The sequence below is a fragment of the Peromyscus maniculatus genome, chromosome 14 (genome assembly GCF_049852395.1).
Source record: "Peromyscus maniculatus bairdii isolate BWxNUB_F1_BW_parent chromosome 14, HU_Pman_BW_mat_3.1, whole genome shotgun sequence".
NCBI lineage: Eukaryota > Metazoa > Chordata > Mammalia > Rodentia > Cricetidae > Peromyscus > Peromyscus maniculatus.
The window spans coordinates 56,643,903-57,215,930 of NC_134865.1; the positions used below are offsets into that span (position 1 = coordinate 56,643,903).

Genomic DNA, 572,028 nt, shown 5'->3' on the forward strand with positions numbered 1-572,028 from the left:
AAAAAAAAAAAGTTCCCCACCGACCCCCGACCCCCGACACACACACAGTCGGGAGCGAGGGAGGAGATAAAGATTTTTGTTTGGTATTTGGGCTAGAGAGGTCATGGGTGAAAGCAGTGAGCTATTTCCCTAAATAATCCTGGGCCTACTTCAAACTCCAGTCTCCAGCTCTCATGCCCCTTAAAGGTCTGTTGGTCACTTTCCCTGGGTTGAACTTGTGCACGACTTCACCATGCATTGTGTTTCAGGAATTATGTCATCACCCAAGTCAGGGCTGGGAAATAGTCGTTCTGTTCCCTTTCTTCTCGGATTTCCACCTCTTCCTTTGGCACTCCAGTATCAGAGTCTTCTGAGCCTGATGCATTCGGGTGTCATCCCGAGCCAAAAGTGATTTACAAGGTAGATCCTGAGAGGAGGAGCTTCGGGCGATAGTAATTTTGAAGTGTATCATTGCCCAAAATGTCTTTTTCTCAGCATATTAAACATGACATCAACAGAGAGCTGCCCTTTGAGCCTCTGGTAAGCATAAACAAAGCAGGCAGACAGCAGTGCCCAAGGAAAGATTCTTAATTCCCTTAGGCTGCAGGGTGGACTAGGCTAGCCTTTGCTGTGGTTTTTCAGAAAAAAAACAGACAGCCAAAACTGCGGGGCAAGCCTTTCCCAACAGAAACATTTAGCCCCGTTGAAGCTTGCCCTGGAAAACAGGGACCTATAAAAGACCATTCAAAGACCTCAGCTGAAGCTGGACAAGTTTCCCTTTTTCCTCCAAATACTGCTCCTACTAACACACTGGCCTGATAATACCTACCATCCATCCCGTGCTTCATCTTCTCACGAAAACCCAGGAAACCTCAAGCTTGAGTGAAGGTCTTGTGTCGAAGGGTGATGTCAGTCTGACGAAAAATGACATCTTCAAGATGTCCCCCACCCCCAAGTCTGGTTAATACCCCAGGGGAAGCCACAGACTCACCCAAAGACTAGAAGAAGCATGTAGACCCAAGCTCTCCTGGCAGCCTGAATTTCCATGTTGCAGCTGCTAATGCACTGGTTAATATTACATTATAAATACAAAATGTATGATAAGAGAAAAATAATATCGTTCTAAGAAGCAATTATATCATTAGACTTAACTATAATTCTCTGACATTTTTGTTACATCCCACTATGATGGAGTGAAGGCGTGGTGGAGGTACCGCTCATTTTAATTTTGGTATAGAATTCATTCCTTACCACAATGGCCAGGCTTCTAAAGAAAATCGTGTTACTCCATATTTGCTAAAACAAGAGCGGAATATTTCTTTGTTCACTATTGTGGTACTAATCCTCTGTGGCAACTTCATGAATATTCAGCACTTCTGCAGGCCCAGGAGTAATTAGCAGAGCCCGCAAAATGTGTGAAGGTCTGACATTCACACATGCTAGTACACACTGCTTTGTCTCTGCATAGTGTGGCATTTGCTAGAGTCCCAGGACATGATGTGGAAGGTATGGCAGACAGCTCCCTGCCAATGATCTCTGCCTCCTGGCATTCACACCCTTACACAATCCCTTCTCCCAACTCCACTGACTCAATCCTAACAAACAGACTATGGCAGAAGACACGTGATGCCACTTCTGAGACCAGCTTATAAAGAAAACCGTGGCTTCCATCTCGGGTGCTCTCTGTCTTGCTCGGTGTAGGGGAAGCCAACCGCCGTGTTCTAAGACAGCCCCAACCGCCGTGTTCTAAGACAGCCCCGTGCAAAGGAGGTGAGACCCACCAGCAACCACTTGGCGTGAGTTTGGAAAAGGGTGATGCCCCCCTCAGCACCCCCTGTCACCCAGGCCTTCCAAAGTCTCTTCGCCCAGGAAGCAACTTAATAATAACCTCATCGCAGCTGGAGGCCTGGCCCACAGAAACTGTACCAGGATGAGTGTTTGTTATCACAAGCTGGTCTATGTGTACATGTGTGTGCATGCGAGACTGGGGATTGAACCCGGTCCCTTGTGCACGCTAGGCAAGTGTCCCACCACTGAACTACCACAGCATGCCCAGCCAAGCAGCTGTGCTTTAATTAGGAGTCAGCACCTAAGACAGTGGGGCCTTAAAGACAACCCCGCAGGCCCTTGGTAATTCCTCCTCCACAAAAAGGAGCATGGAGAAGAAATCAAGGGCCCTAAGCAGACGTGAGTATAACACCTAAATCTGAGCCTCCACTCCTGCGGAACAAAGGTTATCTTTCCACTTAAACTAGGTCAGAGGGTGTGGACTGCTGCTCCATCCCCGGTGCTGGGTGTCACCTGCTTCACAGCACATGCAGATGTCTTGGAGTCACAAGAATTGACATCTTGTCCAGGCATCCCGTTCTTCCTCCTCGGGGGCGTCTACCCTGGATTTCCAGACCCCGGCGCATAACAGTTAGGTCCTAGAAGGAAAACATGGCAGAAGTGACTTTAACTCTGGCTGCCAGAAGGACCAGGTTGACTGGGATTTCCTGGGGATGCAGCTCAACGGTAGAGCTCTTGTCCAGCATTTATGAAGCCCCGGATTCAATCTCCAGGGCCACCAAAAACAAACCAGAAAAATAAAGAAAAGGACGTTATGCTACTTCGGGCTAGGGAATATAACCCAGCTAGGGAATGCTTGCCTGGCACACCTACAGTCTTGTGTTTGATCCCCATGGGGGGTGGTGGGAGGGGATCACCACAAAAATAATTAATTAACATAATTGAGTTTGAAATAAGAGCTGAAAGCCATGCTTGATGGCACAGGCCCTGCAAACCCATCTCAGGTGGCTGAGGCAGGAAGGTCACAAGTTCAAAGCCATCCTTGGCAACTCAGTGAAATCCTGTCCCCAAATAAAAAGTAAAAAAGGCTATGTCCCAGGGGTAGGGTGCTTGACTCGCATTCCCAGGGCCTGATGTTCAGTCAGTTCTAAGTACTGTAACAATAATAACGATAATAATAATAAATATAAAAACTAGAAAGAAAAGTGTGTGGTCCTGAAAGAGTGAATCCCTCACTGATAAAAATCACTTCCCTGCTGCTTTTATGGATCGGAAAATGAGGCTAGCCATGTGACTGAGTCTTTCACTAGCATACTTCCTCTCTAGCTGGAGCTCATTGTTTACTTTCCAAATACAAAACAAAGTTTTAGGAAGTAGGAAAGATGTCACCCTCCTTCAGCCCTGACCAGGGCCAGCATCTGCCTGTGACTGCCCTAACACTCTCTCTCCTCAACCCCTCCTGGCGATTGGAAAGGCCGGCCATCTCTGGTTTCCCTCTAGAGACACTGGGCTCTGATTTTTCTCATGTGCAGTGGCTGCAACCGCTGGGTTGCTATGCCGTCATCCGGTTGCTATGACTCGTGAGGTGGTGAATGTGCCAGAACGTGAATCTATTAATTTAACAGGAACTGGGCTCAGCACATATATTCCTTGTTAGGTCATTTGCTTTGCTACCTAAACCACATTCAATGTCCTCAGCAGTGGGCATGTTTCCTAGAGTCGGGCTTTGCAAGAATGTCAAATGCCCTGACTTTTGAGTGTTCTCAGTTTTTACGTGATTAAATTACCATGATGGAAATGAAGACAAAGGGGTCAGTTCAGAAAAAAAAAAAAAAAGTGTGTGTGTGTGTGTGTGTGTGTGTGTGTGTGTGTGTGTGTGTGTGTGAAATGGTTAAAATATCTGGTCCTCATTCTTTATGCATTTAGGTCTTCTCTGCAGGAGCAGGAGAAGTATGTGCTGATGTTTTTAGGGATCCCTTCGTGAACCCTAAAGGTACAGGTACAAAAAAAACTCACTAGCAGTTTCTGAGCCCCCCCCCCCATAACCAATCCAGATGTTGTAGCTGCAACAAAAGGGGTCCTGTGCCTTTCTTTTGTGCTGACCACACAGGCATTTTCCACTCACCCCTCGATTACCATTCCCAGAATGACCTCTACAGGTGTGCTAGGCATGCAAAGATGGAGAGGACAGAGTCTCTCCCTGGTGGGAGAAAATGACACATAAATTACAAAGCATCATGAGCAACGTTGGACTCCAGCTTTGCATAAGGCAGGAGATCTCAGACAAGGGAGCCTAGGTTCTGGGAAGGCGGGATCTAGTTCACTACCCGTACTTTTTCTTTAAAGGAAAAATAAAGAATTATCAGGATGTGTTGTATTGAGTGAGCACTGCATCGTGCAGCATTTGTTTGGGTAGGTACAGTATAGATGTCTATTTGTGCAGGTGGGAATGTCAAATATATTTCCTATATTTAGACAGAAAGGTGTGAAGGATCTGGGTGTGTAGAATGGTAACAGTCATGCACTGGAGGGCCTCTGATGGGTGGGTCGTTAAGGTATTGTCCCATTGCATAGTTTAATGAACTAGCTTGCCTTCGAGGCTCTCCAAATCTTCCATCCTTAGTAAATCAAAGATGGCGTTCCTGGAGGCCTCTCTTACCAGAGTAGAGACCTGCAACCCAGAACGGTGAGGCTAAGCCAGCTGTGAGGCAGGAAAACACATCCTCTCTCTAGCCAAACCCACAGTGAGAAAGGAAAGAGGAGGGAAGGAGAGCCGGGGCTTACCTTGCCTTTTCCTCCTCTCCAGCCCTTCGATGGGAACCAGGAAGGTGCATCACCTGTTGAAAACCTGCTTCAGAGACAGAGAAGGGCTTTGGCAACACTGGGATTCAGGGAGGAAATTGTACCTAAGATTGATTTATAGCAAGCCAAGGACAGCCCTGTCAAAGTGAATCTGCTGGTCAGATCTAAGGAAACAGATGGGGTAGTCAGCTCAGGGGCTAAGAGCACACTTGTTCTTCCAGAGGACCTGGGTTCGGTTCCTAGCACCCACATGATGGCTCACAACCTTCCATATCTGCAGTTCCAGGGGATCTGATTGCCCTTTCCTGGCACCATGGGCACGTGTAAGCTAAACACACAAGCACACACACTAAAAATAAATAATGTTAAAAGAAAGAAAGAAAGCTGACAGAATCCCTGACTTAAGCTTTTCCTGGTGCCAGCTCTTCCCACACGGTACTTTGGGACTGCCCTCTCAGGGAGAAGATCATGGGTCTGCAGCAGGAGTGCCTTGGAAAAAGGAGAAAAAGGAGAAACAAATGCAGGGTGGGGGTGGGGGGAGAGGCTTTGCTAGAAAATGGATCACAAGCTAATCCACAAACCAGGAGTCCTCAAGAGTGAACAGAAACTCGGGCAACCGGCAGCTCAGTAGACTGGTTAGGAACCAAGATTCGGCACTGTCCACGGACTGCCTTCAGGTCCCATCTTTGGGGCAGACTGTGTGACGGTGGACAAGCCTGAAGCCACCCTACATCGAAGGACTCTGTCTCAAACAAAGGAAAGGGAGAGGAGAGAGACTGGTCCCATGCTCGGTGGGTAAGATGCCTTGCTGGCAAGCCTGACAACCCGAGTTCAAATCCTGGGGCCCACAGGCTGGGAGGAGACAACCAACTCTCCCGAGCTGGGCTCTGACTTCTGTGCACACCCAACATGAATAAATAACAAAGGAAGAAAAGGAAGTGGAAGATGGGATCATGAGTCAATAAACAAGGTTGGCTTCTAGAAGCTAGAGGAGGCAGAGGAAGAAATTCTCCCACAGAGTCTCAGAAAGGATCATAGTCCTGCCAGTACCTCGAGGTTGGCCTGGTGATCTTGCGCTGGACCTTTGACCTAAAAACTACAAGGCTGATAAAGTAAATAATCCGTAAGTCCTGTGTTATTTTTAAGCTACCATGTTTCTGGTAGTTTGTGACAGTCACTGTAGAGTGTGAGTAATACAGGGACATGGATTTTTTTTTTTTCAATGTGATGTTTTCTGGAAAATGCTTGTAGTATCTATCAAAAGCCTTTGTTTTCATATTAGAACTTGAGCAGGAAGCTAGGCTGGGTGGAACAGGTAAAGAAAAAAAAAAAAGAAAAGAAAAATTCCAGGAAGCCAGGTTATCAGGAGGCTTCCAGAGCAACAAGCTGCTAGACACTGAATGGCATCAATCCCAAGCCGTGGGAAACGATATGGAAAGTGCAGTCTGTGTGCAGGCTTCTGGATTAGGCGTCACACACCATGTTTCACGTCTTTCTCGGACTTATTGCTTGTTACGTATCTTACCTATCCCACAAAGACCTCTATGTTGGAAGCTTGGCCCCCTGCTCCTACCACTGAAGATAGTTGAACGTTCAGAGGTGGGTCTAGGTGGAAGGAAATGAGATCACTGGAAGCAGGTATTGCACTAGCCACTTCCTGTCTCCCTCCTTGCTCCCATCTGCCATGAAGTAAAGAGTCCTCTTTAGATACATGGCTCCACCATGATGTATTTATTGTGCTACCAAAGGCCCAGAGTAACGGGGCTTCACAAGCATGTACTGAGATCTCGGAAACTACCCAAACAAACCCTTTCTTTTTTTTAAGTCAGTCATCTTAGGTATTTTGTCATAATGACGGGAAGCTGACCAGCATTCATCTGGCTGGCCACAATGTGGAGGCCAAGTGCAGGAGCCGTCAACAGCCGTAAGCCAGAACTGTCAACCTTCTGTGAGGGTTCTGTGTAGTCAACAGCCCCAGGACTCCAGAGAGGCTGCACAGCCCCCCAGGCTTTGTAAACACATCTCTCTTTTCCTCGGTGAGTGGAAAACGCCAAGTCAAGAGTCAAGGCATTAGGCACAGCAGCGTTCCTGGGATGGTCTTAGGCACAGCATTCCTGGGATCCAGGCTGGCCAGCAATGCCTGAGCTTCCTGCTGTCACGTCACTCTGCTCCTTCCTGTTTGAGTCGGGTGAGTGTGTGCTGGCTGGCCCCGCTCAAAGGTCAGAGCGCATTGCCCAATGGGAAGGAAGTGTTTCCATAAGGCTCTGCCCGTCATACATGCTGGTTCTGGGACATCAGGCTTAGCATAATAGGGGAGGTGCCCCCTGGCTGCGCTGCCAAGAGAGCCAGGCATCTGGAGGTTACTCTAGGGCCTCGATCTTCCTCAGAAAAGAAGAGACCCTTCTTCCCGGCGTGTGGTCACATCTGGGGAGTCCAGCCAGGGACCTGGTCTCCCTAAGCAGCTTTTGTGGTGGGCGTGGACAGATCTTGGTGAACAAAAGTTCTTCACAGTAGCTTCTATGAACCACGTGTGAAAGCGGTGGCTTGGATTGCCCTTTGCTTTGTCCAGGCAATTCCAAATTGGGTTCCCCAGAAGTGATGGTCACGATGGATGACCAGATATATATATATATATGTGTGTGTGTGTGTGTGTGTGTGTGTGTGTGTGTGTGTGTGTGTGTGTGGTACTTCCATGTAGAGCAGCCTGTCGCATCCACCAGAGGATCTGTCATATCCCCCATGCCCCTCTTTTAGAATCTTCAGGGCTGTTACACCGAGTGCCCTTTGTTCTATTGTGTTGGGCTCTGCCTGGTTTCCTGACATATTTTTTGCCCTTTGCACCCAGTTGAAGGGTGTGGTCACTGACTCACCTGCCAGGACCTCAAGGCCCGAGTCCAGCTGATGAGGTACCGCCTACCTGACGGGGTGGCAAAGGGCCTCGGGATGCACAGAGTCCCTCTGTGAACCAGTTCCCAGGTCCCGCTCTGATGCCAGCAGTGTCCTGGAGTTCTTGTCCCAAGCTATCTCCTCTTCCAGACAGAGGAACATGACAGCCTTGGGCCTGACCGTCAAGGTCCTGGATCCCGGGTCTGAGTTATAGTTACAAAACGTCTGCTTTAGAAATGAACGCCATGGGGCCTGGAGAGATGGCTCAGCAGTTAAGAGCACTTGTTGCTCTTGCAGAGGACCCAGGTTCTGTTCCCAGCGCCCACACGGTGGCTCACAACCATCTGCAACTCCAGTTCTCGGGGGTCTGAGCCCTCTTCTGTCCTCTGCTGCCATCAGGCACACATGTATGCACAGACATGCATGCAGTCAAAACATTCAACCAATTTTTAAATCAATTTTAATCAGTATAAATTTTAAAAATCTTTTTAAGAATAAAGAAAAATTGTAGTCCATATCTCAAATAAAAGCTACTTCATGGTCAATCTCGACATGATATCAGATGACAGACAAGATCATGTCAGGAATCTTTTCTCTTGCGTCCTGGTGACTGGCAAGCATTACCATATTTACCTTAGATGTTGATGGACATGACGTAAGAGAGGAATGCACATCCTACAATCAACTGCAATGTGGCAATCACGGATCTTCCCCGCACGCGCTATTTCCGGAAATCAGACAGCATGTGGAAAGCTACATTCTTCTCCGATCTGTGAAATTATGGGTTCCCGGGGATTTTTCTTAAAGACACATAAAACGATGACCTGAAATTTGTCTAAAGCCAGTGATTGGAGACTGTGATTCGAGGGGCTACGGACGTTGAAAAGGGGGACAAATGTCAAAACCCATAAAAGGCCCTTCAGTTGCTCTTTCCTTCACTGAAATGAAGAAGCAACATGGGTGGGGCAGAGCAGTCACCGTGGGCACCTGCGGCCTCGCTTCCAAACGTAGGAGAATTTCACTCCTGTGGTGTGCCTCACTCTGCTCCGGGGTCACTGGGCCATCTTTGCTTTGCGAATTGTAGCTCAGGGAGCAAGCACAAAGAACTGTCGGAAGCCTAACAATTGCTGTTGCCGAAAGTAGAGATGTTTTTTCTGTGTGTTTTTTTGTTTTTTTGTTTGTTTGTTTTTTAATGGTTTTTTGAGACAGAGAGACAGGGTTTCTTTTTCTTTTTTTCTCTTTTCTTGGTTTTTCAAGACAGGGTTTCTCTATGTAGCCCTGGCTGCTTTGGAACCACTCGGTAGACCAGGCTGGCCTCAAACTCACAGAGATCCACCTGCCTCTGCCTCCCGAGTGCTGGGGTTAAAGGCATGCGCCACCACTGCCTGACAAGATGTTCATTTTTTATGCACCCAAAAGTCCTGTGTCTGTGAGACTGGCAGGCTCCTTCGTTAGCTGGCAAGAGGACAAAACTCCTGTCTCTCCACAGCTGTTGACACCCTCTCATCTGTTTCTCACATAACACACATCCCTAAGTCCACCAGCTAATTCCCCTCCTACCCATGATCCCGAAAGCCACATTGGTGGTCTGGGCCAAGGGGGAAAATGCTCCTTCGGAGCTGAAGACAGATCAAATTAAAGAGCAAGACCGAAAGTCGGGCAGGACCTGGCGGCAGGCTGACAGATCCGGAAGCTCGCTGTGAACGCGGACCAGAGGAGGATCACTGTAAGTCTGGGCTGTCAGCAGCTGGGCTGTCAGCTGTAGGTTCCAGTCAACTGGGCGTCTAGAGCGGCCATGAAGTAGGTTGTGCTTGACACGTGGTCTACATTTCTTTTGGGACAGGCAGTTCTCAACGTGCTCAGGTGAACAAACGCATTGGTTTTCCTATCTGTAAAATGGAGGGAGGGGGATCAGACTGTTTCCAAGGCCCCCTCCAGCTGTAATGTTCTGGTTTCTACATTTGCGCGAGGGCTGCGTGGCACACACATCAGGTGCTTGACCTGACTGAAAACAATGATTACAGCTGGGTAGTGCTGGCTCACGCCTTTAATCCCAGCACTCGGGAGGCAGAGCCAGAAGGATCTCTATGAGTTCAAGGCCAGCCTGGGCTACCAGGTGAGCTTCAGGAAAGGCGCAAAGCTAAGCAGAGAAACCCTGTCTCGAAAAACCAAAAAAAAAAAAAAAAAAGAAAAGAAAAGAAAAGAAAAGAAAACAATGATTGCAAAGAAGGCTACGCTGCAGAGGAGAAAAACCAGGTATGAGAAATGAAGATGCCAGCCGGGCGGCAGTGGCATATGCCTTTAATCCCAGCACTCGGGAGGCAGAGGGAGGTAGAACTCTGTGAGTTCGAGGCCAGCCTGGTCTACAGAGTGAGTTCCAGGACAGGCTCCAAAGCTACACAGAGAAACCCTGTCTCAAAAAACTAAAAAAAGAAATGAAGACACCTGCGTGATGAGCCCGTTTGCCACTCCTGGTGACATCGTAGAATAAGTCACCTTACTCTACCTGGAGGAGTCAAGTGTGGCACAGAAACACAAGATGACTTCAGATGCCTTGGGGATATGGCTTTACCGTGCAACGTGAAGAAGTCACTTTTCTTTTTAGTTCTCCTTGGATTTTCCTGACGATGCCCCTGAGAGTGTCTCTGTCTAGTTCTGTACACCTTCCACAAGCCTTTGACCCCTGCCTGGATAGCATGTGAATTATAGCTCAATAAAGATGCTTAAAGTAGCCGGGCGGTGGTGGCACAGGTCTTTGATCCCAGCACTCAGGAGGCAGAGGCAGGCGGATCTCTGTGAGTTCGAGGCCAGCCTGGTCTACAGAGTGAGTTCCAGGAAAGGCTCCAAAGCTACATAGAGGGGAAAAAATGGTTAAAGTAAGTCAGGGCATGGGTATTTAGGTCATGTGAGAACATTTGCCTGGCATAAATAAGACCCTGGGTTCAGTCCTAGCACCAAAATGAATGAATTAAAAAATAAAGTGTAAATTACCTTTTGTTGGGCTTTTCCTTAGTCTAATATGGGCTTCCAAGACTGGAAAGATGGCTCAGCTTAGAGTACTTGCTACCCTTCCAGAAGACAGAAGTTCAGTTCCCAGCACCCATGCCTGAAACTCCAGCTCCAAGGGATCTGACACCCTCTTCTGGACTCCAAGGGAACATGTGCTCACATATTCATATACCCATTTACACACACACACACACACACACACACACACACACACACACACATTAAAAGTAAATCTCTAATATCAGTTTTCTGTTTAGGTTTTGTCCAACTGTCTGGCACTGAACCAGTGCTGACCCTTGACCCCTGGAGACTTGAAGGGATGTCTTGGTCCCCACTGGTCTTCTGATTTGATGGTTAATTCCCTGCAGCAAAGCAGTCATACCCAGACTACTTTTCCCTTTGCTACTGCCAGCCCCCAATTCAAGCCACCACCTCTGGTTGACTATGAGAAGCCTTTTGATACCCAAGGAGAGCGGGAAGTCCTTCTCCAAGTCTGGTGAAAAGCCAGTTTTCTGAAGTGAAACCTGATTGTGGAACCTTCCTGACTATCCTGCAGCATTCACCCCCCCCCCCCCCCGACACACACACCCAATTGTGGGTAAAATTTTGACCACTCAGCTTGGATTTGAGGTATCTTTGTGACAGGGACCTACTGAGCCATCCAGGCTCTCCTCTGTCAAGTCTTTTCCTCATCTAAGCCAAGTGACGTAACATGATTTACGGTCACTGAAGGCTTCTAAGGCTGAGCTCGACCCATCGCTGGAGCTCACTAACCAGTAGTCAGCGAACCTGCCTCTGCCCTTGTCTTTCTTCCCTCGGTCTGGAATGCGTTTTGCTCTCTGTTGTGTGAAAGACATTCTTTGCGGAGACACAACACACACATCTACTCACCCCAGATAGGGAACCCATGATGGACCAGAGTATGGATTCCACCAAAGTCCAATTTGGTGAGCCAATGAGTTTTACTGGGTTTACTTACGGGAGCAGAAATGTCTCAAAGACAGCTGCATCACCAAGGCCTACCCCAGCATGGGTGACAGCTCACAGAGCTGGGAACCTGAACACACTGCTCAGCCTGCAGGCCGCTCAAGGGGTTGGAGAGGGTCCTCTTAGGTGCCTCAGGCAGCTGGCGTGATCTCAGAGCTGTCTTTGCAGCTCAGTTTCTGGGAGTCTTCTTAGTAGCCGGCACCCCTGAGAGGCCACCTTTGCAGCTTGGCTCTGCTTACTCTGGAAGGGAGGGGCTAGTGAATCTGCTCAGATTCAGGGACTTCCTGAAGCTATCTTGAGTTGTTTACCTTCCTGCTCAGGAGTTTCCCTGCAGAATGGAATGTTTCAATCTCAGAGGAGGCCATTACATAACATTCCTCCTCTATTCTCCTGTTTCTAACTGATTCTTTCCAACTCTGCCCTATGTCACTTCTTCATGAAGGACTCCCTTGGCCTCCTATGTCAGGTGTAACTCCATATACTCAGGTGGTATCCTGGGCTTTCCTCTATCATGAGCCAGAACCATGGCAGGGCAATTGCAACCATAGGATTCTACAGTCAAACTACTTGGATTTTGGTGTGTGTGTGTGTGTGTGTGTGTGTGTATGAAGTTTTGCCTGCATGTATGTATGTGCACCATGTGTGTGCCTGGTGCCCTCCAAAGTTAGAAGAGGGCATTGGATCCCCTAGAAATAGAATTACAGACAGTTGTGAGCAACTGTGTTGACGCTGGAAATCGAACCCAGGTCTTCTTTAAGAGCAGCAAGTGCTCTTAACTGCTAAGCCAACTCTCCAGCCAAAAACTACCTAGATTTAAATTCTAGGTATGCCTCTTCCCTCAGCTGTGTGACCTTAAGCAAGTTTCTTAATGTCTCTGGGCTTCCATTTCCTCCTCTGTAAGAAGGCAATAATAGTAATACTGTGATGGTTACAATTACAGAAAACAACGGTCAATATCTTTGAGTACCGAGTCTGGCATATAGTGAGCATTTAATAAATGTTAGCTGTTATTATTACAGCATGCATCATTATCTGCTACAAATACCAGGTCCCTCTGTCTCCCTTGAGGGCAGGGAGTATGTCTCATTCACCATCAAATGCCAGAGAATCTAGCATGGCATCCAACACCTGTGTCGTTGAATACAGATCTTAGAATAGGGGTCGGGAAAGCATATCTTCCTCGATGATTTAGCTCAGCTGTCTCGGGCTGGTCCAGAAGTTCCTCTGGATTCTCAAGACCATTTTCCTCACACTAGCCTAAGGGGGGCACACCCCAAATCTCCCTGATGGCATTGGGCTTTCAGATCTAAATATCCAGTCTCAGTACAAGACAGGAATGCCCCCAGGTGGTGTGGAGGGAAAGTCTGCCACATGGTTCATGACAAATGTCCTCTCTCAGCTCTTCCACCACCCTCTGCTCTAATTAGTCATGATGAGGTGTGGGCCACACCCAGAAAGAATAGGTCACGCGCACATGCATCGCTTCAACAAGGTATGCTGGGCCAGGTGCTGCTGGGTGCTGAGGAGGCCCGTGAGGGGAGGTTTGGCAGCTGCCAGAGAGCTTCCTGTAGAGCGGCTGGGTCAGTTCACATCTGTCTGGCTAGGCCAGGAGACAGTGCTGGGCGCACACGGAGGCAGGATCTCACTGGGGACCAGGATAGGAAGGCAGGACCCAGAGCAAGTCAACGATGAGGGCAAGAGGTGAGCAATACTGACCGGAGCCAGAGGCTGGCCAGGGTCAGAGTCCAGCAGGTGACAGCTGCTGCCCCAGGGCCCAGCAGAAAGAAGCCTTCTAAAAGAACAAGCCCAGGGTGGGGGCTGTTGTCCTTGCTCGCCATTCTCTCTCTCTCTCCCTCTCCAGATAAGAGATGAAAGACAGAAAGAAGGCTGCTCTGGATTCCCCACCCAGTGGATGAAGGAGAATGCCGGAGTAGCAGTCACCACAGGCCAGCCAGAGGGCTCCTGTTTGGACCTGATTCAGGAAGGTGCAGCTGACTGCTGGACAGTCTGCCTGTTTCCTGGCAACCAGCAACAGGGCATTGGTGGACACTGAGGACCAGGGCACAAGGCCAGAACTGGCTACTAAACCAGCCCAGGGGCTTCATACACTTCTCCTCATCCTCTGTGCTCTATTTCTTCATTGAAAGAAAAAATGGGTTCTGGATAATGCCCAGTACTTGCAAACTTCTAATATAAAGACAAGTGTATATATTTTTCATATATATATATAAATGAAAAACCGGAGCAGCACAGTGGTGGCACACATCTTTAATCTCAGCACTTGGGAGGCAGAGGCAGGTGGATCTCTGTGAGTTCGAGGCCAGCCTGGTCTACAAAGAGAGTTCCAGGATAGCCAAGGCTACACAGAGAAATCCTGTCTTAACAACCCCCCCCCCAAAAAAAAAAGCAAAACAGGACTGGGTGTGATGAAAAGACCTTAGTCACAGCACCCGCACTTGGGAGGCAGAGGCAGGGGCTCTCGTGGGTTTGAAGCCAGCCTGGTCTACAGAGTGAGTTCTAGAATTCTCATGGTATTAGTCAGTAGGAGCATCTATTACCGTCACTCGCAGTCACTTGGCATCTTCCAAAGTGCAGAACCACAGCCTCCACGCAGAGTGAATCCAACCAGCGCAGAAGCCGGGTGCTGATGCTTCTGGAGGAAAACAAACAAAAACACAACAGCAGCCGCAAAACAAAACAGAAAAAAGTCAACAACAGAACAAAACGAATAAACAGAAACAAGGGTCCCCTAAACCTTGGGGCAGCACTTCTAAAACGCGTGTTTCACATGATTGATCTATCAGTGGTGTTGAGATGCTAGGACAAACTTTAAAAGCAGGAGGACAGGTGACATCTGTCACTCTCAGGCTTCTCAGCTATGGGAGCCTTCTCAAATTCTGTGGAAGAGCCCATCTTCTGAGTAACAGTGGAAGCTAGCCCACCCCCACCCTCCCAGCCCCCCAGGCCCCCCCCAACCCACCCTCCTCCCCAACCCCCAACCCCCCACCCTCCCAGCCCCCCACCCCCCACTTCCCATCCCCCAGGTAATTTCAGACACTTGCCTGCCAACCTTCCTTAGCCACAGGCTTAGACACGTGATCTGCATTCAGTCACCCAGGTATAGTGCCCTGGGACTCTGAATCAGGAGCCCACACCAACCACAGAGCTCAGTGACAGTGGCCACCGGGCAGGCTGTGACAGCCTTGTCCAGATCCCAGAGGAACAGCAAACAGATCATCCTTCAGGCCCTGCCCTTGAGGACAATGCAGGTTGTCAAGGCCACCGGAGGACTTAAGTGGCACTGTTTTGGTCTTGTTCCCACTGATGCCCTGACCCTGGCCCTCCAGCCTTCCCAGAGTGCTCGTGTGAGCAGCTCAGCATCCTTTTCCATCATTTCTCTCTCTTTTTCTTTTTAATTTAAATCAGCCAGTCGCTGCTGCATTTTAAAGTTAGAGCTCGGAGCGATCTGTGTCAACCTCAGCAGGGAGCCGGGTTTTGGTGTTTTGCTTGAATACGCACGGCTCTGAGGAGATTCTGATCTGGATGGTTATGACAATGACAGAAACCACTGCATAGTTCTCACTGTAGGCCAGGCCTGATTCTCATCATTGTCCATATGGTAACTCACTGAAGTCTTTTGAGGTGGCGTGATCAGTCACATTCTCCTTGTATTGAAACGACCAAGCAGACGCCTTAACAGGCTGCTCAGTCTTCTCTCAGAGATCAGGCCTCAATTTCAGTTTCCTGAGACTTAAGCAAGCAGTTTCTGGGAGGGCCAGGAACGAAAGACTTAGTCCTTATAGTAGCTCCCTTTCTGCACATACTCTGACTGCTCAAGGTTCAGCCAGTTGTTTACTGTCTGGGACCCCTCACCAACTTAGAACTGCGTGCATGGGTCAATGTGAACGTGCAAGGCCAGCCAGCCTCCATGGCAGCTCAAGGACAGAGCCTGGGACTTGTCCAGGCCTGCCCAAAAATGATAACTGTAACCCCCAACCAGTAAATTCAAAGGTGACACACCCTCACCCAATCATCTGACGCAAAGACGTGTACCACCCTGCTTGTGGTTTTTCCCTTTAAAAACCCCTCACCCTGGGAGCTCAGGGCCGTCCTCCTCCACCTGCTGTGTTGGATGTTGGACACGGACCAAGCCCTGGCTTCCTTGTCATCAATAACTCCCTGTGTGTTTTGCATCGGCTGTCGGCTCTGTGGTGGTCTTGCTCAGGGGTCTCGCGATGTGGGCACAGCAGTGTAACTGAGGTATGGAAGAGTGAGTGAGTTGCCCATGGTCAAGGGCCTACATCAAGTCAGTCCCACTCCAAGATTTGTGTTCATTTGTGTGTGTGTGTGTGTGGGGGGTTGAAACAGGATATTTCTGGGTAGCCCTGGCTGTCCTGGAACTTGTTCTGTAGACCAGGCTGGCCTCAAACTCAGAGATCTGCCTGCCTCTGCCTCCTGAGTGCTGGGACTAAAGGTGTGTGCCACTACCACCTGGCTAGATTTGTGTTCTTAATTCTTGTTAATGGTTGCTCCCCCATCTCTCTCTCTCTCTCTCTCTCTCTCTCTCTCTCTCTCTCTCTCTCTCTCTCTCACACACACACACACACACACACACACACACACACACACACACTTTCCTCCTTCATATCTTTATCATTTTGCATTGCTAGGTATTAAACCCAAGGCTTCACACATGCTAACTGAGTGCATCCCGAACCCTCTGGTGTGTCTTTGGAGGTTAAGATCTTCTCAAGCCAAGCTGGAAGCTCAAAAGAAAAGCAGCAAAATGTTTTATTTCAGAGTTGAATGAGTAACTGTCAAAATATCCAACACCTGCATTTCGCCATCCTCATCAACACAAAATCGGGCAACATCTAAAACTTTCGAAGGAGTCCTAAGGAACAAGACAGCTCCTCCTTCTTTCTGTCTTCTGTCTTCTGTTTTTCTGTCCGCGGGCCTGCTGGATGGAGTCCTCTCTGTATGAAAACAGAAAGCTGAGCAACCCACGGCTGTGATCTTCAGAAGGGGACATGTCCAGACAGACCGGTGCGGCACTGCAGCCTGCCCCCGACACACCCATTGGGGCCAGCCTAGGCTGGCGATGCCGCAGAAGCTTGTGGCTTGTGTGAAAGTCTGTACAAAATGTAACCTAAAAGGAAGAAACAGAGCCAGCAAGATGTTCAGGTGCCTGCCGCCCAAAGATGTAAGCCTGACAACGTGAGTTCCATCCCTGGGACCCCTCCTAAAGGTAAAAGGAGAGAACAGACTCCAAAGTTGACCTCTGACCTCCACCCCTCCCCCATCACACACATAATAGTTAAACAAAAAATTTAAAAGAGGGGTGAGAGGCAAAACACTACACGGATAGAGATTTACAAAAGGACACAGAAGCCAAGGGCAAACCCCAACAGCCAAGGTGGGAACAGGCCAGGCAACAAAATAAAATAAAATAGTTTGGGATTATAACTCTTAAGTATTAAATACATGCCCGTGAGTCTGTACTTATATAAGTGTGTGTATAGTATTTATTTATGTTCAATGCTGAGAACTGGACCCAGAACCTTATCCTGCTAAGCAAGCGCTCTACCACTGAGCCACACACCCAACCCATGTACTTACATAAAGGTTTTTCTTTTTCTTTCTTTTTCTTTTTTTTTTTTTTTGGTTTTTCGAGACAGGGTTTCTCTGTGTAGCTTTGCACCTACCTTTTCCTGGAACTCACTTGGTAGTTCAGGCTGGCCTCGAACTCACAGAGATCCGCCTGGCTCTGCCTCTCGAGTGCTGGGATTAAAGGCGTGCACCACCACCGCCCGGCAGGTTTTTCTTTAATAAGACTTATTTTGGCTTTTCGTTGGGGGTAGTTTACACGTGAGTGATGTGCCCATGGAGGCCAGTGGCATCAGATGCCCTGGAGTTAAAGCGACAGGCAGCTGCGAGCCACCCAGTGTGGGTGCTGAGAATAGCACAGGGGTCTTCTGCAAGAGAAGCACCCGCTTTTAACCACTGCACCCCTTCTCCTGCCCATGTAAAGTTACAAAGAATGAAAACAAACAGTTCCTGATCAAGGTCAGCATCAACAATTATAAATCATATTGACACTGTGCATCTTTGACATGAGGTCATGAACCCCCCGCCCCTGCCCAAATCCCCAAACCCAAGTCTATCCCCTGAGGAAAACAAAACAAAAACCCAAACAGCAGGTGAGCCCCATTAGAAAGTCATCCTGCAAGTTATCCCACCACATTTCCCAAGCTGTCAAGGCCATCAAAAGCAAAAGCCTAGGAAACTGTCAGAGCCAAGAGGATCAAATGTAAGGTGGCACTGTGAAGGGGATTCTGAAACCCAAACAAGGCCATTGGTTAAAAACTAAGGCAATCGAAACAAATTATGGATATCTGTTAGTAACTTGTCTATAAATGTCGGTCCATCATCATGACAAATATGTCATAGGTATGTAAAGAGAAAGAAGGTTCTGCAAAGGGAGAGGGCAATAATCCTTTTTTTTTTTCCTAAAAAAATAAAATAAAATATTAGTAAAAAATAATACAATTCAAAGAATTGATTTGTGCTGTGGGATGGTCTGTATGGCAAATGTGTTGCTCTGATTGGCCAATAAATAAAACACTGATTGGTCAGTGGCCAGGCAGGAAGTATAGGCAGGACTAACAGAGAGGAGAATGGAGAGAACAGGAAGGCAGAGGGAGACACTGCCAGCAGCAGCCATGACAAGCAGCATGTTCTTTTTGAAATAGTTAAATATTCTGGGCGGTGGTGGCACACACCTTTAATTCAGCACTTGGGAGGCAGAGATGGGTGAATCTCTGAGTTTAAGGCCAGACTGGTCTATAGAGTGAGTTCCAGGACAGCCAGGGCTACACAGAGAAACCTTGTCTTGAAAAACAAACAAACAAACAAAAAAGGAAGGAAGGAAGGGAGGGAGGGAGGGAGAGAGGGAGGGAGGAAGGAAGGAAGGAAGGAAGGAAGGAAGGAAGGAAGGAAGGAAGGAAGGAAGGAAGGAAGGAAGGAAGGAAGGAAATAAGGAAGAGAAAAGAAAGAATAGTTAAATACATTGTAATTAAATTCTAATCTCACGGACATTCCTGAATCACGCCCGCCGCCGCCGCCGCCGCCGCCGCCGCCGCCGCCGCCGCCGAAGTTAGTGAATATAGTTTGAAACTCATTGAGCAGCTCTGGCTGGAGAAAAATCAAAGACAGCATCCTTAACCTCTGCCCCTAAAACTCTCCAGACCTGTGAGATGGAGGGAACATTCCATACTTCCAGGCAAAGCACTTAAAATCAACTCAGTCACTTCCCCTCCCCTCCACCACCACCCAAGAGACCCTGGGAGCAAGTGTCTGAGTCCAGGGCAGACGCTGTCTTTGTCTCCACTCTGTCTGTCCGATCCAGGACTCCCCAGCAGTGGGAAGGACAGCAGGCTGGCATTAAGTGGGATAACAGATGGTTGGGGCATGTCCTCTTGATGCTCAGCTGTACCATCCAGCCTGCCAAGCTGTGGACATTTCCAACATTTGAGGTTCAGCCAAAAGAGACAAGCAATGATTTTAAATCACTTGCTGAGACACGTGGCTAACCCTGGGGTAGCCAGAGGAGAGTGTTTCAAAACTCCACTTAAATCTAGGGAAGGCAGCAAGGAACCCCTACGGGCCACCTGAGCTTTAACCTACGCCAAGCCATCCTGGGGGCCCTTGTGTGCCTATGATAGGCCTCAGTGTGTGTCCTGATTCCTTGTTTTTGGAATTATCAGGTGCTTTGGTCCATGTGCTTATCTGGGATGAGGACAGAGGGGCAAAGCCTGCCAGAAGTTCTGCACCCCATCATTTCTTCCTGGCTGAAATGGAAAGTCCCTGGTTCATAAGCTCAGTCAGCTCTTCACCGTCTTGCAGGTTATCCTTGTTTCTTGTGTGGATTCTGTCAACAGTCTCCAGAACCACTTCTCAGCCCAGTCACCAGCACCCCACGACACGGGGCATCTCGGACCAGTCACCAGCACCCCACGACACGGGGCATCTCGGAGACTTCTTTTCCTTGGCCCACTTTATTCTCTTGTTCCTGGTTCCAATAATCTCCTCTCTCTGGTTCCCTTCTTCACGTCCTGCTCACTTACCTGCCCCCACTACTCTACTAACGTCTCCCTTGTCAAGGCTGCTAGAATCTTCCATGCTGCTAAATCCAATAGGTCCATCTGCCTTCTCATCAAAGTGAGCCCCTCAGTATCATTTTGGCATAGCTGACTATATTCTCTCTCTCTCCCTCTCTCTCTCTCTCTCTCTCTCTCTCTCTCTCTCTCTCTCTCTCTCTCTGTGTGTGTCTATATCTGTATATCTCTCTGTCTCTGTCCCGGTCTCTGTCTGCACCTTTCTTCTCTCCTGCCCCTCCCCCCAACTCCCCACTCTGGTTCTCTTCTGAGTCTTCTGAGCAGGGTCTTCCCATTATCAATCTCGTCCAGGTTGGGGCACCTCAAGGTTTAGTCCTAAAACAGCATCTAATCATTGGGGTTCCCAGATAAAGCACAGAATTCCCAGTTAAATTTGAATGTTAAATAAGTATCAGATATTTTTAGTGTAAGTATGTTCCAAATATTGTGAGATAGACTAAATAAGTATTCAACACTCATTTCAAATGCAAATCTAACTGGGCATCCTAGATTTTGATGTACTAAGCTGAATAACTCCAGAAGTAGTTTGGCCAAAACAGTCTGACCTAAATCTGCTGAAGCTTTGAAAGTGGACCAAACGTGATACATAGAGGACCACGTGGAATGAGACCGTGTCAACGGATCAGGTACACAGAGGACCACGTGGAATGAGACCGTGTCAATGGATCAGCGGTATTCAGAGTAGGGAAAGCTTTGACACCAGCTTTCTCAACAAACAGTAAGTTATGTGTATTCTGTTTTCAATGGCAGCCCAATACTATAGACAGAGTGAAAGAAAGGAGATGTTTGTTTATGGTTCTGGTCCAAGATTCAGGGACACATCTGGAAATGGCTCCCTTAGCTCAGAGTCTCAACATCACACAGCAAGAGACAGGGTGTGTATGTGGGGGGGGGTGTGTGTATGTGGGGGTGTGTGTATGTGTGTGTGTATGTGTGTGGTGTATGTGGTGTGTGTGTGTGTGGTGTGTGTGTGTGTGGAGTATGTATATGTATATGGTGTGTATAGGGTCTCTCTGTGTGTGTATGTGGTGTGTGTGTGTTGTAGAGTCTGTGTGTATGTATATATGGTGTGTGTGTGTGTGTGTGTGTGTGTGTGTATGTGGTATATGGCGGGAGTGTATGCATGGTGTGTGTATGTGTGCATGTGTGGTCAAAATGAAAGTCAGCCTGGCTTTTGGCTTCTGAGATACAAAGGACTCTGGCTCCAGGCTTCCTCTGTGCTTCCTGCCTTGCGCTCCACAGGACAGTAATTCCAAGCCACACTGACTCCCTGCAGGCAGTCCTGAGAGAGGAGAGGTGTCCTCTCAGTAGGCCAGGCAGTCAGCTACAGGGCGAGAAGAGAGCTGAGCTTCAGCATCTGTGGTGGAAGAGCATCTTTGGAGAAGCAGCAGGAACACTTTAGAAAGCAGGTTTGGGGGTGTCTTAGGTAGGTTTTTAATGCTGTGATGAAACACCGTGACCAAAAGCAACCTGGGAGGAAAGGGTTTATTTGGCCGACACTTTCATATCGCAGTCCATCATCAAAGGAAGTCAGGACAGGAACCTGGCAGCAGGAGCCGATGCGGAGGCTATAGAGGGGTGCTGCTTACTGGCCTGCTCCCCATTACTTGCTTTCTTATAGAACCCAGGGCCACCAGCCTGGAGATAGCACCATCCACGATGGGCTGCATCATCCTCCATCAATCACTAATTAAGAACATGCCCTACAGGCTGGCCCACAGTGATCTTATGGAGGCATTTTCTCAGTTGAGGTTCCCTCTTCAAAACGACTCTATCTTGTATCAAATTGACAAAAAACTAGCCAGCGGGGGTGGGGGGTGGGGCAGTCATGTGACATTTTCAGCTCTCAAGCAAGCTGACTTGGATGCTGGGATAGATCTCCACGATATCCGAGGGTGGCAAGCATATTTCAGACCATGCTCTCACCCACAGAGTCTGTTCATCTCAGTTACCTTACCATGAGCTAACAGGGCAGTGCTTCTCAGCCTTCCTAATGCTGCACCCTTTAGTACAGTTCCTCATGTTGTGGTGACTCCCATCCATAAAATTATTTCATTGCTACTTCATAACTGCAATTTCGCTACTGTTATGAATCGTAATGTAAATATCTGATATGCAAGATATTTGATTATGGGACACACACACATACATATCACACACACACACACACACACACACACACACACACACACACACACACTGGGTCTCGACCCATAGATTGAGAACTGGGGCCATAGGCTAATGACTGTGGTTCTGGCTTCAGATTTCTCACTGTCTGTTAAAGTGCCTGTAACTGCTGGGCAGTGGTGGCACACGCCTTTACTCCCAGCCCTTGGGAGGTAGAGGCAGGCGGATCTCCATGAGTTCAAGGCCAGCTTGGTCTACAAAGAGAGTTCTAGGACAGCCAGGGCTACACAGAGAAACCCTGTCTCGAAAAACAAAAGCAAACAACAACAAAAAGTGCCAGTAACTTCTTATATGCACCTGGGAAACAAGTAAGTGGTTGAATGAATGGGTGTATGGGCAGCCTGCACATGGGCAGCCTGCGCATGGGCTGCCTGTGCATGGGCTGCCTGTGCATGGGCAGCCTGCGCATGGGCAGCCTTGGTCCTTTGCAGAGATAGTGAGTCCTCTGACATACTACAAATGCAGTTATAAAATGTGTGACACACACACACACACACACACACACACACACACACACACCCTGGAACACTGATTTTAGCCTTTGCCAATTTCACCTACAAGGACTACAAGGACGGAACACTTCAGACCTCGAACCAAGCTCTGTGGGGCAGCAGCAGCAGCAGATTCACTTTCTCAGGTGTAGAGAGACTCACTTCCCCCTGTGGAGGAAAGCCTGGGCCGCTTCCTGTTTTCACTTCAGCTCAGCTCTCTGAGGTCGCCAGCCGGCGTAGCATGTCTTGTGATGTGTTACAGAAGCTGCGATGAGGTTGATACCCCTGTAAGAAGATCACCTGGGGGGCGGGTGGGGGCCAATCTTCTGACCAAGTCAGGGACAAGAGTGAGGGTGAGCAAGGGTCTCTCCAGGGAGGAATGGTTATTTGGGAAAGTCTGAATTCTGTGCCACTCACTGTCTGTTCACTCAAGACAAAGTATTGTCGTCTTCACACTGCAAGAAACACAATGAAGGAAGGTGAGGGAAAGGCTACCCGCGAGAACACCGGGCATCAGTTTAGAGCGTCTCCTTGGGCAACACAGTGAGTCATTTTAGCTTTGTATCTGATACACTGCTATCAGTGTCCCTTCACATCCTCACCTCATGGGCTGTCAACATGGCTGACCTCTTATTGCAATTCATTAGCAAGGGGAAGTTAGAACAAAAATAAAGACTTCATCGCCTCCCACCTAACCATGTATCTTACTCCATAGACGTGGCTGTGATGGTCGCTGGATCGTCTTAAAAACTATTCTTCTGCAAAGACTGTGAGGGTGGGGAGGGCAGGGTGAGACTGTGCGTGGACCACTGACACGCAGGAGATGTGCTATAGAAATCGGGCTGGTGAGATAGCTCAGCAATCAAAGGTGCTCGCCAAGAAGCTGAAGACCTCGGTTAGACATCGGGGCCACGTGGTGGAAAGTGGGAAGAGACTCAGGAAAGTTGTCCTCTGCATGTGCTGTGACACCCAGGTACCCACACACATATGCACACACAAAACAAATAAAAATAAACCCTTTTAAAGCTCACAGGAACAAAAAGGAGCTCATTTTTTTCATGTAGGACCAGAAAATGACATTTCCAGGTGCTGTTCAAGGAATCAGAGCCTGTCTCATGTGTCAGAGCCCATTTTATGTGGGGCAGAGGCTTCAGACTCCACCCCACTCTCAGGAACAGCCCTGGAGATCCAGGGAGTTTGAAAGTCATTTTTTTTTTTTGTTTGTTTGTTTGTTTATCTGCTTGCTTGCTTGGTCTCTCTGTGTAGCCCTGGCTGTCCTGAAACCCTCCACGTGGACCAGGCTGGCCTTGAACTTACAGAGGTCTGGCTGCCTCTGCCTCCTGAGTGCTGGGATTAAAGGCATGCATTGTTCTTAATGGAAGCAAATGGGGAAATTTCTCCTTTTAAATTCAGACTAGAGACGGTATTTCTGTGCCCGGGGATGAAGCCCCAGCATTGGAGGCAGACTCTGCTCCAGCTGCGGTTCTATGGTTCCACAAACTGGTTGGCACAGCAACAGTACATTTCTTTCACAGTTCGAGAAGCTGGGCATCCAAAGCTGGGTGTAGGCACGGCCATCCTCAAAATCCGGGTGTAGGTGAGGCCATGATCCCTCTGCTAGGGACACGGGATCCCCCCACTCCTCTGCCTTTTCTCTGGTGGGTCTCCTGGGCCTGCGCTCTCTGACCTCAGCCTCTGTCGTCAGGTGTGTCTGTCTTCCTGCGGCCATGTTCTTGTCACTGATGTCACGTTGAATTAAGGACCCATCAATTCTGGTACGGCCTCATCTTAATTACTTGAGCAAAGATTGCTTCTAAATAAGGTCAGAGGTTTAAGACTTCCATGTAACTTTTGTTTTGTGTCATGGAAAAGCCCCTCAAGCAGACAGTAGTATCAGGATATAATATCATGAATGTAATAAATCAATACAGTTAATACAATTAATGAATATCATAAATGTAGTTATTGAATGAATACTGCAAATGTAATCAATGAATATCACGAATGTAATTAATATCATGAGTGTAATTAATGAATATCATGAGTGTAATTAATATCTTGAATGTAATTCATGTCACCGAATTGTGAACTTAAAAATGGTTACAATTGCCGGGCGGTGGTGGCGCACGCCTTTAATCCCAGCACTCGGGAGGCAGAGCCAGGCAGATCTCTGTGAGTTCGAGGCCAGCCTGAGCTACCAAGTGAGTTCCAGGAAAGGCGCAAAGCTACACAGAGAAACCCTGTCTGGAAAAACCAAAAAAAAAAAAAAAAAAAAAATGGTTACAATTGTAAATATTATGTTCATTTTAAAAAAATTAAGGTGGAATGTAATCACCATACATTACATGTGTGTATGAAATTGAAGACAGCGGTGTTCTAAAATAAAAAATAAATAAGTAAATTAATTAATTAAAAAAAAAGACTTCAACATATCTCTTTGGGGATGGGAAAGAGGTGTTACAGTGCAATGAATCTATTACAATTAAAACAGGATTTGGAGCCAGGTGGTAGTGCCCCTTGCCTTAAATCCCAGCACTCAGGAGGCAGAGGCAGGCGGATCTCTGAGTTTGAGGCCAGCCTGGTCTACAGAGCAAGTTCCAGGACAGCCAGAGCTACACAGAAATCCTGTTTTGAAAAAGAAAGAAAGAAAGAAAGAAAGAAAGAAAGAAAGAAAGAAAGAAAGAAAGAAAGAAAGGAAGGAAGGAAGGAAGGAAGGAAGGAAGGAAGGAAGGAAGGAAGGAAGGAAGGAAGGAAAGAAAAGAAAGAGAAAGAAAAGAGGAGGCAGGGAGACAAAGGAAGAAAGAGAGAGAGAGAGAAAGAAAGAGAAAGAAAGAAAGAAAGAAAGAAAGAAAGAAAGAAAGAAAGAAAGAAAGGAAGGAAGGAAGGAAGGAAGGAAGGAAGGAAGGAAGGAAGGAAGGAAGGAAGGAAGGAAGAAAGAAAGAAAGAAAGAAAGAAAGAAAGAAAGAAAGAAAGAAAGAAAAGAGGAGGCAGGGAGACAAAGGAAGAAAGAGACTATGAAACTGGGAATAGAACAAAGGAGGAAGGAGAGAGGGAGGGGGAGGGGGTCACAGGACTGAGGAGGAAGAGGGAAAAAGAAAAACAGAACATCTATTTCATTTTGGTGCTCTTAAGAGTTTTTTTCCCCCTGTTTTTAACACTTGGCTGTAGAGAGATCACAAAAACTGCTCACCCTCTCAAAATTTCGACGCCCTTGAACTCAAGGAGTCCCTCCGCTCCCGCCTTCCTGTCCTGCCCTTTGCTCAATTCCAGTTGCCTCAGTTTCCTGGGTTGCCACCTACAGAGGCTTCCCCAAAGAGCAGTGTCGCCTTCCTGGGCGTTGTTCAACCCTCCTGATTGTCCCGTGCTCCTCCCTTGGAACTCGGTCACCTAGCCACGGCCGATCACCCCACCCAGGAAAATGCTCGGTGCTCCAAGTTCTGCCGTCTGCGAGATAATCAGCCAGTGTTTGGACTTCCTTCGTGTATTTATTTTAGTCCTTTCTGCTTTATTTATTCATTTAACTTCTGGAGGTACAGTCCACATCAGGTAAAACTGACCCTTTTCAAATAGTGGACTTTTTTTTTTTTTTTTTGGTTTTTCGAGACAGGGTTTCTCTGTGTAGCTTTGTGCCTTTCCTGGAACTCGCTTTGTAGCCCAGGCTGTCCTCGAACTCACAATGATCCACCTGGCTCTGCCTCCCGAGTGCTGGGATTAAAGGCGTGCGCCACCACCGCCCGGCGACTTTTGTTTTTTAATATGATTGTTTTACCTACAGGGTTGGTGCTGAGGAGGTGACTCCGTGGTTAAGAGCACTGGCTGCTCTTTCAGAGGACCTGGGTTTGCTTTTTGGAACCCATATGGGGGCTTACAGTCTTCTGTTACTCCAGTCCCAGGAGTCGCAGACACTTGCCTTCTTCTGACCTCTGGGAACACTACACACACGTGGAGGGTTTGCACAAGTGAGTGTGGGTACCAGAAGAAGTTAGAGGTCTTGGAGTTGGAGTCACAGGCAGTGTAAGCAGCCTGACAGGCGCTAGGAATTTAACTCCTTAATTTTGAAATTTTGAAATGACATTTATTCATTTATTTTATGGAGAGGGGTACAAAAGTCCCACAGTGTGTGTGCGTGCACATGCGTGTGCGTGTGCGTGTGTGTGTGTGTGTGTGTGTGTAGGCCAAAGGACAACTTGCATTTCTTCTTTTCCACTGTGTGGGTCCTAAGTATGGAGCTTAGGTCATCAGCCTTGGGTGGCAAGCTGAGTCATCCCACCGTATCTTTCATTTATAATTTTGTTGGTGCTGAGCATTGAACCTAGGGTCTTGCATACACTACTTCCCCCAGAGCCAAGAGCAGTTCACACTTAGTTTTGTGAAAGCTACCCACACTGTCAGCAACCTTTGACTTCCATCATGTCAAAATCAAACACCCATGTAATAAAACGCACTTCCCAGGCTCCAGCCAGCCGGGCTGTGCCCAGACCAAAAATGGGAGTTCCTGGAGGCGTTGACTTTGGAGGTGGTGTGAAGCTTGATGGTTTCCCCTGACCTCACTCCTGAGGAAGAAGGAAGACAAATGCAGAACTCTTGGTGGGAGGCCTCCCTGCTTGGCAAGCCCTTACCTCCCCACAGCCCGACCGCCCTTCTGCATCTCTGGCTCATTTTCTGTGGTTTTGGTTATTCGGTTCTGCTTCGGCTGACATGATGTTTGGGTTTGGGATTCTTCCTCATGTCCTGGAGCAAAGGACACCACTTCTTCCTCTCTCCTGCATCCGTCCATCTTTGTAAGTGGATGGCAATGTTAGTTTTAGTTTCTGAGGGCATTGGTTTTGCATGGGGGCTACGCTTTAAAGTCTCAACTCTGGCATTCGTTTAAACCCTCCCCCAAAATGGTCGACAACTTCAGTAGCCAAACTTCCTTTTTTTGTGTGATTAAGTTTTCTGGAATTTAGATTAAGCACACCTGGAAGAATAGAGCCAAAGAAAGAATTTAAATCTGATGTATCTTTGTATATAAAGTTATCAGTAATTTTTTTTTTTCTTGAAATGAGTCTTCAATGTGTCACCCAGGATAGCCTCACACTCTTGGTCTCCCTGCCTTGTTCTTTAAAAGTGCTGGGATTATGGGCCAGCACTTTATGATCCACCTAATAATGTTGTTAAAAAGGGCTAAATTTATAAATTTCTCCAATGAAATCATCAGTCGCCCTGGGGGAAATGAGCTAAAATCTAGTCATCCCAAGTCTTCCTTACTTTCTCATCAGTCACAACAACAAGGACAGCTCAGTCCATTCTTGCAGAACTTTTTCTTTTTTTCTTGGAAATGAGGTTGCACTATCTAACCCAGATTGATCTTGAACTCACTCCCCCTGGGTCATATCCGCCTCCCTCAGCTTCCCAGCACTGGGATTATAGGTGTGTACTACCATGCCTGGCCACATTAGAGTTTTCATAAGGTAATAACACTATTTTTTTCTATTGTATGCTTTTTCAAAAAAAAAAATTGTAGTGATCATATTTTGCTTCAACAAGTAAGCTAATTCCTCCTCGTCTTTACCATGAATTCAAATGCATGTTCAGCATTTTTACAACATACAGCCAGAAGCACATGCTTGAGTCTACGTTCTGCAGAATAGCTTAGAAAATTGCAGCCCCTAAATGGTGGAGAAGCAGGCCAAAAGTTGGGCTCCTGCAGGCCTGGCCCAGCCCTAAAATTTTAGGTCACAGGGCTCACTGCCAGAATCAACCATTCATGGTGCCTCTGCCCCCTTCTGGAAAACTGGAGAAACTGCAGGCTCTGGCCACGTGGTCCTTCAAGGCTAGGGACCCTGGAGAGAAGGTATTTGAGACCAAAAACCAGCCTGGTTACTCAGAACTGTTCTGGAAGCACATGCCATGGAACAGCTATTCACATTCCCTATTCACTTCCTTCCTTCCTTTCTTTTTCTTTCTTTCTTTTCTTTTTTTAAAATATTCTTTATTTATAATGTTTATTTATTTTTATTTTATGTGTGTTGGTGTTTTGCCTGCACATAAGTTTGTGTAAGGTTGTTGGATCCCGGAGTTACAGACAGTTGTGAGCTGCCATGTGGGTGCTGGGAATTGAACCCAGGTTCTCCAAAAAAGCAGCCAGTGCCCTTAACCACTGGGCCAGCCCCCTTACGCATTCTTATAAACTGTAAAACACAAGTCCTATTTTTTTTTTTTTAAGTGTGGGTGGGGCGTGTGTAAATCTGGAGGTCAGAGGCAACCTTGAACAACTGGTTTCCTCCTCCTGGCTTTGTGTGAGGTATGCAGACAGAACTCCAGCCATTAAGAACTAAGCCATCCCAGCCTGGTCTACAGAGCTAGTTCCAGGACAGTCAAGGCTGTTACACAGTGAAACCCTGTCTTGAAAAAAAAAAAACCAAACCAAACCAAAACGCCAAAGAACTGAGCCATCTTGCTGTCCCCTCACTCTTTTTATTCTCACTTCCTAATTCCATTCATTCACTTTGTGTATGGGGAGTGCCATGCACACCATAAAGGGCAGAGGACAATTTGGTGGAGTTGTGGTTCTCTCCTTCTACTACGTGGGTCCTAGGAACTGAACTTAGGTGATCAGGCTTGGCAGCAAGTGCTACCCACTGAGCCAGCCCACTGGTTCCTTCACGCTTTTAAAAAATGTCTGGGCCGGGCGGTGGTGGTGGTGGCGGTGGTGGTGCACGCTTTTAATCCCAGCACTTGGGAGGCAGAGACAAGTGGATCTTTGTGAGTTCAAGGCCAGCCTGGACTACAGAGTGAGTTCCAGGAAAGGCACCAAGCTACACAGAGAAACACTGTCTTGAAAAACCAAAAAAAAAAAAAAAAGTCTGACTAGTTAATGGTAGAAATGGGCTGGAATGAACCATTTTCTCCTTGATGAACCCATACACTGCTTCTGGGTTCTAGCTATTGTAAATGCTGTGTTGATGCCCTTATAGATATATTTTACTGTGTAGCCAGTTATAATATTTATTTTATAATTTTTACATCTTATCCAATAGGAGACTTTCACTCAAGTCAGGCCTGGTGGCATAGGCCTATGTAATTCCCAGCCCTTGGAAGGAGGAAGCAGGAGGATCAGGAGTTCAAGGTCATCCTCAACCACATAGCAAATTCAGGCCAGCCTGGGCTACATGAAGCAGGCTACAGCACATCTTTTTAAGAAGAGAGAAAGAAAGAAAGAAAAAAAGAAAGAAAGGAAGGAGGGAAGGAAGGAAGGAGGGAGGGAGGGAGGGAGGGAGGGAGGGAGGGAAGGAAGGAAGGAAGGAAGGAAGGAAGGAAGGAAGGAAGGAAGGAAGGAAGGAAGGAAGGAAAGATGGCTTAGCAGGCAAAGGCGTTTGCTGCCAAATCTTGAGTTTGAGCCCAGGAACCTACGCAGTGGAAGGAGAGAGCTGATTCCTGTAAGTTGCTCTCCGACTGCCACATGAGTCTCTCCCCACCACACACACACACACACACACACACACACACACACCCCACAGATGCACACACAAACTTATGGGTTTTTGTGTTAATTTACAATAAAACAACTTCATTTGGATCCCTCCGAAAGAAAAGCCTGAGACAAAGAGTTGGTGACAATAGATGTCCCCTGTGTGAGAGGAGGGCAGAGTGACACAGGGAAGGAATAAGAGGCAACACAGAGTGTGTTCCGGCACAAGCAGCTCAGTCTCCTTGGAGACAGTCCGAAGATCTCTGTAGAAACCTCCCAGAACTTCCCCATCCATGGACCGGAGAGTGGGTCATTTATCCAGCAGCCTTGTTCCCCACTGGTACCTTCCTACCACCCCACCTTCCAACCTCCTCTTTCTCTCTTCTTAAAAAGGTTCTCCAGGGGTTGGGAGGAGGTGGCTCACACCTTTGATCACAGCACTCAGGAGGCAGAGGCAGGCAGATCTCTGTGAGTTCAAGGCCAGCCTGGTCTACAGAGCAAGATCCAGGACAGCCAGAGCTACACACAGAGAGAAACAAAAGCAACAACAATAACAAAAAAAAAAAAAAAAGAGTACATACTATTCTTGCAGAGGACCTGAGTTCATTCCCAGCACCACATCTGTAACTGTAACCACATCTGGCCATCACCACAACCTGTAGCTCCAGCTCCAGGGGATCCAACACCCTCTCCTGGACTCTGTAGATACCTACTCACATATGGGACAGGTAAACACACACATATGCACAAAATAAAAAAAAAAAAAAAAAAAAAAAAAAAAAAAAAAGGTTCTCCAAAAGCACGGGTGAGCCCCGCTCCAGCCATATTGGCCTGACAAAATACGTGGGCCTTGGGAGATCCTTCAGCAGTCCAGCCCACAGCACCTGGGCTCTGGGAGTGCCCATGCGCAGTTTCAAATAAGAAATAAATAAGCAGAAACATGTTTGCTGCCATTCAGGCACTTACTAGATGGCGAGGATGGCACAAAATGGGACCCAGCCATTCCTTACTTTAGTTTTGAAGCCAAGTACTGTCGTTGAGTCGATTTGACTGAGGGTGGCAGAAGAGGTGCTAGAGAGGCAGTGTCCCTCCATAAGGGTTTTTTATTTCCGCGACTTCTTCATTTCTGTGATCAAATACTTGCCACGAAGCAACATAAAGCGTGAAGGGTTTGTTTGGATTGAAAAGCTGGAGGCTCTAGGGTCCGTCTTGGTGGGGAGGCAGTGGAGGAGGTAATAGGAGATGCCCGCGCCACGCCGCCGCCGCCGTTGCGTCTTCATTGCTGACAAACCTCAAGGCTCACCCTCGCGGAGATCCACTTCCTCCTTCTAGGCCCCGCCTCCCAAAGCTTCCACGATGTCCCCATCGATCCCCACCAGTTGAGGACTAAGTGTGCAAACACCAGACCTTGCGGGGGGGGGGGGGGGGGGGGACGACGACGGACATTGCACATCCAAACCACACAGCCGCAGCAGCTGGTTGCTCACCCACCGACTGCTGCCTGACCCTTGAAGGAGGGACTTCACTTCCTCTGCCCAGTTTTTGACCTTTCAGATAGGATACAGCCCTTGGCTGACCTGTTGTTTACATGCTTTTGTTTTGTTTTGTTTTGTTTTGTTTTCCTTGGTTCCTTTTACCACCATAGGATGTTTTTATTGTCCCCAGCCAGGGTCAACTTTGGAATCTCTCCCCAATAAGCCTCCAGATACTTACAATTAGAAATTAACTCATTTCATCTCTTTCCATAGTTATTTGGAAGAGGATACATAGTAATCCTTCTTGGCCGTTTATCCCTGAGCATGGGTGAACTTACAATCCTTTCCCGAGAGCTGGTTTTGAAAGAGGAGACAGAGAAGAAGCATAAATGCACTAAGCCCAGATTAAAGCGAAGCCACACTAGGTCATCACCCTTAAAAAGAGCAAGAGAGCACATGTGTCCCCGGATTTATTTGCAAGAATGTTCTTGGCGGCATGTTCGTCATGGACTTGAACTAGAAACAATCCTGTTTATCACGGATGGAGGAGAAAAACACACTGTAGGACACTCATCCATGGACTACAATACGAAAGTGAAAATGAATGTGTCACACTCAGAGCCAGCGAGTTGTTGGACTCTCGCCGACGTAAAATTAGTGGGAAAAATTCTGTAGATGCTAAATAATGTACGGAGTGGGAATTCTTATATAACGCTCAGTACAGGGGTTGATTATAAAGAAGGAAAGTCATGTCACGAAAGCTAGGGTCCCATCAGTGAACAAGGTGGGAGAGGACTGTGATTACCCAGAGGATACCAAGGAACATGCTGGATGCTGATAATTACTACTTCTTCTTTAAAAAAAAATTGTTTATGATCACATTGTGTGCATGCATATGGGGGGGAGGGGTAGAGCACACATGCCATGCTGCACATGTGTAGATCAAAGGACAACTTTCAGGATGTCCTCTCCCTCCACAGTGCTCCGGGGAAAACTGAAGTCATCTGGCCTGCATGACAAGCGTTTTTTTACCCATTGGTTCATCTTTTTTTTTTTTTTTTTTAAAGATTTATTTATTATGTATACAGTGTTCTGCCAGAAGAGGGCAGCAAATCTCATTACAGAGAGTTGTAAGCCACCATGTGGTTGCTGGGAATTGAACTCAGGACCTCTGGAAGAGCAGCCAGGGCTCTTAACCTCTGAGCCACCTCTCCAGCCCACCTTGGTCATCTTGCCCGTTCTAATCACTGTTTCTTTTTTTAAATTTCTGCAGGGGTTATTTTAGGGGCGTGCTGCCCCTGAAGCAAGTACAGGGGTCAGGGACTCTTCCTTTCTGCCGTCTGAAGATCTGACCACTGAATCTGAAGAAAGGTAAATAGTAGACAGGAACTAGATGGACAGGTAAAAATGCACACACATTTCTTTACTATGTGAATGCACACATCAGGGGAATGAAATTGAGCACTCAGTGTCCCAGTGAGACTCAGCTTTCTACTCTCCCCACATGGAGAGGGGAGTGGGCGGTGCAGGTGGTTTCTGAAAAAGAATGAATTATAAGGGGGGGGGGGGGAGGACGGGACAACGACAAGTGGTCCTGGGGTCTAGACAACAGCCCACGCACAGGGACCTCTGCACTCCGGGTCTGCTGTCAACCGCAAGCTCCATTCCCAAGACTGAATTTTCCCACTTGATGAAGTCACGGAGGGGGCTCAAGACAATTGCATCCTTCCTAAAATATTCTCCCTGAGTCAGAGAAAGAGGTGAGGGACAGGGGTCAGGAGAACGTGAGAGGATTTGTTCTGAGACCATTTTAAAGTTTTATGTTTTCTCCTCAGAATCGAGTATCTTTTGAAATACATCAAAACTTTTCTTTCTTTCTTTCTTTCTTTCTTTCTTTCTTTCTTTCTTTCTTTCTTTCTTTCTTTCTTTCTTTCTTTCTTTCTTCCTTCCTTCCTTCCTTCCTTTCTTCCTTTCCTTCCTTCCTTCCTTCCTTCCTTCTTTTTCTCCCTCCCTCCCTCCCTCCTTCCCTCCCTCCCTCCTTCCCTTCCTCCTTCTTCCGTCCTTTCTTTCTTTACTTATTTTTTATTTTTTGGGTTTTCCGAGACAGGGTTTCTCTGTGTAGCTCTGACTGTCTTAGAAATTGCTCTGTAGACCAGGCTGGCCTCAAACTCAGAGATCTGCCTGCCTCTGCCTCCCAAGTACTGGGATTAAAGGCGTGTACCACCAATTCCCAGTAACATCAAAATTTCTAATACATGTGTAAAAAAAATGCTTCAACCTCTTTAATACTGCTGTGAGATTGTTACTAACAGTTTCCCCAGACCTTAGCACAACTGACTCCATGATGGAAGTACCATTCTATTCAGGCCATAAAACTCAGCGCATAGACAGTACCACCTGCCCAAACAAAAACAAAGACCTAATCCATCAACGTCCACAGTTCTGGGGAAGTCTCTAAATGTACTAACCTTGTTTTTTGGCTTCTGTACTTGGGCTTCTGACTAACTGTTCTTACTAACTGGGGTGTGTCAACCCAGGATGTGATTTTGTGCTTAAAAGCTCACCTTGAGAAAGGCTTGGGGCTACACTAGCATCCTGAACATGCCACAGCATGTATGTGGACATCAGAGGACCGTTTTTGGATCAATTCTCTCCCTTCCTCGTGCGGGTTCTGGGGGCTGAGTTCAGGCCTGGTGGAAGGTGCCCCTAACTACTAAGTGGCCTCTCCAGTCCTGACATTGTTTTTTTGAGGGAGGGTCTCTCGTTGGCATGGAGCCCACCAAGTCAGCCAAGCTGACTGGCCAGCAAGCCCCACCTCCCCAAAGCTGGGATTGCAAAGGTGTCTGTCATGCCTGGCTTTTTTACTTGAGTTCTAGGAATCAAATTGAAGTCCTCTTGTACTGAGCAGGCACCTTGCAAGACAGCCGTCTTCACAGCCCAGCCCATTACTTCTGAACCCAGCCTCACTTAAGGTCTCAGGACACCAGCAGAAGGAAGCCACACTCTTTTTCAGAATGTAACGTGAATGGTCCCTGGGCTACCAGGTCTCAAGAGAGTTCTTGTTACTCTCTGAAAATGTATGATCTGGGCTTCCAGTGTCCACATTTCTTCCTGAAGTCTGGTCTTCTAAACTCTCCAGAATGGGCATTTCTGTTCTGCTCACAGCACTGTAGGGCTTTTCTAATTCAAAGGTCCAAACCGTTCCCATAGTCCTTTAGCAACACGGGCCTGTGAACCACACCGTCGGCCTTAGCGCAGAAGCTGCCCTGAGTTTCCTCTCAGCACCAACTTCCCAGGTTAGTTACTTTGCTGCTGTTGTGGCCAAACACATGACGGAAGCCAGCTTGAAGAGGGTTCACTTCCCTCACCGTTCGAGGACTCAGTCCATCACATGGAAAGGCCGGTCACACTGCATCCACGGTCAGAAAGCAGAGAAACATCAACCTGTCTTTTCATATCATTTTGTTGTTTTTTTAGACACGGGTTTATTATGTAGCCCTGGCTAGGCTGGAACTTTCTATGTACGGCAGGCTGGCTACAAACTCACGGAGATCTACCTTCTTCTGTGTACCGAGTGCTGGGATTAAAGGTGCATGTCACCATGCCTGGCTATTTTTAAATCTTAAAACGTGTGTGTGTGTGTGTGTGTGTGTGTGTGTGTGTGTGTGTGTGTGTGTGTGTGTGTGTGTTGAATCTAGTGTCTGGCACAATTAGGTATGTGCTCTACCACTGAACTACATCCCCTGCCTTGAGATTTTTTTTTTTAATTTCAAAGTACTCAATATACCAAAGTACCAGACTTAGGGTATCATTTTCTGAGCCCCAACAAGCGAGGCTATTGTGAGGACGGCAGTGTTTGCTGCACATAACCTGTTTGTACCTCCCCCCTACTCTCCTCCATCAGCAGAGAAAACGGAGCGTTGGCACTCCGTCAGCCACATAAACTTTTACTTCACGCGCTGAGGCCAGAAAGAATAAAATGGGAAAGGGGTTAGAGGTCAGCCAACTTGAGAAACCCTGTTTTTACTAGACTAGATCTTAAGTCCAGACAATGATAAGAGGTGCTACGTGAGAACTGTGAGCACACCCGTGCCAGGACCGAGAGAGAAGCAGGGATCACTCACACTGCCTCCTGCTTGAGGAACTGGCACAGAGAATGTTCTAATGGGCTGGATGGCCTTTGGCGGACCTCCTGAAGATCCCTCCCTGCGTGTGGGACCGGCTGCTGGCACAGCGGAGGGAACGGAGCGGCGGACGGACGGACATGTTACTCTGTTTTTCCAAGAGGACACCTGACTCCTGCGAGGAAGCAGATACTTAACTTGTGGTCTGTTTAATTAACTTCCACGTGTGACAGGGACAAAAGCTTTCGAAATGAATCAGTCAGTCTCCCCATTCCCAAGCCAATCCCCTCCCCAACTTCTTGAGGAAACTCCTGGTTTGTGAGGCGCCACTGTGAGTGGGAGCAGTGGAGTAACGAGAGCCCGCAGGGACTGGAGACTTGGAAGACCTGAGGACGGATGTAAGCAAATGCCTATGGGTGAAACTCTGGGGCTGGAGAACTTTCTGTAACTTCTTTCCCAGTTGACTCAGATACTGAAGAAAGCTTGCGAGACAGCTGGAGACCGGTCTGTACTGCTTTTGACCACGATGCAGCACTGTAGATCTTAAGGAAGGAAATGGGGGCCCAGATGTATTTGGGTCACATTCATGGGCCTCTCTTTATCTTCATCAGCAGCATCTGATACATAAACATTTGCTCTGCTCGGATGACTGTACGGGATGTAATGTTACTGATGGGGTGGGGGTGTGGCTCAGTGGTAAAGCACTTGCCTCAAATGTGTGAGGACATGGGACCCATCCCCACCACCAGAAAAACAAAACTAAAAACTTAGAATCTGGGAGACCCCTCAGGGACTTCCTAACAAACACTGCCAGATGCCTGCTTTTAGCTCTAAGGCCCGTACCTGCATGATGGGAGCACCCCCTGCCCTATTCCCCTGCCTCCCCATCCCAGACCTGTGAAATCAAGATTTGTGTGCAAGCTCTTTATTTAGGAAGTACCCTGGGAAGCCTCAGAGGGAGACTGAGGAATGAAGGCCCGGTAGCTGGTCACACCAAAGGCAAGATGGGGTAGCAGAGCATGCCCCCCTCCCCAACAAATGTGAGGCCTGCAGAGCATCCCGGCTGCTGCCTAAGTTTCTGCCTCTCAACATCACTCAGTACTTTCCTTGTAGGCAAGCCTCAGTGTTTTTTGTTTGTTTGTTTTTTGTTTTTTGAGACAGGGTTTCTCTGTGTGGCTTTGCGCCTTTCCTGGAACTCACTTTGTAGACCAGGCTGGCCTCGAACTCATAGAGATCCGCCTGGCTCTGCCTCCCAAGTGCTGGCGTGCACATGCGTGTGTGCATGAGTCTTGTCTGTGTGTCTGTGTGGCAGGTGATGGATGTGTTGTGGGCAATATAGTTCCAGTGAATCTAGATGAAAACAACTGTTCTCTGAATGTCAGGGAAGAGGAGTCTCAGCCCACAGTCAGGCCTGTGTTCCATATCAAGGGCGTCTGCCTCTGAGCCCCACTCTGCCAGGCTGGCAGAGTACTTAGATCAGTCATTCTTGGTGTTTCCCACCTTGGAGTCAGGCCAAGATGTCATGATCTGACCAAGTCCAAGTCGGAGATCCCTCTGCCACTGATGCCATTACTGAGCTCAGCACTGTCTCTGCCTCAGAAGCTCCTTCAGATCCAGTGACATCTTTGTTCCCTTGTTTCACTTGGTCGCTGCTATTGTGGGGCCCTGCCCGGAAAACCAAGACTGGACCCATTCCATTTTAACCCCTTGAGTCCTTCTCTTTCTGTTCCTGTTCTAGAGCCTCCCAGGACTTTAAGAACCAAAAAAGATGCTTTTCCTTTCGCTACCCTTCTCTAGGGCAGTAAAACATAAACCTCCTGCTTGATGGGAAATATAAAATGTTGGCTAGAGGGCCATGAATTAATCATTAACACTCTACCCAGGCGCCCTGCCTGCAGTGGCTCCTTCCTTTGTCTCGTGGGACCCTAAGTGGGAACAGCAGCTCTCTCTGAAGGACAGCCCTCACCGCAGCTGCCACCGCTCTCTTTCTTGGATGCTTTCCTGTGCTGCGGCAATGGGCCGGGAGGGTCTGGCAACATCAGTGTGAGGCCTCCGTTGCTAGGAGACCCCTTGAGAAAAAAACGATGCTTCTGATTATACGCAGCAGTATTTCAGGTGTTGTGAGCCTGGAAAGCTTTCCTACCTCCCTCTGTGACCACATCATAAGAACTGCCAATAAGCTTGATTAATCACACACACACACACACACACACACACACACACACACACACACACTACCTCTAACAACAGCAATATAGCTCCTTGGCCACAAGCTCAGTGTTGACAGAGGTAGGAAAGATCTGAGCAGCCAAGCGTACTTGCAGATTACAAGTAACAGAGGTGACGGGATGCAGGACACATCACCTCTAGATATGGTCCCTTGGAAACGGAAAACAGCAGTAGCAAAAGGGACACTGTCACCTGCCCTCACCGTTCATCCTTAGAGTAGCTACCCTATCTCTGAAGACACAGACATACAGAAAGAACCTGAACAAGTGGACCTTTAGTTGCCCAGTTTGGTATCAAAGATCACCTCCCTGTGGGCTGGAGAGATGGTTAAGAGTACTGACTACTTGGGGTTGGGGATTTAGCTCAGTGGTAGAGTGCTTGCCTAGCAAGCACAAGGCCCTGGGTTTGGTCCTCAGCTCTGGGGGAAAAACACACACATACACACACACACACACACACACACACACACACACAAAAGACAAAAAAAAAAAAAAAGAATACTGACTACTCTTCCAAAAGACCCAAGTTCAAGTCCTAGTACCCACACGACAGCTCACACCTATCTGTAACTCCAGTTCCAAAGGATCCAACACCCTCATACAGGTAAAACCAATGGGCACGAAATAAAAATAAATAATCGTAAAAAAAAATCACCTCCCTGTGTCCTCTAATTATACTTCTGCACAACTGTCCACAAAAAATAGTCTTTCAGCCAGGTGTGGTGGCTCATGCCTTTAATCCCAGCACAGAGGCAGAAGGAAGGCAGATCTCTGGGTTTGATGCCAGCCTGGTCTGTAGATCAAATTCCAGGACATCCAGGTCTACACAGGGAAATTCTGTCTCGAAAAACAGATAGATAGATAGATAGATAGATAGATAGATAGATAGATAGATAGATAGATAGATAGATAGATGGATGGATGGATGGATGGATGGATGGATGGATAGATGGATAGATAGACGGACGGACAGATAGATAGATAGATAGATAGATAGATAGATAGATAGATAGATAGATAGATAGATAGATAGATAATAGACTTTCTTGAGTTGGTTGCCCACTTGCTTTTAAACCTGAGTTTAATCCCTCAGAAGAAAAGAACTGATTCATGCAAGTTGTTCTCTGACTTCCATACATGTGCTATACATGGCATGTCTGTGTACATGCTCAAAAATAAAGAAATAATGTAATTTTTTATGTTACTCAAAAACACAGGACTTAGAAAAATCAAACTGGTCATGACCTGGAGCTTCCTCCTTCCTGGCTGTCTTTCACAGTACTGGAAGATGCTGTGTGGGTTGTTGGGAGAGAAAAGTCTCCAACAGCCTTACCCAGCTATGAATCCTGCAAGCTACAATTACAATCACATGAGAGATGTGCCCACCGGTGCAACTGTGGCATGAATAGGATGGAGGTAACCAACTGCTTTCTGGTTGGTCTTAAGGCCTGAACGAGGAAACTTGTGCCTGGTTCTGTAAAGCTGTCCAAGAGCCTAAGGCTGGGAAGCTCAAAGGTTCTAAGGGTGAGCCTGCTACTACTGCTTTGATAAATAGACTTGTTATCAAACTACACTCTACATGCATATCTCCATGCCCACAGATTAGTGCCGCTCTCAGTCCCCGTCAGAGAAGCATCTTTGTGCAATGGACAGTGGTTAATACAGAGACAACTGGTCAAAGTGCAGAGAACAAGTATTTGTGGAGTGCTCAGCCGTAGATGGGACATCTATATCACATCCCTTCCCCCAAAGCTCAGAAAGCACTGCAGAGGAGGAAGCAGGAAGATTGTAAGAACTAAAGGTTGAGGAGGCCTGGTGCGAAAGAGTGTCTTCTGGACTTGACAGGATTGTTACACTCATTGGATTTACGGCAGCTGTGTTTGCCTGCACACGATCGATCAAGCCAGTGAACTTTCCAGCATGAGTGACAGAGGGGCACATGGGGCCCACCTCTAGCTGGAGAGGTATTGAGAGTTGATGGTTGCTAGGGGAGAGCAGTCGGTTTTCTTTAAGAATGTGGTCCCTGGGAGAATGTCCGTGTTCCAGGGAAGGACCCGACACCCATGTACAGAGGCAGCACTAATCAGACTCAAGGATGTGTTTTAAAAAAAAGGCCAGGGGGCTGGATAGACACCTTAGGGGTTAAGAGCACTGGTTGTTCTTCCACAGGATCCAGGTTCAAATCCCAGGACCCATCCACATGGTAGCTCAAAACTGTAACTCTGGTCCCAGGAGACCAACAACACCCTCTTCTGGTCTCCACAAGCACTACACAAACATGGTGCACAGACATTCATGCAGGCAAAACATCCATACACATAAATAAAAATAAAGTTAAAAATATATATTAAAAAAAAAAAGGCAGAGGCAGGCAGATCTCTGTGAGTTCCAGTCCAGCCTGGTCTACAAAGCAAGTTCCAGGACAGGCAGGGTTATTAAACAGAGAAACCCTGTCTCCAAAAACAAAAACAAATAAAAAATAAAAATAAATGAAACTTTAAAAAGGACATGAAGTTGGGAGGGGGATATGGGAGGAATTGAGACAGGAAGTGGAGGATGAATATGGCCAAAAAATATTGTTTGTGTGTATGAAATTTTCAAAGAATAATTTAAATTATATTAACAAATAAAAAAGCCTTTCTTGACTCTTTAGATCTTTATTTCTGAAGACTTCTCATGCCACATAAACATTTTATTAAATGATTCTGTTTTTTTTTTTCTCCTTGTTATTCTTTTTTTTTTCTTTTTCTTTGTGGCTTTTTTGAAACAGGGTTTCTTGGTAACTGCCCTGCCTGTCCTGAAACTCGATACATAGTCAAGGCTGGCCTCAAACTCAGAGATCTACCTGCCTTTGGCTCCTGGGTGCTGGGATTAAAAGTGTGCGCCACCACAATGACTTTTTTTTTTTTTTTTTTTATGAGGACCTCAGCCATGAACCTTGGGGGAAAAAAATTTTCCCCCTTCTAGAAGCATGGAGAAAAGAGATGAATTAAAGAAAAACAAAAACCAATCTCAGGGGCTCTCACACTTCTGGCTACTGTGTACCTGAAACACAGGTTGACAGGTTTAAGACAAATCTGGGCAGACATGAGGGAGTCCAAATGAAACCCTACACAATTAAAGTCAGCCCAGGAAGCCAGGTATGGCGGCTCATCCAGTAATCCCAGCACTGTGGAGACTGAGGCAGGAGGAGTGTGAGGTGAACGCCAGCTTGCAGTGAGACCCTATCTCAAAAAAGCTAAGAAATAAACATGGAAATAAAACTAGCCCAAGGTGACTTTTTATGAAGTTGATGCAGGAGATAAAAACAAAAAGCCAGGGGACTGCCATGTTTTCCAAAGATGCTGACGTGCCAGGAGCTGGGCTTTATGCTTCCTTCACGGAAAGAGGTGATGCCCTTGATGATATGGATTCACAACACGCCCCCATGGTTGGGCATGGTTGCACATGCCCGGCGGGACCTAGTCACTTCTGCCTAGTCATTTCCGGGTCGTCTCACATGACCAGGACCCCGTGGCTTTGTGCGGTTGTGTAAAGTGCATTGCACAACATGTGATCTACACGCATGTGTGGAATAGCCACATGGGCCTCTGTGTGCAGGCGCAGCCCAGCCTTTATAAGCCGGTGCCATGATTCCCGGCCCCACTTTACTCACGTGTCTTTCCGCAGGCCTGTGCACCTCTGTCTCTGTCCCTTATCTTTTTTTTTTTTTTTTTTAGTTTTTTGGAGACAGGGTTTCTCTGTGTAGCTTTGCGCCTTTCCTGGAGCTCACTTGGTAGCCCAGGCTGGCCTCGAACTCATAGAGATCCGCCTGGCTCTGCCTCCCGAGTGCTGGGATTAAAGGCGTGCGCCACTACCGCCTGGCCTCTGTCCCTTATCTTAATATAACTCTTGTTAGTGGATTCTGTCGTGTTTTGTGACCCTTCCTCGCAGGGTAAGAGCGCTGCAAACAAACCAACACTCATGCACATCCCTACCTGGTATGTGAGCACCCATACGGGGGAACGGCCCCCATAGGCTCGGATAAGTGAATGCTTACTCATCAGGGAGTGGCTCTTCTGGAGGATTAGGGGGTGTGGCCTTGTTGGAGGAGGTGTGTCACTGAGGTTTCAAAAGTCCTAGTTAGGCCCAGAGTCTCTCTTTTCCTTCTGTTGCCTATGGATCCAGATGTAGGATTCTCAGCTCCTTCTCCAGCACCATGTCTGCCCATGACGATAATGGACTGAACCTCTGAAACTGTAAGCCAGCCCCAGTTCAATGCTTTCTTTTATAAGAGTTGCAATGGTCATGGTGTCTCTTCACAGCAACAGAACACTGACTAGGACATGCAGGGACCACAAAAGACAGAGAACAATACAGGATGATGTGCCATCAGGAATCTGCAGTCATCTAAGGAGCTACTAACCAAGAGCTTCTTCTTGGTTAGAATGCCTTAGAAGGAAAATTCTCTTTTTTAAATAAATTTTAGGGCTGGAGAGATGGCTCAGAGGTTAAGAGCACTGGCTGCCCTTCCAGAGGTCCTGAGTTCAATTCCCAGCAACCACATGGTGGCTCACAACCATCTGTAATGAGATCTGGTGCCCTCTTCTGGCCTGCAGGCATACATGCAGGCAGAACATTGTATAAATAATAAATAAAAAAAAATTTAATGATGGGAACAAAAATATACCTGTAAGTGAAGCTTCTGAAAAAACCGCTTGTTCTTCCCTGTATCATTCCTCAAGCTTGTCCAGCTCCTTGCGTTTCAGAGCTGGGTCTCTAAAGACAGCCTTGTTGACAACAGTTTGGTCGAAGGGACTCTCCACAGAGGACCACATTGTGGCATGAGACGATTGTAGTTAACCACTTTCACAAAGGACTTGATCTTCGATATCTTGGCAGTTTTCTTCTTGCCCATGGCAGCTGTCACTTTTCAGGAATAGTGGTCCATTTCAGTCACCAGGGCATGGCTTAAGGGTGTGAGAGGCCATCATCGATGTTCTTCATGATGACAGCTTTGCATCCAGTGTAGCGTCTAGCCAGGACCAGCACCACTTTCCCAGGTTTCATGAACTTGTCCGTTTTGACAGCAAGCAGCTAAAAGGCAGAATGAATTTTTTTTTTTTTTTTTTTTTTTTTTTTTGGTTTTTCGAGACAGGGTTTTTCTGTGTAGTTTTGGAGCCTGTCCTGGAACTCACTCTGTAGCCCAGGCTGGCCTCAAACTCAGAGATCCACCAGCCTCTGCCTCCAGAGTGCTGGGATTAAAGGCGTGTGCCACCACCGCCAGGCAGAATGAAAATTCTTAGTAACGTAGTCAACACAGGAGCCTCCACAACACACAGGAAACAAACAAACAGACAAACAAACAAAAAACCAATAACAACAATACCAAAAAAAAAAAAAAACCTCACTTACGTCTTTATTCATGTACTTGTCCACTTTTGCTATGTGGCTGTCATGTGGCTGTTCTTCCACGTGTTCAGGAGTTGGCTTCTTTGCAATCCTGTTTCTGAACAGAGAGGTTTAAGTGAGAGTTCCTCCCGAGAGTAAGCTCAAAGCGTCGTCAAGGACTTTTGTGCAGGTTGTGTTTTAGGCATTGTTCTCGACATCTCTTTCCATTTATTTCATCCCTGTGCTGGCTAGCTCTATGTCTGCTTGAGATGAGCGAGGATCATCTGGGAAGAAGTACTCTTAAATCAAGAAAATGACGCCCTTGCCTGTGGGCAAGTCTGTAGGGCATTTTCTTGGTTGATGATTGGTGTGGGCCCTGGGTGGTGCCATTCCTGAGCGGGTGGTCTTGGATGTTGTAAGAAGGCAGGCTGAGCAAGCCAAGAGGCGTAAACAAGTAAGCAACACTCCTCCATGGCTTCTGCTTCAGTTCTCACCTCCAAGTTCCTGCCTTAACTCCCTTGAATGATGGACTATAAACTGTAAGATGGAACAAACTCTTTCTTTTCCAAATTGCTTATGGATATGGTGTTTTATCACAGCAAAGGAAACTCTATAAGACGCTGAGTGGCGGCACACGCCTTTAATCCCAGCACTCAGGAGGCAGAGGTAGTCAGATCTCTGTGAGTTCGAGGCCAGGCCAGTCTGGTCTACAGAGTGAGTTCCAGGACAGCCAGAACTACTTGAAAAAACCAAACCAAACCAAACCAAACAAACCAGAAAAATCCAAAAACAAACCCTAAGACAATGACTGATTTTATTCTATGTGCCTTCTGTAGATACACCCCCTGCCCTCTCCCACCATCTCTTCCTATTTTATCTAAAGATCTCAATTATAGTTTAATGGGTTTTTTGTTCAGACTGATGGAATGATAAAATCAACTAAAAGTTGTATGCTCATGCCAGTGCTTGGTGGGGGAATGCTTCCCTTTGCCTGCTAGGCTCTTTGCGTAAGTTAAGTTGCCATTAAAACAGATTAACAGAAGAAAAACAAGTCTCAAACCAGGCAGTGGTGGTGCACTCTGGAGGCTGAGGCAGGCGGATCTCTGTGAGTTCCAGGCCATCCTGGTCTACATTTTGAGTTCCAGTCCAGCTGAGACTACATAGAAACTCTGTCTCCAAAAACAAACAAAAATCTGTTCTTGTTAGGGTTTTGGTTATTATTTTTATTTATGTCTCTGTGTGCCTGCATGAGTTTACAGGCATCACATGCATTCAGGTGGCCCATGGAGGTCAGAGGGTGTTGGATCCCTGGAACTGGGGTCACAGGTGTTTGTGAGCCACCTAGTGTAGGTGCTGGGAACTGAACCCCAGTCCCCTGAAGGTCAGAGGACAACTTGCAGGAGTCAGTTCTCTTTCCCCCATGAGGGTTGTAAGGGTTGAACTCAGGCAGGCCTTCAGGCGGGTGAGAGTGCTATTACCTACTGAATTATCATTCCAGACCAGATAAAGAAACCAAAGGGTGATTTTAGTCATTCTTCTACACATTCATTCATTCATTCGTTTGTTTGTTTGTTTGTTTGTTGAGACAGGGTTTCTTTGTGTAGCCTTGGTTGTCCTGGAACTCACTCTGTAGACCAGACTGGCCTTGAACTCACAGAAATCTGCCCGTCTCTGCCTCCTAGGTGCTGGGATTAAAGGTGTGTGCCACACATTCATTATTTGTAAATGAATAACTGCAGTATGCAGTTAAGTTTTATGATTCTTTTACAGTAGATATAGTAGTAAAAATAAAGTATAATCATAAAAGTAGAAAAACATAATAATAAAGCATGGTAAAATATAATAGCTTTTGAAAAGTAAGATATAATCACTTGAAACAGTTCTGCAAAATATTTCCCAGGCAGAGAGGGTGGGTGACTTGGGAAGTCACTCTGAAGTACATGTCAGGCAGTTCTTTGTTGCTGTGATGATGATCTGAGATTAACAGTATAAGGAAGAAGACTGCTTAGGCTCACGGTCTCCAGGGTTTCAGTTCACCGTCGTCACTTGGCTCTGTTGCTTCTGGCCTGTGTGGAAGCTGAACGTCATGGCAGAGAGCATGTGGTTAAGCATGTTCAGCTCATGACAGACAGAAAGCAGGAAGAGAAAGACAAGAAGGACCCAGGGATAAGACGCTCTTCAAAGCCCTCACGCTCACAACCCACTTCCTCTAACCAGGCCCTTCTTCCTAATATTTCCCAAATCTTCCAAAATAGTGCATCAGCTGAGCCTGTGGGGACATGTCATATTCAAATCATAACAAGTGTGAACTAACAGTTCACTTGAACTACAAGCCCTTGCCTAGTGGTTCTGCAGTGGCCACAGGGAAAGGCAGACTGCTGGAGCTGCGTATCTCCAAGTCTTTTTTGGGTACCAAAGGAGCCCAAAGCATCGGTTGATTACCTAAGGCAGAGAGACAGAAGCTATTTTAAACAAGTGTCTAAGCCTGTTGTGATGCTGGGCCTCGCCTTCTCCTGGATTCTCACACTCTGAATCTGGAAACAGAAAAGGAAAAGGGGAATTGTAAGCAATGTCAGTTAGGACTCCCCTGCTTTTTCTGTAAAGAACCCCTGCTCTAAGCAACCGCTCCACTCAGCTCCTGTTTTAAGATTCTTGTGAAGGGGCTGGAGAGATGGCTCAGGGGTTAAGCATGCTGGCTGCCCTTCCAGAGGACCAGAGTTCAATTCCCAGCGCCCACACAGCAGCCCACAAATGACCATAACTCCAGCCCCAAGGGATTAGACACCCTCTCCTGGCCCCTGTAGGCATCAAGCATGTACATGGTCACAGACACATGCACACAAAACATCCATACACATAAAAGAAAAAAAATGTAAACGTTTAAAAGAAGATGTTTGTGAAATGACAAGCAAGGTGTTAGTACTGTTATAATGTCTACTCCAGTTTCCTCTTACTGAAGGGAAAACAGGCTTTGGGGAGTGAAATTCAACACTCACTTTAACAATAGTGCTGCATACCAATTCACACTGAAATGTAAAACTAACTCAGTTAAGAAAACATTTAGATAAAATGAAATGGGCCATGGTAATGATATGATCTTTCAGTTATGGATCTCACATTGTGAGGATTACAAATTGTTCCCTGAGTTAAGGTTCTCAATAGCCTGGTGCTACTGGCTATGATTTCACCCATCTGTAATCCCAACACTCAGGAAGCAGAAGCAGAACCACTGTGAGTTTGAAACCAACCCTGTTCCAAAAAAGAACCTTTAGGAGCTGGCAAGATGGTTTAATTTTTTAAATTATTTTATTTTGCAAGATGGTAGTGGTGCACACCTTTAATTCCAGCACTCAGTAGGCAGAGGCAGGCAGATCTCTGTGAGTTCGAGGCCAGCCTGGTCTATAGAGTGGGTTCCAGGACAGCCAGAGCTACACAGAGAAACGCCATCACAAAAACAAAAAAAAACAAAAAAAAAAAGAAAGAAAAATTATTTTATTTTGTGTGTAACTGTTTTGCCTGCGTGTATGTATGTATGTATACCACCTGCATGCCTGGTAGCCAGGGAAGTCAGAAGAGGGTGTTGGAACTGGAATTATGAAGGGTTGTAAGATACCACATGGGCACTGGGAACTGAACCCAGATCCTCTGCAAGAGCAACAAGTGTTCTTTTTGTTGTTGTTGTTTTGGTTTCTTTTCAAGACAGGGTTTCTTTTGTGTAGCTTTGGAGCCTGTCCTGGATCTCCCTCTGTAGACCAGGCTGGCCTTGAACTCACAGAGATCTGCCTACCTTTGCCTCCTGAGTGCTGGGATCAAAAGCATGCACCTCCACCACCCAGTGCAACAAGTGTTCTTAATTGCCATGACAACCCCCCCCCTTTTTTTTTTTTTAGGAAGACCCCTATCTAGACATTTCATTAAATTAACAAATACATGGCTGGGTGGTGTTGGTGAATGTCTTTAATCCCAGCACTTTGGAGGCAGAGGCAGGTGGATCTCTGTGAGTTCGAGGCCAGCCTGGTCTACCAAAGTGAGTTCCAAGACAGCTAGGACTGTTATACAGAGAAACTCTGTTTTGAAAATTTCAGAGACGGGTAATGTCTGGGGGTGGCGCTCACCAACCTAAGACAAAGCGCCTGTGTGGCCTGGGCAGGTGTCTCCATGACAGGAAAGGTGACCTGCTGATGTCCCACACAACTTAAGTCAGAAGCTCATTTTTTAGTAAAAGGGGGACCTGTAGGTCCCTGGCCCCCGTTTTGGGTAACTGTTGTCTTGCTTGCTGACTTTGATCTTGATATCCTTCCTATGTTAATTCCCTGCTGGGTTCCACCCTCCTGAATGCTTAAGGGAAGTTCCTTGTCTGTGTATCCTGCATAATGGGCATTAACAGCTTAGATATAAGATTGTAAAACATCGGTAGTGAACTTCTACCCTCCGAGGTTCTCCCATTGTGCTGTAAGTCTGTATTTAAGACCTCCTCCCTCCTTCAATAAACGGCATTCAGGATTAAAAAAAATAAAAATAAATAACAAATACAAGTTGTGCTTTGCTGTTGTTTTTGTGACAGGGTCTTATTCTGTAGCCCAGGCTACCCAGCTGTCCTCAAACTCTCAATAACCCTTCTGTTGCAGCACTCAGCTCCAAGCTATAGGATACAGATATGAAGCACCTGGTTTATATTCTTTTGTTTATTTTTGAGATAGGGACCCACCACATAACCTTGATTGATTTGAAATTTACCATGTAGACCAGGAGGGCCTTGAACTACCTCCCAGAGCTCTGGGATTAAAGGCATGCACTACCACACACCAACTATTTTGCATTCCATACATATGTCCAAGACTACTGCTCACTCAGGCTCTAAAAATGAATGAAATACAATTTCCTAGAGGAAATATATGCAAAGAATTATTAAACAAGATATAGGTAAAAGGGGGCTGGAGAGATGGCTCAGAGGTTAAGAGTACCAACTGCTCTTCCAGAGGTCCTGAGTTCAATTCCCACCACCCACATAGTGGCTCACAACCATTTTTAATGAGATCTAGTGCCCTCTTCTGTATACATAATAAATAAATCTTTAAAAAAAGGGGGGGGGGCAAAAATTCTAGTAATCTAGCTAATAAGATGGGATGTCACTACAGCAACCCCATTCACCATGTGCTCTCAGATCTCTGTTCTGTACATTCCAGAAGATTAGCTGGAGCAGATGTTCTCAACCTGTGGGTCACAACCCCTTTGAGAGTTGAATGGCCTTTTCACAGGGGTCACCGAAGACCATCAGAAAACACAGATAATAACATTGTGATTCATCACAGTGGCAAAATCACAGTTATGAAGTAGCAATGAATATAAATTTATGGTTGGGGGTCACTGTTGGAATTCCCGGCCACTCCCCCAGCCACATGACTGCACATGTGCTGTCCACTAGCCAGGCAAGATGTTTAGTCATTCCAGGGCATCATGTCCTACATAATCCATGCACTGCGTGGTCACGTCCTTTGCGTGCAGTGTGATCTGCTCTCAGCGTGATTGTGTGATCTATGCACATGCGTGGCAGAGCTCCGTAAGCCCATATGCGCATGCGTGGGGGGAATCCACAAAAAGCGGGTCACAGACTCCTCCCACCTCTTCTTCCTCTCTCTCCATGCACAACCTTCCTTAGGCCTAAGCACACTCCCCTCTGTTCCTCCTCCTAGTAGACTCTTACAGTGGGCTTTGTCCTACCTGGTGGCTTTTCTCCAATGGTAAACAGCACCTCTTAATGAATAACAACACAGTGCCGCATAACAACTTATAGTCATCACAACACGAGGAGCTGTATTAAAGGGTCTAGGAAGGTTGAGACTGAACGGTTTACAACATGGTCGCATTTACTAGGCGGACACTTCCGCCTAGCCATTTCCGGATCAAAAGTGTCTCTCGTAGCTAGGATACCCGGTGGACCCGGATATCTCCGCCTAGCAAGTTCCGGGCCAGGGGGTCTCGCGTGATCAGGGTCTGTGACGTTACATGGTCACGTAAGCGCGCAACGTGACCATGTGATCTACGCACACGCGTGGAGTAGTGACGTGACCTGGCCACGCCCCCAGCCGGTTTTAAAAGTGGAGCGCCATGTTTCCCAGTCCCTCTCCACGCACGTGTCTCTCCCACAGGCCTGCGCACTCTCTATCCCTGTATTTCTAATAAACTCTTATAAGCGGATTCTGTCGTGTTTCGTGACGTTTCCTTGCAGGGTAAGAACACAACGCAGCTAAATAACTAACAGAGACCCACTGGAATAGAGAATGAGTTACAGCAAGTCGTCCAGGGGATGATGTACAACAGACACTTTTGGCTTCAAATGAGTGTTTATTGTTTGTTTTTTTGTTTTTTTGTTTTGTTTTGGTTTTTCGAGACAGGGTTTCTCTGTGGAGCTTTGCGCCTTTTCCTGGAACTCACTTGGTAGACCAGGCTGGCCTCGAACTCACAGAGATCCGCCTGCCTCTGCCTCCCGAGTGCTGGGATTAAAGGCGTGCGCCACCACCGCCCGGCCAAATGAGTGTATACGAAGCACACAGCAAGCAAAAGTCAAAGAGCAAGGGGCTGGGGAGGCGGCTCCGTGGGGGAAGGGGCTTTGCTGCACACGCCTGGCGGTTTGAGTTCGGCCCTTGCAGCCCACGTAAAGGCGGAAGGAGGGAACAGACTCAAGTCCTCTGATCTCTTGGAGTGCACCATGGAATGCAGACCCCCACACAATAAATAATACATTTTTTAAATTAAAAAACAACAGAACGTGTAACAAGAAGCAGATAAATAGAAGCATCAGATTGATGGTAAAATATACTCAACTCGGGCGCTTACAGCATCCAACAAACAGAAACTACTGAACGGTCTGAGAGAGCAAGCAGAGGTCACACCACACCACACAACAAACAGGGCTCGCCAACACCCAGCAGAAATGGCCTGGGGAGAGGCGGTCAGTAAGGAGTCCCTGACCGAGGTTTCTCCGTCAATGGGTTCTGGGCTCTCATCCTCTTCACAGACGTTTTATACCATGTGACAGACAACGGTAACCTCTGTTCACCAGGATTTCTCCCTTGGGCTGTCCTCAAGGCCATGGGGTCTCACTCTAGTCCACTGTTCTTTTTCCTTGTCACGGGGCCAGGGTGCGGGGGAGGGGGGGGACCAGCCCATCCCTGAACAAGGGATCTGGGGCGGGGGTGGGGAGGTGGGGGTGGGGACACTTTGAAACAAACACGCTTGGATCTGGAGAGACAGGGAGTCCACTTCGCTTCCAGGGCCACTTCCCGACAGGCTGAAACAACACGTGACTTTTTACCAAAGCAATTTCCTGGTGGTTAACTATCAAAAGTCGCACCGTAGGCTCATCTTCCTTGGCCTCCCTACAGCCTTGGGTGCTGTCAACTTCGTGGTCTTTTTTTATTGTTTTGTGGAGCTGGGGGTGGTATTCACAGCCTTGGGCATGTTAAGGCTAACATTCCACCACTGAACTGTACCGGAAGATGTGCGTGCGTGCGTGCGTGCGTGCGTGCGTGCGTGCGTGTGTGTGTGTGTGTGTGTGTGTGTGTGTGTGTGTACTTGTACATGCATGTGTGGAGGCCAGAAATTGACATCATGTGTCCTCCTCAATTCTTCTCTTATTTTTTGAGGTAGGGTCCCTTACTGAATCTGAGCTAGACTGGTTGACCAGTGAGTGAGCCCTCCAGCATCCTCCCGCCTCAGCCTCCTCCTGCCTCTGCCTACCCCTCAGCAAACCTGGGGCTAGAACCACGCCTGGATTCCTACATGGGTGATGGGGACCCGAACTCTGGTCCTCATGTTTGTGCGCTACTTTGCCTCCTGAGCTTACTCTCCACGCCCTCAGAAGCAGCCCCTTCCTTTGACCTCTTGGCGTACTGCCGCTCCACTTTCCCTCCCCATCTCTGCGCATCCTCTCCTTGTTTCTTCGAGGACTCTTTTTCTATTTTTCTGCATTAGTTATGCTCTCTCCTTCCAACACGAGCTGAGCCCCAGGGATCAAACTCAGGCCGTCAGGTTTAGAGACCAGTGCCTTAATCCACCGAGTCCAAATCCCTTGTTTCAAACTTTATTTCAGTTACCAGAACACACTGCTTCCTTTTGTCTCCAGACTTGCACACACGGTGTTCTCACAGTCTGGGTCCGTTTTTGTTGGTTTCCAGGCAGTTCTCACACTGTAGCCTAGGATGGCTAGAACTCACTGTGTAGATGAAGCTGACCTCAGACTTAGCAGCTGGCCTTGATCCTCAGGTTTGGTCAGCAGCCATCTGTAACCCATTCTTCCGGCTGTCTGTCCATCCGTAACTGCTAGCCTAATCTGGCCTGTCATTTTCCATATTTAGTCCAAACCCCATTTCCTCTGACAGGTCTTAGTACCTGCTAACCTCTCTTCCCTCAACGCCTGCCTTGTCAGGATCAGGCTCTCTTCTGATGTGTTCCCACAGTATCCTGTACATTGTAGTGAGATACTGAACTATAGTTATGATATCTTGTGAAAGTATTCCTAAAATACTTGAATAGCTAAAACTACCTTGGGTCAACTGGCCTCTGGTCACTTAGATCTGCCATAAATTCCTAGAGCAAACAATGTATCCCTGACCTAAAGGTTATGGGAACCATCTGACCACTTAATTACTATCTCTCTGCTTCTGTAAACAAGGTTTGCTTGCTGCAGATGTCCAGAGCTGCCTTTCTGTATACATCTCAATTGCAGTTTTTGTCTTTAAAAACCAGAACAAGCTGGAGGTCAGGCTACTTCCCACTACTCTGCCTGGGACAGCCCTGCTGGTGGTAAATAAGGACTCCATGTGAGTCTTGTTTGGGCATCTCTAGAATTTTACTCTTCAGGTACCCCACAACTGTGATGAACAGTCTTATTAAATAAGAAACACAGAGCCAATTGCAGACTTAAAAGCCCAAGAGGTCAGAGCAGTAGCTGAGAGCTGAGCTTACCCTTCGCTGCCGCTGCTGTCCTTCCTCTCAGCAAGTGTGCTACTTCCTGTGTATCTGTCTTTTTATAGACTTTCTGTTCTGCCTTCTCGATGGTTGTAAACCCAACCACATGACTCCTTGTCACTGCCTGTCTGTACAGACCTCCAGGTCTTCTATGGCTGGTATTGAGATTAAAGGCATGTGTCTCCATGCTGGTGGTGTCCTTGAACACACAGAGATCTGCCTGTCATGTGGTCGGGATTAAGGGTGTGTGCTACCACTGCCAGACTTCTGCTATGGCTTGCTATCAGTTCTGACCCCCAGGCAACATTATTTATTAACAAACAAATAAAATCACATTTCAGTACAAATAAAATATCACCATACACAACAACATCACTTACTGTAGCTGGAGACACTGTATATAACTGACTGCCAGATGTCTTGTTCACAGTCCCTTTTAGACAAAGCTTGAGGAAGGAGTTCCTACTCATGCCTTTCCTGTTCACTACTGGACAGCACATTTCCTACATTTGCTCAGTGAACCAGTGAATAAATGAATGAATGAATCTATTGTCTATTTTGCTCACTTGGGTTCTTTCTTTGTTTGTTTTTTGGACAGGGTTTCTCTGTGTAGCCCTAGTACTCATTTGGGTTTTGGTTTTTTGTTTGTTTGTTTTTTTTTCCAAAACAGGGTTTCTCTGTGAAACAGTCCTGGCTGTCCTGGAACTCACTCTGTAGACCAGGCTGGCCTCAAACTCAGAGATCCACCTGCTTCTACCTCCCAGTGCTGGGATTAAAGGCGTGCGCCACCACTGCCCCAGCTCATTTGAGTTCTTAACTGTATATAATCTTTCTTTCTAACAAGATTGTAACTTCCAAGGGTCAAGGACTCTTGCATTTCTATGACACAATATTTAGCACTTCTATATGGGTAAGTATCTAAGAAACATCCATTTGTTAAGTACATAACATGTGTTCGTTCACATGTTTAGAATGAAGAATGAAGACTAGACAGATATGACCTTAATCATAAAGAAAACCCTAATATATTAGTTTTTTGTTCTTTGCTTTTTTTCCTTAGACAGGGTCTCACTATGCAGCCTTGGCTGGCTTGGAACGTCTTATGTAGACCACACTGCCCTCAAATCATGGCCGATCTACCTGCCTCTGACTCCCAAGTGCTGGAATTAAAGTCATGCACCACAATGCTCAGCCTCTGAGCCGCCAGTGTATTAATTTCTTAGTAAAGGATTGCTGTATTTCCAATTGTTAAAAAGTTGAGGAAAGGGAAGGAGAGATAGCTCAGCGGTTAAGAGCACTGGCTGCTCTTCCAGAGGTCCTGAGTTCAATTCCCAGCAACTACATGGTGGCTCACAACCATCTGTAATGAGATCTGGCGCTCTCTTCTGGCCTGCAGGGATACAGACAGAACACTGTATACATAAATAAATACACCTTATTTGTTTATTTGTTTGTTTAGTTAGTTAGTTAGTTAGTTTTTCGAGACAGGGTTTCTATGTAGCTTTGGAGCCTGTCCTGGAACTCACTCTGTAGACCAGGCTGGCCTTGTACTCACAGAGATCCACCTGCCTCTGCCACCCAAGTGCTTTCATTAAAGGTGTGTGCCACCGCCTGCCCGGCTGGAGTGCATTTTTTAATTATCGAATGATGGAGGAGTGCCCAGCCCATTGTGGGTGGTGCCATCCCTGGGCTGGTGGTCCTGGGTTCTGTAAGAAAGCAGACTTAGCAAGCCACAAAGAGCAAGCCAGTAAGCAGCACCCCTCCATGGCCTCTGCATCAGCTCTGCTTCCAGGTTCCTGTTCTGTTAGAGTTCCTGTCCTGACTTCCTTTGTTGATGAACAGTGATGTGGGAGTGTAAACCAAATAAACCCTTTCCTCCTCAGCTTGCTTTTGGTCATGGTGTTTCATCACAGCTGGTAACCCTAACTACATCAGTCTCCAACATGAAAAAGAGAGGAGAGAATAGATGAAACTAAACAATTCCTAGGGCCCAGTGTCTGCTCAGAGAGTAACTAGCTATCTTTTGGGCAATTTGTGTGGAACATCACCCTCATCCTAAGAATCTTATAACCGGAGACATTAACACGGAAAAAGCACAATATGCTTGTCTAACCATGCTTTATGTAATATAGTGTAACTATGCTTTGTATAATACAGGAGGCTTACAGTGAAGATCCAGAGACACAGGGGGTCACGAGGGGTACAGCTCAGTTGGTAGAGTCCTCTGCCTAACATGCAAAAGGCTTTGGTTTGATCCCCAGCAACGCAAAAACAGCAGGGGGTGTTGTAACACACACTTGTAATTCCAGCACTTAGGAGGTGGAGACGGGGTGGGGTGGGGGTGGAAGGGTGGGGGGATGCTGGGCGGGTGGGGGGGTGGGGGGGTGGTTCAGAAGATGAAGGTTATCTTTGACAACTTAGGAAGTTTGAGGACAGCCTGGGATGCATGAGACCCTATCTCAAAAAACAAAACCAGGCCAGGCGGTGGTGGCTCACGCCTTTAATCCTAGCACTCGGGAGGCAGAGGCAGGCGGATCTCTGTGAGTTCGAGGCCAGCCTGGTCTATAGAGCGAGATCCAGGAAAGGTGCAAAGCTACAGAGAAACCCTGTCTCGGAAAAAAAAACAAAACAAAAAAAACAATGAATAAACAAAGCCCATCAAAATGCAAAGACAGGAGGGGAAATGCCTGTTTTATGACTAGATTTATAAAATAAGCACAGCTACATAAAAATATTACTGGGGAGGGAAAAAAAGGTGAGTTGAAATAGAGATAATTGACAAATTTGAGCTCAGCCTGGGGTACAGGAGAATCTGTCTCAAAAAAGCAAAACAAGACAAAAGACAAAATAAAGAACCTCAACAGATACTCAGAATACCAAAGCATGACCCTGTGGGGTATTATTTTCTAAGCACTAATGGTAAAGGTCAGATGAAAGAGTATCTATTCCTCTTGTTACAGAAAAATCATTTTTAAAAAGAAAAGCTATGATTCATAGATATAATTAATACGTGCCACACTCAGGACGCAGCTCAGTGCTGGAGCACTTATTCAGCATGTAGTAGGCCATGGGTTTGACTCTCAGTACCTTAAGAAAAAAAATTGCCGGGCAGTGGTGGTGCACACCTTTAATCCCAGCACTCGGGAGGCAGAAGCAGGCAGATCTCTGTGAGTTCGAGGCCAGTCTGGTCTACAGAGCGAGATCCAGGACAGCCAGAGCTGTTACACAGAGAAACCCTGTCTTGAAAAGAAAAAAAAAACGGGTTGGCGATTTAGCTCAGTGGTAGAGCACTTGCCTAGCAAGCACAAGGCCCTGGGTTTGGTCCTCAGCTCTAGGAAGTAAAAAGAAAAAAAAAATGATCATGTGCTAAAGATTAACTGGTGAGGGAGCAGTAACCGCCAAAGCTGGCACCCAGACAGATGAATGGCAGTTAACTGTCTAATGGATGCCACGGTGCCATCTGGGTGAGGGGGAGGGGAAGCAGCAGTGTTCTAGGGCCCATTCTTATCTGCACTTCTATCGATAAGAATTTTTGCACTGTTTTGCAGCTGGACCATGTCCAACAAGCAAAGACGGTGTAAGAGGGGAAGACCTCAAAGACCTCATGGCATGATGCCTCTCTACTGTGGCCCGTTTCATTATTTTCCCAATATCAATCTTTTGCTCACTGGAAAGTAATCTTAAAAACCCATTTTAAAGTTTTCTTTTTTTCTCTCACAACTTTGCCTGACACAGATAGACCCTTAACTTGCCTTCTGACACAGAGCTTCAATATGTGACCTCTCAGTGCGGGTTCTGAAAATGAAGGGTGGGGTTGGGGATTTAGCTCAGTGGTAGAGCACTTGCCTAGCAAGCACAAGGCCCTGGGTTTGGTCCTCAACTCCGGGGGGGGGGGGGGCGGGGGAGAAAATGAAGGGCTTTGGAAGATTACATTAACCACATGTGGGTGAGGCCTCTGGGTGCCTCACATAACACCACGAAGCAGAATAAAACCTCATTCTAGACAGCTACCTGCATGCTCTAAAAGCCAGTCTGTTTGTCCTTTTTTAAAAATTTTAAAAGGTTTACTTATTTATGTGTATCTGTGCTTTGCCTCCATATATGTCCGTGCCTTGTGTACATGCCTGGTGCCTGTGGAGGTCAGAAGGGGATTCTTGAACTGGAGTTAGAGCTAATTGGGAGACATCATGTGGATATTGGGAATGGAACCTGGGTCCTCTGCAAGAGCAGTCACTGCTCTTAACCATTGAGCAATTTCCTCAGCTCCTGTGATTTGCCTTTTCTAGGCAACATTATGCTTTTGACATTTTGGATCTGGTATTATGTTTGTTACAAAACACTGGTGGATGAGTAGGAGGTGTATCCTAGGTGCAGAGAGCTTGCCCAGCGTGTGCAAGGCCCTGGGTTCATCCCTAGCCACAGTACAGGGGAAAAGATGACTCAGACTAAGTGAATAAGCTCTTTGCTGCATCTTTGTGTGTTGCTGTAATGGTGCACACGAGGGTCCTATCTGATGCTGTCATGCTTTCAAGAGCATGAACAATGCCAAATAGAAAGGCAAATGTCAGACTTACTGGGCTGTGCTCCAGAGTCACATTAGACACTGTGATGACGAGGCACAGTCACACTGGTGGGTCTGAGATCATCGATGCTCACAGAGTTGGGGAAATTGCTATGAACCTCGCAGCAATGCTGAACAAATGTGGAGTGATTCACCCCAGATTTAACGTACAGCTCAGATCCCTGGGAAAACGGCATAAAAATCCATGCCCATCCATCAGTTTGGCTGCATTGTATTGACAACCTCAGCTGGCGTTATGGACCACAAGGGAGACGGGGGAAGGCGGGGGGGGGGGGGGGGGGGGGGGGGGGGGGGGATCCTGGAACTCATTGTTTAGGAATGTAAAACAAACGTTCAAATAAAACTCATCAATGTGGAGGAAGGGAAGGAGGAGGAGGAGATGCAGGGGAAGAGGGAAGAAAGGAAAGGAGGAGCCGGGTGGTGATGGCGGCGGCGGCGGCGGCGGCGGCGGCGGCGGCGGCGGCGGCGGCGGCAGCAGCAGCAGCAGCAGCAGCAGCAGCAGCAGCAGCAGCAGCAGCAGCAGCGGCGCACACCTTTAATCCCAGCACTCGGGAGGCAGAGGCAGGTGGATCTCTGTGAGTTCGAGGCCAGCCTGGGCTACCAAGCTCCAGGAAAGTCGCAAAGCTACAACAGAGAAACCCTGTCTCGAAAAACAAACAAACAACCAAAAAAACAAAAAAAGAAAGAAAGAAAGAAAGGAAAGGAGGAAATAAGTGTTTGGTTGGTACCAAGAGTAGGGATCAGTTGTGTGAGTATGGTTCATTATTAATTATTATACAAGTCCCAGTTATCTATCCATAGAAACTATATACACAATCAAGCTCAGAGGTTATCAACACATGGCAGCAAATTTAGTAATTTAGAAAAAAAAATTCCTAAGAAAGGTAATTTTATTTAAGTGAACAGAAGCCTCTTTGTGACAATTTAAAAAAATGGAGTCATCATCAGCTACATTGGGAGTCTGAGGCCAGCCTAGGATACATTGAGAGTTCCAGGACATTCAGGGTGACATAGTGAGACCCTGTCAAAAAGACAAACAAAAGCCGGGCGGTGGTGGCGCACGCCTTTTATCCCAGCACTCGGGAGGCAGAGCCAGGCGGATCTCTGTGAGTTCGAGGCCAGCCTGGGCTACCAAGTGAGCTCCAGGAAAGGCGCAAAGCTAAACAGAGAAACCCTGTCTTGAAAAACCAAAAAAAAAACCAAAAAAAAAAAAAAAAAAAAAGACAAACAAAACAAAACCAAACCCCAAACTAACCAACCAAACTAGCAAAACATAGGTTTCATTACATGGCCCAGGCTCCACTCAAACTCATATCCTCTCACCTTAGCCTTCCAAGAGCTTAAAATTATAGGTGAGGCAGAAAATCATGAGTTTAGCAATCTGGGACTGTACTTGGACTGCGTTATGTACAACTTCCTCTTCTACTAATGTACTTGGTCACCTAGCTCCTACAGTCTTCCTGGACAATAGTGTTTCTCTGCCCCTAATGACAATCAAATTTACACTATTTCCATTCAAATATATTCCCAATCTATCCTGGTCTATGTCGGGGCATAATCTAACCTGATCTGGCTTGGGATGCATGTGCAGTAAGACAAAACTATGTCCTTGTGTGAACTTCTAGGGAAAATCTTCTCTTCATCATCTTATGTCTATGCACAAAACCTGATGCATTAGGGGTAAGGCCATGCACAGCAGAAAATGAGTGTAAGACCTATAACCTATCAGTCAGAACAGAGAACCGCCTCATTACACCCATCAGCAACTAAACTCTCTCTCTCGACTTTTATACAAGAATGTCCCCACTGATCCACTGCAGTGCCTTCGAACTTTTTTGTGATGCTTTAAATTCTCCATGCTGCCTGGCAATCTGTGTGGGCTTTATTTCAGTTCCTAGAGTGAGAATCTGGAAAACTCTCCTGCCCAGCCTTCAGCCTCCACATCCAGCTCCTCTTTCCTTCTCTGTAACACTGGGGTTGAATTAAGAGACACTTTCTCATTTTTTAAAACATTTTCTTTTTGGGATATATTTTTGTTTCCTGGGTTTTTTTGTGTTTTTTTGTTTTGTTTTGTTTTTTAGACAGATTCTCAATTATATATATATATATATATATATATATATATATATATATATATATCTGAGATTATTTGAGATTCAAAAATAACTAATCTTGTGACTATGGCCAACTGAAAAGATCAGCAAATCCAACTCCTTAAAACGAATCAAAACTATGAAGATGGACAAGTTTATTCTAAGCAGTCATCTGTGTTCTGAAAACAGACCAGAGGAACAAACACCTGAGAAGACTTCATGCCTGAAGAACTGCTGGGCTCCTGCTGAATCTGAGGAGTGGGAGATGCTCTGACCTGGGCCTATTCCCATCCCACCTCCCCACAACTCAGTGTGTAAAGGTTCTGGCAGAGGCAGGCAAATCTCTGAGTTCAAGGACAGCCAGGGCTACACAGAGAAGAAACCCTGTCTAGAGGGAAAATAATAATAATAATAAAAAAAGATAGGCAGCTCTTTTGCAGTTGAAGGAAGTACAACTTAGAAGGAAGGACCATGTCCATACTTGGTGACTGTCAATCAATGTGACTTCTCACAGGCAGGTCACCAAAAAGGAGGTCAAAGGGCTGGATCTACTAGCCTGAGGCTACAGTTATGGTGGGTCCATACACTGCTGAGGGTGAACATCTGTAAAGAAAGCCCATGCCCCACTGACGCTGTGGCTGCCCCTATATAATATTGATCCTAAAAGCTTTTTATTCAGGGTCCAATTTAGGGAATTAAATGGGGGAAATGGAACATCAAACATTATAAAATTCCTTAGAAATCAGAAGAGAGACCGAGGAAGTAGGTCAGAAACAGAGGACATGCTTAGCACACGCAATGACCTGGATTCAGTCCTCAGCACATGTGGTGCTCGTACAAGACTGCCGCATCTGTCCTGGCCAGGTTCTCCCTTCCCCACCCCCTCTCCCACGTGCTGTGGGGAAGCAGCAGGCATTAGTACATGCATGTTCTTAGTCAGTTGCTAGCTCTCCCGTTGGACTAACACAGTCTTCTGGAGAGGAGCTGAGGGAGGATGAAAGTCAGTAAGGAACTGGACCTCCAATTAATCTAACAGCTTGTGACTAGAAGGCCAGGTAAGAAAGCCTGGAAGCAAATCTTTCTGAGTCTTCTCCTGAGACCACAGCCTAGTGGGCAGTCTGACTGCAGAGACCTTTAACGGAGGTATCTAGCTAACAGTACTCCTAGATACCTGACCCAACTCCCAGGAAGAAATGTTGATTTGGTTTTGTTTTTGTTTTGGCGTTTGAGACAGAGTTTCTCCATGTAGTCTGGAACTCACTCTGTAGCCCAGGCTGGCCTCAAACTCAGAGATCCACCTGCCTCTGTCCCCCTAGTGATGGGATTAAAGGCGTGTGCCAACTCCCAGAAAAATGTTCATGTTTTAAGACACCAAGTTTGAGGGTGATGTGTATGTAGTAATAGACATAATACAATGGCCAATCTTTAAAGATTATTCCCTTTTGTTTTTTGTGATGCTGGATATCAAAACCAGGACTTGCATACTAGTCAAACCTTTTAAGAGTTTTTCAAGTTCACTTTTTTTGAACTGTGTTTCCAAAGGCAAACTGATATTAATAGAGAACATATACTTAGGAGACAGAGAGAGGCAGGCAGATCTCTGTGAATTTGAGGCCAGCCTGGTCTGAGTTCCAGGACAGCAAGCTACAGAGTGAGAACCTGTCTAGTCTCAAAAAAAATATGGAACATAAATTGGCAATCTTTTTTTGTTTGTTTGTTTTCGAGACAGAGTTTCTCTGTGTAGTTTTGGTGTCTGTCCTGAATCTCGACCAGGCTGGCCTCGAACTCACAGAGATCTGTCTGGCTCTGCCTCCCGAGTGCTGGGATTAAAGGCATGGGCCAGATTTTGAATTTTTAAGGTCAAGTTCTGGATTCCATTAGTCTACATTCCAAGCAAAAAGTAGGCTAGTGAAACTGAATTTTACTAGCAGAAGTGAAAGAAGAAGTGAAAATACTTTTATGAATAACATGGGAATGTGAACTTATTAAAGTCTGTAAGATCAGTCTTGCATTAGGAGCTATGGGAGAGAAAATTACAGTATGAAATGATCAGATTCCTTACAGGTAATGACTTTCACTGAAGGCAACTGGGGAGATTTCCGGTCCAACAGGAGGCAATTCTAAGATCCTACAGCTGACTTCCTGTGGATTTCACCGCCACCTTCTCCCAGCCCTTTTTTCCTTCCTTCCGTGGATCTTGAAGGCATTTCCTAGTAAACAGCCAGCACATTCAACTTCTACTTACAGCATGCTTTCCGTCTCTAGGGCACCCCTGACAGAGATTATTTTTCCTAGAGGCAGGAAGATTACTGTGATTTGAGGCCAGTTTGGTCTGCACAGTGAGTCACAGGACAGCCAGGGCTACACAGTGAGACCCTGCTTCCAAAAACAAGACCAAACAAACAAAAACACTTAATTTTCTGGGGCTGCAGAGGTGACTCAGCAGTAAGGAGACTTCATACTCTTTTGGAGGACTGCAGTTTGGTTCCCAGTATCCACATCAGATGGCTCACAACTGTCTGCAACTCTAGCCCCAGAGGATCCAATACATAAAATAAAAATAAAAAAACTTTTAAAACAAATTTTTTTTCCTAAATGCTCAATTTGGCCAATACTGTACACACTTAAGGATGAATTCAGAATTGTATTACATCATTTTTTTCAGCTACGGTACTAAGTTCATGCAATAATAAAAGATAATGTAAAATCTTTTATAATAATAATTTATGATAATGTATAAAGCAAATCCATGCAGACAGAAAGTAGATTAACGGTTAGTAGGAGCTGGAAAAGGTACTTGCTAATAGGTAGAGAATGATTTAAAAAAATTATAGACTCAGAAAATGTGGATAGTGACACAGCATTTGAATATTCTAAAAGTTGCTAGATTGTATAATATGTAGAATTGGTGCTGGAGAGCTGGCTCAGCAGTGAAAGGCATCTGTTGCTCTTACAGAGGACTTAGGATTGGTTCCCAGCACCCACATAGTGGTTCACAACCATCCATAACTCTAGTCCCAGGGGATCCAATGCCCTCATCTGACCTTCAAGGGCATCATGTACGCATCTGGTGTATGTGCATACATGCAGGCAAGACACTCAAACATATAAAATAAGTGTTGGGTTTTGATATGGGAATTATATCTCCATTAAAAATAAAACACATTATCTCTAGGATTTTCTGTTAGAGACAAGGTCTCATTTTATAGCTCTCAGTTGCTTCAAACTTGCAATTGTCCTGCTTCAGCTTCCAGAACGCCGGGATTACAGAGTGTGCGAGCGTGCTGAGCTCTCTAGCACGCATATGCAGTTTTTCCTTTTTCCTACTTTTTGTTGTTTTGGTGTGGGCACATATGTGTGTTGGTGGCCCAAGGTTGATGTTAGGAATTGTCCTTTCTTTTTAACCTTATTCATGGAACGAGGATCTCTCAACCTAAATTTGCTCTGGGGATCCTGTCTTTCCTGCTAAGCCTACCTGGCATTTCTCTGAGTTCTGGGGATCTGAACACCGGTCCTCACACTTACATGGCCAGTACTTTAACCACTGAACCATTTCCTCCCAGCTAGTAGCATATAATTGTTTGACATAGCTCTTATGAATAATATACGACCGACATTCATCAAGTACCTTGCAGGCCAGGTCTAATCTAAAGGCTCTGGGAGGCAGAGAAAAGCAGAGGCAGCAGTAATACACGGTCCTCCACTGTGTCACAGACGAATGGAGAGACAGGTGTGGCTTTTGTCTCCTACTTGATTGTGCTACTTCTTTAGAACATATGTTTGGGTTTGCATTTGTGTCATTAGGAGCAATTATCACTGCCATGAAAATGTATTTATTTAGCATCAAATTATCTCTGATGCATGGAGTGCTGTCTTGAGCGGGTTGGACACACTTTAATTCTTTCTCCTAAGTAATCTGCAGTCTGAAAGAGACGACGACACAGGAAGTCAAATGAAGTCATTTTAATTTTAAAAAACCATTTAGTGAATGAGTGTATAAACACATCAGATTAGATGTCTGTTTATTAGGGATGCCTGAGTGACACAATACACATCACAGTGACTTTACAGTAGGTTGAGGTGAGAAGTGTTGACACGTGCCTTTCGTTAAGTCTGGAAAACATTTAACCTCTGGAACTGGTTAAATGATGAGAGGTAGCACAGAGATCTACAGAGAAGGAAGAAAAGGGAATTCCAAACTCCCAGCAAATGTAGAAAAAAAGAATTAGGTATTTGGTCTCATTCGGGGACTTGTTTCTTTCCTTATTAGTTACTTAGTGATAACCACCATTTCCATATTAGTGAAATGGAAATGACTACAGTAACCTTGAAAATAAAATCAAAGCCAGCAGTGGTGGCCCACACATTTAATCTCAGCACTCAGAAGGAAGAGGCAGGTGCATCTCTGTGTGTTAGAAGCCAGCCTGGTTTACATAATGAGTTCCAGGACAGCCAGCCAGGTGTATGCAGAGGCACCCTGATGCAAAACAAAACAAAACAAAACGCATGAAAATTAAATCATATAAAGGAACAAATCATGGAATGCACGTTATAGTTCAAGTTAAGCACCACACAAACGATAGTAATCCTTAGTGTTAAGAGACAATCTAGAAGGGGGAAAAAACAAATGAAAATATTCCTGAACTCCTCCATTCAGTTTTGAACTGCTGGGACCTAGAACTCATTTTAAGGAGAAGAGGGGACCTCACATCAAAAAACCCCAAACCAAGTTTCTTCACTTTGAATTTTAGACCTAAGCTATAGACTACCTTTATTGTCTACCACCAATTTTATTCTATTGGAGCATTTCCTTTTTCTATGGTTCACTCATCTGACCACTAAGAGATCAGGTCCTGCCAGAAGGTATTTGTAAAGTGGTCACATTCTCCTAGCCCTTTCCTGAGGTTTTTCAAAGGAACTGAAAATGTTTGGATGTGCTTGCTACCAGGGTCTCCAGTTCGGTTTCATGGCTGCCCATTCGATGGTCGGCACTCATTTTTCAGCTATTCAACTTGTTTGTTTGGTTGGTTTTTCAAGACAGATTTCTCTGTGTAACCTTGGCTGTCCTGGAACTCTCTCTGTAGACCAGGCTGGCCTCGATCTCAGAGAGATTAACTCACAGGGATTAAAAGCATGCATCACCACCGACCGGCTTCCACTACTCTTATGCTATTCCAGGGTTAGTGCTGCGTCATTAGCTCTTGCTGGGATACAGTGTTAACAGTGATTTCTACAGCCGCCTAATTCAGAACAGTCTTTTAGGGTTTGTAGCTCCTGGAGATCCAAAATTATCCTAGAAACAAGCCTTGCTCAATCCAGTCCAGTTTATGAAAAAGGAGCTTAATGATTAAACTAAGAAATCAATACACATTCTAAACCATTTTTAACCAATTTGGAATGTGTGTGTGTGTGTGTGTGTGTGTGTGTGTGTGTGTATGTGTGCACATAAAAAGACTAAAGGTCCCTGGGCCAGCAGTCCAGAGAGAGCTAGCTTATAACTCCAGCGCTATCCTTAACTGGCTTCAAGGTAGACATCATATTCTCTAGGGTAGACATCATATCCTCTAAGGACGAGTCCAGTGTTTCCCCAACTTATGGCTCACGACCCCTTTGGGAGGTCAATCAAAACGAAAAAAAAAACAAAACAGATATTTACATTACAATTCATAACAGTGGCAAAGTTACAGACGTTAAGTGGCAACAAAATAATTTTATGGTTAGGGGTCGCCATAACATGAAAGCATTAAAGGGTCGCAGCTTTAGGAAGGTTGAGAACCCCTGCTCTAGTTTCCCCACCTACAAAACAAGGGTTAGGCTGGATGGTACCTGTCTCACGGTAAGTTCCCAGCCTAAGACGCCGTGAGTACAACATGAGCAAAATTCCTCCTTGGGGCTGGGGCTGTGGAGCGCCAGAGTCAGAGCGCCGGTGCAGACCGTGCCAGGCAGGGCGTGGGTTCGCGTCTGGGGGGAGCCGAGGAGGACACCCGGGACTTGACGGGAACTCACTGGATGTGAACTCTCCCGGTCCGGGCGGCGGGGGCGGCCGCGGAACACCACGGGGCGTTCATTTCTGTGAACTCCTGACCTAGACAAGCCACCCATCACGTATTCCAGCCACTTCTCACCGACCTCGGGGGTCCAGGGGGGTCCGGTCTGAACTTCAAAGCCCCGCCCTCCGGAGGGGGGGCGGAGCCGGGCTTAGTCCTGCGCTTGCGTAGTGTGGTTCTGGGGGGCCAAGGTCCAGCCGCCTGCCGGCCCCTTGCGGTTCATCCAATCCCGCGAGATCTCAAGCGGGTAGACGCGCAGGGGGTGGGGGAGTCAGTGCATCCGGGCATCGGAAGCTGCTAGAAGCCGGTCGAGGAGTCAGCTCCGCACCGGGGTGACCTGCGGGCGTCCTCGCCGAGCTCCGGGAGACACCGGCGGTATAGCCTGGGACTCTAGACTAGGGAGTGCCCAGCAAGCAGGTGCTCTTCGCTCTTAAGAGCTGTGAGGGTGAACGGCATGCAGTTGGGCATGATGGTTTGACCATCTATTGAGCACCGACTGTGTGCCACGCATAAGGGATATACTTAAATCATGTCAAACAAACAAACAAAAAAAGCTCTTGGTGCTGAGGATCTAGCACCAGTCGGCTCCAAATTCTGGTCAGCCGATTAATTTCTGTGAAGGTGGTTGGTAGTCAGAGCTACAGAGGGAGATTGGTTTCCGAGGAAGGAGGGAAGAACCGTGTAGGAATTCCCACATGATGGCAGGGAGGGCAGAGAGGGAGGGTCACCTGGGTCCTCTGGGGCAGAATGGTTGGACAAAATCCGGCTAAACACACGGCATATTTCACTGAAAGGTGTCGGGCCTGGGTTCGATCCCACAGCGTCGTACTGGGACGCTCATGTTGTAAAATGGTGTGTTTGCATGGCTTCAAGGGTGAGCGCCAAGTTGTGCGACCTTGGGCAGGTCATTCGGCCTCCTTTCGGCTTCTGGCAGAGGAGACGACATTTTCAACTTCATCGTGGCGGTGTTTGAGGAGGGAGTTGTATTTAAGCAAGCAAATTAATAATTTATTCTTTTCTGAACTGGGGATTGAACCCAGGACCCCTTCCCCCCCCCCCGCCCCCCATACATGCTAAGCAAGTGTTTTTTACTACTGGGCTGTATCTCCAGTTTGTTTTTTATTTTGAGACAGGTTCTCACGAATTTGCCCAGGCTGGCCTTGAACTTGCCATCCCAAGTCTACCCACTAACTGGGATTGCAAATGTACACTTAGCATGTCCAGAGCAGGCAAAACTCACTCACCCGGTTTTGGGACACCTGGAAACATTCAGGAACTAAGCTGAGACTTTTCCAAGGTCCCACTTGGCGGGAAACAACGTGTGCTCTGCTCTTGTGAATTCAGAGAGCTTTTCCTGACATTAGGTGGCTACGTAGACACTCGACATTTTTTTATGACTAACCAGATCTTTTTGTGGTATTATTTTGGAATAGTAACACCAGTTACAAACGCACTTAATTTAACAGACAAATGGGATTTGCTGAGGTTTACCCCACCCACCTCCACCTATGACTTTTCACCCACTGCCCTTCACGTCTTGAATTTGGTCTGTCTTATTTTAGATGGAAATTTTGTGAGTAAATCAAAGTTTCTTGTATAATTTGAGTGTGTTGGTTGTTACGCTGTTGAGAGAGATTGCAGTTATCCTTCATTAATTACTTGTATTTGGCACGTGAAGACTTCTGATTTAAAACAAAAAGAAGGAACTATAGTAGCACCCTTTTCATGATGACAAGCAGTGTTTATTTAGTCATTTCTGTTTGTGGTGCAGTGTTAGCAGACTGGTCTGCATAAGTTCGGAGATACTTCACCACTGAGCTATGTGCCAAATCATAGATTTTTATTTTTTATTTTGTAGATAGGATCTCCCATGTAGTTTAGGGGGTCTTCTACTTCAGATCCTCAGGCCTCAGCCTCTGGAGTCCTGGGATTACAGTACTATGCTGGTTATATTATACTAGGTTATGTTGTTTTTTGTTTTGTTTTGTCTTTTTGTTTTTTCGAGACAGGGTTTCTCTGTGTAGTTTTGGTGCCTGTCTGGATCTTGCTCTGTAGACCAGGCTGGCCTTGAACTCACAGAGATCTGCCTGGCTCTGCCTCCCGAGTGCCGGGATTAAAGGCATGTACCACCACCACTCGGCTGTTACGTTGTTTTTTTGACAGGGTCTCTTGTAGCCCAGTCTGGCCTTGAATTTATGTAGTCGTGGCTGGCTTTGAACTCAGTTCTCTTGCCTCTGCCTCCCAGGTGCTGGGATTACAGGTGGGAGGTATCACTGTAGGCTCTATTACGCATATTTTAGACAAATAAAGCATAATGCTGAAAGTAGAGAACAACAGAAAACTTGACTGTGTGATGGTCAACTTGACAGGATCCGGAGTCACTGAGTAGACAAGCTTCAAGACATCCCTGTGAGGAATTAGCTTGCATTGAAGTTCATTGAGGTAGGAAGACTCCCCTAAGGTTGGCACCATTTCCTGTGTTTGGGTCCTGGAGTGAATAAAAAGGACAAAGCTAGTTGGGCACCAGCATTCACTGTCCCTGGTTCTTGACTGTGGGTGTCTTGGGACCAGCTGCCTCAGGCGTCTGCTAGGACTTCTCCACAGTGGACTGTGCCCTTGAACCGGGAGGCAGAAAAAACGCTTTCTCCCTAAAGTGTCTTCTGTCAGGGTATTTCATCACAGCAACAGGAAAAGACACTGAGGTGACTTGGAAACACTCCTTTGAAAATTCAGCCATCACAGTACACTTAATAACCAAGGACAGTCTGACCCACTGTATTGGAATAAACTTTCTTTTTAATTTTTATGTGATTCCTGTACATGGTGATTCCGTAGAAATGTGCCTGGCTGGGTGTGATGAAAGGTACTTGTAGTCACAGATAGTTAGGAGGTGGGGACAAGGGAAGCGCTGGACTCAACTCTGGAATTTGAGTATGTAGCAGCCCCATCTCAAAAAAAAAAAAAAGTTCCCCACAGGACTAAATGATGTGATGAAATAAGATAGCACCACCTTGAAAGATTCCTGCTTCCACCCTCACTCCCTCCTCCCCCCAAAAAAGACTGAAAGCACTAGCCTCCCGTGTGCCAGGATCTGGGTTACAATCCCTAGTAGTGGGGGGTGGGGTGGGAAGGGAGAAAAATGAATCTCTTCAGGCCTCTAAATCTACCTGTCACCTTCAACTAAGAGGAGAAACTAGGAGAAAAAGTCTCATAACGCTGAGGAACCAGTCAGGACGTTCTCCAGACAAAAGAGTGAAGGAACAGAGCGACAATGGGTGAGGTACAAAGGAGCGAGGACCCCAGATGCAGTGGTCATCAGCTGTGAAAACATCCACCAGGCGTTTGGGCAGTTTGAGCACTAGATGTTAGGGGGTAATCCGTTACCTGTGCTGCTGATTCTGTTAATAATGGCACAGTGCTTAAGTTGCTTATAACTGAAGGATTTTTGAGTGAAACAGGACGATAATGGGATTTGCTTTAAGGGAAAGCTGGAGATTATTTTATCCTGAGGAAGTGTATCCCAAAGGAAGGAGCGAATTTGAGAGTAGCTAGCCATTTCCGCCACCACTAGTGAGATGACCAGTGTGCACATTAGAGAAACTAAAGGAATAGTGTGAGTTTCTGTGTTCATCATCCTATCTTACTGAACGTTACCAATATCAGACATGTAGTGCTTTTTTCTCTTTGAGTCCTGGGTTTCAGGCCTAGGACCTCATACATGCCAGGAAGTGCTCTACCCCTAAACTCTATCTCCAGTCCTAAACACGTTTTTAAAAATGTGCTATGTGTATGAGTGTTTGCCTGCATGTATGTGCATTAAGTGCCTGTCTCGTGCCCAAGGAGGCCGCAAGAGGGTACTGGATCCTCTGGAACTGGAGTTATATAGTTGTGAGCCACCATGTAGATGTTAGGAAGTGAACTCATGTCCTGTTAAGAGCAGCAAGTGCTCTTAACTGAGCGAGCCATGTCTCTAGTCCTGACACTTTGGTGCAAGAAGAAGACCGACTCTTGGAAATTGTCCTCTGACCACACATGGACAACACAGTATACATCCCCCCCCCCCAAATAAAAATATAAAACACAACAACAAACAACTCCAAACCCATGAGAAAAAGAAAGCTAGAAGGTGGATTTCTGGGGTTCCGTTGGCAGCCTGCAGCTATGGATGAGCTGTATACCAATGAAGAGACTCTGTCTCAGTGAACAAGGGGAATGACATCCAGGAAACAACACCTGAGGTTAAGCTCTGGCTCCCACACACATCTGCACACATGTACATCTACATACACACTCAGAACCACATGCACAACCCACACACATCTGTACATATGTACATCTACATACATTCTCAGAACACATGCACAAAAGAACCTTCCAAAAATTGGTTGAATTACAGTTGGAGAGGGTTGTTTTTTGTTGTGTTTTTGCTTATTTGTTTGAGACAGGGTTTCTCTCTGTAGCCCTGGTTGTCCTGGAACTCACACTGTAGACCAGGCTGGCCTTGAACCTGGAGATCTGCCTGCCTCTGCCTCCCGAGTGCTGGGATTAAAGGTGTGTACCATTATGTCCAGCTAAACAGATGTTAAAAAAAATTTTTTTTAATATATTTTGTGTGGGTGTCAGGGCTATGTGCATGCCATGGCACATGTGGAAATCAAAGGGTAACTTCTGGAAGTCATGTGGGTCCTGGAGATCAAATTCAGGTCATTAAGCTTGGCATCAGGAGCCTTTACCCACAGAGCCATCTTGCTGGCCCAAGCAGTTAAGTTTTTAGTTTGCTTTGTGATATTTGGGATCCCAGTCTGGTTGTGCATGTTAGGCAAGTGCTTTACTGCTGAGCTGCGTGTCCAGTTCCTAGGGTACTGCTTTTTATAGTTATAGCTTAACTGCCTAATTCTGGAGGAACATGAAATGGTTTTTTGTTGTTGTTGTATGTTTGTTTGTAATCAAGCCTTAGTAAGATACTTAATCCTGATGGCATGAAGACAGATGTCTCAGAATCATCCAAGCTTTTCCCCCTCCTCTTTCTTTCTTTTTTTTTAATTAATTAATTTATATATATATAATTTTACAATACCATTCAGTTCTACATATCAGCCACGGGTTCCCCTATTCTCCCCCCTCTCACCCCCTCCCCTTACCCCCAGCCCACCCCCCATTCCCACCTCCTCCAGGACAAGTCCTCCCCCAAGGACTGCGATCAACCTGGTAGACTCAGTCCAGGCAGGTCCAGTCCCCTCCTCCCAGACTGAGCCAAGTGTCCCTACATAAGCCCCAGGTTTCAAACAGCCAACTCATGCAATGAGCACAGGACTTGGTCCCACTGCCTAGATGCCTCCCAAACTGATCAAGCCAATCAACTCTCTCACCTATTCAGAGGGCCTGATCCAGCTGGGCTCTTTCTTCTTTTCTTTTCTTTTTTTTCTTTCTTTTTTTTTTTTTTTTTTTTTTTTTTTTTTTTTGGTTTTTCGAGACAGGGTTTCTCTGTGTAGTTTTGCGCCTTTCCTGGATCTCGCTCTGTAGACCAGGCTGGCCTCGAACTCACAAAGATCTGCCTGGCTCTGCCTCCCGAGTGCTGGGATTAAAGGTGTGCGCCACCACTGCCCGGCTTTCTTCCTTCCTTCCTTCCTTCCTTCCTTCCTTCCTTCCTTCCTTCCTTCCTTTCTAACTGGACTTAGTTGTTTCTCTCCATATGTTTACATTAGGAAGCAAGCTGATGGGAGAGTATTATATACGGTTTTAGTTTCTGCTCTTTTCAGTTCATGTGTGTTGGTGTTTGCCTGTGTGTTTGTCTGTACACCACATGCCTGCAGTGCCTGAGGAGAACAGAAGAGGGCGTCAGACCCCCCAGTACTGAAGTTGTGAGCTGCCCGGTGGTGCTGGGAACTGAACAACCTTGGGTCCTCTGGAAGAGCAGCCAATGCTCTAACCACTGGATCATCTCTCTAGCTCTTTTTTAGATTTTAAATACAGTTTTTCTCTCCATTCAGAAGCACAAATAGAGTTTTAAATTTTTCTTTCCTTGGTTTTTGGAGACAAGGTGTCTCTGTGTAACAGCCTTGACTGTCCTGGAACTCACTTTGTAGACCAGGCTGGCCTTGAACTCCGAGTTTTAAATTTGTTTTAATTGAATACTTCATATCTTTCTAATGATTTTTTTTTATAATTATAGGAATTATTTTCTATAGAAGTCTTGTGAGACCACTGCACAAATAGAGTGATGATTATACAAAGAGTGGTATTGAATTCCCGGCCTGGTATGTATTCTGTGATAAATGAACAATTGTGGTCTTTGGTAATTATTACTGGAAATGTAAGAATAAAAGCTAACATGATACTAGTTTGGTAAACTAAGGTAGTAAAGTAAATTAAGACTAGTACCTTTCAGATCTCTAAGTTTGAGACCAACCTAGTCTATAGAGCAAGTTCCATGATAGCCAGGTCTGCACAGAGAAGCCCTGATCCCCCCAAAATAAATAAAAATAAAACCCCAAAAAAACTAGTAAATGTATTAGATTAAACTTCTTAATGTCATATTCAGTTTTCAGATGTTAACTTTTCAAGGCCATTTGAATCATTGCATTTGAAAGGTTATATTGAAGTATATATATAATTTTGGTTTTTTTTTCCCTTGTGGTAGGTATAACTGATTGTTAACATTTGCTTTTCTGTTTTATGTGACATTCACCATCTTATGTCAGTACTGATATCTACCTGGTCATAGAAACGTAGGTGTGGAAATAATCCACGAAGTGTGGCCTTGTTTTGTTGCTCGCCTGCCGTGTTTTCTGCCCTCGGTTTTAGTACATGAACAGTTGGCTTAACACCTTTACATTGGACCCCACCTTGGAAATCTGATGGTTCTGGAAAAGAAGTTTGCTCTTGTTCAGCATAATTCAAGATGAATACACTTCAGTGCTGATTACTTCTGCTTAAGCATTTTTCTTACACCTCAAGATTTCTAGTTACTTTATAAAGACTATAAAAACAAAATAGTAAATGTCCATGTAAGCCTCTGCTTGTTTCTTAAGATGAAGATGGAAGATTATGTAAATTTATTTTGGCTTTTCTGTTACTTTGTCAATTTTAACTCCATAATTAAAAGAAAAAAGTTGAGTTCATTTTTTATTTCTGGATAATTTATTTTTATTTTATGTGAATAGGGGTTTTACCCACATGTCTGTCTGTGTACCATGTGCATGTAGTGCCCATGGAGGCCAGAAGAGGGCAATGGATCCCCTGGGACTGGAGTTAAAGATGTTAGGGGCTGTGTAGGTATTGGGAATCAAACCTCAGACCCCTGGAAGATCAGCAGATGCTCTTCCCCGGTCATTTTGTTGTCTCACCCCTGGCCCCTAGCCTTCTATCCCCCCACCCTTCCTGTTTTTTTTTTTTTAAAGAGAAGGTCTTTTTTTTTAAATTTTTATTTGCATTGGTGTTTTGCTGCATGTATGACTGTGTGAGGATATCAGATCTTGAGTTACAGACAGTTGTGAGCTGCCATGTGGGTGCTGGGACTTGAACCCAGGACCTCTGGAAGAGCAGTCAGTGCTCTTAACCACTGAGCCATCTCTCCAGCCCCTAAAGAGAAGGTCTTATTGTGTAGCGCTGGATGGCCTGGAACTCACCATATAGACTATACTATCCTCAAATTCACTGCCTCTGCCTCCTGAGTGCTGAGATTAAAAGGGTGCCCCCCCATCTGACCACACAAGAGAGTGGGATTTTTCATTTTCACAGTCTTCCTATCATTTTGAAACAGAACATATTATTTACCTATAATCACTTTTTTAAAAACAAAATTAGTTTACAAGAGTATTTCTGATGATGATGATCAAGAATGATGAGAATTAAAAAAAAATATGCTGAGTTACTCTTGCTTGAATTAAAAGGGAGTACTTTAAATCCTAGGGTAACAGGAGGCAGAGGCAAGTCGATCTCTCTTGAGTTGGAGAACTCAGCCAAGGCTACATAGTGAGACTGTCTGGCCGGGGGAAGCAATGTGTTAACTTAATTTTTGATTGAAATTTTAGGGAAAAATGGTAATCCAGTGGCAGAGAATTTCAGGATGGAAGAAGTCAGTTTGCCAGATAATATCAATGAAGGACAAGTTCGAGTCAGAACTCTCTATCTCTCTGTGGATCCCTACATGGTAAGAAACAGGGTGTTGTAAGTTGATGAAAATAGTTCTGTTCTTGTATTTTAGTGTTGCAACTGAATTTTATTATGCTTTCTGTAGGACTAATAAATATTTGAGAAATCATGCCTTTTGTTGTTCTCTTCCTCCTCCTCTTCCTCCTCCTCCTCCTTTGTTTCTCTGTGTAACCCTGACTGTTCTGGAACTTGCTTTGTAGACCAGGCTGGCCTTGAACTCTGGCCACCACACCCATCTTAATACTGTCTTTTTAACACGGACATATACTTGGTGTGAAGAATCTCTCACGTGGGTTTTTTTTTCTTTTTCTTGGTTAATTTTGAGCATATTTCCATGGGACTATTGGCCATTTATATGTCTTCTTTGAAGAAAAATCTACCCAGAGTACATGAGCATCTTACAATTGAATCATTTGGGGCTGAAGAGACGGCTCAGCAGTTGAGAGTAATTACTGTTCTTGTGGAGAACCTGTATTCTATTCCCAACACCTACATGGTAGCTCACAGCTGTCTGTAACTCCAATTACATAGGGTTCAGTTCTCTTGTCAACTTTTCAGGCACCAGGTACACACATGGTGCACACACATACATGCAGGCAGAGCATTCATTCACATAAAAAAATAAATCTGGGGAAAAAACAGAAAAATGTCTCAAGTTTCATGGAAAATTAAAAAAATTATCTGTTCTATTGAGTTTATTTTCTAGATATAAACCCTGGTACCTCATATTTGTTCTGTAAGAATTATCTCCTAGCCAGGACAGCCAGGGCTAATATATGGAGAAACCCTATCTTGAAAAAACAAACAAAACAAAATCTCCTATTTTATGGTTGTCTTTGCACTCTGTTGCAATGACAATATACTTTTTTTTTCCGAGACAGGGTTTCTCTATGTAGCTTTGCGCCTTTTCCTGGAACTCACTTGGTAGCCTAGGCTGGCCTCGAACTCACAGAGATCCGCCTGGCTCTGCCTCCCGAGTGCCAGGATTAAAGGCGTGCGCCACCACTGCCGGGCCGACAATATACTTCTTGCTGAAACAGGAAAGTTGTTCATTCTGATAAGGTCCAGTGTACTGCTTTTTCTTTTGTCACATATGTTTGGTCTCATATTTAAGGCTTTGCTTCACCCAGCATTATGAAGATTTAACCCTAACTTTTCTTCTAAGAGGTTTAATAGTTTTAGCTCTAAAATTATGTGTGGCCCCTTTTGAGTTAATATTTGTATATGGTATGAGAAAGGGGCCTGTATTGCAGTTCTCCAAGGAGATAGAAACTGAGAGACAGATACAGTTATAGAGACATAGATAGATAAGAGGGGATTTGTTAGGGCAGTCAGCTAACATAATTATAGAGACCGAGAAGCCTGTAGCCTGGTTCAGTCTATGTCAGAAGGGGACTTGAGAACCAGGGACACAGATAACAAAAGTCTTACTCTGAGGCCAAAGGCCTAGGAGCCTGGGAGCCTAGGAGCCTAGGAGCCTGCTGCACTTGTCTGGTGGAAATGTGATTCCCAGAGACCAAAGGCCAAAGAACTTGCATCTCTTGAGCCTAAGGGCAGAAGAAAGGTATCCACTCCAGAGGAGGACTGGACTCTTCCATATTCCAAGTTTTGTTTTTTTCCTCCAGCCCCTGACACCTGACTAGATGGTGCCTTGTGGGGAGAGCTAGTCCACTGAGCCCACCAGTTCATGTCCACATTCCTAGAAAACACCCTTACAGACATGCTCAGAGACATCTCAAGTAAGCATCTCAATCTAGTAAGACAGACATCTAAAATTAAGTCTTTTTCTTTCTTCCTTTTCTTTTTTTCTTTCTTTTTTGTAGTACTGGGGAGTGAACCTAGGCCTTTGATGTTAGGCAAGCACTCTACCATTGAACTACAACCCCACTGACACCCTGGATGTATCATCACAGGGTTCGGCTTCAGTCTTTTGCAGGTATATGTGCAACTGTGTCAGTATCATTTGTTGAAAAGACTGCTTTGCTCAGTACCTTTGTTGAAAACCAGCTGACCACGAGCTGGGCATGGTGGCTCATCCCTGCACCCCAGCACTTGGAAAGTGGAGGCAGGAAGGTCACTGCAAGTTTGTGGCTAGCCTGAGCTACAGTGAGACTTTGTCTAAAAAATAAACAAGTTGTAAATCAGTTGACTGTAAGTGAGAGTTTATTTCTAGACTCAAGTTTTCTCCCATTAGTAAGTGTGTTTATGCAAATGTGCCTTGATTATTATGACTGCAGTAAGTTTGGAAAGTAGCAGGCATGAATCTTCCAATTAGTTCTGTGTTTGTTTGTTTGTTGTTGTTTTGAAAGGTTTGTTTATTTTGGTTTTTCAAGACATGGTTTTTCTGTATAGAATCCCTGGCTATCGTGGATCTTGTGTTGTAGACTAGGCTGGCTTCAACCTTAGAGATCTGCCTGCCTCTTCCTCTCAAATGCTGGGATCAGAGGCGGTCGCCGCCGCCACCACCACCACCTGCCAATTCTGTTTTTTTGTTTGTTTAAAATGTTTACTGTATTATTTGTGTGTGTGTGCATGTGAGTTGGCCCAGCTTGCAGGAGTCTATCCTCTCCTTTTTCCATTCGAGTCCCGAGGACCCATCTTAGGTTGTCAGGCTTGTCAGCAAGCTCTGTTACCTGTGGAGCCGTCTCACCAGCCTTATAACATAAACTGGAGTGTTTTTCCTTCCATCTTTGAGTTTGTAAACAGTTTGTATTACCGATAACCACGGAGCCATCTCTCCAGTCCCACCTTACTTTTTAAATCAGCATGTGTATGCACACGCATGGGCTGTGGCACACATGTGGAGGCCAGAGGACAACTATAGCCAGTTCTCCCCTTCCACCTTTATGTGGGTTCAGGCTTTTACTGACTGGCTGGTAAGCAGGCCCCCAGGATCTGCTTGGCACCCCCAGCCCCACAGTGCTGAGATTGCAAGCACACACTGCTGCACCCAACGTGAATCGTTAAAGCTCCCGAGGAAGAGCTGGGCCTTAGATGGTTTCTTTCATGAATTCCACTCATTTTTAAATTTTTTAAAATTACATTTCTGTGTATGTGGTTTTGTGCATGATTGCACGTGCTCATGCATGACTGCCATGGCTCACATGTGGAGGCCAGAGGACAACTTCAGAGAGTTGGTTCTTTCCTCCTTCCATCTTGTGGGTCCTGGGGATTGAACTCAGGTTGTCAGATGGGCTTGGTGACCGGTGCCTTTACCTGCTGAACCATCTCAATGGTCTTATTTATGTGTCTTTCTTTATGCCAGTATCATACTGTTTTAATTTCCACAGTCTAATTAGAACAGATCTGAATTTCTTTTCAGTTCTATTTTTTTACTGGTAAGAGCTAGGCACATGGTTTCCCCAATTTTTGCAAAATAAAGAAAAAAAAATGAAAGGGATAGAGCAAGGGAGACTTACACGCTTTTCGTCAGCTTCCCTTAATGAAGGCTTTCTTTTCTCAGCGCTGTAAGATGAATGAAGACACCGGAACTGATTACCTAGCACCCTGGCAGCTGTCTCAGGTGGCTGATGGTGGAGGTATTGGAATTATAGAAGAGAGCAAGCACACACATTTGGCTAAAGGCGATTTTGTGACTTCTTTTTATTGGCCCTGGCAAACTAAAGCAATTCTAGATGGGAATGGCCTTGAAAAGGTGATGTATAATATAAAACTTTCTGATTTTTCTTTCTTTATTCTCATTTTTGCATTCATATATTTTGTTAGAGAGGGGATGACATTTTCTTTTAGATAGCTGCCGAAATGTGGAAAGCCTTTATCTTTTTTACTGTTTGCTATCACACATCACCAGAGAACGCTGTCATCTCAAATCGAATGTGTAATATAAAGCTGAACTATAAGCATAAAAATATTTAATGCTAAGAACTAGAAATCCCCCTATAATTAATTATATATGCTAGAGTTTACTAAGAAACTCTAGCTACATGAGGAATATATTTACTTCATGATTAAAATTCATCTAATGTCAGAAATCCAGACTTCAGTCATGGAGCCATGGAAAATGACCAGTACTTGTTTTGACCTACAAAAGCTTGCAACTTCATTTAATTTGAACTAAAATGATGTATCATAGGGACGATTCCTTATTTCTTTTGAACTCACAGACCCACCTGCCTCTGCCTCTCCAGTGCTGGGATCAAAGACAAGTGCCACCACCTCCCGACCATATCTTATTTCTTTACACTCCAGTTTCTTTTTTGTTTGTTTTGCTTTTTGGAGACAAGGTCCCTCTACATAGCCCTGGCAGACCTGTCACTAGGTAGACCAGGCTGTCCTTGAAATCAAACACCTTTAATCTCAGCCCTGGGAAGGCAGAAGCAGGCAGATCTCTGTTAGTTCCAGGACAGGCTCCAAAGCTATACAGAGAAACCAAAATAACAAAAACAACCTTTTTGTGGATGGATGTTTTGCCTGCATCTATGGCTATGCACTAATTATATGCTTGATACTGGAGGAGGCCAGAAGAGAATGTCAGTTTCCCCTAGAACTGGAATTACAGATGGTTGTAAGCCACTGTGTGGGTACTAAGAATCAAATTCTGGTCTTCTAGAAGAGCAGACAGTTCTTTTAACTGCTGAGCCATCTCTCCAGCCCCCCAGAGAGTGGTTCTTGTCAGCTCCTACCTCCCATGTAATGATGTTAATGGGCTCAGTCTTGTGCAGGTTTTTAGTAGATAATCATAGCTGCCCTGAGTTGGACTATAATGGCCATGCCGTGTCTTGAAGACACGTCTCCACAAGGTGTCACCCCTTCATATGGCTCTCACATTCCTTCTGTTCCCTCTCCTTCCATATTCTCTCACCTTTAGAGTGGGTGGTACAGAGGTCTCTTGTGGCTCAGCTTCAACAGTCACTTGCTCTCAGCACTTGGACTAACTGTGAGTCTAGGCTATTACTGCTGCCCACTGCAAAAAGAGTCGCCACTGACCAGAACTGAGAGCAACATTAGTCTGTGGGCAGAGACATTATTTAGAAAGCAATCTGACAGGCACATCTTGTCCATTTAGCAGAGCAAATGCGATAGCTTCTCCATTAGGGCTGTGACCCCCTGGCCACAGGCTCTGTCCAGGTTTACAGATCCTGATGTGAATTCCTTTTCAGAACTGGACCTCACATCTGCTCAGAAAGTAGCTGGTTTTCTGGACGTACTTGCTCCTGTTGTACCAATGGGCACATTTCGCCTAGCAGATTGGGGGTGTTACATACAGGGTCCACAGCTGAGTAAGACTGTTGATGACGTTTCTTCCCCGGCAGTTGACAGGGCACCTCCAGCACTGCGAGGACCAGCCAGTAGAGAGGAGACTTCTAGCTCAGTTACAATGAGATGTCTCTGTGGCTTGCCACCTGAGCAGGTAGTTAAGATCTTACCACCTGGTTCTGGTAGGCAACCAACAGCCGTGACAATTACCTTTATTGTTTTGAAGTCTCTGTTACCAACAATTGGAAGGGAAGTAGCCCACCCCTGGGCTGGGATTTTAATTTCATAATCTATGGCTTCAGGGAGCAACTCATTTACCCACGTAGTGTCTCTGTTCAAACGAGTTGGAAATTAGGTAAATGTTTATTTTGTAATTGCTCAGAGATTTAAAAACCTTCTGACTTTGCCTGTGTTCCACTATTTAAACATTTTTTCTCTATTGAGAAAAAACATTGGGAATTAACACAAAAAAAACCAACCTTAGTTTATGTGAGAATTGTTAAAGTTGATTTTGTTAATCTGAAGAGAATTTTGTTTGCTTTTTCCTTTTTCCTTTTCATTCATATAGATTGTGTGTGTGTGTGTGAGTATATGGGTGCACGTGGGGGTTCATGCACATGTGGAGTTGGAGGACAACTTTGGGTGCCATCTGCAGGAGCGCTGTCTAGCCTCCTCTGACACCGCTTGAGGTTGAACCAGACTGGATGGCCAGTGAGCACGGGGAGTCACTGTGCTCTCTGCCAGGGTTGGGAGTGCAGGAGCATGCCTGATGTGTTTATAAAGGGTTCGGGGGTCAAACTCAGACGCTCATGACAGCAAGGCAAGAGCTTTACTGAGGGAGCCCTCCCCTTAACCCTCACTGTTTTTACTGTTTACAAATGTGCTAGAATTATAGCAAGACCAAAGAATGGTTTCCTATGGACTATAAAACACACCACACAATCTGGGTGGCCTAACCAGCGGGGACTTACTTCCTATTCTAAAGGTTAAAAACCCAAGATTGAGGTTCTGGAAAATTCAGTTTCTGGTAAAGTCTCTCTTAGCTTGCAGAAAAATGCTTTGTTGTTGTTGTTTTTTGAGATAAAGTTTCTCTGTTTAACAGTCCTGGCTGTCCTGGAACACACTCTGTAGACCAGGTTGGCCTTGAACTCACAGAGGTCCGCCTGCCTCTGCCTCCTGAGTGCTGCAATTAAAGGCGTGCACCACCATGGCCTGGCAGGAAATGTGTTCTTGCTGTGTCATCCAGTACCCTTCCAGGCAGTGAGGAGTGTTGCATCTGTTCCTTCTTCTAAGGACATATATGTATTGGATTAGGTCCCCAACTGTATGACCTCATTTAACCTCAAATATTACCTTCAAGGACTTGATCTTGATACTTATAGGGATATAGAGATTGAGCATGTGAAGTTGGGTGTGGAATACTATCTAGTCTATAACTCTCTAACTTCTTAGCATAAAACTGTAATTTCAGTATTGTTTAAAATGCCCACCTTTTGTTTTAGGTAGACCCACAACTTGTGGATGGACATCTTTCATATTTTCTTGGAGCTATAGGTATGCCTGGTTTGACTTCCTTGATTGGGGTCCAGGAAAAAGGTCACATATCTGCGGGGTCGAATCAGACAATGGTTGTCAGTGGAGCAGCAGGCGCCTGCGGATCTTTGGCTGGCCAGGTAAAGTTTCCAAAAATTAGTTAACTGTTTTAAAATAGAAGGCATAAACAGGCCACAGAGTACATGCATATAATTTACAAAATAAAATGGAGGGCTGGTGACATAGCTCAGTTGGTAGAGTACTCGCCCAACATGCATGAAGCTCCAGGTTTGATCCCTAGTACCACATAAATAGGTGTGGTGACACACAGCTCTAATCTCAGCACTTCCGAAGCAGAGCAGGAAGATCAGAAGTTCAAGGTCATCCTCTGCTACTTAGTGAGTTCAAGCCCAGCCTGGAGTATATAAAAGTTTGTCACAAAAAGTAATTAATTTTAGGGTTAGCTGTTTATAAGTTGCCCATGATCCAGCAAATAACTGCACACCCAAGCACATACAAGCAACACTGATTAAACTTAATGGTTATTTTTTTCAAGATGTGAAAGTAGAAGGGGCCTGATGTGATGAAGGAGGGATTCCAGAGGAATGGGAGAGGAAGGGAATGTGGCTGACTGTAACCAGACTACAGGATACACATACATGAAATGGTCAAGGATAAGTTCGATCTTAATTAAGAAAGATTCGTTATTTTTGTTTGATGTGTTTGTGTGAGCACATGCATGTATGTTTGTGTGTCATATCCCTCGGGACTGGAGGTACAGGTGGTTGTGAGCCTCCTGATATTGGTGTTTCAAACCAAACCCAGGTCTTCGATAAGAGTACTAAGTGCTCTTAACCACTCAGCCATCCCTCCAGACCTCTTATTTTAAATTTTTATTATGTCATTATTTTGCACATTGTTGGCATAAATGGTATTATTACCTGTTTAGATTCTGTTGATAACAATGTGAAAAAACAAAACAAACCAGGTTTTTGTGTCTCTTTCTCTGTTAACTGGAATAGATGTAGCAAATGTTAGAGTAGTTCTGTCATCCATATAGGAGTGAAAACCATAGAGATCTGTCTGTAACTCCTTGACTTAAAAGACAAACAAGCAGGGTTAGAGAGATGGCTCAGTGGTTAAGAGTACTCGCTGTACTTGAAGAGAGCCCAGGTTCAGTTCTCAGCACCACAGAGTGGCTTAGAACTCTATAGCTCCAGTTCAGGGTACCCGGCTCTGCCTTCTGGCTTATTGGGCGCCAGACATGCAAATAATGCACATTCATACATGCAGCCAAACACAAATAAATACATCTTTGCAAAAAATGACAAAGAAGGGTGTTGGGTTGTGGTTCAGAAGTTTGAACCCTTGCTAGGCATGCATGAAGCTCTATGTTCAGCTGCCTGCACCAATCAACATAAAATCAAACTCTTATTTTAAAGAAAGTAATGAGAATTCTTCTTCCACAAGGTTATTTATTTATGTATATTTTGAAATGGAGTCACTTGTCTCCCTGGCTGGCCCAGACTTACTATGTAGCTTAGGCTGGCCTTGAATTCCTATTCCTCCTACCTCCACCTTCCAAGTGCTGAGATAATAATAGTGCAGAAAGCATTTACTGAATTTTAAGTGTGTAGTAAATGTTGAAAGAACTGTACAGAGTTCAGTGTTTTATAAGTAATAGTTATATTAGTTAGTTATCTCTTGGCTGGGATAAAATGTCTGGCAAAGGCGACCCGAGGAAGGAGGGTTTATTTGGTACACAGTTCCAGGGTATGGTGCATTATGGCAGGGAAATCATGATAGTAGGAGCTCCGGGCAGCTGGTCACATTGCATCAGCACTCAAGAAGCAGAAAGCAGTGAATGATTGCACTCAGCTTGCTGTCTCCTGTGTATTCAGTGTGGTACCAGGCCCATGGAATGGTACCACCACATTCAGTGGGTCTTCCCTTTTTAGTTAAAATAATCTAGGTAAGTCATCATGGACATGCCCAGAGGTTTGCTTTCATGGTGATGATTCTAGATCTTGTCAAGTTGGCTGTCAGGATTAGACATCATGGTAGCTGTTTGAGTGAGAAATGGCGCCATAGTCTCCATTATTTGAACACTCACTGCCCAGTTGGTGGTGCTGTTTGGGGAGGTGGTGACCCTTGCTGGAGGAAGTCTGTCTGTCACTGCGGGCAAGCTTGAGAGGCCACGGCCTCATCCTACGTCTAGTTTGCTCTTTCTTCTTCCTGCTTGTGGCTGAAGATGTGATCTCTGGTTCCTGCTCCCCCACCACGCCCACTGCTCGCTCCGTGACTCCCTGCCCTTGGGGGACGGAAGCCCAATAATCTCTTTGTCTCCTAAATTGCCTTTGGTTGTGGTGTCTTATCACAGCAGCAGAAAGTAACTGATACAGTACCTTTTGCAGCATGGGAAACAGAATAATGTATTTTAGATATTATCTGTGTTCTCCACAGCCCTGAAAATTATTGAATTTTAAGAGTGATATTTTGGGTCTGATTACTTACTTTGAAAATTACATTAAAGCTGTGAAATTTAAACTACATTTTATTTATTTATTTATTTTTAAGGATCACATTATCTGCTTTCAGTCTCTTTGGTTTTAATTTTTTCTCTCCCCATTGCATTATTTTTTTTGAGACAGGGTCTCTCTCATGTAGGCGGGCCTTGAACTCAGAGATACACTTGCCTCTGCCTCCTGAGTGCTGCGATCAAAGGTGTGTGCTATCATGCTTTAAATGTTCTAGTTAAAAGCACTGTAATCAAACCTAAATTGTGATGAATACTGTTGTAGGGTTAATATTAATGTGAAGAAACATCATGACTCCAGGTCCACAAGCCCAGGGGAAGCACCCACAATGGGCTGAGCCCTCCCACTTCAGACACTAATTATGAAATGCCCTTACAGGCTTGTCTACAGTCAGATTTTATGGAGGCATTTCCTCAACTGAAGTTCCCTCTTCTCAGATGATGCTTGCTTATATCAAATTGACATAAAAATTAGCCAGGACAAATACTCTCTTCTACTTGCAATATCTTGTGTACTTTGACTTTTTTATGTTTGTGAGAATATAAAGCCATTTAATTTTCAAAACATTCCTCCTTAGATTGGCCGCCTGCTTGGCTGTTCCAGAGTGGTGGGAATTTGTGGAACATATGAGAAATGCCTCTTTTTGACTTCAGAACTGGGATTTGATGCTGCAGTTAATTATAAAAAAGGAAATGTAGCAGAACAGCTCCGAGAATCATGCCCAGCTGGAGTGGATGTTTACTTTGACAATGTTGGAGGTGACATCAGTGATACAGTGATAAGTCAGGTGGTTTGCTGATTTGTTTCTGTTACAAATATGACACTATATTTTATTTATTGTGATATATCTTTGCTTGATACTGAGGGGAGCTATAAAATTGTAGTGTTCATTTTGACAAATAACATAATTATTGTATTTAAGTTATATAAAAGATATTGATACTTATTTTGATTTGATTGCACATTGGTGTTCTGAATTTCAGTTCCTGCCTAGCAATATATTTTCACCTTCAATTTACTTTTGTGAAAAATTAAGATTTGCATTTTTGAAATAGTGAGATTCTGACCTGTAACTCACCATCTCCTAATCACTTTGCAGCCATAACCTCTGAGTTGGGTAGGGAGATGGTTTTCATAGGTTGTAGATGGTATGTATTTTTATTGGCAATGTAGTAAAATATCAGCAGTTGATAATAAGAATAAATAGGTCTTGACTATATGTAAAATTACTTGCAGTTGGGATTATATTATTGAAATATAAAGAAATATATTACTGGGCTGGAGAGATGGTTCAGTGGATGAGAGTGTGTACAGCTCTTGCAGAGGACCTGACCTGATTCTATGTCAGGCAGCTCAAACCAGCTGTATATCAAGCTCCAGGGAGAACTGACCCTTCTGGCCTCATCAGGCACCCAAACTTGCATGCATGTTTCTGTTGTGGGGTAGCCACTAGAGAAGACTACTTGGACATGGGTTTAAGCCAATAGAAAGTCTTTATTAGCTGGTCAGTGTTCAGATCCCAGTGTAGCCCTGAGCCTTTCTCAGGATGAGCACAAAATCCATGTCCTGGGTATACTTCAGTTAACAAGAACAGTCATAAGCGGAACTACAGAAGCCAAAAAGCAAAGTTAGTACATTTAGAGACTTTCCCAGAACTGTGGACATTGATGGATTAGGCCTTTGTTTTGTCAAAGTGCTGAGTTTTACATCCTGATGGTACTCACATCATAGTCAGTTGTGGTAAGGTCTCAGGGACTACTAAGGTCTGGGGACCTGTTACAGTATCTATATACAGACCCACAATATACACATAGTTAAAAATAATAAAATTAAGCTTTAAAAAATAAATATACTACAGTAAAGCAGCAAGATCAGTGGCAACTAATGTAATTCTTTTGGTGATTACCCAACTTTTAGTCTGCATTCCTTCAGATTGGACTTGATAAAACTTGTAGGTGCTGGAAAGATGGCTCAGCACTTAGGAGAGTACTTACTGCTCTTGTGGAGGACTGAGTTTAGATCCTAACACACACATCAGCAGCTCAAAACTGTCGGTAACTCCAGTTCTAGGGGATCTGAGGCCCTCTTCTGGCTTCCACAGGCACCTGCATTTATGTAGTGAACATAAAATTCATGTAGGTGCACGCACTTGCGTGTACACACAGGCACACACAAATAAATAAAAATGTAAAAGACTTTTAAACAGGTAAATCTTCAAAATAAATGAAACTAATCGGCAATAAAGGTTTAAGTGTGGTGTTAAATAGGCTTTTATTGTTGTAGTCATAAATCATAGGAAAGGTGTCTAAGGGTGTAATCATCAGTGTTTCTCTATACAGATGAATCAGAACAGCCACATCATCCTATGTGGTCAGATTTCTCAGTACAATAAAGATGTGCCTTATCCTCCTCCTCTGTCCCCTGCTGTAGAAGCAATCCAGAAGGAGAGAAACATCACAAGGTGTGTCCTTCACCTCTGCCCTTACTGCCACTGCCACAGGGGCTGGGAGTTAAATTTCATAGATGTGAAATGTGTTCATTTATAGTTTTTTCCTTATTAAATAAAATGGAAAAGTATATATTCAAGGAGGTTCAATATTTAAATTTTGGTTAACTGGTTCTCAAAAACTGATACTTCTGGCTTTGACTGGATGAGATCATGTGAGGGTAGGGAAAGAATGTTATCCACAAAGGAAAAATCAAAATGCTGTTGCCAAATAGGATTGTAGATGATAAGCAGATATAACAATCAAAGTTTAGAGTACTTACCCCTTAACTACACCTAAAACTATATCTGACCAGACTCAGCATGGTTCTGTGCTAATTTAAAGACTAACAGGTATTACCATTTTGAAAGATTTGATTTGTTTTTTTGTTTCGTTTTTATTTTTATTTTTTCAAGACAGGGTTTCTCTGTGTAGCCCTTGGCTGTCCTGGAACTCACTCTGTAGACCAGGCTGGCCTTGAACTCACAGAGATGTAGCTGAAGTTTTCCTAGTCCTGCCTGGCCCATGGTCAGGACAAATCTCTCCCACTCGTGTCCCCCAAGTAAACACACAGAGACTTATATTACTTATAAACTGTATGGCTGTGGCAGGCTGCTTGCTATCTGTTCTTATATCTTAAATTAACCCATTTCTATAAATCTATACCTTGCCATGTAGCTCATGGCTTGCCAGTATCTTACATCATGCTTCTTCTCGTGGTGGCTGGCAGCGACTTCCTGCCTCAGCCTTTCACCTCCCTGAATTCTCCTCCTCCTTGTCCTGCCTACACTATCCTTCCTGTTTGGCTACTGGCCAATCATTGTTTTATTTATCAATCAATCATAGCAACTAATATTTATAGCATATAGGACATCCTACAGCACTTCCCCTTTTCTGTTTTGTCAAAAGGAAGATTTTAACTTTAACATAGTAAAATGACATATAACAAAACAATTATCAAGCAAGAATTACAGTTACAATATCTAGTCTATAATATCTAGTCTTATTTGTATTTGGCAGAATTAAAGATGATATCCTATCTATCCTATATTTGTGAGTCTAAGGTTTCATATCTAACTTACCTTTTATCATAACTAAGGAAATTATAACTATCTAGTCTTCAACTACATCAAAGACCTCAGAAGGATATAACATTACCTGAGAAATGAGAGAAGGATCTGCCTGCCCTGCTTCCCAAGTGCTGTGGTTAAAGGCATGTGCCCCCCCCCAGGTTCTCCCTCTTGAAATATTCTCTAATCATTCTTTCATTCTCTGCTTACAGAGAGAGATTTACCGTGTTAAATTACAGAGATAAATTTCAGCCAGGACTTCTGCAGCTGAGTCAGTGGTTTAAAGAGGGCAAGCTAAAGGTAAAACCTTTTTTGCTTTTTGAAAGCAGGTCTCATGTGGTTCAGGCTGGTTTCAGGCTGGTTGAACTTGGCAAGTAGCTGAAAATGATCTTGAACCCTTTGCCTCCTACTTCTGCCTCACTAGTGCTAGGATTATAGGCAGGCTCTATATCATGCCCAATTTATGTGGCGCTGGGCTTGAACCCAAAACAAACCAAGTACTCTACCAACAGAGCCACATCCTCAGTCCAAATTTCTATTAATTATAAAAGTATGTTTTTTTCTGGCCGGGCAGTGGTGGCGCACGCCTTTAATTCCAACACTCGGGAGGCAGAGGCAGTCGGATCTCTGTGAGTGTGAGGCCAGCCTGGTCTCCAAAGGGAGTTTCAGGAAAGGCGCAAAGCTACACAGAGAAACCCTGTCTCGAAAAATCAAAAACAAACAAACAAACAAAAAAAGTGTGTTTTTTCTGCCATTAGGCATACTTTTATTTTATTTGATTTTACTATAGCAAACATTTGTTTCATTACAAAAAATTCCTACAAAATATAGACTAGAGAATTGGCTCGGTGGTTAAGAGCACATTGCTCTTGCAGAGGACCCAAGTTTGTTTTCCAGCCTGTGTGTCAAGCTGCTCACCATTGATGGGAACTGCAGCTCCAGGGGTTCTGTGACCTTCTCTGGACCGCCTAAGCAACTGCACTCACGTGCACATACTCCCACAGAGACACACATTGACACATAATTTAAAAAGTTAATCTTTGAATAAAATTTTCTCCCAGATGACCATAGTCTGCTGAGTGAGAAACCCTTTTATTGCTCTTATGCAATACTTTATTAAGCTCAGGAGTAGAGGCTGCTCAGGGGTTAAGAGCACTTACTGCTTTTGCAGAGGACCTGGATTTCGTTCCTAGCTCCTTCATGGCTGCTACAAATTGTCCATAACTCTAGTTCCAGGGGATCCAGTAACCTCTTCTGGCCTCCCAGGGTACCAGGCACACAGTGGTGCATACATGTACGTACATACATACATACATGCATGCAGGCAAAACACACATAAAATAAAAATGAATCTTTTAAACAATTAATAAGCTTTACTTCCCATGAATTATTCACAAAATCAATAGGTATTTCTCCTGAAATCTAAATTTGTAATGTTCATTAATTTGACAAATATTTGTGGAATTGTACTTAGAAATCTGATTTCTTTTTTTCATTTTACATTATTTTTATATGCATGGATGTTTTGTTTACAGGAATGTTTGTTTACCACTTGCTTGTCCTGGTTTGTACAGAGGCCAGAAGAGAGTGTCAGATATTCTGGATCTGGAGTTACAAATGGTTGTGAGCTGCCATCTGGGGGCTGGGACTTGAACCTGTGTCCTCTGAAAGAATAGCCAGTGCTCTTAACCACTGATCCACCTCTCTGGCCCCAGAATTTGTGTTTTCTTTTTTTCCCCAATAACTTATATTTCATGTGCATTTGTATTTTACCTGAATGTTTGTCTGTGTAAAGGTGTCAGATTACCTAAAACTGGAGTTACAGTCAGTTGTGAGCTGGGAATTGAACCTGGTTCCTCTAGAAGAACAGACAGTGCTCTTAACTAATGAGCCATCTCTCCAGTCCCAAAATTGTTCTTTCTTAAAAGTCATGTAAGCACATGCCAGAATGTTCTTTGGATATTCTTTTTTTTTTTTAATGGGAATTTGTTCAATTTTATATAACTAGAATAAGTTGTTACTGCATTTTAGAAAGTACAGAACAATTGTAAATTCAGTAATACATTTATATTATTTTGGTTTCATATAACCTATTTTCTTATGATTTTTATAGATTTCAGTAAATGCCTTTTTTTTTTTTTTTTTTTTTTTTTTTTTTTGGTTTTGGTTTTTTTCGAGACAGGGTTTCTCTGTGTAGCTTTGCGCCTTTCCTGGAACTCACTTGGTAGCCCAGGCTGGCCTCGAACTCACAAAGATCCGCCTGCCTCTGCCTCCCGAGTGCTGGGATTAAAGGCGTGCGCCACCACCGCCCGGCTAGTAAATGCCCTTTTAATACTCATTTCCTTTGTGGTTATTCTGATTGGGCAAAATTAGAAGTTTTTTGTGTGTCCGTGTCCCCCCCCCCCCCCCCCCCCCCGACAGAGTTTCACTGTGTATGTAGCCTTAGCTGACTTGGAACTTGCTCTGTAGACCATACTGGCTTCAAACTCTGAGATCTGCCTGCCTCTGCTGCCCGAGTACTGGGATTAAGAGCATGTGCCACCACTGCCTGAAATTAGAAGTATTGGTAAAATTATTAAGGCCACTACATGTAGTTAAAAGGGAGGTTTATTTAGTGGTGTAACTTACAAATGAAGGGATAGGTAGGTTGCAGGGTCTGGGGGAAGGTGTGTCGCAGTCCTGCGGTGTTCTCTGGAGAACTCTGCTCAGTCTACCTCCACCATCCAGGGTCCAGGAACAGAGAGAAGCAGCGCATCCGCATCCGGATCTTGGGTCTTCAGGGTCCTCTCTTGGCCCCGCCTTGTAGGCGTGACAGTTACCGAAGCCTCAATGGGGGTTGGAACTTCCAGATCAAATCTGGAATGGCTACCCACTACATAGAAGTTTTTAACCTGGGATCCATATAAGATGTTCTTGAAACCTAAAAAAGATAGGCCAACTTGTATATGTGTACACTTATCTAATTTTTTTCCAAAGGGTGGATATGGACTGAGTGTGTAACTTGGTAGAGTACTTGCTTAGCCTGATGAAGCCTAGTCTACCCTAGCAGGATAAAAAAAGTGGCACAGGCCTGTCATCAGAGTACTTGGGAGGTGGGGGCAGGAGAGGATCATAAATTCAAGATCGTTCTCAGCTATGTAGCCTGTACAGTTTGTTTAAGACTAGACGGGGGTGGGGGTAGCAGAGAGATGGCTTACTGAGTGTGGACACTAGTGGATGAACTGAGTTGATCCCCAGAACCCATGTGGTAGAAAAGTAGAAAGAACGGAGCTGGGCATGGAAGTTTATGCCTTTAAACCCAGCAGTAGGGAGGAAGAGGCAGTCTGAGCTCTGCATTTGAGGTCTACAGAATGAATACCAGGTGTCCTCTGACTTCTACATGCATGCTGTGACATGTACATTCACCATAAAAACAAATAAAATGTAAAAAAACCTTTTTTTAAACAATCAGACAACAGGAATATAGGATTAGGATTTTATTGAAAAATGGAGGCTACCCATTTTTCTACTGTATACAAAGTTCTATATCTATTGCTTCCTTTTATAGAAACCATTAACCCTAAATCTAGCTATTTTGATTCACAGATCAAAGAGAGTGTAATAAATGGATTGGAAAACATGGGAGGTAAGATGAATAAAGATTTATTCTATACATGTGCTAAATGCATGTATTGATTTTTCTTTTAATGCTACTTTTCAGCTGTTCTAGAGAATGAACCTATGGCCTGTTTCATGTTAAAGAAACACACATTACCACTGTGCTAAACCCTACCCACCCCCACCCTCTTCTCCTTTGTGGAGACACTGAGGATCTCTGTTAACTGAAACTGAAAGACTGTGCTTTTGTTTATGCAGTGATGGAGAATTGAACCTGGAGCCTTGTGCATGCTAGGCATGCCCTCTAAGACTGAGCTATATCTTCTTTCCCTTGTTTTGTTTTTTCTCTTTTTTTGGAGGGAAGGGGGTGGAGCAGAGCTTTCCTGAGACTGGGTCTTGTGTAGCCCTGGTTGGCTTTGAATTTGATTGGTAGCTGAGGCTGACCTTAAATTCCTGCCCTCCCAAGTGCTGGAATTACAGGCATTTGCCACCACACCCATCTTATTATCTTGTAATAACTTATTGCTGGGGCTTTGGATGTAGGCTAGTTGGTAGAGTGCTTGTCTGCCATGAATGAAGCCATGTACAAAGCATGTATATTAGCAACCACTGTAACTCAGAACTCAGACGGTAGAGGCAGTACGATCAATTTAAGATCGTTCTCAGCTAATGAGACGGTCTCAAAATAAATAAAAATAAAAATAAATAAAATAAGCCTGGTGGTGATGGTGCATGCCTTTAATCTCAGCACTCCAGAGGTAGATGCAGGTAGATCTTTGAGTTTGAGGCCAGCCTGGTCTATGGATCGAGTTCCAGAACAGCCAAGGCTACACACAGAGAAATCTTGTCTCAAAAAAAAAAAAAAAACCCAATAAATGAACAAATAAACAAACAAATAAATATTATTTCTGTGAAACTGCCCCTATATATGTAGGTTTCCTTATATATTGAAATCAAACACCATAAGAGTTCACTTTAGTGATATTTAATATGTGTATTAGTTACTTTTTCATCACTGTGATAAAATACCTGAAACCAAATTTTAGGGAGGAATTATTTTGCTCATGATTTTAGAGCTCAGGTCATGGTCACTTGGCCCCATGCACTTGGGTAGGGTAGATCATCCTGGTACTGGAGTACATGAAGGTAGTCTTCACATCATGGTGGACAGGAAACAGAGGAAGACAGGAAGAGGAAGGGTCCAACTCTACTGACCTATTTTCTCCAGCTAAGTTCCACTTCTTAAAGTTTCCAGAACCTCCTAAAGTAGTACCACTAGCTGAGGACCAAGCACTTAAAACTGAGGGAGCTTGTTCAAGACGTTTCATATTCAAAGTATATCAAGATGTAGTTTGCACATTTCATACATTATATGTATCTTTTTGGTTTCTTAGACAGCTTATAAAAATATAAGGACTATGAGCGCCGGGCGGTGGTGGCGCACGCCTTTAGTCCCAGCACTCGGGAGGCAGAAGCAGGCGGATCTCTGTGAGTTCGAGGCCAGCCTGGGCTACCAAGAGAGTTCCAGGAAAGGCGCAAAGCTACACAGAGAAACCCTGTCTCGAAAAAACAACAACAACAACAACAAAAATATATATATATATATATATATATATATAAGGACTATGAAAGCTTTATAGGCATTAGGTAACTTTTCAGATTAAATGTTTCTTGTAGACAGACTTTCTTTTTTTTTTTTTTTTTTTTTTTGGTTTTTCGAGACAGGGTTTCTCTGCGTAGCTTTGCGCCTTTCCTGGAGCTCACTTGGTATCCCAGGCTGGCCTCGAACTCATAGAGATCCACCTGGCTCTGCCTCCCGAGTGCTGGGATTAAAGGCGTGCGCCACCACCGCCCGGCTTGTAGACAGACTTTCTTTTCTGCCTCCAGCTCCAAATAAAGACATGGAAACTTATTAATTATGAAATATTGGCCTTTAGCTTAAAACTTAAATTAACCCATCTACATTAATCTGTGTTCTGTCACGTGGTGTTAACCTCTTTTATCTTGCACTTTCTGTTTCTTCTCCATTTGCCTGGTGACTCCACCCTTCTTCCCAGAGTCCTCTCTATCCCCAGAAGTCCCACCTAACCTCTTCCTGCCTAGCTATTGGCCATTCAGCTCTTTATTAAACTAATCAGAAGGTGCCTTGGCAAAGACACATCTTTACAGTGTCACAAACAAATATTCTGCAACAGTTTCTCAGACATAAGATTAATCAAATTTCTAAATTCTATTTTTGTTTTTGGCCTAACATAGACTTTCAAATGAAAAGGCTTAAATCAAACTGATTTTTTTTCCTTTTTCAAAAAAAAAATTAATATATTTCCAAACCAGTATTTTGTATCAACATAAATTTTACTCATTTGGCTTAACAAGTAGATACTGTATTTACTCAATAAAACTAGTTAAGTTTCTAAAATTTTGAATTATTTAAAATTGTTTCGCTGACATTTTAGCCCCATATTTATTTGCCTTTACTCTTCAGCTTCTGTACCTTTTTATGGATACTTGTTAGATATTTCCAGTTTATTTATTTATTTTTTTTAAAGATTTATTTATTATACATACAATGTTCTGCATGTGTCCCTGCAGGCCAGAAGAGGGCACTAGATCTCATTACAGACGGTTGTGAGCCACCATGTGGTTGCTGGGAATTGAACTCAGGACCTCTGGGATAACAGCCAGTGCTCTTAACCGCTGAGCCATCTCTCCAGCCCCTATTTCCAGTTTAAATAGCAGTAGGGTTTTTGTTGGTTTTCAGTCTTTTTGAGGCCAGGTCTCATGCAGTCAAGGCTAGTTGTTCTGATCTTCCTGCCCCAGGACCCAGAGGTGAAAACCACAGTCCTGGTTTATGAAGTGCCGGGTGTTTAGCCGGAACCTCTTGAATGGAATTTACCAGATTAGCTGTACCCAGCCCAACAATAGTCTTCAGAATGCAGTTGGATTGCTTTGTATTCTACTTGTATCTGTTGTTTGCATTTGTTTGAAACTTGGTCTCCTCTTTTCTCCCTTTTCCTTCTCTCACATTCCAAAACACATTAACTCTTGAGGCCAGGTTGGGGCAGGTCCCCAACTTACAAGCTTAGTGTGCAGATGGAATATTTCCCCAAGTTTCTAAGATACAGTATATCTGAGGGAGGCAAGTGTGTGCTTTCTCCTACCCTACTCTTTTTGGGTGTTTTTGAGTCTATGTCCTAGATGGCCTTGAACTCATGATCCTCTGGCCTTAGCTCATGCTGGGATTACATGCATACACCATCAGAGTTTCCTTCTGTTTCCCTATTGGCACCACATACATGTTGTACACTTACATACATGCAGGCAAAACACTCGTACAAATAAAATGAATCTTTTGTGTGTGTCTTGCCTGCATACATGTATGTACACTACATGTATGCTTAATGTTCATAGAGTTCAGAAGAGTGTTGGCTCCCCTACAGCTGGTGCTAGGAACAGGACTGATTGTGAGTCACCACATGGGTGCTTAGTAGATATGTGTGTATGTGTGGAGAGAGAGAAAGAGAGAGAGAGAGAGAGAGAGAGAGAGAGAGAGAGAGAGAGAGAGAGAGAGAAAGTAAGCCCCCCCCCCCCACACACACACAGGGTTTCTCTATGTAGCCTTGGCTGTTCTGGAACTCACTCTGTAGACTAGGCTACCCAGAACTCACAGAGACTCACAGAGATCCACCTGCCTCCTGAGTGCTGGGATTAAAGGTGTGTGCCACCACCTGACCCAGTGATTTTTCTTTTTAGATTTATTTTTTGCCAGGGTGGTGGTGGCACATGTCTTTAATCTCAGCACTTGGAAGGCAGAGGCAGGTAGACCTCTGTGAGGTTGAGAAACTCTGTCTCAAAAAAAAAGGAAGAAAAATCACTTAAGAAATTATTCAAACTAATTTTGTATGTGAGACTGCCTAACAAATATATAGTAACATTTCTCTTTTCAGACAACCTCTTTTTTTTTTTTTTCCAGTTGCATTCCAGTCCATGATGACCGGAGGCAACACAGGGAAGCAGATCGTCTGCATTTCAGAAGATTCTTCTCTGTAGTCTTTGTGTACCTTCGTCAAGGAAACCCTACATCTTCTACTTTGCACAGAGATTCTTAAGATACATTTAAGAAAGAATCTTACAGTGGATAGTTCTTGATTTAAGTGTGATTACAATATTTTCTTAATTGCATAACCTTTTTATCTTCAATATCATATTACATGTGGTTGCTAACCATAATACAGTGGTTCTCAAACACCTGTGGGTTGTGCCCCCCCTGGGGGTCACATATCAGATATCCTGCATATCAGATATTTACATTACAATTCATAACAGTAGCAAAACTAGAGTTATGAAGTAGCAGTGGAATAATTTTATGGTTGGGGTCACAACATAAGGAACTGTATTAAAGGGTGCAGCATTAGGAGGGTTGAAAACCATTGCTACAATAGATTGAAGTTAGTTTCATCTGTTTTCCCCTTTTTTATTTTATTTTTGAGACAGAATCTCAATATGAAGTCCACAATGGCTTCAAACTTGTGATTCTTCTGGCCCTGCCTCTTGAGTGCTGGGATCACAGGCATGCCTGATTTATTTTTCTTATGATAATAAACTAGTAATAGTAATTATTTTGGACATGGGCCTATTAGTGTAATTCAGGCTGGACTGGACTGATTCCTCAGGTTCCTCACTGCCAATATCTCTGGGATTCCAGGCATGTGTTACTCACTATACTTGGCTAATTTTGTTTGTTAAAACTAATGTTATATATATTTGTATCAAATATTTTAAAACCCCTGGATAGTTAATAGGATTGTTAATGGATCATCTGTATACACCTTTAAATTATTTTTAAAACTGAGTAAACATTCTAGTAATTCTAAATTCAGAAGCAGTTAACATTTTTTGAACTGGGGAAATTTTTAACATTATTCTTAAAGTGAGAGTATTAGAATTGAGGTGAGCTTTCTATATTTTATATGGAAGAGAGACTTTAAAAATCTTTATGTACCAATGTGTCTGTCTGTGCACCACATGCATGCCTGTTGCCTGCAGAGGCCAGAAGAGGGCATTGGATCCCTTGGAACTGGAGAATTGTGAGCCACCATGTGGGTGCTGTGTTCTTGAATGCAGGTCCTTTGGTAGAGCAGCAGGTGCTCTTAACTGCAGAGCCATCTCTCCAGCCTGCCAAAAGCGAGGCTTGGGATAGTATAAATACATAGGGTGGGGGCAGCATTGGGAGGATCAGATTGTGGACCGGTTATGGGGAAGAAGAGCAGAAGAGCTGGTTGGGAGCAGTGTGAAAAGATAATGAAGTCAGTAGAGTTGATGGGAAGCTCAAGAGACCAGATCTGTACCCAGAAGATGATCTGTTTGTATTCTGCCAAATGACTGTGTAGCATGTCTAAAAAAGCTTGTGTTTACTGTAGGAAATTTTTTTGTGACAGTCTGTTATGTAGTTTGCTATGTAATCCAGGCTGGCCTGGAACTTAAAGATCTCCACCTGCCTGACTACCTCCAGAGTGCTAGTGTTAAAGGCCTGTACTTTGGGACACTTTGGAAAGCAAATAGATATAAACATCACTTGGAATTTCATTGATTAAAGTGGGTTGGGTGAGTGATCAGGGCAGAACACTGCTCAGTATTCTAGGGACCTTGGGGTTAATCCCCAATAGCAACCCCCATTCCCAAGAAGCCCCCAGTAAAAAAAGCTTCAGGAAATGATAGGACTAAGTAAATTAACAAATGGTTGTAGACATGAGTATTCCAGATATATTGATGTATCTCATTTGTCATATTAATTGTAACTCAACCTTTGGAAAAGTAAAACCGAAGGTGTTTTCTGAGTGTGATTTATGGCCACTTTTTTACACAGCCAATGTACTTTATAGGTGACACTTGCAATAAACATATTCAAGTTGTATTAGTAATCACTCAATCCAGTTTTGCATCCGTCTAACCTTGTTCTACATACTTGCCCTGGACTAGTTTTTCTTTGGGGGGGGGGGTCTTTTTAATTCTTAGACTTGAGGACTTTTAACTCCTAGTAAACATCTCCTTGCCACCCCGAGGTTTTCTTCAGATACTATGCAGTCCTCAAACAGGATTACAGCCTTGCTCCTCTGTGCCCAGCGCGAAACTGTGTCCCGATGAATTCATTTCACCCGGAACGCCCAGAATGTTTTGTACCCAAACTGCTACTCCCTAGCTCGTTTAGGCTCCTGGTTGATCTCTAAACATGAAAACAAACGCCTTACGAGAACATTAATTCCCACGGGCACTATCTTTAATCCCTTACTCTTATGTGTGCCACGTCCTGAGGGTTTGTTGTGTTTTTGACAGAGTCTCACTACGCAGCCCTCGCTGTCCTAGCTGTCCTAGGGTGCTGGGATTACAGGACTGTGCCACCACCCCAGGACTTGACATTTCACGCAGTCAGTCAAACTCAAAAGTTCCATCTAGTACTGTTATTCACCTCGGAACTCGGGTATAGCCCTCAGTCAGGACACCCAAGATCTCTGGGAGTTCTTAAATGCCCCCAAAGCTGTACGTGTCTACATTCATACCCAGTCCAGTGGGCAGTGCGGGGCTGGATTGTGCAGGTCCCTCCTGGGGCCGTGAAGATTTCAGGTCCTCTTCATGGAGACTTTTGGTGCTTCTCGTCCCCTGTATCAGAACTCGGCTCCGGAGAACGGTGCCCACCGGTTCACTGCCGCGGCCGCACACATCCCCCTCGGCGGGAAGGCGGTGACGTCACGGCTAGACGGCCCTGACCTGGTTTCAGACTTGGCGGACCCGAGCGTCCCGGAGGGCAGGGGGGCGGGGGCGGGGTGCCGCCGCTCGCCCGCCGGCCGGAGACCAGCGCGGGTGTGAGGGGAGGTGGAGATCCGCCCGGGCAGCGGCCGGGGGGTCAGCCCTTCGGCCCGAGGAACCCCCGAGGGGCGCAGAAGAAAGCGAGGGGGTATGCTCGTGGGGGGGTGGCCAAACTTCCTGTCCCGCTCTGGAGCTGCTTCCGGCGGGAGCCGGAAGACGCCGTGTGTGGACGGAATTCGGGACTGACTGACGGACGGCCAGCTGCCCTGGACTGGAAGGTGAGCTCCGGGCTGGGGCTGGCCACACCCGCTCGGCTAGGTGGTCCCGGAGAGGAAGGAACCCACGGCGGGCTTTGGGGCTCCAGAGGCGAGTTTGCCCCCGAAGGGCACAAGGAAGCCGCCCCCACTTGGGCTTCCCCCCGGCGTCTGGCGGGCTGGGAGCGACCGGTCCGGAGCCCCGCGGCTCCGGCCCCCCCCACCTCTCGGGATTCGGGGGGGGCACTGTTTTGGTTCCTAGGCTTGTTTTTGCAGGAAGGTGCTTGGGAGCCGGGTTGCCCCCAGTGAAGCGGAGTTAGCGCGTCCCCGGGGCGGAGGCTCCGGACTGCACCCGCAGCCGGGCCTGCCCGCGGACCTTCGGGCCTGCCACTGAGACCTTTGTGCTGGCGGCAAGGGTTGCTAGCGGTGCCCTGCCGGCCTTCCGGCCAGAGCCTGCGTCCACTCACTTCCTTGGTCTGGAAAGGGACGCCTGATGACCAGGGCTGGACCTCTGGTGTCCCCTCTGCCTGCCACTTGAGGCCCGTGTGGGGGCAGCGAGTGTTCGTAGTCGGGGTGGGTTTTGCCCATTGAACTCGTCCTCCGAAGTTTCTCAGAAGAGGATCCAGTTCGTTGATTAAACTTTATCCCACTTGCGCATGAGGCTCTGAAATGTACTTAGGTACCATTTGGGAGTTAAATATTATTGAGATGGGATGCAGAGTTCATACTTTTACATCAGACGTTGGCACAGGGGCCAGTGTGACAATATGCAAAGAGAAGGAAAAATATTGGGAAGATGGACAATTCTTGGTGTTTGGCATTGAGAAATTACACTTTGTCTTATCGTAGTGTATTATCAGAAGATGTAGGCTCTAATTGAAGCTTTGACCTTGTAGGTGTCAAATTTGGGGTACATTCTGCAATTTGTAGTTTCTTTGAGGGGGGTATATCAGTGAAGAGGTTTACCCTCATGTATTTGAACATTATTCTGAGATACTAAGCTTTGAGTTTGAAGGGTGACAAACATTCTTGTGTTTTGGAAAAATAATGAGCGTTTGGGTAAAAGATAGATTGGAAAGGGTAATTTTTTTGTTTTTGGACTTTTGAGACATGGTTTCTCTGTGTAGCCCTGACTCTCCTGGAACTTGCTCTGTAGATCAGGCTGGCCTCAAACGCACAGAGATCCACCTGCCACTATCTCCTGAGTGAGAGTGACGTTTAAAGGCAAGGTGACCAGTTAGAAGCTTTTGTTAATAGTGTAGTTGGGGGGGGGGAGTGTAATTGAAAGATACCGAGAAATCTAAACAGCATCACAGTAGGAGTAAGTGACTTGGGGAATTCATTAATGCCTGGGATTATTTAAACACGGAGAGTGAGAGATACTGCTAGAGAGAATTTCCAGCTGAGTGGGAAAGAAGATTGGGCAATAAATAAAAGGGATAATTCAAGAAGAACAGGTTTGGCAGGGGAGATGATAATCTGGGTTTGGATGTGGTTTGAAATGCTGATGGATATATATGTGGAATTACTCAGCAAGTAAGTCATGTGAAGGTTTGGAATTCAAAAGAAAAAAGTAAAGGGGCAGGGAATTGGGTATCATTTGTCAATGTTGGGTATCCTCTGTCTGAATGTTTATCCATTGCTTTTTATGTGCTCACAGGGAAAAGTGTATGAAGTCCTTCAAACTCCTGGTAATGACTACTTTAGAAGTGGATAGTGACTTCAGGGTTTCTTTTGGGAAAATGTAAAATTAGCCAGGCTTGGTGGTACACACCTTCAGTCTCAGTACTGGAAGGTGTAAGCAGGAGGGACCAGAAGTTCAAGGCCAGCCTCAGAAACAGAGCGTTCCAGGACAGCCTGGGCTGTGCAGTAGCCTGTCTGAGCCCTCCCGCCCCCCAAAAAACAAGCACAGACAAAACTGGTTGTGTATGTAATTGCACGACTGTGAATATACTAAAGACAATTTAATTGTACTTTTCAAAATGTGTGAGAGTGGAATCTGGAAAGATGGCTCAGCAGTTAAGAGCACTTGTTGCTCTCGTAGAGGCCTCCAACTCCTAGAGATATGCTTATCTCTGCTTCCCAGAGTGCTGGTATTAAAGTGTGTGCCACCATGTCTGGCCCAAAATTTATTTTCTTGGAAAGATTTGCATTGCAAGAAAAAAATTTGCATTGGGGCTCTTGAAAGCGGTTAACCAGGTAATGGAATTGGAACTAGCAGTGAACCTAGCTTATGCACTTGCCATGGTACGACTGCTAGCTTGTTAGTGTGCTTAGCAAGTTCTGTGACAGACGACATCCACATAGAACACTTGATAAACCACTGTGCTCTAGCACAGTGTTTTCTCTTCGTTCTGAAATAGGATCTTGCTGTAAGCCGAAAACTCCCTAGTCTGATGCTTCAGTCTCCCCATGGCTGAGATTACAGGTGCCTGCCACCACACCTGGTTCTTGAACAGGCTCCTGAGAGTTCAACCCCTTCTAGTGCATTCTGCTTTATTTGTTCATTAAGTACCCATACAAGCCACAAATTTTGGCACCAGGATTGTATGGCTGAATTCAGTTACAATGTACATACTATAGATGTCCCAGGATAGTTTTACTTGTTTTCCAAGAGTATTAAAATGAAAACACTAAAATAAAAAGATGTAGTAGGTGACACCCGAGGGTCTGTGAATTGTCTTATTTCTTAGTGACTCTGCAATTCAAGAATCTCAAAGTTGGATGCACTTTAATAATAACCTGAACAAACATTTGGTAATTTCTTGGCTTGTTATGTGAGCTGGAATTGAGGGAGAGGAATTGCTAAGCCCTTGAAATTTAAGATCAAATTTAGATGTAATCATTCCCTGTTTGTGCCAACTTGCTTATGCAGCTTAATAACTTCATCAAGTGATTTATTGAACCTTATTGAACCTTGGTTTCTTCCTCTCATGAGGATGAGTGGATAAACCATATTAAGCTATTGTAGTGTTTGAGGAAGAAAAATGTATGTAGAAAGAAAAGTTGGGCATTTATGATCCTTTTTTATGTAATATGTAAAAGAAACATTTTATATATCTTGTAGACTGGATTGCAGGCTGCTATTTGCATCAACACACAAAACTTTAATTTCAGTATTTTTTCTAAAAATTGGGTGTGTTTATTTTGGGTGTGTTTATTTGTGTGCGCACGCGTGTGGGGGTCGGAGGAGAACTTGTGAGAGTTGGCTCTCTGTCTGTCACATGGTCCTGGGGATTGCATTGAGGTTGTCAGGCATGGTGGCCACCTTCACAGATTGACCCATCTTACAGGCTCTAATTCCAAGTATTTCTTTTCTCCTTTTTGTTTTTCTTTTTAATTTATTTAATTTTAAATATTTTATGTGCATTGGTGTAAGGATGTCAGGTCTCCTGGAACTGGAGTTGCAGACAGCTGTGAGCTGCCATGTGGGTGCTGGGAATTGAACCTGGGCCCTCTGGAATAATAGCCAGTGCTCTTAACCACTGTGCCATCTCTCCAGCCCTTCTTTTTGTTTTTCAACACAGGGTTTCTCTGTGTAGTTCCAGAAATCACTCTGTAGACCAGGCAGAGATGTGTCTGCTTCTGCCTCTGCCTCCTGAGTACAGGAATTAAAGGCATGCACCACCACCGCTTGGCTTCCACTATTTATTTTCTCTTCTTTTTTTGGGGATGAGGTATTTGAGACAAGGTTTCTCTGTGTCGTTTTGGTGCCTGTGCTGGCTCTCACTCTGTAGACCAGGCTGGCCTCGAACTCACAGGGATCCTTCTGGCTCTGCCTCCCAAGTGCTGGGATTAAAGGCATGTGCCACTGCCGCCTGGCTCCAGTATTTTTTAATGTCTTAGTCTAACTTTCCAGTCTACCATGATATTTATGGAAAACTTCCATCCTAGGTACATTGTTTGCTGTCTTTATGGATAGCAGTACTCCTAATTGTATCAGCAATTAAACCAAATTAAGTGAATTCATGTGCCAAAGTACTGGGATGGAGGGGAGTTAAGCATGAGCTTTTGGCTTGGGGACTAGCAAGGTCTGTTCTTAGCATGGATAGACCTTAGGTTCAGTCTCCAGTGGTGGCCAAGGAAGGAGAGAAGATGAGAGGGAGGAGGCGTGAAAATGAATCGATTGCTTCTGTGTCCTAAGAGCTCTGCATTTGGGAAGTCCTTGACAGCCCACCTCACCCCTGTTGTGCTGGCCAGTGCACTCAGAGCACTGACTGTCACATGCTGTGTGTGTGCTCTGCAGTTGAGTTACACCTCTAGACCTGAGAAAGCATCACTGTCCCATGTCCACTCCCTACACCCCCCCACCCCACCCCCCACCCCCGGGTCTGGTTGTGATTTGCTGTAGCGCCCAGGCTTCCTGAGTGTTGAGGTTCCACATGTACATCACCTTGCCCTGCTAGGCTTATGTTTTACATATTATCAGAACAGCATAATTACCTTTTAGAACCAAGAAAAGAAAAGTGAAGTCATACTAGTTACATCAGTGTGAATTTCTTTTTACTTTTTCTTATGCATGTTGTAATTAGTGTTAAAGTGGAAAATAGATTTGCAATCAGTTGTCTTTGTTGTGTGGGTTTCACAATCTGTGTGTGTGTGTGTGTGTGTGTGTGTGTGTGTGTGTGTGTGTGGTGTTGTGAATCAAACCCAGGTCTTTGCACATGCTAGGCAAATGCTCTACCACCAAACTACATCCCCAGCCAGAACAGTATTTTGAAGTAACAATGCCATATCTAATGAGCCATGTCCTATAGTGTGTGTGTGTGTGTGTGTGTGTGTGTGTGTGTGTGTGTGTGTTGGGTTTTCTAAAAGGTAATTGTGTATTGCTTCCACTTTTTTTGTCTTATATTTTTGAGGAGCATCTTTGGGAATATAGCTTTTCTGTATTTAAGACCTTTTTATAGCCAGGTGTGGTAATATCTGTAATCCCAGCACTCAGGAGGAAGAGGTAGGAGAATTCGTTGACAGTTGGAGGCCAACTTGATCTATGTGAATTTCAGACCAGTCAGGGCTAGATAGCAAGATTCCATCTTAAAAAAAAAAAAAAAAAAAAGACCTTCATTAGAAGGAGCAACTTTGTAGGGACTGAAGAAAACGGCTCAGTGGTTAAGAACACTTGCTGTTCCTGCAGAGAACCAGAGTTTGGTTGCCAGCGTCCACATGGGGTTGCTTACAACCACCTGGAACTCCATGGAGCTCCAGGAGAATCTGATCCCTCTATTGAAACCTGTGGACACTTGGAGACACATCGAGATACACATGCATGAAATAAAAATAAAAATTGAAAGAGAAGTAGAGCCGGGCTGTGGTGGCTCACGCCTTTGATGCCAGTTCTTGGAAGGCAGAGGCAGGCGGATCTCTGTGAGTTCGAGGCCAGCCTGGTCTACAGAGTGAGTTCCAGGACAGGCTCCAAAACTACACAGAGAAACCCTGTCTTGAAAAACCAAAAAAAAAAAAAAAAGGTAGAAATAGTTTATCAAAGCATAACACTTTTATAGGTTTTGATGCTTACTGGGCTTGTTCTATTTTAAAACAAGTGTTATAGGCTGAATTCTTAGTCTGCTTATGATTTTCAGATATAAAGGTGTGCCTGTGTTTATTTAGCTACGTTTTCCCACTGCTCTTAATGCTGTGTCTTTCTCTTTTTTTCCCTATTTTAGGTTAAATTGATTACCAGCCTAGTTCAGCACCTTACAGGAAAAGCATAATGTTTCTTAAAGGGATATGAGTTTAACAGGAAGGTGTCATTGACTCTGGATTAGATTTGAACCTGCCCCCCGAACAGCTGCAGGATTTCAGAAGCTGAATCAATGTTATCAGATGAGTTAGAGTCCAAACCAGAGGTGAGCCCACTTGGCGGTTTTCAGAGTTCGTTCTGAGTCCGTGGGTCAGGAGGACAACGCTCGTGACTTCATAGTAAACATTTTTTACTTTGTGAGCCAAGCGATTTTTACTGCAACTCATAGTTTACAGTTTTTCTGTTACTGAATGTTTTCTCAAGATTGCACTGTTCTGTTTCTATCTGTTGTGGATTTTTTTCCATTTGCTATTTAAGTATTTAATGAAATACTAAGGTGCTTATATGGTAAAATATTTTTTATCCCTAAAATGAATTTATATGATATACTTGTGGTATATATGTATATATGTATATATTTATTTACACAAATTGTTAATCTTTTTTTTTTTTTTTTGGTTTTTCAAGACAGGGTTTCTCTGTGTAGCTTTGCGCCTTTCCTGGAACTGGCTTTGGAGACCAGGCTGGCCTCGAACTCACAGAGATCCGCCTGGCTCTGCCTCCTGAGTGCTGGGATTAAAGGCATGTGCCACCACCGCCCGGCCAAAACAAATCTTTTTTTTTTTTTTTTAAGATTTATTTATTATGTATACAGTGTTTTGCCTGCATGCCAGATCTCATTACAGATGGGTGTGAGCCACCATGTGCTTGCTGGGAATTGAACTCAGGACCTCTGGAAGAGCAGTCAGTGCTCTTAACCACTGAGCCATCTCTCCAGCCTGTTAATCTTGTATATAATTGAAAATATTTTCTTTCTGAAAATTCCTGGGAGATTTAAGCATTTTATAATTTCATTCATTTTCCCACCTTAATTTTAGTAAATCTGTGTTCCATAATAGGAAAGTCATCAAATTTGAAGTCATTACTTAATTTTGAAGACTGGAACTTTTAAATAGTTATGTCATCTCAGACAAGTCAGTGTTTTCAGATTTATTTCTCATTTGTAAAATACATGTTCACCTAGGAATTTACTATAAGGATTAATGAACCACTACCCAGGACAATGCTTTGTAAAATGTAGTCAATGTAATGCAGTTGATTTAATAAAACAAACAAACAAACAAACAAAAAAAAAAACTCATCATTTTAAAATACACTTGGTAGAAAATGACAGATTAACTTAATTATATAAATCAACCATTCTGTAGAACCAACCCCTTGATGAATGTAGTTGGTCTAGTTTTTCTGTGTCTGTGGCTGAGACCAGGGACAAGACTGAATTATGCCATCGCTTGTTTGGTGACTTTAAAAGTTGACATTCATTCCTAGCAACCTCTGTTTCTCAGTGTTGCTTTTTTTCCCTCCTCAGCTCCTGGTACAGTTTGTTCAGAATACCTCCATCCCCCTGGGACAAGGGCTAGTAGAATCAGAAGCTAAAGACATCACTTGCTTATCCCTCCTTCCAGTGACCGAGGCCTCAGAATGCAGTCGGCTAATGTTACCAGGTAAAATACATTCACTACAGATAGGACAAAGAAGTCTTTTGAGTTTAGTCTACTCTGTGGCAAGGGTAGAGTGGATAATCTGATTTTAAAGTAAAATCTAAGAGTCATGGAAGAAAGCGACCACAGAAGTCATAAGTGTCTAAGTAGTTTAAACCTTGGGAGTAAGAATGAAAGTGAGACAGAGAGGCCACTGTAGCACCGTGGGACTCCTTTTGAAGTCACAGTATCAGGCAAGAGGCCTGCAGAGGAAGGAATGCTAAGGTAGAGTGTTTAGATGAGTGCCAGCATGGTTCGGAGGCCTGAGACCCAGGGAAACCTGCGTGGTAAAGGCCCCTAAGAGGCCAGGGAGACAGACCGAAAGGACTTGGTTAACATTGGCAGAGAAAGGGTGAGGAGCCAGGCTGCAGGGATGGAGGTCATGGTATAAAGTCTAGTATCTTGGGGGATTTTGTTTGTTTGTCTTGTTTTTGAGATGGTCTGGCTGTGTAGCCCTGACTGGCCTGAAACTCAGTGGTCTGCGGGCTTCTGCCTCTGCTGGGATTAAAGGCTGTGTCCTACCACTGGCCCTATACAATAGTTTAACAGACTTTTTCTCTCTTTCTTTCTTTCTTTCTTTCTTTCTTTCTTTCTTTCTTTCTTTCTTTCTTTCTTTCTTTCTTTCTCTGTCTCTCTCTCTCTTTCTTTTTTTTTTTTAAATCTAAGCTATTTGAGGACTGTTTAGAATGTTAATACTAATCAGGGGGAGGTCAATGTTAACCTGTCAATGACAGTTATTTGTTAAAAATTCTGATTACTTCCCTCTGATGATGGTCTGTGAAGACTTTAAGATCTTTTAAGATTCAAGAAAAACAGCTGTATTCAGCCAGTAAACATTAAAGTTTCCCTCTCTTGGCTGGAGAGATGGTTTGCTGGTTAAGAGCACCTGCTGTGCAGGGTGAGGGCTGGGGTTTGAACCCCCACAGAGCAGAAAGGAACTTGCCACCGAGCCTGGTGATCCTAGTTTGACCCCTGGAGCCCATAGGGTGGAAAGAGATAACTGACTCCTGAAAGTTGTCTTCTGATTTCCACAAATGCAGCATAGCGTGAGCGTGCAAGCACATACCTTAAATAAATGTAACAAATAAAAATCTGCTCAGGTGGTGGTGGCGCACACCTTTGATCCCAGCACTCAGGAGTCAGAGACAGGTAGATCTCTGTGGGTTCGAGGCCAGCCTGGTCTACATCTACAGAGTGAGTTCCAGGACAGCCAGGACTACACGGAGAAACTCTGTCTTGAAAAATAATAACCAAAAAAATAAATAAATAAAAATAAAAATCTGTAACTCCCAACTGCAAAGATCTGATACACAGTTTTGCTGTATAGACCAGGTTGGCCTCGAACTTGAGAGCTACCTGTTTCTTCTTCCCCCATACTAGGATTAAAGGCATGAGCCAACAGACATGGGTTGATACTCTCTTCTGGGCTCTGATCGTGGCTACAGGCATACCCACACACGAGTGTGCACACACACTAAGATGAATCTTTTAAAGGTTCCCCGTGTGACCCTCGCTCTTTCACATCATTTGCTGTGTTTCTAGTAACATTGTGAGTCATGTTATCTAAATCTCTCTTTCAACCTGTATGGATTTCTAGGTGCTAATAAATATTTGTTAAGTTCCTGCCAATCCTGAATTCTCTGTCCCAATTTCATTTTTTTGAATAACAGTAATGAAGGGAATTACAATGCAAACGAAGAAGTCCTTACCCTGTTAGAGTGATTATATATTTAAAAAGCTGAAGGAGAACGAATGTTGGTAAGAACGTGGAGACAACCTTGTGCATTGTTGAAACTATGGGAAATATATGGCAATCCTCAGAAAGTTAAACATAAACAATCAGATTTGTTAGCAATTCCACAGTGTGTATCTCCAAAGGAACTGAAACCAGTCGAGTCAAATGTTAAGTACGTGTGCCAGGATGCATGTGTGGAGGTCAGAAGACAGCTTGTGGGGGCCGCTTTCCTTCTCCCTCCGTACTGATCTCAGGGGTGGAACTCAGGTCGTCGGGTCTGGTGGCAAGCGCTTTACCCACAGCCATATGTTGTCCCTCGTGTTTCTAGTTGTGATATGTGGTGGATACAGAAAAGTGTAAAGCCACGTATGTACAGCTTGAGGACTAAATATAAGGAACTGTCCATATACTGACCTCCCCAAGCAAGAGCAACATCATTAGCTTCCCAGGTCTCCATAGACTCTCCTTGATGTAGAAACATCCGCTCTTTAATGCAGCCTCACTGTTTTCACTCATGTGATTATTTCTTTTGTTTTCCAAAATTAACCATTCTTGTATACATCTTTAAGCAAAACTTTTTTAATTTTAGCCAGTTTGTGACCTGAAATGAATGGAATGATATAATCTCTTTAATAGAGGTGTTTGTACCTTGTTTTACTCTCTGTCTTTGTGAGGTTCATTCTTGTTGTAGCTTAGTTTGGTATCAGTCATAGTATCCTGCCATGTTTACATACCACAACTTTTTAGTTAATGTCTCTGTTTTCTGATACTGGGCTATGATGAACAGTGCTGTTATGAATTTTATATTTTTAAAATATTTTTGATGTGTTTGGTAAAATACACATGGCATAGGATTGCCATTTTAAATTATCATTCAGTGTGTGATATTAAGACTATTTACATTATTGTGCAACTTCATTAGGCCAGTATCTAATGAAAATGGTAGTATTGTCCATTTTGATTATGATCTTGTCATCTGTTTAAAAGAAAAATGTTACCTGACTTTTATAAAGATGAATGATGAAAGCCTCTGGAAATATTGTATACTTCATCACATAATGTAATTCCTGATTGTATAGAGCCATTATACTTATCTCTTCTCTCCTTTAAATGTTAATTTTCATTTAAAATAGTTTGTCTTTAAAAATTAAAAAAACATTATTATTTTCTATTTTTTTGAGGCAGTGTCTCATGTAACTCACCCCTTAGAATAAACTTCTTTTTTGGATTTTTGAGACTGTGTAGCCCTGGCTGTCCTGGAACTCTCTTTGTAGACCAGGCTGGCCTCGAACTCACAGAGATCCGCCTGCCTCTGCCTCTCCAAGTGCTGGGATTAAAGGTGTGCGCCACTATGTCCAGCTTAGAACAAACTTCTTTAGAGCAAGTCTTGTAAATGATTTATGTGTATTCAGTGTAAACCCAAAGCTGTAATGAAACATACTGATGATTCTACAGAATTTCAATGGTTTTCCAGGCTGTTTTTCCTTCTGTGATTATTCAAAGCAGTTTTGTATTTGCAAAAAAACGAGAGTGTGGTATACTCTTGTAGAAGTTTAGTGTCTTAGGTGCTATTATTGAAAGGTAAGCTCTCTGGAGGTGAATGCTGCATAAAGCTGTGGTGTTTTCCTTCACTAGATGATACTCCAAATCACACCAATTCCTCCAAGGAGGTCCCTTCTTCAGCTGTTTTGAGGAGCCTTCAGGTGAACGTGGGCCCAGACGGAGAAGAGACGAGGGCTCAGACTGTACAGAAGTCCCCAGAATTCCTGTCCACTCCAGAGTCGCCCAGCCTGTTACAAGATCTACAGCCAAGTGACAGCACTTCCTTTATCCTTCTTAACCTAACAAGAGCAGGTGCGTTTTGGTCCTTTCAGAACTCGACTCAGTTTTTAGGGGAAAAAGTTAGAGGCGGGCCAATATTTATACTGATAAGATGCAGAGAATCTTTATTATTTGATTTCTTTAGAGAGTTGGTGTGGTCTAGTGACTAGTTGAATAGATAAAAGAAGTACAGAGACTCTGTGATGACTCTGCATTTCCTCTTGTTCAAGTTTGTGAGATGGTTGGTTATAAATTTTGCCAAGTATAGAACAGTCTGCTCTGCATATTTTGGCTTTTATCATCCCTGTTCTTCTCTGCAGCAGGAGAATGCTGTCTGCTCCTTTAAGGCGTGTTGGGTGTTGGGTGCTGTGTATCAAAATGGTAAATGCCTTGGATATGGGTGGTTTCGATATGTAGCACTGGCTGTCCTGAATATGGGATCCCTCTGCCTCATACTGCTGAGTGCAAGGACAGAGTGTGCCATTATGCCCTGCAACAGAAACATGCCTTGTTTAACAAATTAATGTGGTGCCCTTGACCAAGAGAGTGAGAGCCAGAACAGGCTTGGGGGAGGATGCTTAGTTCCACATGAGTCTGTTGGTGTTTTGATATTGGAGGCACACTGAGGAGGGAGTACCTTTAGAGAGTTTAAAATAGGAATGCAGAGTTCTGGAGAGGTGTGGTATAAAGTAGGCAGTTGGGCTGCTCATCACATTCAGAAAATGTGAAAGGATTCTTTGATTCTAGAGAAGCTGAAAGCATATGTAGAGAAAAGGTAAGCCTAGGACCAGGAGGGGACATTTAAGAGGACAGCAGAACAACAAGGAGAACTGGGAGAGGATGGTGAGTGGGAAGCCACAGGCACTAAATGATTCTATAGGATGCACTAGTGAGATTCAACGTCTGTCTGGTGACCTTTGCAAACATAATAATTATTGGAGGATAGATGTGGGGAGAGAATGGAATGTGACTGAATGGAAATACAAGTTAGAAGGTAGAGTTGTTTTGAAGCTGAGTACATACCTGTAGCTGAAGCAGGAGGGCAAGTTTGAGGCCAGCCTAGACAACATAGTGAGACCTTGTCTCCAACAAACCAACAAAAAACTTGTTGGGCGTGGTGGCACACACCTTTAATCCCAGCACTTGGGAGGCAGAGACAGGTGGATCTCTGAGTTCAAGGCCAACCTGGTCTACAGAGTGACCACCAGGGCTCTTAACTGCTGCGCCATCTTTCCTGCTCCAGTGAGAGAATTTAACTGAAGCATACAAGAGAGAATGACTGAGCACGGGATTGGAATATTTCAGATGGGAGGTGGCCTGGTTGCCAGGAAAGAAGATTATGCCTCTGAAACAAGAGGAGGCAGAGTTAACAATAAGCGTGTGGGCTGAATGGAAAAGTGATATCTTAATTATTTATAAGAACAGAAACTTGAAGTGAGAAGGAAAGGTGGAGAACGATTTGATTCAGGACACACAGTCTCTGGGCCAGGGCTAGTAAAAGGATGTTGGCTAACCTCCCTGTGTTACTGTCCTCCTTCCAGGTCTGGGCTCTTCAGCTGAGCACTTTGTGTTTGTACAGGATGAGACAGAGGATTCAGGGAATGACTTCCTCTCTGGGGAGAGCACAGACAGCAGCATCCCGTGGTTCCTCCGGGTCCAGGAACTGGCCCATGACAGTCTGATTGCTGCTACTCGTGCCCAGCTGGCAAAGAGCGCCAAGACCAGCGGCAGCGGTGAGCCGCCTGTGGCGTTTCCTTTCTGGTTTGCCAAGCGGAGGTTTGGGTAGTGCAATAGCTGTGTTTTGAGTCGTGTTTAATTCCAATTATTTTATTGATGAGAATGGAAGCCTAAAAATAAGTTGCCCTATTTTATAAAACAACTTGGCTTTGTCCACCAAATCAACTAAACCCATGTTTTGAATTTCCAACTTTTAAGAAAGGTACAGAGTATCTTTTAGAGGACAACCAGGGGCTGGGAATGATGGCACAAAACCTTAGTCCCAGCATTCATGAGGCTGACACAGGAGGATTTTTAAGGCCAACATGGGCTACATAGCCCCTGTCTGCTAAAAAAGAGAAAATAGTACAGATTTTAAGGTTTTCTTGAATGTTTTTATTGTAATCATTCTTAAGTATGTAAAAATACAAATTTTATATAAACTTTTTATATCCAGAGCTTTAAGAAGTTAAAATAGTTAATAAAAATACAACTATAAGCCGGGCAGTGGTAGCACCCACCTTTAATCCCAACACTGGGAGTCAGAGGCAGGCGGATCTCTGTGAGTTCGAGGCCAGCCTGGGCTACCAATTGAGTCCCAGGAAAGGCACAAAGCTACACAGAGAAACCCTGTCTCGAAAAACCAAAAAAAAAAAAAAAAAAAAAAAAAAAGACAGAAATCTTAAGAGTGGCAAGTGGCATCTGTGACAAAAACCTTCTATAAACTCAGCCATAGCAACGGTTTTGTCTGAAAATACAGGATTTTATTTAGTTATGTATTTATTTGGTTTTTTGAGATAGGGTTTCTCTGTGTAGCCCTGGCTGTTTTGAAACTCTTTCTATAGACTAGGCTAGCTTTGAACTCACAAAGGTTTGCCTGTCTCTGCCTCCTGAGTGCTAGGATTAAAGGCATGCGCCACCACTGCCCCCGGCCAAAATGCAGGATTTTATTACCTAGAACTTCAAGTTACCTCTGTAGCCTCCACTCTGGGTGTTACTCCGCTACCAACTTGTGTTTTACAAAATGGTGGCGTTTTTTGTTTTTTTAGAGTAGGGTTCTTTTTGAGACTATTCAGTCAAGGATGACCTTGAATCCTGATCCTACTGCATACACCTAAAAGCTGAGATTACAGGTGTGTACCACCATGCTTGGCTCCTACAGAACAGTATTAATTCTGCTTTTGAAATAATATGAAAAGGAACCGTATTTGATATTTTTACATTTGTCAGAAACTTGGTCTTGTTAAATAAAACATGATATCCGTGGGTAATTCTCTGGATAGGGATATAGAGTACAAGCAGATATCTGATTAGTGATCACTAGGAATGAAATGTAGGAGTTTCATTGTTTGAACCTAAGTATCTCAGCAGGACTCTTCTCCGAATTGTAAGTGTGTCACTTGTTACAGGAGAAAATGGCCACCTTGGCTCTGGCGATGGGCAGCCCAAAGCTTCTGGGCCCCTTCCTCAAGTGGAGAAGAGACTTAAGTGCACAGTCGAAGGCTGTGACCGGACGTTCGTGTGGCCAGCTCACTTCAAGTACCACCTGAAAACCCATCGGTGAGCAAGTCATGGAGGAACTTGTCCTGATGGACAGGCTCAGGAAAGCCGGGGCTCCAGTCGTGCTGGCTGAGACTGTCTTCTTAGTCAGGTGTGAGGAGAGATACGCACCTGTAATCTCGGCCTCCAGTCTGGGCTATAGCAAGACCTTGGCTCAGAAACCAGGATCTCTGGCTCTTGTTTGGTTTTAGATGGAATCTTATGCTTCCCAAGTTGCTACAAATTCTTTGAACTTAAATGATCTTGCTACCTCAGCCTCCCAAGTGTTGTGTTTACAGGCATGCTGCCTAGCACGAAGCCTCCTGTTTGGTTTTTGTTTTTGTTGTTGTGGTATGCACGTGTGCACAGATATCAATGCAGGCAAAACACCCATATACATGAAAATAAATAAAATAAAAATGACAGCAACAACAATATATGTGCCTAGGCTGTTACCTTTAATCTGAGAGTTAGTGTTGAGTCGGGTGGGGCTTTTATAATTTTATCAAGCCTGGTTATTTTGGTATATCCAGGTTTGGAGTTTATTGTGTGCCTTGAGAGGCAGTAGAGATGCTTGTTACCACCTGACCAGTGTTTTCAGGTCATGTTGCTTATGATGTCTTCACAGGAACGAGCGCCCCTTCATCTGCCCTGCAGAAGGCTGTGGGAAAAGCTTTTACGTGCTGCAGAGGCTGAAGGTGCACATGAGGACACACAACGGGGAGAAACCCTTTATGTGCCATGAGTCTGGGTGTGGTAAACAGTTCACCACAGCTGGCAACCTGAAGAACCACCGTCGCATCCACACAGGTGTGGTGTGCAGCTCTACATTCCCTCATTGGCCCTGCTTCTGCTTGCCGCTTGCTTATGCTTAGGAGAGGAGTCTGGGAGTAGAAGTGAAGATAGAGTGTTGTTCCTAGATGCTGAAGGGAGATTTTCTTCATTTCAGTGTCTTGTGCCTTCTCTTCATTGTCAGTAGTCAGTAAAATTTATCCAACTTCATCTGTGTGTGAGGAATGGACAGCATTGGTTTCTGTCTCCAGAAGCCTAACTTGTAGGAAGAAATGTACGGTCGTCATAGATAGCAGTGACACCAGGAGATGATGGACAAGTCAGCCTGTTTTCCAGTCTCTCTGAACGTTGTACGGTTGCTTTTGTTGAGTCATACAGATGTTACAGAGCATTAAATACGAGATAAGACACAACCCCTGAACTTGAGGGGCTTGCTTTCTTGTTAGAGCTCACGACATGAGAAATAGAATAAATGTCAGAATGGAAGGAGAACGGGAAGATTCCTTGCTTCTCAGTCTGAGATCCTGCAGGTGCTTTTGGAGCCATTGTCAGAAGTGTGTTTCTGCAGAACTTAGTCACTGAACTCAGATCACCGTGAGGATGGGTACCTCCTCCCTGCCTTGTGCTGCTCTGTCTCCTTGCTCAGATGACAGGAGGTTTGCTTCCAAGGCATTTAGAAAGTAAAGGCCAAGCTTAAACCACAATTGTTCTAGACATGATTCCTTCCAGTTGGCCTGAGCTTTCATTGTGTTGGGGAATGGACAGTTCTCTTTTCAGCGTTCTTGAAATAGCAAATGGTCTTAGACCAAGAAAGAAACGGGAATAAAAAGTCGGAAGGCTGTCTGGTGGTCGGTCTGTATTTCAGAACACTGAGAGGCATCATTTGCTGGGTACCCTGTTGAAATTATATGGCATAAGTTCAGGAAACAGAATGAGTGAGTCATTGAAAGCAGAACACATGCTGGTCGGTTCTTAGAGGGCTGAGCCTTTGCCTCCCTTTCTGTCTCTAGGAGAGAAGCCTTTCCTTTGTGAAGCCCAGGGATGTGGCCGTTCCTTTGCTGAGTATTCCAGCCTCCGGAAACACCTGGTGGTTCACTCAGGTACTAGAACCTGTGCTGTTCATAGACTTCAAACCCCGTAGGAAACAAGGGTGGGAAGGTGGTGTGCAGCATTCTAAGAAACACTTTCCATCATAAGGTAATAAAGCTCAAGACTGAGAGATTAAGGCCCTTAATAATTATATTCAAAAGGTCTTCTCATCAGTTAGATCTACTGTTCTCTTCAGTTACTGAGGGACTTGCTAATGCAGACCTTTCTCTGAGATCTGTGCTGGATATTTTTATATGTTATATTTAATATGGATCCTGTGTTGACATTTTCATTCCTCTGGGGGAGGATGTGGGAAGACTGTCAGTAGCAGCAAGGTCTGTAACATTCCTATCTTCCGAGAAGGCCTTGGTCCCGCTTCAGTCACCATTCCGACAGAAACTGCCTGGGCCCATTAGGACTTCATGGTAGCCAGTGGTGTAGAAGAAAAGACCCAGTGACCTGCTTTTTGCTTTGTATTATTAAATTCCCTGCAATCCGTCAGCTTGCTCAGTCTATGCGGATGACTTAATCCCCCCTGATAAAAACAACTTTCAGACTTTCTGAAAACATTCTATAGCAGCCAGACTTTGGAAGCTCAGTGGAAAAATCTAAAGTGATATTTGTCTCCCTTCTCCTTCCCCATCTTCCCAAACAGAAATGGCACTGAGGGGTGGAGGCTAGAGGACTGTTGATTTGGATGAAGACAGCAGAGCGCTTCAGTGAGAGTTAGGGATGTGGAGGTGGACAGTCAGTCAGGGATGGGAATTTCATAGTTGAGATTCAGTGCTGGAACCGTTTTATCTTCATTTTGTTGATACAGGTCTTAGGTAGCACAGGATGCTCTTGAACCTCTGATCATCTTGCCTCCACCTCCAGGTGTTGGGACTGCAAGTGTGGGCTTTGTACATGCCAGGCAAGTATTTGACCACCTGAGCTCTGTCTCCGGCTCCTACGCAGATTTTATATGATGACAAGTTCCAAGTAAACGTGGCAGGCTGGTAGCTTGTGGGCCAGATGTGGACTTCACATGTGTATTCCTTTTGTCTAGAGTGCTTTGTTGTACTTGTATAAAACTATGTCAGATGTATAGTCAGATACACACAAGAATAGAGAAATAGATAGTTTCTTGTGCCTATTTAGAAATAACTTCTTGCTTTTATCTTATATTCAATCCATGTTCTGTTCCATTCAGTTGTCTCCAAAATGACTTCAGTTCATTTATTTTTTAATTTTATTTTTTATTTTATGTTGCTAGAAATTGAAACCAAAGCCTCTTGCATAATAGGCAAGCATTTAACTGTTGAGCTACAGCCTCAACCTCGAAGTTGGTTCTTTTAGAAAAGGATACCCTGGGGTCTAATATTGCTTACTCTTGGCTATGAAATCTTCTTTGAGCCTAAATCTTTTTACACTGTTGTTTGTTTGGTAGACTTGTTACAGAACCGAGATCTGGGTCCTATAGCAGTACCATCCTCTGGATTCCTCAGCTTCCTTTTACGTCTTTCCCCCAGTGCTGGAGCTTGAACCTGGGGCCTCACACATGCTGGGCAGGAACTCTGCCACCGAGTTGTTTCCCAGCGCCTGCTTTTTTGTTGTCCAGCTTGTTTACCTGTATTGCTAAAATAGAACTGAGCTCTAAAAGCTTCAAAACTTCAAAATTTGGTGCAAGAATACGTTGTATGTGGTACACAAGGTTTGGTGGACAGAGTTATCACTTCGTTCAGGTGGTGTCAACCAGGTCCTTAAGGTCCTCTCTCAATCTTCCAAATAAGGAACTGGTGCTTTGGTTACTTCTAGTGCAAATTAAATTGGTTTCTTGACTTATTTGGGGGCTGTTTATAGCTAGTATAGAGACATGGAACAGAGGACTGGAGAGATGTCCCAGTAGTTAAGAGAGCACTACTTACTGTCCTTCCAGAGGACCCAGGTTCAGTTCTTAGCACCACATCAGGTGTCTCGCATCCTCCTGTAACTCCAGTTCTAGGAGACCTCATACCCTCTGGCCTTGGCAGGCACCTGCATGTAAGTGGTGCATAAACCCACAGGGAAGCACACATATTCTCATATAAATTAGTCTGAAAAAAGAAATACAAATGAATTTGTGTTTGTTTTTATTTTGTTTTGTTTTCATTTTGAGACAGAATCTCACTATATAGATCTGGCTGGTCTGGAATTCACTAAAATCTTCCGCTCAAGTTCTGGGTGTGTACGATCACATCCAGCTATTTGGTTTTTTTAAAGTAAGGCTTTGGAAAGCCCTGGTAGTATATTGTGTAGCACTCAGAGGCTGATACAGAAAGGATTGCCATGAATTTGAAGCTAGCCTGGGCTATATAGTGAGTTCCAAGATAGCTGGGCCTACAGAGTGAGATGTCTGTAATTTATTACCTAAAAGAAAATAAAAGAATAGAAATGGAGATAGTTCAGGGTGGCCTAGAGCTCACTGTTGTAACCCAGGTTGCCCTTCAACATGTTTTTAACCTTTCTGTCTTTAGTCTCCTAAGGAGTATTGGTACACGACTTCAATCTGTGAGACACTTACTTGCCTGCTCTAAATCATTAGCCATTTAAAGTAGTGCTGCAGTAATAAGCTGTGTCTAGGTTATTGCCTGTTGTGACTCCTAGATGACGGACAAAAGCATCTGTGTGGTTTCTAGGTGATGTCAGGTTCTCCACCATGCATGCCGTGGTTTTTTGCATTCTCATCAGCAATGAAAATTGCTGCCTGATGCTTTTACCAGTTGTAAATTGGTTCCCAGTATTTGCAAGTTTATTTAAAAATCCTCAGTTCTAGCTTCTTTAAAAAAAAAAAAAAAACCTAGCAGAACAAGGCTTCCGTCTACACTGGTCAGAACTGAATAGCAAGCAGCTGCCCTTGAACTGGGGAAGTACTCTCCTTTTTACTCCTTTGTGCCCCTTGCCAGACCCCGGTGAACATGAGTGCTTGCCCATGGAAATTAGCTTTCGAGCTTTGTTCTGAGTGTGGTTGTCTGGTGAGTGAAGACTTTTGGGGACTTGTAAACAGACGTGATAGTTCAGATCATTTTTGTGAGGCGAATGTGATAACCACCACTACACTACGGAAACCAGGTCAGATCATTTTTGTTAAAAGAATTGCTTGCAGATATTGAAGATCTTGAGTCTTGATAGGATATAGGATGTGGGTTATTATGACCCCAGGGTTGTAATGGACCCTTGAGGTAGGTGTGATGGTTGATGGAAGACTGTTGGAAAGGAAATAAACACTTTCTGCAAGGACCATGCTACCACATTGAGGAGGCTCTTTTGGAAGGCCAGTGGGACTTTGGTCCAGAAAGTAGTAGTGCTGGGCGGGCGGTGGTGGCGCACGCCTTTAATCCCAGCACTCGGGAGGCAGAGGCAGGTGGATCTCTGTGAGTTCGAGGCCAACCTGGGCTACAGAGTGAGTTCCAGGAAAGGTGCAAAGCTACGCAGAGAAGCCCTGTCTCAAAAAAAAAAAAAAAAAAAAAAAGTAGTGCTGGACCCTGTGTGTGTGCTAAGCCCTCCTGGGGTGGCCTTCCTGCCTTTCCTGTGAAAGAGCAGCCGTAAGTCTTCTGTCTGCTTGCTTCCCGTCAGAACTGTATACTGTCTTTTGGGCTGTCCTGTCTTACATAGTTCTTTTTGCAGGAGAGAAACCTCATCAGTGCCAAGTCTGTGGGAAGACCTTTTCTCAGAGTGGGAGCAGAAATGTGCATATGAGAAAGCATCACTTGCATCTGGGAACCACTGGGAGTCAAGACCCGGAACAAACTGGTGAGGGGAATGGTCATTGTGGAGAGCTGTGTTCCACAGCCATGGCATTGGCCTGCTTGGCTGTTTGGAAATCTAGCTAGGTTTGGGGCAGAGAGACTTGGTTTCATTTGATGGATTCATAGTTTGGAACAGCTGTACAGTACAGTCATCTGCAGACTTTCAAAACATACTTTCTTGTTGTTCATGTTCATCCCCTCAAAGTAAAGGAACTTGATAAAGGATGAGTTGTAAACCCCAGAACACGTGCTATGAAAAGTTCCACCAAGGGCTTTGCCTGCAGCTCAGGAGTAGAAAGCTTGCTTAGCATGTGGAAGACCCTGGGTTTAAACACCACAAAAGATGTGTATGTGTATGACCATGTGTATACACACACACACACACACAAGTAAATAAATAGTGATTTCTCTGATGGTTCACACCTGTAGATCCACTTGGAAGGTTGAGGTGGGAAGACAATCTGGGTAACATGCTGAGATCCCTGTCTTAGGAAACAAACAAAAGAGCCAGGCGTGGTAGCACATGCCTTTAATCCAGGTACATGAGAGGTAGAAGTGGGAGATCAACAGTTCAAGGCCAACCTCAGCTACATAGCAAATTTGTGGCCAGCCTGGGCCACTTGAGACCCTGTCTCAGAAAACAAAATATAGTAAGTAAATGTTCCCCTAATGAGTTTGAGGTCAACTAGGTAGTCTGTGATTCAGCTTTTAGGGAGCGTGGACATAAAAGATTTCTATGAAACTGAAGATTTAACATTTTTTATTTAATAGTTTGGCAACCTTTTACGGCACTTTAAAATTGATAGGGCCCCTTTTTCTTTCCAATGTCTGTCTTTAAAGAATTCCAGCTATTCCTTTCATCCTCATTTCCTCTCTATTATACGCTGGTCTTCAGATGGTGGTCACGTGAACAGATAATTACCCCTAAGGATTGGCTTCCCCGTAGGCTTGTTCTTGTTATCTGAGAGTGAGTGAAATAGGAGATGGATCCCAGACAGAAACTGACAGTTCTGAGAGGTAGCCAGCTCCCTGTGAGGGGCTAAGGACCAGGCACAGCCCTGACTGCTGTCTGTCTGTCTGTCTCACCCCTCTTCTCTGTGCAGCCGAGCCACTAATGGGCAGTAGTTTGCTTGAAGAAGCTTCAGTACCCAGTAAAAACCTGGTGTCTATGAGTTCCCAGTCCAGCCTTGGTGGAGAGTCCTTGAATCTACCAAATACCAATTCTATTCTTGGAGTTGACGATGGTAAGACTAGTTTTTTATTGGGGGAAACAAGTTGTAACTCAGGGCTAACGAGTAAAGTAGCTCCCAAATGGAGGCTTGAGTAGTACCTCTTGTATGATGGTGTGATTGAACAGTATCTGAATTTATTCTCTGGGGTGGATAAATGAATCTTTTTTTTTTTTTTTTTTTTTTTAAATGATTAAGACGATGTTAACACAAGAATAAAGAAAACATTTAAAAGATAAATTATCTGTAATCCTTAGCATCCTAGCCCAACTGTGTCTGTCTTTCCTGTTGCAGTTATGGAAGAGCTTAACTTTTAAAACATTTAAACAGAGCATAACCAGGTTTTACAGAGGAGATACAGAGCAGTTTCTCCATACCTTCAAAAGCCATATCTTCTGGAGAAAAGCAAGGGCTGTCTAGGAAACAGTTGTTCCTCTGGTATAGAAATTTCACCCAGCTTACACAGGCCAGGCCCTCTTCTCTGAAAAACTTACCAGGTGAGGTCAGCATGCATTTATTCAGTGCCTACTGTGTGCCTGGCACCATGGGAAAGACTAAAGGAGGAGGTAGGGACCATAAGCTCCTGTTGAGAGGTTGAAACAGCATAAATGTGTGGAACATCATTGAGTAAAGAGATGAAATTACATCAGCAAGCATTCATTATACAGTACAGTCTGGAAGAGCAGACCAAGCTACAAAGCCTCCAGAAAGAAGACTTGTAATTTGCTTGAGGGCTAAGTGGTTTGTCTATAAAACTATTCCAAAAGATTTTCATGGTGACCCCCCCCCCAAGTGAAAGTCTACTAAGTGTAAGGTCCTGTGTTTCAGTCACACCTTCCTTCACAGTCTGAGGCATAAGTGACCGTGTAACTTCTGTGTGGCGCTTACAAGGCCTGAAATGTGCTACCCAGGTCCACCCGTTTCCTGAGCAGTACTAGTGCAGAGCACATCAGGAGGCAGAGAGGTTGCTGTCAGGAGAGCTTTGCTGGCTTTGAAGAAGCAAGTTCAAGGGAGGAAGGGACACTCGGTATGAATTTTGAAGGCAGGACTAGCTCAGGTTCTCGATGTGGACATCCTACTCAGAACATCAGTATTGACGGCCTCAAGGGCTGGCGCTCGCTCGTTCTCTGCCCTGCCTGCCTGTGCAGTGTTTGCCCTAGTTCATACAGCTTTCACCCAGGTAACAGTCCGGAAAACTATTCCTCTAAATTGTTACACTGAAAAATTGTCGTTCTCACAGCCAGGTTTTTCTGACTTCCCACCCTCCTTTTGTAATACTTTCTAAATCCACTAACAGTGAAAAAGTAAAAGAACTTGGGATTGAGTTTTTCAGGGAACAGATTTTAGCATTTTAATGATTGGTTTGATGAAGCAGTGGCTGTGTACTTGTGGATTCACCATTCCCTGAAAATGAATTTTCCTGTTGGTTCACAGAGGTGCTTACTGAAGGATCCTCCCGCCCCCTGTCTGCAGTGACGGGTGTGACACATCACTTGGTGACCATGCAGTCGGGGAGGCAGTCCTATGAAGTTTCTGTCCTGACTGCAGTCAATCCACAGGAGGTAAAGCTGCCTGCCTCCTGCCCTGCTTTGGTTCCGTGCCGACTTAAATGGACAGGGGTTAGAGTCTAGTTCAGTGGATCTACAACTGGGCCGGCCTCCACTTTCTGAACTTTGGCTGGCTTATTCTTAAGCAGTAGTCCATTGGTACTGCAATCTGAGTGTTGTCTTGTGAGTTGGGAGATTGACCTGACACTCTGAGGCCTGAGCACTCTTATACATACTTTGGTAAAGTGTATATTTTTGTTTTTAATTATTTGTACCGTGTGTGTGTGTGTGTGTGTGTGTGTGTGTGTGTGTGTGTGTGTGAGATTGCAGTATCCATGGAGGTCAATAAAGAGGGTATCGGCGTGGAGGCACACAACTTTAATCACAGCACTCTGGAGACAGAGGCAGGCAGATCTCTGTAAGTTGGAGGCCAGCCTGATCTACAAAGCATGTCCCAAGACAGCCAGGCTGTTACACAGAGAAACCCTGCCTTGAACAAAAAAAAAAGGGTATCAAATCCCCTGGAGCTGGAGTTACAGGCAGTTATGAACCACCTAACACAGGTGGTGAACTGAACTCAGGTCCTCTTCAAGAAGAGTATTTGCTCTCTCAACCACTGAGCCATCTATTCTGCCCCATCATACATATTTCTTAATGAGTTGTGTTTATTCCCACTGGTTTCTGCCTCGCTAGATTGCTGGTTCAAAGCCAACCTGGCAATCTAGGCTATATTGTGAGACTACCTCTCAGAAAAACAATACCATGTTTCTTTCACGTATGGAATCTAAATTAAAACAAAAAACAAGGGTCTAGGGAGATGTTAAAGTAACTATGATGTAAGCACAGGACTTGAGTTCAAATCCCTAGTACCCGTGTTGAAACCAGATGTGGGTGGTATAGATCTGTAACATTAGTGCTAGGGAGGTAGAAACAGGTGGATCACAAGAGCTCACTGGCTAGCCAGTCTAGGAAATTAATTTTTGAGCTCCAGGTTCAATGAGAGACCTTATTCTCAAGAAATGTGGAGAAGGGTCATCAAGATAACTGAGCTGGAAAAGGTGCTTGCCACCAAGCTTGATGATCTGGATTGGATGCCTACAGCCCATATAACGGAGAGAGCTGACTTCATGACATATCTCTGTGGTTTCACACAGGCCGTGCACACAGAAAGTGTAGAAAAGGTGTTTCAGAAAGTTGAAAACAGGTGGCACAGGTGTGGGTGCGCCAGCCTCGATGCTCTGAGCATGGAGAGCTGTCCCCTTGCTCATCTGTCATGTGGTACCACCCCTCCCATCAATGGCTGACACAGGTGGCAGAGCTGGCCCTCAGGAGAGCCGTTCCTGCTCCTCATCAGCTGCCCCTGTGCCACACCCTGGCAACACAGTAGAGCTGGCCCTGGAGGTGTAGGTGTGGGGGATGGGACCCTGAGGACCTGAAAGCAGGAGAACCGGCCCCGCCCCTTGCTCATCACTGCAAGGGGTGAACTGGCCAGGGCAGTGCAGGAGAGCTCACCCTGGTGGTGAGGACAAGGGAGAGCTGGCGGGCTGACCAACCCTGCAACTACCCAGGCCCCAGAACCAGGGTTATGTGTTGGTCCGCCCCAACATCCACCCCCTCTGTGATCTGCTGGAGCACGTGAAGGGGCCGGTCCTGCAGACCCAAAGCTCCAGGATCTCCACGACACAGGGCAACAGCAGGAGAGCCAAGAGGAGTCCAGTGAGGGCCCAGCATCCATAGTGTAGAAGAAGCCAGAGGCCTCGACGCAGACCAGTGACTCTGCAGTGAACATTTGCAAGTAAAGATGTATGGACAAAAATGTTTACTGTGTGACTCACTGGGTCACACTACAGCTTCCATGATGAGATTGATTTTTCCTTTCTTTTATCTCTTATCTTTTTTTTTTCTCTTAAATTTTATCTTATTTTATTTTGTGGGGGAGGTTGCAAGGACAGAGGGCAGATATGAAGGGATGGGGAAATGAATGGGATGGAGATGCATGATGTGAAAGACAAAGAATAAATAAAAATTTTTTTAAAAAGCTGAAAACAACAAAATGATGGAGAAGCAATAGAAAGACACCCAATATTAATAGGAAAAGCCACCCAACATTAACTTCTGGTCTCCACACATGTGCACACGGACATAACAAAATACACACTCATATACATTATACACACCTACACACAAGAAAACAAAAAATTACGGAGAGATGGAGAGATGGCTCAGTGGATCAAGCTCTTGCCAGGCGAACCTGAAGGCTGTCATTCAGATCCCGAGCACCGGTGGAAATACTAGGTAGTTGTGTTAGGTACTCGTCAGTCCCAGCATTCACTGGGGCAAGATCGCTAACTAGACTAACTAGAATTGGCAAGCTCTGGGTTCACTGAGACCCAAATACAGTGGGGAGTGATCAAGGAAGACATCTGACATCAGCCTTAGGCCCCACACTCTGTCCATGCAGACATGCAGACATGCACACACACACCATTTTACAAATGCGATAGACAGCAAGACACTAAACATGCGGAGACTGAGCTGGGGTCATGGCTTGGGCCTGTAGTTCCAGTGTTCCCAGTTGAAATAGGGATTACAAGTTCAAGGCCAGTCTGGATTACACAGATAAGTAAGGAATAAAAACAAACACCCCGGAAGTAGAAGGGGAGCAATATATTTGGAAAGAAGAGGGGGTTGGGATTTCATAGAACAAGTAAGGTCAATCGGTATGATCCAAGCAAATACTTTTATTTATTTGTTTTTTTGTTTTTCGGGACAAGTTCTCTGTGTAACAGCTCTGTCTATTCTGGAACTCACTCTGTAGATCAGACTGGACTCAAGCTCATAGAGATCCACCTGCCTCTGCCTCCCCAGTGCTGGGACTACAAGCGTGTTGACATGTGCCTATAATTCCCACTGAGAGACTGGAAGAATTATGTGTTGGAAGCCAGTTTAGACTACTGAGTGAGTTCTAGGATATCCTGGGCTACAGAGTGACCCCTTCTCTCAAAAAAAAAAAAAAAGGGTCGAAATTGGGCCAGCTGTGGTAGCACATACCTTTAATACCAGTATTTAAAGGCAGAGACAGGCAGATCTCTGAGTTTCAGGCCAACCTGGTCAATATGATAAATGTTAGGCCAGCCAAGTCTTCATAATAAGACCCAGCCATAAACAACTACAACAAAAACATCTAAGGAAAAAGAAAAGGCCAAAAATCTTTATCTAAAACGTTCCCTGTTTAAAAAAAAAAAAAAAGATGTCATTTATTCTGCTGTGGTCATGAGTATGGGAGCTAACAGGCCAAACCATCTGAGCTAAAGAACCTTGTTCAGTTGTTTGTTGGCTGAGAACTACCGTTCCAGTCAAGGAAATTTAGATAATTGTGAGCTCTTCCAACTGTATCGTCTTGACCGACCCAGAAAACAGAAGAGAAAGAGTCAGGCCTTGGTCTTGAGAGCATGACTTTATCACAGATTGATTCACTGCATGTGGACAAGCTCTCTGCAAAGGTCCCTCCAGTATTTGGTTTGGCTTTACAGCTGCTTCCTCTCCCTTTCCTTTCAGTATAATCTTTATGCCCTGGTAAGCCATTAGAGTATCCAAATGACTCGACGTTCTACATTAAATACTTTAAATATATTAACTCTTGGGTTGTCTAGGATCACGGGGCTCTGGGCATTCATGTCAGCACACCCTATCAGGACTTGACATTTGCTGTTGGGACTTGTTTTGTATTGACCATTCTACTGTTAGTCTCAGTGGTTCCACGTTACTTTTTGTGGGCTGCTGTTTTGGAACCAGTCATCTCTGTCTCCTGCAACTGTCCCCTCTGTTTTTGCCTCTCTTCATTTCCCTTCCTTGAAATTGATCTCATGGAAGTAGCTTTTAGAGGGTCTATTGAGAGAGAGGTGTGAGTATAAAACCCACGTGTCTTTCACCCAACTTGAACAATTATTTTTATGTTTTGACTGCATGTATGTATGTGTATCCCATGCATGTCTGGTTCCCTAGTGGGGCAGAGAAGGCATCAGATGCTATTGAACTGGAGTTACAGGTAGTTGGGAGCCACTGTGTGGGTGCTGGGAACCAAATTCACATTTTCTGCAAGAGCGGCAAATGCTCTTAACTGCTGAGCCATCTCTCCAGCCCCTCAGTACTTGACTTTAGACTATGTTTGTTTTCTCTTACTTTTATGCCAGAATATTTTAAAGTATTATAGACCTATCTGTAATTTTTTTAAGAGTATACCTCTTAAAAGGTAAGGATTTAGGAAATAACTGTCTTTCCATACCCAACAAGTTTAGTGATAATTTTTTATCCTCTAATATTTAGTTCCTGTTTTTTATCTCCTCAAAAATGTCTTTGGTTGTTTAACTTGAACCAAAATCCATGTATTGCATTTGGTTAACACATTACTTTGTTTTTCTGTTGCTGTGATTTAAACACCATGAACCAGAAGCAACTTGGGGAAGAAAAGGTTTATTACACCCCATCATGGAGGAAAGCCGGGGCAAGAACCTAGAATCAGGCACTGAACCCGAGACCAGGGAGGAATATTGCTTACTGGCATGCTCTGCCTGTTTTCTGGTGGGACTGGGGGGGGGGGGGGGGGTTAGCTCATTTTGGTCAAGTGCTTGCCATACAAGCATGATGACCTGAGTTGGCTCCCAAGAACTCTTGTAAAACAGCCAAGCATGGTGCCATATGCCTGTAGTCCTAGCATTGGGGAGTTAAAAAAAAAAATCTAGGTTTGGCGCATGTGCTTTGTAATCTTGCACTGGGTAGGTAGAGATGGGCAATATGTGAACACATCAGCCAACTGACCTTGTCAAAATCCATGAATTCCAGGCTAGCAAGAGCCCTTGTCTCAAAAACAAAACAAAACAAAACAAAAAACCCAAGGTGGATGGCGTGTGGACCTCCTTCATGCACATAAATACATACATACACAGGTGGAAACTGGTTTCATCAGTTATTCAAAAACAGAATAGTATTGAGTGAAATATCAGTGTTTGCTATAGCCCTGTAGGAATCCTTCAGGCCGTTCTCCCTTCACCACAGAAAAGGTTTTAAGCCAGTAAAACCCCGAATCTCTAATGGGTAGGTTCCTGCTTCAGGACTTGGAACAGAAACAGCTCCCTTTCCTGCTTGTGTGTTTTGGGTTGACTCTGACTTTGTAACAGTTTGGTTCTGCCATTACCGATTTCCCTCTGTGTTGACTCTTCTGCCACCGACTGGCGAGTATGAACACGATTGTTCAGTCTATAGATTCAGGTTATTTTATTGCCGTAGTTAATGTGGCAGCCAGGCATGGTGGAGCACGCCTTTAATCACAGCACTCGGGAGGCAGAGGCCAGCAGAGCTCTGGAGTATAAATTAGTTCTGTCCATCATCCTTACTGAATTTATCAGTGCATTCCCCAGACTCCATTCTTAACCCTTTTAAAGCGTGAACCTAATTAGTCTTATCAATAAAAACCAGGAGTCAGATATTGGGGTATTAACCTGAAAGATGAGAGAAACAGAGGAGCAGCCACCAGTGACTTCTGACATTTCTGGATCCTCTGACCAATCTCTGCCCTGCCTTATCACTTCCTCTCTCTGCCTCCCTAGCGCTGGGACTAAAGGTGTGTTAACTATGGCTAGCTAGCTCTGCTCTCTCATCTCCAGGCAAGCTCTATTTGTCAGAACACAAACTAATATCACACAACACCCTTTCGTTTAGTATAAGCTGTTCTTTTGCTTCTGTAATTCATCCATAACCTAGTCTATATTTGTTTTCAATTTTATAGTTACTAAATCAAGGAGATTTAACAGAAAGACAGACCTGAGAATGCTGACTTCTAGAGGGGCAGCGCTACCTGACCCCAGAGTGCATGATGGGAACAAGATCCAAAAGGCTCACATTCTGCCAGAACTAAAATGAATCTGTGAAGGACAATGGCCTCGCCCTGCCTCTGTTCATCTTCCCTGGCAGAGAAGAGGGATGTCTGAGGGCCTCGCTTCAACCTCCATCTGATCCAGACAGAGGGAGGCGGTGACGATGGGCTGGATACCTGTAGCTGCCTCTCTCTCTTCCCACTGCAAAGTTCTGGGGTGGACTTCTCTCAAAAGCAAGTTTAATGATGTGTTGGATGAAGATTTTCATTGTGACTGTTCAGGTTTTCCTTTGAAGAGTCTTCATCCTAGACCCAGCTGTCTTTTCATAGGGTTCAATGATTTCCTGCCTCCAGCCACAGAACTTCACCAGGACATTGACTTTTCAAGATGCCTTGTTGCTTTGAAGAAGGAAGTGATGTCAATTCTGTTGTGGCATTTTTCCTTTAGCAACCTGAGTAAAAGACTCTCAGCCACTGGGCTGTAAAATAAATTACTTGAATCTCCCCTTGGCCCAGGCTGAGGTACCGACTTACCCTGTACACCTCGACTTGGTCATTTTCTGTTTCGTTTATGGGACTTAAAATAGCATGTTATGAGGGGGGCTTGTTTATTTTTTTTGTTTTGTTTTGTTTAAGTTAAAAACCACATGATCTAGAGTTTCAGTTTTCCTTTTAAATAAACAAAACAACCCAGTCGGCTCTTTGGCTCTTGTTTTAGATCAGTGGTTCTGAACCTTCCTAATACTACACCCCTTTAAAGCAGATCCTCACGTTGTGGTGACCCCAACCATAAAATTATCTTTGTTGCTACTTCATAACTTTAATTTTGCTACCATTACGAATTGTAATGTAAATATCTGATGTGCGGTATATGTGATGGGGTCACGACCCGCAGGTTGAGAACTGCTGTTTTAGACAGATGTGTTTTTAGAGAAGAAGTCAAGAAAATAATCCAGTCTTTCTCTTTAAGATAGGGCACTGAAGGCCGGGCGGTGAGTGGTGGTGGCGCACGCCTTTAATCCCAGCACTCGGGAGGCAGAGGCAGGCGGATCTCTGTGAGTTAGAGGCCAGCCTGGGCTACCAAGTGAGTTCCAGGAAAGGTGCAAAGCTACACAGAGAAACCCTGTCTGGAAACAAAAAAAAAAAAAAAAAAAAAAAAAAGACAGGGCACTGAAGAGAAGAGAGGGGTAGGAGCTTAGGCCTTCAAGGCAGTCAGACCTCTTAGGAGTTTGAGACCAGCCTTGTCACGTGAGTCCCGCAGCCAAGTCGACACAGTGAGACACGACACTGATAAGCCAGGTGTGGTGCCCCAGCATTCCAGGACAGACTTCTGAGTTTGAGCCCAGCCCGATTTACATGGGGAATTCCAGAATAGCCAAGGCTACACAGGAAGAACTTTGTCTCCAAAAAGAAAAGGAAAGGAAAAACAGTCTTTGGCCTAGAGAGATGCCTTAGCAGTTAAGAGCACTTGCTGTTCTTCCAGAGGACCCCAGTTCAGATCCTGGCTCCTACATCAAACAGCTCACAACACCCTCGAACTCCAGCTCCAGGGGATCTGATGCTCTCTGCTGGCTTCCGTGGGTACCTGCTTCATGCACATACCCCCCACAACACACACATACACAACGTAGTTTTAAAAATAAGAAAAAACACTACTACCATAAAATAGGGCACTGATTGATACTACATAGGTAAAACTGAAATGAGGAGCCTTAGAAAACTGGACACCAGGCCAGCCTGGTCTACACAGAGAAACCCTGTCTTGAAAAAGAAAACCTGAAACTAGTGTCTTTTTCTTTTTCTTTTTTTTTTTTTAATTAGAACTGGCAAACCTAAGCTGGTAGCAGTGCACGCCTTTAATCTCAGCATTCAGGAGGCAGAGGCAGCTGGATCTCTTGAATTCAAGGCCAGCCTGGTCTATCTTGGTCTATAGAGAGTTCCGGGACAGTGAGAGCTACACAGAGAAACCTTGTCTTAAAAAGGGTAACTCGGATTTTTCCAGAAATTGTTAAACATGAGAAATAGGCTTCTGTTGGCCCATTATGTACCTATGGCACAATTATTGACAAGAAAGACACCCCAAAGATCCACTATTAGTACAAAATCATAGTGGTCAGAGAAGTTTTATTTAAAATGAGCTTTATTTAAAATGCAGACATGCAAACACTGCTGTATTCTCAAAGAATGGCAAAAAAAAACTGCTGTTCTGAATTTGTTACTGGCATGCATGATTATTCTTTAGTATGGAGACCAAGTTCATAGCAATTACTTGATTTTCCAAAATTGCCAGTCTTTGCTTTCTGCAGCAGAGATTCTCAATCCAGGACTTTTTTGCCCTCTAGAGGCCATTTGGCAATATCTGGAAACATTTTTCATTTCAACAACCCCAAGAGGGGTGCCTCAGGGCATACAGTAGGTATGGGATAGAAACTGACCTGTCCCTGTGTGTCAGTCAGATGCTAATGATAAAGCCTGTGCTTAAGGTTGCAGATGTGGACTAATGAGAAATATAATTTATTTCACACACCGTATTTCTGGCTGCTGCTGAGAATGTGTTTGGTCCAGCGGTCCTGGATCTCCATTTCCTAATTGCTACCTGTTTTTCTACCTGCGTTCCTTATACCTACTCCACAGGTGTGGACCTTATTTTCTATTCCTACTCCACAGGTGTGGACCTTATTTTCTATTCCTACTCCACAGGTGTGGACCTTATTTTCTATTCCTACTCCACAGGTGTGGACCTTATTTTCTATTCCTACTCCGTAGTGTCAAGTGCAAAACAAGACCCTTTAACACTGGGCCAGGACCCCTCCCCCTCCACTCCACTTTGATCTCTGCAGGCCATTTCTGTTGTTACTGCCTCCCATTCCCGAACAGTAGCCATGATTCTAAACTCAAGCTCCTCACCTAGTTAGTTGGCTGCCTGATGATCAAATGGGATAATGATGAGTGAACTGCTTCAACAAGCAATCTGGTTAGCTGTTCAAGCCACTGCTCTTCCAGCTCCTCCTTGGGTCAGCAGGCTGGTCTAGAGTCTTCTAAATCCTGCCATGAATCTCCGATGCTGAGTTTTATAGTTTCATGGATGCTGAAAAAACAATACTTTAAATTGAAAGGATATGTAAGGCTTAAGAACAGTCTCAACATTTTCATTATTTTATTTGGTAGAAATGGGATTTTAAGGATAAAAACAGGAATTACTTGGACTTGAAACAATAAAATTGGAAATAACAGTAATATTTTGCTTTTCTCTCTTTGCCTTATAATATATCAGTTATGAAAGAGGTGATGCCAGCGAGTCAGCCATAAGGAAGTCTGCCAGACAAGCAGTATTATCATCTCACAAGCAGAGACGTGGGCTCAGAGGTGTGTGGACGAGTTGTTATGTATGTGCAGGACTGCAATCTCAAAATGAGTAACTTCTCTAAGTGTGCTCCTGGTGGCATCGTTGGGGATAGCAAGTTAGAGCTACGGGATGACCCCGGCTCTCTTTACCTGTGAGAATCCTTGACTCTGCCTTTCTCCTTTCTTTGCACAGCCTGTGGGCCTTGACTCTTGGTTATCACGAACTCTTCCTCCAGGCCAGCCTGCCGCAGGGTGTTCCGGTACCGCTCTTCCGCTTCTTTCCTGGCCAGCGCCTGCGGAGTGGAAGCTGGCTGATGGAGCAGTCTTTCGAATTGGGATTCTGGGTTACCTGGGTAATCAGGCTTTAGAATACTGCCCCGCCACCACCCCCACCTTCAGTGCAGACCAAAGTTGGCACCAAATTCCCTTAGAGCCTTATTTTATAGCCATAGTTGGCAAAGGAGTCGGTCCCATGGGGATCTTGTTCAAGAGCAGGTTTTCACTTAGTCTTAGATGGGGCCTACAGGTCTGTATTCTAACACTTCTGAGAGGTGTCAGCTGTTAATTAACTTGAGAGCCACACCTTTGAAAAGCACCCACACCATCACCAGGAAGACTAACATTAAAAATACTTAGCAGGAGGATGGTCTGCATAGAGCCAGAAGAAGCCTATCTTGTTTTATGTATTCAAGAACAAAACCACAGACTACTTTGTATTTTGTTTTAGAATGCTGAAAGATCTGTTGGGAAAAGAAGAATAGGCTTACTTGACAAAAATGAACCTAAAGAGGTCAGCCTAAGTAAAGTCTAGATGGTCCAGCATGGGGGAGGGGCATCTGCAGCAGGAGACCCACCATTACCTAGGAATATCACACATGTTGTTGTATGATGGAGCTCTTGCCCACAGTGAACCACAGAGGCAGACACAGCACCTAACTGCCTGGGGCAGGTCTCTGGGTGTCCAAGGGCTCCAGAGCTTCCTTCAGGAGATCTTAATTGAATTGACCTCTTAAAGTCCAGAGAATGTTTTCAAATCAACCTTTCAGCCTGAAAGCCACTTAATCTGGAAAGAGCTTTGGAGGGTGCTTAAAAGCACCCTGACCTTTAAGGATCTATATTTGGAGTAAAATGGCATTAATAAAGCAAATAGCCTGGGGCTGGAGAAATGGCTCAGTGGTTAAGAGCACCAACTGCTCTACCAGAGGACCCGGGTTCAGTTCCCAGCACCCGTATGACAGCTCACAACTGCCTGTAACTCCAAGATCTGACACTCTCACACAGACACACATGCAGGTTAAATACCAATGCATGTAAAATAAAAGATAAATAAATTTTAAAAAAGCAAATAGCCCTTGTCATTAACTAACTGCCTGACATAAGCAATGTAAAAACCGGGTGTGGTGGTGCAAGTCTGTAATCCCAGCTCAGGGGAGGTTAAGGCAGGAGGATGGTGGGGTCAAGTTCAGCCTGGGCTCAGTGAGTTCTAGGTCAGCTTGAGCTACATAAAGAGAAACCCTGTCTCAAATGTCTTTACATTTTAAAAAGAGAAAAGAAGCCAGGTGGCAGTGGTGCACGCCTTTAATCCCAGCACTCAGGAGGCAGAGGCAGGCGGATCTCTGTGAGTTCCAGGCCAGCCTGGTCTACAGAGTGAGATCCAGGAAAGGCACCAAAACTACACAGAGAAACCCTGTCTCGAAAAAATAAACAAACAAAAACAAACAAACAAACAAACAAACAAAAAAACAGAGAGAGAGAGAGAGTGAGTGAGTGAGAGAGAGAGAGAGAGAGAGAGAGAGAGAGAGAGGAGAGAGAGTTTTGGCTTGTGTTGCAGAAGTCTGAGTCCATGTCCCTTGCCCCGTCACTTTGACCTTCTGAACAGTATGGAGGGGGAAGCATACGGCAGAGGCTGTGCATGTCATGATGGCCCGGAATCGAAGAGAACGTCCCTGATAAAATGTGCCTTTTATCACCTGGGCTCCCAGCCTATGAGATCATGCTGCCCACAGTTAGTTCTTTCTGGAAACCCCCTCATAGACACACCCGAAGTGTACTGTTTAACTTTCTAGGTCATTCAGTACAATCAAATTGAAAAGATTAACCATCATGGAGTTCAGTTTAGAACAGCTGAGTCTTAAGGAACTCTTTAATACAGTTTCTAAGACACTTGACCCAAGGCAGAGAGGAGTCTGGGTTTACCTTGGTAACTTGTTCAAAGAGGTAGGGCCTCGTTTGTATTCTTCTCTTCATTTCCTCCAGCTCTTTCTTGTACTCCTTTGTTCTTTTACGGTCATTGTTCCTGGAATTAACAAAGTTTCTAGAAGCAACCAATCTTTTTCAATTAGAAAACCCTTCCTTCAAGCTAAGCAGTCATCCCCATGTACACTGAATTCCTACTGCCTGCCAAACAAAATCCTTAACTAACTCTGATGACTCAGTTTACCCTGACTCCATTTTGCTATTTCAAAGCCAGTGTTGTGCTGTAACCTAAGACAGACACCCTTCTGAACATGGGGGACACTGACCGGTTCTCTTTAAGCTTCGCTTTGAACACCTCTTCCAGACTTTTATGGGGATCCATGGCTTTTGCCCGCAAGGTCACAGATTTAGACATGGCTTGACAGTTCTTTTTGTGCATCTCCAACCACTGAATGTCTGGTTTGTCCTTTTTTTCAAGTGACATTCTAAATGAGAGAGCAAAAATAACAGATAAGTTGGGTGTGTTTGTAAGTAACTTAGTAACTTCTCTGGAAATTCAGTTAAGTGGTTTTTGTTTTGGGTTTTTTGTAAGATTTTTTTTTTTTAGTTTGTTTATGTGTATATTTGGGGGGCAGGGGTGTGTGCAGGTGTGAGTGCAGGTGCCCCCAGGATCCAGCGGGCATCAAGTCTGTTGGAGCTGGAGTGACAGGCAATTGTGAGTTGCCTAGTGTGGGTGCTGGGAACCATAGTCACATCCCCTGCAATGTATGCTCTTAACTCTCTTCAGCTCCTAGCTGGTGTTTCTACGAATAAGGTATTTTCTATCAATCTGCCACAAGTACACTTCCAGAAAGAATGATTCTGGGGATGTGCGTGGCGGTACACACCTGTAATCCCGGCACTTGAGAGCAGGATCAGAGGTTCAGCACTATGGGTCCTGTGATTTCCCACCAAGAGACCCCCATTCTTTGAACAGAAAACCTGAGTTAAAATGGCCTTACAGCTAAGATTCACTGGGTCGGGTCAGCTTTTCCCTTATCTGGAGAAGTGCTAGAGCTACCATTCACCACGCTGCCTTCCAAGAACCAGAGACCATTTCATTTCATTTCATTTCAGTTCTCACAAGGCCTGCGGAGGCAGACACTCGAGACTTCCTCTGACACAGGGACTGGGAGGCAGAGAGCCTCTTGTTCATAGCTACTCAGCATTCAAAGGGAAAGCCAAAATCAGAACCAGGATGGCAGATTCCTGAGTTTGCCCCGACCACTGTGTTATAAACAGTGGTCAGCCAGTGACTTGGGTTCCCAGTTCTCCAAGAGGTCAACTCTCCACTTCCACAAAGGTCTGGAAACAGGCCTCCTCCAATGTAGGCAATGTGGGTTCAACTTGGAGCACTCAATTTGTGTTATTATTCTAGAGTTCTGTGGTAGGTTCCACCAAAAGAAGAAGCAATAAGATTCTGCACTCAGAAATACATTCAAGCTGGGCGGTGGTGGCGCACGCCTTTAATCCCAGCACTCGGGAGGCAGAGGCAGGAGGATCTCTGTGAGTTGGAGGCCAGCCTGGTCTACAGAGTGAGATCCAGGAAAAGCACAAAGCTACACAAAGAAACCCTGTCTCGAAAAACCAAAAATAAATAAATAAATTAAATTAAATTGTATTTATTAAAAAAAGAAAAAAGAAATACATTCAAACAGATCAGGAAGAAAGGCACAAAAGCTAATCTACAATGTCCATGCCCTGCCGTTGGATAGCAGATATGATCGTCTCCTGGGCCTTGGGATACTGATGGGCTTGGCCTGGGCTTAGACAATATAAATCTGAGGAGGGAGGGATTGTCTCTGGATCCTAAATATATTCCCGCAACGTCTGAAGGAGAAGTTGGGAGGCTCTGGGAGGCCCTGAGGTGTCAGGCCTTTGCCCAGGGCTCAGCTTCATGCTAAGTCACAGCTCCCCTGGCTCATTTCAGAGCCCTGAGGTAGGACTTCCTGCTGACTGAATGAGAGCACCACAGAGTCAGGTCAGCTGGACTGCCAGAACTTCCAGACTTGAGGTCACTTGGCTGCACAAGAACCTGAGTTTGAGCTCTAGTACTGAACTAAACAAGGACAGAAAAAAAGGCAAAGGGAGGGGAAGGGGAGAGGAGGAAAAGAACATAAAACAGGAACCTGCTTCCCGGCAGGCGCTGCCCTTCTCCCTGAGGAACCTCAGATGTGGACCACCTGCACATGGCTGTCACGTCTTGGCCGTGGTGGGCTCCGCTCCCCGCTGCCATGCCTGAGTCTGATCTGTATTCCCTGTGGCTACCTTTCCCTCTTACACACAGGCTTTGGCTCCGGTTTTAGAAAGAAAAGGTCATTGAGCACATTGCAAGGGACAGCAGGCTGGACATCACAAACACTGCTCCTAACTGTCTCATGGGCAGGGTTTACACACTCCCTTGTTCTGGAAACTTCTCTCTCTAGCCTTTGTCTGACTTGTTCCTCTTCGTTCTCCTTTTTGTTGTTGTTTTGTTCGCTTGTTTGTTTTTTCCAGACAGCGTTTCTCTGTGTAGCTCTGGCTGTCCTAGAACTTGCTCTGTAGACCAGGCTGGCCTCGAACTCACAGAGATCCGCCTGCCTCTGCCTCCTGAGTGCTGGGATTAAAGGTGTGGACACAGACTAAGACCCCAAAAGGATTTGCGGGATGAGAGCACGTATTCCTGCCCCGTGGAATCAGAGGATTCCTTCAGTCGCGAGGTGTTTCTGATAACGGCAGAGGCCGGGCAGCAGGAGCAGCAGGAACAGCATTTGGGACCCAAGCCTGTCAGAGTCTGCGGTGGCCTCCTTACTCACCGGACTGCAGACTCCCTCTTCCTGGTGGCATCTGGGATGTGCACAGGGAGAGTGTTGGCAGAGAAGGAGGCAAGGCCACTCAGAGAACGACTCCTTGGCAGGGGTGTAGCTGCTGGCCGAGGCGACTTCTGCAAGAGAGGAGGGCTGGCATTGGTGACGACATGGGGTTAGTGTCTGTCCTAACTAGGATTCCGTTTCGGTGAAGGATGAGACAGGAGAATCTTTATTCCCCCACCCCGGGGAGAAGGAGAACAAGATCTTGTTGAGTGACAAGGCCCACACCTGCATACCAATCCTAACGTTTCCAGTCAAGTGAGAAGAGTTCTGGAGCTGTGTGATTGGCTTCGTCAACCTAACACACTCTAGAATTACCTGGGAAGAGAATCTCACTGTGGAACTGTCTAGATCGGGCAGGCCTGGGGTGTGTCCACGGGGGATTACCTTGATTGTTTTAATTAAGGTGGACAGACCTGCCAACTGTGGAAGAGTGGACAATGTGAGCACAGGTGTGCACTCACTCACAGAGGAGTGGACAGAGTGGACAGAGTGTGCATAGGTGTGCACTCACTCACAGAAGAGTGGACAGAGTGGACAGAGTGTGCACAGGTGTGCACTCACTCACTCTTTGCCCTTGACTATAAATGCGTCAGCTGTCTCTGGCACCCGCCCCTCTGACCCCCAGCTGTCACAGACTATGACTAGAATAAGCCCTCTTCCCCTCTAGATGCTTTGGTCAGGGCATTCTATCACAGCAGCGGAAACAGTTAGGACAGACCGGCCTCTCAGACTGGCCGGGACTTCCGTTTGCAGAAATGCCTCTAGGGAGGTGTGAAAGGGCGTGTTCTTGTTTTCAGTTTACAGAACGTGTTTCTGCGTGCAACTGAGCAGGTGTTCAAACAATAAAGCTCAAGACAGAAAAGTGTCAAGACAATGCCTTCCTCTGAGACATGGGTCCTCCCTGCTACCTGCCTGGGTCCCCATCCTCCCTCCTCCAGCAGCAGTGGCCTCACAGGACCGCGGAGTGTGGCACAGGTTGGCAGTCCGGAGCAGGAAGGGCTTGTTTCGAGTTGTCTCCCGGGTCTCTCTTCTCTTGGCCGCTCTTCTCTGGAAAGCCTTGTAAAGACCCTCGTAGTCAGGGACCACAGAGTTCACCCGCGGCTGGAATCCGAACTCGGTCTGTAGAAAGCTCAGCTTTTCCTCCTGGGTGCGGGCAGCGGTGCGGGGAGCCCGGCTACTGGAGGTGCTGATGGGGGACGAAGCCTTCTGGAGCGTGTCTATGGCTCGCATCTGGATTCGAATTTTCCTGAGGAGCTCCGCTTCTGTGAAGAGGGCAGTGAAGGAAGAGGGGAGGCGGCAGGTCTGGAGAACTCCCTATGTAGCCCAGACTGGACTCCAACTCCTCCAACCTCCTGCCTTGACTTCCTGAGTAGGTGCGATTACAGGCTCAGGCAACCACAGGCCCAAACTTACCCTCATTTAAACACTAAGAGCAGCAGCGTGCTAAAGCCAGTGGTAAATAACGGGAAACAAGTTAACCACCAGCCCCCAAGTGATTGGCCCCTCTGCAGGGTGAGGGAGGGAGAGCTGGCCTTCCCAGAGGCAGCAGGCTAGAAAAAAAGCACTGGCTGGTGGAGGGAGGGCCTTCATGTCATGATCTTTGCTTCCATACCTAGGCCAGGCCAGAGGCTTTCACATGTGCTTACACCAGGTCACCAGGCTGAGCCTGGGGGGGCGGGGCAAGAGGTGGGGGAGCTGCTGCTGTAGGACCTCCCTATACATCAGTGGTTCTCAGCCTGTGGGCCTCAGACCCCACCAGGTAGAGTTTTGAGACAATTCTCTGTCTCAAAAAGTCAGATATTTACATTACCATTCATGACAGTAGCAAAATTACAGTTATGAAGTAGCAACGAAATCGTTTTATGGTCTGCGGGGGTGGGGGACTCACCACAACACTGTATTAAAGGGTCCCAGCATGAGGAAGTTTGAGAACCACCTCGGACAGACCCAACTCTCTCTGCTGGCCTACACGGAGCATGGGCAATCTCCACACCAGTGTAGTCCCTGAGTCTTCATCCTAAATCCCTGCAGTGCCTCTGGGGACCCCAGGCCAGAGGTAGCCGGGGGTGCCAAGAGTATCCTTACCCTGGAGTTTGTCCCCAAGGGCTGGTTCCAGAACGGCCTTGGGAATCCTTCTAGTGGCCTTCTTTAGGGGGACCTTGGCCGGAGCCACTGCAGCCGAGTCTCTCTGTGGAGCGGCTTCCTTTGGCTGCTCTTTCTTTTCAAGGAAGCTGAAAGGCTTCAAGGAGGAGAGAAGCAGCTCCTTCCTCTTCTGGATCCCTGCACGCCTCCGTGCCTCGCTGCGCTCCACGATCTCCTGGTAGAGCGGCAGGTAGACGTGCGCGGGCACAGGCTGGGCCCGGAACTGCCGGTAGCACTCTGCCTCCTCCTGGCCCTGTTTCTGGGCCTGCAGCCTCTCCTGCTCAAAGGAGGCAGGCGAGGCCAGCCACTGGGCCTTCTTCCGGGCCTCACGCAGAGTCATGCGGAAGGGTTGAGGGACAGTGATGGAGGATGCCCAGGAGGAAACGCTTCTGTGCTGGGAGGGAGGCCCCGAGTCTGAGGCTGGCGGGATCGGAGCCTTGGGGAGGTCAGAGGGGAGGCTGGTCATGGAGCTGCAGCGCCTCATGGAGCCACATCTGGAGGAGAAAGCAGTGCTGTGGGGGGACCCAGCAGTCAGGAGGCCTGGCTCCTCAGAGAGCCCCCCTCCAGCCTCCCTGCCAGCAGATCATAACCAGGAGGCTTCTCAGCCTTGACCCCAAAGCCCGAAAGGCCTCTAAGTTCTTAACCTTACCAGCTAGGTTTCCCTTCTTGCCAGCAGCCCAACAGGAACTATCTCCTAGGAATTCCTGCAGGAATTGCCCCTTTGCAGTCTGATAACTGCATAAGATAAACAGTTGTAGTGGAGTAGCGCAGGGCCGCAGAGTCAGGGGATCCAATTCACACCTTGAGGGTTTTGGATTTCCCATGTAGAGTGGCAAACATAATATCCACTTATAAGGTTACTGGGAAGAGAGTACATATCAAATGAGGTACAGGCCAGTGTGGTGGCACATGCCTGTAATCCAAGCTCCTGAGAGGTGTAACTGGGAAGTTCAGGGGTTTCAGGCCAGCCTGGATTACATGAGACTCTGTCTCAAAAAGAAGGGAAAAAACAAAACAAAAGACAAAGCATATATATGTGCACTGGCAGACTGGGCCCCAGACAATGACCTGTCATTCTGGGGGGAAAGGCATCCCTTGGTCAGCTCCAGTGCTTCCACTGAGTAACTGCTGCCCAGAGTTATTGAGGATCGCTGGGTAAGACTCAAAACACGTGGGCTGGAGAGTGGTTCAGCAGTTAAGAGCACTGGCTGCTCTTCCAGAGGACCTGGGTTCGATTCCCAGAACGTATGTGGCAGCTCAGAGCTGTCTGTTCCTTCAGTTCCAGGGGACCCCATGTTCTTCTGTTCTCCGTGGTCACTAGGCATGTACATGGTACACATACATGCAGGCAAAACACCCACAGACATAAAACAACATTTTGAAAGATTTTAAACATTTTAAAGAATCACAGGCCAGGCGGTGGCAGGCAGAGGTAGACAGATCTTTGAGTTCGAGGCCAGCCTGGTCTACAGAGTGAGTTCTGGACAGGCTCCAAAGCATACAGAAACCCCCCGCCCCATTAAAAAATAAATAAATAGCCAGGCAGTGTTGGCACACATCTTTAATCCCAGCACTCAGGAGGCAGAGCCAGGAGGATCTCTGTGAGTTCGAGGCCAGCCTGGTCTACAAAGTGAGATTCAGGACAGGTACCAAAGCAACACAGAGAAACCCTGTCTTGAAAAACAAAACAAACAAATAAATAAAAATAGAAGAATCACAACATGTGATCGGATCCAAGAGCTAATTCTGGGCTGGGTCTTAGGTAAGGGACAACTTGCCGAGGTGGTCTTACAGAGGGGAAGGCAAGGCCCTGAGACATGGCGTGACTAGCCTGGAGTGCCAGAGTGTGGCAGTCACCAAGTGCATTCAGTGTCTTACCTGAGAGATGAAGGGTCCTGGACCTGTGGTTTCCCCCTGCTCCTGTCTTGGAAGAAACTCTCCAAGTCTTCCTCATCTTCAGAGCTATTCTCACCACTGTCTGGGTCAGATGGAAAGGGAGACCCCACGAGACTCCACCTGCCGTTCTGCTTTCGAACCTGTAAGGTCCTGTAAAAGCTCCCAGTGTAGTCAGAAGAGTCTGTCTCCTCCTCTGGGCTGAGGAACTCATGGAGTTTACCAGCTCTGGGCAAAAGCAGCCCTTCTCCAGACAGCTCATCTTCTGGCTCACTGTCTGAGGAGGATCTGGGGGGAAATATCTAAAACAAAATAGAAATCAATAATGAGTTAAACCCTGATTTCAAAGTTACTTAAAAATGACTTTAACTTTACTTTGAATAAGCCTCAGTATATTGGGGACTAAGAAGGGGCAAAGAAAAGTAAGCTGTGTTCTTCACTCAAAAGACATTTCACAACACGAGGTATTAGATGCCTGACTGTGGGCAGGAAAGGTTGCCGGAGAACTAACGCCCGTTCAGCACAGAAAGCACTCTGAGTACCTAACTGGACCCGCACATTCTGTTCTCAGTGCTCCAGGAGTCCTGCCCATGACCTTGGCTACACTCTGTTCCCAGGTTTACTTGGGATTTATGTAATTGTTACCCGTCTTCCTTTTCTGATTTCCCCATCGACCCTCTTACTTTCCTTATATCCTAACCAATTTCCACACCGTTACCAGGAATGGATGATTAACAGGAGGGGTGACGTGTCTAGGTGGAAGAGCCACATGGAGAGCGGAACTCCCAGCCAGCTTTGAAAGCCTCCCAGGGCTAGGAGTGAAGCCCGGTGGTGGAGCCCTCGCCTAGCAGGCTCAAGGGCTGGCCCTGAGGCGCAGCACTGTAAAGCACCAGCATCGAAACTACGTTCATCCATTGGTATATAAGACAATATGGGCGGAACTCCTAGTAGGTCATGAAGCATGTATCCTAGTGAGAGCAGGTGGAAAACAGGATAACATGAATGTGTCCCAGGAAAGCTTTTCTGCCGATAGATGTCAGAGGTCACCAGGAACGCACCAATAATCAGGATTAAATTCATCAATTTGTTGCTCAACATTGTGGAAAACTATAGCAAATGAGTGGGGATAGGTTTCTAGGATCAGCGTATTCTGACAGTTTTGAGAGGAGGGTTAGGGGAAGAGGAGCCAACTCTGGACAGGTGCTATGATGAAGAGAACAGTCTAGTAAGGTGGATACTTGTGCAATTTTTTTTTTCATTGAAAAAGTGAGAACAAAGCAAGGCAAAGGGAAACAATTGATAAGTAAGCACAATCACTTAGAAGAAAGTAGCAATTTTGCAACTATGTTACAGAACCCCCAGAAACACTGTTTTGTTGGTAATCCTGCTTTTGGCCTTGGCTGTATCTGTTAGTCTGGGTGACAGAGATGCTCTTTCCCTTACAATGGGTTATGTCCAGACAAACCCATTCTAAGTTAAAGTATTTTAAATAAAAGTGCACTAATTTAAAGTATTTTAAATAAAAGTGCACTAATGCATTAACCTAATGAGCACCTAGCATACCAACACAGGACACTTATAAAATAGCCACTGTCCACTCTCCTGATTGTGTGACTCACTAGAAGCTGCAAGTCACTGTCACTGCCCAACATAGAGTGTCCTACTGCTATTTAGAGAAAGACTGAAATCTGGGGCGGGGGATTTAGCTCCATAGTAGAACACTTGCCTATCATGCACAGGGTCCTAAGCTCAGTCCCCAGTACCACAAGAAATAGAAAACAAAAGTTTAAAGTATCGTTTCTATTGAATGCATGTTGCTTTTCCACCATTATAAAGTTGAAAGGTAAACTGAACCACTGAAGTCAGGAGTGTCTGATTTTCAGTTTTAGGCTGATTTTTACTTTCTCAAATGAATCTGGTAGTGATAAAAAGAAGGCTGGGGTGGCTGGAGGACAGTGGCCTGAGATGTCCTTAGATTGGCAGGTACCAGACCAGGAGGGGACTATAGATGTTTAGCTGCAGTTGGAGCAGTGCATCTGAGTTAAAGGTATGTATGTGCTGTGGTCATAGCTCTGTTGCTGAAGAGCATGTGATCTAGGGCACAATTCTCTTCCCCCCTCCCTTTTCTTCTCTCCCTCTCTATGTGGTGACAGGGTCGAAGGTGACTTTGAACTCTTGATCCTTCTGCTTTAGTTTCTTGAGTTGTTGGGATTATAGGTCTGAGCTATAATGCTGGCGCAAACAACGTTATTGAAACACACTGTCCACAGTATACAACTCAACTGTTTAAAGTGTATAACCCACCGGTTTCTAATATAGTCAGAGTTGTCTAACTCACAGTACAAATTCAGAACATTTTTCATCATTCACCTAAAGCAGTGGTTCTCACCCTTCCTAATGCTGCGACTCCTTAACACAGTTCCTCATGCTGTGGTGACTCCCAACCATAAAGTTATTTTTGTTGCTACTTCATAAATGTACTTTTGTTACTGTTAGGAATCATAATGTAAATATCTGATATGCCACCCCTATGAAAGGGTCATTCTACCTCCAAAAGGGTCAGGACTCACGGGTTGAGAACCATTGCCCTCAAGAAACACTATAGCCTTTAATAGGCATTTTTTTATTTCCCTTAACCCTCCCATATCGTCTTTCCCTCTGTCAGCCCTAGGCGACCGCCACTCTACCTTCTATCTTTGTAGATTTGGGGGGCAAATTGTTTGATCTGTCTGTTTTCTTTTCTGGAAAAATGAGGTTGAGAGGACACACGCACACAGTTTAATGAATTTTAGTATATTCGCAAAGCTGCGCATTCATCACTACAGTACATTTTGGTTAATTTTCCTTACTCTAAAATAACAACAAAAACCTTGGAAGCCTTTACAAGCCTCTCGGTTTCTCCCCCACCTCCTGAGTCGCACGCAACGATTTGCCCCTTGGATTTGCCTTTTCTGGATAATTATAGGAAGATGGAGATCACTTTAATATTTTCAAAGTTAATTCGTAGTTTGCTATTGCTACGCTCCCCGATGTCAGAGCCTGGTACAAGATGCAAGTGGACCAAGTCCCCAAGACAGATTCTCTCGATGCCTAAACGCACTTGCAATTTTAATTCCACGCCCTTCGGCGGCACGCCCCTGACTCTGTCTCCACGGCAACGCTAAACAGCTTCCTCTCTTGGGGACTCCTTTCCGAGGCATCCTGCTTCCTCCTTTCCCTGCTCACCTCACGGCTGCACTCCGCGCACTCGGGGGCTCCGGCGGACCTCCCCACAGTCATCTTCCTAACCAGAGGCAGAAGAGCGCGCGGGGACAGCAGCGCGGGGACAGCGGCGCGGGCGGCCGGGCACGGCAAGCCACGCCCCCGTAGAGCGTTAGCCTGGGATTGGCCAGTCTGTTCCGCCCAAGGAGTCGGGAGGCGCTTTCTGATTGGCTTATTCTCCTCGCGCATTTTATTTCCGGTTCTGAAGACAGGGTTGAGCCGCACAGGGTAGGAGACTGCCCCGGAAGCACTATCCGGGTTAGGTCCGTGGGGGAGTCCGGGCTTCAGGCGCAGGCGCGAGTCACTATGGCGGCCCGCGTTGGCGCGATGGCCCGCTTGCCGTGCGCCCGCTGGTGGGGAACCGCGGGACTAGGCCCTCTGGCTGCGTGTCGGCGATGGGCCGGCTCCTCGGCAGACACCGTGTACGACGTGGTAGTGTCAGGAGGAGGCCTGGTGGGCGCTGCCATGGCTTGTGCCTTGGGTAGGTGCATCTCGACCGTGGCGGGGAGCCGGGCTGCCGAGGCACCGGGCCGCCGAGGCACGGTGCTCCAGTGGGAGTCGGGACGCTCGCTACCCTCCCCGCGGAGCCCTCGGGCTCGCGGCAATGAGCACGATGCTTCAGTACCATGGGAAAAGTGGGTGACCCTTCTAAGTCAATCCGGCGCTTGGCAACTGCCCAGGATTTATGAGCACTATGGGAGGCATTAGGGTCTTGTAGTATCGCATAGTAGACCAGGTTGGACCAGAACTCATAGATCCGCCTGCCTCTTCCTCCTGAGTGCTGGGATTCAAGGCGTGCACCACTACGCCCGACCCTAAGGCAGCTTAAGATAACTGTTGACATAGTTACAAATCCTCCCACTTAAAGCATGCGGTCCAGTGAGTTTTTAGTACATCCGCAGAGCTATACAGTCACCACAAAAAGTTTTAGTACATTACCCTTACTCTAACAAAACAAACAAATCTTGGAACTCATAAGTTACTCCATGTCTCCTCATCCTCACAGCCCTAGACAGCGACTCTCCAATTTTCTGTCTGTAGATTTGCCTTTTCTGGATAGTTGGATGTAAGTGGACATACACTTAGTGTTTTCAAGGTTAACCCATGTTGCAGCATGTATCAGAACGACGTTCTCTTTGAGGGCTGAAGCAATACTCAGTTGTGTGTACGTGATACTCATTTGTCAACGGGTGAACGTTTGATTTTTCACTTTGGCCTATAACAGGTCATACTTTCAGGAACATTTTGTGTGCAAGCGTTGGTGTAGACAAAGTGTCAGTTATCGTGAGTCTATTCTCACCAGTGGAATCTCCGGGTTATGTGGTAACTAATGTTTTGAAGAACTGCCACACTTTGAGAGATTGTACCATTTTACATTATCGTGAAGAGTACAGGAATGCTCCCGATTCTCCAGACCGTGACAGCACTACCTACTGTCTTTTTGTTTGTGGGTAGGAAGTGGTTTGTGTCTGTATGTCCCCAGTGACCAATGATGCTGACTAAATTTACCAAGTGCAGGCATCGTGTGCCACCATTCCTGGTCCCTTTGAAACTTAGGGTTCGTATTTTGATTTTGGTGGCTTGCTCCTGTGTTAGATTTTTGTGAGTTTTTCGTTTGCTTTGCTGTCCTTTTCTTGTCTTCTTCCCCGGTGTCACAGCGAGGGAGGGCAACACTGCTTCCTTCTTATTGACACTCACAATTCTGTAATGAACTGTTTCCTTCTCTGTCCATTTTAAAACTCAGGAGTGACTGTTAAAAGTCAGGCTGCTAAAAGGCATGGTGGTAAACCCCTGTGATCGCAGCACTTGGAAGGTAGCGGCAGGAGGATCAGAAGTTCAAAGTCATCTTTGGGCTACATACTAAGTGTGATTGGCATTGGATACATAACACCCTCTGTCAAAAAACAAAGCAAAAAATACCACCCAAACAAACAAAAATATGTGAGTAAGACATTTCCAGTAGGTTTTTGTTTGAAATAAGACCCTACTCTGTATCCCTGGCTGGCCTGGAACTTCAAGTGACACCACACACACACACACACACACACACACACACACACACACACACACACACACACATTCACACACACACTCACACTCACACACACTCACACTCTCACACACATACACACACTCACACACACTCACACACACACACACACACACACACACACACACACACACACACACACTCCAAGCACATTCCTAATTCATGTAGGCTTTGATTAACGTTTCCCTTTTAGTCCACTCTGTTTTCCTTTGTTATTCTTCTTCAAACTCACAACTAATTTATGTTTCAGGCTTGTAGATCCCACTCACATTTGGGTTTGGGAACAGTTCCCTGCATAACTTCTCAAGTACATTTCAGTCCATTCTTGTAATATACCATTCTTTTTATTTTAAGCCTCCTACTCCTGGGTTCAAACAGTATCCCTGCCTGAGTCCCTGAGTGGCCAGGAATACAGGTGTGCACTACTACACCAGGCCGCCTTACATTATTTCTAAGTGTTTTTTTTGTTTTTTTTGTTTTTTTTTTTTCATTTTAAAAAAAGTCACGGGGTTGGGGATTTAGCTCAGTGGTAGAGCACTTGCCTAGTAAGTGCAAGGCCCTGGGTTTGAGCTTCAGCTCCAAAAAAAAAAAAAAGTCACATTAAATAGTTAAGAAATAAAATATATCACCTGGATGTGTTTTATAATGTGTTTAGAATTCTTTTTTGTTTGGTTTTGGTGTTTTTGTTTGGTTTTGGAGACTGGGTTTCTCTGTGTAGCCCTCCAACTCCCTCTGTAGACCAGGCTGGCCTCAAACTCAGAGAGATCCGCCTGCCTCTGGCTCCCTAGTGCTGGGATTAAAGGTATTCATTGCCACCGCCACCACCCAACCACATTATTTCTTTATAACACCATCATTGCCAATAGCAAATTACCTCTAGTTCTTAGCTTTCTCCAATACTGAGGAACTGCTGAGGGCCTTCTCCCAGTAACAACGTTTCCAAGTTCCGGTTTTCACTACAGATGTTTTAGAATCGGGTTTGTAGTGTATTTTTTAAATAATAGTTTGTTGTTGTTGTTTTAAGATTTATTATGTACACAGTGTTCTGCCTGCACACCAGAAGAGGGCACCAGATCCCATTACAGATGGTTGTGAGCTACCATATGGGTCCTGGGAACTGAACTCACGTCCTCTGGAAGAACAGCCAGTGCTCTTAACCACTGAGCCATCTCTCCAGTCCCTAAATAATAAATTCTTTATTCTATCTTGAGACTGCAGTGAATGTGTTTACGTAAAATACTCCATTGTTCTATGTGTCTGTTCTAAACCCTCCTCCTCACTTTCCTCTGTGTGTGAACGTGCTCAACCACAGCCTAGAGACGAACCCCCAGGCCTGGCTCATGTGCAGCTAGTGCTATCTTGTTGAGCTGTATGCATCCAGGGTCATGAAGTTTCGCTTTTAGTGAGTTCAATCGGAGGTTAAGAAATAGATGGCTACAAATTTTTTATTCTTCCTTCCTAGGGAATTCTACTTGCTACTAATACATTTTTCCATTATTTGCTTCTTTGTGTGACAGGTAGTGAACTCTGGTGATGCTGTACAGTTGTGTGGAGGGTGGCTGTCTAATGAAATGGTGGATTATGTTACTGCTTAGGATAGTGGTTTTTTTTTTTTCCCCTGCTAGGTAATTGGAATTACCATTTTTGCAGCAAAAATTACATTTTTGAAGATTGAACTAGGACCTCAACTTGATAGGCAGACATGCCACCACTGAGCTATATCTCCAGTTTAGAAACTTATTTCCAAGGCTAAGAGACTAGTAAATCTTTTTTCTTTTTTTTTTTTCCCCCATGTTTTGTTTTGTTTTTTGAAACAGGGTTTCTCTGTATAGCCAAGGCTGTCCTGGAACTCACTCTGTAGCCCAGGTTGGCCTCAGACTCACAGAGATCCACCTACCTCAGCCTCCTGAGTGCTGGGAGTAAAGGCGTGCGCCACCACCGCCCGGCTGTTTTGTTTTTTGAGACACGTTCTCATTCTGTAGCCTAGGCTGACTGCAAAATCATGGCAACCTTCCTACCTTAGCCTCACGGTGCCAGGATTGCAGGTGTGAGCTACCATAGCTGCTTTATATTAGTTTCTAATTGAAGACTTGAAACATAAAAATTACACTTATTAATGGTGTACCTTGTAATGTTTTGATACATACGTACGTTGTCTACTTCAAATCTGCTTAAACATTTCCTTAAACACTTACTATTCCTTTATGATGAAAACTTTCAAAATCCTGGCCTTTAGAAGTGGGCAGCACATCCTTATTAGTTGTAGTTGCCCTACTACGTAATTAAATCCTTGGCTTTCCTAAAATGATTTAAATGTCAATTCTTTTTCTTTCTTAGGACATGATATTCATTTTCGTGACAAGAAAATCCTGTTGCTGGAAGCGGGTCCAAAGAAAGTACTGGAGAAGTTGTCAGACACTTACAGCAACAGAGTCAGCTCCATTTCCCCCGGCTCTGCCACCCTTCTCAGTAGTGAGTCAGAGAGCCTGTCCCCTGGGTCCTGCCTCCTTTCCTCTCGGCTTTCCCCTAGGGCAGTCAGCAGCCACTAGAGCATGTGAGAGCAAGCTCTCAGTGGGGGAGTGAGCAGGTGAGCTTGTTAGTGGTCATAGTTGACGATGAAGACTGCTGAAGTTGACAGTGTGTCAAGTCTGGTCTGGAGAGGACATCTTGAGACATGTGGATCCATCATGTCCCCTCTTTTATGATGGTAGACTATTATTATTTGGGCTACTACATTCCCTCTAGTCCAAGTCGGTCCTCAAGAGGGCTGGGGAGTCCCATTTTAATGGCCTTTTTGGGGGTGGTGTAGATGAATTGTCTTTCTGTTTGTGCTACATGGTACTCCCAACCTCAAGGCTGTCCTATTTGAGACACTTCTATCTAGAATTCAACTCTTCAGTCACTTTATAGCTCTAGCCTCACCTTCCTGAAACTCGCTTTGGAGACCAGGCTGGCCTTGAACTTGGAGATCTGCCGGCTCCTGCCTCCCAGAGTGCTAGGACTAGAGATATGCACCACCACTGCCTGGCTTCCTTTCTTTTTTCAAAGATAGGATCTGGCCTTGAACTTGAGCTTGAATGCTGGTCCCTCTGCTTCTACCTCCCATCTGCTGGGATGATGTGAGGTATCACCATACCATTTTATGTGGTATTAGGGATGAAACCCAGTGATTTTATTTGAGAATGAAGCTACCTCAGTTCCTACATATTTTTCTTTTTCTTTTTCTTTTTTAAGTTTCTCAAGACAGGGTTTCTCTGTGTAATTGCCCTGGCTGTCCTAGAACTCATCTGTAGACCAGGCTGGCCTTGAATTTACAAAGATCTACCTGCCTCTGCCTCCCAAGAGCTGGGGCTAAAGGTGTGCGTCACCATGCCCAGTCCTACAGTTTTTTATTTATGAAGCTCTACCTGACATTATATTATGTACGTGTTCATGTTGTCTGTCTCTTTTGGGTGTCTGTGGGAATCCAGCTCTGATCTTCTTCCACCTTTCGAAGGATTCCTAGGTGGAGGAGAGAGGAATGAGGAAATGTCAGATAGAAAGATAGACCTAGATGAGGAGAAAGACAGGGACACAGGACAGCTTTGGGAGGGCTGGGTCAGTACCCAACAGCCCAGAGGTTTATTCTAAAGGGCTTTTTATAATATGCCAAGGGGAGAGGCAAAAGACCCCCCCAGCAAGATCAAAGCACAATATATAGCCAAGTGTAGACCCTTCCACACACCTGGTAAACATGCCTGTGGCCAAACCATCCCATTATGCAGCTCTGCTGGGCAAAGCAAACCCTGATTCTCTGACCCTGAGTAAGGTCTCACTAGGAATCCTCTGTGGGTCTCCACAGTCTCTCCAGCTAAAATAGCTGCTGCACAGGGAATTTGTTTGTTCTGATCTGGACCTAAAATTATAACTGGCCCTTGGTAGATGCTCAGTAAATATTTCTTCAAAGCACAAATCTACTCAGTGTCAGGAAGAGTTGAAAAAACAAGTCTTTAGAATGTTTATAACTAATAAGCTCGTAAGGAGAAAGGATGGTCGTGGCTTAGTTTTCCTTTGATTTGCACTGCTTTACTGTGATCTGCCTTTGGTTCTTCTTCATGCTGTATAATCTGGAGATGAGAGCAGAAGGGCTTGGTCCCTGTAAGTAAGTTTTGCAACTCTGTGGGTTTGATCCGGGGTTTAAGCACCAAAATGTAAGTAACTGTGTTGCAACTCTAGGGGAAAGGTGTCCTGACTATTTGAAGAGTCAGGGGACATCTTCAGCTGCTAGCACAGCTCTGACGGCTGGAGCCACAAGCTCAGCCCCGGGAGGGAAGGTATTCTGACTGCTAGGGAGAGTCAGGCTTGGAGCTGCTAGGACAGCTCAGCGGGGAAGGGATCCTGACTGTCAGGAGTCAGGCTGTAGCTGGTGCAGTGGGGATGGTCTTCCTGCAGGGTATAGCAGTCCTGCTCCTCTCCTGGAGAGCTGCTACAGCTGAGCAATTGCTCAGCTCCCACTTAAGGGGGCTTCTCAGCAGAGTTCCATTTCTTCTCTGGCCTAAGATGTTGCTTCTTTTGCTTCACTCTGCAAAATGGAAACCCCTACAGAGATGTAGCAATCTTCTCTGGCTCTGGGAAAAAGTGTTATTTTTTCAGCTCCCACTTGCTCAGTCCCCTAAGGAAATGTCTCAGCAGGTTTTTTTTTCTGCTCAGTCGACTATGGGACATCTTAGGAATCTTCTCTACGCTGGTGAATGAAGATCTTCACACCCAAAACTCTTTTGAGAAAGAGATTTCTTTGGGGAGGAGGAGCCAAGAGAGTGGTTGCCTCGACTGGGGTGGAGAGAACAGCCCACAACTGACAGGCAGAAGGGTTTATATAGGGACTCTTGGGGTCCAAGTCAACCAGGGATTGGTTAGGGTTTTCTGCTCGGGATTAGTTAGTTTTGTGGGTTAAGGGCAGAGATATGGCCCTGATCCCAGAGCCAAACTGTGTTTCCTTCACTGGCCTTTCTTAGTTTTTTTACTCTAATTCTAAGGCCAGGGCATATTCCTTTCGCTGGCTCTGATTCTAGGGCCCAAGAATGTTTCTTTGATACTGATTTCAGAGTCAGGGCATGTTTCCTTGGTTCTGGATTTGGGGATAAAGTGTTTCTTTCTGTGGCTCAGGTCCCAGACCCAGGCTGTGTTTCTTTCCCTGGTTCTGGGCTCTAGAGTCAGGGTGGGTTTCTTTAGCTAGCCCTTTTCCCTACAGCATGCAGAGTTTTTCCCTTCTGTTTTTGGAGAACACTGAAAATAACCTCCTACTCACCAGGATGGAGAGACACAAGGGGGCCCAGGACTAGGGGTCCAGGTCCATGTGAGGTCTCTGTGTTTCTTTTGTAGGTCTTGGTGCATGGGACCACATCTGCAATATGCGGTGCAAAGCCTTCCGGCGGATGCAGGTGCCTCTCCCCTTAACTTTGTCAGGATGTCTTGGTCTGTCTCACATTACCTTGTCAGAGTCCGTTTTCTCTGGGCTCTTTATGAATCAAAATTTAAATTCACCAAGTGATGGTTGGGCACACCTTTGATCCCAACACTCAGGAGGCAGAGCCAGGCAGATCTCTGTGAGTTTGAGGCCAGCCTGGTCTACAGAGCAAGAAGCAGGACAGGCAGCAAAACTACACAGAGAAACCCTGTCTCAAAAAACAAAAACAATTAAATTCAGTGTGGGGGCATTCCTGAGAATCAGCTTACTTTTTAATGAATTAATTTAGCCTTTTTGAAGTAAGGGCCCAGGCTTGTCTTGAACTTGTTGTGTAGCTGAGGCTTGCCTGATCAATCTCACAGGCGTGCCCACCACTCTTGACTCTGAGTCTTCTCACTTATGTCCGGCCAAAGAGGCTGACAGACTGTGATGTGCTGCCTCTCGCTCTGGAAAGCCACATTCAGCTTTGGGTTGGAATTGGGTTTCACTTTCTTTAGTTAATGCATTTTTCTTTTGTGTTTGCAGGTGTGGGACTCCTGCTCAGAGGCCCTGATCATGTTTGACAGGGATAACTTAGATGACATGGGCTACATAGTGGAAAATGACATCATCATGCATGCTCTCACCAAGCAGCTGGAGGCCGTGGCAGGTGAGCGAGCTGCTGTCTCCATTCCTCTGGGAAGTGATTACCTCTGTACTTGCTAAAGAAAAGACCCTTTGAGAGGTACTGAATAGCCTCCGGCCAGGCATGGTGACACACCTTTATTGCCAGCACTGGGGAGGCAGAGGCAGGTGGATCTCTGTGAGCTGAAGCCAGCCAGGACTGCATAATGAGTTCCAGGACAACCAGGGATACATAGTAGTCTTGTCTAGGAAAGAAGAAAATGATGAGATCCTTTTAGGATATACCTTTCTTTTTACCAGCTTTATTTAAAAAAACTTATACCATACAGTTCTCCTATTACGTGTAACTCAGTGACTTTGAGTTTATTTATAGAGTTGTGCAGCTGTTGCCACGGCATCCTTTAGAGTGTTTCCATCACTCGAAGAAAACCTCACACCTGCTTACTGTCGTTCTTCCTTCTTACCTGAACTTTCGCTTTTATCTTTCTCAGAGGAGGGAATCACCCCATTGATTAGTGGGTTAGATCTCGCTCCAGCATGGTGTGAGATTCAGTCACATTGCAGCATCAACTAGTAATACTCCTCTTGTATTGATGAATAATGTTTCATTGTGTAGATATATCAAATTGTATGTATGCATCAGTTAATAGAATTGGGGTGGTTTCCACTTTTGGCAGTTGATGAACAGTGTTGTGACTATTTGTGTGAAGGGTGGTTTGTTGTTTTGTGTTTTCTCCAGTACTCAGGACTGTATGCGGGGTCTTGAGAGCTAGACAATCTCTCTAACCCTCAGCTGTTTTCCCAGCTCTGTTTACTTTCTGTTTTGGACAGGGTCTCACTAAGTTGCTCAGGCTGGACTTAGACTCAGTCTGTATTCCAGGCAGGTTCTAAGTTATAACTGCTTGTCTCGGCCTCACAAGTAGCTTGCACCAGCAGGCTTAGCATCATGTGTTTTCATTATCCTGGTTGGACACTTGGAGGTGGAGTTGCATAGTCATGTGATAATTCTGTATTGAACATTCTGAGGAACTGCCAAACTCTGTTCTGGAGGATGCATCATTTACTTCCCCTGGCTGAAGTGGCTCCGTTTCTCCACACCCTTCTCAGTGCTTGCCTTCTTTTAGATTACAGCTGTCCTGGTATGGCCCGTTGTACTTTTGATTTCATTAACCTACTGAGTAATAATGTTAATACCTTTTCATGTGCTTAGTTTTATATTTGCTTTAGAGGACTGTCTATTGAGAATCTTTTGCACATTTAAAAATGGGTCATTTATCTTTTTGTTTTTTAGTTAGAAGAGTTCCTTGCATATTCTGGATAAGAACCACTTAGGAGATACATGAATTGCTCTATGTATAATATCTCAGGAATCAAGTGGAGAAAACTGGAAGCAGTTATGAGTTTTGCTTTTCTTTTCTCTTTTTTTTTTCAGTCTCTTAACAAAGGATCTCATGTAGCCCAGGCTGAGTTTGAACTCACTATGTAGCTCTGGCTAGCCTTTTTTTTAAATAGTATTTTATTATTATGTATACAGTGTTCTGTCTGTGCGTATGCCTGCAGGCCAGAAGGGGGCATCATATTCATTACAGATGGCTATGAGCCACCATGTGGGTGCTGGGAATTGAACTCAGGACCTCTGGAAGAACAGCCAGTGTTCTTAACCGCTGAGCCATCTCTCCAGCCCCCTCTGGCTAGCCTTTAACTCCTGGTCTTCCTATTACTACTTCCCAAATGCTAGAACTAGAGGCATGCGCCACCATGCCCAGCTTATCAGGTTTTTTATATGGGATATTGTTCATTCATCCATGTAATGGGCCACCATCTAGCTTTTAAAAATAATTTAGGGTTGGGCAGCAGTGGTGGCACATGCCTTTAATCCCAGCACTTGGGAGGCAGAGGCAGGAGGATCTCTGTGAGTCTGAGGTCAGCCTGGTCTACAGAGTGAGGTCCAGGACAGCCAGGGCTACACAGAGAAACCCTGTCTCGAAACAAAACAAAACAAAACAAAATTTAGGACTGGTGGTATAACTCAGTGGTAGATCAGTTGTCTAGTGTGTAAGGCCTTAGGCTCCATCACCAGAATATCTCTTTCTTTCTCTCTCTCTCTCTGTGTGTGTGTGTGTGTGTGTTTGTGTGTGTGTGTGTGTGTGTGTGTGTGTGTGTGTGAGAGAGAGAGAGAGAGAGAGAGAGAGAGAGACGACTTGGGATTGAGCGTGCTAGGCAAGTGCTTTTCCACTGACCTACCTACATCACTGTCATCTGTGGCCATCATCCCCTGCGATTGTACACCAGAATTTATTTCTCCCATCTAACTATAACTTAGCACCCAAGAAGAAAATCTTTTACAGTACAACACATATGTCTGCCTGTGTTGCCTCCTCTGCTCTCTCTCTGTCTCTCATGTGTGTTGGGGGTGGGGATGTTGAGTCAGGATTTCACTGTGTAGCTCTGGCTAGCCTAGAACTCCTCTGTAAACCAGGCTGGCCAGGCTGGCCTCAAACTCATAGAGATGGACCTGCTGAGTTTTTCCCTGGCTTCTGCTCTTCACCAGCAGTTCCTAGGCCAAGTGTTAATCATTTGAATTACTTTTAGATCTTGCTTTTTTTGCTTGTCAGTAAATGACAGGACAGGGCCATCCAGGGGACTTGCTTTTAAGCTAATTACGGTTTGTGCACAGCCCCTTACCCACCTTTCTGATGTTTCTTCTTTCTCTTTTGCCTTTCCAGACCGTGTGAAGGTTCTCTACAGGAGCAAAGCCGTTGGCTATGCCTGGCCTGATCCGTTTTCCATGGCAGACTCCAGCCCTTGGGTCACTATTACCCTAGGTGATGGCAGCACCCTCCAGACCAAACTGTTGGTAGTTGAAGATTCTTCCTTTGTCAGGGGTCTTGCATGTCTATGCCTTCCATCCTAGAGTCCGTATTTTCAGATGGAAACCATGGGTTGACTTCAGGGTATTGTTTATAGAATCACCAGCCTCTGTTCAAGGCAGCCTGAGCTAAGATGGTCTCCCACCTCCTGGATGGGAAGCAACCTCATGGGCCAGCTTTGGATAGGCTAGCAGGCCTCCCAGGAGAGGACGGAACAGGAGTGCTGGAAACTCAGGCCGTGTTCTTTTATGTCCCAGAAGTCCCTGTGCCATTCATCTCCTCGTGGCTCTCATTTTCTCATTTCTCTGTCTCTGCTCACCAGCTGCTTCTTTTCAACTCCAGTGCCCACTCTGTGCCTGACTTTTCTAGTTCATGGATCCTGAGACTCTGGTTAATTATGGCTGTTGCTGGCACCTCTTGCTTCAGATAGCCACTTTGGCCCCATTAGCTCAGGCTGAGATCCCGTTTTGTAGGGCTGTCCCTGTAGGGGTGTGAGGGGGACAGGCCTGACAGTTTCCCACTCCAGTTGGGAGTAGATGAAGGGGCAGAGAAACTGGAGCAGTTTGGTTTTGAAGTGGTTGTAAGACTTGGCCTCTTACTTATGTCCATGCAGATTGGTGCTGATGGGCACAACTCAGGAGTCAGGCAAGCTGCTGGGATCCAGAATGTCAGCTGGACCTATGACCAGTCTGCTGTGGTGGCCACTCTGCACTTATCGGAGGTGAGCCCTGGAGTCGCCATCTGAGGACCTTGTCCTGAGCACTCAGTAGCCCTTACAAGACCTTTCCTTTTATTCTAGGCCACAGAAAACAACGTAGCCTGGCAGAGATTTCTCCCCTCTGGGCCTATTGCTTTGCTTCCGGTAAGAGAGCCTCTGGCCAGTTAGCTCAAAGGTAGCCAGCCACAGACTTTGGAACCTCACTGTCCTTCAGCCTGGTGTAAAGGGACTGTGTGCGGTCATGCATTGCTTCCTTTATCTCAGTTTCCTTTATGCTTGAAAATGCCAAAGTTCAGAAGAGGCAGGTTTTTATTGCTCTTGGTTTTTTAGAGAGCTGTGCCCCAGGCTGGCCTAACACTCATCCTGCTGTATGCTATGATTGCAGGCATGTGCCACCACACCAGGCTGATGCTCTTCTTTTGATATAGCTCTCAGATACCTTGAGTTCCTTGGTTTGGTCCACATCCCATGACCATGCAGCAGAGCTGGTCAGCATGGATGAGGAAGAGTTTGTGGATGCCATCAACTCTGCCTTTGTGAGTATCACCTGCCCAGCTACGGTGTAATGAGGAAAAAGGAGTGATCATCAGCTTCCCCTTAGCGAGTCCAGTCTTGGGTTTAGATTCAGTGAGGGCAGGCATCCAGGGGAATGCCCAACAGTGGAAGCTGTGGGCTGCTGTGCCGCTGAAAGGCCTGCCACGGCTGTGCGGTCTGCATCCCTGGGCAGCCAAGCAGCTCTGGAGTCGTGCCTCCTGAGTGCTGGCTCTGGAGACACTGTCAGGAACGTGTGCAGAGGGTGACCGGGAAGAGAGGCTTCAGAGCCAGTCTGTGCTCACCTGAGCTCAGGCAGGCCAGCACAGGAGAGCTGCACTGCAGCTAGCTGGAGGCTAGTGCTGGGGACTAGTGAAGGTGAAGTTCAGTCCTAGTCAGGGGCCAACTGGAAATACTTGGGCATAAATAAAACCTTCAGGGAATGCTGGGAAAGAGAGCTTTGCATGTGTTTTAAGGGGTTTGTCTCTCATGAACAAGACCAGTTTAGGCATGTTAGGTAGCATTACCCTTAGCTTTGGTTATAAAAGGGGTTCTTTGGGTTTTTAATTGTTTACTAGTCACTAATCAAATTTCCCCGTTTGGGGGCTGATGGTATACAGTGGAGTGATGCTAACCACACAGACTTCGTCGACTCTGCCAGCACCATGTTGAACTACGTTGTCTCCCTCCTGAAGCCCACCAAGGTCTCAGCTCGTCAGTTGCCCCCAAGTATAGCCAAGGTGGATGCTAAAAGCAGAACCCTCTTTCCTCTGGGGCTGGGGCATGCTGCTGAGTACGTCCGGCCTCGGGTGGCACTCATTGGGTAAGACTATGGTGGAGCAGGCCTCTCCTTTCTGTGTTGCTGGAGGCCACACCTGAACACTGCTTTATTCTTAGTGATGCAGCCCACAGAGTCCATCCACTTGCAGGACAGGGTGTCAACATGGGCTTCGGCGATATTTCCAGCTTGCTTCGTCATCTCAGTACAGCGGCCTTCAATGGGAAGGACTTAGGTAAGGATTCAGGTTCCCTGGCATCATGTAAAGGTCAGGGCTGCCAAACTGCCCTAGGAACAAGATGTGGTAGTGTCTACTGGGAGGAAGGCTTTGACCTTTCCTCCTCCTTCTGAACTCCAGGTTCCATGAGCCACCTCACAGGCTATGAAACAGACAGACAGCGTCATAATACTGCCCTTCTGGCTGCTACTGACCTATTGAAAAGGCTCTATTCCACCAGTGCCACGCCACTGGTGCTGCTCAGGACATGGGGCTTGCAGGCAACGAACGCACTGTCTCCTCTCAAAGTAAGTGGCCACTTAGAGCTCTCCAACGTTCTTCCTTACTGAGAAGGACTGCAGAAGTTCTAAAGGTCTTTGAGTTAATTTTCTTGCTTATAACATTTTTTATTGTAGTTATTTTTGAGATAGGATCTTAGTATGTAGCCCTGACTAGCCTGGGACTGGCTAGGTAGACCAGACTGTTTGAACTCATAGTGATCGTCTACTTATGCCTGCTCTGTGCTGGGATTAAAGGCATGTGTTGCCATGCCCACCACTGTACCTGCTCTACTTTCTCAGCTGGTTATGAATAAAAGTACCTGCTGGGTTTGGTGGTGCCTAGGCAATAACTGGAAACATGTAGGAAGGGCTTAAGAATACAGGGCTGAGGGCTGGAGAGAAGGCTCAGCGGTTAAAAGCACTGGCTGCTCTTCCAGAGGACCTGAGTTCAATCCCCAGCACCCACATGGTGGCTCACAGCCATCTGTAACTCCAGTCCTAAGGGATCAATGCCTTCTGGCCCAAGTGTACCAAGCTTGCATGTGGTGCGTAGACGTGTGTGTTGGCAAAACACCCATCCATCTATAAATAGATAGATTAACAAAGTGCTTGCTGCTCTTGCAAGCTCAGTCCCCAGCACCCATGTTGGATGGCTCACAGCATCCGACACCCTCCACCCTCTCTGGCCTCCTCGGGTGCCTGTGCTCATGTGTGCATGCACCACAGCAAACGTGGGAGGGAGGTCAGGAGTTAACCTCTCCCTCCACAGGGACTACAGTCATTGAACTCAGGCTGTCAGGCTGTGTGGCAAGTGCTTTCACCTGCGGAGCCCTTGCCAGATCTGTTCTTGGAGCTGAAAGAAAGCAGGGACTCCTGGGAGGAGGGTCTCCCTCAGTCACCTTGGCTGTCTCACCAGGAAGTCGCTGTCCTCTCACCTACAGTGACCAAGTCTCACTCGCCCCTTTCCTTTTCCTCCAGGATCAGATAATGGCCTTTGCCAGCAAGTGAGTGCTCCTCTCCTGGAGACCGTGTGGATGACAAAGAACATCTGCCCTGTGACCGTCATCTGCGTTTCCATGACAGTTTAATAGATTGACACTAGAACTTGTGTCTCTTTCCTTCTGCTTAATGGGTCTGTGGAGCCAAAACAGTGAGTGAGCTAAAAAAAAAAAAAAAAAAGGAAAACTATTTGGTTGAAAGGAGCTTTTTATTACTAAATAAACAAATCACCGAGATGCTGTCTCCCTCACTTCACTTGGTAACAATCCTTTCTACACAGAATATTGTAATGCTGGTCAGAAATGTATACAATTACTTTGACAGAGTAAGATTAGAAATAGATTGTTGTTTTAAAATTGACACTGGCATGCCAATTAAATACAAATTGCTTTGACCAAGTACACTGGACTTGAGGGGGGAAGCAAAGATCAGTAACAGCCGGTCTTATTAACGCTGTAGGCTTTATCACAGTACCACATTTCAGTTTTGTTTACGACTCCTCTGTGATGTCATTCTTTGTTCATTCTGTTATTATAAATAATCAGTCTCACTGCACACACAGCTGCAGAGGACTCAGGAACACCCTTCCATGTGTGCTGGCCGGGGGCTAGCAAGGAGTGGGTTTGTTTGTTTGTTTTTAATAGTTTTTGTTTTTTTGGAGACAGGGTTTCTCTGTGTAGTTTTGGTGCCTGTCCTGGATCTCACTCTGTAGACCGGGCTGGCCTCGAACTCACAGAGATCCGCCTGGCTCTGCCTCCTGAGTGCTGGGTTTAAAGGCATGCGCCACTACTGCCCAGCCTAAGGAGTGGTTTATTACTTGGAGTTTGAAACACTTAACTGCACAGCACCAGAGAGGCCTCCAGAAGAGAGCTTTACCTGTGTTAGATAAGAACACTATACAGAGCATCTTGCTCAGAAGTCTTGTTTTGAAAAGATGAAATAAGGAAGTCTCCTTTTCAATTAAGCTAAAGCATTTTGGAATAGCTTTTGAAGGGATAAGACAGCTGTTGCAGCCGGGCGGTGGTGGCACACGCCTTTAATCCCAGCACTCGGGAGGCAGAGCCAGCGGATCTCTGTGAGTTCGAGGCCAGCCTGGGCTACCAAGTGAGTTCCAGGAAAGGCGCAAAGCTACACAGAGAAACCCTGTCTCAAAAAAAAAAAAAAAAAAAAAAAAAAGACAGCTGTTGCAACATGGCAGATTTTTTAACATGTGGATAACTTAGTACAAAGCAGTATGTCAGTAAACCCAGAAAATGTACCCAGAATAAAAGATAGCAGCTGCTGAGAAAAACTGATGGCCAAAGACTGTCAGGACAAGGGCACCTTTTGCAAAAAGGCAGCTTTAATAAGAATACTGACTCTCCAATATATGGGGGGGGGGGGCAGACATGAGAACTTTAAGGCACACTTTGCAAGGACATCTGTGAGTCAGATGTTCTTCATAGAATAGTGATAACACACACAATATCTACCACATACCAGACCACATCCCAGGTATTGAAAATATATTTTCACAGAGATGAGACTTGTCAGCAACATCAGAACACATAGGACCCCCTTCTTAAAAAAGGCCCTTGTTGCTGGGTGATGGTGGTACATGCCTTTAATCTCAGTACTTGGGGAGGTAGAGGTAGACAAATCTCTGAGTTTGAGGCCAGCCTGGTCTCCAGCCAGGGCTACACAGAGAAACACTTGTTTCAAACAAAAAGGCCCATGGCATTTTTTTTTTTTTTTCTGAGAAAAATTAAGACCCTCAAATTGCATTTAAAAGAACAAACTGGTAAGTCAACAGACTCTGGTCAAGATTAACAGGATCTATGCAGATAAATTTCTGAGTGAGAGAGTCCATCCTTGAATTCTGGCAATATCCAAGGTAACTGGAAGGTGTCTGTGGAACAGTACACACTCTACAGCTGGGGTGCCTGTGTCTGAGGCTTCAGACACCACCTGTGGTAGAAACACCGGGAACTCACCTGACAGGTGGTGCTATCTGCTTCCTTTATTTAGTGCTGGAGATTTAATCTAGGACCTGATGTGCTAAATACACTTGGCCACTGAAGTTTTTTTTTTTTTTTTTTTAAATCTTACATAAACAGTGTTCTGCCTGCACTCCAGAAGAGGGCACCAGATCTCATTACAGGTGGTTGTGAGCCACCTTGTGGTTGCTGGGAATTGAACTCAGGACCTCTGGAAGAGCAGCCTCTTAACTTCTTAACCTCTGTTCTATCTCTCCAACCCCACTGAAATCTTCTAACCTCTCTCCCTTTTAAAACTTTTTGAGTGTCTTACTGAGTTGCCCACTGGCCTCAAATTTGCTACATAGCAATCCTCCTGCCTCAGCTCCAGCGTAGCTAGGATTAGAGGCCTGTGCTGTAAGGCCTGCTGTAGAGCTTACTCTTGAGGAATCAGCTCAGTTTCTCTCAACTGTGATGGCATTTAGTGGACTATGACTAGCTTAATACTTGTTTTAATAGACATGGTAAACAGTCTAGAAAGTATGCTGCATTTTTTTTTAAGGCATAAAACTAGTTATCGTCAAAGAGTCTGGAAGGCTCTGGAGTGAGAGACATAGGTGACTGAAGGAAAGGAGGTAGTGCTCAGCTAACAAAGTTGTAAACATCAGTGACATCCTAAGTGGAAAGGAGCTGCCCGAAAACACTTAACAGAGCTGGATGGAGACGCCTGCTAGGGAGACACTGAGTATGCATTCCATAGGAGATTTTATCTTTCTGATGTAGAAAATCTCGTTCATTATGTGTGAGCACTGTGGGATTGTGGGGTTTTGTTTTGGTTTTTTGTTTTTGATTTTTGGTTTTTTTGAGACAGAGTTTCTCTGTGTAGCCCTAGATGTCCTGGAACTCACTCTGTAGCCCAGGCTGACCTCAAACTCAGAGAGATCCTCCTGCCTCTGCCTCCCAAGTGCTGGGATCAAAGGCATGCGCCACCACCGCCCGGCGGCAAGCATTGTTTTTAAGAAGTGAAGGTGAACTTAGTAATAGAAGTCTGAGCCAGGCTCAGCATGGCATCCTATAGTCTCGATACTCGGGAGTCTAAGGTGAAAGGACCACTTGTGTCCAAGAAGCTCAAGGCTAAATTCAGCAAAAATGAAGCTCAGCCTTAAGACATGTTCTCAGTGTGAGAGTCTAAAGAAACTCTCCATTTAATCAAAACAATAAAACCCTAAAATTGAGGGGGTAGGGATACACATTTGCCTACATTTTTATATACAGCAGCTGGTAATACTTATTGACTCAATGTGATGGCTTCAAAAAGAAGGTTCCCCAGGGGGCTGCCATGGGGCCAGGCATATTCACATCCTTTGTGAAGAGTGGACAGGAGATGACTGAAAATGACAAGTTAGGGGAGATGGAAACGTCCCTGGAAAGAGAAGAGGAAGGAGGAAGGGTAAAGTGCTATGATGGAGGAGCCGAGCAGCAGAGGGGACGCCGCAAACCAAGCAGGAGGCAAGCCAATGGTGGTCACACAAGAAGTGACAGGATTTTGTGTTTGTTTGTTAAGACAGGCTTTCTCTGTGTAGCCCTGGCTGTCCTAGAACTCGCTCTGTAGACCAGGCTGGCCTCAAACTCAGAGATCTTCCTGCCTCTGCTTTCCAAGCACTATAATTAAAGGTGTGCGCCACCACCACCTGGTAAAAATTTTAAGATAATGACTTTATAATGTAGTAGAGCACCCATGCCTAGCATGCATGATGACCTGTGTTCAACCTCAACACACAGAGTGGCCTGAGAGAAAAACATGGTTCTCTAGAAATGTGAGTCCTTGTTCTGATATGGGCCAAAATAGCCAATCAAATCAAATGTTGGGTACCACTGGGAAGGATATGAAATCCTGAGCTAGACAATAAATTCAGAAAATAGCAGCTAAGTCAGTAAGGGCCCAGGCAGGGAAGCACTACTGTAAAAGTGGAGTGGTAACACATTGTGCTGAACACGCAGGAAGCCCTGGGTTCAGTCTCCAGCACTTCCCACACCCCAACCCCCAGGACAAATGAAAGCGATGGTAATCTTTAGACTCCAATAGTACACACACTAACTTCTAGCCATAGACCAAAACTAGGTAGGGTGCAGCTGTATTTCACAGAAATACAAGGATGCTAAGTTCAGGGCCATGTTTAATACCATAACAACCACACTGGCCTGGGAGGAGCGCTGGCACCGGATGTGCCCGCATCTCTAAGGCTGCGAGGTCGTAACCCCGAGTGGACCGAGGAGTAAAGGCAGGAAGCAGGCCACAGCCCTGCTCTGCAGCAGCTGTCTCTGGCGACCCGATGGCCCTCTTTCTAAGAGGACCTCCACCGTCTTCTAAGGTTTCCCATGAGAGGAGCATGATGGCTCACTGTAATCCCAAGACTCAGGAGACTGAGGCAGGAGAACTGATCCTTCAAGGCAACCTGGGTTACATAGTACCAGGCCAGCCTGAGCAACAGAGTATGATGCCTATCGAAAAATAAAATACCCAGGATGGCTCTAAGCTCTAAATCGGTTGGTTGATCTATTGTGCCATAGGATCACACAGATTCTTTTTTTTTTTTTGGTTTTTCGAGACAGGGTTTCTCTGTGTAGCTTTGCGCCTTTCCTGGAGCTCACTTGGTAGCCCAGGCTGGCCTCGAACTCACAGAGATCCGCCTGGCTCTGCCTCCCGAGTGCTGGGATTAAAGGCGTGCGCCACCAATGCCCGGCCACACAGATTCTAATATTAGTATCTTTCCCCCTTCTCTTTGAGTTACAGATGGGAAGCCATACCAGGTATTTCCCACCTCGGGTTTTAGGGTAGGGAGTGTAATAAGGGCAGGAAGAAGAAAAAAATACCAGTATTGATAGGTTATGGGACTTCAGTAAGTCAACTTCATTTAGCTTTTAAGCAAAAAACTAACACATTCAAAGGAATGAGGCACTCCAAGGGTTGAAATGAGATTTTTTTCCTTTGGTTCCCAAGGACCTGTCTCTGAACTCCCAATCTAACATGGAGTTCCAAACCTATTCTTCCCCCCCTTCCCCCCACAGGACTCTGTGACATATAAAAAACCTCAAAAGATTTACACTCTGGTGACAGCTGTACACCTGCCAAGTGGGTAGGGAGATGTTCACATTAGATGTGCAAAAATTAATTAAGCCCAAATCACTAGGCTCAAGGGGCAAGAGTCATCTATAAAATCCCCTCCCTCCTAATAAAGCCGGCTAATGGGTTTCAGTCCGGGCTTTCCACAGAGTAGCTCAGAAAATGCCTGAGTCCACTCCTTCCTGTAAAAACAAAGTTGTTCAGAAATGCAGGCTTCAGAGGACATGCTCAGCCTCAGCTGGAGATGCCCAGAGATTGCAGCAGGTGAAAGGTGGCCCCCAGGGCCCAGCCAGTCTCTATGTTGTTCACTTTCTTTGTGAGCTGTTGAAGAAGAAGAAATTTTCAACATAAACAAACATGGCCTTTGGACAGCGAATAGCTACAAAGAGCACTCCCGTGGCCAAGCCCTAACTGCCCCTCCATCCAGCACGCTCCTGCCTGAGTACCTTAGGCCTAGGAAGCAGTACTGGGCAGACAGTTTTAGAGAGATTCTGTGAGAAAAGGCTTCTGGATGCTCCTTAACCTGAGAAGGCAATGATAACATTCATGGCTGTGGTAGAAAGGGAGTTGGCAAGCGCCGGGGACCTATTTAGGATAGGAAAGCACATCTTCAGCTTCCTGAGTCTCTGTAAGCAGCTGTTCCTTAAGCACCAGTAACAATCAGCTGAGGCATTCGGCACCAGACTCTCTTGATGGCTCAGCCTTTACTGCTTTGGGCAGGACTTTAGATCTGGTCCCTCAATTATAGAAAAGGAGGTTAGTATTTATCAAATTGTTTTTGTAAGACTCCTTCCTCTCCTTCCTCGGTACATGCAGCCTCTGTTTCATCTGTAATAAACTATTGGTTGTAAAAATAGATCTTTTAAACAAGATTTTTCAGTTTTGTTTTGTTTTCTTAATTATGTGTGGATGCAAGAGTTCGTCTGTGGGTACATATACCCACGAGTGTAGTTGCCTGTGCAGGTCAGAGGTGTTAGATCTCTTGGAGTTGGAGTTGCAGGTAGTTGTGAGCCACCTGATTAGGTTCTCTGGAAGAGCAGTGTGGTAATTTGAATGTCATTGGCCCCCATAAGCTCATAAGGAGTGGCACTATTAGGAGGTGTGGCTTTGTTAGAGTGAGTGGCCTTGTTAGAGGAAGTGTGTCACTGTGGGAGGGGGTGTCACTGTGGGAGGTGGGCTTTGAGGTCTCATTTACACTCAAGCCACACCCAGTGTCCCAGACCACTTCCTGTTGCCTGTGGGTCAAGATGTAGAACTCTCAGCTCCTTTTCCAACACCATGTCTGCCTCCATGCTGCCTTGCTTCCCACCATGACGATAATGGACTAAACCTCTGAACTGTAAGCACGTCACCCAATTAAATGTTTTTGGTTATGAGTTGCCGTGGTCATGTTTCCTCACAGCAATAGAAACCCTAACTAAGATAAGCAGCAATATTCTTAACTTCCGAGACAAGCAGCAAACTTAACTTCTCTCCAGCCCTCTAAAACATACACTTTAAAAAAAAATTGTATATTTTATGCATATCAGTGTTTCAACTACAAGTATGTATGTGTACCATGCATGTACCTAGTACCCACAGAGATTAGAAGGCAGCATCAGATCCCCTGGAATTGTAGTTACAGGTGGTCGTGAGCCAACATGTGGGTCCTGGGAACCAACCCTGGATCCTCTGCAAGGGCAGCAAGTGCTCTTAACCACTGAGCCTCCTCTCCAGCCCCTCTAAAATATATCTTATGAATTTCATTTTCTTACTTCCTATACCTATGATTACAAATTATATTTACAAAGATGGTTAAAATGTTATCATGTCCTCAAGCTGCATACAGTCTATTAGAAGAGATTCAACTAAATATCCAGCAGACCTAGAATATACAGGATACATTACAGATGCTTGAGACACTGAGGAAGTCAGCCACTCAGTGTTAACATCATTGTGCAAATGAGACAGGGTAAGCCAGTGTTAGCAGGCACGTTTATCTGCCTCACAGCCTCTCTGAATAGACGTCTGTGAGGACCCCAGCTACGTTTTATCTTGTGCTCTCTTCAGCAAACTTCAGCTTAAGTTCTTACAACCACATGATCATGGCAGGTGAGGGCATACAAACCCAAGACCAGGAACCTGGGATTCAGGAAGCATGGCCCTTCCAACTTGCTTGCGCTGTGTTCTGGATGTTTATTTCTCCCCTCTTTCTCAATGCTTCTTCTCACTGAGTTCTAAACTGACTTCATTGACGTGACTTGAATATCTTCATTGGGCTCCAAGTCTTTCTGCCTTGTGTCCTGAAGCACACCATGCCTGTACTACACTCAAGAGACTATAACTGTATCCAACTGTTTCACATGCTTGTGGTATCTAGCAGGGTGCCCTGGCTTCAGCCCAAACAAGAACACCGGCTGCTCCGATTACTAAAAAAGTTCTTTCCAAAAGCAACAAGATGGTTGTAAGATTCTAGTGCTCTTTCTTACCTGTAAGAGGGTGCCATCTGCAAAGCCAAAGCCATCTTTTAATAAAGCTGTGATGTAACTGAGATCCATGCACAGGAAGGGACTGCCAGAGGTGAAGCTCTCCAAGTTATCACACACTGAAAGTGAGAGGGCAGACAGAGAGATGGAGGGTCTTCTCTGGCTGTACACAGGGCTTGAGTAAGCAAAAATGTCTCCATTTCATTGGTGAGTGGGCTTCCTGGAGTCTGGCTTATGTAGTGTATACCTCTGTATATTGTATACTTCTGTGTACTGTGTACTGTATACGCCTGTATACTGATGGCTTCTGCAAGACCACAGCTTCTTTAGAATCTGCGCATTTCCTGTATGAAATCATCTATTCTCTGGGCATGGTGGCAGTGGTCACCTTTAATCCCAGCACTCAGGAGGCAGAGGCAGGCAGATCTCTGAGTCCTAGGCCATCTGGGTTCCAGGACAGCCAGGGCTACACAGAGAAACCCTGTCTTGAAAAACCAAGAAAAAAAAAATCATCTATTCTTATTTATGTGCATTTTAGTTTATTTGCCAGTTATGGGTGTGGCAGGGTGAGCAGGGGGTGAGCAAGGGGTGAGCAGGCTCTGCTGGAAATCAAGCCCAGGGCCTTGCACATACTAGGAAAATTCTCCACACCTGAACTATACTCTCAGTACCCTGCTTTTCAAATGTCTGTGACAGACTGTGGCCACTTAATGCGAAGTCCCTAGTTGAGGCCTGGAGCACAGAGAAATATAATTTAACCCTCTCCTGTTGCCACTGGAAAAGATCATTTGTATTTTAGATTTATTCTCTCAAGGATGTCCCATGCATTCTGGTGCTCAGTTTTTTATTACTGCTGATAACCCTGCCTATTCCAATTTAAAGAGGGAAAGAGAGTGTGCCAGGCTGCGTATATAGCTAGTTCAGGTGTTAGAATGACTGTCTAGCATTCATGAGCCTGGAATCCTTCCCCACTATCACATAAATCAGTCACGGTGACTCATGCCTATAATCTTAGCACTTGAGAGGTGATCAGAATTCAAGGTTATCCTCAGCTACACTGCAAATGTGAGGCCATCCTGAGCTACATAAGACTTTGTCTCAAAAAAAAAAAATAAAATGAAAAACAAACAGATAATAGTAATGCAATAATTATAATAGGAATCCTAACTATTTCTCTGAAGTGTCTTAGATCCCCATATTCTTATTTGACAGTACCTAATGCATTTCCAGCAGACTGGAAGGCTCAGAAAGGAGCCAGTCCCAAGAGGGCCTGCACTGGCAGCCACACTTCATAGTCCAACTTCAAGAATTTCCTGAGGCCGGGCGGTGGTGGCACACGCCTTTAATCCCAGCACTTGGGAGGCAGAGGCAGGCGGATCTTTGTGAGTTCGAGGCCAGCCTGGTCTACAGAGCGAGATCCAGGAAAGGCGCAAGGCTGCACAGAGAAACCCTGTCTCAAAAAACCAAAAAAAAAAAAAAAAAAAAAAAAAAAGAATTTCCTGACACTTACCTTCTCTGGCTTTTCTTTCAAAATCTTCAACTTTTAAAACACCGCCCTTTTCATAATCTAAAATGAAACAGAATAGCTAGTGCCGGAAGCTTCAAGGAAACAAGGGCATTTATCCCAGTGATACATAGTAACAAAAAACGAGAACTACATGGAATTTCCACCGTAAGACACTGATACATAAACATGATATCTGTACAAGACAAATCCACGCTGCCTATTTTATTTATTTACAATTAATGTATGACACCCATTTTACAGCATATATCTAACCACAATAAAAATGTAGGTTCATTTAAAAGTTTAGTAAATGGGGGAGGGGGCCTGGAGAGATGCTCAATGGTTAAGACCACTTACTGCTCTTGCAGAGGGCTCAGGTTCAGTTTCAGAACTCACATCAGGTGGCTCATAAGCACCTGTAACTCTAGTCCCAGAGGCTTTGATGCCCTCTGGCCTCTGCAGACACCTACATACGTGGTACTTATAAAGTCATGCAGGCACATACACATAGATTAAAAAATACAATAAGCAGGGCAGAAAATGATCTCTCGCTGGTCACGACAGATCATGTGTGTACTCACACCTAAACAAAAATACAACTTCTGTGATAAGAAAAAAAATTCCTAAAAGTACAGGAAATTGGAGTGATGGCTTTACTATCTTGAATGTGGGGAGTTTTCACAGGCACACACATGGCAAGGTTTGGCAAACTGTATGAAAGCAACATGTGCACTCATGTATGTCATTTTGTTACGATTTGGAGGAAATGTCTCCTATGGGCCCATGTGTTGAAGGCCTGGTCTCCAGACAGTGGAGTCCCAGTCACTGAGAGGTGAGTGGACCAGGGGCATGTGCCTTTATCAATGCATTAAGCTACAGATGTATTCATAAATGGATAGTGTAGTTGGGAGGTTAACGGAAACTTCTGGAGATGGGGCTTAGGTAGGGAATGGTCAACAGGAATGTGTTGTTGCTGGCTCTGTCTACATCCCATCCTCTACCTCTCCCTCCTTCCTGGCTGCCATGAGGTAAGCAACTTTGCTCCTCCAAGTCCTTCCACTGTTATTCTCTGCCTTACTGTGGCAGAAACAGGGAAGTTGCTGACCATGGCCTGAAGCCATGGTCCACAAGAAACCCTTACCCCTCTAAGGCATCGCTCAGGATACATAGGAAAACCTGCCTCAAACCAACAGGCTTTATGAACAGCCAGGTCACTTCCCACTTTCCAAAGACCCCAAAGGTATATTCACCTTTCCATTCTAGTGGCTAGTATAACACTACTGGAAAGCTGAAAATCACTCCAACCAACACAGCCTTCGATGCTCCTGCCCTTCCCCATGGTCCCTTCTCTTCCTTCTGGCCTGACACCAGGCGTGAACTCACCAATCAAGTGCGTATCGACAGCCCGGTCATAGTAGTAGGAAAAAGCATAGAAGGAGCTTCCGCGAACCTCTTCCGGCTGGTGAAGTTTTCCTTGCACGACCCTCAGCACTTCTGCGTAGCAGGGCTCAAAGCCCATCTCCCCTGTCCGGGCAAACGTGTATATACATCACTGGAGAATAAGGATGTGGCAAGAGTCACTGCCTGTGGCAAGCTGGTGGAGTCAGTGGGAGAAGAGCAAGACAATCAAGGCGGCTGAATGTTAGCCCTTGAGCAGCGTAGCTATGGCCGAGGTTTAGGCTTGAGACCTTCACGCAAGGAAGAGGAAGAGCTCTTGAAAGAGCTGGGCCATCTGAAGGCGGGGCTGACCCGACTGCTACAGTGACGGGGTTACAGGGTTCAGGCTATTCAAGATACGCATTGTCCACAGACGCGCGGGCTGGACCCTCTGCATCACCACGTCCAGAGAGAGAAGGGCAACATGTAAAAGGCCCGACCGGCACTCCAGGAAGACTGCAGCCCGGGACTGCTGGCTCACTAATCTGAGAAAGTGCAGAAAGCAGAGCACCAGAAACAGCTGCACCTCTGTGCACGTATGTAGCTGAGGTCTGGAACCACAGCAGCAACACCACAATACCTGGGCCTGAAAACAGGACCCAGTGAAGAGCACTGGCTGCTGTTTACAAATGTTATTATTTTGTCAGGTGGTGGTGCACGCCTTTAATCCCAGCACTCAGGAGACAGAGCCAGATGGGCCTCTGAGTTCGAGGGCAGCCTGGTCTATAGAGCAAGTTCCAGGTCAGGCTCCAAAGCTACACAAAGAAATCCTGTCTCAAACATCTGTGCACTACATATTATCTGGTGCCTTCAGAGTCCAGAAGAGGCATTGGATCCTCTGGAACTGGAGTTTCAGACAGTTGTGAGCCACCATGTGGGTGCTGGGAATTGAACCCAGGCCCTCTGAAAGAGCAGCAAGTATTCTTAACCACTGAGCCACTTTTCCAACCCCACTTCCTGCTCTTGAAGAGGACCTGGGTTCAGATCCCAGCAACCATGGGAAGGCTCACAAGGGTCTGTACCTCCAGTCCTAGGGGACCGACTCCCTCTTCTGACCTCCATGGGTAGGAGGCACACATATAGCACACAGACAAACATGTAGGCAAAATACATCCATACACATAAAAAAAAATCAATAAATCTTAAAAACAACAAAAACATAAAATTAAACAAAGAAAACAAAAAGGTGGCTGGGTCTGAGAAGTCTTAAAAACGATGTGTAACCTTCTTCAACCTCACTGCTGGGGTCCAGGGCAGCTCCTCTCCTTTACCTGTGTTTACCAAAACCAGCCACAGTCACCATGCTTCTGCCTACCATGCTTCACGGTCTTTGTGAGCAATTATTCAGAAAGCTTGTTTCCTTCTCGGGAGAACAAAATTTCCCCTTGATTTTAATGAATCTAAAATGAGTGATTCTTATCTCAATTTTAAGTTTTACTCTAACTGAAATCATTAAACACACACTGGACCTGAAACAGGGATTCACGCCGCTGCACTAGACGGGTTACAACAGGTCTCTAGTACACCACAGGACTCAGAAGAGGATGCAGAGCGGCTGCTGCCTTGCTTGCTGGCCTCTGAACATGCCAAAAGTAGGTGCTTTCAATGTGGTGAGTCTCTCTTGGGCTCTGGAACTGCTTCCTAAAGACTTGCCAGAACATGGACTCTGAAGGTCATTTTAACCAGTGAGGAAACACCATTTACCTTCTTGGTTGCCACCATACTGGTATTTCACACCCCCAAAGATCCACTCCGCTTCCAACCATCTTGGTAAACAGGCACTTCGAAAGGTCCGTCCGTCGGTGCCTGAAAGAAGCGCAACCCAAGAAGGTAAGCGTGGGAGAGGGAAGGCGGGAGCAAGAAGCAGGAGGCCGAAAGGAATCCTCAAGGGGACTGGGCCTTCCTTCGGATCTCATCAAGCTAGTTCCTTAGCTGTATCCTTGATAGGGGTTCTTCACAGGCTTTGTGGTAGTGCTGAACCCTCTAACACTAGAGGCTGATTTTCATACCATAGTCAAGTAAGTTCCTTCCTTTAATGGAGGAAGACTCCTCCACTGGTAGTTGAGGTCAAATGAAATGTCACTGAAGACACCTGGCACTCTGAAATGCTGTGTACTCCTCACTCCAGTCCTAGCTTAGGCGAGCATGGCGCTGTCTGGAGTGCACTAGACACAAAGTCGTGTTTTAGGTGAAGGCTGGGGCACAGGAAGGCCAATGATTTGTTCCCATCCAGAACTGGGATTGCAGCCAATGCTGCCAGTGCCCAGCTGTGAAGACAAAGAGGGAACTGCTCAGTCATTCCACTTGGCAAACTGGACGGATCTTATTTCCTGACAAAGGCTTGTGCAGGTTCCGACCAAACACTGTGGAGGCTTCAGCCTTGCAGCCACAGGTCCTGTGCCAGCAGCCCTCACTCTCGAGGTGATGAATACACACCACAGCACCAGCCGTTTCCTGTCTGTGATACAACACACGCTTCCCAAGTCAACATGACCCTTGCTCCATAAAATGAATGCCAAGGGAGGGACGAGGCGAGCTGCACTGTCTCCCACCACGAACTGGTACTCAGACAAACCTTCTGTGTCCAGGGCTCCCAGGGTTGCCAGTCTTGCAGCTTTCAATCCAAATCCCAGGTAACTGTAAAATACAGGATTGACCGATTCCAGGCTGTCCTGGATGTTTTCACCCACTCTACCTTTTTCAAACGTGACATAGTGTCTCTGACTCCCTTTGGAAAGATAGAAACTTTGTCTATCTCTTGGTCATATTATTCACTTGACCAATAAAGAAAGACTTCTGTAGTCTGGACCAAGGATATGCAGTAAACCGCTCTTAAGTGTGATGCCGAAGAATAGGATTGTTCCTGGTAGTCCAGCCTGAGAACCAGCCCCAGAAAAGGTTCTCATTCTTTCAGCTCTTATCACTCCCAGACTAGTCTCTGAACACCTGGAGCCCAGATCACATGAGTTCGTATGGAGCTCTGGCTGAGTTTTGAGCCTTCTCCACATGCTCTCATCTAAAGAAAAACTGACTTTTACATCACATTCTTTTGAGACCCCAAACAGGTTGCCTCCTGAGTTTCTCAAGTTTGGTGTATTGCTTAGGTTTCAGTAGACAGGGCTTACAGGACTGGCAGAGACTTTCTGAGGCTGATAAGATACAGTAACAAATACGAAAATGCCCTGAAAAGTTAGGAAAAGTAATACAATGTGAACTATTATTCTTCCCTACCCCCTCCTCACCTATGTGTATAGAGCTTAAAAGTGCTGTTAAACATCTCAAAGGAAGTGAGGTAGCCCCTAGGCGTTTGTTCCAGGGTTTTCTGCAAATCAGAAAAAGCAAAGAGACTTCAGCATCTGCAATTATATGAAGATTTTAGTACCACTATCCACAACCCTCTCCCCAAATCAAAGCTGGGGAAGATTACATTGCAAGTCTCCCAAGGCTTGAGGAGCCAGAAACTTCTCTAGTCATTAACTGACTACTTAGCCTAGTCACTGGAGAGCTGATGTCTCAAAACAGGATGCTGCTTTCTTAGCACCATGATGCTTTCTAAGTGTGTTGCCAACATGGCCTTAATAAAATGACTCACCGCAAACTGGGGTAGAAACGTGATTTGGGTGGAGGCACCCCCCAGGTCAAGGGTCCCCATAGTCTCCTGGCCATGGCCATGCAGTTGACCTGTTAATGACAGCAAGGTATGAATGAGTACCCAGGCCATCCAGACACTCTCTGCAGGTTCTCCCCTGCTTTTATTATTGTACACCAAGGGTATTTTGTGACATTTACTGCTGGCTCCCTGAGCCCAGAGGCTGCAGGCTAATGTAAACACAGAGGGCCTCCTGCTGCAGCTGAAGCCTTGAAAGCCGATTATAAAATTAGCTTATCTCCCAACCCTCTTCTTTTTTGATTTTGTTTTTTTGAGACAGGGTTTCTCTGTGTAGCTTTGGAGCCGGTTCCGGAACTCACTCTGTAGACCAGGCTGGCCTCACAGATTTCCAGCTACCTCTGCCTGCTGAGTGCTGGGATTAAAGGCGTGAGCCACCACCACCTGGCTCCCTCTTTTTTAAAAAAGAGGTTTTTTTCTATTTTAATTATGTGTATGTGTGGGTAAATACACATAAGTGTGGCTGTCCAGAGGCTAGAGTCCTAGAGCTGAAATTACAGGCAGCTGTAAGCCACCCAAGGGTCTTTGGAAAGAACAGTAAATGCTTTTAACTGCTGAGCCATTTCTCCAAAACAAAAAAAGCCTCTTCTTTTAAAGAAAGAACAGTACAGGAAGAGAGAAGCGGATTTTACCCTCTTGGTAAAAACAAACAAACAAACAAAAACTGTAAAAGCCAGTTAAGGTTCTAAGAGAAACTTCAGGATCTACTTAGTTTACCTGTTAGGAAGTTCACAGTAACCCACGCTAAGATGCCTAAAGGAGAGAAAAGCAAAGATTATGTTCCAGATCATCTCCCCTCTATTCCTTCTCTAGACTTCATGTCTAGAGCACTGTCTCCCACCCTATCCCTCCATGTTTACTTAGCTCCTCTTTCTTTCATGCTGGACCCTTCTTCCCAGACCCCTGAACTGGATCATTCATTGATTCCACCCCCTCTCACCCAAGTACATATTTCATCCTCTGTCCCACCTTCATAGGACCCATCCATGATGCTAACGCTGTCATCTGGGACCAGGAAAGGTGACTTCTTGAAGATCTCCTCTACCTAGGGAAAAAGTGCAAAAATCTGGATTCTGTGAATCGGTAAAACAAATGATCACCAACGATCCCAGTGTCTGTGTTCTCTAAGTCCTAGAAAACAGCCCTCGCTCTCTTCCCTAGATAAAACAACAGCAGCATTGAGCCCTTTCCCTGTGAAGCCGGAGAAGGAACCAGGCAAAAACACAAGCACATGGATTCCTTAAGAAACCCATCTAAATTTTCTATCAGCTGCACCTAGGGAAGAACGTATATTTGACCCTTCCAACTCAAATCAAGAGCCTGTACCTTTGTTAGCCCCTGACTAGCTCTACCTGGACATGCAGTGAACACTGCTAAGCCTAAAGGAGCTAAGGCACTCACTTCTGCTGGATTTTGGTGCACAGCTAGGGCCTATAGAGACTAAGGGAGACCTCAGACCTGGCCTTATGGAGTCCTATTTTAGGAGGTGTGAATGAAGACCTTACACAAATCCTTCTGACTCTCCATAAATAAAGGCCACTGATGCATGCATTATGGCCTTAAAATGATTTTAAATTACATTTATGGATTTTTATGTGTGAGTGTGCACATATGTGTGCATTCATGTGGGCCTGTGCATGCGATAGCACATGTCTGGACGGTAGAAGAAAACTTCCAAGGGTCAGTCCAATCCTTCTACTATGTGAGTCCTAGAGATAAAACTCAGGTTACCTCCTGGTGGTGGTGGTGGTGGTGGTGGTGGTGGTGGTGGTGGTGGTGGTGGTGGTGGTGCAGCACACCTTTGATCCCAGCACTTGGGAGGCAGAGCCAGGTGGATCTCTGTGAGTTCGAGGCCAGCCTGGTCTACAGAGTGAGTTCCAGGAAAGGAGCAAAGCTACACAGAGAAATCCTGTTTCAAAAAACCAAAACAAACAAACAAACAAACAAACAAAAAGCCTCAGGTTACCAAGCTTGGTGGCAAGCACTCCTAATGCTGAGTCATCACACTGGCCTACATTATAGTTGATTTTTACATCACTATTATAGATGGGGGATTCTCCAAGTATAAATCAAAAGGACTCCACTCTTTTGCTGTTCTCAGTTTGCTTTCTCCACTCCCATCTTCTGCCCCAAGTTTATTCTCAATGTAGCATATTTGTATTTGTTTGTTTGTTTGTCTGTTTGTTTATGTATATGTATTTGTGTGTGAGCACATGTGTATGGAGGCCAACCTCAGGTGTCTCCTTCAATCACTCTCCACCTTACTAGATGAGACAGTGTCTCATGAACCTGGAGGTCAGTGAAGCCCTCGAGACCTTCCTGTCTCTGTCTTCCCAGTAAGGGGCCACAGGTGCACACTGCCATGCTTACCTTGTGTGGATGCGAGCAATCAAAATGAAGGTACTGGTGTGTGAGTTTTTAAAATGGACAACAGATTATTTCTCCTTAGTTCAAAATATCCTGATAGCTTCCTTAACAACAACAAAAGCCCAGGCTGGAGAGGTGGCTCAGCAGTTACGAGCCCCAGCTGCTCTTCCAGAGGTCCTGAGTTCAATTCCCCAACACCCACATGACAGCTCACAACCACCTATAATGGGATCTGATGCCTTCTTCTGGTGTGCAGGCAGACATGCAGACAGAGCACTCATACACACACACACACACACACACACACACACACACGTTTTTAAAAAAGTAAGTAAAAAAAAAGTTTGTCTTTTAATACTGATATGCTTACTCCCTGTCACCCAGCTTCCTGACCGCTCCCCTTCCTCTCAAGCCAGCCACAGGACGTCCTGGAAGCTGTTTGTGACTTCAGGCTTTACACCTGCTGTTTGTCTGAAACAGTCTTCTTACAAAGTCTTGTACAATCCTTCCTTCTCCTCAGATCTCTGATCAAATAAATTACATCTAAGAGATTTGGCTAGAAAGATGGCTCAGTAGTTAAGAACCCATATTGCTCAAAGAGACCTTTGCTCTACTTAAAACAGCAATGCCCCGACCCAGCATTCCCTAGATGCTTTACCCTCTTCTATCTTCCCACAGAATCTGCAGGGCATGAAATAATCTGTCTTCCCAACACTAGAATGTAAGCCCCATGCGGGCACTGACCATCGTTTTGTTCCTTGTCTATGTCTCCAGTAATTCACAAAACACGGGAAGCACTCAGGAGGTGAATGAATGAATGAATGAATGAATGAATATGAAGAATTGAGATCTTAGGGGTTGGAGATGGCTTGGTGATGAAGAGCACTGGCCGCTCTTGCAAAGGACCTGGTTCCATTCCCATCACCCACATAGTGGTTCACAATCATCTATTACTTCAGTTTCAAGGGATCTTACCCCCTCTTCTCACCTCCACAGGAACCAGGAATGCATTCGATACATAAATGCATGCAAGCTACCATAAAGATACATGCTCAGCTATGTTCATAGCAGCACTATTTGTAATAGCCAGAACCTGGAAACAACCTAGATGCCCGTCAACGGAAGAATGGATGAAAAAAATGTGGTACATATACACAATGGAGTACTACTCAGCAGAGAAAAACAATGAAAGCATGAAATTTGCAGGCAAATGGATGGAACTAGAAAAAAATCATCCTGAGTGAGGTAACCCAAACCCAGAAAGACAGTCATGGTATGTACTCACTCATAGGTGGATTCTAGATATAAAATAAAGAACAATCAGACCACAACCCATAGAACCATAGAGGCTATATATATAGCATGGAGGTCCCTAGGATGACTGTGGCTTATAATAAATTTCAGTTTTACTCAATTATTGAAAAAAAAATAGCCAAATGAATGGAAACACATGAACTATGAACCAAAGGCTGAGGGGCCCCCAGCTGGATCAGGCCCTCTGAATAGGTGAGACAGTTGATTGGCTTGATCAGTTTGGGAGGCAACTAGGCATTGGGACCAAGTCCTGTGCTCATTGCATGAGTTGGCTGTTTGAAACCTGGAGCTTATGCAGGGACACTTGGTTCAGTCTGGGAGGAAGGGACTGGACCTCCCTGGACTGAGTCTACCAGGTTGATCGCAGTCCTCGGGGGAGGACTTGTCCTGGAGGAGGTGGGAATGGAGGGTAGGCTGGGGGTAAGGGGAGGGGGTGGGAGGGGGGAGAACAGGGGAACCCGTGGCTGATATGTAGAACTGAATGGTATTGTAAAATAAAAAATATATATATAAAAAAAGCCAAAATAAATAAATAAATGCATGCAAGCAAAATAAAAATAAGTAAATCTGAAGAAAAAACTTTCCAATAAGAATCAGGATTTGGCCGGGCGGTGGTGGCGCACGCCTTTAATCCCAGCACTTGGGAGGCAGAGGCAGGTGGATCTCCGTGAGTTCGAGGCCAGCCTGGGCTACCAAGTGAGTTCCAGGAAAGGCACAAAGCTACAGAGAGAGACCCTGTCTTGAAAAACCAAAAAAAAAAAAAAAAAAAAAAAAAAAAAAAAAAAAAAAAAAAAAAAAGAATCAGGATTTGAAGGGCTGAGAAAATGGCTCAGTGGTTAGGAGCACTGGCTGCTCTTCCAGAGGACCAGGGTTCAATTCCCAGTACCCACATGGCAGCTTACAGCTGCCTATGACTCCAGTTTCAGGTGATCTGACACCCTCATACCAATGCACATAAAAATAAAAGTTAAATAAATTAAAAAAAAAAAAAAAGAATCGGGATTTGAATTCTCACAGACATGCTTAGACAAGAGACTCAAAGCCTCTGGCTGAGAGTCAAGAAAACCTGTTGACACTAAGGCCTTGTTGACGACTCACCTCAGACTCAGACAAGAACATGATTTAGGTGGAGGCTGTTAGAGAGCAGACTCCCACTCTGCTGTGATTTTTTTTTTAATTAAAATGAGATTCTGCCTAAATGTTCTTTACAACATGAAATCTAATGTTTATTATGTCTTATAATATATTTATTATATAAGTACATACAATAAAATATTAAGTTTAATAAAACTATACTTAAATTTTTTATTTGAAGGGCAATGTTTAAAAAAAATATTCTCAACATTTTATGCTGAGAGAAAGAAAAAAAACTTCTAAAGCCAGAGACTATCAACTGTATAATTCCATTTGTATGAAACATAAGAAGAAATAAACCTTATCTACAGTGAGAGAACCAGATCTGTGGTTGCCTGGCTTCAAGGGTAGTGAAAACTAACTGTAAAAGGACACAAATACGTCTCTATTTGTCAAAACACCTTTATCTGAACACTTTAATGTATATTTACATTTTAACTTGTGTTTGTGCACGTTTGCATGTGTGTGTACACATTTGTGTGCACAGATGTATGTAGGGCAGAGGTCAACTTTGAGTTTCCTTTCTCAAGGTCTGTCACCTTAATTTCTGAGACAGGATTTCTCACAGGGACCTGGGTGATCAGGCTAGGTTGGTTGGTTGGCCAACAACCCCAGGGATCCCGTCCAAATCTTCCCAACACTGAGCTTCTGAGGGTGTGCCACCAGGCCTGATGTTTTTATGTATATGCTGGGGACCCGATGCTCACACTCTGAACTATGTCCTCAGCTCTATGAATAGACATATGTCACTATACGTCAATTTTCCTCAACAGAGTTTATTTAAAACTGTTTCTATATTATACGTCCAGAAAACTCAAATAAAGACTATCTTGGAGGGCAGGTGAGATGGCTCAGTGGGTAAGGGGACTTGTCCCCAGGCCTGATGACCTGAGTTTGATCCCCAGGATCCGCGTGGTGGAAGGTGTGAATGAACTGAAAGTTGTCCTCTGATCTCCATGCTGTACTGTGGCACATGTGGAATTTACACACACACACACATTCAAAATAAATAAACAAATAAATGCATACCATGGAGGGGAGTACTTTGAGCTTTCCAAGGTGATAATTTAAAATGTAAATGACTAGCTTACTATCTCCACAATGACTGAGCAGCGATGGGACACCGAAAGCAATGTCACTCCAAAGGACTTCTCCGAGGAAAAACCCAAACCCAGCATTAACCAAGACTCCGGTTCAAGCCTCACCTCCAGGAGCAGAGCCTGGGCTTTGTGCTCTGGCAGCAGACGCAGCCCGGCTGTTGCTTTCAGAACCACCGGGGTCCTTCTCCAGTGACTTCTGGGAATTGAGTCTTTGGCCACCTCTAAGAGTCCTTCAACAGTCTCAGCGCCCTTCAAAGAGAGAACACACTCATCCAGCGGCAGGCCACTTCCTCAGGGGAGCAACAGAAGGAACGTGGTAGAGGGAATGCTCCAGACCCTCTGCTCCGCAGAAGCAAAACCCAGGGAAATGGGGTACTTGAAAGAAGGAGACTCCATTTCTTTTTGAGAGTCATAAAATTACTCCTTTTTAAAGATAATTTATTTATTTTATTTTTTGTGCATTGGTGTTTTCTTGCATGCACGTCTATGTAAGGGTGTCAGGTCTTGGAGTTACAGACAGTTGTGAGCCACCATGTGGGTGCTGGGAAGTGAACCTGGGTCCTTTGCAAGAGCAGTCAGTGCTCTTAACCACTGAGCCATCTCTCCAGCCCAAAACTTATTCTTTTACAGAGCTGTCATTTTGAATGATTGTTATGTTATGTTTCTGTAAATTAGATTTAGGCCATCAAGTCAGGGAACTTGCTGATGTAATGTGCGTTACACGGCTTTCCTGGGGCTTGGTTTGTCGAGGCTAGGGGCCGGGAAGTATGTCTCATATTGCCACTAAACTGCCGTGTGCACTGGATGAGGCACAGTACTCACAAAAATGCTAGCTGTAGCTGTTACCTCTAGGATAGAATGTGATAGGATCTTTTTTAAAATATCACCAGTACCAACATGCATGGCACAGCAGATCATTAACCTATGACAAATGAAGACTATTATTTAAAACTCCATGTTTGGGGCAGGAGAGTTGGCTCAGTGGTTAAGAGCACTGGCTGTTCTTCCAAGGACCCAGGTTTGATTCCCAGCACCCACATGGCAGCTCACAACTGTCTGTCACTCCAGTCCTGGAGGTACCTGACGCCCTCTTCTGGCCACCACAGGCACTGCAAGCACAGGATGCACAGACATACATACAGGAAAACGCCCATACACACAATAAAATGAAAAATTAATTCCACTGCTTTACTAAGTGAAAATTTATTCTGATAATGAGCTACCTCTTGAGACAAAGTATCACTGTATAGCCCCTTGAATGCTTTTTGATCCTCCTGCTTCAGCCTCCCACAGGCTGACACGACAGGTATGAGCCACCCCACTCCTCCCTCAGCAAACATAATGCATCATCCTTTGTAAATGTCAAATCGTCTTCTGCTCATGTAGCTGCTTTCAATAGCTCAGTTCCTAGCACATTTGCCATTTACCTACTGAACTAGAAAACGCATCTCAGTTCTTTAAGCTCACACTGTTTTATTTGTCCACTGTTTGTTTGAGACAAAGTCTCTCTGTAGCCCAGGATGTCAAAACAAGACAAAAACAATTCACTATGTCACCTAAGTTGGCCTCAAACTCTTAGTAATTCTCCTGCCTTAGTCTCCCAAATGATGGGATTACAGTGTGAGCCACCACACCTGGCTAGGCTGGCACCTAGCAAGCCTGATCAATCCTCCTGTCTCCGCTCCCCAGCAGTCAGGCAGTGACATGTCCAACTTTACATGGGTGCTGAGATCTGAGCTCAGCTCCTCACAATTGCACAAGTACTCTGATTCACTGAGGCATCTGCCCCGCTCCCACAATCTATGTGCTAGCCTTCTTCCTACTCCTTCTGAGTCTGGGGTATACAGTTACGGTTACTCAGAAGATTCACTAAGGAAGGAAAAATGGTCTCTTATGCCATCAATATTATTACTGAACAGCATGAGATGTGTAGCGACAGGGGTGTTGTAGACTTATCAAGGCACTGAGACCCTAAACATCAAATTAAGTCAGGCCTGGTTTTGTAGGTCTAGTTACAGCTATTCAAAGGCTGAGACAGGAGGATCACAATTTTAAGGCCTTCTAATGCCACTGAGTGAGCTCCTCAAGGCCAGCTGTGTCCACTTAGCGAGATCCTGTCCCAAATAAGAAGTAAAAAGGGTTCTTGGACAGAGCTCAGCCACAGAGCACTCACCCTGGGTTCGCTCCCTAGCATACATAACATGGAAACAAACCCGTCAATCATAACACTCACCTGCTTGGGTTGATCTGCAAACGCAGAAAGTCCTGGCTTCACAGAATCAAAAATTTCACCTTCCAGAAAGGGGAGCTGTCCTATTTTGTCCATGGAACAGAGAGAAGGGGGGAGTTACTTCAGATGCTAATCTCTAGACACTGCTGTATGATTTAATAGATTTCCACAGTCTCCATGCAAGCTGTGAGGAGTGCTTTGCAGAAGCACTGGGAGGGAGACCACAGGGTGCTAAGCAGCCCTGAGGGTCCTTCGCCATCTCTCTGGTGGGACTCTGGCTCTTACTCCTTCCAACTCGGTTGTTTGTTTTTTTTTTTTTTTTTCCAAACTGTTAATACATTTTTGAGACAGGGTTTCACTGTGTAGCTCAGGCTGGCCTTGAACTCCCTGCACAAACTCAGCTAGCCTTGAAGGTCCTCCTGCCTGAGCTCCCTGGGCTCTTCAGATAACACAAGGAAAGGAAACTGACAATCCAGAAAAAAGTTAGTCTCCAACATTCCCGCAGTCCCCTTTCTAAGGATGGCAGTGAAAACTCGTACCGACACTTCTCCTCAGAATCATTGCCAACATTCTCAATATTCCGGACCTCTGGGGTACTAACCTTTGGAGAGGATGAAGCACGAATTACAGCTCTACTTGGACAAAACACACACTCTCTCTCATCTGAGACAGTGCCTGCTGGGTCTCAAATGCCCTGTGTGGTTGAGGATGACCCTGAACTCCTGATTCTGCTTTCACCACAGTCTATGTGCTGTTGTGGATCAAACCCAGGACTTCATGAATGTTAGGCAAATGCTCCTCCAACCAGGCTACGCCCCCAGTCTGTCCCACACAAGTCTCTCTTAATTCCATAAACTAAACCATGTGTTCAACAATATCAATAACCTCTCTGAAGATTCCAACAGCTGGAAGGCTCTCTAACACACACAAACACACACACACACACACACACACACACACACACACACACACACCCAGCACATCTGTTTCTGGAAGAAGATGCTAAGGTGTAAACACATGTAGACTGCAAAGGGTCCCGGCTGCGCTTACCTGCTGTTCTCTGCACAAAAGTATAAACGTGAATTCGAGTTCCGGTGCTGCCTGCATCAAACATAATTCCATAAAAGGTGCTGGCACTGACATTAATGGGGCACATGGAAGACAAGAAGACACCCTCGAACCAAGTCTGCTGCTCCCTGTAGAAGACAGTGCTGCCGACGCAGGCCAGCATCAGCGCGAACAGGAGAGCACCCCAGGAAGTGGCCATTCTTCCCACGATGAGGGCTTGAGGCTGTGCTGCTGAAGCAGGGCTGCTCACACTGCTGTAGGGGCTTAGGGGACAAAGGGACATGGGTTAGCGGATGGGCTTTTATGGTTAACCTATTTTAAAAATAAACAAATAAGTAACTCATTGTGGAAACCCTACCAGTCTCCAAGGTGTTCCTTCTCCATTTCTCATAACCAGTACAACAAGCTAAACCAGGGCCACACAGGCTCTCCGGCCCTTCTTCTGAAGAGTATCTGATTGCAGTAGGAAAGTGGGATTTAAAATATCCTTTCCCACACTCTGTCCTGAATTAGAGGGTGGTGTTCACATACTCAAAGGCTGTCTTCTTCCTGCTTCTGTATGGTTCAGATTAACTTTCTTCTTTCCATTTTGACAAATTTGCCTTCATATCACACACGAACATGCCTCCATCCTCTTGGTTCTGACTGGCACTTAAGAAGTTCACTTAACTGGGCCTGATGGCAGAGATCTGTGATCCCAGCTATTCATGAGGCTAAGGCTGGAAGGATCACAAGTTAGAGATCTACCTGGGCTACTGAGTAAGTTTAAGGTCAGCCTGTTCAACTTAAGAAAACTATCTCAAAATGGAACATTTTTAAAGGGGGATCTAGGTCAACTGGAATGCTTGACTAGCATGTTCAAATCCTTGGGTTTGATCCTCAGCACCACATGAACCAGGCATGGAAGTACAAGTGTGTCATCTCAGCACTCAGGAAAGCAGAGGCAAAGGGGTCAGAATTTCAAATCATCCTTGCCTACTGGGGTGGTTTGAATAGGCATGGCCCCCAAAGACTCATGTGTTTGAATTCTTGCCTGTAGGAAGTGGCACTATTAGGAAGAGTGGCCTTGTTGGAGTGGGTGTGACCTTGTTGGAGGAAGTATGTCACTGTGGAGGCGGGCTTTGAAGTCTCCTATGCTCAAGCTACACCCAGTGACACAGTTCACTTCCTGTTGTCTTTGAATCAAGATGTAGATCCCTCTCCAGCACCATGTCTGCCTGCACTCTGCCATGTCCACCATGACGATAATGAACTGAAGGTCTGAAACTGTAAGCCATCCTCAATTAAATGTTTTCATTTATAAGAAACCTTCCATTTATATAGAAGCCCTAACTAAGTCACCTATACTGTAAGTTTGAGACCAGCCTGGGATATATGAGACCCTGTCTGAAAACAAGGCAACAGCAGTGCTGGGATGGGGTTGCTGGGGACATAACTTGCCTACTTGTCCTTTCCTACCCTTCAAGAGGCCCGAGATTGAACCCTTAGTGCTGAAGAAAAAAGGCTTCACTTCTAAATTAAAGTGGTAAAGACGGAATAAAGCTCAGGACCTAAAGGGAGCTCAGCTGGCCAAGTGCTTGCACAGTCCGCATGAAGCACTAGGTTTGATCCTGACCCCACATAGCCAGGTGTCAGTATGTGCCTGTAATCCTAGCAAATGAAAACAGATGGAAGTAGGGAGATTAGGAAGTCAAGATCATTCTCAGCTGAGCAGTGCATTTGAAACCAGCAAGATGATCAAACTTTAAGGTCAGGGAGGCTGACACAGGCCGGTCTGTCTCTGTGGGTTTCAGGCTAGCCTGGTCTACACAGTGAGCTCTAGGCCAGCCAGAGCTACATAGTGAGATCTTGTCTAAAAAAAAAAAAAAAAAAAAAAAAACAAAAAGAGTAAGCTCAAGGTCATCCTCAGCTACACAATGGATTTAAGTCAGCCTGGAATCAATGAGACTTTGTCTCAACAACAAAAAAGTTATAAAACCTCTATCCTTATGCTTATTGCCTTCAAGAAGCAGGTCACTGAACTGCCTGCCACCTGTGATCAATATTGGTGGAGGGTTTCATGTACAACATTTTAAGGAAATAAGTCAACATATTTTTGTTGTTGTTGTTGTTGTTGTTTCGAGGCAAGGTCAATACAATTTAAAAACACCTAACAGGACCACCAGGGGCTTTAAGTTTCAGATCATGTTATTGCCACGAGAACTTACGAGTGAATGGACAGATTTCTTGTGCACTGATCTCTTTTGCCCGTATACAGGTCTGTGTACCATGTTCATGCTCCATGGCCAGGGAGGCCTGAATGGGAGTCAAATACCCGGAAATGGAGTTACACAACCCCTGTTCATAGCCATGTGGGTAGTGAACATTGAGCCTGGGTCCCCTGGAGGAGCAGCCTGTGCCCTTCACTGCTGGGCAGCCTGTGAATGGACAAATTATGGCGGAGACATTCTACGTCTTGCTGGAAGTCATAAAGCAAGTCAGTGGTGAAATCCTGACCAGAAATCTGATGTTTCATCTTTCTTTTTCTCTGATTTCAAATTCCCCTCTTATGGCAAGTGTATATGTGTTCATGTGTTGAGACAGGGTCCAGGCTGTCCTGGAACTCACTATGTAGACCAGGCTGTCCAAAAACCTACAGAGACTCACATGCCTCTGCCTCCCAAGTACTGGGATCGAGGGTGTGCGCCACCACACTTGGCTCTAGCCACCGTATTTTTAACTGTGCCCTCGGAAGAGACAAAAGCAGTAGTTAGGCTAACTATTTGTTTTGAATTTGTCCAGTCGCTGCTGGAAACCTAGCACAAAGGCATGGAACACAGCGGAGAGAATAGATGGTCAGGTCCGAGTCCTGGGTTTCAGCTCAGCGTGTGTCTCTACTGGGGAGCCACACAATCCTGAGGGGGTCCCTGAGCCCGAGCCTTCACCCCCGCCTGTAAACAGGAAGAGCAAGTGCTCTGTTTCCTTCCTATGTGGTTTTCTGCTACACGAAGCCTAATTGGTCTTATAATAAAAACCTGGAGCCAGATATCAGGGTACATGCTGAAGGATCAGAAGAAACAGGCCACAGCCACTTCTCACCTCACCAGCTCTCATCAGAAAAGGGAAGACCCTGTCTCCACAAATCCACAGACTGAACGCCCCTGAGTCCTCAGCCGAAAGGGCACTGGACTCCTGTCTCCTCCTGCCTTGTATTCCTTTCTCTGCCCAGCCATATCACTTCCTGTCTCAACCTTCCTAGTGCTGGGATTAAAGGTGTGTGACTCCCAAGTACAGAGATTAAAAGTGTGTGCCACCACTGCCTGGCTGTTTCTGTTTTAGACTGGATTAATCTCGTGTAGTCCAGAGGGGCTTTGAACTCAGAGATCCAAATGAATCTTTGCCTCCCGAGTGCTAGGATTCAAGGTGTGTGCCACCACTGCCTGGCCTCTGTGTTTAATCTAGTGGCTGGGTCTGTGTTCTGATCTTCAGTCAAATTTTATATGTTAGAGTACAAACAAAATATCACCAGTTTTCTCTTTCAAATCACAAGATATTGTTTAAAGATTGATTATATTAATATCTTCTAATCTTTTCCTAGGACTGATGTTGTGGGAAATGGGAAGAGACAATGAATTTGTTATTATTGTTATATTATTATCAGTTATTATTATTATTATTATTATTAACACTTTCAAAATGTACAAGAGGCTTTTTTTTTTCCATCATAATGCATCAGAGCCATCAAAGGAGTTGTGAATGTTCTTGAAATCTGTGATGAAAACATTCAGTAACAGGGCTAGAGAGACATCTCAGAAGGTAAGATTATGTTCTGCTCTTACAGAGGACCCGAGTTCAGTTCCCAGCACTCACACAGAGTAGTTTATAACTGCCTATAATTCCAGATCCAGGGGGCTGGAGAGATGGCTTAGCAGCTAAGAGCACTGACTGCTCTTCCAGGGGACCCGGGTTCAATTCCCAGCACCCACACGGCAGCTCAAAACTGTCTCTAACTCATTTCAGGGGACCTGACACCCATGGCAAAACACCAATGCATATTAAATAAAAATAAATAAAATTTAAAAAAAAAAAAAAAAATTCCAGATCCAGAGGATCTGACACTTTCATGCAAGTACTCACCCACCACATAATTAAACGGCACATGCCTTTAATCCCAGCACTCAGGAGGCAGAGCCAGGCGGATCTCTGTGAGTTCGAGGCCAGCCTGGTCTACAAAGTGAGATCCAGGACAGGCACCAAAACACCATAGAGAAACCCTGTCTCGAAAAACAATGAAAAATAAATAAATAAATAAATTTCATTTAAAAAACCCAAACCTTCAGTAAGAGCGGAACAATGGAATTGACTCTACCTGGTTGTTTTAAACATGTATTCTTTCCTAGATGGACATTACATGAAAAACAAAACAAAACAGAATGCTGTTTTGTTGATTTGTAGCTGAGCTAAACTATAAAGAGAACTAGAGGTCTTCAAGTCGGGGTTTCTCAGACTCAGCACTAACATCTGGGGGGGCTGGTTCTTAGTCACAGGCTGTCCTGTGCATAGGCGGTTGTTTAGCAGCATCTCTGGCCTATTCTCACTAGACACCTGCACGAGGCTTCACTGCTGCCCTCCCAGTACACCAGCTGTGACAACCAGGGGTGACTCTGGACGTCTCCAGCCATCTCCTGGCTGTTTGCTCCTGCTTTAGGCCGCACATGTTCCTGGTATTAATGAAAAATGACACAGCTATCCTCTAACAGTTAAGTCTTGCTTAGTCAGCAATTAGTATTTACTCCAGACAGTTCTGAGTCTTCTGATGCAGCTTTTATTTCTGTATTTTTTATGTTAAGTCACAAATGCTGGTTAATTCACAAGATCTGAAACCAAAGCTATTCCCCAGGCTTTTTACCTCTAATAGAACACTTGGTACATTTGGAATATACAGATTAGGGGTCCTTGCTTATTCTCCTTTGTTAACCAGCTGGGCTTTGTTTAACCAAAACATCTCTCTCCCCAGAAACAACATATTACATAAAGTAAAGTAAATGGAAGTTTAAACTTAGTAGTTTAAAATCATTTAAAAGAGGCCAGGCGGTGGCACATGCCTTTAATCCCAGCGCTCATGGGGTAGGGGGGAAGCAGCCAGATCTCTGTGAGTTTGAGGCCAGCCTGGTCTACAAAGTGAGTTCCAGGACAGTCTCCAAAGCTACACAGTGAAACCCTGTTTTGAAAACAAAACAAAACAAATTTAAAAGAACTACCAAAATTTAAAAGTTACATCAGCCAGGTGGCAATGGTGCATGCCTTTAATCCCAGCAGAGCGAGATCCAGGCCAGGCACCAAAACTACACAGAGAAACCCTGTCTTGAAAAACCTAGATAAATAAATAAATAAATAAATAAATAAATAAATAAATAAATAAATAAATAAATAAATAAATAAATAAATGTTACACCAATAAACTGCAGTGGCAGTTTAAATATCTGTTCAAACACCAAGACTCAACTTCTATCCTAAGGCTAGGAATGAAAGCTATTATTTAGGGAAAGAGACAATGAGAATTGCTAATCTTTCAGAATCCCAAACAAAGGACACTCCATCCCGGGAAACCAAGGACAGACAGGGCAGCTGCCAGGCCAGATTTGTACTCACTTCTTAAAGCACTCCCTCCGGCTGGCTCTTTCTTTTCAGCAAGTGGGCTACTCATGTAGCTCAACTGAAATATCTGAAAGCAGAAATACTGTTTTAGATTTTCTTGGTTTTTGAGGCAAGGTTTTTGTTATGTAGTCTTGGCTGGGCTTGAACTCACAGAGATCAGCCTGCCTCTGCCTCTCAGTGCTGCAATTAGCATCGTGCACACCATGCCTGGCTGTTTTAGATTTTGTTCAACATTTGGTCCCTCTTCTCTCTGAAAAGCCCAGGCACCAGCTTTCTCAATCTGTCACTAGACTCCTTCCGGGGTCTCTCTCCTTTCTGTATTACTGTGGTTTCCATAAACCTCTCCAGCAGACATTTCATTAAGCAAACATTTGTTTTCGTCCAGAAGAGAGTTCAAAAAGGGGGAAACACACGCTAAGCATCTGTTTTCACAGAGTGAGAAACTGCAGAGTCATACTTGTGTAAGGGGAAGGTCGAGCAGAGGGTTTACAATAGAGCAAGAGGACACACGAGATGCCCTTTGCCCTCAGCACCCGCCTTCCAACGCCTCCTGCAAGCTCCTTTTCTTTAAGACTGTTATTTTGAAAATGGTATTAGCAGGGTTTTCAATGTGCAGTTTCTAGACGGGCACTGCATTTCACAAGACCTGCACAGCTCGCTCACTGTTTAACAGTCTTTACTCAGATGTCACTTTCTCAGTGAAATCCTCCCCACCCTCCTTTTTAAAAAATGCTACTCAGCTGACCACATGCTCATTCTTTATGTTTCTTCACAGTGATTTTCTCCTCCCAACACCCACGTTCCTCCTCTCTCCACTTCTATCCTCCATGTGAGCTACCTGTCTACAGGGAGTTTTGAGTTCTGCTTCTGTGTTTATTACTAGAACAGTGATAATACACAGTGGGTGCTGGGTAAGTACCCCGAAGGGATCAAAGCAGACATGTCTAATAGCTCAGACATAGGTCTGGACCATTTCTACAGTACAGGAGCTTGACTCCTTTCCAAAAGATTAATCACCCCACAGGGGAGAGCATGACTCCAAGCTGTCAAGGACAGACATTTATCCCTATGTGTAGATTACACACAGATTCCATTTTGTCCTAATGAGCTAAGTTTCATGTGTTTCTCAAAATAATGTAGACAGTTGTTTCCTTCTTACAGACTAGGGAGAATACAATATATTTCAACCCACTGTTTCCAGAATTGTATTCTGCAATAATCTCTTGCTCAATCTCTTCTCCCCAACACAGCCCCTCCAATGGCTTTAAATCCTCGGGTCAGGTAATGTATGCCCATCTCCTGCTAAGGTCTTCTCAAGAGTGGTTTTTGGGTTGTTTGTTTTCTGATAAGGTCTCACTGTGGGGCTCAGGCTGGCCTCTAACTCAGATCCTCCTCACTGTTTCTTTATAACCAGAGGGAACACCAGTCCTCTGTTATAAAGGCCCAGCCTTCCTGACCTTCACAGTTAGCTTCTTCTCCGTCTCCCCTGCCCTTTAGAGTATGGGCGACCACAATGGCAGAGGCTCGGGCCCCATGAGGTAAGGTACTCACCGGCTCCTGACTGCCTGTTTGCATCCACTGTGGATTGCCTTTGCTCTTTGCTCCCTGGCCAGCCCTTCTGAAACAAGCCTTGCTTCACAGATGACTCACCCAGCTAGTTTGCAACTGTGTAGCTTTTTGCTAACTCATTCCCTTTTATCTCTCATTCTTACCTTCTCCACCTTTTTCTGCATACATGATTGGTTCATTTACTTCTGTAATTGCTAAATGCCAACCAACAGAATTATTGTTCATAGGGCAGAAGTTAATCTTTTTTTTTTTTTGGGAAGGGGACAGGAGGGTTGTTTTGAGACAGGGTTTCTCTGTGTGGCCCTGGCTGTCCTGGATCTCACTCTGTAAACCAGGCTGGTCTCAAACTCAGAGACCCACCTGTCTCTGCCTCCCGAGTGCTGGGATTAAAGGTGTGTATCACCACCACCACCACCACCACCACCACCACCACCACCACCACCACCACCACCACCACCACCCAGCAGGGCGGAAGTTTCTTAAGAACTGAATTCTAGTAGGATTTGGTAGCATAGGGATGTAACCCCAGCATACAAGAGGCTGAGACATGAGGATTGCCAGTCTGTAATCACCTTGGGATAACAGAGATCAAGGCCACCATGAGCTAAGTAATGAAATCTTGTCTCAAAAAAATTAAAACAAACAAATAAATAAAAGAAAAATAAATTCTTGAATTTTGTTTTTTGAGGATTTTATTTCTTTACTTGTATGTATTTGCCTGCCTGTTGGGTCTGCCGTGTGTTTGTGGGTGCCCACAAAGGCCAGAAGGCAGCATTGTGTGCCCTGAAACTGATGTTCCAGATGGTCATGAGCTACTACATGGGTGCTGGGATCCAAACCTGGGTTCTCTACAAGAGCAACAAGTACTCTTAACCCTGAGTGAAGCCATCTCTAGCCCCTGGGATGTTTTTACATTAGATAAATGGTGGGAAAGTTAGTGACAGTTTCCATTCCTGGGAGAGTCTCTAGAAAGCTGGGCATTTGTTTTCCAACTAAGTGTCAAATATATATGCAAAGGCTAGAGTCTAGATGTATAAAGGGCACCAGTCTCAGCGGGGACACCTACTGACAATAAATAACAGCCGGGTAAACTAATGGCTAGCACGTGTTGGGGGAAGTCCTCCGGCAGAACTAAGGAGGGGATGAGGACCGGGCGACTGTTTAGGAGGGGGAGATGGAGGTAAGCGATGAGGGCAGGCTTCCGAAAGGCTGAGAGGCCAAGGCAGATCCTGGGTGTGGAGGAGGCATTAACTTGCAGAGGTGATACATGGGAAACTCTGAGGATCTCAAGCATGGAGGCCAAATGTGAGGAAGGATAGTTCTGGAGGCACTAACTCAGAGTTGGAAAGCAGTAAGCTTGTTTTCCTTGTGTAGTTCCATGGTAACACCCTAAGGCAATTATTTAGGTCTTTCTATTTATTCCCTCCTGAAGGAAATAGCAATATTGACTAACTTGGACAAAATGACAGTATTCAGCACTAATTGAAAATTAGAATAAGAGACCGGAGAAGTCTATTAGAAGTTCTGAAAACAGTGACATGTAAACCAGCCTCCTGCCAACTCATCTGCGTCCACAGCAAAGCTGTCTTTAACAGGGTTAAACATTAAGCATAGAACAAGTTTAAAATGTAACTCAGATAACAGTTTGGACAGTAAACTTAACTATAGGACTAGATATGGCCGAAGCCACACCAAGCAAAAGGGAGGTGAGCCTCATAAGGTAAGTGTGGGCGAGTTCAGCAGTGAGCATGTCTCATCTGGGGTGGGACGTAACTGATACCAAGGGTCAGAGCCTTGGAGTACCTTGGTATCTGAATCATGTGGGCATGCACGACACCTGTTAGGTCCTCAAAGCCAATGAATGTATCCCAAATGGGCTAAGGGTACATGCAATGGAGAAAGGGAATACCCCCAAGGTCTCACGATGATTACAGCCTGGTCTACCTAGCGAGTTCCAGAGTTACATGGTGAAAGCCGGTCTCAAACAAACAATCAAACAAACAAACAAACAAAAAGGCAATATGAAGAAGAAAATTAGTAAAAAAAAAATTTTAAACTCTTGAATCTATTTTTGTTAATAGTCTCATCATATAGAAAAAGAATCAAAATTTAAAAACTACATTTCATACAACATTCTGCTCATTTCTATAAGCAAAATCAAATTAAAAATTTCAAATAAAAATGAGATACATTGCTGAAAGAGAAGAGAACAAGTAAGCCACTATTTCTACCAGTAAATAACCGAACCATCTACTGAAACTAAATATTCAAGAGTAAAAATATAAACAGAAAAGGAACTTATTCACACTACATACATAAAAATGCTTAATGAAAAATCAATTTTTATTAAATCACACCAAAACTGTGCACACAGAAACAGAGCACACTCAAAGAGTAAAACTCTCCTAGTGAGGTGGTTCATCTCACACTGGTGGGGACGGGGAGGCTCTTTGTCCCATGGTGTCAGCCAAAATCTCACTAGGCTAGTCAGGGTGGATTCCCTTCAGAAGGGGAGTGACTCATAGGTTCTTTAATGTCCTCCAGTCCTCAACTCAAACACCATAACTCCCATTAAAGGATTAGAACTGATTGGTAGTCAGAACAAATGTGAACCTCTTTCTTCTAGGCAGATTCCTTCCTTCTGTATTTCCCCTCCATCAGAACAGTATTAGACGTTTAGACCACTAGTGTCCATAAGGCTCATTCTGTACACGGAAAGCATGTGGGTGTTATATCAAAATGGGTCTGGCAGTGCAAGCCTTCCTTCTCCATTGCTTTAGGCTTGACTGAGTGAGCTACAATAATTACCTTCCAGAGACAGCTGTGGCTATTGTTCCCTCCTTCTTCACAATCACAAGGTCTTTTCTTAGCCATGCATGAAGAATCAGTCTTTTAGATAAGAATACATTATTAATCAGAGAGGGGTCTATACTGCCCAATAAACAAATATAGTAAGAATATGAGGTGATAAGCTTTCTCTGCCTCATAAAATGTGTATCGACTGTGGGAGGCATTTACAGCAACCCCTTTATCCACAGTTTTGCTTTAGCAAAGTTTCAGTTATCCACAGCTGATTGTGGTTGGAAAACACTTAGATGGAAAAATTCTAAAAATCAACAATTTAAAAGCCTCAAATATCTTTTTATTAAAGCATAGCTATAGTTATCCTACTTTATCATTTCTTATTGTGACTCTCTTGCTGCACCTCACTTATAAACTAAACTTTCTCAGCAGCAGGAGCACACGGGAAGACATTATCGACAGGACTCAGTAACCTTTGTGGAGACAGAGTCTCACTATGCAGCCCTGCAAAACAGTAATTACTAAACATAGTGTCCTGGTGCTAGAATTAGACTGTGGGACACATGCCCCTCCGTGCACGTGTGCATGTGTGTGCACACACCTGTGCGTGTGTGCAGGTGGAAACCAGAGGGTGACACTTTCTGCTATGTCGAGACAGGGTCTTTCACTGGAATGACTGCCAGCAAGGCCCTGGGATCTGCCTGTCTCCGCTCCCCAGCAACTGAGGTCAGAGGCTTCTCGTGTGGGTGTTGGGGATCCCAACTCAGGTCCTCACGCTGGCACAGCCAACGCCAAGACAGAACCCCACATCCCTGAGCCCGCTCCTCAGGTCCTCAAGGAGGGTTTTCTCACACTTTGTTGACTATAAACACTTCTCCTAGCATCCTTTATAAGCCTAGGATGTAGTAGCATTTCTTTAAAAACAAACACTTAGGAGCTGGAGAAACGGCTCAGCAATTAAGAATCTTTGCAGTTCTTGTAGGGGAACCAAGTTTGAATTTGTTTCCCAGAGGCTCACAATTGCCTATAACTCCAATTCCAAGGAATCTGACCTTCCTAGCCTCCTCAGGCATCTGTACTTATGTGTATATACCCACAGACAGACAGACAGACAGACAGACAGACACACACACACACACACACACACACAGACACACATACCACAGATAATTAAAATTTAAATTGCAAGCTGGGCGGTGGTGGCACACGTCTTTAATCCCAGCACCTGGGAGGCAGAGGCAGGTGGATCTCTGTGAGTTCGAGGCCAGCAGGCTTACATAGTGAGTTCCAGGACAGCCAGAGCTACATAGAAAAATCCTGTCTCAAAACCCAAAACAAACAAACAAACAATCACCAAAAAAACCAACAACAAAAAACCCCAACACATTAAATTGCGTATACCCCAAGATGATGATTCAAAAACAGAGCTACTTCAAACTGGCACTTGTACAGTACTCCTCCAGCCTTATCCACACATATACAAAGTCTAAACAGGGGTTGGGGATTTAGCTTAGTGGTAGAGGCCCTGAGTTCGGTCCTCAGCTCCGGGGGGGGGGGGGGGGGGGGACGGGACAAAGACTAAACAGATTCTTTTACTAATCCCCTGCTTTTTCAGTGGCACCACAACTTTCCTAATGTGAAACTTAAAACGTTTATTAATTTTTAACTTTATTCTCTCTTGCCTTCTATATTCAACACTCTTATCAAGTCTTTGTTTGCAAAACCCGTCCTATCTCTTCCTCTTGCCTCCTGGTTCCACTGCTAACTAAATTCGAGTCCTTATTACTTCAGACTTGAACTGGTGTGGCCCCTAAACTGGTCTATCAGCCACTATTGCTGCTATTCTGCAATCCATATGCTACCACCTTCCTGAAATACTCTTCACCATTTTCCCACCTAGATAGTAACCTTAGTCATCGCAGGGGCTCAGTCATCTTAACACTAACACTGAGCACTCAACAACCTCACATACACTTAATGAACTGTTTATTGACTAAATCTCTTTAAAATGTTCATTAATTTCTCGCTGTCTACAACAGAAATTACAAACTCAAATACTTACAGAGACCATAAAGGAAATGTAACGAGTAACAATATATGTAAAACAACAGGACGTAATAGGGATTGTGGCAAATTGGAGAGCACATATTCGCTAAAGGGGTAGGTTTTTGTAGGGTTTTTTTGTTTTGTTTTTGTTTTTGCTGTTTCCACTGATTGGTGCAATAATGGAACATAGGCCCCATATTTCTAGCTCATCTGATTGTGAAGATAAGCCAGTGTGGTGATATTTTGAACAAAAACCTGGCAACTGGGTATGGTACACATGGCTGTAATCTTAGCACCTGGGAGCTGAAACAGGAGAACCAACACTTCAAGGTTGCCTGGGCTACATATTTGACTTTGAGGCAAGTTGGGCATAGCGAGACTGTGTCCCAAACACACACACACACACACACACACACACACACACACACACACACACACATACACCAAACACCAAAATCCTGAGGGCTCCTTGGTTATAATTTTACAATTTGTAATATTTACTTATTTTTGGTTGTGTGTGTATGTGTGTGTGTGTGTGTGTGTGTGTGTGTGTTTATACACCTTTATGGTAGGGTCTCTCTCTTGTTCCCAAGTATCCCTCAGTCTAGTGGGAGCTTGGAATGTACTTTACTCATTAAATACTTGAGGATTTTTGTTGTTTTTGAGACAAGGTCATGTGGAGCCTTCTGTTCAGCCTTCCCAGTGCTAGTATTACAAGTATGAGCACTATGCCAGGCACTGTTTCTTAAATGGATGGATAGCTGAAGTATCTGTGACATGCTACCCTAAAACTCGGGCCTTTCCTTCCTTCCTTCCTTCCTTCCTTCCTTCCTTCCTTCCTTCCTTCCTTCCTTCCTTCCTTCCTTCCTTCCTTCCCTCCCTCCCTCCCTCCCTCCCTCCCTTTTCTTCCTTCTTCCCTAACCTCCACCCCTTCTCTTTTGGAGACAGGGTCTCACTGTGTGGCCCTGGCTAGACTGGACTCACCATGCAGACCAGGCTGGACTTGAACTCACAAAGATCCACCTGCCTCTGCCTCTCTAGTGTTGAGATTAAAGATATGCACTACCATATCTACCCAGGGGCACTTTTCTTCAACAATTGACTTGAGAAATAATTAATAAAAATAGAGTATTTTGGAAAGAACTCACAGTTAATTAGTTAATAATCAGCTATAAGAATACAATATTTTTTGAGACGAGGTCTCACATAGCTTAGGCTGGCCTTTATCCTTGTAGCTAAGGATGACCCTGAACTTGTGATTTTCCTGTTTTGACTTTCTCAGTTCTGGGATTGCAGGCATGTGTCACTACACCCAGTACATGCAGTGCTGGAGCTCAAACCCAGGGATTAATGCATGGTAGGCAAGTACTCTGCCAACTAAGTTACATCCCAGCCCTAATACAGCTTAGATACAAATTAAACAGTGAATTTGAATTGATCTCACTGGTAAGATTAAATCTTGACCCTCCAGGATTCTTTATAGTGCTTCTGTAGGGATGCAAACCAATCACACCACAAAATAATGTCCATTGAATAGAATTCTGTATGTACACAGACCTGAGTTCCATTCCCCAGAACGCACCATAGAAGGAGAAAACCAATTCCACGTGATAAAAAAAAAGTAGGATAAGCCAGGCAGAACATAAAGATGCGTGCCTTTAATCCCAGCACTCAGGAGGAAGAGGCAGGTGGATCTCTGTGAGTTCGAGGCCAGCCTGGGCTACAGAGCGAGTTCCAGCACAGGCTCTAAAGCTACACAGAGAAACCCTGTCTCCAAAAAAAAAAAACAAAAAAAAAAAAACAAAGCAAAACAAAAAAAAAAGTAGAAGTAGGACAAAAGTAACTCATTTCTACAATACTCAGAAACACTGATCAGCCCCTTTGGATATAGTTAGTATAGTAACATATTTACCCAAGATTTTAAAATCTGCATGAAAACAAAATAATGGCTGTTTTTCAGTATAAAACTTTATCTCTGAAGTAAAACCCAGTAAAGTCACTGATAACTAATGATTAAACAGTTTTGAAAACACTTGGGAGAAAAGGTTAGGGATAATATTAATTTTGATATAAAATATTCATGAATTGAACTCATACCTGATAATAATATAATTATTGAGAAAGATAAAAAAAAAAACGTATCTTTTGGCAAAAGATGGTCAAATTCAGGAATGACAAAAACAAAGAACTCCTACCCAGAAGCAGAAGCATCTGGAGTGCACATTTAAGCCAGCAGAGATGATACCTCCGTCCGGATACTCTACTTACCAGGGTCATAATGATCCCCTCTGTGTGAATGTTCAGCCAAGATACTCTTCATTTCTGTGTCAACCAAGAACTGTGAAAACAGAGCATAAAAAATCAACAAGTCCAAGTCAACAAAATATTAAATGACTTATGTCTTAAAAGCATCTAACATTCCCAACAATGAAACAAAGCAAATTCATGAAACAAAGCATTTCCCTTAAACTTAACAGTAAAGCTCCCCACCAGTAATTCCAGAAGGAAGTGATCACAGATACACTTCTCAACAGGAACTTCCTACTGTATACTCTTGACTCTCAGTTGCTTCCTGTCAATAGATGATGGAATACCAGTGTCCAGTTCTTTGGTGGAGAATGTGGAGGTTCAGAACGCTGCAGTCTCTAGATCTACTCCTACCAGAGTAAAGTACCTTGGCCTTCTCCTATGAATAGTGCATAGGGCTAGCAAGAGGGCTCAGTGAGTAAGAGTGCTTGCCATGCAAACCTTATGACCCGAGTTCAACTTCCAGAACCCAGGAAGGAAGAGAACAGACTCCATGCACATATCACATTCATACACACTCACCTGCCCCCACATATTTATAAGACACACACACACACAGAGAGAGAGAGAGAGAGAGAGAGAGAGAGAGAGAGAGAGAGAGAGAGAGAGAGAGAAAGTAAATTTAAAGTTTTTTTGAGACAGGGTTTCTCTGTGTAACTCTGGCTGTCCTGGAACTCATTTTGTAGACTACGCTGTCCTCGAACTCAGAAGATCCTCCTGCCTCTGCCTCCTGAGTGCTGTGATTAAAGGTGGGTTAAGTTTTTTTTTTAAATATATATTCATGGTGGACGACCTGGTACTGAATAACCAACGGGGGTGGGGGGTGGTGTCATCTCTGGGGGAGACTACCTCTCCCCCTCTCAGCAATCCTTAGTTGCCTGCAGCTCTTTGTGTGGGGTTGGGGCCTTGTAACCTTTCCCTGCCATGTTAGCAAGTGTCCTGGTGCCATCTTGCTCAGGTCTTGTTTAGACAGCCCTGAAATCATACATACAAGGAACATAATAAGGAATGGGCAGGCTGCACTTATTTATTTGGGAATATACATGCACATATCTATATATAATGAAAGTATATATGTACCAAGAGTTAAAGAAAAAGAAGCCCTGAAAGAGAGGGAGGGAGGAAGGGAACGCAAGTGCAGGGGGGTACATGGGCCTGGTTGCAGCTGGATGGAAAAAAGGGAAGGGGGAAATGGATGTTACATTTTATTTTTTTTTAAAGTAGTTTTTGAGTAGAGTTGTGAAATACCAATAAATTTAGGTAGGCCTTAAAAAATATATATATTCATGTCATACATTTTAATTTACAAAAAGAAATTTATTTATTTATTTATTTATTTATTTATTTATTTATTTATTTATTTTCCAGAGCTGAGGACTAAACCCAGGGCCTTGCACTTGCTAGGCAAGCGCTCTACCACTGAGCTAAATTCCCAACCCCAAGAAATTTATAAAACAGGCATGAAAGGGTGGAATGATATAACTTCATTGTAATCTCAAAAAACAGATTATTTTATGCTTGATAAAATACAGTAAATTGGGGGCTGGAGAGATGGCTCAGAGGTTAAGAGCACTGCTTGTTCTTCCAAAGGTCCTGAGTTCAATTCCCAGCAACCACATGGTGGCTCACAACCATCTGTAGTGAGATATGGTGCCCTCTTCTGGCCTGCAGGGGTGTGTGCAGACAGAACTCTGTATACATAATAAATAAATAAATCTAAAAAAAATACAGTAAATTACAAAGTATTTTAAAGCATTATGCATAGCCAGTGTGGTGGTGCAACTCATTTAATCCCAGCACTCTGGAGGCAGAGGCAGGCAGCTCTCTGTGAGTTCAAGGCTGGTCTGGGCCACATTGTGAGTTCCAGTGTCAGTCAGAGCTAAATATGAGACACTACCTAAAAAATATAAATAAATAAAATAAAATAAAGTACTCTGCATATAATTAAGAAGCAATCTTGCCAGGTATGGTGGTATACATTTTTAATTCCAGCACTCGGAAGGAAGCAAAGGAAGGCAGATCTTTGTGAGTTCTAGGCTAGTCGAATACATATAGCGAGACCCCATATCAAAAAAGGGAATGGCCGGGCGTGGTGGCGCACGCCTTTAATCCCAGCACTCGGGAGGCAGAGGCAGGCGGATCTTTGTGAGTTCGAGGCCAGCCTGGGCTACCAAGTGAGTTCCAGGAAAGGCACAAAGCTCCACAGAGAAACCCTGTCTCGAAAAAAAACCAAAAAAAAAAAAAAAAAAAAAAAAAGGGAATGGGGTGGATCTAGAGATGGTTCTGAGAGTAAGAGCACTGGAGCTCTTCCAGGGGACCCAGGTTTGATTCCCAGCACCCACACGTTGGCTCACAACCCTCTGTAATATCCTCTTCTGGCCTCCAGAGGTACTGCAAGCACCTGGCATGCAGACATAGGGCTGTGAGCAGAGCACTCCTACACATAAAATAAAAGCAAAGGTTAAAAAACAAAACAAAACAAAGAAGCTTTCTTTTTCTTTTTTTCTTTTTCTTTTTTTTTTTTTTGGTTTTTCGAGACAGGGTTTCTCTGCATAGCTTTGCGCCTTTCCTGGAGCTCACTTGGTAGCCCAGGCTGGCCTCGAACTCACAGAGATCCGCCTGCCTCTGCCTCCCGAGTGCTGGGAGAAGCTTTCTTTTTCGAGACAGGGTTTCTCTGTCTAGCTTTGGTGCCTGTCCTGGATCTCATTCTGTAGACCAGGCTGGCCTCGAACTCACAGAGATCTGCCTGGCTCTGCCTCCTGAGTGCTGGGATCAAAGACTTGTACCACCGCCACCGGGCCATAGAGGCTATCTTACTGAAGTCAAAATTTCACTTATGAGTATATCAGTAGGCCTATAAATATAAATAGTAAGTTTGGGACTGGCTTTTACTTACAACCCATTTTTGTGATGAAGTCTAAATATATACCTTATGATAGAAGATACCCTACTCTCTCTCTCTGCTTGTTATCTATAGGGCACTTCACAGATCGCTTCTCAGAGGTAATGGGATTTTGCTCGTGGGTCTATTGGCCTGTTACACACAGAGGGAGACCATAACCATGTTAGCAGATGGTTCAAACCGGCTTTCAAGGTCCTTTACCAAATCAACATGCTTCCGCTAAGCGCAAAATTTACAAACGACACAAGCCACGCCCCGAGGGGTGAAGAGGGGCGGGACTTCACTTTATAGTTAAGGACATAGTAATCAAGTTCACCCTAGAGAAGAGGGGCGGGGGTTGCCGGGGAGATTTAACAATGATGTTTCCCACGAATGTTAGATGTAATTTGAAACGGAGGATAATGCAAAAACCGAGCTTTCACTCACACGTCTCCTAACTATTGACTTGGCAGCCACAATACCTGTCTTCCGTAATGACTCACTCACTCCCTGAATGAAGGCATAATCACAGGGCTCCTCCTCTGAACAAACTAGAATACTGGAGTACTCCTTTTCGGGAACCGGGATGCGAGGCACGCGCTTGCAACTTTATGCAACTTGCAGCGAAGGGACTAGACTGTGGTCACTAGACGATGCGGGCGATGTTAGCTAACAGGAACCGGGGATGGGGTGGGGTGGGGTGGGGGTCGGCTGGAGCCAAGCACTTGCCACCGCCGACACGGGGGGCGGACGACCCTCCCCGCCACGCAGCTCCAGGCAAGGGGGAGCGGGCGTCCGAGCGCCCCAGCGCGCTGACCCGGGAAGGCTGACAGCCTCGCCCCAGCCACCGCCCTCGGCAAAGTCAACTGCCTCCCCGAAAGCGTTTGGCCTGGGACGTCCCCCGGGTGCGCCGTCCTCTGCGGAGCCCGCGAGCCCGCAGCCAGCCAGGATGGAGGCGAGGTGAGCATGGGTCGGGCAGCGCGGGCGCCCGCGGAGGCAGAAGCGGGGACGCGGGCCAGGACAGCCGCGGTGGCCGCGCCCGGAGGCGGAGAGGACCCGCCGGCCCGACTGGGAGCGCTGCGAACCCCACGGGCGCCGCTCGGATGCGCGCGTGGCGGGCGGGCGGGCGGGGAGCCGCCGGGAAAGCGAGGCTCCCGAGGCGTGGAGGCCAGTCTCCGGAGGCGGGGGACGCCGCGGCCCCGCTGTCCTCCCGCGGCCCCGCTCCCGCTCCTCCCGGCCTCCCGGCCTCCCCGGCCGGCCCCGACCCTGGGAGCGCCGCCGGGGCTCGTGCACACTCACCGCGCGCGCCGCCGCCGCCCCGGCGCGGCCGCCAGCCTCCTCCGAGCGCTCTCCGCCCCGCCCCTCGCCGCGGTCACGTCACGCGCGTGCGCCCTCCGCGTGCCCTCAACGGCGCGGAGGACGTTAGCCCTTTCGGCGTGGTGGTTTCCTTAGAGACAGAGTCGGCCCGGGTGGCGGCCACCCAGACACCACGGCGGTGAGACTCCTGAAGAGGTCAACATGCCGGCCAGGGACAAGAGGAAAGGCAAGAACAAAGGCAAAGACAAGGACAAAAAGTAAGCGCAGCGGCCGGCGCGGAGTCCTGTCCCCCACGCCCCTGCCCCGGACTCCCGGTTCCCCATCACTGCCGTCGGGGCGCTTTGAATCTTAGGGGCGCGCTCACTGGCCGCCCGCCTCCGCTTGCCAGGCTTTTGAGGACAGCTCCGGCTGTCCGTTCTTCCTTGGCCCTGGCCTCTCGAGAGAGATCTCCGTTATGAGACTGATAGGATCTGGTGTAGTTCTATTGTAGCTCTGGTCTGAGTGGCTCAAGTTGTTCCCCGGGCCTTTCAGGAATCCTTTTTGCATCAAAGGGAGAACGCAAAAGGATTTGACCAGACTGGTCAGATCCCCCACCTACACTGGTCCTGCTCTAGCGCTAACCCCAGAGTGGCTGCTAGAATGTCGATCGACCCCAATAGCCCTACAGGGCTACCCGTGGTAATGCCTCGAGATGTTGGAAGCACACATGGAGTTCAACACCTCTACGTACGGGAATTGCAAAGGAATCCCTTAAACTTGTAATTATAAAGTGAATTCTTTGGAGACAGGTTCAGTAAACGCATCCCTGCCCGCATTGCTCTGGAGGCTGAGGGAGGAAGATCACAAGTTCTAGGGCAGCCAGTGCTACATAGGGAGAGCTTGTCTTTAAGAAAAAAGGAGGGAAAAAAAAGGTAACTTGTTTGGTCTGTGAGTAGAGCTCAGTGATAGAGTGCTTGTCCGGGGTCCTAGGTTCCTTCTCCAGAAGAGTAACTTAGAGTAAGTTCATACTCAGTACAGAAAGCTTGGGAGATATGGAAAGCAGTAAAGGAGAAAGAAAAAAAAAAATCACCTGTCAACCCACCAGCCACAGTTAACCACTCCCATTATTCTTTCTATTTTTTCCCTGTGTTAAATGATAGGATAATGATTTGTAGACCCCCTACCCCTACCCCCAGGATCAAACTCAGGCCCTCCTCCCCTGGTAGGCAAGTGTTCTACCACAGAACCACATCTCTGACCTCTTAACACATATTCTACAAGGTGATTGAGAAAACAAAATGTAACTTCTCAGTCTAGCACATTCTAAAGATGGCCCAGGGCTTATCACATTCCTGTAACTCACAGTCATGTTTTGTTTTATTTTTGGTTGGCTCTTCATCTTCAGTGCATATGTGAACAGGGAGGAACAATAATATACTTTGTATTCCTTGAATGGTCCATGGCTCATTGTTTGAGAAACCCTCCTTTGTTTCTTCAGTAACTTAGTGGTCTTTTTCTTAGAGACAACTAATTGCTTGCATCAATTTAAAATCACCCCCTCATCTCCCCCCCTTTCTCTGTGTAACAGTCTTAGCTGTCCTGGAACTTGCTTTGTAGATTAGGCTGGCCTCAAACTCACAGAGGACTGCCTGCCTCTGCCTCCAGAGTGCTGGGATGAAAGGCGTGCTCCCCAACTGCCCAGCACTTTCATCAATTCTTGATACTTTGTGGAAGCAATTGGCGATTGTAGAATGGCAGTCTATTACTAGTGTCTAAATCACACTGGAAAGGGCCAGCGGCCGCTAAGTCAGACTGGAGGATTGGGAATGGAGCTGGCCTGAGTTTGAAGAGAACAAAAGGTAGCTGTGCAGAAGGACTAAGGACCAGGAGTTGAGAGGATATGGACAGTGACAGTGTAAGTGGGACAGATCCACTTACAGACTTTGGGGAGACTATTTAGAACTCAAATGTAGGTGACACTTTTTATGCATTATTATTTCTATAACTAGTGCCTATCATAGGGCAGTGTTTTGTTAATGCTAGTGCAATATTTATTCTGAAGAACCTCACCTTTTATTGATTAAAGCCTTGAATCTACCCTTTCAATAAAGGTATGGTTCTGGGGATCAAACCTAGATAGTCAATAAACATTCATTCTACTGCTATCAGTCTCCATCCCCGGGGCCTTAAAAATTCTTTTCATCTCTGCATAAATGACTATGGTGTGTGTTTTTCAGGCATTCTTGAAGGGGGGTATGCTGTGGTACCAACAAGTAAAGTATTTAACATACTTGTCCAAGTAACTTAATCTTTTGTGCAAGAACTAGCCAAAACAAAACAACACTAACAAAAACTGGGAGTGGAGACTGCAGATATACAAACAAATGTGTCCTTGTGTAGAAATGTAACCATAGTGAGGGGAGTGAACCAAGGTTCACAACTGAGTGAAACAGTAGAAAAACTTGGGAGCTGGGACTGCAGCTCATTTGTAGAGCACTTGCCTAGCATGCTAGAGAGTGGGTCTGATTCTCAACACAGCAAGAATAAGTAAATAAAAAAATACGGAAGAATGAAGTAAATGAGAGGTATAGAGCTTTATGAAATGCATGTGGCCTCTTATTTCATCTTCGTTTTCCTGGTCCTTTAAAGTCATCCCCTGGAGCGCTCATCTTCTCTTCCATGAATACAAACAAATGTGTACTTATTAATGCATTCATCCAACAATATACGCTTTTATGTGCTGGGCAGTGCCAAGCAAAACAAAAGAGAAATGGTGCTAACAGAGTAAAGAAGTTCCATAGTGCCACTATCATCCTCTACAGGAAAGTATCGAAAACAGAAGACCAAGTGATTGAACGAGCCAAGGCCAATGCCTCTCTCTGGGAGGCCAGATTGGAAGTCACAGAACTCTCTAGGATTGAGTATCGTGATACTTCCCGAAGACTGGCAAAAAATAATGAAGACTTAAAGAAACAGCAGTATAAACTGGAAAAAGACACTATGTCTGTATTAAGCTACTTGAAGAAGCAGGATCAGGAGAAAGATAATATGGTAGGTAGGTAGAAAACTGAACCTCACAGCCTTCCTCTGAGTTTATGTGACATGGTTATATTTTTTAAAGTTTTTTTAATTTTGTTTTGTTTTTTATTTGTTTGAGACCATCTTTCTATATAGCCCTAACTGTCCTCAAACTCACAGACATCTATCTGCCTCTATATTAAAATGCTAAGGTTTTTGTTTTTTTTTTTTAATTTTGAAAGATTGTAAGACCTTGAAATCTCATCACATGGTTAGGATACTGTAGTTAACACTTTACTTGAAGCAAGCTGTTATTTCAGAATAGCTTTGTTATCACTGGCTTTTTTTTTTCTTTCTTGTAGCATCATTTACATTAACAGAGATGAAAACAACTTAAAAATATCACTGGAGTGATGGCTAGCAGGTAAGAGTGTGTACTGTTTTTCCAGAGGACCTAAGTTTGGTTTCCAGCACCCACATTGGGCAGCTCACAACTGCCTATCACTCCATCTTCAGGGAGATCTGATGCTTCTTGACCACCAAAGACACCCCCCACACACAGCCATATTCAGATACAACACATAATTTTATAAATCTGAAAAAACAACTGACAACTTAAAAATCTATGAAAAAATAAATGGATAGAGAAAATCAGGTGAGGCTTGGTGTGGCTGCATACATTTTAATCCCAGCACTCCTGGGAGGCAGGTAGATCTCTGTGTGTTTCAGGCTAACCTGGTCTACATATCCAGTTTCAGGTGAGGAAGGTCTACACGGAGAAACCCTGTCCCTACCCTCATCACTCCTCCCCAGAGAGAAAAAGATAATCAGGTTTACATATTTATGGACAATTGTATAGCCTTAAGAAAACCACATAACAGCCGGGCGGTGGTGGCGCACGCCTTTAATCCCAGCACTCGGGAGGCAGAGCCAGGTGGATCTCTGTGAGTTCGAGGCCAGCCTGGGCTACCAAGTGAATTCCAGGAAAGGCGCAAAGCTACGCAGAGAAACCCTGTCTCGAAAAACCAAAATAAAAAAAAAAAAAAAAAAAAAGAAAACCACATAACATGCTACAGTATAGTAAACCTCAAGGACATTACGTTACATGATACAAGCCAGTCACAAGAGGTCAAAGGCTCATGATTCAAGTAATTTGAAATATAAAAAGGATTCAAATTCACAGAAACAAAGTAAAAAGTGATTGCCAGAGGCAGAGAGGAAGGGAAAAGGAGAAATGTGAAATGAAAAATTCTAGAGATCTTTTAGGTAAGAGCATGAACAAACTTAGTACCACTAACCTGCCCACTTAAAAATGTTGACAGAGCCTGGAGGTGGTGGCACATGCATTTACGCCCAGCACTCATGAGGCAGAGGCCGGTGGAACTCTCGGAGTTTGAGGCCAGCCTGGTCTACACAGTGAGATCCAGGACAGCCAGCACTACATAGTGAAACCCTGTCTCAAAAAACCAAATTTAAAAAATAATAATAAAAAAAAGGTTGACAGTAAACTTGACGTTAGGCTTTATGTGTATGTGTGTGTGTGTGCCCGGGCATCACATTAATGCAGGAGCCTGCATGGAGGCCAGAAGATACCATACCCCACCGGAAGTGGAGATAAGCAGTTCTGAGCTGCCATGTAGGTGCTAGAAATTGAGCTTGGGTCCTCTGCAAGAGGAGTAAACACTCTGAACCACTGAGTCATCTCCCCTGCCCAATATTGTAGTTTTTATAGCAATAAAAGAGTTATCCACTAATTAGGGTGATAGCTAGATCTTGGAAATTGTCAATCAGATTAAATATATGAGCAAATCCCTGCCCCCTCCTTCTTTACTGTCTTTCCTGGCTTACTGGCTTTAGTACTGTATAAAATAAAAAGCATAGGAATAGAAATAGGACACAAAGCAATTATCTTCCTTACTCTGGCATTTTATCTTCTACAGATAGAAAAGCTGAAACAGAAATTGGTTGAAACAAAGGAAAAAGCCAAAGAAGAGAAGGAAAAATTGGTGAGTATCTCCTTATACTGATAGTTTACTTATTAGGGTACCAGATTTCTAATGAGTTTGATTATTTTAGGCCCAATAAGAATAAGTGAAGCCCGGTGTAATCCCAGCACTCGGGAGGCATAGGCAGGCAAATCTCTGTGAGTTCAAGGCCACTCTGGTCTACAGAGTGAGTTCCAGGACAGCCAGAGCCATTACACAGAGAAACTCTGTCTCAAAAAACCAAAAAAAGAGCCAGGTGGTGGTAGCGCACCTTTAATTCCAGCACTCAGGAGGCAGCGCCAGGTGGATTTCTGTGAGTTCGAGGCCAGCCTGTTCTACAGAGTGAGATCCAGGACAGGCACATTAAAAAAAAAAAAAAAAAGTGAAAGGGGGTCCAGAAGCTTAGTAGAGTGTTTGCCTAGCATCCACAAGGCCCTGGGTTTGATCCCCAGATCCTTAACAAAAACAAAACAAGAAATGAACAAATACAAAACCCATGGACTTGTTTATACAAATGTTCAAAAGTAGCATATTATGGAGGCATATGACCCACAGCAGCTACTTCAAAGGCTAAAGTAGGAGTCCTACTTGAGCCTAAGAGTTTAGATGTTTTCAAGGCCAGTGTTATGGGCAACAAAGCAAGATCTTGTCTCAAAAAAATAGATACCAAGTTTCAAAATCAATAATAATACTTGGAGTTCAGATGAAAGAATATTGGACTGGGATATATCAAACTTAGGGGCTTCTGCATGCTGGTAGGTGTCATACCTTATATTACATACATGTCCAGACTCAAAACACAACATTTTAATTTTGATTTTGATACACCTTTATCCCTTACCAAGAGTCTTGGTTCTAAATGGTATCAGTATAATTACCTCATTACTTAAAGCTTACTACAGTAAAAATCTCAGAACACTAATACCACCACTAGTAGATTATTGGAAGAGATCAAAATAATGAGAAATTTTTGGAAGAGGGGTGGTTTTTCTCCTAAATACATATTGATAAAGATCTTTTGATCAAGCCAGGCGGTGGTGGCGCACGCCTTTAATCCCAGCACTCGGGAGGCAGAGGCAGGCAGATCTCTGTGAGTTCGAGGCCAGCCTGGTCTCCAAAGCGAGTTCCAGGAAAGGCACAAAGCTACACAGAGAAACCCTGTCTTAAAAAACAAAAAACAAAAAACAAAAAAATCTTTGATCAAAACTGCAAAAAAATATTTCCTCCCTGTGGTATTGAAGATTGAACCCATGACTTCATGCATACTACTTCCTTAATTCAACACTACTACAGTTTAGAAACTAAGTGAAAACCAGGTGTGGTGACTCATTCCTGCAATTCTAGCATTCAAGAGGCTGAGGCAGGAGGATTGCTAGGAGTTCAAGGCTATCCTAGGCTACATAGTTAGTTCAAGGGCAGAGTAGTGGGAAGGGAAAGAAGTTTAAGGGAAGCAGTGGGAAGACCTTGTCCTAAAAATAATATGAAATTCCTTTTGTAAGACTATGTTGCCAACTAAACACAAAGGCTTTGAGTTTTAGAGGTGTCTTATTTGGTCTGGATTTTATTTATTTGCTGTTGGGGACTAAACCAGGGTTTCACTTACTAACCACACATTCTACTCTCTGGGCTACATGGACAAAAAATAATTCCCTGAATTTGTTTCTTATTTAAGGCCATTGGCATCATTTAACAGAAATTAAAATTTTATGCAAAAATTATAGCTTTATGTAAAATGAAGATGGGATAGTTCTTTCAGGAAGATACACAGTGGCTCAGGCTTCAGATAAAGCATGGCTCTGTGGAACACTTGTTTTTCCTAACTCATTTACTTCTTTTTGAATACAGGAACAAAAGTATATTGTACAAATACACGAGTTGGAGGGACAGTTTTCTCAAAAAGCCAAAGAAATTAGCATGATTCAGACAGAACTAAAGACAATAAAGCAATTCCAGAAGAGAAAAATCCAAGTGGAAAAAGAATTAGAGGATGTAAGTTTCTTTCTGTTTCTTCTTCTTAAAAAAAAAAAAAAAAAAAAAAAAAAAAAAAAAAAAAAGATTTTATGTGTGCGTGTTTTGTCTGCATGTATGTAAGTACACTGTATGCATTCCTGGTGCTGGAGCAGGCCAGAAAAGGATGCTGGTGGCCAGGCAGTGATGGCGCATGCCTTTAATCCCAGCACTCAGGAGGCAGAGGCAGGCAGATCTCTGTGAGTTAGAGGCCAGCCTGGGCTACAGAGTGAGTTCCAGGAAAGGCACAAAGTTACACAGAGAGACCCTGTTTCGGAAAAAAAAGGAAGAAAGAAAAAAAGAAAGAAAGAAAAGGATGCCGGATCCCCTGGAACTAGATTGAATGAAGGTTGTGAGCCACCACGTGGGTGCTGGGAACTAAACCTGGTCCTCTGTAAAAGCAGTAAGTGCTCTTAACTACTGAACGCTCTCCAGTCTCTCTTTAAGAAGATTGGATTAACAATTTAACCCTCCCCGACAAAAGTCTTCACAATTATTCCTGTGAGAAACCAGGATGTTTTAGAGAAGAGAAAGCGAAATGTCTCAACTGTCATCTATTCTTTTTCTTTTTTATCTTTATATTTTCTGTATGTGTGTGTGGGGTGTATCTGTGTGGAGGTCAGAGGAGGACATCTTGTGGAGTCAGTTCTTTCCTTCTACCGTGTGGGTTCCACAGGTCAGCTCTGGTGGTCAGGCTTGGTGGCAAACACCTTTATCTGCTGAGCCAGCTCTCCTGCCTGACAATGTTCTTTTTCTAGGCATCGGTTTCTTTGGGAACTTGGCAATACATTCATTTTGTGAATCTCAGCCAACACACCTGCCCATGTGAGTCAGTAGTTAAGCTTTTGAATTGCATTAGAGCAAACCATCAGTTCTTAGGTCAGTGGGAAAGTGTTCTACAGGAAAATGTGTTTAGGATGATTAGAGACCATGTTAGGAAAAACTAGAAGGCTGTATGGGGGAGGATGAAAGGGGGGAGGAATACGGAAGTCTCCTGAAAGGCCTGTTTTACACTCTTTGCTGATTTCCATGGTCTAGCTAGGGATAGAGTCATCTGAATGCTTGATTGAAGCCTAAGAATTTGCTTCCAAAGTGGCACATTCATATGGCTGGGCAGACGCTGTCAGTGATAGGGGGTAGGCCTCAGCATCACTCACCTGGGCCCTCGGTAAGCTGCGGAGAATCCTTGTTTTTGGTGTTTTTTTTTTTTGGGGGGGGGGTCCTTGTTCTATGTTGGATGACATAGAGAGTGAAAAATTCAAGAGCTGTGTAGAAGCTTTGTGTGTGTGTGTGTGTGTGTGTGTGTGTGTGTGTGTGTGTGTGTGTGTGTGTTGGTAGGCATGGAATCCAGGGCCTTATGTATGCCGTGAAGTCACTCTATGACTGACCTGTATCCCCAGCCCCAGCAGCTTTTTTCACAGTCTAGCCTTTCAAGTGGCACAGCACCATTTCTGTTACTTGGAACCGAGTCTCCACATCAGGTTCCATCATTTGACGATAGCGTCAAAGAATTGCAAACCTACTTTACAACCACACACCCTTGTAGCCCTAAGTATACACAGCTGCAGGAGGAATATTCGTTTATTTGGTTGCTTGAGACACGATCTTGTAAAGGCTGATCTGGAACTTTCTGTATACCCAGGCTGGCCTCATGCTTGAAACAACATCCCTGCCTCAGCCTCTCAAGGCTAGGATTACAGGCATCAGTCTCCTGAACTTTATTTTGTTTTCATTCCTTTTTTCTCAGAGAGTTTATTTTTAGTTATATGTATAAGTGTTGGGAGCGGGTATACATGGGTGCATGTACTGGAAGAGGCTAGAATAGGGTGTTGGAGCCTCTGGAGCTGGAGTTATATAGGCAGTTGTTAGCCGAATGATGTAAGTATTGGGAACTGAACTCTAGTCTTCTGCAAGAGCAATGCATGATTTTTAACTACTGAATCATCTCTCAAAGCCCCATCTTAATTTTATTTTGAAAAGGGTCTTATGTAGCCCAGGTTGGCTCTGAGCTCCTGATCCTCTTGACTCTGCCTCTCAAGTGTTGGGATTACAAGATTGCCTCAATTCCAATAGGAATCTTTAAAATATCAGTTCTGATAATGTGCTGATCACTTCCCTCGAGAATCTATATTTCAAAAAAAAAAAAAAAAAGAATCTATATTTCCTAGCTATAAACAGCATATTGTCTAGATAGCTTACAGTGTAAGTTAAGATTGTATACATATCAAATTTTAATTTTTTTGTTTTTGTCTTTCAAGACAGTTTCTCTGTGTAACAGCTCTGGCTGTCCTGGAATAGCTTTGTAGACCAGGAGTTTGGCCTGGAACTCACAGAGGTCTGCTGGCCTCTGCCACTCAAGTGCTGGGATCAAAGGCGTGCACCATCATGCCCGGCTTAAATTTTAAACTTTCATAACAATACATTTACACCAATACACAGTCTCTTATCCATTAATTTACCCAAATTGGAAATTCTTATAACTTTGAAATCTTATTTTCTTGAACCTCTGGGGCATATTTGACAAGCAATCTGTTACTGAGCTACACTCCAGTCTTTGTCTTTCTTGATTTATTCAGAATATTTCTTTTATTACCAATACATTTCTGATAGATCTCTATCCATTAAAATTTCTCCTAGTCTTCAAAGGCTTACCTTAAATGCACTTTGCCGAGGCTTTCCCCCAGAGACCTGTTTAACGATTCCTTATATCTTTTCGTGGGATTTGGTACAGAACACATCTGATTTACCTTATCTTCCCCTACTAGATTGTAAATTCTTTGAGCCGGGAATTTTGTATTCGTTGCGATACAAGAACCACAACAGCACTTTACTAAAGACCGCGGGCATCTTTTTCTTAAACCTTTGCCGGCTGCTGCACGCGCCCAGACCTTCTCGGCTCCAGCGGCCAGCAGAGCGCGGCTCAGCAGTGACGTGGCAGCGCGGCTCAGCAGTGACGTAGTATCCCGCGCCACCCAGCGCCCCGCCGCTGCTGCCAGCCGTTTCAGCGCTCGCTCCGAAGTCAGAGATGGCAGAGCAAGTTTCTCAGGGAAAGTCGGCGGACCAGGTGTGCTCTTTCCTCTTCAAAAAGCCCGGGCGGAAAGGGGGCGCTGGCCGCCGGAAGCGGCCAGTGTGCGACCCGGGCTCCGGGGAAAGCGGAAGCAGTAGCGACGAAGGCTGCACCGTGGTGCGGCCAGAGAAGAAGCGGGCCACCCACAATCCTATGATCCAGAAGACGAGTGGCAGCGGTCAACAGAAGGCGGCCTACTGTGATCTGAGCAGCGAAGAGGAGGAGAAGACAGAGAAGGAGAGTCTGGGCGTAGTCTACAAGTCCACGCGCTCGGCCAAACCAGTGGGGCCCGAGGATATGGGGGCGACAGCTGTCTACGAGCTGGACACAGAAAAAGAGCGGGACGCACAGGCCATCTTTGAGCGCAGCCAAAAAATCCAGGAGGAGTTGAGAGGCAAGGAGGATGACAAGATCTATCGTGGAATTAATAATTATCAGAAGTACATGAAGCCAAAGGATACGTCCATGGGCAATGCCTCCTCCGGCATGGTGAGAAAGGGCCCCATCCGAGCCCCTGAACATCTACGTGCCACCGTGCGCTGGGATTACCAGCCTGACATCTGTAAGGACTACAAGGAAACTGGCTTCTGTGGCTTTGGAGACAGCTGCAAATTCCTCCATGACCGTTCAGATTACAAGCACGGGTGGCAGATCGAACGTGAGCTTGACGAGGGCCGTTATGGTGTGTATGAAGACGAAAACTACGAAGTGGAAAGTGATGATGAGGAAATACCATTCAAATGTTTCATCTGTCGCCAAACCTTCCAAAATCCAGTTGTCACCAAGTGTAAGCATTATTTCTGTGAGACGTGTGCACTGCAGCATTTCCGCACCACCCCACGCTGCTATGTCTGTGACCAGCAGACCCATGGGGTCTTCAATCCAGCGAAAGAACTGATTGCTAAACTGGAGAAGTGTCGAACAGCAGAGGGAGGTGCTGCCAACACCCCAGAAGACCCTGACGGGGTCTAATGGCCATTGCTTTGGTTTCCATAATTGTCAGATCTCAAAGTACTTTTTGTTTTGCTCACCTCAAAAACCAGCCATATTTGAAGGAATATTAAGTTTTCTAGGAAGACTATCCAAGCTTTGTTTTATATAACAATGCTGCAGTTTGAATCAATACAGTTAACCTATGGAACTCTCGGACTACCCATCTTGTGTATAGCTATACATTCTAAGTTAAAATAAACTAAGAACTTGTTCATACTCTAGTGCCCTGATGTGATTTTTCTTTTTTAAAGAACAATGTCGCCACCTATTGGAGAAGTAGATTTCAGGCATTTCAAAGAGGGCTGTTGTAGAACACTTAAAATTCAATTGCCTTACTGGGAAAAAAAAAAAATAGGGCAGTTCTTTGGAATCTCAAATGTAGTAGAAATGAGGCAGATGTGAGGGGCCCATATACTTAAGATTGCAATGTATACATTAGGTAGAAAATTTTTATTTGTGTAGACTTGAGTCTAAACACATTTAGCTTTTGAAAAGGAATTCAGGACATGTATTTTAAAGAAAAATGAAAGCAAGAATGGTGTGTTGGTTGTGTGTGTATGTATGATGTATGTGTGAAGGCTCCTGCCTTTGTACAACAAGGGAGCCTAGAGGACAACTTTGTGGAGTCATCTCCATCCACTAACTTAGAAAACTGACTTAAGTTGCAGCCTGTGTGACAGATGTCTTTACCCTTTTCCTCCTGAGCCATCTCACTTGCCTCTTGTTTGGGTTTTTGAGACCGTCTTTCTGTGTCTCAGACTGACCTGCAACTTATTATATATTCCAGGCAGGTCTTGACTTTGGGATTCTTTTGCCTCAGACTTCCAACTGCTGGGATTACAAGTATGAGTCACTCTGCTCAGCCACTCATTTTCACCTTCACTTTTATTCCCGTGTGTGTGTGTGTGTGTGTGTGTGTGTGTGTGTGTGTGTGTGTGTAGAAGTTGGAGTCAGTTCCCTGTACTGTGTGGCTCCTGGGTACCTTTACACATTAAGCCATTTTTGTCTGCCCCACTGATTATCTGTTGAATGATTTATGGATAAATAGATTTTGGGGAGTCTAATGATGTATCAAAGATCCATCTCCAGACACCTGGATGGGGGATATTTGAACCATACATGAACTGGTATGTTGACATTAATTTTGTAAGTGTAACAAGCCATTCCAAAAATTAAACACCAACAGAACATCTGAAAGAAATAATAAGATGGAGATTTGGTATATTAGAACAGATTATAATATAGAAAATTATTAGGTAATAGGTGAAGATGTTATGCCATTAAATGTTTAGTATGCTAAACACTTGACTTGTATTGATTAACTCTTACCTGTATTAGTTACTTTTCTCCTTGTGAAAACTACCCATGACAAAAGCAGCATGAGGGGGATTTTGGCTCACATTTTGATTAGTCCATTATGATGGGGAGGTCATGGCCTCCAGAATGTGAAGCAGCTGGTCACACCCACAATTAGGAAGCAAAGAATGATAAATGCTGGTACTACATTTACTTTCTCCTCATATTTAGTCCTGGACCCCAAACTTTTGAAGGGTGCTGCCCACATTCAGGGTGGTTCTTCCCTCTGGAGCTGAACCTTTCTATTTTTAAACGATGTATATATTGTATATAAGTATGTCTGTGTTTGTGTGCCATGGAGGCCAAAAGGACCTCAGATTGCTTGGAGCTGGAATCCTAGGCAGTTGTAAGCCACTAAGCATGGGTGTTAGAAACAAACCTCTAGAAGAGCATGAAAGGCTCTTAAGCACTTAGTTATGTTGCCAGTTCCTGGACCTTTCACCTTTATAGACACATCCAGAAGAGGGTTTCTATGGTGATTCTTTTTTTGTTTTGTTTTGTGTTTTGAGACAGGGTTTCTTTATGTAGCCCTGGCTGTCCTGGAACTCGCCTTGTAGACCAGGCTATCCTAGAACTTTGTGGGGGACTCGCCCCCACTTTTTCCCCCAGGATGCTTTTTGGTAGGTAGAAATGAGAAATATTTAGATAGAAATATAGAGGAGAGAGACAGATAGAAACATAGGATAGCCTCGGGAGGGCCTGGGTCAAAACCTACCAGGCCCATCTGCCTCTTCTAAAGGGCTATTTATAGAAATGCCAAGGGGTGGAGCAAAAGTCCTCCCCAGCACAGTCAAGTGCAGACCCTTCCAAACACCTGGTGACCATGCACATGGTCAATCCATCCCCTTATGCAACCCTGCTGTGTAAGGCAAGCTCAGCTCTCACCAGGAAACCTCTGTGGACCCCAACAGAACTTACAGAGATTCCCCTGCCTCTGCCTCCAATGTGAGTGCTGGGATTCAAGGCTTGTGCCACCATACCAGGCCCCATGTAATTTTACCACCCTTTTTTTTCTTTTTCATAGGCATGTCCATGTGTGTTAATGTGTATGGGGGTGTGTGTACATGTATGTGGAGGCCTAAGATGTGAGGGGCTCTTCCTCAGTCACTCTTTCACCTCATTCTTTGAGGCAGTCTCAGTCAAACCCAGAGTTCCCCAGGCTAGTTTTCCCTAGCTAGCTCACTCTGAGGATTCTTTGCCTTTCATCCCCCAGCCGGGATTATAGGTGGGCGCCACACCCACCTGTCACATGAACCTAGGGTTCTGAACTGCCTTCTCTTGCTTGGGAGTGCTTTAACTGCTGAGCCGTCCGCCCAGCCCACTCTCTTCTCTTTTATATTTACAGACTGGATTTTGTGAGTCCATATTTCATATATCCTAAGAGAATATAACTGAATGCCGCCTTGCGAACTGTTACTCATGAAAAGTCTTTAAGAAACTCAGTACCAATCTAGTAAACCTATAGACAGTTAAGGAAAATGTGCTCCGAGGAGAGGACATTGATGCTGTGTGTATGTTCAAGATTGTATGACATATAATGTATCTTTAGAATTTTCTATGACTATGTCCCACTCTTTGAACAGTTTTTTTTCTTTTTTCTTTTTCTTTTTTTTTCTTTTCTTTCTTTTTTTAGCTGAAAGAAAATCTAAGGAACTCAGAGAGAAAACACCAGGAGACACTTAGAAGACTAGAAAGCAGATTTTTTGAAGAAAAGGTATGGAATATTAATGTTAAGAAATGCTTTGTTTACTATAACAAAAGTATGTTTATATGAATTCTGAGCATTCCAGCGTCCCATTTGGTACCTTGCTAGAAAATGTTATCAAGTAGCAGAAAATAAGCACCCGTAATTGTTGCACAAGATGTTGAGACAGGAAGATCTTGAGTCCAAAGCCAGCCTTGCACTACATACCAAGTTCCGTGCTATCCTGGGCTACATACTAAGACGTCTCAAAAAAAAAGAAATACAAATGAGGAAAAACAAATCTCTCTCTCTCTCTCTCTCTCTCTCTCTCTCTCTCTCTCTCTCTCTCTCTCTCTCTCTCGACAGGGTTTCTCGGTGTAGCTTTGAGCCTTTCCTGGAACTCGCTTTGGAGACCAGGCTGGCCTCGAACTCATAGAGATCTGCTTGCCTCTGCCTCCCTAGTGCTGGGATTAAAGGCATGTGCCACCACCACCCAGTGGAAAAACAAATCTTTATAAATATCATTGTCTCATCCCTTTTTTCTTTTCCACATAGAAATTCCTTCCTTAAATTTTAATTGACACATAAATAATAAAATTTGGCTGGGCAGTGGTGGCACAAGCCTTTAATCCCAGCACTCGGGAGGCAGAGTGAGCCAGATCTCTGAGTTCAAGGCCAGCCTGGTCTACAGAGTGAGTTCCAGGATAGCCAAGACTGTTACACGGAGAAACCTTGTCTCAAAAAAACCAATAAATAAATAAATAAATAAATAAATAAATAAATAAATAAGAAATTTGTACATACCAATAGTGTGCCATGAAATTTCTCAATATATTTATATAATGGTTTTTGTTTTTGTTTTTTGAGACAGGGTTTCTTTGTGTACCCCTGGCTGTACTGGAACTCTTTCTGTAGGTTAGCCTCAAACTCAGACATCTGCCTTCCTCTGCTTATACAATGTTTAAGTTAGGTCAAATAATATCTTTTCAATTTGTTTCTTTTTAAAATGTATTTATTATTAATGAATTATTTATTTTTATTTAATGTGCATTGCCTATGTGTATGTCTGTGTGAGGGTGTCAGATCCTCTGGAACTTGAGTTACAGACAGTTGTGAGCTGCCATGTGGGTGCTGGGAATTGAACCCAGGTCCTCTGGAAGAGCAGCCAGTGCTTCTAATCGATGAGACATCTCTCCAGCCCCTCTTACTTTTTTTAAGATAAGGTCTTAGGTAGCCCCAGACTGGACTTAAACTTTCTATTTAGTGGCACTCTGCCTTGAACTCATGATTTTCCCATCTTCACTTTCCAAGTGGTGAGATTACAGGTATGTATATCATGCCCCATTAATAAGGATATCTGTCTCCTCATGTAAGTACCATTTATGATGGGACTCTCAAAATATTTTCTTTTAGCTTTTTGAAATGTATTGCACATTGTTATCAGTTGTCAAGCTGCTTGTACAATAGTACATCAGAAACTTGTGCACATGTGTACTTGTAATTTAGCACCCAAATCCACATTTCTGCATCCTATCCCCTCTGTGCTGGGTAGTTTTATGTCAATTTGACACAAGCTTAGAGTCTGAGAGGAAGAAACTACAATTGAGAAAATAAGAATGGGCTGTAGGGCCTGCAGTGGTGGTGCATGCCTTTAATCCCAGCACTCTGGAGGCAGAGGCAGGCCTATCTCTGTGAGTTCAAGGCCAGCCTGGTCTACAGAGTGAGTTCCAGGACATCCAGGACTGTTTCACAGAAAAACCCTGTCTCGAACCCCCCCCCCCCAAAAAAAAGATTGAGCTGTAGGGAAGCCTGTAGGACATTTCTTAAATAGTAATCGATGTGGGGAGGCCCAGCCCATTGTTTCTGGTGCCATCCCTGGGCTGGTGGTCCTGAGTGCTGTAAGAAAGGCTGAGTGAGCCATGGCAAGCAAGCCAGTAAGCAGCATTCCTCCATGACCTCTGTATTAGCTCTTGCCTCTAGGTTCCTGCCCTGACTTTTCTCAGTGATGAACTGTGATGTAGAGGTGAAGCAAAATAAATTCTTTCCTTCTCAAGTTGTTTTTGGTCATGGTGCTTCATCACAGCCATAGAAAACCTAAGACACCCTCTTCACTTTTCCTGGGCTCCATAACTACCATTCCAGTTTCAACTGTCATAAGATTATCTGTCTTCCATTTACCTATTTTGTGGGGCTATGGATTGAACATAGGACATTACACATGGTAGGCAAGCACTCTACCACAGAGTTATACTTCCAGCCAGAGATCACACCTTTTTTTTTTTTTTTTTTTTTTTTTTGGTTTTTTGAGACAGGGTTTCTCTGTGTAGCTTTGCGCCTTTCCTGGGACTCACTTGGTAGCCCAGGCTGGCCTCGAATTCCAGAGATCCGCCTGCCTCTGCCTCCCGAGTGCTGGGATTAAAGGCGTGCGCCACCACCGCCCGGCTCAAGAGATCACACCTTTTTAGAGTGTGTTTCTGAGGGAAATCATGCAGTACTTGTCTTTCTGTGCCTTACTTATTTCACTTAGCACAATGATCTTTAGTTTTATTAAAGCTGTCACAAATGACCGGATTTCACTCCTTTTATGACAAAAGCATTTTGTTATGTATATACCATATCTATTCATCAGTTAGTGGGTAGGCTATTAAGGTTGTTTCTATTCAGGGGTCTTGAAATACCCTCAAGAGGGACTGTCATCTTGTGAAGGCTTAAGGCATCAACTTGGTGTTCCTCTTTTTTTTTTTTTTTTGAGATGGGAATCTCACTATGCAGCCTTGACTCACGGAACTCAAAATGTAGATGAGGCTGGTCTTGATCTCAGAGATTCCTACTGCCTCTGCCTCCTGAGTGCTAGTTATTATAGGTGTGTGCCAATACATCCTACACATTTCCTAATTTTAAAATTAGTGACTATCAACATGTTTCATTTAGCAAAAATATCTTCCAGCTCTCTAAGATGGATGCCTCTTTCCCTACTTTATATATAAGTCATTATTCTAGCTTGCTTTTCTGTTGCTGTGTTAATCACTATGACCAAAAGCAACAGCTTACAACTCCCAGGTCACAGTGCAACCTTGAGAGAAGTGAGGGCACGACCTTGAGGCAGGAACTGAATGAAGCAGAGACCTGGAAGACCTCTGCTCACTGGCTTGCCCCCAGGCTCATGTTCTGCTACCTTACTTATTCAGCCCAGGCCCATTGGGGGCTCAGCCCTCCTACATGAATTAGCACTCAAGAAAATGCCCCACAGACATGACCACACGTCATTCTGATGAAGGCAGGTTCTCAGTTGAGGCTCTCTTGTTCCAGGTGTGCCAAGTTGATAGCCAAGATTAGCCGTCACAATCACATTGCTGCCTCAGTGAGAAATTATTTATTTATATTTATGCATATGGATATTTTGCCTGCATCCATGCTGTGCACTACTTTTAGCTCCACCACTGAGCTAAATCCCCACCCTTGCCAACTCTTCTTAAACTAGCCCATCTACCTTTTGCCTCTGGGCTTTTCCTTTTCTATTCCTGGATACCTTTCTTTGTTTCTTACTCTGTAGCTTGCTGTGTGGTTGGGTGGCTGGCCCCTGGAGTCTTCTTCTCCTCCTTTTTCTCTTGCTCCTCAATTCCTTCTTCTATTTATTCTCTCTGCCTGCCAGACCCACCAACTCTTTCTGCTGCTTTGCTATTGGACGTTCAGTGCTATTTGACCAATCAGGTGTTTTAGACAGGCAAAGTAGCACAGGTTCACAGAGTTAAACAAGTGCAACATAAAAGAATGCAAAACATCTTTGCATCATTAAAACAAACATTCCACAGCATTTGTAAACAAATGTAACACTTTTTTTTTTTTTTTTTTTTTGGTTTTTCGAGACAGGGTTTCTTTGTGTAGCTTTGCACCTCTCCTGGAACTCACTTGGTAGCCCAGGCTGGCCTCAAACTCAGAGAGATCCACCTGGCTCTGCCTCCCGAGTGCTGGGATTAAAGGCGTGCGCCACCACCGCCCAGCAAATGTAACACATCTTAAAATAATATTCTACAACAGTGTCAGATCCCCTGGAACTGAAGTCAGAGATGGTTCTGAGCCACCATGGGGGTGTCAGGAACTGATCCCAGTCCAGTGCAAGAGCAGTAACGGCTTTTAAGCACTGAAGCATCTCTCCAGCCCCCAGTGAAGAATTCTGTTTGATGCTGAAGTCATTACTTTGTGACATGAAAAACTGGTTTTAGAAGTATGGTTTTGTATGTAACCCTCCCATGTTGTGTGTTTTTTTCAGCACCGTCTGGAACAAGAGGCCGAGAAGAGGATAGTAATGCTGGCCGAGAGAGCCCACCATGAAGCTGTGGTGTAAGAGCCTGTTGCTTCCTCTGTCATTCAGCCTTTCTTCTTTGCTGTCTAGTTTATTCTTAGCTTATTGTCCTCTGTCTCTTGGCAAACTTTTTTAAAATATATATATTTTTTAAATTTATTTATTACACATACAGTGTTCTGCCTGCATGTATGCCTGCAGGCCAGAAGAGGGCAGCAGATCTCATTATAGGTGGTTTGTGAGCCACCATGTGGTTGCTGGGAATTGAACTCAGGACCTCTGGAAGAGCAACCAGTGCTCTTAATCGTTGAGCCATCTCTCCAGCTCTAACCACTGGAAAATTGATTTTTTAATTATTATATTTAGGTAGGTCGGTCGGTGGGTGTATTTGAGGCTACAGTAGTGCCGTAATTTGAGTGTGAAGTCAGATAACTTGCAGAAAGTTGGTTCTCTCTTCCACCATGTGGGTTCCAGGGATAGAACTCAGGTCTTAGGACTGATGGCAAGTGCCTTTACCCATGGAGCCATCTCACTGGCCTCATTGGAAGAATCTTTTTTTGAGACAGAGTTTCTTTGTGTAGTCTTGGCTGTCCTAGAACTACTCTATAGACCAGGCTGGCCTCAAACTCACAGAGATCCATCTGCCTCTGCCTCCCTAGTGCTGGGATCTTCTGGCCTGTTGAAAGAACTCTTAAGAAAATAAATTTTATGAAAAAAATAGGCCATCCAGACATGGTGGCACACACTTAAAATAATCCCAGTGCTTAGGAGGCTGAGAGAGGAGCTTCATCAGTTCTAGGCCAGCCTAGACTACACAGTGAGACCCTGTAACAAACAAACCTAAAATAAGGCCCTAGGGCAACTTTGTGGGGTTGTCAGAAGATATATTTGTGTAACAGCATTGGAATGTGTTTATGTTAACACTGAACCCCAGGTCTCGATGGTTTCTTTCTTGTTAATGTAATGATGAGTCTGGCAGCTTTCTTCAGGGAGTGATTCAGGAACTTGGGCTGCTCCTGTCTTCTGCCTCTGTCAGCGTGGAGTTCTGTAGGTCGTCATATGGACATGGATAGAAGAAGACATGGGAGGCTGGTGTCACATTCCTGTGGGTGAGGTGCTTGAGATTGAACACCCACAGTGGCACATCCATTCCACCCGGAGCTCTGTCCGCAGAGTTCCCTTCACTTTGAAACAGTCTTGCAAAACTGCCCAGGCCAGCCTTGTATATGCTAGGTAAAGGCATGCCATTGTTCCTGGCTTTTATTTTGGGGGGGTTTTCGAGACAGGGTTTATCTGTAGCTTTGGAGCCTGTCCTGGACTAGCTCTGTAGACCAGGCTGGCCTTGAACTCACTGAGATCTGCCTGCCTCTGCCTCCCAAGTGCTGGGATTACAGGCGTGTGCCACCACCGCTCGGCTTATTTTTTTAATTTTAAGAGACAGGGTCTTGCTATAGTTCAAGTTGTCGGCCAACTTGTACCATCAGGACTAGCTAACACATAGTTTTCCACTTACTGCTGAGGAAGAACTTAGTCAAGGTCTCCACCTCCCTATTGAGTAGTTACTCCTCATAAATTAAATTGTGGTAGTGTCCTGTGTGTCCCATGTTCTGCCCTCCCCCAAAACTCTGGTGCTAGGAGTTAATCCCAGGGACTTGCACATACTAAGCATGTATTCTCTCCCTGAACTACAAACCCAGCCTAGTGGTGGTAAGCATTGTTGCAGGAATCCTAATTGGTCTTATAATAAAAACCCAGAGCCAGATATCAGGGTAAATGCTGAAAGATCAGAGGAAACAAGCCACAGCCACTTCTTACCTCCCCAGTTCCTCAGCCCAAAGAGGAAGATCCTGTCTCCACAAATCCTCAGACTTAATGTCTCGAATGTTATTAAGGACCAGCCTTAATAATATTCTTTTTTTTTTTTTTTTTAAGATTTATTTATTATGTATACTGCATGTATGACTGCAGGCCAGAAGAGGGCACCAGATCTCATTATAGATGGTTGTGAGCCACCATGTGGTTGCTGGGAATTGAACTCAGGACCTCTGGAAGAGCAGTCTGTAGATGTAACCAACCGTCTTATTAAATAAGAAACACAGAAACAATGTAAAAGAGAAAGCCGAGAGGTCAGAGCTCAGAGCTAAAATCTCACCCTTCCTCCTGCTGTCCCAGCTTCGCGAAAGAGAGCTACTTCCTGTCTGTAAATCCATTTTCCAGTCATTCTGCCTTCTCATTGGTTGTAAACCCAAACACGTGACTGCCTCGTCACTGTCTGAATGTACAGCCCCCTAGGTCTTAAAGGCATATGTCTCCAATGCTGGCTGTATCCCTGAACACATAGAGATCTATGGGATTAAAGGCGTGTGCCACCACCGCCACACTCTGTCTATGGCTCTAACAGCTCTGACCCCCGGACAACTTTATTTATTAACATACAATCAAAATCACATTTCAGTACAATTAGATTACCACCACAGCAGTCAGTGCTCTTAACCTCTGAGCCATCTCTCCAGCCCCCAATATTCTTTCCAGGGGCCCAGGAGAGAAGCTATGAACGGCAAGAATTATTTTCAGAAGAATCTCAGCACACCGAGCTCTTAGTCTATCGATTTATTCTTCTCTCCAGTCTCTGAGGTTTACAGTTATAAACCCAAGCAATAGCAATCCTCCCCCTCCAGCTAGGTCACCAGGCTTGAATTCCTACAGGGAATTACAGGCAGGTAAGAACTTTCCTCAGGCAGTGACTGTCAGACTTTCTTTTATAACCCAAAGGGAGTGGTTAAAGGAGGAGGTCAGCTGAGAGCTAATATCAGTTAGTATATCAAAAAGGGAATTTATGTGCTCAGTCCACATTCCTAGAAGTGGTTAGGTAAGAAGTTAGCAGTCTATAATGTTAGTGAGGCTGTATAAGAAAGGAGGGTCCTAGCTTAAATTGTACGAAGCTATGTACTTAAGGTCTACCTGACCCAGGCGGTGTCTCCATGTGGAATTTACCTTAATTCAGGAGACTAGCATGTGGTGGTCTGGATTGTTATTTCTGTTTGTCTTGGACGTAGCAAAGGGAGATATCTGATTCCAGTGCTAAAAAGGGAGAAACAGATGGGCCTGAGGGAAGGAATTCTTTCCTGAGGCTGTTCTCCAAATACCTCAAATGTATTATGTCCAGTGAGTGATCAGTCCACACTGTTAGCAATTCTTAGGGAAAAAAATCAATTGGGAAAACTGTGAAGGCACACATGGTATTCACAGTAGAAGACAGCTGATATATAAAAAGCCAAATATCACCAAATACTCCCTAAGATTTAGGCTTCTTCTGAAGGAATTTCTTGCTCCCTTTAGGTGGTGGCTTTGCCATGACCAGCTGAGTTCTTACAATATACTCCTGTGGCCTGTAGCATGAGTGTTCCCGAGTCTTCAGTCCAAAGGGCCGAGTTCCTGTCTCCTCCCAGTTTATATGCCTTTCTCTGCCCAGCCATATCACTTGCTGTCTCAACCTTCCTAGTGCTAGGATTACTGGCCTGTGTGCTTCCCAAATACTGGGACAAAGGCATGAGATCCTAAGTGCTGGGATTAAAGGCCTATGACTCCCAAGTACGGGGATTAAAGAAAGGTATGTGCCACCACTGCCTGGCCTCTGTGTTTAATCTAGTGGCTGGCTCTGTCCTCTAATCTTCAGGCAAATTTTATTTGTTAGAGTACAAACAAAACATCACCACACAGTATAATGTTTGGAGGAAAAAGCTGCCATTGTTCTCTTAGGTAGTATTTAAAACTTAGGCATTAGGCAGGTGTGGTTGTGCCTGCTTTTAATTCCAGCACTCCAGAGGCAGTGACAGGTGGGTCTCTGTGATCTGAGGCCAGCCTGGATTACACAGAGTGACCCTTACTCAGAACACCCCACAAGAGACTGAGGCCTATATTTTGGGTTCTTTAAAATGTATATATTAATGTATATATATACATGTGTGTATATATGTATATACACATACATATGTATCTTTCAGGCAATTGAATACTGCTGGGAGAAATGTTTTTAAAGAGAACGTGTTTCTTCACAAGGCGCTTACATACCACTTGAAGGAAGCTGATATACGACAGAAAAACTCCACGAAATTGCAAGAAAGTCATTCCTGCCTTTTACATCAAAAGGTTCCCACTCTCATTTAGATTTTCTTTCTTTTTTAAGTTTGTGTTGATAAATACCAAGAATTGAGCATAATAATGATAGACAAGGACAGTAATACTATTTTCCTTCTGTCTTCATAACCATCTATGTGAAAAGATAATTACTAAATGACTTTATAAACACATTAGGCATGATTTTACAAATACATCAGAAATATAAACACGACACTTATCCTCTAATACCTTACAATACTCACTTTGTTTTGTTTATTGTTGGATCATAAATCATTTAGGAATTGGTTTGGCTGTAACAGACTTCACATTAGTGATATCACAACATAAAGATTAGTCTTTTACCTAAAACATGCTTGAAGAAAAGCAATCCAGGGGTTGGGGATTTAGCTCAGTGGTGCCTAGCAAGCTCAAAGCCCTGGGTACAGTCCTCAGCTCTGAAAAAAAAAAAAGAAGAAAAGAAGAAAAGCAATCCAGATTAGGGTTGCATTCCTTAATCCTCTGTAACATATATCGTGTATTCTTAACATTGGAAAAAGTTGTATTTTTATTTTGTGTGTGTGGGTGTTTTGCCTGCATATATGTCTGTGCACCACGTGCATGCAGTGTCTGTGGAGGCCAGAAGAGGGTTTCAGATCCCTGGAACTAGAGTTACAGACAGCTGTGAGTTGCCATGTGGGTGCTGGGATCCGAACCTGGTTCCTCTGCCAGAATAGCAAGTGCTCTTTGCTGTGGGACCATCTCTCCAGGCCTCATCTTAAACATGTTTTCATGTTAGTGTTTGTGGATGTGGAGCACCTTATGGCCAGGGTGGGTGAGAGAGACCTAAGGGTTACTTACACCAGACAACCAGAGGGAAAGATAAGAAACAAAACAAAACAAAACAACAAAATATGGCTCCCTTAAAAATCTTCCCAGGTGTCCTATTTCCACTCATCACAGCCGGGTGGTGGTGGTGATGGTGGGGGTGGTGGTGGTACACGCCTTTAATCCCAGCACTTGGGAGGCAAAGCAGACAGATCTTGAGTTTGAAAACAGCCTGGTCTGCAGAGAGAGTTCCAGGACAGCCAAAGCTACACAGAGATCTCTATCTGGGGGGAAAAAAGCAAAAAAAAAAAATCCGATTATATTGCAACTTGTCCTCACTAAACTGCAAAGGACCCTGGATTTCCAGCTGCCTTGAGGGAAAGGGAAAATGGACGTTAGGATAGACAACCAGGAGTCTGCTACAGTTTTCTTTATAGACTTACTAGTGGCTTTTGTACAGTTTTATTGATTTTAATAAAATAAAATATATAGCCTTGTAAGAAATATAGAGGAAGTTTGAAAGTTTCCTAATTAATAAAATCAGTGGATTACCTTCCTAAGCCTAGGCAAGGACCCAAGGATGTTTGTTACTTTTTCTGCACACAGAGATATGAAAATAATTGCCTCAGCCTAACATGAAGCTCAGATCCCCTTAGGTAATAGAAATTATTAAGGGAGGCTTGAGAGATGGCTCAGTGGTTAAGAGCACTGGCTGTTCTTCCAGTTTACCCAGAGGACCTGAGTTCAATTCCCAGCAACCACATGGTGGCTCCCAACCATCTATAATAGGATGTGATGCCCTTTTCTGGCATGTAGGTATACATGCAGAGCACCCATACATAAAATACAAATAAGTAAAATTTTTAAAAAAGAAATTTTTGAGGGGATTTTAAGTTCTAGAATGTTTAAAGAAAAAAATCTCACTTTCTGTTTTTTAGGAAATCAATGAGCTGTTGATCAAGGAAAAGATTATGCAACTTACCCAGCAGAAATCACAAATCCAAACTCTTCAGAAGAAGGTGGTAAGCTTGGAGAATGCCCTGACTTATATGACCACAGAGTTTGAGGCTGAAATCCTGAAACTGCAGCAAAAGGCCGCTATCGAGAATCAAGCAGGTCATGTAGAAATTGACAAGCTGCAACAGCTCCTTCAGATGAAGGACAGGGAAATGAACCGCGTGAAGAAGCTGGCTAAGAACATACTGGACGAGAGGTCGGAAGTGGAACAGTTCTTCCTGGATGCTCTGTCCCAGGTGAAACAGCAGATTCTGGTCAACAGGAAGCATTACAAGCAGATAGCACAAGCTGCCTTCAATTTAAAAATGCGAACAGCGTGTGCGGGAAGAACGGAATATCCCAGAATCAGGACCTTTGATGGCAAAGAACACAGTACCAATAGCGTGAATCAGGATCTCATGGAGGCTGAAAAATGGTACTAATAATGCTGCAATATATTGTCTTTTTGTGCCCTGCTTTTTTTTATCCTTAAAAAAAAAAAAAAAAAAAAAAACGAGAACTCAGCAGGTGGTGGCAGCTCATGCCTGTAGTCCTATCACAGGACAGGCAGGCATTCCTGGCCTGGGCTACGGAGAGAGCCTGTCTCCACCTGTCTCCTTTCCTGTAAAAAAGAGCAGGTTCAGTTTGTTGGACAGATTTCTTAGTAAGTTACTTGAGGACGGGAACTGACTTACCTTTGCAGCCCCTGTACTTGGCGTAGTGTGTAAGGCTTACATGTGTTCTAAGTAGCCGCCCACATTTATCTCAGGACAGAAATTTGTAAAAGTGACTGTTATTTTGTGCTGAGCGACATCATTGTAATGTCTTTTACTTTCTTTATCTTAGTGCTTTATAAATTGGAAATTTGTTGAAAAGTCTTGATTAGATTCAGGTTAAACTTTTGAGACAAATTGAGGTCAGGAATGGGTACAAGCTAGCAATAACTGGGCTGTTTTGTATTTATGACCTAGCTAGACAGCTCAGTCTGTCCTTGGGAACTAAGACAGGGAGTGTTTATCTATAAACACATTAGCAAGGCGCTTGGTCTTAATCTAAAGTTACTGTGAAGCATTAAATCAGCTAATGGTACAGTTAGTTGTCTTAGAGCTGGGGAGATGCAACTATTTTCTTATGTCAGCCTGAGCTGTGATATGAAAGAGTTTTCTCAGGGACTTATAATTCCTAACTTGTGTAGTAATTCTCTGTATTCTTATTTATTCATCGAACTCGTATACGCTAACATAGATATCAAATGGATAATAATAATAATAATAATAATAATAATAAAGCCCACAAGACTGAGATGTAATCATGAGACAGACACATTACAGTACAGGCAGTGGGGAGTTCCCACAGCTGACAAGGGGAAAGTTGTAATAACACAGAGGAATCACAGACAGAAGCAAATGATATCCCGGTGTCTGTGGCCTTGTAAGCCGTGCTCGAACCAGGTTTTCCATCCGAGAATTATTCATCTGGTGGGTGGACACCTGAACTTCATTGCCATCTGCTGCATCTGATCTGTCTATAGGCTACCAGCAATATAATTTTTAAAAATAAATATAATAATTCTTTATAATGACGTCGTGCAGAAATGTTCCATGGATTGGAGGGCATTCAGTAGTGTCCCTACATCATTGTATTAACCAAAAGTCTCAAAATTTCCTAAGTATTTGGAGATTTCCGCACACCATGGAAAGTGGGATGTCGGTGGCAGCTTACCGTATCAGAGGTGCCCTGTGCTTTAGCAGTCTGCCCCCATGACCTGCCAACAGATCACAGTAAATGCTGTGTTTCTCATTTCATCTTATGACGACAGAACATTTGGATTGGCTAGCATGCTGATAATCCTTTTCAAATATTATTGTTTTGTAATGTGCATAGTTTGCTTTGAAATCATACACAGTATCTGGTTATGCTATAGAAATTTTCTATTTGCATACTTTGTATTTTTTTTTTAAAGAAGATAAGTTTACTTTGATCACATTTTCTTTTTAACCTTTTTAAAAAATTCTTCAGGCCAACTACTCAAAAACCTGTGGATATTGGAGACTTGACCTGGGAGCAGAAGGAGAAAGTCCTAAGACTGCTCTTCGCAAGAATGAACGGTTTCGCTGCCAGGTAACTTCCCCTTGTTGTGAAAGGTCAGGCTGTCAGCCCAGCAGCCACATGAGAAACAACGGCCACGTGGTATCGGGAATTGCAGGGATACGCGAAGACCAGAAAGGCCTTAGCTACTTGCTCTGCTGTTGCAGCTTTTAGAGACAAAGACTGGGAAATGAATGAATACAAGGAGACTGGGAAATGGGAGAGAGCAAATACATCCTAGCCGTGTAAGGGGGCACTTCCGAAGGGCCGCCGATGGGCTGAGTGTGCGGCACCTTCAGGGAAACCCAACTGTTGAGCCTGTATTGGTTTCCAAAGATGAGCAAATTCTTTTAGGCTGATGCTTGTTTTGTAGCAGAGTCTCATGTATATATAGTTCAGGTTGCTTCTATCTCATGATGTCACCGAGGCTAGTCTTGAACTCCTGATCTGACTCCACCTCCCAAGTAAGACTAATAATAATCAGGAACTTGGTAATAGTTCACAGTTGGCTATGTATAACTGTGAATTCAATGGTAGAGTATTTTGTAATGGACCTAAGTCAGAGGAGTATAAACAGTAAACAGCTAAAATAAATGACTTAGCAATCACTGAGGCTTTACTAACAATTTTTTCATGTTTAACTATTAGAGTATTTAATGTTGCCATCATTTGAATAGGTTAATGCTGTTTTCATTGCACTTGCGTAAGTCAAGTTTAAGAATGGATTATGTGACTTTCTTGGGAAGTCAACATGTGGTATTCTTTATTGTGGGTGGAGTTTTTCTGTGACCCAGCAGTTGCTGCCGAATAACCATAAGAGACTTAATATAAATTATAAATGCTCAGCTGATAGCTCAGGCTTACTACTAACTAGCTCTTACAACTTAAGCTAACCCATTTCTATTAATCTGTGTATTGCTACGTGGCTTATGGCTTTGCCATGTCCTCCAGCATGTCTTGTCCCTTCTTCCTCCCAGCATTCCTAGTTTTGCTGTCCTGCCAATACTTCCTGCCTGGCTACCAGCCAGTCAGTTCTTTATTAACCAATGAGAGTAATATATATTCACAGTGTACTTTATATAAACTCACTCATTCAGAATAATGAATCAATTACATTCTACTTCCTGTTTATTACCCTACACTTCTGAAGTATACTGGGCCTGTCACCACGGGCTGTTTTGTGTCCTGAGAGTCTGTGTGTGTCTCTGTCTATGTGCCGTGCAGACGCTCTCTACCCTAACTGTTCTGTTAGCCTTGGATATTACCTCAAGCTTTTCCTTTGTTAGAACTTCCTTGACCTTCACAATGAAGACAGATTCCCTAATCTAGGCCTTCATTCCTTTATATAATTCCTCTTATCTCCAGCCGTGGAAGAAGGAGGATCAGGAGTTCAGGGTCATCCTTAGGTACATGTTGAATTGGAGGCCAGTTCTCCCTATCTTAAAACAACCAAAAGCCGTTTACTTGACATAAATTCTTTTTTGTTGTTTAGTTCCCAGGATTTACCTGTGTCCTCCTCCAAATGTTAGATTTGAATTCAGGTCTTTTTTTTTTTTTTTTTTTTTTTCTGAGACAGGGTTTCTCTGTGTAGCTTTGCGCCTTTCCTGGAGCTCACTTGGTAGCCCAGGCTGGCCTCGAACTCATAGAGATCCGCCTGGCTCTGCCTCCCGAGTGCTGGGATTAAAGGCGTGCGCCACCAACGCCCGGCTTTTTTTTTTCAGAGCTGAGGATGAAACCCAGGGCCTTGTGCTTGCTAGGCAAGCACTCTACCACTGAGCTAAATCCCCAACCCTATTCTTTTTTTTTTTTTTTGAGACAGGGTTTCTCTGTGTAGCTTTGTGCCTTTCCTGGATCTCTGTAGACCAGGCTGGCCTCGAACTCACAAAGATCCGCCTGCCTCTGCCTCCCAGAGTGCTGGGATTAAAGGCGTGCACCACCACCACCACCACCACCACCACCACCACCACCGCCGCCGCCGCCGCCGCCCTGCAGGTCTTGCTTTTACAGCAAGTACTCTTACCCACTGATCCATCCTTAGTTCCATGAGGCTCATTTGGGAGAAAGGAACTTTTCTGGGTGTTTTGATCAGTTCTTTCATTCAGCCTTGCCTTTAGTCATTAATCACGGTTCATGAGTACCTTCATTATGGTTGTCTCCATAAATATTTCTTGAATTCAACGTGTCTCAACTTTAAGCAATTATATTCAATTACATAATATATCACATCTCAGCCAGGCGGTGGTAGTATATACCTTTAATTCCAGCACTTGGGAGGCAGAGGCAGGAAAATCTCCGTGAGTTCGAGGCCAGCCAGGTCTACAAAGAGAGTTCTAGGACAGCTAGGGCTGTTACACAGAGAAACCCTGTCTCGAAAAACCAAAAACAAAAAATAAAACAAAACCAAAATTTATCTATGTATATAACTCATTCTGAAAATGGAAACCTTATCCAACTGAAGTCTGACTCAGCATTTTGAGGGTATTGAAACAGGAAGGCACAAGGAGACACTGGCTCTTTTGTTTATTGACGTTTCTCCCCACAGGAAATACAATCAGAGTTCTAAGCCTCCTGTTCCAGACCACATCATTCCTGACAGTGGAGAAGTGAAAGAAACCGGGTAAGATTTCTCCTGCCAGAGTTCTGAACAAAGCCTGATGGATATATTTCCCTTGTGGATATTCCGAGTGAATATCCCGAGTGAAGTGAGAATGACTTGGCATGCATGAGTGTTGACAGCACTGTTTTGTCATTATTATAGGGAAGAAATCAACCTTCCAGATCAAACCTTCATCACCCAGCAAGTTCCAGTGTCAGACTCCAGTAAAGTGATGTCACCCAGCGTTATTTCTAAAGAATTACCGGACTCTGACATAGTAAGGACTCTGTTATCTAATCAGACAGGGTACCACTGTACCTTTCATTATGGGATGTCTTGCTAGTTCACAGTTCTCTACTTCCCAAACAGCTCTTTTTTTTTTTTTTTTTAATTTTCTTCTTCTTCTTCTTTTTTTTTTTTTTTTTGGTTTTTCCGAAACAGGGTTTCTCCGTGTAGTTTTGGTGCCTTTCCTGGAACTCACTCTGTAGACTAGGCTGGCCTTGAACTCACAGAGATCCACCTGCCTCTGTCTCTGGAGTGCTGGGAGTAAAGGCCACCACCGCCTAGCCCCAAACAGCTCTTAGGGATGACAGCATAGAAAAAAAATTTTTTTTTTTTTCCGAGACAGGGTTTCTCTGTGTAGCTTTGGCGCCTTTCCTGGAACTCATTCTGTAGCCCAGGCTGGCCTTGAACTCACAGAGATCTCCTGGCTCTGCCTTCCAGGGGCTGGGATTAAAGGCATGTGCCACCACTGCCTGCATAGAAAATTTTATAACAACGTCCATACTAATAAGGCATATTCTATGTACCTGGAGAACCTATAGATTCCTTTCTGAAATAGGCAGCTTAGTCAAAATGTGTATTGCGTTATTACTGTTTTCAGTGCTGGTGACTGAACCTTTGTGCCTCCCCATGGAGCCACCCCGCAGTCCTCCTGTCTTTTATAGAAGCACAGACATAATGTCCTTGCAATTCTTGAATGTAAGCATATGTCAGAAGCACAGATCACTGGAACCTAGAGAACACAGGAAGGAAAAGACTTTTTTTTCAAAACTATTTTTTTAAGGGCTTTTTATTTGTATTTGATTATTCACAATCAGTACATAATCTGACAAAACTCAAATGAGGAAAATGCTGGTTCTCTATTTTAGTGATACTAACCTGAATATAACTGTAGATTGCATCTAAGATACAAGGAACTTTTTGAGTACAAGTAGCCGGTCAAGTCAGTTGATTCTAATTAGAGAAACACAATTCTGATTAGTTGGTATTTGTTAAAAGTAACTTCCTTTATATCTAAGGAAAATAATAGGAGTCTTTGTGATTAAATTCGACTTGGAATTTAGATAATAACCACTTTTCAACCCAGCCCAAAATTGTTGGATTGAATTGGGCATGAACTATGTTTTATAAGAAAACAAAGGCATTATAATCACAAACTACAAATTTCAACTTGGTTTTAGGATGAAAACAAAAAAATCAGAGTTGTGTTTTGTTAAAGTTATTGAAGGCTCTGAATTCCACCAGAGGTGGATGGATACTCGAATACTCTCATGCCGACAGAGTGGAAATTTTCAAGGCTTTTCACCACCTTTATTTTAACTCCTCAAATTACCCGGTAGACTAGAGCAGCACTGTCCACGTGACTGTCCAGAACAGAGTGAAATAAGTGACCAGTACCTCAGCTGAGTAAGCCGTGATGACGAGGCTAGCAGAGCCAGCAGCCTCCAGCTCAGAGAGCTGGGCTTCAGACAGGTCAGACAGACAGACAGACTCTTCTGTTCATCCCATCAGTCTCTTCTGACTTAAGGCTTAGATTATCAGAGAGGCCTAAAAGTTTAAAGGCAGTTGAATGGAAACTTTTAAGTTTCTTGTAGTCCAATCAATTATTCTATATGAAAAGAACTTTCATTAAAAAGTTTCAACTAGGCCAGGTGGTGATGATGCACGCCTTTAATCCCAGCACTTGGGAGGCAGAGGCAGGCAGATCTCTGTGAGTTCGAGGCCAGCCTGATCTACAGAGTGAGATTCAGGACAGGCTCCAAAGCTACACAGAGAAACCCTGTCTTGAATAAACAAAAACAAAAAAAGAAGAGGAAGAAGAAGAAGGAGAAGGAGGAGGAGGAGGAGGAGGAGGAGGAGGAGGAGGAGAAGAAGAAGAAGAAGAAAGAATAACATAAAATTTGGCAAATAATAATAGGTTTGGTTAAGGCCAAGAGTCTTACCCATTTTCATGATTGGCACATTCTTTGATTTCTGGGTCACAAATAACTTGTGAAATAATTTTTCTAAGGATTTGTTTGCATCTGAATTAATGGCTGGAGCACTGATTAATGATCGCTGAAGCAAACCATGAAACATGGCACATATAACAAAAAGCTAGCGCATCACTTATATCCTGAGGTATCTTTGAGAAGTGTTGTAGAAAAGACCATGGACAATGACAGAATTAAGTAGTGGTCATGAATCAAAATGAGAAGAAAGGGCCACTGAGCAGAAAAGAAGCAGTGCTTAAAATGTTTGGATAAGAAAAATAGGTTAAGCCGGGCAGTGGTGGCACATGCCTTTAATCCCAGCACTCTGGAGGCAGAGCCAGGCGAATCTCTGTGAGTTCGAGGCCAGCCTGGGCTACAGAGTGAGTTCCAGGAAAGGCACAAAGCTACACAGAGAAACCCTGTCTGGGGGGGGGGGGGCGGGAAGAAAAATAGGTTAAATCTTATGTAGTGTGGGAATCATGGAGGGCTGTGTTTGAGGCTCAACCAGAGGGTGAACTGTTTCTACCCTCCTTCCCTACCCAAGAGTCCTTCCAATAATTAGGAGATCTGTCGCCTATTCCCCTCCAAGTCATCAGGAGAACTGTTAGAAGACAGGTCTAAGCTCTGACTCCAGGTAAACACTTCACAATGACCTCCAGAATAGAAGGATGCAGAACAAGTCCAGACCCAGCATAGTGTTTCCCTGTAGTCAGAAAAGAAGGATGCAGAGCAGGTTCAGACCCAGCATGGTGTTTCCTGTAGTCTCCCTATTACTAGGAAGGGACTGACAGTTCTGAGAGTCGTAACATATTCCAATCTCATGGGTCTGATCTGAGCAAAGATGGCAAGTGAAGGTAGCCAAGAATGCTGGGAGATTGCTCGGGTTGGACTGAGTCTGGGAGAACTTGCTTCTAGCGTCCCATGGTAGGCATGACTACGGCAGGTGAGGAAAGAGTCGAATCCTCCTCTTTCCACTGAGATGTGATAGTCTTTAGCTGGGTGTAGAACTGGATGCCCTAAAAAGGACAGAGAAAAAGCGTCAGCTTGTACTTCTAGGAGTATATCAACTCTTAAAATTAATTTTTGAAGGTGGTGCTATGAATACTACTCATGTTCCTATTTGAGTAATTGGTGCAACAAAATCCAATGTTTATGAGATAAAAGATTTATGGGAGTGTAGAGAGATGGCTCAGCTGTTAAGAGTGCCTCTGCTCTTGCAGAAGGACCCAGGTTTGATTCTCAGTATCCACTTGGCAGCTCACAATCACCTATAAATCCAGTTCCAGGGGATCCAACACCCTTTTCTGGCCTCTGAGGGAATCAATCACGCATATAGTACACAGACATATATGTAGGCAAAATACCTATAAATAAAAAATTAAAATAACCCCCTCCAAAATAAAAACCACATTTATAGGACTGGAATATAACTCAATTGGTAGAATTCTTGTCTAACATGCATGAAGCCCTGGATTCAATCTCCAACATGGAATGGACCAGGCATGGTAGTAGTATATGCCTATAATCCCAAGATACAAGAGGTAGAAGCAGGAGGATCAAAAGTTCAGGGTCATCCTTAGCTACAACAGTTGAGTTGGAAACCATCTTAGGATATATAAGACCATGTCTCCAAAAAATAAGTAAGTCCGAGGAGATGTCTTTGTGGGTAAAGCAGTTGCCACATTAGGACCTGAGTTCAGATTCCTAGAGCCTAGGTAAAAGTCAGGTGTCGTAGCAAGCTTCAGTAATCCTGTATGGTGAGATGGGAGGCAGAAAGAGGAGAAGGTCTGCAAGTTCAAGGGCCAGCTAGTCTGGCAAACACAAGGAGTCAAGATGCAAAGATCAATATCCAAGGTTGTCCTCTGACCTCCGCATGGATACCCGCTCCCCACCTCTGGCACAAAGAATTAAATAATAAAGACACTTAGCATAATACTTGCTAGATACTAAACAGTCAAAACTTAGACATCATTAATATACTGAAGTTAGAATTTTAAGCATAGGGGACCCAAAGTAGAAAAACTGAACAGTGTAATCTGGTTAAATTTTCACGCCACTCTATTTCAGAGCTGACTATGCAGCAAAGTCAATAGACTTTGCTCAGATCCTGCTTTTAGAGTTTACTATAGCTTAACCTTGAGCCCTGTCTGTGATTAAAAACTCACCTTTTATCAGAGTTGTAAGCAGAAACTGAAATAACATGGCAAAGTAACTGGTATTCAACAATTTCTATCAAGCCGGGTGGTGGTGGCACAAGCCTTTAATCCCAGCACTTGGGAGGCAGAGGCAGGTGTATCTCTGTGAGTTCAAGGCCAGCCTGGTCTACAGAGTGAGTTCCAGGTCAGGCACCAAAACTACACAGAGAAACCCTGTTTCAGAAAAAAATGAAAAAGCAAAACAAAACAAAACAGCTTGAAGATCTTTAAACCAAGACAGGATAAATGTTTAGAAGTTATTCAGATGACAGGGTTACAGGAAAAAGAAAGATCTACACAAAGATTTGGATTTCCTTACGCTCTTTCCTCTAAACATACTGTCTTGAGTTACTCAAGAAGAGACAGGGTTGGCAAAATTTTGTTAACTTTTAAATCTATTTTTCAGGAGCCCGAGAAACAGAGCAGACAAGACTCCATAACAGATTCCAGCCAGTCCTTTATGTAATCTTGCTCTGAATGTGTTCAAGAAAGTTTCTCAAAGGAAAGAAAATTCCACCTCCACAGTTACCTGTTTGCCATAGAAATTGGTGTCTCCCCTGAAGGACGATCGAGAGCCGGTGAAGGAAAACATTGGCAGAGGCACTGGAATGGGGACATTGACGCCCACCTAGAGAGAAGAGACGCACATCACCAACTGTCGGAAGGCTCCAACCAGTGTCCACGTAGATAGAAGACAAAGACAACAGAGCGCCCCCCCCCCTCCCCCCCCCGGTTTATTTTTTTCTTTGGATGTTAGACTTTGCTTAGTTTGGGTTTTTTGGAAGCAGCGATTTTAAGTAGCCATCTTGTACCTGTGCTCCACCCTAAGCACTTTTCTTCCTGAGGAAGGACTGGGGAATTATGGGCAATTAAAGGTGCAGTCTTGAAACAAGTCGCACTTGACTGATCATTGTTCACTGTCTCCTCCTCTTAGCTGTAAGAGTCTTAGAAATTCCTTTCACCAACCTGTCCGACGTCCACCATGTGAGAATATTTCCGTGCGGTGGCTCCATTGGTGGTGAAGATGGCCGTTCCATTTCCATATGGGTTGTCATTTACAATCTTGATGGCTTCATCCAATGTGTCCGTCTCCAGAACCACAAGAACTGGCCCGAAAATCTCTTCTTTGTAACAGGTCATACTTGGCTGTCAAGAGAGATGGGTCCAGAAAGAAGTCAGCTCTTTGAAGTGAGTATTTAATGCATTTTTGGCTCCCTGACTCATGCCCCGTCGTCTCCACGGCAGCTTTCTTGCTAGGAATCTTTCAAAAGGTAGAGACCTGTGGAGCTCCCACCATATAAGTAACTTGGAATTCTTGCATTCTTTGCTTTTCATTACTCTATTTCAAGTTCAAGACCCATCACCAGCTTCCTTTTTAATACCTGTCCAACTCGGTTCATAAGTTGTTAATGAAAGTTAAGTGAAAAGTCAGTTTTATGAATCAAACATATGTTAGTATACCAGAACTTTTCTAGGAACTCCTTGCGGAATGCCTTGTAACAAACATCCTTTCTCATCCATTCCTTTGCCTCCAAATAAGTCTCCAGTTTTGATACTGGGTTCTTGTCAAATATTCAAAACATCCTTCACCATTGCACCAAGCCAGCTGTGTCTGCTGCCAATACATTTTCCTCTCAGTTCTGTGGCAAGAAACTTCAACCCGTGATCTTTCGGGATTCATGAAGACACACAACGAAAAGTCTGCCTCAATTTGGTCATGAATGGGGAGCTGAGAGACTCTCAAACTTTGATAAATAAATATTGATAGATGATTTCTTTTTCTTTTCCTTTTTTTTTTTTTTTTTTTTGGTTTTTTGAGACAGGGTTTCTCTGTGTAGATTTGCACCTTTCCTGGAACTCACTTTGTAGCTCAAGCTGGCCTCGAACTCAGAGATCCACCTGCCTCTGCCTCCCAAGTGCTGGGATTAAAGGCGTGCGCCACCACCGCCCAGCTTTCTTTTTCTTTTGTTTCATTTTGGTAAAGATGAAATTAACTTTTGGGCACAGGGCAAGATATTCTATAAATACTGGGTAGTTAATATATTGATTGGGACAGTACAGTAGTTAGGAGCAGGTGGGAAAGGGAACTGTAAGACAAAGGTTTTAACGACTGCCTATCGGCCAAATTCGACAGCTGCTTGTTTTTATACAGCCCACAGCTGAGAATAGTTTTTACCTTTTTTATGGTTAGGAAAAAATTCAGAAGAGTATTTCATTACATAATATTATAAAATCCAGCTGGGCAGTGGTGGCACACGCCTTTAATCCCAGCACTGGGGAGGCAGAGGCAGGCAGATCTCAGTGAGTTTGAGGTCAGCCTAGTCTATAAAGCAAGTTCCAGGACAGCCAGGAATGTTACATACAGAAACCCTGTCTTGAAAAACAAAACAAAACAAACAAAAATTATAAAATCCAAATGTGTGTCCATAAATAAATTTTACTGGAACATAGCCACGTACTTGTGATTGATTTTTATACTACACACCTGAATAGCTGTCACAGAGATTGCATCTCTGCAAAGCTGAGGATACCTTGCCTTCCAGGGACAATCTGCTATACTGGATGGTTTTGTGTTATCTTGACACATCCCAGCAGTCACCTGGGATGGGAACCTTAACTGAGGAATTGCCTCCAGCAAATGGGCATGTGGTCATATCTGTGTGGTGTTTTCTTGGTTAATTATTGGTGATAGAGGGCCCAGCCCACTGTGGGTGGTGCCATCCCTGGGCAGGTGGTCCTGGATGAACCAGTCATGAGGATCAAGCCGGTAAGCAGCCTTCCTCCATGGTCTCCGCTTCAGTTTCTGCTTCTATGTTCTTGCCATGATTTCCTACTCTGAATTCCCTCACTGACTGACTGACTGATCAGAACAAAAGAACCAGATACACCATTTTTGCCCCTAAGTAGCCTTTAGTCATGTTTTATCACAGCAATAGAAAGCCAACCAGGACATGTGCTACATAGTGGAAAGAACTCTGGTCGGAAGTCAGGAATTCAGACTTAACTTAGCTTTCAGACAGAATAACTGAGCAATCCTGGCAAGAGTTAGCCTCTTTAATATCTTTACTTATAAATTAGAGATTCCACAGCCTTGAAGGTGTTTTCAGTTGTTGCACTTGTGAAATAATCCAGAGTTGTTTACCTTGACATTGGAAATGATGGTCGGTCCAACAAAGTTACCATTTTCATAGCCTTTGACTTTAATTTTTCGCCCATCCAGAAGGATGGAAGCTCCCTCTTGTTTTCCACTATCAATCAGATTGCAGACTCGCTCTTTGGCCTGGGGAGTGATCAGAGGGCCGAGATCAGCTCCAGGCTGGTCTCCTGTAAAACAAGTAGACGTGTCAAAGGTTGTTATTAACATAAAATTTCACTGCTGAAATAACTCTGAATGACAAGGAGAATTGAAGAGAGGTAATGGCAGGAGTATATACAACTGCTCCCTTGGACAAGGCCAAGGCCAGATCTAAAAAGTTAGTGCCAGAGAAGCAAAGTCTGAAGTTACTTGGCAGGGGCCTGATTACCTGCATTGACCTGCAGAGTTTTGGCCCGCTCCACCAACTCTGGCAGCCACTTCTTGGCTTCCCCTACGAGGATGGCTGTTGAAAGAGCCATGCAGCGTTGGCCAGCAGCTCCGAATGCGGCCCCGACCAGCTGGTTGAGAGTGTTTTCCTTATTGGCATCCGGCATGACTACCCCATGGTTTTTGGCTCCCTAAAGAAGTGCAGAAAGTGCACAGGTCTTCTTAGCTAAATTAAGTTAAGCCAAGAACTTACGCAAAGAATCTGATACATAAAATGAGAAGCTAAGAAAGACTATCTTTTGTTATTTTAAACAATTTTTTTTTAATTTCAAAATTTTGTAGTATTGAGAATTGAATGTAGGCCTCATATATGCCAAGGAAGTGTCAGCCATTGAGGCATATCTTTCTTTTTTTAATCATTTTACTTTGAGACAAATTCTCACTAAGTTGCCAAAGCTAGTATTGAACTCACTCTGTAGCACAGGCCAGAGATTGTTTTTAATACTGCTGAAGTCTAAGCAATACTAAACAGGCTCCATGTTATTTTAATCTTCTTGAGAAACTGGTATGTATCTATTTAGGTCAAAACCATTTACAAGGTGGTAGTGGTGGGGAGGCTGTTACTTTCAAATTGACAGGTTAAGAGACTAGTAGACACTGGGCAGTGTTGGTGCACACCTTTAATCCCAGCACTTGGGAGGTGGAGGCAGGCAGATCTCTTGAGTTCAAGGCTAGCTTGGTCTACAAAGTCAGTTTCAGGACAGCCAGGGCTACCCACAGAAACTCTATCTCAAAAAACCAAACCAAAGCAAAACAAAAAAATAGTAGAATACAAAAGTAAACTATGTATTATATGAGGACACATGAACCAGTGCCTTCTGTGGACTGGCCCCTTTCATTTCCTTGACAAACTGGTTGTACAGATAAATAACCTCAGGGGTAACCATACCTTTATCATATTTTTAAGCCATACCATTGGTAGTTAAGATATACTTTTAAAAGAAGCAAGAAATAAGGTCTAGAAAGGGAAAATTGGCTGTTAATGCTGAAGACTAAAGAATTGAAGCAACATTTTTGAGGTGGAATGTGCCCTTTGTCACCAAGATTAATTGTATATGGTAAAAGATGATCACCATAACAGAATTAAACTCCACAAGGTTCAGGGACTAAGGCAGCAGACACTCAGGACGAATGACAAACACTGGCCGTCTACTGAGGACATCCCCAGGCCTTACATAGCCACACAGCCAAGTCTGAGAAGCAAAAGGAATGGGAAGTTACCATATTGGCCTGAACCCTCTTGCCGTTTCTTGACCCTCTTTCAAAGATGTACTCTCCTGCCTGGTTGGAGCCCACAAAGCTGATTGCTTTGATGTCTGGATGATCGCAAATGAAATTTACAGCTTTAAAAAGAAAATAAGCAATTACCATAAAGAATTAACAGCCCATAGGTTTATCAACAGTAAACCTTCCCTTGCCCCATACTGTGAATTAACATTCATACATTTCTACATGGAAATTCCACTGTGGTGTGCTCTTATTTCTCTTAAACGACAATTTGTTTTGTTTTCGAGACAGGGTCTCACTATGTACCCCTGGCTGGTGGCCTGGGGCTCACTAGACCAGGCTGGTCTCAAACTCACAGAGGTCCACTTGCCTCCATCCCCCAAATCCTGGCTTTATAGTCGTGTGCCACCATACCTGTCTTTACATTATAAATTTTATTTATTTATTTTCATTAGTATTTTAGAAACACTTCTAAGTGGAAACATTTCTAATCTGTGAAAGTCATAATTTCTTTAAACTTTATTATTATTAGAGAGCATGTGTGTTTGATAATGATGATGATGTGTGTCTCTGTGCGTGTAGACGTCAGAGGACAGCTTTGTGGAATTGGTCTTCTCCTCCTACTTCTGTATGGGTTTCAGGGATCCTGCTTACTTGCCAAGTACCTTTACATGCTGATCCATTTTAACAGCCCATAAAGACTACAATTTCTATTTTCCTCAAATAAAGTAACAGTCTTTCAAAACTCAACCTCTTTATTTTTCCCTTTAAGCATACGTTATATCTAAGATTCTCAAATACTTAAGAACCTCATGCAGAGGTTATAGATAGGGTACAATATTTAAGAGTAAGAACCGGAGCCAGCCTTCCTGGATAGACATATCCTAATGAAAGACCCTAGCCCTTCAGGCTTACACCCCCGAGCCTCAGGAAAAGAGAAACTTGAAGCACCAGGAAATGAGAAACTAAAAATCTAGTTCCAAGAGCAAGTTGACTCAGCCATTGTTCAATCTCCCCTGTAACCATATAACAATGTAAAGAGATTTCTGTTAAGAGATGTGCTCAACTGTGACTGGGATAGTTGCAGGTGTTCCAGGAAGGACCACCGTGACCTGTGTGTAAACTCCACTCCCGCCCTGATACCCCCCTTGAGGTTTCAGGAAGAATGTACCTGTTGACATAACTGTACCCCCTCTGTGATTACTCTGTAACCAGACCATGATCTTAGAAAATTAGCCTCTAGACATAAATCAATCCATATGAAATTGTATGGGAATTGTAATCTTGTGGGTTTTTCCTTTAAAAGCCCTCATGGGGCTACAGTAAGATGCGGCTCTTGCTCTTAGGAGCAGAGTTTGCCCTTCTATATAGAAGCTTTAATAAAAATCTCTTGCTATTGCATCAACTGGTCTGGGTTCTTGGGGCGCCCACTCGAGACCCTCAGATTTTGGGGTCCAACACTAATTTTCCTAGTTTCCAGTAGTGTTACTTAGAGCAAATGACTTAATTGTACTCTGCCTCTGTTTTCTCTCTCTCTTTCTCTTCTTGTTGTTGTTCTTTTGTTTTGTTTTTTTTCGAGACAGGGTTTCTCTGTATAGTTTTGGTGTCTGTCCTGGATCTCTGTAGACTAGGCTGTCCTCGAACTCACAGAGATCTGCCTGACTCTGCCTCCCAAGTGCTGGGATTAAAGGCATGCGCCACCACCGCCCGGTGCATTTTCTCGTCTGTAAGATGAAAAATAGTACCTCCCTTAAAGGGATGTTAAGATATTAAACAAGAAAATAAAGTTTCTCTTTAATCTTATCTTTGTCTGGTCCTAATCCATTTTTCTGGTATCCTGTGTGTAGTATAGAATAAGAAACACTCCTAGTTAGTTACTTTAGCCCATCCAGATGGCAAGATGGTTAGGACATATAACCGAAAACATGGAGGTTACTATTAGTAAAATCCTTCCTTGCTAATTTCCTCATACTATAATTCCCAATCATAGAGCCTGAGAGATGGCTCAGTAGTTAAGAATGGTTCTCATAGTTGGGCAGTGGTGGCACATGCCTTTAATCCCAGCACTTGGGAGGCAGAGTCAGGTGGGATCTCGGAGAGTTTCAAGGCCAGCTTAGCCTACAGAGAATGCTTCTCACTCTTCCACAGGATATGAATTCAGTTCTCAGTACCCATACTGGGCACCTCACAAACACCTATAACTCCAACTTCAGGAGATCCAATGCCCTGATCTGGCCTCTGTGGGCTCCCATACATATGTGGCAGACACACAGAGAATCACATGCCCATAAATGAACATTAACATTACCAATCAATACGAACACCGGAAGTCAGATAAGTACCCACAGGAAAAAGTTACCTTCATGTTGTCCGTGGATGATGTTCAGTGTTCCATCGGGGGCACCAGAATCCTGAAGCAACTTAGCAAGAAGCATTGTTGCTCCAGGTACTCGCTCTGATGGCTTCATTAGGAAAGTATTTCCACAAACCATAGCCATGGGAAACATCCAAAGGGGGATCATGGCAGGAAAATTAAACGGGGCAATGCCTGCACACACGCCCAGAGGCAGACGGTAGGAATAAAGGTCCATGTCTTTGGTGATAGACGGCATGGTCTCTCCCAGCATGAGGGATGTCACACTACAGGCATGCTCAACCACCTCTGGAAGAGAGAAGACAAAGACTGAACACTACTTAGCTTTTGTCACGCTCTAGTCAATCCTGAGAATAAGGGGCGGGTCAGACCAATGATGGGATTTGTCCTTCCATGTGGGAAGATTAGATAAACAGATTCTCTGAGGGGGTAAGAGAGACAGTGAGATGCGTATTTGTTCTGAAACATCATTTGAGCTTACAAACAAACACTCCAAACCAAATTAGTCTCAAAGGTACCAAACAAGCATTGTCTTTAAAAATGTTTTAAAAGGTATTGCTGGGCCGGGAGGTGGTGCACGCCTTTAATCCCAGCACTCAGGAGGCAGAGGCAGATGGATCTTTGTGAGTTTGAGGCTAGCAGCCAGAGATACACAGTGAGCCTCTGCCTCAAAGGACAAAAAAAAAACTGTTATGGAATATTACTTTAACTATGTAAAGATGTGGTACTTTTGTTTATGTTGAAAAATATTACTTTATCTATGTAAAGGTGTATTACATTTGTTCATGCTGCATTTGTTTAACAATCTAAAGATGTGTTGCTTTGCCTGCCTAAGGCATCTGATTATTCTAATAAAAAGCCAAAAGGCCAATAGGAAGGCAGAGGAGGGAGAGGCAGGGCTGGAAGACAGAGAGAGTAGGAGGAGGAATCTAGGCTTGGGATAAAGAGAGAGAGAACGAGGGAGAAAGAGAGTGAGACATCGGGGTCAGCCAGGCAGCTGCCAGCCAGTCAGACATGGGGTAGGACACACAGAATGAAAGAAAGGTCAAAAGCCCCGGGGTAAAACAGAGATGATGAGAAACAGGTTAAATTAAGTTATAAGAGCTAGCGGGCCAAACATAAGATTAGGTCCAGCCTTCATAACTAATAATTAGTCTCCATATCAAGATTTTGGAGCTGGTTGGTGGCCCAAAAGCAAGCCTGCTATAAAAACCAAATCGAAACGAAGAAAAAACAGAGAGAGAGAAAGAAGGGAAAAGTTACCACAGGATAGCAAAATTTACAAAGAAAGAATCAACCTCCCCATTCTGGGGTATGTCTCCCATCTTCTTTTGACCTCTCCCCCAAGTCCCCTGAGGGGCTCCCAGCTTACGAAGGCCTCGGAATACATCTCCTTCAGCATCAGCTAGAGTCTTCCCTTGTTCCATTGTGATTAACCTGGCAATTTCTTTCTAGAGAGAAAACACACAAATAGAAACTAATCCAAGGATGTTCCTTTATTTACTTACTTTCTTGATGTTGGGGATGTACGTTATGATTTTGTTGGTGGTGGTGATGATTTTTTTTTGGCAACAATGTATCATGTAGCCCAGGCTAGCCTCAAACTCACTCTGTAGTTGAGGCAGGTCTTGAACTCAGGATCTTCATGCCTCCACCTCCCCAGTGCTGGGATTACAGGTATGAACCACCATGCAGGCTGAATTCAGGGTCTTGCTCATGTTCACTAAGCACATACTGTGCCACTGAGCTCTACACCCTGCCCCTATTTTCCTCCAAGGACAGACGAAACAGAGAGAACTCACAAGGCTCAATGTCCTCCCTATTGTGGAGTCTTTGAAGAGGTGACCAACATACCCTAGGAAACAGGCTGGGCCACCACCCAGGGTTCTTACCAGGTTTTCTTTGATAAGCTGTTGGTAGCGGAGCAGGACCTGCTGACGGCTCAAGATCGATGTGTCTGCCCAGGCAGGGAAAGCGCGCTTGCAGGCAGCAACAGCTGCCGCCATTTCAGCCTTGGTGGACTGAGGGACCCGGCCGATGACCTCATTGGTGGCCTGAAAAGAAGCCATCCCATTTTGCCAGGGCCTCACCTTCCCCACATTGGCCTACTCACAGGGGCAACACTGTGCTTTGTGGTAGAGCCCCGAGCCCCCACCCTGTCCCTTGCTCCCCAAATTCTAGGCTACTAGGTTGAAGTCCAGAAAAGTTTTGCTTACTGGGTTGTGGATGTCAATCCATTTGTCGGTTTTGGATTCAACAAATTTCCCATCAATGAAGAGTTTTACAGTTGGCTAGAGAAAGAAATACACACATAAAAAAAAAGCCTTTATATGAATTATTTTGCTTCTCTTTCTGTGAGGAAGGAATGTTGATGGATAATTGGATCTACTTGCTGAGCCATCTCTAACCCTTTCCCTACCAAAAATTTAAACTTCCAGTAGCAATGGAAATATTTGTATGTTATGACAGTAAAGTTCAAGACAAATAACCCAAAAGAATTTTTAAAAACTACAGAAGAATGCTTATTTCACAATACTGAAAAACCTGAGGAACACTAAATGTTCTATGAAGGAAATCAAGTTACATACGTCAGATGGAATATTATGCAGCCATTAAAAATTGTAATTATAAAGAATATCTTGCAACACTGAAACTGTTTAAAACATAATAGATATAGTGACAGACAAGAAAACTAAAGTAGAAAATTTTTCTGGGCATGGTGGCACATATCTGTAATCCTAGCACTTGGGAAGAGTTGAGGCAAGAGTTGAAGGCCAGCCTGATCTACATAGTGAGTCCCGGTCAAGCCAGGGCTATGGTGAAATTATTAAGGCCACTCCATGTAGTTAAAAGGAAGATTTATTTAGTGGGTAACTTACAAATGAAGGGATAGGTAGGTTGTGGGGTCTGGGGAAGGTGTATCGCAATCCAGCGGTGTTCTCTGGAGCTCTGCTTAGTAGTCAACCTCCACCGTCAAGGGTCCAGGAACAGAGAGAGCGCTGGCCCATCCAGATCTCGGGTCTCCAGTCGCCTCCCTTGGCCCCGCTTTGTAAGCATGACAGTTGCCAGAGTCTCAATGGGGGTTGGAACTTCCAGATCAAAGCTGGAATGGCTGCCCACTACACAGGGCTACATAATGAGACCTGTTTTTTGTATTGTTTTAGAGACAAGAGTTTCTCTGTGTAGCCCTGGCCATCCTGGAACTCACTCTGTAGACCAGGCTAGCCTCAAACTCAGAGATTTAGCTGCCTCTGCCTCTCTAAAGGTGTGAGACCTGTTTTTTTTTTTTTTTTTTTTTTTCTTTTTTGGTTTTTCAAGACAGGGTTTCTCTGTGTAGTTTCTCTGTGTAGACTGTCCTGGAACTCACTTTGTAGACCAGGCTGGCCTTGAACTCACAGAGATTCACCTGCCTCTGCCGCCAGAGTGCTGGGATTAAAGGTGTGTATGCTGCACCACCTCCCAGCATGAGACCAGTTTTTAAAAACACAAAACAGCCGGGCGTTGGTGGCGCACGCCTTTAATCCCAGCACTCGGGAGGCAGAGCCAGGCGGATCTCTGTGAGTTCGAGGCCAGCCTGGGCTACCAAGTGAGCTCCAGGAAAGGCGCAAAGCTACACAGAGAAACCCTGTCTCGAAAAAACCAAAAAAAAAAAAAAAAAAATAAAAAAAAAAAAAATAAAAACACAAAACAAAGGGCTGGAAGATGGTTCAGCAGTTAAGAGGACCCAAGTTCCTTCCCAGTACCCACTCACAGCCATCTGAAAACAGCTCCAGGATACACAACAGCCTCTCCTGGTCTCTGCAGACACCAGGCTCACATGGTGCACAGGCATGTGTGCAGGCAAAACACCATAAACACACAAAAATTTCAATAAAAAATGCAAAACAAACTAAAAGTTACATACATTTTGATCACAATCGTATAAAAAGGAAATACCTGAAAATTACACTGATTCTTTCTTAGAAGTTCATCTTTAGCACGTTACATACTCACCGCTGATGATGAGAAGTAGGATGCTGGGTACCATGTGGAGTTTACTTTAGAAGAAACCTATGGGATTAAAAAGGATCTGATAAATGCCAGGTGTTGTGGCATATTAATCTCAGCACTCAGGAGACAGACAGGCGGTCTCTGTGAGTTGGAGACATCCTTGGTCTACAGAGTGAGTTTCAGACCAGCCATGCCTACACGGTAAGACCCTATTTCAACAAAACCAAAATCTGATAAATTCCGGGCCATGATGGTGCATGGCTTAATTCCTAGCACTTGGGAGGCAGAGGCAGATGGATCTCTGCCAGTTTGAGTCCAGCTGGATCCACAGAGTTAGTTCCAGAACATCCAAGGCTACACAAAGATACCCTGTCTTTAAAAACAAAAACAAACAAACACAAAAACCCCAACAACTAACCAAATGAAAATCCTGACAAGAAACTAGGAGACACAGAAAGTTATGGAAACAATAAATCATAAAGATCATGTCCTGAATTTCCAGGGAAGTATTTTTTTTTTTTTAAGTTTTTCAAGGCAGGGTTTCTCTTTGTAGCCTTGGGCATTCTGGAGTACACTTTGTAGACCAGGCTGGCCTCGAACTCACAGAGATCCACCTGCCTCTGCCTCCTGAGTGCTGGGACTAAAGGTGTGTGCTACCACTGTCTGATGTCCTAGGAAGTCCTGATTTAAAGAATCTTTTTAGTCATTATATTGTATTTTGCAAAATATAGTCACCACAAATCTAAAAAAAGTACTTAATATGATATTTAAAGTAAGTGGGTTTTTTTTGTTTTGTTTTGTTTTTTGGTTTTTCAAGACAGGGTTTCTCTGTGTAGTTTTGGAATTCACTCTGTAGTTCAGGCCAGCCTCAAACTCACAGAGATCCACCTGCCTCTGCCTCCCAGGGCTGGGATTAAAGGCGTGTGTCACCACCGCCCAGCTTAAAGTAAGTGTTGAAGACAGTTTAAATCAGTGTTAATGTAATGAACCATAAATAATATTGTCTATGGCCAATGTGGATACAGATTAAATAGTAATAAAATGTAAATATATATTCACACATACTTGAATACAAATGCTCATAACATCTTTCATTAGCCTCAAACTTGGTAATGACACAAATGTCCACTATTAGATAATGTGACCAGAGAACATATGTATGAAAATATGACAATGGAGGCCATTTTTTATAAAATATATGCTAATAGTAAAATTTAAAAAATGCAATAGTTGAGTATGGAGGTGTACTTCAGGAAGCTGATGGATCATACATCCAGTAGTCTGGGCTATGAGACTCTGTTCCAGGGGAAAACGAATTAGATGAAATAGCAGGTGATTTTTTTTTATTTATATAAAACTAGGTGATATAAGCTCATGTATAGCATCATCAGATCTGCAGGTACCCAGGGGTGAAAGGGGCAGCAGTGAGGAGCGCTGAAAGGAACATTCTGTGGTAATGAATACTTTTATTATTCTCTGATACTTCCCAGGCATTAAGGCTTGCCAGATGGTATATTGTAAATATGTATAGATTATTTTGTGTCAATTTCGCTTTAATTAAGCTATTTTTAAAATGGCACAGGTATCTCATGGCAGGGAAATACGTTGATATTTGGTAGGGTTAAAAAAATCAGGGAATTAAGGAGGGAGGCTCAATTATAATAATGCTAAATCTCACATTGTATTTCTAAAAAATGTTAGAAAAGTTGACTTAAGAAATATTCAAGTGGAAAAAAGATGGCGGAGACAAGCAGACGCAGGTAGGCCTGTGGCAGCGGCCCGCGGAGGTAGACGGGTCCGGCGGCAGTGGCTGACAGGGACATTTAGGCCCAGCGGCAGCTGGCGGACACATTCAGGCCCAGCGGCGGCCCACAGAGGTGTACAGGCCACGCGGCAGAGATAAGCAGACAGAGGTGGACAGGACCAGCGGTGGCGGCTGACAGCAACATTCAGGCCCAGCGGCGGCCCACAGAGGTGGACAGGCCACGCGGCAGAGACAGGCAGACGCAGGTCGGTGACTTGCGGCGGTGGAAGGGCCCGGTGGCAGCAGCCGACAGGGACATACAGGCCCAGCGGCAACCGGCAGAGATATACAGGCCCCGTGGCAGTTCGCAGAGGTGGATGGGCCCGGCAGCAGTGACGAGCAGAGGTAGGTAGGCCCGCGGCGGCAGCCGGCAGAGACATACAGGCCCATTGGCCGCTCGCAGAGGTAGACAGACCCAGCGGCAGCTGACAGGGACATACAGGCCCAGCGGTGGAGACAAGTGGACGCAGGTGGGCCTGTGGCCGTGGGCCACAGGGGTGGACAGGCCCGGGGACGGAGAGGGGCGGACACAGCTTAGAACGGGGATGCCCCTAGCCCCAACACCTGGGGAAGAGGCTATCTCCGTGGGTCGGAACCAGGGCGAGTCTGGACACTCCGTCTGGGGACAACCCAGGGCCCAACTGCTGATCCTGTGAAACCCAACAACTTGGAGGTGTTGGTGAGACTACCCTGCTCAGCTGAAACCCATCTGGGAGAGGATTCAGATGCCTACAGTTTGAAGTCTGAAGAAACAAGATCAGCTGAGTTGACAAATGAACAAAACGTGACCTGGGAACACAGAAGAAGGCGCTACCCAGTCACCAAACCAAATCACGAGAATCATAAGTATATAATTCACCGACTGAAATCAGCTGTCCCTGAAGAAACAGCCCAATAGCACCAATTTAACCAAGAACCCCTACTAAACCAAGACTAAAAATTAGAACAAGAGAGGCACTCTTAGACACAGACACCACCTGCACCGCACAGAGGAAAAGATGAGTAAACGCCAGTGCAAAAATACAGGCAACAACATAAAGACCTATATGGCAACATCAGAACCTAGTGATTCTACACCTGCAAGACCTAAACATATCATGACAGAAGAAACAGAGGAGATCAACCCTAAAAATGACTTTAAGAAGATGATAGAGGCCCTTAAAGAAGAAATAAAACATTCCCTCAATGAGGAAATAAAAACTTTCCTTAAAGAGGAAATGAAAAACTACCTTAAAGAGGAAATAAAAACTTTCCTTAAAGAGGAAATGAAAAACTCTCTTAAAGAGGAAATAAAAACTTCCCTTAAAGAGGAAATGAAAAACTCCATTAGAGAGGAAATTAAAAACTCCCTTAAAGAAATGGAAGAAAAAACGAACAAAAAATGGGAAGAAATCAAATCAAGCCAAGAAAAAGCAATTAAACAGATGAAAGAAACATTCCAAGATCTGAAAAATGAATTTGAGACAATAAAGAAAACACATGCTGAGGGAATGCTGGAAATAGAAATCCTGACAAAACGAACAGGAACTACAGAAACGAGCATAACCAACCGATTGCAAGAGATGGAACAGAGAATCTCTGACACTGAAGACATGATAGAGAAAATAGATTCGTCAGTCAAAGAAAACACTAAAGACAAAAAAGCCATAACACAAAACGTCCAGGAAATTTGGGACACCATGAAAAGACCAAACCTAAGAATAATAGGGATAGAAGAAGGAGAAGAATATCAACTCAAAGGCACAGAAAATATATTCAACAAAATCATAGAAGAAAACTTTCCTAACCTAAAGAAAGAAATACCTATGAAGATACAAGAAGCTTACAGAACACCGAATAGGCTGGATCCAAAAAAAAAGTCCCCTCGCCACATAATAATCAAAACACTAAACACACAGAACAAAGAAAAAATATTAAGAGCCGCAAAGGAAAAAGACCAAGTAACATATAAAGGTAAACCCATCAGAATAACACCAGACTACTCAATAGAGACTATGAAAGCTAGAAGATCATGGACAAATCTCATGCAGACACTAAGAGACCACGGATGCCAACCCAGACTATTATACCCAGCAAAACTCTTAATCACCATAGGCGGAGTAAACAAAATATTCCAGGATAAAACCAGATTTAATCAATACCTGTCTACAAACCCAGCCCTACAGAAAGCACTAGAAGGGAAAATTCAACCCAAAGAAGCTAAACACATCCATGAAAAATCAAGCAATAGATAATCCCACACCAACATACACCACAGAAGAAACAAGCTGGTGTAGCTATCCTAATATCTAGAGAAAAAGGATGTTTCAAAAGAGAAGAAGTCTTGTGGCAATGCCTCAGTGGTCCAGGTAACTACCAGAACTCGGAAAAGTTGGTTGAATTTGGGATTGACTGGGAGGCCAAAGATTTAAAAAGCAGAAGATTCTCTCAAGACACAAGTTGTGTGATAATAGTGTGTTTTGTGTGTGTGAATGAGAATTTGTAAATGTTGAATTCTAGGCTTCGACAATCATTGTCAGTGCAGATTAAGCTGCAAGTATTTATGCTTTAAAACTTAAATTATAAAGCTAGTTACGTCTTTCTAATAACTAGTTTTAATGTTTATGAGCATATTTTACCTACATTACCTTTTCAGGATGTTGAGAAAGATGCATCACAAGCAAAGGCTGGAGGCTGGGGCTAGATGGTTTTGAGGAAGAGGTCTTGGTGGACTCTTTCATAGAGCAAAGGGAAGCAATGCCTTCTGGGAAATGAGCTAAGTTTTAATCTAATCTTTAGGATTAGAAGTCAAAAACAAAAATATTAAGGAAAGGAAAACCTAATTGATCTTTGAAGTATTTTTATATGGAACTGAGTGGGACTTTTGAGGCCTTTCTTCCAGAAAACAAGGACTTGGTTGTCAGGCCTATATTAGGCCTAAACCTTGGTGCCATGTAGTTGTACTTAAATCATTTCAATGGAAAGTGTCTTAGTGATTGGAACTTCTAGTGCAGTTTGGAGTTCTTCCATTTGAAAAATGTGATATTTGCATGGGATTGTTTGAATCTTGTTTCCTAGTCCCTCCCCATCACCACCCTCATAGTCTGAAGGTAGATTTTTCTCTTGATAAAGGAACAAAAAAGGTGAACATCTTGTTTGTAAATAGGTATCTAGTAACTAGTGGTAACCTTGAAATGGTAGAATTCTTTAAAGCCTAATTCTAGATAGCCTTAAGAAAATATATCTTAATTACTTTTGAACCTGTGTTCACCTTGTTTTTTTTCAAATATCTTAAGTTATATTTTCTTTTTCAGAGCTGCTTCTTATTTGGGGCTACTTTTTTTTTTTTTAATTGAGGCGTAATTCATAAAAGGGTATATTGTTTTGATGAGACTTTTTACAACTGCGGCTGGATGTCTTTCTTTAGTCTTCCAAGAAGGGCCATTTTACTTTTTTAGAGTTACTTTTTAAAGTCATGAGGTCAACAACTTGGACTACTATGCATGTAAGTGCTAATGCAAATTAAAGCCCAAGTTGACCTCCAGCAGCAGTTCATTCTATGTTGACAGTGAGAGAACACTTTGCCTGTTAGGATACTGTTACTCGTGGACTGAAATGCTGAAGAAACCCCTCCCCCTATTTTGTTTTTTTGCAAAAATCAAGGTATATTCTAGGGTTTCCTGGTTGACCTCAACAGATAAACTGAGATGATAGTCTTAGTTCAGAAATGATCTGAATGTAGATTTACAGTCTACGTGTACAGCTGGCTAAGTGAGATCGCTTTCACAGTTCTGCATGTATCCCATCAGCTCCCCATTAGTCACTGAACTCTTGAAACTGGTATTGTAACATTATTACAATGTTTTGCGCCAATTTTATAAACTTTACAGTACAATATGTGTTCCTTTTCTGAGGCAAACCAAAGGTATATTTCTCAAGGTTCTGCTGTTATCAGCAGTGTTGATGGAGGACTTTTTATACATTTGTAATAGATAGAAATAAACCAGAAAAAAAGAAGAAAAAAAAAGTGGTGGAGGAAAAGGTGAACACTGCAAGAATACTCAAAAGGGCTGAGAGTTGCAAACGCCAAGATTGGCTTTGCATAGTAAATGGAATAGAACAGCTCTGAACTATAGCTTACTTTTCCTGGTTTGGTCTGACAGAATGATTGAATGCTTTTGTACAAAAATCAGAGCCTTAAAAACAAGGATTTGGTGAGATTGTAAAATGGTGTGCCACTTTGGCAAAACAGTCTGGTGGTTGGTCAAAATGCAAAACATTGTTACTCTGTTACTCAACAATTCTACCCTTAGGAATATAACCTCAAACTACTGAAAATGTGCACCTATGAAACATGTACATGAAGGTTTACAGCAGTGTGTTGCTAATAGTAAAAAAGTTAAAACAACTCAAATAGCTATCAAATACTGGAGAGAAATAAAATGTGGCTTATTCATACAATAGAATATTATTAAGACATAAAAATGAATGAGAAACTGACAGATTAAATGACTGGTGAACCTTCATAATTTCATTTGTAGATCTTTCCATTTCTAATTTATAAATACATTTGGGGTTATAAATTATAAATGTACTGCCTCCTGTCAACATTATATACTTCTATTTGATGATTTCTGTGTCAAATATTATATGGAAATGTTTCCAAGTATTTTCTGCATTAACTGTGAATGAATAGAACAAAATAAATTGCCTGTGATGGAAAAAAATAAAAATAAAAAAATAAATAAATAAATAAATAAATAAATGAGAAAAAAAAAAAAAAAAAAAAAAAAAAAAAAAGAAATATTCAAGTGAAAGAAAGCTGGGCTGATGGTTTCTTTGTCCACTGTTCACTCTCAGCTCTTGAGAAGGTGCTTTATGACAATGGTCCCCTTGGTCATTGTCCACGGTCACCAACAGAGAGCTTCACTTCTGCACTATACTATGTGTGTCTCCCTTTTGATGGTGATCACAAGGACCAGGGAGCTGAGGAGAGCGAAGCAAAATCCCAGTGACCGTTGGCTTTTCCCATCTTCACCAGGAGATCTTGGATATTACCAAATGGGTTTCTTCCTTTAGTAAGTTATCTTTACTTAACCCCCTTCAACTCTTGAATCTAGTCCAACCTTCATAACTAAATATCAGTGATTTGTTATCTCCTCCTAAGTCTTCCTTAGACTTGACCTCACAGCAAAAGTGGCATGGTTAATTACTCTCATTTCTTGTCTCCTGTGCTGACCTGGTGTCTCATCTTTCCATCCCCCGGCCCCCATTCTCCTGTTCCTGGCCATTAACTCAGTTGCCCAAGGCTTAGTCCTGGGCTTGCTTTCTTCTTGTTCTGTACACTCTCCTTGAGAGATTCCAGCTACTCCAGTGGCCTAATTAGACTCCAATGATGCCCAGGTCTGCAGTTCTCAGCCAGAATCTCCATCTTCAGGTCATACCCATGGAACTATTTTCATCCCTCTGCTTAGGATCATGTTGGAAAGCTGAATTCCTTTTCCTCCTGTCAATCTTCTTTACTTCCTACCGCCCACCCACCTGAGCAATGGGGTCCTCAGTCACCTGGCTGACCACATCACCTTATCTCCTCCCTTTCTCTATCAGTGAACCAAATATGTCCTGACCATCTATCTTCATAAAAGTCTTTGACCACACCGCCTTCTCCTCTCTAGATTTCAACAGTGACTTTTCAATAAGTCTCATAGTTTCCAATCTTACATGCTCTGAACCCAGTTTCTTCTGTTATTTTGTTTTTGAGACAGGGTTTCCTTGTGTAGCCCTGGCTGTCCTAGAACTCACTCTGTAGATCAGGCTGGCCTGGAACTCACAGAGATTCTCCTGCCTCTGTCTCCCGAGTGCTAGGATTAAAGGCGTGCACCACCATGCCAAACTCAGAATCTAGTTTCTATTCCACAATCAGAGAGAGGGTCTTTCTAAGAGGAAGTAGGTTAGACTACCCACTTATGGCAAACCCTTCCATGGAGCTGGAGTGTAGCTCAGAAGTAAAGTAACTAGCATGTACAAGTTCCTGGGCTCCATTCTTAGCAAAACAAAACAGCAAAAAACAACACAACAAAACAAAAACCCCCTCCAATGGCTTTCTACTGCCCTTGCAATCAAGATTAACATCCCTGGCGCTGTTTAGAAGACTGTGTAGTTCTCCTGCTTCTCTAGTTTCATAGTGCGATTGCTCCTTCCTCCTTGTTCTCTGCTCCAACCATCTGGAGTTGGACATTATACTGTTTCGCCTCAAGGTTGGTCCAAGCCTTCTGGACATGTGTATGATGATCCATCATGTCTGAAACTCTTTCATTCCACTTGCCTGGCTCATTCTCAACCCCCTCAGGTTTCTAGGTGGCCTTCATCTTTTCTAGGTAGTTTCAACCTCAGGTATGGGTTAAGCACCCAACATGTCCCATTTTTCATTCCACGTTACAGGATAGCAGCTTGTTTAATGATTAAGTGTCTCTCTCTTGAGATCACTAGACCATTGTGTCCTCTGCCCCTAGCCTAATCCCCCTAATAGACTGAGGATTTGTTAATATTTTGCAGAATCAAACGATGAATATTCACCAAGCAATAATTTGTTACGAATATTATTTTATGTGTTCTTAAGGATAGAAAGTGCATGGATCAGCTAATTTAAGCATTCTAGGTCAGCTAAACCTTGTGTTTTAACTTACACACAGCCTTCCTCATGTAAAGAGGATAAAGCAGACAGTGTACCCACTATAATGAAATATCACCATGTAGTTTTTGCAGGGTTAGACCTCATATCTGCTTTGCATTTCTTTTTTTTTAATTTATTTATTTGTGTGTGTGTTTATTTATGGGTTTTTTGTTTTGTTTTGTTTTTTTAGGTATGAGTGCTCTGTCTGCATGTATGCCTACATGTGACCAGAGGGCATCACATCACATTATAGATGGTTGTGAGCCACCATGTGGTTGCTGGGAATTAAACTCAGGTCCTCTGGAAGAGCATCTAGTGCTCTTAGCCACTGAGCCATCTCTCCAGCCCTGCATTTCTTAAGAAATACTCATTAGTATTATTTCTGAAAAAACTAGCCTCCGACTTTCACGCTCTAGAGCAGTGGTTCTCAACCTTCCTAATGCTATGACCCTTTAATACAGTTCCTAATGTTGTGGTGACCCCCAACCATAAAATTATTTCATTACTGCTTCTTAACTGTCATTTTGCTACTGTTATGAATCATAATATAAATATCTGATATGCAGGCTATCTGATATGCAACCTCTGTGAAAGAATTATTCAACACCAAGGAACCATGACCCACAGGTTGAGAACCACTGCTCTAGATATTAACTTCCTACCTGCTGTTTCCTTTGTCTTCTCCCCTTGGCTAATGACTTACTAGTCTTGCAACATTCAAACCCAGAATCACCTCTTCTAGAAGCTTGTGCTTAATTAGACAGTTTGAGTTTGGCATTTGTTCCCTGTCCTTTTGGTACTCTGGGCACCCTTAATTGTCTAGCACTTTCCTTGCATTTCAGTTGTGAATATGTTAAAAGTCTAGGACAGTGCAAAGGAAGAAAGGCATGCCAAGATCTAAGTCCTAATTCTCAGCTCCATCAATTACTAACTAGGTAATCTCGGGCCAATGACCTGAAGTGTCAGCTAATTTACTTCACTGCATTTTTCAATTCAAATCTTCACAGATATTCTTAAAACTAGAGAGTAGGCCGGGTGGTGGTGGCGCACGCCTTTAATTCCAGCGCTCGGGAAGCAGAGGCAGGCAGATCTTTGTGAGTTTGAGCCCAACCTGGTCTATAGAGCAAGATCCAGAACAGGCACCAAAACTACAAAGAGAAACTCTGTCTCAAAAAACAAAAAAACAAAAACAAAAACAAAACAGAACAACCCCCCCCCACACAAAAAAAACCCCCCAAACAAACAAACAAAACAAAACTAGAGAGTAGTGGAGTTAGGGTTAACTTTACAGATTATCAAGGCATCAGTGAGGCAGGTCACTGGGTTCCATTAAAACTGGTTTTCTTATTTCTGAATGGGAAAGATAATATCTCACAAAACAGAGTCTAGGCTAAATTCTACTAATCCCCAAACATAAAAGATAGGCTGAATACTTAAAATCACTGAAAATTCACCCATTACTTTGTTTGCTAGCCTAAAAAATAAATCAAAAAACTCTGGAAACATGAATTTGATCCTTCATAGTTTCTTCTGATAATCCTCTAATAGTCATGGCTGTCAGAATTTAGACAATTTTCTCCTTTCTGTTTATTTTTCTATTGTTTCTTTTTCTTTTTCCTTTTGTGATAGGGGCTTAGTATGTTACCCAGGTGTTTTTGCTGCTGTTTATGTTAAAGTTTATTTAAAAAAAATTTTTTTGTGTGTGTATAAGTGCATGAACGGAATGTGTGTACACGTACCCTAGGAGACCAGAAACTATCAGATCCCCTAAAAGTGGAGTTAGAGACAGTTGTGAGCTACCCAGTATGGGTGCTGGGAATTGAACTCAGGTCCTCTGAAGAGCAGTAAGCACTCTTACTTATAAATCTTGGAGTTATCTCTCCAGCTTCCAATTTTACTTTTTCGCTTGGAAATTATTGTTTCTTGATTTTTTTTTTAGTAATTGTTTTCATGAAAGCATTTTCCGGCATGCCCTAATACTCTGTTGCTTTTCAATTTCTTCTTCACTTACCCTCCTCATCTCCCCTCCTGCTCTCTGGCTGGTTCCCTCCCCAGGCTAGTTTTGAAGTGGTCTCAAGAGAGTTTCCTGCCTCCGTTTCTCCAAGAGCGGGGCCTACATACTTGTGCCTCCATGCCCACTTAGACTAGACTTTATCAACATGTCATGTTACAGTAACTCCTAACTGTCTAAGAATTATTTCTGGTCTTTTTCCAAGTCAGTTCAGAGGTTTCCTCAATTTGGTTTTTAAAAAGAAAAGAAAAAAGAATATTTGTTTCAAAAATAACAGGCATGGGAAGAGAGATTCTGCTCCTTTGTGCAAAGGACAAAATATCTTACAGTTCTCAGTGACTCGTGGTGATAGGGGTTAACAGTGAATGGGGGAGGGGGCAATTTCTATAAAGGACTTTAAGAGGTTGGTGATGGGAAATGTCGAGTGGAAATGCTGTCCTGTTACTAGGAAGAGAAGTCAGAACAGAACTAGGGAAGTGAAGTCATGCCAAGCCCCTAAGGCTCCAACTCATTCTCCACACTGGCCCATTAAACAGCATATTCAAACCTGAACCTTTGGTGACTCCAACAATCTAAAAAAATGCACACTTTTCTGCAGTAGAACTCATAGAAACCGATGAATAGAAATAAAACTTATGTAAGTGCAACTTTATAGAGGACATTCCCAGGCTGAATGGGTAAGGAGAGAGACAATGTTGCTTAATGCAGGATTATGAATCTTGCCAGTAACATAGTAAATCTTGCCTCATAGTCTGAGGCCTTGCTAAAGTGCAAACACACAAGAGGCTATGAAGAAGAAAGCTGGAGATTACAGGCTTGAAGTTTCTGTAGCTCCATAAGTGCCTTAGGGCTGGCTTCTGCAGGGCTCCAATCCCAGTCTTGCAGAGTGTGTGTGTGTGTGTGTGTGTGGGGGGGGGTGTTGGCACCTGAGCGGCTCACTTTGGGAATGTGTCTTCCTAGGCTCTCATTTTCCACCACCTGCTTGGGAAATGTTTAGTCCTTCGAATGAAGCACTATTAGCATAACAACGTGCCCTTACTTACCTCCAAAAGTTAACTCCGTTTAACTTCGCTGAGAAAGTTTAACTTGGCTTAGAGCTTGTGAAAAAACACTAGGAATCATAATAGTTTGTGAAAACAGCAAGCAAATACGGCTGCCTTTGATGTGAATACCTAGGGTACATTTCTAGGCGATTCAAAGTTCCTTCGTTGACCCTGGTTGCACGTCCCTAGCGAGCTCCCATCCCCCATCCCCACCTCAGATTATGATCAGAGGTTGGGTGGGGGAAGGAACGCTCCTGGCAAAGGAATGTACTCTAAGAAAGGTGACCAAAAGGGGGGAGTTCCTGGGGAACAGAGGTCGCTGGTGCAGAAGTATGAGACCATAGGAGGAACCAGAAAGAGAAGCAGGCCAGTGAGGGACAGCAAGGGACTCAGCTGAACTGGAGGTGAATGGGTCAGAGCCAGAAAAGGAAAAGCTCAGGAGTAAAAGGAGGGAGAGCCAGGCGTGACGGTTCGGGGCCAGATCCAGGGCCAGAGACGGTACAGAGTGACAGCCCGGACGCAGGGTTCTAGTGGAACGAGGGTCGGCAAACGGGGATGGGCCAATAAGTCTGTCCCGCAGGAGCATGGTTTAGAGTCGGGGCGGTAAGGACCCATTCCTAACATCATGGTCCCTCGTCGCCACCCTCACTCGCCTGCAGGATCCGGGTCCGCACTGCTGCCGCTGCCGCCACCGCCGCCGCCATGGTTCACCAGCTCCTCTGCCCAGCTGCCCCGAGCCTCGACTGCCAGTGCCTCCCCAGAAGTCACACCGCTAGGCCACGCCCTCCGCAGGCCAGGCCTTTCCATTGGAGGAGAGGCCCACTTCTCCTAACCAATCATGTGTCAGAACTCTTGACTCCCACCCATCACTCCCAGCCCTGGGGACAGGTGATTGGTCAGAGGCGGAAGCGTTCTCGCCCCCTCTCACTTCAGTCGATTTTTTATTGGCGGAGATGGGGAGACGCCCCCCCACCCCCGACTTGGTGCTGCATATTAAGCACCCAGCGGAGATAGGGAAGACGCCCCCTAACCGGGGACTCCGATTGGCTGCAGGTAGGCACGCCCCGAGGCCCCGCCCCCTCGCTAAGGAAAGTAAATAAGGCCCTGGGAGAATTTTGCCGACGTTCCTCCTTAACTACCACGCCACGGGCGGGGCTGCTGTCTGGGGTGGGACTAGGCAAATATCACCCTATGGGGTAGGGTGACAGGCCCGGGCCGCGCGTTGAGGATAGGTTATCTCTGTAGGGGCGTGGCTTGTGGGGCCTCGCTTTCCCGCCGACGGTTGGCCACGTCACGTGACATGGGCTGGAAGATGGCGTCTCCCACGGACGGTAAGAGCCGGCTTGGAGATTGTTGCCCTGCAGTCTCTTTACTTGTTTCTCTGGGAACTTCCACTGTCTTCATGCTTACACTTGTTTCTTGGGCCCCTTTCCTTTACCTCCCACTTTTTTCCTTCCTTTGGGGTGTGTCGGGTTTTCAGCTAGCAGGGTTCTCACGGCGTCTCCGGAGGTGCCAAGTACCAGGTCTGCCTGGCTGTGTACTCGGTGGGTGAAGGAGGCCACCAACCAGACACTTTCCCGGAAGAAGGACAGTTTGTCCTGGCCCATCGGTGATGCTGAGGGCTCAAAAAGGGCTGCTGAGGGGAAAGGGAGCTTTCTTTCCGGACCGGCCCCCTGGAGTGTTGGTTCTGTCCTCATCTCAGTTAGAGGTAGAGAGCGAGTCTCTCAAGCCGTAGCTGTGACTGGTGACTCACAGGAGGACCGGGGTTCATCCCTGGATCGAGCCGGGAGAGAAACATGCTGTCTCCTTCTCAGTTTAGGACCGTTGCCCCGGCAGCAGGAGAAGCGAGGACCTGGGTTCCTAGCCCTGAGTCCCGTGGGAAATGAAAATTAGGCTTGTTAATGTAGTTCGTACGCGTCTCAACCCTTAACCCGCACTGTTCTACTGGGTGTGTTGTTTCCTGAGGCTGAGGACAGGAACAGTTCTGCTTATATGTCATTCAAGATGCAAGTCATCTCAGGTGGCAATTGGGTATTGTCGTTATACCCGTATGCTTTTGCTCCAGGTTCTGTTTTCGTATTTGGAATTGCCCTTCTGTCGTTATTCAGTATCTCAGTATATTCACTGTCAGCATAGTTATTCTGTTAACTTTGCCCGGGCCACACCCAATTATAAGTTCTAAGTCTGTCTTATTTCATAGTTTAATCCTAGGTTTTAGCATAATGCCTAAAAAGCATTTAGCCTTAAGTTAACATTTGTCAAAAAAAAATGAAATTGGCCTCGGTGTGTGACCTTTATTCCTAGCTACTTGGGAGATCGAGGCAGGAAGATTTTTGCTTCAAGCTTACCTAGGCTACAGAGGGAATTGTGGGCAAAATATGTCTAAAAAGTTGGGGCTTTTTTGTTTGCTTGATTTTTCTTGACCAGGTTTCTCTGTAACCCTGGCTGTCCTGGAACTCATTCTGTAGACCAGGCTGGCCTCGAACTCAGCTCCTCCTGTGTGTGCCACCACAGCTCAGACAGAATCTTGATTTTTATAGGTTAAGGATAGGGCCTGGGGAGCTGTCCCAGTAGGTAAGCATGCTTGCTCTTCAAAGATAAAGACCTGAGTTTGAATCTCAAGCACTCACTTAAAAACCAGGTATGGTTGCATGTGCCTGTAACCCCAGCATTGTGGGAGACCAACAGGTGGATCCTGAGAACTTGCTGGCTAGCTGGTCTAATAGCTTCTGGTTTAGTGTAGATGCTGTCTCAAGACAGTAAGTCTGAGAGCTGAAGGAACACACTCAGCATCCTTTCTTGCCTCCTTAGCCACACACACCTACACCTGCATTCATTACACTCATACAACATACATACACACACACACACACACACACACACACACACACACACACACACACACACACACAAGTGTGAGGTGATGAAGTAAGAACAGGATTCCCAGGAAAGAGGTTATGAGTTTAGGGGAGAGTTTGCATGTTTAGAATGTGTATGTATGTGTCTGCGCTCAGACATGCATGTGGGTGCCAGCACATGTGTCTGCATACATGTGGAAACTCGGTTAACCTTGGATGTACTTTCTCAAGAGCCATCTACCTTGTTGCAGTAAGGTTCTTCATTGGCCTGAAAGGAGAGGCCAGAATGTCTAGGCAGCAAGCTCCAAGGATCCCTCAGGGCTGGGATTACGAACACCGCGCTACCTCACATTTTTTTTCATGTATGTTCTTGGAGATCACACTCAGGCCTTCATATTGGCACAATAAGCAGGTTACTGACAGATCTCTCAGCCACCGCCCCCTCCCCCCACTCTTCTTTTCTTTTTCTTTTTTCCAAGGGAGGGAAATTCTGGGCTAATGAGTGGCTCATTGGGTAAAAGAACTTGTCACCAAAACTGCTAACCTGAGGTTGAGCCTGGAACCCACATCGTGAAGAAGATAACCAGCTTCTTCAATTGTTATAGCATGAACACAAACCCAGTAAATAAATATAAATAAATAAATACTGTTTTGCTTTTTTAAACAATAATTTTTTTGTTTTGTTTTTTGGAGGTTTTTGTTTTTGTTTTTGTTTTTTTTTTCTTTTTCTTTTTCTGTGTAGATCAGGCTGTCCTGGAACTCACTCTGTAGACCAGGCTGGCCTCGCACTCACAGAGATCCATCTGTCTCTGCCTCTTGAGTGCTGGGATTAAAGGTGTGCACTGTCATAGCCTGGCAATACATGTTCTTTTCAAAAGTCAGAAAGTAGAAAACTTGTAGAGCAGGCTTGCTTGTTGAGTATGAGAAACCGATGGTACAAGAAGATTGAGGTGCTTGTCAAAACTGGAGACAATGGTCTACAGTCTTAGTAGAGACTGTCTTCCGTGAGAGCAGGGACACTTCGCTGATTATGATTGGAGGAAAGTTGAAAAGTAGAGTGAAGACATAGATAGATGTGCTCACACTCTTCTTACTCGGGATTTTGCTGTATAGTCTGGGCTGGCCTGGAACTCTTAATCTCCTACCTTAGTCTCCCAAATGCTGGGATTACAGATTTGTATCACCATGTCCAGCCAGTACTCATTTTTCTAAGCAATTTTTCTTAATTTTCTGTGTATGAGTATTTTGCTTTCTGTATGACTTTGCACTACATGTGTACTAACTGGAATCGTAGAAAGTTGTGAGCTGCCATGGGGCGCTGGGAATTGAACCTAGGTCTTCTGGAAGAGCAGTCAGTGCTCTTAACCACTGAGCCATCTCTCCAGCCCTAACTTTCTTAAATTTTATTTGGTAGACCGGAAGACTTGAGTTTTGAAGAGGGTGAATCAAATTTATTGATATTAGATCATGCCCCAGTAGCATCAGTAATTCAGATCTTTAAACTTCCAATTGAGTGTTTCAGTTTATGCTCTTTGAGATTGAAATCTAGCAAAATATAAATGAATGTGTTTTTCATCTCATCGTGGTGTTTGGTTCTAGGGATGGATTTGGAAGCATCTTTGCTAAGTTTTGAGAAACTTGACCGAGCCTCGCCAGATCTTTGGCCGGAACAATGTAAGTTTTTACTTTTCTATCAGAATCAATGCAGGAGAGTCAGTGTTTCCATGGGAGAATTTTGCAGTGTTATGTACCTGGTATGATTAAAGTTTTTTTGTTGTTCTTGTGGGTTTTTTTTTTGTTTTGTTTTGTTTTTTTTTGGTTTTTCGAGACAGGGTTTCTCTGTAGTTTTGCACCTTTTCTGGAACTCACTTGGTAGACCAGGCTGGCCTCAAACTCACAGAGATCCGCCTGGCTCTGCCTCCCCGAGTGCTGGTATTAAAGGCGTGCGCCACCACTGCCTGGCTGATGATTCAAGTTTTATTTCACTTCGAAAAGAAGAGATTGATGTGCAGTAAAAATTGGGACTTATTGTGAGACAAATGATAAAGAGGTTTTAAACAATAATTAATAGTTTTAAAAATAAGTCTAATGATTTCAGACAATTTTGAGATGCACAAAACTTTTCTTCATCTCCTTTTCTCCTTTATTCATTCACTGGTATCAGAGGTGTGCACCACCACTGCCCGGCTCTGTTAGTAATTCTGTTTACATTAGTTTTGGGGTTTTTTATACTTTTTTTTTCCCCTGAGCTGAGGACTGAACCAGGGCCTTAAGTGCTCTACTACTGAGCCAAATCCACAATCCCAGGGTTTTTTATACTTATATAAGAAGTTCACACGCATGCATGTGTGTTGTTTTTCATAATGATGAAGAAGTTGTATATAAAGCCTTCAGCAATTTCAGTAAATTAGTAATTTGATGTATTTTTCCATATTGCTCTCTGTAGCTCTACTTCATTCTTTTAAATATGTTATAGTGCATAGGTATATTCTAGTTTCTATATTTATATTCTGTTTGGAAACCTAAGTCATCTAATTTTTATTTCACAAGCAGTGTATTAATTATTATCCTTGCATATTTGTCCTGTATGTAGAAGAGGGTGACTGCCCATTTTCTCACTAGCCAATATTGGATGTTACTAGTCATAATTATGTTTAGCTTGCATTTCTTTTTTCTTTCTTTTTTTTTTTTTTTAATTAAGTGACATTCATTCATTTATTGGGCTGGGGAGGCACTCGTGCCATGATGGGCATATGGAAGTAGAGGATAACTTGTAGGAGTCAGTTTTCTCCTCTTACCATGTACCTGGGAATCCACAACTCAGGTTGTTGGGCTCGGTGGCAAGTGCCTTTTCCCACTGAGCCATCTCACCAGCCCGAGCTTGTATTTCTTAGTAGAATTGAACATTATTTCACTTTAAATATGTAATTTTTCCTTTGATTTTTTAATGTGATACTATCCATGAGACAATCCATGAGACAACTGAAAAGAAAGTGTATTGTGTTCAATCTTATTATTTATTTAGTTATTTATTTGCAGCCCTGGGGATCAAACCCAAGGTCTTGTGCATGCTAGACAAATCTCTAGCCCTGGAAAGGAAATTTAAAATTTCTGACAAGAGATAGTTTACTATTCTCCAAGCCAAATCCTGCTCATTTAAAATGTGAGGTATTGGCTTCTTCAAGAAGCTTTTCCTGCCCCATCATTCTGATTTAGAGTTCTATTTTTTTGTCTTCCTATAGCAGCTAACATCTTTCTGAAATGCTTAAGCAGTGTTGATGGTTTCTGACCTGTCCTCTTCTACATTGTAAGCTCTTTGAAGGCAACAGGAGTTTTTTGGATTGTTTGCTCTAGACAGGGTTTCTCTGTGTAGCCCTGGCTGTCCTGGAACTTGCTCTGTAGACCAGGCTGGCCTCGAACTCAGGGATTTACCTGCCTCTGCCTTTCAAGTACTAGGATTAAAGGTGTGTGCCACCACAGCCACCACCACCTGGCAAGACTTTGTTTTTTATTACTTAAATCCTCTGTGCCTGAACACACAAATGTTTCTTACATGAATTACATTTTTTGTTGTTGTTTTTCTTTTCTAGTACCAGGAGTTGCTGAATTTGCAGCTTCTTTCAAAAGTGTAAGTAATAGCTTATGTCTGTGGAAGTTTATTCAAAGTTTGCTCTTGGGTAAAAAGCTCAAATCTTTATTTTCAAGAATAGTGCCTTAGTCTTCTAATCATTTTTTTTGACTGTAGACCTTTAAATACATTTATATTATCACAGTTAATTGTAGATAATCCCTTCCTCTGTTCAAATGCTTTATTTTGACATTCTGACCCTTGTCTATTAGCCTCTTTTCTCAGCTCAGAAACTTTAAGGTTAAGCGGTTGAAGTACTTGATGTAACATTGGTATTCTCTCTGCCCCAACTATGTGTAATTTTCAGGCTTTTGCCCCTTTGTTTATGTGGGAGTTGGTTCTCTCTCTATGTGGTTCCTGGGCTTTCCGTTCAGGTCATCGGGTTTGGCAGTAAGCTCACTGGCATGCTGAGCCGTCACTCTGGCCCACGGTTAGATTTCTTAACCTCTGTTTGCATGGCAGAATTGTCAGTGCACAGCTGCAAAGCTTTTCCCATTCTTTGTTTTGTTTAATTCCTTAGCTCCGTTCTTTCTAGTAGTCCCTTTTAATGGCCCTTGATATTCTGAAGCAGTTCATCTGGGAATGTCCAGGATTTGTTTTTTGCACAGGATGAGAGGGAAGACGATCTCACTGTGTCCTATTGCTGTGAAGAGACACCATGACCAAGGAAACTTTAAAAAGAGAGCATTTATTTAGGGGCTTGCTTATAGTTTCAGAGACCATGATAGTGGGGTGGGGAACATGGCAACAGGCAGACAGGCATGGTGCTAGAGCAGTAGCTGAGAGCTTACATCTTATCCACAAGCAACAGACAGAGAGTGAGAGAGATCTGGTGTGGGCTTTGGAAACTTCAAAGCCCCTAGTGACACACCTCCTCCAACAAAGCCACACTCCTAAACCTTCCCAAACAGTTCTACCAACTAGGGACTTAGTGTTCAAATATATGCTCTTACAGGGGCCATTCTCATCAAGTAACCCAAGCTGACCTTGAACTTACCATCCTCTTGCCTCAGCCTTTTTTCGGATTGCAATACCACTTATGTCCATTAACATTTTTAAGTGCTGAAAATTTCCAAAAACTTCTACAATACAATTAAGAAATCTGGGCTGGTGAGATGGCTCAGCAGGTAAACACATTTGCCATCAAGCCTGAGGACCTGAGTTCAATTCCTGGGACCTACATGATTGAAGGAGAGAACTGACACCCACAGGTTGTCCTCTGACCCCCATCTGCTTATGGCATATGCATGCCCTATCCCCCTCCCCTGATATCACACAAATAAATAAACAAAAAGAAACTTTAATGATGAAACATAGCCCAGGCAGTGGTGGCGCACAACTCTAATCCCAGCACACAGGAGGCAGACACAGGTGGATTTCTGTGAGTTCAAGGCCAGCTTGTTCTACAGAGATAATCCCAGGACAGCCAGGGAACTGAGAAACTCCGTCTGGGGGCAGGGGGAATTAATGATGAAATATCAAGTGATGACCATTTTAATTTTTCCCCACTTGAATTGAGGGTTTTCTTCTTTTGATTCTTCTTTCTGTCAGAGATTGTTATTGATCATTCTTTGTTTTAAACATTCAATTGGAGGCTTTCATAAGAATGGAATTTTAAATAATTTCATTGCTGAACTAACTGATGCTTGAATTAGTAATAGTAAACACATCAAAATTCATCCAAAACTGCCTTTCTGAGACCAACTTTAAAATTGAGCAGTAGGACTTTCTAAAATGACTTTTTGAAGTGAAAGCTATACCTAACAACCTGGTTTTGAAATTTTACTTATTTACTTATTTTATATATATGAGTATTTTTCCTGTATGTATGTCTGTGTACCATGTATGTGCCTGGTGCCTGAGAAAGCCAGAAGAGGGCATCATATCCCTTGTGACTAAGGATTCAGATGGTTGTGGGTACTGGGAATCAATCCTGGGTCCTCTGGAAGAATAGTCAGTGTTACTGCCTGATGAGCTATCTCTCCACAAAAAACCTGGATTTTTGAAATTGTAGTTTGCCAACATTTTCAAACAATCTGAAGGCTATGTGACAAACTGCATTCTCATAAGAAGGATGTACCTGAATGGATGTATTCTTATTTTCTGACAGCCCATCACTAGCTCTCCACCAAAATGGATGGCTGAAATAGAACGTGATGACATCGATATGTTAAAAGGTACGTGATGCTGGTGTCTTCTATCTTTGGTTTTTGGTTTCTTTTGGGTTTCTTGAGACATGGTTTCTCTGTGTAGCTCTGGCTGTCCTAGAACTCACTCTGTCAACCAGACTGATCTCAAACTCAGAGATCCGCCTGCCTCTGCCTCTCAAGTGCTGGGATTAACGGTGTGTGTCACCACCACCTGGCTTGTTTTTGTTTTTAATGGGGTCTCATCCCATTGCTCAGTTTGGTCTCTGAGCGCATGAGCCAAACTAATCCTCCTGTCTCAGCCTCCTAAGTATCAGGGACTATGGGTAGCCACCAAGCCTGGCTTGTCCTCTTCCTTTTTTTTTTTTTTTTTTTTTTTTTTTTTTTGGTTTTTCGAGACAGGGTTTCTCTGTGTAGCTTTGGAGCCTGTCCTGGAACTCACCGCCGCCACCGCCCGGCTGTCCTCTTCCTTGTATTGTCACATTTACATCCTTCCTCAGAGCTCTGTGCAGTTTTTCTGGCACTACTTCCTTCCCATGTTCTTGGCTTCACACTGCCTACTTTGCTATCTGTCTTCATAGTTCTTCATGTCTGGTTGGAATGCTTTTCTCTGCCTTTTACAGGTGTAGAAATCCAGCCAGTTCAAGGATGAGGCACAGTGAACTCTTCCATGTTTATTTTTTTCTTTTTTTTTTTTCTTTTGAGACAGGGTTTCTCTGTGTAGCTTTGCGCCTCTCCTGGAACTCACTTGGTAGCCCAGGCTGGCCTCGAACTCACAGAGATCCACCTGGCTCTGCCTCCCAAGTGCTGGGATTAAAGGCATGCACCACCACCGCCCGGCCTCATGTTTATTTTTTAATATTAATTTAATTTTGTGTAATGCTTACAGTGGACAAAAAAAAAAAAAAGTACATCAATTTCTCACTGAGTTATGAAGGCCCTGTTAGGTATAGCCAAGGTTTAGAGATAAAATGGCTACTGTATATAAATTTATAAAATTTAAATTCTGATCTTTTAAAGTTTAGTCTTCACTATAATATAAGTGCCTTATGTATAAGACTTAAAGCCATAGCTGGGCGGTGGTGGTGCACGCCTTTAATACCAGCACTGGGAGGCAGGCAGATCTCTGTGAGTTTGAGGCCAGCCTGGGCTACCAAGTGAGTTCCAGGAAAGGCACAAAGCTACATAGAGAAACCCTGTCTCAAAAAACAACAACAACAACAACAAAAAGACTTAAAGCCATACATTTTCCTTAGTACTATAAAATAACAACCCCTTAGTGCAACAGTTCTCAACCTCTGGGTTGTGCCCCCTTTAGGAGGTCAGACTCCATCTTCACAGGGGTCCCGTATCAAATATCCTGCATATCAGATATTTATATTACAGTTCATAATAGTAGTAAAACTACAGTTATGAAGTAACAATGAAATAATTTTATGGTTGGGGTCACCACACCATGAGGAACTGTATTAAAGGGTCGCAGCATTAGGAAGGATGAGAACCACTGCCTTAGTGGGTTGAGACTAATCTTTATTTCTTTCTATCCTTTCAGTTTCTTCCATCAAGAATTCTATGAGTAGTGAATATTGTTGTTTGATAAATGATTTAGAGTTCAACGAGAATGGACATTTAAATTAAAAAACATTAATTTTATGGTTTTGCTCTTTTTTAAAAAAATCATTCTCCTGGTGTTCAGATTCCTGATGGTTGTAAAGTAACGGGCTGAAATGAAGGTAGAAGTCGGGGACTCTTGAGCTATCGAGCAGCTGGACTAGTCAGGAGAGTCGCATGTGCCTGATGAAGTAGGACTGCAGGAGGGTTGATGGAAGACAGAGTTCCTTTGTGTGGTTTCAGAAGTCGGTCACTGCATGCTAAACGCTGATTCCCCCCCCCCCATGGAAAAATTATATCTCAAAGGCATCTCCGATTCATTCTCCTGATATTCCAAAAATACTCATGTAAGAAACGATGAGCATGTGTTTCCTAAGAAAACTTGAAATTTTAGTGAGAGTTCACATAGCGGTATGTTTCATGCAAATTGACGTCTATTTTAAACAAGGATTTAGGTGCTAATTAATGAAAATCTGGGGAGTAGCTTTTATTTTAAGTAAGTAAAATCTGGAAAGTAAGTAATAGTAGATAAAATAAGCAAAAATGGGATTTGAAGGAAACGTTTGGATCAGTTTTTGTTTTCTATAGTTGAGAGCATGGTAAACAGTATTTTGTTGCTATTATTGCTACTGTATATAGTTGAAATCATGGAACTTATCAATGGAGACAACATCAATTTTACATGACCAAGATGTGTCTGCAAGGTTTTCTCAATGATCCGTCACATCGTAAGCCTTCATATTTAACGGTGTGTTCATTTTGTATGGTAGGCAAAAATGAATGTTATAAATAGATCCTTGGGATAAAACACTTGGGTAGGTGAGATGACTCAGCTGTCCAGGCACATGCCACCAAGCCTGACAGCTTGAGTTTGCTCTCTAGAACCTACATGCTAGAAGGAAGAATTGACTCTTTGAACTTGTCCTCTGATACCCATGCAGTAGTGTGCACCAACACACACTAAATACATTTTTAAAGTGTAAAAAGCAATTTTGAAGCCTACTTAATTTGTTAAGTATAATGCTGAGGTATTTTTGCAGTGGTAGAAAACTTCACTGTTTTTGTGGGAGAGTATGTAAAATTGGAGGAAAAGAAATCAAGGGTCTGTCTTGTCCTTAGTCAATAAGGAATGTAAGCTTGAAATCTTCCTCACCCTCTCTTAGTTCTGGTGATCAAACCCAGGGTTTCCTGCATGCTAGGCCAGTGTTGTAACATTCAACTGTAACCCCAGCCTAGCCAGAAATCCTTTATTACTAGAACTGTCAACCCAAATCAGTTGTAGCTGGAGACCAGTGGGAAGAAGTAATACTAAAATGAAGTCTTCTGTTTCAGAGTTGGGGAGCCTCACCACAGCTAATTTGATGGAGAAGGTACGAGGCCTCCAGAACCTGGCCTATCAGCTGGGGCTGGATGAGTGTGAGTACCCAATTAATTTTTTCTTTCTTTTTGTTTCCGAGACAGGGTTTTTCTGTATAGTTTTGTGCCTTTCCTGGAACTCCCTCTGTAGTCCAGGCTGGCCTCAAACTCACAGAGATCCACCTGCCTCTGCCTTCCAAGTGCTGGGATGAAAGGCGTGCGCCACCACCGCTCAGCCCTAATTAATTTTATACAAGGTTACATGTTGTATATTCCACAATGAGTTCTATTTATAACTTATGAAAATATACTTTACTTTTATCAAGGCAAATTCAAGCCATCTGAAGGTAGGAACTTGGTGTAACTTTGTGCCTTTTATGACAGAATGTGCTAGACTATTGACTGGACTCAATAGGTGAAAAAATCATTGTGCAATATACATCTTTTGGAACATTTTTTGTTTTAAGTGCTAGGATGTCAACTAAAACTAGCTTAATCTAAAGAGAGACTTGGTTAGTTCACTTTTGCTTATTAAAAATCCAGGGTTAGAAATAGCTTTGGTTATCTAGATCTGTGACCCTTAATGATGTCATTGGGAGTATTCTTTTTTTATTGGCGGGGGTGGGGAAGTGGGGAGGGGTTTTCCAAGACAAGATTTCTGTGTGAAGTTTTGGTGCCTGTCCTGGTTATTGCTCTGTAGCCCAGGCTGGGCTCAAACTCACAGAGCTCCGCCTGGCTCTGCCTCCCGAGTGCTGGGATTGAAGGCATGCGCCACCACCGCCCGCCCGTAGGGGTGTTCTTAGTCTTGCTTTGGTGTATGCAGGCTCCACTTTACTCATGCCATTACCCATAGTGTCTTTGCTGCTGCCAAGAGCTTTTGCTCCGCCCTAGGGAAGGTGAGCATCGAGTGATCCAGTTTGTTTGACTGTCATGATTCCCAAAGGAAGGAAGAGTGTCTTCCCGAGAGACTTTACCTGTTCTGCAGCAGTGCACATACTTGCAGGGCAGTAGTCAGTGAACAGCTTGGGAGAGCTGAGTCTCTTTCTGCTATGTGAGTTCCAAGGAACTGAACTCATGTTCTTAGGTTTGGCGGTGTGGTCCCTTAATCCACTGAGCCATCTTTACTGCCAAGTATTTGTATTTCTAGGAACTGACGCCATTGGGGTGGGGGTTAGTTGCAGTCAACTGATGCAGCCATCTTAATCATTGAACTTAGGTTGAACCACGAAGACTGTTTTCCTGCCAGTGTGGGTAGGATGAACGCAGTTGTTGCCCCTTTTTAAATGGTTGCTGCCTTTAAGCCACAGCTGTCTGAGTCAACAACTACCAGCAGCAGTTAGCCCCATGGGTGTAGCCAGAGGGATTTCTGTTCCCTGAGGCTCCGACTCTTGCAATGCTAAGAAGGGAACTTAACTAAACCTCTGTCCCTCTGAAGAACTCAAGATTCAAAGGCTAAGGTGGAATTCTGCTCTTCAGAATACCTCTCCTTGCTCACCTCCTCCAAAAAGCCCTCCTGCTTCTCCTGGCCCCTCCTTACAAACCCTTCTCCACCTGGCTCCTCCCTACCACTACCTGTCAGCCAGTTGCTGACTAAGCCTCCTGACTGCAGGTCAATTTTATTTAATCAAACACATCTTTGCATCATTAAACAAATGTTCCTGAGCATAAACAAAAGTAACATACCTTGAAATAATATTTTACAACACACAGTAGAGACACAGATTGTTATACTTCATAATTCAGCCTATTTCAACTTGTGTGACAGTACTTTGTAACTGCTATTGTCCTTGGCCATAGTGAGTTTATTTGAAGTAAGAAAATACTTCGTTAGAAATTGAAATGACTACATTGATATGGATTGGAGTTCTTGGATCCAGTCTTTGTTTTAGTGTGTATAGTGTATTTGCATAAGAACATCTTTTTTTCCCTCGTAGATTATTCATCTACACTCGGGGTTGTCTTTCACTTGACACCTTAATCTCGTGTTTCAATGTCTCGGTATTTTTTTCCAACATTAATTGAAAGGATGACATGAGTGAAAAATAAGCAGTAGGAACTGATGAATCCCAGGGGACCAGTGATACTGTTTTCATGCAAATATCTGCCTTGATAAAGATGATGAGATGAGAAAAGTGCAGAAAATATTTAGCCTCAAACCCTGATTGTCATTTCGCAGCATTGCTAAATGTTAGTATAGGAGTAACAAGAGCCTTCTAGTGCTGGTAGTAACTAGAGTGTATCTTTTGGAAGGTGAGCCATGTGTTAGTCTTGGATTTGCTACATGGCTATATGTCAGATAACCCCGTGTACAGATTTTAGAATACAAGTCACTTTTTTATAGATTTGTTTCATTTTTAAGGTACTTTTATCATTCTTGGAAATTTGTTTTAGCCCTTGGATTAAATGTAACTTTTCAAGATAAAAGTCATTGTTTTGAGACTGCCTTTGGAGTCTGTGGATCAGCTGATATAACAGCAGGTTTGCAGTGTGTGAACGCTTTCCAGTGGGATGAAGGAATGGTCAATTAGTGATGCCCCGAGATGGATGACACACTCTGTCTGCTGAAGCCCATTGACTTACAACCGAAAGGACGAAAGCTTCTGAAAATTGCTTTAGTTTTAGGTAGTTGGTGTTTAGTGATGAGAAGTAGTGTTTGAAGATCTTGTGATATTTTCTTCTTTTATACCAGTAGATAATTATATAGTACATATAACATGAAGTGTGTTAATTGTTTGGCTGTATGTGCTTGAACCTTGCCTCGTTACCTTTATGCTGTGGGTGGGATACTGCCTTAGCCCTGTGAATTGCAACAGTAGGTTTTTGCTTTTATTCCTGAGACCCATTTAATTGCTGTGAATCCTACTACTGATTCTCTGCAATTTTTTCCCTTTTCTGATTTTTTTTTCGGGGTTCTGAAGGTGACAAGCTTTCCAGTAGTCATGTAAATCAACTTACTTATTTATCATCACTAACTTGGAAATAACTGAAAATAGCTTGTAAAGATTTGGAAAAGTGAGAATCATATCTTTGCAGTTAGAGCTAAACCTTGAGACTCTGATGCATTTGGGTTTTTGTTGTACCAACTTTATTGAGCTGCAGTTCATATTCCTGTAATTCACCTATTTATCCTGGACAATTGAGGTCTAGGATGTTTTCATTACCACCCCAAGCCCTGGGCCCTTCTCTTCCTCATCTCTTCTCAAGCTTCTGTGGGTTCAGCCACCGCTAATCTGTTTGATGTCAGTTTAGATTTGCCTAGTTTGGAATCATGGAGTATGGAGTCTCTGTGACTGGAGTCTCGTTTTATTCTTCTCTTTTTTCTCTCTCTTTTTCATTGTCTGTTATTCAAAGTGCTGGGGGTCAGACCCACAAGCCTGTATATTGCCAGATCCCTCCAGCCCTGAATTCTTTTACTGAAACAGTATTTTCAGTGTTCAGCTGTGTTACAGAATTTATCAATGCTCTCTTTTGTATGGTCAAATATTTCTTTGGGTAGGTATATCACATTGTATTTACCACCAATTGAGAGACATTTGATTGTCACTATTAGACTTGATGGACAATGCTGCTATGACAAGTCATGTAGAAGTTTTTGTGTAGATGCATTTTCGTTCTCTTGTGTTTATTACTGGGGTCATATGATAGCATTGTATCTGACTTTTTGGATTTTGGAGACAGGGTTTCTCTGTGTAGCTCTGGCTGTTCTAGAACTTACTCTGTAGACCGGGCTGCATTTGATTCCACAGAGATTTGCTTGCCTCTGCCTGCCAAGTGCTGGGATTAAAGGTGTGTTCTTTGTTTGTATCTGACTTTTTGAGAAATTGACAGGCTGTTTTCCAAGCTAGCTGAACCATTGTATATCTCTATCAGCAGTAGAGGAATTTTTGCTAATACTTATTATTCTCCTTTAAAGAAATGTTATATCCATCCTAGGGGTGTAATGTTCACTGTGGTTTGGATTTGCATTTGCCCAATGATGATGGATGCTCAACATATTTTCATATTTTTTTATTTCACTCTCTTACCTTAGTTAAATTTCACTACATTGAATGTATTACTTAAGAAAATTTTCAAGAATTTACCTTGCTTTGATAGCTACTTCTGTTCTTTTTCATCTAATCCTGTGTGTTTGTTTAGAAGTTGGAGTTATTCACCTAGATTTTTAGAGCTTTTAAAAACATTTTTGTCTAAAAGACATTTGAGACTTCCCTATTTAAGCTTTGCAAAAGATTTCTTTCTTTCTTTTTTTGTTTTGTTTGTTTGTTGTTTTTGTCTTAAGTTTAGACAGGGTTCCTCTGTATAAACAGCCCTGGCTGTCCTGGAACTCACTCTATAGACCAGGCTGGCTTTGAACTCATAGAACTGCACCTGCCTCTGCCTCCCATGTGTACAGTGTTCAAGTCTGTACCAATATATGGTATAAGTTTTAGTGGTTGTTCCAAAGAGAAAACAATGCTTCCAAACTCTTCTGTTAGGACCCTCTAGGCATGTGCTTTTGAAAAGTAGGTATATATTGAGAAATTATTCTCCATCTACATTTTTTGCTTGTGGGACAGGATGATCCTATATAGCCCAGGCTGGCTTTGAACTCATAGCAATCTTCCTACTTCCACTTCCCAAGTGTTGGGATTTACAAGCATGGACTTGTAGATGTAACCAACCATCTTATTAAATAAGAAACACAGAACCAATGCAAAGAAGAAAGCCAAGAGATCAGAGCTAAGAGCCTTACCCTTCCTGCTGAAGCTAGCCTCTTTAGCCAAGAGACCTCTCTGAAAAGAGACCTACTTCCTGTGTGTTTGTCTTTATATAGTCTTTCTGTTCTGCCTTCTCATTGGTTGTAAACCCAAACACGTGACTGCCTTGTCAGTGCCTGTATGTACAGCCCTCCAGGTCTTCTATGGTATTGAGATTCAAGTCTCCAATACTGGCTGTATCCTTGACCACACCTAGACCTTGACCACCACCTAGAGATCTACCTAGCTCTTCTACCAAGTGCTGGGATTAAAGGCGTGCACCACCACCACCCAGCCTTTGCTATGGCTCTAATAGCTCTGACCCCCGGGCAACTTTATTAACATACAATTAAAATCACATTTCAGTACAATTAAAATACCACCATATGGACTACCACATCTAGCTCTAAATAAATCTAAAGGACAGTTAACTCCGTAGAGTTCTAAGTTTAGTCTGTGACTGAAGGAGAGAATAACTCTAGGTGTTCTTTGTGGACTGGTATCAAGGTTCTTCATCAGGCTTTTATAATAACCTCTGTAACAAATTAGTAATCCTTGATGAAGGAAAGAAGTCATCTCATGTGTAACCTCTAGATGGCAGCAGAAGTCTTACAGTAGTTCTAATTCTGGCCATACTGCTTGAGCTGGGTGTCTGATTTGGGTAAAAGCATTTTTTTGTGGTTTTACCAGACTGTTTGCCTAAATATTTTTCCTTCCTTCCTTCCTTCCTTCCTTCCTTCCTTCCTTCCTTCCTTCCTTCCTTCCTTCCTTCCTTCCTTCCTTCCTTCCTTCCTTCCTTCCTTCCTCCCTCCCTCCCTCCCTCCCTCCCTCCCTCCCTCCCTCCCTTCCTTCCTTCCTTCCTTCCTTTTTTCCTTCCTTTTTTCCTTCCTTCCTTCCTTTTTTCCTTCCTTCCTTCCTCCCTCCCTCCCTTCTCTCCCCCCCCCTCTTTTTTTTGAGACAGGCTGTCTATGTGTGGCTGTCCTGGAACTCATTATGTAGACCACATGGGCCTCACTCACAGGCTTGCCTCTGCCTCCTGAGTGCAGGGATTAAAGTTGTGTGCCACTACAACTTGTCTTTCAGCTTTTTTACTCCCTCTTTCTCTCTCTCTCTCTCTCTCTCTCTCTTTTGGTTTTATTGAGACAGGGTTTCTCTATGTAAGCCTGGCTATTCTGGAACTCACTCTGTAGACCAGGCTGGCCTTGAACTCAGAGATCCACCTGCCTCTGCCTCCCAAGCGCCAATATCAAGGGCGTGTGCCACCACTGCTCAGATTTTTGCTTTCCTTTTCATTGTTCCATCTTATTTTTTAAAGCTAATTTTCTTTTTAGATAGTGTATATTTGTTATGATCAGAGTCTTTTAATTTCTCTATTGTCTAAAGTGGCATTTTGCATTTCCTTATAGAGTTTGGATCCCCCCCTCCACCCCCCAAACCCTCGAGGCAGGGTTTCTTTGTATAACAGTCCTGGCTGTCCTAGAACTCACTCTGTTCACCAGGCTGGCCTTGAACTCACAGAGATCTGCCTGCCTCTGCCTCCCCAGTGCTGGGACTGAAGGTGTCATGAAGGTTGGATTTTTAACATTCCGAAAGTGTGATTATTTAGCCAGTTGCTCCCCCACTTGGACATAAGACTCAGAATGGGCTCAGTGCTCTGACTTGTGTTCTCTCTCTTCCTGGTAGTTTTTCTTGCATCCTTGGACTCTGGTGTGTTAAAATGTAATATCAGACAATGCCATGTTAAATGAAAACAGGAATTTTATCTAAAATTGATAGAATAAACTTGGGCTGGTGCCCTTAAAAAAAATTAAATTATTTTAAAATAAAGCTTTCAGACATTAAGTCATCTTGAATGATCAGATAAGAGAAAGAAAGGAAAAAATGTGTCCCACTCAGCAGCTATTTATCCACTTCACACAGGGCTCTCTCTGTATGGGATATGAAGTTGAGTAAAATACATTACTTCACTATGCACGTTAAAATCTGTGAGGAGAGGGAAAGGTGATAAGTAAGCAATTCTTAATGGACCATGGAGAAATAAGTTCTTTAAGAATACAAAGAAGTGAATGTTTGGGAGAGAAGGGGCAGTTATGTAAGTTGTGACAGGAAGAGCAGATAAGCTTCATTTTGTATGTCAATATGAATTGATCAGTAAGGACTGTCTAGAACCACTTAATGGAGAAAGGTTCTGTTTTCAGACACGGCAGTTACTGATATCTGCCCTAGACAAGGGAAAGGAGCATGGTAGTCAGTTTTGAAACACTGAAAATAATTGACTTGCTGGGTGGTGGGGCACACCTTTAATCCCAGGACTCTGGAGGCAGAGCCAGGCAGATCTCTGTGAGTTCGAGGCCAGCCTGGTCTACAGAGAGAATTCCAGGACAGCCAGAACTGTTACACAAAGAAACCCTGTGTTTTTGGGGAAAAAAAAAAACAAAACCAAATACCAGTAGAGATGACTCAGACCCGGGTTCAATTCCCAGCATCCACATGGCAGCTAACAAAAGTCTGTAACTCAGCCGGGGGTGGGGGTGGGGGTGGGGTGGGGGGTGGGGGTGGTGATGAAGGAGGTGGAGGAGGAGGAGGAGGAGGTAGTGGTGGTGGTGGTGGTGGTGGTGGTGGTAGAGGAGGAGCACACTTTTAATCCCAGTACTCGGGAGGCAGAGCCAGGCAGATCTCTGTGAGTTCAAGGCCAGCCTGGTCTACAGAGTGAGATCCAGGACAGGCAACAAAACTACACAGAGAAACCTTTCGCAAAAAAAAGTCTGTAACTCCTAGATCTGACACTCTGACACAGACATACATGCAGGCAAAACACCAATGCACATAAAATAAAGATAAATAAATTATTTAAAAAACAACAACAACAAATGAACTGTGGAGATGGTTCAGTGAATAAGAGCACTTAAGAGCACTTACTGAATAAGCATGAGGATCTGATTTTGAATCCCCAGCTCCTAAATAAAAGACCAGGCTCAGCCACATATGTCTGTGACCCCAGTAGAAACGGGAGAGCACTGGAGTTCTCTGTGTCCTCAATGACCAGCTTCATGTTCAGTAAATAACTGTCTCAAGGTGGAGCATGACAGAAGAAGACACCCAAAGTTATCTTGCCTCTGCCTGTGTACCTATGGGTACACACACACACACACACACACACACACACACACACACACACCACACCCCCCCCCCCCACACACACACACCACTACCACCACCACCACCACCACCACCATCAAATGAAAGTGGATTTTAAAGAACACGTAGGATTTTTATGGATGGAAATGGTAAGCAGTATATTCCAGATGGTTTGAATATTAGGAGTAAAGTAGAGTTTGGAAGCAGCAGCTGTGTTCAGAAGAATAGCATGCGTGATGGAAGCTTGTCCCTGAGGACCCCAGATTATATCAGGAACCATAAGAACTTAGACTGGGAGGGTCTTAGGATCAGACTGAAGAAGACCTTGAATTCCAGGGGATGGAGAGAGTGAATTTTCTGTGAAAGAGATTATTATGGCTATGACATTAGTTATAGTTTATTATAGATGGTAGTAGAGATACTTGGCTAACAACTCGGCTATATATTTTTTATTGTAAAAATAAGAAAACAGAAAATAACAGCCATGGCCTTATCACTAAGAGGTAACTGCTGTAAACATTTTTGGCTACTTTTATTCTCTTTGTACATAGATTTGAGTATTTATATTTTTACTTGTGCTCATGTAGATACACAGAGATGCTTTCCTAGGGTTTAGGTTTGGTTTTTTTTTTTAGACAGGGTTCCTTTGTGTAACCCTGGTTATCCTGGCACTCGCTCTGTAGACCAGGCTAACCTTAAACTCACAGAGATCCCCCTGCCTCTGCCTTCCACATTCTGGGATTAAAGGCATGTGCCACCACCGCCCAGCCAGAGATGCTTTCCTAACATAACAGACAATATGTTTATTTTCCTCTTCCTAAGATTTCTACCACATACCTATAGGAGACTGGTTAAGATAGGGTGGGGTGAGTTTTGAGACCAGAGGCAGGAAGTTAGGGGGTGGCAGTGAGAATGGAGGCCAGCGCACTCGGAGAGCGTGTCTTCTAGCTTTGTAATACTCAGGATGGGCAAATGCCTGCCTGGGTGCATGTTAGGAGATGAGGTGTAGTCGGAATTTGTCATGCTAAGGGGTTTTGTTTTGTTTGAGGCTGACCTCAAACTCCTTGAGCAGTCAAGGAGGATCTTGAACTTTGTTCTCCTGCCTCCACATCTTGAGGAGTGGGATCACAGAAATCGCCACCATGCCCAATTAGTTTATGTGGAGCTGGAGATTGCACTCAAGGCCATCTGCATGCTTGCAAATACTGTGCCAAATCTGAGCCACATCCCCAGTCCCCCGAGCTGTTGATGACAGGGAAGTCAGGAAATAGGTCAGATACTTGATTAACAACAACAAAAATCATCTGATTCTTTCCTGTCTTTTTGTAGGCAGCATACCTTTTGTTTTTATTTTTTAGAAATAAGTAAAAGTCATTTTTTCAGGATGGATTTTACTATCAGTATGAAAGAGGCGATCTTGTCTGGTTGAGCCATACCAGATGGGAGACAAGTAATACTTGAGATGGATGCAGTAAGCCCTTTATATATATGATAGGTAATTCTTTGCTAACTAGAAAAGGGTTTGGAAATTTAAATTTGACGTTACAGAAACTGGTACCTGTTATGCCCAGATTAGGACCCCCAAAGAGACCACCAGGAGACCAGATATATCCAGAATGCAATAGCAAGGTTTACTTCTTGGTACAATACGAGCTAGCAAGGAACCCTCGTCCGCAGTGCCTGGCGCAGCGAGGCAGGGAGGAGATTTGCTTTTGAAGGAAAAAACCACAAAATTCTTCAGAGGAGGGGGTTAGTACGGGTCCACCCTTGATTGGTCCAGTTTTCCTGTGTTTGGACTTTTTTTTTTTTTTTTTTTTTGGTTTTTCGAGACAGGGTTTCTCTGCGTAGCTTTGCGCCTTTCCTGGAGCTCACTTGGTAGCCCAGACTGGCCTCGAACTCACAGCGATCCGCCTGGCTCTGCCTCCCGAGTGCTGGGATTAAAGGCGTGCGCCACCACTGCCCCGGCTTTTTTTTTTTTTTTTTTTTTTTTTTTTTTTTTCTGTGTTTGGACTTTTATCTTATTTTTTTGCTCTGTCAGGAGTTTTACAGCCCATCTCCAAAATTTGGTCATATTATCTCAGGGGAGGGGGGCGTCTCATGGTTAGCTACCACAAGACAGTCTGATTTTGTACTTTTAAAACTTCTCACTTCACCCTGTCTGGGAATGGGGAATTGACTTGGTTCTGGCTATTTTAAGATGTCCCTTTCCTCAGCTCTCTGGGCCTTAGGGGGAACTGGGGTGGGGGTCTCTCAGTACCAAAGATTTGCTTTTGCTGCATAGTTATCTTTAGATTATATCTGCACCAGGTTAGTTCATTTTAAGAATGAAGACCCCATTTTCTGTGTAGTTAGAGAGACTATGTGACCATCTCATCTTCCACAAGGTGCTTCCCACCTCTCCTTTCTTACTAACCCCAAGACTTAGGATTTTTTTCATTGTCAATTTGATAGGCAAAAAACAACTTGTGGAAGTGAATTTCATTTTCATATATATTGATCATGTATTTGTTAAGGCTGCAGAATCAAGAAAATATAAATTTGGATCTGGACATGATAGTGCATACCTCTAAGACTCAAAAGGTGGAAGCAGGAAGATCAGGAGTTCAAGGGCAGGCTCTATTGTCTATTGAGTTTCAGGTCAGCCTGGGCTAATGTGACCCTGTCTTGGGGGGAAAAAGGATAAATTATTATAACCTAAAATTATAAATTCAGGAAACTTGATTCAAAAGCACTGTAAAAACTACCGATACTTGATTTTTTCAAATACCATTCAAAATTTAACCTTACTTCTTTTGTTTCATGTATTACCATAACATCTCGCTGTATTCATTATCACAGCATCCTGTTTAGATAATAATACAGTATAAAATCTAGAATCCCCACTTTGAAAGGATCAAGGTTATTTCTCATAATTAGAAATTGTCAATTTAGCTTTTAAGTATTTTGTTTAAAAATGTATTACGATAATGAGAAATAAAACATGCCAGTATTTCTCATTTTTCCCTTGGCTAACAAATTAGGATATACAAATCCTCAAATTACCTTCAAGGCTTATAAGCATTCATATCTTTTATCCATTAGTCAAGTTACTTCATAAAACCAACATTGCCTCTGAAATGGTTTTACTCACAAAGAGGATTTTGCCATAAAATGCTTCTGGTATTTTACTCTCTTGTGATTTGGGGAGGAGGGACGGGATAGAGGAGAGCAGACAGGACATAAATCAATTAGGATAAGATTGCTTTCAAAGTATCATTTTGTATAATTCTACAAAATATATGCTAGATAAGATGTATATTTAGAGGGACTACTGTGTGTTTGTGATTTATCTCAGGGATAGACGACGACGAGGCCCTGGGGTCAGTCCCCAGAGCTGTAATCACAGAAAGACCAAATAGGTCCATGGAAACTAGGAGGATAACCAGGTACACTGTTATCTACCCTTAAAGGATAATGCAGCCATTAAAAATAATGTTAAAGCATTAGAGACCATCCAGTGTCAGAAAGGCTCACATGTGAGGACAATACCAAGCATAAAAAAGCGGGGTATCGGTCAGTGAGGTGGCTCAGTGGGTAACTGTGCTTGCTGCCTGGCAACCTGAGGTGGATCCCTGCAATGCACATAGTGAAAGAGAGGCAACATCTGCACTGGACTGCATCGTGCATGTGCACACACAACAGAAATAAATATATGCCTATGCATACACATTTATATGTATGTGTGTGAAATTTTAGACAGGGCCTTCCTGTGTAGCCCTAATTAGCCTGTAACTCTCTGTATAGATCATGAGCTGGCATCCTGCTTCTGTCCCAAGTGCTGAGATTAAAAGTATGTGATATCACACCTTGCCCAATAAATAAAAATATTTTTTTAAAGGAGATCATAAAATCAGCATTTTTTTTTTAACTAAGAGATTTTCTATTCCTTTTACACACCAATCACAGATTCCCCTGTCCTCCCTCCTTCTGCCCCCCCATACTTCCCCCTCACTCCCCATTCCCACCTCCTCCAAGGTAAGGTCTCCCATAGGGAGTCAGCAGAGCCTGGTACATTCAGTTGAGGCAGGTCCAAGTCCCTCCTCCCTGCACCAAGGCTGTGCAAAGTGTCTCAAAATCAGCAATTTTTAGTTTTGAGAGTAGGAACATAGTTAAATGTCAGAAAGGAAAGACAAATATATTTAATTTATATTACAAGTGATTTTAAATTATATAGGAAACATTCTATTAAAATGAAGGAAAATTAAATACCATTTTAGAAATAATTGGAGTTTTTTAAAAGGTGCACTCTCTGTTTTTCTGAGAGGTTTTTACTCTTTGAGATGCTGTTTCGAAGGAAGAGATTTTCTGTCAATGAAAAACATCTGGCCAGCTTTCCCAGTGACTAGTGAGGTTAGGAAGTAAATGAGGCTTCTTTTTCCAACTTTGCCGTGGCCTTGCAGAAGTAGAGGCTAAGTAAGCTGTTAGTCAAGGGCACAAGATGATTTGGTTGGCATCTTTTGTGCCAGCTCTGGTGGCCCACTCCTGTCATTCCAGCACTCAGGAGATTAAGGAGGGAAGATCTGAGGTGAATAGCAGACCAGTTACATAGTAAGACAGCTGTCCCAATAATAACCCAAGCTGGGTGGCCGTGGCATACACCTTTAATCCCAGAACTCGTGAAGCAGAGGCAGGCGGTTCTCTGTGAGTTCAAGGCCCTCCTGGTCTATAGAGTGAGTTCCAGGAAAGTCTCCAAAGCTACATAGATATCCTGGGTGGGGGGTGGGGGTGGGGACCCAAAGGGCCTGGAGAGATGGCTTGGCAGCTAAGAGCACTTGCTGCTTTTGTAGAGGACCCAGATTTGGTTCCCAGTGCCCAAACGGCAGCCCATCTGTAACATGAATTCCAGAGGATCTGATGATCTCTTCTGGCCTCTTTGGCACCAGTTAACATGTGGTGTACATACATGCATGCATGTAAACATTTTTAGACATAAAAAGAAATACATTTTCAAAAACACAAAGAAGCATCTTTTATTAAGCAAACACTGGCCAGTTTTGTCAGGCTTTATTTCAGACTGTCTTGCCTGTAGTTGGAAAATTAAACACTTAGTATTGAGCATACAGTGGAAGCGAAGAGCCACTGGCAATGCCTGGCAGTGGGAAGTGAAACTGCAGCCATTGTTTGAGAGATAAAATAGGAAAGATTTATCAGATTTTTTTTATATACAATAATTCCAAAAGAGTTCATGGAAGTTGAATCCTTCCTAGGCTTTGAATTTAGGAATGACCGTGTTCGTGGAGAAATAAATAGGCACATTTCTGTTTTTGCTTGTGTTTAGTTATTCATACTCTAGCGATTTCAACTTAACAGTATTTCCTGTTTTCGATTAAAGATCAGTCCCTTTGTTTTGAACACAAATCTACTGGTTTGTGTTGAAAATATAATCTGGGAAGAAGTGACATTACATGAGAATTTATAAATGAATACAAAGGACTTTGCTGGGGGTACTAGAGAAATAATGGCTTTAACATATATAAATTAAAAGTATCTCCAACCATTAAATCTAAGTTAATTGTTTGTTAAAGGGTACATTTTCCTATAACTAGAGAAATCTCTTGGTTAGGAAAATAACTGTTGTATAATAATTGACTGTTGTAAGAGATTAAATTTAAGACTGGGTGTTTGGGTAGGATGTCCTTCAAGAGGACGGTTCACTCTGACAAGTCTGTTTTGGATATGGAATGAGAAAACAGAGCTAAAGTGATATTTCTGACATAAAAATTATTCTAGTATTCCCCAGTTTTTGTTCTTTAATAAAGTTTTAGAGCTGAGTCTTGCCTACACAGTGAGTTTGAGGCCAGCCTAGGCTACATAAAACCCTGTCTCTCCGGGCGGTGGTGGCACACGCCTTTAATCCCAGCACTCGGGAGGCAGAGGCAGGCGGATCTTTGTGAGTTCAAGGCCAGCCTGGGCTACCAAGTGAGTTCCAGGAAAGGTGCAAAGCTACACAGAGAAACCTTGTCTCGAAAAACCAAAAAAAAAAAAAAACCCTGTCTCAAACTTTTTTTTTTTAAATAAAATTGAATATAATGTATATAAACAGAAATAAACATTGTAGCGTATATCTCAATTTTTATAATATAAACAACCTCATATAACTGTTGCCCAGAACAGATTTAAGATATAGGACTTTCACAGTATACAAAGCCTTCTTCATGCCCATCTAAGTACTTGTCTAGCCCCTTCCCCAAAGCTAAGCAGTACTTGTGACTCTTAAAAGAATTTTGATTAAATTTGGATTTATCTATGATGGAATCTCAAATTAAATCATTTGTATGTGTCTAGCTTCTTAAGCATTTTGTTTTGTTTTAAAATAGGGAAGGAACAATCACTTGGAAATCAGTGTCAGCCAGGTGAAGTATGGCCAACAGTAGTGACCATAGAATGAGGGAGACTACCGTCTCTGCAGACTGAACAACTGCATTTTGAGAATTTCAATAGAGCTGGGCATGGTGGCATACGCCTTTAATCCTAGCATTCAGAGGAGAGAATTTGTGAATTCAAACCTAGCCTGGGTTATATAGTGAGATTCCATCTCAAAAAAAAAATGGCAATAAAAATTCTAACCATACTTAATATTTTCTAGTGGTAAATTTGTGAGTGGCAGAATAGGAGGGGGTGATAATGGAAATAGAATCTGAAAATAAGGGATGCCAAGTCTTGGTGACTGGTTGTATGAATTGGGGTTGGAGAGTTCTGGGAAGAATGAAAAGTAACTCTTAGGTGTAGGAGTGGGAGCAGGTACTTATAATCCCAGTACTTGGGAAGTGGATGGAGAATCAAGTTCAAGGTCATCCTTGGCTTGGCTACTTAGCGAGTGAGTTCAAGGCCAGCCTGGGCTATGTGAGAGATTTCTGTCTCAAGAAAAAGAACTTTTGTGTTTAAAGTTTGAGTAAATATTAGGAAAGAACCATCTCTGAGAGTTTGGGGTGATTTAGTTATAAGTGTATGTACAGGCTATTAGGAAAAAAAATAGAATATGTGAATATAGAACCCAGAAAACAAACATAGATACCATCAACTATTGGATTGTAATTAAAGCCATGTGTGAGGAAACACCTAGGAAGCATGTGTAGCACGTTAACATTGAATCTTGGTGTGGTGAGCCCAAATTTGGCTAAGTAGAAATGGTCAAGAGGCAGCCAGGAAGGTGGGTAATATGGCTCAGTGGGCAAGGTGCTTGCTGCAGAAGCCTGTTGACCTGAGCTCAGTCCCGGAACACTTGTAAAGGTAGAAGAGAATCGACTTAACCAAGTTGTCCTCTGACTTCCACACACGTGCTGTGGCACTACTCACACATACATCATGTGCAAACATACACACTCAAAACAACAATGTTATCATTACTATTTCAAAATTTTAAAGAGGAAGACAGGAGAGAAACCAGGGTAACTAATGTCATTGCAGTAGCCAGGACCTGAACTAGGGCACTGTTAATGGATACTGAAAGAGGTAATTAGTTTGAGAAAGTTGTAGAACGAAGACAAGTCTTGATGGATTTGCTATGAGAGATGAGGGAGAAAGTTGTCAAGAATGGCTTCTGGATTTCTCTCTGGTGGTGGTAGCCAGTGCCATGCACAAACACAAGAAAGGCCAAATGGCATATCAGGGACTGGAGTCATCTTCTTGCCAGAGATAAATTTTTAATGGCAAGATATATAGGAAAGATGTGGTTGTAATACTGGACCTAAGGCACCACACTGCGGTGTCCCTTTGATTGTTGATGCTTACTGCACTAAGAATTGCCAGTCAGTAGCATCAGGAGAAGGACTTCAGGCAGAGACCGGCTGTCTCCCTGTCTTGAAGAACAGCTGCTTTTGGAGCATCTGAGGAGCTAGAGTTCCAGGGACATCATACCAGACAGATGAGAGCCCTTATGGAGGCCATTGAGGAGTGCACATTCATGTGAGGAAGCCACAGGAGGTGAGGAAAGTCATGTGGAAGGGCTCGGGGGGAATAGGACCCGACACCATAGGACCAGTGATAGTGCCTACCTAAACCAGCCAGACTGGAAAGATGGCAGGATTCTGAGGATACTGTAGAGAAGAGTATGCCTGTATTAGAAAATATAAAGAAATAAAAATGACCTAAAATCAAAGTATATAAAATAGTCACTATTAACATTTTGGTACACATCTTGCCAAGCCCTCTAAACATATCTTTTAAGTGATATATTGAATGACATATGTGTGTGTACATGTACTCATACATGTTATTATGCAGGTAAATAATTTTTACACATCTGCTTCTATACTATTCCTATTCTCCACCATGTTTTCTTGATGTAATGTGATGTGAACAGACTCCAGAATGGCAGTGTATGACCATCTGCAGTTTACTGAAATGATTATTTCAGTTGTCAGTTAGGTCATTTTTTAGCATCTCACTAATGTAAATCATGCTGCAACAATCATCCTTTCTTATATCAAATTAAATGTACACTTCAAATTTGTCGACATAGAGGCTGGGCTGTAGCTCTAGTAAGGGTGCTTGCCTAGCGCGCACAAAGCCCCGGGTTTGATCCCTTCCCCACATAAACCAGTGGTGGTGGGACATGCTTGTAGTCCTAGTACTTGGGAGGTAGAGGCAGGAGGATCAGAGGTTCAAGGTCTTTCTGTTACCCAGTGAATTTGAAGTCAGCCTGGGGTACGTGAGAGCCTGTTTCTAAATAAACAAGTAAGAAAGTGTAGCCGATTGGCCCAGAGTCATGTAGTTATTTGTAAATCTACTATTAGACTGCAGGTCTTGTGATTCTGATTCAGGGTAGCCTTGCCTGTCAGCAAAGGAACAGAGCTTATGTTTCTTGACTTTGCCCTAATACTCATTTGATAAAATATGACTTGCTTCTTGGAGCTTGTAAATAAAACTGCTTCCACTTAACAGTTGCTGTTGCTATGAGATACTGATGTGGTGGTTATGACACTTAGAAGCTTAAGGTACTTTTCATTAAAAGCAAGAACAGTTCAGAAACCATGCCTTGTGAATAAATAGAATTGAGATCCATCTACTAGATAGGACCTAAGTTTTTCTGGTAATGATTGTGTGGGTTGAAATGAGTAACAGTTTCTTAGAACTATTTTTACTCTAGAGAATAAAATCTTAATATATAAAATGAAAATGACATTTGGGTTCTCTGAAGTGTAAAATGAACTTGAGATCATCAAGGGATCATATTGGAACAAAAATCGAAGCCATGTCAATTGCATCCATCAAATCTTTTTTGAAAAAGTCTTTATTTCTTGATAGAGCTCATAATTTCAAATCTTATTAGAGCTAATTTGGCCGGAGCTTTGTCCTATATAGATGCATAGTGCTTACTTAGTATTGACTTGCCTCTGGCCTCATTGACAGTCTGGTTTTTGTTTGGTCACACAGAAGCTAGTTGGTAAGATCTATGTTCCCGTTTCTGCTTGTAAGAGTGACCTAATCTTTTTAAAGCCACTATTACATCTAAATAAGTTGGGGAAGGTGAGAAGAGAGTGCATGTGATAGAATCCTTCTTTCCCCTCATTCAGGATTTTATGAAAGGCTTTAGAGACTAAAGAGATCCAGTATCGACTGTGTGGGCTTCAGTGGTGGGGTCTCTCTCAGCCTTATTGTTTAAGGAATAGGCATTACTTCTTTGGAAGTTTTCTGTTGACTTTAGTGGAACAAGAGTTGCATCTCAATCAGCATGTGCAGAGATGCTTGTATGACTGTGAACCATTAGCTCATCCACTGCTGAAAAACAAGTGTCACCAGAAGTGACTCTTAGTCTAGAATCAAACATAACAGTCCTTTAAAATCCCCTTTGGAATGTTGAAAAGAGATAAAATGAAAACTTCAGAGTGGTTATTTATTGGGGAACAAGACACCTCCAGTTTTATTCACTCATTGTAGCTCCACTTCCTCATTTTAATGCTCAGCCCATGGTCATGGTGGTAAAGATGTCCTGCACCTACAGAGATGGCAGCAGGAGAGGGGACATCACCTCTCCATTTATTGCTTGTTGCAATTTGGCCTATTTACAGACAGAATTGCTCTGCGGCTGCTTCTAGTGGAGAGAAGAGGAAATCAGGAGAGCAGCAAGAAATCAGCATTTACACATGACCTATGAATTAGCTAATTTTTAACATGCAGTTAGTTAAGAAATGATTGCAGCCTGAGGAGTCATGACCTCAACTTTTCATCAGCCCCATTGGATTGTGCCTCAGTTTGGAAATGAAGAGGTATATGGGAAGTTTTAATTGTACCTGTGTGATTTATCCCTAGTCAGCTCTTTAATTTCTTCTGGCTGTCTGAGGTTTCCGACATGCTGTAAATTTCCCCAACTTTTTCATTATCTGCAATTTCTTTATGACTCGTGAATCGGAGTGGAGAGAGAGTGTGGATTTACAGCAGAGATAAACATGTCCATAAAGTCTGTATCTGTGTCAGTAATTGTACTGCTGTCAGTGACTGTCCTGTTTTACAGGCCTCTCTTGGGAACGGTACAGGCTTCACTACCAGCGGCACTCAAGTGCTTGCTTTGATTTGCATTGGCTTGCTAGATTAGGTGGGGATGCTTGGGTAGGAATTGATGCTGGACCTTGGCCTCTTGTTTGTTCACTTGCTTGTTTGTGGTCAAGTGACTCCCTAGGATAAGGTTGTGCTGAAAACGGAGCATGGACAAGTCATGTTCATCCCCTAAACGAAGACATAACTTAGATTGGTTATTTCACATGAAAGGCGAAGAATCCTTTCTAACTTCATTTTATACAACGCCTTTAAGATCAAGCCTTCCCTTTCCTATCACTGTTGAGAAGTAAACTTCCCTGCCCATTTTCCTTTTCTTAGCATTCTAAGATTCAGTTTCTCTTTCAGAACATTCATTTCTAGCTAAAGGTAAGATGAAGACTCTCTGCCATGTCTTCTCAACTGTTTTCCAATTGCCTAAAGTCGTTTGCTGGCAGCCATTCACCATCAGAAAGGCAGTCTTCTAGAGACAATTTCTCAATATACGTGCCTTTAAGAAGGTTTTTTTAGAGCTTGGCAGGGTGTGGAGAGTCTGCTTAAATAAATATCAAGTCTACTGGAAGGAAACCATTTGGTCTGTGACTCGACTCCACCTATTTAAAGGAAAGGAAAGTTCTCTTATTTTTCAGTTTCTTTCTAAACTGTAATGAAAAAAGAAAACACTAAAGAGATTCTAAAAACGGCCCCCAACATTCCTATTTTTGAGACAGTGTACTCACCATGAGTAATCAGAACTCCCTGCATACACTGAGCCTCCTGTGAGCTGCTTTACAAAGCCAGTAGAAGTACAAGCAGATGGGTGACAGGTCTCACATTCTAGTCAGCCACAGGTCCACGTGGAATGGGGGTCATTTGGCTGATATCTCCATAGCTTTGAGTTCTTCTTTAAAATTAATTAATTAATTTGATGCACATGAGTGCCCTATCTGCATATATGTCTGCAGGCCAGAAGAGAGCATCAGATCCCACTAGATGACTGTGAGCCACCATGTGGTTGCCGGGAATTGAACTCAGGACCTCTGGAAGGTCAGCCAGTGCTCTTAACCTCTCTCCAGCCCAGCTTTGAGTTCTTTTATTCTGCTTGTATTCTTTTTTTGGCCACAGCTGGTCACAATCATCTAACAGTAGACAGGAATGGAAGGATTAATGGAGATATAGAATTGTTTGAGTTCTTCCAGAAACCATGATGAAAAATATATTTAAAAAAAAAAAAAAAAGGCCTAAATGGGATTTGAAATTATCTGGGGGCTAGCTCACAGCTATAATTCTAGTATCCAGGAGGAGCATGAATTCAAGGTCAGCCTGGGCTCTGAAGTAGATTCCAGGTCAGTCTGAGCTATATAGTAAGACTCTGTTTCCAAAAAAATATCTGAAAGTTTTTTATTTTCACCTCTTCTTTGGCCTTAGTATAGTTTCTTCTTAACATCTATGGTCACCTGTGTGTTGGATGTGGCCTGTCTTCTGTCCACTAAAGAGGGCCCCTTTAGTTCTTAACCCCTTTTCTTTCCTATCACATCAGCATTCATCTTCGTGGTATAAACTTGTGAAATACACTGTCACCTAATTCTAGTTTTTGGAAGAGTTGTACTGTAGGGCTACCATATCCTGTACAACACAGTCATCCAAAAATAACTAAACAGTATCTCTGTTAATCATTTAACTTGTCGCTACCCACTTCTCGTTTTTTGTTTTATGAATTTAAACTTTTCCTTAGTGACCATCTGTGGTTGCCATCCATTTTAATGCAAACCTTCTTCTTTGTCAGCCTTTGTGCAGTCTAAGTACAGAAAATTTGGACCGTGTCTGCTCAAGTCAAAAGAGGATGCAATTTCTAGATAGTCTGATGGAATGTCTGATGGAAACAGGCTTTGCAGTTGCTTAGGTTAAGAAACTCGTTATTACTAAGAAAAATTACTGCCATCAAATAGTTTGATGGTGGGAAGGTACATTGCTACACAAGGAAGCAGAGAAATTGTCTGCTCTTTGCTGCTGTTGGCTGTCAAACTGAGTGAAACAAGGGCTTAATTAGACACAGACTCAAGAGCTGGAGAAAAATGTCATTTAAAGAAGACCACACTTTAAAAAGGTATTTCAGTGCTAGTGTGAGTGCTCCTGTTCTTTAATGGGCAAATAACACATGTTGAGAAGTGTTCGGTCATGTGTCTCCAGCTTGGCAGTGGACAGGCAGCCTCCTCAGTCTGGTGGAGAATAGCATCCCAGAGTAGCCAGGCTTGACACCAAGCTACAGCTGCAGTATTGATCTGCAGACTACTGGTGGAGGGGATAGTTCTTGAGTGAATCTTTATGTGCTTTTTTTGTTTGTTTGTTTGTTTGGCTGGTTTTTTGAGACAAGGTTTCTCTGTGTAGCCCTGACTGCCTTGGAACTTGCTCTGTAGAGTAGACGGGCCTCCAACTCAGAGATCTGCCTCTGTCTCTGCCTCTGCCTCCCGAGTGCTGGGATTAAAGGTGTGCACCACCACCACCACCACCACCACCACCACCACCACCACCACCACCACCACCTCCACCGCCGCCGCCGCCGCCGCCACCACCACCACCACCACCACCATCACCACCACCACCACTTGGCTGGTGTTTTTCTTTTTAAGATCCTAGAATTCTTGGATCTAAAAGCAATTTAAAAAATTATTTTCAATTATCAAATAAATGAATTCATGTCAGTATCACAAATAAGTCAAGAGAAAAGCCCTGAAGAAATGCCATTAAGACTTATTTTCCTTCAGTTATAAGAAAAATATAAATAAAAACCCAGTGAACCACCCCTGTGTACATGCCAATGTATTCTCCTCCTCCCCAACTGTGGAGGCCCAGAGAGGTTTCCTGGTGAGATCTGAGCTTGCTTTACCCAGCAGAGCTGCATTAGAGGATTGCTTGACCACGAGCATGGTTACTAGGTGTTTGGAAAGGGTCTGCACTTGGCTGTGCTGGGGGCAGGTCTTTTGCTCCAGCCCTTGGCATTCCTATCAATAGCCCTTTAGAAGAGACAGAACGGTTGGTGGATAAGGATCCTGGCCCTCTCGAGGCTATCTTGTGTTTCTGTTTCTCTCCTCTCTATCCTTCTATCTAAATCTCTTATCCCTCACTCAAGAGGACCCTGGAGTAAAATGTGGGAGGCAGTCACCCAGCTGGCCTCCCACACACAACCATTTGGAAATAAATTTTAAACACCAGGGCATTTAACCCTTAAATAGTTCTCCTAAAATAAGGCATGGTTCTCCAAAAAGTAAAAAATGGTTCTGCACAACCATTATCAAATCTCAGAACAATTCTCTTTCCATGTTGACTTTTTGATTATCCCTAAAAATCTTGGATTTTTTTTCCATTTTTAAAATTTAATTAATGATTAAAATATAATTACATCATTCCTACCCTTCCTCCAGCCCTGTATGTCTCCCTTCCTCTCAGATTTGTAGCTCTCTCTTTATCATTGTTGTGAATGTAAAGACAACCTGCTGAGTATCATTGTTGTGTGTATATATGTTTTTAGGGCTGATGACATGGTATTGAATAACCATTTAGGGGGCTCATCCCTGGGGGAGACTGATTCTCTCTTTCTCAGTAGCCATTAATTTCCTGTAGCTCTTCATCTTGGTGTGGGGGTGTCTTATGGGATTGTGTAACATTGTTGCTTTTTTTTTTCCTGTTAGATCCAATATCCATTGGCTAATGCCATTGCATCTTGATAAAACATTAGTACTAAATTCTGAACACCAGCTTTCTTAACTATTTGCTACTTTTTCCTACAACAAACATATATTCACCCAAGTAAGCATCATTTTCCTCCAGAATATTGAGTTTCAACTTGTTCCTTGACAGCAAGCTCTATCATGGACTCTTTGGATAGTCTTCCCGTCTTCCAGCCAGATTAGCTGTAGAACTGATCTTTTCTGCAATACCTGCCCCCCTCTACAGTTAGGATACTTCTGAAACACCAATGGACAGGCGACCCCATTCCCTTTGCGTAGCCCCTCAGTGTTCTCTGTTGTTGTTAGGATAAAGTCACAATCTTTAACTGGGCCGTATTGTAGCTCTGCTTCCCCTGGCCCTTCTCACACCCTGGGTTATCTCACACCCTGCTCTCTTTCTGAGAATGTGTTTGCAGGTTCCACAGGAGGAAGTGGTGAGGTGAGGAATCAGAAACAGCTCTTGAGAGAGCTGAAACCTGAAGTAGTACCTGATGGCATTTGTGTGTGGGTGGAATGAGTATAGTCAGACTGGAAGGAGAAAAAGGAGGGTGAGAAAAGCAAGGAGGAGCCAGATTGTAAACGCTTAAATGACCACATGGAAAATTGTTCCCTAAACCCTGAAAGCGGCCCCCAGAAACCACTTAAGGGTGTGATCATGGGTCTCCCAGATGGCAAGGAAGCTGCTGGGGAAGGAATCATGGGATCTGGAGGAAAATTAGTTAAGCATTTAAAAAAAATTGATACAAAAGAACCAAGGATATCAGGGTTATAAGCCCTTGTTACTAGCAAAATACAATTTAGGATGGAGCCAGGAAGTGAGGTATAAAACTTCAGTTTTCTTTGTTGGAGTATTGTACAGTCTCAAATAGTAGAAAACTGAAAATTCTTGTGTCTTACATGGGCAGTTTTTTTTTTTTTGTTTGTTTGTTTTTTTCTTCTTAAGATGGAAGACTAGAAGAAGATAAACCAAGGCAGGTCGTTGGGCTTCATAGTATCATTTTAAAAACTTAGATTTCTATCTTTCCCTCTACTTTCTTAATGTGTAACTTTATCCGAATGGTACCCAATGGATGCTGGGACTCCATCCATCACATCTGAGTTCTAGGCCCAGTTAAGGAAAGGAAGGGGGCAAAACAGGAATCCCACATAGCTGGCTCTTTCTATAGCCTTTTTGACAGTCCCACAGACTGAGTCACTTGATCCGACTATAAAATAATGTAATCGGGTCATAGAAAGGCTGGGCAAAAACCTGGGGTTATATGAATGGAGAAGGAGGAGAGATGGTATTGGGAAGCAGCCAGCAGAAATTCAGTTTTAAATGTTATTAAACGTATTTCCTTTATTTGATACTCTGATATTCTGTAAATGAGTGAGTATACGTCCAATACCCCTCCCCGACTTATGCCTTAGGCAGACATTGTACACAAAGCTTATGCTGGCTCTCCCAATATGCCTTTTCAAGGAATTTTTCAGGTTTCTTGTTGTTGTTTGGTTTTGCTATTTTTTTCAATGAAAATAAATACAAAAAAAAATCCAAAAAACTAAAACAACTCAACTCTTTTTAATTTTTAGGGAACAAGCTGCTATTCCAGAAATATTCAACTCTTTAAATTGCTAGGGAAAAGCCTATGATAGATATTTCTACCATGTAAAAGGAGTATTTGGTTTTCTTATTTCTGTATATTTGCCAAAACCGATTCTAAGCTGTGGAGGGTGGGGTGGGGTGGTAATGTTTTGTTTACACAACTGTCAGGGATTGGTGAACCAGGGGCTGGATTTTATTTCTACTGTGTTTGACATACACAGCCTTGCCTACAAAGGGCTTTTAGAATTACTGACTGGCTGAATGAATGATTGTGGAAGCTCTGTGTGAAATTTAGAAGTTAGAGGCCGCTTCGCCATTTAACAAAATCAAATGTGATTTGTAGATGATAACTTTAAATTTTAAAAAGCTATCGTTGTTTTTAAAACATATAATATATATATTTACTATAATATTTTATATTGTAATATAAAGCTATTTTATAGTAGACTTTTTAATTGGCAATAAAGTCAGCAAGAGCAGGTTTCAGTCAAACACATGAAGAGTAGGTAGCTTCACTAAGAAATATTTAAAAAAAACTAAAAAACTTAGTTTAAAATGCCACATGAGTTTATGTTGCTCTCAGTAAGGGAAAAAGCATCTTCCTCCTGGGTTTTAAAGGCAACTCCTTTCCTTCTTTGTAGCATTCTGCCTGCTGCACCCTGTGCATGATTTTGTCCTGCTTATGGTGACTGGATTCTCCTCCTCCCAATAGGATCAATATTAAACCAGCCGTCTTTACCTCCTCGATCCATATTAAACTGTCTTGGAGAGAGTCTGTTTATTGGATAATATAGCTACACCGGGACTCTATGACAGTATCTTTTGCTGCCTCATTAACTCTGGAGCTTTAGAACAAGATAAAAATGCCTTAAAGCCTCTTATCTGATGTCCTCTGTAACCTGCTGGAAGCAGGAGTGCCATTAGTTTATGTTAGGAATCAAATGCCCGCTGCAGTGCAGGAAGTGCTGATTAAACCTCAAGTCTCCCTGGAGACCGCCACAGCTGTCAGAGGGGTGGGCGCTGCCCCCCATGAAAAGGGGAATCTGGGCCAGAGGTCCCAGCGGGGCGGTGCTTTGAGAGCGCGCACGTGGCTGCCCCAGCTGTTCCGCTTTGCCTAATGAATTGTTTTACAAGCAGAGGCTGGGTATTATCATCGCAAGCTGCCTTCCTGGGGGACTGGAGCAGGCCACGTAATAAGTAATGTTAGTGATGGTAATTGAAATGTGATGGCTCTCCTGAGAGCTTCCTTCCCAGCCCTGGAACTGGTTGGCACTTGTGGATTGTCTTGTCCTACCCAAGTCCTGTTTGAAGTGTGCCCTCCCGCCCTCCCTCCAGTTTCATGGTACTGTTGTGTGATTTTTTTCTCTCCCTTTTCCTCCTGCCTGCTATGGAAATTCATGAACAAAGGCAGTGTTTGGATCACTATAATGGCTTCAAGTACAAAAGAATCACTTTGACTTTTTATTAAAATTTGGACACTGCAACAACAAAGAAGAGCCACTTAGTCCTTTTGAAGGAACCACTTTGGAGATCTCTATGGGCTTTAAAGGGAACATCATAAACTTATATGAGTAATACAAGCTCTTCATATAAAAAAAAATTAGATAGCATGGAAGAATATAAAGACAAAAGAAAAACACCTGTGCTGAGTTTATCAGAGGTCACCCATCACTGCCACCAGTTTCTCCATGAACACTTACAGACATGTTCTGTACTCAGGTTAAGATCATAATTGATGTCCACGTGACTTTTCACCCTACACTATATCTCAGATAGCTTTGCTCAGGTGTGTCAGGCCGCTTCACTTTCTTAATTGCTGCCTAGAATTTCATTGTGTTGATACACCAATTTAAGACGTCCACTAGGTAATTTGGCTTGGACATTATAAGTGAATACTTACTATCACATTTGGTCTCATCCATGATTTGGGCTCTGTGGTTCAAACTCTTATTTCTCAGTGATTTTCCTTTCTTCAGGAGTATTTAATCCAAGATTGTTTTAAAATAGAAAATGACGAAGGCAAAACTTTTAGAGGGTTAGCAAGAATCTTGCCATGTATCATCAGCGAGGTATTTGTCTACTGATATGTTCCCTGCTGCATAATTTCTGTTCTTTACTTTGTAAATGAAATGTTCAACACCAAATAAGTAGGACAAACAACTTGGACTGTAATCCAAGGCATCTACTAGACACATCCTTTAAAATTGAATGAGTGTTTTCTCCTGTCATTTTCTGCTTCTGAAGTCCATGAATCAAGTTTTTAGGTACATCAATGAACTTGGGGAATTGTTAACACATGGGGGAGTTAAGCTTCTAGCAGCTTGGCTAACAAAGTTAAGTTGTGTCTCACGAGCTTTAAGGGCCTTCCAGGGAGTGGCACTGTAATGAATACATCGAAGCAAAATGATTTTCTGGGGGCATTTCAGGTCAGTGACAGGAGAAACCAGTTGTCTTCTTGGCCTAGCAAACCTAATTTTAGTTGGATATGACTTCAGTAAGAGAGTCTATTTACAAGTTAAAGAGTGTAAAAGTTCCTGTCTGTTAAAATTGGGGACATTGCATATCCTTTTAAACTTAAAGCTTTTTAAACTCATTCTTTCAACACCACAAAGTTCTGTTTTGTCTAAACATTACTGATTAATGTTTTTCCTGTCCTTGATATGTTAGACATTTGAATAGTGTAGAGCCCTTAAACTTAATAATAATAATTACTATTTATTCTTCCCTCAATTCATGAGTAATAGGTATAGAGATTTCTGAGGCTTCTCTGGGTGTTGAAGGTCCTCCAAACCTGAGCTATCCAAAATAGTCACCACCAGCCACATGTGTCTGTTCAAAGTAATTATTACATAAACTTTAAAATCCCTCAGCCACACTAGTAGATGCTCAGTAGCCACATGTAGCTAACTAGTCAGCCACTGTATTAGACAGCACCACTTTAAACTGAAGGTTAGCAAACTATTTGTTTTTTCTGTGAGCTAAGAATGGCTTTTACATTTTTGTAAGGGGTCGGGGGACATGTGGGACAGAGAAAGTTGTAAAACAGAAAGTGCATATGGCTCTCAAAGCTTAACATACTCCATGTCTTATTGTTTATAGGAAAATTTACTGACTCTTGTAACTCCCTGACCGTTGCTGTCCCTGGGCCCTGAGGTTAAGTTAGGATAAGAGTTTTCCTACGCTATCAGGAAGTTGTGAATCTATTAAGTAGGTCTATAGACAGAATTTAGAGCTGAGTTCTTATGATGAAGGATGGGAGAGTATAGAATGAGCCAGAGCGTACAAGAGTCTGTTCCCTGGAGCTAGCAACTTGGATGAGCATTTAAAACAGGTAAACTGTAATTATCAACTGGCTTAAGCTTTGTGAGTAATGGCTCTAGTTTAACAGAACCCCATTCTGATTCTGTACACTATTTTCTGTCTTCTAGCTACTAAATTGTTCTGTCTTGCTCTGAAAGAAATCTAAGGACTGTACTTCTGTAGTTGTATTTGGCTTATTTTAGGAATCATTCACTGTGAATATTTTTTCATTTGCTTTTTAGAATATTTTTTTCAATGCTGAGATCAGTGCTATTTTACCACTGCTCTCAACTTATTTTGTTCATCAGGAAGAACAAAACAAAAAGTTGTCAGTAGTGTCGTCAACATCTGAGAAATATTCTTTGACAAATGTATAACTAACAATTCTTTATTAAATGTAAGGCTCGCACAATCTCCCTTGAAAATGAGCATCTGGAACTTTTGGGACAGATTGGAGAATTAACTTGTTGCTTTCCACATAGGACCTTGACATTCATGATGAATTCCAAAGGTTGTGATAACCCTAAACATAAAATTTTTCCTCTGAAAAGAAGGCATAATTGATGGAAGTTATATCACATCACATTTAGGCTTTTATGTAAATCATTCTATAACTAGAGGTAACTAAAGTGGTTTTCCTACTGGAATAAATATTTTGGTGAAATATGTTGAATTATTAGTAAAATTTGCCTGAATCTTTAAACTCAAGAGAGCTAGGTGCCAAATTAGTAAGGGCTGCTGTAGGTCATTGAGTGAACTAAACAGAAAAGGTCACATTTCAACAGAGCCCTGAAAGACAATGGTTATAAAATGGTATTTCCAGAGACGTCTTCAGGAAGTGAAAGCTTCCTTCAGATAACTCAGTGAATTGTAGCAGGGTTTGGTTTTGTTACCGAAAGCTCTAATGATCACAGTTGGTTATGGTGTCAGCAGCTGCTCATGTTAGAACTTCAGTCCCCAAGGTTCTAGCCTTCAGTACCACACCCCTGCAGTCTTTGCCCACCTGCCTCTCAGCCCTTTTGCTCTTTAAGTTCTTTTTTTGTTTTTGTTTTTTGTTTTTTGAGACAGGGTTTCTCTGTGTACTTTTGTGCTTTCCCTGGAACTCGCTTTGTGGACCAGGCTGGCCTCGAACTCACAGAGATCCGCCTGGCTCTGCCTCCTGAGTGCTGGGGTTAAAGGCGTGCGCCACCACCGCCCTTTTATGTGTGTCTAAACTTTTGCCTCATCCCCTTGCCTTGTCAGGATTAAGTGCTCCTATTCAGTGTCTGTGAAAATAATCTCATTGAAATCCATAAGGCATGACAAGTAACTTCTTTTGGCTCTCCTGATTTCCAGTAAAGGATCTCATTATTAGAGGGTCACAGATGGACCTCCCCAGGCCTGTTTACCAGGCCTTGTCTGTAGCATTATATGATGCTGGTGAAAAGATGGCAAAGTCATGAGACCTTCCTTAAGTATCTTTCTCCAGTTGACAGTTTATAAGTGAGATGTAGAAAGAACAGTTGCCTTAGGGTTTGGAGTTATAAACAAACTACAGCCATTAAGACCTTCTCCCCTCCCCTGGGGGGGAAAAAAAAAAAAAAACCTGGGCGTGGTGGTGCACACCTTTAATCCCAGCACTCGGGAGGCAGAGGCCGGCGGATCTCTATGAGTTTGAGGCCAGCCTGGTCTACAGAGTGAGTTCCAGGAAAGGCACAAAGCTATACAGAGAAACCCTGTCTTGAAAAACAAAACAAACAAACAACAACAAAAAAGACCTTCCCACACTGTACATGATGGGGAAAACCTGAAAATCAAGCTTTTGAGAAATTAGACATTTCTCCATTTCAATCTCAAAATATTTATAAAAGGTGTAAAAACAAAACAGAAAACCTTGCCCTGGCATGGTGGCATAGACCAATAATGCCATCACTTGTATTTAAGAGACTGAGTCAGAAGGTGAGTCTAAGGCTAGCGTGCAATATTTAGTGAATTCAAACCCATTCTGGGCTGGGCTGCATAGCAAGACCCCTTTTCAAAATAACAGTGAGATAACCAAAATGGTATGTATGAAGAGGTGGCTTGCCCTGTATTTGAGGCATTTTATTATTCTTTCTGAATTGGCTTACCACCATTTGAAAAGGCATTTTTTTAGTGTCCTAAGGCTCTCAGATTAGTAGAGAATACCCCCCCCCCCATACAGACTGTTCATTGCTCATGTTGGCTGCAAGAAAACATCCCAGAGAACTTACTTAAAGGGAGAAAGTGTTATGGAAAGTCATGGCAAAGGAAAGCTGCCTATCTCATGAAAGCAGTCAGAAAGCAGAGAGACAGACAGACAGGAAGAATCTGGAAACAACATACACCCTTCAAAGCCATGCCTTACAGACTCACTTCCTAAGAGCCCTTTCCGCTCTGACTTATCAGTTATGAGATCACCAGTGAAGTTCAGTGCCCTGTGATGTGATCCTCTCTCATTAGTGCCAACTAGCTGGAGGTTGAACTTTTTGTGTTTGGGGAAATACTTAGTATCTACACTATAATGTTACCGCAGTGTGAAAGAGTCAGTCTGTCAGCTCCCAAAGGATATCTGATTATCTGTGTTTTCACCACTAAATTGCCAACACTTAGCATAATTGGAACATTATAGCTATCTACTGTCTGGTACATGCGTTTTCTCTTTCATGATTTATGTAAACAAGGGCATTGTCATTTATTGTAAGTCATATTGAGGCTAGGGGACATCGCTTTGTAGTAGAGCATTTGTTTGGTGTGGGGAAAGCCCTGGATTTGAGCCCTTGCACTGTGTTTCCCCCAACCCCCAAAAAAATGAAAGAAAGAAGAGAGGGTTGAGGGGAGGTCAGTTTTTATATTTGTGATGCTGTTGGGGAAAGAGTATGATTTATTGCCATAAATGAGATCTACTATTTCCTCTTCTTCTGGTCTTAGAAATTGCATTGGTTTCTGATTCTGTTGTTTACTAGCAGTGTGTGAAATGAGTGTATGCACAATGGGCTGTTACCACCTATGTGTGCTTTGATTTTTGTTTGGTAGGTACAAACGAGAGGAGGATCCTGTAGGCCTAAAAACTAGACTCTTGCATAAGGAAACTCCCTTTGTCCTTTTGTTTCACTTATGCTTTTTGCACTCGTGTGTGTGTGTGTGTGTGTGTGTGTGTGTGTGTGTGTGTGTGTGTGTAAAGAGGGTTATGGCATGCTGGGGGTCAGAGACAATTGAGAGTCTGTTCTTTCCATCATGTGGGTTCCAGGGATGGACCTCAAGTCATCAGGCTTGACACAGCAGGTGCTCTTCCCCACTGAGCCATCTCATTGGCATTTTCTTTTTATTTCTTGTCTGTCCTCTAATTTTATCAAGAGTCTAACTGGTTTCGAAGAAATTGGTAAGCGAATCCTAGAGGTCACATTCTATTACAACACATCCAGAATGGTTAAACAGTCTTATAAAAGAACACAACTGCAGGGCTCATAATTCTTAGTTTCCCAACTTTGTTCAGAGCTGTTGTCAGCAGTGGCAAGGACAGAGAGGCACAGTGGCACAGCACTGTGCTGTCACCTGCAGCAGCCTAAGGAATTCCCTTAGTCTTTTAGGGGACCTCAACTCAGGTAAAACTGAATCCTTGGTTTTAAAGAATTTCAGGATGAGTCAGTGTCAAGCAGAGTTGAAGTTTATTAAAAATAGAAAGGTACTCAATGTGGGAGACGATGGGAGTCCAGTTCCAACCTTCTCCCACCTATCAAAGGGTTCTTGGGTGGAGGAGAGAGGAATGAGGAAATATTAGGTAGAAATATAGACCTAGACAATGAGGAGAAAGACAGAGACACAGGATAGCTTCAGGAGGGCTGGGTCATTACCCAGCCGCCCAGAGGTTTATTCAAAAAGGGCTTTTTATAATATGCCAAGGGGAGAGGCAAAAGACCTCCCCCTTTCAACACCAAAGCACACCGTACAGCCAAGTGTAGGCCCTTCCAAACACCTGGTAAACTCGCCTGTGGCCAAATCATCACCTTCTGCAGCCCTGCTGGGTAAAGCAAGCCCAGATTCTCTGACTCTAAGTAGGTTGGGCCCTCACAACTCAAGGAAGACTAAGGCACATTCAAGAGCATGGGTGTGGATTTCTCAAAGAAGAGTTACCAATAAGTGTCAGGTATGCACAGATACCTTTTTTGGTAGTTTCCAAGTTACATCTCAAAAGGTTGCTAAGAACCTGCATACACTCTTTCAATAAATGAGATTATAGGGTGTATCTGGAGGTGTGTTTGGAGTTGCAATTTTTTGGGCTTTGCTTTTATTTTTTTGTTTTTGTTTTTCAAGACAGCGTTTCTCTGTGTAGCCCTGGATGTCTTAGAACTCATTCTGTAGACCAGGCTGGCCTCACACTCACAGAGCCTGGCTCTGCTTCCAAGTGCTGAGACTAAAAGCGTGCGTCACCACCACCTGGCGATGGGTTACAATTTGATAAGCTAAGACCATGGAGCCTCTAAGGTTGCACAAGGGGTCATGACAGGTCCTTTTAGTAAATGGTTTTCATGAGGTTTCTAGAAAATGGTAAGTTTACAGCTTGGTTGGGAGAAAGATCATCTACCCTTAGGCCTTAAGCATGGTTCATTCTTGTTAAAACGTTCTTAAATGAACTCTTCCTATATAAAAGAATATTGTCTCTATTTTAGCACTCTTCACAGCAGATATGATTATGTGGCACTTCACTCTTGGCTGACAGGAGGCTCCAGGATAAAGTATTCGATTCTGTCCCCAGGTCCCCATAATTTCCTTGTCTTTCTTCCTGTCCCAGCTACAGCAATCAGTGCATGGGACAGTGGTGTGGAGATGCCATGTAGATCAGTGGAACAGAACTGAGAGCCTAGACATTAGTCTTTGCGTTTACATTCACTTGGCTTTTGACAAGGGTTCAAAACTACTTGAAAGGGGGAACTATAGTCTCTTTAACAAATGACATAAAGACAACTGAATATTCATTAGCAAAATTTAAAACCATACCTCACTCCTCCCCAAAATATACAAAAACTAACTGAAAATAGATCATTGTCTTAAATATAAGGGTTGGAACTTTTAAAACTCTTAAAAAGAAATCAGCATATCCATGACCTTCAAATTAGCAGTGGCTTCTTAGATATGATACCATATCTAAGCATATAGCATAAAGCTTATGAGGTCCGTAAAAGTACAGAGCTTTGTGCTGTAAAAGTACCATTGAGAATTGAGGGGGAGGTAGAGAGAGGAAAGTAACGGTATGCACATTGACAGGTGAGTGGTTAAACAACTGCGGTGACCACATGCGATGGACTGTTACTCACCTCTGAAAGAAGGAAAAGCTGACCTATAGCTCTGAGGGTATTACACAGTAAGACAAATCCCATATGATTCCATTCGCTTGAGATAACTAAAGTGATCAAGTCCATCGAGACAAAAGCAGACGAGTGCTTGCCAGCTGAGAGGAGAGGAGCATGAGAAGTTATGTTTACTGGTTTCAGAGTTTCTATTGTGGAGGATGAAAAGTTCTTGAGATTGGTTGTTTGATATTAATTGATCTTAATGATATCAGGTGAATTGTACATTTAAAAATAGTTAAGATGGTGAATTTTAATGTGTAGATCACTATAACTTTAAAAAGAGAGGTGCGATTTTTATGATATGTGAATTATGGCTCAATTTTTAAAGTTGTATGAGGAAAAAGAAAATACCTCGTCCAAGAGTCACTAAGGGATGGAAGGAGCCTGTTTTATAAGGCTGCTTCTAGTTGAAGGATCTTTTTTCTTTAATGTATACTGATTTAATGTTCCTCAAGTCATGAATGAGTCTCATTCACATCTCCTTTTCCTTTATCTTTCAGAATGGGTATGAAATTATCTCCTGATCTTCCCTGGTGTTATTTTAATATTTGGGGTCCTACCAAGGGTTAACATCTATTTCTTCAGATTTGTATATTATAATAAGGATAATAAGTAGGACATTTATTTTGGGCTATTTTGAAAAGCAGTGTGCTAGATAGACCTTGGGTGTCAAATACATAAGCATCTCTCAAAGCACTAATAACCTTGTTAGGGAAACAAGGCAGTTTATGAAGGTTGCTCACAGTGAAGACAGTGTGCTAAGTGCAAGGTACTTGACTAGCCTAGTTTACAGACGCTAGGGATAGAGTAGACCATGGGGAAAGTGAAAGAGAAGAAGCAAATACTTACCAGTGGTATTAGTTCCCTCCCCCCTGTCAGATATATCATTCCATGTAGCAGTTGCTATTACATTGGCCAACTCAAATCCTTGTATTCACACCCATTTCTCTGTTGACAGTCCAGTAAAACCATTGCTTGTCTGTCTGTTCTTACACATATAAACCAGTAATGAAACAGAAAGGCAGATCGTGAGGCATAATTTGGCCACTAACGGTGTAGTGCCTCTCTACATTTGTCCTATTAAGCCTGTGAGTGGCAACAAAGAAAAATGGGAAAGTCACCACTGTTGTGCATCTCTGGCCTAATGAATTTGACCTGTACCTTGACAGTGGTTTTGATTGTTTTTGCTTTCTGTGTTGAATGGATTTACTACTCATCGGCGTCTCGAAGACCCTTCTTTTAAGGTAAACACCCTTTTCTTTTTGGAAGTGCCTTTTCCATGTCAGCTGTCTCCTTCTTTAGGCCCTGCAGTGACAGTTTTAAACAGTGGTAGGCTCAGCTCGTGGTAAAGCCTGAAGCAGTTAGCTACTATTGCAGCTAATGGTTTCTAACTACTCGAGGATCGTTTAAAAAGATTAGCAAGAACAGTGTTAAGAACTCCCAGCAGCCCTGAAATATATCAGTTCTGGCTTGGCAGGCTGTGACCCAGGACTATGCAGTGTTTTATTACCCTCCGCTCTATCAGGACACACACTCATAGCACCACTTTTGTAGCAGATATGTTTATAACTCTACAAAATGATTAGACTGACATAAAGCAATTCTCTAAATTCATAGGTATTAAAATATTCTGGCAGCTGTCTCCTGTCTGCCCTTAGGTTGAGACATCATGATGAGATAAGACTGCATCAGGCTGATGGGTACGTGAGTGAGGTTAGGCACAGTAGTCTCACGTTATTGACAAGGGTCTTAGTCACTACGAATAGAGAAATCTTGGGGGAGAGGTTCCAATTATAGTAATTCTATTCGATTCTAGTAATAGTCTTGATTTTAAGAAAGTACTTTAAACACATTCCATATGGTCATATAAGAAGGAAGGGTATAAAAATGTCTTTGAATTCTAACTAAAGTAACTTACTTGACATTGAAAAACTTATCACCTAAACTAGATGTGATATTTCACACACACATAAACAGCTCCAGGGAGGTAGAAACCGGAAGATTGTTAGTTTGAGGTCAGCCTGGACTATATAATGCATTTGCAGCCAGCCTAAACTAATATGACTGTCTCAAAAAGCCAAAGGCTAAGGTGGTATGATGGCTGTTGCATGTAATTCCAGCATGTGGGAGTCTCCGGCAGGAGACTGGTGCCAGGAGTTTAAGGCCAGTCTGGGCCACAAGGTTCAAGAGACACTGACTGATAAACACAAAAGGAAAGCCAAGGGCAGCAATGTAGCTTAGCTGGTCTAGCATGTACAAAGTCCTGAATTCCACCCCTAGAACCACAAAACAAAACAAGAAATGGAAAGCATATTCTCTTTAGGAGCTAGAGGCTCTGGTTAGGGTTAAGAGAGGGTTAAAGAGAGCTGGAATAGAGCTTCAGGTATTGACCAAACAGGCTTTTCTGTCCTCACACTGGGTCTCTAGTAATCCCTGCACTCTAGATCCAGGTAGGGCCCTCAGAGTCTGGGAGGGGGTAGTCATCTCAGCAGCTTTCTGAGCTCTTTCCCTAAGCACTTCCTGCCTGCTTCATGTTGATTCAGATTATTTTAACTTCAAACAATTTGTGGTTTGAAATATTGCTCCGGAATTAGTAAGTTACTGTTACAGAACATCTGAAGCTCCATAATTTGTAAAGGATTATTTAGCTCTCAGTTCTGAAGGGTTGAAATTTAAGTTAACTGTGTATGTACATATGGTAAGACCCGCATGCTGTGTGTTAATACAGCAGAAAAACAAGGGAGAATATGCAAAGGAGGTAAAAAGTGGGAGTGGCCTTCCTCTGTAACAATCTCTTTTGCCTTTGCTGAGAAATAGGAACATTCATGCAACCATTTTGGGAAACTGGTAGGCAATATCTGCTAAGGCTTTTCAGACATGTGCCCTGTGACTCAGTGATTCTAGTGCCAGATGAATATCCTAAAAATAGAAAAGCACAGATTTGTGTATCAAAAGATGCATACAAGGTTAGGGAGATGGCTGGTAATAATCTTAAGTGCATTGACAGTAGCCTGAATAATGTAATCATGTGTTGGCAAGAATATTATAGAGGGTCGAGAGGTGGCTCAGCAGTTGAGAGCACTTGCAGGAGACCCGGGTTTGGTTCTCAACACCCACATGACAGCTCACAACTACCTACAACTCAGTTTTCAGGGATCCAGAGGCGTCTTCTGACCTTTTTGGGCTCCTGAATGTATGCAGTACACATACATATACTCTCACACACATACACATTAAATAAATAATAAACATTTTAAAAGAATAGAATAGAATATTTATAGCTATGAAAATACATGAACTGTTAATTGTATGCAGTAGCACAGGTCATCATAGGAACGTTGAGTGATACAAAAATACAAAAGAGCACAGGTTTGACAATCTCATTCATATAACGTTCAAAGACACCTAGTCAAGTCAAAACAAGGGTTGCCTTGGGATTGGGATCACTGAGGGGACCCACAGGCAGAGAGGCTCTTGGGTGACTGTAGTCATTCTCTTTATATTTTGTTGTTTCAATGAATATGTGATTTTGTAAAGTTTCTTATATAATTATACATATAATGGTATAGTTTCCTGTATATGTGTTAAACCTCTAAAATTAAAAGTTTGTAAAGACAAGAAGTAAAAATGGAAATAAATCAACAGGAGTCTGATAACCAGTTTTTCCTTAAGTTGAAATGTAGCGCTTACAGCTGGGTTTGGTTTGAAGCTCTTGAAAGAAGGCTATCGAACAGCAGTGGTTTCCTAGCCAGATAGGAAGAGAGCTTGAAGACGAAAGGAACCCACCCTCCAGACTTCAAAATGGCTTCTTAACTGACTTACATAATGGAGTAAGAATATTGAAGGGGTTTCTGGGGTGTTTTTGTCACTGGTAGCTATTAATGTATATAATGTCTTTGTGCCTTAAAGTTTGGGTTTGTTTTTATTTGGTTTTTGCCTTTTGAGACAGAGTCTCACTATATATATAGCCTAGGCTGACCTAGAACTCACTATGTAGACCAGGCTGTCCTTGAACTCATAGAGACCTGCCTGTCTCTACCTCCCAAGAGCTGGGATTAAAATTGTGTGTCAACATGCCTGGTTGATTGTGGTTTTTTGTTTTTTTAAAAACACAAATTTCCTTAATAATAAAATTTTGCTCACTGTGCATCATTAAACGAGGTGTCACTGGATTACAGAAAGGATGATAATGAATATGATTCAGTAGATGGCAGCATTTCCTTTGAAGTTTTTTAGTTAAAAGGTAGGTACATAGGGTGAATCTTAGCAACTTTTTCTATAGGAATGAAAAGAGTCCCATAAGTGGAATAAGTAGACAAGAATTTTTTCTCATTTGCTATATTACTGTCTTGAATGAACTAACAAAATTTAAAATCCAAAAACAACTAAAAGGCCTAATTTTCTACATAAAATCATAGAATAGCCCTAAGAAGTTTGCTTACTATGTTATTACTTCAGGGAGTGTTAATATTTAGAAATATCTGTATATGTTCCAAGCTTGAGATTATTACTAACTGCTTTGGGCAAAGATGTTGGTGAAATTTTCTGACAAGCAGTGTAGTAGAATAGAAATTAAAAGAAAAAATAAAGTTAATATGTATTGCTGTTCATTTAAAAAAATTTTATTTTCTGTGTATGGGTATTTTGCCTGCGTGTACATAGATGTCGTTTGCATGCCCGGTCCCACAAAGACTAGAAAAGGGGTCAGATCTCCTGAAACTGAATAACAAATTGTGAGCCTTCTTGTGGGTGCTGAGAATTAATCCCAGGTCCTCAGGAAGAACAGCAAGTGCTCTCAACCACTGAGCGATCTCTCCAGGCACCGCCCCTCCCCCCAAATAATTCTTAAAAAATTTATCAGTCAAAAAACAAAAACATGCCTATTAAGTAGAATAGGTTCAAAAGAATGATACTCATTTTGACTTTGCACTATATCAGCTAGTGACTGATAGCCTAAATTTTCCTTTTATTGTCTGTGAAATACAGATAGTAAATAATAACTTCTCAGCATTCCTTGTGGGTTGTTGAGTATACCAAAGGATGGATTGTCTTTAGGGCACTGTGGATGATGCTACAATGTTTTTTACACTGTTCAGTTGTTTCCTGGAGTTTTCCTATAGTGGAAAACTTATATCATAGCTTTAACAGCATCATTATTTGAGTTTTTACTAATAGTCCTTGAAGAAAGTGCACTCACATGCTTTGTCTTTTAAAACTGTTGAGTCCATTTTACAGATCACAAGGGTCTGGACCAGTCCAAGAGCTGTGAATCTAGTCTAAGCCATCTAACTCCATGGCCATTACTTTTAGCATGTAATGCTCTGGTTACTGGGATGTACTTCAGGGATTTTTTTAAAGCAATTTATTTTTATTTTATGTACATTGGTATTTTGCCTGCATATATGTCTGTGTGAAAGTGTCAAGTCCCCTGGAACTGGAGATAAGACAGTTGTGAGCTGCCATGTAAGTGCTGGGAATTGAACCCGGGTCCTCTGGAAAAGCAGCCAGTGCTCCTAACCATCTCTCTAGCCCCTGGGATTTTTTAAATTACATTTCAGTGTGTGTGTGTGTGTGTGTGTGTGTGTGTGTGTGTGTGTGTGTGTGTGTGTGTGTGTGTGTGTGTGTGCGCGCGCAGAGAATATCAGAGAACAACTTGAAGGATTCAGTTCTCTCTTCCACCCTGTGTGTCCAGGGGAGCTCATGTAGTTGTCAAGCCTTGGTGGTTGGTGACTACCTGCTGAGCCATCCTGCTGGCCCCCCTGACACACTTGAGTCTGGCTTTCCCACATGTAGTATTTGTAATGAAGACATTGGACCTTAAAGGAAAAGTTTGTTTTACTTGGGGATTAGTAACAGAATCCTAGTGCATACAATGACTAATTTGAGAGGCTAGGATGTTTATTCTTCTGACTTAAGCCTGTATTTTGTCTTTAGAGCACAGGCAAATAATTTCTAGAAGATTCAGCTTAAGGAGAGGAATAAAGAGGGATATACAGTCTAGAGTGTTAAGCTGTCTAGGTTAAGCATGTGCTGTCTTTTTATTTACAGGCACCTCTTCTAGTTATATTTTAATGTAAGACTGTCTTTGCTTTTCCTTTCTTTCTACATATTGTGCACATGCCTTTTTAAAGCTGTTTTCTGCTTATTGTAATCTATATGTTAATAATGTCTTTTGGAAAAGTACATTCAAAATTGATAACTAATTATGTTAGCGACTTAACGTACTTTTGCTTAATTCCTGTTAGGCAAAAATAGGTTTATTTTTAAATTTATGAATGTGTTATCTTTTAATATTCCAAAGATAATTTTTAGTAGAAAGTGTTTTTTTGTTGTTTTTTCCCCCAAAATTATGCCTTGTTCTATATGTACATAAAATTACTATTCATGTTTTGGCTACTTTCTGATCTATTTGGTAAATTGTCACAATTTTTTAAATAAATATTTTATTCTATTATAGTTTTGTATGTAAAAGGGAGTTCTTGTACTACTTAAATCCATTTCCCCTGTTGTTATTAGTGTGGTGCATTTGTTGGTGAAATGGCTGTTGGGGTAAGCCTTGGCCTGTTAGCATGATGCCCTGAGTTCAGTCCTGGAACTCCATAAAAATGGAAGGTGAAGAAGGGCTGGAAAGATGGCTCAGTGGTTAAGAGCACTGGCTGTTCTTCCAGAGGACCTGGGTTCAATTCCCAAAAGTTTATAACCCACATGGCAGCTCATAATTGTCTGTAACTCCAGTTCCAGGGTACCCAACACCCTCATACATGCAGGTAAAATATCAGTTGCACATTAAAAAGTTAAAAGAAAAAAAGGAAGGTGAGAACCACCTCCACTTTAAAAGGTGTTCTCTGTGGCATATTGTGTCTGCACACACAATAATAAACAATTCTTAAAATTCTTAATTTAAAAATTAATGAATAACCTGAGTGGTGGTGGCACATGCCTTTATATCCTAGCACTCGAGGTAGAGGAAGGCTATCTCTCAGATCTCTGAGATCTGAGTTTGAGTCCAGCGTGATATAGAATGAGTTCCAGGGCAGCCAGGGCTACACAGAGAAACCCTGTTTCGATGATGATGATGATGAATCAATAAAATCCATAAATTTAGGTTTTCTTAATTTATTCTTAAAGTCACTTTTCTATTCCAAGGTAACAAATTACGGTTAGTAGTCACACCTCCTTAGGCTCTTCTTAGCCAAGACAATTTCTCAGGTTTTCCTTGTGTTTGAAGACTTGGTTTTTTTGTTTTTTGTTTTTTTAGAGGTGCTGGTGAGGGATACTGTAGAATGTCCCTCAGCTGGAAGTCAGCTGATGTGTCTCATAGTTATGGTTTGTCTTCCACTGTATACATTGTGTTATATAGGGGAAGTCAGGTGAGAATTTGAAAATGTTAATGGTGGATAAGTAAAAATAAGCATCAACTGTGTTCTTTGTTGACACTGAAATATTGACAACAATCTTTGCATTTTAAAAAATATTTTTATGTTTTTCATAAGAAATCAGGTCTAATTCTGCTGGCAGCAGGAGTCTTGTTGATGGAATCTACTCATGCCCTGAAGCACTTTCTTCTCTAATTTCACCTAGTGGGGACATTTTGGATACATTTTAATGTTACTCCTACGAGCTTTATTTAATCTGTATTGGCCTTTAACCAGTAATGGGCAATTTGGGGTGAATTGTTAATTGATTCGAATTGTGGAAATTCTATGCAAAGCTCTCTGTCAGTGTAGCCTAGAGTGGTGTAAGTCTCAAACAGGATCTGGTTTAGTTACTATTCTAAGATGAATGCTTCAGAAGTATTACGTCAGTGGTTTGGGTTTGTATTCCAGCCTGGTTTAAACTCTGCTAAGAATTATTGTCTTTTAAATCACTGAGGTCCTCGATTCTACTCCATTAAGGGCCACTTTTCTGCCAATCAAAAGGCAGCATCCCAGAGATTGATTTTTTGTTACACTGGATAGTTATAGCTGCCTGGTGACAGCATTTCCAGCTCTTTTATGTAAACAGAAAGCAATCAGATAAGCACTAATCCAAGGATTATGGGGACCCAAATCCAGGGCCCGAAGAGTCTGTGCGGTGTGTGTCACTGGCTCTTTGCCTTCTAGTGTCAAGCAGTGTCTCTCTCCTGGAAAGCCTGCCTGCTGCTTGTGCTGCCTGTTAGGTGTCTGTATGCTAAACCAAAACAGCAAGTCCTGAGTGGAATTCAGAGAGACACTCACATTTCCATAAATAAATTAGGAATTCAGCGGTTTCCTCGGGCTAATCAGGGCAGGCTGATAAACCCTGCTAGCTGTTTAATAAATGAATTGTGACTGATTACCTATTAATATGGACGCCTCAGGAATTCACCCTGGGGGAACAGAGCAGTGAAATAGAGAGGGGCATGGCCCCTTGGGAAATCAGGGCTTCATGTTTGCAGCTTAAATATCTCTGTGAAGTATCAATAAGGAGGTAATTGAATTTTGAACACAAACATGAGTGCTAGATGGATGAAAGGGGGAGGGGGACCAGATCGGCTCTTCTCTGCCCCTGCATTCTCCCCTCCCCTTTTCCTTAGAGACCACTCTAGTAAAGATAGATGCTAAATCCATTAAATAAAGATTAGAGTCTGTCGTTGTAGAAAATGGCAGCTTAGCTGGATCCCTGGGCAAATTGGGGCCTTTTGCAATACAGAAAATTAAAATATACATTTTTAACAAGTGTGCTATCCTGCTAGCAACGGCGCCAGGCCAGCTCGGGCTCTTCCTTGGGATTGGCTTTTGTTTGGACACCTCACTTTCTCTTGTAGTAGTGCCAATCTTTTCTGTATTCCGGGAGCAGAAGGGGCTGGGTTTATTTATTTATTTTTAAAGCTTCTGGTGAGGCCTTTCTCTAACATCCTGCTTGTTCGTAATCAGAGCAGTGGGAAGGAGATTACTGTCCCATGAATTGACGGTAGATAAATGTCCCCTCCCCTTAACTGGTGGGCCCAGAAGAGCCCAATCACTTGTATTTCAGGGATGATTGGAGACTGTACAGCTGAGCAAGAAAGGCCTAAAGACTGACATAAACATTGATGTTTTGGATGCAATTTTACTTGGCTTTATTTCCTCTAGATAAGGTTATTGATTTGCTTTGTCCTGCTAGTTTAAGCCAGATAAAGTCATACTAACATAGAGAAAGAATTGGCATCATTTGGTTACAAATCATACTTATCCCTTTGTTAGCAATGACAGAAACCAAGCCGTAAGTGCTTTGCTTTTTCGTGTGATTGCGTTTTAGACTTACCTATTTATTTAACATGGCTGTGTGTGTGCCTGAGTGTGTGTCTGTGCACCATGTGGGTGCAGAAGCTTGTGGTGTCAGATCCTTGGAACTGGAGATACAGACAGTAGTAAGCCACCATGTGGTCTGAACCTGGGTCCTCTGTAAGAGCAGTGATTGCCCTGAACCCCAGTGCCGTCTCTACAACCCTTAAATACTTTTCTTAAAAATTTATATTACATTTATTTATTTTGTGGCTGTGGTTAGAAGTCAGAAAAAACTTTTGGAAGTTATAGCTCTCCTTCCACCTGTGGGTCCCAGGGATTGAACTCAGATTGTAAGGCTTGGTGGCAAGCACCTCTACCCACCAGGCCACCTGTCCAGCCTAAATACTTATCTTTATGTGACTACTCAATGTTGGCATTTTGGACTGAGGTTTTAGTTGACCATCATTATTACCAGATATTAATTGTTATGTGGCATGGGCGATGGTGAAAAACATGTAACTTTTTCAATCCCAGGTGTTTCTTTTGAAAACAAATCATTTCATAATATTGCTTATAAAATTCCTGTTTCTTTTTGGATTCTACAAGATAAAATTTAAATTCCTTAGGCCATCGTGAAAGGCATGAAGCTTCTACTTATCTTAAAGAACTTCAAATAAATTTTTGTCCTTCACTGGAGCTTCTACACTTGAGGCTTTGAGGCTTTGCCATGGAAGAAAAAAACAATACAGCTCCTTAGTTCTAGTAATCAAGGATATCATTTGCCAGATGGTGTTTTGTTGTTGTTTTGTGGGGCTTTTTGTTTTTGTTTGTTTTTAAGAGACAGCCTTACTATGTGGCCCTGGCTAGTTTGGAAGTCACTATGTAGACAAAACTGGACTCAAATCATAGAGATCCTCCTGTTTCTGCCTCTACCTCCTGAATGCTGGGATTAAAGGTGTGCTCCACTATGCTCTTCCTCAATTCTGTAATTCTCTTTTCCTAAGCTTTCTGGGGATTTTAGCATAGCTCTCATTCAGTAAAGTATTTCTTGGCTTTGTGTATTCATACTAGAAAATTATCTGCAGGTAACATTGCTTCTTTTTTCCCTTTTATTGAAAATAGCTTTTTCCCCCCTCACATAATTTATCCTGATTACAGTTTCCACTCCCTCTACTCTTCCCAGATCTACCCCCTTTCTGTCTCATTAGAAAACAAACAGGCTTCTAAGGGATGATAATAAAATATAAGATAAAACAAATTAATGCATCAGAATAGGACAAAACAAATAAACAGAGGAAGAGCCCAAGAAAAGGCACATGAAGCAGATATAGATGCAGAGGCCCATGCGTTTGTACTGTCTGGAATCCCATAAAAACACTAAACTGGAAGCCATAGAACAGGAAAATGACACTTTCCACTTCCTCTTCTGTAGAGTTCCCAGAGCCCTGAAGGGAGGGATTTGCTAGAGACATTCTGTTTAGGGCTGAGTGTTCAAGGTCTCTCACTCTCTGCATAATGTCTGGCTGTGGTGTCTGTAGTTGTTCCCATCTGCTGCAGGAGGAAGCTTCTCTGATGATGACTGAGCAAGACACTGATCTATGAATATAGCAGAATGCCATTAGGAGTCATTTTATTGCTACATTTTTTTCTTAGTTTGTTTTATAACAATAGTGTTTGACTTTACCCAAGTCCATCCCTAAGCTATCTAGCCTGGGATTCCTGGTCACCCAAGCAGTATCGGATGTGGGTTCCATCTCGTGGAGAGGGCCTTAAGTCACATCAGAGGTTGGTTGGTGACTCCCACAAACCTGCCACCATTGCCCTAGCTAGCATATATTGCGGTCAGGACAGCATTGTAGATGAAAGGCTTTATAACATAGCTCCTTAAAGTTACTGATTTAAGTTTGGCTGTATGGGTAGTGCTCAAGGGTGTCTTGTTTAAGTAATTTCAAGAATGGTTTCACCTAGTGTTCATAAATTTCCTAAATTACAAAAAGTACACATGTGTATTGGTGGAGTATTCATAGCTGTTATCTATCAGAGTCTTAAAAAGAATTGTGTTCCCCATCACAGCCTAGTACCTCAGAATGTGACCTTATTTGGAAATAGAGTCTTCACAGAGGAAATCAAATTAAAACATGCTCCTCAATGTGAGGCCTAATCCAACATGGCCACAAAAGGGAGTGAACAGAGGAAAGGCACCGGAGGGTGATCTACAAGCCAAGGAGAGAGTTGTAGAACAGGTGCTTCCTTCAAGTCCCTCGGAAGAAACCAACCCTGCCAATCCCTTGATCATGGCTCTTGATCTTGGATGTCTAACCTCCAGAACTACGAAAAAATAGAAGTCTAGTATTGAATCACTGGCTTCATTATTTGTTGTGGTGGCCATAGCTAACTAAGGTAGTCTCTTAGCTCTTTTGGGGCTTCCATCTGCAAATTACAGAACCCCGACTTCTGTGGACTGCAAGCTGAGATGCTCCACCTAACAAGGGGTCCAGACATGCTTCATTTTCCAGATTGGTTTTCAGCAACTCAGCATTGGAGACCCATGTTAGGGGTCTCCTTCTAATTCATCTTCCCCTCCCCCCATCTATTTCCCCTTCAGTGTGCTCAGTTCCTTCTGAGATTGGCCTCTCTCATATTTTCGAGATGGCCGGTACAGGTTTTACATCATATGATGACAGTAGTACTTGAAGAAGAAAGAAGATTTCGCCCTCTGAGTTCTTTTCATCAGTCAGAAACATTCAGAAGCTTTACGGCGGATTCCCCTCATGTGCCACTGAATGAATATTGGTCACATTCCTATGCCCAGATCTTACCCTTTCAAGGAAATGAGATGACCATGACTGACTTAGATGCATCAGTAAAAAGGTTTATGCTTTGGGGTTGGAAGGTCCCCAGCCTTCCCTAAGCATCCCATAGCACTCTGTTTGAATAGAACCTCAGTTTGGGCTGGGGTGTAGCTCAGGTGGTGTAGTGCTTGCCTAGCATAGACAAAAGGCTGGGTCAGCTCCCCAGGCAAACGGACCAGAAGTCCAAGTCATCCTTCACTATATAGCAAGAATGAAGTCAGACTGAGATACATGGGGAGGGGGAGGCGGGAAAGGAGAGAGAGAGAAAAGGAAAAAAAAGGAAGGAAGGAAGGAAATGCTGGCTGGGCAAGATATGTGGTGACAAATTCTGAAATCACACCAGGAGGCAGAGATAGAAAGATCATGAATTAGAGACCAACCTGGGCTACATAGCAAAACTTGGCCTCTTACCTTTCTGTGCCTTTATGAATTTCTATAATTTACAATTATAGATTAAGAGGCTTTAGGTCTTCTAGGGTGGCTGCTCTTCTTCCCCATCCACTCTATGTACTCCTATATATATAGGACTTGATGAGAATTCATTTTATATTAATTATTTATAGTAAAGGAAACAATTTTGCTTTTTAAAGATTTTTTTTGCATATCTTTCCCACTTTCAAAAATCCTTTATACTGTAGGTAATGCTCATTTTCACAGATATCTTCTAGTTAATGTGTGCTCAACATTAATTAACTTACTCTTTACTTTCCCAAGCACTAATGGAAATACTAGATTATAACCAATCTAATACTCTGTGGACATTCTACCAGACACTTTGCTTAATGTGATTTAAGGCAGTGTATAATCACTTCTTGCAGTCTTAAGGCCAGTTTTCAATTCAGGAGACTCATATATCCTGTCTAGTTTTAATTAATTTTGCAAGGAAGGTGCCAGGAGCAGCAGTATGAAGTGCTTTCATATAATCGGGTTATTTCATCTATTGGGTCCTTGTCAGCCCCTCATCTTGTGACTTTATCATAACAAAATATGAAGGGGTTTCTCATGAAGTTTGTAGTCTCGGTCTGCACCTCCCGTGCATGAGTTGAGTAACTGTATACTTAGCATTGTCTTACTCAGACGAGATAGTAAAGAATTTCTTTCAGTAGTTGCTAGTTTTGTTTGTTTGTTTGTTTGTTTGGGTTTGGGGTCTTTTGTTTTTTGTTTGTTTTGTTTCTAACTAGGATTTGGGGATGGCCTTTAATTGGCATCAAGTGCCCCACAGTGGAATTGGTTAGACAAACATAATATATAACAACCGAAGAACACTTAAATAGTTATAAACTAAAAGACGACAGGAGCAGGAGAGTCCGCTATGGAAAAGGGGGCGGGGGCATGGAGAACAACACTGCAAGGAAAATGAAGCAGAAGAGAAAACTGTTCACCAAAGAAATTGGGGCTGGAGAGACGGCTCAGCGGTTAAGAGCACTGTCTGCTCTTCCAGAGGTCCTGAGTTCAATTCCCAGAAACCACATGGTGGCTCACAATCACCTGTAATGAGATCTGGTGCCCTCTTCTGGCCTGCAGGGACACATGCAGGCAGAACATTGTATACGTAATAAATAAATAAATCTTCTTTAAAAAAAAAAAAAAAAGAAAAGAAAGAAATTAAGAGAACTCAATGTAACTAAGGGGTTAGGAGAGTCATCCTTTTTTTTTTTTTTTTTTTTTTTTTTTTTTTTTTTTGGTTTTTCGAGACAGGGTTTCTTGGTGTAGTTTTGGTGCCTATCTTGGATCTCACTCTGTAGACCAGGCTGGCCTCAAACTCATAGAGATCCGCCTGGCTCTGCTTCCCAAGTGCTGGGATTAAAGGTGTGCACCACCACCACCACCACCACCACCACCACCACCACCACCACCACCACCACCACCACCACCACCACCGCCCGGCAGGAGAGTCATCTTTTTGTTTTGTTTTGTTTTTTCGAGACAAGATTTCTCTGTGTAGCTTTGCGCCTTTCCTGGATCTCGCTCTGTAGACCAGGCTGGCCTCAAACTCACAAAGATCCGCCTGCCTCTGTTTCCCGAGTGCTGGGATTAAAGGCGTGCGCCACTACCGTCTGGCGAGAGTCATCTTTTATTAACATTGTTTTGATGTCTTTCAGTTACTATTAGATTTTTTTTTTTTTTTTTTACTTTTGAAATTTGTTAAAGCCTATTCTTGAAGTATGGGAGGTAGTTCTTTTGGTAAGGTGCTGTCTTGCAAGCACAAGGAGCTGAGTTCAGGTCCCAGAAGTGTGGTGGTGTACCGCTGTGATCCCAGCACTGGGGAAAGGAGATGGGAGAATGCAGGCCATGAATAGGCTTTGCTGGCCAGTCACTCCAGCCGGACTGGTGAGCTTCCGGTTCAGTGAGCAGCCCCGCCTCACAACTTAGAGTGCTTGAGCTTTCGTGATGAGTCAGTACATGCATGCTGTGCACTTACATACAGGCAAAACATTCATACACAGAAAACTAGTTAATTATGGGGTTGGGGATTTAGCTCAGTGGTAGAGCGCTTGAGGGCCTGGGTTCAAGCCTCGGCTCCCCCCCCCCCCAAAAAAAAAGACAAAAACAAAAAAAAACCTAGTTAATTACTTAGTCAATGAGTTAAGTAATTTTAAAAAACACTTCTGTGGGAAACTAATTACCCAGGTTTGATCTTCAGAATCCTCATGAAGGTGGGAAGAGAGAAGTCGCTCCACAAAGCTGTCCTTTGACCTCCACAGGCATGCCTTGGCATGCTTGTGTGCACATGTCACATACACGTAGTGATGATGATGATGATGATGATGATAAAGATAAAGATAAAGGCAACTTTATTTATTAACATACAATTAAAATCACATTTCAGTACAATTAGAATACCACCACATTTCCCCTTTTCTATTTTAATAAGAAGAAAAAAGCAAAAGGTTATAACTAACATAAGAAAAACTATATACAAAAGTACAATAACTACATACAATATATACAAGTAATAAGTACCTAAACCATGATAAAATTAAATTTTGTAAAGTTGGGGAGTCACTGAAGAACTCTATCTATCCTCCCCATACACAGACATGCATGTGTACATACATAAGGATGGGGTCTGTATTGGAATATTGTAAATTATGCACACTACATGATAAGTCTTCCCTTCCCTGGCTAGGCCTTTACCCGCTTGGAAGAGACTTTTCCAGGGAATCTGACCAGCCCAAGGAAAGTAGTGCTGATGTTAGAAGTTCTCCAACTAAACAGTGTAGTCAGTCTACAAGCCAAATCCTATACTTAGAGTTTGCAAGTAATGTCTTGGCCAATTCGTTTGTTTGTCTATTTATTTGTTTTAGATTACCAGTATTTGAGGGAAAAAAATTTTTTTTTTTTTTCGAGACAGAGTTTATGTAACTCTGGCTGTCCTGGAACTAGCTCTGTAGACCAGGCTGTCCTTGAACTCAAAGATCTAACTGCCTCCTGAGTGCTGGGATTAAAGACATTTGCCACCACCACCTGGCAAGAACATTCTTAATATGAAAACTAAAGGACAAAGGCCGCAACAATAACTAAAAACACCATGGAGAAAGTAGAGTGTGTTTTTAGGAAGGTGAAGGTGAAGTCCATGAGACATCTGAGACGTAGATTCCATAGTTGAATTACAAGTAAATAGAAACACAACAGAGAAAAATCAAGCAGAATCCCAGAGAAACACACAACTATGCCAGGAAGGAAAAGGAAGTATAGCTTCTTTTACTGTGTGGCAAGGCTATCGTAGCATTTATATAATACCGTAGACGTTCTACCATGTAACAATCCTTTAGGTCAACAATGGACAATATATTCAACTGATTGCATAAGATTATGATGGAACTGATAAATTCCTATCTTAGTTACATGATAGCTATCATAAGACCATAATAATATATGTTGTTCCTACGCTGTGTTTATGCTGCTAGAACAGAGCTGCATGGCCAATGATGAAAATACAGCGGATGAGCAGCCAGCTCTTACCAGTTCTGCAAGTAGGAGAGCTGCTGTACAAGCCTGAGCTCTACCTCTGGGACCCAGATAAGATAGGAGGAGGGAACTGATTCCCCAGAGCTGCCCTCTGTCCTCCAGACTTGCACCATGGCACACGTGCACCCACACACAACAATAACGATAGTAGTGACACAAGGCTGTAGAACTCTGTTTTCCACCTATTCCCCTACTTTTAATTCCAATACTATATATGCAAGTACTCTATCTCCTCAGAGTTCTACAGCCTTGTGTCACTTAGTGGCAGTGACATATTCAAAGAAATGATTCACTAGGGCGATTCTTGTCTTTGTGTAAACATTAGAGTATAGTTATATAAAATTGCTGTTCCAGCCTAGTACATACCAGAGCTAAATGGTGCATCATACTGCTCTAGGGCCATGATGAATGAAATAATACAATTAAACCAAGCACAATATAATCAGAGACAAAGTAAACACAAGATATATAAATGCACCACTGGCAATAACATGGCATACCTTACAGGACATATTGTGTGTGTGTGTGTGTGTGTGTGTGTGTGTGTGTGTGTGTGTGTGTGTGTGTGTGTGTAGAACTCTGAGGAGATAGAGTACTTGCATATATAGTATTGGAATTAAAAGTAGGGGAATAGGTGGAAAACAGAGCTAGATTATCACTGTCTTTATTGGGGCAAGGCAATAGATAAAGTGTCAAATTGAAAGAAAAGTACAATAAATAATATAGCCCATTATTTAGTTATTAAGAGACATAGAGGTAATATAAAATAATGCACTGAACAGGGAGAGTGGTTGCCACTGCGAAGTAACTAATGGGAACTGTTTTTTTTTTTCTTTTAAAAATCATTTAGAATTATTTGACTTTTGAAATATATACACATACAACTTCATTGTTAAAAATAGTTGAAATTGCGAGGGTTGGTGGTCCCAGCACTGTAGAGGCAGAGGCAGGCAGATCTCTAGGATTTGAAAGCCAGCCTGGGCTACATAGCAAGTTCCAGACCAGCCAAAGCTATATAGTAAGACACTGTCTCAAAAACAAACAAACAAACAAACAAACAAACAAACAAACAAAAAATAGGTGGACTTGGTAGTAGGGAGGACAGCGTCTGGGTATTATAACATTTAGATATATAGGCTAAACAACATTTCATAGCAAAATAAGTGGAAACTAAAGCAAGCAAAGAGCATGTAAATGTGCCCAGAATAAAAGAAGGCTACCTCGCTTTGGGAAAAAGAAGGCTAATCAATTACTTTGAATTAAAATATGGTTGTTTATGGGTTTTGGTTTCTGTATTATAAAATCTGTAATCAAATATAACTATAATCCAAAATAAATAATTCACAGTTTCTGGATGAGAAGCAACTATTCCATCCAGTGATGTGGAAATGAAGCTCAAAATTTAAGCCATTGGCAAGATGTCGGGGACAGGTTTAAGTAAGAAATCTTATTCCTTCTGTCTTTTCTGCCTTGATATAAGTGATGCTGTACCCATATTTAGTGGCATTGTAACTCAGTTGGAAAAACAAAGTAAAATTACATGATAATTCCCATTAATATACTATTTAAATATTGACCCCTGGTTGTTGATGGGTAGCTTTTTTTTTTTTTTTTTTTTTTTGGCATGACACTGAATTAAGCATTGGGTCTGGGTGATCTCTCTGGGGAAGGTGAAATTGATGGATCCAGCCTTAGTCCCAGGCGGCTGGCTGGTTGGGAGAGCAGGTGTTGCTTTGGACGGTGCATGCATTCAGCAGTCATAGTGCAAGTCTGGTCAAGGCGTAGATTTCCCAAACCACTCAGGCTAGGCTGGTCCTTTTAATATTATACAAGGTCTCTCCTGGGGAAGAGGCCAACAGTGGCCTCCTGTGCTTTTCCGTTTTGTTTTTAAGGAAGAAAGGAAAACTAATTATCAACCTACAACATGTGTCATTCACTCAAATCCCTGAAGGATGAAGGCATAGGTGACAAATGTCCCTGGAGAGAGGGTTGAGCTGTCACTTGTCTTTCTAAGGATCATCCGTGTTTGGATATAGCATTGCATCCCATTTCTCTCTATTGTGTGTTTCATCTAAAGAAGTACTTAGTATCTCTAATCATGAAAGACAAGTACAATTTCTAGAAACCTTTTTGGACTTGAGCAGCATCCTCACTTCGAATGGTGAAGGGTTGGTTTCATTGCTCTGAAGTGTTTAGGTTTGCCCATTGACTTAGCTGCTGCTAAGATTCCCCTACTTCCCTTGGCTTTTGACTAGACTCCTATATCCCATTTTTTCTCCCTGGAGTGATTGAGCTTTGGTCCTTGCTCTGTCCCAGAGGACAGAATTAGGTGCAGTGAGAAGTTAGAGAGCAGCTGGGTGCTGACTTATGTATTTGCCACACCATTAAAGAACTTAGAAGCCAAGAGTGGTGGTGAATATCTTAATTCCTGTACTTGGGAGGCTGGGCAAATGGGTTGCTACAAGTTAAAGGCTAGCCTAGACTGCAGCAAGTACCAGGCCAGCTAGGGGCTACCTAGCAATGCCTATCTGAAAAGAAAAACTAACCCAGTAGATAGTAGGGAGGTACTCAGACAGGCAGGCAAGCCGTTGTGAATGTCCAGAAACTAACTGGCCTTCAGAAAGTGCTCAGTGCCTCTTCAGGAGAGTGCCCGGGCAGAACTGTGAGCAGCCGGGAGGGTCAGACTGGGCACGGATGGGCCGATCTCAAATGCTCTTTTTATTTAGAGGAATCAAAGAGCTCATTCTCTTTGCTCTAAAAGTCTTCACAATAAGCTGTCTCTGTCCCACTGCTCCATCTTTACCATGTTTCGGTTTATTTCTGACCTTCTAGTCCTCTGTGGTTAAGTTAGTTGTTAATGGGGATAGTGATGTTACTAGCACTTAACGTGGATTAGTGGTGTTCTGACCCAAAAATCAGTGAGTTTTTAAAACAGCATTTAGAGTAAAAGGAAACATTTTGTCTGAAGCTTGAAAGACTTAGATGATAGTAAAATTCTCTGGATACAAAGGACTGTTACTATTTGGGTGGAACTGTGAAATTACTGATTTTATAGGCCTTTGAAAGCTTTTTTTTTATGTTGCTCTGAATGGGTTTTGGTGGTACTGGTTTTGGCTTTGGTGTTTTTGTTTTTGGTGTGTGTATTATGGATATTTTGCTTGCATGTATGTCTGTGTATTGTGATCGTGTCTAGTGTCCTCAGGCCAGATGAGGGTATCAGATACTCTAGAATTGAGGTATGTACAGTTTTGAGGTTTTGAGTCACAATGTTGTTGCTAGGAATCCAACCTGGGTCCTCTGGAAGAGCAGCCAGTGCTCTTAACCACTGAGCCATCTTTCCAGCCCTAGTTTTGTTTTTGAGAGAGAAAATCTTGCTATGTTTTCAGGGCCAGCCTTGAACTCTTTGGCTCAGTCGACCCCCCTGCCTCAACTAGCTGTATACGGACTGTGGCACCACAGCTCCTAGCTAGAAGCTGTGAGATCTTTTTATCGGCAGTGCATTCTTAAGGTTGTTATAGGTGGCCTCAGTAATTGTAGAGTAGCTTGAAATCGCAGCATACTTTTCAAATGGGACTTGAAGGAACCAGAAAGCTTCTTGCTGCCCTCTTGTGAAGAGTGAGGTCATACAGCCAACCAACGATGAACTGGTAGGTGATTTTCACCTAAATTTCATCGAGACTGGTTCTTTCTACACTATTAGTACTTGCATCTTCTAAAGTGTCTCAGGCTTTACTGCTGGTGGGCCTTTCTTCCTAAAGGATGCCGAAATAAATATACTAATTACTTGACCACCTCCTAACTTTTTTGAGACATGGTCTCATTAGTCTAGGCTAGCCTCAAACTCCTACTTCTGTACCCTGAGAGCTGGGATTACAGGCATGTGACATTGTGCTTGGCCTCAAAGTTTGTTTATTTAGGCTTTCTTCTTGCTGAAGAACTGATTGCAAGTCTAAACAATCAATGCTCTATTTTCTTTCCTTCCTTCCATCTCTTCCTCCTCCTCCTTCTTAAAAAAAAAAAAGTGGCCATGTGTGTGCACATGCACAGGCTTGTAAAGCACACAGAAACCAGAGGAGGACTTCTAGTGGCCTGCTCTATCACCATCCACCTTCTTCCCTTGGGGCAGGGTCTCTCACTGAACCTGGAGCTAGGCTGGGGCTAGAAAGCTCCTGTGATACTCCTGTCTCCCACTCCACCACTAAGGTTACAAGCGGTCCATAGCCATGTGATCTTTTTATGTGGGTGTCAAGGATTTGAACTCAGATCCTCAAGCCATTTTCCTAGCCCCCTAATCAATGTTCTTTATTTTTTAAAAACTGGGGGGAATGAAGAGGAGGCTCAACTGTCAAGAATAGTGGTTGCTCTTGCAGAAGACCCATCCCAATGACCTCATTCCAATTTTGGGGACCCAGGCAAGGAGAAAGCTGCTCCTGTGAAACAGCTGTCCACGGGCCACTGGTGTCAAATCTAGTGAACCTCAGGAAATGGGAGTCTCCCACTTTGGATTGGGGTGTTGAGGTTGATTAGGAATCAGCTAGGTAGGCTATTTACTTGGTAAATAGTCTAGTAAGTAAACCTTTTAGCAAATTCTGAAAACTTGATTTGTAGTTTCTGTATTTTCAAGAAAATAAAAAATAGTTTAGTGGGGAGCTGGCAGGATGGTATGTTTGGTTATAGAAATATTTATTGGAGTCAGCATGAATATAGATACAAAATTGACTTTACGATTTGGCTATTTGGGAGCTGGAGAGATGGCTTTGACAGTATAGATGCCTCTTGCACAAGCCTATTGACCTGAGTTAAAAAGTGGAAAAAGAAGCAGGCCCAGGGAGGTGATGGTGGTGGTGCACACCTTTAATCCCAGCACCTGGGAGGCAGAGGTAGGCCCATCTCTGAGTTCAAGGACAGCCAGGGCTACATAGAGAAACCTTGTCTCGGAAAAAACCAAACAAATCAAAATTGGAAGTAGAAAACCTACTCCACAAAGTTGGCCTCTGACCTCCACATGTGTGTCATGACTTGTGTCCCTACACACCAATTGTGTACAAACATACAGTGATAATTGATAAAAGTTTTTTAAGGTGTGGCTATATCACAGAATTTGGTTAAGCACAGTAATATTTTAGCTTTTAGGATAGCATCTCCAGCCTGGATTTTAGAAATCGTTTGTTTGTTTGTTTGTTTGTTTGTTTGTTTGTTTGTTTATGCAGCAATCCAAATCACACCAAATCATAGAAATCATTTATTTAAAAAGAAAAGAAAGCATTTATTATTTGAAATGATGAAAAGGCATGCATGTGAGGCCAGAGGTCAACTTTAGGTGTAGTCCTCGGGAGCCGTCTATCTTGTCTTTCTCTCACTAAATGGAGAGCCCTCCGTTCAGCTAGACTGGCTGGCCATTGAGCCGGGGACCTACCCTTCTCTCTTTTCCCCAGTGCTGGAATTCAAAGTCCTAGCATGCCCCACGGTTTACATGGGTGCTGGGGTCAAGTTCAAGTCCTCCTGCTTGGGTAAGCCGGCACTTTACCAGCCTGTTAACTTCCCAGTCCTCTGTGTGGCTTCATTCCTAAAGGCCTGGCCTTGTCCACTAGTGTGGTGTCCACGGAACCCTGTGCAGTGGGAGACTCCCATTTCCTGAGGTTCACTAGATTTGACACCAGTGGCCAGCGGACAGCTCTTTCTCAGGAGCTGCCTTCTCCTTGCCTGGGTCATCGCCCCTGCACTTCCGAAAGGTTCCCTTCCAACAGCATTCCCTTTCCAAAGCTTTTCCTGTCCATCCAGTCCAGCTCCCTGGCAAGCTCTCTCCGTCTCTGCCCTCATATTGTCTTCTGTACTCCTTAGAGCCTCCGTGCCATTGTTTGACAGACAGTTCTCCAGTTCCCAGGGTGTCTTCTGCCAAACTTCTCAAGGTGAAGAATTGTACTAGAGCCTTAACGTTAAGCACATAGATGACACAGAGATAGAGCTTAAATTTGGTAAAATTCCTATCCTGAGCTGGAAATGTGGCTCAGCAATAGAGCCTTTGCCAAACACGCTGAGGCTCTGGGGCCTGTCCCCAGCACTGGAAAAACATTCAATGAAAATCTAATTGTGTGACTAAATGTGTAACAGCAAGCACCTCTTTGTTGCTGTGTTTTCTGAAAGTGTCTCTCTTTCCTCTTCACTGCTTTAGAATAAGAGGTGTCTGCTTTTATGGTAGCTAGGAGTGTAGTTCAGTTGGCATTTACCTGGTATGATTGAAGCCCTGGGTCCCATCCCCGCACCACATGAACCAGGATGGTAGTGTGTGCCAGCAATCCCGGAAGGGAGCTGGAGAAGCAAATGTCAGAAGTCCTCCTGGGCTACAGAGCAGTGTGAGGCCAGTCCGAGCTACAGGAGACTGTCTCAGAAAGAAATGTGACTGTGATCATAGTGCTGGGAGAGGAAAGCCTTGCTTCTATTAGTAATGTACTTGAGCTACGGGGAACCGAAATATAAAGTGAAAAATATTGGGTAAGGTGGGTTTGTGGTGCTAACTTGCATTAGAATTACCTCCAGGGCCTATTAAAATATGGATTCCTGGGCTCAGTCTCAATCTAAAGTTTCCTATTTAGAATCTGAAGGAAGGCTTAAGAATTTATATGTCTTTTAAGTTTTTTTTTTTTTTTAAGATTAATTTATTTATGTAGTTCTGCCTGCATGTATGCTTACAGGCCAGAAGAGGGCACCAGATCTCATTACAGAAGATGGTGAGCTACCATGTGGTTGCTGGGAATTGAACTCAGGACCTCTGGAAGATAGCTTCTAAGCTATCTCTCCAGCTCCCGAATTTATATGCTTAACAAGTTTTCAGGTAGCACAGATGCGGTGGCCCAGGAACAACATTTTGAGAACCACTTACATAACTTAAAATGCTAACCTACCTATATACTCCATGTCTAGTTAGGTTTCTATTGCTGTGATAAAACACCATAACCAAAAGCAACTTGGGGAATAAAGGGTTTATTTTATCTTTCAACTCTCAAGTCACACTCTCCGTCACTGCCACTTATGGCTGGACTCCTGGAAGCTAGAACTCATGGAGAGTCCATGGAAGAGTACAGCTTCCTGGCTTGCTCCCAGTGGCTTGTTCCTACAGAACCCAGAACCACCAGCTCACAGTAAGTTGAGCCCTCCCTCGTCAATCATGAAAATGTGCCACAGGCTCGCCCACGGGTCAGCCTGGTGGGGGCATTTTCTCAATTGACCTTCCTTCTTTCAAAGTGACTCTAGCTGGACTCAAACACACACAGTCTACTGGAATAAGATGATTTCTTGACTTTCCCACCCAATCCCTCCTCAAGGCCTTGGGGGAAGGCTGTTCATATTCACTAACCTCTCCACAGGTATTGTGTTTGTACAGAACACCAACTCCTGAGAACATGTCAGTGCCCAAAGGAGCAGGGAAACACTTTCTAAGGAAGACTGTTAGCTTCTTTTAGTGTCTAATCGTCTGCAGTCATACACATATAATGTACATGAAGTAAGAGCTTGTTAACTAGACGATTAAAATCGTTTTTGATTTTTGAGGCCAGTGGTCTAGCTAGAATCTATAAAATTCTTCTTTTTACTCTCACTTGTATATTAGTTTGAATGTTAATAAAATGGAAGTTTAAATTTAATTAAAAGTTACATAATAAATGCCTGCATAAAATCTGATTAACAACATTTCCCTTATATTCTGTTTTGCCATATTGATTATCCACAAGCCACTTTTAAGATTCTAAATTATAAAAAAAAAAGATCCAAACTGCTGATCTGTACTGTCTCTCACTACACAGCATCTGTTAGCAAGGCGCAGACTAAGCTCTGGAGCTGAGTGATGTAGACTGTTTCCATGGCTTAATTTTTTCTGGCTAAGGATTTGTTTGTGTTCTTATTATTTCAAACTCATAATTTATGAATATTACAAATGAGGTTACCTAGAAACATCAAAACAAGATATTCTGGGGGGAAACATAGGTTTAACCAGCTATTATTTCTAATCACAAGGAGGATAACCTTATCTGATTGTAATTCAGCTTTAAGTGAAATTCATAAATACTGAAGATGAAAGCATTCTGGCTTTATGCTGTGACATAATTTTTTCTATGCTACATAATTTTATAAAGAAAACTTTTTAAATTAAAGCTAGGTAGCCACTGTACATTTTGCATCTTTTCAAATTCAATTAACTCAAAATCTCTTCTATCAGTTTGGACAAAGGGAACATACATATGTAGGTAACAAGTAATCTGTTTTAAATTGAATAAATCAGGGGGTTGGAGAGATGGCTCCTCAGTTAAAGAGCACTTGTTGCTCTTGCAAGGGACCTGAGGTTTGTTCCCAACACCCACATGGAGCGTCTAACAACGGCCTGTAATCCAGTTCTGGGGGTCTCATGCCCTCTCCTGGCCTCTCCTGGCACCTGCACTCATGTAGTGCACATATGTCCTGGTTAGTTTTTTGTCAACTTGACATGAGCCCAAGTAATTTAAGAAGAGGGGACCTCAGTTGAGGAAATGCCCCCACTAGATTGGCCTGTGGGCAAGGCTGGGGTGCATTTTCTAGATTAATGATTGATGTCAGAGGGCCCGGCCTGCTGGGAGCAATGACACCCCTGGGCAGGTGGTCCTGGGCAGTGGTGGTGCACACCTTTAATCCCAGCACTCAGGGGGCAGAAGCAGGCAGAGCTCTGTGAGTTTGAGACCAGCCTGGTCTACAGAGTGAGTTCCAGGACAGCCACGGCTACACAGAGAAACCCCATCTGGAAAAGGTAAGGGGAAAGAGAGGTGAAGAGAGAGAGAACAGGTTGAACAAGCCATGAGGAGCAAGCCAGTAAGTAGCACTCCTCCATGGTTTCTGCTTGAGTTCCTGCCCTGATTCCCTTCAGTGGTGGACCATGATGGGGAACTGGAACCTGGAATAAGCCCTTTCCTCCCCAAGTTGCTTTTGGTCATGGTGTTTAATCACAGCAATAGAAACCCTAGCACAACATACATACACACTTATAGCATGCACCTACTCATATAAAGTAAAATAAATAAATCTTTTTTAGTTAGATAAATCTATGAAGTAAAAGAATGGCCAAAATAGCCGGGCGGTGGTGGCGCACGCCTTTAATCCCAGCACTCAGGAGGCAGAGGCAGGCGGTTCTTTGTGAGTTCGAGGCCAGCCTGGTCTCCAAAGCAAGTTCCAGGAAGGGCGCAAAGCTACACAGAGAAACCCTGTCTCGGAAAAAAAAAAAAAAAAAAAAAAAGAATGGCCAAAATAAAGTAGAATTAGTGAGGTCATCATTTACGTATGTAGCTATTGGCAGTGTGAGGATGAAGTTGTTGAACTCCAGTTTGGCTAGTGGAAGTTTAAGTGAAGCTAGTCTCTCTCTTATATCTTGTTAGTCTTCTCTGCTGTAGCCTCTTCTGAGAGATTCAATAAATAAATAGCCAAGGGCTCAATCTCTTTCCCCCTCCCAAGAATCTGGTAGAGACATGTTGACCCAGTAGGCTTCTCTTATAGCCATGTTATGGGCAGAGTGAAATATTAGGCTATTTACCTGTGTGATTTCATAAGTAATTAAGAGAGAGGTAGGCTGCAAAGTAGCATGTCCTTATTATTAGATCTAACCTGTGTTCAGTGTGTATTTAAAAAATAAATAATCTGCCTTTGGCCATTGACCATATCTAATTTGCTTCTCATCCAAAGATTTTAACAATGAAAATAAATATTCCTGACATGAAAAATGATCCCCTTTCTAACACTCTTCCTGTCTAGCCATTTCCAAGCTCTCTGCAGAATTAATTCTCCCCGTCACTTTCCTTGCCTGCTCTTCTCTGAGAACTCATCGTGGAGTCCCTAGAATTATAGTATGATTTGAATTATACGGTGATATGTAGTGACTAGTGTTAAGTGAAGTTTTCTTTAAAGCATGTACTAACTAAAGTGAATGCTGTAATGAACCCCACACACATCCCCTACATCCCATAATGGTCAACCTTCAGCTGTTGTTAGATCTGCACCAACTTATGTCACACTTATGTTCTTATGTTCTGTGCTTATGTTCACTGAAACCTCTCGAAGCAAATCCTAGCTATCATGCCATTTCCTCTAGCATGCTTTTGTATGATTTCTAACATTTTAAATGGCATAGTTAGTACATTGAACAACATAATAGAGCTCCTTAGCAATGTCTTCTCTAGTCCCTATCCAGCTCAAACTTGTGTTGTCGTTGTTGTTTTTCACGATTGCTTTGTTTGAATTAGTATCCAAATAGTACGTTTTGTTGACGTGAGTCTAATCTATTTTACTCTTCCCTATAACTACATACACATATACCTATCTCAATCACATGATATGTATTGTGTATTTGTTCCAGTTTGAGAGATTAATTTGTGTGTTTGTGTGTTATCAACCTTATCTTTTTCAAAAATCAACTGTTATTCTTTTTATTCTACTATATGAACATTTATTTTGCCTCCCTGAAATTCAGTCCAAAAAGACTGCAGAGAGAAGAGGGTTTTTTGTTTGTTTGTTTGTTTCATCTTTTTGTCGTTGTCAAAATAATGAGTCAAAATGACCAGTGGATTATTTTTAACATCATAGATGTTTATATTCGATATTTTTTATTTGTTATTACATTCATTTGTTCATTGGAGGGGGAGGCATATGTGTGGAGCTCAGAGACACTTGTAGGAGTTTTTCTCACCTACTACTATGTGGGCTGCAGAGATCAAACTGAGATGGTCCAGTTTGGTGACAGACCACGTTATTGCTGAGCCATTTTGGCTGGACCTCAATATGTTTTGATGTGTTGTGACCATTGCTCTTCTTTTTAGTCTAAAACTCTCACGTTTTAGTGGATGCCTCTTTGAGTTGGCCCCAAGTCTTTGGCATGTCTGTAGTAGTATTGGATAACTTCCTTGCTTTGAGCCATGTCATTTACTTCTCCAACCTTGAAATCTCTTCCATTTCTCTAAGGAATCTTGCTTCCTTTCAGTAGACACGGAAACACTAATCATATTCTTTGGTACTGCTCAGTCGTTCTTAACGGGCCTTCTTCATGAAGAGTTTTGGAGACTGTTTGGAGTTTGGGTGTAGTTTGGTGTGATCTAGTTGAGTTTTTGTTGTTTTGTTTTGAGACAAGTTCTTATTGTGTAACTTAAGCAGCCTGGAATTCTTTTGTGTGTGAGTGCTGTATGCATGTGATCTGTGCAGATGTGTGTGCATTCATGCATGCAGACATCAGATGTCCTGCTCTATCACTCTGCCTTATTTCTGTGAGACAGGATCTCTCACTGGACCTGGAATGAGCCTAGTTACCAGCAAATCCCTCAAATCCTCTGATGCCAACCACACCACAGTACTAGAAATAATAGTACATCCAGCCACGCCCAACTTTTTATATAGGTGCTAAGGATTTGAACTTGCGTCCACAACAAGCACTGTGACCTGCTGAGCTCCCTGTCCAGCTCCAGAGCTCCTGCTCCTACTGCCTTAGTTCCCAAGTTGCTAGAATTACCGATGTATGCCACCATCTAACCTTTACATTTTCATTACATTATTTATTTATTTATTTATTTATTTATTTATTTATTTATTTATTTATTTGTGTGTGTGTGTGTGTGTGTGTGTGTGTGTGTGTGTGTGTGTGTGTGCATATGAATGCCACAGTGGACATGTGAAGGTCAGAGAATAACTTGTGAGAATCAGTTCTTTCCTTGTACCATGTGGGTTCTACCTGAGATTTGAACATGTCATTAGGCATGGAGCCAAGTTCCTTTTTTTTTTTTTTTTAAAGATTTTTTTATTTATTATGCATACAGTTAGTATGCTGTCTGCCTGCATGCCAAAAGAGGGCACCAGATCTCATTACAGATGGTTGTGAGCTGCCGTGTGGTTGCTGGGAATTGAACTCAGGACCTCTGGAAGAGCAGCCAGTGCTCTTAACCTCCGAGCCATCTCTCCAGTCCCCTCCCCAGGTCCTTCTTTACCTACTGAGCCATCTCTTTTGAAAAGAAGGGGAGAAAATTAAATGTTCCTATTAGTAACATGTCCAGTAAAATTGAAGTTTTACCTAGTGCATCTAATTTTATAATTGTCTCTTTTGTGGGAAAGTCTTGCTTCCTAGTAATTAACATAATCATTTGCTTTCACTTGCAGTGAAACTAGCTCCAAACGCACTACTTATCTATAACACAAAGACGGCTGCGTGTGTTGTGCGTTGCCTTGTACTCTAGGATCTGTGCTTCTGAGGATATGTGTGACTGCACATATAACTTTAGTTCGCCTTTTAAATTTTACTTTGTACCATGTGGTTACTATGTAGTTATGCCATACTTTATAGATTGTTTCTTTCTAGTTAATGGATTTTGTTTTTAACAAAGTAAATATTTACATATCTCAGAGTAAAAATTAGAGAAAAGGTATATTTGTCTCTCTTTTCCCTCTCTCTAATCCCTCTCCTAGTAGCTAGCTAGCTGTCTTTATCAGCAAAGCTGATATCAGACTTTATCCTTGCAATGTTTTGTTTTGACAGTAAAATTAATACATATTTTATCTAAATACCATCTTCCTAAATTTCCTTGTAACAAGGCCCGGTATGGTGACATATGAAGGTAACATATCATATACATGCTGTACTTTGCTGTTATTATTTAACAGTGTGTTCTAGAGTTCTCTCCCTAATGGTAAGAGGATATTTTCCTCATTCCGTTGTACAGTTGAACAATATGTTGCACGATAAGGCATGTTATAGTTTACTCAGCCAGTCCATTTCCTGTTGATGGGTGCTTGGGTTGTTTCTTATCTTCATTATTATCGAAATTACTGAAGTGAATAGACATACAAATACTCTATAGACTCCTGGCTCAAGGGCAAATTGTGTAAGTAATTTTAGAAGTGCAGATTTTTTTATGTGCAAATTTTTTTTATGCACAGTGTTTAATTATAAATTTAAGCCGGGTGGTGGTGGCGCACGCCTTTAATCCCAGCACTCGGGAGGCAGAGCCAGGCGGATCTCTGTGAGTTCGAGGCCAGCCTGGGCTACCAAGTGAGTCCCATGAAAGGCGCAAAGCTGCACAGAGAAACCCTGTCTCAAAAAAAAAACAAAAAAACAAAAAAAAAAAAAAAATTTAAGCTGAAGCCAGGTGGTATACCCCAACAATTCTAGTACTTAAAGGTAGAATCAGGAAAATCAGGAGTTCAAGGTCCTCTTCAGTTACATGATGACTTCAAGGCCTCTGAGCTACATGACACTATCTCAAAGAAAACAAAAATTATTGAAAAGGAGGGTTGGAGAGATGGCTCAGAGATTAAGAACACTGGCCACTCTGAGAGGATTGATTCCCAGCTCCCACTTGGCAGCTCATATCTGTCTGTAACTCCAGTCCAGGAGATCCAGTGCCCGCTTCTGACCTCTGTGGGCACCAGGTGGTGCAGAGACATTCCATGCAGGCAAAACAGTCATTCACATTAAATAATTAATAATGATAATAGTAAGAATAATAATGATAATTGAGAAGGCTATACAATTCTTTCCTCACAAGTAAATAAATGTTTTTTTTTATTTATACAGCTACTGTATGTCCAATATTATACTCTTTTGTTTTGTTATTTTGAGACAGGGTCTGTCTATATAGCTCTAGCCATCTCAGAACTATGTAGAAAGGCTGGTCCTTGAACTCACAGAGACCCTCCTGCCTTTGTTTCTGAGTGTTGTGATTAGAGGTGTGGGATACCATGCCTATCTGGTGTTTTATTAGTTGCTGCAAGAGGTTCTGCAGAACTTGATGAAACAAGAAAGATAACGTTCATTTCAGATTTTGCAGTGCTGTCAAAGAAGTAAGTGGGTTGAAATGGAAATGAGTACATTGAAAAGGTCTTGCTTTAGTTAGGCCTGTCAAGGAAACCACTCTGGTTGAGGGCATTTGAGCTAAGACATAAAGGATAAAAATGATGACTGCTACCTTCCATTTATTGACTTGCCAAACGGTATTTTTTTTTCTTTTCCTTTCTTTTGTTTTTTTGAAACAGGATCTTGCCATGTATACCTGGATAGCCTAGTACTCACTATGTATTGTCACTTGCCTCAAACTCGTGACAATCTCTGGCTTTAACCTCCTGAGTATTGAAATTCCAAACTGGGATTGCCATACATCCAGCTTCCTTCTTTTTAAAAACCTCTTGTTTACGCTTACAAAACCATAGTTTCCAGTTTACAGACAAGAAAACTGATGCTCAGGAATATATATTTGCTTGTGTTCATTTGGTTGAGATGGGGTTTTATATAGCCCAAACTGGCCTGGAACTCACTATGTAGATAAGGATGGCCTTGAACTCATGGTTTTCTTGCCTTCACTTGTTGAGTGCTAGAATTACTGTTGTAAGCCGCCCGCCATGGCTGGCTGCTTGTAGCCTTTACGTTTTGAGATCAGGAGGCTAAGACAGGATGATTGTAACGAGATCAAGGCTATTTTGGCTACAATGTAAGAGTCTGTCTCAAAACAGCAACAATAAAAATAAACCTATTTCTATAATAAATCTCAATCTGTAGCTATCTAACTCCAAAACTAGAAGAAATAAACTGTTTTCACTATATTACATTGTCTGTCTAAACCAGGAAAGAGACCAGATAATATTGAATTAATAGAGTAAAAATAATTTCCTAACCACAGTAATTTTTGATAGCTTCCCTTTCCTTTTGAGTTATAAAACAAAACAGATTTTTACTCCATTAACTGGCGGAAGTATTTGTTTGGATTTTTATTAAAGTACTGTTCAAAGTCGTTACTGATTATCAATTCAAATGTGTGTGCTTAGTTTGTTCCTAACACATAGAGAGGGACTGTGGAGATGCCTCAGATAGGAAAAGCACTTCCTGATAGAGCAGAGACCTGGGTTTAGTTCCTAGCAACCACATGGTACCTCACAACCACCTGTCACTCCAATTCCAAGGGATCCAACATCATCTAAGCTCTGAGGGCCCCAGGCATACATGATGGACATGCACACAAGCAGGAAAAACATGCATATACATAAGGAGAAAGTAGAGAAACATACCTATTGTCCAAGTTAAATAAGGCAATTTCAGTATCCATTTTCGTTTTTTTATGGGGAGCTCTGCCTTTAAAATTCCCTAACACAAATATACTCTTTTTAAAATTATATACCAAGTATTTTACTTACCTAGTTAATAAATATTTTTTTTAATTCTGTGTACAAGGTACTTTACAAATGTCTGTCTAATTAGTTTAAGTAAATAGAGTGACCAGAACATTGTACAGGGCTCTGTAGATACTATAAAGTTAGCCTTAGGGGAACAACATTGCTCTAATGTGTGTGTTTTGTTACTGGTCTATTTTCTTGCACCAGCACTTATTGAACGTGTGTCTGTCTGTCTGTCTGTAGTTTACAGATGAAAGAGCTGAGGCAAAGAGAAGCTACATGATTTATCTGCAAACACCATCTAGTAAATTCTAGATTTAGAATCAGGTGTTTTTTTGTGTGTGTGTTGGTTTTTTTTTTATTTATTATGTACACAGTGTTCTATTTGCACAGCCAGAAGAGGGCATCAGATCTCATTACAGATGGTTGTGACCACCATGTGGTTGCTGGGAATTGAACTCAGGATGTCTGGAAGAGCAGTCAGTGCTCTTAACCTCTGAGCCATCTCTTCAGCCCCAGAATCAGGTTTTTTTGTTTCTTTGTTTTTTAACTTTCCTTTTTATTTCTTCTTTGTGTCTTTCACATCATGCAATGCATCTCCATCTCATTCATTTCTCCATCCCTTCATATCTGCCCTCTGCCCTTGCACCCACCCCCTCAAAATAAAATAAAATAAAATTTAAGAGAAAAGAAGAAGAGAGAAAAAAAGAAGGAAAAATCAATCTCGTCACGGGAGCTGTAGTGTCACACAGTGAGTCACACAGTAAACCCTTTTGTCCATACATCTTTACTTGCTAGTGTTCACTGCCGAGTCATTGGTCTGCTTCGAGGCCTCTGGATTCTGCTGCACTATCGATGCTGGGCCCTCAGTGGGACTCCTCCTGGATGTCCTGCTGTAGCTCTGTGTGGTGGAGATCCTGCAGCTCTGGGTCTGCAGAACCGGCCCCTTCACGTGCTCCAGCAGATCACCAGTAAGGTAGATGTTGGGGTGGCCAACATAGAACCCTGCTAGAACCAGGTTTTAACTCCTGTGCAATCAAAGATTTTCTGTCATAAGTGTTAAAAGCTCCTACTGGGCAATAGAAGTTTATAGGGAAATAGTATTATATTCTTCCCTGCTAGTGTTTTAAATAAACTCCATAATATTGTCCAATGAGCCATATATAAGATTCTTAGATATCTATTTTCTTTGGCATCTTAAACTAGAACTAGTTTCAGTTAAAATTCAGGTAATAAATGTATAAACAAGGCCACCTTTTTTATAATGTTTTTATTTTATGTACATTGATATTTTGCCTACATGTAGGTCTGTGTGAGGGTGTCCAATCCCCTGGAACCTTACTTATAGACAGTTGTGAGCTGCCATGTGAGTGCTGGGAATTAAACCCGGGTCCTTTGGAAGAGCAGCCAGTGCTGTTAACCTCTGAGCCATCTCTCCTTCCCACAAGGCCATGTCTAACAACATTAAAGTAAAATTATATTTTCTGTGTAAAGTAGAATTCCCCAGTAGCTCTGGGAATCCTTGTGGTGTGAAGGGAGACAGCATCTTACCTCTCTGCAGGTCATGTACATAATGTTACTGTGGAGAAAAGCAGTGGTGTGGATGATGCCTGCTCACAGTCCCACATACTTGATGTATCTGGGGCCTTGGGGCTTGCTGAATTTTGTGATTTCGTGAGCAAGATTTTTATTTTAAAGTTACATATTTCTGTGCTTTGCATTCACTATCAAATCTGTATTCTTAGGTTGTAGGGTTCCATCAAAATAAATAAATAATCTCTGCCCCTCCTCCCCCCACCCCCCATGCTCATTTTGTATAATATGGTAATGATATCACCGTAGCTGTAATTACGGGTCATCTTCATTTCTTTCATCTCTGCCTGTTCTGATGGCTTCATTCCTTTGACGGAAAAGATTTGGCTCTGGGTGCTATGATTATTTTGTTAAGCGTTATTCGAATAGACAGGAGTGAGAGAAATTAATCAATCCAAATGCAATTAGCATCATGTTTAACCCAGTGATGGACGTCTCAAGGTGAAACAGCCAGGGGAGTTTCAGACATTATTATTCAATCTAGTGGTTCTTATCTAAATTATAATCAAGAGAGGTTCTATTGGCTTCTCAGGGTGAGGCTGTAACTCTTTCCCTGCCCTGGGGGTCAAGAAGGCTAGTCCTCCTTTCTCCTCAGACTTAAGCAGCACTTCGTAGTGGCGTGGACCAGGAGGGAAGTTGTCAGCATATCCCAGTTGAGTGGAGTGATCTGTACTGTGTGTGATCTTGGCCTGTTTTCCCTGAGAGTAGACTGTAACACGAGTGAGTTACTGACTTGGGGTAGAATGTTTTGTGTACTGATCAGGCACTTTGACCAGTAGTTCTGTCTTAACCTTGGACCAGGGTTATTACTGTTCCCACTTTATGAGTGAGGCTATTGACCTTGTGAAGACTTGGGTTGTCATGTTTTACCAGGATCTCTTACTATGTAAAGCCCTGATACATGAGTATTTTGCACAAATGTATGAGTATTTAATAAAAGTTCTAACCCCCAGACTATTAATTCATTGCTTTGGGTTTTTTTGTTTTTCTTTTCTTTTCTTTTTTTCTTTTGTTTGTTTGTTTTGGAGTTTTATTTTTTTCCAATTAAATTTTTTTTAACATAAAGACAGGTTATAATTCCAAAGTCCAGAGTTATTTGAAACTAGAAAATATTTTCTCTGTAGAAAATAGTAAAAATGATAACATCTCCCAATAAGCCTTTTTAAGCCAAATAATAGCTGAATTATACATATAAATATTGATTAGATTCTGAGATACAGAAGAAACCTAGCTTTATCTGTTAAGAGAGCTATGTTTTACTCAAGTTGTGTAAATGAGATTCCTATTCATCTTCCCCTTCACTGTTTGATTTACGGCAGACATTTTTCTATAGGCTAATCCATAATCTAAAAAGATTTTAGCCTCCCCTCCTGAAAGTACAGCCAGCATGTTCTTTCATCAGCTTGATATGGTACAAATTCTTATCCTAATAGTGTAATTCATTGCTTTGACCTCATTGTTTTTCACACAGTTGAGCTTTACCCTTGAGAGGAACCAAATGAGCAGGATATGGTGGCACCCCCTATAATCCCACCAGCCCACAGGAGGCAGAGGCAGGAGGATCAGGGCTTTGACATCCTTGGCTCTTGGCTGCTACACGGAAATTTGGAAACTAGCCTGGCCTACATGAGCCCCTATCTGGAAAAACAAAAGGCTTGTGGGGATCTGTCTAGCTTAGTTGGTGTTGTGCTTGCTTAGTGTGTACACAGCCCAGTCCCCAGCCCTGCATAAACCAGGCTTAATAGCAGCACACACTATAATCCCGTCACTCTGGAGGTAGAGGCAAGAAGATCAGGAGTTCCTCAACTATGCAGCAAATTTGAGGCTAGCCTGGGCCGTGTGAGACCCGGTCTCACGTACATAATAAGAAGTACTTAGTTAGCTCTCATTTCTGGAAGACAGATCTTTAAGGTTTCTTTTGTTTGGGCTTTTTAGTAGGGAGAAGGATGGTAAGATTGCATATTCCAAATGTAGTCTTGTTTTGCTCTTAAAGACTTCTGAGCAAGCAGAGTTGTTGTAGAAACAGGCATTCTCTCGCCGGAAGACAGCATCTCGCAAGTGCCTGACAATTAAGATTCATCTGCTTCTGCCTTCAGTCATCAGGCATCACAGCTGACACATCTCAGATTTTATGTTCCCGCTCGATGTTTTATATTCCGAAAATAAAATCCATTGGCTGGATATTTCTGTTCTTTTTTTCCCTCCTTCTGTTATGAAACACTATTAAAATTATTTTCCATATTGGAACTGTCCACATTTGTTTACCTGTTCATCAAGTCCTGACTTTCCTTCTGCTATGACTTCTTGGATTAAACTTGGGTTGTTGATCACTTGGTGTTGCTCTGTCCAGAGGAGATCTGACCTGAACAGTCTCGGGCTGGCAGGCAGGAACTGCTGTGCTGCCTGCCATCCCAGCAGGAAAACTTTCCAGTTCCCACAAAACAGAGATCGCTGTTCTAAGTCACCTTGGCGTCTGTTCTCTGCTGCGCCCGAGTATCTGTTAACTCTGGCTCCTCCTCCAAGGCAATAGGCTTTCCAGAAGAGTCCCTCTCAGAAAGGCACATAGTAGGCACACTGTGGCTGACATTCCCGAGGGGCCACACCCTTGTGCTTTCTGCATAGTACACACACACACACACACACACACACACACACACACGCTGTTGGCCAACCAATGGAGCACTCTCATGTCGTAGCTGTTGAGAACATTCCGGGTTCAAAGTCAAAACAGTAATTAATAACAAACTGAACCGTATCTACAAAAGATCTTTGCAAAGCTAGTTAAACAAACAGGCTTCAGGGTTGGGGATTTAGCTCAGTTGTAGAGCGCTTGCCTAGCAAGTGAAAGGCCCTGGGTTCAGTCCTCAGCTCTGGAAAATAAAAAACAAAACAAAACAGGTTTCTATGTGTTCCTTTCTGTTCTAAGTAAATCTTAGTGCAGGTAAAGAAGATAATTGCTTCTAACACCCAACATGATTCCAGTAGGGGTATAGGGTTGGGGTTTTGTATTTGTTTGTTTGTTTGTTTGGTTGGTTGGTTTTTTCTGTTCCTATCATGTTTGCTTATTATGATAGAAGGAATGAGATCAAAACATGACAGCTAAGAATGTTTTTCAAGGAAGAGCCTTCAACACCCTGATTTTGTCAGGAATATTCTAGCCCTTCTTTGACTTTGGGGGAGTTGTAAAGTGGACACTGGAGTGTAACTGGAACCTTCTCCTCAGGATTATTGAAGTCATCCATAAGCCCATGAGAGGTCGTCAGCTTTGTGATTGACAGGCCTTCTCCCAGCACGGTTCGAACCTCCAGAGTATATGTGCCATCCAGATGCATGGTGCGCCCATTACTATTTTATAGCTGATGAGCTTTTAAGAATAATAAGATGGTTATAATAATAATAATAATAATAATAATAATAATAATAATCATATAATAATATAATAAGGGCTTTTAAGAATAACAAGATGGTTCAGCAGTTAAAAGAACTTGTTGCTCTTACAGAGGACCGAGCTGGTTACTAACATCCACGTGGTGATCCATCACCATCCATAAGTCCAGTTCCAGGAGGATCTGATGCCCTCTTCTGACCTCGGTGGACACAGAGCTGGACATGGGCAACAGACAAATATGCAGGCAAAACTCACACATTAAATGAGTAAAATTCATTTTAAACTAGAGATTTATTTTATTTTATTTTCTATTTTTTTATTTTTTTTTGGTTTTTCGAGACAGGATTTCTCTGTGTAGCTTTGCGCCTTTCCTGGAGCTCACTTGATAGCCCAGGCTGGCCTCGAACTCACAGAGATCCACCTGGCTCTGCCTCCCGAGTGCTGGGATTAAAGGTGTGCGCCACCACCGCCCGGCTAGCGATTTATTTTTAAAGGAAGACTAAATAATAAGCTTCCTTTTGCTAGTCCTCATGCTGTATGCTCGTTTATTTAGTATAGACATGGTACCCCTTATTTGTGGACAGCTAAGAAAATGCCAGTGCTTGCCAAGGCTGACCAAAAACCTAGGGAAGGCATTCCGACTCAGACCAGTGGTCACATGAGTGTGAAGGTGACAGAACAGCATGTTTCTATGATGCAGCTGAAGACTGAGGCACAAGAACGATGTGATGACAGTAGGTAGCACTTACGGATGGATGCCTGTGTGACCTTTGTATTAATCCCACCTTGAACAGATGAGGAGTCTGAAGCTCCAAGAGACAGACTTGCCCACAGGCCTCCGGGTTCAAGGTAGGAACTGAGTTTCAAGTTTCTGTATTCTGTTGCATACAGAAGAGACCTGTCCTGTCACGGTATTAGCTTGTCTCCTTTGTTTTCTTGATGCTCATAGTAGAATCTCCTAAAACCTGCTGGTTGTTACTCTTCTAGATGAGGAAAAAAGCAAGAGGGGTAGGGAATAACTCTTCTCCACCTTGCAAATGTTTTTAATTACATTGCAGCACCAAAATATTTAAAGTAGATTGAAATTGAGGCCCAAACATTTTATGAGTTTCTTCTATTTCATTAAAAAGTTACTTAATCTTTACATTGTTCCCTACATAAAAGTCGAGCAGAATTTTAGCAGGCAATTGCCTCAAAGTTATAATCTGAAAAATCTTTCTGTAATGAAACCCATATGTCATGGACAAAAGGTACAAAGCTCTGGCAGAGAGGGCTGGTCTCGAGAGAGACTCTGCACCCAATCTCGTTAACCAGGGGCCTCTGGTAATCCCTCATCCCCTCACTGGTAAGAAATCAATCTGTACTACTGAATCTTTTCACCCAGCCACCAGAAAATTTACTGCAGAGAAGGCAGTTTGGGGCTAGTCGTTGGAATGGGAACTAGAGGCAAGGCTAGATGGAAGATGGGGGATTGAAGGGTCTAAGGAAGAGACTAGATTAACCCCACACCTCTTTCAGAGTAAGCAGGCTAGCATCCTCCCTTCGGCCATGACCTCTTTAAGTATACCCGGGCATTTACAGCTGCTATGAACCTGGCAGTCTGGGAGAGACTACAAAGGGGATAGAAGCAACATAAAGCTGGGAGTTGATCAGAGTTCAGCCGGTTGCTGGCTTTCTGCATGTATGAATGGCCTCCGGTCCACACTCAGCAGCAGTTCACATTTACCCTGCGAGGAGTCTTTGTTGTGCGTGTCTCCATTTGTGATCTGAGCACTATCTGGGAGGGCTTGTAGATCATGGTGTGACGTGGTGTCATGCTTCTCATCAGCACATCACATAGTCTGGTGGCTGATGACCACTGGGTCCCTCTTGCATAGTCATTACAATGGTGGTAATGTTGTCTTCCCACAAGCTGGTAGTTCTAGACAATAGGCCCCAAAGGAAAAACACAAATTTCATCAACTAGATAAAACTCTCTAGCCACTTCTTTTTTCTAGGCCTTGTCTCCTCTCTCTCTTCCCTTTTCCTTGTATATGTGTGATGCCGGGTAACAACCTGCTAGGCAAGCAGTCTACCATTGAGCTGTATCCCTTGCTCTTAGGATTGTTTCTTTTGTGTGCTGAGTACACATGTGTGAGGGAGCATGCGCAGATGTGCGTGAGGAAGCGAGAGGGGAGCCTCGGTGTTCTTTCTCACGCACCGTCCACCTTATTTCCTGAGACAAGTCTCACTAGTCTGGACTCACCAGGTAAGACCAGGCTGGTTGACTGGCAAGCCCCGGGGCTCCACTGTCTCCACCCCTGCCTGGGCTGACAAGCATGCACCACCACACCCAGCCTTTTCAGGTGGGCTCTGGGGACCAAACTCGGATCCTCAGCTTACACGGCAGGTACTTTGTGACTGTGCATCTTCCAGCTCTGCCCTTCTTTTCTGTTGTGACACATCAACGTTGTAGGTGTTGAGAAGAACCGAGAGAAATGGAGGAACTAAAAGTGCCAAGCTCAAGAACATAGAATCTTACCCCGAGCATTTATCCAGAAAAAAACAAACTATAACTACTGGGAAGAAGGCGTGGGGGGTGGAGCTAGGCAGGAGACAGATAGCTTCTTACCCCTGAGAGTAAGCAGCAGCTCTGAAGGCTCTTCCCAAGAGAGAGTTGAAATCCTTTGGTGAGAGGACATTAGCAAAATATATTTACATATATAACCCCTCCTCGGAGAGAGAGAGGGAGAGAGAGAGAGAGAGAGAGAGAGAGAGAGAGAGAGAGAGAGAGAGAGAGTGTGTGTGTGTGTGTGTGTGTGTGTGTGTGTGTGTGTGTGTGTGTGTGTGTGTGTAAGGAATATGAAACAGTAGCAGAAGGCTGTCTCCTTACTCCTAATGGGATTTTGTAACAGCATGTGTGAGTTTGTTTCAGAAGTCAAAAATGAACAGATGTTGGTATAAATTACCTCTGTGTCTGATGTCTTGCAAATTAAAAGCGCGGTTGGCATCACTAAACAATTTCACTAGGTTTAGGGGGGTGCAGTGTGCGGGCGGTGATTACAGTCGAAGGTTGGGTGAAAATCTTCACACTGCAGCAGATCAAGAGAGCAAGGATAAAGAAATGGGGAATAAAATAAGGGCTGTATGAATTCATCAGAAATGTTAACATTCCTGATGACAAGTGAACAGGAGGGCACTTGCTCTGGAGCAGCCCCTGACCCGTAGCAATTTCCCTGTGCACAAAAAGGGGTTGGTGTTCAGGAGCTGATTTATAGGACCCAGCCTCTCTTAGGGAGCGGCCATGTCATGCATTCGTATATCTCCTATATGGGACTGGCAAGAAGGGAAACTTTCCCCTCCCATGTAGAAGATGATGTCTTTTGAATTACTTCTACTTTTACGGTGGTTTCCTGCAACTCTGTGTACTTGGATTAGGTCGAAGGGGGAGGAATGATTGAGTGGAAAGGGAGTTGTTAAAAAAAGGATTGGTTAAATTCACGGAAAATTTACCACGGAGAGACTTCAGAATCTCTGCCTGTTTTTCCTTTGAAACTCTTGAGCCCTCAAATATTTGGGTCTTTAAAGTTCTAAGTCTTAACACATGCAGGTCATTCTTTCACTGTAAGAGGTGACGAGATGGCTTGGTGGTAGAGAACACTGTCTGCTCTTCCACTGTATCTGGGTTCAGTTCCCAGCACCCATGTGGCAGCTTGCAACCGCCTATAACACCAGATCCAAGAAATCTGACACCCTCTTCTGTCTTCTGCAAGCGCTAACCATGCATACATACAGGCAACACACACACACACACACACACACGCACGCACGCACGCACGCACGCACGCACACACACACACACACACACACACAAATAAGGATAAATCCCTATTATTTTAAGTAACAGTAAGGACTTGGGAAGTCTGAACTCACCAGCAAGCAGAAATCACCAGTGAAATCAGGGTGTGTCAGGGTTCTGGTTTCCACACTGGCCTCCAGCCACACTGCAGACTGGTTTGATGCTGTTTAGGTTTAGAGTTCTTATACTTTACCCTCAAGAGTAGGCAGTTAACCCTTGTAGCTGCTCTACCCAAAAGAGTAAGGAAATTAAATTTGTAAAGAGAAGGGTAGCTATTCTGTCAATGGAGTTTTGAGGTTTCTGACCTCCCTTACTCATCCATTCATTCACTCAGAAAATGTGGGAGGAACAAAAACTAGTTACTTGCCATCTCTAAAAACCATTGTTAGTGATCGGTCGCCACTACGCTGACAGCATCCAAGAGAAGGTAGAGGTGAGCTCTGCTGTTCCTGCTGGACAGAGGAAGCCGGTGAGCCTTAGACCGTCCAGCCTGAGCCTGGCCCAGCTACCTCGCTGCGCTTGAGCTAGAAATGAGTTCAGATTCTTTGGTTCTCTTTGGTTTTTTTCCCCATGTGGTCATCCTGGCCTCTCCCTCACTCTGTAAGCACAGCCTTGCGGTTCTGGCTCCTGCCTTTGTCTCCTGAGTGCTGGGATTTCAGACACACCCCCATGCTCAGTTGATGTAGTACTAGGCAGACAGTCTACCAGCCTGGCTGCATCCCCAACCCCAAGTCCTGAATTCTCTATAAAATGGCCTTGCCGTCTCCCCTTGGCTAAGTAGTTGATTGGATTTCCTCTAGAGTAGTTAGTCCTTGACCCCGATCTCCATTAATTTGGCATTACTTCCTTCAAATGGCTCAGCCAATAAAGGGTACTTGCTGCCAAGCCTACAACTGAATTCAGTCCCTTAAACCCAGGATGGAAAGAGAGAACTAACCCCCACAAGCTGTCCTCTGACTTCTGTGGGCGCTCTGTACCCACACACAAAGTAAACAAACCTAAATTGATTGTTGTTTTTACTGGGCCCAGTAGGTAGTACATGCCTTTAATCTCAGCATTTGGGAGACAGAGGCAGGTGGATCTCTGCCAGTTTGAGACCAGCCTGGTCTACAGAGTGAGTTCCAGGCCAGCCAGGGCTACATAGAGACTTAGTTTCAAGAAAAAAATTAACTATTTTCTTGAGAAATAACAAAAAAAAGGAAATAAACCCTACCCTAGAGAGAGAGAGGTTCACTGAAAGCCGCTGTCCAGGCGTAACTGACTTTAAAGGAAGCGTTAGCGCTTGCTGTGTTCCTGTTTATTCTCTCGTTTATTATTGTGTATGTGTCCAGATTTAGTCAATGGGCCTCCCTCAGTTCTGTACAAACCTTGTGTAAACCACCAAGGAAGGCTCAGATTTGGGCATGGACAGCACTGAGACAGCTCTCCCTGAACTTGCACTCCTACCTGACAGAATGTCCACCTTTCACTGGAGCCCGGAGCTCGTGAACACTGGGAGCACGGACTGATAATACCGAAAGCATCCCTGTGATGGCAGGTTGTACAGAGAAGGAGCTGGCGTGCGGGCAGTGATTGACCCTCCAGCCTGCTGCACTCTAGGCTAAAATCCAACTAGGATCAGCACTCTACCAACTGAGCTACAGCCCAGGCCTCGTTTTATTCACTTTATTCTAGGACTGGGTTTTAGGAAGTTATCCAGCCCCGGCTAGGATTCCAGGCCTTTACCATCAGGCCTGGCAGACAAGCCACTGTTAAGTTTAGGTTGGTTGGAGTGGAGGATCTGTCTCGAGTCTTTTGCTCTGTCCTAGATAAAGGCAACAAGAAGATGGGCAAACATCCCTTTCATTACTGCAGGTGCCTCCCTAGCCACTTCCTTTCTTTGGCCAAGATGGACATATTGTGAGGCCGAGACACCACTGTCCGATGTCCACTGCATAGTTATGGAAGACTTCTGGCTTCCCAGCCTAGCCATCAGAAACCTTGAGAGCTGTTGAATCCATTTAAGAGATCTAAAAAGATGGTTCTGTGGAGTGAAGATGGGGCTGCAGCGGGGTGGAGGTTGCATTGCACATGCTTATTGAAAATTTGCTTCTAGAGCGGTGGCCCTTTTAATTGGGAAATGTTTTACTTTTACTTCGGAGCCTGACATACAGGAAAGTAGCTGAATAAACCTAGCAACAGCTAGGTTTCAGAGATTGACGGTGCTGAAAGTCGGAGAAAGACACATAAACCTTGCCTGGTTCTATTAAATACCCACGGGCTGACAATGCCAAGCGAGAGGACCAAAGGCCTATAAAGGCTGCTTTATTACACCATCCCAGATGAACTGCACCAAGGGGATATAAACCCTGCTGTAGTGCAGCACACAGGGCCTCCCGCTGCGGCTCAGGGCGGGGGTGGGGGGGTGGGGGGTTGATTTGACTTTCTAGATGGGCAGAGACCAACAGTCCAGACAAGATTCTGATCCTAGTTGGATTTTAGCCTCCCAGAGCAAACGCCATAAGATAGTGAACATGAGCATTAGAGCTGAGAGACAAACAGAGGGACTTACGGGAATTCCCTGGTGATTTGTTGTAAGGATAGCTGATAATCACCCTCCACCCCCGTCCTGGACCTTATACATTGCCGACTTGAGATTTGCTGTCCAGTCGTAATTGTCAGTGGTGGTTTTCTTTCCCTCTGCTAGAACATGAGTGGTGATTGAATTTGTTGGAGTAGCAGTTTGGTGTACAGTTGATTTAATTACCCATATCCTTTTTCATATTAACACGTGTTTATAAGTGCAGGTGCACAGGATGAGGGTGTGGAAGTCAGACGACATCTTTGGGGGAGTTGGGCCTGCATGTGTAACTTAAGTCTTCCTGTGATCCCCTTTCCGGTCCTAATTCTCATTGCTGCTTTGTTTTCTTTATGATTGCAGCCAGAGAGATGACCAGGGGGAAATTCCTGAACATCCTAGAGAAACCCAAGAAGTAGCAGCCACTCCAGCACAAGTGTCCTGAAGACTACACCAAGTTCCCTTCCCAGTGTCGCTCTGATGACGCACGCAGCGTGCTTCCTGGGGAAAGACTGCCCTTCTCCCCTGCTCCTGGCACTCCGCACCTCTGAGGACATTTGGCAGCAAGAGAAGAATCTGTTCTACCCGAGGACCATTGCCATTTCCTGAGTCGGCTCCGTAGCTCTGGTAACATAGAGGTCTCATCATTCCGAAAGGTCCTTTCCAAAAGTGACTGAGGAGTCTCAGGATCTTAGAACTCCTTCGGTTCTGTAATGGCAGAGTCAGTAGTGACGTGTTGATTAGTGGGTTCTGTTAAGTTGTACTTGACCTCTTAAGAAGCATTCATGACGAGGACATCAGAGAGAGACCAACTACATTCTGGACCAGACTGTGCATCCTGACCTGTGAACTCTACAGATCTAACGGATTCTATGACTTCCATTCTGAAGGAAACAATCCTCTTGAAATGTACATCTGCTTTTGTAAGTCTGTACCTCCAATGACACTCTTGCCCTTAGCACTATCCATTCCCCCGCTCCCAGGCCCACTTTGCAGGTCTGACTCTGGACAAGTGGAGCTCTCATAGTGACTCTCTAGAAAAAAGACTCATGCTGGGTCACCCTGGGTTCTAGACCCCCAGGCTAGTGTGAAGACAATGGAAGGAACTCTGGTTAGTCTCTTACATTTGTAAGTGAAAAAGTGAGTGTGACCTGGTAGTGGGAGGGCATGGTTGTAAGAGTTCCCTTCGACTGAAAACAAGAAGCCCCGACTGACTTAGTGTGTGCTGTCGGATGGTAACAATGCTTTCCCCTTTTCCTCCTCTCAGCCCCATATCAGATACTCCACTTACATGATACAAACATACCCAGAGGAAAATGGTCTGGCTTAAAACAACTCTCACAGATTATTTTTGCTACTTGTATATGTCTGCTAAAGTCTGAAAATCTTGCCCCTGGGTAAAATGGATTAGACCCAGCCTTTCACATTTTGAAAAGCGCAGAGTTCCCTCAATATTATAGAAAGAAAAGCTCCGTGGCCATCATCCATTGGGAGTTCGGACACAGGAGAAGCTGTGGCCAGGTCTCTGTCATGTGTCTGTTAGGGCACAGTGCTCTTGAGGTTCACAGCGGGTCCCTTGACCATTCTTGACAGACACTTGTGCCTAATGCTAGAGTTGATACTGGATTGTCCCCTTTCTTAGTGCTGTTTGATCGACACCGTTTTACTTTTTAAAAGGAAAAAGCAATGAAATATGTACCACAAAAGAGAAGTATGAGAAGAGAAGCATTCTGCTGGAGTACTCCCTAGAAGGGCCAGTTGATTTTAAGCTTAAGTCTGTGATTGACATTTTTTATCTCACGAAATGCGGTTAAAGTGAGTGTATACGAGTGATCAGAAATAATGCCATATGTCAAATTTTTTCTTCACTCTGTTTTTGAGAGTTGATGACATCAGGCACTTTTCGGGGTTTGGGGACTTGAAAGGTATGTGGAGAATACTGGGATGGCTCCCCAAACCAACTCGTCTGTAACGGGAAGCCAGTGGTTGGTGTTTGGAACTGCTGTGGCCTCCTCTCATTGTCATCCTGTTCACCAGCACTTAATTAATGTAAGTAGACAATGTTGTAGAATTGTGATATTTATTGTTTTGTATTTGTCATCCTTAGAAATGTTAATGATGTATTTTTATATTGATAATATAAATGTATGTACAGTATGCATATGTATTTTAGAACGTTAGAGGATTATACTTTGTGTATAATATGTCTTCATAATAAATGTGTCCCTTGTATTGGAGGTCGAATTTTTCCCTTAAAGGGCCAAGCTGTATATTTAAACCTGGACTCATGGAAAGTACAATTTGAGTGACAAGTCCCCTGTCCCACCAGCCATCCTGCCGTCACTGCTAAATTCCCTGACCCAGTGGGACCCTTTAGAAAGCTTTGGTACCACCTTGTGTATATTGTCAACGGTCCATCTCTCTCCTCGGGTTTAAAGGGTTAAACATGACAGTTTAAAATGACAACCTGGTTGATCCTTCCGTTTGGAGTCTTTCGTCTCCCCAGAAAGTCTCTCTTCCAATAAGAGCTCTTCTTACTCTGAACAGTGAGTGCCTTGCTTACCCATGCCACGGGAGTCTCAGCCTCCATTTCATTTTGCACATATCATACCTGTTCTTCCTGTAAGCCCTGGTGACCCCATGGGAGATGACCTTCCTCCAAGATTGAAATGTGCCATTCCTGTGCTGCAGATCACAGGATCACACCTGATCACACCTCACACCTAAGTAATCTGAGTCCAGATCTTACCGCCCTTTGAGAGCACAAGCTCCGGGGATTGTGTCTCCCTCATACGTACCTAGTTCTTCCATGTCTTGATGGAAGACATCTTCATCTGCTTTAGTACAAGTTCCTTTGTGTGAGACCTAGAGAAGAGAAGTACTCACTCACCTGGGCCACTCTGCCACCTGTGGGTCATGGATTTGTCTTCACCAGAGCATGTCCTTCTAGAGAAAGCATTCCAGTTTAAGGAAAACGAAGTGATAGACAGCTCATATAGGATATTAATTTTGTTAATTAAAAAGCACCCTCATTAATTTCCTTATCTTTTTATTTTAAAAACGTATTTTCCATAATATAAAACTTTTTGGTCATTCACTGTGTGTGTTTGTGGTCAAAGGGCAACTTCTGGGAGTCAATTCTCTCCCTCTACCATGTAGGTCCAGGGACTTGAACTCAGCTCATCAGGCTAGGCAGCAAGTGTTTTTACCCAACTGAGTCACCTCACTAGCCCTTATTTTACAAAAACAAAAACAAAAAACAGGATCTCATCATGTAGCCCTGGCTGTCCCGGAGTTCAACACGTAGCCCAGGCTGTCCTCAAACTCACAGAGATCAGCTGGCCTCTGCCTCCCGAGTGCTGAGATTAAAGGTGTGTGCCGCCACATCTGGCCCTTCTTATAATTAGAAGTAGGCATTTGCTAGCTGCTCCTTGGTGTTGGTCTTGTTATTATAGCTTTTGAGTTCACTCAAATCAGGACAGTAATGATACAGCAGGTGAAATTCCCCCACTGACTCTGCAGCCTCAGAACAGCATTTGGGAGGTCCACGACTGCCTTGCAATGAAGTCCCTGTCCCCAGCACTAAGGCATTGCAGGAAGATGGACTGCAGGTTGGAAAGGGGGCAGGTAGGCCAAGATATCTGGCTCCCGGGGGTCAAATAAGTGGTTTCTTAGCAGCTTAGACTTGGCCCATCTTTATCTCCAAGCGTGAAGTCATATTCTGTTTTGTGTCTTCTCCTTCCTTTAAGAGACCCCAAACCACCCTATTCCAGTAGCCCATTGAATGGGCAAGCAGAGGTCTCTCCAAGTTCAGTTCGTAAGTTCTAACTGTCCTGTAGCTGGCTGTTCATACTTATTTAGCATCTTCGCCACATTGGAAGTATGTCCCTGTGTCTGAAAAGGCCATCAACCTTCCCACCTTTTGTCTGGCACTTTCTGTTAGACCAAGGACAGTTGGAGGCTTCAGGTGATACCAGGGGCAACTGTGAGGCCCCTGGTTGGCATGAGGGCGAGCAGAGCCTGTTAGTTAGCACAGGAACACCCCAGTGCTCCATTAGCCAGGCCAAGCATTCGGAACTTCCCTCCTGGGGGCCTCTTCCTCCTAATGAGAGCAGGAGAAGGGCTCTTACAAAACATTGCCTCAGAATAATATTCTGCTTTGTCCCCACCAGTAACCGGGGCTGACAGGATCACTCTGTCCATTTCTCTTCTAATTAGCACAATTCCAGCATGACCTGAGCCGGCAAACGGAGAAAAGCGATCAAAAGCGATCGGACAACCGTACCGAATCACAAACACAGAGAGAGCCAGGCCCTGTAATTAGGTGAGACAATTCCTCAGTCCTTACTCCGCTGGAGTTTGCTGCTAAGACTCGCGCTGTTTGGGTCCCAGCAGCACAAGTTACATGTCTCCCTGGGACACTAATAAGCCCCGAATTGTCTTCCGCTTCACACAACTCTAAACAGAGGACAGATGCAGGGGGGAGGAGGGATGGGGACAGAGTCTCTAAACAAAGCAACTTGTGAGAGGTTTCCCCAACCCCAGAAGGCACAGGCTGTGGGCAGAGGAGAGCTGTACTGGGCACAGCCTGGCCCCATCCCTTGAGCCAGAGTCTGAAGCACTAAGCACCCTGCCCTTCCCAGAAGCCCACTCAGCTACCTGACCTTGCTGTGTCTTCACCCTCTGGCCTCACTCCTTCTCCCTCTCTAGGGACATCACATGCAGCCTGGCTGTGGTACCATTCCTGGACCTTCACTGAGCTTCTTCCAGCCATGTCAAGAATTGACCCACAGCCTGCATGTAGATTCTGATCTCAAAGAGCACATGGCCTGCCAGGGTACCCCTCCTCAGCCTGCCTGCATTTCTAGCCCCTATCACCTCCATGTGTCCGGCTCTTCTCCTGCCTACTGTCCCCAGGCTTCCTTGGATGATCTCTTTGAAAAACAGAAAAGGAGCCTATTTGCCAACACAGGCCATCATGATTAGCTGCATTCTGTGTGACTTGGGGTTATCTGGTTGATAAAGAGAAATCCAGCCCCTCTTGATTGCAACCCATGTCAGAAGTACTTTGCCGTACAGAATGCAGTGGTAAACTTAGTCAAAGCCAGGGACAAAGGGTGTGTGGATAGTTTCCATGGGAATCTGAAGCTTGCCTCACATTTTTTCATCTTTATTTTGATCTATACCTGATATTTTTGGAGGTGACCTCCGATAACCAAAAGTTCAATTATATAGCGTCAAAGGAGCCAAAAATCTGAGTCTCTGATTCTGTTTTCCCATCTTCCCTGTGCAAGAGACAGTGGTAACAATACCTGACTTTTAAATAACTTTTGGGAGATGTCGAAGTAAGTCCAAATGTGTTGTGTCCCACAGTCTCTTTGGTAAATAGAATGTAAAGCAGTACATGGCAAAGAGCATTTAGGAATCCGCTGGAGTCGGTGAGGTGGCCCAGCAGGTAAAGGTGCTTGCCACCAAGTCTGAAGAGATGAGTCTGAACCCCCGGACCTCTGTGGTAGAAGGCAGACACTGACTCCTGAGAATTGTCCTCATCACCCCATGGGCTCCATGGCATGTACATGTGTGCACACACACACACACAACACTCGCTCTCAATAAGTAAGTGTAAACATAAAATTTGTTGCTGGGCGATGGTGGTGCACACCTTTAATCCCAGCACTCAGAGGGCAGAGGCAGGAGGATCTCTGTGAGTTCAAGACCAGCCTAGTCTACAAAGCAAGTTTCAGGACAGCCAGGGCTGCACAGAAAAGCCCTGTCTCAAAAAAATCAAATAATAATAATAATACAATTTGTTTTAGCTGGACAGGATCACGAGTTCAAGGACAGTCAGGGCTGCATAGCAAGACCCCATCTCAAAACAACAACAAAACCCACATTCCTAGAGAGGTAGGGATGGGTTGGGTAAGTCACTACTCTGCCTGTTTTCTTAGACCCTTTCCCACTTCAAAGAAACAGCCCGATAAATGGTGCCGATTCAAGTCAGGGTGCCATGGTTCAACTCCTGCTCCAGCCAAGTACTAGGAGTGTGACTTTGGGTGGATTAGTGGACCTCTGTACCTTGGTCTGCCAGTGACGTGGGTCCAGTAGTGGCCACTAACTCCTAGAGCCGTTGCAGCAGTTAAGCGGGTCCTTGCGGGATGGGAGAACAGTGCAGGGCATACATATCTTAACCCCTGCAGAACCGCTTGACGGGGCTGTTAAAGAGGGACTCGCTATCTTCAGGGTCTTTTTCTGCTCACATTTATTAAGATTATTGACATCTCCAGGGAAAATATGGTAACCCTGAAGTAATGAATGCAGAGTAGCATCTCTCTACCCCTACAGCTTTCTGACTAGCGTGTGCACTTGGAAAAGTCAGTTGTTGACTCTGCAGATGGTGGCATGAAAGACCATCTGTGGCTGAAAAGCACCGAGAGGGAAGCTTGCTCCACAGCCTGCAAAGGTTTCTGAGCTGACGTGGTCTTCCCAGGAGTGTCGAGTCACTTCGTCATTGGTCTTCATCCTGAGAGTTTCTGAGCATCGTTGTTACTCCGTCACCACCCAGGAATGTCTTCCTCTGCCTCATTATGTCAGGCCCCTGGCCCTTGCTCCGTGCCCTTCCACATTCCTCCAAGTGCTTTTCCAGTTAGGAGGTTGGTCAGGTTCTCATTCCCTTCCCAGGACTGAACAGGGCCGACTCGGGCCTCAGCTTCCTCCTCACCCCTTAGAGAGCAGCCTGGCCTGAGGAGCCTGAGGTCTCAGGTCAAATGAGGCTGAAGGTCACATCCTGGGGCCCTCCTGGATGCAGCCAAGCTCCAGGAGCCACAGCGGCCTATGCCCTCAGCTCCACACAAAGGAGCAGCAGGGAAGAGTCAAGTTAGAAAAGTCAGTGACCGAAGGCGGAGTGGAGATGAGAAGCGCTGACCGCAGTGGCCAGGGCCGCCTTGGTCAGGACCGCAGGCTTGTGGGGCTGAGAACCAGAAGTAGTCTGTGAATACAGGGTGGCTTCAGAAGCAAACCCAAGAGCCAGCCCTTCGTTCGTACTGACCTCCTTTCTCCCGCCATCTGTCACTGCTGCTTTGCCTCCGCCTTTGGGGGGGGGGGAGAGTTTACATGATCATAGATGCCTGTGCATAGTCCAGAGAGTGATGTCAGGTGTCTCTCCATTGCTTCGCCACCTTCTTTTTTGAGATAGTTCTCACCCTAGAACTGACCAATTCAGCTAGGTTGGCTGGCCAGCCAGCCTGAGGAATCCTCCTGTCTCCACCTCCCAGCTCTGAGATGGCAAGACCTCCCTGCTGTGCCCTGATTTAACAGGGGCACCGGAAATCAAACTCGGGTCCTCCCTGCAAGATAAGAGGTCTAGTGGAGAAGACGAAAGTACCAGGCCCCGAGATGGGAGAAAAGAGCAGGAAAGAGAGGCCTTGTCCTGAGAAGTGCCTCACCCACCCCAGCCTCCACGCCTGGAGCATCGAGCTCACGGGCCTGCGTGGGCCCTGGAAGATCCTAAGGAGCATTGCCCTCTATGTCCACAGAAATAGATGACATGGAGAGAAATGTAAATCCTAAGGTGGCCACATCTCCTTCCTCTGCCAGGATGTGCGCTTCATTTTGTTTACCAAAAAAGGTCCAGCTCAAGGCGCAAAGAGGGGGACGTGGCACACTTGTGCAGCCCCTGAGTCCTGCCTGGCCATTGCCACAGCTCTGAGGCTTTGCCAGCTAAGAGGGGCCGCTGGACCTGACCAGCCCACCAAAGGAGACGGGAGCACTCCAGAACGACAGACAGCTGGAGCGGTTGTAACTACAAGGACAGCGCGGACGGCATTTCCCAAAGCACCAAAGATTGATGCAAATTGGTTTGGTTCTGACCCTGTCACACGAGGAAGGATAATGATTCCAGCACAGGCAAAGGGAGGGGCCCCTGGTGGGGCTGTGCGGATTGGTGGCTCGCTTCACATCTTCATTAGTGGGCTGAGAGACTGGGGTAAACAGCATGCTAATGAAACCTGCAGATGATTGGTGTTAGGAACCCCAGAGAGGACAGGAAGGCCTGCACGGCAAGACCCGGCGAGCTTAGAAATATGGGCAGGCGATTGTCAAATGAGTCGTCCCAGGAAAATGAAAGTAGACGCGTCAAGGCGAAATGATGAAGGTGCCTCTGGGTGTGGGGAGGGCTGAGAGCCTGGAAAGCAGAGGTGGGCGGTGGGGTTTGGAAGGTGAAATAAGGGGACAGATCAGCAGGCAAGCATGGTGAGCTGGCCTTGAGGACCCGGGAACAAACACAGTGGGCGTTCCTGACCATGGTCGTGTGGGCCCAGCTGTGCGTGCAGGTTTGACTTGCCACTAGACGGTGTCAGCTCCTAGATCCTTCTACAAGGCTGGGCTCTGGCCAAGCCTTGAGCTTTATTTGCAAGTAAGCCATCGAGGGATCGGGGCACCGAGGAGCCATTTTGACCCATTAAGGGAAAGAAACAATTTTCCGTCTTGACTGCCTTCCCAATCCTATGTGGTAAAAGCACTCGTGTGGGGTTTGATGTTACTGTACTCTAATTTTATTCCCTAAGCTTTGATACTCACTTTTCAAACAAATTATCTACCCCACCCCTTGAAACAGAGTCCCACTGTAGACCTGGCTGTTCTAGAATTCACAGAGATGTTTCTGCCTTTGCCTCCTGAGTGATGGGATTAAAGGTGGGTGTCATTAGGACTCAGCAGTTAAGAGCACTTGTTGCTCTTCCAGAGGACCTGAGTTCTGTCCCCTGTACCTGTATCAGGTACAATTGTGGCATAATTGCCCATATGTGACTGCAGTCCAAGTGGTCTGATGCTCTCTCCCAGCCTCCATGAGTACCCACATACATGTGTCATTCATTTACACACACATACACACACACACACACACACACACACACACACACACACACACACACACAAAGTAAAAATAAATCTTGAAAGGTGCACCCCACAATACTCAGGCTACTCTCGATTACTTTTTTCAGAGTAACGAACACAATCCTGGTATCAGAGATTTGGGGTGATCTACCATTCTTCATGGAACTGTGCCAACAGTGTGCGCTGTGCATTTGATGAAACCTCAGGCCAAAGGGACTCCCAGCCTGAGGACCAAGAAGCCAACTTTTCATGGCAGTCCATTTGTGGGGGATGGTGTCCTTTTTCTTCCTTTCTTCCTCCTCCTCCACTTTCTCCTTCCTTTTCTGGGACAAGGTCTTCTTATGTACCGCAGTCAAGACCCAAACTCTGTGACGGGAGCTTCTGGCCCCCTTGTCCTAACCTCCTGAGTGTTCAAGTTCCAGGCGGGCGGCACCCTGCCTCAGGCTTCATGGATGCTAGGCAGTCACTACAACGGGCCCTGAATTAGAGTCACTGACTGTCCAGTTTGCTATAAACCCAGCAGTTCCCTAAGATGGGGGGCAATCCTGTACATGGAATTTCTGAACCCACATTCTGCCCCCCTCCCCAAGGTCTTACTATGTAGCTCTGACTGTCCTGGAGCTACTATGTGTGTAGACCAGGCTGACCTTGAACTCACAGAGATGCACTGCCTCTGCCTCCTTCCCACATGCTGGCATTAAAGGCGTGCGTAACTATACTAGGCCCACATTCTGCTTTTTGATGGGTTTGGGAGTCAGGCATGGTAATTGCAAGCCTGTTCTAACCCTAGAAAGGCTGAGGCAGGAGGATGGTGAGATTGAGGCCAGATTGAACCACATAATGAGACCCTATCTCAAAGGAAAAGTTTATTTAGTGCAACCTTGGTTAATCCCACTTCTAGGTACATGCCCAATAGAAATAAGTGTCCACCAGTGGACACTGGCGGGAATATTGGTAGCTGCCTCACTCATGTAAATAGAAAAAAAAGACAAAATTTCAAGCAAATGGATTAAAATTTTAAATCTCTTATTATATTTTACATAGTGTGTGTGTGTGTGTGTGTGTGCGCGCGTGTGTGTGTGTGTGTGTGTGTGTGTGTGTGTGTGTGTGTGTGTGTACAGTGTGCGTGTGCCCGTGGTGCACAAACACCATGTAGAGGTCAGAGGACAAGGACAAAATGACTGCAGACAGGAAAAGAATGCATCCACTCTGACTCTACCGTATGAAGTTCCGCAGCAGTCTGGAGTGGGAGACTTCAGAGCAGTTGTTACTTGGGGGTGTTGTCTAGAGAGGACACAGGGCGGGGAGCTGGAGTCAGAGGGGTAGCTTTGCAGACATCGGTGTCTGTAAACCTTCACGGGGCCGGGCATTAAGCCTTTGTGTACCTCTAAGCTGTCCTTCAGAGCAAGGGTCTTGAGGTTCTTTGAGCCTCCCAAGGGAAACATCCATGAGAAGTGATGCTTTGTATATTGCCAACTGCAGACCCATGGGAACTCTGGGGCAATACCAGAGGCTCTCAGGCCTGTCCCGAGCTTTGGAGAATGAGAAGGCACACGATGACGATGTCCTCTGTCAGCTGCCTGCCACGCTCCCGCGGCAACCGAGCAGAGGGCCGGAGGCCTGTCTTGTGACCTTGACACCACAAATAGCTGTTAGCTAGACTCCTCAAGTCCTGAACTTTACGCTTGAGCCTTCTTGTGAGGGAGAAACAAACCTGCCCTTAACTGAGAAGTCAGAGCAAAGATTCGGTTTGTGGGACTGTTGTCCAGAGCCTGACATACCATGGATGGTGCTCAGTGCACAGTCACCAAGTGGCTGCCTGAATCCTGCCACCTAAGGCAGGACCTAAATTCTTCCTAGATAGAGCTGATCACTATGTCAATGCCAAAATTGTGTGCATGTGTGTGCACACGCGTGTGCGCACATGTTCCTATTTGTGAGTATAGTCATGTGCATACCACAGTATCCTTGGGGGTGGGGTACGGTCAGAGCACAATTGCCAGTGTTGGTCCTTGCCTTCCACCTTGTTTGGACAGGGTGCCTTGTTCTCTGCTGCCTATTAGTCTAGCTGGCCCAAGAACTTCCGGAGATTCTCCTGCCCCCACCTCCCAGGGGTGCACACAGCCATGTCCAGCCTTACGTGGGTGCTGGGAATGGGACTCAGGTCTTCACTTGGGCTGAAAGCACTTTTACCTACAGCGTCATCTCCTCAGCCCAAAATGTGCTTTTTAATGCCTGAGCCAATAGTTCTCAACCGGTGGGTCTCAACACCCCGCTCCCCGCAGGATCACATATCAGATATTTATATTATGAGTCACAAGAGTAGCGAACTTACTGCTATGAAATAACAATGAAAATAATTTTATGGTTGAGGGTCACCACAGCATGAGAAACTGCGTTAAAGGAAGCTTGAGAACCACTGGACTAAGCTATCAAGATGCTCCTTCCTAAGAGAACTAGACATTCCAACCGAGCTGCCAGCGCCTCTGATGCGCCTCTCTGCATACACCCTGATTGTTCTGGCCAGAAGCTCGGGTCTCCCTGGAACCCTGACTACTGAGACTACTCTGCATTGGGAATTCCCTCAGAGGGAGGTGAAGACCCCTGGCTTGTTTATCTCTTAAGCATATTTCTGTGCTATACATGCTGTGGCCGTTAGCTTCATGTAGCTGTTAGATATAAATTAAAAGTAAGTAAACATTTAAAATTCAGCTCCAGCAAAAATGCATGTGACTGCCTACCATGATGTGATGTACCAAAGGGCAGTATTGTAAGATCCTGTACCATGCTGTTTGGAATTACACCTTCCAAAACCATGCTCTAATAAAAATCTCCTTCCTTCCTTCCTTCCTTCCTTCCTTCCTTCCTTCCTTCCTTCCTTCCTTCCTTCCTTCCTTCCTTCCTTCCTTCCTTCCTACTCCCCCCTTCCCTCTCCCTCTCCTCCCTGTTCCTCTCTCCATTCTTTCCTTTTTTTAATTTAGTGATGTCTGTATGTCTATATCTATAGGTGCATGTGGGTGTAATACCTGTGGAGTCCAGAAGAGGGCACCAGATCCTCAGGAGCTGGAGTTACAGGCAGTTGTGAGCCACCTGATGTGGGTACTGGGAACCAAACTCGTCCTCTGCAAGAGCAGTACATGCTCTTAACCAGTCATATATATATGTGTGTGTGTGTATAATATATATAATGTACATATATATATATATATGTGTGTGTGTGTGTGTGTGTGTGTGTGTGTGTGTGTATATATAACATTTCGAGGACTCAATAGCCACACCTGGGGGCTGGAGAGATGGCTCAGAGGTTAAGAGCGCTGACTGCTCTTCCAGAGGTCCTGAGTTCAATTCCCAGCAACCACATGGTGGCTCACAACCATCTGTAATGAGATCTGGTGCCCTCTTCTAGCCTGCAGGCAGAACACTGTATACATAATAAATCTTTAAAAAAAAAATAGCCACACCTGGTTATTGGCTGCCATAATTGTCAGTGGAGAACCACATATTGCTCTATCATAGGACAGCAGTAGATTCTAGATGCTCCTCAAGCCCCCTTGGATCCTTGAAAAGACAAGAAGAAGGAACCAGGTGGATAGGACTGAGCCACACCCCTCATTCATGGAACTACTCCGCCTTTATAGGGCATGGCTTTTTTTTTTATTGTAAACTGATGTTCAAAAAGGTAATAAATACAAATCATATTCCAAATGAACCAAATATGAAAATATATATCCTCCCATTTCCTAGACCTCAGACCACTGACCTACTCCCTCTTCCCCCACCATTTAGTGCATTTTGGATCTTGTTCATATTGGTACGTGTAGATTCAACAGCAATATACTATTTTACTATGGGGACATACCATAATCTATTTGGACAGTGATGGACTTTTTAGGCTATTTCCAGTCTTCTTCCAACTGGGATATGCAAGGAGGTTCCGCAGACCACGTTGTGATGTGTTTGTGTCCTTGTGCGTGTATATAAACCCTCAGGGCATGCTAATAGTGGAGAACTCTTGGGTCAAAAGCCACGTATATGACTTAATCTTTTACATATCTCTAAATCGCCCACTAAAGAGGTTGCAACAAGAAGGTCTTTTCCCCACACCCTCAGACCCTGTTGTGGTTAGGAATGCAGATTTCCACAAGGTAACACTGGTTCTCCAAGGGAGGCGATTTCCGTTGCCTCCAGGACCCCACGGCCCATCTCAGACAGTCACATCACTTCTTCCTGCTGCCAAGGATAGCTAACATTTTTTTTTTATTTTACTTATTATCATTAGTGTGTGTGTGTGTGCGTGTATGCACACACACGGGGAAGGTGTTTGCCACAGCACATGTGTGGAGGTGGGAAGGATCTTCTGGAGTCAGTTCTCTCCTTCCAGGGACCAAACTCAGGTCCTCGTGTTCACACAGCAGGAGCTTCTAGCCACGGAGCCGCCTCGCTAGCCCATTAGTTAACGTTTAATTGAGCACTTACTAGGCCCCCAAGTATTGGTCTGAATCCTTTCTTTGCTCCAGTGTCCCAGGAACTGCTCACAATAACCCCATGAGGTAAGTAGACATTGTTATTCCTATTTCACAAGTGAGTCTAAAGCTTGGAGATTAAATAGCTCTATTGTAATCACCTGGTTTTTGGGGCGGAGCTGGGCTTCAGCTCCAAGTAGGCCTCACTTCAAAGCCTATATGTATTAGCAACAGACCTCCTGACTCCCCTGCTCCCCAGCCCCTCCCCGCTTTATGAGCTCCAGGCTGGCCTTTTCTCCCCCTACATCCCCGACTCTCTTGGGTGATTTTGCCCTGTATAATATGCCCTCCATTCCTGTTCACTCTCCTTCCTAGAGCAGGGCACACATCTCCATTTAGGGCTCTTTATCCTTCACCTCCGCAGTTTACCCTTGACCTTGGAACTGCCCTACCTGAACCCCCGGGTCTTCCCAGCCCTGCCCTAGGTGATGCCTCATCGGGGCTGGAAGAGCTGGGAGTGGGGGTGGGGAAAGCAATGGCTACCATCACCTGACCATACTCAGCCAATTCACCAAGACAAGATGTCAAGTTAATGAGCCTGTAGGCCTCTAATTAGCTGTCAATTACCTCAAATTAATCAACTCCTCGCCTAATTAAGCATTATCGGCAGGTGGGCACAAAGCGGACCATTATGTGCGAGCCATGAGAAAAGCTGGGCTGGCAAACTTGGTTAGGATCAGGGCTGTGCACTGCGCCGGCCTCGCTACGGCTCTGAGCTGCCAGCCCAGCTAAGAGGCAGGCACCGGGGCCCCTGTCCCCAACACTGGGGGCTCCAGGACCTCCCGGGAGGCTGGGTGAACGATGAGAGAGGGAGAGCTTAGAGGCGGGTGGGGCCTTAGGGAAGTGGGATGGTAGGAACCGAAAGCTGTGGAGAACTCATGAGCGGCGCTTGACACTTGAGGTCCTGGGCCGGAGTGGAGCCGAGAGTGGACTGGGAAGGGGGTTGGGAGTTGAGGCTCCTTCCTGGCTATTGGGAGCTCTGTGACACAGGAAATGGCCTAACTTCTTTGAGCTATTCTAAAAACTGAGACTAGTTTGTTAAGGCCTTCCTGGATCTCTGCAAGATTCTGCACGTGAAGTGCCTGGCACACCCTGGTCAGTGCGTTCGGCGGTGGCGACAGGGGAGGAGAGAGGATCAAGACCCAGAGGTGCTCCACCTAAGAACTGCTCAAGTTAGAGAGGATCCCCCAAGTCTGAACCCCCAGGCGCCTGGCAGTCCCCAGCTTTCAGTGCACCCCTGGAAAATGTGAGTTGGTATGGGGATAAAATCACTAGCAATCCACGGGGCCTGCTTAATGAGCAAAGAAATTTATTTGGGGGTTAACTCACCAGACAGAATAAAGGACTTTGTCGCAGGATCCTGGAAGGGTGAAGCATGGTCCAACGTGGTTCTCTGGCAAGCTCTGCCCTGGTCCATACCATCATCCAAAACCATGAAGTAGCAAAGAGAGAGAGAGAGCGTACATGCATCCCAGGTCTTAAGGGTCCCCCAGCAGCCACACCCCAGGGCCATGTACCTCAAGGTCATAGGCAGGTGTGACAGCCACCTGCTACCTCACTAGGGGCGGGCAATGCTTCAGGGCATGGCTCAAACAGCCCCCACTACAAGTCGGCTGTCTAGAACATGCCAGGTGCCGGAGGCTGGGTGTTCCACCTACCACATCTGCATCCCCATCTCCCTGCACCTTTGGGTACCCAGAGCTCAGGTGTCCTTCTCCACTCACAGAGTCCTGGGTGCTATACACCATTCATCTGATGAGGAGCCATCGGACTCCAGCTCAAGGACTGGAAGAGGAGGGCAGATAAGGGCCCTCTCCAACTTGGGTGTTAGGGGTGCAAGCTCTAAAGTGAGGGGCCTCAGGACAGAGCTTTGGTAGTGAGGTCGAGTTCCTGACGTGGTCCTGGCAGCTGACTAGTTCTGCCCTGGTGTCCAGGACAGGGTGAGCTTGACAGTATGACTCCAGGAATGCTCAAACTCCTGCACACCGGTGCAGAGTCTCCCATCACCTCCCATCCCATCAGCCTCGACCACCCTTGTAATTTGTATTAACTATCTCCACCCTGGCACGGGACATCGTCCCTCCCTTTGCGGGCAACGGAGGGTACTTGTTTTCACTCCTGTGAAAGCTTGGGAACATTCTCCCACACCTCGTATAAATCAATCACTTAGCAAACATTTGTTGTGCCTGCTGATCAAAGCTCACAGAGGAGAGGGAGATGGCTGGGTAAACACAATTGTTAGTGTGTGCTCTGGAGACCCAAGGAGCATTAATTAGTAAGTGCCTACTGTGTGCCGGCAGGAATGGCATATAAGAAAGTTGATATAAGCTGGGCGGTGGTGGCGCACGCCTTTAATCCCAGCACTCGGGAGGCAGAGCCAGGTGGATCTCTGTGAGTTCGAGGCCAGCCTGGGCTACCAAGTGAGCTCCAGGAAAGGCGCAAAGCTACACAGAGAAACCCTGTCTCGAAAAACCAAAAAAAAAAAAAAAAAAAAAGAAAGAAAGTTGATATATATTATTTGTGTATACTGTTATGCCTAATGCATCGTTTATCAGGAAAGATACTGTGTATACAATGTTGTTTGTTTGCTTGTTTGTTGTTTAGACAGGAATTCAGAGTGTAGTCTGGGCTGGCCTTGAACTCACAATCCTACTTCAGTCTCTTCAGGGCCGGGCTTACAGACACAAACCTAAACGTTGGGTTTCCTTTTTGTCTTTGTTTGGTTTTGATCTGTTATTGTTGTTTCTAAGGCACTGTAACCCAGACCAGTCTGGAACTCAACTATATAGCCCAGACTAGCTTCAAATGCTCTGCAGTTCCCTGCCTTAGCCTCTGGAATGTTGGCATTTCAGGTGTGAGAAACCATGCTCAACTACATAAAGATTTTTTTCTTTTAGGTTTATTTTACTCTGTCTATATGAATGTTTTACCTGCATACATGTATGTGCACCACATATGTGCCTGTTGCATCCCCTAGAACTGGGGTTATGGATGGTTGTGAGTCGCCACCTGGGAGCTGGGCATCAAACCCTGGTCCTCTGCAAGAGCAACAAGTACTGTGGACCACTGAGCTGTCTCTCCAGGCCCTACAATCAGTTTTTTGTATGTTTGTTTGTTTTGTTTGAGACAGAGCCTCACTATGTGGCTGTGGCTGGCCTAGAACTTGCCATCTAGGTTAGGCTGGCCAAAAACTCAGAGATCGGTCTGCCTCTGCCTTCTGCGCACTGGGATTAAAGGTGTGTGCTGCCATGCTTGGCTCTACAGTTTGTTTTTTTTTTTTTGTTTTTTTTTGTTTTTCGAGACAGGGTTTCTCTGCGTAGTTTTGCGCCTTTCCTGGAGCTCACTTGGTAGCCCAGGCTGGCCTCGAACTCACAGCGATCCGCCTGGCTCTGCCTCCCGAGTGCTGGGATTAAAGGCGTGCGCCACCACCGCCCGGCTGGCTCTACAGTTTTTGAAACTCCTTAATACAACAAGGTACCGAATAACGTGTGTGTTTCTCCTGTATCATTCTCTAGACATTTGTTCCTTTCTCCACAACCAACCAGTAACCAGTTCTCACACACTCTATCAGAGATTAAAAAACAATCACTAGCCAGGCGGTGGTGGCGCATGCCTTTAGTCCTAATGCTCAGGAAGCATCCGCTTGGGCGGATCTTTGTGAGTTCGAGGCCAGCCTGGTCTACACAGTGAGTTCCAGGCCAGCCGGGGCTATAAAGTAAGACCTTGTCTCAAAAGAAAAAAATAATAAATAAGGAAGAAAAAGAAAAAAGAAATAAAAAGAAATTGGAAAGATGGATTAGTGATGAAAGGCTTTTGCAGAGGACCTAGATTCTGTTCCCAGTACCTACCTTAGGTAGCTCACAACTGCCTGTGACTTCAGCTCTGGGGAAGCCAACGCCCTCCTCTGGCCTCCCCAGGTACCTACATGCATTGTGCACTTACATCCTCCACACACACACACACACACACACACACACACACACACACAAATAATAACTAAAATAAAATTTTTAAATTCATATATACATATATATTTTATTTTTCATGAGTAAAGGAAACAACATATACTGTTCTCGCTTCCTTTTTAAAACCGATGCTGCCCTGAGATTGTTCCAGATCGGAGTTTAAAGTCACAGCAGCCCAGAATCCCATTCCTTGATGTGTCCTTTTTTTCCCCTCTATAAAACTGGGCTGGAAATGTGGCTCTGTTGGTAGAGCGCTTGCCTAACATGCACAGAGCACTGGGTTCGAACCCTGCTACCACAAAAAAACAGCTGTGGTGGTAGATGCCTATAACCCCAGAGAAGCAGAGGCAGAAGGGTGAAAGGTCACGGTCATCTTCAGTTATGACAGGAATTTGAGGCCAGCCTGAGCTGCTTGAGACCCTGGACCCCCCCAAGTCACTTTTTTTTATTGTTGTTCTGTTTGAGACAGGGTTTCTCTGTGTAGCCCTGGCTGTCCTGGAACTCAGTCTGTAGACCAGGCTCACAGAGATCTATTTGCCTCCTGAGAGCTGGGATTAAAAGTGTGGATCACCATAGCTGGCTTAAAAAAAAATCTTAATGAAAGAAAATAAAATTATATGAAATCATTACAGCCCAGGTGATTGATAATGCTGACTAAATATAAGGTGACATCCTGGGACAAAAAAAAATGAGCATTAAATAAAACTAGAAAAGTGTAAATTAAAGCATGGACTTTAGGACTGGTGTATTTTGTGTGTGTGTGTGTGTGTGTGTGTGTGTGTGTGTGTGTGTGTGTGTGTGTAATTGTTCTATTTTCTTCATTAGTCATAACTAGGTACCACACTAATGTTAAATGATAACTGGGAAGCTTGGTGCTGGGTATAGGAACATGTTGTATTCCCTTCACTCTATTTAAATTTCTTTTAAAAATGACTCTTGAATAACATTAAAACATACAGATACTGAGATTAATAAAGCCCCAATTCATATCAAAGCAGTACTGGTTTGGGGGCCGTCACATGGGCTCCGGAGTCAAATGTGAGAGGTGGATGTGGGAAATGCGTGTGTTCTCACTGAAAATGGTTCTTTGGACTGAAAAGTCGGAGCTGCTGCTCTGGTCCTGCCTGTGCGCTGGCTTCAGAGGCACTGACCTACCTGTGGCCCTTGACTCCCAGTTCTTCCAGATGCCTCAAGCTCTCGGGAGGAGAACGTCAGCGTCCGCTCCCTTCTCTGCAGGGCTTTGAGCTGGGCGAGCCCTGGGTGAGATGTTCTGACGTGTGACCCCTGCTTGGAGGTACTTCCTTTTAACCTTTACCTGACATACAATTGAAGGAAGGATGGATGATGTCAGCATTGGATAAGAGGGGGAGCCTTTTTGGTACTCCTGACAGCTCCTCCCTCAGAGCCCTGCCTGAAGGACGCGGGCATACCCCTCCCCACCCCTCCTCCCCCGCCAGTGTCCTAGTGTCCAAGTCTGGTCCGAGCCGAGGTGCCGGAGCCCATGCTATTCGCTCCATCACCACTAGAGGGAGTCAGGAGGGGCTCTGCGCAGCCTCTTCCCCAAGGTCCCTCCACATCAAAGTATGAGGAGGGCTAGTTGGGAAGAAGATCAGCGGGAGTGCATGGGGGCAAGTGAGGGTGGACATGATAAAACACATATGGCATATATGGTTATATATATGAGAATGCCATAATAAAAGCCATTATTATGTATAATTAACAAATACTAATAAAGAGCATTTAAGAATATGAGGTCCGGGCCTGTGACTTCAACCTTGGAGAGTGCCTGGCACTAAAGGCCCCATGCTGCCCTCTCCTGTGAAAACCATGCTATGCTATTGCTCCCATTTTGTCAGTTAGAACAGAGAGGCTAAGAAACCTATCCAGGGTCACACAGCCGTCAGACCCAAGGACCTGGCTCGGGACTTCCCTGCCTCAGAAGGTCTCTCTCAGACGGTCTGAAGTATCAGTACCATAGCCTTCTTCTATCCCGGGAAACCGAGGCACAGGGCAGTGCCAGAGCACAGTGTGTGGGCGGCCCCATCTGTCAAGGGCAGACAGAAGACTAAGCTGCCGAGGCCAGACCCTTGGCAGATGACCACAGCAGAAATGCCAGGGCGTATAGAGAGACAGAGGGTGCCAGCCTGCCCCCATGACAGGAGGGAACTCCTGGTAACTCTCTCCCGGGCGTGGGTGACAGCTGCAGTCTAGAGCAGGGCAGAGGCCCCACATGGTAATAACTTTCACTCCCACGGTCTGGGGCCTAATCTCATTACTCTACATGGACCCTGTGGGACCACCCTCCCTAGTCCCTTTTAATCCCCGGCCTCCCTCCGGGAATCGTCCGAGGTCCTCCTCTTACCAGTCCCTGCCAATGCAGGCACCTGCAGCCCCCACCCTCCAGTCTCTGTCACACCACCTGTGCCCCATTTCTGAGGTCCCCGAGGGAGGGCCAGGAAGGTGGAAGGTCTCCCCTGTCTACCAGCCCCCCCCCCCTTCCTAAAATGGCCTTCTTCTGGGCTCTCTGTTTCGGGAAAATCTTGCAGGTTTTATTATTGTTTTGTTTATTCCCCCTGGGCTGGAGCTGGAATCCAGAGCCTGGAACACACTAGACCGGCATTCTACCTCCCGCTCCTTCCTAAGTAACTTCCGGGGCTTCTGTTTGGGTTTCTGTTTCAGGACCTATGGAAAGAGACCCCGTGTCTACAGTGAAACTGTGTCAGCAGCCCCTCTTCAGACAGCTGCTCTGAAGCTAGAAGACACATAATCAGATGTCTAGCCCAGGGTCTGACAGAGGGACCCTCAGGGCGCCGGTACTGATGTGGCTCTTAACAGTGGTCCACACTGTCAGCTTCACACGTGCCAAAGACGTTTCCTGGCTGAGGGCAAGTGTAAGAGGAGCATTTGGACTCGGTGTTTACAGTTCTCCTAAGAGTGTCAGGTGCCCCGGGCTTTGTCCTGAGTTCCTTAGTACTAGGGACTTGGCCTCCGCAGCACTCTTACAAGACAGGTCCTGTATTGCTCCCATTTTGCAGGTGTAAGTACTGAGGTTAATGGACCGCTTGTGTGGCAATACAGCTCCAAACTACTACGTTCTAGAATTCTCCAAGGCATTCTATTGCCTCTCAGGACACACCGAAGAGCAGAACTGATCCCCAAAACAACTATGCCCCATAGTAATATGCTTCCCATTCTCTGTAAGTGCTCACGGTGATACAGTCCAATAGGCCCCCAACCCCCATCGCAACCAGACTGGGTGCAGCTCTGTCCCCTCTTCACCCTGGGCATTTGAGGGGTCCTTTTGGCTCTGGGTCTCCCTCTCTCCCACCTTCTGCTCCTGCTCCTCATTTACATAAATTATCTCTCCCCAATTATCCATCCAGCTGTCCCAACGGTGATCTGTGAATGAATTAAAAACGGAATATAATTTAATAATGGCTGATTAGAAGATTAGTTGTTATATAAAAAGGAAAAGCCAAGAGCCAGCTAGTTGCCCTTAATCTGAGCCAATACCATCGTCATTCAGGGAGGCTGCTCTGGCCACCACCATCCAAGGCAGACATGGGGGGCCAGGGCAGAAGGAGCTTGGGGGTGGGTGGCAGACCACCCCAGAGACAAGAACCTAATTCCCACTACAGCCTAGAGACTGGGTGGCCGCTGTGACTTCTGATTGGTTTGAGTGGCGTCTAGGCACCCTGGAACCAGACCACTGGGTTCTCCCAAGGCAGCCACTGTGCCCATAAGGGCCTCTAGCAGATTTCTTCTCAGTCTAGGATACAGGGCTCCCAGAGCACCCAGGAGTGTGGGTACACAGATCTTCCCACAAAGGAATCTGCTTCTCTGGGGCAGGTGGTCAGAGAAAGAATTGGATGAGGGGCTGGAGAGATGGCTCAGCCATTAACAGCACTGGCTGCTCTTCCAGAGGGCCTGGGGTTCAAATCCCAGCAACCACATTGTGCCTCTCAACAGTCTGTAACTCCCTCACACAGACATACGTGCAGGCAAAACACCAATGTACATTAATAATAATAATAATAATAATATTGTTAGATGGGTTAGCCTAGGAAGGCTCCCTGGAGGGACTGGCCTAGACAGGGGGCTTGACCCAGTGAAGGGAATTGGAGTTCCCTTTAGCTTTTCAGTCTCAGCTCCAGTATACCTTCTCCAGGGAGCCTGGGCTGATCTCCCCAATCCCCCATGCAGTTCACTGTCTCCATCGATACCTGTCACCACATCTGCTCGGGAGGCTTGTGGTCCCCTACACGGAGAGTTGCGCTCTGTGCATCAGTCAATGAAGACCGCAACCCCTCTGTGATTGCCTTCATGCAGGTTGGATCCTCCTTTCTGCTCTTCCAAAACAACACCCTCAGAAATCCAGCAGATCGGGCTGGCAAGATGCTCCGCAGGTCAAGACACCTGCCACCAACCCTGATAACCTGAGTTCGATCCCCAAGACCCCACATGGTGGAAGGAGAGAACTGAGTCTCAAAAGCTGTCTTCACAGCCGAGTGGTGGTGGCACACGCCTTTAATCCAGCACTCAGGAGGCAGAGCCAGGCGGATCTCTGTGAGTTCGAGGCCAGCCTGGGCTACCAAGTGAGTTCCAGGAAAGGCGCAAAGCTACACAGAGAAACGCTGTCTCGAAAAACAAAAACAAAAACAAAACAAAAAGAAGTTGTCTTCTGAACTCCACACATCACCATGGCCATGTCCCACTTCACACACATGATAAACAAAAAAACGTTCAAACGTTTTCTAAAATAAAGCAAGTTGGTGTTGTTCAGGATGTCTGTCCATCCCTCTGCCCGTCTGCCTGACTAGATTTAGATAAAGATGGGTGGGTGGTGCCACGGAAAGAGGTTAGAAAGACAGGTTGGAGTCTGACTACGTGGAAATAAACATCCAGTCCTCAGCTTCCTGTGTGACCTGGGCATGTTGATAATCTGTCTGTGCCTCAGTTTACCCTTCTATAAAGTGGACGTTCGTCGTAGCAGTCCCCGCCTCCAAGAGGTCTGTGAAAATTAAACACAAGAACAGAGGGGAAGCACTCAGTATTACATGAGCGTAGAGTGGACTAAGTCAACATTCTGGTTTCCTGGTACTTGTCACACTTGCTGCTCAGTCTCTCTGTCTGTCTGTCTGTCTGTCTGTCTGCTTCCAGACAAGAGTGCCTAGAGCTCAGGGATTGGCTTCTCCATTTTTTTTTTTAATTCGTTCTCACTATGTAGCCCTGACTAGCCTAGAGCTTGATATATGTAGACCAGACTGGCCTTGAACTCACAGAAACCCTCCTGCCTCTGCCCCCTAGTGCTGGAATTAAAGGCATCAGCCACCACACCTGGCTGGCTTCTCCTCTTGGTATTGGGGGCACAGACAGGCCTATGTGGGACTCTCTCAGTTTGAGCTGCCACACCAAAGGGCCCAAAAGGAAAGGACTAGAGTAGCTTACCTAAAACTTGCCCTCCCTGGAGAGGCCCGCACCCCACAGGTTGTGACAGGCTCAGGGCAGGGGTGTGACTATGGCACTTGGGCCTGGGCAGTGTACCCCATGTGGTGGGCATGAGCGGACATCTTCCAGGCCAGAGGACGTGCCAAGGATCAAAAGGCAGTTTGCCAGCGGAAACAGGCATACCGACAAGAAGGCCGAACAGGTACGCAGCTGACTTGGGCAACCCAGGGCCACCATGGGTCAGACTGCAAAGGACGTCGTCTGCGGTACTGAGAATGGGGCCCTCCCCAAACACCAGGAGAGACAGAGTGTGTGCAGTGTTTGTTGATTAGCCTGCTGAGAGCCCCCCAAACTTTCCTAGTTAAAAGTTTCTTTCGAGACAGGAGCTTGTGTCCTAGGCTGGCCTGCAACTCAGTACGGAACCAAGGATGACCTTGAACTTCGGATTCTTCCGTCTCAACCTCCTGCTTGGATGACAGGCAGGAGCCACCCACCCACCCAGTGCTTCCTGCATGGTAGGCCAACACTCTACCAACCGGACCACATCTCCAGCCCTTCCTGCTCACGGATGTCCTGATTTCCCATGTGTCGGGAGCCCACGAAGCTGTGAGCTGCCCTTCAGTATGGCGGACTTGTTCCGGGACACCCATCCATAGCAAAAGCTGCTCAAGCCCTTTATACACGATGGCAGAATATTTGCACGTAACTCAAGAGTGTCCTTCAGGACACCTCAACTCCCCCCTCTATTACTTAACTAATACAAGGTGAGTGCTGTGTAAACTGTACAGTTGTATTATTATTATATTATACTGTATTATTAAATGACAGGAAAAATCTGCCCATGATTCCTGAAGGTGCAGTTTTTCTGAATGGTGTCCATCCATGCTTGCTTGAATTCAAGCATGCAGAACTCGTGGATATGGGAGGACAGTGTATTTGATAGGGGCCCCAGATCGGTCTCCTACACAGGAAGTTTCTGTTTCACTCTGTGCTACCGCTCAGGCCTGGGTCTGGGGGTTGCAGTGGTTTCTAGGAATGGAGCTGACTGGTGACTCCCATCCTCCCCAGCATCCCCGACACCCATCGGCATCCTCTGACCCAGTCCGGTCTCTCCAGTGTCCCCCAGAGAGCCCAGAACCCATCCGTCCATATTGCAATGGGGGATGGAGATAAGGAGAAGCTCCCAGGTCGGCCCAGGCTATGGGATAATTTGATATTCAAATCCTGGCAAAGACCTGCTTCAAATTGCTACAAATTAAGCTGATTTTGGCCCTCTGGATGAGGGATTTGCTCCTGTGGATCAGCCTTCCCAGGCCTTGATGAGGTCAGATGGCAGAAGAAGGGACGAGAAAGCCCAGAGGGCTGGGAGATTGAGGGGAGTGGATGGGGAAGATTCCCAAGGCCTCAAAACACAGCTCTACCCAGGGGTGCCAGGGCATCTGGTCCCAAATGGATCCGAACTGTCCCCCCCCCCCCCCCCCCCGGGATTCCAGGAAAGTCCAGCCCCATACTGTTCACAAAGCAGTCGGTATAAGGCCATCGCCCAAGCTTTCCAAGTCAGGGCAGAACGGGTCCCCCCATTTCACTGGCGAGAAAATAGAGGGTCAGAGGTTTGAGGTGGGGTCAACTCTGCAACCCAGACAAGCTGGACTCAATGGCTGCTGCGGACTTGCTCTGTGACCTTGAGCCATTAACCCCTCTTATAAGGAGTATTAATCGTGTACACACACAGTAAAAGGCACAGGGTAAGTATTCTGTAAACACTGGCCGGGGTTCTAGGCAAAGCCTGAGGCTGGAAGGGGCTGAACAGGGACCAGAGCCTGGGGTACTCTGGGTCTTGCTCAGTTGTTGTTCAGGGAAGAGTCAATCCCCTGCCTTCTCCTCACTCTACCTCCTGTTGACAAGACATCCCCTCACCCCCACAGAACCTCATTTCCATCTGCTTGATCAGGGCCTGTACTGTATATTGCAGCAATTTCAAATTGCACCATTAAAGATTTTATGCTGGAGACGTTAAAATTAAAAAGATCTATGTGCGAAGAGTCACAACGAATTTAATCAACTTGATTTAATAGAAAACAGCAAATGGAATTTATGATGCTCCAAAAGACAAGGGAATTTTTTTTCCCACACACACACACAAAATAATAATAAAAAGCACTTTGTAGAAAACAGAAAGTGGAGTGTGGGGGGGGGGCTCCCCATCTGAGAGTTTACCAGAACCTAATCTGGGGAGGACGATGGGTGCCTGGGGCTGTTTGCCCGCTAATCCCAGCTGCCATTAAAATATTAAAGCTAAATCTAATCGTCTCTTTATCCAAAATAAGCGACTTTTGTGTGGAGAGAAAACGTCTAACCCCTTAGGAGGAGAATTAGTCCTAATGCATCAAATGGAATTCGGTCCAGGCTGAGGAGAAATAGGGTTTAGAGGCAAATGAGATGGTAATAGAAGGTAAACCCCGGAATGACAAATTAAAAACCCTCATTTACACGAATTAAAACGGCTCACAAAAGGGATAGAAGGCCATCCCTGCCCTCCTCACCCCCAGACTGCTTCACCATCCTGTGCCCCCCCCCCATGGTCTCACCGCCGAGCTCGTTGTCACCCGCCCACAGGTCCCACGGCATCCTCATCCTGCCCACCTCTGCCATACTAGTGGCTTCTTCTAGGCAGAAGTGCCCAGCATGCCCTGTCCTAACCCAAGCCTGGGGTTTCTAGATGCTTCTAGACTGAGACTCCATCCCTGTCCCACATTAAGCACGTGTCTAGTTTTGTTTGATAGGCTCTTAACGCTGGCCTCGAACTCATGATCCTCCTGCCTCAGCCCCCTGAGTGCTGGGATTTTGTCCACTATCTTGTCCTGGACTGTTCTTAAATTCCAGCAGCTCCCGCCAGCTTGGGGAAGTAGGGATCGTGTCCCCTGTCCTCACACAACTTCCATCCCCAGCCTTGACCCCTCGAGTGTCATTACCTGGCCTGGCTCCACTGGACTTCATGAGGCAATACCATGTGGAAAGCTCTAGAACAGGTCTGGTATGTGGCGACCACTTGCCGGTTCTCATTGATGTCGCCCTTCAAGACCTCACAGCTGGCTCAGACTGAGGCACCTGGGGAGCTAAGCCTCTGCCCTCCATCCCATCCCCAGGAAGAAGGAACCTTTAGCAAGGATCCCACAGGGAAGCAGCCAAATCCGAACACCAAGGAGGGTCACACCCCGTGGGTCGTCACTCATAGGGGCCAGGGTCGACCCATGTGTTCTGGCTTCTCATCGAACAGCACCCTGTCTCAACATTAGCATCGTGTCTCTCCCTTTATGCCTGGTCCCCATGGCATCTCCATGCCCAGCTTCCCCTGGTCAAGCCCCGAGTCCCCTCACATTAAAACAAAACCCTGTGTTTGTGTATCTGCAGAGACACAGCGTCCACAGAAGTCTCCAGGGCCTCTCCATACCCCGTGACGGATTCACGGAACCTGGGGACACATGAGTCTGACAACTCTCTTCCTGTGAGCCTATTTGGACTGCCGAGGTGAGGAGGGGGCCTGTGAGCCCCATCCCAGGAGGGCCAGAATGCACCTCTGACCTCCCTCAGCCTTCTTAGCAAATCCACTTGCACAGGAAACTCATGTTGACAGCACCTTATTATGAGATATTAAGGGGTCCTGGATTGTGAGGCCAAGGCCTCCACCGGGCTGTTTGTCCTCCTCCCTCCCACGGTCCCAGCCTCCTCACCGCAGGGAGACCTTTGAGGGGCAGGGTGGGGGTTTCTCTCCATCCACCATCTTCCAGCATTGCAGGAAATGACGTCAGCCCTGGCTAATGACAAGACCCTCGCTTCCAGGCCCAGAGAAAAATTGGGGGTGGGGTAGAGACACCCGGGCCCTGAGGGCCGGGCAACCACTCCAGGATGGCTGAGGGCAACTATGAGGACCTGGTCTGCTGAGTGGGAGGGATCTTTCTTTCCATATCTTAGCTCATGGGAAAGCGTCGAGAGGAGATGGTCACAGGCAAAGGAGTTGGAGACCTCATTGCTTCAGGCCAGAGAGTAGGGAGCCCCCACAAACACTAGAGCTTCTGAGCCCAGCTCCGGTCTCCCTCAGGAAGGTCGTCCCGGCTGTCTGTAATCCCAGATACTCGGGAAGACGAGGCAGGACAATTGAAAGCTGGAGGCCAGATGGGACAACTTATTTAGACCTTGTCTCGAGGGGGAGACCAGCAAGATGGCTCAGCAGGTAAAGACACTTGCGGCCAAGCCGGACAACGTGAGTTCAATTCCTGGGACGCCCATAAAAGCGGGAGGGGAGAACCAACTTCTGCAAGTTATCCTCTGACCTCCACACATCGGCTGTGGAAAGTGACCGCGAAAATAAGTAAATAAGTGTGTTTTAAAAATTAGAAAAGGAGCTGGGGGGGGGGGGCGCGGTGGCGCACGCCTTTAATCCCAACCACTCGGGAGGCAGAGGCAGGCGGATCTCTGTGAGTTCGAGACCAGCCTGGTCTACAGAGCGAGATCCAGGAAAGGCGCAAAACTACACAGAGAAACCCTGTCTTGAAAACAAACAAACAAAAATTAGAAAACAAAGGGGCTGGAGAGATGGCTCCGCGGTTAAGAGCAATGGCTGTTCCTCCAGAGGGTCTGGGTTCGATTCCCAGAACCCACATGACAGCTCACGACTGTCTGTAATTCCAAGATCTGACACCCTCACACAGACATACATGCAGTGCACATACAATAAAAATAACTTGTTTTTAAAAATTAGAAAAGAAGCCGGGCGGTGGTGGCGCACGCCTTTAATCCCAGCACTCGGGAGGCAGAGGCAGGCGGATCTCTGTGAGTTCGAGGCCAGCCTGGGCTACCAAGTGAGATCCAGGAAAGGTGCAAAGCTACACAAGAGAAACCCTGTCTCGGAAAACCAAAAAAAAAAAAAAAAAATTAGAAAAGAAAAAAAAAAGGAGAGGAAACTGAGGCACAGAAAGTCTCTTCAGTGGAACTTGGGAGCCCGGGTGGCCTAGTGATAGAGTATTTGCTTCACATGCTCAGGGCTCTATATTCAATGCCCTGTAGCTGATTTCAGAACCAGTGCCCTCTACTCTGCCTTGCTGGTGACTTCAGCCTGACGAGGTAAAGGCAAGACTCAGTATCTAGGTGTGCTGGGGCCTTCGTGTGCACTGCAGGGCACCCCTGAGTCCTCTCTCTCTCTTTTGATTTTGGTTTTGTTTCTGTTTTTTTTTTTTTTTTTGAGACAGGGTTTCTCTGTGTAGCCCTGGCTGTCCTCAAACTCAGAGATACACTGCCTCTGCCTCCCAAGTACTGGTGTTAAAGGTGTGCGCCACCATGCCTGGCTTCTCAGATTTTAATGTTCCACAGTGGCACAGCAATGGTAGGAGGGGCTAGAAGGAGGTCCTGGGGATCAACCAGGCACACAGGTACCGTATTAAGGTTCTCTAGAGTAACAGGACTTATAGAATGAATATATATATATATATATATATAATTATGTCCTTAAGTAAATCCTAATAAATTAAATAAATTCTAATAAGTCATATATATGTATATATGGGATTTATTAGAATGACTTACAGGCTGTGGTCTAGCTAATCTAACAATGGCTGCATATAAATGGAAGGTCCAAGAATCCAGTAGTGGCTCAGTCTGTGAGGCTGGATGTCTCAGCTGGTCCTCAGTATACACCAGAATCCCAAAGAAGTAGATCCTAATGCCACCAGTGAAGGAATGGACTTGCTAAGGAGGGCTGCCAGCAGGTGTGGTCCAGATTAGAGGTGGATCTGCCCACCTCAAAAGATCTGGGTTAAAGGTTTATCTTCCCATCTCAAAGGTCAGCATTAGAAGCGGATCTTCCCACAAAATGATGAAATTAAGGGGGGAAAAGATTCCTCACCGATGTGCCCAGTCATTTGGGTTTTAGTTAATTCCAAATGTAGTCAAGTGGATAACCAGGACTAGCCACTCTGGTCCCTTCTGAGAGGAGGCAGAAATGAGCCCTTGGGCGGGTAGCCAGGGGTCTTTGCATCTGGATTGAGACACTGGAAAGGAAAGGGGTGACTCTGAAATGCCAGAAGCCCGGGGCCCAGAGCAGATGACAAATGGCCCCTGAGGGGACAGGGTTTCTAGAGCCACTAAGATAACGATTCACGTAGAGGCTGGATGGGCTTGCTGAGAGGGGTCGGGCTTAGTGGTGGGCACTTGCCTGGCATGGCAGAGTCCCTGTGCTCCATCTCCAGCAGGGGCAGAGAGATTTGCAAAGGGCCCGTCAGCCAGGGCCTCTTCCCACTGCTCTTCTGAGTTGTTTTTATTCCACAGCTACATCTTTCTTAACTTCCATTTTTATTCTCCTAGTGCATACGCTCAGGTGATTGCCCTCGCTCGTTCTTCAGCCTGGGAACAGAGTGGGGCTGTTGAGGTGACTAGGTGGCCTGAAGAAACTGCTCCGACAAAGAAGGCCACAGAAACCACGACTTTCCGAGTCCCCTGTGACTCAGTTCCAAACCCATCTCTGCCACTCACTTCCCTGTGTCTTTAGACAAGCGTCTGTCTGGTGCTTCTCTCCGATGGGAATTACGACAGACAACACACAGAGTGTCTTAGTAAAGATCTCCTTTAGCTGCAGATGACAGAACCCAACTGAGAGAGAATGCTGGTGCATGGAACAGTCTCCAGTAGGGTGGAAGAGACCCCTGAGCCTCAGCAGCAATGGGACAAAGGACTCACATGGTGTCCTGCTTTCCCCAGTTGGGGGTGGGGGGTGGGAACCCCCCACTCTACCCTGTTGTTTTGGGAATGACCACACAACCGCCTTCATCCAGTAGACACACGCTGACCCAACTCAACCCAAGGACCTAACGAGATCATGATGGCGCGGCTCAGCCTCCAGTCATCTTGACTTCTGCCAGGAGAAGGAAGTCACTTGGAAGTCACCAGTCCCAGAATGAGCTACGTCAAGTGAATCTTGACCCAACCACAGTTTAAGGAAGGCCAGAGTCTTAGTTAGGGTTTTATTGCTGTGAAGAGACACCATGGCCATGGCAACTCTTTTTTTTTTCCCTTTTATTTTATTTTACAATACCATTCAGTTCTACATATCAGCCACGGGTTCCCCTGTTCTCCCCCCTCCCACCCCCTCCCCTTACCCCCAGCTCACCCCCCATTCCCACCTCCTCCAGGGCAAAGCCTCCCCCGAGGACTGCAATCAACCTGGTAGACTCAGTCCAGGCAGGTCCAGTCCCCTCCTCCCAGACTGAGCCAATCATCCCTGCATAAGTCCCAGGTTTCAAACAGCCAACTCATGCAATGAGCACAGGACTTGGTCCCACTGCCTAGTTGCCTCCCAAATTGATCAAGCCAATCAACTGTCTCACCTATTCAGAGGGCCTGATCCAGCTGGGGGCCCCTCAGCCTTTGGTTCATAGTTCATGTGGTTTCCATTCATTTGGCTTTTTTTTTTTTCAATAATTGAGTAGAACCGAAATTTATTATAAGCCACAGTCATCCTAGGGACCTCCATGCTATATATATAGCCTCTATGGTTCTATGGGCTATGGTCTGATTGTTCTTTATTTTATATCTAGAATCCACTTATGAGTGAGTACATATCATGACTGTCTTTCTGGGTTTGGGTTACCTCACTCAGGATGATTTTTTCTAGTTCCATCCATTTGCCTGCAAATTTCATGCTTTCATTGTTTTTCTCTGCTGAGTAGTACTCCATTGTGTATATGTACCACATTTTTTCATCCATTCTTCCATTGGCAGGCATCTAGGTTGTTTCCAGGTTCTGGCTATTACAAATAGTGCTGCTATTAACATAGCTGAGGTATGGCAACTCTTATAAAGGAAAACATTTCATTAGGTCTGGCTTACAGTTTCAGAGGTCTAGTCCATTACCGTCATGTCGGAAAGCATGGCGGCATGCAGGCAGACCTGATGCTGGAGAGATAGCTAAGATTTCTACATCTGGATCCACAGGCAGGAGGAAGAGACAGTGAGCCACGAGGCCTGGCTTGAGCTTCTGAGACCTCAAAGCCCACCCCCAGTGACACACTTCCTCCAACAATGTCACATCTACTCCAACAAGGCTACACCACCTCTTAACAGTGCCACTCCTTAAGGACCACGTATTCAAACACATGAGTCTATGAGTCATTCCTACTCAAACCACCACAGTCAGGAAGGGATACTTGATGGATCCAGGGACCCTGAGGGAGAGACAAAGCCCCTAAGGTATAGAAATCATTTGCCACATAGTATTTGTAGGAGTTGTGGAGTTTGCTGCACAGATACGGTCTTCTTGAGGTACAACCCAACTCATCGTGTTCAAATACCAATGACACAGCTTCTTAGCTGCCCAACCGTGGCCAGACTGTGGCTCAGTTTCCTCATCTGTGACAGGAAGATGCAGAAGCATCCACCCCTCCAGTTTCTCTGTGACCACTAAACAAGGTAATCCGGGTATTAGTGCCACCCAGAATGGCCGGTACCTAGTAAGCACTCACTAAATATTAACTGAGATTGAGAAGCGGCTGTAAATCTCAACAGATACGCGCAAACACTATGTAAATGCTACATAGTGAAATACCAAGTCAACGGGAATAAATCTCGGTGGATCTTTACAAGACAGGGGGTGAGGCAGGCAGGCAGAGGAGCTGCCACTGTGGATGAGAACAGGCGGAAGACATAACTAGCATGTGTGGGCAGAGGGCTGACACCATCTGGATCACCATTTGTAATCAAGAAGCAGACGAAGGGATTTCTAAATGGTCCTTTCCCATCTCCTCATTTCCCATCCCCTGGGCTCTTTCATCAGTGTGTGTCTCCCAGAGCCCTCAAAGAAAGCCAGGGCCAGCATCACTGTCCCCGTTTTACAGATATGAGAACCCAGGTTCATAGAAATTACATGACCGCTCACCTGGAAGGACACCGTAAGTAAATTGGGATCGAAACCATGTCCATGTTCTCATTGGGCACAGGATGCTAGGCATCAAGAGAAAGACAATCCCAGAAAAGCAGGAGGCCAAGGTTGGTGAGGACCAGGCCATGGCCCGTACAATAATAAAATCCATCCGAGGACTTTATGACCCTGTTCCATGCAATCCACACAACAACCCTGTAAAGGTTTTATCATTCCTATTGAGCCGGATGTGATGGTGCATTGCCTGTAGGGGTGCCCTCTGTCCCTAGACTAACCATGTCTCCTGTGAGACCCTCAGTGGCAACGGCATCACAGTACTCCTTTCAAAGGTTGGCTGGCTCTCAACCCTCTCCTCTGGCCTCTTTGCCTTCTGGTTTTTCCTAAGAAAAACCCATAGGGTCTCTCCCCAAAGCCTGGACACTTGCCACTAAGATCTGGATAGTGTTCATGTTTGGTTGCAAGCTTGGTCCCTGGTGTGGCAATGTTGGGATGCAGTGGACCCTTTCAGAGATGGGCCCCAGTCGCAGAAGGGGATCACGTCACTGAAGCATTGCCCTCAGAAGGGAAAAATGACTGACCTGCCATCAGAAGAAGCTATGTAGTCCTGGCTGTCCTGGAACTCAGTCTGTGGACCAGGCTGGCCTTGAACTCACAGAGTCTATCTGCTGTATCTAAATGTGTGCACTACCATGCCTAGCTTCAAGAATTTTGTTACATTAATGGAAGAATAAGTAACAACTGGGGTTTTGCTTTCCTTTATACTATACTACTGTCTTTCTGTGAAACAAGGTCTTGCCTACACTACATTTTTCTTGCCAACAAAAACAGTATCTTGGGGAGAACAAATGACTCAGTGGTTAAGAGCACTGGCTACTCTTCCAGAGGACCTGGGTTCAAGTCCCAGCACCCATATGACAGCTTACAACCATCTGTAACTCAAAATACCAATACATGAAGCTGGAGAGATGGCTCAGAGGTTAAGAGCATTGACTGCTCTCCCAGAGGTCCTGAGTTCAAATCCCAGCAACCACATGGTGGCTTACAACCATCTGTAATGAGATCTGGTGCCCTCTTCTGGCCTGTTTTTTTTTTTTTTTAAGAATATTATTTCACAGATAGTAGATACTCAATAAATACTTGCCAGGCACAATGGCACCTACCTATGATCCAGGGATCCCAGCGCTTGGGAGGCTTCCTAGGTGTGGCGACAACTTGACCATGCCTCATGCTTCTGTCCCCAGGATGTCCCTGCCATGACGGACTGTGCCCTTGAACTGTGAGCCGAAATAAACCCTTTCTCCCTTAACTTGCTTCCGTCAGGGTATTTTATCACAGCCACAGGAAGAGAGACTTAGTGACTGACAAGAGACAGCTTCCTTGGGACAGGTTGGAGCGTCACCTGTTTCTTCCCTCCACGCCTTTGGACCCTCAAGGAAAATTGTGAAGAGTAGCGACTGCTGCCTGTGCCCTGTGTAGAGAAAGGATGGAGCACTAGACAGAGGTGTTTAAGGTAGAATGCTCTGACAGTCCGCTTGCCTTCTCATATCCAGTATTCCTATGTCTTGACTCCATCTTCAAGAACAGAAGTAGTAGTCTAGCGTAGTGGTGCACACCTTTAATCCCAGCACTCCGGAGGCAGAGCCAGGCAGATTTCTGAGTTCGAGGCCAGCCTGGTCTACAGAGTGAGTTCTCCATTACAGCCAGGACTACACAGAGAAACCCTGTCTCAGAGGGGGGAATAAATGTTAAAAATCTTCCAAGGTAGTTGGGAAGATTCATTGAGATGGTGTGAAGAAACCTAGGAGGCTGGAAAGATGGCTCCATGGTTAAGAACACTAGCTGTTCTTCCAGGGGATATGGCAGCTCACCAGCATCTGTAATCCAGTCTCAGAAGACCCAGCGCCCTCTTCTGGCTTCTGTGGGCACTGCATGCACATGGTGCCCAGACATACATGCAGGCAAAACACCCAATCACATCAGATAAAAATAAATACATTTAAAAAAGAAGTCCAAAACTTAACAAATGTTCATTATTCATAATTTAAATGTGAATCAAAAGCCCTCTTGAGGGGACTGAGGGTTAGCTCACAGGTAGAGCATTTGCCTGGCGTGAACAAAGTTCTGCGTTTAACTGTCCGATATGGAAAAAAGGAAAAGAAAAATCCCTCTCCTGGCATCAGGCTCTTTACTGAACAAAGAGAGCAGAAGATCAGAGGCAACATCTGAGGATAGAAGAAAAGAGCAGGCATTTGCTTGGGGGCCCGTCCTCAGGCTCTCTGGGGAGAACTGTCCGCAAGGAGAGGTGACATTCACCTCCCAGGAGCAAACCCCAAATACACAAGAGCACTTCAAAAGGTACAGCTCAGCCCTGGGTGGCAGGTTTATAACGGTCTTGATGGTTCAAAACCATCCCCTTTGCTTCCTTCCGGTTTCCGGCCCCTCCCAAAAACGTGTTGCCGGCTGAGAGCTGGATGGTGACTCTGGACGCAGCAGCTGGGGAGAAGGCTTTGGCTTCGGCTGGAGCCCGGGAAGGCACGGAGGCCACACAGATGTAGCAAACCCCTTCCTCCCTGATCTCAATCTCCGAGTTTTGGGGTTTTATTGGCAGACCTTCTGGGACAGACCTTCTGAACTCTCCGCAGAGCTCAGAGGCTCCAATGTGTTAAGAGGCCTGGCAGCCATGAGTAATAGCAAGAAGGACTATCGTGAATTGAGTCCCCAAAGCCAGCTCAGTGCTGTCCGACTGCCCATTGGGGCTGGAGCCATAGTTCTGCATGTGCTGCCACTTTGGAGGACTCACACTCTGTCTCCAGCACGGTTTTCTTCCTGCCTGGTTTAGTCACGGTGAATAGTCCCTTCGGCCTTGTTTTGCTTCTTGACGTTGCAGGTTCCAGCAAGCGGATGTCTAATCACTGTGATGATCCCGGGGGGCTGGTTTTCTCGCCACCCCTGTTTTGTGGGTGAAGAAACTAAAGGCGTGGAGAGTTTGGATGGCTCTCCCCAAAGTGACTGGGCAAATTCTAGAGCAGAGGTCAAAACCCAGGCAGCCTAACTCTAAAATCCATGACCTCTGCGAGGACTCAGGATGGGGGAGGGGGGGACAGACAGCTCTGGGGTTGTCTGGTTGGTTGGTTTTGTGTTGGGTTGCTTTGTTTTGGTGAGGTAGATTCCCAAACGGACCTTTGTGTAGTACTGAGGTGACAGACAGGCCTGTCCCCAGGCCTCACTCCAACTGGCATCGGTTGCTTTACAGGTAAATCAGCTGAAGCTGAGGAAGACGTTAAATGACTTGGTGTGGGTAGAGCCAGGATTTGAACCCACTACGATCGGATTAAATGTCTCTGAAAGGGCACAGTTGACTTCTCCCAAGACCCAGCCCGAGCTTCGGGGACTATCTCTCCCTATAGAGAGCCTCAACACCTCACAAACCACTTTTTAGGTGCAGGGGTTGAAACGGGGTCTCATATGGCACAGACTGGCCTCCAAGTTGCTGTGTAGCCAAAAATAACCTTGAATTTGCGATCTTCCTACCTCTACCTCCTAAATTCTGGGATTAGAGACCTGCTCAACCATACCCAACTCCACAGATGTTTTGAGTCAGAGTCTAGCCCAAGCCTGGCAGCTGTGTGTCAGTAACCATCAAAGCAGAATGGGGCAGCTCCCTTTCTGTACCCAGTTCCCAGGGTGTCTTTGGCTGTCAGCTGATGCTGGTCCCTCCCTCCACCTGAAGCCTCTGGCAAAGGTGTTTCTCAGACAATCAGAGGCCACTCCTGCTTGTAAGTCCAGGGACAGAGTGGTCACTGTTGCCTTGGCATAGGGAATTTGCAGCTTCGGAAATGGGGACCGGTCAAGAGATTTTTCATCCTCATCTCCTGGCAAGGGGCAACTTCATCACTCACTCTCTGTTCTCCATCACTCATGTCCTTGCCCATCGGCTGGCCTCTGGCTCAGCTCGGCAGTCTCACGGTAAGTCAGAGATATGACACATGTCATTAACATAACATTTCCATCCATCCTCCCAGAGCAGGCTGGCATGGAGCATGGAGAGGAGGCCCTGAGAGGTACCGAGTCAAGAGAGAATAGTTTTGGGGGGTTTTGTTTTATTTTGTTTTTGTTTTGTTTTGTTTTGTTTTTGAGACAGGGTTTCTCTGTGTAATATCCCTAGCTGTCCTGGAACTCATTTTGTAGACCAGGCTGACCTCAAACTGCCTCTGCCTGCCAAGTGTTTGGATTAGAGGCCTGTGTCACCACTGCTTGGCTAGAGAGAATAGTTTCTGAGTGCAGATGTTGGAGGCTAAGTCTGGCTTTTGCAGCTCACTCACTAGCTAAAGTATTGGGGAACCCAAGTTTGTCTCCACAGAAAGGAGATGGAAATTCCTCCCCCTCCAGGCCACTTCCCATCTAGGCCACTCCCCCTCCAGGCTAGCACAGCACTTAACATAGCCCAGGAATCTGTTCACAGTGTGGTTAGTTACGTGAGTGATCCTGCTTTGAACGCAACTCCTTGAATACAAGGTGAAAGATATTTTGAAATCGCTGATCCCTGCTAAGCCAACATCCAATGTAGTAAGCTAGGTGTTTGGGGAGATACACGTGACCCCAGAATTCAGGAGATGGAGGCAGGAGGGTCAGGAGTTCAAAGTCAACCTTGGGTACATACAGGAATTGGAGGCTGTGAGGATGCATGAGCCCCATCTCACAAAAGCCTCAAAATATTAACAATAAAGTCCTCCACAAAACCCAAACCAAAGCACCTTCCCTCATAGGGATGTAGTAAGGACCAAAGATTGTACTCAGCGGCCAGGAAGATGCTTACGCACAGAGGATGTGACAACGTAATGGCTGCATTATAGTGCCCTCAGAGTGCCTGGCATACATCTCCCAGATGGCCTCTGCTCAGTGTGATGCCCTTGCCTAATCCTAGCTCCGTGCACCACAGCAGAGTGATGGGAAGAAGGAGACACACTTCACAACAGTCTGGGTAGCAAGGCCTTGATGTATTTTGTTTCAGCTTCTTTTGCGCGCGCGCGTGCGCGCGTGTGTGTGTGTGTGTGTGTGTGTGTGTGTGTGTGTGTGTGTGAATTCACATGTGCATTTTTCACGTTTATGCAGATGTGCATGCATGTCAAGGCACACGCACTTGGAGAACAGAGGATTTACCTAGGAGGTTCTTTCTCTAGATACCCTGGGTTTTTTCAGATAGGGTCTCTCCTTGAGACCCAGGAGGCTGCTCATTAGGCCAGACAGGAGGTTTGGTTTCTTTTCTTGTTCTTGTAATAAATACTCTGCCAAAAGCAACTTAATACAGAAGACTTTATTCTGGCTCAAGGATCAAAGATACAGTCCATCTTTGCAGGGAATTCAAGGCCACAGGAGCTTGAAGCATCTGGTCATATTGCACCATGCGAAATCAGGGAACGGAGATTGATGAGTGTACATCACTGCTTAGCTCCTCCCCTTTTGACTCTATTTTATGTGTATATAGGTTTTGCCTACACATATGTCAGTACCCAAGGGCGCCACGAGAGGGTGTTGGGTCCTCTGGAACTGGAGTTACAGACATGGAGTTAGCCACCATGTGGGTGCTGGGAATCGAACTCTGGTCCTCTGGAAGAGCAGTAAGTATTCGTAACTGCTCATCCATCTCTCCAGCCTCCTTACTTAGAGTCGGGGACCTCAGCCAGGACACGGTACCACTCAAAGTGGGAGGGTCGTTCCACCTCAATTAATGCAGTCAATGTAATTTTCCGGGCCTTGAAGACATGGCTCAGCAGTTAAGAGCACTTCCTACCAGGTGGTGGTGGTGGCGGCGGCGGCGGCGGCGGCGGCGGCGGCGGCGGCGGCGGCGGCACAGGCCTTTAATCCCAGCACTCAGGAAGCAGAACCAGGTGGATCTCTGTGAGTTCAAGGCCAGCCTGGTCTACATAGTGAGTTCCAGGACAGGCACCAAAACTACATAGAGAAACCCTGTCTCAAAAACCCAGCCTAATTGTGGTGGCGCACACCTTTAATCCCAGCACTCGGGAGGCAGAGCAGGTGGATCTCTGTGAGTTGAGGCCAACCTGGTCTACACTTCAAGTTCCATGATAGTCAAGGCACACACACACACATACACACACACACACACACACACACACACACACACACACACACACGAGCACTTGCTGCTATTACAGATTACAGATAACCTGAGTGTGGGTCCCAACACTCACATCAGGCATCTCACGACTGCCTATACTCCAGCTCCAGGGATCTGATGCGGTCTTGTGGCCTCCAGGGGCACCTGAACTCACATATGGCACACCCCTACACAGATTCACTTGAATAAAAACAAACACACAAATAATGAGTTTAAAAGACGGTCCTCCATAGACATGCTTAGAGGCCTGTCTCCCAGGCGGTTCTAGATTCTGTCAAACGGGCAGTTATCGTGACCATCACCGCTTGCAAGCACCAGCAAGGCCCAGAGAACGGCCTGCCTGTGTCTTCCCAGCACTGGGACTACAACATGAGCCACTGTGCCCAGTGTCCTACCAGGGAGCTGAGGGCTGAACTCCGATCCACATGCTTGAGCAGCAATCATTTTAACAACTGAGCCAAATCCTCAGCTCCTAATTTGTTTTTTGTGTGTTTGTTTGTTTTTGGTTTTGTGTGTATGCGTGATGTTGTTGTTGCTTCTTTTTGTTTGTTCTTTTGGTTTTTCGAGACAGGGTTTCTCTGTGTAACAGTCCTGGCTGTCCTGGAACTCACTTTGCAGACCAGGCTGGTCTTGAACTCACTGAGAATTCTCACTGAGAGGCCTCTGCTTCCCAAGTGCTTTGTTTTTTGAGAAGCCCAGGGTGGCCTTGAACTCACTGTGTAGCTAAAGTGATCTTGAACTCTGTTCCTCCTGCCTCCACCCCCCAGGTGTTGGAATTAGTGTGCGCTGCCATACCCAGCTCAACAAAGCCTAATTCCACACCTTTTACAGTGTCTCTGACCTCTCACTCTGGCCTTAGAGAGGCCACAGAGAATACCAGACACCATGGCAGCAGGCAGAGGATGGGGAGAGAGTTCCCCATTCTTTGGAGGGTCACAGCAAAAAAGCCAAAACATTCTGAATGAAATCTCCTGCCAATCTGTCTGATTTTCCATTTTCTGCCCCAAAACAACCGTCTTTACCTTCCTTTTTGTTGTTGTTGTTTTTCGAGACAGGGTTTCTCTGTGTAGCTTTGGAGCCTGTCCTGGAACTCACTCTGTAGCCCCAGATGGCCTTGAACTCACAGAGATCTGCCTGGCTCTGCCTCTGAATGCTGAGATTAAAGGCCTGTGCCGCCAGGGTCCTCGTCCAGCCTTTACCTTCTTCGAATCAAAGAAGCATTTATTAAAAATCATCATATGTTCTGCACAGTGGGTAGGGAAGTCCTAAAATAAATAAGATAAACTCCAGTTCTGGAAGGTGACAGAGGTGCTAACTGGGCGGGGGGGGGGGGGGGGGGGCGGATCTGTAGCGTGTATGGACACATATTCACCTTGGCTAGTGGCGCTTGGACCACACTCTGATCTGAGACCTGAAGCAAGAGCATGTGAGAAACTCAAAAGCCCACCTCCACCTCAGGAATCCAGCCTATCTGCTCTCCAGGTAAAACTCGCAGCTTGCCTGGAGCAGTGTCCTGCCCTTCCCGTTACATTTCGGCTGGCACCCCTGACTGCCCATCTCTGTAGCTACTGGAGGAGGAGGAGGTCAGAGGGGCCCTACCAACGGGGGGGGGGGGGGGGCGGGGGGGAGCTGCTCACTTCTCCTTCCCTCCTAGTCGTCAGCCTCCGGGGTGAGCTCTGAAGGCCCGAAGGACCCTCTGCCTGGCCTATTGGGTTTGCTGCAGAACTCCAAGCTTTTGACTCAGAGCTGCTAACTGAGTGACTGGAAGACCAAATAAATACGATCTTTGAGTGAAGCCGGGCACACTTCAAAATACAGAGTTGGTCAGTGAGCCCCAGGTAAAATCCCGTCCCTCAGGAGGACCAGGCAGGCGAACAGCGCGTTTGAGAACAAGCTGGTTCTGTCTTGAAATCTTGAAAAACCCAGGAGGAAATGGAAAGAAAGGCTGGGTGAGGAGGGTGAGCTAGGGAGAAAGGGGAGGGGAGAAGCCCCCGTATTTATTGTCAAAGAAAATCCTGGCTGTTCCTCTTTCCCCCTACGGTCTGATCCTGTTCCTGCCGCCTCTAAGGTGGCCCAGCTTTCTGAGCAGCTCTTCTGTACTGGGGAGACAAGTCCCTACCCACCCATCACCCTCTCCACGCCGAAGCCAGTTCCGGTTACCCACCCACCCTCCATTCCCACCACACAGTTCAGGGCCCTCCAGCCTTTCTTGTCCCATGTCTGAGTCTATTTGAGCCTCCTGAGGTAAAGGGAGGGAGGTCTCCTAACCTCTATCCTCTATCTGCAGCCCATCCTAACGTCCCCCTAACCCCACACCAGGCATCTGTCCCAGCGAACCCCGGGACTGGTCCCAGGCAGGTTATACAACTCAAAGCCTCCATCCACCGTGCCTCTTGGAATAACCTCAAATCTAGCCGTTTCACCTCCGCCCCAACACACACACACACACACACACACACACACACACACACACCCGGGATCCAGGAGATCTAGCCCAAGGGCAGGCACCCTGCATAGCCCACCACACTTGGGCCTGCAGCGCCCTGGCCCCTTGGTGCCAGTGGCGGCGGGAGCTGCCAGCTTTTTGGAATTCCTAATCGCTCCTGGCCCCGGTGATTGGCTGTTCAGCTCTGACCCCACTTGGGCAGCCGCCTGGTTGGATAAAAAGGGAATCTCCTTGGGGCTCCAGAGCATTAGACACCGGAGGGGGCACCTGGGACCAACTTCGCGAAGCGGGTAGCCCGGCGGGGGGGTTGGGGGAGCAAAAGACCCGCGGCCTCAGCCCCTCCAAAGAAACCGGGAGATGACGGGGAAAACGGGGGAAGCGCTGAGCAAGCCCAAATCCGAGACAGTGGCCAAGAGTACCTCGGGGGGCGCCCCGGCCAGGTGCACAGGGTTCGGCATCCAGGAGATCCTAGGCTTGAACAAGGAGCCTCCCAGCTCCCACCCGCGGGCTGCCCTCGACGGCCTGGCCCCTGGGCACTTGCTGGCTGCGCGCTCGGTGCTCAGCCCGGCGGGAGTGGGCGGCATGGGGCTGCTGGGGCCCGGGGGACTTCCCGGCTTCTACGCGCAGCCCACCTTTCTGGAAGTGCTGTCAGATCCGCAGAGCGTCCACTTGCAGCCACTAGGCAGAGCGTCGGGGCCGCTGGACACCAGCCAGACGGCCAGCTCGGGTAGGTGAGGGCAAGGCTGCTCGCCTGCCACACTGCTTGGGAAAGCCGCAGCCCTGCCTGCGCCGTCGGCTCTCGCCAGCCGGCCGCGACCTCCCCCGGGAGGAAAAGTTCGCACAGGCCAACGGATCTCAGCCCAGGCCTAGAGTCAGAGGGCCCCGGGCCAGCGACCCGGACTCAAGAGGGTTTTCAGATTCAGCTTTTCCAACCCCTGCTCAGTTCTTGTGAACTAGTGTCCTGGCCCCGCTCGATCCCATCTCTGGGTTGGGGGTCCTACTGGCTGCTAGGCTCCGGGTGGCTGAGTCCTTGTCGCATCATCTCCTAAGGAGGTAGCTGGAGGGGCCCAGCTCTGCTGCTCCACGGTGCCCTGGCCTTGGGCAGGACCTGCGCTCCTGAAGCCTGATGTTGCTGGCGGGACAGGAAAGAGAAGCCAGCCCTGGCTCTTGCCCCTGTGTCCAAAGTTGTCCCCCATTTTCCTCCCCTCTTCTCCGTTCCAAACCTCTGTATTGCTTAGCTGAGGTTCGATTTCCTTTGCCCCTACGAACTGGGAAAATAAAGCCACATCGGCGGCCAAAGGGCATCCAACAGATCCAACCAAAGCGCCTCCTGGATTGGATCCTGATTTTTTCTCTGGATCAGGGACCCTGGATGAGTTCCCCCTCGCCCTTTCAGGGCCACTTTCCTGGCGGTGTGTTCTAGCTCGCCGGCTCTCAGTAATTCCCTAGATTTTTCGTGCCATTGTTTATTATGTATTAAGTGTAGAAGGAGAACGCAAAGTGGTTCGTCGCAGGCTCTCTGAACTCGAACAGAAAAACATTTTGTGGGTGCCACGAAGGAGGCAGCGAACCCGCAGTCTCCAGACCTTTCCAGAGTCCCAGCTCCCCTCCAACAAGCCTCCATTCCTTGGGTCAACTTTTCGACCTGGGACTTGCACTTGACAGGGCAGAGCTAAGAGTACCAACCCGGGTCCCTAAATCCTCAGTGCCTACCTCATTCTCCCACGTCCCTGCCTGCCAGCGCGCCTGGGCCTTGGTCTTTATTGCAACGAATTTTTTTCAAAATCTGTGGTTTCAGAAGCAGACCCGGGGAGGGTCAGCCTGGGCTAAGGGATGGGGACGGTCGCCCAGGCCCCGGAGGGCTTGCTGGAGACCACAGGCCCGCGCGGCTCGCCCAGGCTGCAGAAGGTGGGGTCCTCACCTTATTTTGCGGCTCTGCGGAGCGCACTCCCCATTCCGCCTCCTGCCTCTCCGCTCGCTTTTCAGATTCCGAAGATGTTTCCTCCAGCGACCGAAAAATGTCCAAATCGGCTTTAAACCAGACCAAGAAACGCAAGAAGCGGCGACACAGGTAAGGGCCGCACAGTTCTTTCCTGCTCCCATCCCCAGCTTCCTTTTCCCCGGCCGGGTCACCCAGATTTTGTTCTCTGCGGATCGCAGATGTGAGGGCCCGGGCTGCACCAAAGACACCTGCGTGGTTCGCCGGAGCCTGCCTCGGGGCAGCCCTGGCACCCGCTGAGGGTGACTGAGCGTCAGCCCGGGCAGCCGCACCTTTTCTGCTTTCTCCATGCGCTGGAGAAAGAAAAGACCAGCTGGGACCAGATCTGAGCTGGAGAGGCGTCGGCGGCCCCAGATCCCTGCACTGACTGGGTCTGAGAGCACCAGACCCGGTGGAGAGCAGATAAACACCCACCTCCCGCTGGAGCCGGGTCCGTGCAAGCTCGGCCCTGGGCGCCCGGTTCCTCCTACACTGGCCCTGTCAACTCTCCAGTTTTCTATTGCGATCGTTCCCCTTCAAACTCCAGTGACCGCTGCACGGATGGCCCTTTGCTTTCGGCCTCGGCTCGTTTGTGCTATTGAGCAGGGTCGCTACCCTCCCGTGAGCCTCAATTTCCTAGTCTGGAAGATGGGGAAGAAAGCGAACGATCTGGTTGCACCTGCGGAGACCGGAGTGGGGTGGACTGCATTGGTGCACATTCTAAGGAGAGTTGGTCAGCTCGTGGGGATCCATGCATTCTTCTGGCCTCCTGGGGCACCACGTGCACGTACTAATAAGCAGACACATACGCATATTTTTAGTGTGAAACAAAATATATTTAAATAGACGCTGTGAGTCCAAAGTTAAAAATTCAATGGGTCTATCCTAAGAAGTATGCTCCCTCCTCCACCACCCCCACCCCATCCCCGGAGGGGAGGGGTGTCCGACTCTCGCTCATTTCAGCATCAACACTAATTCGTTCCTGGTGGAAATCCTCAGGCGATTTTTTTAAGCTAGGGCAGGCCAGAGAGACAACAAACAAACAAACAAACAACCTGAGTTTCTGGGAGCGCGGTTCCCAGGTCTCTGTCCCTGCACTCCCTAGCCGACCAGTTTCTTCACTTTTCTCTCTGTCCTAACCCAAGAGGGGAGGCCCCAGGGACAGTTAGTTCCCCGCTGCCGCTCTCTCTGGCCTGTGGTCCCATCGCAACCTCTTTTCCCTCCCGAATTTGGTCTCAGTCTCTGCATCCTCTCCCCTGCCGCCCCGCTCCGCTCCGTGCTTCTCTGCGTCTTGAATTGCCCTAGCCTCCTCCACCCCCAAAGGTTATCACTGACTCTCTTTCCTGACCTCGGAACAGGTTTTGGCTTAAGGGAAAGTGAACTTCAGCTCGGGTCTCAGGGGGAACCTCCTTTCATTCTCCTCGGGCAGCTGGGGGGCTTTAGTTCAATTCGTTTTATTCTTTTCGTAAATTTGTATTTGTTACTATTATGTGTGCATGTAATGGGGGGGGGGTGACGGTGAGGGCACTCATTTACGCCATGGAAAGGTACCTGGTGATCGGTCTGAGGACAATTCAGAGGTGGAGTTGATTCTCTCCACCTTTTTGTGGGTTCCGGGGAATCTACCCATGTCTCTAAGGTTGGGCTGCAAGTGCCTTTTCTTTAATGTTTACCAGCCCAGTTTATTTTAAACGGAAAAAAATTATTAGTCCAGTCACTGGTCTTTTTGAAAATCCATCCAACAAATATTAATTAAAACATTACCTATGGGATCCGGCAGACCCCAAAGGAATCTTCCGTGCTGGGATAAGGTCAACGTGGTGGTGGTGGGGGTGGTGGGGGTCTGCTCTTATCCTAGGCTTGGAGAGCCCTGGAAAGAGCATTCCCTAAACTCTGGCAGTAATGGAAAGGACATCTCACTTTGCTGTCCACATAGAAACAAGCAAGGTGGCCCGCGCTCTAAGTCCGTACCTAAAGTCCCTCGTTCCCATCCGATAGAGAAACATTTGGGGTTTGGGTGGGTTGGGAGCCAGGTAGAACAGGTCACCAACATCAGAGAACTAGCCGCCCTGGGTGTCTGTCTTTTTCTGGCGCATGAAGGTAGCAGATAATCGGAAAAAAGAATGGGGGGGGGTTGGGAGGGGCATAGAAAACAAAGCATATTCCCTGAGCTTCATTCAGTCTTTGGGGATTTTGAGGAAGAGCCCCTGGAGCCCTGCGACGAGAATTGGCTTCAGGAAACAAACCAGTTTCAGCAGAACTGGGGGGAAGGGGGGGTAGACCAGGGATGCAGCGCAGTGGTGACCCACCTCCGGGATTTTGTTCTTGGGGAAACTGCAGATCCTCTAGCAAGAGACCCTGGGCTCTACCTCAGTCAGGAGCAGAGTTGGCGGTCTCTGGGTGGGGGAAGGGACCCTCCTGAAGAGTATGTGCTTATCAATAGGAAGACCAGCTCTGAGGCAGGAATGAGAGAGCCTTGAGGGATTTAAGGGTTGCGTCTGTCTGTCTGCCTGCCTGCCTGTCTTTCCTTCTTTCTTAGTTTTTAGTTTGTTTTGTTTTGTTTTGTCTTCTGGCAGTGTAGTCCTGACTGGCCCGAACTATGTTGATCAAGCTGGCCTTGATCTCACTGTTCCTCCCGCCCCGTCCTCCAATGGCAGGAGCACAGGGCAGGTCCCTACTACACTCGCATTTTGTTTCGAATGGGACTCTTCCAAGTACAGAAAGGCCCTTAAAAACTCTAAATCATCCACAGTCAGCTCCCTTCCTGGGAGAGAACAGAGAGCTGCAGATCTTCAAAATCCTGAAGAATTAACTTTTTTTCTTTCTTTCTTTGCTTGTTTTGTTTTGAGACAGGATCTCACTGTGTAGTTCTGGCTAGCCTGATGTACACTGGACTGGCCTCTAACTAACAGAAATCTGCCTGCTTCTGCCTCTGTACTAGGATTAAAAGCATCACTACCACACCCAGCCTATGAATTAACGTTCTGTGCACATAAGAATTCCACATGTTGCCACCAAGAGACTAGACAAAATAATTCAAAGGCAAACTAGTCATTTTTTATAAAGAGCACAATCCCCACCCCCCTGTATAATATCCCTGGATATACTGAAGTCCATATTAGCTCAAGAAAGGGGGCTTATGTGTGCATTTTTTCTACGCACTGGAGAGGGGAGGGCACAGTAGGGCGACATTCTACAAATAAACCCTGTGCTGGCCCCAGGGTCCAAATCTCGGAGGATCAAGAAGGGACATCCCCCTTTGTACAAATTCTTTTTGTAGAAACCTGTTGTCCATGAGGGTGTTAGATAAAGACCATGTAAATGCAGCGAATATAAAATCTGTGGAGACAGTTTGCAGCTGTCGGTGGGTGGTTCCTAGGTTACTCTAAACGGAGGGTTATGGAGGCCTTAGTATCAGAGGCTTGTTATTTGCCCATTTTCCTGGGGTGAGAAAATATAGCTTTTGTCAGCTTTTTGTTGTTATTTTTTTTGTTTTGTTTTGTTTGGTTGGTTTGTTTTGTTTGGTCTGGGTTTTTTGTTTTTTGTTTTGTTTTTGAGACAAGGTCTCTCTACACAGGCTGTCCTGAAACTCACTCTGTAGACCAGGCTGGCCTTGAACTCACAGAGATCTGCCTGCCTCTGTCTCCCGAGTGCTGGGATTAACAGTTCATCATCTCTTAAAATGGGTCAGTGGGAACCATTCTGGGGGTAGGAGAGGGGATGGTACATCCTGGCACTTACCTGTGAGCAATTGACCCTGTGTGGTGGGCCTGGGTAGTAGTGGTGCTCTGCACAGGTGGAGAGGGCCCTGGGTGGGGTGGGGAGGGAGGAGGGAGAGGTCAGAGGTGTGTGAGACACCGTTCTCACTGGACAAACTATCCAAGTGAAGCTGCTTTTAGCCTTTAAGGAGAATCTTTACATTTGTCTGGTGGGGAGGAGCTCAGGATGCAGGTCCAGTGGACCAAGGCTTTATTCATCTGATGAGACCTCCTTTTGGGCTTGTGGGGGAGGAAGAATGACTTTCAATATTTAATATTCTGGAATTTTCTTCTTCTTTTTTTTGTATTTTTTGTTTGTTTGTTTGAGCCTGTCCTGGATCTCGCTCTGTAGACCAGGCTGGCCTGGAACTCACAGAGACCCACCTGGCTCTACCTCCTGAGTGCTGGGATTAAAGGCGAGCACCACCACCACCTTAGAATTTTCTTCTTAATGCACTTTTCCCCCAGAGTGTTTCCAGAAAGATTCTGAATGAAATGTCACTGAAGCTAAAGTAATGTGTGCCCATGACCAGGATGATGTGGGACCTCTGCCCTGGATAGAGAAGAGGCTAGAGGGTCAGTGTGTGTGTGTGTGTGTGTGTGTGTGTGTGTGTGTGTGAGAGAGAGAGAGAGAGAGAGAGAGAGAGAGAGAGAGAGAGAGAGAGAGAGAGAGAGAGAGAGAGAGAGGAGTTGATTGTGACCAAGGCACAGGAGAGAGATATCCTGCCTTCTCCAGGGCAGGCAGGTGCTTTCAGTACCAGGGTTCTGAGTTCTGATCTTGCTCCCCTCAGGACAATCTTTACTTCCTACCAGCTAGAGGAGCTGGAGAAGGCATTCAATGAAGCCCACTACCCAGATGTCTATGCCCGGGAGATGCTGGCCATGAAAACGGAGCTGCCAGAAGACAGGATACAGGTAACAGTGGCTAGCCCCTCCAGCTGCCTGGAGACGCCTGGAGACGTCTATATCCCCAGGGGCAGGTACCCATCCTCACACGTCTATGTCCTTCCCTGGGGGAAGGACCATTTGCCAATCACCCTGTCCTCAGTAAAAACCATTGAGTCAAGTCTATTAGGCGGACAGGTATTTGCTGAATACCTACCACGTAAGTGAACTATAGGTGGACAAGACGCTTGCTAGATAAGTCTTGCCTGCTCTTCTAAAATGTAGGCTTCCTGGGCTGGGGATATATATAGTTCGGTGGTGGCGTGCTTTGCCTAGTTTGAGTGAGGTCTTGAGTTCTATTCCCAGTAAAAACCAAATCAAACCCCAAATCCAAACGAACAAAATGCAGATGGTAGGCTTCCTGAGAGTACATTGTAGAGACCGTGAGGAGGCCTAATGATGAGAGAGAGCGTTGATAGGGGTAGGGTCTTCCTGAGCGAGCCTATTAGAGCAACGTGGCTCTCTCTCTCTCTCTCTCTCTTTTTTTTTTCCTTTTGGTTTTTCGAGACAGGGTTTCCTCTGTGTAGCTTTGCACCTTTCCTGGATCTCGCTCTGTAGACCAGGCTGGCCTGAACTCACAAAGATCCGCCTGCCTCTGCCTCCCGAATGCTGGGATTAAAGGCGTGTGCCACCACCGCCCAGCAGCACATGGCTCTTTTAAGACCAGAGGTAGGACCAGGTGGCTGAGAGAGGAAGCTGGCTTTTGCCTCTAACCCTAGCCGGCTTCTCCTCCTCTCCCTTCCCCTTCACTTCCTATTCCTGGCCACTGCATCCAGCTGCAGCTCTGTGTTCCCCTCTTGACGGGGCAGCTGTTTCCACGTGCAGCTCCTGTTCAGTGCTTCTTCCTGGACAGGCCCAGACCCCCAGAACGTGACTGGGTACACATACCCTCTAGTGGGACTCACCAAGGCTCTCCTCCTCCCCTGGGTGGTTGTGTGGCATAACCAGCCACTTTTCTAGATTGGTGTGCCCAGCCCAGAAACCCCAGGGTATAGGAACATCTTGAGGCCAGAGAATTGAGTGGGATGGGTGGAGTATCTCCAGAACTGATTCCAGGTACATCTTAGCCTTAAATGAAAGCTACTCCAGGCAGGCCTGGAGAGTGGATTCCTGCTGCTGCAGAACTGGTGGAGAGGGGGTTATAGGGTGGAGGTGTGGGGAGGGGGGCATGGGTGTTGGGGGGTGTGGAGATCAGGTCCTGACTTCCTGGTGCTGTTGCCTGCCCAGCATCTGCCTCTCTGTCTCCACTGGAGGTTCTTTCTGTCAGCAGGTACTTGGCGGAGGGGAGCATCCCAGATGTGCTAGAGAAGGAAGCGGGGGTTATGGGTTGTTCCGACTAGAGAACCAGAGAATGAAAATGAGCCGGGCAGTGGTGGCGCACGCCTTTAATCCCAGCACTCGGGAAGCAGAGGCAGGCGGATCTCTGAGTTCGAGGCCAGCCTGGGCTACAGAGCGAGATCCAGGAAAGGCGCAAAACTACACAGAGAAACCCTGTCTCAGAAAAGAGAGAGAGAGAGAGAGAGAGAGAGAGAGAGAGAGAGAGAGAGAGAGAGATTTCCTTTCACTAGAAATCAATTCAGAATTTCAGCTCCAGGCTTTAGACATTGACACGAACAATAAGCTCAATTATCCATAAGCAGCTTACGCTTATCTGTGGAGACCTGGGAATGTTGATTCTCACCCAGTTGAGTTCTGGTGGGGGAGAGCTGGGTGGGTGTTGCCTCTGAACTGTGTGTGTGTATGTGCACACACACGTGCATGGGGTGGCGGTGTACCCTGTAAACCGAGGCCTGGTTTGCTAGCCTTCTCCTTCCGGCCTTCATTAGCATCAGGCTGGCCATTCCGGGCGGCTTGGAGGCCATTGCTGACAGGCCCCGGTCTGCACGGCTCTTTAGTGAGAAGGAGCCGGCGGTCTCTCTAGTGGGCTGTCTGATCTCTGTTGAGCCGCGGTGTGGTGGGCAGGGCTGTGGGAAGCCGGAACCTCCCCTGTAACTGCCCTGTAAATGCTCCCAGCAGGCCCAGGCTAGCTCATTAAGTCACCTGGAGGTTGTCTGTTGGGAGGGGTTCAAAGTCACCATAGCCAGCACGGGGAGGGGTGGGGAGTAGAGAGCCTACCTGGTCCTGTGACGGCTGACTGACTATGCATGGGTGGATAGAGGAGAGATGAGACCAGAGTCTTGCCAGTCTTCTGGGCACCACGTAGCTAAGTGCTGCCCCCTACAGGAGTTTGTGAGTGATTAAGTGGTCTTGCCCCCCAACTTAACCCAGTGGTTTAGGAAAGGTCTTGATGTGTATTGGTAACAAACCCAGGTATTTCAGAGAGGTTGTCATGTGCCAAGGGTGTGTACGGGCAAAGCAAGGTGAGGCAGGGGCTGGTGGCACTGATTCCAGAGCCAGAGCCCTGGGCTCGCAGCCAGGCGTCTCCTCCCAGAGTCTCCTTGTACTCGTGGGATTAGGGTGCACATACCCCACGCCTTGCGCAGATCCAACAGGCTGAATGTGAACAGAGTTCAGAGCCGTGAGGGACACGTGTCCCTGCTCACTCAGAGTCAGCTCCGCTCTCATGAAGCCTTGGTGACAAGTGGCAGGGTAGAGACCAGTGGCTTCCCACTTTTCCCAGAGAACTGGGAAATGACAGTCGACAGCTTCCTGTGCTCCGTAGCTAAGCTATCGTAAGGCTGGGACGTGGGTCTGAAAACGCACCCTCTGCCTTGGGCTTCTTGGGTTTGAAGAAGCTGAACCCAAATCTGGAAGAACGAAGGAGATTTGAGTTAGCAGTGGGGTCCGGGCATGCTGACAGGTGGGACTAAGGTATGTGAAGATGGGTTGCTAGCACATGAGTACAGCCTGCTCCAACATTGAGTCAGCAGTAGGCTGTGTGTGTGTGTGTGTGTGTGTGAGAGAGAGAGAGAGAGAGAGAGAGAGAGAGAGAGAGAGAGAGAGAGAGAGAGAGAGAGAGAGAGAGAGAGAGAGAGAGAGAGAGAGAGAAAGAGAGAGAGAGAGAGAGAGAGAGAGAGAGAGAGAGAGAGAGAGAGAGAGAGAGAGAGAGAGAGAGATGAGTCCTTAGAATCAGGGGTCTACAGGTCAAATGGAACAATGATTGGTTTTGGTTTTGGTGATGGTGGTGGCGTGGAGTAGAACCAGGTCCTCCTGCACACTCGCCCAGCACCCTACCCCTGAGCTGCCGGAACAGGAGCAGCGCTGTCACGATCACCGGCTGTCACCAGGCTCTAGGCTGCCAGGCTAAGGAGAGTTTAACAGCCCTAAGCAGACGGTTGGGAAGCTGAGCCCCTGCTCATCCGAGAAGCCAAGTCAACTCACGGTATGGCTGAGGCTTCCCGCCCAGTCTAATGACAACCCGCAGCACACACGTGACAGCTAGGCATACCTACTTCCTTCTTTGTTTCATTGTCAGCAAAGTCACAGGCTGAGCCTCTTACGACTCGTTTGTAAAAATAACATTTCCCCAAATTCTACCTTGCTGAAGGTGTTGTGATCTGGGGCCTTTACTGAATACTCACCACTGCCCTCGGCGGTCAGTGTCTGGCACTTCATCCTTCAGCACCAGATGAGTCTGGTGTTGATTTCATACCCATTTCCTGGATGAAGAAACTGAGGCTGAAAGGTAAAGTTGATAAGAGGCTAGGATTCAGAGCCCAGTTTTACTGCTATCCCATGAGATGAAATGACACTATCTGTTCAAACTAGGGTAAATGGCCGTGAGTGAGCCAGGCCTCAGTGGGCAGCTCTGGGCTGGGGATGTAGTGATGTGGGGCACATTGGGGATAGAAAAGGTTCTAAGTCACCACAACAGATTTGTCCACACGGTTCTCTTTATGTATCAAATTTAGAATATATGATCTGGAAGCCTCTTCAAGATGTCAGTCCTGGGGAAGGGGAAATGGATTTCCAGACTGATTTTATTTTCTCTGAGGTTACAGGTTACTAGCACTATAAGAGAGGGCTATATACATGGTTTTGGGGTCTTTGGTTTTGGTTTTGGTGCTAGGGATGGAACCTTGGGCCATGCCCGTGTTTGGCCAAGCGTATTACCATTGAGCTTCACAGATCCCTGGCCCTGTGGGGTTTTTTCAGATTGGTCTTTAATTTTTCTTATGTGTTTAACTGTATGCACAGTGTCTGCAGAAGCCAAAGGAGGGCGTCGGATCCCCTGGAACTGGAGGTACAGGCAGTTATGAGCCACCATGTGGGTGCTGGGAACTGAACCCGGGTCCTCTGCAAGAGCAGCCGGTCCTCTTAGCCACTGAGCCAACTCTCCAGCCCCCTTTGGCCCTCTTTTAAAATACACAATTTTTCTTCTTTAAAATCTAATTTTTATTTTCAGTTTTTGTGTGTGTCGGAGTGCACTTGTGGTATAGATGCGTGTGGGGTGTGGTGCATGCGCTTCGGCGTGTTCCCAGAGACCAGAGGGGAAGGTTAGATGGCCCATCCTACCACCCGCTCCATGTCTTATTTCCTCCAGACAGGGGCTTTCCCTGAATTTGGAGCTAGACTGGCAACCAACCAGCCTCAGCAATCCTCCTGCCTCAACCTCCCAAGTGCTAGGATTATAGGCAAGGGCTGTACCAGTTCTGGCTTTTATTCTCTTAATTGATTACTCTGTTATTGTTCTTAACAAAAGATACCTTGTTAGCGAAAAGCAAATATGCAAAGTGGATAGATACAGTCTCACACTGCTCTTAGCAACTCCTGTGTGGGAAAGGTGAGTATGGATTACCTGGCTAGCATTATTCCACTTTGGCATTATTATTATTATTATTATTATGTTTTTGGACCTGGTCTTGCTATGTAGCCCAAGCTGGCCTGGAACGTGAAATCCTCTCGCCTCCCCTCCTCAGTGCTGGGGATATTAGGGATGTATCACCGTACCCACCTAACACTTCTAACATTCCCTTGACTGGAGACCACTTTAGAACAGGCATGGTTGAGGCTAAGCATGGTGGCCGGTCTGTGATCCCAGCATTTGGGAGGTTAAGCCAGGAGGAGCTGGAGTTTCATCACATCCTGGATTCCATTGTCAAGGCCAGCCTTGGAAACACAGTGAGACTGTTCACCCCATCCTTGAAGTTCTATTCCAGAAGTTCAAGGTAGCTGTCCTGATGGGAAAGGGTTTGTAGGATCCTGGCTTGGAATGCTTATTAGTGCTTCTTTTATGTATACAAGTGTTTTGCCTGCATGTAGGTCGGTGTGCCATGTGTGCCTGGTGCCCCCGGAGGTCATAGAGGGCATTGGATCCCCTGGAACTGGAGTGACAGATGGTTGTGAGCCACCACGTGGATGCTGGGAACTGAACCCAGGTCTTCTATAAGAACAACCAATGCTCTTAACTATGGAGTCATGTCTCCATTTCCTTGTTTATTATTATTATTTTTTTACAGTGCTGGGAATTGAACTCAGGGCCTCGTGCATTCACAGACACCTTTTTAGAATACCCTTGTGGCACCCCTAGGCCCACCAATCCAGATTGAATTGGTCTGGAGTAGACCTTGGCGTCTGTGTTTCAAATCTCTCCGGGTGGTGGCTTCTGTGCGCAGCTGGTGTAAGAACACCAAGTCTTGGGCGTAGGATAGAACTGTAAGAGGGTTAAAGGACGTGGAAGGTAGTGTAGTGTGGGTGGAGAAGGAAAGAAGGTGTCCTGGTAGACAGAAAGACGCTGCTTTCGGAGTTCTAGAAATGTGGGCCGAGCTGCCCCCTAGTGGCCATCAAAGGCCATGACAATCTTGATCTTGGAGCCTTACGCTGGATGGCATGGAAGAAGTCTGCTGAAATATGGTGTCACAAATTTACGTGCACTGAGCAGGCCGAGGTAGAAAAATTGCTGTAAGGGAGGATGACAACCAGGAGTTAGAGCCCATCCATGGCTACATTCTACATCTCAAAAAGCCCCCCAAAATCAAGATGTGGTGCCACACACCTTAATTCCAGGGCTCAGAAGAGAGGCAGGTGGATCTCTGGGAGTTCCAGGCCAGCTTGGTCTCCATAGAAAGTTTCAGATTAGCCATATATACTGAGACTCTGTTTCAAAGGAGAAAAAAAAGCCAGGCATTGTGGCACACACCTTTAATCCCAGCAAATCTCTGAGTTCGAGGCCAACCTGGTCTACAGAGTGAGTTCCAGAACAGTCAGGGCTACCCAGAGAAACCCTGTCTCAAACAAACAAACAAAAGAGTCTAGTTTGGGCTACCTGAGATCCTATCTCAAAACAAATTAACCCCTAAACACACACACACACACACACACACACACACACACACACACACAATGCTATGTGGCCATGTTAGCAACATGTTAGATCATGTTAACAACAATCCCAAATTCATCAGCTTTGAATCAGAGAAGAGGCTGGGTGAATGTGATGGATGCTGCCACATGGCCATAAAGCCAGACATAAAGGCACGTAACAAGCCTGGAAGGCAGGCAACTAGACGTGGTGGTCATGACTACAAGCTAGGCACTTGGGAGGCTGAGGCCAGAAGACAGGGTTTAAAGCCTTGGGTTGGAAATGCTGCTCAGTTGGCCAAGTGCTTGCCTAATCTGCACAGGCCTGGGTTCAATTCCCAGCATCACATAAACCAGGCCTGGGGGGTGGGGGCTGTGACTGTAATCCTAGCACTGGGCAGATAGAGGCAGGATGGTCAGAAGTTCAAGGTCATCCTCAGCTACATCGTGAGTTTGAGGCCATCCAGGAATGACATGAGACCTGGTCTCAATCAGCAACAGTGAAAACAAGCCAGGAGCCTGGAGAGAGGGCTCAGCAGTTAAGAGCGCTTGCTGCTCTTCCAGAGGACCCAGGTTCAGTTCCCAGCACCCACATGATGGCTCATAACTGCCGGTTACTTTAGTTTCAGGGAATCCAACCTCCTCTTCTGGCATCTTGTGACCTCGAGGGACATACCACACACACACACACACACACACACACACACACACACAGGCACTCACAGGTACACATAAAAAAAAAAAAAACTTAAAAAACAAAACAGGGCCAGGCCATTGAGGCGCACGCCTTTAATCCCAGCATTCAGGTGGCAGAGGCAGGCAGATCTCTGTGAGTTCGAGGCCAGTCTGGTCTACAAAGAGAGTTCCAGGACAGCCAGGACTGTTACACAGAGAAATCTTGTCTTGAAAACAAAACAAAACAACACAACAAAAATAAAGCAGGATTGTTTGAAGCCAGCCTGGGCTACATAGCAAGAACTTGTCTCAAAAAAAAAAAAAAAAAAAAAAAGCAAAACTTGCAGGGTGTGGTAGCTCATGCCTTTAATGGCAGCATTTGGTACATAGAGACAGAGGATCAGGAGTTCGAGGTTACCCTCAGCTTCCTGGGGAGTTCAAGGCCAACCTGAGCTACCAGAGTGCCATCTAAAACAAACCAAACAAGAGGCAAAGTCTGGGTAACAAGGTGACAAATATTGGAACAGCGTCTCTCCTGCAAAATGTCACCTTTAGAGGGGTGATCCTGGGAGGAGCCCTGGGCATGTTGTCCTGTGGGGATACAGGGGTGGGGCCGCAGGTGGGACCTATGTGAGGAGTTAGGAGCGAGAGGAGGCCTGGGGCGCAGTTCCAGCTGCTGGTACTGGTCACTTAGGAAGTGGGAGAAAGACTTGCTAGAGCTGCAAGGTGGCCTGTTTGCTGTGTGCCCTGAAGCAGCAGGAGCAGCCCTCCGGTGAGGAGGCCGTCCTTGGGCTGTTCACCTGGGAGGCACAGGTGCCCTCTGCCGGCTGGAGAGACAACTATACCAGCTGCCAACAGCTGGAGGCCGCCTGGACGCGGGCTGGGCTTCCTGAGACTGCTGGGCAACTCCTCTGAGGGGATGTGCACCTGGAAACCCAGGCTCCTTCCCAAAGCCCCAAAGCCTCCCTGCTAGCCTTTGCTGAGGACTCCAAACCTGGTGGCCATTTGTGTCACTTTGAGACCTTTGTCAGGCTCCCTGTAAGACCGGCCTCTGCTCCTGGGACCAGATTTCCACGATAGAGGGGCAATTTTTTTTTTTTAGGAAGTAGAATCAGGAAACTCCAGGAATTCTTGGGGGATTCTCAGAACCAAGAGTCAAATGGAAAGAGGCTGCCATGACCTCTGCAGGGTGGGAAGCAGGAGGAGGGCCCCTTTCTGTGACCCTAAAGCTGGTGCCGGAAAGAGGCCTCCTCACGTAGCACTGAGGTCCACAGACTCCATCAAGTGTCGGGCTGGTTCCTTCGAGTTCTTGCTACATGCCAGGCATTTCCCTACATGCTATTTTATTTAACGTTCCCCGACAATCTTGCCAGTGGGTGGTAACAGGGCATTTGAGAAGCAGGAAGCTCTCGGGGGTGAGTGGATGTGCCTTGGTCTCGGCGGCAGCCGCAGACGGAGCAGCGATCTCCAATGTAGACACATTGAGATGCAGACACATCCGCAGCAGCTCTGGGCAGGACAGGCTTCGTAGGACCGCTGCCATTTGAGCCTGGGCTATAGAGTTTCAGCGTGATCTGCTTGGATCTTCAGACGCTACAGGGAAACTAGAGGCTGTCTGTATTCAAACATGGAAGCCCAACCTGAAGATGGCTCAGCAGCTAAGAGCCTTCGCTGCATTAAAGAAGAAAGGAAAGCCTTAGGGTTGGCATGCGGCTTGATGATGAAGCGTGTGGAAGGCGCAGGTTCCGTCCCGAGGTGGGGCAGGGAGATTATCGCCCGGAAGTTAGTTAGCTCTCCCCTCTCTGCCTTCGATTGCACTCACTGTCTTCTGTAAGTCCAGCTTTGCTAACGGATAAGTGTAGGGGGTCAGAGGGACAGGTGACGCTGCCATTGATTAACCTGCGCTTTAGGCAGACTCCCATTGATTTCCTGTGTCTCCTTTGAAGTAATAATAGCCAGCAATGATCGAGCACCGTCTGTATGACAGCATCTGATTTTAGGCACTTTCACTAATTTTATTTAATCTTCAAATGAGCCTGAAATGTAGGCACAAGGGCCCTTCATTATCCAAGGGGCTTTAGTTCTAGCCTTTCTCCTCGGGAATGCTTAAGTCCCCAGTATAGAGTGACAGAGATGGTGATGTCTAGTCTGTGTTAGCCGCTGGCTTCTGTTATTACCAGGGCAAAAAAAAAGAAAGCGTAGAATCTGTACATGATGTGTGTACATCCTCATGTCTGCTTTCAATCATCTGTTAATTATAATATCTACTTGATGTAAATTCTATGTAAATAGTTGTTGCACTGTATTGTTTTGGAGAAAACAGCACACACTCAAAGTACCAGGGGGGCTAGGGAGATGGCCCAGTGGATAAAGTGTCTGCGGTGGGAATAAATGTGAGTTCTCATCCCCAGGACCCATGTAAAGAGCCTGGTGTGGGGCGTGCCGCTGCGATCCCAGTTTTGAGAGGTGGAGACAGGATTGCATGGAGTTCGTTGGCCAGCCAGTCTAGCCAGTCGTTGAGCTCCAGGCTCAGTGACAGACCCTGTCTCAAAAAAACAAGGTAGAGTGCAATCAAGGAAGGCAGCTAACACCAACCTCTTGACCTCCCACGTGTCCATACATGAGTGCTTGCACATGCATGCAGTTCACAGACCACACACACACACACACACACACACACACACACACACACACACCTGTACATGTTTGTCCGTGGTTGTTGAGCCCACTGATGTGGACACAGAAGGCCGATTGCAGTTTTTGTTTGGCGAACCTGAGATCACACGGCACCGCTCAGTTTCGACTGTTTTTGGCTGAGATCAAGGGCAGTGATTTTTAAAAGATTTTAAATTAATTTGTGTGGGTGGGTGTTTTGCCTCCATGCACGTACGTCTGTGCATCACACGTGGTCCTGGTGTCCACAGAGGCCAGAAGAGGGTTCTGGATCTCCTGAAGTTATAGACAGTTATGAGCCACCACGTGGGTGTTGGGACTAGAACCCGGGTCCCCTGGAAAAGCCAGGCAGTGCGTTTAACCTCCAAGCCATGTCTCCAGCCCCAAGTGTAGTGACTTTTAAGCTCTGCATGCATGCTGCTTGCTCCCATCAAGACAAGAGATGGAAAGCTATGAACAAAGCTCACTAATCCCTTATCCGCTTCCCTCCAAGGCAATTTTCGTTTTGATGCCAAATGCCCTAAAACAAAATCGTTTTGGCTGTCCAGGTTTCCTCCGTAAATTGGAGCCACATCTGGTCTTCGCAGAGAGCCAGGCACTCCAGGAACTCATAACTGAGGGTCCAGGTTCGAGCTACCAGCTGGCAGCATGCTCCCCTGGGAGAGAGCGTCACGAGCAAAAGCTGGTCTCCACACTAGTGATTCATTTGCCAGAGGAGAACCAGGAAAGGGGGTTCTGCTTATGAGCCCAGAAGGGACCCGCAAGTCTGTACCCCTTCTTTAGTTCCAACGTGTTCTTCCTACCTGACAACCCTGCCCCACCCCCAGCACTTCTGGACCAGCCAGGGGATACACCTGCCATGGAGGGCGGCCAGGAGTGTTTTGTTATCTGCACGTTCCACAATGCCTTCTCCAGAATCCCTCAATCCAAACTGTGCTGAAAATGGAAGGTCTTTAATGATTTTAGCATCAAAACTCACTTAGTGGCAAAAGCAGAGCAGACCTTGTGTAGTTTACACGTCTCTTAGTGTGGGTGAGTTTGGCTGCAGAAACTGAGGCTGGTGGACACGATGATGTGGTGCTCAGGGGGCAGAGTGGCATTAACATGTGCTATATGTATCCTTCCTTCCTTCTCAAGTTTTCAAGCAAGGTCTTATTTGACCCAGGCTGGTCTTACGCTTCCTCTGTAACCGAGTCTGGCCTTGAACTCCTCATCTCTTTGCCTCTACCTCCCAAGTGCTGGGATTGCAGGTCTGTGCCCTCATGACCGGCTACATATACTTTCTTCAAGGATTGTTTTTATTTCTGTGTGCGCCGGTGCCTGGATAGGCTGCAAAAGAGCATTGGTTACCTCTGTAGCTAGAATTATAGGAGGTTGTGAGCCATCTAACGTGGGTGCTGATGAGAACTGAACTCAGGTCCTCTGAAGGGGCACATGCTCTTTAACTACTACTAATCACCTCTCCAGTCCAGGCTACATATAGTTTCTAAAATCCCAGATATTCTCTGGCTGCAGGGATCCTGTTTAAGGACTTATGACCTCAATGACTTTCAAAGGTCCTGCTGGACTGGCCACCTCCTGGCCTGGGGGCATATGGCTTGTCTCCATTCATATTTTTGGTGAGTGGGATCTGTCACCATCTGTTATACACTGTCTGGTCTGAGGGGGGTCGAGGAAACCGGAAGTCACTTATACTTGCATACAGGTTAATCCTTTTAGATTTTGCCTCTGTCGGAAGAAGGAAGCCTGGAACAAATGGGTACTTTGTAGACAGGGACCAAGCTTGTATAGATGGGAGGTGGAACAAGAGGAGCCGAAGAAAAACCTCATACCAGATAGGGCAGACAGTGGGCAGACACCCTGGAAAACAGGCAGACAGCCTTGGGGAGGACCTAAACACAGAGTGAGGCCAAGGCAGGACAAGCAGGCCATCTTCATGGCTCCTGACTCTGATGCACAGAGGCCAGCCGTCTAGTGGCCATCACCTTTTAAAAAAAAAAAAAAAATTATTATGTAGACAGGGTTACACCTGCGTGTACAGCTGCACACCAGAAGAGGGCGCCAGATCTCACTGTAGACAGTTGTGAGCCACCGTGTGGTTGCTGGGAATTGAACTCAGGGCCTCTGGAAGAATAGCCAGTGCTCTTAACCTCCAGCCCCTAGTGGCCATCATTTTATATGAACTCTTTCCCCCTGAGCTCCCCAAAGCGTTGGGGTGCCAGGAGGAGGGCTTGTATCTTTGCTCCCCAGATCTAAACAGAAGCTACAGATTCCAACAGGTGGTGCGTGGCAAAGGTGTGGTTCTCTGGCTGGTGCGGCCATCCAGGAAGAGTCCAGCAGTGGCGCTCTAAAGCTTTTGGTCACTGCGAGGGCGGGGGAGAATCACAGCTTCTGAGGCAGTGGTGTTCTCATTTTGATTTTATCTCTATTTATTTATTTTTGAGAGAGGCTCACTGTGTAGCCATGGCTGGCCTAGAACTCACTCTGTAGACTGGAACGGCCTCAAACTCACCGAGATCCACCTGCCGCCTCCTCCCCAGGGCTGGGATTAAAGGTGTGCACCACTGCATCCGGCCCTTTCCTGTTTCTAGAGGCTCCTGATTATTTGCAAAGGAAGAGGTCCCCAAACATGGCTATATGGGTTAACTTAAGGTGGTTAACCAGGGGGAAGAGAGCATCCCTGTGGCTCACCTAACTGGATGGGTAGTACCAGGAGCGCCCCCTGCTGGCTGTGGCCGGCCCTATACCGGACTATGCGGCTAGGGGGACGATCCGCGCTCTCTGCGCCACCTGGCGGCGAAGGCGGGGAACGCCAGTGAGCGCGGCCTCGCGGAGCCCCGCGTCCCAGCCTTGGCTCCCAGCTGCCCAGGCAGCAAAAGGGTTAAGCTGTCAGCGGCGCGAAGTTAAACAGGTGTCAAAGGCGCCCCATATATCTGCAGATTGAAATCAAATTCTTTGCCGTATAAAAAGATAAATTACCCAGGCGCTGCCGCGCGTCCCACTCATCACGCCAGCGCCAGACGGCAAGCAATTTTTTTTTTTTAATGTGCTAACGACCTAATCAAGCAATCAAGTCGGAGAAGATTGCAGAGTGACCGGGGCAGCCATCTGCCGGCGAGCCCCGCATTCATTTCCGCGCCCCCGCACCGGGCGGGGGCCGGGGAGGGAGCTGCCGAAGGGAAGAGGGGGAAAAATCCTAAACAAATTAACACCCAATTTTCCCCGTCTAATTAGTTAAATGAGAAGTGTTTGGGGTCCCCCGGGGAGGGGGAGCAGCTCACGGTGAGGCGATCACTGCCTCCCCAGCATTAATTAGTGCGGGTCAATGCCGTGGCTCCCGGGAGAGAAGCCGCTTTAATTTCCCGTGATATTTCAGTGCCTGAGGCCCATCGATTCAAACTGAAATTAACTTATTTTTCAATCAGCCCAGGGCTGCCCCTGGGGGTGACTCTTCTTTTGCCGCCTCCTGAATAGAGCAGGAGCAATTTTTCATCAAAAGCTGATACCTTGGCCGCCCAGGGCGGGGGAGGGGTCCGCAGGGAAGGGCGGGGGGCGCCAGAGGCGAGTGGATGGAAAGCGCCCGCTGGGGAAGCTGGTTTTCTGCTCCCAGTTTCTTACCCTGCGGTCAAATTGGGACCAGAGGTGCCTGGGGCCTTCTAGGACTACCAGTTTCCCAGAGAGCATCCAAGGACAAGGGTAGCGAAACTCTGGGTTCTGTCAGCAGCTGGTCTCAGGAGGGCTGCTGGGGGGACATGGAGACATCCTGGTCGGCTGAATGTGTGGATTTCCTCCTGGAAGCTGCAGTGGGATTGGGGATGTAGTTCAGTGATAGAGTGATTGCCTAGCATGGGCAAGCCCTGGGTTCCACCCCCAGCCCTGCAGATGATGATGATGATGATGATGATGATGATGATGGTGATGGTGCTGCTGCTGACACCCCCAGTGTTATTCATATTCAGCCCCTACCAATCAACTCTGGGGCCAAATAGTCCATCTCTAGGATGACACCTACCCATCCCTCTGTTGGGTCCCTACTCTTCCCTGCCCTAATGCTCTAGATAGAGAACGTCAAGTTCCTTACCTGACCGGGCAATGTCACCCACCTTTCCAAAATCCCATTCAAAGTTAGGCCTGAAATCAAAGTGATGGGCAGCGAAGCATGTGGGAGGCTACGGTCGCTCAGCCGGGAGAGGTCAGGAAAATATGGCAGATGAGTGCTGAGTCTGCTGCCAGACCGCAGACACGGGGCAGGGGGCCTCCAAATGGACCCACTCTTCTGGGCTCCACAGACTCACACTCTTGTACTCTCCCCAGATGGTGGCAGATAACAGGGCTAGGGAATTTGCTCTTAAAAAAAAGAAAAAAGAAAAAAGAAAATCTGCCAGAACCGTTATACAGAGAAACCCTGTCTCAAAAAAAAAAAATCTTAATTCATTTAATGTGTATGGGTGTTTTGCCTGTGTGTACCTCCATGTACTTCTTGTGTGCCTGGTACCTGCAAAGGCCAGAATAGGGTGTCAGACCCCTAGAACTGGAGTTACAGAAGGCTGTGAACTCATGTGGGTGCTGAGAATCAAACCTGGGGCCTCTGGAAGAAAAGCCAGTGTTCCTGGAATTTGTCTTTTTGCAAACCAGAGGGTCTGTTACAGGCATGGCCTGTGGGTTGGACAGCTATGAATGTCACCCAACACAAAACTGTAAACTTAATTAAAATATGGTAAGGTTTAGGCTGCAGACGAATTTCTAAACAGTCTTATTGAATAAGAAACACAGAGCTGGGCTGGAGAGATGGCTCGGAGGTTAAGAGCACTGACTCCTCTTCCAGAGGTCCTGAGTTCAATTCTCAGCAACCACATGGTGGCTCACAACCATCCGTAATGAGATCTGGTGCCCCCTTCTGGCCTACAGTCATACATGCTGTATACATTAAAAAATAAATTAATTAATTAAAAAAAAAAAAGAAACACAGAGCCAAATACAGAGGCAATAGCCAAAGAGATCAGAGCAAGATCCACGACTCCCTTTAGCTTGCCACTCACTGCTGTCGCTTCCCCTTAGAGAGAGACCTTCTTCCTGTGTGACTTGTGTTTTTTATTGCTTTTCTGTTCTGCCTTCTCAGTGGCTCTAAGTCCAGCCACATGACTTCCTTGTCACTGCCTGTCTATACAGACCTCCAGGTCTCTATGGTTGGTACTGGGACTCAAGACTCAAGGGTCACCACTCTTGGCTGTGTCCTTGACCACACAGAGACTGCCTGCCATGTGATTAAGGGCATGGGCTACCACCGCCTGACTGCTGTTCCTGGCTCGTTATGACCTCTGATCTCCAGGCAAACTTTATTTATTAACATTCAAATAAAATCACATTTCAGTGCAGTTAAAATATCACCACATTAGGCTTTTCGGGGGAGGGGCTCATTGAGACAGAGTTTCTCTGTGTAGCCTTGGCTGTCCTGGAATTCATTCTGTAGATCAGGCTGGCCTTGAACTCACAGAGATCCACCTGCCTGTGCCTCTTACATGCTAGGATTAAAGGCACACATCAGCACTGCCTGGGCTGGCTTTTATATTTTTATGTAAATTGGATTGTGTGGTACTCGAGCCAGAACTTCATAGATGAGACCAAATCCTGCTTCGATGTCAGGAGGCAAGACATATCTGTACACTGCAGGTGTGAGCATCCCCAAGATCCTTCACATTCGCGTGGACATCGTAGCTGCAAACTGAGGACCATTACTGGATGCTGCCGACCTGCAGGGCCTTGTCTGGAAGTGTTCCAAGCCGATCTCCCCAGAACGGCTTTGATTTAAAACAACAAATGGATCCATTTTGCCCATGGTCATCTCAAGTCTTAATGTCACCCTCCCCGAGTCGGAGATACCTCGGGGACTCCGTGGGATAGGGGAGCTGGGCTAAGAACCCCCTGAGGCAGACAGGGGTCAGGGCCTTGGGCCTGGAGTTCCTCAGAGCATAGCTCTGATCATTTCTCTGCACTGCCAGGTGTGGTTCCAGAACCGCAGAGCCAAGTGGAGGAAGAGGGAGAAGTGTTGGGGCCGGAGCAGCGTCATGGCTGAGTACGGGCTCTACGGGGCCATGGTGCGGCACTCCATCCCCCTGCCGGAGTCCATCCTCAAGTCCGCCAAGGATGGCATCATGGACTCCTGTGCCCCGTGGCTGCTGGGTAAGAGCCCGCGCCCTCCTTGGGGCCCTGCCCCGGTGGTGAGGAGAGCGGGGCTCCCTGGGGGCAGGAACTGAGCACTGGGCAGGGAGACCTAGGGCACAGTGGACCAATGGGAGAGAGGTCTTCCAAGCAGACGATCCCATCTTTCCGGGGCCATCCTTTGCACCTACGTCCCGGGTGTCCAGACTCCCATTCTGGAGTCACTGGCTTCTTTTGTCCTGTGAGGAGGATGTGGCCTTTTCCCTGAGTCTGTACTCCTTTCTCCCTGACTGAGAATGGGCTTACAGTGAACGAAATATCTCCCTTCGTGGGTTAAGGGGACTCCTATGTCCCTTGGGCCACCTCTCTAGTTCTGCCCAAGAACTTCTTTGCCCCAAACCTCCCCATCTGCCAGCTCTCAACTACCATCTAGGCATCAGCTTGTCTTGGGGGTCCTAAAACCTGGAATCCTTTGACAAAGGGCTAGGGGAGATGCCTTGAAGGGACAGGACAGGTTGGGGCTGTCCTCAAGCCTGAGGGTCTGGTGGAGAGGACTCTGCTGACGGCCTGGTCCCCGGCTGGTGGCCTGAAATTCTACCTACCCCCAGCAGGCCCCCTCCCACCCCAGACCTTGGTCCAGTTGTGGGACTTGACTGTGGAATGTGAAGAACGGCTTCTCTGCTCCTCCTTAATTCTGGCCTCTCTCTATCTTTGCCGTTTTCAGTTCAAGATGGCTTTCCCAGACGCTTTTCTAAACCCGAATACCAACAATTCTTTTTAGGGATGCACAAAAAGTCGCTGGAGGCAGCAGCTGAGTCGGGAAGGAAGCCTGAGGCGGAACGGCAGACGCTGCCCAAGCTTGACAAGATGGAGCAGGAGGAACGGGGCCCGGATGCCCAGGCAGCCATCTCCCAGGAGGAACTGAGGGAGAACAGCATTGCGGCCCTCCGAGCCAAAGCCCAGGAGCACAGCACCAAGGTCCTGGGGACTGTATCGGGGCCCGACGGCCCGGCCAGGAACGCGGAGAAGCCGGAAGAGGAGGAAGCCATGGACGAAGACAGGCCAGCAGAGAAGCTCAGCCCACCACAGCTGGAGGACATGGCTTAGGTCGAGAGGAGCTGGCTCTGGCACGCTGAGACTCTGCTCCTCTCGGGGCCTGTGGTGCAGGGAATCGTCTCCGAGGTCAGGCCAGGCCTGGCTTCTCCTCCCTACACCACAGGCCCTTGATTACCCCATCAACTCTAGACACAGGCCGGTTCTGGCCACAGCTCTGGACCATGCTGAGACATCCTGGACTGGCTCCTGACTTCATCTTCCTCTTGCTCATCCTCACAGCCTGCCTCTGGAACCTTCTCGGCACCCCAGCATCAAGGTCCTGCCGCCACTCCATCCTTCCTTGGTGACTCTTGGTTGTCCAAGCCTACCCCTCACTCTCTGTTCCCTCCAGTCTCCCTTTGCAGCTCACGCCCCTCATGGATTCCACCAGCCCATGCCCGAAGCCTGTTGCTCCAAGCCCACGGCCTGACACAGCTGTGACCCGGACCCGCACACCAGCTCTGGTGTCCCGAGCCCCCCAGGACTCGGCAGGTCCGCTCCCTCTCCATCTGTTCCTTCTCCTCGCAGGCCTGGACCTGGGGTTCTGCTGTGTGAATATTGTTGCTCTGCTGGTCCATGGGTCACCTCTGCATCGTCTGCCCTCCCCACTGATGGCGGGAAGCCAGACTAAACAGGGCAAAGTCTCAGTCCCGCGCCGCCCCATGCCATGCTGTGGCCCATCCTCAGGCCCTTGCTCACACCCAGCCTGCCCTATAGGTTCCTCCTTTGCAGAAGTGGGCAACACCACAGGTGTACAGGCCCTACACCCTGAGGGAGGGGACACTTCTCACCAACGCTGTGGCTCACTGTACTGCTGTGGAGCTCAAACCCTCACCCAGAGCTCTGGCACCCCCCGGGGCCTGGGTTTCTGAAGCGTTCTGACTCTTCTGCCCATGACGTCGACCTGCTGTTTAAGGCTCCCTTCTGCTACAGCGTCTTACAGACCAGTGGTCTTCAACCTTCCTAGTGCTGTGCCCCTTCAATACAGTCCCTCGTGTGGTGGTGACCCCCCCCAACCATAAAGTGATTTTGTTGCCACTTCCTAACTGTCGTGAACGGTAATGTAAATATTTGATATGCGACATCAGGGTGGGGCCGTGACCCACAGGTTGAGAACCTGTTGCAGCCTGTCGGTTCACATGTGCCTGCTTTGGAGGAACATGGCGCAGCTTGAAAGCCACCGACCCGGCTTCACCTTGACCTAGGCGTTCCTAAAAGGCCAAACCTAAAGCAGGCCTGGGCTAGCCATATGCATCAAGGGTGTGTGGTCAGGAAGGTGGAGGGGGAACCTCAAAGGAAAGCAAGGCAGGCGGCCGGTGAAAACCTACACCAAGCTGCAGGCACTCAAGCTTCGTGCCAGCTGTGTGCCCGGGAGCGTGGCCATAGGTGAGGAGCCATGCTGGACTGGGGGACTCCTGCCTGCAGAGGAGGAGAGCTGTCCACACTGATGGCCTCTCGGCAGACGTCCCTCTCCCGTCTTCATAATGGTCACCGGGCACACAGCCTTACGGAGTCCTCCGCTCCTGGATTCCCAGGCCGACCACAAGACCCCCTTCACCCTGTGAAGTTTGGCACCCCAGCCACCTGGGCCGGGGCTGCTTCACGAGGAAGGCCAGAGACACTGAGTGGCGATTTTAAATCTGTTTTGACGGTTGGTTTCTTCTTCATAGAACGTTCCTCTTCTTCATAGAACGTTCCTGCTTCCAAGTTCTTATCTTCTTGACCGGGTTGAGATGCTAGATTCCAGCCTAACAGATGTAAATAATGTACATAGTGTGGAAAGGAAAAAAACTGATATTGAGGTGTTTGAAACACTGAACTGTCGTAACTTTTAGGTATTAAAAGCATAATTTCTGTGCTGTTTTCTGTAAAGACACGAGCAAGAATAAAATTCATGCAAAGAGTGCTGGAAACGGACCCAGGAGCCCTCTCCAGGCGGGCCAGTTGCTTGTGTGTGTGTGTTGAGAGCCTGCCGGGCGGTGGTGGCGGCACACGCCTTTAATCCCAGCACTCGGGAGGCAGAGCCAGGTGGATCTCTGTGAGTTTGAGGCCAGCCTGGGCTACAAGTGAGATCTAGGACAGGCACCAAAACTACACAGAGAAACCCTGTCTCAAAAAACCAAAAAAAAAAAAGTAAATCCACAATTACCCCAGACTTCAGCCAGGCATGATGGCGCACACCTTTAAATCCCAGCACTTGGGAGGCAGAGGTGGGTGGATCTCTGTGAGTTCCAGGCCAGCCAGACTCTGTTAAAAAAAAAAAAAAAAAAAAAAAAAAAGCAGGCTGGAGAGATGGCTCAGAGGTTAAGAGATGGTTCAGAGGTTAAGAGCACTGACTGCTCTTTCAGAGGTCCTGAGTTCAATTTCCAGCAACCACATGGTGGCTCACAACCACCTATAATGAGATCTGGTGCCCTCTTCTGGCCTGCAGGGACACATGCAAGCAGAATGTGTATACATAATAAATAAATAAATCTTTTTTTTTTTTTTTAAAGCAAAACAAATTACTCCAGACTTCAAGGAATAACTGGCTTGTCTCTCAATGATGCTGAGCTCATACCACATCTGAGTGACATTTGTCACTGTATTGTGGGACCCTTTTCCATTGCAAGCCCAATGTACATCTCCTGAGTTATTACCTTTAGGCCCCTGCTCATCCCCACACAGAAAGGAGACGTTATTTTTTCCCACTGGTATTTCTTTCTGCTCAAGGCTATTTCTCTGGAGTTGCCCACAGTCCACAGCCTCGCTTCATTTAGTACACACCTGGGTGTCTGCATGTCTCACCTTCAGCCTCCACAACAGCACACAGGAAAGGTACGCGCATCAGATGATGCTGAGTCCCTGACAGAGAGGAAGGGGGACCAGAGATGACTCAGCCATTGAAAGTGCTTGCTGCTCAGTTCTAAGGACCAGAGTTCGGGTGCCAGTACCCACATAACAAACCAGATGCCCTGCAAAATGTCTGGAACTCCAGCTCTGAGGGATTTGACACTCTTCTGGCCTCTGTGCCCAAAGGTACGAGCATCCCCACCCCTCCAGACACTCACTACACAAACACATAGATACACACACAGAGACACACACAGAGACACAAACACACAGGCACACACACAGAGACACACACACAAACACACATCGATACACCAGACACACACAATCTTTAAAAGCAGACAACAGGCGTGAAGAAAACACAGCTCTCAGAAAGTGCATGAAATTGCCTGCAGACAGCTGTGACCCGCAACTTGATGATGTCTTGAGTGGAATTCTAAGATGAGAGAGCGCAGTGAGCAGACGAGATGGTATTTGGGCTTAAGAAATCTCATAAGGTCGTTGTAAATTGGCAGGAGAGATTGCTGGCAGCCCATCAAGTTGAATGACAGGAAGGGGAAGTCTTCATACCTGGATCAGCCCCAGATGTGGTCCTCCTCATCCCGGAGCCTGAGGGTACCCATGGGAACCAGCTGGCTCCTCTGTGGTGCAGGGACAAAACTGGGCCTCTGATGGCTCCCTGTACACAGGAGGCCTCTTCTGCAGTTACACCCCTTAGTCTAGGAAGGCCCTTCCCTCTTCCTGGCCACACCAACCCTCCAGGAAAGCATACTGCCGCTCCTCAGTCCTGTCCCCTGAGTCAGGGCTGATGGCCTCCTCTCTGACACAGCACCTGGTACATGGCACCACACTGGCATTTCCCCTGTCGTGGTGTAATTTTTAATTTGCAAGTCTATCTTCCCCACCAGATTGATTTCGTTAAGGGCAGAGCCTACATCTGATTTATCCTTTTATCCCAGGCCCCATCACAGAGCCTGCAGCTCAACCACTGCTAAATGGATGGATGGATGGATGGAGGGATGGACGGATGGAGGGATGAATGCTCCACCTATAACTTACTCATCAATAACTTAAGATTTATCGAGTGTCTAATGTGTACGAGCTCTAACACATATCAGCCTCCAGCGCGTATCACGGGGCAAGGCACTGGGCGGCAGTAATAGGCTGAGCAGTCTTGAATGCCTGTTCTCATGGAGGTTACAGTCGGGAGGGAGAGACCCTGATTCCAGTAACCACACGAGTGAATATAAAACAGCAAAGGACCTAAGGTCTCAGAAGCATAAGGGACCACAAAACAAAAAAATACAGTGACATGACCATCTGGGGGATCTGGGTCAAGGAGTTTCACCTTTGAACCTCTTGCCTCCTACTACCTGCTCTCACAGCTTTGGAAGGAAGGATGAAGGACACTGGGAAAAGTCCCACAAAACCACCACGCCAAGCTCTGGGCCCTTGGCGGCTGCTCCACCTCTAGGTAGATCTGGGTGACAGACAGCTGGGACAATTAAGATGTTTGCGGGATGCTCTTAGAGACAATCATCCTAGACCTTGGGGGATCCTCTTAGAGACAATCATCCTGGACCTGGGAAGAGGCAGGGGATGGCTACCCACAATCGCCAGGAGGCAGGGGCCTGGCTACTGGTCTTCAGATAATCAATGGCAGAAGAGCAGATGGCCAGGCCCAATCAGGGCAGAGCAAAGAGAATCGCTGCTCAGGTGCAGACCCTGGAACTCCACCCTGGAAGGGATAAGGCACCGGGGCCACAACCCCACTGGCTGCCCATAGAGAACCACGTGCCTTGGGAAGCACAACCAAGTGATAAAAAGAGCAGGAAGGACTGATTGATGAGGGCTGTCGGAGCTGCTGCGCAGGCCTGGCAGGGATAGATGAGGAGGAGGCTGGCGGGGGCGGGAGAGTGGCCTGTGGTGTGGGGGGGGATGGAGTGGGAGCTCCTGAGGCCAGGGCCTGAGGCTTGGAGAAAACACTAACAGGAGAGACTTGGTCTCTGTAACCCCTGGGACCTGGCTGCTAGCTACTTCCTGCTGGCCTCTCCAACTTCCTGTGTCACCTTTACCCCCACCCCACGGTGGCCTTGGGGTCTTTCTCTTGCTCCCTGAGAGGTGCGGTGCTCTGTCTTCCCAGACTCCCCTGGGGTGCTGCACCTGGCCCATCAGTTATCACTAAGGAGGCATAAAAATGACGGACGTTAATAATGGGAAATGGGGGTGGGTGGTGGGTGGGAGAGGTGTTGGCACGCTGGACCTCAATTCTCAGTTCTTCTGTAGAGCCAGGTGTGGAGATCGCCTGGAACACAGCCCTCGGTAGGTGGCATCTTCAGGTTAGAACAAGCGCCAGACCTGCCCGCTGCCCTATCTCTAATCCTTAGGTCTCTGATTACTAAGTTAGTCACCTAGCACCCTCTGGTCAAAAGCCGGTACTAGTTTCTCTTGCCTGCAGGCCTCCCTGTGGTCCTCTTCACCACCCTGGCCCTCCCTAGGCTGTTCCTCATCCCAGGCATCGGGGCAGTCTACTTAGTCACAGCCGAGCGGAACTAACGGGGCCTCCCTCCATTAATTTCCCACTCCTGAGCGGTCCCTTAGTGCTGATGGACAACCTCATCCCCCGCCCAACTGTGCCTGGGACCCCTCCCATTCATCTCCGCTGTGCCTGGGACCCCTCCCATTCATCTCCGCTGTGCCTGGGACCCCTCCCATTCATCTCCGCTGTGCCTGGGACCCCTCCCATTCATCTCCGCTGTGCCTGGGACCCCTCCCATTCATCTCCATGGTTCCCAGTGTGGCTGAGCTAGGCGGTGTGTGGCCCTCAGGGAGTCTCTGCCACAGGAAAGGACTAAGGTAGGTGGCTTTGTGCTAAACTGAAAACACACAAGCTGTCCTGTAGTACCTCAGGTGGACTTTACCCTCCGTGGTATTTTGCATGAGAATGGCCCCTACAGCTCACATATTTGGAGGCTCGGTCCCTAGTTGGTCAAACTGTTTTGGATTAGGAGGTGTGGCCTTGTTGGAGGAGGTGTGTCACTGGGGGGTGGGCGATGAGGTTTCGCTTTCTTTTGGGGCTGGAGAGATGGCTCAGAGGTTAAGAGCCCTGGCTGCTCTTCCAGAGGTCCTGAGTTCATATTCCTAGCAACCACATAGTGGCTCACAAGTATCTGTAATGTGATCTGGTGCCCTCTTCTGGCATGCAGACAGAACACTGTGTATATATAATAAAGAAATATCTTTTTTTAAAAAAGTGCTTTCTTTTATAAGTCTCTTTGGTTATGGTGTCTCTTCACAATTGAAAGGTAACTAAGACATCCTCCTCCTCCTCTTGCCTGGGGCCTCTTGAAGCCTGGGGAGGGGGTGGTTAAGCAAGGGAATCATGGTGGCCCCCAGGGTGAAAGGGAAGCTTACTCTCCCTTCTGATAGGTGAAGCTTTGCAGGTTTGTATGTGGTGCTGGGGATCAAACGCAGGGCCGGAAGCTGCTCAGAAGCAGAAGCGGTTCAGGAAAAGCAGCTTAGTGGTCTGGAGAGATGGCTCAGTGGTCAAGAGCACTTGCTGTTCCCAAAGGACCCGAGTTCAATTGCTAGCATACATCGGGCAGTTCATAATCATCCACAACTCTAGCACCAGGGTATCTGGTGTCCTCTTCTGGCCTCCAAGTATCATACACACATAGCATATACTCATCAACACACACACACACACACACACACACACACACACACACACACACACACACACCTTTAAAAAAAAGTGGCTCAGCTAATTGAAATTGCAAGGACACAGGAAATAGATGGACAAAACAAGAAACTGTTAGGACAGGGCTGAGCTGAATAGTAACAGACACAGGGTATGTTCAAAGGGCCACATCTTCAGAGGGTCTCCTTCCCCCATATCCCATGTTCCCCATAATGTGCTACTGTTCAGCAGTAAGTCTGCACGTGGTTTCCACGTGTGTAAAAGGAGCGCGTCTCTGGGAAGGGGCGGGTGGGGTGCAGAGCAGCATGGAGGACGGTAGCTGGGAACAGACTTCTGAGCCAGGCAGAGTCCTCCCTCATCTGGGGATTCCTGAGCCTGTGCCCAGGGGTAACAGTCTTCCTTGAAAACAGTGTTGCCAGGAGATGATAAGAATGTCAGGGTGGATCAAAAAGATATGACCCTCAACCTCTCGGATGACAGTAGACTCATCATCTACCATGACACCACCGCACAGGGTTCTCGCCACAGTCCAATGAGATAGTGAGAAATGATCTGCAGCAAGCTACTCATACTGCCCTGGAGTATATTTTGAGTTTTGCTGATTGCTTTCTTTAGTTATTATTTTAGTTTTGTGTTCAGGAGACCAGAGCTCATGTGACCCAAGCTGGCTTCAAACTAGAGCTGAGATGGCAGCCATTCCAGCCCTGGTCCCCTGAGAGCTGGGATTACAGACATGGGCCACCATGCCCAGTTCGCTTCATTCCAGAAGCTACAAACAGTCCACAGAATGGCTACCACACCCCAACACTTCCCAGAGGGCGGGCTTAGGCTCCTGGTACTCTTTCCTCTTATTCTTGCTTTTCTGGTTCCTTTCTGAACCTCCAGCTGAAGAGAAATGGATGGAAGACTTGTTGACGGAGTAAAACTGATATGTGGACTGGAATGGGGGATGAAAGGGTCCCATAAAAACGGGTTGTTCTGCTGGATGTGGCGCATGCCTTTAATCCCAGCACTCGGGAGGCAGAGATAGGAGGGTCTCTGTGAGTTCGAGGCCAGCCTGGTCTACAAGTGAGTTCCAGGACAGCCAGGGCTGCACAGAGAAACCCTGTCTTGGAAAAACAAAAACAAAAACAAAAGAATGGGTTGCCCCCAGGCTGGAGATCTGGCTCAGTGACTAAGAGTGCTTGTTGCTCTTGAGGAGGACCTGAGTTCAGTTCCCAGTACACACACACACACACACACACACACACACACACACACACACACAGTGGCTCACAACTATCCCTAACTTCAGTTCAAGGGGACCTGACCCCCGTTCTGACCTCCACAGACACCAGACACACATGTGGTACAGGCAGATACAGGGGGAACACTGCACATAAAAATACAATTAATATACTGTGGTGGTATTTTAATTGTGCTGAAATGTGATTTTATTTGAATGTTAATAAATAAAGTTTGCCTGGAGATCAGAGGTCATAACGAGCCAGGAACAGCAGTCAGGCGGTGGTAGCCCATGCCCTTAATCACATGGCAGGCAGTCTCTGTGTGGTCAAGGACACAGTCAAGCGTGGTGACCCTTGAGTCTTGAATCCCAGTACCAACCATAGAAACCTGGAGGTCTGTATAGACAGGTAGTGACTAGGAAGTCATGTGGCTGGGCTTAGAGCCAATGAAAAGGCAGAACAGAAAAGCAATAAAAACACAAGTCACACAGGAAGAAGCTCTCTCTGGGGAAGCAATGGTGGCATGGTGGTAAGATAAGGTAGTTGTGGCTCTTCGCCAGTTCTCTGATCTCTTTGGCTACTACCTCTGTATTTGGCTCTGTGTTTCTTATCTAATAAGACCGTTTAGAAATTTGTTTACAATATATCTTTTCAAAAATTAAAAAATAGAATGACTTATTCTGTGCCGGATGTGGGAGGACACACTTTTAATCCCCACAACAGGAGGAAAAGGCAGACAGATCTCTTTGAGTTCCAGGCCAGCCTGAGCTACATAGTGAAACCCTCAAAACAAGGGGACGGGGCAGGGCTTATTCCAGCTCAGGCAGCTGACTGGACAGCGGCCAGCATCGCTTGACTTCACAGGGAAAAGACCATCAATTGGGGATATTTGGTGTGTTAGTCTACTTTCTGTTGCTCTGAGACAGTACTTTACAGCCTGTGGGTCCCAACTCCTTTGGGATCGAAGGACCCTTTTACAGGGGTCAAAGACCCTTTCACAAGGGTCGCCTAAGACCATCAAAAAACACAGATATGTACACTACGATTCATAACAGTAGCAAAATTAGTTACGAAGTAGCAACAAAAATAATTTTATGGTTGGGGGTCACCACCACATGAGGGACTGTATTAAAGGGTCACAGCATGAGGAAGGTTGAGAATCACGGGTCTAAAAGAATACCACAGGAAATAGTTTATTTTTATAAAAACATTATAACACAATATATAAATTATAAAATATAGTTTATCCCAGGACTGGCAGGCTGGCCAAGCTAAGGCTGAAGAGAGACATCTGGAGAGGGGCTTCCTGCCAGGTCACAGTACGGAGGGCAAAACAAAAACAAAAACAAAAACAAAAACAAAGCCGGGCGGTGGTGGCACACGCCTTTAATCCCAGCACTTGGGAGGCAGAGCCAGGCGGATCTCTGTGAGTTCGAGGCCAGCCTGGGCTACCAAGTGAGTTCCAGGAAAGGCGCAAAGCTACACAGAGAAACCCTGTCTTGAAAAAAAACAAAACAAAAACAAAAACAGTACGGAGGGCAACAGTAACAAGGCAGGAGCCACAAGGAGACCGGGAGAAAAGGAAGGAGACAGAGAGGGCAAGGAGCAGACCCACCCCCTTTACCATTAGCCCATCTACACTGTGACTGCCTCGGAGCATTCAGAGGGCGATGCACTCCGGACTCAGTACCTCTAAGGTCCATCTCTGGGCCAGTAAGACAGATAAAGGGGTGCCTGCCGCCCAAGCCTGACCAGCTGAGCTCAATCCTTGGGGCTCGCGTGGGGAAAGGAGAGAATGGACTTCTGAAAGTTGTCAGCTGATCATGACAACATGTTCACACACGAGTGCACAGGAATGAACACACACACACAAACACACATGAAAGCAAAGCTTTTTCCCCCCCTTTGGTTTAAAGGTCCCATCCAAGTTGGGCATGGTGGCATAATCCTTTAACACCAGCACTCAGGAGGCAGAGGCAGGCAGATCTCTGAGTTCAAATCCAGAACTGGTCTAAATAGTGAATCCCAGACTAGCCAAGGCTATAAAGTGAGACCCTGTCTCAAAACAAAAACTAAAACAAAAGCTAGTGGTGGTGGTGGTGGTGGTGGTGGTGGTGGTGGTGGTGGTGGTGGTGGTGGTGGTGGAGGTGGTGGTGGTGCACACCCGTATGTAATCCCAGCACTCAGAAGGCAGAGGCCAGCCTGGTCTATAGAGTTCCAGGATAGCCAGGGCTACACAGAGAAATCCTACCTCAGGAAAAACAACAACAACAAAGAAATCATGGAGAGGATCAAGAAGAAGATCAAAATATATTGTATGAAAAAATTTAATAGATTTTTTTTTTTTTAAGTTTTAAAAAATGTCCCATCCTTCAGCACTGGGGCAATACATAAGTACATACACACAGAGAATACAGAAATCTGGCACAAAAAAAAAAAAAAAAAAAAAAAAAAAAGACTTTGGGGTCAATAACTTTATTTTGTGCTTTTGAGGTTTGTCTATTTAACTTGAGGGGTCTTATTATGTAGCCCAGACAAGTCTCAACTCATGATCCTCCTGCCTCTGCCACCAGCCTTTTAGGATTACAGGAATACAACACCATACTTGACTTAATTTTGTTCCTGTTCCATTAATAAAACAAAACAAACCCATCAACCTTGCTTTACCTGGTGAGGGGAAAGGTACGATCAACAGGGATGCAGCTTAGTGGTAGAGCACTTGCCTAAGATTCACAAGGCTGTAGGTTCGATTCCCAGTAACAGCACCAACCACAGATAACAGAGACAGAGGGTCCCAAGGGTCAGTGGTCCAGGCACTGGCCACACTGTGTCCTCTCCAGACGTCTGGTGGAAGGGGAGGGGCAGGCTGAGTGGAAACACTGGGCAGGTGGAGGCAGGAGAGTATACCTTCAAACCGTGAAGGACAAGTCTGGAGACTCAAAAAGATCACTCTACAGTAGAGAAAGCCACGTTTTTAATGCTTATTCTTTAAAAAAAAAAAAAAAAAAAAAAAAAAAAAAAAAAAAAAAAGAACTTATAAAATCCAAATGGTTAATTAAAGTTAAAAAAATCCATCCCTGAAATTGAATCAGCTCTCTTGAGTCTCATAGCTGTCTCACTCCGACCCTTCACTTCTTAGTTCATTCAGCTTCTCTTCAGCAAACGTCATCGGAAGTAATTTGTGAAAAATCACGGGGAGTGCTGGGGAGACCTCAGCGTTCCCTGCAGGGCCGACCCTGGGCAGGGCCTGAGGCGCCTAGGGTGAATGTGAGGCTCCTTCCTGTCTCATCAGCCCTGCTTGTCTGCCCGGGGCACTGCAGGCCTGCCCAGAGCTTGGTTGTCCTGGCATACCCATGTTTGGCTTTACTCCATTTTGATTCTGGTCAGTTCCCACCTTCCTCCTCCACAGAGTTTCAGAACCCAGGAGTGAAACTGCAAGAGACCGTTACCCCCACTGCGGTCAGATGGCTGCCAGAGCAGTCACCCCGCTCCCTCTGCCCCCCAAGGCCTCGTCTGAGGGGTCCTGGCCAGGCCCAACCTTCCTCAGGCCGTCCCTGTGACTTGGGTACCTTCTCGAGGCTGGGCCGATGCCCCACGCTGACAAAGGTCATCCCCAGTTGCTGGCCGAGGCGATAGAGCTCGCTCTCCACTTCCTCTGTCAGGGCACTGGTGGCTTCATCAAGCACTGGCGGCAGCATGCGGTGGAAAGGGATCACAGGCCTGCCCTTGCCCTCCGCATCACTCTTCCAGCCCATGTTCACCCTGGGGTGTGGAGGACTGACGGGTACCCTGGCTTACAGGATCCCTGCCTCAGGGACACGGCTGTCCCAGAGAGCCACACCAGGACAGAGGACACACCTGTGAGCACTGCCCAGGTCTCTCAGCTGCCTACAGCTGAATAACACTGTGCCCCAAGACCGTACGATCCAGGACGTCCGTGCCTGCCACACGTACATACCCCCGCCAGGCACAGCTCGGGGGATGCCCACTGGTCTATGGAAGAACCCAAAGAGCTATAATCCCAACCGCTCTAACCGAGGCTGCCGTGGCAGGAAGCTTAACAGTGGGTATTTACATTCTCAGGACTATGCCAACATGCCAAGCACGGATAATCACAGGTAAGGGACACAGGGATGCCCGGCCATGCACAGGTGTGCAGAGGTGGATGTGAACACACGCTGTGAGCACCTGTGAATACACACAGCACCCACGGGGTGACCTCACCTGCGTACTTTGGCTGCAGGTAGAAGAGGCGAGCGAAGGACAGTCTCTGCATCTCCCCTGGGGACAGGACATCATACCTAGGAAAGGCAATGAGAAGTGAGCCCTTAAAGAGGCGACAGCTGGACTTTTTCAGAGAATAGGTCTCGAAAGAAGCAAGTTGACTGCACAGGTTGGCTCCGGGACAGAGGCCCTCCTGCTTAGCCACATGATAGGTGAGGCCCAAACCACACCTGAGGCACAGATCCCCAACTGGCGGCTGTTGGGGTCAGGAGCCATTCCAGCCCCGGGGCAGCTGGGACCCATGTCTTCATGGAGCAGCTGCCGGAAATAGCTCATCCTTACCAGTTCCAATCCACCTGCTGGTCCAGACCTCCCGTCCTCGCCACCAAGCTGGACTGTAACAGAGAGAGGGCAGGAAGTCCACACGAGGTGCATCCCTGTTTTCTGCAGGCCTAGCTCCCCACCTCAAACGTCTGTGAGACGGACACCGCAGTGGTGTACCACGGGGGGCGTTATCACCTCAAACGTCTGTGAGATGGACACTACAGTGGTGGACCACGGGGTGTGTGTGTGTGTGTGGTTATCACTTATGCTCTAGGCTGGCTGGAGTATGGGGACAAGCAAAAGCAGACAGACTCCATCAGCTTTGTTACTGTTTTAAAATGTTCCACAGAGGTGAGAAAACTCAGTGGGTTGAGTGTTTGCCACACCAGCCTGCCTGGAAACCTGAGCCTATCCCTGGAACCCACACGAAGCTAGACAGAGAGACCTGAGTTCAAAGATGTCCTCTGACCTCCGCATGAACGATGTGGCATGCACACTCACACACGTCTAACACACACCACATACACACACACACACACATACACGTCTAACACACACACACATACACACACACATACACACACACACACACACACACACACGTCTAACACACACACCACACATACACACACATACACCACACACACACACACACACCACATACATACACACACACACACCACACATACATACACACACACACACCACACACGTCTAACACACACCACACACACACACTCACACACGTCTAACACACACCACACACACACACACACACACACACACACACACACACACACCACATACATACACACACACACACCACACATACATACACACACACACCACACACGTCTAACACACAGCACACACACACTCACAAACGTCTAACACACACCACACACACACACACACACACACACACACACACGCCAGAAGTGGAAATAAGATCTCTGTGGAGAGCGAGAGCACAGCTCCTGACTGCCTGTGACTGGCACTCCCACCCTTTGCCCCGGTCTTGGGCCCAGAAACGTCGATGGCTCTGCTGGCCGGGAGCGACCTGTGGCCGTGCTCTCGGGCAGGCCCGAGTCCTCACAGCCCCTGTCCCACTCACCAGGCCTGCCAACTCCAAGAACCTCATGATCCTCTCATCATCAGCAGAACCTGCAAAACAGAGGCTTCCTTAGCACACGGGGGCCTCAGGCCGGCCAGAATGGAGGTCACGCATCACAGCAGGGGCAGACTCCCCAGGACAAACCTCACGGCAGAAGGGCCCGTGAAGGGAATATTCGCTTCCCTCCTCCAATGGGTGTCTCTCCTCAGGAAAGGAAGACTGGACAAGAAGAGGACCCCAAAATAGTGAGCAGATAAAGGATAAGACCCAACCTGAAACCAACAGCCTGGCTAGACACTCTTCAGGCCCAGGGGAGGCCAGTCAGGCAGAGCAGGGGCAACAGTGATGAGAAGATTCGATGGAGGAAGGACAGCTCACCTGAGTCAGGGTAGATCTCCTTCAGGGGATAGATCACCTGAAACAAGAACATCTCTGGCTGCGTCAGGTGATGAGAGACACCGAACTCAGTCCCACCCCTGAGCACTCCTGGGAACCGCCCACAGAAGCCAGACTCCCCCCACCTCTGCTGAGGTGGGGAGCAGCCTGAGGGTCCCGCAGGAGAGCCACAGATGCAGCCCGTGGGGCAACAGCAGCCTTTGGAAGTGCGTTTGGGGGGCAAGAGTCTTTGACCTCCCGAGGGCACACTCTAATGGCCAACAGGCAAATGGGGTGACTGGCTAGACACCCTAGGAAGTGACTCTGGGTCCCGTCCATAAATACTGCGTGGTAGGTCCTCAGAAGCTGGGGGCTCCCAGGCACGAACATTTTATTGTCCCTAGCCTCCTAGGGCCTGAGGCCTGGCCCGCTGTTGGATGCCCTAGATACAAGTGGACGGCATGAGGTTGGAGGAGTGGACCCCGGCCCTGCTGACCTGCTCCCGGAGTGTCCCATCAGTGAAGAATGGCCTCTGTGGCAGGAACAGCACCCCGTGGGGCCCAAAATCAGCCAGCATCTGCATGGAGCCTGCAGAGCCCACAGAAGCCTGCATTGGGAGACCTCGCAGAGAAGGAACCTGCCTTTGCTCTCCTCTTACCCGCTTCCCTCCACACTGCCCCCCCCCCCCGCTGGGGCCCCCGGCTGCAGGGGAGGCGAGAGGGCTGCCTCACCCTTCACGCTCTCCCACAGGCCTCCCAGCACCCGCAGGAGGGAGGTCTTGCCGGTGCCCGTGTTGCCTGTGATGAGCAGACTCTGCCCCTCACAGATCTTCAGGCTCAGGTCCTTGATCAGGGGCTTGTCAGAGGAGGGGGCCGTGACGGAAACCCGGTCGAGCAGGAAAGCTGTGTCTGACGGCTCTGCTATTGGCCACCCTGGGGCCCTAGGGCAGCAAAGGGAGGTGTGGGAAGACGGGCCATGTGAGTAGTGCCAGGAACGCGCTTGGCCTAGAGGTGTATCACCTTTGTCCCGGGGGCCTTCAAACTCAAGACACTGACGTCTCAGTCCCCACGCCTCAGGATGATGTCAAAGCATGTGGAGACGAGGCTGCTAGCTGGACCCCAGGGATAGGGCATACCGAGAGGCCAAGGGACGACAAACATTTAAGTAACCCTCCGTGAGCCAAGAACGATGCCTCGGGAGAAACCAAAGGCACCCACTCTAACCTAGACCTTGAATTTCTAGTTCGCAGAACTGTGAGAAACTTTCTGTCATCTAAGCTAGTCTGTGGTAGAATGTCATGGCTTCCTAGAATTAGCGTGGACATGGAGCAGGAGCACTAACCTGTGACCTACTGTGATAGCCCCTACGTGACTGATCTCAATCAGTCTTGGCACCCGTGAACGGTAAATGCTGCCCTGCTTAGCAGACTGGGAAACCTGCTCCGATGGCCAAGTGACTTGCCCATGGCTACAGCTTCATTCTAGGGTTAGTGGGGCTATTGTTGGTCTTTTCTGTTGTGGTGTGTGTACCCCAAGCCATCCTAGAAGTTGCTCTGTGGACCAGGGTGGCCTCCAACTCAGAGATCCTCTGCTTCCTGTGTCCTAGGATTGAAGGCATGAGTCACACTCAGCCACATTTCCATTTTTGGAATCTTACTGGGTGGCCACTCTCCAAGCACTTTCCAAGGGCGATATCTAATCTTTACTTCCGAGAAAGATTTCATTAGTATCCTTTCCAGAGATAAAGGCAATGATACTCAGACCAGTCAGGCAACTTGCCCGTGAGATGAAACAGGGAGCCAGGAACATTGCGGGACCCCAGACACACATGAAAAAAGACATCTCTGGGTCCGAGGGAGGCATGAAACAAGGGGCACCCCAGGAAAGGGGCAGTGGTGGGGGGCAGTGGCGGGCTCAGCGGGAAGAAGAGGTAAGGAGGGCGTTATTCAGACCTTTGTTCTTTTTTTAAAAAACAAAGTATTACTTTTGTCCTGTGTGGTGCCTGTAAGTGTGTGCACGTGCGTATGCATGTGACACCACAGGTCATGTCATGTGTTCCTTCTTTGAGACAGTCACCCACCAAACCCGGAGCTCACTGTTCACCAAGGCTGACTAGACACTGAACCCTTGAGATCCGCCTGTTCCCAACCACCCTGCTCTAGTACTCTAGGAACACGCTGCCATTCCTGGCTTCTGTGTGGTTGCTAGAGACTCGAACTCAGATCCTCAAGCACTTTTTGTTTGTTTGTTTGTTTGTTTGTTTTTCGGGACAGGGTTTCTCTGTGTAGCTCTGCACCTTTCCTGTAGACCAGGCTGGCCTCGAACTCACAGAAATCTGCCCGGCTCTGCCACCCAAGTGCTGGGGGATTAAAGGTGTGCCCCACCACTGCCTGGCTGATCCCACTAAGACATCTCCCAACCCCTTTTTTCTTTATTTATTTTATATAATAAAATAATTTTGATAAATGAATAAAATAGTATGTATTTTATGTAGGCAGGGTCTCTTCATGTAGTTCAGGGTGGCCTTAAACTCAAAACAGTTCTACCGCAGCCTCCTAAATACTGAGATTAAAAGTGTAAGCCACCGTGCCTGGCTCTTCGTTTTGTTATGGTGCCAGGCAGAAGGTGTGTACGTCTGCTTTTTCCGGCTGGAGAATGATGTCAATCTGTACAACGGGTGCCAGAATGAAGGGGTCAGCCAACAGCGCACACTAACAATGCACTTGATACACCATGGAGACTGCTTCCACCCACTCCTTAGAGCTCTGCTGCCTCGAGGGAGGGGCTCCACATTAAGACCGGGCGGTGACTATGGCATTCTTCCAACCGCACTACAGCCCGGTACTCACTTGTTCAAATCCCACTCACTCTCGCCTAGGCTCTCACAGTCTTGTGATTTTCGGGACATGTCCAGCAGGGCCTCCTGAAGCTCTCCAATCCTGGGGAAGAAAGTAAGAACTAAGTCAGGATCCAGGCGCCAGGTCAAGGGGAAGCTCCTTCCTGTCTCGCGCCCATTAACACACGGTGGGCTCCTGTCCTTTTCCCACTCAGCATTTCCTGATGGCGCACGCTCTGCTCACCTGTGCGTGTACCCGGCAACGTCGGAGAATGTGGTGGACAGGTCGATGAGCTGGGTGAAGCAATTGATGAGGTAGATGCACACAAAGGCATTCTGGACAGGACGGAGGGCAGTTAGTGCAGGCCCCAGGCACGGGCCCCAGGTAAGGGCTTATCAGAAAGAAGGGTTTACCTCACCTTGCTGACCAGGGTGCTGAGCTCTGTGGGGCTCAGGTCTCCATAGACCCCACTGAAGATAGGGATGGCGATGACAACATAACTCAGAATGCTGCCCAGATAATCAAAGGTGTTGATACCAACTGCGGGAAACAGATTTCGTGAGACCCAGGAGACGCTCACGTCTTCTGCGGGGGGACATAACTCAGGCTGGGGAGCAGGAAGCCAAGGAAGGTCACACTTCCTCCAGATCTCCATCCCCCTAGGATACCCACAGCAAAGGCTCCCCCTGGTTAGTCCTTTCATTAAGTGGACCCCTGACCAGGGCAGGCAGACACTAGGGTGGCATGCAGGTGAAGTGGTAGTGGCACCATCCCCATCCTGGGGTCCCACCTCCCGGGGCCCCCTGCCTACTGTACAGCCAGAGCTCCCTGGACATCAGCTCTCTCTGGGTCTGAAGGAGTCTCTGCAGCCTGCGGTCCGTCCTCATGTGCTCCACGAGGCCAGCTCTGGTGGAAGAGGATGAGGTGTCTATAGGACCTGCCGGGGCTCAGCAAGGCTGGGGCACCGTCCCTGCCGCCATGGCCTCCGTGAGAGACCAAGCCCATGCAAACGATCTTAGCCTCACACTTCCTTCCATGAGCACCTACCTACCCACGGCTTGAGCCCCGTGACCCAGTCTGTGGTCATGAACTCTGAAGTTGGCCAGACCTGGTGTCGATCCAAAACTCTGGCTGGTGTCTACTGAAATCACAGTTACTTAACACCTACCTGTTCCTTGCTTTAAAGCTGAACTAGTGACGTCTACATAGAAAGTTAGATCGTGATCTCAGAGTTCTGTTGGGGAGTGCTGAAGAGAAGGCTCAGCGCTTTTGCCCTTATAGAGGACCCGGGTTCAATTCCCAGCACCCACATGGCAGCTCACAACTGCTTCCAGCCCCAGTTCCAGGGGACCTGACTGCCTCTGCTGACCTCAGCAGGCGCCAGGCACACACATGGTGCAGATGGACATGCAGCAGGCGCCAGGTACACACACGGTGCAGATGGACATGCAAGCAAAGCACTCATACACATCTTAGAAACCTTTAGCCTAGCATGGGGCGCACGCCTGTAATGCCAGCACTTGGGAAGCAGATCTCTGTGAGCTGGAGGCCACTCTGTTTACAGAGAGAGTTCCAGGACAGCCAGGGCTACAGAGGGAGGCAGTAGGGGGCTGGAGACCTGGCTCAGTGGTTAAGAGCATTCTTGCTCTCCCAGAGGGTGCCAGTCCAATCAGCCAGCACCCATGCGAGGCAGCTCACAACTGCCTACTTCTGGGCCCTAATGACACCAGTACACGTGTACACACACACACACACACACACACACACACACACACACACACACACGAATAAAGTAAATAAAAAATAAAAATTAAAATTAAAAAATTCAAAGCAATTGAATTTAAAAAAAAAAAGAGTTCTGTTGATTTTTTTTCTTTTCTGATACACAGTCTCGTGCATCCAGGCCAGCCCTTAACATGCTATGTAGCCAGAATGATCCTGAATTACTGCCGGCCTCTACCTCCTAAATGGTAGGACCACAGCCATGCGCTACCACACCTGGTTTATGAGGTGCTGGGGATTCAACCCAGGGACTCAGGCGTGCCAGGCAAGCACTCTGCCAGCGGATCCATACCTCTAGCCCTAGACTTTCGGATATAAAGTACCATGCACATGAGGGAGCCTGAGTAAATAAGAGCTATTAGTACTGCTGTTGTTATTATTATTAATAATTATTGTTACTACTACAGTGCGAGGGCTAGAACGCAGGAGTGTTCATGCTAGGTTACGTGTTCTACCACTGAGCTACACCGCCAACCTCAAGAGCTACTATGATTGAGCAAATGAAACGGAGCAGTCACTGCACACCAGACTCCACGCTGGCAGTCAGCCAGTGCCATGGAACAAACAGTTCCTTTCTTTAAGACACCTGCAGTGGATGGCAGGTGGCCCTGCCGCTAGGGTACGGAGTGTCAAGTGTGTCCTCAGGACCATGGCAACCAACAGGCATGTCCACTAAGGGAGTCCAGGGCAGCTCCCTGGGGAGGCAACTTAAGGCTTCAAACACAGGCAGAAAAAATCCAAAACAGAAGTTGGAGAGGAGAAGCGGGCGTTCTGAATGTCGCAGAGTCGGCAGAACCGGTCTGCAGCTGTGAGAGCTGCCCCGTCGGATCTCACCAGCAGAAGCTGCAGGATCCAAAGCAGACGCACCGCCAGAAGCCGGCTTAGGTTCCTTTTTTTGACAGAGTCTCACTAGGTACCCCCGGCTGGCCTTCAACTCACGGAGGTCTACCGGCTTCTGAGTACTGGATTACAGGTGTGAGCTGCCATGCCCTCCTGGCTCATCTCAGATTCTTAGTGTTCCTGGTGACTGCCTACTGCCGTAGAGACTGTCTGAGAGCAAGGGATCTATTAAATCCACCCCATGCACAGGTGATCCAGGGACTAATTCAAATTTTATTTATTATGTATACAGTGTTCTGCCTGCATATATGCCTGCAGGCCAGAAGAGGGCATCGGATCTCATCATAGATGGCTGTGAGCCACCATGTGGTTGCTGGGAATTGAACTCAGGACCTCTGGAAGAAGAGTCAATGCTCTTAACCTCTGAGCCATCTCTCCAGCCCCTCAACTTCTTAAATACTGCCTATGCCACCAGCTGGGACACCGCCACTAGGACCTGCCCTGGTCCGGGAGGGAAGGGACTTCACAACACCCAGCAAGACACCAGGCTTGCGGCTCCAGCAAGTGTGGGGGCAGCAGATGTGATCTTCTGTGAGAAGCCGATCCCCCACCCGACCCCCACGCTGCAGAGTCAAAAGGAAGCCATTCCAGAGACAGGAAAAGAGACAAAGGCAGTACCTCAATCCAGATGAAGCCACCCACTCTTTATTCCTTGGCCATTCTAGACCCCATGTTAGGCCACTAAGACTGAGGAAGTTACCAGTTCCAGAAACAGTCGCTGTGCCGGAGCGGAGCACAAGGAGAAGGCTGGGGAAGAGGGTCACTACGTGCGGCAAGCTTTACGAGCCAAGATGGCTGTGGACTTTATCTTTCCTGTGCTGATCCTAACTGTGGGGAGGCGGGGAACCCCCTCCACTAGACTCACCTGTAGAAAGCGGCTGGCTCAGCATTCACTCGGATCTGCATGTGCTTGAACCTGGGCCGACAGAAGGGAACCGTGCTGAGGCCGGGAGCCCTGGATGGAGAGGAAGCCCGCTCCCACACTCCCTCAACCCTGTGGCTGCCTGTCCCTGGACTGTCACAAGGGTAAAAACCCCCGGGGCCTGGGTGGAGCAGCAAACAGCGCTGACCTCAGCTCTGTGCTGACTTCAGCTTTCTGGGATGGGACAAGTGTATTCTTTGCCTCCTCCCCGAGGCCTAGCTTAACCAAGGCAAGAGGCACAGGCCAGGGGCAGGCGGTAGATCAACTACTGGCCCAACAGACTGGGCAATTAGACCATGAGCGTGTGAGAAGGCCCCCAGAAGATGCTGGCGATGGCCAACCCACCCCTTCCTTCCTGCAGCACACGCGTGATGTCCTTAATGCTCACAGTTCTCTCAGTGGACAAGTACATCGTTCACTTCCGAGACATAGCGGAAATCTCAAGAGGCATATGACACCCGTGACCCCCACAAGATCACACATGGCGAGGAGCTGGCCACCTTGCCCCTTAATCTCAACCAAGAAGACACACCGAAAATCCCCCTCCAGCTTCTCCTGCTGTACCAGCTTCGTCACGATGGGCCCCATCAAAGTTTTGTTCACCATGGTTCCCAGGATGAAATATCCAAAGATGCTCACAGGCCCAAGCCAGCCTGTGCTGAAAGGCAGAGGGGAAGGGAGGGTGAGAGAGGATGTGGGGTGCCGCATATGCAGGTAGCTCTGCGATCCTCCTTCCTGCCTCATCCCTCCCACGTAGCCCCTGTTGGATCTCCGCGTCACTGTGACATCTGACACCTGGCTAAAGCTACGGAGCCAGGGTCCCTGACTGAAATACCGTGTAACAGGACCAAAGAGGGGACAGGGTGAGCTAGGAAGGCTCCCTGGGGTGCGGGTGGGAAAAGATGAGCCTCCCTTGGACCCCACCCTGCCCCGGGTGTGGGAGGCTCTGCGTAAACGCCAGGCTGCGGGGGAGGAGGGCCCCTGGAGGGAGAGGCTGCACCTTTGGAAGCACTGGTATGTGTAGTAGGCCAGGGTGAAGGGGGAGATGATCAGCTTGCTGGCCATGCTGCTGAGTTGCCTGCAGAAGCGTTCCACATCCTGGCTGATGCGCTGGTCCCTACAGCCGAGGGCAGAGGGGCTGAGCCCAGCGGGCGGGCGGGCGGGGAACCTCCACTTCTAACCCTGACTTAGACGGACCCAGATGGTCCTTAGACTCTAGCCAGGATTCTAGACAGCTGTCTCAATTTACCCTACATGGGAGGGGGAAATAAAGCCATCTGAAGATCCAAGGAAAATCTGAGGCTAGAGTTGTCCTCCTGCATGGTCGGGAACATGGTCTCCTTAATCTCAACCCTCCCGTATCTCTCTATGGACCTGAGGTTACTCCAGGTCAGGAGCTGGTTGTTGACAGCTTCACCAGGGCTGAGTCGTCATGAAGAGGCCATCTTCTCCGGCCCTTCACTGAGAAGCCCAGCCTGAGATGAGGAAAAGTCACCCCGGGGCAGGCAGCACCTGCTGTGACGTGGTGAGTGGGGAAGGCCTAAGTGTGAGGGGGAGATCCCACAGGTCTCGTCTCACCACCGGGGGCCACACTGACTCCTCTTCCCAGTGAGAGACATGAGCCGGCACAGGCCGCTCGCAATCCCTCACCTCTAAAATGACAGCTTACACTGAAACACTTGATGTCGGGTCTTAGTTCACCCTCACTACATCCTAGAGACAGGGACCGTTATGATCGTCTCTGGACAGAAGATGAAGGTGGGACTTACTGAACGTAAGAGCTAGAGGCAAGGAGGGGGTGGAATGGGGACCTGAATCCCAGACAGCAATAGTTACTTTCTTTTTCTTCTGCCCTGTACGGCTGCACATCCAAGAACTTGTTTCCTGGCAAGGATGCTTTCTTCACTTGCTTCAACTCAAAACATGAAACGCACTAAAGGGAATTGCCCCCAATCGCTTCCTTTCTCGGCCCCAGAGTCTCTCTGCAGAACACCCTCCCTATGCAGCAGCTCCGGGCGGCCACACCGGCCTCCTGCAGGTGAGTGTGGCCAGGAGTCTCTGCAGGACTAAGCTAGCTGCCTGGGACACTCAGGGGCAGCGAAGACGGAGAGGGGTGCCTACGGATTATCGATGTCATCCCGCAGCACGTTCAGGGTGTAGTACACTCGCGCCCGGAAGTACAGGTTGTGCAGGTGCTCGGTGAGGTCCTTCCTCCAGCTCACGTACAGCAGGTTGCAGGTGAACTGGTCAAAGCTCTTCAGCTGTGCACGGGGTGGGGGTGGGGGGTAAGGGGGGCAGGGCAAAGGGAGGAGAGGAGAAGATGGCTTCCTCCAAGTCTAGGCTCAAAGCTCAGAGCCCGGCGGGAGCTTCTGCTGATAAGGCAGAATCCGCTCGATCGCTTCGGCACAGTTGCCTGGTAAGGCTTCAGATCACGAGACTTCCCTTTCCCGTCCGCTCACGTGCCTAGTCCTTCAACAAATCTCAACGAGCTTACCAAAGGCAGGCCCCTCGGGCCCCTTTCTGCAGTGAGTGTCTCACAGAGAGCAGGGGTGCGGCCGGAGACGGGAAACCGTGTGGTCTGCTCCATTTAGGACTTAGCCCCTCTGTCCCCAAGCATGGAAGAGGCCTCCACATGTCTTAGGTCTTACTGACTGAAAGCACACCCAAATGGCCCCAGGAGGGCAAGAAAGGTCAGCCCCAGGAAACTGCTAGTCCAGCCTGACAGAGGGCATCAAGCTGGGTCTTGGTAGAGCCTTGTTCCATCGCCTGCCACTTCTGAAGAGCCTCACACTAAGCACTAGGGAAATGACAAGTTCACAATCCAGCCTGTGAGCAGACGATCACAAGGGCGTAAGGAGCGAGTGTGGCGGCAGCTGTCAGCCCAAAGAGGAAGTGCAGACGGAGAAGGGGTTGACTTTGATGGAGGAAACAAAAAGAAAGTTGAGGAAGACTCAAGAGAGTGCCAATGAAGGCATCGTGAAAAACAGGCAAGGTGTTGCCAACTCAACTCGTGGAAGGCAGCTACGGACGAGAAAGAAGCGGGTGGAAGGTTGGAGGTGTGAGTGACAGCCTCCGCTGCCAGAGAAGGAGCAGAGCCAGGTTTTAAAGTGTCCTGAGCTCCCTGAAATGCGACTTCTGGGATGGGAAGGGACCTTGACTGTTTCTACTGAATGCTAAACCAGAAAGTTCATCCCAAGTAGGCCAATAGCAAGATCAAGGCCCTGCCTCGGGTTCTGACCTGCCGGGAAACAGCTCTAATTCCCAGAAAGGGGCAGACACACACTTGGAGCTTGGTTCCTGCTTCCTGAACATAGACTGGAGAAGGGGGACACAGGGAAAGGCAGAGTCCTTACGGTGGAGTTGAGGACAATGAGTACCACGGCCAGGAAGGTCAGTCCCTTAAATCCATCCAGGTCTTTGTTTCCCAAGACCCCATAATACTGACTGGGGATCAGGCCAACTTGGTAGATCACCAGTTGCTCTGTGGGGAGGGAGAGGAGCCAGAAATCACGGGGGAAAGGAAAGACATTTCCTCCTGCCAGAGACAAGGAAAGGGATCCTAAACCCAGGCTCTTTCCCGTCCCCCAAAGCCCATTCACTCACCCAAGAGGGTCACACACAAGAGCGTCACGAACATTAAGACATTCTGTGATGACCAAGAAGGGAAGAAAACTTTCTGTATCCTCAGGAACCGCTGAGCAAGTCGCAGATCTAACTTGGGCCTGCAGAAAGTCAGATATGGAGAGAAGGCTCAGAGGACAGTCCAGCCTTACAGGAGGTGTCGGGCTTAGCCTCGTCATTTACTGAGGGTCCAGGCTTTGCACGAAGTATGGATACTGAAGATGGTAGCTAGATGGATATCAGTGCAAAAAGTGACACTACTGCCCTAACAGAAGCAAATGTAACAACAACAACAACAACAAAAAGATATTTTAATGAAGACACCTTAACAATGATGGAGTAGGAAGACATTTCTCAAATAAGACCCCAAATCTACAAGCAACAAAAGGTAAAACTGATGGGCTTAATTTATAATGAAGTATTTTTACTCAACACAGTACCACAGATTTCGGTTAAGTGAGAGAAGGCATTTACAGAATGAAAGTTGTAAGGAATTACAATCTGGAGTATGCAAGGAATTTTGCAAGTCAGGATATTTCATAGGAAAGTGGGGAAAGTAATAAGTAGTCTACGAAAGGGACAATCCACAAGCCTAACACATGACGAGATGGCTCAGTCGGTACAAGTGTTTGTCTTTAAGACCTGAATTCCATCCCCAGATCCCAGTGTGGAAAGAAAGAAGCAACTCCTAAAAGTTGCTCCCTGACTTCCATACATGTATCACAGCACACACATCTCACACACACACACACACACACACACACACACACACACACACACACACAAATAAGATAAAAATAAGGCTAGCATAACAGAACACTATCTTACACACATCAGATTGATACATATTAAAAAAAAACTAAACAATATCAAATATTGGAGACGGAAATAAGGGAAACCAGAACCTTTATAGAATGCTGTCAGGAAGTATAAACTGCTTGTGACCACTCCAAAGAGCAACCTTGTGGAATTAAGTATGGCTCAGCATCTTATTTGCGGGTGGATAGCCCAGAGAAAAATCAGCAATATCTACCAAGAGACAACTGCCGGGATATTCATTACAGTATATTTTGTGGTGCTTTAAGTATTGGAAATAATCTAGGTGCCCATTACTAGGGAAATGGGCAAAATAGTCTAAGTAAGAAGGGTGATACCAGGCAACTTTCAGGAGTGAAAACTCTTATTGGATGGATGCCCTCAAAACCCAAAGCTCAGTTTTAAGTTTTTGGTGGTTTTTTTTTTTTTTCTTTTCTTTCTGTTTCAAAATTCACAACATATAAGCCGGACGATGGTGGCGCACGCCTTCAATCCCAGCATTCAGGGGGCAGAGGCAGGTGGATCTCTGTGAGTTCGGGGCAAGCCTGGTCTACAAAGTGAATTCCAACACAGCCAGAGCTTTTACACAGAGAAACCCTATCTTGAAAAACAAAACAAACAAACAGCAACAAACCCAAATCACAACCTATTACATGAATTCAAAATCAATACACATATTTAAGGTGACATGACAACCTAAGTGAGGGAGTCTGAAAAAAATTAATACGGGGGGAGGGGGGTGTCCGGGGAGCGGATTGGGATTGAGAATGCGAACCACGGGAGAAAGTTATACCAGAGGAGGGGTGTCCGCTATACCAAGAACGAAGCAGCGTCCACTCCATTCTGGGAAGCCGGGGTTCCAAAGAGCGCCGAGAACCCCAAGGACAGTTGCCAGGGAGGAGGACCCGGCGGGGGCAGCAGCCTCTTCCCCGCGTCCCAGGCAGGGCGTCCCCACCAACCCGGCCAGGAGTCCTCGCTAGCCCTGCTCACCTGGCGCCAGCTCGGGCTCTCGGCCCTGGGACCGCCATAACCCGGGAGGCGAGCGACGAGCTCGGAGCGGCTGCCCCGCGTCCACCCCGCGTCCACCCCGGGCAGAGTCCGCGGCGCTCGGGGCCCCGCCCCGGGGGGAAAGGGGAGGAGCGCCAGCGACCACAGAGACGCGGCGGATAGAGAGGACGGACCCGGGCGCCGCGGCCGCTCCCGGAAGCGCAGGCTTTCTGGAAAGGGCAAGAGACTAGCCAGGAGGTACGGAGCGGGCGCGGCCGCTAGAGCGCCCCCTCTGGGTCTGGGAGGTTTCTTTTGACAACTGGTAGATAGGAATGGAAATTTCTCCCAGAGAAGCCCGCGTGAGCTTTAGTGTGCGTATGTGTGTGCCCACGCGAGTCGTGAGCCAAGGCACAAGGGTGGAAGCCAGAGGACCACTTCAAGGAGTCAGTGTTCTCCTTCCATCCTGAGGGTTGCTGGGGAGCAAACTCAGGTTGTCAGGATTGGCGGGTGAGCCAGCTCATTGGTCCCAGCACGATTTACATGATTAAAAAAAATTTTTTTTTTATGTATATGGGTGTTTTGCCTGCATATATGTCTGAGTACCACGTGCGTACCTGGTGCTTGCAGAGGCCAGAAGAGGGCATCAGAGTCCCTAGAACTCAAGTTACAGACCCCGAGCCTCTAAAAGAGCAGCCAGTGCTTGTAACCTCTGAGCCATCTCTCCAGGACGTTCCTTCTCTCCCCAAAGTGATTTTTAAGTCAGGTAGTTGTAGCTCAGTGGTAAAGAGCTCGCCTGGAATACATAAAGCCCTCGGTTCAGTCCCCAGGGCTACAAAAATAAACATATAATCTGTTTCCCGGCCATAGACGGCGACTCAAGCCTGTAATTCTAGAACTGAGGAGGTATAAGCCGGAGGATCGGGGGAATCTGACGCCCTCTTCTGGCCTCTGCAGGCACCTCCACACATGTGGTACACATATCTTACACTTAGGTACACATATTTTAAAGGATAAATCTTTAAAAATTTTTTTTCTCTATTTTCATAACTGCATTTGGCCTTAAGCCCATAAACAATAAACAAATGAAATGATATACAGATCAGATCCTGCTAAGAAGACCATAGGAAGCTGTCAAGCCCACTGGTCCATGCCCTGAGGTAGTTCTTAGTCTCTATGACATTTTATTTTGTTTTGTTTTTGGAGACAGGTCTTCTCTATGTAGCCCTGGCTGTCCTGGAACTGGCTCTGTAGACAAGGCTGGCCTCAAACTCCCCAGTGCTGGGATCAAAGGCATGTGCCCAGCATGGCCAGCCCCTAGGAATGCTCTTGGGATCACATCTGTGGAAGAAAGCAAGATAGAACCAAGGAGGAAATCCTTGTGAGGATCCCGCCTCCTGGAACCCCTTAAGAAGTTCCTGAACTGCCGGGCGGTGGTGGCGCACGCCTTTAATCCCAGCACTTGGGAGGCAGAGGCAGGCGGATCTCTGTGAGTTCGAGGCCAGCCTGGTCTACAGAGTGAGATTCAGGAAAGGCACAAAGCTACACAGAGAAACCCTGTCTCGAAAAACCAAAAACATTTAAAAAAAGAAGTTCCAGAACTAAAATGATGCATCAGGATTGGCCCTGCTGGGCACAGATAGCTACCCTCTCTATTCTAGATGCTAAGTCTTACAATCTATGTTATTTCAAGAAGTCCATGATCTTAGGCAAGTCTGCTCCCAAGAAGTTTGCATGAGCTTTAGATCCAATCCCAGCACCACAGAAGAGAGAAAAGGGGGAGAGAGAGCAAGATAGGCCAGCTGTTGGATCCTGTTGAAAGGTTCCGGGGGTGGGGGGAGAGACTGAACTGCCCACTGGCATTGCCTTGAGGAGCTTATCAGAGGGGTGAGTCTGTGGGGCGAGGGGAGACTGAATGAGTGCCCCGGCCAGTGGGACCTAAAGGGAGGGCCGGCGAATGAGAGAGACAAGAGACACAAAGAATGAGAGCAAGACAGGACGTCTGATCAAGCTCCAAAATTTTAATTTTCTCACAAGGCATATACAGGTAGGCAAGGGGGGTTGCAAGCAGGAAGGGATTTAATTATGGGCTGTTTGGCCAGCAGGAAATGTTGCTCTGAGGGTTATCTATCTACCCTTGTCTAACTGCAGCTCATTCACCTGATATCTGAGAAGAGGTTCTGGTATCAGTGAGAAGAGGTTCTGGTATCTGTGGGAAGAGGTTCTGGTGCTATGGAGACTTAAGCAAGGCCTAAATCTAAGAAAAGAGGAGAGAAACCCAAATATGGCAGCATGTATGTCAAGGGTCGCTTAGGCTTATGGCTCCCGTCATCTCCTTTTAATTATTTATGAAGGTCCAAGGTGGCGGTACAAATTCGCCTGGTGGCGATGGGTGTTAGCCAAGGAGGGGAAACATTGCCCTGATCCTCCCAGTTTATTATAGGTGTCTTTTGCTGGAGGAGGGGCCCTGGATGTATTTTCATCCTTAGACACCAACCCCTATGCAATCAGGGATATTCCTCGGGGGACCCAGAGGCAGAAAGCTTGGTCCTCCCCCTGCAGTACCATTGGCCTCTCAGCTTCCTTGGTACCCAAGCTCTTCCCAAGTGGGGCCAGCTTGCATGTTTCTGGGTTTTCATGCAGTTCCCGAAGGACAGTCATCGCCCAAAGGCTCTGCGTGGCCTTGATTGGCAAGATCAAGCCAATGATAATGGACCTGTGGTGGTAATCTAATTGTACTGAAATGTGATTTTGATTGTATGTTAATAAATAAAGTTGCCCGGCTAGCTCAGTCGGTAGAGCATGAGACTCTTAATTTCAGGGTCGTGGGTTCGAGCCCCACGTTGGGCGCCAGATGTTGATGTATCCAACCGTCTTATTAAATAAGAAACACAGAACCAATGTAAAAGAGAAAGCCGAGAGGTCAGAGCTCACAGCTAAAAATCTCACCCTTCCTCCTGCAGTGTCCCAGCTCCCGAAAAGAGAGCTATATCCTGTCTGTTCGTCTATTTATAGTATTTTGTTCTGCCTTCTCATTGGTTGTAAACCCAAACACGTGACTGCCTCGTCACTGTCTGAATGTACAGCCCCCTAGGTCTTAAAGGCGTATGTCTCCAATGCTGGCTGTATTCCTGAACACACAGAGATCTATGGGATTAAAGGCGTGTGCCACCACCGCCACACTCTTGCTATGGCTCTAATAGCTCTGACCCCCGGGCAACTTTATTTATTAACATACAATCAAAATCACATTTCAGTACAATTAGATTACCACCACATGGACCTGTATAGGTTTGGATGCCAGGGAGTCTATTTGTTTTTGATGAATCGGGTTAGCCTGCCAATTACAAAAGGACCCAAAGTTACAAATAATAAGATGCTGACTAATGGTCCTACAAGAGGCATCAAAAGGAGAACATGGATGATCTCTACCAGTCATCTGCCATGGCAGAGGATCGCTGCTTGTGTAGCTCTAGGCTAAGTTTATGTAGCTTATTTATCTGGGTTTCTACCATTCCAGACTCATTAATATAATAACAACATTCTCCCTCAGAAAAAGGCATGTCCCACCCTTTTCTGCTGTCAGCAGGTCCAAGGCCCGTCGGTTTTGTAGGGCAACCTGTGCAAGGGAGGTTAGCTGCATCTGGGGGGAGGATAAGGATGCTGCAGAAGCCTCAATTGCTACCTGAAGTTGTTGGGATAGGTGAGCCATTGTTATGAGGGAGTGACCCAGGGCTCATCCCGCCAGGCCTGCAGAGACCAGGGAGGTGTCGAGGGAAATTCCGGCCACAAGGGGCAAGAAGACAGCTCTTTTTTGCTTGGGCTGTTCCATTCTCTCCCAATTACCTGTCCCTTAGCAGGAGGAATGGTATCATGAATTGTGCAGTTAGAATAGGGGCATCCTACGCTTTCCTCCCTCCAATAAATTTCGAAATTGTGGGCAGTCTGACCCCACCCCCAGAGAAGAAAAAGAAAATTTGTAAGTGGCAGATATAAACTGCAGTCAGGTTGTATTCCTCCCAGTCCTTCTTGGCTTGTGGGCGTTGGCAAATTTTGATCTCCTGAAGCTTATAAGAACCTTCTTAATAGGCAAAATCTTAGACATGTTAGCAATATAACAGTGGTGAACTTTATCAGAGCAAAATTATGAATCCTTGGAGCCTCAACAGAACATCAGGATAGCCAGGGAATGAAATCTGAAATGTGTCATTTATATCTCTCTCAAGTCTTATATATCTTTTGACAAAAATTAATAAAATACATTTAGAACAGAATTATTAGTTTTAATCATATTTCTATAAGTTTTGATATCATTGGTGAACAGTTCATCAAAAGGATCTGGAATTGTATCAACTTATTTATATTCAAGGCTCCATATTTAAGAATCTAGAGGTAAATAACAGCCTGTATTTAGACTGGCAGCTTTAGAGTGCCTCTGTCCTGCAGCTACCTAGTATATGGTGTGACCAGGCGATCCAGGATTCATAAAGGCAGGTCAATGTCCTGTGAAGACATGTATCCTCCTCCTGACATTATGAAAACATCAGGACCTTTTTAAATATCAGTGAGGGGATCATAGAGGCTTAGGTGTAACTTTGTGACTTGGCCTGGTGGTGATAAGGAATACCTGTAGTGGGGGATATGAAAAATTAAGCACCAATTCTTTTCTTTCTTTTTCTTTTTTCTTTTTTTTTTTTTTTATTTTTCGAGACAGGATTTCTCTGTGTAGCTTTGCGCCTTTCCTGGGACTCACTTGGTAGCCCAGGCTGGCCTCGAACTCACAGAGACCCGCCTGCCTCTGCCTCCCGAGTGCTGGGATTAAAGGCGTGCGCCACCACCGCCCAGCAAAGCACCAATTCTTAAGAGCTCTTGAAGTATATGTAAGGCTGTTGTCTACATATGAGCTCTAGGCATTTCTAAAATTGAAAAGCAGTGAAAGAAATGGTGTATTATTTCTTATTTCATAACCATAAATCATAAGGACGTAAGTCTCGTGGGTAAGCTTCTATAGAGAGAGAATTTATAATTGTTGAACAGACATATGAAAAGTTGCCAGTATATCCTGTAGAGTTATTTGCCATTTTATAGACTCATAAGTTTCATAGTTTGATAGAAATATAATATCATCTGTATAATAAATGTATTGTAAGATATATGCATATACATATATACATACATATAGGTTGGGGGACTGTGAGGAAGCTATAATTGACAGTTAGTTCTGATAGTTAATCTGTATATATAATGAGGAAGTTTGCTCAATGAATGAGTCCTGGATAAATAGAACTCAAATTTCTTGCTCTGTATGTCAGCTTTGGCCTCCATCATGGCAGGGTGAGTAGGCAAGCTAAAAGTGAAATGCTGGCCAGGTGGTGGCACACGCCTTTAATCCCAGCACTCGGGAGGCAGAGCCAGGTGGATCATTGTGAGTTCAAGGCCAGCCTGGACTACCAAGTGAAAGGCGCAGGAAAGGCGCAAAGCTACACAGAGAAACCCTGTCTCGAGAAAAAAAAAAAAAAAAAAAAGTGAAATGCTGATAATCTTTAGGTTGAGGAGGTATGGTAAAGAAGCAATCTTGTACATCTATGACGATTATTATTATTTTTTTTTTTTATTTCTGGGGATGGCCATGGGAGATGGCAAGCCAGGCTGTGAGACTTCCCTTGGCTTTAATAAATTTTATTTAATTTCTTAAGGACCTGTAACAGTCTATAGGCCTGATTTTCCTGAATAAAAATATATTGGGGTGATTTAAGGGCTGGTGGGGGACTTTAGAAGCCCAATATTTAAGTTTTTCCTCCACCAGACAGGTAGCAACTACAATTCTCTCAGCATTCAAAAGCCACTGTTTGATCCAGATAGGAGCATTAGATTTTCCTGACCTTCTGGCTACATTATTAGCTTGACCTAGGCCTATAAGAGATGAAGGAGTAATAGTCGTCTTAAGTACTTGGCCAATCTTTTCCTGAAATACAAGAAACATCCATGCTTATGTCTAGCAAGCCAATAATCTTCTTTCCCTATATTTTAAGTGTTTAGTTGGTTTGGAATATTTAATTTCCTAAACCCAGAAGGCCATATCACTAGAATCCACACCAGCAGCTCCCTTAGGAGCTGCCCTGTATGAATCTGAATTGCACAATGATCTTAATCTCTCCAGTAAAGTCAGAATCACACATCCCTGGGGCAACCTTGTACAGCCGAGGAGCTACGGCCTATAATTAGCCCCAGTGTCCCTTCTGGGGAGGTCCACAGACTCTAGTATTAAGGTATACATAAGTTTATTTTTAAAGCCTATTTATCTATCTCAGACCTCAATAAAAACTTTATCCATAGATCTAACTTAGGCATACATCCTCAATATCTTTAGGTTATTTATTGAGATTTATGTATCATTTATAACATATCTAGATGTTTATATGTTATATTTTTTTATCCCAATGACTTGCATTACATATGTAATAAATAATTTTTTAATGTTCTTAAACATTCTTTATATCTAATCATTCATATCCTATAAAAATTTTACATCTAGGCCGGGCGGTGGTGGCACACGCCTTTAATCCCAGCACTCGGGAGGCAGAGGCAGGCGGATCTCTGTGAGTTCGAGGCCAGCCTGGGCTACCAAGTGAGTTCCAGGAAAGGCGCAAAGCTATGCAGAGAAACCCTGTCTCGAAAAACCAAAAAAAAAAAAAAAAAAAAAATTTACATCTAAAAGCCTTATTGTATTTAATTCATGAGGAGATATAGGTGATTGATTACTGAGAGCAGCCCATGTGGTGAATTTCTTTAAACAAAGGAACAGCCAAAGATTATTTTGAAATCTGTTTGGCAAGCTATCTTTTCTATGAATTTGGATAGCAAGGCAAATTATCTTTTAGGCCTGGTAAATGGGGATATAATCTAAATGATCTCAAAGCATAGTTTGGACAAAACCCTGGCAATAAGGGGTATAATAAGTTTTATCCAAAGCTTAAACATTTTATTTAAATGCTAGGGATCTAAGTAATAAATTGATTATATGAAATTTAGCATACTTAGCATGTATATAAAAATATGATTTTGTATACACTAGAGAATTTGATCATAAAATGATCAAGCTTTAACTTGTATCTCTAATAGCTTAGAGCTTAAGTATAACTTATCCTTAACCGTTTACAGTTTACGTTGGCCAATCAATCAATAAATTTTATTTCTTAATTATCTTTAACTAAAGTAAACTTATTTAACAATTTATAAGTTAGTTGTCTCTGTAAACTTAGAACTTAGGTTATCTACCTGTCAGGTTTAGCCTAAAAAATATTAAGTTTGTACTGAAGTTATTTTAATATAGAAACAGGAACTCTTGTTCAAAAATACAGTATATAAGGAGAGTAACAATTCAATAAATCCTGAAGGTGTATCATGAAATGAGATAAGCACAGTAAAAATCTAAACAGAGGAGGATTTTTTTTTTTTTTTTAAATACCAGCTGCAGCCGGTTTGTCCAGTCTGCATCAAGCCAGATCTCCACCGGGAATGGCAAGGTGAGGAGAAGGGTGGAAGTGAGCTGAGATGCAGAGAGCAGATAGAAGGCGGATGTTTAGGATTCCGACCCCCAAATGTCTTCGGGGGTCTGATGAATCCATACAGGTCGTAGTAGGGCGTCCCCTAACCAGGACCTGGATTTTTGAAATGGGTTAACTGAAGTTCTTGTACTTGGCCAAGATTTTTGTAAATTACCAAGAACTTAAAAGTCAACCCAAAAAGAGGAAAGAGAGAGAAAAGGACACTTTTTTAGGAGAGCTGGGAGATGCCATTCGTTTTTAAATCGGCACTGGCTGTGAGGCTTGTATTAATTTAAATGAAGGCTGCTGGAGCGAGCTCCTAGTTAGCTGCAGGGCAAGTTTAGGGCTCAAGTTAGCCCTTAGATTCCAGTAGTTTTAGCAAAAAAGGCTGCTTGTAGCAGGACGCTGCTGCTACTATGGAGAACATAGTGAACTTCATTAGCTCTGGTTTATGCTCTCAGGAGGTCTTGTAGTGTGATAATATTGTGTTACCTCCTTGTAAGACCCTGAATGAAGTAACGGCAGATTTCTCCCTAAAGGGAGGAGTTAGACTCTCTGCCGCTTATCATAGTCTGATAGTAAATCAATTTCTTAAGGTTGGCCACTTTTAGGGGTCTCCTAAATCTTTCCTTACTTTTTTTTTTTTAAATAAAACTTTAGGATATCATTTATCAAGTTCCAACAAGAAAAGGCCTGAACAGGCACCATCTCAGGGCCAAAAGTTTGATAATAATTTCTTAAACAATCTCCTATTCGTTTCCATCTTTTTCCATCTATAGTTCCCTCTTGAGGAAACCAAGGACAAAGGTCCCCAATATATTAAAAAAAAAAAATTTAAGATCCTTTTTCTTTACCCTAGTTCTTTGTGTCTTGAGAGATTCTTTCAAACCTGAAATAAACAGGTCCTATTTACTAAATGCTTGTCCCATGGTGACTCACTCACCTTGCGTCGACACCAAATGTCTCTCCTCGGATCTGTCTCATGGGGCGGGTGGTCCCACGCGATCTTCTCTCCAGACCTTCACTCATGACCAATGCGGACCAATGCAGTCCAATGTCAGCCAGCTTGCTTGGGGGCGACCTTCACCAAGCCCTTCCCAGCTTCAGCCCCACCCCCACCCCCCCACCCCCGTTGGGCGCCAGGTGCCCCGGCCAGCGGGGTCTTCAACGGGACCTAAAGGGAGGGCCGGTGAATGAGAGGGACAAGAGACACAAAGAATGAGAGCAAGGCAGGATGTCTGATCAAGCTCCAAAATTTTATTTTCTCACAAGACATATATAGGTAGGCAAAGGGGGTTGAGAGTAGGAAGGGACTTAATTATGGGGGTTGCAAGCAGGAAGGGACTTAATTATGGGCTGTTTGGCCAGCAGGAAATGTTGCTCTGAGGGTTATCTATCTACCCTTGCCTAACTGCAGCTCATTCACCTGATATCTGAGAAGAGGTTCTGGTATCTGTGGGAAGAGGTTCTGGTGCTGTGGAGACTTAAGCTAGATCTAAGAAAAGAGGAGAGAAACCCAAATATGGCAGCATGTATGTCAAGGGTCGCTTAGGCTTATGGCTCCGATCAAATGAGGGCTGTAGAGAGTTCAGAATTGGGCCGTAAAAAGAGGAACAGAGCTGGGAGGTGGTGGCGCACGCCTTTAATCCCAGCACCCAGGAGACAGAGGCAGGCGGATCTCTGTGAGTTCGAGGCCAGTCTGGGCTACAGAGTGAGATCCAGGACAGGCACCAGAATGACACAGAGAAACCTTGTCTAGAAGGAAAAAAAAAAAGAGAAACAGATAAAGTGCCAGTAGCTAAGAGGAGAATGCAGAGTCAGATATTACAGATATGCAAATCATAGGAAAGAGATTCTGGAGGGGATGGTTGTTACCCTTTTTTGATCACTTACTAAGACTTGGGAGCTATGTTAAACTTTTTTTTCTTATTTCTTTTCTTTTTCCTCTTTGAGACACAGTCTCTTTATATAGCCCTCACTGTCCTGGAACTTACTATATAGACCAGGCTGGCTTTAAACTCACAGAGATCCACCTGCCTCTGCCTTCCTGGGTGCTGGGATTAAAGGTGTGCACCACCACCGCCAGGCAGGTGATGGGCATTTTATTTGAATCATTTAATCTGTAAACCCAATCTGTAAGACCAGTCATTTTGTTAACCCCAGTTCACACAGGGAGGAACCAGTTCCGTAAACTCAGTCATTGGCTCCTAGGTGAGGGATTGGGGATATAACCAAGACTTCTGGCTTGGGAGCCCATACTCTTCCCTCCATTTTCACCCGAACTATCTCTTCTCAAATTCTAACTCCTGCCTAATATTTATGTCTGTTGCCATTTATTCCCCTGTTGATAGGAAAAGGTAACTACTGGTTCAAGACTGGGCTGAACGCCAGGTGAGGTGGTGCACGCCTTTCAGGAGGCAGAGGCAAGAGGGTCCCTGTGAGTTCCAGGCCAGAATGGTCTACAGAGTGAGTTCCAGGATATCCAGGGCTACATAATGGTGAGAGTCTGTCTCAATACAAACAAATAAAACCAATACACTGTAGAAAGGACCTGAATATACATAAATGGTGTATGCACAATTGATATTCTGGGGAAAAGAGGAACCAATCCCTGACAGATACTGGGGACAACTGTACTGAGAGTGTTGGAGGCCACAGGCAGTTAAGTGTGGGTGGCCATATTACAAGCCAGAAACAATATCGAGAGTGCAAAGTCAGGCATGTCGGTGCATGCCTGTAAGTGCAACATCTGGGAGGCTGAGAAAGCAACAATTCTACTGCATGTGGCACACACACTTGCAAACCATGGTACTTGAGAAGTAAAGGCAGGAAGATGGTGAGTTCAAGGCAAGCTCTAGCCTCATACTGAGTTTGAGGCTAGTCTGGGCACTATATAAGATTCTGTCTTAAAAAAAAAAGAAGGGTGGGGTGTTGGGTTGTAGCTCAGTGGTAGAGAGCTGCTTACCTGCTTACCTAGCATGCCTGAGGCCCGGGGTCTATTTCTAGTGTTGTCAGGGGAAAAGTACAAATTCCTGAGTGTAGCATGTGCTGATAGAGTGTGAGCTGATGATAGAGTGTGAGCTGATGATAGAGTGTGAGCTGATGATAGAGTGTGTGCAGATAGAGTGTGAGCTGATAGAGTGTGAGCTGACGATAGAGTGTGAGCTGATAGTGTGAGCTGATGATAGAGTGTGTGCTGACAGTGTGAGCTGATAGAGTATGAGCTGATAGAGTGTGAGCTGATGATAGAGTGTGAGCTGATGATAGAGTGTGAGCTGATAGAGTGTGTGCTGACAGTGTGAGCTGATAGAGTATGAGCTGATAGAGTATGAGCTGATAGAGTGTGAGCTGATGATAGAGTGTGAGCTGATGATAGAGTGTGAGCTGATGATAGAGTGTGAGCTGATGATAGAGTGAGAGTTGATAGAGTGTGAGCTGATAGAGTGTGTGAGCTGATAGAGTGTGAGCTGATAGAGTGTGTGCTGATAGAGTGTGAGCTGATTGATAGAGTGTGAGCTGATAGAGTGTGTGCAGATAGAGTGTGAGCTGATGATAGAGTGTGTGCTGACAGAGTGTGAGCTGATAGAGTGTGAGCTGATAGAGTGTGAGCTGATAGAGTATGTGCTGATAGTGTGTGAGCTGATAAAGTGTGAGCTGATGATAGAGTGTGAGCAGATGATAGAGTGTGAGCTGATGATAGAGTGTGAGCTGATAGAGTGTGAGCTGATAGAGTGTGAGCTGATAGAGTGTGAGCTGATAAAGTGTGAGCTGATGATAGAGTGTGAGCTGATAGAGTGTGAGCTGATAGAGTGTGAGCTGATAGAGCATGAATCAGATCCCCAGCACTGTAAAGAAGAACAAGCCAGGCAGTTGTGGCGCACGCCTTTAATCCCAGCACTCAGGAGGCAGAGGCAGGCGGATCTCTGTGAGTTCGAGGCTAGCCTGGTCTACAGAGGGAGATTCAGGAAAGGCGCAAAGCTACACAGAGAAATCCTGTCTCAAAAAAAAAAAAAAAAAAAAAAAAAAAAGGAAAGAAAAGAAGGAAAAACAAACAATGAAAAGTCTTAAGCATATTTTCCCACACAGTTTTCAGTACATCTGAGGTAGGGTATGTTTCTTGCTTTACAAAGAATTCCATATTCCTAACACTTGGGAGGCTGAGATAGGAAAATCACTGCGAGTTAGAGGCCAGCCTGGGCTAATCAGTGAGTTCCTGGCAGCTAGGGCCACATAGTTAGGTCCTGTCTCCAAAGCCAAACAAATGTGGCAGGGAGATGCCTCCTCAAGTCAAGCTGAGGAGCCTGGAAACCCGAGCTTGATTTATGACAGCCGTTTACAACTCCTGCAAGTTACCCTCTGACCTTCACATCTGGATAGTCACAGCCACACACATCACACAGATGCATGCACACACATGTACACACATACATATATACATACATACATACATGTAATTTAAAAATTATAAACCAAACAAGAACAGGAATCAAACATGATCCTCACATCTCTCACACTGAGAGGTCAGGGGGTCAGGAGACTTGGAATCCCATCGTATTCCATCACTGACTAGCTGGGTAGGGCTCCCAATCTTTGGGACATGCGATCCTAAAACATTATTGAGTTGCTTATGTTCAGTTCAAACTGCAATGGGCGTCCTGCATTTGTCTTGGCTCTGTCTGGTCACCATCGTCCTGCTGGGTGATCTTGGCCAGGCTGCACAGCTCCTTTGAACTCCTTATCTACAAAGTGGAGAAGCTGGGACATTCCTCACTGTGGTGAGACTTAACTAAGACCTTCATGAAAAGGTGTTCCACACAGCAAATGGCACTTGGTGACTCCCCAATAATGAGCTATTAGGATTCATAACTTTCATTTTAATTTCTGCATCTCCTAGAGCAGTTAGGTCTAGCCTATCACATTAGATTTACATCAGCTTCTCAGAGATGCATCAGTGAACAGTGAGTTAAGAGGAGTCTGGCCTGTCTGGCAGCTGTCTGGGAGCTTGAGTCAGCCCTGAGCCCCAAAGAGAAGATTAGTGACACTAATTTATCAATCAGATGGCATTTCCTCAAGGGGGGCAAACCAGCAAACAAAAACAAGAGTGTGCTTTTTGAAGGGACCACTAGGGGGAGCGTGTGCATTTTGGACCAGACCTGGGATGTAGGGCAAGTTGCAGGCTTTCCATATTTTGAGAACAAAGCAAGGAATAAGAAAGCCCTGGGAAGTCCTGGGTTCCAGAGGGAACGTGGAGCCCCCAAATGCCAAGAAAATCAATCTCTATGAGACCGTTGCCTGTGGAGCATCAATGAGAAGATGGTGGGAAAAGGAGGGACCAATGCAGGGGGTCAAGAAAGGAAAAGGGGGATAAGGAAAAAGAGGCCGAGCACACTGAAATATTAAAAAACAATAATAAATTGTATTGCAAATTCCAGAGCTCCAGAATGCATAAAGATCCCACCTCCAGCAGGTGGTGGTGGTGCATGCCTTTAATCCCCCCAAAACAGGGCTGGGGATATAGCTTGCCAGAGAAGCACTTGCCTCCAATGTGTGAGGCCCTAGGCTTGCACTCCAGCTCAGCAAAAGAGAATAAATTAAAGTAATAACCTCAATTTGGGGGAAGGAGAGACAGAAGGGTCAGGAGTTCAAACCTAGGTCAGACTATTTATATGACGGGACTCTGGAGGGAAAAAAAAAAAAAAAAAAAGACGGCAGAGCATTGGGGTGTCGTTCAGTGGTACAGTCCTTGCCCGGAATATGAGGCCCTGAGACTGGTATAATTAAAGGACTTCAGAAGCTTTTGAAATAACATTGCTCAATGGGGTTTTCAGGGGCCCTCTTCGACTCTGTTTCCCTTTTCAATAATTGAGATTCTAGGGTGGCTTTAGATATGTCTTAGATGGGATCACAACCCAATGGGGGAAATGTATAGGAGCCCCGAGGGTTGCCTATGGGGTTTAGGACATGTCTTTAAATGGGGTTTCTGGTGAGAGTCCTAGAAATTTGCAAGTTACAGCTAGGAAAGGAGAAAGGCAAAAGTCATTAACCGTGTGGCAATTCTTGATTCTCAGCTGCTCAGAGACATCAATCAGAGACTCTGGGATGAGGGGCTCCTTCCCTCATCTCAACAGATCTCCCCATCTTTATGTCCTGCCTTCTTAGCATTCCAAGACTGCAGGAGAATCAGGAGTTTAAGGTCAGCTTGGAAATGAAGAGCCAGGGATGAGCTCAGTCAGCAGCAGAGGACTTGCCTAGCGTGCACACGGCCCTGAGCTTGGTGCCCAGCATAGCAAATATAACACTACCAAATAAGTACAATGAACCATGTGCAGGTAAACGCCTACCATCAAAGCACTCAGATGATGGAGGCAGGAGGAGCCTCTGCTACAGAGAGTTCAAGGCCAGCCTGAGCTACTTGAGATCCTATCTCAGAAAACCAACCAGGGCAGAAGAGATGACTCAGTGGTTAAGAGTGGTTGCTGCTTTTGGGGTTCTGACACCCACGGCTGGGTGGCTCACTACTGTTCCTGGGGATCTGATACCCTCTTCTGGCCTCTGTGGGCAGTGAACGCATGTGGTGCACAGACACACAAGCAGGCAAAACACTCAGACACATACAATTAAAAGTAAAAATAAAAGGGGCTGGAGAGATGGCTCAGAGGTTAAGAGCACTGGCTGCTGTTCCAGAGGTCCTGAGTTCAACTCCCAGCAACCACGTGGTGGCTCTAGGGTCTCCCTCATCCTTCTACAGAGAAGAGAAAATACAAGGAAAAATGACCGTCCATTCCTATTCATGGACGTGAAATGCCCAGGATGCTATAAATCATCACTGTTCAGTCATGCACAAACCACCACAGTCCTGTGTGTAGGCTGCTCCACTGTCCTGGCGGAGGGGAGGAGAGGGGAGGGGAGGGGAGGGGAAGAGACAGATGGAACCCGGAAGATACTTGGCCAGCCAATCTAGCCCAAACAGCAAGCTCCAGATTCAGTGAGAGAAAACCGCCATATTTCTGTCTCAGAAAATACGGCACAGGGGCCGACGGGCTGTTTCATCTGGTAAAGACTTGAAAACCAGATTTCATTTTCCAGGACTCATATAAAGGCAGAAGCAGAACTGAATCCACAAAGGATTCACACTTCCACACATGTGCTGACGGACATCATATGCACGTTCTTTCTTGCACGCACACACATACTCTTATTTTGAATGATAGAGAGATGGGCATGGTTGCACATGCCTTGGATTCCAGCACTCTGGCCACAGAGGCAGGTCTATAGAGAGAGTTCCAGGTCAGCCAGGGCTCATAGTGAGACTCTGTCTCAAACAAAAGAAAACAAAACTAAAAGCCACATAAATAAAAAAAATTAAAAACAATTAAAAATGGTAGAGAATGATTGAAGAAGACACCCAACATTGACATCTAGCCTCCAAATGAGAATGGAGGGTTGGCACAAACTTACAAGTAGGAGTGTATATAATGCACACACACACACACACACACACACACACACACACTATATATATATATGTATATATATGTATATATATATATTTATAGTTATATATGATGCATAAATATATATGATTATATGTAACTACGTATAATTATATATATGACTATTTTAAAACACAGCATTGCTGGAATTCATGTCTTATGTCCCCAAGATTATTAAAGGAAGTGATAGTCAGCGATCACTGACCCTGTTGCACCGAGAACTTTCTAAACATTAACTCACTCGTGCCTATAACCTTAGCCCTTAAGAGGCTGAAGGAGGAGGGTTATATTGAGTTTGATGCTAGTCTGGGCTGCACAGTGAGTTCCATACCAATCTGAGCTACAGATTTTGTTTCAAGAAACAAAAACCAAGACATTAATCCAGCAGTTATCCTGTACAAACCCTCCGGGAAGCAGGGAAGTATGATGCGGATTTTACCTGTGGAACTCTGAATGGATTTTGAGTGTTGGTCCTGTGGAGGCTCCCTAGTCCACTTCCAATCTCGGAAGTGCTTTTCTCTTCTTTTAAACTATCTCAACTTCTGTCACTGAATAACTATAGAAGAAAGGGAGAATGAAGGGGAAAGGGGGGGAAGGAAGGAAGGACAGACGGAAGGAAGGAAGGACAGATGGAAGGAAAGAAAACCGAGTTGTCAGCATGTTTCGGGGTGTCCCGGCTGGAAAGGGAATGTGGGTTTGGACCCAGGTCCAAGGCCATCGCCCCCAACACTGGTTTGTCTAGGACCTCAATTCATATGTCCAGTCAGCCTCTGGTGCCTGAAGTTGTGAGTCCCAAGCAAGAGAATCATGGAAAAAAATAAAAACAGGACATCTCCCAAACTTCAGAAAATCCAGCAGCCTTAGTTATCGGGCCCGGGAAGCTTAGGCAGATTTGGGGACTGGAGGGATGGGGGCTTGCAATGACAATGGAAGGGTGGGGGATTCAGCTTGTGACCAAATTCTAATAAGCAGGATGGAGTCCGACTGGCCTGGAAGTTCACAGGCCGGGAGGCTGTGGAATCTGTTTGTCCGGTCCAGGGCATGCTGAGTCCCCATTCTCATGTCTAAACCTTCCAGGCCCCAGTCTGCGGGGCCCTCCCCCATGGTCACACCTGCTGGCAGCGGGGGCTCCAGTGAATGGACAAGTTCCAAGAATCCAGGCCCCTTCCCCCACCTTTTACATAGCCAAGCCCGGAGACAAAAGGCGCCCAGAGTCTAGAGCTCTTTGCTCGGCCTCTGCCAGCTCCAGGGAGTGCCAGACGCCTGGAGCCGAGCTCCTGCCACACCATTCACACTTTTCACCACCTGCCCATCCCACGCCCTTCTCTCCACCCTCGGCCAGGAGACCCTAGGATCCTCCCAGTTCTCTGGAGACTGAGGGTGGCTTCCTGTGGCGTGGGCAGGGAGACAGTACATGTGAGCATTCACGGCTTAGACGGCAGGTGCTGATCTTTTGTATAGGACAACGTGACACCACGGGACACAGCTGCAATCGAAAGGCGCACAGGGTCACCGGAAGCTTCTTGCCTGGTCACTGCACTTGATTTCTGGCCTCACTTCCCTGGAGGACATTGATCCCTCTCTTTCTCAGATAGTTCCTTGATCCACTGATAAATGTAACCTATTCACCGAGCACTTAGTGTGTGCCAGGGTCAGCGCTTTTGAGTTCATTCTGGTCGCGTCGTCAATGTCAGCAAGTCAGCAGAAGCACTAAGATGTGAATCCAGGTCTTCCACATCTTGAGTGCAGGGCTGAGGACTGATGTCTTGTCCAAATCCCTCCAGTCAGTGCTGTTTACCTGTTCACTGATATTCTCATATGTGTGCAAAAGCATCATCCTGCGTTTTTCTGGTCCTCAAGGCTGGCCCAGACTGGCCCTTCCTAACCTCTGAAACATACATTGTGTTCCCATCACCAGTCCCAGGGCAGTTACCCCTCAGTGCTGGGAGATGCCCCGGGGAGTTAGTTCCACGAGCGGCTCGGATCAGCTGCCTCAATTCTGCCTCCCTCTCTTGCAAGTCCTGGCCCACTGGACCAGCTCCACCTTAAGAGAAAAGGAGAGCTAGGTAACTCTGTCTTTTAAGATACTCCCAAAGCACTTCCGACTCTGAAGTTGCGGGTCAATGTATCAAAGATAATCTTGTAGGGACAGGAGGGGTAGCTCTGTACCGGAAGACTTCAGACAGCATTTCTCAAGTTGGCACATTGTCGTGCCTTGGAACTGGGGGAGGGAAAAGGAGTTATTCATCCCTTGGACCCCCTCCTGGGAGTTCTTTTTACTGTCCCTTAATAAATCTGTTGGCTCTGCTAACACACACACACACACACACACACACACACACACACACACACACACACACAGAGTGATAAAAAATAAAAACTTAAAACCAACAGTCCACAATAAGCCAACTGCTTGGGAGAAATGCAACTTTTTTTGCGAACGTGAGTCCGAGAAAAGCTTGTAAAAACACTGCTTTCCAAACCTAAAACGTGGACCTTCAGTTGGCCAAAATGGCTAAATGCTCCAGCAGGGTCATGCTTGTTCCTAAGCAATATGAATATATTCCTAACCGTGTACACACAAAAAACAACAGAAACAGAGAAGAACGAGAGATCAGGGAAACACACGTCTGCTCAGGTCCACCTTGCATACCCCTCAGACCACCCACCCCTTGCCTCCTCGATCCTCCCACCTTGGAAGAGTGTGTGGTGCTTTGGACTCGGTCCTGGCAGTAGACTGGAGTGCCACATCGCCGTTTCTCATAACCACCGGCACTTGCGGTCCAAAGTGTGACGCAGGATACGGCATCTGGTGACAGCACACATCTCTGTGAGTTCGTCGTGTTTATTTGTGAGTTTTTTGAGACAAGTCTTGCTCTTAGCCCTGACTGACCTGGAACTCCCAGTGATCTTTTGCCTGCTGCCTCGGCCTTGTTTGTTTGGAGTGCTGGAATGGTAAGCATGCGCCACCACTCACAGCCAGCTAGTTTGATTGAAGAATAACTAGTTCACAAGCTGACCCACACCGAGCCTTTTCTCTGTGACAGTCACTGTATAAATGCTTTCTTTGCATTTTATTATTTAATCTAAACACTTTTTTCTTTACGTTTATTTATTTATTTGTGTGTATTGACAAGAAGTACACAAGATAGCCAGCTCCTACTCAAGGGCAGAGGACAATGTTAGTCTTCTCTCCTTGCACTTTGTGGGCAAGCCCCTTTGCCCTCAGAGCCTGCCCGCTGGTTATCTTGTCTTTATCAGAATCCAAGGAGGTGATTATGTAGAATGACCATTTTCTCAGATGAGGACATTGAAGCTCTAAGAGTTTAACTTGTTCCTGAGATCCTTGTGGCCTGCGGCTGGCTTTGGATTCCTGGTCCTTCAACCTCAATGTTCCCCAGGATGACAGAGAAGCGCCACCACACCTGCTTTTGTGTTTAAACCGGATGTGGTTTAAATGTGCCTTTAATCCCTGCGCTCTGGAGGCAGAGGTAGGTGGATCTCTAAGGCCAACCTGGTCTACATTGCAAGTTCTAGGACAGTCAGGACCACAAAGAGATTGTTTCAAAATAGCCAAACAAACAAACAAAAAAACCAATGGTTATTCAATTCTGAAGCTACTACTATGTTATTTTGATTTTTGTTTGTTTGTTTTTGTTTTTGAGATGGAGTTTCTCTGTGTAGCCCTGTCCTAGAACCTACGCTGTAGACCAGGCTGGCCTCAAACTCAGCAATCTGCCCACCTCTGCTTCCTGAGTGCTGGGACTAAAGCTGTGCATCACTACTACCAGGTGAAAAACTAATTATATATATATTGGTTTTTTGGAGACAGGATTTCTCTGTGTAGTTTTAGTGCTTGTCCTGGATCTTGCTCTATAGACCAGGCTGGCCTCGAACTCACAAAGATCCACCTGGCTCTGTCTCCCAAGTGCTGGGATTAAAGGGTGCTACCACCACCCGGCAAAAAACAATATTTAATTGCATTTATTCCTGAATCTAGACCCTGGGTACATCTTGGGAGAGGGGATGGAAAGATTCTAAGAGCCAGAGGACCAGCAAGTCTGCTGTAGACCGTGTCTCCCAGAAATGACAGGGAAGTTACGCTATGGAAACCTTAACAGAATGGCCGCCTAAGCAGGACCTGAACAGTGACACCAACAGACACTCTGGTATGGGAGGGGAATTCATGGGACCCCACCCTTACACAGAGAACTACCTGCAGCTGAGGACTTCTGAGAAAGGGAAAGTTAGGTTATTCTCAGGGATGAGTCCCTTAATCGGTGATCCAAGGCCAAATGGTCAGCTCTGAAATCACATAAATAGTAAACAGATTCACCAGGAGATGTGTGTGTGTGTGTGTGTGTGTGTGTGTGTGTGTGTGTGTGTGTGTGTGTGTATGTTTTAGATTACACTTTATTTATTGTACACACACACACACACACACACACACACACACACAGGTGCATGCACCTTGCTTGGTATGCTTGTAGAGGTCAGAGGACAGCTAAATAGAGTTCGTTTTCTCCTTCTACCTTCTCCGAAGGTCCCAGGGATGGAATCCAGGTCCTCGGGCTTGGTGGCAAACACCTTTGCCCACTGAGCCGTCTCTCTGGTCTGAAGCTATTACTCATAATTTGCATTGTATGTAGCTTCAGAGAATGTTAATTCAGAGGCAGAGGGGGGCTGGCTTTTTGAGATAGGCTCTCCTTTGTAGCCTAGGCTGTCCTGGAAGTCAGCATGTATGTAACCCGTAATGTTGGCTGTCCTAACTCAGCCTGGGAGAGCTGGGATTACAGGCCCGGGCCTCCATACCCAGCTTTACGTTTTGAGTTACTTAACATTTACCTAAATGAGAAGGTAGAATAATGAACCACTCAGAATGAATGCTTTAAGGAACTCAGTAACTATCAATATGTTGTTATTTATGTTTCTCTTGCGGTTTAAAATGCAAGCCCTTGAAATCTTATTAATTTATCTCCTAATTCTTTATAGAATATCTTTTGTGTGTGTTTGGCTTGCATACATGTCTGTGCGTCATGTGCACACAGTACCCATGGATCTCCTAGAACTGGAGTTACAGACAGCTGTGAGCCACCATGTGGTTGCTGGGAATTGAACTCAGGACCTCTGGAAGAGCAGTCAGTGCTCTTACTTAACCTCGGAGCCATCTCTCCAGCCCACCTTTGCCATTTTTTATCTTTTTGTTACTAGCCATTCAAATTCAGGTGGGATGGGCTGGAGAGCTGACGCAGAGGTTAAGAGCACTTATTTAGTCCCAGTATCCACACCGGGGCTCATGACCTCTGCACCTCTGACAACTTCCTCCAACCTCTAAAGGCATCAGTCACGCGGGTGGGGCATATACATACATGCAGGCAAAAAACTCACATACATAAAATAAATAAAATTCAAAGAAATCAGTAGAGGTGATTCAACTCTCAATATATGTACTGCAATGTAGGACATTTTCTTATGTAACCAAACATATTGTTATTACTAGTAATACATTTATCATTAGTTCTTTAAGATATGTTAAGGTACTTTAAAGGCCAAAGACTAGGGGCGGGAGAGAGGGTTCCCAGTTAAGAGCACTTAGTGCTGGCTTTTGTAGAGGGTTTGGTTCCCAGCAGTCACATGGCAGGTAACCACTGTCTGTAATTCCAGTCCCCAAGGGATCTGACACCTTCCTCTACCCTCCACAGGCACCGCACATGCATGGTAGACAGACACATGCAGGCAAAACACCCATAAAGTAAAAATAAACGTTTTTTTTTTTTTTTTTTTTTTTTTAAAGATACTTTAAAGATCTATATTCAAATTTTTTGCAAAGTCAGATGGCTTCAGAGGCATTTGTGATGCCAGATTGGAGGGGTGACCAGCTCCAGAGACGCCAACTCCAGCGCTCTCAGGACTGTGTCTAGGAAATGCTGGAGCTCAGGGATGTGTGGAGGACCATTCGTTCTTTTCCTGGGAGTGAAAAATAACAGTAGCTCTTATGTAGTTATGCTGTGTCCCTTCCTGTGCTGGCTATCAGAAATTACATTAGCTCTTTAAAATTGTTTGAGTTGGAATACATTAATTATATACAATACTGGATTTCATGATTAGACTTTCATACATGTACACAATCTATTTCCGTCATATTCATCCCCTCCATTAGTTACTGTTTCTTGCCCTCTCCTCCCACTCCTGCTCTTCACCTTCTTCTGCCCAACTAGCCCACTGTGTGTGTGTGTGTGTGTGTGTGTGTGTGTGTGTGTGTGTGTGTGTGTATGTGTCCCACTGGGTTTCATTAGGGTTATTTACAGGCGTGTAGATAAAAGTTTGTTTGTAGGAGTATGTGCCCCTTACCAGTGGCTACACTACTGAAGAAAAATGTCCTTCCTTTTCCCATCATCCTTTACTGGGCCTAAGTCATCAGGGAGGTTTGGGACCCCATGGGCTCCTTCTTCCCTCTTTGGGACAGGCTGTTGACAGGCCCAATCTTGCTGTGAGTTCAAGAACCAAACAGTGACCTAGCCTGATAGTGCATGCCTTGTAGGTGGAGCTCTGAGAAATTACGGGCCAGCCTTGTCTGCATAGTGAGTTCCAGGTCAGCCAAGGTTACATAGAGAGACTCTGTCTCAGAAGAAAGAAAGAGAAAGAGAAAGGGAGAGAGAAGAAGGGAGGGAGGGAGGGAGGAGGAGGGAGGGAGGAAGGGAGGGAAGGGAGGGAAGGAAGGAAGAAAGGAAGGAAGGGAGGGAGGGAGGGAGGAAGGAAGGAAGGAAGGAAAGAGAAAAAAAGTTGTCATGCCCAGAGCACACAGGGTCCCACCCTTCACTGATTCCTCTGATCCCTTTCTGCTCCTTCTTCCATGATATTTCCAGCGCCTTGGAGGGAATGATACAGATGTCCCAGTTATCGCTGGGCACTCAATAGACATTTATTCTAAGTACTTCCACCAGTTGAGTCTCAGCAATCACCTCAGAGCCCTACAATAAAAAAAAAAAAAAAGGTTTCTCAGACAACAATCAACAGCAGGACTATTCTGTGAGCAGAAACACAGTCATTTAGAAGGCAAATTGACAGGCATATCTGTCGATGTTCTGAGTCACGGGGGAACAATCAAAGAAAGATGGTCACTCCAGAATGTAATCAGGCTCTGAGGCCGCCGGGAGGAACAGTCTCTGATGAACTGACCCTCGACCAGCCATGGAGAAGCATATTTATTGATTGTTACACAAGAGCTGTTTTTTTGTATGAAACAAATTCCTCATACCGGAGCCCAGATCGAATCTATGTGTTTGTGAAGTTTCAGTCCTTATTGTGCACTGTTGGCAGTACTCAATAATGCAAGACGCTCCACGTTTGCCAGGACGGTTTTATGACTACAGTCATGCAAAAACTGTAAAGCTCCTTCAGAAAAACAACTCTACAAATTACAGAAGACAACCACTGTTTTCTACAATGATTTCTTCAAGGTCTAAGTACTTCCAGACAACAACTCCTTCATTCTAACGTTTACCCTAGATACAATGACTCTACTAGATTTCCTACCACACACATCAAGCCCATCTAGCAAAACAACAGCAATAGCTTCCCCCATGGAATCGCGTCTTTCCTTGCCATGGGCTTCTGACTTCGTTTACAGTGGCAGACATGAATTTTCCCTCGTGGAGCGGCCATCAAATCCAACCAGAAAGCATTTGGTTACCCCAATACCAACTTGCCGTTATTGTACCAGTGAACTCATCTGGTCTGGCTGGTCAGCATGGCAGCATGAAAAGACCACAGGTAATTGTCAGTATTGATGACATTTCTCCTCTATAGCCACATGGCACTGTAAGGGTTTAGCCTACCCCTGACACCGGAATTTTCATTTCATTACCTATGGCTTCTGGGAACATCTTTATCCACTCACACAGGTGTTGTGAAATATTATTTTAAGATGTGTTATATTTGCCGGGCAGTGGTGGCACACGCTTTTAATCCCAGCACTTGGGAGGCAGAGGTAGGCGGATTTCTGTGAGTTCGAGGCCAGCCTGGGCTACCAAGTGAGTTCCAGGAAAGGCGCAAAGCTACGCAGAAAAACCCTGTCTCGAAAAAAAAAATGTGTTATATTTGTTTATGCTGTGGAACATTTAATGATGCAAAGATGTGTTGCATTCCTTTATGTTGCATTTGTTGAACTCTGTGAAGCTGTGTTACTGTGCCTAGAACACCTGATGGTCTAATGAAGAGCTGAATGGCCAATGTCTAGGCAGGAGAAAGGATAGGCGGGGCTGCAGGCAGAGAGAATAAATAGAAGTAAGAAAAAGAAAAGGCCCAGAGGCAAAAGGTAGATGGGATAATTTCAGTTAAGAAAAATGGGCTAGAAACAAGCCAAGCAAATGCTGGGCATTTGTAGGTAATAACAAACCCCTGCATGTGATTTATTTGGGAACTGGGTGGCAGGCCCCCAAACGGGCTAAAGAGCCACAAGAGTAAAGAATAAAAACAACTAAGGGCTGGAGAGATGGCTTAGTGGTTAAGTGCATTGACTATTCTTCCAGAGGTCCTGAGTTCAATTCCCAGCAACCACAGGGTGGCTCACAACCATCTATAATGGGATCAGATTCCTTATTCTGGTGTATATAATAAATCTTAAAAAAAAAAAAAATACATGCAGGCTATTTTTTTTTCATTTAAATTATTTAATTTTTTTTTTTTTTTAGTTTATAAAGTACCAGATTCCCTTATGGTTCTTCCATACACTGTCAGTTGATCCTTCCTCCTAACCCGTCTTCTTCCTCATCTCTTCCCCACACCCTGATGCTTAAAACTTTTCTGCCCTGAGATTCCATTAGCTCTTTGTGCATCTTCCACAACACTCAGTAGATTGCCTAGCTGGGTTGGGTTGAGCTGTCCTGGTTTTGAGCTTGTTCACAGCCGAATGATAATATTGGTCATAGTAGATCATTTCATTGGCTCTATAAGAGGATGTAAGTGTCCTCTTTTACTAAAGGATAGAGTAACAGACTCACCTGAGGTCTCATAACTGAGAAGTGAGGAAGCCAAGACCCCATCAAGTTTGGACTAATTTATCATCCATCCCCTGGTACTCTTTTAGTTTTGAGAGTGTGTCTGTTTTATTTTATGTGCATGAGTGTTTGGCTTGCATGTATGTCTGTGTACTGCATGCCTGGTGCCTGAGGGGGGCAGAAGAGGGCACTGGATCCCTGGAACTGGAATTCCAGATGGCTGTGAGCCAACAGGTGGGTGCTGGGCACTGAACACTGGCCCACTGGAAGAGCAGGTAAGCCCTCTTCACGGCCAAACCCCCATCTCTCCAGCCCCCCTGGTAATCCTGATGATGGTCTCTGCTAGGGTAGTGAAGCCTCAAAACCTGGGTAGAAGAAAGGTGGGGTAAAAGAGAAGGATGGATGGGAGAGAAGGAAGGAAGAAGAATTAGAACAAAGGAAAGGGAGCCAGGAGTTCCCCGTGCCATGGAAGTAAAAATAAGCAGCTACCGGAGTGAAGTCTTTGGAGCCTTGATATTGCAACATGATGTTGTCATCTACATTCTTTTTTTTTTTTTCTACAATTAAGAACCTCTCAATTGAATTATAAAAAACTTAACCACAAAGGGGCTGGAGAGGTGGCTCAGCAGTTTTGATACATACTGTTCTTGCAGAGGACCCGAGTTGGATGCTGAATGCATGTGTCAGTCAGCTCTGTCTACCTCTAACTCCAGCTCCAGAGGTTCTGATACACTCTTCTGGCCCCTACGGGCACCTGTACTCATGTGCAGGCATTCATACAGATACACATAATTTTAAAAATTAGCAAAAAAAAAAGTTGAAAGTACCATAAAAAATAGTATTCTCCCAGAGAACCCAAGTTTGGTTCCCAGCAGCCACATCAGATGGCTCACAAACATCTGTAATTCTAGGTCTAGGGGATTCAGTCCCCTTTTCTGGACTCTGAAGGCGCGCGCGTGTGTGCGTGCGCGCGCGCGCACACACACACACACACACACACACACACACACACACACACACACGATATTTTGTAATGTCTTAAGCAAGTTTACAATTTTGTGTTGGCTATATGGCCTGTGGGCTAAGGCCTAGCGTCATGTCTCTATATGATTACATGTACATCATTGTAGATGGCTAGCCTCAGACCATACACATATCAGCTGTAACAGGCCCCAGACCTTAGCCCAACTGATGACATGTTAGAGGCCCCATTCTGACCTTAAACTCCAGCACAGAGGCCCCAACACCTGTCAAAATAGAAACAAAGAGCTAATCCACCAAAGACCTCGTCCATAGTCCCAGGAAAGTCCCTAAATGTACTAACCTTGCTTTTTGGTTTCTGTAATTCTGTTTCTTGCTAACTAAAGTGTGCCAATGAGGATGTGTGTGTGTGTGTGTGTGTGTGTGTGTGTGTGTGTGTGTGTGTGTGGTTTTTGTTTGTTTGTTTGTTTGTTTGTTGGCACATAAAAGACAAAAGGCTTTAAGTCCCAGGGCTTCGTGATTTGGGTCAAGTTCCTGGTACAGCAGCCCACTGGAAATAAAGACATTCTTTCTGCTTTACGAGTGTTTGTGCGGTGGTCTCAGGCTTACCTTGACAACATTAGGCTCCTCAGATATCTGCCCCTATTTATATCTAGACATAAATGAGTGGATGGCATCGCTTCTTGGCCTTTTGGCTAAGATCAAGTGTAGTGTAAATGAGTGGATGGTTATCTTAATAAATCGATGGTGAAAAGAATGATGCCTTACATCACATAATACATAGTAAATCACTGAGGGGCTGAAGCAATACAAAGGAAAGATGTACAATTTTTTTTTTTTTAATCAAGACAGAGTTTCTCTGTGTAGCCTTGGCTGTCCTAGATCTCTCTCTCTATAGCCCAGGCTGGCCTCGAACTCACAAAGATCCGCCTGGCTCTGCCTCCCGAGTGCTGGGGTTAAAGGCATGGGCCACCACTGCCAGGCAAGATGGAGAAATTTTTGATTTTCCTTTTCGTCTTCTCTTTCTTTTCGTCTTTTTCTTTTTTCTTTCTTTTATTTTTCAGACAGTCCCTCATCACCATGTCCAGTAACAAAGGGATGAATTCTTTAAAGCTGTATAGGGCAGATATGATAGCAATCATCTGTAATCCCACACTCAGGAGACAAGCAAAGGCAGGAAGATCAACACGAGTTCGAGGCCAGTCTGGTCTGTAAAGGCAGTTCTAGGCTAGTCGGGTATACACAGAGAGAATCTGTCTTAAAAACAAACTGGCGGCCCAGAAGAGGGCTCCGTGGTTATGAATACTTCTCGTTCTTGTAGAGGACCCACGTTCCCTTCCCAACACTTAAATCAGGTGGCTCGCAACCACCTATAACTCCAGCTCCAGGGTGTCCAACATTCTTTACCACAGGCCCTGCACTCACGTGCATGCATCTACACAGAGATACATATACATAATTTAAAAAAAAAAAAGGTAGTGAGTAGGGAAGAGAATTAGCTGATCATCAGGACATGGGCTGAGCATCTTGGTGTCAGACCCGCCCAGCACACTTCTTTACCAGCAGCCCGTTCCCACCCAGCACACTCCACCAGCAGCCTCTTTCCCACCCAGCACATTCCACCAGCAGCAGCCTGTTCCCACCCAGCACACTTCTTCACCAGCAGCCTGTTCCCACCCAGCACACTTCTTCACCAGCAGCCTGTTCTCACTCGGCACACTTCTTCACCAGCAGCCTGTTCTCACCCGGCACACTTCTTCACCAGCAGCCTGTTCCCACCCAGCACACTTCTTCACCAGCAGCCTGTTCTCACCCGGCACACTTCTTCACCAGCAGCCTCTTTCCCACCCAGCACACTTCTTCACCAGCAGCCCGTTCCCACCCGGCACACTCCACCAGCAGCCTGTTCCCACCCGGCACACTTCACCAGCAGCCTGTTCCCACCCTGCACACTCCACCAGCAGCCTCTTTCCCACCCAGCACACTCCACCAGCAGCCCGTTCCCACCCGGCACACTCCACCAGCAGCCTCTTTCCCACCCAGCACACTTCACCAGCAGCCCGTTCCCACCCGGCACACTTCACCAGCAGCCCGTTCCCACCCAGCACACTCCACCAGCAGCCTGTTCCCACCCGGCACACTCCACCAGCAGCCTCTTTCCCACCCAGCACACTCCACCAGCAGCCCGTTCCCACCCAGCACACTCCACCAGCAGCCCGTTCCCACCCAGCACACTTCTTCACCAGCAGCCCGTTCCCACCCAGCACACTTCTTCACCAGCAGCCCGTTCCCACCCAGTACACTCCACCAGCAGCCTCTTTCCTACCCAGCACACTCCACCAGCAGCCCGTTCCCACCCGGCACACTCCACCAGCAGCCCGTTCCCACCCACCACACTCCACCAGCAGCCCGTTCCCACCCAGCACACTCCACCAGCAGCCCGTTCCCACCCAGCGCACTCCACCAGCAACCTGTTCCCACCCGGCACACTCCACCAGCATCCCGTGCCCACCCAGCACACTTCTTCACCAGCAGACCGTTCCCACCCAGCACACTTCTTCACCAGCAGCCCGTTCCCCACCCAGAGCACACTCCACCAGCAGCCCGTTCCCACCCAGCACACTCCACCAGCAGCCCGTTCCCACCCGGCACACTCCACCAGCAGCCCGTTCCCACCCAGCACACTTCTTCACCAGCAGCCCATTCCCACCCAGCACACTTCTTCACCAGCAGCCTCTTTCCCACCCAGCACACTCCACCAGCAGCCCGTTCCCACCTGGCACACTCCACCAGCAGCCCGTTCCCACTCACAGCAACCCAGTGAAGTTGGCTCCTGTCGGTGGGCTCGAGAGCTTGCTCAGTGTCCACAGGGCAAAGCAGGAACCGACGCTATCTTTCTACTCTGCAGTTGGGGCTTTTTAACCACCTAGTGACTCGCAACAAGCACTTTACTCACCACCACAAACGTGGTTTGGGTAGCGGGAGTAAGAACCGGTGAACTGTGATCACCCTCTAAGCCATCCCTGGGAAGCTGTAACATCCAGCCCTTCGTTCCCTAGCTTCCTTCAGTATTTAAAGAAAGCTTTTTCTTCTGCATGTCCCTTTATAAGTGACAGATTACTGCTGACTTATCCACTTCCTCAATCTGGATTGTGTTCAAAGCTAGGTATGTATTTACTAAAGATGTCCGCTTGTGGACGACACCAGTTTAATTATTGCTGGGAGTCTGGGAGTTCTGGGTGTTTAATAACTTGATGACCAGAGCCTTAGGCCCTTCCTTAAGGCTGTGTTACCTCACTGTCTGTTTTTGGGTACGTTTGAGAAAGGGTGTTGTTATGTATCTCAGGCTGACCTAGAACTCATGAAAATCCTGCCTCAGTCTTCTTATTTATTTATTTATTTATTTATTTATTTATTTATTTAATATTTTTTTGAGACAGGGTTTCTCTGTGTAGCTTTGCGCCTTTTCCTGGAACTCACTTGATAGCCCAGGCTGGCCTCAAACTCACAGAGATCCGCCTGGCTCTGCCTCCCGAGTGCTGGGATTAAAGGCGTGCGCCACCACCGCCCGGCTCTGCCTCAGTCTTCTAAGTGCTCAGATTTACAGATGTGCACCACCACACCTGGCCTCTTTTTTTTGGGGGGGGGGGTTGGGGAGTTGAACATAGTCTAATATTGAGCTCTTTGTGTGTGTGTGTGTGTGTGTGTGTGTGTGTGTGTGTGTGTGTGTGTTTTATTTTATTTTTTTGAGGGAGGGTCTCATGTAGCCCAAGATGTCCTTGACCTGAGGGACAAAGAGACAAATTTTCTGCCAATGGGATCGACAAAGAGCACAAAGCATTTGTGTTGGGCATAGTGGTAATGTACACCTACAATCCCAGAACTCAGGAGGCTGAGGTAGGAAGAGTGTCATGCACATGAGGCTAGCCTAAGCTAAGCAATGAAGTTCTAGGACAGCCTAGGCTACAGAGTTAGGCTGTCTCAAAAACAAAAAAACAAACAAACAAACCCCAAATAGTTATTTCACTGTAATTCACTTTAGCATAGTTTAATATAAAAATATGAGCACAATTTGTTGTTGTTGTTTGTTTGTTTTAGAGACAGGGCTTCCCTGTGTAGATCTGACTGTCCTGGATCTCCCTCTGTAGACCAGGCTGGTCTCAAAGTCAGAGATCCTCTGCCTCTGCCTCCTGAGTGCTGGGATTAAAGATGTGTGCCACCACCGCCTGGCTTGGAAACAATCTTAACCATTACTAATACCTGAAGAGCTAGACTGATTCATTTCCAGTTCATGCTGTGTGTACATTTGTGATAACATAGATGCCTTTAGCTTAATGAAATGTGACATCCCAGCGAGACATGGTGGTACAGGTCTATTATTTCTGAACTCTGGAGGCAGAGGATTTGGGGTTTCAGACGAGCCAGAGCTAGGAGACTTTGTCTCAAAAACAAAAACAAAAATAAAATGAAGCAAAAACACACCAGATGTTGAAGACTAGGTATAGGAGGAATATAGGAAGCTGGGCATGGTAACATAAACCTGTAATCCCAAAACTTGGAAGGTGGAGGGAGGCCTTATCCGGAGTTCAAGAACATTATCAATCTCATAGTGGGTTCAAGGACAGTCATGACTTCGTGGAATTTTTTTTTAAAAAGTAGATCTAATTATGAGAATGTCAATGTTAATAAACAGTTGTGAGAAATACAACTTTGGGGATGTGGTTCATTCGTAGAGTTCTTGCCTACCGTGAATAAAATCTCATTTTGATCCCTAGCAGCTCATACATCTGTGTGACACACAGCTATAATTCAAGCTCTTGGGGGCAGAAGCCGGAGGATCTGAAGGGAAGAGCCTCCCCCCAGCAACAATGGTCTTGAAACAGAAGTAAAGCTAAAACAATTAAAGAAATGTAATCTTTCTGTCTCTCTCTGTGTGTCTCTGTATTTCTCTGTCTCTCTTGGTCTCTGTGTCTCTCTGTCTTTGTTTCTCTCTCGCTCTCTCTCTTTTAGAGGTAGGGTCTCACTTCACAGCTAAAACTGGCCTGGGACTTGCCATGTAACCTGTGGACCCAGGACAACCCTCCCGCTTCAGCCTCTGGAGTTTGAGGGGTTCAGGCGCCATCTCCATTGTTAGTAAATGTAATATTAATAATTAAGTAATAATTAATATTTCCCGCCAAAAATAAATGTTGTTTGTTTTTGGATTTTTTTGTTTGTTTGTTTCTTTCTTTTCAGACCTAGGGTCTCTAGCCTTGAACTTCTGATATTCCTGCTGCTACCTTCCCATGGGATTACAGTCATGGCCACCATACTCGGTGAATGGAGTGCTGGGGATTGAACCCATGGACTAGTGCATGCTAGACAAGTGCTCTACCAACTGAGTAACATCCTCAACCCAGAATAATTGTATTTGAGATACAGCGTTCTGAATAAAAATTCTGTCTTCTCTGCTTTTCAACTTGTCTTGATGTGAGGGTGCACATTCATACTCCTGCTGCTACAGGAGCCAAAATAATATATAATGCGTGTGTGTGTGTGTGTGTGTGTGTGTGTGTGTGTGTGTGTGTGATGTGCACGTGTTTGTGAGCATGAAGAGCTCAGAATGCAACCTTGTGGAGCTGGTTCTCCTCCTACTGTGGGCGAAGAGGGCGGAACTCAGGTCCCCAGGCTCGCACAGGAAGTCCCTTTACTGAGCCATCTCACCAGCCAATAGGTTTTTGTTGTTCTTGTTTTGAGATGAGATCTCTCTCTATGTAGCTCTGGCTTGTCCTGAAACTTGCTTTGTAGACCAGACTAGCCTCAAACCTGTTCTACCTGTCTCTGCCTCTGGAGTGCTGGGATTAAAGGCATGTGCCACCATGCACTGCTATTCCTCTTTAAAAGGAGGCTGAAGAATATGTAACAGTGCATATTATTTAGTGTGGCTTTCATCCGGTTTCGTTGGATGGTGTCAGCTCTGGATAAAAATAAACTGACAAAAGCGAGGTGCATAAGAGTGTTTAGTACACTGTGCTCTAACGAAAGGGGGGAGGCCTCTCCATCTGTCCCCTCTTTGTGGCATGGTTTTGTTTTTAAGACGGTTATCTAAGGAACTTTTTCTCCTCCAGCCCATACCTGCACCTCCCCAGTGTTGTGATTTTAGGGGTGTACCATTGGACCCATGCTGGGTACCTCCCAAGTGTTGTGATTTCATGGGTGTACCATTGGACCCATGCTGAGCAAGACCTCTACTAACTGAGCTACACCTCCCCAGCCAAGGCCTTGCTTTTTAAATCCATCTCTGGAGCGGATATACTAAAAACAGTGTCTGGTGGTGTCTTAGTGAAGGCTTCTATTGCTATGATAAAAACCAAGACCAAAAGCAATTTGGGAAAGAAAGGGTTTATTTTATCTTACACTTCCAGGTAACAGTCCATCAGCACAGAGGGAAGCTGGCAGGAAATCAAGGGGAGCCGGAACCTGGAGGCAAGAACTGAAGCAGAGGCCATGGACGAGTGCTGCTTACTGGCTGTCTCCCCATGGCTTGCTCAGCCTGCTTTCTTATAGCACTCAGGACCACCAGCCCCAGGGTGGCATCATCCACAGTGAGCTGGGCCTGTTCACATCAGTCATCAATTAAGAATATGCAGCACAGACTGGCCAACAGGCCAATCTAGTTGTGCATTTTCTCAACTGAGAGCCCCTCTTCTGAAAGAACCCTAGCTTGTGTCAAGTTGACTAAAATCTAGTCAGAACGAGTGGTGTTTATTTAGAAAGAAACTGTCGCCAGAGGACGAGGTTAACCTTTGAATTCTAAATCTTTTCATAAAGTTTTGAGCCAAGGTGTATAAGTATTTTGAATATCATCTATATATTTTTATTACATTTAAAAATTATGTGTATTTATATGTGTCTGTGTGAGTACATGCCTCATATGTACCTGAGGAGGCCAGAAGAGCCTGTCAGATCCCTGAGTTGGACCACAGGTGGTTGTGAGCGATCTGATAATTCAGGCACTGGGAATTGAACTCAGATCCTCTGAAAGAGTAGAAAACATCCATTTCTGTTGTTGTTGTTTCAAGACAGAGTTTCTCTGTGTAGCTTTGGCTGTCCTGGAACTCACTCTGTAGAGCAGGCTGGCCTCGAACTCACAGAGATCCGCCTGCCTCTGCCTCCTGAGTGCTGGGATTAAAGGTGTGCGCCCCCACTGCTGGACTAGCAGGGACCATTCCCGAGCACGGAGCCTTCTCTCAGCTTCTATATTATTTATTTACTGTATGTGCGTGGGAATGTGAGCAAGCACCAAGGCACACATGTGCAGGTCAGAGGACAGCTTTCAATGGTCAGCTCGTGCTTTTCACTTTGCTGAGGCAGGCCTCCATGGTTTCTGTTCTTGCCAGGCTTATTCCAGGCTAGCTGGCCCACCACGCCGGGCTCTTTCCATAGGTTCTGGGGATCAAAGTTGATCAGATTTCTAGGGCTAGTGCTTGTCTACGTTGTGCTGCCTCCCTGCCTCTATTCTATATCTTTTATACGTATTGTGATGTATTCTTGATATATTACCTATGTGCATAATGCATTTGTAGGCAATGTAGTGAGATCCTGTCTCAACATAAAAAGTGAACAGAGAGAGGCTGGGACTACAGCTGTTGCCTACCACGAGTGAAGCCCTGAGTTGAATTACCAGAATCAAGGGGAAAAAAGATGAAATCCTTAACATGGAACAAAAACTTCCAACCAGAGAAATCTGCCTCAGATGGGAATACACCACTATGGCACTGGCAGACAGGGACAGTGGTGAGCTGAGCCTGGGAAGAGAATCTGCTAAACTTACTCTATTTTTAAAAATTCACTTTATTGATCACACTTTGTGTGTGTGTGTGTGTGTGTGTGTGTGTGTGTGTGTGTGTGTGTGTGTACCACAGCACACATGTGGAGGTTAGAAGACAATTTGATGTAATCTTTCTCTCCTTTCCCCACGTGGTTCCCAGGGACTGAACTCACATTACAGGTCTGATGGTCTTTTCGGGCTAAGCCATCCGGATGGACTCTCATTCTCTCCATTTTTTTTTTTTTTTAACCCTGTGCCAATTGAATCTTTAAAAAAGAGAATGCTTACGTTGCATAATCACAAGGGGGAAGAAAAAAAATCTAGATTAGGAACAAAATGTACCAAGATGTTCACAATAGCTGCCTTTAGATAATGAAATTACAGTTTTTTCTTTCTTTGTAATGGAACAGCCCCCAAGCTCTTTTTTCCACTACATGTTCAAAAAAAGAAAAAAAAAAAAAAAGAAAAAGAAAAAAAGAAAGAAAGAACCACACACACACTTTAAAGATTCCATTAGCCATTTAAAGAATTTTCAATTATCTTCATTGCTTAAAAAAAAAAAAAAAAAAAAGATGGCAACTAACACAGCCCCTTATAAAATGCCAAACAGCACAGGAAGATATATAAAAAAAGTTTCCTGTAATCCAAGACTCCCACTATTCTCTCAAACTTAAAAAACACTGCAAACTTACATGAAGAACATAAAAAGCAATTTCAAATCACCAGCGGGCTTCAGAGTTGGAATATACTCCCTTTGCGCCATGCAGAATCCAAAATACTTTCAATTGATCAAGACATCAAATACTATGGCATGCCCCAGTAACCACGAAGTCAGCGTTCTGAGGGTTAACAATCTGCCCAGGGCAGGTATTCAAATCCACCACGTTGGGGAGAGTAGGCTAAGCCACAGCCTCAGGACATTACCATCTCAGTGGGGAGCGCGGGTTAGAGCCGCCAGCCAGCCAGCCCTTCGGTGGAAGGCATGTCTAAGACTGGGTTTTTGAGTGATAGGAGAGCCCGCGTAATTGGGAAAAATGATAACAGGGAGATTTTGGGTATAATGGACCCCGAGGGGCAGGAGAGTCCTGAAGGCGGGGAGGTAGACATGGAAGCTTGGGAGAGACACCAGCTACTCCCAACACTCCAAAGGGTTAAAACCAGGCAGGAAAACTCCTGGAGGGAAGCCACCTCCAAAGGCAGCCATTGGAGGCCGTCACCTCCCCCACTGCCCAAAACTAGACAGGCCGTTGGGACGCGATCCTTTTGGGGATTATTTAAAGCCCCGAGGGCCCTAGGTGAGCTGCAGGGAGGGATTAAAGCCCCGGGTACAGTAGAGTCCCTCTTCCCTGTGGGCCCAGAGGTTAGGTATGCTGGGATAGCCCCCGCCCCCACCCCCACCCCACCCCCAGCCGCTGCCAGATGCAGTTTAGGCCCAGGCAAGCTTTGGCAAGAAGAGGTGTTGAGCCCCCCCCCCCCCACCCAAGCCTGAGGGATGAGCAGAGGATAGTGAGACATAATTTTGGAGATTTTGTGAGGACCAGGCCTTCACCAAGATGGGGGCAGGGGAGCTGTTTCCCAGCCTGACTGTTCTCGTCTTGTAGGGCCTACCTGGGCAAGCTGGCTCAGGCAGAAATACATTTCAGGGGTTCGGAAAACACTACTCAACCATCCATGCCTCTTTTGGGGCGACACTAAGCTGTCACACACACACACACACGCCCAACCCTCACGCTTAACTACAAAGTTCTTCCTTCCCTCTCTCCACTCACCTTTCCCTCCCTTCTGCTCCCCTCCCCCCCTCCCCCCCCCCCAAACTCTTAGGCAATCTTTTAATTTTCTTTTAAGTTTTCCCTGGGCCGAGAGGGGTCTGTTTCAGAGCTCGGTCAGGCCGTTTTAACACTCCCAGCGGGGGACAGTGGATGAGACAATAGCTACTATCACTTTACCATTGGAAGTGACCCCCGAATTTACACTTCTTTCATCTCGGGACCAGAGCCCTGGAGGTGGGCGATTTCCTGGGGGGGAGTGGCTTAAACCATTTCCCCACCGGCCAGTTGGCTGTAGGCCGTCCATGCTTGACGGTCCACTACAGATATGGGACTGATGTGGCCGGGAGAGAGTGGAGGTCAGCAAGGGAAGCGCTCCCGGAAGGCCTCTCCCTGTAGGGAGGCCTAAATGACCCCGGCAGGAAGGTGGAGACAAGACTGGATGCTCCCCAGGGCTTTGGACCACCCTCGAGGTCAGTAAAGGAGGATATTTTTTTTTTTTTTCCAAAACCAGAAGGGGCCGGTTCCTCATTGAGCTTGGTGACCCAGGCACCTAGGGGTTGGCTCCAGGATAGTCAAGGATTCAGGTCTAAGGACCACCGGTGGAGATGCTAGGGGTGGGGGGGTGCGGACAGGGACGCTAGGCATTGTTTTACGTTCTCTCTACCCCCACACCTCCAGCCCCTTCCCCACCCCCCACCGACTAGCCTATCTCCCCCCCCCCCGGGCGGGCACAATGGTATGGCCCCAGCCCCTCCCCAGACCCGCAGAGCGGTTCTGGTTAGGGCCCTGGTTTCTGCAGCTCCAGGTGGGCCAGCTCTCTACTCTAGCACCCGCCGTCTACTGGCACCCCCCAAGGGTGCCTGGTGGCCACTGTCAATTCCCCCATGTGGACCGCCCTTCCAGACGCAGGGTCCCGTAAAAGCCACTGAACTTGGTATCCACCGAGGCTCTTCTGGTTGGCCTCAGGTGCACCCCCTTAGTTACCTTTTGTGACGGGAGTGCCCTTGGGAAGTCAGCGTCTAAAGGACCTACCAGTGAGTCCCAGGAGCGTGCTATGTCTAGACCCAGAGGAGGAAACCAAGATGGCTGGCAGTCCCCTGGTCCTGCAGCCTGGGCAGCCAGGCCACTGCGCCCTGGTAATTGAAGCCAGGCAGGCTGGAGAGGTAGGGATCGAACTCGACTACCTTATTGAGGGTTAAAGTCTGTGGGCCCCCATGCCTGTGGGTTTAGGAGATTACAGATTGCCAGGGGGGTGCTTTGGGAGGGACAGGCAGAAAGGGGGAAGTCTCCCAGAGAGCTCTGGACTCTCAGTTGGAGTTCAGGATCCAGTTGGTAGGGAAGGAGTTTATTTTCCCTTCCTGGTCCTACACAGAGCCCTGCCTGATCTACTATCTACTCACCCGCCTAAAATACAGGGGAGAGAAGCCCGAACCTGGCTCCGCAGCTTCCATCTGCTTCCCTGAGGCTACAGGGAAATGGCCCTGGTAAGGGTGACTAATGAAGTGTGCTGCCGCTGTCCACTTATCCCTTATGTGACTCCAGATCCTCCCCAGGCATTAAGGTGTTGTTTAGAAATTGATGGCCTAGCCTTACCTCCTCCCGTCCAACTTGAAGTCTGTATCGGGGAGGCAGGGGTTGCCTCTTTGGTTTAGTACTTTTTCAAACCCTTTCCAGGAGCTGCGTGGGGATTCAGGGAGGCCAGCCACAGACTGGACTCGTGCCTTCAGAGCACCTGGCAGCAGTGGTGCTGGCCCTGAGTACACTTCAGGAAAGGGTGCCGTGGCCAAGGCGCTGCACCTGAACTCCATCACCAATCAGCTACTTAAGGGCTTCCTCCTGCATCCCCTGCCCCTTCCACACGGGCTGTCTTCTGGTGGTCCAGTCCTATTTTGTATGGAGCTGCTGTTTAAAATTTTTATTTTAGAAACGGGGGTCTCCCTACATAGACTAGGCTGGACGGACTTGAACTCAAGAACCTTGTGAGTGCTGGGATTCCAGGCTTGCGCCACTAGACCCCGCTCTCAGCAAGGGTCTGAGGAAGCCTCTGAAGCGGGTGTTACCTACTTACATCTCCCTCTTGGGGAGGGGGGAGAGAAGAGGGTGGAGTCAGGTGTGATTAGGCCAAGGAAGATGAGGCAGGGTAGGACCCGGTAGTGTGGGGAGGGGTAGGTCTGTGCAGAGGAAGAGTGCCGTATCTGGACGCTGTGGTGGACACTCCTGGAGGAATTCAGGCAAGTCAGCTTTACTCTGGTACCTTGTCTGTTTCCTTGTCTACAGAGTGACTCGGTGGCATCTCAAAATGCCAAGAAGTTCTCCGGATCGTTTAAATAAATGCTTTAGAGAATTTTATGTGATGGAATTACAGCAGTTAGGAGAGCACTGGAGTCAGCTTTTAATAGCTGTATGTTCTTTCTTAATTTAACCCCCCGCTGAGCCTCCCCTTCTCCAGGTGTGAGCTAGGAACATTGATGCCTGAGATCCGGGTAGGTGTGATAGAGTTGTGGTTGCGTGGAGGAAGGTGAGACCCACAGGGTAATAAAATTACCTCTGAAAACCTGGAATCCAGTGTTCACCCCCACAAAAGCCCACAGGGACTTGTGATCACCCAGGGGAACATCACGATCCACTTGTAAGCATGGAGTGGAAGCAGGGAGAATCACCTACACGATCTAAATTGTTCTTTCTGAGACTTCGGTTGAATTGCCTAAGTTAAATGTGCTTGGTGCAGAGTCGTAAGTGGCAGCTATTTTCCTAATTTTGTTTGCAAAGTATCTCAAAGCACTCATTTGCATGCAGCTGTATGACACGACTTAACGGTGACATCGTGTAAGAAAAACAGGGGACATTATCCTGTTTCTTGGGACGATTTTCTGACAGTGAGGAAAAGCTCTTTGTCTTTAGAACTTGTTTTGGGGGTTCGGTTTTTTTTTTTTTTATTGCCTGTGCTATGTGTTTTTCTACTAAGGATCTGCATATAGTTTATCTCCCAAGTCCAAAGGAAAATGATAGATTTATTTTTGTTTATTTTTGGTCTTTTGAGACAGGGTTTCTCTGGGTAGCCCTGGCTGTCCTGGAACTCACTCTGTAGACCAGGCTGGCCTTAACTCAGAGATCCACCTGCCTCTGCCCTCCTGAGTGCCAGGATTAAACGCGTGTGTCACCACCACCTGGCTTAGAATTAAATTTTTAAAAATTATCATTATGTATATATGTGTGTTGTGTGTATGATATATATTTGTGGGCACGTGTGTCACAGCAGACACGTGGTAGTTAAAGGACAACTCTCCCACCTTGATCTGGCTTCCAGGGGTAAAGCCCGAGTTGCCAGACCTGTACAGCAAACCCCGTACCTGCTGAGCCATCTCAACAGCCCCGGAATAAGAGTTTTCAAAAATGCAAAATGCATAAAAGATAAAAAGATTCAAAAGGCCAATTTCTGTCGAGGTTGAGGGACAAGGGGTTCGAGAGTACAGAGTACACTTTTTTTTTGTTTTGTTTTTTTTTTTTTTTTTTTTTGTTTTTTGAGACAGGGTTTCTCTGTGTAGTTTTCCACTTTTCCTGGAACTCACTTTGTAGACCAGGCTGGCCTCGAACTCACAGAGATCCATCTGCCTCTGCCTCCCGAGTAATGGGACTAAAGGCGTGCGCCACCACCGCCCGGTGAGAGTACACTTTATAATCCCAGCATTTAGGAGACAGAGGCAAGACTTATCTCAAATTCAAGACCAACCTGGGCTGCATAATGACAGCCTGTCGCTCAAAGAACAGCAACAAAAACCTATACCCCCCTGACCCTCCAAAAAAGAAAAAAAAAATCCAAATCTAGATTAAAAACATTGCAAAAGTAGAAATTTGGTGAATTTATGCCAGATTATTCTTAATATACACTATGTCCTCTCCCCAGACAGGGTTTCTCTGTGTAAACAGTCATGGCTGTCCTGGAACTCACTCTGTAGACCAGGCTGGCCTCAGACTCACAGAGATCCATCTGCCTCTGCCTCCGTAGTGCTGGGATTAAAGGTGTGCACCACCACCGGCCCGGCTGGGGTATAATTCTTACACATTTTTTCCTTATTATGCACATTTTGAAGGCTTTAACAGCCTATGGTGTTAACAAAGGACGATTGTTATTGTCACTGCTTGAAAGGTTTTCCTTGTTTGCCATCAGGTAAAATTCTTTTCTCCCCACCTTTATCCAATTACGATTTACATTCCAGTGCATCTCTTTAAGTATACAGTTTGGTGAGCGGAAGCAAGTATACTCAAACACACTTTTAAAGTGGGGGCTGATGAAAGCAATGTGTTAGGCTCTGAGAACCAGATCTGCGAAGCCAGAGCAGAAAACCATTCTCTTTTCTAATCGAAAAGCTGTCCATAAAGGAATGCCTCTGCTTGGCAATTCCTGAAGTTCGGGAGATTGACCGGTACTTGAAGGGAGGCCGGCTGGGTAAAATAGGAGTGCAGCACCAGGCTAGCTCAGTCACTGGTGATATTTTAGACTAATTAGGCAGCTGCCAATTGCCTCAGTTTCTCCACCTGTGAATTGGGGCTAATGATAGGACCAACTTTTTCCTCTCTTTTTTGAGACAGTGTCTGAAGTATTCCAGACCAACTTTGCACTGGAGATGTAGCCAAGGACGACCTTGGGCATCCATCCTCCTGCCTCCGCCTCCCGCAGGCTGGAATAATAGGTGAGTGTTGGAGTCGCTGTTCAGGAATTGCAGGCATGCACCACCACAGGTGTTTATGTGGTGGCAGGAATGGAATCTGTGGCTTCTTGCATGCTAGATGAGCTCCGTACTAGCTGAATTATATCCCCGGCAGCCCCTCACACACCCTTTTTAAATCAGGGACTTGCTTTTTTTTTTGTTTTTGTTTTTGTTTTTTTGGAGACAGGGTTTCTCTGTGTAGCTTTGTACCTTCCTGGAACTCACTCTGTAGACCAGGCTGGCCTCGAACTCAGAGATTCACCTGCCTTGCCTCCCGAGTGCTGGGGTTAAAGGCGTGCACCACCACTGCCCTACGATTTATTTATTTTTTAAAATTTACTTTATTTTATGTGTATGAGTGTTTTACTTGAATGTATATCTGTGCACCATAGGCATGTCTGGTGCCTGTGGAAGTCAGAAGAGGATGTTAGATTTCTGGAACTGGAGTTATGGACATTATAGGCTGCCATGTGGGTGCTAGGAATTGAATCTGGGTCATTGGTGAGAACAACAAATGTTCTTAACTGCCCAGGATTATTTTTTAAAAATTATTATTACATTTATTTATTTTGTATGTAGTAGGCATACATGTTGTAGTATACATGTGGTAGTCAGAGGACAATTCCTGGAATCTGTTCTCTTTTCTACCATGACCCTGGTTCCAGGATTTGAACTCAGACCTCAGGTCATCAGGCTTGGCAGTAAACACCTTTAATCATTGATTCGTGTGTGTGTGTGTGTGTGTGTGTGTGTGTGTGTGTGTGTGTGTGTGTGTGTGTGAGAGAGAGAGAGAGAGAGATGTTGGGTGTCTTTCCTACATTGCTCTTCATCTTCCTTTTGGGGATAGGTTCTCTCACTGAACTTGGAGCTCTCTGATTCAGCCAGCGGGGCTGGCCAGCAGGTCTCGGGGATCCTCCTGACTGTACAGGTGTGTGCTGCTCCCCTTGACTTTTTTTTTTTTTTTTTTTGAGATTTATTTATTTATTATGTATACACTGTTCTGCCTGCATATATGCCTACACACTAGAAGAGGGCACCAGATCTCATTACAGATGGTTGTGAGCCACCATATGGTTGCTGGGAATTGAACTCAGGACCTCTGGAAGAGCAGCCAGTGCTCTTAACCTCTGAGCCATCTCTCCAGCCCCTCCCCCTGACTTTTTAACATGAATTCTTACGCTCTGAGCTCAGGCCTGGTTTCCGGCCAGCGCTGAGCGCTCTCCCCATCTGCTTCCTTTTTTGCAGTACTGCGGGTTGAACACAAGGTGTCCTTCACGCTAGGCAAGTGCTCTACCATTGGGCTATCCCAGTAGTTCCGACACTATGGTCCTGCATGCTGGTTTAGAACCTGAGCAGTCTCCATTCCACAGACCTCCCCACCAGACATCTTCCCTGCTGTCTCTGTGAAAGACCATCTATTCCAAGACTGTGGGTCTCAGCTTTTTTTAGTTTCAGGATCTTTAAATGGGGGGCTTGAAGACTTTGGTAATATAGGTAACATCTCAATGGGTACTACATTCAAAATGAAAACCAAGGAGCTCAGGACACTGGTCTTGCACGTTCGAGGCCCCGGGTTCAACTCCTAATACTGAATTAAAAACAAACTAAAAATGAAAGAGTCAAGCTAATCACTGATATGAAAAGTAACTTTTCCAGGGCTGTGGCTATAGCTCAGTGGTGGGGTTTGCCACTGGTGCGTTCAGGCCCTGGGTTTGATCCCTAGCACTAATTTAAAAAGGAAAAATTTCTATAGTAAAAAGAAAAGGTAAGAATCATTTAATTTTTCTTTATTCAGATCTCTGCCATACTAGTTTAGAAGATCCTCATCAGTCTGTCTTCATATACTGTTTTGTTGTGGAAAAAATTAGGAAAATCTGACTTTAATCCTTTTATTCATTTATTCATTTTGTTTTCTTGAGACAATGTTTCTCTGTGTAACAACTCTGGCTGTCCTGGAATTTACTTTGCCTCTGTAGACCAGGCTGGCTGCAAACTCACAGAGGTCCACCTGCCTCTGCTTCCCGAGTGCTGGGACTAAAGGTGTGTGTCACCAACCCCCCCTCCCATTTGATCCCTATTTGAAGGGGACTTTGAGGCTTCTCAATGGATCTTTTTGCTATTCTGTGTGAACTCTGCATGACAATTGGCCAAAGCTTGGTTATGATGCAGGGTTCAAACCATAACTATTCCCGGCTCTCAGCAGAGGCTCAGGAGACACTATTTAAAGAAAACAGTAAAACAAGAAACCATATCCTGAAAATTTTGTATGATATGTTGTGCTTTGCTTATTTCACAAAGTGCTTGACCTTTTAAGGTCATCCATATTTAGGTATTGGGAAGTTGGCAAGGTTACTGTAGCAGATATCAAGTTAAAAAAAAATTGGAGGGAGTTGATACAGGATCAGCCAGGGTAGTCTTAAACTCACTGCAAAGCCCAGATTGGCCTTGAAACTCCCAAGTGCTAAGATTAAAGGTGTGTACTTGGCTTTATTATTGTCTTTTTCCTTCTTTTTCTTTTTCTTTTCTTTTTTCTTTCTTCTTCTTCTTCTTTTTTTTTTTTGGTTTTTCGAGACAGGGTTTCTCTGTATAGTTTTGCGCCTTTCCTGGAACTCGCTTTGTAGACCAGGTTGGCCTCCAACTCACAGAGATCCGACTGGCTCTGCCTCCCGAGTGCTGGGATTAAAGGCGGCTATTATTATCTTTTGATAGAGAGTCTTAATGGTGTTTCCCAGGCTAGCTCTGAATCCCTGGACACTGGTGATTCCTCTCCCTATTTTCAGGTGAGAATTCAAGCTTTTTAAGTTACAGTAATATAGTTAACTTCTTTGAAGAGATCTGTTTCTTTCTTTTTTTATATATTAAAAAAAATTTAAGCCCAGCAGTGGTGGTGGTGCATGCCTTTATTTACAGCACTTAGAGGCAGAGGCAGGCAGGTCTCTGTGAGTTTGAGGTCAGCCAGGACTACATAGAGAAAACCTGTCTTGAAAATCCAAAAAAAAAAAAAAGAAAGAAAGAAAGAAAGAAAAAGAAAAGAAAAATTAGCATATTTATGTGTATGAATGTTTTGCCTACATGTATAGATACCACATGCATTCCTAGTATTGAAGGAGGCCAGAAGAGGGTGTTGGATCCCCTGGGACTGGAGATGCTTGTGTGGGAACCACGCCCTGGTCCTCTGCAAGAGCAGCGATTTCTAGCCACTGAGCCCTCTCTCCAGCTCATCTCCTGGTTCATTTTTGAGAGACTATCCGTCAAATATGCCTGAGTCAGCATAACCCATTTCTCTATCTCTGTGGTGTTTGGGTTTGTTTTTGTTTTTTTTTTTTTGTCATTTTTTGTTTTGTTGAGTCAGGTTCTGTGACTCTAGATGGCCTTGAACTAGCCTTACAGCCCTGCCTGACCTTGAACTTTGAACCTGACCCTTCTGTCTCTGCTTCACAGAGCTGGGATTACACATGTGTGCTGCCATGCCTTAGATAATGTCTACCAGTCTTCTGCCAAAAGTAGTGTTCTGGCCAACTCTTGAGAAGCTAAGCTATGCTAAGCTAGAGCGGGCCGTTTTCCTAAGCCTTTCTCTTAAGGGCTGTGCTTAAATCTATAGTAAAACTCTCTTTCTATTCTTTGTGGTCCCCCGTCCCCTCCCCCACCCCCATCCCACCCCCCTCCCGAGATGGTGTTTCTCTGTGTAGCCCTGGCTGTTCTGGAACTCACTCTGTAGACCAGGCTGGCTTCAAACTCAGAGATCTGCCTGCCTCTGACTCCTGACTCCTGGGATTAAAGACGTGTGCCATCATGGCAGAAAACTCTTAAATTAACTCCCAGCTGTGCTTTAAAAATTTTTTTTTGCTCTACGGGCCGTGGTGCACGCTTTCAATCCCAGCACTGAGAGGCAGAGGCAGGCCTGAGTTTGAGGCAAGCCTGCTCTACATAAAAATGTTCCATGCTAAAAGCTAATTCATCGCATACCTCTAAACAATAATAGTCCAAAGGGGACATTCTTCCTGCTCAGCATGATGAAAAGGCCCACTTTAGAAAAATGTGGGTGTGGTTAAGGATTTCTGTTTAATAAAATGTGTTCTCAGGGGCATTCTTCAAAGACATCAGGGGGAAGAACATGACTTCTGGTATAATTAGATACTGTTGCCTTTATAGGAAGGATAGGTTCCTGCGCTGTAGTCCAGGCTGGCTTGGAATTCACTTTGTAGTTTGTGTTGGGAATATAGGAGTAAGCTATCACTCCCTACATCAAATACATTTGTTTTGTTTTGGTTTGGTTTGGTTTGGTTTGGTTTTTCGGGACAGGGTTTCTCTGTGTAGCTTTGCGCCTTTTCTGGATCTCGCCTTGTAGATCAGGCTGGCCTCGAACTCACAAAGATCCACCAGCCTCTGCCTCCCGAGTGCTGGGATTAAAGGTGTGCGCCGCCACCGCCCAGCTAACATAATTCTATTCAAATGAGAAGGCAAACCAGGCCGGGCAGTGGTGGCGCACACCTTTAATCTCCAGTGCTTGGGAGGCAGAGGCAGGCAGAGCTCTGTGAGTTCGAGGCCAGCCTGGTCTATAACATGAGTTCCAGGATAGCCAGGGCCGTTACATAAAGAAACCCTGTCACAAAAAAAGCAAAAACCAGAACCAAAACAAAACAACAACAACAACAACAACAACAACAACAACAACAAAAAAAACCAAGAAGGCAAATTCTATCATTGTGTTAAATTATCATGATGTGTCAAGTATTCTCAAAATAATTTATGAGGGACCTGGGACTGTGGTTTGGAAGTCATTGTTCTAGGCTTGGCTCTTAGGTGATCATAAGTCTTGAACCACTACAGAGATAGTTAATATGTTGTTTATTTTGAGACAAGGTTTCGCTCTGTAGCCCTGGCTGGGACTGGAACTTGCAGAGATCGGGCTTCTACCTCCCAGATAAGTGCTAGGATTAAAGGCTTTCACAACCATGCCGAAGAGGTGTGGTTTACTTATCTGCAGTGTAAGATGTATGCATTAGATAATGGTGTATGGGGGCTAACATTCTATACCGCTTTACTATGTGTCTGTTCTAGGGAGGGACACAAAGACAAATGTCTGTCTGTTTTTACGTAGAATCTGGCTAGGTAGCCCAGGCTGGCCTTGAATTCATGACCCTCCTGCCTTCACACTCCCTGTAATGGGATTGCATGGTTTTCATCTTTTAAACTTTCATTGTCAGTTAAGCCAATAGATGCTCTAAGGTAGGCACTCCCATTTTGCAGGGGAGAAGGCAGAAGCCAGAAGGTGAAGTGCTTTGCCAGACTCATACCAGAACCAGGATTCAAAGTTCCGGAGACGATGCTTTTCCTCAGACTCACGGACTAAACAAAGCCGAGGTAGCAATTAGCGGTTATGTCTTCTGGGGAAATACCAGTAAAAAGACGTTACCTCTAGGACAGTGGTTCTCAGCCTTCCTAATGCTGCCTGCGACCCTTTAGTGCTGCTGTGGTGACTTCCAACCATAAATTTATTTTCGTCGCTACTTCATAACTGCCCCCCCACCCCCCACCCCCGTGAAAGGGTTGTTCGACCTCAAAAAAAAAAAAGGGTCACGGCCCACAGGCTGAGAACCACTGCTCTGGGGAGAAGGTACAGGAGTGCACAGGACATCCACCGTTATTGGGTATCATGTAGGCATCTTGTTCTGACCTCTGCCCTATGCCCTGTCAGGATGACTTCTCGGGATCAGCTGGTGCAGCAAGTGCTGCGGGATCTGCAGGAGGCAGTGGAGTCCGAGGGCCTGCAAAGTCTCACCAGTGCCGCCGTGGAGGCCAAGCAGGTCCTGTCTTCCTTCACCCTCCCCGTCTGCCAGAAGGGTGGCCCTGGGCCCCAGGTGCTGGAGGTGGACTCGGTGGCCCTGAGTCTGTACCCAGAGGATGCCCCTCAGAACATGCTGCCCCTGGTGTGCCAGGGCGAGGGTAGTCTGCTGTTTGAAGCAGCCAGCATGCTGCTGTGGGGGCACACCGGCCTCAGCTTGGAGCTGCGGGCCCGCACTGTGGTGGAGATGCTGCTGCACAGGCACTATTATCTCCAGGGCATGATCGACTCCAAGGTGATGCTGCAGGCTGTGCGCTACTCCCTGTGCTCCGAGGAGTCCCCCGAGATGACCAACCTGTCTTCCGCCACGCTGGAGGCCATCTTTGATGCAGATGTCAAGGCTACGTGCTTCCCTACCAGCTTCTCCAACGTGTGGCACTTGTACGCCCTGGCCTCCATCCTTCAGCGCAATATCTACTCCATCTACCCCATGCGCAATGTCAAGATCCGACCCTATTTTAACCGCGTTATCAGGCCTCGCCGCTGCACCCATGCGACCTCCATGCTGCACATCATGTGGGCTGGCCAGCCCCTCACTAACCACCTCTTCCGCCACCAGTATTTTGCCCCGGTGGTGGGGTTGGAAGAGGTGGAGGCTGATGGTACTGCCACCCTGAACCCCACTCCTCCAGTCCTGGGTTCTCTGCGACCACCCGCCGAGACCCTGGAGCTGCTCAACCGGGAACCTGGCCTCAGCTACTCCCACCTCTGTGACCGCTCCGGCATCACCAAGAGCACCTTCTACCGCTGGCGGCGGCAGACCCTGGAGCACCGGCAGAAGGTGGCCGCCCGCTTCTCGGCCAAGCACTTCCTGCAGGACAGCTTCTACCGTGGGGGCCTTGTGCCCCTGCAACAGTTCCTGCAGAGATTCCCGGAGATCTCCCGTTCTACCTACTATGCCTGGAAGCATGAGCTGCTGGGCTCTGGTGCCGATTCAGCCTCGGTCCCGGCTGCTCCAGCCGGGGAGGCACTGGCTGGGCCAGAGCTGGAGAGCCTGCCAGGGAAGAAGGCTGCCGAGGGACCGGGGCGCTCGTCCCTGGTGGCGGCCGTGTCAAGCCCTAGCGTGCTCTTCATGCAGCGCGCCAAGTCGTACCTGGAACATTGCATCTCTCTGAACAAACTGGTACCCTATCGCTGCTTCAAATGCAGGTTCCCTGGCATCTCGAGGTCCACCTACTACAACTGGAGGCGGAAGGCCCTCAGGAAGAGCCCCAGTTTCAAGCTGGCCCCGGCCCTTGCAACCGCGGAGTCTCTACCCCCAACAGATGTTGGGGACGGGGCCCTGCTCTCTTTGAAGGATGAGGTGGGAGAAGAGGGGACAGGGAAAGCAGGAGGTGGAGGCCCTCCTGTTTCCCAGGGGCTCGGTTCTACAAGGATGCCCCTGTCTCGCTGGCAGAGGCGACTGCGCAGGGCTGCCCGCAAGCAGGTGCTGAGTGGGCACCTGCCTTTCTGTCGCTTCCGCCTCCGCTACCCTAGCCTGTCACCCTCCACTTTTTGGGTATGGAAAAGTCTTTCCCGGGGATGGCCCAGGGTACAGGCCTCCTCTTTGGGCCAAAGGAGGAAGGGGCCAGATGAAGGGCAGGAGCCAAATGAATGGCCGGAGATGGAAGGGGTTGAGAATGTATCAAATGAATGGCCGGAGATGGAAGCGGTTGAGAAGGTAACGTCTGCGGTGGTTCCTCAGGTGGAGACACTGCCAGGGGTTGCTGCTTCAGAAAACACTCCAGAAGATGCCCAGGGAGGGCCTTCTCGAGAACGGGTCATCCAGGAGACACCTATGACCCAGGGCCAACCCCACAGTGGATTCCTGTCGAGCCAGGCTGTGGCAGCCTCAGCAGGTGGCAGGGATGGCCAGGTGCTGGTGATGGACATGCTCACCACCACAAGGTTCAAGGCCCAAGCCAAGCTGTTCCTACAGAAGCGCTTCCAATCCAAGACTTTCCCCTCCTACAAGGAGTTCCAAGCGCTCTTCCCCCTCACTGCCCGCTCCACCTACTACATGTGGAAGCGGGCGCTCTTTGAAGGCCTCACGCTGGTTGATGGCTGATGAAGGGGAGACCTGAGTTGTCCCCTGACTTGGCCAGGATGCCCTTGACCCTCGACTTCCATAATTTCCCAGCTTGGGATGGAAATGTGGAAGTCAGCCACCTATTCTAACGAAAGCTACAGGATTGCCGATGGACTCTTCTGGTGTTGGCTCGCCATATATTTTTATTGTGTTTAGTATTTTTTTTTTTCCATTAAAGTGGGTTGGCAAGACCCCCTTGCCAGTGGATGTCATGATTGTGCCCAAGCCTTCTGCAGCTTTCCCTGGGCCCACAAAGAGTATTACAGCATGGCCATGTATCTTCTGTCAGGCAGAATATAGCTTTACTTTTTTTAGGGTGATGTCCTTTTTTCTCAAAGATGTCTTCTAGCCGGGCGTTGGTGGCGCACGCCTTTAATCCCAGCACTCGGGAGGCAGAGGCAGGCGGATCTCTGTGAGTTCGAGGCCAGCCTGGGCTACCAAGTGAGCTCCAGGAAAGGCGCAAAGCTATACAGAGAAACCCTGTCTCGAAAAAACCAAAAAAAAAAAAAAAAACCAAAGATGTCTTCTAAAGAAACAAGAAAATTGAGTGTGAGGCAGGTGTGTGGCTTTGTCTCCTGCCCCCAGGGGAGAAGGTGCCAGACTCTTCATCATCATGGGGAAGGCCCCTAGGCACTGGAGACCCTGGAGAGGAAGGCCTGCTCCCTCTGCTTGGGGGAGGGGTCTCTGCCAGTCCTTGCCAGCCTGGCTGGCTGTTGAGTCGCGTCTTTGGCAGGGAGCCACAAGGTTATAAAGGCTGACGGGAGACTGAGTTTTCATTGTCCAACAGCAAAGTTGGACAACCAAAGAAATAAAGTGATGCCTTGCTCACACCCTGCCCGAAGTCTCTGGGATTTGTTTGGCTAAGACGTGACTGCCTGTTCCCAGGCTCCCTTTCGGCTGAAGGGGGCTTGGGACACCATTTCTGTCTTCTGATAGTACAGGCTCGAGACCAAGGCTTACTGGTAGGACTCTGGTAGGAATTGGATCTAAAGCGACAGTTTGGTCTGGCTGGATAAGACACTTCTTCCTCCACATAGGAGGTGTGTCGGGCAGGCTGGGCCCAGCCACAGATGAGGCTTTTGTCTACTGAGCTGAGGAGAGATTCTCTTAGGTCCTCTCGTAGTTTCCTGTCGCTGCCTGGGTTCCGCCTGTTACTTAACCCCACACCTGACCCTGTTAACTGTGCGGTGCTGGGAGTGGAATCCAGGGCCTTGCATACCAGTCAGATGGTCCATCACTGAGTCATCCCCAGACCCGTTTTTACCTAAATTCCAAGTTCTATTCAGAATCTCCCTTTCCTTTGTTCTGCTGCCCACAACACAGCTGCCTCCTTCCCCTCCCACATGATCCCATCTCCAGAGGGATTTGGATGACATTAGATCCGTCACTGTCCTGTCTGTGGCCTCCTCTCCTCACGGAATCCCTTCCTTGAGAAGGGCAGTGTAAAATGGCCCCTGGCTCACTCTCTCCTCTGCACCATGCTTGCGATGGCCCACTGTTCCTGTCACGTTAGCTGTCCCTGATCCTGAACACGTGTCCTCTTTTCTGCTCGGGGGCTTCACATATTTCCTTCGGTCTAAAATGCTCTCCCTCCTCTTCCTCTTCACTCCTTCCTCTCCTCATTTTCCCTTCAATCCCTGTCTTTCCCCTTCCTTTTAAAATGAGTTCGTTTTAAACACTATGCAACCGTGGCTATGCAGACCAGGCTGGCTTTGAACGCGACAGAGATCTGCCTGCCTTTGCCTCCTGAGTGCTGGATTCAAGTTCTGCATCACCCAGCTCTTCATGCCTCGGCATCGTATGGGGGGATTACAGGCATACACTACCACAGGCCGTTGTAATGCTTTTCTCGTTATCTATGCAGCAGAAGACCTGTGTCCCCGAGTCACTCTAGCCTCACTCTTGAATTCTCTAGTGGGGCCTCGTTTCTCTTGCGGCTTTCTTGTTTGGTTGCCCGCATTAGCATACAGGCTGTATGAAAAACCACTTTTTTTTGTTTGTTTTTTTGTTTTGTTTTGTTTTGTTTTTCGAGATAGGGTTTCTCTGTGTAGCTTTGTGCCTTTCCTGGAACTCACTTGGCAGCCCAGGCTGGCCTCGAACTCACAGAGATCTGCCTGGCTCTGCCTCCTGAGTGCTGGGATTAAAGGCATGCGCCACCACCGCCCAGCCGAAAAAAACACTTTTATTTTTCTTTTGCTTACAGCTCTGAATTCTACACACGGGAGGTGCTAATATTTGAAAAGAGAAGGAACAGAATGGGGCTTTACACCTCTCTTACTGTTAATCCTGTGAGATCTGGTTTTTGCAAACCTAACCAATGTCTTCACTGTTTCTCACAGCCCAGTTCTTTTTCCCCTCTTATCTCTACAGCCACCCTGTACTGGTCTGTGCCAGCAGCAGATTGTCTTGATATTGTATTGTTTTTCAAACCGACTCTGCCTCCACTCGATCTATTACTTCTTCCGGATGAGGTCCAGAATAATTTTACCTGAATCTGATTCGCTGCTGGTTTTCCCATTGCCCTCAGCACAGATTCCAAACTAGTGAGGCCCACTGGAGTCCAGCCCCCTACCTACCATTGAGCTTATTTCTCACACTCACGTTATACCCCCTCATCCAGGCTGAGCTTTCTCTCTCCTGCCATAGGACACACCCCAGATCCCTGTTGTTAATGTTTGTTGGTTTTATGCTCTGGACTGAACTCTGGGGACTTCTCTGAAGCTCTACCACAATGAGGATTTGGTGAGAGGATTGGACCAGGGGAGTTTAATCTAACTTGCAGTAGCAACCTCTAACCAGCAGGTGGCAGTCCAGTGCAATCCATTTTGGCCATGAGGTAGCCCCAAGGTCCCTTCTGAGAATATAATTACTGATACTGCATTTTCTTGCTCACACTCGGCACCAGAACAGGCCCTTTGAGGCTGGGAACAGAGTCTCCTAGTGGGACCTAAAAAACTTCATGGGATTTTGGCTGCAGCTCAGTGGATAACCACTTACCCAGTATGGGTGATGCCCTGGGTTCAATTCCCGGTACTGACACCAGAAATACATTTATGGATTGCTATCTAGAGGAAAGGGGGAGGGCTTGTCAGGAATGTGGACCCAGAGCCCCATCCAGATCTACTCATTCCCACCGTAGACATTCATGTGTCTCCTTTTCCCATTTGAAGACAGGATCACAGTCATACTTAGGGTATGGTAGTCACCATCTCCCCATCTAAGAGTTAGAGGTGAGTGAGTTACGGAGGGCCCCTTGGAGTCTGATTTCTGTTTGAGGCAGGGAGGGTAGGCAGATGCCTGGGATGCTTGCTCAGGGTTACGCACTCGGGTCCTGAGATGGAAAGATCATTTCATCCAAGTCCATGTGTGGAGCCTGAAACCTGCAGCAGAAATTTTAGCTTCTGTTTCGGGGAGGCAGGAATGCAAAGGACGTGTCAGTATCATTGGAAAATGACTGTCTGCAGGGTTCAGTTTTACTACTGTGCCGAAGAACAGTTTCCTTTGTAACGTGCTTTGAAAGGCAAAGGTACCTAAGCTGTGTTCATACTTGTCAATAATGTTGATGCTCAGGTCTCACTAGAGAACACTGCCTGTCCTGGAACTTGACTATGTAGACCAGGCTGGCCTCGAACTCGCAGAGATCCAAGACTGCCTCTGCTCCCAAGTGCTGGGACTAAAGGCGTGCACCACCACCGCCCAGCTTCATGATGGTTTTGAGGTTGGCATTTGTTGAAATTATTTGTGGTTTTTGGTGCCACTTTTCATCCTGGCTGGATACCTATGAAGAAAAAAAAATTCAGAGCAACATTCTGTGTGGCTCTAAGGGAAAGTTTTATTTTATTTAAATTTACTATTTTATGTGTTTGGGTGTTTTGTCTGCATGTATGTCTGTATACCGCATGTGCGCCTGGTCCCTGAAGAGGCCAGAAGAGGGTGCCAGATCCCCTTGGACTGGAGTTGTAGACAGTTGTGAACTACCGTCTAGGTGTTGGGAATGGAAGCCCCATCCTTTGGAAAGACAACCGGTGCTCCTAGGTGCTGAGCAATCTCTGAACTATCTCTCCAGCCGCCTGGAAAGAACATTTTAAATATAAAAGTTTTTCCATCCTCCAGAGGCAGAGGCAAGCGGATCTGAACTTGAGGTCAGCCTTCAAGTGGATCTCTGTGAGCTGTAGGCCAACCAGGGCTATGTAATGAGCCTGTCTGAAAAAAACTTTCACCCTAGGTTAGTCAGATGAGGTGGCTCAGTAAGGGCACTGGCTGCTGAGTCTGAGGACCTGAGTTTGGTCCCTGGGACCCACAGGATGGAGAGAGCTGACTCCTACAAGTTGTCTTCTGGTCTCCAGATGAATGCCGTGGGACACAGCTACAAACACAGCAATAAACAAATGTAATTTAAACATTTAAAAACCAGCCTAAAGAAACGTGACTCCTTCCCCTCTTATTTCTACATTTCCCACTGAGGAGATCAGTCTCTGTGGAGATTCTTGTCTGTCCTGGCACATGATTTGCTGCTCACATGTTTCTTGAGAACCAGCCGGGTGTGGTGGTATGTGCCTGTAATCTCAGCCTATGAGAAGCTGAGGAGGCCAGCCTGGGCTACATAGATAAGGATACTCCATCTCAAAAAAAAAAAAAAAAAAGAGGCTAAGAAAGCCTGTCCCTGGATTTTAGTACTTGTGATATTCTGCCACTCCAGGTTCATTCCCCATCCCTACCAAGTCACTCTTCTGTGGGTAACCTGCTCTATCTATGGGTAACGTGCTCTATAGCATCCATCTATCAGCTGAGCTGGCCAGGGGCTGGGTTAGCTATTTCTCCATTCAAAGATTACCAAGAATCCTTTATTTAGTCCATCTTGGCCCTCTCCACTGATACCAGGTCACACCTATGGGCTACTACTGGTTGTCCTGTTGTCTGTGGGCTGAGGTGCAGGTCAGTTGTCTTACTCCAGGGGGAGCTGGCAGATATAATCCATTCTTGGACCCCAGGGACCTCGGGACCTCGATAGCTAAGGAGAGTCACTTGACTTCAATTCCTCTAGGGTTGGCAGGTCACATAGCTTTCTTTCTTTTAATATTTATTTTCATGTGGGCTGGAGAGATGGCTCAGAGGTTAAGAGCACTGGCTGTTATTCCAAAGGTTCTGAGTTCAATTCCCAGCAGCCACATGGTCCTGAGTTCAATTCCCAGCAGCCACACCGTGGCTCACAATCATCTGTAATGAGATCTAATGCCCTCTTCTGGTCTGCAGGGACACATGCAGGCAGAACACTGTATACATAAATAAATCTTTGAAAAATATTTATTTTTATGTGAATTGGTGTTTTACCTGCACGTATGTCTGTGTGAGGGTACCATATACCCTGCAACCGAAGTTACAGACAATTGTGAGTTGTGAGCTGCCATGTGGGGGCTGGGAATAGAACCCAGATCCTCCGGAAGATCAGGCGGTGCTCTTAACCACTGAGCCATCTCTCCAGCACATAGGTTTCCATACGAAACGTGCAAGCTGGTTTTGCCTGGTATCTGGGTTCATCCTGCTCATGATCCAACCTATAGCGGTTTAGGAGGCTGAGGTGAGGTGGGGGTGGGGCACTGGGGTGCAGCTCAGTGGTAGAGAGAGTGCTTGCCTCGTACACCCAAAGCACTTAAGTCTGATTCCTCTTCAAGACTGACTTCAGTTTGCTGTGTACAGAGGGAGGCTGCTAATCTGAGGGACGGCTCTGGCCTTGCGGTCCTTAGGAAGGATCAGGAAGCTGAGAAGCAAGGCTTAGTTGCATGCAGAGAGAGGGGCTCACTGTAGCCCCCGCGTGCTGGCTGACCCACTTCTCACGGGAACCTTCTCTCCAGCTCCTGACATCAGGGTTACCTATAGGGTGTCATGAACAGGTCCCCAAGGGCCCCCATCGTCATTTGCCTCACGGAAGAGGAGGAGTGGAGCTTTTAGGGAAATGTAGAGCAGCAGAAAGTAGGTTTAATGGTGTAAAAAATTCTTCCACGGAAGATGACTTTGGCAATAGCGTGAAATCCGCTTAACTCTGTGCTGAGCCGAGTGCTGGGGGCATGCAAGGCAGTGAGGAGACTCAGCAGGAGCCGCTCAGGAAGTAATCGCCCTGCCTGGGGTGGCTGGAGGCGGAAAGGCCACCCACGGAGGTCCTCCCCAGTGCTTCAACCACGGTTCAGACAACAGCCCTCAGTGATGGGAGGAAGGAGGAAAAGCCAGGCTGCGGGAGTCCTGAGTGAGGGAGATTCTGGAAAGAAATGAATGACTTTGGGTCCCCTTCTCCAATTCCCCAGGCCAGCCTGGCTCAGAGCTGGGCCTCTGCCTCCTGCAACTTGTGAGTTTTGATAATTTCTAGGTTCCCTGATTTTGGCAGAAGTCAGAATTGGGAACAGGGCTAGGAGACGTGACAGTATCCATGACAGGCGCTGTCAGGCGCTGTGGTTTGCACCCATCTTTGGAGCTCAGCTTTTTGAGGACAGGAAGGAGGCTGGTGTCTGTGCCATAGTAGATGCTACGTTTCTCCCATCCATGGCTACCAAATAGGGGTTAGGGCACTGGGGATGTGTCTCAGCTGGTGGGGTGCTTGCTTAGCATACACAAGGGCCCTGGGTTTGATCTCCAGTTCTGTATAAACCGGATCGGGAGTTCAAGGTCATCTCCAGCTACATGGCAATTTGAAGCCAGCCTAGGATATATGAGACCCGGTCTCTAAAACAGGACCAGTGAAATGACTCCGTGGATTTGTTTGTTTTTTTGATAGAGACTTGGCTGGCCTGGAACTTCTCATGTAGACCAGGCTGGCCCCAAATTCAGAGAGACCCACCTGCTTCTGCCTCCCAAATGTTGAGATCAAAGGCGTGAATCACCACATTCACACCCAGCCGAAACAGCCCAGTGGGTAAAGGCACTTGACCTACACACCCGGTGGCCTGGGTTTAATGCCCAGAACCCACAAAAAGGTGGAAGGAGAGAATGGACCCCACAAAGTTGTTCTCTGACCCCCACATGTGTGCCTGCCCCCTATCAATACATAAAAAATATAATAACTAGTCTCAGATAAGAACCGGCAAAAAGGAGCAACTGACTTGAAGTTCTGACAGGAGGTTGGTGCATAAAGGTGGAAGAGAGACAGACTTCCATTAATGGAGCCAGGACTTTTTTTTTTTTTTTTTTTAGATTTATTTATTTATTATGTGTACAGTGTTCTGCCTGCATGTAGGCCTACAGGCCAGAAGAGGGCACCAGATCTCATTACAGATGGTTGTGAACCACCATGTGGTTGCTGGGAATTGAACTCAGGTCCTCTGGAAGAACAGCCAGTGCTCCTAACCGCTGAGCCATCTCTCCAGCCCCGGAGACAGGACTCTTGGCTGGTATGTAGGAACAAGCTGCCTCTGCTGGGAGCTGGGATAGGTTTCCAAAGACTAAGTAGGGGGTGGATGGCTGGGGGAGGCTGGAGAGGGTGGCTCCATGGTTAAGAGCACTGTCTGCTCTTCCACAGGACCTGGGTTTGATTTCCAGCATCCCCGTGGCAGCTCATAACCGTCTGTAACTCCAGTTCCAGAGGATCTGACACCCTCATCTGGCCTCTGCCAGCATATAAGTAGTGCACAGGACATACATGAAAACAAAACATCTGTAGTCACAAAATAAAAACTAAAACTCAGTGCAAAGACTAGGGTAGAGTGCTTGTCCAGCACAAGGTTCTCAGTTTGATCCCCAACACTAAAAATAAAAGCCACAGTGTGCTAATGGAAACTGAGGAAGAAAGGAACTGAGAGTGTAAGGCCTGGTGGAAACCCCCATGAAAGTCAAATTGTGGTATAGTGATTTAGCTCCAGAACTTACAGGCTCCAAACATTCAAAACATCGGCTCTCTAAAAGTGACCATGTTGGCCCACGATGTCTTTTCTGTGCACGGTTGTTTTGCCTGCATGGATGTGCACTGTGCGTGTGCCTGGTGCATGAAGAGGCTGGAAGAAGGCATTGGGTCCCCTGGAACTGGAATTACAGATGGCTGTGAGCCACCATGTGGGTGCTGAGGGTCCAACCCAGGGTCCTCTTTGTTTGTTTGAGACAGGGTCTCTCTATTGTATAGCTCTGGCTGTCCTAGAACTGGCCATGTAGACCAGGCTGGCCTTGACTCACAGAGATCCACCTGCCTCTGCCTCCTGAGTGCCGGGATTAAAGGCGTGCGCCACGGATGCCCAGCCAGATCCTTTTGCAAAGCCAGTGCTCCTAACCGCTGAGCCATCTCTCCAGTTCTAGCCATGATGCATCATACCGTAGAAACTGACAAACATTATAAACCAGCCAGATATAAGAGGCTTCCCTTTATTTTTACACAGCTGCTTGTCAACCTTTCCAGGTGAAGCCATGTTACCTACTGTGGCCTAACTCTATCAAGTCACCCCATTACCATCACACCTCTCCTTCGCTGTATCCCCATCTGAAGTAGTCATCCCAGTGACTTGGGGTGCAAGCCTCCAGGGGGCAGGAACGTGTCTGACGTATCCTGCTGTCTACGTCGTGCTTGGTCAATAGTAAGTGCTCAAAAGTCTACCGAGTTGAGAACCAGAGGGTTTGGGGCAGGGGTTGTCTCCTTCCAGCTCTGTGCTCGGGTCCCGGCGTGAATTGTCCTGCAGAGACAGTCAACAGCATGACAGGCAGCCTGTCCTGGGTGCTGGCCTCGTCTTCACCAGACCAGACAAAGATGAGGCAGAGGAAGATGAGCGGGAGAAAGAAGAAAGTCTATTATCCAGAGCCTTCAGAGCAGAGGAAAATGGATCAAACCCACCCAGGCTTTGAGGAGAGTGTTATTACTGTATGAAGAAAAAAAAAAAAAAGAATTAGGCAAATAATTTATACCCAGTTACATTTGAATTTCGGATAATACAGTCTTTTTTGGAGATAGAGTTTTGCTGTGTTGCCTTGGATAAGTTGGAACTGGCTGTGTAGACCAGGCTGGTTTTGAACTTATAGTGACCATCTTGACTCTGCCTCTTTTTTTTTTTTTTTTTTTTTGGTTTTACAAGACAGGATTTCTCTGTTTCACTGTGGAGCTTTGTGCCTTTCCTGGATCTCGCTCTGTAGACCAGGCTGGCCTCAAACTCACAAAGATCCGCCTGGCTCTGCCTCCCGAGTGCTGGGATTAAAGAATTAAAGGCGTGCACCACCACCGCCCGGCTTGACTCTGCCTCTTAAGTGTTGAGATTAGAGGCACGCACCACTGGCGCTAGTTGAAATAATATGTTTAAAAAATATTTAAGCCTGTTGTGGTAGTGAACACCTTTAATTCCAGCACTTGGGAGGCAGAGCCAGAAGGATCTCTGTCAGTTTGAGTCCAGCCTGGTCTACAGAGTCAAGTTTCACAGCCAGGGCTACACAGAGAAACCCTGTCTCAAAAACCATTAAAAATAAGTCAGTAAATAAATAAAATATTTATTTGTCATTTTACTTATTTTGATGTGTATGAATGTTTTCTTTGCATGTATGTACCAGAACCACATGGGTGCCAGGTGCTTTCAGAGGTCCGAGGGAGTCAGAGTCCCTGGAACTGGAGTTACAGATGGGTGTGAGCCACCATGTGGGTGCTGGGAATTGAACTCAGGTCCTCTGCAGGAACAAGTGTTCCTAACCACTGAGCCATCTTTCCAGTTCTTGAAACAATGCTTTTTTTTGTTTTGTTTAAGATTTATTCTTATTTATGCATATGGGGGCGGGGCATAGAGGCCATGCATTGGATCCCCTGGAACTAGAGTTACAGGTGGCCCATGTGACATTTGTGCTGGGAACCAAACTCAGGTCCTCTGGTCGAGTAGACAATGTTCAGCGCTGAGCCATCTTTCCAGGCCCAGTCACAGTCTCCCGGTGAACCTGGAGTTCATTGGTTCCGCCAGGCTGGCTGGCCAGCGAATCCTCAGGGTCCGTTTCTGACTTGATTCTCCCCTCCAGTACTGGTGACAGATGCATACCGACACACCCGGCTTTTTACACGGGTCCTGGGGGTCCAGACTCTGGTCCTGGGTTAGCATAGCAAGCGTTTTACTAACCAAGCCCTTCCCAGCCTGCATGGCACATATTTATGGAAAAAAAGAAATTATTGCTATCCCATTACCATGAGAAAACACACACACACACACGGAGGGGGGCAGGAGACGTTCCACAGGGTGCTTCAGACACACATGAACCATTATTTAGTGTTCACGGACTATTCTTTCAGGCCTCAGTGACTTCTCCCTGTGGGAGCACTGGGAGGAAGGCAGGGGACCGTGTCTCGGGTCTCCCACTAGCTCCATTGCCGTCTTGGGTTGCCTGAGAGACGCTGGGCCCCTTTTCTAAGGATGGTGTAGAACCAGTGATGGGCTGCCTTGCACCTCACCTGTAGACAAACAATCATCAGGGTGCTTTCAAACCTGGCGTTGTCCAGGCCAACTGCACGCCAATTAAAATCACAATCTGCATGGTCTAATTAACATGTCCTATGACTCCTACCTTCTAAATATAGACTCTGTCCTTTGATTTCATCCTCACATTAGACTGAGATATACTCCCTACTAATTTCCCTCATATACACACTAGATGGGTCCTTCTTTTCTTTCCTCCCTCCCTCCCGCTTTCTTTTCTTCCATAACTAGGCCTTTAATCCTGGCAAGTACTCTACCACTGAGCTGAGATATACATCCACCCACCCCCAATTCAGCCCCTTTTAATTAAAAAACTATTTTCATGTTTTAGATTTATTTATTTATTTATTTATTTATTTATTTATTTATTTATTTATTTATTTATTTTTTGCTGGCATGTATGTCTGTGCACTATATGTGTGCAGTGCTTTTGGAGGCCAGAAAGAGGGTGTCAGATCCTCTGGAACTGGAGTTACAGATGGTTGTGAACTGCCACGTGGGTGTTGGAAACTTGGCCCAGGTCCTCTCTCTGCCAGACCAACAAGTGTTCTTAGCAGCTCATCCATCTATCTCTCCAGCCCCTAAGTTTTTAAAAAAATTATTTGCATGTGTGTGTAGGTGTATGTAACCACTGAGTCATCCCTCCAATTTATTTAAATTTTATTGTTTTTAATAGTTGTATTATTTTATATGTATGTGTTTTGCCTGTATGTATAGCCATGCACCACATGGTTGCAGTGCCCCTGGAGGCCAGAAGAGGGCGCTAGATCTCCTGGAACTAGAGCTGCAGATGATTGTGAGCTGCCCTGTGGGTGCTTGGAATCAAACCTGGGTCCTCTGGAAGAGCAGCCAGTGCTCTTAACCACTGAACCGTCTCTTCAACCTCCTGTGCAGAATTCTTGCCAGAGATTTATGATCTCAATTTAATCCTGAGAAAACACCAGACAAGCTGGGCATGGTGGAGTCTACCTTTAGTCCTAGCACCTGGGGTGCAGAGGCAGGTGGATGTCTGTGAGTTCGAGGCCAGCCTGGTCTGCAGAGTGAGTTCCAGGACAGCCAGGGCTACACAGAGAAACCCTGTCTGGTGTAGGGTGGAAGGAAGAAAACACCAGGCAGAGCTCAAACTGAGAGACTTTATGCTTTGTAACTGACCAGTATTATCCACAAGTCATTGTTATGCACGCCTTTAATGCCAGCACTCAGGCTGCAGAGGCAGGCTGAGCTCTGTGTGTTCGAGGCCAGCCTGGTCTACAGATCGAGTTCCAGGCCATCCCAGGCTACATAGTGAGACTTTGTCTCAAAAACAAAACAAAACAAAAATGTCAAGATCATGTAAAACAAAACTGAGAAATTTAGCCGGGTGGCGGCGGCAGCAGTGGCGCACATGTTTAATCCTAGTACTTGGGAGGCAGAGCCAGGCAGATCTCTGTTAGTTCGAGGCCAGTCTGGGCTATAGAGTGAGTTCCAGGAAAGGCTCCAAAACTACACAAAGAAATCCTGTCTCAACCCCCAAAAAAACCAAAAACTGAGAAACTTGCACATTTTTAAAGGGGGCTAAAGAGATGAGACGGCTTGGCACCATGTGGACCCTGGATTCAGTGCATACTGGAAAAAAAGACATTAGGAGAACCCCGGTGAAATATGGGGAAGCCCCACAGGCTAGTTAGCGGGATCTTGCTGGTATTCTCCTGTTAGGATTGTTTTTCACCACACTCCAACGAGTCGCTAACAATAGAGGAAACTAGGTAAAGGGCTTATGGGAATTCTGTGTACTATTATGTTTTTAAACAATTTTTTTTTTGTAGGCTTAATAGTACTTAAAAATAAAAAGCTAAAAAGAAAGTATGGGGCTGGAGAGATGGTTCCGTGGTTAGGAGCGTGCACTGCTCTTGTAGCGGACCTGAGTTTGGTTCCCCGAACCTGTGGAGGGCAGAAGACAACCAGCGGTAACTCCAGTACTAAGGGATCTGACGCTCTCCTCTGCTCTCCAAGGGCACCAGGCACATACTCGGTGCACATCTGTGCTTGCACATAGGCAAACGCTCGCAAACATAACATAAAAATCTGTAAATCCCTTAGAAAAAGAAACATTTTAGGGCTAAGGATGGGAGTCAGTGGTGCAGCGCTTGCCAAGGATGCTCAGGTCCTCCGGACAGACCTCAGCACGGGAAAATGGGAAGTGTGGGGTTGGGAATTTCTGTAGTAGTGCTGGTAGTACATTCCTATAATCCCAGCCCTTGGGAGGTGGAGGCAGGAGAATCAGGAATTCACGGCCAGCCTGGGCTACATAGTGAGTTAGAGACCAGTCTGGGCTACATAACATCCTCTCCCATAATCAAAACAAACAAATTAAAACAAACCAATTAGCCAGACAGTGGTGGGCGGTGGTAGCACACACTGTTAGTTCTAGAACTTGGGAGGTAAAGGCAGGAGGATCTCTGAAGAGTTTGAGGCCAGGCTGATCTACAGAGTGAGTTCCAGGACAGCCAGGGCTACACAGAAAAACCCTGTCTCCAAAACAAACAAACAAGTAAACATAACCCCTACCCCGGAAAAAAAAAAAAAAAAAAAACACCAAAAAACAAAACAAAACAAAACAAAAAAACCAAAATGAAACAAATGAAGAATCTACTTTCCTTCCCAAATTGTCTTGCTCAGGTATTTAATCACAATGGAAAAGAAAAACCAAAACCGACACAAAGATCAATATACCCATGTAACTGTGTTTCCATAGCAGTGAACAATCTGAAAAGTAAATTTAAAAAACCAATTCAAGTAAAACAACACTCCAAAGATAAACTACCTGGAAGCGAATTTAGGTGGGTGGTTAAGGATTTACCCACTGAAGACCACAAAATGATCATGGATGGAAAATCAGCTTGTGTCCTGCCTCGTGCCTGGAACCTCAACACTCAAAAGAGGGAGGGAGGACCCGGAGTTCGCAGGGTTATCCTTGGCTACATGGTTAGTTAGAGGATAGCCTAGGCTAAATAAGACTGGAAAATTGTAAGTCTTCAAATTTGAAACTATGAAGAAGCCTGTGTGTGGTGGGACATACATGTTATCCCAGCATCTGGAACCTAGCAGGAGGACTGTGAGTCCCTGGCTCCGCAGGGAGAACTTACCTCAATGAATCAAACCCACAAACTAGATAACAACTTAGAAATAACGTCCTAGAAAAACTACAGTCATCAAAATGATATAAAAATCAGGTAAATGGAAGAGAATCCAGATTCCAAAATTAGGGGCTGGAGAGATGGCTCAGCAGTCAGAAGCACTGACTGCTCTTCCGGAGGCCCCGGGTTCAATCCCCATGACACACACACACACACATACACACACACACACACACACACACACACACATGCATGCACACGCACGGTGCCTCACAACCACCTGAAACTCTAGTTCTGGGGATCCAGTGCCTGATTCTGGCCTCCGAGGGTATACCTGGCCTGCCTGTGATTTCACCCATACACATAAATAATGACAATAATACATTTAAATAAAAAAGAGATTCCAAAAACAAACCACAAATATCTCTCTGGCCATTATGTTTTTGACAAGGGTCCTGAGAGCATTCCAAAAGGAAGAGTTGAGTTTGGTTCTTTTTTGCTTTTATTTATTTATTTTTGATAAATGATGCTCTTATACCCAGGCAGACACTTGCAAAGACTCGCCTGGGACTCCTGCCGTATCCCCCAATAGAACATTAACTCAACATGGATCAATAACCTAACTGTAAAAGCTAAGATTATAAAACTATGACCACAGATGTGGCCATAGATTCTTGGATTTGACACTAAAAGTATGAGCAACAGAAGAAAACCTAGACCCATTATGAATATGAAAACAAACAAAACAAAACAAAAAACAAAACAGGGGAAATGGCAGTGTCTGCTTGTAATCTTAATGTGTGGGAGGAGGGTCTGGGGGGTCAGCCTCAACTTCATAGTAAATTTGAAGCCAGCCTGGGCTACTCTGTGTCTCCTAAACTAAAATCAAAACAAAAAAAAACCTTAAATGCTATTATGTGTTAACTAACAACAATAACAAGATCAACAACAACAAAAGGCTGGAGAGATGGCTCAGTGGTTAAGAGCACTGGCTGCTCTTCCAGAGGACCCGGGTTCAATTCCCAGCACCTACATGGCCTCTCAGAGCTGTCTGTAACTCCAAGATCTGACACAGTCACACAAACAATGCACATAGAATACAAATAAACAAACTATTTTTATTTTTTAATTACAATTTTAAATTTATTTTACATACCAACCATAGTTCCCCTCCCTCTTCCCTTACTGTTCCTTCCTGACACCCCCCCTGCTATATAATCCCCTCCTCCCTCTCTTTGACTGTGAAGAACCAAAGCACCCCCATTTCAAGCGAGCCCCTCACCCCAGCTTGAAACAGGCCTGAGTTTCAAGATTCTCAGAGCTGCTGACATAGGTCCCAGGACAAAGTCAGGATGTTTGAAGAGCCGTCTGCTAGCAACTGATTAATCATAGAATGCCCCATGCTGGAGATGGTCAAAAGTACAAAGTCACAGGGTTGGGGATTTAGCTCAGTGGTAGAGCGCTGACTAGGAAGCGCAAGGCCCTGGGTTTGGTCCTCAGCTCTGGAGAAAAAAAAAGTACAAAGTCTGCACTCCCAGAGCTCAGCCCAGTGCTTGGCTGTGGATGTCTGCATCTGCTTCCATCAGTTACTGGATGAAGGTTCTATGATGACAATTGGGATTTTCACCAATTTGATTACAGGGGTCTTAGCTGGGGTCATCCTTGTGAATTCCTGGGAGTTTCCCTGGCACCAGGTTTCTCCTTAACCCCAAATGGCCCCCTCTATCAAGACAGCTCTTTCGCCGGGCGGTGGTGGCGCACGCCTTTAATCCCAGCACTCGAGAGGCAGAGCCAGGCGGATCTCTGGGAGTTCGAGGCCAGCCTGGGCTACCAAGTGAGTTCCAGGAAAGGCGCAAAGCTACACAGAGAAACCCTGTCTAGAAAAAACAAAAAAAAACCAAAACAAACAAAAAAGATAGCTCTTTCATTGCTCTCCCACTCTATGTCACCCCCAATTCAACCAACTGGATTTCTCACCTTACCCTCCCACCCCCACACTCAGTTTATCCAGGAGATCTTATCTATTTCCCCTTCCTAGGGAAATCCATGCATCCCTTTTAGGGTCTTCCTTGTTACCAAGCTTCTCTAGGGCAGTAGATTGTAGCCTGGTTATCTATCGAGGACTATGGGGGTCCAGCCCCTCGATAATCCCCTCCCCTTCTGGGAAGAATCTACAACCAGCTGATAATTAATCTTTGATGAAAAGAAATAAATCTATGTACACAAAACTCCTTAGTTCATACACTTTATTATTCTGTGATAGTTCTCTCTATACACAGCTTCTATTCTGCTCTCATGTCTAGCTCTTTTCTTGCCTGATTTCTCTCTATATTTATCTACTGTCCCCTCTAGGTTCTATCTTAATTCCTTCATCTAGTTCTGTCCCTTCTAGGTTCTCATCCATCTAGTTCTTTCCCATATCAGCTCCTCTCCCATCTCCTTCTCTCTCCTCATCTTGTTCTCCCCCATCTGGCTCTTCATCTTCCATCTCGTTCCTCTAGTACTCTCTTCTAGCCCTTCAGTTTAGTTCTTCCCCATCTCAGTTTGTTCCTCTCAAGTTCTTACCCATCTAGTTCTTCCATTTTCTTTTCTCTTCTCTGTCTCCCTGTGCCCTGGAAGTCCTGGTATATATACACTTACAAGCAGTATTCCCTTAGCAGTGCAAAGCCAGGCTTCTAGGGTCAAATGGAGGGATGATAAGAATCACATAGAGAGGCAATAACCATTAATTATCATTTGCAACCCCAAAGGGAAGTGACCAATGGGGAAATGAATTAACTAAAGGCTAAATTCAGGTAATATCAAAGAAGAGGGCTCTTATGTGCTCAACTATAATCTTAAACATGATTGGTAGAAAATGTTAAGAATCTATAAGTTGCTAGGTCAATGTGAGAAAATAAAACTGTCTTCTTTTTTTTTCCTGTGGCTCCTATCTGTCCAAGCTATCTGCCGTTTTTTCTGCAGGGTGGGGGAAAGTGTGCTCAGTCACTAGGCAACCGGTGCACAGCTAGATGCCTCTGGTGATAGTTAAAGGGAGATCTGGATAGAGGTAAGGTTTGGGAAAGGAGGAAATAGAGCTTAACTGGCACATCCGCCAGGCCTTCTCAAACAGGTAGCCTGGATGCTTAAGTCTGTTCTTAGAGAGTACAGAGGTATCTCTGATAAGGTACTTTCCTCCATCTGGGGATGGACCTGGCCGGATGTTGCCAATGATGATAATTACAGGGAGGCTTGAACTGGGGTTCTGGCTGAGCATAGCTCTCAGCACAGAAGGTTATCTAAATATTCCTAGAAGTGGTTAGGTAAGGAGTTAGAGGTCTATAAAGTTAGTAAGACTGTAAGAAAGGAGGGTCTGAGCTAAATTGTGTAAAGCTATTACTTAATGTCCACCTGACCTAAGTGGTGTCTCCTTGTGGAATTTACCTTAAACCAGGAGACTTGCATGTGAACTGTTATTACTGCTAGTCCTTGAAAGTGGCCAAGGGAGATATCTGATTCCAGAGAAAGCCTTTCCTGAGTCAGTTCTCCAAATTCCTGGAGTGTGTATGTCCAGAGAGTGATCTGTCCACACTGTTAGCCCTTCTTAGGGAAAAGTCAATTGGGAGAACTATGAAGGGACACATGATTTTCATAACAGAAGACAGCTGATATATAACAAGCCAAGTAACATCAAAAACTCCTTGGAATTTGGCTTCTTCTGGAGGAAATCCTTGATCCCTCCAGGTAGTGACTTTGCCATAACCAGCTAAGTTCTTATGATATTCCTGCAGCCCGCAGCAGTTATCCTTTGCTTTACATCTCATATCCAAATAATTTTTTTTTTAATGCAGACAAGCTGGATGTGGTGGCAAACACCTTTAGTCCCAGCACTTGGGAGGCAGAGGCAGGAGGATCTCTGTGAGCTTGAGGCCAGGCGGGTCTACGGAACGAGTTCCAGGACAGCCAGGGCCACACAGAGAAACCCTGTCACGAAAAACAATACAAACAAAAAATGCAGAAGAGACAAAATACAAAAATGAGGTAAAATATTTGCAAATTATGCATCTGAAAGTAGTTGAATATCTGGAATATGTAACAAAATTAAATTTAAAAAAAGGCAAAGAAGTGAATTGTAGGTTGGGGGTTTGAATAGACACACACACACACACACACACACGCACACACACACACATACACACACACACATACACACACACATACACACACACACATACACACACATACACACACATACACACACACGCACACACACACATACACACGCACGCACACACACACACACACACACACACACACACACACACACACACACACACAGGGGCTGGGTCAGCGGCTCAGCGCAAGCTGGGCTTTCATGAGAGTCCTGGGTCAACCCCAGAGATGGGGGTGGGGAGGAGAGGGTGAAGTAATGGTACTGCTTCCACCTGGCTTGGATAAATCTCAAAGCCGTTATGCTGAGTAACGGAAGCCAGGCACAAAAGGGCCACCCATCGTCTGTTCGCCTCTGTGTTAAACAAGCAGCAGGGTAAACACATAGAGACAAAAAGCAGACAGGTGCCTGACAGAGGGGACAGAGGGGACTGAGGGGGAATGGGAGTCATTTCTTCATGGCTAAGGATGTCTGTCCTTCCGGGGTAACAAAAGTTTTGAATAAAGAAAAGTATTTGTTGTACAACGTTCTGAGTACAGCAAATGTAAATCACACACTTACAGGGACCGAAGAGATGGCTCAGTGGTTAAGATCACAGTGATCCTGCAGAGGACCCAAGTTCAATTCCCAGCCCCCAGGAGGTCCAACACGTCTGGCCTCCGAGGGCACTGGCACACACATACACACATATACACTGCTGAATGCCTTTATTACAGCATTCTCCCTCTGCTAGGGAGGCAGAGGCAAGTTGATTTCCGAGTTTGAGGCCAGCCTGGTCTACAGAATGAGTTCCAGGGTAGCCAGGGCTACATAGAAACCCAGCTGGGTGGTAGTGGCATATGCCTTTAATCCCAGCACCCGGGAGGCTGAGGCAGGCAGATCTCTGAGTTTGAGGCCAGCCTGGTCTACAGAACAAGTTCCAGGACAGCTAGGGCTACACAGAGAAACCCTGTCTTGAAAATCCAAAACACCCCCCCAAAATGCACCCTCCAAAACAAACAAACAAACAAACAAACAAACAACGAACAGAAAACCCACACATACACACACACAATTCAAAATAACAAAAATAAAAAAATCTTTAGAATTTGTCCATTTTCAGATGGTCAGTATCAACTATATGTTACATTTCAGCTCAATTTCAAAATATATCTGGTGGGGCCAGAGATGTAGCTCAGTGACAGAGCACTTACCTGGCATGTGTGAGGGCTTAATCCCCAGAACTGCACAAAATAAAAGTAAAAATACCCCCCCCCCTGACACACACTGCAGCTGCATTCCTAGGGCCCTTACCTAGTCCCATGCCTCATTCTCTCCTGGTCCAAAATCTGAGACTGCTATCCTGAAACTAAAGAGTATGAGCACGTTTATTCCATGCTTAGTTTCTAAGTAAAAGATAATGTTCCTACCAAGTGGGGACGCGGTCCAACAGCCAATAAAAGTCCCTGTCTCTGTTCCTTCTCTCTTTACACGGTCAAACTCCCCGACAAAGGCAATTCAAGGAAGAAGGGCATGTCTGGGCTCTCAGTACAGTCAGTCCATCACAGGAAAGAGGTCTCACCATGTCAGCAGTTGATTAGCTGAGAGAGGTAAATGCTGGTTCTCACCTTGATTTAACCTTTTTATCCAGTCTGGACCTCAGCCTACAGAACGATGTTGCCCATAGTGAAGGTGGGTTTTCCCCATCTCGGATAACCTAATGTGGAAAATCCCTCACAGTCATGCCTAGGGGTTTTGTCTCTCAGCGATGTAGTTCTTCCAAGCTGACAGTTAGCATCAACCCTCACACTCACACCCTAAAAGCTCGGTCTGGAGTTTTTGGGGATACTGGGAAACAGAAGTTCCCCAGGCCTCTTCCCTAGCTGCCACTTGGGTTCTCTCAGTGATCAGGGACCAGCTCTGGGTCCACTGGTCCTCAGGCTCTGCAGTGTCTGGGTACCGGCTCAGTGGCCCGGATACACTGACTGTGATCGCAGATAGCACTTACCTTAGAAGTCTGTGTGAAGTGGAAGACTTAATTAAAATTAAATGAAATTAAATTCAATAGAATTAAAGATTCCCAGGGGAGGGAGGTAGCTTCTAGATGTTGAAGAGGAAGAATTCATCAGAGAAAGGGCATCAAGGGTTCAAAACCACCCAGAACACAGGGAAGGAGATATTTGGGTTTGGCAAAAACATGGGTGTGAGAGGGGCAGGGAATGGGGTCAGGGCGGGTGAGGAATTTAGGCCCTGTCCATAGGCCACAGAAGATTATGGCTGTAGGTTTTATAACCTGGGTGCCTCTCAAGGCTGTGAGCCTGCCTGGAAGTTGTGTATCCTGTTGGCAGAGTTGGGTATGGTGGTATACCTCCGTAAGGCCAGCACCAGGAAAGTGGAGGCAGGAGAATCAGGGGTTCAAACTTAGCCTTGGCTACATAGTGAGTCTGAGGCCACCCTGGCTCAAATGAGACCCTGTCTCAAAAGTGAAAATAAAAATCATTAAGGAAAAATCCTCCTGTTGCTTTCTCCCAAACTTCTGGGTGTAGTGCTAGGTACAGGGTGTGTGTGTGTGTGTGTGTGTGTGTGCGCGCGCGCGCGTGTGCGTGCATATACACGTGCATGCGCGCACTTGCGTTTCCTGGCTAGCTATTTCCTGTCTCCATCATCACAGCCTGTCCCAGGGCTTTGGACCCTAGCAGCCCTTCCCCTTGGGCCGCCTGGAATCAGCCCGCTTTCCTGCCTGACAGCCACACCTACTGCCGCCCCCTCTAACAACCAGAGATCTCCTTCACCCTTTCCCTCTCCCGAAGCAGCTCTCAAATGTCACCGGTGAGTGATGAGCGATGTCCCAGGTGCCAAATCTGAAGTCACCTCAGGGCACCTCCTCCTCTTTCTCATCTTATGTAAAACTCCCCCTCTCAGCCGCCCCCCCCCACATCCGGGATCTCCCCGCGCCAACCCTCTGCTAATGCAGCCCGGGCAGGGTCTCGCTGAGTAGCAACAATCCTCCTGTCTCAGCCTCCCACGTGCTGGGATCGCAGGGAGGCACCAGCGTGCCCAAGCCTCCTTGACGTTTTTCAGCTAGTTCCTGATTGATCGTGTGTGGATCGTGTACCCTGCAGTTTTGCTGAGTTCAAGTATCTGTTCTTGGTGATACCCTTCAGTTTCCCTGTATGTATAAAACCACAACATCCTGCAAAAATCCATAGTGTGACTCTTCCTTTCTGGTTTGGATGTCGTCATTTCGTTCTCTTCCTGGTTGCTCTGGCGAGAACTTCGAGAATATGTGTGTGTGTGTGTGTGTGTGTGTGTGTGTGTGTGTGTGTGTGTGTGTGTGTGTGTGTGTGTTTTAACCTAAGAGAAATGGGCAGCCTTTGAAAGCCCCACTCAGGAAAAGCTGACTCAATTAGTGTTTGCCTTAGGAAAAGTTTGTTTAGGGACTGGAGAGATGGCTCAGCGGTTAAGAGCACTGGCTGCTCTTCCAGAGGACCTGGATTCACTTCCCAGCACCCGCACGGCAGCTCACAACTGTCTGTACCTCCAGTTCCAGGGGATCTAACACCCTCACATGGACATACATGCAGACGAAACACCAGTGCACATTTAAAAAAAAAATAAAGGAAGAGGAAAGTCTATTGAAACTAAGTGGGGGCCAGGGAGAGAAGCAGGAGAGTTTTTTCCTCCAACCCCCCACTAATTAAAATGATCTTTGAGACCAGGCAAGAAGACGCACACCTTTAATCCCAGCACTCAGGAGGCACAGACAGTCAAATCTCTGTGAGTTCAAGGCCAGCCCGGTCTATGCAGGGAGTTCCAGGCTAGCCAGGGTTACACAGTAAGACCCTGACTCAAAAGAAAAAAAAAAAAACAAAAAAAAATTGAAATGAGATAAGAGATGGTCCTGATGCTACAGTCCTATAATCCCAGCTACTCAGAAGGCTGAGGCAGGAGGATTAGAGTTCAAAGCTAGCCTGGGCTACAGGAACAGAGACCAGGCTGGACAGATTTATCATCACATTAGAGTTTTATTTATTTTTTTTAATTTTTAAAAATTTCATACACATTGGTGTTTTGCCTGCATGTATATCTGAGTGAGAGTGTTGGGTCCCCTAGAACTAGAGTTACAGACAGCTGTGGGCTGCCATGTGGGTGCTGGGGATTGAACTTGGGTCCTTCGGTAGAGCAGTAGAACTCTTAACCACTGAGCCATCTTCCCAGTCCTGAATTAGAGGTTTTTGGTTTTGTGGGTTTTTGTTTTTGTTTTTTTTTTTGTTTTTTTGTTTTTTTTTTTTGAGACAAGGTTTCTCTGTGTAGCACTGGCTGTCCTTGAACTCTCTGTAGACCAGAATGGCCTCGAACTCAGAGATTCACCTGCTTTCTGCCTCAGGAGTGCTGGAACTAAAGGTGTGTGCCGCCACCACCCGGTTACATCAGAGATTTTATTGCTTGTTTTTTCCATACAGTAAATTATCACTTGCTCTAGGCTCTTACATTTTTTTTTTTTTTTTTTTTTTTTTTTTTTTTTTTTTTTTTTTTTTTTTTTTGCTAAAAAGTCAGGTATGGCTAGGCTGTGGTAGATCACACCTTTAATCTCAGCACTCAGGAGGCAGAAGCAGGCGGATCTCTGAGTTCGAGGCCAGCCTGTTCTATAGAGCAAGTTCTAGGACAGCCAGGGCTACACAAAGGAACCCTGTCTGGAAAAAACAAAAAAGGGGGGGGGGGAAATCAGGTTTAATGGCAAATGCCTATAGATCTAGCCCCTCTGAGTTAGAGGTGAGAGGATCAAGAGTTCAAAGTCATCCTTGACTACGCAGTGAATTCCAGGCTAGCCTGGAGACCCTGTCTCAAACACACAAACAACAACAGAAAAGTGAAATCCACACAAGGGGCTGGGGGGATGGTTCAGTTGGTAAAGCGCTTGTTCTCAAACACGTGGACCTGAATTCCACTCACATAAATCCACATAAAAATCCACTAACATCCACATTAAAAGTGGGGTGTGGCCGGGCGGTGGTGGCACACGCCTTTAATCCCAGCACTCGGTAGGCAGAGCCAGGCGGATCTCTGTGAGTTCGAGGCTAGCCTGGTCTACAAAGCGAGTTCCAGGAAAGGCACCAAAACCACACAAAGAAACCCTGTCTGGAAAAACAAAAAACAAACAAAGAAACAAAAAAAGTGGGGTGTGTTGGCACACCTGTCTGTAATCCCTGCTCTGGGGAGGCTGAGATGGTAGAGTCCCTGGGCCTTGTTGGCCAGTCAGTGTAGTCAAATTCGTACGCTCCAGGTTCAGTGAGAGACCCTGTCTTAGAAAATGATTGAGAAAAGACAAACATTAATTTCTGGTACACATGCAAGTATACACACACACATACACACACACAAACAAACACATACACACACATACACACACATATTCACATACACACACATACATACACACACATATACACACATTCACATACACACACACTCACATACATACACACACACAAACAAACACATACACACAAACACATACACATATTCACATACACATACACACATACATACACACACATTCATACACACAAACATATACACACACATACACACACAAATATATACACATATTCACATACACACATACACACACATATACACACATTCACATACACACACACTTACATACACACACACACACACACACACACACACACACAAACACCATACAAGTTTTACAGTCTTGTTTTTATTTTTCTTAATATCCTAGCATTGAGCCAGCTATTTGCACTAGGCACTCTCCCACTGAGCTGTATCTTGGGCCCTTTGCTTTCTATTTCGAGAAATGCCCTCACTAAGTCGCCCAAGCTGGCTTTGAACTTTCCAACTTCTCGCCTCTGACCCCTGAGTGACTGGGATTATGGGCCTGTGCCACCAGGCCGAGTGTTTTTTTGATCTTATCCATGTAAACAAACACTTTTCTTAAGAAATATTTTATGCCAGGTGGTGGTGGCTCATGCCTTTCATGCCAGAATTCTGAGTTCGAGGCCAGTATGGTCTACAGAGAGAGTTCCAGGACAGCCAGGATGACACAGAAAAACCCTGGGAGGGGAGAGATGTGTATGAGTGTTGTGGGTACCTGTGGAGGCCAGAGGAGGGCAGCAGAGCCCCCTAGAGATGGAGTTATACAGGTTCTTGTGAAATGCCTGGAATCTGAGTGCTGAGAACTGAGCTCTGGTTCTCTCCAAGAGCAGCAATTCCTCTTAACCCTTGAGCCATCCCTCCAGCTCTGATTATCTGTTCTGGTGGAAGCTCCACCTCAAGTCCCCTCCCCCACCTCTCTCTGCCATTCCAGACCCCCACCCCCTCAAAGTCCACCAAAAGCCAGTCCCTCCTTGTGGCTGCTCAAGACCATGCCTCCCAGGTACTTAAGGCCTGGTAGCCATATTTGCCATGTGACCCTTCCTCTGTGACCCTTCTGTGACTCTTCCCCTGTCTTCCCAAGAGCCATCCATGATTGCTTTGCTTATTAAACCTGGATTTATTAATTTGGTTTGATTGGCTTATTACATCAGCGGCAGAGGGAATCCAGCAACCAGGGATTTAAAACTTATCATTATCCTTTTCTCTTCCTCTGTCTCTCTATCTCTTCTCTATAACTCTCTCTTTTGAGACAGGGTCTCTCTGTGTAGAACTGACTGTTTTGGAACTCACTATGTAGTGTAGACTAGGCTGGCCTTGAACTCACAGAGTTCAGAGAATTCACAGAGTTCACAGAGGTGCTGCCTGCCTCCAGCTCCCAAGTGCTGGGATTAAAGGCATACACCACCACACCCAGCTATTATCCTTTTTTTTTTTAAGTGTGAAGTTCAGCAATATTAAATATATTCATGTTGCTATATAACTGATCGGCACCACTTTTCATCTTGCAAACCGAGCTGTCCTCATTAAGCCTAAGCTCCCTGCCCATCTCCCCACTGCTTCCGGCCCCCAGGGTGATCCCCAACCCTCTCCATGCAGCCTCTTCACAGCTAAGCTGCAAACAGTTGTACTGGGGGCCAGAGGCAGTGGGGGGCTGGCAGCGAGGGAGGTGGGACAGGGCAGGCGTGGCCAGTGTTTGGGAACGCACCGTGGAGCTGTGTATTTCCTGAGAGGAGTATGCGATCGCGCAGCTAGGTGCAGTTGGCTTTTGACTACTTCCGTAGTCAGTCGCTCTGACTTTTCCTGCCTTCTCTTCTCTGGCAGGCCCAAACAGAGGCTCCTTTGGTGACTTCATTTCTTTAGATGGAGTCTTGCAATGTGATCCAAACTGAAGTCCAGGCTCAAGCGACCCTCCTGCCTCAGCCTCCCTGGTGCTAGGGCTGCACACAGAAGGCTTGGATAAAAGGGTGCATTTTTAAGATCATTTTTAAGTTCAGCGGTCTCTGTTTATCCAATTATTGGCAACCACCTTGAATTTCAACATGCCTAAATTTGAAGAGTAGTATGCACATTCCCGACAAAGACATCAGCATATGAGTTTCCTGCCACCAGTCTACACTCTATGAGTCCGAGCACTCCAGAAACCTCATACAAGTAAACATACAGACTTTGTCTTTTTTGAGATGTCCCAGCACAGCATCCTTGAGGCTCATCTATGTTCAGCATGTGGCGGGACATGTAGGGCGCTTTTGCAGGCATCTGAGTGGATGGAAAGGAACAGAATCAGGGAGCTTGGGAGAAGATCAGAAGGAGTGGAAGGAGGTGAGGTGTGGGATTGCAGGGAGCATGCTTCTGCTTTGGCCTTGCTTTCAGATAAGCATGTGGAGGCTGGTGGCAACCACACTTGGAGACTCCTTTGGAGAATGGGGCCCAGAACGGAACAGGGGCGGAGCTGTGAGTAGAGGACATCCTTATCCCAGGATCATCCAGGAGACCAAAGAGAGGCAAGCAGCCACTTTTAACTCTTTTGTCCCTGTTTGTGTCCTGCAGGGTGCAGACTTCACAGCACCAGGGGGTGGCCTTTGTGGCATCCCAGATGAAAGGCAGCAAGGAGTGCAGATACCACCAGGCTGGGCATTCCAGGGGTCCACATTGTTATCTCTGGGGTCCCTTCACCCTCCCAGAAACTGTAAAACCCTTCCCATCTAGAAGTCCCTTTCCGGATTCCACAGAGCTGTAGAAAGAGTCTGACCCCCAATGGCTCACAGGGCGAGTGAGAATGTCTACTGAAGGCAGGCTGGAGCTAGATCTGGTGCTGAGTTCAGAGGCAAGTCCCACCTTCAGGAGGAGCACGCTGTGTGGTAGCTGGTGGCCATGCCAGTCTGAACAGATGTGGTGGTGGCCCATAAAAGAGCCTTGGTGTGGGGGAAGGGTGGGTTTTTGGAAAGTGCTGCACAGAAGAGATTTTTGCACCGTATCTAGGAAGAATGGAGGCAGATACGGGCATTTTAGGCGCAGGGAGAGACTGAGCAAAGCCCAGAAGACGAGAACCAGGCAGTGTTCTTCAGAGGGACCTGCCCAGGAATCAGCAGAAATCTGGGCAGTTGGAGCTTGGGTTTAGTGTCTCTGGCTATGGAAGGGATGGGATGGGAAGGAATAGCTCTAGCATGGAGGCCATTTGGGGAAATGCCGGCTGAGGGTGGGAGGGGTGGATTTTTTATTTTATCTTTTTGAGATAAGGTCTCCTGTAGCTCAGGCTAGCCTCAAACTTGCTCCTGTGTAGCCAAGGATAATCTGGAACTTCTGATCCTCCTGTCTTCATCTTTTGAGTGCTGGGACTATAGGCACGTATCTGCTTCCCCCATGCTGTTCATGTGGTGCTGGGATGGAGCCCAGAGCTACATAAGCACTCTGCCAACTGAGCTACACCCCCAGTCCCTAAAGAAAAAACTTAAAATGACAGTGCCAGGCAGTGGTGGTGTATGTCTTTAATCCCGGCCCTCAGGAGGCAGAGGCAGGTGGATCTCTGAGTTCAAGGCCAGCTTGGGCTACAGAATGAGCTCCAGGACAGCCAAGGCTACACAGAGAAATCTGTCTTGAAAAACCAAAACCAAAAAAAAAGTTAAGAAATTTTGTACAGTGTTTCCTTTCCTTTCCTTTTTTTTTTTTTTTCTTTTTTCTTTTTTCTTTTGAGGCAAGGCCTCAGTTTGGAGTCTAGACTGTCCTGTCTCAGCCTCCAGGGTGCTGGGATTACAGGTGTGCATCCCATCCAGCATAGCATTTGGTGACGCTGTAGGAGCCATATAAGTATTCATTTACACACAACACATAGGCATCCTTGCAGCCATAAACACCACCAGAACCCCCCATCCTTTTTTTTTTTTTTTTTTTTTTTTGAGATAGGGTTTCTCTGTGTAGCCCTGGCTGTCCTGGAACTCGCTCTATAGACCAGGCTGGCTTTGAACTCACAGAGATCCGGCTGCCTCTGCCTCCTGAGTGCTGGGAGTTGGAGGCCAGGCTGTCTACATAATGAGTTCCAGGACAGTCTAGACTCCAAAGTGCTGGGATTAAAGGCGTGCGCCACCAGTGCCCCGCAGGACCCCTATTTTTGCAGATGGGAAAACATCGAGGAACAGCTTGTCCATAGTTTCCCAGAAGGAGGGATCTGACTTGAGCTGGGGAGTCTGTCTCCAGGAAGATGTGATCTCAGCTTTCCATTATTCTGTATCCCTGCCTGCCTCTGAGTAGAAGTGTTATAAACAGGGCTGGGAGTAGATGCACCCAGAAATTGGCTTCAGACAGGATGTGGGCATTGGGTGATGCTGTAGACTCCCAGAAGCTGTGTTCCCTTTTACTGTGATACAGACTTTGCTAGCCTCAGTCTCCCTGTCTGTAAGATGGGCACAGGAACAGCCCCCTCTGTGGAAGAGGGTTTGTTAGAAGGTCCTTTGTACTCAAGATGCCATTTGCCCCCATTTCACTGTGGCGCAAACATGTCCATTATCCCTTTTTTTCTTATGGGATGCTTCTGGGGAGACCCTGCACTCTGGGAATCACTGCCATTTCTCTGCAGAGCTGGAACTGGCTCTGAAGTCAGCCTTGCTCTTTAGAGAGAGAGAGTGTGTGTTTTCAAGGCACAGAGGCTGGAATGTTGGAAATTCAAATGAGCCACATGAACACCTTTTATTTTTGTTCGGAACATCTGAGTCTCCCTGCGGGGACTCCTCGGCCCAGAGTAGTTTCTCCCTCTGTGCAAGAGAGGATGTGAGAACCCCCGGGAGCAGACTGGAGCAAGGTTATCAACCTCTCACCCACCCTGGGCCTTGCCACCAAAAATAGCAAGGGCCAGGGTGTCAGCCCTAGGGAGGGGGTGGCTGGGGAAGCCTTTGAACCAGAAGATACCTGGGAGCTAAGGCTGGGTTTGTTAATGTGCAGGAAGGTGACAGTGGGTGGCCCTGGGTTTTCTTTGGCTCCAGGAAGGCTAATATCACCAGCTCCAATCAGCAGCAGCAGGGCCTGGGAAGTGAGGCCAGGGCTTAGCTCATAACCTGCTGTACGACACTGGGTAACTCATCTTCTTGCTGAACTTCTGTTCTTTCTTCCACCGCCCGGTCATCTGCAGCATGGTCACTTATGGATGGATTCCTTCCTCCTGTGGCCTTCCTAGATTCATGCCCTAGAAGACTTGGTGGTTGTCTTGCCGCAGTACTGATCTTCGCCCCTCCTTGGAGTGGGGTTCAGGCCTGGCCAGTCTGTGACCTGGGCTGAGATCTTTAAAAAGCTGCAAGAATACGTGGTATGTGAAGACGGCGGGTTTCCTACGACTCCCTCCTGAGGGAGCTGCTTTAAGGAGGGGAGAGGCTGTGAGCATACAGACAGACCAATGGCGCCTTCATGGCCAGGGACAGGTAGATGTTTAACCATCAGGGCAGCTCAGACATGGACCTATGTATACATTTGGGGAAGGGGCTACTGTCCGGCCTGCTAACTCTTGAGCTCTAGGGTAGGGGAAGATCTGGGGCCCTGGGCCTGAAGCCAGGGAAGAGCCCACTTATTAACTGGTATGGAACTGGTATGTCACCGTTTTGACAGTGTGTGTGACTCCATGAAGACTTGGTGTCCATCAGCATGCTTGTGGGGAGGGTAGGTTAGAGAAGACCGCTGGGGCCCTGGGACCTGGTTTCTAGTCATCAGAAAAATGCCTTCTCTTAGAGTGAGGACAGGTGCTGGTCTTACTTGGCCCAGACCCCCCACCCTCCTGCCTGTTCTGGGGGCCTGGGGAGAATGGCTTTCTCACCCGGGCTGGGGTGCAATGAAAAGGCACTTCCCCTCTCCCTCCTTCCCACACAGAACCCTTGGCTCTGTGGCCTACTTAGGGCAGGAGGTTGCCCAGCAGCTGCCAACCACAGGCCAGGTGGCCTTAGCCCGGGGATCCTCATTGTGTCTTTATTCAGTCTTTTCTCCTTCCTTCCCAGCACGGCTCTCCCCCTCTGCCAGAGACCTCATCTGCTAAGCGAGGACTTTTCTTGTCTTCTTCCTTCCTGGCCCCCCAGAAAACCTCGAGATGGAATTCGAAGGTGGAGGGGCAGCAGGAACAGGTGCAACTTAAGGGCAGCTGGTGAGGGGGGACCTTGGATTCTTGGTGTGGGGGGGCCCCTACACTGCCAGCTCCCCCCCCTCCCCGACTTCCCCGTGCAGCAATTTCAGTTTCTATTTTAAACAGTTTGGGTTGGTTGCTTCTCTGCCTTCCTGCTGGGGGTTTATAGTGAGGAAAATAATTGGTAATATTTGCACAGATGTGCTGGCACCGCGGCTCATCACAGGCACCTTTACCCAGGGGACTGCCCCAGCCCCAGCCTCCCTCCCCTCCCCCCCCCAGCCCCCAGTCTCTCTGCCAGCCAGAGGAACCAGCCTGAAGGGGAGGAACAGACAGCCCGGAGCCTAGGGCAGGAGGCCCAGGCAGAACAGGGAAGCGGGTGGACAGAAGTGCCCCAGGCATGCCAGAGGCAGGCAGGTCTCATCGGGAACAGGGGAGTGTGATTGCCTGTGCTCCGAGGACTCTGGGACAAGCCCAGGCTCCACAGCACAGGCCCTTCCTAGCAGGGGGAGAGGGAAGCCCCCGGGGCCCTGCCTCTCATCCCACTATCTTTGGTAGAGCCTAAATTTGTATCGGAGGGTAAGGGATGGAAGTGAAAAGGACGTGAAGAGGATGTCTGTGTGGTGGGAACCAGAGACTAGGCTTGAAAATAGTAAATCAAACTAGGTAAGGGGGGTGTGTGCCTATATGAGGCAGCCTGAGAGACATGTTGAGATTCCATCTTGAGAAAGAAGGGAAGAGAGGAAGGAAAGGAGGAGGGAGGGAGGGAGGGAGGACATAGGAAGTCACATGGTTCCTTTTCCTTCTTCTCAAGGCCTAGAACAGCATACTGGAAGACTGGGAAGGAAGTGAGCGCTGTCTGGGCTGTGAGGCAGACTGCCTGGTTAGGACTGGGACCTTGTGCCAGCCGAGAGAAGGAGTGATACCTCAGGGTGAGCAGAAATGGAAGAGAGTCTTCATCGCTCCATCCTCGCCTCTGGAGCGATCATGTGCCGTGTGCGGTCTGCACGCTGCACAGCTGGTCCTGTGTGTAGGTGCGTGTATACGCAAATGTGTGCACATATGGTGCACAGACATATGTATATGAATGTGCAGGTGTGTGTCTGGGTTTGGGTTCCTTCAACGCTGACCCTGAGAAACACCCAATGGGGAGTCGTTTCAGGCGGTGCAATAGAGCAATAGGAAGGAGAGGGAGGAAGGTAGCCCATGAGGACCAAGCTACCAATGAACTGCTGCAGTGAGAAGCCGAAGAGGTCCCATTGGGGACCCCTGGGAGCCAGGGGGCAATATGTCTCACCTCCCATCCAAGGGGCAAGACATCAAAGCTACTTATCCACCCACTCCCATCAGGCATTGAGTGAAGACAGCATCATCTCTCCAGTACTTGGAGCTGGACCTGCCTCTGGCCATCTGTCACCGAGTCACAGTACACAGAGAGGGCAGAGGGATGGGGGGGGAGATGCTGGCACATGTGCTTAGTGTGTGGGTACGGTGGTGTGACACCCCAGGGACCTTCAGGTGGCTCCCTTAGTGGCTGGCCTTAGCGGGACTGACAGATGAGAAAGCAGCAAGACGTGGCTCGTTGCCCTATCTTGTGTCAACCCTGAAGAGCACCCTAGCTCGACTCCGGGTTGGTCCAGATGGTCATCGTGGACTGCATGGCAGCCTGGCCTCTCGCTATTCCCAGACCAGCTACCTACCTCTCCTCCACAAACACACCCTATATGCTAATTTCTCTTCTAAGGTCTCTAGCTCACGCAGTACACATGGTTGTGTGTACAGATACACAGAGCTGAGTCTTATATATGGACGTCCATAGGGTGTGGGGCATGCACAACACACTTCCCCCAGGACCTTCTAGACACAGTGACTTTGATGCCAGGCTAGCTCCTTTGCTAGGGGCCCAGGACTGAGAGGATGCTGGGGATTTGGTGCCGAGGCTAGAACCTGAGGCGCAGATGACTTCCTCTCCACATTTCCCAGGAGCAGCTCTGGGGACGGGAGATGTGGGGGAGCCAAAAATGGATAGCAGGGGGATGGGACCATTGGCATGCTGTACCCTGTTTCTACCCTTGGTAGTTCCAGGCAGCTGTCTAGAGCACAGTCACACTGGTTCCCCTCTCCCTTCCCGACCCCCCAATGCTCTTACAGATAAGAGAGCTTTTTTTTTTTTTTTTTTTTTTGCAGGCCTGCGTCTTATCTCACCTCGCCTTGCATAAGTCAAATGCAGTCCATCAACCTACCTCCCGGGTACCCCAGGCCGAGCCATCTGAGGGCAGCATTGGCCTCTGGCCCCTTTTCTTGAGGCCCATATGGAGATCCAGAACGACGGACATGGGGTGATGGAGGTCAGCCCTGGAGGAGCATGGGATACAAGCACAGCACAGCAAGCAGCCCAGATGGCACCGGGTATTACAGAAAAGTTTATTGTCAGGATAAATAAAGACCGTCCGGGGACATTAAAACCGTCAGTGCAGGGGGTGGAGCGTGGAGAACCAAGGGGAGCGTGTGGGAACCAAGGAGGGTGAGTGGTGGGACCAGAGCGTGGAAATGGCCAGGTTCCCCAAATCGTGCACAAGAGTCCTGCAGGCTGAATCCCCGTGGGCCTGCCTTCCCGCTCTTCCGCGTCCTTTGCTCTGGAGGTCTCTGAAACTGTCATTGCCTTGGGGTGGAGGGGCTTGAAAGCAGTCCTGAGGGGCAATTATCGGTGAGGGTGCTCAGGGGCCGTTACCACCATTACCCCATCGTCCAAAGATAGGAAAACATCACGGGTGGAGAGAAAGGCTTGGCCTTCCTGCTTAGGTTGATGGAGGGTTTAGAAATGGCTGCACAAAAATTGCTCCAGACTGGATAATCCAGGCAGAACCCTATCAGCCTGGGCACCTCCATGGGAGGCTCTTACACACCCTTGCCCACCAGCATGGAGAGTTACACAGGAGCAAATCCCTTGGGTGGATTCTGGCGGTCCTCCTGGACTTGGCTCCGGGGACACCTCCTCCCGGGGCACTGCTGACTGCTCTACCGTCCACATCTGTCCATGTCCCTCCTCCATCTGCATTTCCCACCTCCCAGAGTCCCTTCTCACCATGCCCCGTAAGCCTGGATCCGGGACCCTGCACTCCTCAATCGCTAGGGAGTAACAACACCCTTCTCAGTCTCCCCTGCTGTGGGGAACCGTCTCAGGGTCCTCCCAGCAGAGCCCAGAAAGGATGGGAGAGTGAAGAACAGGGGCGGAGGGAGGGGGCCACGTGGTCCTGCGGTATTCCAGGCCTGCGTCCTCTCTGGCACTGCACTTGCCTTTTGTGTGGAGCAGAAAAGCCCCAGCAAGCTGCTCTTACCACAGAGCTCACCAGCGCCATCTCCACCCTGGGAGAGGCCGCTGAGTATCTTCCACACTAACAAGGGAGTACCTGGAGTCAGAAAGAGCAAGGGATGGCTGGGGCCCATGGAGGTCTTTCCTGATTGGTGGATCTTGGGCATCATGGGGCGTGGGGTAGCTGCTCATGGTGCGTACGGGGAGAGCCCCACGGGCTGAAAAAACTGGCCACGTCCTTTGTTTCTCGGGTACTCCTTTTCCTCCCCGGAAGCTCCTGCTTTTTCTCTCTGGGGAAACTGGCAAGGAAGGGGGAGAACTGAGCTGCCTGTGGGACCGAGGCCCGGTAGGGAGTGGGCAGCCTCGGCTGGGCGAGGCCTGTTGGACAACCCTGCCTCTCCTGCTTCCCATCCATACCAGGCCTGCTCTGGGACAGGGAAGAGTGGGCAAGAGGGCTGTGTAGGCTGCAGAACGGGAGGCCTCCCCTCCACATGCGCAGGTTCACCTCGGGGTCAAGGCTCTCCATAGAGTACACAGTTCCAAGCTTTATACCTTCCTCAGGCGGGCCGGGAGCGCCAGGATGAGGATCCTACTGCCCACTAGCCATGGCCATTCTGGGACATGTAAGCAGCCAGAGCCACCACCACAGCCACATAGAGACCGGCCCCCACAGCGATGGAGAGGGTGGCCAGGAAGAGGGCCCGGCGGGAGGTGGTGCTGGCCAGGCGGAAGTCCCCTTTGGAGATGGCCTTGCTGGTCTAGGGAGACAAAAGGTTGACATAAGGCAGCATCCTCAGACCCAACAAAACAGCCCAGTCCACCAGGTCCTTCCCATCGTGCAGGGGAGCGTCAAGTCCTCCAGCTGAGACAGTGGCCGGCCAGAGAGGCCCCCCCCCCCAGGCCCCCTGTGCACTTACCCCCTGGGAGAAGTAGAAGGCAGCGATACCCAGCGGCCAGAAGCAGCACAGCATGGAGAAGAGAGTGAGCCCCAAGTGGTCCCTGGGAGGCAGGGTGAGGAAGGTGTCTTCACTTTCGCTCTCTGTCGAGGTCGCATCACTCTGCGAGAGAGTGGGGTTTGGTAGCAAAAGCCAGGGTCTGGCAAACCCTGCCAGACTGAGAAGAGTTAAAAACACACGGTTCTTTTGCCAGCCGCTAATCCCCGGGACCCGGAGGTGGAAGGAGATCATTGACTCCCATAAGTTATCATTTGACTCCCACACCTATCCTGTGACCATACAGCCAGTAAAGAAATAGCTAGAGCCAGGCGGTGGTGGCGCACGCCTTTAATCCCAGCACTCGGGAGGTAGAGCTGGATCTCTGTGAGTTCAAGGCCAGCCTGGGCTACAGATCAAGATCCAGGACAGGCACCAAAACTACACAGAGAAACCCTGTCTCAAATTAAAAAAAGAAAAGAAATAGATAGATAAATAATGTAGGGTTTTTTTGTTTGTTTGTTTGTTTTGTTTTATGTAACAACAGAATAGGCATTATCCAGGGGGCAGATATAGACCAAACTCTGCTGAGTTTTGAGAGTTGAGACAAGGCTGGTCTTGTCACACCATGTCATGTGACCTGGTGAATGGTACTTTTAGGAACTTCTCACCACGGAAGAATGCAAGCCTCTGAATCTAGAGATGTTCATCACAGGAGAGAGACTGGTGAAGATGGAAGATTCTGAGAGGCGTTCTCAGTGCCCAAAGACCAGGTGATCGAGTTAACAAATGACCGAAGGGCTCACAGTGAAAGACCCTGTCACTTTACAAATCACCTTGTAGAACATATTAAATTACACGGGGCGATATCGGAAAATCAGGTTATAAAGCCACATACTTTGTGGGAGAGAGGCAGAGAGGAAACATAATCAGCCACCAAAATAATCACATTATTTCCAAGTGATTAATAGTCACTATTTACAATGGTTGCTATTTATCACTTGGGTTGATAAATAGTTAACTCAAGTGAGTGTCTTCCTCCTCCTTCTTCAATAGCGTATCATGTAGCCCAGGCTAGCCTTGAATTCACCAGGTAGCCAGAGCTGACCTTGAACTCCCGATCTTTCTATCTCCACCTCCCAAGATAAGTGTGCTTTCTTTTTTGAGACAGGGTCTTACTGTGTAGTACAGGGTGTCTTTGAACTTTATATAGACCAAGTTGACACCAAATGCCTCACCTTCCTGCCTCTACCTCCTGAGTGTTGGGATTAAAGGCATGTTATCACGACCAGTTTAGAATCTACACACACACACACACACACACACACACACACACAAACCAAACCAAACAAACAAAACCACGTTACTTACCTCCTCCTCCTGGCTGTCCTCCTGGCCCTGCAGCTCCTCTTGAACTCCATAGGACACAGTGTGGATGGTGACATCCTCCTCAGTTTTACCAGGTTCTGAGCCCTGTTCTGTGGGCCCCACTGGGGGCTCCCTGGCCTCGGTGAAGCTGGTCTCACAGCTGCCTGCTTTGGGCTCTTTGACCTTGTCCTTCCCCAGGAGGCAGCTGGGTCGATACCAAGCCTCCACGGCCAGCTGTAGGGACCCCGGGTCTAGGAGCTGATGGGTACGAGAGGGACCAGCACCTCCTAGGAGGTAGGAATAAAGCTTCTCTTGGCAGGACCAGCTGGCTGGGGGCTCCGTGTAGGGGTAGGGACTGTGGAGGTGGGTGGGGCTCCTTGGCAGCAGAGGGTTCTGTAGTTCACTCAGGCTCTCCATGGTTCTGCCTGCAGTTGCCAGGGCGGGGAGTCTCAGTCCACCACTCAGTCCTCACAGAACCTGTCAGGAGAGAAAGACAGGTAGTCATGGAGGCCAGGCCACTGGATACGTGGCCTGGGGTGGTTAAACCTGTGAACATTTGGGTCCCAAGTTGGCCCCAAGCCCGGCTTTGCCCTTTTCACAGGTGGGACCTTGAGCTAGCTGTTGCTCAGAGCCCCAGTTTCTCTGTCTGTGAAGTGGGGATGGTAGTGGTCCTCACTTCCGAAAGACGATTCACTCATTTCCTTACTTGGCACGTGATTAATCAGTACTAGCTATATGCCAGGCTCTGGAGCGGGTGCTGAAAATACAGCGGCGAGAGAGGCAAAAGTCAGGGCGAAAGGGAGAAGTGTGTCTGCCGGTCTTCAGGAGTCTCGTCCGGGCGCAGAAGACGACTATAAAACAACTTGTCTACCCCAAAGAAGGACAGCACACGGCGGCACACAGACTTCACTGCGATGGGCAGAACCGATGGGGAAAATTTTTGTGTTGAGACGTGGAGAAGCCAGTGTACAAGGTGAGGGGAATGCTGCTGTAGCCTGGATCTGAATGCATCCCCCCCCACCAAAGACCGAGGTATTAAAGCAGAGTTTCTCAACCTGTGGGTCACAACCCCCTCACAGGGTCGCATATCAAGATATCCACATGACAGTTCATAACAGTAGCAAAATTACAGTAACAACGAAGTAAATTTTATGATCGGGGGGTTCACTACAATATGAGGAGCAATATTAAAGGGTTGCAGCATTAGGAAGGTTATGTTAAAGGCTTAGTAGTCTTTTGGTGTATGTGAAGATTGCGGAAACCTTTAAGAGGCGGGGCCTAGTGGGAGATTGTAGGTCATGGGGGTGTGGCCTCGAAGTGGATGGCGGGGATGCTGGTCCCTTGGGCCCACTCAGGCTCCTGACCTCTATAAGGGAAACAGCTCTCTCCACTTTAAGCTCTTTGCGCACGCGCAAAGCGTCAGGGCCTGTAGATCTTAGGCTGGAACCCCTGAAGGAGTCAAAACAGGCCTTTATTCCTCTTAAATCGATTGGGTATATTGTCGCAGCACCAGAAAGCATATTTCACACAGAGGGAGGAGTATCTGCGGAGGTCCTGTGGCTGGACAAAGGACGGCAGGGATGAGGGCCTGGGAGAGGGCTGATGTGGCTCAGGGTGCAGGCAGAGGGCTGAGGGCCAAATGTGTAGCCCTGCCGAGGTCTACGGGACTGCAGACATCAAGGGGGATGATGGGTGAGATTTGGTACTAAGTGTTTTCTATGCTTCTCATGCAGGCTGCATTGGACAGGGTCTAGTCCAACTGTGAAAGCATTACGATGCTTTGTATATATTAAATAAGTAAATATTTATTTATTTATTTATTTAGAGACAGGGTTTCTCTGTGTAGCCCTGGTTGTCCTGGAACTGGTTCAGTAGACCAGGCTGGCTTCAAACTCAGGTATCCGCCTGTCTCTGCCTCCTGAGTGCTGGATCAAAGGCATGAGCCACCATGCCCAGCTTTAAATATTTAAGATTAATATTTACTGTCTTTTACTTATGTGTATGTATATGTGTGTGCAAACACACAAACCCTTGAGGAGGCTAAAGAAGGTTCTGGATCACCTGGAGCTGGAATTACAGATAACTGTGAGTCACTGGACATGTGTGCTGGGAACTGAGCCCTGGTCCTCTATAAGAGCAAGTGCTTTTAACCATGGAGTCATCTATTCAGCTCCCTCCCACTCCATGCTGCTACCCATTTATTTATTTGTATGTTTGTTTTTTAAGACAGGGTTTCTCTGTGTTGCCCTGGCTGTCCTGGAACTCACTCTGTAGACCAGGCTGGCCTTGAACTCATTGAGATCCGCCTGCCTCTGCCTCCCAAGGGCTGGGACTAAAAGCATGTGCCACCACCACCCAGCTTCATTTATTTATTTTTAAGGCTGGGTTTTATTACATTGCCCAGGTTAACTTCAAATTTACTATGTAATCCAGGCATAGTGACTTAAACCTATAAACCCAGTGCTCAGGTGTGAGGCCAGTCTAGGCTACATAGTGAGACATTGTCTCTAGACAAAACAAGTCGACAATAAAGTCCACCCCCAAACAATCAAATAATTAGAAACTCACTATGTAGCTGAAACTGGCCTTAAAATCTCCCTGCCTCAACCCCCCACTTGCGGGGTGTGCACAAACACTCCTGGCTTGTTGGTGGGTGGAGTTTACTGTGTCTTCAGGTAAACTGAGGATCCTTGGAACTCCCCGAAGATACAGGCCTGTAATCCCAGTTAGTGGGAGGCTGAGGCAGGAGGACTGCCAAGTGCAAGGTCTGCCTGGACTACAGAGATGCTGGGAACTCAGGGGTAGAGTTGGAGAGATGGGGACAGGGGACGTTACCAGTCTTGGTGGCCGATGGCACTGGGGGCTGGCTGAAGGAGGGCTTATTCTTTAGTCAGGCAGGTCTGTGCTCAGCTTGGCACAGGGGCTGCATTTGTGGTTACAGCTTTTGCCAGGGGAGGGAACTTGCCCACCCCTCCACACACACCCCACCCCCGCCCCCAAATGTAGTTTTAAGAAGTGCACGTCAGGCTAATCTGCCCTCAAGGTAAACTGTGAGCTTGGAAACTTCCTGCAAGACCTAAGGCACCTATGGGTACTGAAGCCTGCATCTGTACACCCAGCTGCAAGTGCACACATGTGGTGATATATTGTGTACCCTAATAAATTTGCCTGATGATCAGAGAACAGAACAAGCCCCTAGATTAAAAACATAGAGGCCAGACAGTGGTGGCACACACCTATAATCCTAGCACTCGGGAGGCAGAGATCTGTCTGGATCTCTGTGAGTTCAAAGCCACCCTGGACTACATGAGATTGACTCAGTTACGGGGTGGTTTGGGTGTAACTTGCCCTGGATTTTGGTCTGCAGATTTGGCTTTGATAACTCCGGTTAACTTCATGATCCCGAGTTTCATCATCCATAAAGGCCAGATAATGCTGGTGGTGGCACACGCCTTTAGTCCCAGTACTTGGGAGGCAGAGGCAGGTGGATCTCAGTGAGTTCGAGGCCAGCCTGGTCTGCAAAGTGAGTTCTAGGACAGCCAAGGCTACACAGAGAAACCCTGTCTTGAAAAACAAAAAACCAAAGCAAAAAGCAAATGATCTATCCCATGAAGATCTGTCTTGAGGATCCAAAGAGGTGGCTGAGGTGACAGGTAGATGATACATGAAGAGAGGCTGTTGTTCTTTAAAAAATTTTTTTTACTTATTTATTTTACGTGTATGATATGTATACACATGTGTAACATGATATGTATACACATGTATAACATATGCATGCCTGGTGGCCACAGAGATCAAGAGTGTGTCAGATCCACCGGAACTGGAGTTATGGATGGCTGTGAGTCACCATGTGGATGCTGGGAACTAACCTTGGGTTCTCTGGAAGAACAGCAAATGCCCTTAACCACTGAGCCTAGGAGGCTGCAATCCTTATTTCTGGACTGCAGAACTCATCCTCACCCACTAGGGCCATTTCTGATCTCCCAGATGCCGCTCTGCTAACGATAGAAGGGAAGTGTCGGGAGAGATTTCTGTTCCCAGGGCTGAGGTTACTGGATCCCATGCCCCGTTCCCGCCCCATCAAACATTCGAAGTCAGTGCCTGGGAAAGGGTCATTTCTGCTTCTGCCCCCAAGGGGCATGGATGGATTCTAGGAAGATGGTTCCGGAGTAACCTGAGGCAGCATGGCTCCAGGAACAGTGCCTGGGTGGCAGACAGAGAGGGAGTACCTGGAACGGAGGGGCATCAGGACAGGAGCAGGGCACTGAGGGCATGTCCAAAGGATGCTAGGTTACCCTGGCTGACTCACCCATGGGGAGGACATGGGCTGATGTCTGCATGAGGATGAAGGAAGGAGGAGAGGTTGCCATGGTGCTGAGTCCCTGAGAGTGGCTGCCTTGGACCTGAAGCTGGAGGAATGCCTTATGAAGGATCACAGAGTGCAACTGACAGGGATGTGTGGCCCAACAGTCCACCTCCCAATGAGGAGGGAGCACCAGGGCTGCAGGGCTGCCACGTGCCTCGGGGCCCTGCTTACATGTCACTCTCCTGTGATTTCCATGTGGCTGCCACCCAGCTGTGACAGAAGTTTCCTAGTGTAGTGATGGGGTGTGATGCTTGGGCTGGGAGGCAGGTTCGGATCACAAAGGCAGGACCTCATCCTTCCTCCCTGGGAGCTCATTCCTGGTCTATGGGCCTCTTCTGGCCTCTCAGTTTCCCTGAGGGGTTTGGAGGAAGTGACCACAGAGGGCAACCGTGGTACTAACATTTTATGATTCTATAGTGCCATGGAGCCCCAGGAGGGAGCCCCTCTTTGAACACTCTGTCAAAATAGAGGAGGAATGAGCACACTTCAGAGCCCAGTGAAGGATACCATCATGATTCCCTGCCGTTGCCCAGTGGGCAGGTCCAGTGAGGTGAGGGAAAGGCAAGGTCTCTTTTGGATAGGTAGGCAGCAGAGCCTTGAAGTTAACTCAGACTTCCCAGCTCCATCTGTACCACCCTGGTTCCTGCCGTAGGCCTACCCATTTCTCTGGGAACCAAGGACATAGCTCCCAGAGGACCCTGGGTCTCTCCTCTAGATGGTCTTAATGGATAGCCTCTGGGTCTAGGGCCTCCAGGGTGTCCCAGCCAAAAGTAGTGCTGTCACTCTCCGTGAAGCTGAGGTGTGCAGGGGCCTTGAGGAGGAGTGGGCAGCCCCAGGGCATTTAGAACAGCTACATGTATCAAAGTCACCCCTGCCCTAACCTCTACCTCACCGGGAGGCCTTGGCAAGTCTCTGCCCTTCCCTTTCATGCCCCGCCCCCGCCCCCTTCAAAAGAGATACAGAGATGCCTGGAAACCATAGGGGCATTTGTAAAGTCCAAAGCAGGCAGGGGCAAGTGACCCCAGCTCGGTCCCTGTTCCGGTCAGCCTCTCTAGTTCAGACACCAGCTGAGTCTCTGCAGTCCGGGTCACATCCAGCCTTGTCTGGACTTTCTCCTTCCTTGTGCTCTGAGGGGTTTCCTCCCAGCCCCCCACCCCCACCCCCCGCACCCCCACAAGCAAGGCTTTGCGACCCTTCACGCACAAAGATGTGTGGTTCCTATACAGTGGGAAAGCGAGAAGTCGTTTGACTGTCCAAGAACTGGAAACAAGTTCAGTAAATGATGGCACCCGATCCAGTGGTACAAGGCCTCCGAACAGAAAGGCTCACAAAGAATAATGACTTGGGAAAATGCTCATTGCCGTTCCAATGAGGAGGAAGAAAAGCAATCGGTGCGTGCAGCCGTCTCCACTCTGCCAAAATGTCAACAGCGATTAGCTGGGGTGGAGGTCCGGGAGCTTTCACCTTCTTCTTCATGCCCTCTTTTTTCTGTTTCCCACATTCGTTCATTCATTCATTCATTCATTCATTCATTTATTTACAATGAGCATATACTTTTAAAAACTCCTTTTAAATCAAAACAAAAATAATTAAGGGCTTAGATTTCTTCCTAGCCAGATGGCCGAAAATCCATTGAAAGTTATGCGCTCTTGCTGTGTTTGGTGGCTGAGTGTAACATTAAAGCCTTTCCCTGTCCATGTTCCTATCTATGTGTACTTCAACTTTTGAAAAAAAAAAAAAAAAAGTCCCTGGTGGGTGGTTGTAGCCAAGAGTCACAGATCTTTATCTATGCCTCTACCCTCACCCCTCAACTACAAGGTCAATAACAGAGTTCATGGCCTCATCCCAGGGACCCTACTCTGAGTCCTGATTGGGAGAAAGGATCGTGGGTCACTAAGTCTTCTGTGCCAGTGGCCTGGCTGGGCCTTTGGGCCTGATTTTTAGATCTGCCTCCCGAGGTTCTTGTTCCTCAGGGTGGGAGACCAAAGCAGTGATAGATCAGTGGCCATCGCAGCTACCTGGTCTTACATGGGCTGTGTGTGCCTCCTTGACTCTGGTATGGTTGCTTGTGTGCCTGCACATATGAGTGTGTGCGTGTGCATGCACATGCAAGTGCGTGCATGTGCGAACATGTGTGCTCTGCTCCAGAGGACAGGCTCAAGAAGGCCTGGGATCTCTGAAGTCCCTATAAATGACGTAAGTGGAGTTGTGAGTCTGAATCTGCAAAAGAAGAGTTGGGGAGAAGGTGTCTCTGAGAACGCCAAACCCTTGGGGTTGTCTCCTGAATGAGGACTAGCTGAGCCCTGAGGTTGAGGCTTTGCATGCACAGACCGAGGACAGGAAACCATCCAGGGATCCCCCAGAGTCCAATTACAGCCTCCTGTGATCACACAGAGCAACCGTAGACGTCCTTACCCAGAAAATGTACGGAGAGTTAGGAGGGGCTGACTAACAACTCAGCCCAGCCGCCGCCGCTCCCTGGAAGAATTCTCCTCGGAGAAGAACAATAACTCACACTTACTGAGCTTTTTAACCACGTGCCAGGAACCAAACAGCTCTGAGTGCTCATTTTGACTCTATAATTCTGATGGGAGCACATAACAATAAGGGGTGGTGTCGGCGAGGGCTTTCTCTTCCAGCTGTGACAGCCTGTGAGTGTCACATTAAACTGCCAACAATAGCTAGGAAAGCTGGGGTGGAGGGGCAAGAAGGCCTTGAAGAGTCCCCAACAGTTCCAGGATTCAAAGGGTCTCAATACCAAGATCCCGGGGGGCGGGGGCGGGGGAGAAGGGCGCCCCAGAGAAGAGAGCCTGAGCTTCACTTTGGGGCCCTTCCTGATGCGTGAAGGGCCTGTGCATTGCTAGCTGCTCACAGTAGCCTCAGGGTATGTCCAAGAAGGGGCCTCAGTGGACTCCCCACATTTTCAACTGGCAACTCCATAGGAAAACACCCCAGAAATAGGAGCAAACCAGAACCAGATCAGCCCTCACCAGGGCTGAGGCCAAGCTTGGAATCGGCCACCCCTCACTGGATGCTGGTGACCACCTGCCCAAGGCATGGCTGTCTGTCTGGGCAACAGGGGTCCTTGGGCAGTGGTTCTCAGCCTTCACAGTGTGAGACGGAGTATTCTGCCTCTGTTAATTATGGTTCTAGGATGGGGTGTGGCCAGTTTATGGGGTGCTGGGAATCAAACTCAGGGGCTTGTGCTTGCTAGGCAAATACTCTGTCATGTAAGCTACAGCCTTAGCCCTAACTTTTTTTTTTTCCATGTATTTGGAACTTGAACCTTAAGCATATTAGGCAAGTACTCTACCACTGAGCTACATCCCCAGCCCTGTATTTTTTTTTTTTTAATTTTGAGACAGGGTTTCTTTGTGTAGCCTTGGCTGTCCTGAAACTTACCCTGTAGACTCAGAGATCTGCCTGCCTCTGCCTCCCCAGTGCTGAGATTAATAGTGTGTACCATCACCATCTGGCACTCTTTTTTTTTTTTTTTTGGATCGTGAGTTCCCTAGGCTACCCCTGAACTTTCTATCCTCCTGCCTCAATCTTCTGGGCATAGTGGCACACACCTGTAACACTAGTAATTAGGATCTGGGGACAGGAAGATCAGAAGCCCAGGGACATCCTTGGCTACAGAGAGAGTTTGAAGCCTGCCTGGTCTAGAGAGCTTGCCCCAATAAACAAACAAACAAACAAACAAACAAATAAGATTAGGCTTCTGTCCAACTATATCCTATATCAGTAACCACACTGACTGCAATAGAACAAAACTGTTCACACAATAACAAAGACAGCCATGCTTTAGTCCGTTTAGATGAAAGTCCAGCTGGGTGAGGTGGGAAATACCTGCAATCCCAGCACTTGGGAGAAGTAAGTAGGAGAATCAGGAATTTTCGGGCATCTTCAGCTACAAATTGAGCTTAAGGCCAGCCTGGGCTACATGAGACTTTACCTACCCCTCCATCCCCGAATACCCAAAATTCTAGGAAAGGCCAACACTGTAGGGAGCAGGATCAATGGTTGCTAAGGGCTGGGAGGCAGGGGGAGGACATCCGGAGGGGCCCAAGGACTTTTCGGAGTGACAGTTTTCTATCTTGACTTAGGGGCAGTTATATGAATATAACATAATACAATATAATATAATGTAATAGAATAGAATAGAATATGCAAATATAATTTTTAAATTAAAAGGAGCAAATGCATTATTAAAAAAATGACAACGTAAGTGTGGTGGTGTATGCTTGAAACCCCAGCATGAGTTCTAAACCCTTGCCAAGAGCTTCAAATACATCAACTCATTTTACTATCTTATACATAGGGAAACTGGGGCCCAGAGAGGTTAGTAGGTTTTCTCAGATCACACAGCTGGAGAGTGGCAGAACCTGCTAAATCTGTCTGGCCAGAGTATGTTCATTTAACCACTAAGAAGAGATACGTGGGTGCGGTGTGTGTGTGTGTGTGTGTGATCAAGTTCTCTAGAATCTGCCACCGCAGGGCTGTGGCCTGCAGGAGGCTTGCTTAGTCACATGATGACTTCTTAGGAGAGGTGCCCTAAAGGACAGTGTGATTAGGAACTGCGCCATGCCGTCAGGTTGGGGCCAACCTTTATCAGAACCCTGTAACCTGGTGACAGCTAGAGTTGACTTATCTTAACCTGAGCAGGTGTTCTGTGTACTTAATTTTGTTGTTTTTAAACCTTTATTTTATTTATTTATTTTTTTGGTGTGTGTATGTGTGTCCATGTATATGTGAGGACATGTGGAACTTGAGTGCCAGTTTCACCCGGTTCATAACAGAGTCATTTTGTTGTTTCCTGTTGTGTGCATCACACTAGCTGACCTGGAGTTTCCCATGACTCTCCTGCGTCTACCTCCCACGGCCCTGTCGGAATCCCGGGGTTATAGACATGCAGCACAACATCCAGGGCTACGTAACAGTTCTGGGTTCCCGAGATTTGAACTCAGGTCCTCACTTGGGCAGCAAGAGCTTTACCCACTAATTACCTCCCAGCCCCCTGTTTGTTTTTGAGACAGGTTTGGATATGTTGCCAAAGCTGGCACGGAGCTTGCAATCCTCCTGCCTTTACCTGCCAAGTGCCACCAGGGCCAGCTCTATGAACTTTATCTTAAAACCTTACAGCAGAGCCAGATGTGGTAATGCATACCTGTACTTCCCACACTCAAAAGGCTGAGGCAAGAGACTCTTGAGTATAGCGCCAGCCTGGGCTACATCGAAAGACTCTACAAACAAAACAAAAAGTAACAACGCTGATTGTCATTGCTCCCCATGTTTCATACAAGAAAACGGAAACCCAGAAAGGCTAAGGAACAGCTGACCGAGTGACCAGGTCTGCATTTGAATTCAGGTTTGATCTAGTCCAAAGCCTGGGTACTCCTGGACATACTTATCAGGCAGGTCCCCTGGGAGGGGGGAAAATAAGAGTGGAGGGGGAATTGGTTTTGGATGGGTTAAAACCAGAGTCCTCCATGAAGAGAAGAAATGGGAGCTTTAAAGAAAAGATGAGGAGCCAGGCGGTGGTGGAGCACGCCTTTAGTCCCAGCATTTGGAGCCAGAGGCAGGCGGATCTCTGAGTTCAAGGCCAGCCTGATCTACAAAGTGAGATTCAGGACAGCCAGGGATATACAGAGAAACCCTGTCTTGAAAACGAAAGAAAGAAAGAAAGAAAGGAAGGAAGGAAGGAAGGAAGGAAGGAAGGAAGGAAGGAAGAAAGAAAGAAAGAAAGAAAGAAAGAAAGAAAGAAAGAAAGAAAGAAAGAAAGAAAGAAAGAAAGAAGAGATTTGGGTGACTTGGCAGCCCAGGGTGGATAGCCTTAGGAGGCCTGGATTCCAATAAGTACAGAGCCACTGTGAGAGTCCTGAACTATCAAGCACCTCTCAGGGCAACAGGAGAAATGCCTTGGTTCCCCTGGAATTTGCTTTGTAGACCAGGCTGGCCTCGAACCCACAGAGATCCACCACTGCCCAGCCAAGAGACACTTTAAGCCGAGAGATCAAAGCCAGGACTTCCTCGTCAGGCAGAAGATTAAATTTAAGTGATTACAATCCAGGGATAAGGTTAGATCTTAGTAGGCACCAACCACACCATCTTCCAGACAGTAACACATAAACCGTGTGGCCAACTGTGACCACTGTGACTTTGGTAGCGGTTGGTACAAGGTTTAGGCTGGGTTGATGATTTTTGGCCTGTGAGCAAGAGAGCCACTAACTGAGCTTGTCTGTCACTAGCTGCAGCTGGCAGAGAGGGACGAAAGCCAGGCGTGGGGACAAGGGCAAGGTGGGCTGAGTCATGGAAAATCGAACACAGCTTTTCGTTTGTTTCAGCTCAGCGCTTAGCACAATTGGCCACCGCCATCACGACTGTCCCCGCCAGCCCCTCTCCCTTCACAACAGCCTTCTGTTGTGGTGGCGGTCTGTGTCTTGAGGGTCTCTCTCCCATGGTCCAAGCTGACCGTAACCTCACTGTGTAGCTGAAGCTGGCCTTAACCGCCTTGGGCTGCCGCCTCCTGAGTACTGGGAATGTAAGGATGCGCCACCACACCTGCTCCTAACAGTTCTTAAACTGTGGTCTCCTCCGCTTGAAAGCGAAGCTGGGGGATGGCAAGATGGCTCAGTGGGTAAAGACAATCGCTGCCAAGTCTGATAAACTCCGTTCAGTTCCCGGGACCCACTTGGTAGGAGAAGAACAACTCCTAAAGGTTGTTGTCTGGACCCCCCCCCCACACACACACATGAGCTATGGCAAGGGCATCTTTGCCTCCCACCCCCAATACAATTAATATCTTAAAAACTTGCCGGGCGGTGGTGGCGCACGCCTTTAATCCCAGCACTCGGGAGGCAGAGCCAGGCGGATCTCTGTAAGTTTGAGGCCAGCCTGGGCTACCAAGTGAGTTCCAGGAAAGGCGCAAAGCTACACAGAGAAACCCCTGTCTCGAAAAACCAAAAAAAAAAAAAATAATAATAATAATAATAAAATAAAAATAAATAAATAAAATAAAATAGAATAAATAAAAATTTAAAAAAATATCGTAAAAACTTAAGAAGCAATCAAATCAAGGGGCTGCGGATGTGGTTTTGTTCGTAGGGCGCCCGCCTGGGTTTCACGACTAGGTTATCGATGGCTGCGTGTCTTTCCCCTTCATTTTGCTCACTGGTATACTCTCTTGGAACCTTGAGCAGTCCTCTAGTAATTGGGCAGAGAGGCCGTGTGTGACCTGAGCAGGGGCTCCAGGAGATTGAACCCAAGGCCATCCTCCCAGTCATCAGTGAGATGCCAGCCGCGTGAACGAAGCCGTCCCGGGCTCTCTGTGCCTGCCCATCTGTCGCCAGGTGAGCTCTGTCAGTACCACACGGGGTGGATGAGCACACAGCTAGTACCTGAGCGTCTGACCCTGCAAAGTCACGAGTATGGTGAGGTGTCTGCTGTTTAAGCCACTGTGTTTTTGGGGTGGTTTAGGCAACAACAGATATCAAGGACATCCCTCTCGGTGCCTTTAATGCCTTTCAGCTCCTGTTCCCGTCTTTCCTCCACTTCACAGCCATGTTTCTGGGAAGCGCCCCTCACATGCTTTAGCTCACAGCTTAAAGGCCACTTCCTTGGGGAAGCTGTCCCTACATCCTCAGTTTAGATTTTGGTTCCCTGGTTATCTGCACTCCACTGCTCCACGCTCTTCCTCTCAAAGTGCTTATCACAGTCGCTATTTATATATGTGTGATTCCTTGATTAGTGTCTTTCTCCCTTACCAGATTGTGAGCTCCAGAGGGGTGGGGACTGTGTGTCTTGCTCATCCACATAGCCCCTTGCTTGGTATATAGTAGGCACTCAATAGATAACCTTGTGAATGAATGACAGAATGTGCTAGCTGTCCTGTGTAGCGGAGGCTTCCTGGCAAGAAAAGACTTTCCAGGACCATAGAAATATCTCAGTGATTAAAACAACTAGATGCAGCTGAGCATGGTGGTGGATGCCTTTAGTCCCAGCACTCAGGAGGCAGAGTCTGGCAAATGTCTGAGTTCAAGGCTAGCCTGGTCTACAGAGTTAGTTTCAGGATAGCCAGGGCTACACAGAGAAATCCTCAAAAAAATAAACAGACAGACAGACAGACACACACACATACACACACACACACCCCACATGCACACAGACAGACAGACAGACAGAGACAGAGAGAGAGAGACAGAGAACTGGATGCCCTTCTGGGGGGCCCAGGTTCAGGTCCCAGTACCCACATGGCAGCTCACAACAGTCTGTAACTCCAGTTCCAGGGGATCCATTGCCTTCTTCCGGCCTCCGTGGGTACCAGGCACACAAGTGATGCACACACATACATGCAGGCAGAACTGAAAATTAAAAGAAAATACTTCCTAGGATCTGGGATGGAGGGCATGCCCCTGCTGGAGACACGCTCAGCTCTGCACAACAAACACGTCTTGGGCAGCCACTTCGGGTCGTTTCTCGGGATCCAAAAACAGACAGGGAGTAGCACCTGCTATGAAGAGGGCTGTACAGAACAGACTAACAGACACAAGGTTCACACGGAATGGAGGATGCTGTGCAGCTCAGGACTGCTGTCCTGAGATGGTGGGAACAGGGAAAGCTGTCATAGAGGGTGACAACGACGTGGGCAGCGAGTCTCCCAGGTTGATGGGAGTCACTTGGATGAGACAATGAGGGCAGTTCCTTTCTCACAGAGGAAGCAAACAAACAGGGATGGCGGGAGGGAGGGGAAGCCAGCAGGTGTGGCTGATGGAGTAACAGGGGAGGTGAGAAGGCCTCCCACACCTACAGGCTGGTAGTGAGGAGCCAAACACGGGTATACCAGGGCACACCATGGCCTGGCCTGTGTTTTAGAGAGCTCTGGAAGGCAGCGGAGAGGAGAAAGGAAGGAGTGGGGGGAGCCGGGTCAGAGTGCAGGCTAGGAGCCCTGTTGAGAGATGATTAGTGTGGGCTGGAGAGAGGGCTCAGTGGGTAAAGAACACTCGCTGCTCTTCCAGAGGACTGGAGTTGGGTTCCCAGTGCCCACAACAGACGGCTCACAAAAGCCTCATGACTTTCTGGAACTCCAGCTCCAGGGGAACTGACACCCTCTTCAGGCCTCTGTTGGCATCTGCACATACAGACACAGAAATAAAAAAATAAACCTTGGAGGGGAGCAGACTGAAACTATTGGGCTGGATGCAATGTATACCTTTAAGTCCAACAATAGAGAGCCAGAGGCAGATGAATCTCTGTGAGTTCAAGGTCAGCCCCAAATACATAGCAAGTTCTAGGCCAGACAGACCTACATAGTGGGACCTTGTCTAGAGAAAAGGTGGTTTTAGCAAAAAATAAATAAGATATGAAATCAACCAACAATAATACATAAAGAGAATATGTTTTATAGCTGGGTGTGGTGGGTCACGCCTATAATTGTGTTAAATAAAATAAGCCAGAAAAGAAAGATCAGAAAACCAAATATTGCATGCTCTATCTCATATATGGAAGCTTAAAAATGGTCCATCTGAATGTAGAGTTAGTGTGGTTATTAGAAGCTGGGATGTGTGGCTGGGGTGAGATGGATAATGGGAACCAAACGCAGTCAAGTAAGGGGGAATAACTTCCTATATTTCACAACACAGTGGGATGAAAGTTCATAATAACCCATCACACCTTCTATAAAGGTCTGGAAGAGAGGGCCTCCAAAGCTCCAGACAGGAAATGATAAGGAAACACACACGGAACCCCAGAACATGTTAATGAGAAAGGGGGGGGGGAGAGGGCGGGGCGCAGATGTGACTCAGCAGAATGGATGGAGAGGAAGTCCTGTCTGAGGAGGGGTAGTTGTGAGGGGACATAGGTAAGAGCTGTGGTTAACCAGAAGAGAGATGGGGGGGGAGGCGAGAGTCCAGAATAACTTCAGGTAAAGAGCGATGTGAACAACTGAGTCAGAAAAGCTATGGGATCACCTCTGTTCAAAAGGCAGCCTGGGCACACAGAACACTTCCATTTTGTTTTCAGCCTTAGGGCCTGGAGAGAGAGCTCAGTGAAGAGCTTGCTCTATTTGCATCAGGACCTGAGTTCAGGTCCCTTCCCCCCACATAAAGAATAGGGCCTAGTGTCTGTAGCCCCAATGCTAAAGTATAGACAGACAGATCCCAAGAGCTCACGGCCAGGCAGCCTAGCCTAGCCGCTCAGCACCAGGTTCAGTGAGATAGCTTGCCTCACAAATAACGTGAAGATAAACAGGATGGCACCTGACGTCAAGTCATCAACGTCTGGCCTTCTAGCCTCCACAGGCTTTTGTGCACGCCCTAACACACTTGCATGTACAGGCATACCACACCCATGCACACACAGAGGCTTATTCAGATAGCAAGATGTGTGATTTTAAAATGGTAAGAAAAGAAAAGAAAATGTTAATGGAATTCTGCCAAGACAGAATGAAAAGACAAAAACATGGCACGTATATAAGAAGGTCAGGATGTGGAAGGTGAGTGTCAGGTCTGATGCACGCATAACAGGACTTTGAGAAAGACAGAGAACGAGAGGAGAAAAATATCTGAAGAAGTACCAGGCTGCCATAGGAGCGTCGAGATCTGATCACTAAAAACTCAATTAAGAAATAAAGATGCAGAAGAAGAAAGTGTTTTCTGAGATAAAAGCAAGGGACTATTTGGACTGGGAAGACCTACTCTGTCCTAAGCTGGAGAAAGTGGGTGGGGAGAAGGTGGGTGAGCCCAGTTTGGAAGTACCTTGGGACACAAGGATAGGATTCTGCCTGTTATCTGATGTATGAAATGGAAGCCCTGGGTAGTGGTCTGGGCTAGAGAGGTTCAAGACCCATCCAAGGACTTGTAGAGAGAGAGAAGGGAGGCGAGGAAGGGACAGGGAAGGAGAGGACGGAAGAAGAGCAAATGAACCAGCTGGGGTGCTTTTATCTTCTTCGGTGGGAAGTGTCTTCTGCTGTTGTCTTCCAGGGAGAATCAATCTAACATTCTGGGCTCCTATGGGCAAGACTGTTCTTCCCTCAAAGCACACCCCACCTTGCAGCTGAAATGGGAAGAAATCCCTGGGAAGGCTGGATAGGGCTCTGCTCTGACAACGAGTCCGTTTTCAGGTGGAAATCAAATCTTCATTCTTGACGAAACAACCCGTCTCTTCACGTCCAAACCTCTTAGAAACAAGTGCATGTCTAATGACAGATTATAACACCCTTAATGTCTCACTCCCTGCTTGGTTGGCTGCGGGGTGGAGGTAGGGGTCTGGGATGAGGGAGGCAGTAAAGGAGAAAGGGAAAATAAAGAGGAGACATAGAAAGAACAGAACATGGTCCATAGAAAGAACAGGAACATGGTCCAGTCTTTATTGCTCCCAGCTTGCCATGGCGGGGATCGCCATGTAGAATGCCAACTGAGCGTTTGAGAGAGAATGAATGCTAGGAAAATGCAAGTTTTATGAATTAGGATGTTACTACTTCCCTGAACAAAGTCTGTGCCTTTCTGATTCTATCTCACCTTTCCAGTACCCAGAGATGAATTGGCCTTTGGATTGGAAGGTGATTAATAATGTGCGTGTCTGCAGACATTCTCTGACTCTGCCATTTTTGAAAGTCACAGAGATGAGACTTGCATGTGTGTCAGTGTCTCAGCTTCTCTTGCGCGCGCACACACACACACACACACACACACACACACACACACACACACACGCTTTTCTTTTTTCCTCCTTGAGACAGAGTCTTGTTATGTAGCCCAGACTGGCCTGGAATTCACTGTGTAGCCCAGACTGGCCTGGAATTCACTGTGTAGCCCAGACTGGCCTCAAGTTTCTGACCCTCCTGCCTTCGTCCTCAAAATGCTAAGATTACAGGTGTGGGCCGCCTGATTTCACTCTGTATACCTTATTTCTTTTATTTAAAACATAGTGTTCTTTTTATTTAATGTGTATATGTTTTGCCTGCATGTATGTGTGTGCCTCAGGTCCCCTAGAACTGGAATTAGAAGCAGTTGTGACTCGCATGGTTGCTGGGAATTGAACTGGAGTCCTCTGGAAGACCAGGCAGCGCTTTTAACCACTGAGCTATCTCTCCAGCCCTGTATACCTGATTTCTTAACAACCATGTTTGATTTATTCTTCCTCCTCCCCAGCTCTCCTCACCCCCATCCTAAATAACTAAGATCTCACACACACAGAAATATACCATTGCTGACTCCCTTCTTCCCTCTGGGGGCCCGCAGAAGGGCCAGAGTGGGAGCATCAGCAAGGAGGGAGCGGAAGGGAACACAGGAATTGGGTGAGAGACAGCTTTCCCTGGCTGGAAGAAACAAGGTATTATCTGCCTGGATAGCTAGAAAAACCCGGAGCCCTGGTGACCCTGGGGTAGGTGTGGACACCCGCACACCTGCAGGTGGAGGGCCCCGGTGTTCCCCTCTGCCTAGGGGCAGGGCCAGTTCCCCCGCAAGCCAATCCCGTGGGAACGAAAAGCCCCCTTCTTGTGGGCATTGTGCTGCCACTGTCGCTCTGTGATGGGGGTTAGTGACTGTCCATTAACTCCAGAGAGCTGATTTTTGCCAGGGCCGCACCAACAGCTGAGAGCCAGGAAGTGCTGACGTGGGGAAGAGGGGCTGGTCCCCCACCCTGGCTGGGCACTCAGGGGAAGTCAGGGAGGTCACTGGCATGGCTTACTCAGCTCTACCGAGTGCCAATTAGCTAAGGTTTTTCTGAGCATTGGCTGTGCCTGCCACAGTTGAGAGAAAATGATTGTAAGAACAGCTCATTTTGGGTTTTGGCTTTTTTTTTTTTTTAATAAACTAGAATCCTCTCTACAGGGATGGATCTTTCCCAACTGTTTTCTCTTCCAGTCTTCCTAGGAGGGAGATCCCAGCTAGCTAGGGTCTCTGGGAAGAGAGGGCCAAGACCCTGGCCCACTACTGCTGGGTGGGGTAGTTTCTGGCCTCTTGGCTTGGAGGCTAAGGTCCCTACCACCTTGTCTCTCTATATACTGTGGCTTTCCTTGAGAAATGAGGAAAAACGGGAATGTCAAATGTATAAGTGGCCTTTTCTGCTTCCTCTAGGTTCTTCCACTTCATTCATAAAACCCACTTCATCACAGAAAGGCAATTTAACTTATCACACCAGGACGCTGCAAGTGGTACCCTGTATCCAAGAAGAACTAAGAGGTTTGTGCTTGGGACAGCCTCAAAGAGCTCCATAGAGCACCAGGCCCCCGAGAACCTTCAATCCAGCTGTTTCCAGTCTTTCCTGTCATGGATAGGAGAGCTGAAGGGAAGGCACCTGCCCAAGACAGTCGGGGGGGCGGGGGGGCAGACCTGGAACCAGACACCTGGCCCCTGATTTCCAGTCCAACCCTTTGACTCTGATACATTTTCACAGCTCATTCCTATGTTTTTACACCCAATTACTGAGTCCTTACTATCTTCCAGGTGCTGTGGGGGAAGGGGTGTGGCGGGAAGCAAGGAGATGAAAACAACACAATCCTTGCCTTCAAGGAGCTGTTTTCCCTAGATCTGTGGTTCCTGGGGAAATATAAAAACAAAAACCATGAGTCAGACTCTCGTCCTATATTATCTCCTATAGGTGTCGATGGAGGAAGGGGCAGGAAGTCCTTTTATTTCCTCAAGATTCTAAGTTTGACTTCACTGTTTCTGGGACCCTTCGGAGGCTGCAGGCAGAAGGAGCCATGGCTAGTCTGCAGCAGGGGTGAAGATGACGATGACCAGATGGTCGTCTGCAGGCCTCACTAGGGGATGTGAACAGGGAGAGTAGCTCACCGTGGGGAGATGCGCCTCCGAAGAATTCCGTTGTTTCAGGGAATCTCAAGACAGTTCTGAGGGGGCCAGATGCCTAGAGTTCTTATCCTCACTGTAGGAACGAGGAGACTGAGGTTCAAAAGCTTGGCTAACTGAGGCCAGCCTTCGGGAGCTGCCAACCGGGGCTTTTTCTACCCTTGATGGTAGGAACCTGAGCTAGGTTGGAGGGTGGCAATGAACTAATAATATGAGGCCAGTGGTCAGCCACAGCAGTGAGCTAGTCTTCCTCTACGCAGTTTATTTCCATCGGTCCATTCTGCCACTCACAGAACTCTGCACTCAAGAACTGGAAGCACTTTGCAGGCCTGAATGAGCTCATTCAACACACTCTTGCCAGAAGGAGAGAGAGAACTCCAAATGGAGGTTCTGTCCAGGGTCATCAGCATCCAGGCATATAATAGAAAACCAGACCCAGCAGGCTCCCTACTTCATCCCCTGAACCAAGCAAAACCGGCCCCCTTCATGAGGAAGAGGGCCGCAGGATAAAGCTGAGGTACCTTCTGGCACCAATTCGTTCCTCAGAGAAATGGATTAAACAGTCCTGAGGAGATAGACACCCCCTCCCAACTTCCTTGTCCCAAAGGCTATTTCCAGGGCGAAGAAATCTACGGGCGACGAGATCACGGCCTCTCCAGTCCCCCTGGTGACCAGGTTTGGGTAGGAGAGAGGAGCTGAGTGAATCCCACTCAGATTTTTTTTTACCAATGTCATAGAATCTTGGTGGAGACTGGGGTACCAGGGAGTCCCGGAGACTCCCTCAGCGTCCCTGCAACCAGTAGGCAAGGAGTCTCAGCCCTGTCTCAGGTCGGGGTCAAGGCCTGGTGGTACAGGGTCAAGGTGCACAGGTGCCTACCACAGTCCGGGTCCCTCAAGTCTCTCCCGGCGGCGTCACCCTGCAGGGAGGTGAGGAGTGGGGATAGACCTGGTCAGAGCTCTCAAGGAGCTCAAGGACCTGTAGGGGGTTGGAGCTTCATCGCTGGGAGGGCTCCCCCAGCTCTTCCCAGCTAACCGGTGCCTAGCTCTGCGCTCCCGGTGCGCCCCCAGACGGCTCCTTACCTGTCGCGCTGCGGACCGTCCCGCCTCCTCGCGGGGCTCGGGGACCGGGCATGGGCCGGCGAGCGACGGCGTCCCCGCCTCGCAGGCAGCCGCGGTGGAGCTTCCAGGAGAGCTCCCTGCTCCCGGCCCCGCGTCCCTGCCGCTGTCGCCGCCGCTGCTTCAGCACCGCGGACAGCTCCCGCCCGCCCGCCACCGCCCCGCGCGCCGGCCACGGTCCCGGGAGCCCCGCATCCCGGCCCCGCCGCCGCTCAGCGCTTAGCCCCGGCTCCGGGGCGGCTCCGTGCTGACTTCAGGGAGCGGCGAGGAGGGTCCCCGTCTCCCCGCCTCCCCGCCTCCCACCGCCACCGCCTCCCTCTCGCCTCCGTGCTCCCTTCCACGCTCCAGAATCAGCCCACCATGCACTCCGGACCCAGCTCCCGGGAGGGGCGGGGCGGGGCGGGGCGGGAAGTCGGGGAGCCTGGAGGAGACGGCGGCGGCGGCGGCGCGAGGGGCGCGCAGCTGGAACCGGCTTTTCTGCTTCCTGGGGCCAAACCCTCTACCCCAGCCCTTCACCCCTGCATGCATCCCCCTGCGATGCACGCGGCCCTTGGGCTTCTTAGAGCATTTTGGAGCTCCTAGGCGCCCAAGCTCTGAGTTCTAATTATTGATCAGCCCTAAAAGGGAGAAACAAACAAAAAGCATTTATTGAATGCCTACTAAATGCCAGACACCGTGCCAGGTTATTTATTTGTTTAGCCAAGATAATCTCATTTAATTTTCTTAACAATTTTCTAGGCACCCTCTGTCTCCCAAATATGGATGAGGATGCTGAGCTCAACACAGCTTCAGTCTCTGGATTTGGCGATATCGGTTCTGTGTTGGGGAGTACACAGGCTTCAAAGACACGCACGGGTTCAAGTTTTGGTGACAGCTTGTTCCTCTCACTGTGTGACCCGGAGGAAGTTACCAAACCCGCCAAATCCCCCAGAGAGCATCCACCTATGAGGGGTCATGTAAGGACATGTGTGACACATGCCATCCCATAGGCCTGGTGGGTGAGCCATCTCTGCAGTGCTCCCCCGGGGGAGGCCTGAGATCTGACCAGAGGGTTCCGACTGACGTGTATTCACCCCTCTAGAGCTCTTTTTCTGGGCCTCCATTTCAGTTTCTTTTTCATTTAGAATGGGCATAGCTCTCCCATGAGGGCTGTGAATGGATAAAAATCCTTTTCATGCCCTCCCCTCTATTCATGACAATGTCTTGAGACTCTTTGTGGTACCCAGAGGTTAGGAGAAACGCTTATTCTCATCAAAGGAAGGCAAGTAGGGACAAGCAAAGGAAACCGCAGAGCAGGGGTGGTTGAAGGACCCTGGGAACCATAGTCTGCACTGATCCCTCTTGTCTCCTGTCCAAGGATGCCACGGAACACTGAACCGTGAGATGTGGGGTATCTATAGCAGTTCCCTGTAGCTCCCAGCATGCAGAGAAAGGGCCAGGATCTGGACCTCATCATTAACGAGGGGACTGGGTCTCATTCCCTTCAAACTGGGCAGGGAGCTCTCTTGGGCAGGGGTCTGTCTCAGGTCTTCCTGCCTCTCCCCACTAGAGTTATGCCAGGAAGGCTGTTGAGCCACTCCTGTGCACACATGCCCCCCACCCCCACCCCTACTCCCCGCAAGGCATCCTCTCTTGTGTCACTCTGCTCACGTTTAGTCTCCCTAGCATAGGAGCATAGGACCCCCTACTTAGCTTGGGCCCTCCCTCTGCTTGTCCCCTCCCCATCCTGGTTTTGCTGAATGCCTGGGCTACTTACTGAATTACTAATTGGAAGGGTAATAATAATAATAATAATAATAATAATAATAATAAAGCCAGTGAAGCAAAGGCAGCGTATAAATTTCAAATACTAACGCTAGTAATTATGTGCTGTTGTCTGGAGGGAAGGCTGGGAGAGAGGGCACTGGTTGGTGGTGTGTCAAGGGCCACAGCCTGGGCGCCAGGAAACCTTAGGTGCTGGGCTTGCTCTGTCGCTGACTGCAAATGCAGGCAGCTGCCTGATCTTCCTGCTCTTGGCTTCCTTAGAACTTTAAACCCCTCTGTAGCTTTGAGGTAACTGTAAGGAAAATCAGTATTGTATGAAATTAGTAATGAGGAACAGTTGGCTAATGAAGCAATAAGAACTTCTCTGGGGGAAATTACCTTTTACTACCTATAAGGTATAGGCGGGACGGAGTGTATATCTCTGAGTGTAAGTCTCCATTGGATTTTTCTATTTCCAATCTATATCCCTCCTTCTTTTTGCTTTCATGCAAGGTGATGAAGTTCAGCACCCGAGGATGTAAAATATAATAAGCCCAAGTCCAGACCTTGGAAGGAGCCACACTGAAGAGCTTTAGAAAGACAGACATGTTGGTCAGTAATGGACACATGGACACAAATGCTATCATGAAGTATATGAAAAGTGCTCTTTGCCTGGGGGAGCCCTAGGGTGCTTCCTGGAGGTAGTGACATCTGAACCGAGTTTTACTAAAGAATGAGACATACTCAAGGCTGGCTAGAAAGGCTGGAGTCAAGAGAGAAGGTATGAGTCAGACAGGAAATTGATAGTCCACCAAAGGGATGATGAGAATTTGAACAAGGCTAAGTCGGTGGGATGGGGAGCAAGGAATGGGTTTATGACACTGGGGCAGAAAGAAGCAGCTGACTGTGTGGAAGGCCTCAGGAGAGAGGAAGGAAGATGTAGAATCAAGAGGAGAGGGGAGGACACTAGGGGCCAGCCACACAGCCAGCCATGGTAAGATTTACAGAAGTTAGAAAAGGTAAAAGCCCAGAGGCAAAAGGTAGATGGGATAACTTAAAGTTAAGAAAAATCGGCTAGCAACAAGCCAAGCTAAGGCTGGGCATTTACAATTAATAATAAACCTCTGTGTGTGTGATTTATTTGGGAGCTGGGTGGAGAGTACCCCCCAAAAAAATAGTAAAAATAACCAACACAGGAATCAAGAAATAACCGCGGGGCTTCCTGCTTCTGGGAAATTGGTGCATTCTGGCAGAGAGACTCAGAGGGGTGGCAAACTCTGCGAATGCTAGACAGTCGATGTTTTGATGTGCTACCCACCGCAGAATTAATAGATTTTCACTGTCATTTTTAATTCATTTTATTTATTTATGATTTATTTTTATTTATTTATTTTTTAAGATTTATTTTATTATGTACACAGTGTTCTGTCTGCACGCCAGAAGAGGGCACCAGATCACATTACAGATGGTTGTGAGCTACCATGTGGTTGCTGGGAATTGAACTCAGGACCTCTGGAAGAGCAGCCAGGGCTCTTAACCTCTGAGCCATCTCTCCAGCCCCTATTTATGTTTTTTTGAGACAGGGTTTCTCTGTGTGGCCTAGGCTGCCCTGGAACTCGCTCTATAGACCAAGCTGGCTTTGAACTCACAGAGATCTGCCTGTCTCTGCCTCCTGAGTGCTGGGATCAAAGCCATGCTCCACTATGCCTGGCAATTCACTCTCTCTTGAGTTTCAAGGAAATTTCTTTATGCCCAAACCTTTTTTTTTTTTTTTCTTGCGTTGGGGAGAAAGTTCAGTGGGTAAAATGCTTGCTGTGTAAGCACAAGAACTTGAATTTGGATCCTCGGAACTTGAATAAAAAGCTAGCTATGGTGGCCTATATCTCTAATCCGAGAGCTGGGAGCTAGAGAGGATCCTGGCAGGAATGGTGGTGAGGACTCACTGGCCAGTCAGTCTAGCCAGGTTCAGTGAGAGATTCTGAAAAAAAGAGAAAGGAAGGAAGAAAAAGGTGGACTGTGATAGAGAAAGGGATTAATAATTCGTGGTCTCTTTGGGCATCCATGCCTGCAGCATACACACACACACACACACACACACACACACACACACACACACGTCCCCACCACCTGCCTTTCCAACTCATCTCGTCTTTATGGACAGGTAAATGTCTTGGTGTAAACCAGGAGAGGTGAGTGAGGCGGACTAGCTCTAGAAGTCAGTGGGAGGTGAGAGCAGATGTCCTCACCGGGACAGGAGCAAGCAAGGTCCACAGGAAGAGACAGAGGAGTCACCGAGTGAATATCTGGGAGGAGGTGGCCCTGTGTCTTGTTCTCCCTCCACCCCTCTGACAGTCCCCAGGAGAAATGCGACACTGTTGGGCTCTGATTCTGTTGGAGTCAGCTAATCTCTTTCCACCTGGGGACTTCCTTTCACAAGCGTTTTCATGCATAAACGCTAAGTTCTATTTACAAGGGGGTGATGTCTTCTCACCGGTTCCCTGGGGAATGTAAATCAGCACCAAAAGCAGGGAGACCTGCCTCACTTGCTCTCCAACAAACCACACGTTCAGGGAGATGCTCCCCTAAGGGGAAAGGCAAGCATAGCCCTTGCCCAGTGAGCTTAGTTCCTCCTAGATAAGTTCATGGTCAAGGCTGTGTGTCCTACAGGTCCTGTGGTGATGAGGACAGACTGGAAGAGGACAGGAACAATGGACATTTGGGCTGTCTATTGGCTGAGTCCTGTGCCCATGTCCAGAAGGACAGATTTCCTAGGAGGTACATTTGTAGGTGCAAGCAAGTAGTTGGAACTAATTCCTGAGTCTGGACTGAATAGAGAGAACTGGTAGCCCTCACTCCTTCAGAATCAGGTCCTGTGGTTAGAAGCAGACGCCTCAGCAATTGTGTCTGAAGCTTGTCGCTGAAACCTCTCATTTGGGGGCTTTGGAAGTATGATACCAGCTGCTCACTTCCTCTCTCCATGGGAGATCATAAAGCTGAAGAGGAGGCCATTTCTTTAGAAACACACTGATTCATTACAGGGAAAGAAGATGGGGGGGGTGTCTCAATCCCAGGTCTGCCCAGCCCCCCACTGTCCAGCCAAGCAGTGCTCCCTCTAGCCTGGGGGAAGGGAGTGCATGAAGCAACTCTGCAAGGCGGAAGAGGAGCGTGGCACGCAGTTACAGCCACAGCAGCCTGCACAGCACAGACCTCCAGCACTCCCTCTGCCATCCACGGGCTGCCTCGGGCTATGGAAGCATTTGTTCACTGGCAGAGAAGCCGCACTGTTGGCACTCTCTCGCCTTTGCAGAGCAGAGATGCCTGTGTGGAGGCTTGGGGTGTTCTTTGGGTGGAATGGTGAGCCACCAGCTGACCGAAGGAAGCCCTGGCAGGGCGAAACCCTAAGGGAGAGCAGGAACGCTTCTGATTTTGCCTTGCACTCTGCAGTCTGAGAGGCGTCTGTTCAGCCACTACCATCCCATTTGATTCTCGTCGACATGCATCACTGACAATGTAGACATGAGGCCAACAAGTCCTAGAAGTTACTCCCAACTTGGAAAAATAGTCGAGATCAATATCAGGCTAAAGGAGAAGAAATGGAATGGATGTGTGGCTGCCCTCCCTCTTCCTTGAAGCCTGAGCCTGGCTGCAGAAGCTGGCTTTGACTTGACTGACAGCCCTCTTTGCCTCGGCCTTGAGCAATGCTGAGTGGACCGCAAACTCCTCTCCTAAAAGACCCTGGAACCCTCCGAAGGGCTGACACTCTGAAGGAGGAACCAGGGCTGCTCCTGTGTGTATGTACGTGTGTGTGTGTGTGTGTGTGTGTGTGTGTGTGTGTGTGTGTGTGTGTGTACGTGTGTGTGCGCGCGTGTGCGTGTGTGTGTGTGTGTGTACGTGTGTGCATGTGCATGTGTGCGTGTGTGTGTGTGTGTGTGTGTGTGTGTGTGTGTGTATACGTGTGCGTGCGCGTGCGCGTGCGTGTGCGTGTGTGTGTGTGTGTGTGTGTGTGTGTGTGTGTGTGTGTGTGTGTAGCCTTTAACTGTCATGATCCTCCTGCCTCTGCCTCCTACTTATTGAGATTACAGGTTTGGGACATCAAGCCTGGCTTAGGCAGTGTTTAGACAAGGCTCACAAGCGTTAAGTCGATATGCCAGCACCACACACTCAGCGAACGGTAAGCAAGGTTGGGAGCCAGCCTGTCTGATGTCAGAGCTGATTTCTTCCCCATAACGCTTCCTCATAATTCTTCTCACCCTCATCATCGTTTGAGGGACTGGGACGTTTACAGATGGAGCAGGAGGAGAAACAAGAGGAAATAACCTTGAAGTGTAGAAGGGGCCTCTGGCCACACAACCCAGTGAATGGGATGGCACAAGGCCCGTGTTTTCTACAAGGTCAGGAGCCTTTACTGGTTGGGTCAGAGGCTAGGGATTTCTTTTTCTTTTCTTTTTTCTCTTCATCCTTTCCCTTTCTTTATTTTTTTCTCTTCTTTTCTTTCTTTCTTTTCTTTTTTTTTTTTTTTTTTTTTTTGAGGCCATGTTTCTCTGGGTAGCCCTGGCTATCCTGGAACTCACTTTGTAGACCAGGCTGGCCTCGAACTCACAGAGATCCACCTGCCTCTGCCTCCTGAGTGCTGGGATTAAAGGCGTATGCCATCACCACCTGGCCTTTTTCTTTTCCTTAAGGTGAGGTCTTACTATATAGCCCAGGCTAGCCTTGCCCCAAATCTGTGATCCTCCTGCCTTAGCCTCTGAGAGCTAAGTGTGCCACTGTGCCCAGTAAGGCTGAAGATCATGTGTGGGGACCAGAGACCAGAGACCAGAGGCCAGAGACCAGAGGCCAGAGACCAACCCTGAATGTGGTTTCTCAGGCATTACCCAACTTGTCTTTGTATGTTTTGAGATAGGGTCTCTCCTTGGCCCGAAGCTCAGTGACTAGGCTAGACTCTCTGGCCAGCAATTCTCCTGTCTCGGCCTCCTCAGCTCCAAGACTACAAACCTGACCTACTATAGTCAGCCATTTCAGGTGCGTTCTGTGAACTGAATCAGGTCCTCATGGCCAGTACTTTGCCAACTGAGTCATTTCCCCAAAACAAAGCTGTGGGTTTTGATATACTTCCTTTGTGCCTCTTTTTGGATTTTCCCTCAGTGGATACCCACCTTACTCTCCCCAGAGTGAGAGGATGAGGCCGAGAGGAGCGGTGGGAATCCACTTTAGGGCATACTAACGCTTCGTGAGTGACTGGCACGGACCAGGCACTGTTCTGGCTGCTTTAGGTCAACTGTCTTATGGAATTCTAGCCACCCCATGAGGTGGATCCTCTCATTATCCCTGTTGTGCAGATGGGAGAGCAGAAACATCATTTGTCCAAGGTTATATGGTGTCTGAAGGCAGAGCCCAGATTCCAGCTCTGTGCCTCAGCCTTCCCCACTGCACCATACAGACTGTGTAAACTCTGCACAAGAGACTGACCATCATCTCTGTGTGGCAGCGCACGCCTCTAGTCCCAGCACTCAGTGGGCAGAGGCAGGAGGATCTCTGTGAATTTGAGGCCAGCTTGATCTACATAGGGAGTTCTAGGACATCCAGGGTCCTCATAGAGACGCTGTTTCCAAACAACAACAACAACACCCCCCCCCAAAAAGAAAGAAAACTATCAAGCAGTAACTCTTACAACAGAAAATTTAGAACATATTAAATGTACACTAAGCAGGGCAATGGGTTTACACAGCTGGTCTGTTACTAATGTTTTGAGGCTAGTCACAAACTGAAATCCTCCTGCTTTTTAGTTTTCTGAGTGTTGGGATTATAGATGTGTGCAACCTCACTCAGTCATATTTTTTAAAATTTTTTATGCTACAAGGTCTTACTATGGAAGCTGAGCTGACCTGGGACCTGCCACAATCCTCCCACTCCAGTCTGGGTGCTGAGAGTACAGCCATGAACCACCACAGCCACCTCTAAATGACATTTTACGAGTTGACAATGCCAGAGCCAGGTACGGTGGGTACATTTGCAATCTCAGCACTCAGGAGGATAAGGCAGGGTGTGATATCCAGGAAACAAGGGGGCAGGGTAAGAGGAGAGACACAGGGAGAATTTACAATCCCATGAAGGAATTGTTCATGGAGACAGTGAAACAGTTTACCAAATTGAGCTTATACTGTAACTATAAGTATGCAAATAACACCCCCCCCAAAAAAAACCCCAAAACTTCGAGGCATGAAAACAATATCCCATTAAGGGTTGCCTCCTAATGGAAGCATCTACAGTTCCTCTAAAGAATCCTTTTTGCATTTTCTCCATTCTCTGCAATATGCCTGCACTACTTTAAAATTATCTTAAAGCTGAAATAAAAACAAAAATTCAGCGAGTGGATGGTTGCAACACCAGGTACCCTTGAAGGACTCATCTCTTCTCTCAATAGCTTCACTACCAGCGGGGACAATGATGGGGCTGGGAGGTGACCTCTACCTCTGGCCTGCCTCAGTGGGAGAATTATATTAATGAGGTCATATTTCTAAAGGATAATGCTCTCCTTACGGCCCTAGTGATCCTCATTGGAAAAAAAAAAATTAGAGAAGGCTAAGAAGAAAGCAGAGGGGAGGAGCAGACTGGGGACATAATGGCAGGAAAAAGGAGGAGGCAGATGAGCTGGTGGGGAGGGACAGGGAGGAAAAGAAACAGAGCCTCCAGAAGGGTCAGGGAGCTGCAGAACAGAAACCGAGGGAGTGATGAGGCTTGAGGAAGAGAGGAGGAGGGAAGGGTGGGAGAGAGAGAGAGAGAGAGAGAGAGAGAGAGAGAGAGAGAGAGAGAGAGAGAGAGAGAGAGAGAGAGAGAGAGATATCACAGCAAACTGGTGAGAGATTTAATTTTTTTCATCTGCCACGGTTCCTGCTAAGCCGCAGTGCATTGCCCCAATATTACAGAAACCGCTTTTCTGCAGTTAAATGGTGCTTCCGTTTAGGGGAAGCCTTTCCCAGGACTTGCAGCTCCAGTCTCTTTCCCAGCAGCCTGGCCTCACTCCCCAGCCTTCACTGCTCCAGCCAAGGTCCTTTCTGGACCACAGCCACTGCAGTCTGCCAGGGACAACTAGATCTATGCTCATCGCAGTCCCACCAGCCCAAACTGGGAGCTTTGGTACCAATGGACATGAGTCAGGACATAAGCGCCGTGATTGATGCCCAGCTGTCCCCAACCACAGTACACAAAGCAGGCGTATTTAAAGCTCCCAGGTTGAAAACAAAAACATTGATAAGATGTCATGGTATAATGTGAGACCTTCAAGGGTCATTTTTTTGTTTGTTTGTTTGTTCTTTGTTTTTGTCTTTCGAGACAGGGTTTCCCTGTGTAGCCCTGGCTGTCCTGGAACTCACTCTGTAGACCAGGCTGGCCTTAAACTTAGAGATTCACCTGCCTCTGCCTCCGAGTGCTGGGGTTAAAGGCGTGCACTGCTACTGCCCGACTTTCATTTTTGAAGTCAACTGTCAAGTGGAAAATGAAGATCAGAGACAAAAGACTTGGCCACAGCCCAAAGCCGGTTGGCAAGTGTGCCTGACTTTAGGAGGTCTTACCAAGCTCTCTAGAAGGATGTTGTTCTATGTCTTCTGGGGCTTGTGGGATGGAACTCATCCTGCTTCCATTCTGAGGGTGCACACAGGCAGAGGTAACCCATGAGTAAGCTCTGCTTTTTTTTTTTTTTTTTTTTTTTTTGGTTTTTTCGAGACAGGGTTTCTCTGCATAGCTTTGCGCCTTTCCTGGAGCTCACTTGGTAGCCCAGGCTGGCCTCGAACTCACAGAGATTCGCCTGGCTCTGCCTCCCGAGTGCTGGGATTAAAGGCGTGCGCCACCACCGCCCGGCGTAAGCTCTGCTTTTAATTAAGACATTTATTTATCATTATGTGGATGTATGAAGTGTTTGTGTATGCTCACACCACATTGTGTGTATAGTCATGTGTGTAGAGGTCAGAGGACAACTTTGGGGAGTTGGTTCTCTCTTTCCTTTTTTTTTTTTTTTTTTTGTTGTTGTTGTTGTTTTTGGTTTTTGGTTTTATTTTTTCAGGACAGGGTTTCTCTGTGTAGCTTTGGTGCCTGTCCTGGATCTCACTCTGTAGACCAGACTGGCCTTGAACTCTCAGAGATCTGCCTGGCTCTGCCTCCCGAGTGCTGGGCTTAAAGGTATGCGCCACCACTGCCCGGCCTCTCTCTTTCCATTTGGAGTTTTGAGGATCGAACTTGAGTCATTGGGCTTTCATGACATGTGCTTCCACCCGCTGGGCCATCTCTGGGACCCTCTGTTTAAGAGGCACCTCACCCAAGCATCCCTGGGCTGATGTTTGCTGGTTCTGGGGCTCAGGTCACATCTTCTCAAGAACACAGACAAGGGCCTTTCTTGTTCAGCCACGTTCCTTGTGGAAAATTCCAGCCACGGGAACACAGGAACAATTTCAATGTCTGCATCTTGCTGGAGCTTTCAGGCCAAGTGTCCTTGGGGCAACGCAGCAAATATTTGAGGCGTATAGAGTGAGTCCACCCAGGCTTCCACTCTCATGTGCTGCTTCTCACCATGACGTCATCCATACTACTTCCATTCTAATGGGTAAGACCCTCAGCCCGTTTTCATGGGTAGTCACTGATTGAGCACACAGGGAACAGGGCAGGATGACCCAAGTCAGGGCCCTGGTCATCAGAGAAAGGAGCATTTTAGCTGTGGGTCAGAGCACAGTGTAGACATATAGAGGGTAGTGGTAAATCCGGGTCTGATGCTCTCTCCCTTACTTAACATGTGTCTGTCCCCAACTCTTAGCTCAGGGACTTCTTCCTCAGCCTGGATGGGCTGTCCTTTGTCCAGCATCCTGTTGGCCTGTGTTTTCATACCATAGTACTCAGTGCACAGAACTCTGACACCTGACCTCTCCCAATTATTGACTGGGCATCTGGTAGAAGAATTGGGCTATATCCCCAGTACCTTGCTGATGTCTGCTGTAAGTAGACACCTCATAGTTGGTTGTTGAGTAGGGAAAAACTGTATACTATACTTCTACTGCCTAAAATACATAAGCTCTAAGTAATTTTGTAGCATTCATTCACTTATTTTAGCTCATGAAACCCAGGCTATCCTAAAACCAGGTATAATGGTAGACGTCTTTAATCCCAGCACTTGTGAGGCAGAGGCATGTAGGTCTCTGTGGGTTCAAGGAAAGCCTGGTCTACATAGCGAGTTCCAAGGACAGCCAGGGCTACATAGAGAGACCTGGTCTCACCCTTATACACACATACACAAACAAACACACACACACACACTTCCCCCAGGAATTGCTCTGGAACTTAATAAATAGCCAAAGATGACCTCCAACTTCTAATTCTCCTGCCTCCACCTAAAAGTATAGGCCTGCTCCACCATATCTAGTTTACACTGTGCTAGGGATTGAGCCCAGGGCTTTGTGCATGCTGGGCAAGAAGTGTTCTACTAACAGAGATACAGCCCAGCCCATGTACCAGGACTTCATGCTCACCATTTGAGGAATGTATTTTGGTGTCAAAAGGTTCAGTTTCACTGGCCATGATGGTGCGTGCCTTTAATCCCAGCACTTGGGAAGCCGAGGCAGGCAGATCTCTGTGAGTTCGAGGCCAGCCTACTCTACAAAGCAAATTCCAGGTCAGTCAGGGCTGTACAGACAAATCTTGTCTTGAAAAAAAAAAAAAAAAAGGCTCAATCTCATTTCTTCTTTTTTGTTTTATTGTCCCTTCCTGCCCCTTGGAAGGCTCAGTCTCTTAGAGAGGAGGCATGACTTCATTGGCACTGACGGAACTGCCTTGCTCCTTCAGGATCCACTCACCGCTTGAGCACATCTCTCTTTTTAAAATGACTAGAACAGGCAGGGTCCATCGGGAATGTCCTGCCCACTCATAACGTATCTTATCCATTTACCTGGTTGCTGGGCAGGTGAGGCTGGGAAAATGTAGTGGCTAGGCAACACACAACACTTGGGAAGGGAAATTAGCCAGGAGTATTTGCAGATTAAAATGGCAAGGAAAGTTGATGGAAACAAACATTCGAAGCACCTGCCAGGCTTTTAATAACGTCAAAGGAGAAGAGCCTGGAACCAGCTGGTGGAAAAAGATAAGAAACACATTTATTTCCTCTACTCAGGCCACATTAACTGTCCCCCGCACCCCCACCCTAAACCTTGTGTTTTACTATTTGAAAACAATCGGTTGCATTTCTGCCGGCAAGCTTCCTTGTGTACACATCTCCATAGGTAGGAAAAACAGTCCAAGGCCTTAGCAAATTCCTTTGGCAGCTTCCCAGGGGCCGTGTCGCTGTCCGTGGTGCTGATGTCCTGATAGGCCTCCAGGCCTCGGAGTCTTCGGCTCATCTGTGCCCACACAGGAAAAGGCATTGTGAGAAATGATAGGAAAAGGCTGTGCTGGCGACCTGGGAAGCCTGCAATCCTCTGGAAACATGGGCTTCCAGTCTCTTAACTGAACCCCTGGGGTCGGATACTTTACAGGATTTTTCAAAATGTAACAAGGTGTTACGGTATATTGCACAAAATCCTTAGTGAGACCTGGGGACGTACCACACAATCAAGCAGGTCAATATTTCTCCAGGAAAATGTATGAGCGGTCTCTCTGGTGTAATCAATAAATATGTTAAACACCCTTACGGCTGCTTAGGTCAAGGTCTTCCTCCAAGTGAGCTCACCTTAGACTCGGGAACACAATCGATCTAGATCTCTCTCCCTCTCCTTCCCTATCCCTCCTCCTCTTCCTCCCTCTCCTCCTCCCCTCCCCACTTTCTCTCTCCCTCCCCTCCTCCAGTCATGCTAATACTAAACCTAAGACTTCAAGCATGCTAGTCAAGCACACTAAGCCACTAAGACACATCCTAAACTTTGGATTTCAGAATTCTGTTTAAGAGTCTGTGGATCAATAGTAGTTCTAACCTTAAAATGAGTCGAGCTGACCTCTAACACTTCCCATAGCTGTCCAAACTTTCCTAAATTTGTATGAAGCAAAACAAACCCTCCAATAAAAGCAAAAATAACGTTTATTTTTTTGTTTGTTTTTTGAGATAGGGTCAGCCCAAGCTGGTCTCAGATTCCCTGTGCAGTTGAGGGTGACATTGAGTTTCTGATCCTCCTGGGTCCTGGGGTTATAGGTGTGTGGCAGCACATCTACCTTATGTGGTGCCCAGACCCAATTCTGTCTGTCTTTCTTAACTTGTTTGTTTATTTGCTTCTTTCTTTCTTTTTCAAGACAGGGTTTCTCTGTGTAGCCTTGCCTGCTGGAACTCACTCTGTAGACCAGGCTGGCCTCAAACTCCCAGAGATCCACCTGCCTCTGCCTCCCAAGGACTGGGACTAAAGGCGTGTGCCGCCGCCGCCTGGCCCAAACAACAGCTTTCTAAGCTTGCAAATACCCTAGCTAGGAATTGGAGGCAGAGGACGGGTGAGATGAACTAAACCAAGTGAGAGCAGCTTGGACCATCTAGTCCTCAAGCTTGCCCCACCCCCAACACACACTTCGAGAGCCACAGTATAATTTCCCATAAGACAAATAGTAGCTGGAGATCCTAGAAGCTTCAGGAGTGGTACACAGATTGAAAAAGAAAAGGCCATTAATCCTCCCTTCAACCTACAAGCCTAACAGCCCCTCGTCGCCGGGTCAGCTCGCATCTCTCATCACACAGGCATGAGCACAGCCGGAATCACCGTGGTGAAGAAAGGATGTTTTCTTCTGAGTGCATAAAATCACACTGACTGGACAGCACCTGCCACGCTCTGTAAGAATCAGATGACCTGGCCTTTCCCTCGACTACCCCATTAGGTGGCCTTGGTCCGTTTCATAACTGAGAGACTGAGGGTCAGAGGGGAAAAGGAAGCTGGTAAGTGGTGGAAGCCGGGACTGGGACCTGATTAAACTGCCTCACCCTTCCCTTGCATTGTCTTCGTCAGCACGGGCACCGGGCACAGAGTTGAATATGGATGGGGACTGAATCGCTACTTAATCTTGGGCGGTCAGTTTTGTTCACAGTGGCTTTTGAGTTAGCCACACTATAAAATCATAGCATCAGTGGTGTGTCTTCAAACTTTAAAAACTCAGACTGGCTCAGCTAGATGTGGTAGTGCACATCGGTAACATCGACCCTGCATAGGGTTGACCATGTAGCTCACTTGGTAGAGTATTGGCCCAGCATGCACCAGGCCCCCGGTTGATCCCCGCAAGGCATACACTGACCATGGGGACACACACTTGGATTCCAGCCCTGAGGAGGTGGAGGCAGGAGGATCAGAGAGTACAAGTAACACACCCAGTTTAGAAGCGGTGGAATCAGTCCAGGTGGTGGTGGTGGTGCCCATCTTTAATCCCAGCACTCAGGAGATAGAGCCAGGCGGATCTCTGTGAGTTCGAGGCCAGTCTGGTCTACAGAGCGAGTTCCAGGACAGCCAGAACTGTAACACAGAGAAACCCTGTGGGTAGCCGAGACAACTTTCCTTTCTGATTTCTGAGCCATGCCTACACAGCAAGTTCAAGGCCAGCCTGGGCTATACAAGATCCTGCCTAAAAATGAAGGAAGAGCAGGAGGAAGAGAAAAAGTATCAAGTGTTTTTAGCAGTCACCAGATGTATGGCCTTGTGGTTTCTCAAATTAAATGCATGGAGATGGGAGTGTAGTTTGGCATTTAGCATTCTTAAGGTCCCAGTTAGCAACCCAGCATTGAAGAAATGAAATGGTGCCCATCTCCACAACAGTATCTATTGCTTTGGGTGCACTCATCTAGATACAGTTGTGGAGTGCTCACTGTGAGCCAGGCACTGTGCTGGGCACTGGGATGCATTATGATGGAAACTATTTTAGAGGTTGATGAGGAACAGAAAAAAAATGGCTGAATAAAATAATCATACTAACAAATGAAAGTGTTGCTGACAAGTCCTACTAAGGCCTGTGTGCACACTCTCATACACACACACATACACACACACACACACACACAATTTTTTAAAAAAATGATAAAAAGAATAAAGATGGCAAGCCAAGAGTCGTGGTACGTGTCTTTAATCTCAGCACATGGGAGAGTCAGGTCCTGAAGTTTAAGACAAGCTAATGCTCTATATTCAGAATATGTCTCAACCAAGAAACAAAACAAGGAAGTGTGAAGAGACCTAACTAAATAAACAGGAAGTGCAAAAGTCCTGTGGTGGGAAAGAAGCCCAGTGGGCAGTTAGGAAGAAACTCAAAACAAGCCAGGAGCTGAGTGCTGGAAGGGGGTAAGCAAGATCCAGGCCATATTTGGTTTTTATCCTAAAACCGCTAGAAAACGGTGAAAATTTAGTAAGTAGAGGTCTGGTGTGGTGTCAGATTCACCCGTAGATCCCTAGCTGACAATAGGTTTGGGGGAAGCAGTTAAGTGATATCAGCTGTAGCCCGGATGAAGTAACGCGGCAGCCGGGGATGGAGTAGGACCAGAGTTGGGAGGCAGCTTCAAGGGCTATTTAGGGAAGAAAACGGACAGAGGTTGGTAGTAGGTTCGATGGGGGCAGAGTCGGGAACAGCGGAGAGGAGTGTCAGACAGGCCCAGGTTTCTTGTTTGGTCAGCAGCAGCGAGGCAGAGGCCGGAGCTCCCCCACCCACCTGCAGCTGCCTGAGCTCTTTTCGGAGACCTCTGCGGCAGGTGAAGCAAGGATCCTTGATTTCACTACAGACAAGAATTTCAGCATGAGTTAGTATGAAGCAGAGTTGGAGCTCATTGAGAAAATATTGGAGGGTTAGGAAGGAGGCTCAGGGGCTAAAAGCACTGGCTGCCCTTCCAGAGACCCAGGTTTCATTTTCAGCACCCGCCCGGCAGCTCACAACCAGCTATAACTCCAGTTCCAGGGATCTGATGCCTTCCTCTGGCCTCTGTGGGCACCAGGCATGCGCGTGGGATACAGACAGGCATGCAGGCAAAACACTGATATACATATAATACTAATTGGGTTGGGGACAAGGCTTCAGCAGGTAAAGCATGTGCAACCGTGAGGACCAGGGCTAGGGTCCCTGGAACCTATGTAAGAGCTCAGTGGATGTGGCAGCCCCCCTGTAACCCCAACATGGGAGGTGGAGACGGAATCCCTGAAGCAAGCTGGCCAGCCAGACCAGCTAAAACGGAGTAGCTTCAGTTGGGAGAGCCTGTCTCAGTCTATAAGGTGGAGAGGGATCAAGGAAGACACTCAACCTCAACCTACACACACATGTGCATACACATGCACCTGAACCCACACAACGTGTGAACACACACACATACATAAGGAGAAAGATAGAAAGAAAGAAAGAAAAAGAGAAGGAGGGAGGGGAGGGGGAGGGAGGGGAGGGAAAGAGGGAGGAAGGAAGGAAGGAAGGAAGGAAGGAAGGAAGGAAGGAAGGAAGGAAGAAAAGAAAAGGTTTTGCTGACATGCACACCTGTTACCCCAGCACTCAGGAGGTGAAGACAAAAGGATCAGGAATTAAACCTCATCCTTGGCTACCTGGACTACAAGCCCTGTCTCAAAAGAAGTGTGTTTGGGGGGGTTAACACACACACACACACACACACACACACACACATTTTTTTTCTCCCCCCCCCCGCGCCCCCCCCTCTCCCCCGCCCCCCACAGGGTTTCTCTGTGTAACAGCTCTGGCTCACAGCTCTGTAACTGTCCTGGAACTCACTTTGTAGATCAGGCTGGCCTCGAACTCACAGAGATCTGCTTGTCTCTGCCTTCTAAATGCTGGGATTAAAGGTGTGCACCACTACAGCCTGGCTGTTTTAACATATTTTTAAGCAGGGTGCTCATAGAAAGAGGCAGTTAGGGAAAAGACGGTTCATGCCCAAGTGTGGGCACGGATTTCTGGAGAAAAATCACCTTATATGTCTTGGAAGTAGCCATTTATACAATTTTAGTGTCTTCTAAAGTTAAATACAGACGGTTGCTAAGGAACTTTTCTTCCCTTTTGGATAAATGTGATAACAGGGTGTTCCCTCAGGTGCCTTGAACAACATTACAGTCTGGTGAGGTAAAACGTACAGTTCACAGAGGCACCAGGGCCCTAAGGCTTGCCTTTTACTGTAAATAGTTTAGAGTCTTCCTTAGGAAGTTCCTAGCGAATTGCAGGTTTAGCTGGCAAAAAAAAGAAAGTCCGTCCTTGGTCATATATGCTTAGCCTTCAGTGTGGCTCACTGCTACCTTAACACATTTCTACATTAGAGGAATATTGTCTCGACATAGACAAACCTTGCAGCCAAGTGTTAATTGTGCTGGAATTCCTCTCAGCTGGTGAGAGATTCTAAGCAGACTCAGGGTAGGGGGCTTTTCCTTCTCATCCCCCCTTAATTCTCCTTGTCTCTCTCTCTCTCCTGCCTCGGTTTGAGTAAATGGGTGGCAGACAGTGCCATTTGTGAGGGGGACTCCCAGAAAAGCAGCAGGTATCGGGCATGCACCTGAGTGACTTTGGCCCTGTTGGCAAGTGGTGACTTTGAGCTACGCAAGTCGATTGTGTACTAGGCAGCTGGGTATGTGGTCTCGCGTAGAAATACAAACTTGGGGAAAATTAGCAGAGACGGGAAACAAAGCCGTGCGTCTGAATGCAAGTCTGGGAGTAGGTATAGTTAGAGGAGCGGTCCCAGCCCCAGGGACCCCAGCATGTAACTGTTGGGCGAAAAGATAGAAAAGGAAGTGGAGGCCAGACCAAGATGAAGATGAAATCCATGAAATCGTGGGCACAGACATGAAGGGAAGAGAGATTCATGAGAGAGGGAATGCTCAGATGTGGAAATAGGATGTAAGGTTTAAAAAAAAGAGAGAGACCAGGGGCTGAGGGATGGTTCAGAGGTTAAAAACTTACTGACCACCCCCCCCACACACACACAAGGTTTCTCTGTGTAGCTTTGTGCCTTTCCTGGAATTCACTCTGTAGCCCAGGCTGGCCTCAAACTCACAGAGATCCACCTGCCTCTGCCTCCTGAGTGCTGGGATTAAAGGCGTGGGCCGCCGCCGGCTAAAAACTTACTGATTTTATGGATAATCTGAATTCGGTCCTCATCATAGTTCGCTGCTCTCATGCACGCACCCAAAAGGTGCATATTGCATTTAACAACACAGAAGCCGCTGGTGACTGGAGGGAGAGCTGCATCTGTGGGGTGATGGAGAGAGAGGGAAAGTCTGCCTTCCCCGCAGAGCTGTCCCTGCGAGGACCCGGCCCTCATCAGAGAGCGCTGCAGAGGACCTGGTGTGGGTGGAGAAGGCTTAGGTAGGATGGGAAGGGGTGGAGCTTCGTGGCAGGGTGTTTGCTGGGCATGTACTAGGCATTGGGTTCAATCTCCAATATTGAAAGAAAAAAAAAAGAAAGAAAGAAAGAAAAAGAAAAAGAAACTGCTTAGGGCAACATGTTCCCCAGAATAAACTGGACTGAGGATGTTTGCCAAAGACCGGGTTACCTGACACCGTTGCTGTCACTCACATGACAGGGTCTTATGACAAATCTGGAAACGGAGGCGGGGCAGACCGCTGAGGACCGGAGGGATGAGGTGGAAGCTACCTGCTTCAGGCCTCCCGTGCTCCCAGCGCGGCACACGGTGCATCTGTGCCCGTGTGCAGGAGTGAGAAGCAGCGAGGAGAGACTCCAGTCTGCCTGCAGGGCCAGTGCTGCTCGGTGGGGTCCAGGGAAGCATCCCCTGCGTCATTCACTGCCACCCCTCAGGCACTTAGAGCCCTTCTGCGATAAACCCGGCAACAAGGTGGTATTTGTGAGACGGGATTTACTTTATAAGTTCAATTTTTGTGCTATGTATGATAAAGTCGGTAACTGGGGAAGGGGAGGCTATGGGGATGACGCCGAAGAAAAAGTTCCCTCGGCTTCCGGAACCAACGCATTCCTTTGATTTCCTTTGACTCTGAAAGAAAAAACTCACCCAGGTAAGTACTTGCAAATAAAAAGTTTTACTTCGCAATTTGAGATTATTCTTATTTATATCTCTAGGTAGTGTGTCCGTGGGAATCGGTTCTCTCCTTGTACCACATGAGTCCTGGGGATTGAACTCGGGCCCGGCGGCCGGCACCTCGACGGGCTGAGCCACCTAGGCAGCCCAGTGTTCTTTCTCTTTAATGAGGAAGAAGCTGGAGGCTCAGAGGGATTAGGTAGGCCTCTATTTTTGGAAACATGAACGTCTGGTGTGAAAGTTGACAGAATCAAAGTGGTGTCACTTGTGTTGAATCTGGAAAAAAAAAAAAGAAGAAGAAGAAGCGCGGCCTGGGGGTTAAGGAGAGAAGCCCCCCCCCCCTCCCGTGCACGTGCCTGTGAGAAGAACTATTACAGAGACTCTCTGAAGGGCTCCGACCCACATGCCTGGAACAGGACTTTCCAAATTGCACATGCCTCTCCTCAAGGACTTTCCAAATAGCAGCTTGCTGCATGAATCACGAGGACGGCTAACCGGAGGCAGGAGAATGCTGCCTGACACACTGTCTTTACTAATGAATTGATGTCAACTCCTGAGATAAGACCTTGTGACTAATTTTCTCTTTGTTGCTAAGGTTCCTCTCTTTTGTCTCTATTTACTTTTTTTCTTAACCCAGGGATCAAATCACTGGCCTCATGTGCTCAGCACATGCTCTGCTACAGAGCAGCCGGACCAACAGGGAGTAACTCTTCGCTACATTTTCACTGAAAGAGCTGCGTTAGGCATGGTGGTCCAGGCCCGTGACCTTGGCATTTGGGAGGTTGAGGAAGGTTGCTATCTTGAGTTCACATCCAGCCTGAGCTACATAGTGAGTTTGAGGTCACCCTGTCTCAAATACCCAAAACAAACAAGCCAACAAATAAATAAATGAAAAGGGAGAGAGAGATACACTTAGTTAATGAAAAAGAAGTCGGGAAAAACAAAACAGAGATAAGATGGACAGGGGCTGGAGAGAGGGCCCAGTGGTTAACAGTGCATACTGCTTTTGCAGAGAACCAGAATTTGCAGCTCACAACTGCCTATAATTCCAGTTCCAAAGGCATCCAATGCCTCTGGCCTCGCTGGGCACTGTCCTCGCGTGCATAAAACCATATTCAGTCACACGCACATGCACATAATTCTAAAATAAAATCTTTAAAGAAACAACAAATGGAGTGTGCAAGGCAGAAATGATTCAATATATTATTGATTGCAATTATACTAAATGTAACTGGATTAAGCACTGCACTGAAAGATTCTCAAATTACATTACAGAATTAAGAACCAGGGCTGGGGGTGTAGTTCAGATGGTAGAATGCATACATGAAGTTCCAGGGCTGTATAAACCAGGGGTGACGGTGCACGCCTGTAACACATGTAATACACGTGATACATGAAGTTCCAGGGATATATAAACCAGGGGTGACAGTGCACGCCTGTAATACATGTAATACATGTAATACATGTGATACATGAAGCCCCAAGGCTATATAAACCAGGGGTGTGGTGCACACCTGTAATACATGAAGCCCCAAGGCTATATAAACCAGGGGTGATGGTGCACGCCTGTAATCCCAGCACCCTGGGAAGATAGAATCACAAATTCAACCCATTCTCAGACAGGAAGTTGGGGCCAGCCTGAACCAGAGACTCTGTCTTAAAAAAAAAAAGTCTAATTAAATATCTAATTAAGCCGGGCGGTAGTGGCACATGTCTTTAATCCCAGCACTTGGGAGGCAGAGGCAGGCGGATCTCTGTGAGTTCAAGGCCAGCCTGGTCTACACCAAAACTATGCAGAGAAGCCCTGCCTTGAAAAAAAAAAAAAAAAACAGGGGCTGGGGAGATGGCTCAGAGCACTGGCTGCTGATCCAGAGGACCTGAGTTCAAGTCCCACATGGTGGCTCACAACCATCTGTAGTAAGAGCTGACGCCCTCTTCTGGCCCGCAGGCATACATTCAGGCAGAACACTGTATACATAATAAATAAATAAATCTTTAAAAAAATCTAATTAAATAATCAGCAAAACATTACCAACTTAATACCATAGCCTCAGAGTAACAAGTATATGACCAAAAGGGAAAACCCACAGAAGTCCACTGTTGTAATGGCAGATTTGAACACTTCTTTCAATGACTGATAAAGTAGACCAAAAGAAAAAAGAAAAAGAAAAAGTGGGAACACATAGGAGATTTGGAAAACGCAAATAACAAGTTTGGTCTAAATTTAGAACACTGCATCCGAAAGTAGCATCCTGGTGAGTCTGAATTAACTTGACCCAACCCAGAGTTGCCTGGGAAGAGACGCTCAGCTGCCGCTGCCTCTGTCAGATTGGCCTGCGCTCAGTCTGCGGGCATTGTCTTGACTAATGATTGACATGGGGGCTCAGCCCAGTCCTGCCCACTGGAGAGAAGTTTCAGCAGTTGGAAACACTGGCTGCTCTTGTGGAGATCCTTGTTCAATTCCCAGTACCCACACCGTGGCTCACAGCCGCCTGTAACTCTGGCTCCAGGGGATGGGATACACTCTTTTTTTTAAAGATTTATTTACTTATTATGTATACAGTGTTCTGCATCCATGTGTCCCTGTATGCCAGAAGAGGGCACGAGATCTCATTACAGATGGTTGTGAGCCACCATGTGGTTGCTGGAATTGAACTTGGGACCTCTGGAAGAGCAGGCAGTGCTCTTAACCTCTGAGCCATCTCTCCATCCTATATACACTTTTAAAAAAAATTTTTACTTTATGTGCATTGGTGTTTTTCCTGCATATATATCTGTGTGAGAGTGTTGTATCCCCTCGAACTGGAGTTATAGACAGCTTTGAGCTGCCATATGGTTACCAGGATTTGAACCTGAGTCCTTTGGAAGAGCAGTCAGTACTCTTAACCACTGAGCCATCTCCCCAGCCTCCAGAACACCCTCTTCTGATTTCTGCAGGCACCAAGCATGAATATGGTGCACATTATAAATTCTAATAAAAAATACTAAGATGATCATTTAATCCTAACCACATAATAATATTAAAGATAAATATTCTAAACATTCCTAATAAAGACACAGATTATCAGATTAGAGTAATAACAAAACAAAATCCAATACCCAAATATATACTGTTGACAAGAAATATTCTCTAGCTGGTCAGTGTAGCACATGCCTTTAATCCCAGCACTTGGGAGGTGGAATCAGACAGATTTCTGAGTTTGAGACCATCCTGGTCTATAGAATGAGTTCCAGGATAGCCAGGAAACCCTGTCTCGGAAAAACCAAAAAAGAAATATACTCTAAGCTGGACCAGGTGACACAGGCCTGTAATATCACAGCTTCTCAGGAGTCTGAGGCAGGAGGATTGCAATTTAATGCCTGGTCTACATAGCAAGTTCCAGGTCAGCTGGGGCTACAAAATGAGACTCTAGACAAAGAAGGAGAGGATTGTTGTGTTGCAGGAATCTCTCTAGATAAGCATTCTAACATCAGAGTAGGAGAGGGGAGATGTCACTGTGGGCCAAAGCCAGCCCAGCTCCTGAAGGGCCTCAGTAGCAAGTCCAGTATTCTCACTGTATATTCTCAAACCAAAAAGGTAGGATGAGAAAGCACGAAAGATGGGTCAGGTTGTTAAGGGCAATGGCCTGTTGATTCAGCAGCTTCTCTGTGTCGTTCTGTTCCAGGTAGCCAGTGACGTCATGCTTAGAAATGAGCAGTACAGGCAGTGTTTTACGTAAGTCACGAGTTACACCAACAAACCAAAAAAGTTTCTAGTCATTGGTCTCTTTACCTTATTCTACTTTAAGAGGAGGAGGAGGGGGAAGATGAAGAAGAAGAGGAGCAGGAGGTTGTTACCATCTAGCATGGGCAATTTAATTTTGTCTCAAAATAAAAAGTAGGAAGAGGGCTGAGGACGTGACTTGAAGTACTGGCTTAGAATGTGTGAGATCCTCGGTGTAATCTCCAGTCCTGCAAGAGAAGAAAAGGGACACAGAATGTAAAGGAACCCGTAGGGTGAAATTCAAGAATGAGCACTGGAGAGACAGAGGCAGGAGGATCAGGAGTTAGAGAGTAACCTGGCCAGTGTAGCAAGTTCAAGGCCAGCTTCTGATACACAGGGGCATTGTATAACATTATTCTAAGGTGTGTTATTTTTGTTTATGTTGCACTTGTTTAACTCTGTGAAGCTGTGTTACTGTGCCTGTCTAAAACACCTGATGGTCTAATAAAGAGCTGAATAGCCAATAGTGAGGCAGGAGAAAAGATAAATTGAAGGAGAAATCTGGGAAGGAGGAGATCAAGGAGCCAGAGAAGGAGGCTTCCAGGGGCCAGCCACCCAGCTAGCTAGCTAGCCAGCCAGCCAGCCAGCCAGGGAGTAAGAGTGAAAGTAAGATATACAGAAGCAAGAAAAGGTAAAAGCCCAGAGGCAAAAGGCAGATGGGATAATTTAAAGTTAAGAAAAGCTGGCAAGGGGCTGGAGAGATGGCTCAGTGGTTGAGAGCTCTTCCAGAGGTCCTGAGTTCAATTCCTGGCAACAACATGGTGACCCGAAACCATCTGTAATGAGATCTAGTGCCCTCTTCTGGACTGCAGGCATACAAGCAGGCAGAACACTGTCTACATAATAAATAAGTAAATCTTAAAAAAAAAAAAAAAAAAAGCTAAGGCTGGGCGTTTATAACTAAGAGTAAGCCTCTGTGTGTGATTTATTTGGGAGCTGGGTGGTGGGCCCCCCAAAAGGGCAAAACCAACCAACAACACAAGGGAGACCCTGTCTCAGAATAACAACATTGTCAAGCCTAGGCCTGTAATCTCAGCTGAACCATCTCGATTAAAAAAAAAAAAAAATCTTGTTTTGTTTTTATTCTGTTTATGTGTTTGTTTATCGTGTGTATCTCTGGGTGTAGATGCATGTGGTTGCATATGGACATGCATATGTGGTTCCATGTGTGCTGTGGAGTACATAAGGAAGCGAGAGGACGATCTATGGAAATTCTCTCCTTCTATGTGGCTCCCGGGGATAGAACTCAAATCATCAGGTTTGGTGACAGATGTCTTTACCCACTGAGCCATCTTGCCAGTGCCCCAAATTTTTAAATTTGTATTTTGAAACAGGGTCTTGCTAAGTTACCCAGGGTGAACTAACTCACTCTGTAGTCTAGGCAGGCCCTGGACCTTTTCATCCTCCTGCGTCAACCTCTTGAGTAGCTGGGGTTGTGGGTCCATCGCCTGGCCCAGTTAGAGAGACTGTATACATAAGAAATGTCAATCCAAGAGCCGGGTGTGGTGGCTTTCCCCATTTGCTTGGCTCACAGTTCAAGGGAATGTAGTCCACCAGGGCCAGGCAAGAGGCATGGTCCAGGAAGCCAAACAGGAAACAGACAGAGGGAATGCCAATTCGAGACCGGCTTTTTCCTGTTTCCCTTTTTGTCAGCCCAGGACTCCAGCCAACATTCAGGGAGGGTTGTCCCACCCCAGTTAAGTCTCTCCGGAGAAACGCTTACAGACTCACCCAAAGCCATGCCTCATCAATACTCCAATCAAGCTGACACAGTTAATCATCACAATTGGGAAACTGAGACAGGAGAATTAAAGATTGGAAGCCAGTCTGGGCTGTTTAGTAAGACTCTTTCTCAAAAGAAGCAAATAAGCAAACAAACTAATTGTAGAAAGAGATTTAGTGAGATCTGAAGTGTGCAAGCTGTCTGAATAAGATGTTGTCAAAGAACGGTCAAGCTGGTGTACTGGCTGGTTTTGTGAGTCAACTCAACACAAGCTAGAGTCATCAGAGGAAGCAGCCTCAGCTAAGGAAATGCCTCCTCGAGATTCAGCTGTAAGGCATTTTCTCATTTAGTGATCAATGGGGGAGGGCCCAACCCATGGTGAGTGGAGTCATCCCTGGGCTGGTGGTCCTGGGTTCTATAAGAAGGTGGGCTGAGCAAGCCAGTAAGCAGCACTCCTCTATGGCCTTTTCGTGAGCTCCTGCCTCCAGAATCCTGGCCTGCTTGAGTTCCTGTCCTGACTTCCTGTATGTATGTATGTATGTATGTATGTATGTATGTATATATGTATACATGTATATATGTATATATGTATTGAGACAAGGTTTCACTATGTAGCCATATGGCCGTCCAGGAACTCGCTATACCGTATAGACTGGCCTCAGACTCACAGAGTTCCACCTGCTTCTGCCTCCCGACTGCTGGGAGGAAAGGTGTGCACTACCACACCCAGCTAAAGTGATTCTTTCTTTCTTTTCTTTTCTTTTTTCATTCTTTCTTTTTTTTTTTTTTTTTTTTTTTTGGTTTTGGTTTTTCAAGACAGGGTTTCTCTGTATAGTTTTGTGCCTTTCCTGGAACTCACTTTGTAAACCAGGCTAGCCTCGAACTCACAGAGATCTGCCTGCCTCTGCCTCACAAGTGCTGGGATTAAAGGCGTGTGCCACCACCCGGATTATTTCTTAAAAGTCAGGTATGTTCCTGGCAAATGACCTAGACTTCCACTTTTAGATATTTGCTGAGAGAGAGAGAGAGAGAGAGAGAGAGAGAGAGAGAGAGAGAGAGATAAAAACTTGTAGAAGTCAATACAAAGGCTAGCTCTAAACAGGACACACCCTAGATGTCTATCAGCCAGTGAGTGGATAAATCAGGGTTCATCCTCAGGAGGAGCTACTAACTAGCAATAAGGTAGAATCAAGTACTAGTTATAGTACATGGGTGAATTAAAAAATTCATGAGTGGGGGAGACAGATGCCCTCCCCCTAAAGAGTACACACACCATTACTCCATCTATTCAAAACTCCAGAAACTGCAAGTTCATCTATAGTGACAGAAAGCAGATCCATCATCTGGGTAGACACTGGCATGGGAGAGGAACGGGAAGGGAAAAGACAAAGGTGAAGCCATTTTGGGGAATGACGGGTGCGTTCATTACTGTGATGAGAGTTTCATGATTGGGTAGATCGACATGCACCAAGCCGCTTAGTTTGAATACATGAAATGTGGCAGCTATGGCAAAATAAAGTCGTTTTAAAGGAAAGTTAGGGACTGGGAGATGCATCAGTGGGTAAAGTGCCTGCCATACAAGGGTGAGGACTGGGGTTTGGGTCCGTGGAATCCACAGGAAAGCTGGGTGGCATGGTGGCCTGCTGTGGGATGTCTCTCTGTATGCTGTGAATATGTGTTGCTGTGATTGGTTAATAAAGTAACTGCTCCAGCCTATGGCGAGTCAGTTTATAGCCAGGCAGGAAATCTAAGAGAGAGACAGGAAGAAGAAAGGCAGAGGCGGGAGAGAAGTCAGCCCGCCACTCAAGGAGCAGCATGCCAGCAGACTAGTAACACCATGGCCACGTGGCAATACATAGATTAATGGACATGGGTTAATTTAAGATGACAGAGCTAGCTAGCAAGAAACTTCAGCCATTGGCCATACAGTTTGTAATTAATATAAGCCTCTGAGTGATTATTTTATAAGTGGTACCACCAGGCTGGGTGGGACTGGAGTAACTTTCGACTACAGTGGCCACCCTGTAACCTCAGCTCAAGGAGGGTGGAGACAGGGGATCTCCAGAGCAAGCTGGAGAGCCAGACTAGATGAGTCTGAGAGTTCTGTGAGAGGCACTGCTCCAGAGAGTGACGGAGGAAACATCCAATGCACATACATGGGTGCTTACACACATAGACTCAATGCACATACATGGGTGCTTACACACATAGACTCAATGCACATACATGGGTGCTTACACACATAGACTCAATGCACATACATGGGTGCTTACACACATAGACTCAATGCACATGCATGGGTACTTACACACATGCAAACACACACACACACACTTACATGCACACACATCCAACATAAAAAGGAAAAGTTAAAAAGAATAACTGAGTAGAAACACAAACAAGAAAGGTCAGCTGTAGGAGTCAAAGTAAAGATTGTCCAGGGCCCCAGTTACTGAATAGCGGAGCTGGCCCACATCCCAAGCTGTCTGACCTTCAGACCTGTATTCTCTACTTAAAGTGAAGTTTCTCAGCTCTAGGCGTGAGGTACCACCTTCACGGTTTTTGTACAACCCACTATTGTATTTATTTATTTATTTTTAAAATTTTGCTCTATTTTTGGGGGATAGGTTCTTGCTATGTACGTAGTACTGACTGAGCAGGCAGGCTTCAAACTTGCAGCAGTTTCCTACCTCGGCCTCCTGAGTGCTGGAATTGCAGGCGTGAGCCACTCAGCCTGCCTTTGATGGTTAGTTTTATATGTCAGTTTGGTCAGGTTATAGTACTCAGTCATTCACAGGGGCGCGTTAGCATGCCGCTATTTTCAAGAAGAGATTAACATCTATATTCCCCTGACTTAAAGGATTGGCCTTGGTAGTGTGGGTGGGTTTCATCCAGCAAATTGGAAAATCTCAGAGAAAGAAATTCTGCCTCCAGACTGCAACAGAGGGACCCCAGCCTGGCGGGTGTGTCCTACAGGCTGCCAGTTCCTACAGCTGTGCCAGCCAACTCCACGGAGCCCATCTCTCAACATGTTCATATTTTATGGCTCTGCTCCTCTGGCGAACCCTGACTGGCACACCTACGCATTCTTTTTGAGGTAGGGTAAGAAGGAGTGTATCTCAGTGATTGAGTGCTTAGAGCACTTGCCTAGCATGTGGGAGGCCCTGGAGTCCACCTTCAGCAACACCCCCCCACACACACACGTATACACATACATACATACACATACATACATACACATACATACACATACATACATACACACATACACACATATATACACATATATACACACATACACACATACACACACACATATACACACAATACACACACAATACATACATGCTCACATACACACATACACTCACACATACTCACACACACACACACACACATACACACACATACTCACACATACTCACACACACACACATACACACACTCACACACACATACTCACACACACACACACACACACACACACACACACACACACCTCCAAGGAAACTAACAGGAGGTAAGAGGAGGCCCACAGGCCCCTCCCTCTTCGACGTCAGAAATGGAACTGCAAGAAGCAGCTGAACAGGCGTCTCCCCTCTGAAACGGGCCCCTCCACTTGGAGGAATGGAAAGGAGAGAGAACAGTCCCCAGAAGAAGACATTCCCAGCATCACAGTCCAAGAACCAATGGCTTGAGATCCTGTCCCCAGGACGCTACAGCCTCACATGGAGGAACCCGAAGTGGGAAAGCACGTACCCCAGAACTCACAGGCAAGTGGGGGGCAGAGCTGAGGGTTCCCAGTCTTGCTCTCCAGTCAGGGAGTCTCCTACGGACTGTTGTGGGTCCTAGGAGAGCACATAGAATTCTGCAGGATGGAGACAAGCATCGGTTTTCACTATTTGTGCAGCGCGAGTGCACGTGTATGTGCATGTGCGCGTGTGCACATGTGTGCGCAGGTCAGAAGACAGCTTGCAGGATTTAATTCTGTCCTTCCACCTTGTGGATCCTGGGGAGAGGAAACTCAGGTGGTCAAGCTTGGCAGCAGGTGCCTTTACTCTCTGAACCAGGTCCAAGGGTCAGTATTTTTGAGACCCTTAGGTGGCTTTCCACTGTGGCTGGTCACGTGAGAGCCAGAGTGGCCTAGGGTTGCAATTCATTTAATTCCCGGCCTCTTCCCCCTCACTCTTACTATGGTATTCATTCTCAGTGTTCTCACCCCATGCCTTGACAGGGCTGAAAAGTCTAGGTTAGCACTTATCTCCCTGCATTGCCCAGGAGTCTGGTGCCTCACCATCTCCTCTGGAGATCCTGCCCAGTGGAATGCAAAAATGCCAGGACCTGGGGCTAGAGAGAGAGCTCAATTGATAAAAATGTTTGCCGTGGAAGCATGAAGACCTGAGTTCGCTCCCTAGGTCCCACATAAAAACCCAGGTGTGGTGGCAAGCGCTTATAATCACAGCCCCGGGAAGACAGAGACAGGAGCATCCCTAGACCTCAGCAGGCGAGCCCTAGGTCCCAGGGAGAGACCTTGTCTGAAAAGTCGAGGTGCATGGCACCTGAGAGACAACAGCTGAGGTGGATCTCTGGGCCTCTACACTCATGGGCCCGTGCACGCGCAGACACACACACACACACACACACACACACACACACACACACACACCAGGACCCCTCACCCCTCTCCCTTCTCCACCTGGCCAGATTCTCTCCCCTCCTCTTCCCCCTTCAGTCCTTTAGTGGAGGCTCTGAGCTCCCTTCCAGATATCCTTCCCTCTGCCTTTGCTCTTCTCCCTCCGTCTGCAGCTGAATGGAGCCCTCCGTGGACCTGGTCTTTCTGAAAAACTGTTATGACAATGGGACTCCTCTCAACAGAGCCTCAGGGACAGCTCCCCAGAAGCGCATCTCTGGCTGAGGCTCTGCTCAGCATGTAGTGTCATAGCCTCTAGACTGCAACGTGGGGGGCAGCCTCACCCCTGTAAGACGGGTGATGTTCCCTTCCTCCCCCCTCTGCTCTTTGAGAAACTCCCTGATGAGCCGACTGCAGTCAGCAACAGCCATGGGGACGGAGAATCGCTCAGTGACATTTTCCGAATATTCAGAATTGCCTATGCAAAGGTCCACTGTGTGCTGCAGAGTAAGTGAGAAGGAAAAACAAAGATGGGGTGGAGGACGCCCCTCATGTTGTTGGTGCCTATTACGTGCCAGGTCAAGATGCCATCTTTCCACAGATGACTTGAGAGGGTAACCGAACTCCATGCAGGAAGTACTGCTCCCCCACCCACCATATTCGGATGAAAGTGAGACAAGCAAGGTTTAATCACTTGCTGAAGATCACGCAAGTGTGGAGTGAAAAAACAGGACTTGCCAGGCGGCACGCCTTTAATCCCAGCACTTGGGAGGCAGGTGGATCTCTCTGAGTTCGAGGCCAGCCTGGTTTACAATGTTAGTTCCAGGACAGCAAGGGCAGTTACACAGAGAAACCCTGTCTCAAAAAAAAAAAAAGAAAGAAAGAAAGGAAGAAGGAAGGAAGAGAGAGAGAGAGAGAGAGAGAGAGAGAGAGAGAGAGAGAGAAAGGAAGAAAGGAAGAAAGGAAGAAAGGAAGGAAGAAAGAAAGGAAGGAAGAAAGAAAGGAAGGAAGAAAGAAAGGAAGGAAGAAAGAAAGGAAGGAAGAAAGAAAGGAAGGAAGAAAGAAAGGAAGGAAGAAAGAAAGGAAGGAAGAAAGAAAGGAAGGAAGAAAGAAAGGAAGGAAGAAAGAAAGGAAGGAAGAAAGAAAGGAAGGAAGAAAGAAAGGAAGGAAGAAAGAAAGGAAGGAAGAAAGAAAGGAAGGAAGAAAGAAAGGAAGGAAGAAAGAAAGGAAGGAAGAAAGAAAGGAAGGAAGAAAGAAAGGAAGAGAAAAAAAGAAAGAACCAGGACTTGAGGCCAGGTTGTCTTAGTCAGGGTTTCTGTTCCTGGGATGAAACACCATGACCAAAAGGCAAGTTGGGGAAGACAGGGTTTATCCAGCTTACACTTCAGTATTGCTGTTCATCACTGAAGGAAGTCAGGACAGGAACTCAAACAGGGCAGGATCCCAGAAGCAGGAGCTGATGCAGATGCCATGGAGGAGTGCTGCTTACTGGCTTGCTTCCCATGCTTTGCTCAGCCCACCTTCTTATAGAAGTCAGGACCACCAGCCCAGGGATGGCTCCACTCACCATGGGCCGGGCCCTCCCCCATTGATCACTAAATGAGAAAATGCCTTACAGCTGGATCTCAAGGAGGCATTTCCTCAGCTGAGGCTGCTTCCTCTGATGATTCTATATATTGTGTCAAGTTGACACACAAAACCACTTAGTACATAGGTTTTCAATTTCTTCATAGGAAGGAGTCTGATACACCATCTCATCTAGCTCAAGCTGGTCTCAAACTCACTTTGTGGCCGAAGATAACCTGGAACTCTTAATTCTCCTACTTTCATACTCCAAGTTCTAGGATTACTGTGCAGCACATACCCAGTGTGACTTTTTAAAATGCCATTTTCCCGGTCAGTCGTATTTCCTCCCTGCCAATCTTCTAAGGAGCCACTGAAGCTTAGGAGGAGTGGGTCACGTAGCTCATTTCCTGCCAAGTGAGAGCTGGAATCTCCAGCCCTGCAGCTGGCACACTGTGGCTCCTGGCACCTCAGTCAGGGCTGGCTGAGAGCAACAGGTTACTGTGGGGTCTGGACAATAGGATTCTAGGACGTTATGCCCCTCCCCTGCAGGTGGCCCTTGGGAGAAGTCACCTAGTCTATGCCATGAGGCCAGATTGAAGGAGAGAACACAGCCCAGAACCACTCACCGTGAAGCCTCCCACGGTGCTTCACAGTTTTGAAAATGGCCCTGAGAGAGATGCTATCAGGAGGCGTATTTAATGGGTTTGGAAATTGCCTAATTTTGTCGCAACCGTCTGAGCGTTGTCCGATGCATGTTAAGTATCTGGGGCTTGAGTGGTCTTAGGATTAGGTCCAGGGTGCCCATGGCCTTTCAGAGAGACATGGCATTGGGAGGGCAGGGCAGAGTGCCAGAGAGACTCTAGGTACCCTCAGGCAGGTAGGTCAGGGGCTGGGTCACTGTCCTGGCCCTGTTTTTCAAAGAGCCACCCCAAGCTATCTTGCCTCCTGCTTCCTTAGCATCCATCCTGCCTTAACCATGTGGGACCCCCTCTGCCCATTCTGGCCACAGCCCTTTCTCCTGCCCTCACCTGAAGTCCCTGTGCCAGCTCCCCATGCCCTGAGAAGCAACTGAGACTCCTTGCATGCCTGACTCCCCCAAGAGCTGCTCTCCCGCCCTCCCTGGGCCGCCTGCGAGCTCTCTCCATTCCCCCAAATGGCCCTTCCTCCTCCAGAGACACCGGCCATCCATCAGCTCTCTGCCTCGCTGCTCACATTCGCTTTCCCTGGCTGTCTCCGGCCTGGTTGTTTATTCTCGCCCTGCTTCCTACTCCCTTTCTCCGCCCGGCGAGTTCTTGCAGACTGTTTACCAGGGCTGTCCTGCAGAAGAAGGCGGGAAAGATCCCCCAAGCAGAATCCTTCCCCACCCACCCCACCCCCACCCCCGGCCACCTTACCGTCACCCAGTCACAAAGAAGACTCTTCATTCCCTCTAAAATTTGCCCTCCCGGAGGCTAGGGACTATAGTTTCTCTCAGGGGCAGCTGAGGTCATTTCAAGGGTCCGCGGTGTTGTAAATGATTCTGTGGGAACCTCAAAAAGGCCCATTAATCTCTCTAGGTCACACTTTTCTCACTTGTAAACAGAGCTGGGGAGACTCCTGAGGATTGGCTGTATGTCAGGGTCCTTCCTTGCCTAGCGCTTTCAGAGTCCATTTAAGCCAGTTCACATGCTTTGTGCTCGGCAAATGCTAGCTGTACAGACAAGCCCAGCCGGCTACGACTGCATCTCGCTGGCTCTCCTCCGAGCTCAGACAATAATTAAACCGGCACTTTTGAACTGCTTTGTCAACAAACATTTCCCACATATGTTTTTGTTTGCTTTTTTGAGACAGGGTCCTCTTGCTGTGCAGCTCCAGCTGGCCTAGCACCCTCCATCCTCCTGCCTCAGCTTCCCAAATGCTGAGATTGCAGGTGTGCACCATGCCTGCATGCTTTTTATTTTATTTTTTTTAAAGATTTTATTTTGGATTGTGTGTACATGTGTATGTCTGTGTGTATACAGACCAGAAGAGGGCGTCAGATCTCCCGGAGCTGCAGGCGATGGGTGGGTTTCATCCACCTGTTACAGTGCTGGGAACCAGACTCAGGTCCTGGACAAGAGCAGCAAACATTCTTGCTGCTGATATGTCTCTCCACTCCACTGGCTGCTCTGTTGTTGGAGACAGGATCCAGTATGTGACTCAGGTTACGTGGTCGACACTGACCCAACATCACAACCCTCCTGTCTATACCTCCAGAATGCTGGGATTACAGTACCACCCACCAAGCCCAGCTTCATCTCCTTGATGCACACGGTTTTCTAGGAAGCCAGTCAGGCTCTGGGTTGCTCTGCCTACTTTTCCCATCCTTCAATCTCCTGCCGTGGGCGGGACAGTGTGCCTGTCCTTCTCATGGTCAGCAGGGGGCATGGACGGTGCGTGTGATTGCCTTTGGATGGCATGTGAGGTCAGTGTCTCGAGGATGGGGTGAAATGTCAGGTGGGGAAGTTACCTGCAGCCTCAGGGTCGTTCTCAGGTGTGTCTCAGGATTGGAGAATCACTGCTTCTTAGAGGGAAGAGGGCATCATCATGGGGGCAGGCCCCAGGCTCACTGCTCTCAGAAACTAGCCACGTCAAAGTCATCCTGTGGGAGTCAGGTGTGGTGGTGCCAGCCTGTGACCCTGGTACTGGGAAGTGGAGTCGGATCATCTGGAGTGGCTAGAAGCAGAGGTGTGTGTGTGTGTGTGTGTGTGTGTGTGTGTGTGTGTGTGTGTGTGTCACCACAGCCAGCTACATTGAGCTTCTAAATAGGAGGCTCTGAGCTAAAAGGTCCAACGAGAACAGGTTCATTACTGTCCACTGACCTCAGTTACCTGCCGAATCAGTTACCTGCCGAATCAGTTACCTGCCGAGCCATATTTCGTACTTCGGGATACAGTGCCACGCTGCGGTCCAGGAGCCTGAGCACTCCTCCGGCCCCTCCCGGGAGTAATGGTTTAGGCCTCAGGTAACTCTTCACATTGTCTCTTCTTGGAAAAGAATGTTCTTAGTGTTGTACAAAGAAACAACCCACCAAAGTCAAAGGAACCTGGCAAGGCAATTTCTTTTTGTAAAAAGGGTGTATCATGACCCAAACGGGGCTAGCAAGCACACTTCCTGGGAAGGAAGTTCGCTTAGTTCACAGGTGGTGACTGCGTCTCCCATTGGCTGGAACTTTATCTTACAGTCTGATGTCACTGGCTAATTCATAACCAGCACAATGAAGGAAGGAAGGGAGACGTCAAGTTCCAGGAAACACAGCAGAACTTTCCGTACATAGCCGGTATACCAGGTGAGGGAGATTAAAAGATCGCCATAAAGGTTTTAACAAGGTGGGGCAGCTTCAGGGAACATCATGCCTAGGCTGGCTAGCTACGGATGCCCTTCCTACCCCTGCTCTGGTTCTGCCAACCCCAAGACGTTTGCCTCCTCCCTGCTGTCACGAGCTGAGGGTCAGCCCTCGAGGCTACTCCTTCTCTGGCCTTGTATCCCTCAACTAAAGAAGGGGGAAGCTGATCATGGAGGCACATACTTGTAATCGGAGCTCTTGGGAGGCTGAGGCAGGAGGGCTGTGGAAAGTTCAAAGCCAGCCTGGGCTACGTAGTGAGTTCCAGGCTGGCTTGGATTACAGTGTGAAACCCATCTCAAAAAAAAACAAACAACAACAACAAAACAATAACACAGAGGAGAAGCGGAGAGGCCCTGAGAGGAAGGCAGGCTAAGGAGGTGAGTTAATTGGGGAAATGGAGATTTATCAGCCTCAGATAGAGAAGCTGAGGGTTCCTGGGTTACACATTTCAAATCTAGGAAATTTCTTGTTTGGAAAACTATGACCAAAAGCCCCATTCCTCCAAAGACCAAGAAGAGGGTTCAATTTAGTAACGACAGAACCAGGTTAAACAGAGAAGCATTAAATGCCAGGAGCAACGTGAAGTCTGATGAGCAGATTTTAAAAGTAGGCTAGAGAAAAAAAGTAGGCTAGTGTTTTTGCACGTAGGAGAAGATTCCTGGGTGCAAGGGGTAACCCAAGATGCTTTAGGGTCTACATGGGCCATTGCTTGGTAGTGCAAACCCAAGGTGAGCTGGGCTCAGAGCCTATCCTTGCACACGCCCAGCAATGGAGTCTGACTCTGGCAACCCTTGGCATGTGTTCATTCTGGTGTGGCAGTCTGGCTCCTGCCTCCTGATTGCTCCAGACCCGAAAGAAACCAGAGTAGGGTGATGTTAGGAGAGGGGCGAGGCAGGCCACAGGTGGGTGCTGAAAAGAGGAACAGAGAACAATCTTGGAAAGGACCTGTCAGTGCACCCCCTCTTCGGGAAGTCCCCTCTGCTATCCCAGGCTTGCTTAGGGCTCCCCTCTGTTTCCATGACACCCCATGCTATCTCACTCCCTAAGTGAGTTCAAGATGAGCTAAGGGTTTTCCATCTGGCTTCACTGTGAGCCCTCTGATGGTAAGGAATGCTTTACTGAACATCTTTAGCCTTGGCTACTCCTCAGGGGGCTGAGGCCTGGAGTTTGAAGTCAATCTGGGCAACAGTTCTCCTCCCCACCCCCGTGAGTGTACGTATGTATGTACGTACGTATATAAGTGCTAGAGATTGAACCCAAGGCATTCTACCGCTGAGTTACATCCCTAGTCCTTGTTTTTCCGAGACATCATCTTGTAACGTTGTTCAAGGTGCCCTGGAATTTGCTTAACCCTCCTGCCTCTACTTCCCAAGTGCTGGTCTTCCTGGCACACACCACCATGCCCAGCTGAAACCCCATCTCTCTCTCTTTTTTTTTTAATAGTTTACCTCTTAGCTGTTTTTTTTAAAGATTTATTTATTTATTTATTTATTTATTTATTTATTTATTTATTTATTTATTTATTTATTTATTATGTATACAGTGTTCTGTCTGCGTGCCAAATCTCATTACAGATGGTTGTGAGCCACCATGTGGTTGCTGGGAATTGAACTCAGGACCTCTGGAAGAGCAGGCAGTGCTCTTAACCGCTGAGCCATCTCTCCAGCCCCGAAACCCCATCTCTTAAAACCAAACCAAACTCTGCTCTGCTAATGTCTGTCTTTGTGGTAGGGTGTGTATCACGGGATAGAGCTGCACAAATGGTCTTTGCCAGCTCCCCTCGGGAACAAATGTACCGCTCTGGGGGACTTTGTGCTTACACCATCCCCAGAAGGGACCGACAAAACACAGCCTAACAAAGCTCGGCTTTTTGGAACCACTTGTCAACAAGACACCTGGAGCAACGACCCAGGGAGACCTCGGCCTGTCTCCACTCAGCCATGGCTTAGCAGAGTGATCGGCGTGGGGTAGGGTCTAACACTCCTCTCCCCGTGCCTCAGTTTCCACATCTACCAAATGGGGGTGATGATCCCACAGATGCACAGGGTTGTCTTGGAAAAAATCAATTGAGCTCTTGGGTGCGCAGGCGGTGAAACATCTTGAGAAAGGTCTCTAAGACTTAGACAGAGGTAAGACGTTATTAATAGCCTCATTATTATTCTTACCCAGAATGCCCAGGGAAAAGCAGCATGTGGCAGCCCCAGCCCCCGCACCCCACCCTTCCATACTATTTCTGTACCTGGAAAGCAGGTTCTTGGAGTGTTCTTCCATGTTGTGCCAGTGTGGGAGCAAGAGAGTGAGTTCTGGGTAGATGGACCTCCTCGGGCTCTCCAGCCTGCTGTTCCTTAGGGGCTCTCACCAAACCCTTTCGTTAGAAAGCATATCTGGCAGGGGGACTTCAGTGTCTGCAGAGTGGTGGGTGGCATCCTGTCAGCCGCACCATTTGGTACTGGTGAGGTACGGAGGCGGCCCCTCCCCGCTGGAAGACCTGGACAAGTCTCTGTGAACTCACATAAACCTCCAGGGCAACCTGAACCGAACCTCCCCGGGAACCTCTAACCCTACCTTCTTTACATTGGCTGGGTTCAGATTCCCGTCAGACCCAGACATACAAGGAAGCTGCTTTTAGTCCTCTGCATTTCTGAGGAAAAGTGAGCAGCTCAAGGTAGCTCATCTCCCTCCTCCCACATTGCCCAAACCCTGCAGCTCCATCGTCCCCTGAAGCCCCCCCCATACCTGGAGATGGAGAGCCACAGCCAGAGGGGAGTACAGCTCATTTTCTCCCCCCTCACACCGCTCATGTTGATGATGTTAAACTTCCATGTGCTGCTATCAGCCGGCCCATCATCCAAGAGTAGTGAAGAGAAGCAGGTTGCCCAGAGATGGGCAAGGAATCCAGATGGGTATGATCTGATGGTGACCCCCAAGGGCTACAGGCAACATCTGGGTTCTATTATGCTCCCCCATACCCCCGGCCCCCTCAGGTCTGAGTAGTGCAGGTTCCCAGCAGAGGGCCTGACTCCCCCAGCCCTGGGTCTCATCTTCTAGCCTTCCTAAGGGAGCCTGTGAACACCAGCCTGAGGGATGTGGACTTTCATTGTCTGTGGACTTTCATTGTCTGTGGGAATAACTAAAGCCTTGGGTCAGAGAAGCGGTGTATACAGAGGGTAAAAAGCCAGAAGAAAAATCTCTGAGGCCAGGGAAGACTAGAATGTGGAATGAGGTGTCAAAGTGAGGCCCTACCAGCCCCACGCAGGTCTCTGCCCACTGGAAGAAAAAAACAGCAGCAGCTCTTGCCTGTCTCCCGGGAACAGCCCATTATAGAGGAACACAGTGGCTGCTTTGAGGCGGTCTGATTCCCCAACCCCATGCTCTCCCGGTTTGGCTTAGTTCCCCATCCCCACTTGGCCAGACAGGTCTGCCGCTGCCGACTTAAAACGCTGCCCTCAATTCTATCTTTAGTTCCGGCTGCTGAGAGCCTGAGTGACAGGGAGGGTGGGGGCTTGCCCCGGGGTGGGAAAAATTTTCGGTTCCCAGGTTTGTTGAGAAGGTGGTACCGACTTCGAGGGTCAACGCCTACGCAATACTCATCGATGCATCTGTGGTCCATACCGTGGCAGGTCCAGCGCTCCACGGATGCTGGCTGGCTGGCTGGCAGCCCTGAGGAATGGATGAAGGCAAGGTCAGCTGGTCCAGAGACCAAGACGTGAACCCTAAAGGAAAACTGCATGATCTTGGGCATGTGATGCCCCTCTCAGCCTCGGTTTCTTCATTTGTAAAAGGAGACCCGAGAGGTGTCTTTGGCTCTGCCTCCACCGACTGCACTGATACTCCCATTTTCTTCTCATACTCTTGCACACCACCCCCACAAACAGGCCGTGCTGTTGGTTTGAAGTGGAAGAAAGGCAAGTATGGGCCTTTCGGGGATCTCCTACCCCTTCCTTCATTGCTGAGCTATAAGCAACCCTGGCTTTTTAATTTTGTGTCTTTATTTGGGGACAGGATCTCTAGGCCTGACTGGTTTCAGATTTACTACATAGCTCCCACTGGTCTTGACCTTGTGATCTTCCACTTCAGCCACCACACTGACTCCGATCCTGAAGGTTAACCTTCTCACAGAGAATGGCACTAGACAAGGCTCCTGTGGGGACGGAGGGGACAACTACCGGACTAAACATCTGTAAAGGAGTCCTTGCGATCTGTGGAACTGTTTGGGTCATCTGGCTCTCTCTGGGGGCAGCTGCCGAGTTACTGTAAGTCTTCATGGAAACAGGAGTAGCAGAGATGCCTGGATTCTCTCTCTCTCTTCTCCCAGAAGTCTCCTCAAAGCAGAGAGGATTCTTTGAGCCATGTAGCTAGAGGAACACTTCCAGTGATCAGCTCTGGCCATGGAGGCACATTATAGTTATCTTACACTTTTCTCATGAGTGCAATTTCCTTTCAGAAACTCGAGTGTCTCCCAACGCTGCCCTCCAGTCTAAGAGTCTTGACTTTCAGAGGGATGGAGTCAGGGCCTGTGACAAGGGCTGAGCAGGCCTGGTGCCCGTGTTGGTTCATTCCCCACTTGCTTCTTTTAGTCAGAAGCCCAGGATTTGGGGGCCAGAGCCGGGGGGGGGGCCTAAATGAGGATGAGCGTTTCTCGCTCTTACAGAGGATCTGAGTTTGGTTCCCAGCACCTGTGTTTGGTGGCTCACAACCTCCTGTAACTCCAGCTCCAGGGGATCTGATACTCCCTTCTGGATTCGATGGGCACCTGCATTCAGGCTTACACATAGCCACCCTCAGCTCCCCATATACACATAATTAAAAATAAAATAAATCTTAAAACATACAAACAAATCTGCGGTACAACAGAAGAGTCCAGGACTCTTTCCGCCACCGCCGCCCTGTGTGAGGGACAACAGTCTGCAAAGCTGTTGCATTTGGTCTCTGCAAAGCTGTTGCATTTGGTCTCTGCAAAGCTGTTGCATTTGGTCTCTGCAAAGCTGTTGCATTTGGTCTCTTGGGGGAAATGCAGTTCCCGAGTGTATTCAGACTGGGCGGATGAAATTGCCTCTCACAGCAGGTGTCAAGAATAGCCATCAACTGCCTTCACAAGCACTGATATGAAAATCCTCCCTCCAAACAATAGAACACAGCAAGCTCCCATCCAGTCTATTGCTTTTTTTTTTTTTTTTTCTTTCCAATAAGAGAACATCTTCCAAGGAGGAATGAGAAAGGGCCGTGGAGGTACCCGTGCTGATGTGGAGCCCTGAGGGGACTTGAGGGCCAGCTGAAAGTGCCAGGAGAAGGAAGGCAGTCAGGATCCATGCCTCTCCTGCCAGCTTTGAGGTGGGAGGACCGTAGGGCATGGCAGAGCCTCTATCTGAGGTCCCAAGAGGGGACCTAATGGCCTAGCCTGCTGGGAAGCTGCATGCCGCTTCCGTGGATGCCCAAGGAACAAGGTCACTGGCAGGTCGGGAAGGCTGTGTAAGGAAACCCGGCCCACCAAAGTCCTCCTCCTCCTTCACGCTATCCTGGGAGAGGGTGGCATGTGTTGGGAGCTTGGGCCAGTTTTTTTCCTCCACTCTGTGTCTCCATTTCCTCTCGCCCTCCTCCCTGCTCACTTTGCTGCGGTGATCCGATCAGAATGGTGGCAGATGGAAAGGGATCTCTTCTTCTTTCCTTGGAGAAATTTTAATTACATTGGATAATGGTTTGTTGTTGTTGTTTGTTTATTTTTGCATATAAGGCATTTAATTATTTATTTATTGAACTTCATTTTGAGTCAGGGTTTCAATGGAGTACAGGCTGGCCTGGTACTCAGTTATGTCGCTGAGAGTGACCGGATGACCCTGATCTCCTGCTTCCTCCTCGCAAGCGCTAGGGTTGTAGAGATGTGCCACCACACCTGGCATTGTTTGTTTGTTTGTTTGTTTGTTTAGAGACAGAATTTCATGTAGCCTGAACTGGCCTTGAACTCCTGGTCTTCCTGGCTCCCACATGCTGGGATTGTAGGCATGTGCTACCACATCGAGTAAGGTACTTCTTTCCGAACACTGAATTGTCTTCCTGAGACAGGAGTGTGCTGATATACACCTCTAAATCCCAGCACCAGGGATCTCCCGGGGGAGGATCGGGAGTCCCAGGACAGCCTGGGCTGTAGAGCAAGATCCTGCCCCAAAACAAAGTCAGTCCCCAGGAATATTCAATGGGCAGGGGGCTCTAGTTGGCAGACTTCTGCTTCTTCCAGGCTCCTCTTCCTCCTGCTTTTGTCCAGTAAGGCCCCGGGCCACACCTCTCCTTTTCCTGTGGATTTCCCTACTTCCTTCTGGGGAGAACAAGGACATTGCCAGCTTACCCTTCTTTTTTTTTTTTTATTTATTTTATTTTATTTTTTTTGCAGCCTACGCTTTGGTCTGCTGCTGGGTTCCCAGTGAGGTGGCAGTTCCTGTTTGGGCCCATTGCTCCAGCCCAGTCTCCAAGCTACCTGGGATGATTATCCACTGTGTGCAAACTGTTATATGTTTAGGTGTGCATCCTACATCAGGCCTGACTTACTCATCCGGCGCTTGCCTCGGCTCACTCCGCTCCAAGTGGCGGCCCCCGCTGCAGACAGCAGCTTTCTGCTTCCTCCTGTCTACAATCCATCCCTGGACCCAACACCTGCAGGGCCCTCCCTTCCTCGCTGCTAAATCAAGTAAATGCCCTTTGAACAACGTGTTAACTCTCTCCCCTCCTCCGGGAAACCTTCCCCAAATAACCTGTCATCCATCTTCCCCCTTCACTCTTCACACCTTGCAGACTATAACAGGATGGGCCTCTCTGTTGCATGTGCGTGTGTGAGTTATATGTCTGTGGGTTTTATTTTTTTTTTAAGATTTATTTATTTATTTATGTATACAATGTTCTGCTTACATGTGTCCCTTCAGGCCAGAAGAGGGCACCAGATCTCATTACAGATGGTTGTGAGCCACTATGTGGGTGCTGGGAATTGAACTCAGGACCTCTGAGCCATCTCTCCAGCCCATGTCTGTGGGTTTAAATGATAATAATAATAATAATAATAATAATAATAATAATAATAAAAACTCTGCGTGCGTGCATGCGTGCATATGTGTGTGCGTGTGCGCTACAGCACACATGGAGGTCAGAGGCCAATTTGTGGGAGTTAGTTCTCTCCCTCCACCATGTGCTACTCAGGTCATCAGGCATGGCAGCAAGTGTCTTTACCTGCTGAGCCACCCTGCCAGCCAGACTATGGCTGTTGAGTCCTCTAAAGGTCACCCCTTCTGGGGGGGACCATGCCGCTGGTTCCCACTGGTGAGTTTGGCATGGCCTGCGGACCAGCTGGCAGCCTGATTGTGAGGAAGATCGCCAGGTCAGGCTTGGTGTAAAGGAAGTCGGGACAGCATCAGATGTGGAGGCTGCTGTGACCTTATGCAGGGCAACTCCATGGAAGCAGGGCCCCTTCTAACCCTGCTCTACAGAACTTACCCCACAAGCAGGGCTTGTAGATGAGTTACAGACATGGTCGCGGTCATCCCCAGGGCAGCTTGGAGGGCCCGGGGTCTGCGCTGCTGAGGGATGAGGCTATTTCAGTGTGCACATTTGGTTCAGAACATAGTCCTGGACTGTTTTGTGGTTTTCACATTCAGAGATGCCAAGCTCTGTGCACGTTTGCTGCTCAGTCTGGCCATCAGGCCCGGAGTAACCTTTAGGTACCTCCTGGCCCAGTAATTTCTTTGTTTATTGTTCTGGTTGGAAAATGAAAATTCTTCTCTGCCAGCAACTAATTTACCAAAATAAACAAGATTTCTGCTTTTTCGTGACAAAGACCGTCCCTGAATGCCAATCTTCGGGCTGCCAGATTGTGGTTTCAAGTGGGTGCAGCCAGAGGGACTCGCAACTTCCAGGTGACAGCGCAGGAAAGAAGAGAACTCGGTCAGGAGGGAGAGGAGAGAAGCGGTTCC

General features: G+C 46.0%; 13 protein-coding genes, 2 long non-coding RNA genes and 1 other non-coding gene across 47 annotated transcripts; 9 read left to right on the forward strand and 7 right to left on the reverse strand.

Moving 5' to 3' along the window:
* Positions 1-35,492: 35,492 nt before the first annotated feature.
* Positions 35,493-64,899, reverse strand: LOC121822417 (uncharacterized). Of its 4 annotated transcripts, none has more exons than XR_013044410.1 (3): positions 64,428-64,895; positions 42,981-43,074; positions 35,493-35,900 (listed from the first exon to the last, which is right to left on the reverse strand). It is a non-coding gene; the product is annotated as an uncharacterized LOC121822417 (long non-coding RNA). The 4 variants fall into 4 exon arrangements; XR_013044411.1 differs by lacking the exon at positions 35,493-35,900 and adding an exon at positions 42,223-42,662 and having other exon boundaries at positions 64,428-64,896; XR_006063507.2 differs by lacking the exons at positions 35,493-35,900; positions 42,981-43,074 and adding an exon at positions 62,550-63,078 and having other exon boundaries at positions 64,428-64,899.
* A 3-nt stretch (positions 64,900-64,902) lies between these two features.
* On the forward strand, positions 64,903-95,163 carry Ptgr2 (prostaglandin reductase 2). 5 transcript variants are annotated; one of them, XM_076551062.1, is made up of 11 exons: positions 64,916-65,065; positions 67,018-67,090; positions 70,821-70,905; positions 72,682-72,800; positions 76,266-76,457; positions 79,522-79,692; positions 82,667-82,876; positions 84,429-84,550; positions 85,858-85,945; positions 89,231-89,270; positions 93,216-95,163. In XM_076551062.1, exons 3-11 carry the CDS (start codon positions 70,869-70,871, stop codon positions 93,290-93,292), a joined length of 1,056 nt encoding a protein of 351 aa, XP_076407177.1. In that variant the 5' UTR covers positions 64,916-65,065; positions 67,018-67,090; positions 70,821-70,868; the 3' UTR covers positions 93,293-95,163. The 5 variants fall into 5 exon arrangements, with proteins under 5 accessions (XP_076407176.1, XP_076407179.1, XP_076407180.1 ...); XM_076551061.1 differs by lacking the exon at positions 67,018-67,090 and having other exon boundaries at positions 64,903-65,065; XM_076551063.1 differs by lacking the exon at positions 67,018-67,090 and having other exon boundaries at positions 64,943-65,023.
* On the reverse strand, positions 88,235-95,934 carry LOC143268467 (uncharacterized). 2 transcript variants are annotated; one of them, XR_013044412.1, is made up of 2 exons: positions 95,800-95,934; positions 88,235-88,565 (listed from the first exon to the last, which is right to left on the reverse strand). It is a non-coding gene; the product is annotated as an uncharacterized LOC143268467 (long non-coding RNA). The 2 variants fall into 2 exon arrangements; XR_013044413.1 differs by having other exon boundaries at positions 95,709-95,834.
* Positions 95,935-96,190: 256 nt separating this feature from the next.
* On the forward strand, positions 96,191-125,386 carry Znf410 (zinc finger protein 410). 5 transcript variants are annotated; one of them, XM_076551055.1, is made up of 12 exons: positions 96,191-96,324; positions 101,964-102,146; positions 103,410-103,545; positions 106,952-107,170; positions 108,679-108,870; positions 110,263-110,413; positions 111,021-111,202; positions 112,195-112,284; positions 115,919-116,044; positions 117,144-117,284; positions 118,704-118,831; positions 124,602-125,386. In XM_076551055.1, the coding sequence occupies exons 2-12, from the start codon at positions 102,114-102,116 to the stop codon at positions 124,638-124,640; spliced, it is 1,437 nt and encodes a 478-aa protein (XP_076407170.1). In that variant the 5' UTR covers positions 96,191-96,324; positions 101,964-102,113; the 3' UTR covers positions 124,641-125,386. The 5 variants fall into 5 exon arrangements, with proteins under 5 accessions (XP_076407170.1, XP_076407171.1, XP_076407172.1 ...); XM_076551056.1 differs by lacking the exon at positions 117,144-117,284; XM_076551057.1 differs by lacking the exons at positions 118,704-118,831; positions 124,602-125,386 and adding an exon at positions 117,564-118,677.
* A 1,424-nt stretch (positions 125,387-126,810) lies between these two features.
* On the reverse strand, positions 126,811-140,530 carry Fam161b (FAM161 centrosomal protein B). 3 transcript variants are annotated; one of them, XM_042260908.2, is made up of 9 exons: positions 140,381-140,530; positions 137,141-137,457; positions 135,206-135,774; positions 134,033-134,382; positions 133,064-133,191; positions 130,556-130,714; positions 130,230-130,329; positions 128,184-128,326; positions 126,811-127,776 (listed from the first exon to the last, which is right to left on the reverse strand). In XM_042260908.2, the coding sequence occupies exons 1-9, from the start codon at positions 140,432-140,434 to the stop codon at positions 127,704-127,706; spliced, it is 1,893 nt and encodes a 630-aa protein (XP_042116842.2). In that variant the 5' UTR covers positions 140,435-140,530; the 3' UTR covers positions 126,811-127,703. The 3 variants fall into 3 exon arrangements, with proteins under 3 accessions (XP_042116842.2, XP_076407181.1, XP_042116839.2); XM_076551066.1 differs by having other exon boundaries at positions 135,206-135,756; positions 140,381-140,529; XM_042260905.2 differs by having other exon boundaries at positions 127,621-127,790.
* A 152-nt stretch (positions 140,531-140,682) lies between these two features.
* Coq6 (coenzyme Q6, monooxygenase) lies at positions 140,683-155,180 on the forward strand. 2 transcript variants are annotated; one of them, XM_006982862.4, is made up of 12 exons: positions 140,683-140,897; positions 144,804-144,938; positions 147,828-147,886; positions 148,438-148,561; positions 151,263-151,393; positions 152,020-152,127; positions 152,206-152,268; positions 152,553-152,660; positions 153,276-153,478; positions 153,553-153,668; positions 153,792-153,958; positions 154,910-155,180. In XM_006982862.4, exons 1-12 carry the CDS (start codon positions 140,723-140,725, stop codon positions 154,937-154,939), a joined length of 1,419 nt encoding a protein of 472 aa, XP_006982924.2. In that variant the 5' UTR covers positions 140,683-140,722; the 3' UTR covers positions 154,940-155,180. The 2 variants fall into 2 exon arrangements, with proteins under 2 accessions (XP_006982924.2, XP_076407182.1); XM_076551067.1 differs by lacking the exons at positions 140,683-140,897; positions 147,828-147,886 and having other exon boundaries at positions 154,910-155,116.
* Positions 155,181-159,764: 4,584 nt separating this feature from the next.
* Entpd5 (ectonucleoside triphosphate diphosphohydrolase 5 (inactive)) lies at positions 159,765-196,162 on the reverse strand. Its single transcript, XM_076551068.1, is given in 16 exon segments — positions 159,765-160,330; positions 162,478-162,593; positions 163,985-164,041; positions 165,365-165,505; positions 167,123-167,224; positions 167,994-168,055; positions 168,661-168,740; positions 169,011-169,099; positions 169,803-169,838; positions 170,055-170,130; positions 175,106-175,249; positions 177,234-177,313; positions 178,281-178,495; positions 178,497-178,561; positions 192,621-192,690; positions 196,023-196,162. Coding segments are annotated over 15 exon segments (1,359 nt in total). The 5' UTR covers positions 192,630-192,690; positions 196,023-196,162; the 3' UTR covers positions 159,765-160,243.
* A 762-nt stretch (positions 196,163-196,924) lies between these two features.
* Positions 196,925-231,215, forward strand: Bbof1 (basal body orientation factor 1). Its single transcript, XM_042260910.2, has 12 exons — positions 196,925-197,114; positions 199,659-199,887; positions 201,795-201,860; positions 203,685-203,828; positions 210,896-210,976; positions 215,217-215,287; positions 219,254-219,398; positions 221,132-221,625; positions 223,209-223,310; positions 225,820-225,894; positions 226,036-226,150; positions 230,730-231,215. The coding sequence occupies exons 1-12, from the start codon at positions 197,059-197,061 to the stop codon at positions 230,787-230,789; spliced, it is 1,638 nt and encodes a 545-aa protein (XP_042116844.2). The 5' UTR covers positions 196,925-197,058; the 3' UTR covers positions 230,790-231,215.
* On the forward strand, positions 206,732-208,122 carry LOC102926628 (E3 ubiquitin-protein ligase RNF113A). The gene has a single exon (XM_076551069.1). The coding sequence runs from the start codon at positions 206,872-206,874 to the stop codon at positions 207,883-207,885; it is 1,014 nt and encodes a 337-aa protein (XP_076407184.1). The 5' UTR covers positions 206,732-206,871; the 3' UTR covers positions 207,886-208,122.
* On the reverse strand, positions 227,441-254,281 carry Aldh6a1 (aldehyde dehydrogenase 6 family member A1). The gene is made up of 12 exons (XM_042260911.2): positions 253,661-254,281; positions 241,501-241,557; positions 239,724-239,798; positions 239,400-239,561; positions 238,880-238,958; positions 237,493-237,795; positions 235,128-235,249; positions 233,848-234,037; positions 233,466-233,647; positions 231,290-231,469; positions 230,853-230,951; positions 227,441-229,144 (listed from the first exon to the last, which is right to left on the reverse strand). The coding sequence occupies exons 1-12, from the start codon at positions 253,709-253,711 to the stop codon at positions 229,040-229,042; spliced, it is 1,605 nt and encodes a 534-aa protein (XP_042116845.1). The 5' UTR covers positions 253,712-254,281; the 3' UTR covers positions 227,441-229,039.
* Lin52 (lin-52 DREAM MuvB core complex component) lies at positions 254,082-341,769 on the forward strand. 2 transcript variants are annotated; one of them, XM_016001421.3, is made up of 6 exons: positions 254,082-254,338; positions 257,465-257,539; positions 259,456-259,493; positions 261,604-261,670; positions 264,584-264,667; positions 339,901-341,769. In XM_016001421.3, the coding sequence occupies exons 1-6, from the start codon at positions 254,308-254,310 to the stop codon at positions 339,954-339,956; spliced, it is 351 nt and encodes a 116-aa protein (XP_015856907.2). In that variant the 5' UTR covers positions 254,082-254,307; the 3' UTR covers positions 339,957-341,769. The 2 variants fall into 2 exon arrangements, with proteins under 2 accessions (XP_015856907.2, XP_076407185.1); XM_076551070.1 differs by lacking the exon at positions 339,901-341,769 and adding an exon at positions 333,255-336,938 and having other exon boundaries at positions 254,125-254,338.
* A 38,431-nt stretch (positions 341,770-380,200) lies between these two features.
* On the forward strand, positions 380,201-404,038 carry Vsx2 (visual system homeobox 2). Of its 2 annotated transcripts, none has more exons than XM_076551643.1 (5): positions 380,201-380,600; positions 381,860-381,944; positions 386,401-386,524; positions 402,142-402,322; positions 403,026-404,038. In XM_076551643.1, exons 1-5 carry the CDS (start codon positions 380,231-380,233, stop codon positions 403,406-403,408), a joined length of 1,143 nt encoding a protein of 380 aa, XP_076407758.1. In that variant the 5' UTR covers positions 380,201-380,230; the 3' UTR covers positions 403,409-404,038. The 2 variants fall into 2 exon arrangements, with proteins under 2 accessions (XP_076407758.1, XP_006982916.3); XM_006982854.3 differs by having other exon boundaries at positions 403,083-404,038.
* A 10,133-nt stretch (positions 404,039-414,171) lies between these two features.
* On the reverse strand, positions 414,172-447,073 carry Abcd4 (ATP binding cassette subfamily D member 4). 9 transcript variants are annotated; one of them, XM_006982853.4, is made up of 19 exons: positions 429,062-429,212; positions 427,238-427,356; positions 426,988-427,115; positions 425,756-425,895; positions 424,635-424,751; positions 424,167-424,292; positions 423,578-423,628; positions 420,842-420,936; positions 420,449-420,570; positions 420,274-420,365; positions 420,043-420,132; positions 417,926-418,134; positions 417,691-417,782; positions 417,198-417,234; positions 416,820-416,869; positions 415,724-415,776; positions 415,382-415,458; positions 414,727-414,842; positions 414,172-414,589 (listed from the first exon to the last, which is right to left on the reverse strand). In XM_006982853.4, the coding sequence occupies exons 1-19, from the start codon at positions 429,097-429,099 to the stop codon at positions 414,521-414,523; spliced, it is 1,821 nt and encodes a 606-aa protein (XP_006982915.2). In that variant the 5' UTR covers positions 429,100-429,212; the 3' UTR covers positions 414,172-414,520. The 9 variants fall into 9 exon arrangements, 8 of the variants coding, with proteins under 8 accessions (XP_006982915.2, XP_042116849.1, XP_076407186.1 ...); XR_013044414.1 differs by lacking the exon at positions 429,062-429,212 and adding an exon at positions 446,789-446,937 and having other exon boundaries at positions 414,556-414,589; positions 415,390-415,458; XM_042260915.2 differs by lacking the exons at positions 426,988-427,115; positions 427,238-427,356 and having other exon boundaries at positions 429,062-429,146.
* Positions 431,833-431,905, forward strand: Trnak-cuu (transfer RNA lysine (anticodon CUU)). Its single transcript has one exon. It is a non-coding gene; the product is annotated as a tRNA-Lys (tRNA).
* A 17,346-nt stretch (positions 447,074-464,419) lies between the features above and the next one.
* Positions 464,420-476,467, forward strand: Vrtn (vertebrae development associated). 6 transcript variants are annotated; one of them, XM_042260922.2, is made up of 4 exons: positions 464,435-464,817; positions 465,027-465,138; positions 473,614-473,727; positions 474,062-476,467. In XM_042260922.2, exon 4 carries the CDS (start codon positions 474,063-474,065, stop codon positions 476,253-476,255), a length of 2,193 nt encoding a protein of 730 aa, XP_042116856.2. In that variant the 5' UTR covers positions 464,435-464,817; positions 465,027-465,138; positions 473,614-473,727; position 474,062; the 3' UTR covers positions 476,256-476,467. The 6 variants fall into 6 exon arrangements, with proteins under 6 accessions (XP_042116855.2, XP_042116856.2, XP_042116858.2 ...); XM_042260924.2 differs by having other exon boundaries at positions 465,070-465,138; XM_042260923.2 differs by lacking the exon at positions 465,027-465,138 and adding an exon at positions 469,211-469,291.
* Positions 476,468-507,835: 31,368 nt separating this feature from the next.
* On the reverse strand, positions 507,836-530,547 carry Syndig1l (synapse differentiation inducing 1 like). Of its 2 annotated transcripts, XM_042260928.2 has the most exons (5): positions 530,295-530,547; positions 511,047-511,520; positions 509,661-509,801; positions 509,296-509,501; positions 507,836-509,042 (listed from the first exon to the last, which is right to left on the reverse strand). In XM_042260928.2, the coding sequence occupies exons 2-4, from the start codon at positions 511,458-511,460 to the stop codon at positions 509,343-509,345; spliced, it is 714 nt and encodes a 237-aa protein (XP_042116862.1). In that variant the 5' UTR covers positions 511,461-511,520; positions 530,295-530,547; the 3' UTR covers positions 507,836-509,042; positions 509,296-509,342. The 2 variants fall into 2 exon arrangements, with proteins under 2 accessions (XP_042116862.1, XP_006982911.1); XM_006982849.4 differs by having other exon boundaries at positions 507,836-509,501; positions 530,295-530,533.
* Positions 530,548-572,028: the final 41,481 nt, after the last annotated feature.

Bases quoted from the DNA above. Each gene is read 5' to 3' on its own strand.
- Ptgr2 (XM_076551061.1), top strand. From the start codon at position 70,869: ATGATTATACAAAGAGTGGTATTGAATTCCCGGCCTG. The intron at 72,801-76,265 runs GTAAGAAACAGG...TTCTTTTCTCAG, and splicing joins TCTCTGTGGATCCCTACATG to CGCTGTAAGATGAATGAAGA. The intron at 84,551-85,857 runs GTGTGTCCTTCA...CTCTGCTTACAG, and splicing joins AAGGAGAGAAACATCACAAG to AGAGAGATTTACCGTGTTAA.
- Lin52 (XM_016001421.3), top strand. From the start codon at position 254,308: ATGGGCTGGAAGATGGCGTCTCCCACGGACG. The intron at 254,339-257,464 runs GTAAGAGCCGGC...GTTTGGTTCTAG, and splicing joins GATGGCGTCTCCCACGGACG to GGATGGATTTGGAAGCATCT. The intron at 259,494-261,603 runs GTAAGTAATAGC...ATTTTCTGACAG, and splicing joins TTGCAGCTTCTTTCAAAAGT to CCCATCACTAGCTCTCCACC.
- Vsx2 (XM_076551643.1), top strand. From the start codon at position 380,231: ATGACGGGGAAAACGGGGGAAGCGCTGAGCAAGCCCAAATCCGAGACA. The intron at 380,601-381,859 runs GTAGGTGAGGGC...CTCGCTTTTCAG, and splicing joins CAGCCAGACGGCCAGCTCGG to ATTCCGAAGATGTTTCCTCC. The intron at 402,323-403,025 runs GTAAGAGCCCGC...TGCCGTTTTCAG, and splicing joins CTGTGCCCCGTGGCTGCTGG to TTCAAGATGGCTTTCCCAGA.
- Znf410 (XM_076551055.1), top strand. From the start codon at position 102,114: ATGTTATCAGATGAGTTAGAGTCCAAACCAGAG. The intron at 111,203-112,194 runs GTGTGGTGTGCA...TTCTGTCTCTAG, and splicing joins CCACCGTCGCATCCACACAG to GAGAGAAGCCTTTCCTTTGT. The intron at 118,832-124,601 runs GTAAAGCTGCCT...TCAATTTTATAG, and splicing joins CTGCAGTCAATCCACAGGAG to TTACTAAATCAAGGAGATTT.
- Syndig1l (XM_042260928.2), bottom strand. From the start codon at position 511,460: ATGGAGAGCCTGAGTGAACTACAGAACCCTCTGCTGCCAAGGAGCCCC. The intron at 509,802-511,046 runs GTAAGTAACGTG...ACTCTCTCGCAG, and splicing joins AGGACAGCCAGGAGGAGGAG to AGTGATGCGACCTCGACAGA. The intron at 509,502-509,660 runs GTAAGTGCACAG...TTGTCTCCCTAG, and splicing joins CCTTCTACTTCTCCCAGGGG to ACCAGCAAGGCCATCTCCAA.
- Abcd4 (XM_006982853.4), bottom strand. From the start codon at position 429,099: ATGGCGGTCCCAGGGCCGAGAGCCCGAGCTGGCGCCAG. The intron at 414,843-415,381 runs GTGAGGTCACCC...TGCTGCCGCCAG, and splicing joins CCTGCAGCCAAAGTACGCAG to TGCTTGATGAAGCCACCAGT. The intron at 414,590-414,726 runs GTACCCAAGTCA...GGTCTCTTGCAG, and splicing joins ATCGGCCCAGCCTCGAGAAG to TTTCACTCCTGGGTTCTGAA.
- Aldh6a1 (XM_042260911.2), bottom strand. From the start codon at position 253,711: ATGGCGGCGGCGGTGGCGGCAGCGGCAGCAGTGCGGACCCGGATCCTG. The intron at 239,562-239,723 runs GTAAGCAAAACT...GCTTCTTTTCAG, and splicing joins GGATTGACATCCACAACCCA to GCCACCAATGAGGTCATCGG. The intron at 238,959-239,399 runs GTAAGAACCCTG...TTTTCTCTCTAG, and splicing joins AGCTTATCAAAGAAAACCTG to AAAGAAATTGCCAGGTTAAT.
- Coq6 (XM_006982862.4), top strand. From the start codon at position 140,723: ATGGCGGCCCGCGTTGGCGCGATGGCCCGCTTGCCGTGCGCCCGCTGG. The intron at 152,128-152,205 runs GTGAGCCCTGGA...CTTTTATTCTAG, and splicing joins CCACTCTGCACTTATCGGAG to GCCACAGAAAACAACGTAGC. The intron at 152,661-153,275 runs GTGAGTATCACC...GATGGTATACAG, and splicing joins ATGCCATCAACTCTGCCTTT to TGGAGTGATGCTAACCACAC.
- LOC102926628 (XM_076551069.1), top strand. From the start codon at position 206,872: ATGGCAGAGCAAGTTTCTCAGGGAAAGTCGGCGGACCAGGTGTGCTCT.
- Fam161b (XM_042260908.2), bottom strand. From the start codon at position 140,434: ATGACTGTGGGGAGGTCCGCCGGAGCCCCCGAGTGCGCGGAGTGCAGC. The intron at 133,192-134,032 runs GCAGGTAGCAGG...CCTCTCTTGCAG, and splicing joins GAGGGAGGATGGGGACCCAG to AAGTCGCCTCGGCCAGCAGC. The intron at 127,777-128,183 runs GTAAAGAGAGCC...TTGTTTTTTCAG, and splicing joins AGAGTCAAGGATTCTCACAG to CATCCATGAAACTATAAAAC.
- Bbof1 (XM_042260910.2), top strand. From the start codon at position 197,059: ATGCCGGCCAGGGACAAGAGGAAAGGCAAGAACAAAGGCAAAGACAAG. The intron at 210,977-215,216 runs GTATGGAATATT...TGTTTTTTTCAG, and splicing joins GCAGATTTTTTGAAGAAAAG to CACCGTCTGGAACAAGAGGC. The intron at 219,399-221,131 runs GTTCCCACTCTC...TCTGTTTTTTAG, and splicing joins CCTGCCTTTTACATCAAAAG to GAAATCAATGAGCTGTTGAT.
- Vrtn (XM_042260921.2), top strand. From the start codon at position 474,063: ATGACTTCTCGGGATCAGCTGGTGCAGCAAGTGCTGCGGGATCTGCAG.